The sequence below is a fragment of the Zootoca vivipara genome, chromosome 6, assembly GCF_965207765.1.
Source record: "Zootoca vivipara chromosome 6, rZooViv2.hap1.1, whole genome shotgun sequence".
Lineage (NCBI taxonomy): Eukaryota > Metazoa > Chordata > Lepidosauria > Squamata > Lacertidae > Zootoca > Zootoca vivipara.
In genome coordinates, this window is record NC_142589.1 from 40597157 (window position 1) to 41168344 (window position 571188).

General features: G+C 43.6%; 24 protein-coding genes across 65 annotated transcripts; 18 read left to right on the plus strand and 6 right to left on the minus strand.

The window, feature by feature from the left end:
* Positions 1–4097: 4097 nt before the first annotated feature.
* RANBP10 (RAN binding protein 10) lies at positions 4098–54639 on the minus strand. Of its 3 annotated transcripts, none has more exons than XM_035120169.3 (14): positions 54275–54639; positions 53296–53407; positions 43448–43500; positions 35536–35703; positions 27208–27230; positions 21825–22009; positions 20176–20288; positions 16441–16549; positions 14522–14670; positions 12760–12955; positions 12279–12403; positions 11357–11502; positions 10075–10186; positions 4098–9181 (listed from the first exon to the last, which is right to left on the minus strand). In XM_035120169.3, exons 1-14 carry the CDS (start codon positions 54495–54497, stop codon positions 9051–9053), a joined length of 1845 nt encoding a protein of 614 aa, XP_034976060.2. In that variant the 5' UTR covers positions 54498–54639; the 3' UTR covers positions 4098–9050. The 3 variants fall into 3 exon arrangements, with proteins under 3 accessions (XP_034976060.2, XP_034976061.2, XP_034976062.1); XM_035120170.3 differs by having other exon boundaries at positions 11357–11499; positions 54275–54571; XM_035120171.3 differs by lacking the exons at positions 43448–43500; positions 53296–53407; positions 54275–54639 and adding an exon at positions 38840–38910.
* Positions 54640–54715: 76 nt separating this feature from the next.
* On the plus strand, positions 54716–78756 carry TSNAXIP1 (translin associated factor X interacting protein 1). 4 transcript variants are annotated; one of them, XM_035119185.3, is made up of 18 exons: positions 54716–54873; positions 55757–56041; positions 57461–57487; positions 59066–59156; positions 59933–60030; positions 64051–64180; positions 64565–64658; positions 64949–65145; positions 65881–66016; positions 66870–67039; positions 68266–68425; positions 69029–69159; positions 71098–71226; positions 72458–72619; positions 73013–73122; positions 73481–73604; positions 76438–76544; positions 78104–78756. In XM_035119185.3, exons 2-18 carry the CDS (start codon positions 56013–56015, stop codon positions 78363–78365), a joined length of 2157 nt encoding a protein of 718 aa, XP_034975076.2. In that variant the 5' UTR covers positions 54716–54873; positions 55757–56012; the 3' UTR covers positions 78366–78756. The 4 variants fall into 4 exon arrangements, with proteins under 4 accessions (XP_034975076.2, XP_060131960.1, XP_088527150.1 ...); XM_088671024.1 differs by lacking the exon at positions 54716–54873 and adding an exon at positions 63832–63907 and having other exon boundaries at positions 55938–56041; XM_060275977.2 differs by lacking the exons at positions 54716–54873; positions 59066–59156 and adding an exon at positions 63832–63907 and having other exon boundaries at positions 55929–56041.
* A 189-nt stretch (positions 78757–78945) lies between these two features.
* On the minus strand, positions 78946–110335 carry CENPT (centromere protein T). Of its 4 annotated transcripts, XM_088671022.1 has the most exons (16): positions 104046–104259; positions 103651–103718; positions 102576–102675; positions 101802–101892; positions 100006–100133; positions 97359–97392; positions 92681–92823; positions 92240–92491; positions 91373–91406; positions 87648–87790; positions 86938–87471; positions 83602–83826; positions 82959–83055; positions 80580–80744; positions 80225–80329; positions 78946–79316 (listed from the first exon to the last, which is right to left on the minus strand). In XM_088671022.1, exons 3-16 carry the CDS (start codon positions 102655–102657, stop codon positions 79190–79192), a joined length of 2160 nt encoding a protein of 719 aa, XP_088527148.1. In that variant the 5' UTR covers positions 102658–102675; positions 103651–103718; positions 104046–104259; the 3' UTR covers positions 78946–79189. The 4 variants fall into 4 exon arrangements, with proteins under 4 accessions (XP_088527148.1, XP_088527147.1, XP_034977037.2 ...); XM_088671021.1 differs by lacking the exons at positions 103651–103718; positions 104046–104259 and adding an exon at positions 110213–110335; XM_035121146.3 differs by lacking the exon at positions 103651–103718 and having other exon boundaries at positions 104046–104428.
* Positions 109239–113096, plus strand: THAP11 (THAP domain containing 11). Its single transcript, XM_035121013.3, has one exon. It carries the CDS (start codon positions 109609–109611, stop codon positions 110425–110427), a length of 819 nt encoding a protein of 272 aa, XP_034976904.1. The 5' UTR covers positions 109239–109608; the 3' UTR covers positions 110428–113096.
* An 11245-nt stretch (positions 113097–124341) lies between these two features.
* NUTF2 (nuclear transport factor 2) lies at positions 124342–147760 on the plus strand. 3 transcript variants are annotated; one of them, XM_035119631.3, is made up of 7 exons: positions 124342–124458; positions 129494–129611; positions 131710–131866; positions 136080–136204; positions 139800–139871; positions 141518–141616; positions 147213–147760. In XM_035119631.3, the coding sequence occupies exons 4-7, from the start codon at positions 136106–136108 to the stop codon at positions 147324–147326; spliced, it is 384 nt and encodes a 127-aa protein (XP_034975522.1). In that variant the 5' UTR covers positions 124342–124458; positions 129494–129611; positions 131710–131866; positions 136080–136105; the 3' UTR covers positions 147327–147760. The 3 variants fall into 3 exon arrangements, with proteins under 3 accessions (XP_034975522.1, XP_034975523.1, XP_034975524.1); XM_035119632.3 differs by lacking the exon at positions 131710–131866; XM_035119633.3 differs by lacking the exons at positions 129494–129611; positions 131710–131866.
* A 5225-nt stretch (positions 147761–152985) lies between these two features.
* Positions 152986–191533, plus strand: EDC4 (enhancer of mRNA decapping 4). 2 transcript variants are annotated; one of them, XM_035118964.3, is made up of 29 exons: positions 152986–153139; positions 158361–158517; positions 159022–159133; positions 160135–160234; positions 160633–160822; positions 168921–169068; positions 169467–169571; positions 170976–171085; positions 171471–171554; positions 172897–172992; positions 173379–173481; positions 173864–174044; positions 174852–174924; positions 175536–175627; positions 176170–176366; positions 177043–177131; positions 177936–178089; positions 178925–179388; positions 180834–180932; positions 181151–181303; positions 182014–182056; positions 183457–183637; positions 183980–184135; positions 184673–184788; positions 185036–185201; positions 186667–186853; positions 187683–187902; positions 190062–190225; positions 190691–191533. In XM_035118964.3, the coding sequence occupies exons 1-29, from the start codon at positions 153064–153066 to the stop codon at positions 190881–190883; spliced, it is 4209 nt and encodes a 1402-aa protein (XP_034974855.2). In that variant the 5' UTR covers positions 152986–153063; the 3' UTR covers positions 190884–191533. The 2 variants fall into 2 exon arrangements, with proteins under 2 accessions (XP_034974855.2, XP_034974856.2); XM_035118965.3 differs by having other exon boundaries at positions 174855–174924.
* A 5362-nt stretch (positions 191534–196895) lies between these two features.
* On the plus strand, positions 196896–212363 carry NRN1L (neuritin 1 like). The gene is made up of 3 exons (XM_088671061.1): positions 196896–196996; positions 209258–209429; positions 210518–212363. Exons 1-3 carry the CDS (start codon positions 196942–196944, stop codon positions 210801–210803), a joined length of 513 nt encoding a protein of 170 aa, XP_088527187.1. The 5' UTR covers positions 196896–196941; the 3' UTR covers positions 210804–212363.
* A 13757-nt stretch (positions 212364–226120) lies between these two features.
* PSKH1 (protein serine kinase H1) lies at positions 226121–260951 on the plus strand. Of its 2 annotated transcripts, none has more exons than XM_035119429.3 (3): positions 226121–226247; positions 230898–231916; positions 253894–260951. In XM_035119429.3, exons 2-3 carry the CDS (start codon positions 230996–230998, stop codon positions 254209–254211), a joined length of 1239 nt encoding a protein of 412 aa, XP_034975320.1. In that variant the 5' UTR covers positions 226121–226247; positions 230898–230995; the 3' UTR covers positions 254212–260951. The 2 variants fall into 2 exon arrangements, with proteins under 2 accessions (XP_034975320.1, XP_060131958.1); XM_060275975.2 differs by lacking the exon at positions 226121–226247 and adding an exon at positions 226276–226681.
* LOC118088003 (leukotriene B4 receptor 1-like) lies at positions 255978–264119 on the plus strand. The gene is made up of 2 exons (XM_035121150.3): positions 255978–256129; positions 263153–264119. The coding sequence occupies exons 1-2, from the start codon at positions 255978–255980 to the stop codon at positions 264117–264119; spliced, it is 1119 nt and encodes a 372-aa protein (XP_034977041.3).
* LOC118088002 (leukotriene B4 receptor 1-like) lies at positions 263078–266717 on the plus strand. The gene has a single exon (XM_088671062.1). The coding sequence runs from the start codon at positions 264697–264699 to the stop codon at positions 265672–265674; it is 978 nt and encodes a 325-aa protein (XP_088527188.1). The 5' UTR covers positions 263078–264696; the 3' UTR covers positions 265675–266717.
* Positions 266718–270687: 3970 nt separating this feature from the next.
* Positions 270688–273875, plus strand: LOC148685315 (leukotriene B4 receptor 1-like). Its single transcript, XM_088671067.1, has 2 exons — positions 270688–271814; positions 273495–273875. The coding sequence occupies exons 1-2, from the start codon at positions 270817–270819 to the stop codon at positions 273559–273561; spliced, it is 1065 nt and encodes a 354-aa protein (XP_088527193.1). The 5' UTR covers positions 270688–270816; the 3' UTR covers positions 273562–273875.
* A 76-nt stretch (positions 273876–273951) lies between these two features.
* On the minus strand, positions 273952–291918 carry EXOC3L1 (exocyst complex component 3 like 1). 4 transcript variants are annotated; one of them, XM_088671063.1, is made up of 13 exons: positions 291742–291917; positions 288784–288944; positions 286885–287104; positions 285611–286289; positions 284961–285078; positions 283172–283297; positions 282933–283033; positions 281401–281511; positions 281143–281284; positions 279972–280097; positions 279238–279393; positions 278031–278155; positions 273952–277148 (listed from the first exon to the last, which is right to left on the minus strand). In XM_088671063.1, the coding sequence occupies exons 1-13, from the start codon at positions 291782–291784 to the stop codon at positions 277055–277057; spliced, it is 2202 nt and encodes a 733-aa protein (XP_088527189.1). In that variant the 5' UTR covers positions 291785–291917; the 3' UTR covers positions 273952–277054. The 4 variants fall into 4 exon arrangements, with proteins under 4 accessions (XP_088527189.1, XP_034975067.3, XP_088527191.1 ...); XM_035119176.3 differs by having other exon boundaries at positions 273952–277291; positions 291742–291915; XM_088671065.1 differs by lacking the exon at positions 279238–279393 and having other exon boundaries at positions 273952–277291.
* A 2471-nt stretch (positions 291919–294389) lies between these two features.
* E2F4 (E2F transcription factor 4) lies at positions 294390–312632 on the plus strand. Its single transcript, XM_035120048.3, has 10 exons — positions 294390–294628; positions 298796–298905; positions 299956–300117; positions 301347–301390; positions 302195–302256; positions 303180–303468; positions 306789–306980; positions 308172–308219; positions 309394–309438; positions 310384–312632. The coding sequence occupies exons 1-10, from the start codon at positions 294500–294502 to the stop codon at positions 310497–310499; spliced, it is 1197 nt and encodes a 398-aa protein (XP_034975939.1). The 5' UTR covers positions 294390–294499; the 3' UTR covers positions 310500–312632.
* Positions 312633–314752: 2120 nt separating this feature from the next.
* ELMO3 (engulfment and cell motility 3) lies at positions 314753–337110 on the plus strand. 5 transcript variants are annotated; one of them, XM_035119517.3, is made up of 21 exons: positions 314753–314977; positions 316965–317065; positions 317809–317849; positions 319404–319476; positions 319594–319644; positions 320701–320870; positions 322529–322628; positions 323510–323661; positions 324140–324218; positions 325212–325262; positions 325883–326005; positions 326647–326778; positions 327691–327795; positions 328038–328146; positions 329273–329409; positions 330696–330859; positions 331356–331468; positions 331672–331776; positions 333194–333276; positions 333874–333951; positions 334632–337110. In XM_035119517.3, the coding sequence occupies exons 2-21, from the start codon at positions 316988–316990 to the stop codon at positions 334842–334844; spliced, it is 2157 nt and encodes a 718-aa protein (XP_034975408.1). In that variant the 5' UTR covers positions 314753–314977; positions 316965–316987; the 3' UTR covers positions 334845–337110. The 5 variants fall into 5 exon arrangements, with proteins under 5 accessions (XP_034975408.1, XP_034975405.1, XP_088527194.1 ...); XM_035119514.3 differs by having other exon boundaries at positions 314806–315101; XM_088671068.1 differs by lacking the exon at positions 314753–314977 and adding an exon at positions 315499–315521.
* Positions 337111–337905: 795 nt separating this feature from the next.
* LOC118087757 (Leucine-rich repeat-containing protein 29) lies at positions 337906–350818 on the minus strand. The gene is made up of 7 exons (XM_035120712.3): positions 350697–350818; positions 346722–346823; positions 344730–345713; positions 344180–344392; positions 340973–341185; positions 339405–339622; positions 337906–339245 (listed from the first exon to the last, which is right to left on the minus strand). Exons 1-7 carry the CDS (start codon positions 350721–350723, stop codon positions 339071–339073), a joined length of 1932 nt encoding a protein of 643 aa, XP_034976603.3. The 5' UTR covers positions 350724–350818; the 3' UTR covers positions 337906–339070.
* Positions 350819–350953: 135 nt separating this feature from the next.
* On the plus strand, positions 350954–358773 carry TMEM208 (transmembrane protein 208). Its single transcript, XM_035118049.3, has 6 exons — positions 350954–351033; positions 351922–352017; positions 354815–354874; positions 356166–356302; positions 357306–357390; positions 358167–358773. The coding sequence occupies exons 1-6, from the start codon at positions 351028–351030 to the stop codon at positions 358302–358304; spliced, it is 522 nt and encodes a 173-aa protein (XP_034973940.1). The 5' UTR covers positions 350954–351027; the 3' UTR covers positions 358305–358773.
* A 1113-nt stretch (positions 358774–359886) lies between these two features.
* On the plus strand, positions 359887–378525 carry ZDHHC1 (zDHHC palmitoyltransferase 1). 4 transcript variants are annotated; one of them, XM_088672005.1, is made up of 12 exons: positions 359887–360591; positions 366879–366977; positions 368107–368325; positions 368789–368964; positions 369749–369850; positions 370790–370914; positions 371247–371405; positions 372211–372323; positions 373695–373780; positions 374292–374385; positions 375680–375791; positions 376920–378525. In XM_088672005.1, exons 3-12 carry the CDS (start codon positions 368107–368109, stop codon positions 377453–377455), a joined length of 1722 nt encoding a protein of 573 aa, XP_088528131.1. In that variant the 5' UTR covers positions 359887–360591; positions 366879–366977; the 3' UTR covers positions 377456–378525. The 4 variants fall into 4 exon arrangements, with proteins under 4 accessions (XP_088528131.1, XP_088528132.1, XP_034973936.3 ...); XM_088672006.1 differs by having other exon boundaries at positions 360321–360591; positions 374316–374385; XM_035118045.3 differs by lacking the exon at positions 359887–360591 and adding an exon at positions 362958–363164.
* An 11311-nt stretch (positions 378526–389836) lies between these two features.
* TPPP3 (tubulin polymerization promoting protein family member 3) lies at positions 389837–404324 on the plus strand. 3 transcript variants are annotated; one of them, XM_088672007.1, is made up of 6 exons: positions 389837–390012; positions 391046–391126; positions 392496–392576; positions 397964–398157; positions 401782–401935; positions 403550–404324. In XM_088672007.1, exons 4-6 carry the CDS (start codon positions 397970–397972, stop codon positions 403736–403738), a joined length of 531 nt encoding a protein of 176 aa, XP_088528133.1. In that variant the 5' UTR covers positions 389837–390012; positions 391046–391126; positions 392496–392576; positions 397964–397969; the 3' UTR covers positions 403739–404324. The 3 variants fall into 3 exon arrangements, with proteins under 3 accessions (XP_088528133.1, XP_088528134.1, XP_034973935.1); XM_088672008.1 differs by having other exon boundaries at positions 389837–389976; XM_035118044.3 differs by having other exon boundaries at positions 389837–389956.
* Positions 404325–421192: 16868 nt separating this feature from the next.
* Positions 421193–429214, plus strand: RRAD (RRAD, Ras related glycolysis inhibitor and calcium channel regulator). The gene is made up of 5 exons (XM_035120893.3): positions 421193–421699; positions 422635–423021; positions 425768–425841; positions 427071–427275; positions 428304–429214. The coding sequence occupies exons 2-5, from the start codon at positions 422643–422645 to the stop codon at positions 428579–428581; spliced, it is 936 nt and encodes a 311-aa protein (XP_034976784.3). The 5' UTR covers positions 421193–421699; positions 422635–422642; the 3' UTR covers positions 428582–429214.
* A 38165-nt stretch (positions 429215–467379) lies between these two features.
* Positions 467380–503196, plus strand: LOC148685316 (uncharacterized). Of its 10 annotated transcripts, XR_015950317.1 has the most exons (6): positions 467380–467664; positions 468081–468200; positions 479581–479802; positions 481910–481999; positions 497566–497655; positions 502767–503196. XR_015950317.1 is itself a non-coding variant. In XM_088671072.1 (5 exons), exons 1-4 carry the CDS (start codon positions 467628–467630, stop codon positions 481978–481980), a joined length of 450 nt encoding a protein of 149 aa, XP_088527198.1. In that variant the 5' UTR covers positions 467380–467627; the 3' UTR covers positions 481981–481999; positions 502767–503196. The 10 variants fall into 10 exon arrangements, 1 of the variants encoding a protein (XP_088527198.1); XR_015950320.1 differs by lacking the exon at positions 479581–479802; XM_088671072.1 differs by lacking the exon at positions 497566–497655.
* PDP2 (pyruvate dehydrogenase phosphatase catalytic subunit 2) lies at positions 485076–500921 on the minus strand. 8 transcript variants are annotated; one of them, XM_088671071.1, is made up of 5 exons: positions 499367–500042; positions 498583–498706; positions 497409–497469; positions 496822–496887; positions 485076–492829 (listed from the first exon to the last, which is right to left on the minus strand). In XM_088671071.1, the coding sequence occupies exon 5, from the start codon at positions 492784–492786 to the stop codon at positions 491179–491181; it is 1608 nt and encodes a 535-aa protein (XP_088527197.1). In that variant the 5' UTR covers positions 492787–492829; positions 496822–496887; positions 497409–497469; positions 498583–498706; positions 499367–500042; the 3' UTR covers positions 485076–491178. The 8 variants fall into 8 exon arrangements, with proteins under 8 accessions (XP_088527197.1, XP_060131953.2, XP_034976262.3 ...); XM_060275970.2 differs by lacking the exons at positions 498583–498706; positions 499367–500042 and adding an exon at positions 500524–500921 and having other exon boundaries at positions 497409–497472; XM_035120371.3 differs by lacking the exons at positions 498583–498706; positions 499367–500042 and adding an exon at positions 500524–500700.
* Positions 503197–515969: 12773 nt separating the features above from the next.
* On the minus strand, positions 515970–524998 carry CA7 (carbonic anhydrase 7). The gene is made up of 7 exons (XM_035119127.3): positions 524935–524998; positions 522525–522722; positions 519523–519641; positions 519036–519131; positions 518012–518074; positions 516907–517062; positions 515970–516465 (listed from the first exon to the last, which is right to left on the minus strand). The coding sequence occupies exons 1-7, from the start codon at positions 524972–524974 to the stop codon at positions 516343–516345; spliced, it is 795 nt and encodes a 264-aa protein (XP_034975018.2). The 5' UTR covers positions 524975–524998; the 3' UTR covers positions 515970–516342.
* A 4161-nt stretch (positions 524999–529159) lies between these two features.
* NAE1 (NEDD8 activating enzyme E1 subunit 1) lies at positions 529160–548401 on the plus strand. Its single transcript, XM_035120317.3, has 20 exons — positions 529160–529309; positions 530678–530781; positions 530867–530927; positions 531491–531521; positions 533133–533204; positions 533907–533986; positions 534838–534947; positions 535854–535963; positions 536677–536739; positions 537138–537201; positions 538045–538136; positions 538455–538514; positions 538597–538730; positions 539599–539674; positions 543569–543608; positions 544183–544269; positions 546383–546475; positions 546899–547013; positions 547105–547154; positions 547938–548401. Exons 1-20 carry the CDS (start codon positions 529218–529220, stop codon positions 548045–548047), a joined length of 1644 nt encoding a protein of 547 aa, XP_034976208.3. The 5' UTR covers positions 529160–529217; the 3' UTR covers positions 548048–548401.
* A 4225-nt stretch (positions 548402–552626) lies between these two features.
* On the plus strand, positions 552627–569688 carry TERB1 (telomere repeat binding bouquet formation protein 1). Of its 2 annotated transcripts, none has more exons than XM_088671075.1 (17): positions 552627–552694; positions 553146–553256; positions 553376–553504; positions 554978–555109; positions 556072–556132; positions 556222–556334; positions 556442–556564; positions 557667–557810; positions 558109–558240; positions 558958–559083; positions 559750–559913; positions 561027–561394; positions 561860–561924; positions 564365–564445; positions 564908–565078; positions 566060–566172; positions 569338–569688. In XM_088671075.1, the coding sequence occupies exons 1-17, from the start codon at positions 552661–552663 to the stop codon at positions 569362–569364; spliced, it is 2094 nt and encodes a 697-aa protein (XP_088527201.1). In that variant the 5' UTR covers positions 552627–552660; the 3' UTR covers positions 569365–569688. The 2 variants fall into 2 exon arrangements, with proteins under 2 accessions (XP_088527201.1, XP_088527200.1); XM_088671074.1 differs by lacking the exon at positions 569338–569688 and adding an exon at positions 566536–566799 and having other exon boundaries at positions 566063–566172.
* The last annotated feature ends 1500 nt before the right edge of the window (positions 569689–571188 follow it).

The following is a 571188-nucleotide window of genomic DNA, read 5'->3' on the forward strand; positions in this document are numbered from 1 at the left end:
GAAAGCACAATAAATTTGCAGTAATATCTGCAACCTGTGGTTCATTATTAGTGGTCAACTTGTAAGTTCATGGTTTGTGAGTTGGTGTAAATCAGGGGTAGGCAACCTAAGGCCCGTGGGCCGGATGCGGCCCAATCACCTTCTCAAACCTGCCTGCAGACGGTTCAAGAATCAGCATGTTTTTACATGAGTAGAATGTGTCATTTTATTTAAAATGCATCTCTGGGTTATTTGTGGGGCATAGGAATTCGTTCATATTTCCCCCCAAAATATAGTCCGGCCCACCACAAGGTCTGATGTACAGTGGACCAGCCCCCTGCTGAAAAAGTTTGCTGACCCCTGGTCTGTGGGATGGTGGACCGGCCCACGGCTGAAAAAGGTTGCTGACCCCTGGTGTAAATGAAAACAAAGGGGAAAACAGGATAGAGCAGAATTAACAGATAACATTGCATAGCTAGATACCTAATCAGGAGCCCTTGTGGTTGTGCTTAGATTAAGTTTGAGTAATAAGTCATTTTACCTCTTATGCTACCAATGGAACAAAAAAAGTGTTTGCATATTGATGAACGTGGGTGGAGGGTCAAAATGAATATAATAATTTATGTTTAAATTTAAATGTAAATCAACCAGATTGAGCCAAATGCTGTTGGAGGGGTTGTTCATTTTCTGCAGTACTGGCATATGCTATGAAATTTAACTGCATCAGGGTAATAATAATAATATTATAATAATTTATTATTTATACCCCACCCATCTGGCTGGGTTTCCCCAGCCACTCTGGGAAAACTTCAACAGAAAAATAGAATAAAATAATCTATTAAACATTAAAAGCCTCCCTAAACAGGGCTGCCTTCAGATGTCTTCTAAAAATCTGGTAGCTGTTTTTCTCTTTAACATCTGATGGGAGGGCGTTCCACAGGGCGGGCGCAACTACCGAAAAGGCCCTCTGCCTGGTTCCCTGCAACTTGGCTTCTCGCAACGAGGGAACCGCCAGAAGGCTCTCGGCGCTGGACCTCAGTGTCCAGGCAGAACGATGGGGGTGGAGACGCTCCTTCAGGTATACTGGACTGAGGCCATCTAGGGCTGTAAAGGTCAGCACCAACACTTTGAACTGTGCTCGGAAACGTACTGGGAGCCAATGTACCAGTAGATCTTTCAAGACCGGTGTTATGTGGTCTCGGCGGCCGCTCCCAGTCACCAGTCTAGCTGCCACATTCTGGATTAGTTGTAGTTTCCGGGTCACCTTCAAAGGTAGCCCCACGTAGAGCGCATTGCAGTAGTCCAAGCGGGAGATAACTAGAGCATGCCATATTACTTGATTTACTGGTGTAATGCACCCAATTTGAATTGAAAGGATGTATATACTTACCACAGCAGAAGGCTGCACCTGTAAGGCAGTGTTATATACGGTAGCTGATATATTTTACATGAAATGACTAGAACTGAGAGATGCAGCCTGGGGGGGGGGGGTTTGCTCAGGTTGTTACCTATTACCTTGCAGGATTTGGTTTTTCTTATATATTTATACACCGTGCTTTTTTTCTTTAAAAAAAAAGTTTAGGGGTACTCTCATTTTCCTACTCGCATTGAAATACTGCCCTTCAATGAAACCAAACTTAGATTCACAAAATGTTTAGGGGTATGGGTACCTCTGCATCGCCCCAGAAAAAAAGCATTGTTTATACCTAAAGCAAGCATTTCAAGTCCCTCATGTGTTCTCATCTACAGGAAACAGTTCGGCTCTGTTGCCTCTGGAACTTCACATTAAGATGTTATTATTCTATACAGTGGTGCCTCGCTTAACAAACGCCCCGTAAGACAAAATTTTCGCTTAAAGAAATGATTTTTCTAGCAGAGGTTGACTCGCTAGACAAATTCGTTTTACGAAAAATTCGTCTAGCGAATCGCGGTTTCCCATAGGAATGCATTGAAATTCAATTAATGCGTTCCTATGGGCAATTTTTTTTAAAAAAAATTTCAATGCATTCCTATGGGATTCGCTAGACAAATTTTTCGTTATAAGAATAGACCCGTGGAACGAATTAAATTCGTCTAGTGAGGCACCACTGTAGTTATATTCTACCCTCATGCTTTTCAAGTTTATGTCTCTCCCCCGCCCTTCACTGTGACCTTAGAGGAATGAAGGCTATACTGTACAGTGGTACCTCAGTTTATGAACACAATTGGTTCCGGAAGTCTGTTCATAAACTGAAGCGTTCATAAACTGAAGCGAACTTTCCCATTGAAAGTAATGGAAAGTGGATTAATCCGTTCCAGACGGTCCGCGGAGTAACCGTTCATAAACTGAAGCGAACTTTCCCATTGAAAGTAATGGAAAGTGGATTAATCCGTTCCAGACGGGTACTTAAACTGAAGCGTTCATAAACTGAAACATGGGTGTAATTGGTTCCGGAAGTCTGTTCATAAACTGAAGCGTTCATAAACTGAAGCGAACTTTCCCATTAAAAGTAATGGAAAGTGAATTAATCCGTTCCAGATGGGTTCGCGGCGTTCATAAACCGAAAATTCATAAACCGAGGTGTTCATAAACCGAGGTTCCACTGTATAGACAAAGAGTATAAATAAATGTGCCTCTCATCACACTGTAATTTGGAGCACTGTCGGCAGCCAGGCAAACAGCAGTGTGATAATCTCTTACATTTTAATTATATAGTAAGAAGATATGGACCCTAATTCTTACACAGCACATTTGCCATCCTTTGCCGAACTAACAACCTGCTTATTAAAAGGGGTGGGACTTCTTAATTCCAGCAAATTCTAGTGAAAACTCAAGACAGCATGGAACAAATTCTTTGCTGCTTGTTCTCAGACATTTGAGAGCAATGGGAGTTTTGTGTGACATAGTCAAATATGCCAGAGTGTTCTTCAACAGTAAATGAAAATAGGACATACAGTGGTGCCTCGCTTAACGAATGCCCTGCTTAACGAAATTTCCGCTTAACAAAAGGATTTTTCGAGCGGAGCTTGCCTCGCTAGACGAATTCGTTTTACGAAAAATTCGTCTAGCGAATCGCGGTTTCCCATAGGAATGCATTGAAATTCAATTAATGCGTTCCTATGGCCAAAAAAAAAATCCAAAAAACCCCCAATGCATTCCTATGGGATTCGCTAGACAAATTTTTCGCTATAAGAAAAGACCCGTGGAATGAATTAATTTCGTCTAGCGAGGCACCACTGTATAGATATTTATTGAAGGTACGGAGAAGGCTTTGAGATTTATCAGTGAATGTCAACTTCACTCTTGGCATTAAAAATTATGGTAGACATTTAACATTCACCTGATTTGGCAATAGACATCACCCAAAGACTTAAGACCCTTGATAGTCAATGTATGCAAGTTATAATCTTCCTTTGTCTAACGGGAATCCTTCATGGCATGAGCTTATCTGGATAAAGCCTACATTTCCAATCCAACCTTTTTGGGGTCTGTGGACACATTTGAAAATAGAGTTGTGTATTGGGCACCACACACACACTGCAAACAAGCACTTACCACAACCCAATGCTTCTTTCAAGCCTAATTTCAGCAGGGAAAGCCTCTGTGGATGAACATGCACTTGTGAGCAACCACTGCTCTAACCTATGAAATGTTATTCATTCTTGTAGGTACTGCCTACCTAAAGCTTGTCATCGCCCAATTTCATAATGATGTAATAGCTGGATAAATACAAGATCACAGTGGCCTATTGTAAATATTTAAGGTGTGGGGAAGCACACAATGAAATGTGCTTTTTAATATTTACAATCCTGCACAATGTACAAACTAATGTTGTGGCGCACGGAGTATGGACACAAATGTAAATGTGTGCACATGCGCAAACACACATAGAGGAAGCTGTATTGTATCATGTCAGACAACTGATTCACCATCTAGATCAGTATTGTCTATGCTGACCAGCTGTGAGTCTCCAGAATTTCCAATAGGAGTGCTTTGCAATGATACCTGTAGCCTGCATCTAGGACCTTCTACATAGAAAGCATGTGCCCTTTCACTGAGCTGTGGCCCTTCCCCAAGCAGACAACATACACAAACAGTACCAGAATGAAGCACAGGAGTGACACAGGACACCGGCAGGTGCACATGGATGTATATTTTAATAAAAATAATTCTGTCAAAATACAACAGAATGTGGGTTTTTTAAAACCATATTTCCAGTAAAACCCCCCCCCCCAAATATTATTTTTATTCAGTTAAAATTTCCTTCCCTTGGAAGGTTTCATGCTAGCGTTGGATAACTGAACTCACAAATACTAAGCAGAGACTGAACCAATGTGCACAGCTTGGTAGGATGTCCACTGAGTCAATGTCCTCAATGAAGAGAAAGAACTCCAAGTGATGATGGGAGCCTGATGGAGCTGAGGTTCAGCTCAGCCTGTTTTATTTGGTGATTGGGATTTTTGTTGTTGTTGTACAGTCGATGATGCTATAAAAAAGTTAACAAAAAAAGTGTCCTGACATTCCATGCTAGAGCTGGTACCTGAGTTTTGAACAACTGGAAAAGGTAGGGGTAGGGTGGGAGATCATTGAATTAAAATAAGCACTTCACTGGGTAGGGTTTTGTTTTGTTTTTGTCCTAGCTTGACATCCAAGTTGCAATCCAGTCACACTCTGCCACCCACTTCACGTTGCCGTCAGCAGATTCAAGATGAGCACACAGACACCCCAAAATTAAAAATGCAAAAAACAACCCATAGTTTTAAACCTTAATGTTTCCTTGTAGTAAATGCCAACCTTTTCTTTTCAATATGCTTCAGAGTACTTCCCCAAGCAGTGTGGCCCCACCATACAAAAGCTACTTAGTTGTATGAGAGTCCTACTCAGCAACTAATTTTGCCTGAAGGTTGAGACGGGAAGTGTGGTGCACATGCCTCTATTGCCATGTCAACAACAATTTCCACACCACCCTTTTTGCTCCATTTCCTCCCTTATTTAAAAAACAGGTTTGGCAACTAGCATCCAGGCGACCAGTTTTGGCCAACAGATCACCAACTGGTAGGCCCGGCGCTTGAAACCTGCCACTAATTTAGAACAAAGAATTTCTCGAGTAAGTTACGAAGTATATATGGAAGATGAATAAGAGCAGCATGGGCCTGATGAAGGGATGGGTGTTTGGGTGCTGTTGGGAGGCATGCTACCCCACCTGTGGTTAAAATGATTGATCTAGGGAAGCATCAGAAACATGTACCTTACTGAATCTCTAGTGCCACCTGCCGTGTTACAAAAGGCCTACAGAACCAAAGCTCAATGGTCTGGTAATCTCATCCTGCAAGACAGATAGCTTGTCCAAAAGATAGATGTTAATCTAAAAGCAAAATCACTCTTTTTTTTGCACAAAAGGAACTGTTTGGGGTCAGAGTGAATTAGTAGAGAGTGTACCACATCTACATTCTTGGACTGGGGTGGCTAATCTGTGGCCCTCTTTTTTATAGAACCATATCCCCACTTGTCTTATATCTCCTGCTCCTAATAGGAGATCAGATATAACACTCCTTATATGTGGAAATTCTCATGTGTACAGTGTTAAGAGCTTCTATAGTATGGGGATCGGCATTCTTCAGCATAGTATTTCAAAGAATGGTTTGAAACAGCTGTAGACTAGAGAGACTACCGTATTTTACTGCCAGATTGAAGAGCAATCAGCAGTGACACTGTTGGATTCTAGACACAACTTAAGAGACTTGCAATCTCTATCCCATCTATATGGCAAATGCCCTGGAAGGGGAGACTGTTGTAAATTCTGCAATTTCAACCCAAAGCCTAGACAGATATCACCTATGCATGCTATTTCTTGTTGCTCTTGATCATAATGGCTCTGATGACCACCTACTAAAAAAATGAAGATTCTGTATCCAAAGTGGAGTATTCATAGTTAGCTGCTCTGAAAAGAGAATACTATTTCATCAATATGAATATGAACACATCTGGGAAGGTTTTGTTTCACAAATTCCATAGTGTTTTTGATTGAATTAATTTTATAACCTCTAAAGTACATTTATACTGTCTGTTAATTTAAGAACAATTGTTATAGGCTTTGATACCAACAGCCACATTTTGCCTACACACTCCAGGAGTTTCTGGGTCTAAACAGCAGTTGTACCACAAGGAAACTCTTGAGCTGAGTTGGCTGGTACTGAAAGTCTTCCTCAAGTGCGACATAGAGTACCTCCAATGTCTACAGGATTTCAAGCTTTCATGCATTATCAAAGCAGATTGCTTTAGATCAAAAGCATGTTACCCACCATAAATGTGGGTAACTTGTTTCTGAGAAAATATTCAAAGCAACTCTGTAAAAAGGAATGTTATGGAGGCAGGGGATCACTGGTTAAAGACTCATCCAAAATAGGTAAAATTTAAAAATTAAATGTTAAGAGCTACATACAGCAATAGCAGCCGGTTGATAGGTTGCTGGTGCAGAAAATGAGATTGGAGATATGAAGATGTCAGTTTTCACACCAAGACACAATTAGGGATGGATTTTAAAATCCGTGTTTTAAACAGGATTTGCTTATTGATGTGTAAGCTAGCACTGAGCACTCTTTAAAAAAAGATCTAAGACAGGATAGAATTGTTAAAACAACACTACACATTTGAGTATCGTGTTGACCAGTTATTGATGGCAGCTGGCAAAAAAGGATAATGCTTTCCTTTATTCAATGCAGCCAAGATGATATTTTGCTTTGATCTAACCTGTGCAAGAGAGCAATCATAGCCAGTTATGTAACACTATCAGTCCAGGGGCAGGGGGGATTGAATTTGAAACTGTGTCTTCCACAGGCATCTCTTTAATTTTAAAGTGTTTCTGTATTCTCTCAGTAATAGTCAGCCCAGCAGAACAAGGGATAAAAACAGTGTGTTTACTTCCACCACCACTACTTTACACACAAACACATGAAAATAGAGGTGGTCTACAACTGATGAGCACTGTGTAGGATCATTCCCATTACAGGTACAGGTCACATTCTTGAATGTGATGCTTATTCTGTATGCTCCAAGTCTACTGCACATATGTGTGTTATTCACCATGATACCTGCAAGCCCCAAACTAAACTGCCAGCTTCTTTTTAATGTAGGCATAGATAAACTCCAGCCCTCCAGATGTTTGGGACTACAATTCCCATCATCCCTGATCACTCGTCCTGTTAGCTAGGGATGGTGGGAATTGTAGTCCAAAACATCTGGAGGGCCAGTTTGCCTATGCCTGTTCTAATGTGACCATTGTTCTTCACCTCAAGGGGCACACTTCTTATTTAGCACATTCCCCGTAAGCTTCTGCAATACTGAAAAACCACTTGAGCTAAATGTCTTGCTTGTTGATTTTATAGGAGTCACTTTTCCCATCAGAAATGTATATTAAAAGCTAGACAAGATGTTGAAATATGCCAGCAAGCAAACAATTCTGAAGTTGCATAATCCATACTATAATCTGGCAAAATTGCTTTTTGTAGTGCGCCTCTCTTGATATACTGTACATATATACACCCTCATATAAATTAGGCTGGCACCTGAGTTTTTCACCCATTATGCCTAGCAACATTTTGCAAGGATTTCTGCAATACTCTGGTTTAGAAGTGTCTGTCCTTTTTTTTTAATGGCTACCCCTTGGAGTAAAAACTGTACACCTTTTTTAAAAGGAAAAACTAAATATTGGCTTCTATCCTCAATTTCACATTTTCGTTTGTGGCTGATCAGTTGTCATTCAAGCATCTGACGGAATTCAAGTTCAGTGTGGAGCAAAGAGCCACAGGTAAAGAGGGAGGTGTGATCTGATCTACCTGAGCCCCAAACCTGGACTGGGAGCTTGTCAACTATGAATGACCCCCAAACACAGGGGGGGGGGCGTGCAACTGTATAAAAAAGCAGACAGCAGTCCAAGTGAAAACTCCTAGGAGAGTCTCCAGCTCAAATAGAAAAGGCTGGAGTGACACACATTTCCCAGTTTCCACATCATGTGACAGTATTCCATTTAAAAGACAGGTAAAGTCATTCTGCCTTCAACATCTCTATGGGACAAGTCCCATTTGTTAGATGCTAGCTGCCACCTAAATGCCCATATTGGATTAAATGTGCTAATCAAACGGCATTGGGCCTAGGATCCCTTCCTCTAATGCATGGGTAGTTAAGATGATGCTTTCCAGATGTTGTTAAGACTACAGATCCCACAATCCCTGACCACTGATCATGTTAGCTGGGGCTGATGGGAACTGGAGTCCAACATCTGGAGGTCATCATCTTAGCTGCCTGTGTTATAATGTTGGATGTGTTTAGTCAAGACATTGTTCCTGCTCTCAACCATGTTTAAGGGGATGGGTATGCTCGGTTAAGACCATCACCATCTGTCTCAGAGTATCAGGCCATTTTACTAGAAGATGAGACCAAGATACTGCACACCTTTCATTCTCATTCTCAGCTTTTCTCCATAGAAATTCCAATGGCCACCTATCAGTTCTTGAACTTGAATATCACATGGCAAAAGAGAGACAAACGAGCCTTTCTGCTCAGGCAGTAGAGATGTGGTGGCACAGGTTGGTCTCCGGTCAAAACACGAAGCCTCTTGCCTTTAAGGGGACTAGCACTAGAGAACAACACTGCCCTGGTGACATGCGTGCCGGCAGTTTCCCCTCGTGAAAATAAAAGCAGGCCATCACCAACAGATACACTTTTATCTCTAAATTAGTAGAAACCAGCTCAGCACAAACTCTCCAGATATAAATACTGGTGGCTCAGTCAGAAAATAAAATAAAATAAAATCCTAAAGTAGGAAAGGCGCTACATCAGAATGACCAGTGAAAATACTGAGTGCTGCAATGGCTGCAGGGCAGAGCAGGCTGTGGTGGTGATGACGACAGGGGGGGGGGAAGGCCCTGCCAGCAGTTTCCAAGGTGAAAAATGAAGGCATCACAAGGATTCCCCCTCAGTCAGCAATGTGTCCTTCTGCTGGGCAGCTTGCCCTTGGGGGCAGTGGGGAAATGCGAGGCAGGGGGAAGTGATGGTGGCAGCACTGGAGGGGTCACTCTGTCTCACTCAGTGGCTAGTGCAAATAGTCATCCACTCTGGCGAAAGAGCAGGAGCCCAAGCCCACGCGGGCCATGAGCCGCAAGCACTCCGAGGCCTGGCCCAGGGCAAGCAGCAGTGGGGGCTGCTTTGGCAGGTTCTGAGACTCTGCAGAAAGAGAAAGAGGGCATTGTGACAATGAGGCGATGCACAAAGAGCATGTCATTGATAAAAGCTACTTTACTCCAAACCCCCCACCCCACCCCAAAGCTGCAAGAAGGCTCTTCCCCGTAGAGGACTGAAAAGCACAGAAGAGGAGTGGGGGTCCCTCTAGTTGTCAATGGGCTCCAAACCCCCACCAGCCCCAACCAGCACGGCCAGTGGTCAGAAGTGATGGGAGCTGTAGTCCAGCAACATCTGGAGGGACATAGGCTCTGGAATGCATGAAGGGAAAGATCCATGAATCTGGCCCAAGTTCAGCAATGTTGCAGCCCACTGGTTTCAATATGAAAATTATACACAGGCATAGCTTTATTTCATGGTAAGCAGTGAGACCGACGAAAGCTCAGCATCTGTTGGACCAGGCCTTCAAGTTTTATCGAGGTTTCCCAAATTCATTACATATGTTACCACATTACTCTATATGATAACCCTGTAAGGCAGATTAGTGGCATTGTGCCCTCTTTACAGAAAGGGTGGCTAAAGCTCAAGCTACCTACTGAATTCATGGGTGAGGTGAGATTTTGCAAGTCTGCTCCCCACTCCAGCTTTCACCTCTGTGATGATAAATATGTGTGCAGCAAAAGCACACACGGTGGCTATGGATTCGCTCAGCAGTCCTTAAAACTATGGCAGCGGCTTAACACTATATATTTCAGGAGGTCTTCATGGAACATTGGGAAATCTAAGTGAAATGTTGGGGGAAATTAAAGAACACTGCAGTGATTTTGCAAGGTAAGCAATAATTCTGCCAGCTTCCCTCCAGCATCAGTAGCCTCACTGCAGAAACAGGTGCATGCAGAAGAGAAAGGTCTGAGCTACCTCACCGTTCGTCACCTTACCCAATATAGCGCTATTGAGTGCAGCACACACGGGTTCCCGCTGGATTGGATCTAGCTGCTGGCCAACGGGACAGTTCCATGGATCAGAGTAGGCCAGCAAGCTGAACGCATCCTGAGTGAAAGAAGAGAGGCTTGAACAACACATACAACACATACACAAAACACCAGGATTCTCTAAGTATTGGAATGGGCCACCAGAAATTACTGAGTCTCTTCAAATTGAGACTAGAGAACACATACTCAGTATGTCACATGAACTCATTGCTCTGCTTGGGAGAAAGTGGATCTAAAGAAATTGCAGGGAAATGATTATATGGATTCCCAACATGTTTTAAAATACTGAACTAAATAGTTTTTAACCCAAAGAGGACAAAGAACAGTTTGTCCTGTTGCTATTTAGCTACTATTCTTGGTCCAATCAAGATATGCAATGGCTCAGTTCAGGCAGTATGAAAAACCAAGCTTAAGGAATCCCATCTCATGTGACAAACTGCAGTTATGGCTACTGCACCATGGATGCAGGCGCAAAGATAAAGCTAAGTGATGAGTATACAGAAATGAAAGCAGGCAAGTGACGCTAATCTATGTCTTTGCCTGTTCTATCTCTGAAAGCCTGAATGATGGTTTGGGTTATGAACTATGATAAGTGCAAACCAAGGTGACTTTTCTGAAAAACGGGAGGGCAAAGAATGTCCTTCTTGTGCAACCCTTTCACCTGACGTGAAACAGAGGGCTCCAGGGATTCCTTGGCAGTGGTATCTCATCTGTGGAACTCTTTTACTAGCTATTTCTTGGTAGCAAATCTAGAACCCTTAGGTGTCAGGGTCAACACAGTACTATTTTCCTTGGGTTTTAAAACAGTTTTAAGTGACCAATTGGGTGTTGATGGTTTTATTAGTTGTTTAAACTCCTCCTGCGACACTGCTCTATTGCCTTTTATTTTTACTTTTTATTTCGGGGCCATAGCAAGAGTGGTAGAACACCTGTTTTGCATGCAGAAAGTCCCAAATTCAACCCCTGGAATCTCCCAGTAGGGCTGGGAATGTCCTCTGCCTGAAAACCTGGAGAGCTGGTGCCAGTCAGTATAGACTGAGCTGAATGGAGTAAAGGTCTGACTCACTATAAGGCAGCTTCCTATTATACTGCTTTTATTTTTTATTGCAAGCAACCACCATGGCAATTTTATATTGAAAGGTGAAATGGGGATATTTTGAATGAATGAATGAATGGTTTCAAGTTCTGGGTCATGAATGTGAATGGGGTTCTCAGCCCCATGGCACACCTGCAACATTTTTTTATGTGTCGTATTCTTCCCATGCTCTCTGCACAGCTGCTCGCTCAGGCTCTGCAGCTCCCGCCCAAACTGGATCATCCGCTCGGTGGCGGCGTGGTTCCCTCCACAGAGCTGCCTCTGAGGACAGCCATCTTCTAGAGCAAAGGAAAGAAGAAGGGAAGGGAAAGTGAAAATAAGGGAAGGGCTGGAGCACCAAAGCAATCACCTTCCTCCATCTCTGCCTCCCAAAAAGCCAATTAGTTCAATTCCAATGAGGTCAATAGCAGAAGGGTCAGGGGAGTCCCACCACTAGAAGCGTGGGCAAAAGTCTTTTGGGGCTGCCAAGTTTCCAGCATTAGCTACCTCCAAAAACATGAAGCGTAAAATGGTTAAGACTGGACCAAAATCCAAAAGCACATGTGAAGTGCAGCTCTAAGTGTAAGATAAACAAAAGAAAGAAATGTTTGCTTGGATTTACACGCCTGGCTACTGGTTTAAAAACAGAAATTACAGTATAGCTTTTAAGTGACATATAACAGGACAATGAAATGTTGAGGTTAATATTCAGGTACTAATAAAAATGCAGACATTTTAAACAGTTGCATTGTTCTAGTTTTGCAGCAGGCAGTTGGTAAATCTCTGGCATTTAGTTTTAAAATGCTATCCATTGGCAGCTATAAATTATATTGGCACTTCAGTCTTGGTGCAAGAAAATTACCTCATCATTTTCAAAATTTTACTGTTTGATATTCTAATGATCTAACTCATTTTAGAAACTTTTTTTTTTTTGCATCCCATGCCCTGTCTGGGGGTTTCTGGACTGGAAGAGGCACCCCAAGTAGCAGTTTCTTTAGGGAACATCACCCACTCTTGCTAAGCTGAGTGTTCCCTGGAAAAGAGATGAGAAGATGCTTTCCACACTGAACCCTACCCATGCTGGAATCATCTGTCTGCAGAATCTCTTCATGTTTGTAAGTGCCATTCATTATCCTTGTAGCAGAATTCTCCAAGACTCCATTGGGGTAGTGCTCTGCCTCCATCTCCATCTCACTGTCACTGTGCAAAAAAAGGAGGATCTTAGAAAGCAAAGGAGTCTTCCTGGGGGGAATGAGAGGAATAGCTAACAGGAAAGACAGCACCAGTGAGGATCAAAGCACACTGCAGATCAACAGAAGTTCTTGGTGAATTTTCAGACTGAAATCATAAAATTTATATACTTGCTGCGATTAACACGTGTCAAATTATATTGAAAGGGAATTCAACTGGGTCTGAAAAATGGATTTGTGTGTGTGTGTCTGCTGCTTGTGCATTTGCAAATGCCTGGGCGTAAGAAGCAGGACGCTATATCAGTTTCCACTCTGTTACAGCTGCCTGCTACACACTTCTCACTAGAAAGAGCGTTTCCGTGCTACCTGGTCTCTTGGTTGCTGGTGCTGCTATGCTGCTGGGACTTGGTGGAATCTGTGGAGTTAGACTCTGAGTAGTTCACCGATGAAGGGGATGACGAGGAAGAGGATGATGACGACGAGCTCAGTGCTGGATATTTACAGTGGCTCTGTTTGTTTTTTATGGAAGTTACTCCATTGCTACAGCTTGGGCTGTCCGCTCCTGAAACAGAAGGAAAAGAATGAGGACTGGTACCCCTGCTATGTTTTAATGTTGCGAGGGGATCTGGATAAACCCACTTTAATGTCCACCTTAGACTACTTAATCCCTATTTCTGATGCAGCTAACCACAAGCAGCAAGACCTTGGTCTGATCTAATGCTTACTCAAAGCTGAAAACCACACACTACAATACATCTTATTGAAATGTGCACAGAACACACATATCCAGGCAAAGGCAAGTGGCCAAGTACTTGCTATCAGTAGACAGGCACTGGCAAGATAAAACAGTATGAGGAATGTGCCTAAGCAAGATGGATATTAATTAATGCAATGGTTATGTGACAAGGACATCCCTATCGGACAAAACCTCTAAAGACAAGCACCTTAAGGAGCAATTCTGTGGTCCTTGAGACAGCATTGCAAGGCCAGAGGATTTACACCTCTCTCTCACCCCACCCATGGATCTGCCATTTACTTACATTTCTGTGTGTGGGTTCTGATCAAGACTGTGGTGCTGGGAGGAGATTACACTACCCTCTCTCTTCCTGCTATCTTCCTTATTAGGAAAACACTTAAGAGACAATTATTCTTGGAAGTGGAAGGAGTTTTAAAATGGGCAAATGGCACAAGAGGAAAAGGTTGGCCCCAGCCCCCGTCCTATAGTGTTGTGGCCCTGATCTAACTGAATGCCTGTTTCCCCTGGTGACTTTTGTTAAGTTTTAAATTAGACAGGATATCCAGTTACAAGTCAAGGTCTTTTCTAGCTTGGCCTTCCATGTAGGCTTACAGAACCTACAGTGGGGAAGGGCCATAGCTCTGCATGCAGAAGATCCCAGATTTCATCCTTGGTCTCTCCAGGTAGGGTTTGAGAGAATCCCTGCCTGAGCCCCTGTAGAGCCACAGCCTGTCAACATGGACAGTACTGAGCTACGTAGATGGACCAGTGGTCTGACTTGGTATAAGGCAGCTCCCTATGTTCTTATGTACAGACAGGGCACTGAATGAACACAGTGGTAAGGCCTATAGGACAGTACTGTACTTCTCCACACCCTCCTGAGTTTTGGCTCTTCTCTCACACTACAGGAAGAGAATTCCGAACAAGTGAGGTGAGGTGTGAACACACCAATAATTCTCCCCAAACATCTGAAGTGCTTCATTATGGGTGCACACTGTGTAATAAGTACCCTTGGGCAGGGAGATGGAAAAGTACTAAAAGGGTTAGTTAGGGTTCGTTTGCAAAATGCCTGAATGCGGCTAGAGTGCTCTGTAGAAGAAAGCCAAGTACAGTGGAACCTCTACTTACCGCCATAATCCGTTCCAGCGGCCCGTCCTTTAGGTGAAACGGGTTGCTGGTAGAAGCGCCGTTGTGCGCATGTGCAGACAGCGGCACCCACTTCTGCGTGTGCACAAATGGCAGAAGCCGCTTCTGCACATGCACAAATTGCAGCAAACCCGGTATTTACTTCCGGGTCTGCCGCGGTCACGACTTGGATCGGGCCCAAGTAGAGGCAGTCATAAGTAGAGGTTCTACTATAACTGATTACCCAGCAGAGAAATCAATACTTACCAGTGCTGTGAATGTGCAAATTGTTAGAGCCGTGCCTTGGACTTAGGTTGGGGGAATCAGGGTAGCTGTCCTGGGATTTGGGGCTGCGGGCACTGAAACAACGTACTTCACTGTCTGTTCCATTCACCATCTCCACAAACTGCCGGCACCTGTGTACAAGGAGAGGGGAAGAGAAAGAATTGAAACACAAAATGCCAGAGCAATGGATACTGTGCAATGGTTCATGAGAAGCATACAAGCATTTTCGCACACTTTAGTAGCTGCAGCCTAGAACAAACAAGGATCCTTAGAAACACCCAAAACAGAAAATCAGCATTCTAGTGTCAAAAGCAAATTTTTCTGCTAGAGATGTCACCCACAAGATGATGCATGAATTTAATGTTCCATTCAAAAGCCCAGTAGAATCATAGAGTTGGAAGAGACCACGAGGGCCATCCAGTCCAACCCCCTGCCAAGCAGGAAACACCATCAAAGCATTCTTGACATATGCCTGTCAAGCCTCTGCTTAAAGACCTCCAAAGAAGGAGACTCCACCACACTCCTTGGTAGCAAATTCCACTGCCGAACAGCTCTTACTGTCAGGAAGTTCTTCCTAATGTTTAGGTGGAATCTTCTTTCTTGTAGTTTGAATCCATTGCTCCGTGTCCAGTTCTCTGGAGCAGCAGAAATCAACCTTTCTCCCTCCTCTATATGACATCCTATTTGAACATGGCTATCATATCACCCCTTAACCTTCTCTTCTCCAGGCTAAACATACCCAGCTCCCTAAGCCGTTCCTCATAAGGCATCATTTCCAGGCCTTTGACCATTTTGGTTGCCCTCTTCTGGACTCGTTCCAGCTTGTCAGTATCCTTCTTGAACTGTGGTGCCCAGAACTGGACACAGTACTCCAGGTGAGGTCTGACCAGAGCAGAATACAGTGGTACTATTTCTTCCCTTGATCTAGATGCTATACTCCTATTGATGCAGCCCAGAATTGCATTGGCTTTTTTAGCTGCTGCATCACACCGTTGACTCATGTCAAGTTTGTGGTCTACCAAGACTCCTAGATCCTTTTCACATGTACTGCTCTCAAGCCAGGTGTCTCCCATCCTGTATTTGTGCCTTTCAATTTTTTTTGCCCAAGCGTAGTACTTTACATTTCTCCTTGTTAAAATTCATCTTGTTTGCTCTGGCCCAGTTGTCTAATCTGTTGTCATTTTGAAGTGTGTTAAGAGTAAAAAAAGCTGAGCCTCTGTGAAAGTGTTACAGGTTCAGACCACTACTTAGTATGACCAACTAGATCCAGTGTGGGGAACCTTTGGCTCTCCAGATGTTGATGAACTACAACATCAACATGATCTACCTGTACTAAATTATTAGAACAAGGGTGGTCTTAAATTGCCATTGTACAGCAATTTAAAATGTTAGGTGCTTTATGAGTGCTAATAACGAAAGCAAGCAATTCAGGTCTGCATGCCGGTTTTGAAGTACAGAGAAGGACAAGGAACAATACCATGGAGGAAAATGGTGCCATTACAAATAATGTCAACAGAGAGAGATGTTTAAAGCATCATTCTATAGGTAAAGCAACCTTTCGCTGGATGATTTACCACCCCCAGCTCTTCTGGCATAAGTTGGAATGTGGCTCAAGCCTGCTACCCTAACCAATGGGGTCACCTTTTCAGCACTACACATCACTTATTTTTCCTTCATTTAATAAATTTATTAAGCACCATTCAAAGTGCAATGATCTTCTCCTGACAGCTTCTAATTGTAATAGCCAAAGTAAAAACCTGGAATGTTTGTATCATTGTAACATTAGACTCATTTTGATAGATCACAGTCAGTAGTTCCAGTATAAACCTCTGTCTTCTTATGTTCTTATGTTCATCACATTGCAGGTCTTACCATACTTGAAAGGATTTGGATGTACTCACTTTAACATAAAAAGGAGATTAGGATTGTGCTCTAGGAGTCCTGGGTATAGCTGTTGTGTGGCTTCAATGGCTTCCCCCACTCTTCCTGCCAAGACCAGCTTCTGTATTCCTGTAGATGAAAGCAGAATCACTGGGATGGAACAATAAGATTGCCTATAATGATAGGCGGCATATAATCCCATAAACAGACAGGCAATAAAAACTTTATCTGCTAGATGTCTTACCTAGGTGGATATTTCTCCCAGTTGTGAGCACATCAGGAAAGAGTGTGCATGGAATACACAGAAGAGCAGCAAGACAGGCAACACTAACTGTTTTAGACCTAGTGGCTGTACTGGAATTGCTATCACTCATTTGAGCCCCTGCCCCCAAAGAGGAAGTTTATGACTGACCTATAAAGCAATCATTAGGTTAAAAGGAGGTCTCTTTAGTAAAGGAGATGGGACTATACTCTTATAAAGAGGCCCTATTTCCTGGAATCAATCAGCTTCCACTTCCAAGAAGTTATACGCCAAGGTGGAAAAGGGCAGGCAAACAGGGCAAGACCTCTTCAAGCACCTTGTCCTCATCCTCAAGCTGCAACAAGTGAAATTGATCTAAACACTGACTAGACAGAAGCCTAGATGCATGCTGAGTCAGGATTACACTCAGTGGCGTCTAAACATGCACATTATTGTACCCTTGAAGTGCTTAACAAACAACTCACAATGGACCACTAAGGGTGTCCATACGAGAATCCTGGGAACCAAGTCAAAGAAGGTGCTGTGCAACTTGGAATAGCTTCTAAGTGCAACTTCACAATGTTGGTAAAAATGTAGTGCTTCATGGCGGTGACTGTCATGAACTAGGCTCTATGACAAGTTACAGGCAGACTTGGTTTGAGATTTCCTTTTCTGTTCTAGCTTCATCCCACTGTTTCTTTGCCCCAACTCCTGGAATAGCAAGGAGCAGACTGGGATCTGTTCAGCTGGAGAATATGCTTAGCAGCCATTATGTCCATGCCCTGGCACATCTCCATGATTCACTAAGTTATCAAGGTGTTGCCTGGAGTGCCAGCTATGCTGACCAAAACTTCCTGAGGACTCCTTAGAATCATCAGTCTCCAGGAATGGTTCATCACAATTGGCTCTCCTGACCTGTACAAGGATAGCACTAGATTCAGGTAGGTAGCTGTGTTGGTCTGATGCAGTCAAAATAAATAAAAAATTGTCCAGTAGCACCTTAGAGACCAATTAAGTTTGTTCTGGGTATAAGCTTTCATGTGCATGCACACTTCTTCAGGTACACTGTTGGTTTTTCAGCGTATTTGAAGAAGTCTGCATGCACACGAAAGTTTATACGCAGGACAAACTTAGTTGGTCTCTAAGGTGCTACTGGACAATTTTTTAAGGATAGCACTGTCTCAGTCTAAACCGCATCACTGTAGAAACAGAATTAGTAAAGTCCCATTGCAAAAATCAGATTTAGAGCATGAACCACTACATAAAGGTCTGGGTCCATTGAGAATCTGGGCCTGCTTCAGGGTGGTCATGGTAGTCATGAAGTCCAGAACCATTTTCAACATGGTAGCATGGCGTGAATTAGCAACCTGTGTGTCCTAAACACCAGATCTGACACCACTTCCATCAGCTAAGGCAGGAGCTTGTTAGTACACAGACCCCTAAGCATCCCTAACTGGTTGCAAGCAGCTAACACCAGATACAAAATTCAGCACTGATTGAACTAGCTGCATGCAACACTTCACCCATGTTGAAACATTTCAACTGGCTTCAACATTTCAACTGGCTTCTGGTGAGCTTCCGGCAAAATGTTGGACTTTATCTGAATACCTGAAGAACATGAACCTATTTACAGTGGTACCTCGGGTTACGAACACGATCCGTTCCGCGTCGCAGTTCGTAACCCGAAAAGGTTGTAAACCGAAGCGCCATTTTGCGCATGCGCAGAGCGTGATTTTCGCGCTTTGCGCAAAGCACACACGCCGCATCTGCGCATGCGCGGAACGTACGTGCAACGAAAAATACTTCCGGGTTTGCGGAGTTCGTAACCCAAATTGTTCGCAACCCAAGGTGGTTGTAACCCAAGGTACGACTGTAATTGTAGATGATGTTCAAAGGCCTTTTTCTAGATATTCCTAACTTCAGAGGATAGATAAACGTGACCAGAAATAGGGACTTCAGTGTGATGGCACCCCAGTGGTGATATTTCTTCCCCAGAAGGTACACCTGGTGCCAATCGCAGACTATTATGTTTCAGATAAAAAGTGTTATTCTTGTCTTAAGTTTTTAACTGAACAGTAATACTGATTTATCTGCTGGTGTTACAATACGGTGGTACCTCGCAAGACGAATGCCTCTTCCAATGAAAAACTCGCAAGACGAAAGCGTCTTGTAATTTTTGGGGAGACTCGCAAGACGAATTGTTCTATGGCCGTGCTTCGCAAGATGAAGTAGCCTTGCCACCCTGTGCTCCAGAGGCTGCACGTGAACGGGAGAGTGAGCGCATAGATGGCAGGCAGGCAGGCTGTCTGTCTGTCTGGTTGGGCGCGAGGGTCCGGCTGCTGGGGAAGGAGGGAGGGAGCCTCTCCCTGGCCCTCCTCCTACTTCCCCCTCCCCGCCCGCACAGCTGCCTGGGCCTGGGCCGGGCTTAGGCAGAGAGGCAGAGGCGCTCAGCAGAGTCTTAAAACTTTCTGGAGTGGCCATGTGGCTGCTGTGGCTGCTCCTGGGCTCGGCGGGTGAGTCGGCGCCGGACGCGAGGCTGGAGGGCGAGCTGGGGGAAGGGGAAGCGAGCGCGCCGGACGCGAGGCTGGAGGGCGAGCTGGGGGAAGGGGAAGCGAGCGTGCCGGACGCGAGGCTGGAGGGCGAGCTGGGGGAAGGGGAAGCGAGGGACGGACCCTTTTTTTGCCCATAGGAACGCATTAATTAAATTTCAATGCATTCCTATGGGAAACCGCGCTTCGCAAGACAAAATTATCACAACAATATTAATTTCGTCTTGCGAGGTATCACTGTATCTTTATGCTGCTTCCTGTTGGTTTATTGATTTTATTAATTTTATTGATGTGTGAACTTTGTACCTGATAGTTGTTTACTGATGCTTTACATTACTTTATATGAAAGCTACTCTGAGAACTTGTTAAGAGGCAAAAGGAAAAAAAACCACATAGAATGATTTTATTTTTATTGTGAACCACCATGGGAGTTCTTATGGCAGAAAGATTATAGATAAATATTGCAAATAAATATTAGTAATTCAGCCACTTAGAGAAGATTGAGAGAAGAGTCTTTCATGTGTCATAAATCCTGCATGGAGTTAGAGGTGTAACTCTGCACCCAAAGCAGTGAGTTCTTTGCAAAGGACAGCCAAACCAACCTGCAAGGTTTTTTTATGTATGCATTTTTAAAAAGGAGAAATAAATAATATAGGTTTGGCAGATTAAATAAAAGAGTACCTATTTTCCTTGAGTAGGCTATCCTACTTCTAAAGCTCTCAAACCAAACTTTTGGTTTGGGAGTGGCAGGATGGGGTGAAGGGAAATGATGAGACATTGGAACACTGGCAGCCACAGAAGAGGACCCAAGGGAAGTGGTGCAGGATATTGAGGTTCTACCTAGTGACCACTTCCATTTGGCGTCTGAATATGTGGACATTGGACTGAAGTCATGCTGCAGGCAGGAAGGGCTGTCTCTCAAGTCTTCAGGGAAAGTTGTGAGGAAGTTGTAAGAATAAACTTACTTTGTCTGTTCTTTATAGAGATCTGTTCTTCCTGGATTGTACTTTCCGTCACCCTGGCAAAGGCAGTTGCTGTAGCACAGTACCCGTGATGGACCAGATAGGAAGAGACCATACTGGGGGGGAGAATACAGAAAGCAAATTGTAGAATGGGCATCTCTGTTAGCACAGAGCCATGGCAAAGCTGTAAAACAGGGGTGTCCAACAGGCCGATCATGATCTACTGGTCGATCCCCAGGAGGTTTTTGTAGACTGTGGTCGATCGCTGGCTCCTCCATCCGGCCTCGCCCCCTAGATTGCTATACCAGAAGATGGAGCTCTTGCTGCGATATTGACTGTATCATTAGTGATCTCATGTTGAGCGACTTATTATTTATTCCCCTGCCCTGATCCTTCCCCCCACCAAAATGGGATTTGCCTCCCTAAAAAAAGCTCAACACTGGTAGATCACTGCCAGTTTTTAATTGTGTTTAATTGTTGCAGTCTCTTGGAACTTGGCCATCCCTGCTGTAAAATATAACTGGGAGGATCACATTAATTTGAAGTCAGACGGTGTATCCCAGAGTTGTCCTTGGCCCTGCTTCCTACAACGAAAATGTCACACTCTTATATGTTGAAGTAAAGCATTTTGGGAAGGGAACAGAAGACACTACTCCTGTTACATTCACACACGCAGCACAGGAGTTAGGCTAGCCAAAGGGAAGAGATCAACTCCTGCTTGGGTATGAACAGTCAAACTGTTATTAAAGAGCACCCAGGAAATGCATGCATTATGGTGAAGGAAACCTACATTAATGTTGCAAACATATTTTTTTTTAGTATCACTGCATAAGATGTTCAAAATGATACTGTATTAATATAAGTGAACAGCAAGTGACCATGGACCAATTTACTGGAAATCCTATAATGAACCATTAAATACACTGCCTGTCTTACTGAGGTCTGTAGCAGTCCTTTAAGCCTATCTAATCCTTTTTGAAAGTCATTTTTATAGAACACTAATCACTGTGCTGTAAATCACTCTACAAAAATAATCAAAGGGCATTATAAAAATATGTTAAAATATATATTTATATATATTCTGGAATGTAACATGCTTCCCTCCAGGTGTTGTGGTCTCCAATTCACAACCAGTGGTCAACTGCCTGTTGATTTTGCAAAGCTTCATCCAAAAAAAAAAAAATCTGGGAAAAGGGGACACCAGATTCTCAGTCACTTCAAATTCTGTGCTCTGGAGCTCTGTGCTTCATTTCCCCTTTTCTGTCTGGGACACAAATATATAGAAGCCGTTATGCTTCTCCAAACCATCACCTTTCCCTCTTCATCTGGTTTAGTGATATGCCAGTGACTTGTCCTCAGACAGGTTAAAAAGCAACCAAGTCAGACAGTTCCTGAAAGCAGCCCTCCACTCTTGAGATTGCTACTGAAAAAGAGGTTTGTACATGTTTGTTTTTGTTTTTTAAAGATGAAACACATGTGCTGAGCAAAAAGTAAGCTCTTTGTTCCTCATTAGTATTAAGAAACAACACACAAAAATTTTCCAAAATAAAGGAAGAGGGTTGCAGGATGTACTTTATAAGCACACCACTCTATAGCAATGGATGGTCTTTAATGAAGCTTCTAAGTAAAAAGAAATTAATGCTCTCACTCACTTCTGTAGCATGGCTTGCCATTCACCTAGCCGGTCACCTATGGGAAACCGCTTAATGGTGCCCTGAATCTTTGCTCGCCACTCCCTCATGTAATCTTCGATGTCAAACACAAACGGCTGCTGCCCAAAGTTGGCATCCACTATCTCTCCGGGTGTCTGGAGCCCCACAGTGGGATATAAATTGGCCTGCCAAAAGAAGAAACCCCAGTTAAAAAATAGGGCCCTTTTCGGGAAGAAAGCTAACATACATTTTTCTTTGGGCCTCCAAGGATCAGCTGAAAACAAGCAAGGGTGCTAATCTTAGAGGAAGCTCAAATGAAGCCTCCAGATTTGGCAGATGTGACAAGCACTATTCCGAGCAATTTATAAGAAACCAAACACAATATATGAGGAACCAACTAGCAAAAACCCCCAAACCTTTATGACATAGCTATAAGGTTTTACTGAATCTTTGTGACTTCCAAGAGCAGTTTGGGAAGTGAGAGAGCAAAATTAAACACACATGGCTCCATTTCAATCCTTGCATGAGTTTGCAGATTGTAAGTTTCCCCAGGGACTTCAGTCTTCCTAAAACAGACTGTGGGAATGAAGGAAGGATCATTTGCCTTAATGACAGTCACAGAATATGTACTCATAATCTTCCAAGACTAGAATGAAAGCTACTCCAAAACCTCCATAACATTTTACCTTTGTGCTTGTAGTTACCTATGGCAAATATACTTTGTAAACATATCCTCTAAGTGCCTCTGAGAAAGGTACAAGCAATGTGTGCTGGAAGAGCTTTAACAGCACCAACAGTTTTGAGAAAGAAAGAAAAAGACAGCTTAGACAAAGCAAAGCTACTATAGAGAACTGGAAGAGAGCTTCTAGCATCTGGAGGCAAGCAATATTTCCCAGTCCAATCAAAATAGAAATCAACAATCACAGGTGAGCTTTAAATAACATAGAGGGATCAAATGGCCTTCTACCAGCAGAGGAAAAACATACCAGCAACTAAGAGAAAGCAACGTTGATTACTGTCACAAGGCCTATATACCAGATAACTACAAAACAAGGCTCTAAGAGGCTCTTAAGTAAGATACTTAACCCATACAGTGGTACCTCGGTTTTCGAACGCCATAAACCCGGAAGTAAATGCTTTGGTTTTTGAATACGCCTCAGAAGTCGAACATGCCATGTGGCTTCTGCTGAGTGCAAGATCCTGAGGCCTAGCTGTCGGCTATTGTTTGGTTTTCAAACATTTCAGAACTTGAACGGATTTCCAGAATGGATTACATTTGAAAACCGAGGTACCACTGTATCTACATTTCCTTTCCAACAAGTCATGCCAGCCAATAAATGGTGCTTTTCTAATCTATCCTGTACATTCATTCCAAATTACTCGTTTGACCTCCGTAATAACTTACACTTCACCTTCTAGTGAGCTTGTCCACATTTTTGTGGAAAGGGACATAGGAAGCCACCTTGTATACCAAGTCAGACCATTCCCCCATCTAGCTCAGTACTATCTACACTCAGTACTGAGTATCTCAGTAGCAGATCTCCAATAAGTCTTTTCCTATTTGCATGCAAACATGTGCTCTACTGCTGAGCTACGACTCTTCCCCAATATTCCCTTCTATTCCTTATCTTCATTCAGGTAACCTTGCTGTGCTGCTTTCTTTTTGCTAGCTAGAAGATCCATTTCTTGCATTCCCTTCCAGGTGCTAGTGTGGTTTAATGGTTTGAGTGTTGGACTAGGACCTGGGAGACCAGGGTTTCAATTCCCACTCAGCCATGAAGATCACTGTGTGACCTTGGGCCAGCCACGGTCTCTAGGCCTAAGCTGCCTCACAGAGTTGTTGTGAGGACAAAATGGGAAGGGAGAACCATGTACACAACCTTGAGATCCTTTGAGGAAAAGGTGATTTATAAATGTAATTTTAAAAATAAATAAATCTGAAACCCAGTACTCTTAGTGAGAAGCAATGGTCAAGTGTGCTCTGGAAATCTAGGTACTTTATTGGGAATATTATGAAGTCCTGACATATGCTGCTCACTTTTTCTCAGCAAGAAACATTCTTACTCTTCACACCAGGAGGGTAAGAATGGGCAAGTTTGGTTGACTAGATGCAGCCTCAGTCTGTGTAGAGGGTGACAGTAAAGAAGAGAGGTGGGTTGGAAGAGTACCCTATCCTGTAGGTTGTAATTTCAAAGCAGAAAGAAGTCTAAAATCACATCTGATTGGATCAGTCTACCACTGACTCGCACTATTTTTAAAATCCAAAATCTTTCCTGATACCAGTCAAGATTGTATATAGTTGTTCTCCTTTACAGCTGATTTTGAATTCAAGTGATGTTACAGCAAGAGCCCTCACAGAAAATAAATTCATTGCCATGCAGCTAAGAACTGAATATCCAAAGGTTCAGAATTACAGTAATTGGAGAGGTAGAGAAGAGTTCAGTGCCTAGGCATAAAAGAAGCTGAAGAGCTAAAATTCAGAGCAAGACTCATGCAGCACTCTTCCAGGCAACAGAATAACTGCAGTAAGAAAACCAGTGTATTGGGAAGGACTAGATAAAAGGCAGCTTAAGCTTCAAGGACTGTTACTAACTGGAAAAAGAAGACAACTTCAGAAGTAGTAGACTGTAGACAAAAGGGCAAAGAAAGTTTATCGTGGGTAAGTATTTGCAAGGAGTTGCAGACTGATTGCGTAAGAACTTTTCAGCACAGGAGAAGCAGATGATCTCTGAAAAGAGCATCATCATTCACAGATATGAACCAACTTAATTTCATTTCTAACAGTGTGTGCTAGAAATCATATGATTTTGGTGTTTTCATTTCTTTTTATTGATTCTGGAACTATATTGAATTTGCATTGTACAGTATTGTAATTCACACTCTACTAGTGAAGTCAATACCCTCCTGTTCTAGATCACAGGGAAGTCCCTATGTGCTAACCAAATCCATAACCTAGAACAGATTTCCAAGCATGGCTCCCCAGATATTGTTGGATTACAATTTTTATAGTCCCTGTTCATTAGGCATGCTGGCTATGACTGATGCAGATTGTGGTCCAATAAAATCTGGGGAGCCAAGGTTGACTATAAAATGTAGCATTCTATCTTTCATTAGGAATTCTGGTAGAGAAGGGACTGGCCCATAACACAGCATGTAGGCAGAATCTTGGATGTGCTGCAGGACATGGAAACAAATTGGGGAGGGAACTAGCCATTGCAAAGAAGTACCTCTTAAATTGTTTGCAGCTACCCAACTAAGGGTGAACTCTGAAATTACGGTATATAAACAAACATTTAAACAAACAGGCGCCCTGCTCCTTGACTGGATCTTTAACTGATCATGAACACTTTCTGAAATGAACTAATGCTACCTACAAATCATCTGAACAAATGACGTGTCTGATTGCAGCAACAGATAACAGCAAAACAACCAGACTGATATGAAGGAAACCTTGGACTGCAATTCAGCTGCACTTAAAGCAGGCTTCCTCAATCTCAGCCCTCCAGATGTTTTGAGACTAGACCACTGGTCCTGCTAGCTATGGATCATGGGAGTTGTAGGCCAAAAACATCTGGAGGGCCGAGGTTGAGGAAGCCTGACTTAAAGGTTTCAAGCAAAGCTCTCCCTCCCCCCCCAAAAGTTTGTTCCTTGGTTGTTAAATACTTTGAAAGCTTTCAAAGCTAAGCAACCATGGGACATGTAAGATCTGCATACATTTTGGTTTTGATTCTCAATAAGTTTTAAAGTATTAAGCTGGTCTATTATACTATGTACCCACAAAATGCAAACTTCCATTTGGCATTGCAATATTATCCAGCCTTGTAAACCAGTTCCCCAAAGTTACTAATCTGGGAGTATGGATGCTAACCTGCTTAGGGGTTAGTACCCTGTGTGTTCCATGTTGGCTGTGGAAGAGAGGGCAGCATGTATATGCAAGCGACTGGCCTGTTAACGGGTGGTTGTTTTTTTTTAATGCCTTCCATCAAGTAGGCTGACAGAAAAGATAAAAAGCAATCCATCCCTATATTAATTTGCTGCATTTCCTTGATGGTTATGGAAGAAAATGACTTTGTCTTCCACAGCTAGCACAGATATCAAGTGGGCTAATGGAAAAGTGATGGAGTGAATGCTCCTCTTCTGCCAGCTTGCTCACTTGCCTGCATGAAATTCTTGGTTGCCTATGGCAACCGAGCGAGTTGTTAAATACAAGGCTGGTATATTTGCTGTAGCTTTCAAAGTGCAAATTCTAGCACTTGCATATACTCAAGTTAAGTCTATTGCCCTTTAGATGCTGTTGCACTACAAATCCAATCACCCCTGACCATTAGATCTGCTGGTCAGGACAATTGAGAGTTGCAACCAGCAACATCTGGAGGGCCACAGGTTCCCACTCCTAACCTAACTCATGAATGGTCTATCTGTTTTCCCTACTGCTTTTGCAAAATTTTCTTTTAGTAAGCCTGTTTGTCTTGCATGTTTTGGAAGTGCAACTGCTTACATGTTTTGTACTCTGGTGCTGATTCCTGCGTACAAAAGGCATAATCTCATACTTTAAAAGTACATTCCTACTTTTCCTTTGCCGCATGCTCCAGTGGTAAGCAAGAACAGCCCACATGCTGATGCACATTTCTAAAGAGGGGAAACAATTACACATACATGCACTGTTTCTAATGGAACCAATGTGTGTGCATTTTGTTATTGCCTCTGGCACTCATGTACAAAGTTCCATAGAACAAAGCAACCCTCAGACTACCATTTCTATCCAAGAGCCCTTGAACTTTGCTCATGCTAAAAAGAAATTTCTTACTTGATTTGCCATCGTGACTAAGATCAGTTGTTAGATTTGGACTCCAACTAGCAAGTCCAAGCGGCAACAAAATGTTTGGATTGTTGTGGGTGTAGTTTGTATAGCAAAAACAAAATGGAACATTTCAGAAACTGGGAATTCTCTTTGTTTGCTTGGTTAACTTGCATTGCTGAACAATTCACTAACTCATGTTATTTTTAGCTTGGCTGAGGCAGCCAAGGCAATGTAGAGGTCCTGCTTTATTCTAGACAGACGTATTGCATTGTTTATTTTAAAGCAGGCAAACCATATCCCTGAAAAGTATTGAATTCCAAACAACCTTGCAATAATTTGAGTTTTCCCTACACTTCCATTATGTTCCAAGAAGAGCCTGATAATAACATGCACCCTTTCTGCAGCTAGTTTTGCTAAAAGAAACTTGCCAACCTGATTCATTGCAAACACATCAAGCAAGCAGCCTCATACTAACCACTTCCAGATGGCATGGCAAAGAGAAGACATCAAAACACCCTAGTCAATTTCCCCCTCCCTTCAATTTGAATCTTTTGTTAAAATACTGAAAATAGTTGTACTTACAGGGAGGTCTGTAAAGGCTATACCTGTGGGGGCAAAAATATTAGAATTAAGACAAAGGATTTCTTCCAATTTGCCTACAACTTTAATGTATTACACATACTACAGCATAATAAATTCTATGTTGGGCCTCAACAGAAGCAATTTGTGGTTTGTGAAGCAGGATCTTCCATGTATTGCCATCTTCGGTGACATTAGGAAGACTTGCAATGTCTATTTGTGCTTTCTCAGGAGCAATTCCCACTGTGTTTGGTGGTTCTTACTTCCATGTAATTATATTTAGGACTGTAGCATTAGTTCCTCAACCTAACCTTCAACTTAAGGCTGAACTAAAGGTTTCATAAATAACAACAACAACAACAACAACAACAACAACAACAACAACAACAACAAAACCGTTTATTGTGAGGACCATGCCTGTACACAAATATCAACACAATAATTAAAAACAATAATTAAAAATGTTAAAATTCATTACATACAATCCCAACAAAACCTTCATCCCACAAAACAGAAAGAGAAGGAAAACAAGCAACGAGTTAAACAGACGATGAAGGGGTCTTTGCTTTATCATCCATAAATCTTTCCCTGGCTTTAATGGCCTTCATCATAAAGACCGCTACCACATGGATAATTCGTGGGTTAGCATCAACTAACAAAAATTTTACTCTATCTTCAGGATTGATTATAGAGTTGGGTATAGTTTGCAGCATCGCGTCTCTAAACCCCGAGTAAATGGGGCAATGGAGGAGGTAATGTATAAGATCCTCTTTAATTTTCATGGAGCAAGGGCATAAACGGTGTTCTGGGATTTTTGTAAATCTACCGGTCAGGTATGCAGTTGGCAATGTTTGAAACCGGGCCATGGTGAAAGCTCTCCGAAGGGTGGGATCAGTGATATCCACCAGGCAGTTGGCACAGATTTTGACTGCCTTTACTCGGGGGAAGGCTTTATAAATAGTGAATTAACTCACATTGTGAATTAGAACCTTTTCAGGGAGGTTAAAGCTGTCAATAAATTTTCAGACAAAGACCAACACTAAAATTTCATTGCCCTCTATTGCCATCCAGGAAGGCTGCAACAGAGTGAATGTGTCCGTAGTACCAATGGAATTCATAGGATCCGAGCTAGTAGTTCAGAGTTTGCCTGCACAAGGAATCAAATTAAACTAAGGGGGGTGTTAATTTAATGCAGATCTTTAATGCAGAATTTATTTCAGACAGACAAAAGCAGCCAAGGATTCAGATGAAGTAAGAGAGGAATATGGCCTGGGGAGAGGTGTGGCCAAGCAAGAGTCCCAAGGGTCCCAGACAGAAAGGTTTGGAAGGTCTGAGCTGCATCTGAGCTTCCTCTTCTCTTTGCTTTCGGCTGCAGGAAAGCCTAATTACCTGCAACTACATCTGTGCACATTCATTCTCTTATTTCTGACTTTCCCTTTCCACTCTCTGTCAGGTTGAATGCCCCGTAGAGCAGAAACCAGGCCTTTTGGGCGGTCACGTTATTCTATAAAATTTGAGGAACATGGGTGATACCTTAGAAAAACACAACTGCCACACTCAAATGATTTGATACCATTCCTTAAAATGAGAACTACAGGGTAACTTCACACAGTACTGGAGAGAACCATTGTTTCAGGAGACATGTGTCACTTTGAAATCATAGAATCATAGAGTTGGAAGAGACCACAAGGGCCATCCAGTCCAACCCCCTGCCAAGCAGGAAACACCATCAAAGCATTCTTGACATATGCCTGTCAAGCCTCTGCTTAAAGACCTCCATTGTTATATGCATGTATGTTTCATGTCACTTTCACTCTTTACAGCAGGGGTGGACAACCTGTGGCCCTCCAGATGTTGTTGGAATACAACTTCCATCATCCCTAGGGTTGATGGAAACTAGATTCCAACAACATCTGGAATGCCACAGGTTGCCCACCCTAACTTAGAAAAAGATGGAAACCAGCTGACTGCATCCACAATGAAACTACTATCTTAATCATTCAAGTGACACCAAAGTCATTGTAATATGGGTGCCCTGCAGTAATGTCTGAAACAGGTCTAAGAGCAACAGTTTTCACGTTACTTGTTACAGAAGAATTTGCATGCATATGCACACACACAGAACCCTACATTTTACCCCTCTAGCTTTCCCTGCTTGAAGAAAAACCACAGATACTTTGTACATTACACTTTGCATACTTCAAAATGGCTTCCAGGCACATCTAATCAAAGGTTTTGGTGTTTATATTAAAGCAACACCCAAGAAGTAATTCTGTCCCAGAGAAAATAATCCTCTGACAGTGCACTGAAGATCTGAATGAAAGTTTTAACACAGGATATATAAGGGATAGAGACTTTGTATTTGGGGGAGGTAAGGGAAGTTTCTGGCATTAACAGAGGGTATCCTACTTACAGCCATTTTACTCCACCCATGTGAGATAAGATAAGACACTGAGGGTTACAGAACTCAAAGTAAAGGGTTTGGTACATTTCTAGCAGGATTAAGGTCAATTACACTGCCGGCTCTAATTCCCAATAAACTAGATGTTCCACCATCACCACCTTTTCCTTTCAAGAAAGCAATGCACTACTGGACTCTCAAGGATAAGTTGCAAAGAAGGTTGTAGGGCTCTCAAGAAGGCTGTCAACTTAGCTGGCAGAATCAGGGAGCCTGCAACTGCTCCCCTCTGTCACATCTGATACAATTAGGCTCCTCCAAACCAGGTTGAAGGTTTGAGAGAGATGCTCAGTACCAACTTAAATAAATCAAGATCTCACAAGTATAATGTTGAACCCTAGAATATAAGATTATATATAAACGAGAGAGAGAGAGAGAGAGAGAGAGAGAGAGAGAGAGAGAGAGAGAGAGATTGCGGAACTTAATATCACTGGTTTGTTATTCTACCCAGACTTCACTCGTGCTTTCTTGTTTGAAAATTTGAAATTATGGTTCCTGGCTATTCAGCAAATATCTATTTCCTCCCCTCAAACAACTGTGTTGTTTCAACTGTGATGTTTCATTTGGAATCTGAACCAAAAACACCCTAGCCCTTTTTACAGATTAAGCTATTGGGGAGGGGGCAGATTTCTTTCACAGCAGGGTGGAAAATGTCAGGCAGACTCATTCTACAGAATTGAACACTAGGAGCTTGGATTGTGAAATTTGCAAGCACTCCCTGCCATCCTCAAAATGGATTGATTTCTTACTTTGTCAAATTCTATCAGGATTCTTTTTTTATAACAAGGATCTAGTATTAGATTGAAATAACCGGCCCTGCAAAACACACCTTATTTTCAGAAGCCCTAAAATATCATCTCCACATCTTAAGCAACCAAACAACAGCATAGGCCCTCACTACATCTGAGACCTATTTTTTTCATATCCTTACCATGGAGGGGAATTTGCATTAAGATACCACTTGTTTTTTTAGGGATCTCACTACTGCACCTCAGGCTTGAAGGTGGCAGTTCCTCCATGCAGAAATAATTCCCTGTAGACCTCTGTCTTTGTCCTATGTTTCTTGACTGTAAACACCTAAAGATTTTTCTGTTGTCCAACTGATTTTAGAGAATTTGCTCTTTTTTCACTTTTGGATAGAATATATCCCTCTTACGAACACACTGGGAAATGCAACTATTTCTATCCAATAGTGTGAAAGAGCTCCCAGAATACAAAACTACTCATCTGACCTGTTGGTCAGACAATATCCTCAGACAATATCAGTTTTCAAACATGTCTGTTTAGATCCAGTGTGATGTGCAGATCCAGAAACAAGCCTTAATAGAAATGGTAATTTGCATAAACTATAGTGCAATATCCTATCAGTGAAATTTACACTGACTGACCAACCAACCAACCTTTATGCTTCAGTCTGGGCCCACCTGAACTAAGCCAATAATATACTACGGATATATACCAGGAAGATAGCTCATCCAATTTCTCCCTCTTGCCAGAACACCTCTCTCCGTGCACTTAACCCTAATTGGGGTTTGCACGAGAGGCCGCCTGTCTCTGGTGACACAGTTGTTCTACAGGCATTTAGAAAGCTGTCACTAAAATAGGAGCATCTCAGGACAGATTGCTTCCAGTTTTAGCCAAGCACAGCAGCTTTAACACGTACAGACCAGCAATGCTGGAGGCTGGAAAGGACGACAAGCACTATATAGGGAAGAGTAGGGCATGAAACACATTAGTGCTAATGTAATTGCAACATAGCAACTGATTGTTAAAATAAATAATTTGAATGCTCTGAAAGCAGGTTATTATTCCCATCAACAACAAGAAGTTCTTTTAGGAATAGGTTTGGTCTCTCATCTTTGCCCTCCACAGTAGGAAAAATTCTCCCCTCAATGAAGCAATCCAGAAGAACAAAGCTTGCAGGTCTGGTAGCAGGCATCCGAACATCTGTTGGGACCAAATGACTCTCCAATCCAGCAAAGCTTCACAAATGGACAGCCAGATGCTTCTGGTAAGTCCACCAACAGGGGATGGAGGCAAGAGCCATCTCCCGCTTTTGTCCCTCAGCAATGGATGTCAATGGCATGTTGCCTCCATACCAACAGGGGATGGAGGCAAGAGCCATCTCCCGCTTTTGTCCCTCAGCAATGGATGTCAATGGCATGTTGCCTCTGAATCAGGATGTTTCCATTCAGCTATTACACCCAGAAGCCACTAAGTGGAAAGCCACCACTAATTTGTACCCCTTTAAAGCTATCTAAGCCAACAGCCTTCACTGCACTGAGGCAATCATATAGGCTAATTAGGTGCTGTGTGAAGAAGTACTTTCTCTGGCCAGTCCTGGAATGACAGTAAGTCCGCAACTTACATGCATTTAACTTGTGTATGTTCAGCTTTAGGCGCCTGGCAAATATTAAAAAAAGAAAAGGAAGGGGGCAGTCTAGGAAAAAAGACATAATTTTGGCCTTGGGTGTGATCCTCGGAATATAACCCCTGTGTTAGTTAGTTGCGGGCTTGCTGTACTCTTAATCCATTTATTTGGGTACCACAAATTCTAGAATTGAGAGATAGAGAGAAAAAAACCCTACTTCCATCACACCATAGATCATTATATAAAACCTCAGCTGTCTCTCAAAGACAATTAAAGGAGACCAGAGCTTGGCAAGCGGGACACGGGTGGTGCTGTGGGTTAAACCACAGAGCCTAGGGCTTGCTGATCAGAAGGTCGGTGGTTCGAATCTCTGCGACGGGGGTGAGCTCCCATTGTTTGGTCCCAGCTCCTGCCAACCTAGCAGTTTGAAAGCACCTCAAAGTGCAAGTAGATAAATAGGTGGGAAGGTAAACGGCGTCTCCGTGTGCTGCTCTGGTTCGCCAGAAGCGGCTTTGTCATGTTGGCCACATGACCTGGAAGCTGTATGCTGGCTCCCTCAGCCAATAACACGAGATGAGCGCCGCAACCCCAGAGTCGGTCACGACTGGTCAGAGGTCCCTTTACCTTTACCTAGAGCTTGGCAAACTTCTCTAGCAACTAAACATTCCCCAGTGTGTTAGCTTTCTCTCTGACTGCACCCAGAATTAACAACTAAAGCACAAAATGCAGTTGAATTCTATAGACAACATCGATCCATGCAAGCAAACAACCAATGGGAATGCAGGAAAGTCTGTCTAAAATCTGCTGATGTTCTAGAAAGAGAACAGGCCCCTATAGTGCCTTCACTAGAGGACCTCACTGATAATTCTTCAGTGGAAGCTGTATTTGATGCTGAACTTGTTCTTTGTGTAGATTGGAGCAGGCAACCTGTGGACCTTCACATTTTGCTGGATTACAGCTCCCATCAGCTCCAGCCAGCATGGAGAATGGTCAGGGATTAAAGGAGCTGAAGCCCAACATGGACTGGAGGGCCACAGGTGCTCATTCCTGATCTAGACTGATGGATTACAAGAAAGAAACCTGAATACATTCTTGCCATGATACTGAAGGCTCAGAAAGAAAAGGAAAATAAGCCATAGGAGGTTTTTTTTTGGGGGGGGGCTTTAGGAAATTGACTACCATGCTCTGCATAGCTCTCTAGTCTCTGGCCAGTACCTCCACAGCTTAGCCTCAAATCAAAATGCAGATGTGATTATATAATGTCATCTGCATACTTTCTCTTGGTATGGAGGCTGATCTTGGGGACAAATTACCGTACACATTTTTCTTAAAGATCAGCAACTTCACATTTAAAAACTCTTTGGTGAGTGCCAACTGGGCCTTTTCATATCTGGTTCCTTGGACCTGGTTCTTGTCACCTCAGTTCCTCAAGACTCACTTCCTGAGAAAGTTCAGGCACATGAATTTTCCCTGTATCTTTCACAGTGAAGATGCAAAGAATTCACTCAGCTTCAGTGCTGTCTCCTTTAGCATACCTGTCATCCAAATGTCCAACTGCCTCTCTCTCTGCTTGCTTCTAATGCATTTGAAGAACTTTTTAGTTGTTGGTCTTTATGTTTTCAGGCAGCAATGTGCTCCTCACTTTTTTCATATCCCTTACTGTCTGCTTGCCCTTTATTTGCCGAAGTTTATGTTCCTTTTGGTTTATGTTTCTTTTGGTTCTCATCATTTGGATAAGACTTCTGTTTTTTAGATGAAAGCCTTCTTGTCTTTAATAGCTTCCTTGTCTCTACTACCATATTTTTGGCCCTGGTGGTACCTTTCCTGCCCTGCAGTATATTTCTAGCTGAGCTTCTATTTTTGCAAGATTTGAATAACCGCTAAGCATTTAAGAGAACATTGACTTTGCATTTCAACTTCCTTTTTACCAATCCCCTCATTTTTGGGAACTTTCCCCTTTTGAAGTCGAATGTGACTGTGTTGGACTTTTTTCGTAATTGTCTACAAATGGCTAAATTTGATAGCACCGTAGTTTCTGTTCTCAATTGGTTCTCACATCTCATTGGGCACTACTTAAGATTAAGTCCAGGGTTACCTCCCCTCTGGTCAGCTCCATGGCCAACTCTTCTAGGGCCCAGTCATTCAGGATACAGTGGTACCTCTTGTTGCGAACGGGATCCAGTCCAGAGGCCCGTTCGCAACATGAAAAGGCTGCATCCTGAAGCGCCGCATCTGCGCATGCACGTGACGCGATGCGGTGCTTCTGTACATAGGTTACGGACGTGCCGAACCCGCAAGTAACCCGTTCCGGGACTTCTGGGTTCAGCGCGTCTGTAACCTGAAAAGACGCAACCCACAGTGGACATAACATGAGGTATTACTGTATCTATAAATGTTGCCTCTTTGTCATGACTAAAATGTGCATGTATCCATGTGGGAATAATTGAAGTAACTTCCTCCTCGGGATACCTCTTTGATATCATTCTCCATCTCAAGATAAATTTGAACATTTTAGAAGATCCCTAGCAATAAATTATTTTGGCGGCTTGGTATTGCCACCCACAGCAGTTCTGTTGAGATGGATGTCGCTTTTGAGATTTCTAGTTTGTGGGATTCTACAACCTCTTTGACTTACACAGCAACAACTCATCCAGTATGCCCTTCTGAATGAGTTTATATCCAGAGATAACTTTGTTTCACTGGTTCTCTCTGTTCTTCTAGGATTCCAAGATGCCCACTGTACCTTTGCTCTCATTTAAAACCAGGCACTCCAACTCATGTATCTTGACTCTGAGGCTTCTAGCATCAGCATATAAACACTTATACAGGGTCTTCTCCAAAGGTCTTTTGCATGTGAGTTTTATCCTATGGCATTTTGGCCTCTTTGAACTGCTGTCATATACCCATGCATTTTCAATGTCTAGTTCTACCCTCCCTATCTAGACAATTAAAACATTTTCATTAGAATTCCTTAGACATCATTTATCCTGAATCAAATGTTCCTCAGCTGCTGCTTGCTTTTCTCTAGCAATCAGTTTAATCATTAAGGCACTTCAGGGTGAGCTCAAGAATCCCTAAAATGAATATTAACTGAGATTCTCCCCCTCCCCACTCAATCTTGTATATCCTACATAGCAATATATTCACCTGCTTAGAGAACTACAGTGGGGCTGACAGTCTGCTTTAGTGTATACAGAGCAATAACCTTGAACTCTTGCTCCCAATCTGAACCATGAGAAATGGGAGTAAGTTTTTATCAGTCCTTCCTTTCCAGCTTGGACAAAGAGATAGCAGTAAAGGAAAAAAACTGGATGCATAGATACATGAATTATTCACAGCACTAGTTGTAATCTACAAGTACTGACACAAATAAATGAGATCATGTTGGTTTTGTTTTACCCAAGAAATCATGCTTCTGATTGCACATTAAAGAAGAGCAGACAGTGGCTCAGTTTGTAACCCCAAAACAAAATAAAGCTGGTCCAGAAGTTTGTTTGCCTACCTAAACTGTGCCCATTCTTTGTATAGAAGCAGGTATTGTTGATGAGGTTTACACAGCAGCCAATCACATCTCCAGTAGTGAATGTGGGGCCATAAGGCTGTCCTGTCCCTGAAGAGCAGAAGGAGTGTCCATCATCACCATGGTAGCCATAGGAATGTTTATCCCAACCTAGAGAAGACAACATCAGACAGCAAGTTTAAACGATGGCTGAGCCTGACAATAGGAACAAAAAGTACCATATTATAGGATACATAAACAGGGAAGAGACAGAGATATATCCTCATACAAAGCAAGAGTAAAGAGACATGTAGTTAACATTTGAGAGCATTAATGAAAAGAAGAGTTGCTAAAATACAAGGTGGTAACTTCTGAGCTCTCATATATCAGACACAAATAAGCTCTGGAGGAGAGGTCAGAAAAAGAAGTGACTGGTAACCCTTACACCATCAAGCTATTCAGCACTCTGTAGCAGAAATCCAATTCTGATGAGCAGACTGATTTGAGTGTCTCAGTTCTGATGGATGTAACCAGGGTTTGAAATTACGTGCTGTATTGCACACAGAGCTGACTCAGTGCTGATACAACTAGACTATCAGGTTTTTATTTTCAACATTAATGTACTAATAACAATCAAAATTCATTCCTTCTTGTTCAGTTTGTATCTCTGCATAGTTTGGATAACACACACACACACACACACACACACACACGTATGTGCATGTGCCTGGTTTGTGTGTTTATACATACACCCTCACCCACTCCTCCATTCATTCTTAAGAGCCAATTACTATTAATTTTGTTTTGCTACACAAGTGATTATTGTGACTCTTTGTGGGACTGCTAACTTGTTCCCATGTACATTTCCAAGTGGTCTTCCTTTTCCTCTTAACCCATAGACTTGTTGGTAGCACACACTTTCTGCTATATCTTGAGTGCATTTTCTTCCCTTTAGCAAAGGATGCTGTAACAGTGGAGGACAGCAGACTAGGCACATATGCTGTGCCTGAGAGATAAGAGCACCCAGGCAGCACCAAATGTCCTCAAATGACCCTGTCTTAGGTAAGTATGCCCAACTGTTGGCAGAAAGAACAGACAGGAGCTCATCTACAAGCCTCTTCTGCTGAATTACAGGGGTTCTAAATTATTCATTCAAGCTGTCTCCCCTCCACCCCCAGCTATTCTCCATAGTTGTAATTCATGGCTGAACAGATTCTTCTGATTTTGATCCGGAGCCCATAAGAAATTAGACATGTAGTACACTCCTGAAAGTCAATAAGGTGGCTGGATTTCCAGGGATAAGGTGGGAAATGGCTGTACAATTCACTGTGCTACATTCTGTGACAAACCTGAAGGTGACGTGGAAGCAGCAGCTACTGCAGAATGTGTGGCTAGCCTCTTAAGTGGAAGCATAGAGGGCCCATATAATTCCAGTTCTAAAAGAACTGTGCTGGTTGCCAACATGCTTTGCAGTCTGATTTTAAGGTGTCAGTAATGATCAACATGATCAACAGTGTTCAGCACAAAGGAGGAAGATGTCTAAGGGTGGTGTTCACACATCGCCCTCTCTCCTCTCAATCTCTTAACTATGGCCATGATATTGGGAGCATGCTATGGAATGCACACTTCCTCCCCTGGCCCTCTTTTGCTTAAATTTCTTAATTACTTCACAACCTTAATGTCTTAATTTCTAGCAGGCTTAATTATTAGATCCCATTTTACCCAAAGTTGGTGAATAAGCTCCAAGTCTTGACTTCAAATTTTAATTAAAAAGGAAAGTGGGGTGATCCCATGGCCCCGTTCTAATCTCTTAATCACAGTTGAGATATTGAGAAATTATGTTTGTATTGGGCTGTAGAAAAGGTAACTATCAGCCTTTATCCAGAGCTGAGAACTGCATATATGCAGAGCTAGCATCTCTGTATAGGAACAGCACTAACATTGCAAGGTTGTTGTTTTTTGTTCTCTTGACACATGTGTGTGGAAAATGAAGTTCTGATTGAGATGAAGGGCTGACTGTAAGCCACCTTTGGTGCCTTCAGCACTATTAGATTCCAGCTGCCTGCCAAGAGCCAGGAATAAGCACCTGCATCTTGCTGGAAAGCTGAAGAATCCTCCTTGAAAGCCCATCTTTCAGCAGCTGCGGAGAAGGCCTCTTTGTTTTAATAGAAAGGCCTTGTAGTCGACAAAACTAGCTCTTGTATAGCTTCCAGCAGATTTATGTTCAGCCACATGCTGCAGACACATTTCTCTTTCTTTTAACATAAACCACAGAGATTCCAGTCAAGTAGGCATTGAAGCATCATGTTACACAAACCACAGTCCAGTCATCATGGACTAAATATACTTTGCTACTCCACAAGCACTCATGGGCTGGCAGAGGAGCAGGATCCCACTCCCGAGAGGAAAGCTACCAAAATAACCCACTGCATGTTCAGGACAAAGAGTCCTGGCAACTTAGAGCCAAAAAAGGACGAGGATATTGCCCTATGCTCCCAGGGCAACAGATTGCCAGTGTGGTGCCCTCCAGATGTTAAACGCCAACTTAGATCAGCCCCAGCCAAAATGGCCAATTGTCAGGAATAAAGGGGCTGGGAGCCTAACAACATCTGGGTGGCATTGTGTTGGTCGCCCTGATGTAAGGAATATTGTGGAATTTCACACACAATACGGTGTCTCAATGCTTCCATTTCAAAAGCAGCAGGTTCTGGAGTAGTACTATACTCCATGTCACATTGGAGCTGCTGACTAAAGATACATGAAGTTTACAAAAGGAACTGTAAACACCACTTTGCAATCTCATGGCCAGCACCACCAGGCGCTTGGGCACATGGCATGTAGAGCTTCCTTTTCTAAGTACTTTTTAATTAACTGCCAGACTATCCCAAACGCTGTCAACACCTTTATCTAAAATGACTCAAGAGTATATACCAAACTCCTCCACCTGAAAACAACTTCTTCCTTATTAAAAGGAACAAAGTGACCTACTTCATTCTTAGAGCCACAAACTTGTAATCATCTAATTTAAGAATGATGAACAACAATCTGATGTTTGCAATAATAGTTTCTGGAGTGAACACCCATATGACAAATGAGGAGTGGAATCACCAGTATTTTCCAGGACTTCTTAGTCATCACGCCCTTCTGAAAGTGCACTTGAATTACCCAGCCACTAGGGCACTCTGGATCCTGAGTTGCTTCCATTTGCATGATAAGCACCAGGAAAGTAGACAACAGGAAACAGGATTGGATGAATGAAACTGCAGTAAAAGCTTTAGAGACAAACCAAAGAGTCAGACATGCACACCTGCAAAGCCTCCCTCACAATGGGTAGAGCTGCTGCTTTACGTCAGTAACAAATGAGGTTAAGAGAGGAATGTCCTTCAATCAGGTAGTTTCTATTCTGGAAAGAAAAGAAGTGGAAGTACAAAAATAGTATAACAAAGGGTTTGAAATTGCCAACCACAGTTACCTAAAATCGTTATATACTTCTGTAAATTCCATCGCTTCTGTAGGTAAAAAAGCAAGCAAGAGGAAGAAAGTATCACCAGGTTTGGGGGAACCCGCAGATTTGTATAAGCACAAAAAAAGTGCCAAATAGGGGGGGGGGCAAAGATCCCAGTGCGTGCTCAGTAACCACAGAATGCTGACTATCTGTTGGAGGGAAAGAAAAGGCATTGCTGAACAGGAGCTCTCTGCACTGCAAGATTCTGTTATATAATAAGTGGCACAAATGGATTCTGTGACAAAATTCAGAAACCAACAGACACCTTATTCTGACATACCATACTTTAGAATAAGGTTTTGCATTACATAAAGTTCATTAAAAAATGAATACAGAATAAGACTTTTGCCACCCCACTAGATTCTCAATAGCTGAAATCTGCAGTTGTTGAAGTATGTTTCTGAATGAGACCTTGGAAATGTCTAGAACAAAGCATCTCAACAGAGCGGCACAAAAGCGCACACTACCAATTGCCCTGTTTTTACATTAAAAGTAATTATGAACATGCTGACTATGAAGTCCCATTAATAGAGTTCCATAAATACAGTCATGTCTTCCTGGCAACTATCTGCCCAATCCCTGAGTGATGTGATACATCCCTCCCTCCCTCCCTTCCCCTCAAGGTTCTCTCTGCATGACAGCAAGGGAGGCAGACTTATCTTACTTGCTGCAAAGAGGGAGAGAAAACCCACTCTTGCCTAACTCCTTTGATATGCATTGGGGGAGGGGAGGTCAGCCTCTCACTTTTGCACAGGACCTTGCAGATCCCTGGATCTAGGAAGAATCCTTCCAACTACTTCTGAGTGCCTTCAAAGCACTATAGCAAAGGCTAACTTACCAGTCTATCCCAAGCCCTTTGTGTGTTCCAGAGAACTGATAAGAGTGGAGGAAGATTTGGGGAAATCATAAATAACAGCTTGCTACCAAGGTTAGCTAAAATTTGTGGCACCCGACTATTAATACCGTAGGACTTTCCTCTCAGTAAAATTTTGAATAGAGATCTAAAATCCCTAAATTCCTTTGTCTCCAGAAAATCTTGGTGTCAAAAGGGTCCTCCCAGTTATGTCTACACCCATCTGAAGAAGATTAAGTGTTTGGAATTAGAAGTAGAAATAATACAAACGTCACAAAACAGAAAAAGAAAACCCAAACCCACTCCACCTTTAGGCAAGGATTATCTTTTAAATACACACCTACAGAAGTTGGCAAGACTTATCTAAAGTAACACTTTGTGGAGTTTTCAGTGAATGTTAAAGTTTACAGAGTGTTTTCTTCCACAGTAGCCTTTCCCAACTTGGTGCCTTTCATATATGTTTTGGACAGCCATGCTGGTAGGGGCTGATGGGTAATCTAGTCCAGAACATCTGGAAGCTGCCAGATTGGGGAAGGCTGGCCTGCCCACAGTTAAAAGCACAACACAGTAACAACCTATTTTCACCCTTCCTGGTAATGAACTATGGAAAACTGAGGGAATATCAAATCACTAACAAGGAAAGTGGTATACATTACTAGCCTCGCCTGGATGTAAGTCTCATACAAGTAAGCCCCACTGAGTTAAAATGAAGACCCAAATTCAAACTGCAGCTCAGCCATGAATCTCACTGAGTGACCTCATAGTGTATATTGGAAGGATAAAATGGGAATAAATTGTCCACTTGCCAACTCTGCTTGAAGTACACTGGGGCAATATTACTACCTCCTTTTGCATGACAGTCCACCAGGATTCAAACCTGCTTTTGTTGTCTGTTTGGGACTGCAGATGGGCAGCTCAAGTACTCAGCTGATCACAACATACAACTGGTAGGTTGTGTTCAACTTGACAGGCTACAAATTGCCACAAGCCATTTTAGATTAACGACAGTGATATTTTCAAATACATTGTCTTGTGGCCAATTCCAGCTCCAAGTAATTATACAAGTCCAGAGTGGCATGTGGAACAACTGTTCTCCCTTCTGAATTGTTCCTTCTGCTCTAATATAAAAAACCAGCCTAAGCATGTTCAGGATAGAGTCATCATCTCTCACAAATTTTGCAAATTAACATTCAACACCTGCTGTTTCTAGCAACCCACTGTCAAAATGTTTTTACTAGAAAAGCCTGGCCACAGGCCAGCCCTTTGGCCATATGAATGGACTCTCTATAGGAAGCTGCAGCCCAGTGCATTTCTAGTAGCCAGTGACAAAGGTGTTAAACGGCAAACACAGCCCCAAAGATCTGCATTTAGAACAAATCACATGAGCACTCTCTAATAATGTTTGCAGATCTCGCCTGACACTGTCATTTCCATGTGACCTTGCAATCAAGTTTAAATACTAAAGCATGTGCAATTCCAGGCCAAGTAAGAAGCTGTTATTAAAGACCAATCATTAATTAGTACCACTGCAGGGTGTTGTTTTTAAAAGATGAACCATCTATCTGAAGAACAGATTCCAAAATAAACTCAAACACATGGAGATAAAAAGATGAGCTTTGAATAAATGGCAGTCAGGAGATACCAGACAGCAAACAAAACTGCTGTCTGGGGATAGGCATCTGGCCATTTCAGGGCTTAATCCAGCTCCTAGTTTAACTCCTGAGCCCAAGGATCCTACATCCCAATCCATTACCCACTTCTGACAAGCCAAGGGCTCTCTTGAGGGAAAAGCAACAGCGGGTTTTGGCAGAGCCTTGCCTGATTATGCATCTCAGCCTAGAGCCAAGCAGAAAGCAGGAGGGAGTGGCACACATTTTCAACCTGTAAAGGAAGCTCCACTTTGCAGCAGTTACCTACCACTTTGCAAAAGGATGCAGAACTGTCTGCAAGCAGGAGCATGAGGGGCCCAAAGTAAAGTTAGTCCCACTGCCCAAACTCTAGCACTCCCTCATGTGCGGACATGCATCTCCATCTGTGGAATTTGAAATGGGCTCTTCATTTCACTGAGAGGGAGTGTTGGCCTGTTTGCTTCAAGTTCAAGTTTGCTTCAAGTTCAAGAACACTTGCAAAAGATGCCCCTGAAGAACTTGGTGGCGGCACTACCTTGGCTACTCAGATCAAGACAAAGAAACATTATGAGTTTCAGTGGGATGACCATGTTAGTCTGTCACAGCAAACACAGCAAAGTGTCTCATATCATTTTAAAAACTAACATGTTTATTAGGACATAACCATTTGTGGAACAGAGTCCACTTCATCAGAAGCACGAAGTGTTATCCTGCGTTATAGGTATAAATGCATATGGTTGGAATAGATCTGAAATACAGTACCAGCTGAGCTACAATGCATACAAAGAGGAAAGCTGTAGTAAACCCTATGTTGCTGTTCATAGTGAACAATGGAGGTTAAAAAGCTTACCTGAGGGTGTTGAGTCAATACACAGAGCCAGTGGCTCTTCCAACCTTGATCAATACCTTTGTTATAAAATGACTGCAAACCAGGGCTGTACTCTCATCATCATCACAAGATTATCTGATGTTACTGAGTAACTCATGCGCTATGCAAGTCCTTCTGTGCTAAATGATATAGGAATTGAGGACTTAATATACTAAGACTTTATTCAAACTTGTTAATGATTGCTAAGATCACATGAGTGAGCGATCCTTACAATGCCAAGGATAAACCAAGTCCATTATAGTTAGTGTCTGCACCGGAACTATGCCACTAAATTACCACCATCTGGGGTCAAATAATATCACCAGGACTGGGAGGAACCCAGGCAGCATCTAGCCAGCTTAGCACAACAAGGGAGGCACTTCCAGAACACACACGTCAATTCCTAGACTGACCCACAACACCCTAACTGGTGCCTGTCAACAAGCATGCATTAGGCATACCAAACCTAAGTGAGGGATTGGGAAATGTGGGTGAAGGTGGTGGGTGGCAGAAGCAGCATTTCTCAAAGGGCTGAATTCTGTTTGGAAACAATGACTTAGTGACTCCTATTCTTAACAAAAAAAAGTAGCCATGTGGACAGAATAAAATATTAAGTGATTTAAAATATGTTCAGAAGCACAGAAGAAATATATTGTGCACGATGCAAGAGAGAGCAGAAAGCTACAATGCTTTTCTCCTATGTGCCATGCCCGTCTGACAGATCAAGTGACATTCTGTGGCACAAAGGAACTATGCTGCAATCAAACATGTACTGCAACTCAAGAGTCCTATTATAGAAATAGAAAGACTGATGGACAGGTAAAGGTTTGTGGAAATAAAAGCAAGGAAGTGTAAGATTCAAGAGTGTTGGAAGATGTTTCATAGGCTGTATGTGTTTAACAAATTTTAAGTAGTAAATTTGTAGCAAAGTTCTCTCCAAACAATGTTCTGCCTCTGGACTCCACAAGTAGTGGACAATCTCCCTCTTAGAATTGTACAATTCCAGTGTAGTGGTTATTGGCACACAGGACAAGTACAAACAATTATTAACAGTGACTCACCAGGAAGTCTGTTCATGTTGACACCTTGGGCTGAAAGTCCTATCCCCATGTACCTTCAAGCAAACAAAAGTGTGTTAATACAGCAAACAGAGAATGGCCAAGGAAAATCACACTATGCTGCTTTTCCTAACTGAAAGCACAGTTTAAAAGTTATCATTCAACAGAGGCTGTGATCAGATTCCTTCTGAAATCCTGCACAAAATGGCACAGCTGGCCAGGGAAATAGCTTCCTTATTAAACCTTCTTGGTGTGCTCAGCAAACCACCTCTCTTTGTTGGAATTTACCAGCTCTCCAATATCAAAAAGTATATGCTTTTAAAATATAGTCATTGGTAACACATGTAAATTTATTTTGCTAGGAGGCCTATCCCAAAGGTAAGAATTGTGCACAGAGATGCCTCTTAAACGGGGCTGCATCCCGCCCCCCCCCCCCCACTCAGAATCAGCATGCAGCAATCTGGGAACAGCAGCTTTGTAGAAGCACTGCATGCATGCCTCATCTCCAGCTGCACACAAGCTGTTTCCTTCTCCAGTGACTAAGCAGGGTGCATTGTCGACCACAGATAGGATGGTTGAATTATCTACTGCTGGCAGGAGTTCTTCCCCACCTTGGCCTCCCACAGTTCATGCAGCTTCTGATCTTTTTACATTGTAATCCTTGGCCTTACAGTTTCACATAAAAGGAAACCTAATTGGTTAGAACAAGTAAAAAGCGGTTTACACATTCAAAGAACCTGCAGTATTTAACTGCCATTGCAAAGACAGGAGAAGTTAAGGTCTTTACTCCAAAACAGACAACAGAATTATGGAAGAGGGTCCATGTTCAAAATTCTAGGCCTAGATTTAGTTACAGTACCTGATATGCACAGACCAACTACCCATAGTGGATGGAGTGGTGGGGCTGCACTGCTCACCTGACCTCCCTACGTCTGATTCACTGCTGCATACCTGAAGGTGACAGAACCAAGGAGAGCTTGCTATGAATTGTTTGCAAAGCATTATGAGGACAAAATTGCTTGCATCCACCAGGAGCTTGACTCCAGTGTTACAGCAGATGACTCCTGAGAGGTGTCCAGAGCACTGTCTAGTCTAGCTCTAATTAAAGATAAGTCCATCAGTTATTTTTTTATTCATTTATTAAATTTTATTTTTCCTCACAAAGGAGCCCTGGGCAGTAATATTATTCATAGGATTTTGAAGCTGGAAGGAATTGATCACGTGCCCCCATACCTCAGACTCTAGTCCACTTTTTATCCAAAATCCTTTAAAATTTATTCTTTTTATTTTTATTTAGAAGTATTGTAAGCTGGCTCTTGACCCCAAAGCAATCCACAACACGGTACAATAAAAATATAAAGCCACAGTATCAACTGTAATGCCATAAAACAAGGGCAGAGAGAACCTCAGCAAGGACACACACAGAACAAAACCAATACAACCATCTCAGCACCTGGCCCAAGCATTAATAACCTGTAACTAATAGCCCATAAAGGCCCATGTCAGGAGACAACTCGTCTCCTCTGAACAAAATCTAATAAGATTCAACACCAGCTTTATCTCAGCAGGGAAGACATTACACAGACGGGACACCACCACAGAGAAGGTTCTTTCCCAAGCTGCCACATAGCTGATAACAACTGGAGGAAATCCAACCAATGATCTTAGCATGGAGAGTGGAGAATGGCTGCTGCAGAAAGAGATGCTTCTTCAAGCATTTTGGTCCCATTTTGTATAAGGTTTTATGAGTCATTGCTAGCAGCGCATTAAATTTGGGTTATCAGCATACTGGCAGCCAGTGCAGCTCTTTCAAGGCCACAGCTACATGATCTCAGTTGGCTGAACCACTCAGCAGTCTACCTACTTTTAGTTACCATATTTCAGTACTTCTAACTACATACTCTTAAAGTTGTGAACTTTTTTCTCATGTTTTCTCCTTCTTGCTATTGTGGTCCTGCCAAAAAACCCTAGCCTCCATTCTACAGCTCTTCAGATCTTGGAGGGGTTGTTCTTCCTGCCTTGCATTAATGTGAAGAACTGCTCCTTGCCACCAGAGCTGATTACAGTGGACCCTCCAGATAAGAACTTAATTCATTCTGGGGGTCTGTACGTACCCCAAAAAGCACGCATCTAGAGGCTGTGCATGCACGCAGCGCAATAGAGCGCTTCTGCGCATGCACACACGGCGAAACCGGACAGAAAGACTTCCGGGTTTGCCGCATTTGCAACCTGAAAGTTATGTTACCCGAACAAAGGTAACGTAACCAGATGGTCCACTGTATTAATACCACTAAATCCATTGCAAAGATTCCTACTTTTATACAGCAGAACATCTTTAGTAGCTCTTATTCTTGTCAATATAGAGAGAAACTCCACCCCCCCCAATTATTTCACTATTAATCAGTTTTCAAACAATATGATATTTTCAGGAAGAAGGGGGTTCTATTGAACTTCATCAGTAACTGTTTTTCCTGTTGTTTTTAATTTCAGGGAGCTGAGTAGTTGTACAGAAAAAGAAATAAAAATCCTCTGAAATGTTTCTCTGTTATCTGTTTTCTTCCTGTGGCATTTACATATGCTTTTAAATTGCATTTATGCTTTAAGTTTGTATGTTTTGTGATTAACTGCTCTGCAGGCACACAGAGGAAAAGCAAGTACCCCATTTAAAATTATACCAATCCTTGGTGATCTGGTTCTCAGTCTCAAATTCTTAAACATAGAAAAACTGTTATTAAGCACCAGAAGTTATGACTTTCACAAAGTCTATGTGGAAGGCAAAGCAAAATGGCTTCCATAAGAAGATTCAGGCAACTCTACAAGTAGAAGTACTTTTTCATATCAGTCCAGATTACTGGTAGATTGCTAAAGGTTTGGGTGCCAAAGCAGAAAAACTGTTGCTCTCAAAAATTAAAATGCCCTCCAGTGGGCAGCTGGCAGTGACCTCTGTTTGCTTCAGGGAGACTGGACACATTCCAATCCCATTATGAACAATAGCTAGAGCATAGGGTTTTTTTTTTAAGTGTATGTAACTCATATGAAAGAATCCATGTACTTTATAAACATTGCATGCCAGGGATGAAATACTAGTTGTGACAGTCACACAGTTCATGCTGTTTATTGTATTAATAGCTCATCCCCATTCTAAAGAAAAGCCACTCTCACAGCCAGGCATAAACACCCGATTTAGCAGAAAACTACGGTATTTATGGGTACAACCAGGCTACAGAATTCCAAACCAATCAAACAATCCAACAATACCATCATGCCACGCCATATCACTACAGCTATATATGCACATGCAGGTATGTATTATCAGGACTCCACACTTGCAAGAATACTATGAGCTAGGATAACTATTATCCATTTTGCAGATGGAATGAGGCAGAAATACTGATATGCTCCATTGAGATGTCATGATTGAACATATATAGATTTCCATGTCCAAACACACTACCCTATTGCAATGTCAGTGCTGCCAAATTGCAGTACTCCAGGGAAAATACAGCAATAACAACTTTATTATTTATATGTCGCCCATCCAACTGGGCTGTTACAGGCACTCTGGGAAACTCCCAACAAAATATTAAAAACATGAGGTTGCTGGTCTTTGTATGACTGTACAATAATTATACAAACCTACTTACAGTACAAAACAATTGTACAGCGCTCTTTGCATCACCATTATTTCAAACACAAAACTTCACCCAACCCAGCATCACCAGCTGAGTAGCATAAGCATCAATGCCACCGTTAACAGCACAACAAGCACTGTGCCATACAGTTACTATGAAATCCACGGTGTTCTGTCATCAAAGCTGACACATTCACCACCAGCACAGTATAAACTGGCTGGTATTAGCATGGTCAAATGGAAAAGTGCAAATACTTAAAATGGCTTGCCTACAGCTACAGATCCTGGATAAATTCAGCCTTTTGGAAGCCTACAGGAACAAGTTGCAGACAGTCTAATCCCTTCATTGAGAGCTCTTACTGTACTGAGCTGCCTCTGCTCCTGCGCCCCCCCCCTTTATTATCTCTTCCTTACAATTCCTTTCAGCTACTGTTTGATGTCAATGTCCACTGGCTTTCCCTTGTCATTACAGCTAGCTTGGCACTTGTACTGGCATGAACCCACTGATCTGCAAGGAACGATCTAGGCATAATTATCCACCATCTTAAAATTGAGAAAACAGTTTTTCAGCTATAAGAAGGCTAAGATCAGGGGTCAGCAAACTTTTTCAGCAGGGTCCACTGTCCCTCAGACCTTGTGGGGGGCCGGACTATATATTTTTTAAAAAAATATGAACGAATTCCTATGCCCCACAAATAACCCAGAGGTGCATTTTAAATAAAAGGACACAATCTACTCATGTAAAAACATGCTGTCTGCGGGCCAGATTTAGAAGGTGTTTGGGGACCCCTGGCTAAGATCCTTAGTGGCTCTGGTTGTTACTGAAAGAGTGCCCCAAACCCTGGTACAGGAACTCCTTGTCTAAGTTAGCCCTTGGCACTATGCATTAAATCCTAATGCAAGGGCATTTCATATCATTAGGCCACCCTGGGAATGCTTATAGTAGCTTATAGCTACTACAGTGGAACCTCGGTTTACGAATTTTCGGTTTGCGAACGCCGCGGACCCATCTGGAACGGATTAATTCACTTTCCATTACTTTCAATGGGAAAGTTCGCTTCAGTTTATGAATGCTTCAGTTTATGACCTCTTTCCATAATGTCACTATCACTTTATATGCATAAAGCATATAGTATAGGTCAGGGACATCCAACTCCCAAGAGATTGTTACTTACAGAATGAAAAACTGGCAGTGATCTACCTATTTTTTGAGAGGGAGGGAGGTCGAAATTGTTGACCTTTTGGGGGGGAGGAGAGCGACAAAAATAGATAAACAGTAAGTCATCCCACCAGCAGAAACTCCATCTTACACTCTTGAAATTGCGTGTGGATAAAGGAAAGGGGGAGGGGCCAAATGCTCCTTTTCACCCGCAGACGAAAATGAGCCTGTGATCGACCGCAATCAACTTCTAACAACTGGGGGTCGACCTGTTGGACATCCCTGGTATAGGTCCATTCCCACAACACAACATGTCCAACAATTGTCTGAAGAGACAAGCCTAGGGTACCAAAGTGAGCCACCATTGAATGCACTCTAAATAGAATTTTTTGCTGGATTCACCTGAGCCTAAGATCCAAGAAGGAAGTCTTTGCTGCTGACAACACAGCCTGCAATTGCACTGGTTATATGGGAGAAGGGTTCATTCATTCCATTAATGGAATGGGCTTCATGCAGTCCCTAACAAATGCATAGAGAATGTGTGAGCTTTTCTACAGATCTCAATAGTTCTTTTTGGGGGGTGGGGTGGGGTGGGGAGACTGCTGGGTTAGATGTAGCCACAATGCTATGGCACCACTATATGTATTACCACACTGTACTAAGCAACTGTTTACCAACCCAGTTCTTCAAGTGAACCATTTTACCTTCAATTTTTATATACATGCTCTCCTCCCATTAGAATGAATCAGCATGAACCAGTATCATTTTGGAAGCTAGCAGCTAGAGTGACTAGAACAAACTTTGGTACAGTTTTTAAGATACACTCTAAGATTCCAGCAGCTTCAGGGTTGACAATTCCCACCGGATCCACAATAGGCCACATTCAGGGAACGACTGTTTCCACCACCAGGCTCAGCCTCTCTCTGACTTGACAATGCAATCAATGTTTCTGTATTGCCAAGACCAACTGGTTACAGCTGGGAAAGTGCAGAAATATCACATACCTGATATTTACTCAAGTTATCCTCAGAATATGATTCTAGTCTGCATGGATCTGATCACTTTGAGTCAGTTGTTGTGTACAGAATACTTCCTGATAACACCACTGATAGCAAACTATTCAATTCTCACCTGCCGTACCAACAGCATAGTAGCCCCTTTTTCTGAGCTCTAGTTAAAATAATCAACATCCAGTAACTGGATTTATGCTCAAGGTTTCAATTTAAAATTACTTTACAGGGTAATCCTCACATCAGCATAGGCCACAGACCACTTCTGTGGCAATCATGATCACTCTGGAGATTGTCTTTACCTACCAGTTAATAGACTACTTTTTAACCCAGGAAAATCTTCTCAAAAGTCGGGGATCGTCTTATACACCGGGTCGTATTTCTTATACGGCAAGTATATCCCAAACTCTATATTTTAACTGGAAAAGTTGGGGGTCGTCTTATACGCCGGAATATACGGTATTTACAATAATTCTGGGAACTGCATAACAAATTAAATTTGTTCCAACCAGAAGCGTTTACTATTTAAAAGCAATACTGTAAATAAAATCTGATCCAGATCCACTCACCAAATTGTGTAAGCCAATAGGCTGTATCCAGTTAAGTAACACTAAGAGTAGAGCCATTGAAATAAGTGGATTTTAGTCATGATGAACTTAAATCCACTAATTTCCATGGATCTCCTCTGACTTAGCCAGAAACAACTCCATGTCTTTATACATATCTATCTACATAGACCTAGAGCTGCATCCACTGCTGGATAACATCTTCTGGAAACAGAATGTTGAAATAGATCCTCCAATTCAACCTCTGTTAATAGCAATTCACTCTTTAAAAAAATAGCAATTCACTCTACATTCTTTGGACCGCTGTCTCCAATTTTATGCAACGTAAAATCTTACTATCAGTACACTTGATGCCAGATAGATTATTTAATTAGGAAACTCCACAAGGAGCTGGGGGACAAAATATATGGGGCAGGCTGTACAAAACTTATGAGATTTTGTCCAGCTCTTATCTACCCCACCATTCTCCTCCATGCATTAGGGAAGGATGTACAGTAATAATATTCAGAGTAAATGTGGTACTGAAAGCATTTTATGCTGCAGACATTAGTAAACTTTGCTCCTTGGCACAGGTAGTGTTTTCTGGTTAACTGAACAGGACATAGCAGGCAGTAGAACCTCCAAAAAAAGTGCTTCAGAAGAACATTAAATGCCTTAGGCATTTCTCAGACAACACCAGGCTGCTATCATTTCTAGAACCTTGTAGAAATTTTTATTTGGACTTCAACGCATCAAATTCCTCCCAACTTTAAAAAGTGTTCAGCCACTCTGTTCAGCCAATATTTCTTCCTCAGTTTCTTTTGAAGGTAAATGACATAGCTGCTTGGTAATGCTGCTTCAGTCTTCATGAAGTAGGCAAGATGCATCCTGAACTTAAAAATAGAAATGGCGTCTCCACATGCAGACCCACACAAAATATAGCCAAAATTAATGCCTGGTAATTGCATTTTCCGCAGGCCTGGAACCATAGCTGCCAAGTTTTCCCTTTTCTCACGAGGAAGCCTATTCAGCATAAGGGAATTTCCCTTAAAAAAGGGATAACTTGGCAGCTATGCCTGGAACCCCAAAGTACAAATGGTTTTTATTTTAGTTCTCCAGTTTGAAGGATAAATAAGCATGACTAGGTGGTAACAAAAGAGTATCTTCTGAACAAAAACAGACCATATATACCACAGGAGTTGTTTTACTGGATGTTTTTGAAGCTCTTGTGGAATGATGGGATCAAAAAAGCCACCAATGAAATTGTGTCCTGGGACACATTGCTTCACGCTCCTTATTTGGTTAGCCAAGTGAAAATTTATTAATACACCCAGTTTGAACCCCAAAGAGCCTGGAATTAGTTGCAGGTGAAATACTTCTCTGAGGCCTAGAAAACACACTTGGTGGTCAAGGATGAGGATATCTGCATAACTGTTAGTTTCCAATGTTTTTGGAAAGCAGAGCTCTGCTTTCCCAAGTTCATCACCAGGCCTCCCACCCTTAGCTCCGTTGGAATCCCCAACTGTGCCTTTTCAACAGGACTAACAAACAAATCATCATCCCATATCCACCACTCTTTGGACAAAGACAGTCTCAAGGAAGCAATGAGAGTCCCATTCTTAAACAAAAAGTTTTATGTCAGATTGCACCTTAATACTTTGATTATAAATTTTGTATGATATAAGAGGATGGCTTGGCTAAATACCATACCAATACCTCCACTAGCAGCTTCTTCTGGGCATAGGCAATAAAGTATAAATCACTGCTCCCCAAAGGATATTTGGTTACTAATCTAAACATTATCTACCTCCAATGGTCATCAATTGTCTATATGGAACCCTAAAAATGGAGCCTCTGGTACAACTTATTTATTTATTTATTTATTTATTTATTTATTTATATGGCACCTTTATCTTCCAAGGAGCTCAATATGGTATACATGTTTCTCCTCTTCCCCATTCCATCCTCACAACAATCCTGTGAGGTAGGTTAGGCTAAGAGATGGTGACTGGTCCAAGGAGACCAGTGAGCTCCATGACTGAGTAGAGATTTGAATCCTGGTCTTAGCAATGCCCAGAGTAAACAGATATTTCAAGAGCAGCTGGTATCTGATTTCTCACTTCAGCAACTGAAACAATGACACACAAAAATCTACTATAATACTAGAGGGAGGAAACAGTATTTAGAAGAGGCTTTTTTTAGTCTCCACACCCATGTTGTGACACTGGATTTATAAAGATGTGGTGCCCACAGATATATCACCACACCCAACAAACAGTTGTAACTATTTGTCAAATGTAAGTCACCAAAGCCCACCTCCCATTGCTAAGCTCTTATTTCCTTTCTCTCCAAGTTATCAACTGTTCAATGTATAAACACAATTTCTGGCAAAGCAAATGAAGAAATCTCTTCTAAGAAGAGTTCTACATTTGGCCTTGGCCTCTTATTCTCAGCACCTTCATCTTTGAAAAAACCCTTTTTGTTCATTATCAAAAGTTCATTACCTCAAAGCTACTTGTTGTAAAGTATGCTTTGGGTTGCAAGTTGCTTTGGGTTGCCCTCAGCAAGATATAGTGACTAATAAATTTAAGTAATAATAACATGCAAGAAAGAAGACAATAAGACTCTCCCAGCATAATGTATTCAAGTCTATGGCCTATGTGGTATCACATGGAAAAAGATTTTATGATGCTGCTTTAACAGATGAAAGCCGCCATTTCCCTATTGATCCGAAATTACTGAACTGCAATTCCAACTATCCTGTAAATTTAATGGACCACCTAGGCTCTTATTTTCCTCATGCCCATAAAACTGCCTAGCATAAGTCACCCATATATTTTGTCTTGGGCAAATACAAAAAGAGAATTCTTATACACATTTTTAATACTACAAACAGAATAGCACTTTCTTCCACTCCACTCAGCTATGTGGATTCTTCTCCTCCACATCCATTACAGTCACTGCCTATTGGATTTCAGTCCCAACACACTAACAAGCCACACTGGAATTTTAAGACGTCTGCTTGGTATAATTATCCATAACAGCCAGCAAAGGGAGCAGCATAATAAGCATGCCTCATCTCAGTCTATATTACTGGCTTGGCATTTGATGGCAGGAAGTCAAACCGGGTTTTTTTCTTGAACTGGAGTTGAACCTGAATCACAGCTGTATCCTCCCAACTGAACCTGAATCCAAACTAAAGACCTGGCTCAGTTCCCTATTTTAAAATTAAAACTAGTGCAACATCCTACATGTCAGGCTGCATGGACACATTAGGTTTTACCTACCTGAATCACGCACAGAGTAAACCCACTAAAAGTAATGGACCTAAATTAGTCATGTCCATTAATTTCAGTGGATCTAAGTATTAGTTTGACATAATCCATATGGCTCCCCCCACCATACAAAGCATCCCTATCTAGTTGAAGTGTATGCAGTGAGATTCGTTCCAAACCCTCTAAAAAGAAAGACAAACTGTCCAAGAGACATTAGAAGAACACACTTACCCATCTCTACCTTTACTGACTATCTTCACTTCAAAGTAATAAATACCACAGGCTGCAGGGATAGGATGGGTAGCCCTGACTGAAGCAGCATCCTTGTGATTTTTTCCATGTCCTGCAAAAAAACCCAACAACATATATAGGAGAAGGGGAAAGGGGTGAGTGAGCTTCTGGGCCCTTTTACTTGTCAGTTGACAGCTGTCAAACTAGAACACAGACTTTAAAAGAGCCAGAATCATTCTGCACAGAAACCCTTAAGATGATGCTTGGTTGACAAAGCAGTGGGCCCCTGCACTGCACCACGGGGGAAAGGACGAGGAAACAGCATGCATGGTTCTGTCTCTTCCTTTGTCAGTTCTCATGAAAAGACAACAAGAAATACAGGCACTAGGGCCCTATTTGAGAGCAAACAGATCAACACTCCAAATTCCAGGGAAGGCACAAAGGAATGATTTGCTGCCATGATCATGTAAACAATAATCTGGCTGTCTGTTGTTGGGAAAGGCTCGTGCCAACCCCACACAGCTATCAGGACAGGGGGGGGGAATCCCCTTCTGCCTGCTTCACAGGAACTGGGCTGGCCCCTGGAGAGATCCCATCGCTGGCAGCGCAACAGGCAAGTTAAATTAAGTCAGATCGAACCAAGCCCCAAACCCACCCGCGCTCCGGATCCTCAAAATAGCGCCCCAGGAGAACTGCCCTTTGGCAGGGTCTTCCATGGATCAGTTCCCCCCGATACTCCTCAGATACAAGGGCCCGTTGCCACCTTACTCCCCTCCTCAAACCCTCCTGCCGATCCTCAACGCCTTCTCTCCGAAGCGTTTTTTCACCCAGTCACCATTTTCGCCTCTCTCTCCTTCACACCTCATCACCTTCAGAGGGTGACCCCCCCAACAGCCCCAGGCCTTCGCCCCAATCGTCCCCGCCCGGAATCTTCTCTCCACTCAGCGCGTCTCCCCCCGCCGCCTTCCCCACCCCCTACCTTTGTAGTGGACGCGCAGGTTGCCCTGGGAGAGGCCGATGTAGTTGTACTTGTCCTTGGGGCTCCAGGCGCGCGGCAGCGGCGTCTCGGCCTGGTTTACAGCCGGGTAGAGACGTCGGAGCCGCTGGCTCAGCTCCTGCTCCTCCGGGGGAGGCGGTGGCGGCGGCGGCGGCAGCAGCACCGAGTCTCCCCCAGGTGAGCTCGCTGCACCCGCGTCCGCCATCTTGGATACACTATTGTGTCAGAAGGAGGGGAGCGGGACCTGTTTCCCTGGCTGTCCAATGGGACGCGGGCTCGGCCACAATGGAGCCGAAGGGCGCGATGGGAAAACGAGTCCGAGCGCCCCCTCTGGACCGGGTCAAACCAGGTGGTAAGTAACTACAAGTTCCGAGGAACACTGCACAGGAGGGCCCGCCCACTCCTGGCACCGCAGAGCCCGCCGGGATAATGAGTATAGTAAGGACTCCGCGGGACAGTCCAGAAGATTTCTCACCTTTCAGAACTATTAAGCCGGGCGGGGCGGGGGAGCCCCATACAGTAAACATGCCCGGAGTTGGACAACACGGCTGCAGTCCTGTGCATGCTTAACGTAAGCGCCAGTGAGTAAAGCGAGATTCACTTCTGAATAAAAATGCATAGGATACATCACCAGTAGTGATGTATGGAAGTGAGAGCTGGACCATAAAGAAGGCTGATCGCCGAAGAATTGATGCTTTTGAATTATGGTGCTGGAGGAGACTCTTGAGAGTCCCATGGACTGCAAGAAGATCAAACCTATCCATTCTTAAGGAAATCAGCCCTGAGTGCTCCCTGGAAGGACAGATCGTGAAGCTGAGGCTCCAATACTTTGGCCACCTCATGAGAAGAGAAGAATCCTTGGAAAAGACCCTGATGTTGGGAAAGATTGAGGGCACTAGGAGAAGGGGACGACAGAGGACAAGATGGTTGGACAGTGTTCTCGAAGCTACGAACATGAGTTTGACCAAATTGCGGGAGGCAGTGCAAGACAGGAGTGCCTGGCGTGCTATGGTCCATGGGGTCACGAAGAGTCGGACACGACTAAACGACTAAACAACAACAACAACAGGATCATACAGGCCAGCTATAAACGAGTGGTAAAAAAGGGAGATGGACGGACAAATATATTGGTACTTCTACCCGGTGACGGCAACTACACAAATACGCAACGTACACCTTGTCACGCATGCATCTCGTTGAGAAAAATGACACCAGCCTCACCACTGTCCCAAAGCACAGCTCGCTTTTTATATAAGGGACTACTGTAGTTTTAGACACATAGGACCGAGCCCTTCACGCGCTGGAAAGCGGCGTTTAGAGAAGCGAAAATAAAATAAACGGGGGGGGGGGCGAACTAAATAGGACGCGTCACGACTGGCTCTTTCATTTTTAACCTGTAGCATCTCCTGAACGGCTCACGAGTCACGGCACAGCTAGCAAACTTTCCCTTATGCCTTCCCCCAGGACAAGTGCTTTATATCAGCATCCTGGAGCCCAACGTCACTACCACCACCCGTCGGTCGGACTAAGCCAGCTACCCGCGTTATATAGCCGGGCACAGGCTTGAAATCTCTGGGCACCTTTCGTTTCGTGCGTTATCCTCTCAAGCGCCTCTGGAGGTCGCTGCGACCTCAGTCTAGACAGCAGGTGGCGGTGGTTGCCATGGCGACCGAGTGTAAACATCCTCTGCAGACGCCGTTCCTCTACCCTCCTCGCAGCCATGAAGAGTAGCCCCTCGACCTTTTGGCGGTAAGTCCATCAGAAAGGAGACGGGTTGGGGGTGGGGGGAGGCCGGGAAAGGCCATTCTGGAAATATATCCTTAATCCCAGAGAGGTGGGGGTCACCTGCGCTTGCTCCAATAAAAGACGAGGCATGTTCTTTTTGACGGTTTCTTTGGCGAGCTTAGCAACATACTGTACTGTACTGTACTTGGAAACTGATTTTGACCAGGTCAGCCTGTTCGCCTACCAAACCAGCCTTCCCCAACCTGGTGCTCTCCGGATGGTTTGGGCTACAGAGTGTGCTGGCAGGGGCTGCTGGGAGTTGTAGTCTAAAACATATGGAGGACACTAGTAAAGTCATACCTCGGTTTAAGTACGCCTCGGTTTGAGTACTTTCAGTTTAAGTACTCCACGGACCTGTCTGGAACAGATTAATCCACTTTCCATTACTTTCAATGGGAAGGTTCGCTTCAGGTTAAGTACGCTTCATGTTAAGTACAGACTTCCAGAACCAATTACACTCATATGTCGGGTTAAGTACGCTTCAGGTTGAGTACTCTGCGGACCCGTCTGGAACGGATTAATCCACTTTCCATTACTTTCAATGGGAAAGTTCGCTTCAGGTTAAGTACGCTTCATGTTAAGTACAGACTTCCGGAACCAATTGTGTACTTAAACCGAGGTACCACTGTATGTTGAAGGCTGTGTACTGGCCAAGTGCTTTCTGCTCTCACTGGCACTGGCTCTCCAGGGTCTAAAAGACAAAGTTCTCCCTGGTGAGGATGAGGGAGAAATATGATTCAGTTTGCATTTAAAGGCAAAGCTACCTAATCCACACTTTCCAAAGCAATATGCCAACCAGCATCCCATAGGGTAAATGCAGAGCCTTTTCACCAGGTACAGTTCAGCCCTGATCATTTTAAGCAATATTAGATGTAAATGATATTACTCATATGCTGTACAGTATGGAGATTATTATATGTTTTTTGGTATGGAGGCAAACCTTCTAGTTTACAATACACTTCCCAAGACATTTGGCAAAGGATGAGATTGTGCCCCTCCATTTGAAGTCAGGTGGACTGATAGTTGTGTATTACTTCAACACTAGTGATAGGACAACATCCTCCATCACACATGAGTGTAGGAGACTAACTTAGCTCAGCACTCTCAGACCTTACCACCATACCCTGCTCCCCAATATTTGCTGCGTGAGTCAAGTACCTCAATCTAATTAATGGTAGGACTAGCTCTGGAGACCTTTAGCGTCTTGAGTGTTTTAGGCAGTTGGGCAAATCTATACATATGGGCAAAGTTTCCTGCTTTTGACTGTTGTCATTCTTGGAATACGGTGGCAAAGACACTTTTGCTGATTAAATAACTAGACTTTGGTAGGATTCAGCAGCATCTTGTAGTCATACAATAATGTTTTTTCTCTTTTTATTTCAGAGTCAGTAGTCAGGACGCTGATAAAAGGTATTGCAATAAAATAGAAGAGTTAATTACGTAAATTAGCTTTCTGGTTGCAGTAAGAACTGTGGCTTTGACAGTTATTACTACGGGTTTGCCACCTTTTTGGTCTTGAGGACTTCATTCACTGGCAGCTGGTGGGCTGCATGCACATGTACCATCTCCATTCTCTCATGCACACTGACACAGGCAGGCAGGCAGGCGGGCTTGGAGTAGGTTGGAGGCACCCCATAACTCCTCACTACACAGTTACTTCCTCCATAGTTCCCAGCACCAGCTGAGCAGCAGGAAAGGAGTCACACACTGGACAGAGATATCTGCCCATCACCTCATAACTTTTCATTGCCCAGCAGACGTGCTGGCAAATGTGCTCTCTTCAGCCTGCCAAGCAACTGTTTCAGGGAGCTGTGGAAGACATGCATGCAAATGCTTCAAATGTAGGGTAGGTGGGTTGGATGAAATGGCCTTGTGGGCCAAATGAGGAGGCTTGGCGGGCCTGATTATATGGTTTAAATACCAGTATGTGCTGTGTACACAGCCTTATGGAGCAATCCTATATTTGAGCTACGCTGGCTGGGGGAACCATAGGATTTGGTGAAAACCCAGCTACATTGGTGGATTCAAGATATTGTATGTCTCTGGCATGAAAAAAATACACCATGGGAACATTCCAGATACATCAGTGGAACACTATCTCTCTTTGCTGGTAGAATGGCTCTGTCATAGAGTATATTACTGGTACAGTATATCTGTTCCACTAGCATATCTGCATTGGAGTCACTGAATCTGATGTTCCACCTGCAAAGCAGGGCTTCTGCCACATCCTATATAGACCCTCAAGTAGCATGCCCTTAATATCCTGGTTAGTAAACTAACTGACATGAAATCCAAATTCCCAGTTTTGGATACAACAGGGAACTATGCTTTAAACATACCAGGATCTGTCTGCCATAGCTTTTGTGAAATAGGAGGAAGAGCCCAGTGCCTGCTTGTGGCTTCATTAAAAAAAATAAGTGATGTTATATCTGAGCCTCGGGATGCAGGAATTTGACACTGAAAGATACAAGACATAGCAACTGAGGAGTTTGTTCCTAATAGCTGGTTGATTTTTGTTAACAGCCTTTCCTTTGAAATGCAGTAAGGGACGAGGGTTAAACCACAGAGCCTAGGGTGGCAGTTTGAATCCCCTCAATGGGGTGGTTCGAATCTCCGCGACAGGGTGAGCTCCCATTGCTTTGTCCCTGCTCCTGCCAACCTAGCAGTTTGAAAGCATCTCAAAGTGCAAGTAGATAAATAGGTACCACTACAGTAGGAAGGTAAACGGTGTTTCCGTGTGCTGCTCTCGTTCACCAGAAGCGGCTTTGTCATGCTAGCCACATGACCTGGAAGTTGTATGCCAGCTCCCTCGGCCAATAATGCAAGATGAGCGCCGCAACCCCAGAGTCGGTCACGACTGGACCTAATGGTCAGGGGTCCCTTTACCTTTATGGAGGCACTGGATTGAGAGAAATGGCATTGCTCATTCTCATTTTGACGTGGGTTCCTCCATAGAACTGCAATTTCCCCTTCTTGCCAATTATCCAGGGTCTCATTCCTGGAATCCGCTCAGAATCTAAATTGTCAAGAAAAATTACCTGATCTGAAGGAATCATTTATGAAGAAAAGAAAACCTATGGTGAGTTTGAGCAGATCAGGCATGACAATGCTCACCCCTTGCTAGTTTGTAAGTTGCTTTGGGTTACTTTTATATGGAAAAGTGACAATTAAATACAACAACAACAGGGGCAGTGCAAGGCCCTCTGATCTTAACAGCCAGCTAACTACTTTAGCTATCCTAGGGCTGCCACATGGCTACAGGTCTAGGCAAGAAGGATGCTCTGATGCCCTCCCTTTGTAAAGTAAGAAAAGCAAGAGTTTGTTTCACCCTGAGCAAGAGGGGCCCGAAAGCTAAGGAAAGGACTAACAGTAGTAACAGTACTATTCTGATAAGGCTTATTCCTAGGCAGTGCTTTTTTTCTGGGGTATGCAGGGGTACGCATAACCCTAAACATTTTTTGAATCTAAGTTTGGCCTCATTGAGGGGCAGTATTTCAATATGATTAGGAAAATGAGAGTACCCCTACACAATTTTTTAAAGAAAAAAAAGCACTGTTCCTAGGTAAGTGGAGTAAGGAGTAAGGATTACATCCTAAGTCTTGGATTCTCTTCCCTTGTTGGGTGACTGGTTGTTGTTAAAGGAGCTGAACCATTCCTATGCTGAATGCCTGAAGTACAGGTGTGATCATGTTTACAATAAAGGTCATACGTTTCAATTCATATTAGCTGATGTCACTGGTTGGTGGCTGAAACCACTATTATGTTGGGAGGTCTGAAACGCACACCCATGGGTAGGATCCTGCTTGAAGGTCTGATTTGCCACTGCCCATTAAAAAATAATCTATCACTTTTCAGAGCCACTCTAGCAGTCAGTTGTCTTCATGGCCTGCATACGCACCAGGACACATTATCTTGCAGAATCGAAAACCCTGTACTACCTCTGAATGGCAACGGTATGTAGGATAAATGTACATTAAATGTGAAGTTTTCTGGGCTTCTCTGCATTGTAAACTGATATTGTATTTTTTGCCAACTGTCATGGTTTCCTGCATAGAATCTAGGAACTGTGGGTAGGGTTGCCATATGTCCAGGAAATCCCAGACATGTCCTCTTTGGGGGGGGGGACCAACATGCCCATCTGGGGGGATTTTTACATTTCAAAGGAGATATTTGGGTTTTGTTTTGTTTTGGATGTGGGCAGTGTGTGCTTGGGCTCATGCATGGGTGGCACAGGCGCAGGCTGCTCTGCATGCTGCAGCCACTTGCAACCTAAGCCAGGGAAAGAGGTGTGTGGACATGGCAGTGGCCCTGCGCACCTGTGCCTGTGCCTGCACACCTCTTTCCCCAGCTCAGGCTGGCAGTGGCTCAGGCGGTCCTCTTTTTTGCTCTTCAAGATATGGCAACCCTACCCTTGGGACTTTCCCCAGACACACTGCCACCTCAGCCATGCCCCTTACAGGACCTGTTTCACATAGTCCTTGAATGTTTTTGCCTGGTTGGAATGCATCCTTGAACTCTGATATTGTTTCTTGGGGGATAGAGGTGAGTGTAGGAGTGAGTTTATTTAGAAACTAGCCTACTGCACACAGGTAAAATTGGCATTCGTTGCTCTGCCCACTGTTACCATTCCCACTGCCCTACACTGGCACATGCTGTCTGGAAGGTTGCTCAGAAGAGAATGTGGCCTTTAAACTGTACTTCTTCTCTAGAGGTAGGGATTAAATATGCAAATTAAGTCAGCTTGGCCACTTTTGTGCCATGGGGCCTGAGGCATAGCTGCCAAGTTTTCCCTTTTCTCGCGAGGAAGCCTATTCAGCATAATGGAAAATCCCTTTAAAAAAGGGATAACTTGGCAGCTATGGCCTGAGGAGACATTGCTGGGGGGTTGGCTGTATGAAGATGTCATCTGGAGCTCATATAACATGGGTAGGCAAACTAAGGCCCAGGGGCCAGATCCGGCCCAATCACCTTCTAAATCCGGCCCATGGACAGTCCGGGAATCAGCGTGTTTTTACATGAGTAGACTGCGTCCTTTTATTTAAAATGCATCTCTGTGTTATTTGTGGGGCATAGGAATTCGTTCATTTTTGTTTCCAAAATATAGTCCCTCCCCAAGGTATGAGGGACAGTGAACCAGCCCCCTGCTGAAAAAGTTTGCTGACCCCTACTGTATAGAATCCTTAAGTGGGTTCCCTATCAATAGGAGAAAACAGAGGCCAGCCCAGAGTATATTGAGAAGCAAAGCGGCTAATAAGCCTGATTTTTATTAAAGGAACTATCATAGCTGCCAAGTTTTCCCTTTTCTCGCGAGGAAGCCTATTCAGCATAAGGGAATTTCCCCTAAAAAAAGGGAGAACTTGGCAGCTATGGGAACTATTGCAACAGGGTCCCCACTCACCACACACAGGAGAGAGGAGAACCCTAAACAATGGTGCACAAGCACTTATATAGACTTGAATTTGCCTACCCTCTACCCCAAGACCACTCCCAAAAACATCATACATACATCACAGAAGGAGGTGCTCTACAGCAGAAATCTTGCCTGCCAGGATATGTGATATGGTCACTGATTGCATTAACTGGGCAGTCTGGCAATTCTTTTGTGATGGTTAATACTTTAGTTCCTGAATCCAGGTCACAGGCTCACCCTATTCATACACAAATACACCCTTAAGACAGGTTTTGCAAGCAAAAAGACAATGAAAAGGCTTTCCCCATTTGCCTCCCTTACTACAGAGGAGTAAAAAAATTCCTTCCAGCAGCACCTTAAAGACCAACTAAGTTTTTATTTTGGCATGAGCTTTCGTGTGCATGCACACTTCTTCAGATACACTGAAGCAGAAGTCCCCAGGCGCTTATGTAGGGAAAGGGTGGGGGTGGGGTATTACTCAGGAGGGTGGTGGAAATGGGTGATTGACTGACTGATACCAGTAGCTGTTGATGACTGTGAACGACTGCAAATGGTCTTGCATGAAAAAGCAAGGGTTGGGATGGCTGAAGATCGCTTTATCATGTATAATGAGATAAGAATCCTATGTCTCTGTTCAAACCAGGTCCCTCCATGGTTTTGAGCTTGGTGATACCGTAAGTTGCAATTCAGCAACTTATCTGAACCTGACCTGGTTTGAACAGAGATATAGGATTCTTATCTCATTATACATGATAAAGCGATCTTCAGCCATCCCAACCCTTGCTTTTTCATGCAAGACCATTTGCAGTTGTTCACAGTCGTCAACAGCTATCAGTCAGTCAATCACCCATTTCCACCACCCTTCTGAGTGATACCCCCCCCTTTCCCTACATAAGCGCCTGGGGACTTCTGCTTCAGTGTATCTGAAGAAGTGTGCATGCACATGAAAGCTCATACCAAAATAAAAACTTAGTTGGTCTTTAAGGTGCTGCTGGAAGGAATTTTTTTTATTTTGTTTTGACTACGTCAGACCAACACGGCTACCTACCTGTATACAGAGGAATAGTTGAGGTCATTGGGAGAGTCAAAACGGCTTCAGGATTGCTCTCCCATACTATTTCAGACACATGGCTCATATATTTAGATATGTGTGCATTCATTAGTATTTATTCTATATGTGAGACCTTAAAATTCTTATAACACTGGTTACACATTCTATGGCCTTTCGAATGCATTTGTGGGAGGGGGGGGGCTACTAGTCTGTTTTTGTCTTTTATGTATTTTGTGTTCTCATTTTGTATTTTTATGTTGTGAACCACCCTGTGATCTTTGGATGAAGGACGGCATACAAATTTAATAAATAAATAATAATAATAATAATAATAATAAGGCAGGAGATGAGTTTTCTGCAGACAATCATGGGGATGGACTCAGTTGTCTAGTATAGACCCTGCCAGGGTCTGGGGAGACTGAGGAACTGCTTGGGGAAGAGGATCCCGGCTTCTGATCACCCCATCCCATCTCCCCACCAGTCTTCCCAGCACATAGCATCTGCACAACTTCCTGCCTGTTGCACCAACACTGGCTCCAGAGTTCTCAAGAGGACACTGCTGCTCTGTCTGTTCTAGGGATGTTGGCACCAGCTCCTTCATTGCCTAGGTTATGGAGATGTCCAGGGGTGCCAAATTTGAATAAAATATTGGGTTCCCCCCCCCACAGGTAAGCCCTGTCCCGCATAATCAATCACATGATGGGGTGCACACACCATTTGAATGGCAATGCCTATCAACTGGGGGGGGGCAGCCCCCTCAAATATTTTATGGGGAGGGCAAAGCTCCTTCGGTCCCCTAGGAGTTGGCTTCTATGGAGATGCCAATGCAGGCATGACAGACAGTTCAGGCCCAGCCTTCCCGGAAGAGTTCCCAATTGCTTGCCCAGTCGAAGGGACAGACCCCTTTGCTGTGCTAGGTTGTGCCTGCCCCATTCCTACGTAACAGGATTGTAGGGGTTTGTGTGTGTATCATTTGTTGGATCAGCATCTTAACTTGCCTAGCCTTGCCTGTACCTCTTGCGCCTATCTACCCTTACCAACATTTTACCCTGTAGCAATTTGAGCGCTAAAGTTTCCTATGTTGTTAAAATCAGAGTCCAAGTTCTTTATGTGGTGAGAGCCAGGACATTTTTTGTAGAGGAGGCCACTCCGAGTTCCATTCCTGCTCTTCCTCAACTTTCCATGAGTGTTTCTGACAGGAGTTCCATATATGAATTGTCATGAGGAAATTTTGGGAACCATAGTTTAATTAAATGTTGAGACTTGTGTTAAATATTCCCAACACCTTCTCAGAACTCCCAAGGCTCTCTGAGAAGAAGGAACAGCTGTCTGTTGACATGTGACCACCGAGAGCCGTTTTTACATCTCTGTGAGTAGTGTTTGCGACTTTGTATTGAATTTCCATTCTGAAATGCTGATATTTTGGATCATATTACGGTTACGACAATGCACAAAAATGTAAGGTATATAAAAATGTGAACGTGTATAAAGTTTAATTTTCTTGTCTTTCAGCATCAACAAAGAGCAGCTTCCTCTTTCCATACCAAAACCACGCTACCTCGAAGATCTGGAATCCCATTTGAGGAGAGAGCTGCAAGCACTTGACCTTACTAAAGGGAAAGTTCAGGAACTTAAACTCCAGGTCTGAGTAATAAACTCTGCTCTAATTTTACAATCTTGAGTGTGAACACATTTATTTAGCCCACCAAGATTTTTCTCAAAGGAAAAGTGTGTATAGAAGCCTCATATAACCAGTGCTGACTTGGGGATGGGTTTTAATGAGTAGGAGAGGATATATTAATTGCAATTTATCCAACAGCCACCCAGAACACAGAAATGGTGTCAGTGCCCCTGACTGAGCATCTCCTTAAAATACCGTGCAAGCAATCTAATAGCAGTCAAATTAAGATACACATCCTTGTTTAATAAAGGATTATATCTCACTGCTGGTTATCAGGTCTAGATATCGAATATTAACAGGATTTATAGTAGTACTGTTGTCCCCCCCCCCCTTCTCTCTCATTAGCCCTATAGAGAAGTATTTGAGTTCTTCATGGAAGAATTCAGAACCTACAAGCCTTTGTTGGCTTCTATCAAGAGAGAGTATGAACTGACTATAGGTAAGAGAGCATCAATTATTTCATACCAGATGTAATTCTGAACAAGCAAATTTGCTTAGCTATAGAGGATCAGAGGCCATACAGTAGGTAAACAGTAGACTTCACCACTACCTTAAAAATGAATAAACGAACTGTTCATTAACTCCCTTCTAATGAGGATAAGACATTGAAAACAGACAAAAGGTTTACGACAAAACCCACACATTTTACCTTTTTTAATTTTAAAAAGGAACCTTCACGGGTCCTGGAAATTTTAAGTAACTTTGGAACCTGTCTTTTATGACATTTAGCATATCTGAAAGAGAAGATCTACTCCCTGGAGTCAGTGAATGCTGTTCTGGTCACAGCCTCTGATCAATGTACTCGGCAAATCCTGGCCTTTCAGGAGCAAGAGAAAATACAAATTGCAAAGCTGAAGGATGAGAGGATCCACTTACTGAAGCTTATTGACAAAATGAAGGAGGAGAAATATTCTTTAGAAACCCAGGTGAGACAGAGGCCTCTGCACCCACACTTTAATCAACTATGACTCAAGCATCTGATCTTGCATCCTGTTTATTAAAATAGAAAACACAAGTCAATTTAGGAGTTTTTGCAAAAACTACCCTCATGCTTTAAGGTGTATCAATTGAGGTTGTCTCACATCAGGAGATAACAATAGCAAGTTCGGTGCTTTGGCTGACGAAGTCATTGTTCTGGTTAAAAAAATGAAACAGTAGCACTCTGGTCCATTTCTGCTGCACCACACCCCCTGGGTTCCAGGTACGTAGCTTTGACTAGGCCTGTTCTGTCACTGTTCATAGAATAGTTTTGTAGGAGCCTTTTCATAGGATAGTTTGAGGGCAAGATTCCTACAGAGTCATTAGGTGGTAGAAGTTCTAGAATCCTCTGGACAGCTAAATTTGGTACCACTACCACCCTCCCCAAAGTAGATAAAATTTGCAGGTAGCTGCATTGTTCTAATGGACCAACACAGCTAACACAGCTGCCTGCAATTTTAGAAATACAGTTTGTTAGCTTCCTTCCACGATGCACACATTTGACATCACTGCATCATACAGTGTCACTTCAGAAGTTATCACCTCTTTGGCCCATCAAGGGTACTTGCTGGTTGGCTATAGAGAGATCACAGTACTTGCTTCCACTGCTGAGGCAGCAGCCACTGACAAAGTGAGCTTGTCACACCAGTGATTAGTGTTCTCCTCTGCCTTACATCACATAGGTGGCTAAGATGCGGAAGGCAGTGGCAGAGGAATACCTCCGTTACCTGAATGAGTCTGATGCCCGCAAGCTGCTACTTATAGATCTCAATGAAATGTACCGTCTGAAGGAAGAAATGAAGTTTGCCCAAGTCCAAGGTAGAAGATGTAGTTTTCCCAGTTATGGGTAGCCTCTACATAAGGTGGGCTAAATATTCTTCATCAGCTGGGAAACTGGAATGGAATGTAGGGGTGGGTAATATATGTCCCAAATATGTCCTCCCTGCTTGCTATCAGAAGATGGAGCCATTTCCTGTCTCAGATCAACCTGCTTCACAGGATTGTTGCGATGGATGGCGTCCTGAGTTCCTTGGAGGAAGTGCTGGATAAAAATGTCAATTAACACATACATTTAGCAATTATAAATGGCTGCTGCAGGAGAGAGGAGCAGGATTGGGCCTCCAGGAGGGTATATCAGGATCCATGGCATGCAGGATGGGGGGGACCTCCCTCCCTGCTGCAGTGTCAACAAAAAATGTCCCACCAAGACTGCTATCAGGAAATGGAAGAACTCAGCCACTGAGACCATAGCAGGGGGTGGGACAGGCAGGGTGGAAATGGGCCAGGGACTGATGGCTAACCTTTCTCCATAGTACTGATTTTGCAAATGGCTCCTACAATAGTTTTTTTTACATTTTAAAAAATATGCAGTTGCTTTCATGTAGCATTGCTTTGCCCCCTAGTTCAACCTAGACTAGCCTGACTTAAAATTTCTCCCTCTTTCCTTGACTTTTTCAGCCCATTATGTAGTCAGTGGAATTTTTCTGCTTAGCATTATGAATAAATGTCAAGTCAGTTGGTCTGTGTTATCTTATTTACCTGAGGCAGCCTTTGCAGGAGCAATCAAGAGATACTGCCATACTGGGGGGAATCTCGCCCTACTGGAGAAGAGTAACCTAAGCATAATTTCCAATGGCAACTTTGGGCCTGCCTGAACCATTTTCTCTTAAAGATGAAAAGGGGGAAGATTCAGTGAAGCTGGCGCTCGCTTTAAAGGTAGCACGACATGACCTCACCAAAGCCCAAGTGGAGCTGAACACCATGAAAGCAAACTATGGAGATGTGGTGCCCAGAAGAGAGTTTGAGTTGCAGGAAAAAATTTGTAATGAATTGACTGAAAAGGTAACCAAAGGCTATGCTGAGCCCTACTGACGCTCCAAGGTTGGCTGGTTCTCCATTATTTGAGGAGGGTTTTCAGAGTGGGATCACCTCCCATTTGCTCTAGAGTAGTATTGGAGAACCTCTCACTCATCAGCCTGATTAGACCATTGGGCTTGCCCTGTTTGGCCTGCAAAACAGTTTTGGACAGCCACATCCGCCTGTCAGTTTCGTCTGATGTCATATCACGTCAGGTGAATCTGTGGTGCCAAATTAAAAATGAAGAAATGGGAGCTCACGCTGAAGTGCATTCCCAGTTCTTTCTTTTTGCTGCTTGAGTTTGGCACTTTTAAAATTTGACACCTTTTCTGTTTCCCTGAATTGAATCTTTGCAGCCCCCATTTGAATTATTTTTGAGTTCAGGCTGGGGCTTCAAAAGTAGAAAAGAAGAATTCATAGCACAGTATGTCCACTCCCCAATTCTCCCACTGCAGTCACAGCTTGCAGTTTGGATCACCTGACATAATATGTTCGACAGGTGAGTGGCTGTCATGAAGGGCTGGCTCACTTCTGAATCGGGGCCTCAGAATCGGGGCCATTTCCCCACCCTTACTAGAAGCAGGGTTTAATTATTCAAAGCAAAACTCCTTTATGTGTGGAAGAGGTTTCTCCTAATCTCACTCCTGTTTTCTCAGGGATACGGTGCTTTTCTCTGGAATGTCTCTTAATTCCCAATTTAGCATTTCTGACAGGGATTTTTATGTTCTGACAGGAATTCCTTGACAAGCACTTAAAGCAACCCACACACCTGTAGGCTGTCTCTCTAGCCACTATTTTAACATCTTATTTATATACCACTTAATCATCCAGAAAATGTAAGAAGTCTACATAGAATATTCATTTAAAAACATTAATAAAATTTAACATCAATAACAAATACATATATGTGTATCTGAAGAAGTGTGCATGCACACCAAAGCTCATACCAAAATAAAAACTTAGTTGGTCTCTAAGGTGCTACTGGAAGGGATTTTTTTATTTTGTTTCAAATACGTGTGTGTGTGTGTGTAAAATCAGAAGTTGTTAAAAATGTATATAATCAAATTGTACAAGTAGGATTGCCTAAACAAACAAACAAACAAAATCAGTACAGGAAAGGTGCCTGCCTAATATCAATGGGCAGGGAGTTCCAGAGAATAGGTGCATGCATTGCCACATATTTACTCATGTCCTTTGGCCTTGCCTTTCAGATGACAACTCTTCAAAAAGACTTTGATGATCTCCAAGAAGAATATGACACAATGCTGGACATACACAAGCAAGTTTCTGAGGAACGGGACAAGTTCTATAATGACCTTATCAATGTCCAGCGGTCCTCCACACCGCGGCCTAACTGGGAAAAATGTGCAGGTACTTTTTGTTGCTGCTGCTGTTGTGGTTGTTGTTGATGATGTCTTTATATGCCTAGGACAAGTACACAGCAATATTACACTATGAACAACAGAAAACATCAAAAGGTCTAAAAATTATAAATCCAATGGAGTAACCTAATTAATCACAGCCAGCTCACCGTGCCAACTGCTGGATCCCAGATTTATTTATGCCTTAGGAAGCAGAGGTGTTGCTAGTTACTTAAAGGACTTGGGGCATAGGCCCATGAGATAAAAGTACATAAAATCTGCATATGCTAATGTATATTTATCAGAGGTGCCAGGTTGCCTTCAAGATTGAGCACAGCACAGCGCACATGTGTGACTGGCTCTCTCTGCTGTTTCTTTTGATTAGCAAGTAGAATGTTTGCAGAGTTTATGAGCAACATATTTTTCTGACTATAAGCCACTTTCAACAGGGATTTCTTTGTCTTTTATATAGCTCCTGGAATAATTTTACATGCTACATATATACTCGTTACAACAACTCTGATAACTAATTAAATTCTTATATAAAGTTCTCTTTCCAGCTGCGTGGATTGCTTGGCCCTATCCGATGCCTCACATCTTCCTGTTGTTGCAGATGTGATTGCTGACGGGGCTGAGCGCTGGAGTGCTTTGTCAGAGGGCAAAACTAGTGACCAGTTGGTAGACGTGCTTTTGGAAGAAGTTGGTGCGGGACTTCTAAGAGAGAGGGACACCTTCGTGGCGCTGGTATGGCTGTGCTGGTTATTGCATCCATTGGGACTTTCACCTGATTGGTTCCTCATTTTGCAGAGAAGGTCAGGAGGCGTCTTGGTCTCCACCTCTCCAAGGGGCCTGGCCTCATTCCCTCTCTTGTGGTGAAGTGTGACAAGGGAAGAGAACCAGTTCCTGCCTAAGAGATGAGCAGTTTTCAAAATGTCACATACTGAATCAGACAATCGGTTCCTCTAGCTCTGCATTCTCTACACTGCTGCTTTCCTGGGTTTCAGACAGGAATATTTCCTAGCCCTACCCAGAGATGCTGGGGATTGAAGCAGGAACTTTCCCCGTGCAGAGCAGGTGTTCTACCATTGAATCACAACCTTCTCCCAAATGCAAGTGCTACTTTCTACACCGACCCATTTCCTTAAAAACACCTGCACATTGCAGAAGATTATTGGGCCATCTCCTTTTCTGTTTGTATTCCTTTCTTGCCTGAAAAATAGTAAGTGAAAGCAAAATGGAACTGGAGGTGCCTTTCTCAAAATTTGCTATCTTTTATTTGCAAAAGGTTTATAAAGTGAGACGCTAACCATCTCTTGAGAGCAGGAATGGGGGTTTAATTTTATTAAGTTTGCCTGTAAAGGAGAGCCTTTCCAGAACAGTACATTTTCTGAAAAACAACCATCTCATCCTTTGAAATGCACAGTGCTCCAGATTTTTCAGTATCATTCTCCAGCCAAGTAAAGTGTACAAAAATGCACACTAGGGTAAAGTGTGTATTAAAAGGTGTATATCTGTGAAAATAACACAAAAAATAATTATATTACGGGCCATTGCTTTGCAAAAATGTACCTATTGGGCAAAATTGCATATAAATATGTGCTTAGTAGGATAAATTAAAAAATTAATCAGTTTTCATGACTTTAAAATATTGCATTCCAATGAAAATGTGAATTGTTAAGACTGGAAAGAATTGGAAATAGAGAGAACCAAATTGACAGATTTTTCCATCCCTCTTGAGGAATCAAATCATGTCAGGGCTAGCTTGCTAGATTTCATCCCCATGCCATAGCTGCCAAGTTTTCCCTTTTCTCATGAGGAAGCCTATTCAGCATAAGGGAATTTCCCTTAAAAAAAGGGAGAACTTGGCAGCTATGTCCCATGCAGCCACAAAGCAAATGTTGGGCAAACCTCTATCTCTCAGCCTAACCTCTCTCACAGGGCTTTTGTGAGGATAAATGTAAACCACTTTGAGATTTTTGTTTAGAATCAAGCAATGTATAAATTTTATGAAATAAAAACAATGAATGGGAGCAGGGGAGATACACAGTATGTATAAAACCCTCATCTGAGGAAAGTGGGATATGATGTAACAAATAAATCAATCTTTCTGGGTAGAACCAAACTAATTATAATTGAAATCAACACAGTCCTGTCTTACTAAATTCTGTTTAGCCAAAATGTTGTGTTCTGCTACTTTTCCACAACTGTTCAGAAGCTGTTTTGAAATAACTGCATCTGGCCAGTCTACCTTCCCCCCACAAACAGCCAAGTTTGACAGGTGGGTGTGGTTGCCTGTCCATCATCTGGAATCTCAGTGACATCAGGTCCACAGAGTTTTAAATTAAGCTATGCAGACAAAGGCACAGGAGTTTGCAGGTGCCAACAATCAGAGCTGTCCTCTCAACTGCATCTTTACCAGCCATCTGGTGGTGAGTGGGCGGATGCAGCTTGGCCAAAATGGCCTTGTGGGTCATATATGGAGACCTGCTAGGCCTGCAGGCTGGCATTTCCCTTCTTCTCACTTGCATTGAAAGTGCAGTGGGTGTGCCAGTTTTGTGTCTTTGCACAGCACTCCAGGCACTTTATAAAGACTTAAGTAATAGCAGCAGTAGGGACTCTGGAATGTGTATTGATTTAAGTGTTTGGCTTTGTACAGGACTTAATACTGTTCCTCTCACTTAGGGGAGAAGCGAGAAGGTCCCTGTGTACCTGAGGTGTGATGGTGTGGTTAAGAATAAGAAGCTGACCAAAAAGGAGATTGTGGCCATTCTGAAGGAAATATGGAAAGAGAAAATTGCATCAGATCAACAGGTATCTTTGGTTCTATTTCCTTATGAATGTGCTTGAGGCAACTGGAAACATAGGAAGCTGTCATATCATGTCAGACCACTTGCTACTGAGCTCAGTACTACCTACACCAGGGGTAGGTAACCTAAGGCGCGTGGACCGGATGCTGCCCAATCGCCTTCTCAATCCGGCCCACGGACGGTCTGGGAATCAGTGTGTTTTTACATGAGTAGAATGTTTCCTTTTATTTAAAATGCATCTCTGGGTTATTTGTGGGGCATGGGAATTCATTCCCCACCCCCCCAAAAAAATAGTCTGGCCCACCACATGGTCTGAGGGATGGTGGACCAGCCCACGGCTGAAAAAGGTTGCTGACCCCTGACCTACACTGACCAGCAGCAGCTGTCCATGGCTTCAGGCAGGGTGTCTTTCTTAACCCTTCCTGAATATGCTGGGGATTGATTATGGGATCTTGTGCTTGCATATTATTATTATTATTAGTAGTGGTAGTAGTAGTACAGTGGAACCTTGGTTCTCGAACGGCGTAGTTGACGAACAAATCGGCTCCCGAACGCTGAAAACCTGGAAGTGTTCCAGTTTTTGAACGTTTTTTGGAAGCCGAATGTCTGATGCGGCTGTTGGCTATTGTCGAACAGACTTCCGGAACGAATTAAGTTTGAGAACCAAGGTACCACTGTAAAAGTATGAACATTGGCCCAGTAGCAAATTGGCAACCAAGTGTCTGAGCAAGTCTCTGAGCAAAGATGTTACATGTTGACAGGATCTCACGCCTGTCAGCAATTGTGCTGCAGCATCTGGCTAGAGCGCAGTGCAGTAATCCAATCTTGAAGTAATCAGTGCATGCCATGAACTACTATGGCCAAGCTTTCCTATTCCAGGAACAGATGTAGCTGTTGTAGCAGTTGCAGCTGGGAAAAAGCGCCTCTAGCTACTGGGGCTGCCAGGACCTCGTGTGACAAAACTGGATCCAGAAGCATCCAGAAGTATAGTTACCAGCACTGTGATTAGTCATGGGCGGCTGGTTGATTAACTTTGAAAAAAGAAGACCCAAACCTATCTGAGCAGATGTTACTACAAGTGATTCCAAGTCTATCTTCTTGATGAGGAATATTTTTTACTATGCAATTTAAAATTATTGGGAGGGAAGCCTTTTGTGATTCAAGTAGAAGCTGTAAAGAATCGCTCTCAACAGTTGAGTACTCTGTTCCAGAAACTGCAACTGTCTCTCTTGCAGAAAGGAAAACAATCCAGCCTTCCAGAGTTCTTCCTGTACTTCTTCCAGAAAAAGTATGGTGACGCTCCTGCTTTTGACTGGACTTACAGCGTCTATGAAAACATCAAGGTCTATAAATCGAATGAAGCCATGTCGTTCTTTCATCAAATCCTGACTGGAGAGGTGAGCAGTCCCTCATCTCACTTAAAGTGGATTTTGCTTCCGTAGATCTACATAACCACACACAAACACACCCCCGACAGCAAATTCCTATCTACTTTTTTTTCTAACCTGATATAAGAAATTGTGTATTTCCCTTTCTTGCTCACAGTGGGTTTTTTAGATCAAATGTTCTTCACTTTGTCTGAGCAAGTTTCCCTGGTGCATGTGTTTTTCTTCTGAAAAATTCACCTGCAATTGGAGTAAATTCAGCACTGAAGAATCCTCTTAATAATTTCAGCTGATTTAGATGTCCATTTGTGCTGATGGCCCATGCTACTGTTCTCCTTTCCTATTGCAGAATGAGTTAATGTTGGGCGGTGCTGTAGCCTAACTCTTCTATCTTCATTTCCCCAGCTGGATGAATCTGTATACCACAGCCACCTCCAGGATCTTGCCAACCTCGCAAGGGAGGTGATGGCTGCTGATACCGCAAATACTGGCCAGCTGACATGCGACGAGTTCACGTAAGAGTTTGGAGCAGGAAGGTGTCATTTGTAGCCAGGTGCAAAGGAGTTGAGCAGAAATGTATATTTAATTTTAGCAAATCTTAAGCATAATTGCTTTTCTCTGCATGGACAGCCTTGGGGTTTTATAGTATTCAGAATATATTTGAAAAGCAAGGAGTGAAGAATATATTTGAAAAGCAAGAAGTGAAGATGGGGCCCCTTCCTTTGGTACATTATGGCATGGGGAAATTTATAAAGTCACCTCCTCCTTCTCCTGAAACATTAGTATTTTTTTAAAAAAAACAGCACACATACATAGTACATGTACGTATGAGACCAATACATAAGCTGAAGGGTTTTCTCTCTCCTCCTGTAGCCTTGCCCTGAGGACAGCTTTTCCACTAAAGAACAATGAATCGGTCCAGGAGTTAATTACAACTGCAGGCTACAAACCGGAGTATCCTGAAACCTCTCTTTCGTACAAGCTCTTATTCATAGAGGTAGGTTTCTCTGCTCACGGCATAGAACCAGAAGCAATTAATTAGTTTTAGAAAAAAGGATGGCTGGGGGAACATGATTACTGTAGGCTTTTAAAAGTATACATAGTAAAAATAGCATAAACAGAAGAGCTAATGAACTGACCAAACTTATTTGGGGATAATATTTTTCTCTTTCTTTCCGCAAGGCCAGCAAAATTTTGTTTGGAGATTGTGCACTGCTTTGTGGAGAAAGTTCAGTATACTTTTTAAAAGATGGGCAATAAATTAAGTAAATTCATTTTTAAAAAAAGCTCTTTACACACCACCTCATTACCTTATGGAGTTGACCGTTATAATCCACAATGGAAAATAATCACTAAACTTTAAAATTCTAGAAGAGGAAGAACCAGAGGGGATAAGAAGTAGCAATCCCAATACAGTATTTTATTCAGAATTAAAGGGGAATGTTTTTCTGCCCTGGGGGAAGATTCTGCACGTTGGTTGGAAGAAAATTAATACAGTGGAGCCTCGGTTTACGAACACCTCAGTTTATGAATTTTCGGTTTACGAACGCCGCGGACCCATCTGGAATGGATTAATTCACTTTCCATTACTTTCAATGGGAAAGTTCGCTTCAGTTTATGAACAGACTTCCGGAACCAATTACACCCATGCTTCGGGTTAAGTACGCTTCAGGTTGAGTACTCCGCAGACCCATCTGGAACAGATTAATCCACTTTCCATTACTTTCAATGGGAAAGTTCGCTTCAGTTTATGAACGCTTCAGTTTAAGTACTCCGCGGACCGTCTGGAACAGATTAATCCACTTTCCATTACTTTCAATGGGAAAGTTCGCTTCAGTTTATGAATGCTTCAGTTTATGAACAGACTTCCGGAACCAATTGTGTTCATAAACCGAGGTACCACTGTAAAGGTTGCCACAAAGTTAATTTTACCTCAGGACTTTAAGCAAAGTAACTGAGGATTTTTTGTTCAACACTCACTCTGCAGGGTTGTTTTCTTCTGCTTTCATTCCTGCAACATTGTTTCATGTACTTGTTACAGGTAGGTAGCCTTGTTAGTCTGACATAGTCGAAACAAAAAATAAATAAAAAATTCCTTCCAGTAGCACCTTAGAGACCAACTAAGTTTGTCATAGGTATGAGCTTTCATGTGCATGCACACTTCTTCAGATACACTGAAACAGAAGTCACCAGACCCTTATGTGCCGTATAGTCAGAGGGTGGGGAGGGTTATTACTCAGAAGGGTGGTGGGAATGGGTGATTGGCTGATAGGAGTGGTAAACCTGTTGATGACTGTTAAAGACTGCAATTGGTCTTGCAGGAAAAAGCAAGGGGTGAGATGGCTAAAGAAAGCTTTATCATGTATAATGAGATAAGAATCCAAACCCTACACCAAAAGATAAATGGACATAAATCTGACATCAGGAATCACAAGACAGAGAACCCAGTAGGAGAACACTTCAATCTCCCAGGACATTGTATACAAGCTCTCAAAGTAGCTGTCTTATTACAGAAAATTTTCAGAAACAGACTGGAAAGAGAAGTTACTGAATTGCAGCTCATTACCAAGCTTAAAACCATGGAGAGACCTGGTCTGAATAAGGACATTGGATTCTTATCTCATAAGGGTCTGGTGACTTCTGTTTCAGTGTACAGTATCTGAAGAATTGTGCATGCACACGAAAGCTCATACCTATGATAAACTTAGTCTCTAAGGTGCTACTGGAAGGAATTTTTTTAATTTATTGTTTCATGTGTCATCTTTCCTCACCACTGCCAGGATGGACTCCCTTTTTTCGCCCTTCAGCTGTCCGAATCTTTTAATCTTGCCAATATTCAATATTCCATGGATATACCCAATTATAATTCCAGATTCGCTTCTTAATCTTGGAAGCTTGCCGCTTTCATCAGAAGCCAGAGACTGCACAATGCGGGGTTAGTGGTGCTTTCCTCTTTGCGCCTGCAGCTCAGTCCCGTCATTGGATCTATTAATCAAACCGGAGGGGCAGGAGAGCACGCAAGAGCGCCGCCAGGTGCCACGTCCCTCAAGGTAGTCCCCTTGAGGTTCCGAGGTCCGCAGAGCCTTTGCAGAACCTCTAAAAAAAAACCACGCCGCTCGTGATTCTTGCGCTTGTTTCCGATGGCTGCGGCTCGCCAGAAGTCAGCTCTTCCTTTGTTTTATCTGACACCAAGCTAAAAAAGACTAGCTATCCATGGAAGCAACTCCCCTGCCAATAGAATAGGTAACTAAAGCTATACAGTGGTACCTCGACTTACGAACGACTCGACAACCGAAGTTTTCGACTTACGAGTGGGGCAAATGGCCGCACGCTTACGAATTTCTCGAAATTTGAATGGAAACCGCGGCGGTTTTAGATAGGGTTTTTTCGACTTACGAATTTTTAGATGGGGTTGCTTCGACTTACGAATTTTTTTACTTATGAAGGTGCCTTCGGAACGGATTAAATTCGTAAGTCGAGGCACCACTGTACGTATTGACAAACCCTAGGGGCAATGTAGCTTCTCCATACTAGTAGTTAAGAGCTTATCATGTTCCAGAAACGTGCAAATCAAAGCCTACAACTGAGTCTAAGTGCTGTTTCAAAGCTGAATGGCTGGACATGTTTGCTTCAAAAACAGCAAGTCAGCATCCTGATTAGATGTCCAGAGAACACTGGACAGTGGAAACTAGAGCTGTTTCCAGTTAATTTTATGATGTTTGACAACTGCCTCCCACTGACAGAAGGAAGATTATAGGCTACCTCTCCCAACTCAGGGTGTTAATTGCATCAAACAAAGCCAGCCCTAAAATGATTGTTTACTCTTGCAGGATGAGGAAGGGAAAACAGAACCTTTCGTTAAGAAACTCAAGAAGCAATATGTGAATGAAAAAACAGAATATATCCGTGAGATACAGGCTCAATTAGGAACCTTGATGTGAGTATCAGCCTGAAAATAATTGGATAGAATTGGATCCTATTCTATCTTAATTGGAAATTAGCTCCTATTGATTTCAATATAAGCTATGAGTACCGTAAATTAATCTCTCTTCCTCTTTTGCCCCCTCACACAAACGTGTGTGTATGTTAGAGAGAGATGTGTGATGCATCTCATGTATTCCTTGCTACTTTAAAAAAATAGAAGGAAAAAGGTGTTAGCCAGGGTAGCAAGAGATCTCCTTAGAGGAAGGATTATACATGTGATAAATGCACATTTTTCATGGGTATCAGGCCATCAGATGAGTCCTTGGCACCTCCTAGTGTCCAAAAGCAGGAAATGCCCAAGTGTAAAGGAATTTACTGATACTTTCTGTCACCACTCAGTCTGTTTCCTACATTCCTAAGGCAGACCTCTCTGCTTCAATGATTTCCAGTAGCTTTGTTCCTATTTTTCTTCCTGATTCTGTTTTCAACTTTTTTAAAAATTAAAAATTGGCCCTTTTACCTTCCCAGACCGCCATAGCACACCAATGGTTGCCTCCCTTGGTTCCCACCCAATTTTCCCTGCCTGCCATTTGTTCCTGCCTTCGCTCACCTCCACCCACACCCCAGGCTGTTTTTCTGCCATCCTAAGCCTGTCAGTCTTTTCTTCATGGAGATGAATTTTTCGCCACCTATCATTTATTTCCAGGCCTGTTCCTTGTTGGCTGTGGTTCCAGCTGGGTGCTCTGTCCCTTAGGCAGCTGTGGTCCAGCCGTCTTCATTTTGCCTTCCTTTTGTTCTTTGGAAGAAGTCTAACCAAATACTTCCCCTTGACAAACGCCTAGTTTTGTTTCATCCTAAGACATTGGGGAGGAAGGCTTCACCTGCTACTTTGGCTTGCTACCTGCAGGTCTCTATTTAACTTGCCTATGAATGTCTCGATCTTCCTGTCCCACAAAGCACATCATGGCTCATTTGCCACTAACACCTTGGGCTTTTGACATTTGCAGTGCTATAACCTTTGTTAAGCATTATAATTGGCAAGCTTATTTCAAGAGGAAAGTGTCACAAGTGGTTTTGCACACCTAGGCAGACCATTGGTCTCATCTGCAAGATGGTGTTAGAACCACTCTCTGCACGAGGGGACTACTAGTCTTCAATGTTTTGGTTTTTTTTTGCTTGTTTGTAGCCATTACTTGTTATATGCCTCCTGTGTTTTACATCTTTCTGGTTTACTGATCATGTCTGCTACTGAGGTCGTGTGTTAGTCTGAGTGAGGATGGAAAGTGGTCATATATTCCTTGACTTGTGCATTTCCTGCTTTTTGATACTAAGTGGCACTGATGACCCACCTGAGCCTGGCACCCTTGAAAACCACCCTTCAAGTGAGACTAATGACCTGTTTTCTTAACTTCAAACTATGTACCGGTAGTGTGCAGGTCAGGATACAGTAAACCTGGATAGGTGATCAGCAGTAAACTTGAATACCAGTTTTTTAAGGTATCTAAGGCCTAATGTAGGCCATACTTACACATCAATGACTCTCATTGACTTCTTTACCCTTTTTACATACAGGGAAGTGAGGCCAGATGACTTGCGAGCAGCTTTCTGCATACTCGACCATGGTTTGTCAGAGCGAACCCTGGAGTCTTACATCTGTTATGCATTCCAAGTTTCCAAAGAACAATTGGACCCTGCGGTGTCCATTCCAATACAAGTACTGATGAAAAGGCTTAAGGCTGGAGATATCAGACGACAAGGAACTGTTGTAGGAGATGCAAAGTATCAGCTCCAATCCCACGCTTTAGAAGAAACAGAAGCTCTTGCCAATATTTAAATTGGCCACACCCTATTCCCACCCCTTCCAAGGGTAACTAGAGTAATAAATTTTACAGAATAGTAATGTAGAACAAAACTGTACTCAAAGAGCTCTGGTGAGAGTCCTGCTGGAGTATTAGCCTTAGTAATAGAGGGTCTGACTTCTTAGAGGCCGTGACCAAAGGGCTAAAAGTTGTTTACAACTGGTAGCATGTCTTTCTCCTCACAACTATGTACTTTAGTATTTACTAAGGCTCCTCCATTAAGTCAAAGTGGCAGTTAACCCAACTACACATTGAACGCTTAGGGATAAATGTTTTCAGAAGATTCTTTACATCTACTTCCCTTTCTAGAATTTCTGTGAGATGAAAATAAAATGGTTCAGTTTCTTTCTGGCATTTAAACCAGTATTTCCACTAAGTCTAGATCTGGTTTGTTATTGCAAAGGCAGTTCATCAGGTGTTTGGGCAGCTTTTCAATGGAGCAAAATTTTATGCTATGAAGTTTAAGATGACACACTTGAGCCTCTGTGACTCTTCTATCCTCCAGCACATTGTGTAATACTATCAGTTCTTCAAAGTAAAACACAGAACTTGTGCTCTGCAAAACATTGCTTTATTTAACAACCACTGAACAGGAATATGAAGAAAGCTTCTGTACCACAGGAAAACAAAGGTAAAAAGAGTAAATACTTATTTTATTCAGAATTGAGATTTTTCCCTAGTCTTTTCAGTAGAGTACTGAGAACTTGCTGGGTGTACTGTAAATGTTCTAGCCTCCCAGGGTGTTTCTGGAACTGCATTCCTTTCCCCATATTGAGAACAGATTGCCACCAGCATCTCATCATCGCTTGGGAGGGAACACTTTATTTCCACTAGTGGCAACAGGAATTAGCAGCTGTCTGTACTCCAGAGGCATGTGACGCTCTATCAGCACATTTAAAGGAATTTTGTCAGTTATCAGTCCTTGCCTGGATTAAAAGAGGGGAGAATGGGGGAAGAAAATAATACGTGAGTTAGGAAATAAAGTTTGTTTACAACTAATGGTCATTATGGCTATAACTCAAATAACTACCAGGCTGCCATTTGCTATTAGGCAGAAAATGAGTTCTCAGCTAAATTTGTTCATTCTGATCATTGCCCTTATGAACTGTGACTGTAGTTTCAGATAATCGAGAGGCCAGACAGATATTTTAAATCAAGGCAGGGTATACAGAAATCGCTTACCAACTCAATCTAAAAGCATTGGGGACATGATGTGGGACAGCACAAACCTATGTTTGATAGAGACCGCACATCTTCAGGAGCAGGCACAAATAGCAGCTCTGAATTTAACACATTCACCAGACATTTGTCCAAAGCTGGACATTGGCAATGTGTGTAAATGTAAGATGGGACTGCCATCTTAGCATTCACCAGCCCCTCTTCATCACATTCCTCTCTGCTGAAATGTCCATTTCAGTTCCCCTTTCTACTGCATATCCCATGATACACACACCTGCCTGTTTTTTTATGTCAGGTATTGGAAAGAGGTTATTGTAATACAATGACCTCAAAACTTTCTTTGGCAGAACAGATTTCACTCAAAGACACCAACGAAGTAGTCGACTACTTCTACACCCAATGTCTACTTGAAGGAAAACAAAGGGCCAGGTTAGAGACTACTTGCTTTGCAATAAAGCTGCCTGGAAATTGACTAGCAGAAGGCCCCAGGACTCTATAAAAAGTGTTAGTCTTCAAGTATGCATGCCCTTCTGTTAGTCAATTACTGTTTGAGAGATCTGTTTTCAGAAACATACACAACTTCAGTAACACTGGACTGGAACATCCCTTCAATTTGATGAAGAGCCCTTGAAACAACAAACTAAACATCATTTACCGCCTCATGAGAAGCTCCAGATCAGCTGGCTCTATAGTCTTTCTTCTGGCATGATTTGCATAGGCTTCCAAGTTGTCACTCAGTTGTTTAAAGTACAAGTTCACACTAAAAGGATATGAAAAGCAAGTTAAGCAAGCTGCAGCCTTCCCACATTCCAAGGGATGGCTGTGCTGCAAGGCCACAAGAAAAACAAGAGGACTCAGTCCTCAAAACGTGTGGCAATGATAGAAACTGACAGCACAACATCCTTCATGCCATATAGCCACACTTTGGTTTTCTTGGTCCAACAGTGTTCAGATGGCAACCACTTCTTCCACATCATTAATTGGTATGAAAGGTGTTCACTATTACTCACCAATTCTTCACAGTCTTGAAAGCATCCCTGGCCACTGGCATCTTCACATAGCAGGCAAATACATTTTTTACAAACTTGCTGGGGAGAGCCGGCTCACTTTTTCCTCTGCATGCCCTCTTAGCTGGCTTTTTACCCTGCTTAACTGAAAGCTGTTTTGAAAGAGACCTCCAAGGGAAAGAAGTGTTAAATGTATGCAGCAAGCTCTACAGGAACAGATGCAACACACAACATATAATCACCCTGATTTACTTCCTCAGGGAAGTTTCACCTTAGTTTAATGTTGAAAAGAGTGAGTACTTCATGTACATTAGTAACAATGTGACTGGCCTACCAACAGAGGTACACAGAAAGGGAAGAGATAATGTATATAATAGCCAGAAATGGCAAAGTAGTATGAAAATTCAGAATTCCTATGTATTATTATTTATTGAATTTATATACCACCCTATACCCAGAGGACTCAGGGTGGATCACATAAAAGATCAACATAAAAAGCACCATATAATCAAAATTAAAACAACCCAATAACAACCCAATAACATAAAGAGAGGACCCAAACAATTACTGCCCAGTCAGCCTGCTATCAATACCAGGAAAGATTCTAGAGCAGATCATTAAGCAAACGGTCTGTGAGCACCTAGAAAGGAACGCTGTGATCACTAAAAGTCAGCATGGGTTTCTGAAAAATAAGTCGTGTCACACTAATCTGATCTCATTTTTTGACAGAATTACAAGCCTGGTAGACGAAGGGAACGCTGTGGATGTAGCCTATCTTGATTTCAGCTAGGCCTTTGACAAGGTGCCCCATGATATTCTTGTAAAGAAGCTGGTAAAATGTGGGCTAGACAATGGTACCATTCAGTGGATTTGTAACTGGCTGACTGACCGAACCCAAAAGGCTCCTCTTCATCCTGGAGAGAAGTGACTAGTGGGGTGCCATAGGGTTCTGTCTTGGGCCCAGTCTTATTCAACATCTTTATCAATGACTTGGATGATGGGATTGAGGGCATCCTGATCAAGTTTGCAAATGACACCAAATTAGGAGGGGTGGCTAATACCCCAGAGGACAGGATCACACTTCAAAATGACCTTAACAGATTAGACAACTGGGCCAAAGCAAACAAGATGAATTTTAACAGGGAGAAATGTAAAGTACTACACTTGGGCAAAAAAAAATGAAAGGCACAAGTACAGGATGGGTGACACCTGGCTTGAGAGCAGTACATGTGAAAAGGATCTATGAGTCTTGGTAGACCACAAACTTGACATGAGTCAACGGTGTGATGCAGCAGCTAAAAAAAGCTAATGCAATTCTGGGCTGCATCAATAGGAGTATAGCATCTAGAACAAGGGAAGTAATAGTACCACTGTATCCTGCACTGGTCAGACCGCACCTGGAGTACTGTGTCTAGTTCTGGGCACCACAGTTCAAGAAGGATACTGACAAGCTGGAACGTGTCCAGAGGAGGGCAACCAAAATGGTCAAAGGCCTGGAAACGATGCCTTTTGAGGAACGGCTTAGGGAGCTGGGTATGTTAAGCCTAGAGAAGAGAAGGTTAAGGGATGATATGATAGCCATGTTCAAAAATATAAAAGGATGTCATACAGAGGAGGGAGAAAGGTTGTTTTCTGCTGCTCCAGAGAAGCGGACACGGAGCAATGGATTCAAACTACAAGAAAGAAGATTCCACCTAAACATTAGGAAGAACTTCCTGACAGTAAGAGCTGTTCGGCAGTGGAATTTGCTGCCAAAGAGTGTGGTGGAGTCTCCTTCTTTGGAGGTCTTTAAGCAGAGGCTTGACAGGCATATGTCAAAAATACATTGATGGTGTTTCCTGCTTGGCAGGGGGTTGGACTGGTTGGCCCTTGTGGTCTCTTCCAACTCTATGATTCTATGACATCGCCTCCATAAAAAAAAGTAGTCCTGTGTTTCCACTAGAAAGATTTGACAGATACTTGGCAGATCTGCATTCCCACACCTTTTTAAGCATCAGCAGCTACAATCTCGGGCACTGTTGTGACAAGGATACTAAATCAGAACAGCTAAAGAATAGTTTGAGGTCAAATTAAGCATGTGCAAAATGCTTATCCATCACTGAGTAACAGCAACCAGCCATTAAAAATAGAGAGTTGGAGCAGGACTTCCAGGTCAGAGGAAATGACTTCTAGGCAACACATTGTACCTCTTGCATTGAGAAACTGAGCATTGCAAAGAAGCCCGATAAGCTACAATTTTTGTGCAGGCCAGACACCCAAATGTATAGTCATTTTTATGCTGTAGACAGCATAAGGCAAAACAGCTATTTCAGATAATAAAAGTCAGTTGCCATAGTCAGTTGCTGAGGCTGAAGTTCTATCCCATTGCAATTATATAGTTACCTGGAGGCAGCCACTTTTGGAGCATGTAGGTCAGACAGCAATGGTGTACACTGGACAACTCTAGTACGTACAAATGCCGGTGTCTTTTCAGTTAAGTCTGATGGGAGAGAAAAAAGATAAGCCCTGTGCATGCCATCTCCATGAAGCATTCAGAGTAGGTTGAAAGGCAGTAGGTGAGTCACAGATAGGGTTGCTTCAGGCATCTTGGGACTTCCTCCCTTTTCACCACTGACCTAATACTCCACAGCAAGGGCTTGAGTGATTCACCAGCAACTGATTTCTTAGCACTGGGTAGAAGCATAGCTGCCAAGTTTTCCCTTTTCTCGCGAGGAAGCCTATTCAGCATAAGGGAAAATCCCTTTAAAAAATGGATAACTTGGCAGCTATAGGTAGAAGTCTAGCTGTGAATCCTTGCTGAGAGTTTGAAATGAGATTATGAAATAATTCAAGAACAAGTAATGCTCTGGAATAGGGCTGTACATTGATAAGTCTCACCGTGACAGTCCCCAAAGAGCTAAAATACTCTGTTTTGTTCTGAAAATCTGGAGGAATGAGCTCACCAACAGGTAGCTTCAAAATCCATTTGTCTACACTTCCATGAGTAACCACGATTCCATTCCCCTTCCCAAACAAATCTCCTCACCAACATTCTCAGAATCCATTTCAGCCTCTGACACCTCCTCAGTTTCAGAATCCATTTCAGCTTCTGAAACCATGTCATCCATAGTTTCTGGGTCCAACTTTTTTTTTTCTTGAGATGTTCCATCTTCCATTTCTTTTGTTGGTAGCCTCTCAAACGGCTCAGATCTCTTTCTACTTACACGTCTGCTTGGAGTTCCAGCTTTAGTACTTTGGGGGTTCTGAATATCTACAAGTCAGAGGCAAATAAGGTATTCATTCAGTGACGAATAAAATCTTAGATAACATTTAGAAACACAGTCACACACAGTACACTGTGTCTGCTACTACCCATTCACATATTGCCATATAGTTTTTAGCTTTGACAGTATAGCTGGAGTTCGGCAGAGAAGGCACATGAAAAAATTCCCTCTGAAGTCTCATCTCCACAAGTAAAAAGGAGTCATGTTCTGGGTACTGGCATTACTCAATCCCATTTTAGCTCCTGAGATCACACCTGAAACATAAATTCTCTGCAATGTTATGATCCACAAACTTTTCAGACTGATGAGATCCATAGGATGTTCATTTTATTTAAAAGAATTTATAAAATCACTTAAAAAAATCTGTAACTGGTGCATTTAGGGCAATTCAATCAACATACAAATAAAAACCAGCAAAATTCATAATTTGTTTACATGTCTGTATAGGTTTGCCAAAACAAAAAGTAGTACTATACATGGCCTGGATTACTATGCTGATCTTTTTGGAGAACAGACAGGGCAATTATTCGATGCCAAGGTGACCATCGATCAGTCAAATCTTCCAGAATGGCAAGTGGTGACTCCCACAGAGATAAAATCTCTGATAGAGAGTTTAAAACCAAATAAAGCGCCAGGCGAGGACATGATGCCGCCAGAGCTATTTAAGACTAAGACACATATGGAATGGTGGCAACCCATCCTGGACAAGCTCTACACCCAAATAAATAATACAGCTCAAGGACTTCTGGTTGATTGCGTGGCCATCACATTCATCACCCTGAATGTGGAGAGATGCCAATGAATAACATAACATCTGACTTTTATGAGACAGCTATCAATCTGATGCTTGAAATTAGAAGGGAGATGAAAATATGCAGAGATGAAAATTTAAAGTTTAAAGAATGCCTGGAGGACTTTCAAAAAAGAGCACAAATCGGGGAAAGAAAAGAGGAGATGAAAATGGAGGATTCAAGTGTTGCTGAGAATGAAGGAGGAGGACAACAAGAGGAGGAAAAAATCTACCAAAAAGTGCCAAAGGATTCTGTTTTCACTCAGAAGAGACAGAAAGAAGCAGAATTGAGATGGAGATTTGATTTTGAAATTGTGGTTTTTCTTTAAGTGATGAACTGGGACTGAAAACGGATTGGATGGCTAAACAAATATTGTTTAAATATGATAGTATGGAATGAGCCGAATTGAATGGGAAATGCAAAAAAAAAATTGGAGTAATTAAATGTTAATTGAAAAATATTGCTATATTTGAATTATGGATATCGATGGAGGTAAATATAGGCTGTAGGGTTAGAAATATATGATAGTATTGAATAAATTAGATAATGGTTAAGGTTATGATGTGAGGAATTTATAGTTAAAGACTTTTAAAATATACTTTAAGCTATGACTGATGAAAACTGCTAAAGAGGATCTAAAATGAAAATCAGAAGGGGGTATTGAGGGAGTCCATATAAAAATGTTTAGGAAAAAATATGATTCATTTCTTTTAGATGTCTTTTGTGTTGTTGTTTTATATGTAGTTAGTTGCATTGTGTTTTGTTTTTCTTTCTGTTTTATTGTGCATTTTTATTATAAAATGAATAAAAAATTTTGGAAAAAAACCAGCTCAAATGCCAGCTGGCTGGAAATTGATTATCATCATGCCAATTTATAAGAAAGGGGATAAAACCCTCTCTCAAAATTACCGCCCCATTGGCCTGCTGGACATCCCCTCCAAACTCTATGCCCGTCATCTGCTTACCAAATTAACAGACTGGCTAAATGAAAATAACACCTTATATGAGGAGCAAGCAGGGTTCAGAGCTGGATATAGTACTATTGACCAGTGCTTTACACTGTCTCATACCATCAACAAATATACTCATCAGAACAAATGTAACCTGTTTGCTGCCTTTATTGACCTATCTGCTGCTTTTGACTCAATCAACCGTAATAGACTGTGGAAGAAACTCTCAAATGCTAATATAGACCTAAGACTCCTATTATTAATTCATGAATTGTATCGTGACACCGAAACACGAGTTAGAGTGGGCTTAAGGAGAAGTCTGTCGGAATCATTTAAGACATCAAAAGGCGTGAAACAAGGCTGCATATTGGCTCCCACACTTTTTAACTTTTATATAAACGATATGGTGCCACCATGTGGCGAATTTGAAACTGTTATGTTATGTTTTGCAACCGACCTATCGAAGGTTTAATATCCATCTATAAAGTGTCATACTAGTAATCGTCTATTTCAATTTCCAGCTAAGGTATCCAGGAACCCAGTTGGTGGGGAGCTCTTTTAAACTGTCAAAACTGCCTTTTAGAGGAGAAAGGTTAGTTTGTGGCTGAGAGTGCACCAAGAAAAGGGGGGGGGCTAAAGGAGGAGACAGGTTCTGGATGGTAATAAAGTTACCTCAGGAAGGAGGCTAGCTTGACAGTAAGGGAGTTTCTAGTAAAGTGAAACCCTTATCTGAGTACACATAGGAACAGTCTGACTTATAGCCCAGAGTCTATATAGGTACCTGGCCACGTTTAGGCTGGAAGAGGACTCTCTTTTATTTTTGAAAACCCACGAGTGCTAGAGGGTTTAAAGAAAGGCTAGAGGGATAAGTGGGAGGTTTGATTTACCTCAGAAATCCCTGTTAGTGCTTTTAATAATTGAGAAGTCAAAGTTGTAAGACCTGTTTGCTGCCTTTATTGACCTATTTGCTGCTTTTGACTCAATCAACCGTAATAGACTGTGGAAGAAACTCTCAAATGCTAATATAGACCTAAGACTCCTATTATTAACTCATGAATTGTATCGTGACACCGAAACACGAGTTAGAGTGGGCTTAAGGAGAAGTCTGTCGGAATCATTTAAGACATCAAAAGGCGTGAAACAAGGCTGCATATTGGCTCCCACACTTTGTAACTTTTATATAAACGATATGGTGCCACCATATCCCCCACTCCATCAATTTGTAACAGGAAGATATCCTGTCTGCTGTATGCCAATGATGTGGTGCTTCTATCACTCTCCCGATTAGGTCTTAATAATCTGCTCACAGCTTTCAGCTTGTCTTCAACTTTCCTCACTTCCACTGCAGATTACTTACTGGTGGGCAGATGATTTCCAGGACTTAAGAAGTGTTCCATATCACTGTTCCCATGCAGGCTCTCTTGCTGCCCTCTTTCAGGAGTAACAGTCCTTTCCTGGAACACAACTTTCAACCCATTTGCATGTTCAGCGCTCTGCCTTAGCATATTTTTTTGATGATGAGGTGTTAATCCTTCCTCAGTATCCTGCAGGCTCTGCTGATGCGCTTCCATTGGATTAGCAGCATTTTCCTCAAGTACAGCTTCAATCTCATCAACAGAGTCAGTGTATTGTGTGACTATCTCTTTTTGTTCATTCTGTGTCACTCCTTCAACAGCCATATCAGTCTCTGCACCCTGCCAGGGTGTCTGAATAGAAGATGGCAAGCTCTCTCTGGCTAAAGACTGCCTTGTCGAGTGAAGTTGAGATTGAACAGCAGAAAGCCCTGCTCCACTCTGCCTGCTGAGCTCAGGTTGGGCAAACAACTCTGTATCAGCAAATTGTGCTGAGGAATCATCTGATAACGTACTTGGAGCCACAAGGTAGCTCTGTGCTGTTGAAAAAAAATTCAAAAACGGATTAGCCTTTTAAATGATCATTCCATGCTCCACCATTACAACTTTCAGACACTTCCTTCTGCACTGGAATAATAATCTCCCCTCTACTCACACGTTGCTACTCAAATAGACACAGGCAACCCGGTCCAAATGAGAACAAAAGGAAACTCACAGCCTTTTGTTTGCAGCAAGTTTTGTTCAATGCCGTCTTCAAAAGCTTTCACAGTAACACCTCTGTAATTCTTTGGCCTACGGACTAAGCCTTTCTTCCCAGCAGAGCGCAATGGTGGTGGGGTACTAAAAGAGACCTGAGACCTGAGAACATAAGAACAAAACTCATGAAACATTACTTGTTTATCTAGCACTGCTTTCCCTCTCTAATAATGGTCATTGTTGCATGCTAGTATAATGAATACACGGAATCACCAGCTGGCTCTTGTATTCATCTTCCTAATGGACCTTGAGCTTTCTTACTGAATCCCAATGGAGCCGACAGTTCCCATATCACTGAACCCATGGAGCTCAACTGTCACAGCCATAGCCATACTCAAACCAAGCTCAGAGAACACAATGCTGGGCAGACAAATGTGGCATTGGACCTATCGTAAAGTTTCATTTTATGTAGGGAATAGAGGTGATCCTTGGATGGGTTGTCCTTCCCACTCACTCCACTAGGCAGGAATATGCAAATTAGAGCTGTTCTTACATTGTAGTGGGAGGGCGAGTGAGCGGACAAGCTCCCCTGTTGAAGGTATCGAAGCTCAAGTAAAAAAGCTACCTAAAGCCCCTTAAAAAGGTGTCATGAAACCTGAAAGAAGACAAACCCATCTTTCAGTTTCATCCACCAAGCTAACTCAAACACATCACCTAGACCAGGGGCTCCCAACTGTGGTCCTCATGAGCTTCATTTAGGTATGGGTGTGAGGAACATCCATCACTTTAAATATCCATACTGATTTTTAATTGTATCTCCTGTAACTATATTCCTATTGATGTTCCTATAATCCCTGCAAATAAATAAAAATGAAACAACAGAAGAGTAAGTACCCTGTGAGGAAATGGATCATTGCTGTCTTTACTGACAGTTGTATTATATGTTATAAATAACATATCCACAAATACGTTATTTAGCACTGTGGGAATAAGGGAAACTTGGTAATTCAGCCATTAATTTACCACAAGGAAACTCTACTTGTAGACTCATTTAAAAGCCAAAATAACTTCTGGATGTTTATGGCTCTGAAACAGATAACCTAAGGAAATTGGCAGTATATATCAGGGGTAGTCGACTTTTTTATACCTACCGCCCACTAATGCATCTTCCTTGATGGTAAAATTTCCTTACCGCCCACCAGTGCTCGATGGAAGGAGGATTCAGCTTGTGCCATAGAACCCCCTACCGCCATAGCTGCCAAGTTTTCCCTTTTCTCGCGAGGAAGCCTATTCAGCATAAGGGAAAATCCCTTTAAAAAAAGGGATAACTTGGCAGCTATGCCCTACCGCCCACCTAGAATCCTGAAACACCCACTAGTGGGCGGTAGGAACCAGGTTCACAACCCCTGGTATATATCATGTGTCAAATGCTGATGAAACAGAAGTCCCTAACTATGGGGAAGCAAAGCAATAATAGAAAGTTGATAACTTACGGACACACAGTGTGTGTGATACCAGAGATGGATTTAGGGGAGCGCAACCAGTTCAGTCACACTGGCAATGGAGCCATGGGGGCAGCACAATTATGAAGTAAAATGGAAAGTGAGAGGCAGAGGCAGAGGAGAGGGGCTGAATTTTAGTGTCACACGTGGCGCCACTGAAATTTGAGATCCCAAGGTCCACCACTGATAATACTAGCAGTGCAAAAACAGTCTAAATATTCACACATAGGTTAAAATCAGACAATTCTCCAAACCAGGGAATAGCTATCCTTTTTTCAGACAGAGGACCACAGTGGTCCATGGCCAACCCACTGGGAGCCACACATCAAAGCAGCCATGGCCTTTTCTCACCCTTGCTTATTAATTTCACTTTCCTCAATAAGTACTACCCAACATCTCTGATGCTTTTGAATTATGGTGCTGGAGGAGACTCTTGAGAGTCCCATGGACTGCAAGAAGATCAAACCTATCCATTCTTAAGGAAATCAGCCCTGAGTGCTCCCTGGAAGGACAGATCGTGAAGCTGAGGCTCCAATACTTTGGCCACCTCATGAGAAGAGAAGAATCCTTGGAAAAGACCCTGATGTTGGGAAAGATTGAGGGCACTAGGAGAAGGGGACGACAGAGGACAAGACGGTTGGACAGTGTTCTCAAAGCTACGAACATGAGTTTGACCAAACTGACCAAACTGCGGAAGTTTGACCAAACTGCGGGAGGCAGTGGAAGACAGGAGTGCCTGGCGTGCTATGGTCCATGGGGTCACGAAGAGTCGGACACGACTAAACGACAACAACAACATCTCTGCACTTCTACTTGCCTTATTCCTTGGATGTACATTCAAGTTGGAAATTTCATTCACAGCTGTTTCCAGAAACAAGGAAAATAGCTTGGAAAGGCTTTTGCACTGGTTTCAGCTTCCCAGGGGCATAGTGTAGCGGGGGGAGGGAGGCTGCCAGGGCAATCACCCTGGGCACTTTTTTCTGAGGGGCGTCCTGCTTACAACGCCTTTCCCAAGCCAGGCCTGTGCTGCTTTGCAAGGCTAGGATCTGATCAGATCCCAGCCTTGCAAAGCGGGACTGGCTCAGGGAGGGTGGTGTGAGAAGGAAGCCATGTGCCCATTGATCTCAGCCTTGCCCTTGAGGGGCTGGGATCAAAGGGTGCATGGCTGTTGTGTCCTACTCATGCAGTCCTCCCTGAGCCACTTTGCGAGGCTGGGATCATTCCAGCCTTGCCAAGTGACTTGGGGCTGGTGTCACTCTGGCAGCAAGGGCTGGTGCATGGCGGGCTCCATTCACCCCGGCGTACATGCACACCCTAGACACCATGAAACCGCACCCTGCTGCTGCAAGCTTCCTCTCCTTGTTGCTAATCCATAAAGGAAAAATTGGGACCTTCTCTCCTCTTATTTCCCGTGCAGCTACTTTTGGTGAAAGAATAACAATGGGTTGTTAGTTCTAAGGCAGCGTTACAACTGTGGAAGGGCAGCATGGCCATGCTCCATCACTCCTCCTGCTTCCACCCCATCCAAATCAGGCTCCCCAGCTACTTACTTGTAGTTCTTATTTGCTCTCCCTTACTGGCTTCAGTGTCTGCCATTGTTCATGAAAATGCCTGACAATGAGGTGAATCTAACTAAGGTCCTAGAGGGCTCAACAGCACCACATTACAACCCCTCCCCCCAAAATATCCCATACAGCAGCCAAATTGCTTGGGGGACATAGGCATTCTTGAGGGTGGTATATACAGGCCACAGCTTAGCCATCCCTGCTCCAAACCATGGTATGAAGGATCAGGAACAAGCAGTGGAAGCCTTAGGCTTATGCACTCATTTCTCCTCTCTCCATCTAGCCTGATAAACAAGAGATTTAGAAACTCCTAATCTTCTCCCTTTTCCTGCAGGTGGGCAGCAGGGAGAAAACAGGCTCAACAGCTTAAGACTTTCTGGTGCTCACTCCTGCTGCTCCAAATCACTGTTTGGAGGATCATCTGAATGCAGCCATACTGAATGTAGTGGCATATAGAGCAACCAAGTAGCTCCAGCACCTCTGACATCACTGCTGTAGCCCTCACTACCGTAGGTACATGTCGTGAAAAGTGGGTAAGAAATCAAATAAATAATAAAAATAATAGTTTGCAATTCCTCTTTCATCAGTGTTGACAATGTACTGGATGCTGACATTATGTTGTTCAGTAGAGGAAGAATCAGTTGTTACAGCATAGTCACAGAGCAAATATAACTTACTTTGTCTGAGATGTGTCGTCCAAAAATGAATGAGCTAGAAAAGAGATCAAGGCATATACTGAATGGCCATGGTAGTGAAGTGTGCAAATTCTACATCTTACAAATATATTATTTAATGAATCAACTATGCTTTATGATTAATATAGTGGTACCTCGGTTTATGAATTTAATCCATTCCAGAAGTCCGTTCTTAAACTGAAACCGAGGCACGCTTTCCCAAATGAGGCCTCCTGCTGCCGGTGCCCTTCCACCATTCGGATTCCGTTCTTAGACCGAGGTAAAGTTTGCAAACCAGGACACTATTTTCAGCTTTGCGGAGTTCGTAAACAGAATCGTACTTAAACAGGACTGTTCTGAAACCGAGGTACCACTGTACTGTGTAAATATTTATTTATTTCACTTATACTTTTCCTCTTCAGAGCTCAGAGTGGCTTATAATATTTCCCAGGGCCAGACCTGCTTTAGTTTCAGCAGCAAAACTGTATCATATGCCTTCTGACTATTCTCTACGGAATTCAGAAATATTAATATGGAAATTAACTGCAGTGTTAATTTGAGCCATATTCATGGTTGAGTTCAGAAGGACACAGCAATTATTCTCACTAACATATTCCAAAGCCTACACATGGCCTGTTCATTGCAAGACATATTTGGCTAAGGCACCAGAATACCATTAACATTAGCTCTGATTGTTTCCAAAAATTCTCCACAAAGGGGAGTGCTCATTGTTCAGTGCCCTGGTGCTCCTTGCAAAATACCTCTTTGGTTCTTTCTGCTGCTGCTCCCATTTGTGCACATTACTAGGCAAAAGACAATCATGAGCTGATTTTTGTTAAATAGACAGATGGGGGAAAGTAGACTACTCACTTTTATTTCCTTTGTTCTGTGTCACAACTTCAACAGCCATATCAGTCTCTGCACCCTGCCAGGGTGTCTGAATAGAAGATGGCAAGCTCTCTCTGGCTAAAGACTGCCTTGTCGGGTGAAGTTGAGATTGAACAGCAGAAAGCCCTGCTTCACTCTGCCTGCTGAGCTCAGGTTGGGCAAACAACTCTGTATCAGCAAATTGTGCTGAGGGATCATTTGATAACGTACTTGGAGCCACAAGGTAGCTCTGTGCTGTTGAAAAAAATTCAAAAACGGATTAGCCTTTTAAATGGAGATAACAGTATGATCATTCCATGCTCCACCATTACAACTTTCAGACACTTCCTTCTGCACTGGAATATTAATCTCCCCTCTACTCACAGGTTGCTACTCAAATAGACACAGGCAACCCAGTCCAAATGAGAACAAAAGGGAACTCACAGCCTTTTGTTTGCAGCAAGTTTTGTTCAATGCCGTCTTCAAAAGCTTTCACAGTAACACCTCTGTAATTCTTTGGCCTACGGACTAAGCCTTTCTTCCCAGCAGAGCGCAATGGTGGTGGGGTACTAAAAGAGACCTGCGACCTGAGAACATAAGAACAAAGCTCATGAAACATTACTTGTTTATCTAGCACTGCTTTCCCTCTCTAATAATGGTCATTGTTGCATGCTAGTATAATGAACAGGGAGCCCTATACACGGAATCACCAGCTGGCTCTTGTATTCATCTTCCTTTTAAAAAAAATTCATTTTCCAATAAAGCATACAATTAACTCACAAACACACACTAAATAAACAATTAAAAAAGAAAAGAAAAAGAAGAACAGCAACAATACATATATCTCCTCTTATCTACCTTCCTTAACATTGTTATATGGACTTCCTTGATTCCCCTCTCACTGGTTCCATTTTTAGTTCATCTTTAGCAATTTTCATATTACAGTATGTACCTCGGTTTACAACCACAATTGGTTCTGGAAGTCTGTACTTAACCTGAAGTGTACTTAACCTGAAGCGAACTTTCCCATTGAAAGTAAAGGAAAGTGGATTAATCCGTTCCATACGATGAAAAACACCCCCTAAAACAGCAATTTAACACGAATTTTACTGTCTAATGAGGCCATTGATCCATAAAATGAAGGCAATAATCAATGTACTGTACTATAAAATAAATCAGGCAGTATTTTAGGTGAAAAAAATTTTTTAGGTGAAAAAAAATTTTTTAGGTGAAAAAAATTAACATTTATTTCTTACCTGGGCTGATGATAGTCATTGTTTGGATGGGGGCTCCACAATCACAATGCCTTCGCTGAGGCTGGGCCTCCGCTCCAATACTGCATCGGGGCGAAGGCCCGGCCTCCGCGAAGGCACCAGAGCATCCGATGGCTTCACGGAGGCCGGGCCTTCGCTCTGGTGCCTTCGCGGAGGCCGGGCCTTCGCTCCGGTGCCTCCCGGAGGCTGGGCCTTCGCTCCGGTGCCTTTGCAGAGGCGTGCCTTCGCTCCGGGCCTCCGCAAAGGCACCGGAGTGCCCGATGCCTTCGCGGAGGCCGGGCCTTCGCTCCGGGCCTTCACAGAGCCATGGGAGCGCCTCCGCAGCTGTGGCCCAGTCTTCAGGCTTTCGCGGAGGCCTCTGTAGGCCTCGGAAACCTCGGTTTACTTACTTCCAGGTTACAATCGTTCGTAAACTGAAAATTCGTAAACCGAGGTGTTCGTAAACCGAGGTTCCACTGTATATCTTAAATCGTTTTCAACAACTTATAAATTTTCATCTTTCTCTATTTCATTAATACTTTCCTCTTCATTATCCACATTTTTTATTATCAACATTTCATCATTATCCTTATCGACATTTCATCAATTATTTCTATCCTATAATTAATTTCAAACCCATTTATCTTCTATTTCAGCCCCTAGCCTAAAACTACTTCCCAGAAATATCCATAAATTTAAACATTACTTCTTTCTTCCTAATAACATTTACATCTAGTTCTACCCCCTTCCCCTGGACTCTGAGTCTCCCAGACGATTCAGCAAGTTCCATAAAGCAATCCAGTTTCAGTCCATCTTTACCAATCAGAACATAATACCCGTTTTTCCTTCTCACCCCACTCCCACTCTAACACAACTTATCATCCACACTTCCTTCTTTCCCCCCTGCTGCCCCCCTAATTCTCTGTATTCTACAAAATGCCAACCACTAGAATTACCATTTTTCAATCCTTTGTCAATTTTTATTCCCCTTAAATTCTGACCCAAGTATGGATCCTGTTCTCCCACTCACTGGGAGAACAATGTTCCATACTGGGTTTTGGTGCTTTTTTACATCAACTTGACAGTTTCCCATTTCTTCTTTAAGATCCTTTTGACCTAAGCATGGGTCTTGTGTCCCCCCCCCACTGAGAGAACAATTTTCCATGCTGAATCTCAGTGATTTTTTACAACTTGATCTTTCCCTTCCATTTCTTCTTTAAGATCATTTGTATTGTCCAACACAGCTAAATGTTCAACTTTCTTTATACTCTCTGGTATGCCTTTTCTTTTATCCATTTCCACACACTGCTGGTTCATCCTTTCAATCTGTAATGTATTCTGTTGCACCTCGCTTCTGATTTCCCATAACAATTTTAAGAGTTCCTCTTGAAAGTCAGGAGTTGTTTTGTCTGCTGGCATCTTACACGTTTTAAATTTCACGGGCACAGCCAAGGTTGGAAAACAGGAAATGGCGCAAACTTCACATACAAAAGTTATATCCAAACTGGTTGCAAAATAGAATTATAAGTTCTTCTTCATACTTTAATACTCTTATAGCCGTTTATGGAAAGAGCATTTTTTTTTTTTAATGGAAAGAGCATTTAGGAATCTTATTGCTCACTGTCATACAATTTGTGTTCTCTTCACTGCTGACAGTTCACAACCTCAAAGAGGTAAACAAATTCCTTTCTTTTGTGACATCATAATGGTGGCTCGCTGATCCCTCCGGGGTGCCAACTCCAGCGTACAAGGGGGCTTTCCCCAAACCAAACCTTTACAGGGATTTTAAATAAATTCAACCCTTCTCCCCTTTACCCTGCCTCAAGGGAATAATTTAAGTCCAATCTTTGGGAATTTAAAGCTTTCTAAATATCTTTCTGGCTTCAAGAAAGGTAACTGCTTTTCAATTCTCTCAATGGGGGAGATCGACTTCCGTATTTAAATCTCCTCCCGTGGCCAATTCCTTCAATTTTTTAACACAATATTTTAATTACTCACGGTGCAGTCCTTAAATTTAAAAGTTGCTTTGGAAGAATTGACCGCTGATACCGCTCAGTCTTGCAGCTCCATGCTGTCAGAGGGAGCATCTTTATCCGATGCGCTGGGGCTCAGACTCCCTCGCACTCGGGGGCTCAAAACAGAACCTTACCGGGGAGAGAGGAGCCCACTTTTTGCACCTGCCGGACAACCATGCCCCCAGTTGATTTGGGGTTCTTTAGGGACTCTGCTGCGCTGGAGCGGTTTCCCCCGTCCCTGACACGCCAAGATCTGCTCCGCGAAACAGACCTTCAACTGATGGCGGCTCCACGATCAACCAGAAGTCTCTCTTGTATTCATCTTCCTAATGGACTCTAATCTTTCTCACTGAATTCCAATGGAGCCGACAGTTACCATATCACTGGACCCATGGAGCTCAACTGTCATAGCCATACTCAAACCAAGCTCAAAGAATACAATCTAGGGTAGACAGATAAACCCCACAAAGTAGCTGGTGAAAGTCCCCTCACAGCCATAGAATTCATTCAGCTAAACAAACAGCTGTGAATTCCTTTAGGAATTCTGCACATAGGTTAACAACAACACCACCCCAGTGCAAATAAATAAAAACAAGGACCCTGTGAGAAAATGGGTCATTGCAGTCTTTAGTGACAGCTGTGTTACCCTTTTCCACGAATACGTTATTTAGGAGTCTGGGAATCAGGGAAAATTCATTACTGAATTGCCACAAGGAAAATCTAGTAAACTCAGGGAACAATATCTTTTTAAAAGACAAAAAAATGACATCTAGATATTTGTGGTTCTGAAGCAGGAAACAAGAAATTGACATTATGTGTGAAAGGCTGATGTAGCATAGGCAGATTTCCCCCATCCTGTCCATGTTACAGACCAAGCTGAAATCTCTAACACTGGGCAGGAGAGTAAAAAAAAAGGGAAAGCTGATAAACATGACTACTTCCCACATGTATTCCATTTTAATTTCTTTTTAATTAATACCTACCGGTAATGAATTTCAGTTACCTCAGCAAATGCACCCCACTCCCACATATATCATTTAAATTTCAGCAGTGTTCAAAAACAGGGCGTTTTAAGCTGCCTAGATATTCACAAATAGACAACATAATCCTCCAAACCAAGCATTAACCACCCCTGTGCCAAATAATGATTTGAAGGATCAGAAACAAGCAGTTCAGCCCTTGGGCTTATGTACCCCCCTTCTCTGCCACATAGGCAAGAGGAGATTAGAAACTTCTGCTTCTAGTCTCCTCTCTTTATCTGAATTGGAGGAGGAAGCTCATCATCTTGAAGTTTTATGGTGCTCACTCCCAGCCCTTCAAACCATGAGTTGAAGGTTAATCAGAATGCAGCCATACTGGGAGTGCCTGATCACCTCATCTGTCTCCTGAGAAATCTCTATGTGGGACAAGAAGCTACAGTTAGAACTGGATATGGAACAACTGATTGGTTCAAAATTGGGAAAGGAGTACGACAAGGCTGTATATTGTCTTCCTGCTTATTTAACTTATATGCAGAATTCATCATGTGAAAGGCTGGACTAGATGAATCGCAAGCCGGAATTAAGATTGCTAGAAGAAATATCAACAACCTCAGATATGCAGATGACACAACCTTGATGGCAGAAAGTGACTTATAGTTCAACCAAATAATTCCAACACTTCTGTCATCATTCCTGTAACCTGCTTTGGGACGTAATGGTGAAGGGCAGATAAGAGATTTAATAAATACAGTAATACAATATTTTGTAATTGTTCTTTCATCCCTTTCCACAATATACTAGATGCTGACTTTATGTTGCTCAGCAGGGGAAGAATCGGTTGTTTAACCATAGTCACAGAGCAAAAATAACTTACTTTGACTGAGATGTGATGTCCAACAATGAATGAGCTGAAAAGGAAGTCAAGACATGTTTTAGATGGCTATGCTAATGAAGTGTGCAAATTTTTCAGAAATATTATTTAACGAATAAACTATGCTTTACTACTGGAAAAAAGTTCAATTATATCACATTCTCAGACTAGAGATTTTTTTAAAAAAATATGACCATGCATCAAAGGATTATTTAATTATGTCATTTATACTGCTCCTCTTCACAGCTCAGATTGAGTTATGTATAGTTTGGATTGTTACCTTGAACGTACTTTTCTCTGGAGAGGTGAAGAAGTCATCCATCCACTATAGTGGTACCTCGAAAGTTGAATGAAATCTGTTCCAGAAGTCCGTTCGAATTCCAAAATGTCCGGAAACCAAAGTATGGCGTCTGATTGGCTGCAGGAAGCCCCTGCAGCCAATCGGAAGCTGTGCAAGCCCTGTCAGATGTTTGGGTTCCAATGAAAATTCACAAACCGGAACACTCACTTTTGGGTTTGCGGTGCGCGAGTCAAAACATCCGAGTACCAAGGTGTTCAATAACCAAGGTACAGTATGACTGTAATTGAATAAGCCCTCATTTTGCCCTTGAGAGGCAAGGAACCACATAACCACCTTTTTAAATATTTCCCTTATCCTCCTAGTGCTTCCTCAGTTTCCGTTTATGGCCAAGCAAATATACAGCAATTCAATAGGTCTTTTTGTGGAAGGAAAATAACCCATGCCTTACAGACTAGCAAAAATCAAAGGCTCCCCCCCCCCAAATAAACTGCTCCTTCAGAAAGCTGGGGGAAAGGCATTTGGTGCCTAGGTTGGTTCTGGGAAATGACTGAAGAAAATGAGAGGGAAATGCCACATTCTGGCAGGATTCTTCATGCAACCATTTTTTAGGATTAAAAAATGGCACTGGAAAATCTGTGGAAGACAGCCACTTGCCCAGAATTAGGGATGCAAATGACAATTTTTCTATGCTAACAAATGAAGGGGATGAAGTCCTGACTGGAATTGAAGCAATCTCACCCATGTCATCAAGAAGCTGAATACCAACAAGCTCTAGCTGGGTAGGACTGTTGAGGAGCTTCATGCTAGGAGCATGGGTGTAAAATCCTTTAAGCCAGGCACAGCAGAGAGTTGTGTCAAGGACCTGTAAAAGCAGCTAGCATTAGCTGGGTCATGGACATGCTGGAGTTGCTGAAGCACTCAGTCTCATTGTAAATAAGTGCATGGTGGAGGAGGCTACATGCAACAGAGGTTATTCTCATTAGTGCGCTCAGAGCTTTAACAACTCTAATGCATTCTTTGTTTGTCACATAGGTGGCTGTGACTTTTCCATGTCACTGGGAAGAGCGATGGGTTATGTCAGAAAGCAGAAGTTTTCGCTTTGACAACAGATTGGAACATTACCGAGATTAGTATGGCTCCTGAACAAGAATGACATGCACATTTTTAAGCCAAAAAACAGAGAACCAGCAGGGGACAAAGAGCAATTTCAGAAAACTAGAAAGGAGAAAACAGATATTCCCCCCACCCTTCAGACAGAGAAAAAGAGAATATGATAAAACAAGTAATCCAAAAAGGAGAAAATGCAGTAGAGCAGGGGTAGGGAACCTAAGGCCCATGGGCCACAAGCAGCCCACAGGGGTCGTTTAACCGGCCCCTGAGGCGCCCCGCCCGCTTGGCGAGTCCCCGCGCGCTGTGCTAAATGGGCGCAGCGTGGCGTGGGGACTTGCTTCCACGGCACCAGAAATCGTGTCTGCGCAGACGCCTGAAATCGTGGGCGCACACGCAATCCAACCCACAATCCATCTCAGTGGATGGATGCATTCTTCACCCCATTATCTGTAACGTTGATCTGAGCAATATCCCAAAAGTGGTATCAGAATAGCATAGCAACTGTTTCTACAGTGGCATATTTCAGAGACTATGCATTGTCTGTTTCTCTGCATGAAATATCAGACTAAGGCACCAGCAAACCATTAACATTTATTCTATTGTTTCCAGCTACAGAAAAAATGCTTGTTGTTTAAGGAACTGGGGTTCCTTCCTCTGCAACACATATAGTAGCTAATTATCCTCTTTAGCCATCGCTGCTGCTGCTCCCCCCCCCATAAAATTGGGGCACATGACTAGTCAAAGGAAGAGCATGTGCTGACTTTTTTTATGTAGAGAGGCAGTGTCACTTCTGCCTTTCCCTTTTAGTACCCCCACCCTGGTGGTGCATTGCTGTTTATTTCAGTTGGCAACCACGGTTAAGGTGGATTGTTCCAGGATATTCTCAGAACAAAAATAATGTAACGAACCTTTTGGAACTGCTTTTTCCTTTATAGTTACTACTTAAATGTAACATATTTTCACAAATGTATACCAGGTAGTTCTATTCCCCATTTCAAATTAGGGTTGGATTGATATAACCCTACTTTTATTGGTGTCTAAATTACTGAGCTTGGTCAGTGAACTGCAGCCCAAGGGTGACATTCTCCTATTTGGTTTTCTTAAAGTTATAACCTCCCCAAAGCAATGGAGAAGCAGACAACTCATTTAACAGTTTACTTTACTCTGATCTTCAAATAATAAGATTAATAAAATCCTCAGTTTTTCTAGTGCACCGTAACCTTCAACGCTCTCACTCACTTGAGGCAAGTTGCTCATCCAGAGCTCTCTCAAACACAGAAAGACGGACCTTCTTTTTTGACCTGGTGTTGAGCAGTATCCGAGATGTAGCCTTGGGAGCAGAGTCAGACAAATGGATTTCTAGGTTGCTGAAAGATGACAAAGCCAGTCTTCAGTCAGGAAAACAGTTTAATGTCAACTTCCAGGAAATATGCCAACATTTCCCTAGCCTTGCTGAAGAAAGAATTTGGCTTCATAGTTAAGGAACAAATGAGGGCCTAAAGTTTAGTGTCACTATAACTGGGTGACCTGAGCAGAGCTTGCACAATACCAACATACAGCTGCTCAATCTTACTATCAGTGACATAGTGGGACCATAACTACAGGAATACTGCCTGCTCAAATTGGAAAGTCTAAGAAGGGAAAAAAAGACATTTTACAGTGCAATCCTTTATAAGCCTACATGGAGGTGAGTCCCACTGAGTTCACTTAGGCTTATTTCCAGAAAGGTGTTGATAGGACTGTAGCCATAATCTGGTAGAACTGTATACTCAGAACGAGTAAGACATTTGTCAGCAAGTATACAAACATGCTTCATGCACAGAACATCAGTGAGAAATCACACTCTTATGAAATGTCAGGATACTACAGTAGCTATATTAGCAGCATACTGAGATGCTCTTAGTCATTATCCATGTGTCTAATTACACTTGTGCTCTGTATGGTGCGCAGACGGTCTGGGACTCAGCGTGGTTTTACATGAGTAGAATGTGCCCTTTTATTTAAAATGCACCTCTGGTTTATTTGTGGGGGCCTGCCTGGTGTTTTTACATGAGTAGAATGTGTGCTTTTATTTCAAATGCATCTCTGGGTTATTTGTGGGGCTAGGAATGCGTTCATTTTTTTCTTCAGAATATACTCCGGCTCCGGTCTGAGGGACGGTGAACTGGTCCACGGCTGAAAAAGGTTGCTGACCCCTGATCTACTATTTATAAGAACATACAAAACTGCAGAGAGAATCTGTTTGCTTTTAGCTATAATTAAAATTATTTATGTAGCACCATCAGTGTTCATAGCACATTATAAAGGAATGTGAGCCCACACAAATAAAATTAGCAAGTATTTTGTTATTAAGCTGTTCTCCTTTTCCCCCAGCCAAGCGCAGAAAGTTCAGTCTCAGAACCACCTGTCTTATGCCATGTCATCACTATTGCCCACATCATCTTCCAACCACTCAGCACTTTTGCTGCCCTATTTCTGTGAAAGTGTCTCAAAATAGAAGAGTTGCCTCATAAGCAGCAGGATTGTTATTAAGCTTCTGAAAAGATTCCCCCCATTACCTCTTTAAGTAGAGTTTGTCAGGCTGTGTCCCTCCAGATGTTGTTAGACAACAACTCTTGAAATACAACTGCCATCATTCCTAACCACACTGGTGGGGGCTGGTGGGAACTTAAGTCCAACACAACTTCTGAAGGGTCACAGGCTCCTCCTCCTTAAAACTTCTGTTATTATAAATGGCTGGTTGATTCAATTTGGTCCTCTTGCAGTAGCAAAGCAGGTAAACTTCCAGCCCCCACTTGCCTAAAGCAACCATTCAACAGCTAGTCAGCTTTTTCAGCATCCATCACATCATCCCTTACAAACTGAATAGTCATTCCTCAAACTTCTACATTTTGGTTCCATTACATAATGTCAGTGAGCACAATACAACGTATTGCAAAAACACAAGAAAACAGTCTGGCCAAAATTTCCAGGTTTTCAAAAGAATTTTACAAAGAAATATGCTTAGGATTGCAGCCTTAATCATGTTTAGTTACCTGCAGGGTACACTCTCCAAAGGAGCTTGGACGGTCTCCACTGGTTTGGGGAAATCAGGTTTTTTAGGAACAAGAGGGGAGATTATTGGCTCTGTTAAAAGAATACATGGACAAATTGTATTTCTAATGGATCTCCAAGCAAATTAAAATTGTAGCAAGAAGATGAACAGGAAAAATATGTCTAACTGCACTTTTAAAGCAGAGAATTATGACTGTAATACTGCCATAGACAAGAGAGATTTGAACTGTGACCATAAAAAGACTTTGTCCTTTACACCACGCTCAAAGTAGCATTGTGCAAAGCAAACTTTTTAAATGAATATTTAAAGTGGCAGACAGATATGTTCAATTTATTAGACTTCTATTAGTTTCAGAAATGCATCAGGAGACTGAACTTAATGTGAAGATTTGTTCTTGGGGGATGAAGTGGGTTACACCTCACTTGCTTTGACACTTATATAAATTACACTTTGTCCCTGTTGTTTGGAGGAGTAACAATCCTCTTCTAGTTTTGGGACATACTGTAGCACTTTACCAAAAAACCATACTGCCAAAATCAGTGGTAGAAGGTTTTATGCAGGTCCTAGGTTCAATCCCCAACATTTCCAGGAAGGACCAGAAATGTTCTTCATCTGAAACCCTGAGGAGCTGTTGCCAATCAGTAATTGTATTGAACTAATAGGACCAATTGTCTATTGGTATAATGGTGTTACCTATGACTGCCCCTTCCCTCTACTCAACAGCACCAGAAACATTCTTCTATCCCCTACTTACGGGTCTCCAGAACCTTCCTGAATAGAGTTCGAGGTGTTACTAAATCCGTATAAATAGAGGCACCAGGTCTTTGATAGGCCATGGATCTGAAGGGTCTCTCCTGGGGAGATAAAAAGTCACTCCTGAAGCCAAGAAGCACATTCCTATGTTACAACAGAATTCTAAGGGCGTGTCTTAGATTGAATGGATTTAAATTGAAGTGCTTTAAACCAGCAAGAAAAAGGCCAATATAAGCCATTGATCTAAATAAAGTTTTCCATTGATTACTTCTTCAGATATTTCCTAAACAAAAGTACAAACATGAACATTAAATCTGTTAATTTATAACAGAGTATTATTGTTTTTTCACTTTTAGAAACCAGATCCTCCATGTCAGTGCATATGTTTTTGGAAACTGTTTCACCTCCTGAGGGAATGTCTTTAATGATTCCCATATATGATCTTTCTTTCGAACAGCAGCATAGCTGTCAAGTTTTCCCTTTTCTCACAAGGAAGCCTATTCAGCACAAGGTAATTTCCCTTTAAAAAAGGGAGAACTTGACAGCTATGAACAGCAGCCATAACAATGAGGTTAAGTATGGGAATACAAGAACCTGAGCACTAGACAATTCTGTCTTCTGCTCTTTTCAGTGTTGCTCATTTCTGGTTTTCTCTGCTTTGGGTCCAACCCAAGTCCCACAGAAAGAAAGTAACAAACAAACAAACAAACATGAAATGTCCATGACGGATAGGTTCAAATAAGGTCTGACAGTTACCGTGCACACTGACTAGAGGTTATTTTTATGAAGCAAAATACTCATATTACAAAAAACCCAAACATTTTATTCATTTACATATAAGACCCTGATGTAAGGCCAATGAAGGTAGTGCAGTGGCGGGTGGGTGTGTTCTTCTCCACCCTGTGTCCTCTGGCTTGTGGTTTATATATACAGTTATGAACATTTAATTTTTATATATGACCTCAAAATTCTTACAACAGTGCGAATACAGCCCAAGAGGAGGCGCAGATCCCCTATCAGCCATGAAGCTTACTGGAGTGATTACGGACAAAATGCTGTATCTCATCCTAACATACCTCACAGGGCTGTTATGAGGATAAAACGGTAATGCCGTAGATAGAACCATCTTTGTAGCCTTGAGTTCCTGGGGGGGGATATAATATAATAATAGTAGAATATACACCTAAGAAGTAAAAATAAAACAAAATCCAGCTCGTTTGTAAAGGAGATGAAGAAGGGCAAGAAGAAATCACCAGAGTCTGCTCTTGTTAGACCTCAGGGCCAACTCTTTCCCACCTTGTGGGAAAGATCCCTATGACTTACTAAATGTTAATTGTTTCACATGCGTGCATTTTAAAAAGTGCATAGATGCTGCTCGGAAAGATACGTATCCTGAAAAGGCGAGATTAAAAAAAATTGTTATAACTGATAATTCGGGTCCGGGCTGCCCCGCCCGGTACCTTCATCTTACCTTCATTTCCAACCGCTGAGACCGCCTCAGGCCCCGTGGGGTCTCCAGCTTCTCCTCGCGCGAGCTCCTCCGAGTAGCCATGGCTGCCTCTTTTTGCGTTTTAGTTGTTGACAGGCGGCCGCTGGGGCGACTTTTTCGCATAGTGCAAACGGCCGTTGGCCGGCAGTCGCGAGACTCAAACGGCTGCTGAAGCCAACTTCTTTCTCTCCCGCTCAGGCATTCAAGCGGCATCAGCTGAGAGAGTGTCGCGATATTTTCTCGCTTCGGCCCACGACCGGGTCGTCACCTCTCGCGTTGGTTGCTGGGAGATGTAGTTCTGCCGTTGGAAGTAGCTGCAGCGGAGGCTCCTTTGTCTATAACTGTTGCATGCGCCCTCCCTGATCCTATTCAGAGCGAATAAAGCCCGATACGTGGATGCACCTGTAGAGCTCAAAGTTCACATGGACGCATTCTATTCCAACACATACTTGCGCTCACCCCGTTTCCCTAATCAGATTGTTTAAGACTGAGAAATAGGAGGATGTCTAGATTTACAGCATTCCTCGAACTACTGAATAAACTAAGGATGCAGAACGCGCGGCTCTGCAGATGTTGTTGGACTATGACTCCAGTTAGCCCTGATCGTTGGTCGGCAATATCTGAAGGCTCCCCCATCCCAGGATCAAACACTCAGACAATATAGTAGGCTAGCCCTTGGCTGTGCCCTAATAATAAATATTCATATTGCTGTAACTTAAGAGTGGTGCAGTGAAAGTTCTTGCATATATGAAGTTCAGCTCGGGATATTTTAGAATAGTATAAATCCAGAATCACAGTACTGTACTAGCTACAGTGCGTCTCAATATATGAAAACATGTCTGTAAAAGGGTTAACCCATAGAAAATGAACTGAAAGGGCAGTTCTTCTTTTGCAGCCATGTTGATTTTTGCTGCATACACACAATACTGTACATTCAAAGCACACTATTCTCCCCCAAGAAGTTCTGTGAACAGTTGTTTGCTAAGGGTGCTGTGAATTGTAGCTTTGTGAGGGGTAAACTATAGTTCCCATGATTCTTTTGGGGAAAGAAATATGGTTTAAATGTATGATGTACAGCCTGGTGCTTTTAGAATTTCATTGTTATTTAACTCTAACTTTTACATTTCCCTCACACACCTTTGTGGTGTATGCATGCATGCCAGTTGAGGATTACTGAATTTGATGAAGTGGATTTCAGTGCACAAAAGCTTATGCTGTAGTAAATGTATTAAGTTTTTGCTGTTTATGTTGGAAATTGTGTCCCTAGATATACCTTTAAAGCACATTCGAAACACATTATTTCCTACAAAGAATTCTGAGCACTGCAATTTAGTCCTCACTGCACTAATTCTCAGCAACCTTCAACAAACTACAAGTGCCCAGAATCATTTGACATAAATAATGTTCTTCAAATATGCTTTAAAGGTACAGTCAGTGTATACACAGCTAATTAATTAAAAGTGCTAAAGGCACAAAAAGTGCGGTCAGTTAGTAAGATACTTGCATATATGTAATTTCACTTCTGGTACTTCTTTTTTGGCCTGTTGTATCTGCATTATAGTCTGTTACATTGTGCTTTTAATTTTTAATATGTAAGTTTTTATTTTTTATATTATTGTGCCTTTTAATATTGTTACAAAAGCCTGGTGCCTGCCCCTCTCTCTGCCAAGCGATGGCAATAGCCCATGAGTTCTCAGGCACACACACAGGGTCTGTGTTCCTTTTGAGAATAGAAGACACAGAATAGAAGTCGTGCTTTAAGAAATATGGTTTATTCACCTATTTACACCTTCAGTCTGCATGGAGGGAATCAAGATTTTACAGCATGGCCTAAGCCATTACAAGCAACTCTTCCTCTGCCTGGCCAAGATGGATCTCAGCCCTTCCTCCTTCTTCTTCCCAGGAATCCCTGCTTCAAAACTCTTTCCCTATCTACTCAAACACAGAGTTATCCCAGCAACCTTTATGACATCTGACTCCCCAGGGCAAAGGATCCTTCTCTGATGTCTTGTTGTTGTCAGGGAATATTTCCTAAATGTTGATGGGTGAAGGATTGGTTTTCTGTGGACTATGTGTCTGCTATGTGTGTGCCCCTTCATGGATCACTGCCTTGTCATGGCGAAGGGGCTTAAATAACTTAGAGAAGTTATGTTTTGACCAAATGTGATCCACCTGGAGAAGGAACCGGCAAGCCACTCCAGTATCCCTGCCAAGAAAACTCCATGGACAACAGGCATATAAAAGTTATGATGCTGGAAGATGAGCCCCTCAGGTCGGAAGGTGTCCAACATGCTACTGAGGAAGAGTGGAGGACAAGTACAAGTAGATTCAGAGCTGATGAAGTGGCTGGGCCAAAGCCGAAAGGTCGCTCAGTTGTGGATATGCCTGGAAGTGAAAGGAAAGTCCAATGCTGTAAAGAAAAATATTGCATAGGAATCTGGAATGTAAGAACCATGAAGGAAGGTAAGCTGGATGTGGTCAAAAATGAGATGACAAGAATAAATATTGACATCCTGGGCATCAGTGAACTAAAATGGAAGGGAATGGGCGAATTCAGTTCGGATGACTATCATATCTACTACTGTGGGCAAGAATCCTGTAGAAGAAATGGAGTGGCCCTCACAGTCAACAAAAGAGTGGCAAAAGCTGTACTAGGATGCAATCTCAAAAATTATAGAATGATCTCGATACGAATCCAAGGCAGACCTTTTAACATCACAGTAATCCAAGTTTATGCACCAACTACCAATGCTGAAGAAACTGAAATTGACCGATTCTATGAAGACTTACAACACCTTCTAGAAATGACACCAAAGTAGGATGTTCTTCTCATTATAGGGGATTGGAATGCTAAAGTAGGGAATCAAGAGATAAAAGGAACAACTGGCAAGTTTGGCCTTGGAGTTCAAAATGAAGCAGAGCAAAGGCTAATAGAGTTCTGTCAAGAGAACAAGCTGGTCATCACAAACACTCTTTTCCGACAACACAAGAGATGACTCTACACATGGATATCACCAGATGGGCAGCATAGAAATCAGACTGATTATATTTTCTGCAGCCAAAGATGGAGAAGCTCTATACAGTCAGCAAAAACAAGACCTGGAGCTGACTGTGACTCAGATCATCAGCTTCTTATAGCAAAATTCCAGCTTAAACTGAAGAAAGTAGGAAAAACCACTGGGCCAGTAAGATACAATCTAAATCAAATCCCTTATGAATACACAGTGGAAGTGAGAAACAGGTTTAAGGATTAAGATTTGGTGGACAGAGTGCCTGAAGAACTATGGATGGAGGCTCGTAACATTATACAGGAGGCAGCAACGAAAACCATCCCAAGGAAAAGGAAATGCAAGAAAGCAAAATGGCTGGCCAACGAGGCCTTACAAATAGCGGGGGAGAGGAGGCAAGCAAAATGCGAGGGAGAAAGTGAAAGATACAGGAAACTGAATGCAGATTTTCAAAAAATAGCAAGGAGAGACAAGAGGGCCTTCTTAAACGAGCAATACAAAGAAATAGAGGAAAACAATAGAATGGGGAAAACCAGATATCTGTTCAAGAAAATTGGAGATATGAAAGGAACATTTCGTACAAAGATTACCATAATAAAGGACAAAAGTGGTAAGGACCTAACAGAAGCAGATGACATCAAGAAGAGGTGGCAAGAATACACAGAGGAATTATACCAGAAATATATGGAGGTCTTGTACACCCCAGGTAGTGTGGTTGATGACCTTGAGCCAGACATCTTGGAGAGTGAAGTCAAATGGGCGTTAGAAAGCACTGCTAATAACAAGGCCAGTGGAAGTGATGATATTCCAGCTGAACTATTTAAAATTTTAAAAGATGATGCTGTTAAGGTGCTACACTCAATATGCCAGCAAGTTTGGAAAACTCACCAATGGCCAAAGGATTGGAGAAGATCAGTCTACATCCCAAGCCCAAAGAAGGGCAGCGCCAAAGAATGCTCCGACTACCGCACAATTGCACTCATTTCACACGCTGGCAAGGTTATGCTCAAAATTCTACAAGGCAGGCTTCAGCAGTATGTGGACCAAGAACTCCCAGAAGTGCAAGCTGGATTTCGAAGGGGCAGAGGAACCAGAGACCAAATAGCAAACATGCGCTGGATTATGGAGAAAGCTAGAGAGTTCCAGAAAGACATATACTTCTGCTTCATCGACTATGCAAAAGCCTTTGACTGTGTCGACCACAGCAAACTATGGCAATTTCTTAAAGAAATGGGAGTGCCTGATCACCTCATCTGTCTCCTGATAAATCTCTATGTGGGACAAGAAGCTACAGTTAGAACTGGATATGGAACAACTGATTGGTTCAAAATTGGGAAAGGAGTACGACAAGGTTGTATATTGTCTCCCTGCTTATTTAACTTATATGCAGAATTCATCATGCAAAAGGCTTGACTAGATGAATCCCAAGCCGGAATTAAGATTGCCGGAAGAAATATCAATAACCTCAGATATGCAGATGACACAACCTTGATGGCAGAAAGTGAGGAGGAATTAAAGAACCTTTTAATGAGGGTGAAAGAGGAGAGCGCAAAATATGGTATGAAGCTCAACATCAAAAAAACTAAGATCATGGCCACTGGTCCCATCACCTCCTGGCAAATAGAAGGGGAAGAAATGGAGGCAGTGAGAGATTTTACTTTCCTGGGCTCCTTGATCACTGCAGATGATGACAGCAGTCACGAAATTAAAAGATGCCTGCTTCTTGGGAGAAAAGCAATGACAAACCTAGACAGCATCTTAAAAAGCAGAGACATCGCCTTGCCAACAAAGGTCCGTATAGTTAAAGCTATGGTTTTCCCAGTAGTGATGTATGGAAGTGAGAGCTGGACCATAAAGAAGGCTGATCACCAAAGAATTGATGCTTTTGAATTTTGGTGCTGGAGGAGACTCTTGAAAGTCCCATGGACTGCAAGAAGATCAAACCTATCCATTCTGAAGGAAATCAGCCCTGATTGATTTGGCTTCAATTGTATTTACTTCCAGGTAAGCATGCACAGGAGGAGTCGAAATAAATTCCAGCGAGGAGCCTTGTTAGTCTGCTGCAGCAAACAAATAAGAAGTTCTGAGGCACCTTAAAGACTAACAAATATTATTATGGCACAAGCCAAAACAAAGGCCAACTATTTATATTTATTTATTGCCTCATAAAGTCTCCAGCCACCTTCCAAAAAAGTTATGGGGCTCGCGGAGGATTGTGGGAAGCTGGAGAGCGCGCGTGGAATACCCAGCCCGATTTCTCTCCCGCTCTTCTGTGGCAAACTTAAACACTCCCGTTGCTGCCCCGCCCAGTGGTGCCTTGTGGGAAACGTAGTTCCGGCGGCGGCGCGGTGCTTTGTGGGGCGGGTAGTTCCGTTTCCTGTGGCGCTGTTGCGGAGAGCGGTCTACTGTGGCGGTGGCGGAGGAGGCTCGCCTTGTCGTTGGGACTCGGCATCGGGAGGCCTTGTGGGATCTGTAGTCCCGGCTGCCTCGGCCCGCCGAGGGAAAGGAGGAGGGCGCAGCGAAACACCACACAGACCATGCCCGGGTTCACGTGCTGCGTGCCAGGCTGCTACAACAACTCGCACCGAGACAAGGCGCTTCACTTCTACACCTTCCCGAAGGACGCGGAGCTGCGCCGCCTTTGGCTGAAGAATGTGTCGCGGGCCGGAGTGAGCGGATGCTTCAGCACTTTCCAGCCCACTACGGGCCACCGCGTCTGCTCCGAGCACTTCCCCGGCGGGCGCAAGTCCTACCTGGTGCGGGTGCCCACCATCTTCCCCTTGCGGGGCGTCAACGAGCGCAAGGGCGCCCGTGGGAACAGGCGCGCACGCCACGCCCCCGCGCCTCCCCAGGCGCCCGCGGTCGCCGCCGCGCAAGCCGCGGTCTTGCTCGCTTTGCAGGAGGGAGCTGCTGCCGCCGCCGCGGCTGGACAAGGTGTGCCCCGGGGAGGAGGTGCAGGAGATGATGTGAAGCCTATGGACCTGACCGTGCAGGTGGAGCTGGGAGGCCCTGGGGCGATGCTCGGGGCCCCAGGGGCGATGTTGGGAGGCCCTGGGGCGATGCTCGGGGGCCCTGTTAGCCTGGCGTTCCTTACAGATAATGGGCCCCTGGTAGATAGCCCGCCAGACCACTCATACTCACTGTCATCGGGTACCACGTCGGAGGAGTTGCTGCGCAAACTGAACGAGCAGCGGGACATCATTGCTCTGCTGGAGGTGAAGATGAAGGAGATGAAGGGCAGCATCCGCCGCCTGCGCCTGGCCGAAGCCCAACTCCGTGAGGAGATCCGGGAGAAGGACCGCCTGCTGCATGCTGCCAGTATGGGAGGGGTGGCTCGCAAGCGCCATGGTCTCTGAGACATACGTGTCCTCCTTAGGATTGGGGTCCTGCTCTTCAAGTTGCTTGTTTCGTGTAGGGCAGGGGACCGAACACAAATTGACCTGTGTGGTATTGTTTGCAAACAGAAGTGGCAAGAAATGCCCAGACAGGACGACGGGGGTGGGTGGGTGCAGACAGGCAGCCAGTTGTAGCAAGGACAAATGGTGCTCCACAGCTTGGTGTGGTGTTGCTGCCCAAGATACATTTTTGGTCCCTTTCAGTCAGGTCTACACTGTGTCAGGCAAATCACCAGTTCTTGACTATGTACTGACAACATTTCCTTCTCCTGTCAGGAAGCCCAGGGTGGTGTGTGAGCAGGCCCACACTTAACTGGACCCACACACTCACTTTTTACATGTTTTTTTCTGTGAGAAGTACGCACCAGGAGTTGGCTACAACCATATTTTTATGTACATAAAAAAGATGGGTACAGTCTGGATTATTGGTTATCAGCTGATGCTCTACTCATATTATGCACTGTTCAAAGCACAGTAGCAGACACCAGCTGCTTTGGTACTCTCAGTAATGTTGATTCTGTGAGAGTTGGTCCATTTTTAGCATTGCTGGGAAAATGTCTCTAATAAAGCTGGATGTTTCCATTAAGTGGGCGGGTGTAGGGCTATGAGCTTCTGTCACCAGTGGGATTAAATTTAGTGCAAAGCTAATTTTGAGGAACAATAACAGTTACTTTCTAGACAAGCACACTCGGGTTGTAAACCATTTACTCTGGAATAGTCTAGTGAAAGTCATGGCACTTTCCTATGATTATTCTGCAGTAAATGTCTTGGTGATCAACGCCTTAGAAACCATGGCCACCGGTGGATTTTGTTTGTTTCTCTTTATGGAAAGAGAGAGAAAATGTGGGTTGTCATCCACCCACCCACAAACTACTGATATGCCATTTTTGATGCCAAGTTCATTCTTAATCATTAAAGAGGGCAACTGGAGTCTGTATTCCTAGGATGCAGTTATATTTGCTGTTTTGCCCTTTTTCTGTTTCTAGTTTCAAGGGATTATTGTAGCCATGCCATAGTTGGATGACTCCCTGCCCGTCATGGCATACAACAACTGCTTCTTTTATTTCAGCAATGATTCAATATTCTCTGGTGTAAACCAGTATTATGTGGTATATTTCCTTTTCACATATAATATACTGGGATGCAATCTGGCTAGCATAAGAAGAATGAGGTTATGTTACAGTGGCTCTACCAACCTTTCATACTTCTAAACAAATTTGCATTCTAACACTCTCTGTTAAGAACCTGGAAGATGTTAATGTCACAACCATGGACTGATAAATTTGTGAGATACACTTGTACTTTTCAGATATTCATGAGCCAGTTTGCATCTCCATGGATATGAACATTATCCCTCTTTAAAGATGGATAGAGATGAGAGAGCAGCCTGCCATATAGCCTGATTGACTTTTGTCAGAAATAGATGAACCCCCTCCCCAACAATATTTGTATGTCTGTGTAGCACCAAATAGATGCTTCTGATTATTGTATTCAGTGTGGTTGATGATATACTTCAAATAAGAGTCCACAATGGTGTGTGTACTCTGCATGGCTATGCAGAGAATGCCATAACATCTCATTTCACAAAGCAAGAAAAACACAATGCAATAGCTAGAGTTTTTGAGTTTATCAAGCCCATAACTAAAAATCAAAACTGTAGGCATGTAGATTGGCTTGCATTTCCAAGTGTAAAAATACCTTTGGTTGAAACTATTGTGACTGGCAGGGATTGGCTAGTGTCAGGATGGCCATCTACCCTGGTTTTTTTCTCTTTCTTTTTTGTTACAGTATTTTTTATATTTTATATAACAAATCTCAAATAGAAACCACAAGCTTGTATTGCTTATATACATTGTATATACCAATAACAGTAAAAGCAATGAAGAAAATATTTTTTTAAAATGGAGAGGGGGAGATTCCCTCAAACAACTAAAAAGCTTGAAAAAAATACCATAAAGAAAACCTATTTCTTACATGTCCCTTGTTCGTCTGACTATATATACTGTAGGTCGTAAGACATGTTCAATTATTGGTGTAATTGACTCCACAGTTTATTGCAGGAGGCAGCAGCACACCATAAACTCTAACCTCATTGGATTTCATGGATGTTCTGCTGTAGTCATTGGGTAATTGGTCTGTTGTTTGAACAAGATAGTAGACTGTATCAAATTATTTGACTAGAAGTTGCTAGAATATGATCCAGCTTGTAACTAGTATTTTTTATTTAATTACTATCTTCTTTTCCCAATCTTAACAGATTTCTGTACTGCCCCCCCCAATACTTCTGAAGTAGGGAAGAAAACTACAGACACATTTACTGCCGTATGTTGTGCTTAGGTCAAGTTTGGTCACACAGCTTGCATTTTGCTCTGTATGCATCTGTTGAGACCTTAAGCAGCACACTAGTTTTCTTTCTTTGTAAATAGACGGTGCATTCTAGCTGGCTGAGAGTGTTTCGAAAGTGTGTTGTGACAAGTTGTGGTACTTTTCTACTATTCATTATGCACTAAAATACTTTCAGTTGCTTGGATTACTGGACTGGTTATCTATTGGACTGTTCTAGTTTACTGGTTATCCTGAGGTGCTAGCAAATATACTTAATTTGAATAAAATATATTTTGTTTTTGTTATACTGCCGTCTGTAATTTGTCTGTAACATCTAATACTTCTTTCTTCCTCCACCTACTCCATGGCATTTGCCTGTTTCTGCTTTGATTAAACACATTTCAGTGTTTTGTTTTCTATCTCATTTGGTTAAGAGACTTTTATTTGCAAGGTCTTCTTCTTTGGCGATCACTTGTAGCCAAGTAAGATTGTCTTCCATGAACACGGTCTTAACAGTGAGTCCGTTCTGGATCCACACGTCCTTCCACAGTGGGGACATACCGGTAGGTTTCCAGATGGGAGTTGATCATGGTCAGGCTTTGCCAAACATGCCTTCCTCTGAGCACGTTTCTCCCTTTCGTCCTGAGTTCGAGCATCTTCAAAGTACATGACGCCTTTGGTAAAGGCTGTTCTCCAGTTGGAGTGCTCACAGGCCAGTTTCCTAATTGTTGGTGTTTAAACTACATTTTTTTAGATTTACCTTGAGAGAGTCTTTAAAACTCTTTTGTTGACCATCAGCATTAAGCTTTGGAATAGAGTAGTTGCTTTGGAAGATAATAATCAGGCATCCAAACAACACTTTCCAACGTTACACCAATGAGTTTGATTTGTGGCGCTGCAGAGGGGTTGTTTTGTGCTTGTTGGTGCAGCACTTTGGTTTTGTGGATGTTGAGTGATAGGCCAAGCTTTTCGTAAGCTTCTATGAAGATATTTAGGATGGTTTGGAGGTCATCTTCTGAGTGTGCACATGCTACATTGTCATCAGCATACTGAAGCTCTATGACAGAAGTTTTGGTCTTTACTTACTCTTTGCTTTCAGCCTACTCAGATTAAAGAGCTTTCCATCTGTTCGATATATGATTTTTACTCCAGTGAGGAGTTTCCCTTCAACAAAGTGTAGGATCATGGCGATGAAAATAATAAGTAGAGTTGGGATGATAACATAACCCTGTTTAACACCTGATCCCACTCTGAATGGTTCACTTTGAGAGCCATTGTTATCTGGGATGGATTTTCGGAGGATGCCTGTGCGTGAATTTGCTTTATGTGTGTAGATCAGTGCACGCTGACCAACACACAATCTTCGCAGTAAAGCTCTATTCCGATGGCATGAGTATCACAATGACTGGTAGATTCTTATCTGCTGCAGCCTTCATCCGCCTTCACAACCCTTGTAACATACCGCTTGTTATCTTCTGCCTGTTCTGCCATTGAGGACTTCTTGGCTCATTCTTTGTCTAGCTCCTTCCCTTTGACTTTACCGCCTTTTTTTTTTTAAATGTTTTTTATTTATTTCAATCATTAAAAAACATACATATATTTACATACAAATTAAGACAAAAAGAAACACCAAATATACAATATATCATTTGATTTACATTTTAGCAATCAAAAAAAAAAAAATAGAAAGACACGGAAAAAGAAAAAGGAAAGATGAAAAAAAGGGAAGAAGAAGAAAAAGAAAAAAGAAAAAGAAACAGAAAAGGCGAGAAAAAAAAATACAAAAATTACAAACAATACGTAAAATACCAACAACTTCCAGTCATCTCTCTGTAGCTAGTACTATTCGTTTTCATCATCCGCAAAATAAATTCCTTATTATCTATCTCTTTACCCTTCACCTTGGTTCGGTTTTGTCTGCTTGGGGTGTTATTTACTTAATTGTTTTTATATACTCATCAAAAATCCTCCATTCCTTTTTTATTCTTTGTCTTGTTTGCCCTCTAATTCTCCCAGTGGTTCTGGCTAGCTGTGAGTATTCTTTCATTAGTATTTGCCAATCTGTTATACTAGGGGTGTTTCTACTTTTCCAGTTCCTAGCGATCAGCACCCTCGCGGCTACAATACCATACATTAATAATTTTCTATTTACATCTCCTATATCCTCCGGTATTATATTTAATAGGAACATTTCTGGTTTTTTCGTAATTTTACATTTTAACATTCTCTTTAACTCTTCATAAATCTTCTCCCAGTATGTCCTTATCTCTGCACATTTCCACCACATGTGCATTTGAGTTCCTATTTCTTTCTCACATCTCCAGCATATAGGTGATTTATTTTTATACATTTTTGCTAATTTTTCAGGTGTCTGATACCACCTATATATCATTTTGAAAATATTTTCTCGCAAATTGTAGCACGCGGTAAATTTTATATCTTTTTTCCATAGCCTTTCCCACTGGTCTACAAATATATTGTGGCCCAGATCTTGTGCCCATTTTATCATGGATGGCTTAGTTTGTTCTTCCTTTAACTCCCATTCCAGCAATAAATCGTAAGTACGTGAAATCAGTTTTTTATCATTTTCTATCAGTTCTTTTTCAAATTTAGACTTCTCTTTTGCAATTCCCAATTTTTTGTCTTCTATGAATTTCTGATTAACTTGAAAATATTGCAGCCAACTCGTAAAGTATTTTTTGGTCTCCTCGTAGCTTTTTAATCTAAATCCATTTTGTATAACCTCCAATAAGTCATGGTAGGTGGCAATCTTTTCTTCCATATTTAATTTTTTAACCGTAATCACATTTATTAAGGATGTCCACAAGGGTATCTTAGGTTCTAATATACTTTTATATTTTGCCCAAATTAAATACAATGATTTCCTAATTAAATGATTTAAAAAGCCCCTGTGCGCTTTAACTTTCCCATAAATCAAATATGAGTGCCAGCCGAATCTATTTTCTACTCCCTCAAGGTCTAGAATCTCTGGTTTTTCTAAAGTTATCCATTCTTTCAGCCAGACGAGTCCAGCTGCTGCATGGTATAGTTCCAAATTGGGGAGTGAAAATCCCCCCCTCTCTTTTTTATCTGTTAGCAGCTGGTATTTAATTCTTGGCTTTTTGTTATTCCATACAAATTTCGTTAAGTCTCTCCTCCACTCGTCAAAGCATTTTATTCCTCCCAAAATTGGTATTGTTTGGAACAAATACATCAATTTCGGGAGTATATTCATTTTCACTACAGATATTCTGCCCCAGAGGGAGAGTTTCAATTTACTCCATTGTTCCATCCCTTTTTTAATTTCACTCCATGTTTTTTTATAATTGTTTTCATATAAATTTAGACTTTTTGCCGTCATCCAAATACCTAAGTACTTGACTTTCTTTTTAAGTTCTAATCCTGTTATCTGTTTCAACTCTTCTCTTTCTTTTTTGTCCATATTTTTAGTTAATAATGTTGTTTTTTTATAATTTATTTTAAGTCCTGCCACCTTCCCATATTCCTTTATGATTTCTATTACTTTTGGGATGCTTTCTTTTGGATCTTGAGTTGTCACCACTATATCGTCCGCGAAGGCACGAACTTTATATTCTCTTTTCCCTATCTTTATTCCTTTTATTCCATTTTCACTTCTAATTTTATTCAGCAACACCTCCAATACCAGAATGTACAACAATGGGGAGAGTGGACAGCCTTGCCTTGTACCTTTCTCTATCCCAAAATTATCTGTAACACCTCCATTTATTATTAATCTTGCCCTCTGTTGTTGATAAACTGCTCCTATGGCCTTCTGCATTTTCTCTTGTATCCCAATTTGACTTATTTGCTTTTTAAGGAATTCCCAGGAGACATTATCAAATGCCTTTTCGGCATCAAGCATTAGTAATGCTGCTTTTTTATCGATCTTAAATTCCAAATATTCTAATATGTCTATTATATTTCTAGTATTATTAAATATCTGCCTCCCTGGCAGAAATCCTGTTTGGTCGGGGTGTATTATTTCTTTAAGTATATGTTTTAATCTCTGAGCTATTACCCCCGCAAATAACTTATAGTCACTGTTCAAAAGGGATATGGGTCTATAATTTGCCATTAGTTCTTGATCCTCCTCTCCTTTTGGGAGCAGTGTAATATAGGCCTCCTTCCATGTTTCTGGTATTGCGCCTTTTTCTAAGGCTTGATTCATTATTTCTTTTAGGGGATTCAGGAGTATGTTTTCCATTTTTTTATAATATTCCATGGGGAGTCCGTCCGTCCCTGGCGATTTCCCTGTTTTGCTTTTTCTCATTACTTCTTTTATCTCTTCTATTGTGATTGGTTTCTCTATTTCCTTAGCTTTTTCCTTAATATTAATATTCAAATGATGTTTCTCTAAGTATCTATTTATATCCTCTCCATTATCTTCATTTTTCTTATATAATTTTTCATAATATTTCACAAATTTTTTCATTATTGTCTGAGGATTATCTATTATTTTCTCCCCTTCTCTTATTCTATTTATGGTTTTTTTACTTTCCTTCTTCTTTAATTGCCAGGCTAGATATTTACTTGGTTTGTTTGCGAACTCAAAGTTGTTTTGTTTCCACATTTTATATTTCCAATCAATCTCTTGTTCTATTTTATTTTTATATTCTGCTTTCAATAGTCCAATTTCCCTTTTTAATTTCCCACTTTTAGGGTTTTTATTCAGGTTTTTCTCTTTTTTCTCTAGCTCTTCTAATATTTTCTTTTTCTCTTTCTCCCTTTTATTTTTCAACATGGCGTTCTGCTTAATAAAATAACCTCTAATTACCGCTTTGCTGGTGTCCCATATAACTTTCGTATCGACATTCCCATCATTGTTTAATTTAAAAAATTCTCTTAATGTTTCTTTAGCTCCTTCTATTATCTGCTCATCGAAAAGTAGTGAGTCGTTTAGTTTCCATCTTTTCATACCTGTTTTCCACTCAGTTCCCAGACATAAAAATATTGAGTTATGGTCAGATAAAGTTCTAGTTTGTATTTTAATTTCTTGTACTCTTCTCATCATTTCTGCCGATACCCATATAGCATCAATCCTACTTGCCATATTTTTCGAGTTAGAGAAATACGTATAATCTTCTTCCATTTCATTTTTAAATCTCCAAGCGTCTATCATATCCATATTTTTTACCAAATTGAAAAATGTTTGTGGTAGTCTCCCCTTTTTACTTTCTCTCCCTTTTCCTGTTTTATCTTTTTTTGGATCACACACTCCGTTTAGGTCCCCCATAAGAATCATTTTCCCTTCAACATATTCCATCATTTTAGCCTCAACTCTCCTAAAAAATTCTGTTTTCTTATCATTTGGCGCATATATCCCCATTATATGTATTATTTCCCCTAAATGCTTTATTTTTATCATTACCATTCTGCCTTCTCGGTCTGCATATAGTAGTTCCGGCTCCAGTTCTTCTCTTGCATAAATTACTACACCCCTCTTTTTTTCCCATCGGCTGCTATAAATTCCTTTCCTAATTTGGGGTCTATTAATAGTCTTTCATGTTCTTTCTTAATATGGGTTTCTTGCAAACAGATGATGTCTAATTTTTGTTTAATCAATACATGTCTAATTTTATTCCTTTTCTTTTTTCCATTTAAACCATTCACATTCCACGTGATTAATTTAAGATTCATTTTATTTATTTCAATACACGATACCTTTGACAAAAAGAAACGAAAAAAAAAAAACTAGAAAAAGGGAAAAATTTGAATATTATAAAAAATAGCTTTCTCTTATGTTTATTTATCTTCCCATTTTATTCAAAGGGTCTTCAGCTGTCCTAATCACTATCTGAATCTATATTCTCCTCTATCTCATTTTGGGCTTCTTTCTCTACTTGATCTTTATCTCCTCCTAACTGCGATTTATATCTTCGGTAAAAAATATCTGCGTCTTCAGGTGTCCCAAACCTTCTTTTCCTCCCCTTATAGGTGAAGGTAAGCCCTTCAGGATATTCCCATTTAAAATGTATAGATTTAGCTTTTAACGCCTTTGTCAAGAAATGGTATTTATCCCTTTTTTTAAAAATGCGTGGTGGTATCTCTTTCAACACAAATACACTTTCTCCATCAATTTTTAGGTTATCTCCCCTTCCCTTTCTCAACATTTTACTTTTTAATTTGGTTGTATGGAGTGTTATTATACAATCCCCTGGCCAATTATTTTCTTTGGCCTTCTTTGAGTTTACTCTGAACAATGTCTCTATCTCTTCCATCACTTCCTCTTCTCCCATTTGTAACCACTCCGCTATTCCTTTAACTATTTTCGACTGTAAATTCTCTTCTGACGATTCTGGGACCCCCCTCAACCTGAGAGTACGTTCCTTAGCCTGCATTTGTAGCAGAGCCATCGCATCCCAAGTGGCTTCTTGTTTAATTTTAAATTCATCTCTTTCTTTTTTGGCTTGTTCACACTCTTTTTTACATTCTTTAATTTCTTTATAGGCCTTTTTGAGCAATTCCTCCATCTGTATTAATTTTTCCTTGTTTTCCTGTGCTGCCTTACTCACTTCTTTACTCTCTTCATCTATCTCCTTAACCTGTTCCTTTAATTCTTTTATTGATTTTATGTTTTCCTCTACTTTACCGTTCATTTTATCCAATTTTTCATCTAATCCTTTCATTTTGTCGTTCACCTCCATTTTCATTGCTCCAAAGTCTTTTCTCATTTCCAAAATATCCCCCTTCAAGCTCAGGATCAGTTCTCTCATGTCCATCTCTATATCGGCTCCTTAACCCCTTCTTGGTTGTTGGTTCAATAAGATGTTTGAATTGGCTTTTTTCCCTGCCATCCTCCCAGAAAAAAAAAGAGAGTTCTTTTTCCAATCCTCAATTTGGCCACCGGGAGCGATTCTCTCTCAGGTCAAATAGTCCTATTGTTAAACTATTACCGCTGGTTCAGAGTTCTCTTCAGTTCTTTATTTTTTCTTTGCTGTTCTGCTGTTGTCCTCTGGTGTCGCTGTTTCCTCTCCCTTTGTTCCTTTTCCTCCACTTATTCCTTCTTTAGCGATGTCTTTCTTAATTAGTGTTTCCTCTAATTTAGCAGTCACCACCCCTTTCGGTCCCACGCTACTCCATCTTTGTCTCAGGTATCGCTTTTTATTTTAAGTCATTGAATTTAAAATCTCATTTTTGCAAGTCTCAAGATATTGTCCTGGAATGGGTAAGTCTTTTTTTTCTCTCCACCCTTTCCGCGTTCTCTTTACTGGGTTATTTTCACGGGGTTTTTCGCACTCCAGCTGCTGTTTCCTCTCCTTTCCTTCCCCCTTTCCCCTCCTTTTTCAAACAAAGGCAACAACAAAGTCCTTTTTCAACTCTCCCTTTGCAGGTTTTTTCCTAATATAGCTCTTCTTCATGTAACCGAAACCTTTCACTTTTTGCGGTTACTTTTCGCTACAAAGTATATGACTCTCTGCTCGTTCTTTCTCTTTCCCCCATTTGATTTCGCTGTTTTTGGCTTTGCCGCGGCACTGCGTTTATCTTCTAACTCCTCTTATTTCTCTCCTTTTAATTCTATATCGGTTGCCAAATATCCTGCTTACTTAACAGTGCCGGGTTGTAGTTGGGTTGATAGAAGTTCTGAAAGTTTTACCGCACACACGCCGATCCGGGCTTCGGGGCTTCTTGTTGGGAAGCGCTCGATCCGAGTGCGTCTAGGACCCTCCGCTCTCCCGCCTTCAGCTGGGGAATACCGATGGTCCTGTCCAACGCCGCCGGATTTCTTCAGCCAAGGGTCACCCCCTTGACTTTTCTTGGGGTTGCGCAGCCCTCGCTACCCCCAATAGCCTCTCCAACAACGCTCTCAACGCGGAGCTCGCGCGGAGCGCAGCCGTTTCGGTCGCGGCAAAAACCGGAAGTCCCGACTTTACCGCCTTTAGGTGACCCTGCTGGGAGTACGAGACTCCCGATGGCTTCGCTCACAAGGGTCATAGGAATGTGCAAGCCCACTCACCACGACAAAGTGATGAAGAGTACGTATGGTTGCAACTGACACATGTATTTTATCTTTCTGCTAATCAGAACAGGTTGATATACAAGTCTCTTTTTCCAGGCTCCACATAATTCTTAATATGATTTCATCATTTTTCTTTCTCAAATGTGAACTGACACCTAGTGATGTGTCATATTTTTGTGTGTACAGTGGAATAATGGATCTTCTTGCCTGACTTGGTGTTTCTAATTGACTTGCAACTATACAGTATTTTCCTTTTTCTGACTACATTTATGCTGGACATTCAGACATACATTTTTGTGAATGGTGTTTCTGTACTTTTACATGCATAGTATCTAGGGTTTCCACCCTCCTATAACATGTGATTGGCCTCTGCTTGGACTACATGGGTAGCCTCAGAGTCCTGTATTGCCTTGGATTAGGATCCCAATCATTGACTGAAACCACAAGGGGCAGCCACCTTGCTAAAGTGAAGGAGTTCTGGGTCTGGTCAGCTGGTGCCCAAGTCCACATTAGAGTCCTTAGGGTTCTATAATGGAGGACAGATGGGAAATAGCAATGTAATAAAATGAACCGCTAACCTCTGTTCTTTCAGAAGAAAAATTCAAAAGAATCTGATATAGCCATAACAAAGCCTACAGCCCTATGTAAACATTCTTGGCTGGAAGCCCCATTAAATTCAGGGAGGCTTCTAAGTAAGGGAGGAGGGGCTGGCACATGGCACAGTCGCCAAGTGCCTGTGCTTTGTGCCCCTTACCCAGCCTGCTCCACCTCCCACACCATGCATTTTCGCTTTTTTGTCCTTCTTGTCTCCCCTTCACAGAGTGGCAGGGCTTAACTACCAGTACATAGGAGGAACAGGGAGATAAGGAAGACATCACCTGTTAGCCTCAGCATCTTTGCTGTTGCTTTTGTAGCAGCAAAGCTGCTAGGCATGCCAAGATCATAGAATCTTAGAGCTGGAAGAGACCCAAGGGTCATCTAGTCCAACTCGCCGCAATGCAGGAATCTCAGCTAACGCATCCATATAGAATAATAGAATCTTAGAGCTGGTTAGAGATGGTTATGCAGCACTCAGGTCAGGAGCTAACATTTTTGCCCTTCTCTCCCCTTCGCAGGGAGGTGGCAGGGTTCGGCCTTTCGCTCTCTCTTTTCTGTTCACTTCCCTGTCACAAACAGTAGCCTCTTGGTTCCTGGACCCATCTCTGCTTTATACACCTATGAGATGTAGGCTGAGTGCAGGTGCAAGATCACAACACTACTGCTGCTCTCTGCTGATGGTGAGAGGGCTCAGAAGGCACAAGGATAAAATGCACACATAATTCTGTTTTCACAGTCCAAATCATGGTCATGGTGGCATACAACATGAAAAATATACATACCGGTAGCTACAACATAAGAAATGTAGTCATAAATAATAAATTAAGCATTTTAAAATACAAAACCAAACAGAATAATTTCCTAACAGATCACAACAAAATCAAAAATAAAAATACAACAACAACACAACAACAACAACAACACAATACCCCAGCCCGAGAGTCTGTTTAACAGCCTCAGCTTTTGTAGCTGGAGTCAAGTCAGGGTCTCACTCTCCCAGGCCAGGTGGAGCAGGTCTTTCAGAACTCCCAGCCAATGTGATCTCTGACCTCTTCAGCAGCCTCAGCCTTTGCAGCTATACAAATTTCATATCTGGCAGCCAATGTGCCTGTTTGGATTCAGTAGTACATGGGTAGACAAAAAAACCCGGGACACAAATTTTTACACCCCTCTATCAGCTTGCTGATCAGAAGGTCGGCGGTTCGAATCCCTGCAATGGAGTGAGCTCCCGTTGCTCGGTCCCAGCTCCTGCCCACCTAGCAGTTCGAAAGCATCAAAGTGCAAGTAGATAAATAGGGACCGCTCCGGTGGGAAGGTAAACGGCGTTTCCGTGCGCTGCTCTGGTTCGCCAGAAGCAGCTTTGTCATGCTGGCCACATGACCCGGAAGCTGTCTGCGGACAAACGCTGGCTCCCTTGGCCTATAGAGCGAGATGAGCACCACAACCCCAGAGTCGGACACGACTGGACCTGATGGTCAGGGGCCCCTTTACCTTTACCTAGCAGCTATAATGGCTCATTTACCAGAAGTAATGTATTTAGCATTAAAACTGGAAGTTTATACTCAATTCTGACCAAACAAAGCCTCCTGATGTATTTTGCTCTAGGAGGCTTATTATTTGTGGACTGTTGCCAGCTATGTCTGCTACCCCCTGCAACAAAGTCAGACACCTTTTTCTAAGGCCAGCGCTACCTTTGGTTTAATGGGACGTGGGTGGCACTGTGGGTTAAACCACTGAGCCTAGGGCTTGCTGATCAGAAGGTCGGCGGTTCGAATCCCTGTGATGGGGTGAGCTCCTGTTGCTTGGTCCCAGCTCCTGCCAACCTAGCAGTTCGAAAGCACGTCAAAATGCAAGTAGATAAATAGGTACCGCTACAGCAGGAAGGTAAACGGCGTTTCCGTGTGCTGCTCTGGTTTGCCAGAAGTGGCTTTGTCATGCTGGCCACATGACCTGGAAGCTGTACGCCGGCTCCCTCGGCCAATAATGCGAGATGAGCGCCGCAACCCCAGAGTCGGTCATGACTGGACCAAATGGTCAGGGGTCCCTTTACCTTTACCTTTGGTTTAATTAAAGTTGTGATGTTATTAAACATTTTCTTATGTGGTGGATCCCACCACAGATAAACATTGTCTGTACAGCATGGTGCCCCCTAGATGTTTCTGGACTGTATCTCCCATCAGTCTTAGTCAGCATACTAGTTAGGACTGATGGGAACTGCAGTCCAATAACTGGAGGGCACCAAGTTAACAAAGGTTGTGTTGTTACTTCAAGTGGTTCACTTCCATAATTCTAACAATATACTTGTAAATGTGTTGGGAAGATAAATTTTGACAAATGCCTTTACTCCATTTTACACAAGCAAAGTTTTAAATTATTATACTATTATTCTAGTTCTCCAGATGACAGTTGAAATACAGGTATCGTTTGTGGAGCAAATAAAGCACTGTTCACCTTGTCTGAACATATCAAGCTGCCATTGCTGAACTACTATGACATAGTGTGCGTCTGCTCTGGCTGACAGCTGCTGTCCAGTATGTTCGGCGGAGATGTTCCCATCCCTGATCCTATGTAACGGGAGATTGCCAGAGACGGCATCTGCCATTAACCCCATGCTGCATATGGCAGAATGTTTGCTACAGAAGGTATTTGCTCTCCGCAAAGCTATCCTGCCTGCATCCCGCAGGTTTATCGTGTGAACCGCCCTGAGATCTTACGATGAAGGGCGGCATATAAGTCAAACAAGCAAATAAGTAAATTTGGCGCTTCAGAAGGGCGTCGCCCTCCGTTTTGCGAGCGCAAAGCGTTTTAAAACAAAACAAACCCGGAGAGCCTGCCGCGCGTTGTATGCTGGGAGTTGTAGTGCTGCCCCTTTTTCAGAGGCGTCCCGGAGTCGAAGGGTTGCGGGTGGAACTCTTTTTCCCAGCATGGCTGGCGCGCGCGCGCTAGAGGGCGTGGCCGGAAGAGGCGGGGAGGGCGGGCGAAGCGCGGAGAGAGGGAGCGCTGAGTGGGTTCGGGCCGCACTCGGGGCCGCCGCCTCTGCTGCCGCCGCCGCCGCCGCCGCCGCCGCCATTAGCCGAGGGGGAGCTTGCGAGGTGAGTACTGCGAGGCGCCTGAGGTGGAAACCTGAAGTGAAAGACACAGAAGCAGCGGGGCTTCTTTCCCGCCTCTCAAACTCCCGTGCTGGGCCTGGGCGCTGTCTTGTCTGTTTGAGGGCCCGCCCGCCCGCCTCTCTCTTCGGCTGCTTCGAGGCCTTATGAGTTGGGGAAGGGCGAGGATAAGGGTGTGTTCCTGAGTTACGACTCAATTCTGTTGCTTCTCCTTCCCCTCCCTATTTGTTAGTGATTAACAGCATGGGACCGTGTAAGACTCTCCACGCATTTTTTTGGGGGGGGGGAGGTGATAAACCCATGTGGGTGTGCATGTGAATGTCTCCGCCCTTTCCCACGTGTGCGCTTTCTCCGTTACGTGCTTCTTAATTCTTATTTGGATACACCAGGAGCGCACTGATTGAAAGTTTGGGACCTTGGGCAAAGAACTCCGCCTCCCCAAATTTATATTTGTTAATTGCTATTTGTAACTCGGACAGGGTTTGCTCCAAATTTTACAATCGGCCAATGCCTGATATTCAAGAAATTTGTTTGAAAGGAAGTGGTTCATTAAAACTTAGGCTGCAGCCCTAGTTCCGCCTGCCTGAGTGAAAGTTTCTTCTCAGTAAATGTACTAAAGGCGTTCACTGACCGTCTCTGAGGTCTACCTCAAGTTGCCTGTGACAAAGCATACGATATATCGAAAACTACAGGTAAATAACAAAGTGTAGTCATTTGTTTTTGAACTCCCAAGAGAGTGTGAATCCAGCATGCTAGTAAAACTGATCCATTCATTGGACAGACCTGATGAAATCATTGAAGGTTTGTTTTTTTTAAAAAAAAATCTCATGATCAAATTTAAATTTGAGAACTGATAGGTTTGAATAATTTTCTGAACAATAAAAGAACATTATTTTGACCTGGGTATTTATATCAGGAATTTTTCTGTTTCAAATTAATTATTAATTAATTGTAAAAGAATAACTTAAGGTGACAAAAACTATGTACGATACAAAAGTATCCAAGTTAATGAAATCCAAGGTGGATTGACATTAATTATTATCTGCTGGAAAATTAGAAAAGTTAAGTGATTTGAAGAGTGTTGTCCCAAGGCATGGCCTTGAGAGCTGATGAGATAACAGTCTTGTCTAGTAAGACCCTTGATAAGAGACCACCATGTATGTTGCCTTCCATGATGAAATAAAGCTGGGATATAAATATCAAATACCCCCCAAAAATTGAGTGCCTAGAAATTGCCACCAGATTTCTAGGATGCAAGATATTGAGATGTTGGATTTTTTTTATTAAATGGGGATAGGAAGCAAGCAGATATGTGAGAATTCTTAAAAGTATGGAAGATATATGAGATATTTTAGGTCAGCATTCCCCAGCCTAGTGCCCTGCATATTGGACTCCCAGCTTGCATGTGTCACAGCAAGCATGCCTAGTAGTTAGGAAAGATAGGAACTGCTTCTGAAGGGCGTCACATTGGTGTTTAACAGTCTTTGAACAGCATCATGTTGGGGAAGGCTTTTCTAGTCTATTGAGATATATACCACTTAACTGCAGCAGTCAGCTGATCATCAGTGTTAGAATGACAAGTAAAGCATTGAAATAAAATTTATTCCTGTAAATCAGGGATGGAGAACTTGCAGTCAATGTGCCAAATTTGCTCTGCAATACTGTTTTCTCCCAACTGTGTTCACTTGCCCCACATCTATCATATGTGACATCAAGGGTGGGACAGGTAGAGATGTGCTTGGATTGACTGTGTGACCAAGTTCACCATGTTATGCCCACTTTAGGCTCAGGTCCCGTCTATCACCAGCATGTATCATATTACACCATTGAAATGCAACCCTCAACAGGAAAAAATATTCCTAATCCTTGATACAGTTGTAATATGCTGCTCAATTTTATGAGGCAACTGGCATTATTGGAAAAGGTGCCTTAAAGGGTGACTAGGGAATGAATGGTAATTGTCCAAGAAGATAATAGTCACTGTTCATTTCATGAGGTAGTATGCTAGGCATAGGCATGTATTTTTGAGGGCCAGAGTGACCTAGAATGCCAGCATCTCTCTGAATCTGCTTCCCCATTACAATTTCCAGGAACTCCTCCATATTCCATTTATCCAAGAATAGATACAGGGAAATGGCCTTCTTGGTCATGGCCCCTACATTCTGGAACTGCCTTCCAGAGGGGTTCATATTAGCCTACCTCTTCAGAGTTCAGAAAGGAGGGTGGATTTCCCACAAGATAAGTTTTAATTTATAGGAATTTTATTTAGTACAGTAGTTATAATCTTGGAGAGAGAGAAATCACAAACACGTTTTAAAAAAGAAATAAAATCTATGAACTGCACATAGCTGGCTGATCCATAATACCGTGTTTCCCCCTTTTTAATACGTAGTCAAAAAGTAAGCCATGGCAGGGTTTTTAATCATTTGAGAAATGTAAGACATACCCCGAAAATAAGCCATACTTCCGCGATGTGCGGAGCAAGACCACTGAGCGCCCCAACCAGCTAGCGGGACCCAGCATGCTGGCTGCAACAGGAGGAGGAAGCCTGCTGGGTCGGGTCGGTGCCCGGAAGCGGTGGCTGCTGCTGCAGCGCCGATAAAGCGTGCAGCAGTGCCGCACGGAGCACCGAGGGCACAAGCCAGCAGGACCCAGCTCCTGCAATGCCGGCCATGGCAGGAGGAGGAAGCCTGCCAGGTCGGGTTGGCGCTCGGAAGTGGCGGCGGCTGCAGCGCTGACAAAGTGCGAAGCAGCGCTGCACACTCTGTGTGTGTGTGTGTGTGTGTGCGTCCGTCTCTTTCTCTGTGTGTGCGTGCGCGTCTCTCTCTCTCCCTGTGTGTCTTTCTCTCTCTCTCCCCCTGTGTGCGCGTCTGTCTCTCTCTGTATGTTTGTGATCGCGTCTCTCCCCCCCCTCCCCGACAGAGAAAAGGTGCCGTGCAGGTTCCTCTTTGGCTCATCATTCAGCTGCCCTGGCCTCCTTGCCGAGAGCTGACGCCGCTCCTCTCCCCCTCCTTCCCGCACGGAGCACCAAGGGCACGAGCGTCAGGAGGAAAGAGAGAGGGGCTCGTTGCTTGCGGAGGGAAAAGCGTGGGCTCGTTGCAGGTTTACCTCACAGCTGAGGGGGCAGCAGGGGCCAAGCACCTTCCCACCCCTCCCCAGAGCCCAGCCCGCAGGCTGTTCCCCTCAGGAAATGCGGCTCTTCCCGTCCCCGAGGAGAGCCGCCAGCCCTGGAGCGCCTCTCTGCCGCCCGAGGCTCTCGAAAGGCCGCCTCAGAAGCAGGCAGCTCCCTTACGCCATCTCCGTATCCCGCCGGCGGGGTTACTCAACCCGTTCGGCAGGACTGCCCCCGCCCCCGCCTCTTTGCAGAGTTTGTGCAGCTTGTGCGGCTCTGCCTAACTTCTTGCGCGGCAGGCAGGCGGGCGTCCTCCCATCGGCGCGGCGAGCTTTGCAGAATCGGGTGCTGCAACTCGGAAGCCGGCCAGGCGAAGCTTAGCTGCCAATCAAAAGGACAGGGGTGTACGCAAGACGTTCTCCTTAGTTGCTTGGACCAGTTTGGTGATGGTGATAATGATGCCCTTTGTTGAATCGGTAGAATTGTAGAGTTAGAAGGGACCCTCGGGGGTCATCTAGTCCAACCCCCTACAATGCAAAAATCTCAGCTAGGTCATACATGGCAGGTGGCCATCCAGCCTCTGCTTAAAAGCCTCCAAGGAAGGAGAGCCCTTGACTCAGGATGGGTAGGAGGGGAAAGGGAGAGAATAGAAGAGGCAGAAAACGGAAAGGACCATAACAAAGTGGCAGAGCACCCTGTGCTCTGTATGCATAAGGATCCCAGGTTTAACCCCCAGGTACCCCCAAGTTTGAAATCCTGGAGAGCTGCTGCCAGCCTGGTTGACAGCAATAATGGTAGAGGACACACGTAGCATTAAAAAATCCCAGTTTCAATTGCTGCAATTGCTTGCTATGTATTATGTATTGTATTTAAATAATCTCCTTATTTTCTTGTTTCATTTAATGGATGTTATGTACATCATGTTGTGCATTATGTTACAGTATTATGTTGTAAAACCTGGATAGCTCAGTTGGCTAGAGTGTGGTGCTGATAATGCGCGTGGAAGAGAGCGCTGAGCATCCTGAGCCAGTGGGACCCAGTTGTACCGGCACTTTAAAAAAAAGAAAGAAAAAAAGACACCCCCTGAAAATAAGCCACCGTGTGTTTTTTTGAGGGAAAAAAGTTATAAGACGGTGTCTTAAAAAAGGGGAAACACGGTAGATTAATGCTTTGTCAGCGGTGCTTTTCATTGTTGTACTATTGAAGGGCAGGATTGCACATCAAGGTGTTTAATCAAAATAAAAGATTTTTGATATGAAGAAACTTATTACCTCCAACCCATATTGGTGCCTCTGTCATTTCATTGACCTTGCAGGATTCTTAAATATAAAATAATAGCTATGAATGCTGCAGTGTTCCTCCTTCAGTGTTGCAATGTACTGCTCTCCTAAAATTGAAAAATAAACTTACAAATTTTACTTCATGATTTCTGTTAGTACAAATGAAACCAAGAAACTGATAAAACTCCACAGTGAGTGAGGCATTCCTTCTTAATCTTGTGCAGTGTGGAACTGGGTATATAGCATTGTGAGTAATTGGTAGAGGAGAGTGTATAGGAACAATGCAGTTATCTGTAGATAGGACTGTGATGAATACAGATTTGAATGTAAGCATTTGTAGATTCTATAGGATGTCACAATGATGAATCCAGGTGCTTAAGATGATGCTTATGTCATGTACTATTGGTAGGAAAGTGAACAATAGATTTTTTTTCCTTGAACATACGCTGCAGTCAACAACATGTCAGCAGAACAGCTTCAAGTCAGTAATGGATACATCTACAAAACTGAATTTCTCCCTAGCCTGCGCTTATCCTTGAAAGTTATATTCTTGTTATCGTATCAACAATACAGTATTAACTCAATTTAATACAGTATTAAAACAGTGGTTCTTTTTGCCTGCCATTAGGAATGAAAGAGATTGAGGTTTTCTACTGGGTGGACTATTGCTCTTTAGAAAGAACAGCCACTCGCCTGTGGCGAATATGAATCTCCTCCAGGCAACCAGGCACAGAAGCATTATAAAGGTTGATTCTTTTTCCTTTTATTTCTTTATTTCTTTCAGTGTAAATCCCGCCTTTCAACATGTAGCATTCAAGGCGGCTTATAATAATAATAATAATAATAATAATAATAATAATAATAATAATAATAATACAGGAGTTTGGGGGGAAACCACAACCTAACAATAAAATAAAAATAAGACCAGATAAAATTAGTCAGTAATAAAACAAACAAACAAATACAGCAAACAGTAATTATATTTGAACATGTTAAGGTAAAAAATTAAAAATATAGCTAATTCAAAAGCTAAATGCCTGTTTTAGCTATATATATATTTACCTGACAGCGGAAGGATGTTATAGAGAGGGTCTAGGTGGGTCTCTGTGGGAAGAGAATGAGAAAGCTTAGGTATAGCCACTGAGAAGGGTGTCTTTGGAAGATCTCAAGATTCATGTCAGCTCGTTCTGGAGATAGCAGTCCTTCAAATAATATTGCCCCAAGCTTTTTGCATTGTTCCTGTAAATGAATCGGTAGTGAGTGAAGGTATTGTAATTGTGGTATTGCATGTTCCCTATAAGAGGCCCTGCTTGAGTCCAGATACAGCATTCTGAACCAGCTGAGGTTTTGAAAAGCTCTTCAAAGGCAGCCTCATATATAGCACATTACTGTGATCCAAACAATATGTAGTCAATGCACGTGCTACCATGCTCAGAAATAACAAACTCAGAAGAGTTAGTAAAACATGTTGTGAGCTAATGTTTGTGGACTTATTTGCAAGGTTGAAAAGGGTATTAGTGTCAAACATGTTACTGCTTATTTTATTTATTATTACATTTGCATCCCCCCTTTTCTCCAAAAGCATATATAGTAGTTTCAAAAGCAGTTTAGAACCTACTGGTGCTGTAAAGAAAGGGTAGGAAACCTCAGGCCCACAGGCCAACCTTGACTCACCAGGAGATTCAAGTTGGCCGATGAGACCATTTCCCCCAAACCACAGACCCCTCACCAGCTGATATCACTTGTAACATCTTTTGTTGGGTGGGGTTAAATCCTGCATTGGTTGTGCATACCTGTTCTTCAACTGCTGAACTTAGGTTAAATCCTGCTTGCTTCAGCAGGATTCCATTCAAACTGCTGAACACCCTATTTTAGCAGCACTTCGCACCTGATATCATTGTGATGTCAGGTGATTGACAGGTTGGCAGCCCCCCCCATCAACATTGATAAAGGTCTGGCCTATGAAGCAACAATATTCCCCACCCTGGGTGTGCATGCTTCTCAGAGTGGCATTTTCATTTAATCCTGAAATGTATTTTAACCACATTGTGAAGTGATTTGATGATGAGGAAAGGTGTCATGCGGTGTATTCTCTAGAAGTTTTCTGCCAGTGTTTTTGTGCAAGGCAATATTAACCTTAAATGCTAATTAACACATAGAAGGGAATGAGAATCATACTGTAAGAATCATACTGTTTCCCCTATTTTAAGACGTAGCCATAAAATAAGCCATAGCAGGTATCTGGTCCATAAAGGCATAGAGAGCTAAAGATATCTCTATGCAGCTTAGGGCAGGGATGGGGGAAACCCCTGGCCCTCCATATGTTGTTGTATTCCCAATTCTCAACACACCCTGGCAGCATACCCATTAGTCATGAATGATGGGATTTGTAATCCAGCAACATTTGAAGGGCTACAGTACCCCATTGCTGGCCTAGGGCGTTTGCATAATAAGAAATAGCACCAACATTTCATTATCATGCAAGTGACCAATGCGATTTTGTATGTTGTGTTTGTGTAAAAAGAAAAAGAAAAAGAACAAACATTTTTTTAATATTTAGATATAAATTAAAAACTTAAAATTCTGTTATGTTTGAGATCTGAGCATCAGACTTCACTATGTTTTCAGTGCCTGACATGTTGGGTCCACCTCCTGGTAAGGATCAAGGAGTTATTGTAGTAATAACAATCTGCATTGCTCCTAGGGAAAAGTGTTAAAGTTGTTGGCCTACTCTGCAAACTGACCTTTAACTGCTATTTAAGAATCAAAATTAAAAAGAGAAGTAATAGTAGATTTATACCATTAAGGTTTCTTCTTTTCTTGTTTTTGTTTTTCTATCCAAAGGGCTTTGGGCAAGCCACATTAAGTTAGTAACAAAGTACGTCAATAATCTAAACCAGAAACGTAATACACCATCCAGTAACAGGCTACCAGAAATCAGCTAAAACATCTTAGAACTATCTGGCAACTGTGCAGAGGACAAGAGAGACTGCTGACAGAGGTGAGGCAGTTGAGGACACTTGGATATTGTGTTTGGTACATGGATTAATCAAAATAAATTAGGAGAGCTCTTCATTCAAGAAGGGAGCACAATCACTTTGCAAGAGACGAGCAAACTGCTTCTATTATGGGCTGCAGCTTGTCAAAGCATTGTCTAGAGCAGGGTTGGGAAGCCTGTGGTTTTCCATATGTTACTGGCCAACATGGGCAATGGTAAAGGATGATGGGAATTGCAGTCCAACAACATCTGAAGTACCACAGATTCACCATCCCTGACCTAGTGGAATTATTTTTTTAGTTACAAGTTAGGATACTAGTTTCAGTCTGCTCAGATACTTTTGTGGTTCCAGTGGGTTCCCCCCTCCCACCCCTTGTGGTAGCTTTACCGATGGGTCTTGGTTTCCCTTCACTGCTGAATTTTTAGATGATGTTGATATTTATCTATGCCAGGGTGGGAGAAAGCTTGGTTAATTGGTTGCCCAAATGCCTACAAATCTCATACTGGCTCTCAATTTGGATCTATGTAGGATTTTAAAGAATAGATGTCTATACAGAAACTCCAAACACCTTCTCAGAACTGACTGACCATGTTTCCATGGTCACATTAATCCCAGATTAAAATGAATGTGCAAGTCAAGCTGTGTGTACTTGCTCCCAGAAAACATTGGACAGATTAGCTGTTTGCCCTGAGCTTTCTCTCATCAGTCTCTCTAGCTTTCTACTTTGTTCCTTTTATGCTTCAAACATTTATCAACATTAGACCTATCTAAATGTTATGTGCATGTCCTCCTAGAATAATTGGTCCTTTCTCTTACCAAGCACTGTAAAATGACTGTGGTGGTCTTGTAGGAAATGCTTGAGGCTACCCATGCTAATCAGCCAAACCATAATATCCTCTTTGGAGAGTTATCTACCTTGATCTTCTGTTCATCTACCTTGATCTTCCGTTCATCTACCTTGCAACTTTAGTGATCTGCTTACGATAAATAGGTGTGTTTCTGTTTGCTGCCATTCAGAAGAATGTATAGTTCTCCCTCACTCTTAAAGTTTTGCCTAGAATACAGGTAGGAAGCCGTGTTGGTCTGCCTTAGTCGAAACAAAAATTTAAAATTCCTTCCAGTAGCACTTTAGAGATCACCTTCAGATACCTATCTGAAGAAGTGTGCATGCACACGAAAGCTCATACCAATGACAAACTTAGTTGGTCTTTAAGGTGCTACTGGAAGGATTTTTTTTTTTGCCTAGAAGTTTTCATTGTAGGAAGATGTTGATCTAAGTCAACAGAAGGAAAGTGATGCCCAAACTGGTGATACAGAATTGTAGAGTTGGAACAGTCTTGCAAATAGATAGTGAGTGGACTCCTTTGATCCTCTGTGTTTTGGCTCTACTTTATCATAGAAAATTAGGACATACAAGTTTACTGTCACCTTTTGTTCTTGCTATTAGGCTGAGCAGATTTCCAGAGCACTGTACTATATTTCAGTAATGCAGCTGTTATTGGGTTTCCTTCCTTTATAATATCTAGCGTTAAATAAAAGACAGGGGGAACTGTGATAGGCAGGGAAAATATAACAAGTATCTATGGCAGCTGAGTGTGCACATAAATGCTCTCTTTTTCTTCTCTGCCTTCAATAGCTGTAGCCTCTACCCCCAATATACTTTCCAGCTTGCTTTTGGTATGAGCACAGCACCAGGAAGACTTCCTTCCCTTCTGAACATTAGAGTTCAGGGGAAATCCAAGAAGACAATTTTGGGCTAGATAATTTGACCTGGTGGAAGGAAGCTTTGGATGTTCCCAAATAAGTTCTGTTGCTTTTTGAATGTGCCTGAATTCAGTGCAGCATGAGGGAGAGGTTTCTTACTTCTCCAGGTACTCAGAAAGCAGCGAGACATATTACTGCTGTTTGTGTACCGTGTTTCTCATATTTTAAGTCATCCCTACAAAATAAGCCATGGCAGGATTTTCCTGAGTTGAAGAAATATAAGACATACCCCAAAAATAAGCCATACCCATGAGCTGCGCGGAGCAAGACCGCCAAGCGCCCCAGCCAGCCAGCGGGACCAAGCACGACGGCCGCGGCAGGAGGAGGCGGCGGCCTGCCGGGTCGGTGCTCAGCAGCGCTGCGCGGAGCGCCCCAAGCCTCCTGCCCTGTTGCTGCTGCTGGCTCCAGGAGGCTTGGGGAGCTCTGCGTGGCGTTGCTGGGCGCCGACCCAGCAGGGTGCCTCCAGGAGCCAGCAGCAGCGAGTCTGAGGATCTCGCTGGCTTCCTCCGTCCCCTTGATTTCTGGGTTGAAGAGTTGGTTTGGAGAGGCGGACGGCAGAAAGAGTGAGTGAGTGTGTGTGTGTGTGTGTGTGTGTGTGTGAGAGAGAGAGAGAGAGAGAGAGAGAGAGAGAGAGAGAGAGAGAGAGAGAGAGAGAGAGAAAACAAGCCTTCCCTTGCTGGTCAGGGGGTGGGAGAAAGGTCCCAGATTCTCAAGGTTCCCCCTCCTCCCTCTCCGATTTTAATGGGTGTTTGGCTGCGGCGGCGGCGGCATCCCCAGTCTGCCTATGTGAACAAGAGGGGAAGAGCGAGAGCTGTGGAATGCCATCCTGCAATGCTGAAAGTTTTAAAGTCATTGTGTGCAAGGCAGTCCTATACATCCACTACTCCAAAGTAAGCACCACTGAGTTCAATGGAACTTACTCCCAGGAAAGAGGAGTTAAGTTGTGATTTCCGCTCCCTGCTCTGTTGCCTCGCTCGCTTTCTCACCTCCGCGAACCTCCCCCGCCCCGTCCTTCTTTCTTCCTCCCCCTCCCCTTTTCAGCGATCCTCTTTTCCTCCCTGCCCCCCCCACCTGCACTCCGATGTCTGATTAAACGAGAAGGAAGTTTGGAAGTGAAGGCTGCGAAGCTCTCCCTTTAAGAGGCAGCCTGCAATGCCGAATTGTTGAAATTGCCTTTGCAGGCTGCCTCTTAAAGGGAGAGCTTCACTCCCACACTTCCTTCTCATTTAATCAGACACCGGAGCCCGGGTAAGCGAGGCAACGGAGCAGGGAGGCAACGGAGCAGGGAGGAGACGTTTGTTCAAGCAGGGCGGGGAGGAAACCCACCCGATCACTTCTTGGAGTGGTTTAAAGCCACAGCGTCCCCTGGTAAAAGGCTGAGATTTCTTCACCAGCCCTGTTTACCTGCTACAGCCTTTCACCTTCTTCCCCCAGTCTTCCCCCAGTGTATTTTAAGACATCCCTTGAAAATAAGCCATATGCTTATTTTTCTTGAGTAAAATAAATATAAGACGTGTCTTAAAATAGGAGAAACACGGTATATATATGACTCAGTGCAGCAGGGATGAACCCCAGCTGATTGCTGAAGTGGAGAAGGGCAGAGGCTCTACCCCCGTAGTTTCATCTGACCCTGAGCTCAACATGATGTCAGAGAGGCCCTGTCCTCTTCCTTGGAGGCCAGGGTTGTGGCACAAATTGATTTTGCTTGGCTGTCAAGCAAATTTTGGCAGCCTCCCCCAGCTTCAAATTAGCCAGGATGAGTACTTGAAGGTGCTTCAGTGACATATGTGAGCATGAAGGCCACCAATGGGTTGAACTTGGTCATAGAATCATGGAACTGTATAATTGTAGAGTTGGAAGGAACCACAGGAGTCATTTAGTCCAGCTCCCTGCAGTGCACAAATCCTTTTGCCAAGTGTGGCTCAAACCCATGATACTGAGCTCAAACCCATGATACTGAGATTTAGAGCCTCATGCTCTACCAATTGAGCTGAGAATGTTTGCTGCTTGTTTCAAACGCGTGGAGAATTGCACATCGGTATTAATACAACTAAACAATTGGATGTCACTAGTTTGTATGATACATTTCTGGATTCTGAGTTCTAATTTTGGTTGTTGTATGTTGGCCAAAAATGCTCAAAGGAGGAGGGTACTGCTACAGAGCAGACATTTCATGCTTTTAGGGGCCATAGTTTTCTTTTCCTCTGTGTCATGGTATGAACCAAGGAGTGCCTTGATGCTGGTGCCTAAATATGCTGCAGTCAGGCTGCTGTACTACAGCAATGTAAACTAGAGAAAGTTCTCTGTAGTGTGATGCTCAAATCCTCGAGGAAAATCATGGTTAAGTGAAAAATTTGGACGATTCTGGTAAAAGATCAGCCTATTGTACTTATATTGTTACAGTCTTACATTGCCCTGGGCTGTCAGTTTTCACTGCTTTTTCTTTTTCAGTTGCTGGCTCCAACTGAGGATTCAGAATGGGAGACAAGCCTATTTGGGAGCAGATTGGTTCCAGCTTTGTACAGCATTACTACCAGTTATTTGATACAGACAGGACTCAGTTAGGAGCAATATACGTAAGTAGCTATTGGAACAGATTTTTCTTGATTATTTTAAACTATTGCTCAGTTATTCCAACACACTCCCCATTTATGTGCTTGTCCATTACAAACGCTTGCACAGAGATACCCGGCAGTTAATCTGAACTCGGGAAATGAGGTTGTAATTATTGCTATATCATTTGTACGAATTTTTAAAAAACAATTTATAGTGCACTTGCAGTATGCAGACTGCTTTACATTTTGGCTTCCAAACAGCCCTGTGAAGCAGGTTGCAATCCTTTGTTATCAAGGAGAGAATTAAGGCAAGGGTATGTTCACTTGCCAAATGATACACATCAGGTGTGGGAAACCTTTGGCTCTCCAGATGTGCCTAAACTACAACTCCCACTATTCCTGGCCATTGGCCATGCTTGCTGGAGCTGATGGACACTGTAGTTCAGCAACATCTGGTGAGCCAAAGGTTTCCCACTTCTGACATACACAGTTATAAATAGGCAGCCTTATCCCGTCAATTACTTACTTATATATTCTAGTCAGTTGAAAAGTACCCACCCCATCAATTGGTCAACATGTTCTATGACTTTGATTTGATGCACCACTCGGCATTCTAGTGGCCTCATTTTACAGTAGCTACAGTAAAGCAAGTTATAGTAGTCAAGAATGTGAGGTTACCAAAGCATGAGTCACTGTGGCAAGTTATCCTAGCCCAGGAATGGTTGTAGCTGGTGAATCAGCCAGAGCTAGGAATAGGCAACAACGGCACTACAGCATCCTGAGAAAACACTGGATCTTGGAATAGCCCAAGCTTCAAGCTTGCTTCTTCAGGGAGAATGTAATTCCATCTAGAGCACATTGTCTTCATCGTCCAGGACTGGTTTGAAGGCAGAGCACAATGGCACCTTCACCTGGTGGTATATCACAGGTGAAACTCCCACTGCTCCCGCAGTATGCATCATGCTCTGGCCCTCAAACCGAGGGAGGAACAGACCGATGGAGCTTGTTTTTCCCTCCGTTGCCTAGCATTTAGTGCATGAAGTGCAGGGATCAAGAGCAGATTTGGTTGGCTGGATAGCTTCAGGTATCGTGTTCAAATTCTTAGCATGCAGCAACTGAAATAAATGCCCCACAATTTGACAAAATGGTGCTCCAGGCATTCCCTCGGATACTGTATAAACATTATTGTTTAATTCAGAACGAATGTGAGTGACTTTACCTTAAAAGTGCTCTAAAAATGTGTCACAGCAGGCCTCAGAAGGTTCATATATTTCCAACGGGTAGATTTTGCCAACCCATTCGCCACCCTGAGAAGCTCTGCTGGATGTCTACTAGAGGATGCAATTGTGGCAGTGAAGTAAACATTCTTCATTGCCATGTGGTAGACACTCACCAGCACAAAGTCACGCTTGCTAGGAGACTTAAACCATTTGTGTTCTGTCTGTTTGCACTACCTCCTGCTTCACCCACAACTCCCCAGAAAACCAGGGTCTAACCATGCTCTGCAGTGCTGGGAAGGCCCTTGGGAGTGACTGTGTCAACCACTCCTTCCATATCACTGTTCCAAAGAGAAACCAGAGTTCTAATAAATGGTGACATTTCCACTCTAGATGTTCAATTGCCTTTCTAAATAAACTAGGATCTCCTAGGCAGATCAGTAATGCAGGATGAATTGTTAATATGAAACAAAGAAATGAAGCCTTAGTAATGCTTAGACTAAAGTGATCAGCAGCACAGTGCTGATTTAACTTTTACACATGCAGTTTTTGTCTTTTCTCTGAGTTCCTGTCAGCAAACTTGGGGAGGGTTCAAAATACACTTCAATACATTGTATATAGCTTAGAGGCTGCACCTGACCTTTAGGTTGGCATTGCCTGAGTGTTTCAAGAGAACTAAGTGCATTTAGGGACTGCCTGAGTGCATCAGAATGCAAAAGTGATGCGCATGCACATAGGACTCTAAACTTTGTTGGCAGGAAAGCATGCCTTTTACCTCAAGCATTCATACTTTGCTATTACTAGATGCCATCCATATTCTAGCACTATTCATGGAATAAATTGAAATGGATTTTCAGAATTCTTAAGTACCTAATTCTTTGAGTACCTAAAAGCAAAGAAAGAGAACAAAGTGGGAAATTCTTCCTTTGTCTGACAATTATTTTTCTGGAGGGAATTAAAAATGGTGTTTTTACTAGAATTTGACTTCTAACCATATTGAAACATGGATGATTGCTAAGCATATTGGACTACTTATGTGAGAATAAAATGCTACTTATAACTTCTGTGCCCAGGCCACATCACATCTACTCATAGCAGGTGATCTGGTTTTATATTGGCGGGTCAGTTTTCACTTCCAAAGGTTCTGGTGAAAAATGGCAGGTGGTAGAGATTGCAGATCGGGTTGGAAAATGCTCCTGGATGAAATAGTGAATTGCAGCTGCTCTGAACAATTGGCATTTCTTTTTTATGTGGGTGTTGAATGACAGTTTGCATCATTCTGTATTGTTAAAACTTTATGGGAATGAAGGGCCTCAACAACTGCCTTTTTTGTTTGTTTTTTGTTCTTAATGGTGTATGCTTCACAAGGGAAAGCCATGAAAGCTATTGGAATGACAATTTTAAAAATGGTGGTTGACTGACTTTGGTCATTCCTAGTTCCATATAGTGTATAAGTTACCAAAGAGTGTTAGATTTATAAGGTTTGCTGTACAAACTGAAGTAGATGGGAGCTAGAAAGCTGAGGATCCAAGAACAGGGAGAGGTTAGATTATAGATCTTTGACCAAGAGATAGTTGGCTGGAAGAGTGGAGCAAAGATGGGAGACCACAGCCTTCCTCCACCCCACCCATTGGCTTCCTAGCAAAATAGCAAAAGCCCATTTTCTAAATGGCAAGCTTTAAGTGTGGCACTGTCCAGTGGTAAGCATGATGAGCAACCAAGCTTCCTCCCAACTTAGAAGCTGGAGATGTGGGTGAAGATTCTTCAGCACAAATGCATACCCTGCCAGTTTTTCCTGTTCCAAGCCGAGACAGAGAGCATTGGATCAAGCAGTTTGAAGGCATTGAGGCAGTAGAGTCCAATGGTCTGCACCCCCCCCCAAAATGGCCTTCCTCAAATTAAATACCCTGGCGGTAAGGTCTTGACAGGTGGGGAGGCCTGGCAATTGCACTTTTTGGCATGTTCAGCAAGGCCAAATTGTAGACCTCCTATCCTAGATGGACAGCTCTCAAGCAATAAGTAGCTTCTAGAAGGCAAAATGTGACCCGCGGGTCTATAGTTGCTGCGTAGAACAAATACATACCCTCTATACTTACGAAATATAACCTTAGTGTATGGGCCAAAAGTAAGGAGTCTGATTGGGGTGGAGGGTGTTGCCTTCTGTGGTGCACTACTAGGACTCAAAATTTGCTGGATGTCTTTGGCATGGAGCCAACCTCTGATTCAGCTGAGCCTGTGCTTAGCCCTTCTGAAAAAGGTGCAAACTTACTCCTCTCCATTTCTGTGTGTAGCTTAGAAGAGTTTAATGACTATTGCTGTTTTCTTTATGCAAAATGAAATCTTACTTTTCCAAGCAGATTTTTACCGTCTCCCTCTCCCTCCTCTTTTAATAATTTCAGATAGATGCCTCATGCCTTACATGGGAAGGACAACAATTTCAGGGCAAAGCAGCTATTGTTGAAAAACTCTCAGTAAGTTCCTGTGCTCTTCATTGCCGGACATTTTTGTTCAGCTCAGAATTCTTTTTGAAAGATTTGCGTTTTGGTGCAGGCCACTTTCTGTTGTTACTTCTGTTGTATTATTTATAGGAAGCAGGTTCAGGCAGCACCCTTTTGCTTTTCTAATCTGCCTGTCTGAAATTGTACTGATTTCAGTTCCAGAAACAGTTAACTTAGGAAGTAAGTCCCATTGGACTCAGTGATAGTGAGGATGAAAAAAACACCCTTAGATTTATATAGTGTACTTGAATGTTCAAAGTGCTTCACATGCATTATTTTGTTCTAGTGCTAACACAGTAAAGTGGTTCAGTTTTATTATCTCCAGACTGCAGATGAAGTCTGAGGCGTGTCCAGCCTAAGGCTATCTCTTGAGCTCCAAGCAGATGAAGGCCCAGGATATCCTGATTGGTGGCTCAGCCACCCAGCTATACAAACCAATGTGTTCCAGACAGCACAGTTACATCCTCTTTCATGGTGGCTGCAGTCTATATAGCAGGGATGGTGAACCTGTAGCCCTCCAGATGTTTGTAAAGATGGTTTTAAGTTTTTAAGTATACAACAGCAACAACAACAAGTGATTATACAGTGTCTTTTATTTTGCATACATGTCTTTATTGTATACTGAGAGCAGATACAGCCTTGCAACAGTTTCTGGGATTATAACATACATCCACTGCTAATTGTCTCAGGATAAAGCTTCTCCTAAGTGAGAGGCAATGGTGGTCTCTGGCAACCATCTACATGTTGCTGAACACCTGTTGGCCTCAGCAAGCATGATAATGAACAACCAGACTTATAGTCTATAATTCTATAACATCTGGAGGCTACAGGTTCTCTTTCCTTGTTTTGTGTGTACTCTGTCCAGAATGAGAACAACAGTGGAGCTGAAAAGAAACCCCCTTTGGAGTACACACACACAAAAAATTCTCTTCCAAGGAAGCATATTTAGGGTTGGGTTTTATGTAGTAAATGTGACGCTGAAGCAGTGTTCATAGAAGTACATGGTGAGTTCTTCCTTACCAGGGCTGGATTCAGAGGTCCACAATTTTTGCCTAACCTTGATAAACCAAAAAATATGACTCCACTTTCCTATGTTGTTAATTTCACACGACACTCTATACAGCGTCTGAAATCATTCCTTGCTCCCCTCCCCAGCTCCAAGTTTAGAGCTGGAAATAAAGTGGGAAGGTGGCTTGTTGGCTGTGGAGCCTAGGTGCAGCAGCAGCAGCAGCAGCAGCAGCAGCAGCAGCAGCAGCAGCAGCAGCTTAAACACACATCAGCTTCCCTTGGAGCAGGGGAGGGAGGAGGTGGGGATCACCATGAAACTGCTAGTACAATTACTGCCTCGCAGCTCCAAGGTTGGGAGGAATCGCTTACAAGAAAGCAGCAACATGCTTACCATGATGACCAAAAATGTGGGAGCCTGGCTTGACCTTTCACATGCTGTTTTAAACAAAAAACTAGTCAGCGATTGAATGAATACATGTCAGGGTGCTTGCATTTTCAGAATTAATTCAACACCTAAGAACCTGGCTTGGTGCCACAGATTGCTTCACAGATGAGCTTAACCATAAAAAATTTTAAGCAAAACTTTACATTTTTTCTCTTTCTGTTTGCAGAGCCTTCCCTTTCAGAAAATACAGCACAGTATCACAGCGCAAGACCATCAGCCCACGCCTGACAGCTGTATACTCAGTATGGTAGTTGGGCAGCTTAAGGTAAATGCTTTTTTTCAACTTTTGGTCCTGTGAAAGGAATAGTTGGAGTCCAATTTCAGAACCGGTTCAGGGTTTACCCACTGGGAGTGAGTTTTGGGCTCACATGTTCTCTGCCTCCCTCACCCCCACTCTATGGTTTGATCAAATCAAGGAGGGAATTAGAGCACAAAGAGGAGAGAGGGAATAGGTGTGTTTGCGCCCAAAGCCTGTTCATGACTGCCAAACCACAGTTTGACAATTACATCTGAAACAGGTCTAATCCATTAGGTCAGGTTGTTCTAGCACTGCAAGTGAGCAGACCTACTTTTGCTTGGGTCATGGAAGCTGAATGACCAGGGCTCTTTCTCAGAGGGGTCCTCATCCCTCCCTTCTAATACAGTGGTATCTTGGTTCTCAAACTTAATCCATTCCAGGAGTCCGTTCGACTCCCGAAACCGTTCGAAAACCAAGGCGCGGCTTCTGATTGGCTGCAGAAGCTTCCCACACTCAAGTGGAAGCCTCGTCGGACATTCAGCTTCCGAAAAACGTTCATAAACCGGAACACTTACTTCTGGGTTTGTGGCATTTGGGAGCCGATTTGTTCGGTAACTAAGCTGTTCGAGAACCAAGGTACCACTGTATGTTGCATTGTCTTTGAAATTGTTAAAATACTTCTATGTCTTGTTTTGACTGATGTGGGTGTAAAGGCCTTCATGCTTCCAGTTGGAGGGGGGGGGAACCAAATGAGTCACCAAGTTTGTTACAACTGATGGAAAGAAGAGCCGGGGCCTGAACCAACACACAGCATTGTTCCCTCTCTGACAGAGAAGCTTAAACAAAAATCTCTAGGTGGAGCTGTGGTTAAAGAAGCTTGTTATCTTGTGCTGTCTTGGAAACTGAAATACACCTGTAAGCAGGCAGGGTTGTTCTCTGAAAACTTAGACTTTCAGTTGGACAACTTTAAAGAAAACTGTCTGGCTACACTGAACTTGGAATGTTGGTCACAAGGACTTTGGTAAGCACTGCGTCACACAGCAAAGGTGTTGACCCTTGACACAGCCCATGGGGAAGGAGGCACAAAGAACTTTTCCATCTCTGGGCCTGTGTTAGGTACATATGGACACACTTTGCTCCACATGTAACCCAGCTTCAAAATACTTTTACTTCATAATACCTGCTAGGAATGTAAAAACAACAAAAGAATCTTGTAGCAGCTCAAAGGCAAATATATTGTGGCATAAGCTTTCATGGGCTGTAGCTCAGCTCACACCACTATTCCTCAGCTGGTGGGTCAGGACCCACTACTGGATAACAGCCAAGATGGGTTGCAACAGCAGCACTACCGCATGCAGTTATACGGTAAAATATTAAGAAATGGGTCCCCAAATACATGCTTGGAGTTAAAGGTGGGTCCTGAGTCCCGAAAGGTTGAAGACTACTGTCTTATGCCATAATAAATTAGTTTGTCTCTTTAAGATGCTGCTACAAGACATTGCTGCAACAGCGCTTTGGAACTACCCCTTTGGAAATTGCTACGAGTTTAACTTTACCGCAAGAGTTGAAGAGAAGCCTTCAAAAGTGGCATGAAAAAACAAGGGGGTGCATATTACTCTCCATGTGCCCCTCACTACTGGTAGTACCTTTAGCAGCTTCATGCTTGGAGGGAAGTTCTCTTTGTGCCTTCAAGTATAAACACAAAGAGGTTTACATGGAGAAACAATCTAGCCCCACCTCCTAGATCAGGCATGTCCGAAGTCCATTTCAGGGCCTTAACCCAGCCTGTTGGTCGGTTTAATTCGGCCCCTGTGGCAGTTTATTTCCTGGGGTGAAATCCTGAAAAACCTCAACAACTTCAATCCTAATAAAAGCTCAACAACTTTGGTCGGCCCTCATGGCCCTTTGCTTCATCAAATCTGGCCCTCTTTGAAAAAAGTTTGGACACCACTGTCCTAGATGTTGATACACAGTCAGCATCACAGCATCAGTCTGAAACAAGTTCAACACATGTAGAGTTTGTGTCCTTGTGGAGAGAGTCCTATGCAGAAAGGATCCACTTCAAACTGATGTTTGTGTGATGACTGAGAAGTATGGCTGACATGAGTGTCAGCATCTAGAGTAGCCCATCCAAGAACAAGAGCCCATTTACAGGTTTCCAAGCCAACGTGTGAAGCAGTAATCTAAAAATGCACATCTTGTTATATGCAGAGGCTATGTAGAAGGATTAATATACAGACGGGGTGATTTTTTATCAATAGAAGATAAAGCCTGTATACTTTTTTCTGAATGCTGTTTCAGAAGCGATGCAAGGGGAAAAGGCTTCACTTCTATATCTTGCCAGAAATGAATCATGTGCATCTTCACAGGCACTTTTAGGCAAAATGGGAAAGTGCAGATCAGTGTCGCGCTTCCTATATCTTCTGAATGTTGCCCTGTCCAAAAGAGTAGTCCGTGTGATATCACTAGTATTCATTAGCAGTGCATACTTGTTGCATCACTTGGCAGATGAAGGCATTTAGGAAGATTGATTTTGGAAAGGAGAAAGTGAATTTCTATCTAAACAAAGATTACTTAGTGTAGCTTTATAGACAAACAACTGTTTTCTAGTAAGTTTTATGCTAACCTTTCAGAGTTTACTTGGCATCTTCATGCTAGTAATAAAATTGAAAGGGCCCAAACTCCATGGTAAAGCAAGTATTTCGTATGCAGAAGGTTCTAGGTTCAGCCGAAGACACCTGCTATTCAAACGATTGCATGTAGAAGGGATGGGAAAGACCTCAGAGCTGCTGCAAATTGGAATTGACAGTGCAAGGCTGGGTGGAAAAATAGTTTGACTGTATAAGACAGCTTCATATGTTCAAAGCTTCACAGATAAGCAACTTTAGTTCGCAGGCTTTTAGTTAATGGTTTGCATGTGGCTTATTGTAAGCTATTGAAAGATTTATTGTTGCGAATGAAATTATATGAACCACCCATTACAAAAACCTCCAGGAAAAAAGTTAATGTAGTCCCTTTAATGTGGACTGAAATTATCTTACTAATTTTTACGCTTTTTCTTGTCCTTATTGTACTGCTCCTGAGTAATTGGCAGCAGTAGAGGTACCTGTTGCATGCCTGGAACATTCTTTCTAAGTGCAGTAAATACACTCATAATGGAATCCTGCAAGGAGACTGGCATTCTGTATCTACAGAGCCTGTCTCTTTAGTAATGGTTTCTCTCCTGTTCTGCTCAGGCAGATGATGACCAAATTCTAGGTTTCCATCAGACCTTTTTGTTGAAAAGCTTACAAGGTGTGTGGGTGTGCACCAATGAAGTCTTCAGGCTAGCACTCCACAATGTTTAGCCTCTGGCCGCCTTCTACCTCTGATCTTCACAGTCCTCACTGAGTAAGAAGCACACTGCTTGCTCCTGTATCCTAGTTGAACTTGCAGTCTGAACAGCATGGACATTGCTTGTGTGTTCTTAAAGCGGGGTTGAAGAATGAGAATCCTGCTCATCTCAGGGTTGTGGCTTTTGAAATGAGCAAATGGAGTTTTCCACTTGGAACCAGCTGCTGCGGAATTAATTTAGCATAATTTTTATGCCAGTCAGTTGCTTGCCTAACATCCTAGATCTAGCATCGCTTAGAAATCTAGGACATCTGTGTGGCACACAATGAACACTCACCTTGTTGTGTTTGAAGCTGTCTGAGCTAGAGCCTGTAGGTATATCTGTGCAAGATTCCTCTTAGATCAGGAAAATGCCCCTAAGCCAAGGTCATGTTACACTTTAAAGCACCACAAATGTGCAGCTCATAAACAGTTGGGTCTGGGCTTCAGGACATTTACTGTTTAAATAACAACAGTATTGGAGGAGATGGGAAAGGGAAATGGCAAATAATTGGTGAGCAAATGTATTTATTTTAGGTTTTGTTTCAGTTAGGGATGAGGATTAAGACAAAGGCTTCACAGAAAAAGTGGGGTTTTAAGAAGGATTTGGCAGGTGTTTTTAAATAGCAGTAAAAATGGCTCTTGGTATGTACAGCACGGGTCTGTGGGGCCTCTACATTTACCTGATTTAGTTGCTAATAAGCAGAGGGAGAAACAAATGTCGGGGATATGCAAAATTACTTTCTTTTTAGGAAGCATTTATATATGTCTCTTCTGTGGCACTCTGAAGCCACTTTTGCCCACTTGTTTCAGCTTCAGTGGAGATTGTGTGTGTGAATGGCATGGACAGGTATGCATTAAAGTTCATTTTAGAATCTAGATCTGGTTATATTTCTTTCTGAGTGCAGAGTGCATTTTTAGATTCGGAGCCAATCGGCTGAGTGCAATCATCTTTTGGCTAAGGTGACAGTCAAAGCACAGGTCATAGTTCTCTCCTATTTATTCAAAATATTTGACATGTAGGCCTGAGTCACAGAGGGTGTTAAGCTATAGTTTAAGAACTACTATGGGTTAGCAAAAATGGTGCACACTTCTCTAAAATCCCAGCTTTGTTCCTCTCCTGCTGTTGCCGCACCAGCAGGAAATAAACCAGAGGTTGGCTTATCACTATGTGCAAACCATAACTCATGGTTTGTTTGAAGAGAATCAAACCATTAATACTGGTTCACATGTAAAGATAAGTTAGACTCTGGTTTGTTTCATCCCTGGCAACAGCAGGAACAGGGAAGAAGCAGAGTAGACACTTAAGAGCAGTGTGCTGGTGCACACAGGTAGTTTGCATTAAACCATGGGCATAGCCAGGGGGAGCAGGAGCACAAGTAAATAAATGAAAAATACCTAACTGCCCAATTGCAACACAGATAGCTCAGTTCTGCACCCCCCCCCCCAATAATGCCTGTCTCCCCTTAAAATGAATCCTGGCTATGCCCCTGCATTAAACCATAGTTTATTTTAAACTTTATGAGCAAACTAGCTCACAGTTAACTGCTCCTTGGAATTCTGCAGAAAAATTATATGGAGCTGAAAGGCAACATTATATGTACTTGTACAGTATATATTCTAGAAGATGTGAACAAGTCAATAATTACCAGCATTTCCGCACTGAATGTCACTGTAATGGTTCTATTCCTCCTATTTGAAGGGAATCATTCTTATGCCAAATATATTAGTGATTGTTATAAGGACATGACATTTTTCAAATTTTTGACCACCACTCACCATCCCATTTTCTTGCCCTTTTTGTGTACATTCTAAACCTTATGCCTATTTTGTTGGCCTTACCAGGACTTTAACCTTGAACTCTTATACATACTACTACCGTACTTCCTCAAATTGTTGTTAAGGGGCTGTATTGATTCTCAAGAAGCTTATAATTCTTCCATAAGCAGAAACATTATCTGTAGACAGTAATTGCTACAATGGTAATGGATCATCTCCATGTTTCTACTACTCTTTGAGTATTGTCCATGCCATTGTAATTTTGCATCATTAAGACTCAAAAATGCATGTCAGAATCTTGCCTACCTTAATTCATTAGCACAGGGATGACATATGAATCTGAAGGCAGAATGTTGGTGCAGAAAGGTGAAGTATGCATGACAGCATTTGGCAGCAGCTGCAGAAATTTGCCTTGTTAGACATTTGCTATAGTAGAGAATTTCTAAAATTCATTTTTATTTTGTTTTCACAGGCCGATGAAGATCCTATTATGGGATTCCACCAGATATTTCTATTAAAGAACATCAATGATGCTTGGGTTTGCACCAATGACATGTTCAGGCTAGCATTGCACAACTTTGGTTGAGACAGCATCCCCGAGGCACCTGTACTTTTCTTTTCTCCTCTCCTCCTTACAGATATTAATCACATTCATGGAACATTCCAAATATCATACACAAACCTACAACACACCACGGCAAGCAAGCAAGACCTGCGACATGCCCTTCTGAAGAGTTTATGTTGTGTCACTAGAAGAGTTCCTTGTGCATGATGTTTGGAAGTTAGACTTAGCTGCATTTGACAAGGGAAATGTGTGTGTTTACCAGCATGCCTCGGGAAGCATCCATAATGCAAAAGGTTGTGTTTCTGTACTGACAAGTTTCTCTAATAGCCCAAAGAAGCAAACGGAAAGAAAAGAACGGCAGCCTGAATCCAGCTGAGATACTGATTTTTTTTTTGTTCAGATGTTTCAGTGCTACATTATACAATAAAACCATGAAATTTTCTTAACAGTTTAAATTGTTGGATGTTCACTATGTAACTACATTCTTGCATCTTCAGCTATACATCTAAATACCTAGCCTGGAAACACACGGCTTGGCAGAACTTTGAAGTTCTTAACATCTCCATAGCTCTTTTGTAGTACATTTTTGCCATTGTTTAAGGCTTAACAGTTGCTCCAAATACCTGAAAGTTACCTTCCCCTGAAAGTCATTGTATGGATTTATATTAATTTCTTACGTGCAAAGCAGATCATTACACTGAGCATCAATCATTTTTTTCAGTCCTCCTTACAGAAAATAGATGGAGGATCATGCATAAAAACAGCAATGTAGAATGTACTTTTTCCAGGCTTCCAATCTTTCTCTACACTAAGTTCTCAGGATTTAGCATATTCATACCGTTTGCTTTTCCTCTGGTGTTCAAGAGATGGGTCCATATATCACCACGAATTGTTTAGAGTTTTGCTCTTCCAGGACAGCCATTTTATAGTGAGCTGTAACTTTAGCCTAGTTACAATCACACTACTTTTTACGTTTGCCTCTGGCTTGCTTAAGAAAATTCCAAATACCTTTTCTCTGCTGATTTGCTGCAACAACATAGCGGTGGAGAAAACACATATTTTCAAAATGGCCAAGTCCTTATAGGATTTTTATTAATGAGCTTAGTATGAGGTGAGCAGACTTGCATCCATGGGCCTTTCCTAAAGTTAAACTGAGCTATTTGCAAACTGTGTTGGGCACTTGACCTGATACTTGTTTAGTTTCATATGCCAGTGAGTAAGAGGAACAGTAAGTGTGTTTTTCTCAACTATGGAAAAAGATCTCTTGAAGAGATGGATTTGCTATCACATCTACTGAGAGGTGGCTGGAGTCAGCACCAAATCAACATAAGCATATCCTGAAATAAAGGTACATTTCTAATCCCCCCTGGATGGTTTACAAAAGTCCCTTTCAGCTTTGCTCTGGACAGTTGGGTTTGGATTCCTTGCTCTGATCGTTCTACTTCACCCACTCTTTTTGTGCTGTCATTTTCCTACACAGAAGTGATCTAAAGGACTGTCCCTGTCCCTGGCAATCCAACGCTTTTGGGGCGACTACAGCTGCTGCTTACGGTCCTTGAAGTGTAGTTCCATTGACATTCCTTCATTGCAAGGATTTTGGTTAACAGTAGCCAGTTATATGAATTTAAAATGTGCTTGTGGAAGAGGGCTTAGGCTGGCATCCATGCCTTAATGCATGTGTACAGGTTTAGTTTGCAGAAGTCCCAATGATGTGTAGAACTTAATGCCAAGTTTGCTTAGAACTTCACCCTTCAAATCAGGTGATCCAGCAACTATTACTTCCACTTTGAGCAAGTTGGTAGTGGAAAACGGCTGTCTCTGCATCTAAATAAGATGAGGGAATTCCAGATAGCCTCATTTTAAATTTAGCACACCAGATGAAAATCTTTGGGTGAGGTCATCATAGGGTACCATGTTTTGAGTTGGATGTTGTATAAGTCTTGGTGAGAGCTTTGCTTAATAGCCATATGAAAACAAAATGCCTTATAAAACTCAATGAGAGTGTCTTGCAGGCAAAACATTTTGTAAGAAGGGGAGCATTACTCTTTTGCCAAGCTGATGAGGAATGTTTATTATCCATAAGAGAAGAGTGACTGTTTCCCAATATCTTGTGTCACCTTCACAACATTAGCTTATGGCATTTTATTAAACATTGGCTTGCCCTTTGAGAAAATGTTAATAGAGGCTGTTCAGAAGGGCAATAAAAAGTTGTGTTCTCCAACCCAATTTGAAGGAGAAATCCGTCCTTCCTATCATCCCTTAATGGAAACTGCCTTGTAATCATTTGTTTTCAGGGCAGAAAACATCCTTAGGATATTATAAACTGCTATGAGAAGGTATATGATAAAAAGCCTGATCTAGGATTCTAGATTGTGTGTAGGGAGATGAAAGCTGTTAAACTGCTCATTCTGAAAATAGTGTTCCTTCATAAAACTGCTAAATGCTACTTTGCTTTGGGGCAATACGTAAAGCAGACCTGTGCAACTACCAAAGCACAGCCCATCAGCCACATGCCATGGCTTGCCACATGCTCCATAAGCGTACTTTTGCAGTTCTAGGCCAGCATCCAAAATAGCAGGGTTTGGATCCAGTCAATATTGCGTCGGGCAAGGTGGGGTTCTCCTTTTTGTGAGGGGTATACAAAAGGCACTGAGAATTCGCCTAGTCATCAGTTGACAGAAACATGTTCCAAAAACTGAAGCAGCTTACATACTGCTTTATAGCAGATGCTTGATGTACATGGAGAGAAAAACACTATTTGTAGAAATGCAGAACTTCCATTGCAGAACAGCACTGGCTTTGCCAATAAATAAGTTGTACTTAATTACGTGATGTAAGACTACCTACCTATACCATATCTACTGTATAATCTTGATTTATTAAGATTGTACCGGCAGCAAACGTTTAAATAAAGGCTCTTTAACAAATACTGTTGCTTTAAGGTTAAGACTGGAAACCAGAAAAAGAGTGAGGTAGTGTTGTGTGCTGTCTTGCTTCATGAGGCAGCATAAGAATAGAGGGCCAGCATAACTCATCTGTGTTTAGATTATTGTGAGGACACCTCTCATCTCTGAAATAATCTTGTGGCCAATTTATCTGTTGTCTAGTGATAAAAGGGAAGGGGCAGCACTTTATGTGAACAAGCCTAGTATTGTCACCATTTGTTTAATAGTGGCACCCCCTCTTCCTTCCAATGTAATTTCCCACCCTGGAGAGGACTTGATGCTCAGCCCCAAGGAGAATAGTTATCCTGACCACTTAGTGAATTCTGAAAGAACAAAATGTGTGATAACATGCCAACTTGTAGAATAGCTTTTCCCAACATAGTGCCCTTCATTTCCCTGGATTGCAACTCCCATCATCGGTGATGCTGGCTGGGGCTGATAAGAGGGAAATAAGCTGGGGAAGGGTAAATTTTCTGTTTTGTTATTGACATGCAGTCTACAGATTAACAGGGAGAATACATGAAATGTGAGGCAAGCATACTTGCCTTTATAGGTTATTAAGGCAAATTTTCATGTTACATACACTGCAGTGCACAATATGGGGATAACTACATCATCCTATGCAATCCTTTGCGGTCCATGTACAGTATGTGTTATAACATCATGTGTTATAAGATTTATTTAAAATATATATCTCTTCAGCCAAAAAGGGTTGCCAAAGTGCCTTACGAATGTAAATCATAAGACAGTCCTTCCCTTCAGGCTTACAATCTAAAATGCATGACATTAAAGGGAAAGGGACTGAGGAGGAAAGAAAAGAACTCTGGCATTATTTCTGGTTGCGAATTGTCTGTTGCGATGATGTTGCAAAGGTTTTGAACCAGAACAAGCCAAAGGTTAGTGGAGGCACAGCCTGAAAGGTATTACCACCTTAGATGTTTGTGGATTTGGGGAACAACAGCAACACTAGTGCATTTCTAGGCTTGGTATCCCAGGAAAGTTTTTCCATTTAGAAATCTAGTGTAATTTTCCTTGTAGAGGAACAAATGAAAGTTGCTCTTCTTGACAGAATAATTTAGTACGTAGATAAGAAGCTTCTAGCATTAACTCTATTCTGATTGGCAGCAATTCTTCCAGGCTGGGATAGAGATAGAGGATTTTCCAGGTTTCACTACCCAAGAGCCTTTTACCTAAGTACGCAAAGGAAAACCCTAAGGCCTAATGCATGCAAAGCAGATGTTCTAGGTCAAACAAGCCTAATATGGAACTTTAAAAAAACAATGTTGGAAAATGTAAGAGAGATGATTTTCAGTGCTTCGTGCAGAACTTGCCTTAATATGTTGGGGGGGGGGGAGTTTAACAGGCTATTGTACATGTTCATGCAAAGCAATAAGGAAATGAGAGGGATGGTGAAACTACAGTACTTCTAATTCCATAAAGTTAAAAATTTTCAAGTAATTTATCAAGAACAGTGGACAAGTAGCTGCTGACAGTATTTCAGTTTCTGTATGCTACAGGCTTTTCTCTATATTAATAGGGTTGGTGTATTTTTAAATTGACAGAGGCTCTGTGTAACAGGCCAAAGTCAACAGACAAAGGCAGTGCTGAAAATGATGATACAGAAGCTATCCCTACAGCTTTGTCTGCTTGACATGCAGGGTGTTTTTTAAGGAACAGAGTGCAGCCTAATATACTTGAAATGACTGAAAATGCCTGCATTTGTATGCAAATAATCTCCCCATCTCAGTATTTTCAACATGCTTCTTTCTCTGATAAGGATTTCGCATAACTGGAAAACTTTTGAATGGCCAAATTATTCTAGACTGGCATGTCTTTTTGTGTGTACGCACGTGCATGCCCCCTACATAAACGGATATGTGTGTGTTTGAGAGGAAGAGAGAGAAAACTAATCAGTGGGGACTAAAAAACCATGAATCGTAAGAAGCGCATCCTACGATATTGCAATGCAATATCCTTTCGTATCTTAGGTGACGCTGCCTCCCAACTTGCTTCCATATGTGGTGTCGTCCATCTTTATTTCATATGGTTCAGGGTTTTTGGAGTCAGCACAACATCAGGTCTACTCCACTCAAATATTAGGCCTACATTTGTTGGGACTTTGTGACCCAAACATAACGACGCCCATTGGGGCGATCCTACATACATACATACATACATACATACATACATACATACACCGCTCTGTGGTTTTTAAGGTTAAGCAGTGTATGCCGGTAAATTCTGCTAAAAAATAATTTGGCAGCACCACCTACCGTACTACTTGGAAGTGATGCTGTGTGTTCATTTGGGGCTTAACGTCCAGGATTTGTATGTCTGCAGCTCAAGCTGTAGCCTCTCCTGCAGAGAACTGTCCCGCCTTTCTGTATCTTTATTTTTTAGGGCCCAAAATGAACCCCAGACTAATTTTAATTATTATGTTTATTAAAATTCTATACTGCCCTTCATCCGAGGATCACAGGGCTGTTTACAATATAAAAATACAAACATACATAATAAATGAACATATACAAACAATACCCCCCACCTACCCACAGTTTAAAAGGCCACAGGTTGTACGTGCGAGGGGGAGCCCTCTTCCTAGCCCTCGTTCTCCTTTCTGCTTCCTTCGTACAGTATCTGTATTCTCTGCTGAGAGAGGCGGAACCCGGACGTCTGGATACCATTTGCCTGGGGGGAAGGAAAGCAATGAACGGACCGGAAGCGGAAGTGGGGGCGGAGAAGCGGGGTTTGGCCTGCCCGGGCGGTGGAAGCCGCGTTAGCTGTGGTACTGCTGGCGGACTTGGCGGGGCCCAATGGCCTCCGCTAGCATCGATATCGAGGACGCGACTCAGCATCTCCGAGACATCCTCAAGCTGGATCGGCCGAGCGGTGAGGCTCTCGGGCTGGGACCCTAAAAAGAAGGCGGGGTTTTTTCCTTGGAAGCAGCTCCTTTGGGGAGTGAGTGGCCGAAATGAGGCTCGTGGTCTCGGGCGGCGGTGCTCCCCTTTTCTCAGCCCATCCCGTGTGAGCGGGAAGGCGCCAACGGCGCTGGCAGGAGAGTGGGAGGCGACGGGCGGGAGAAGAGCCCAGGGGGTCGCGATCCTAGACACGCTTATTTGGGAGTAAACCCAATGGAGCATGATGGGATTTGTTGTCTGGTTGTGCCGGGTTACGGTATAGGGTTGCAATCCTGCGTCTACTTGTTTGGAAGTGAGCCTCCGTGAGCACAGTGGAGACCTACTTCTGAGTAACTAGAAGGCAAGGATGGGGCTTCCCGTTTGGGGCCAAAAAGTCCCATCTGACTAAAAAGGTCCTCTACAACTGTGGCTCCTGCATCAGTACTTTCTGCTCTTTTTGGTGGAGTGTGATGCTCAGCTTTCTTTCAAACGTGGCTGCCTCTTTCTACCCCACCCCCTTCATGTTCTGCTTCTGCCCCGCCCCCTTCTTTAATGTAGCAGGCCTTTGGTTTGACTTTGACTACTTGTTTTTTAAAAGGCCATTTTCCCCTGCAGCTTTTTAAGCCTGCAGCCCAGAGTTTGGTGTCATATATCTGCAGATGCTTGTGAAGGCACTCTAGGCAAGGTGTGGTTGGCCAGGCTGCTCAAGCTGGCACTGAGAATGAACAACTCGTGATTCAGTACTGTTATTCTATGGTTCTTTTAACAAGTACTGGATGACTTGACCTTTCCTTAATGTACGTTCTTTGGTTTCTTTGTTTTTGTAGTCATATTCCAGTTGTAATTATCTGTATTAGTAGCTGCTTTTGTTGCATTTCTCAAGCTGGAAGGAGGACTGAGCAATAGTGTTGTCAGATCTAAACCCTATTTTACGACTTGGTAGGGTCTTGTAGGACCAGAAAAAATGATGGCCTTATATGACTTACCAAATCAGGAGTTAGCGACTCCTGCTGTAGATCATAACATTTTTGTATACAGAACATATATCTGGTGTGCCTGGTCTCCCACTCCTATGTCTTATTTTTTTTTCTACCCAGCCGCATTCAGAATTTTTTTGGAGGGGGCACAGTTAGTTGTGGTACTCCACAAGTTGTGGTACTCAACAACTACATGAAGGTGCTGGGAAATATTATCAGAGCTTTGGAGTTGGATATCATTAACAGGAAGGTGACACCCAGGTTTCTAGTTCATTACATAAGTGTCCAGCAATGGCTGCCTCAGATCTGAACAGTGTGAGGAAGCCACAGGCCTCACATGATATAAACAAAACACTTGAGATTGAATCCAGACAAGACAAAGATGAAGGTAGGGGTAAGACTGTGGCTCATGCAAGAGTCATGCCTGAGCAGGTTCCTTACCTATCCAGAGGGAGGTCTGGGCAGTGCTCCAGGATTTATCCAGCGCTGGACATGACAAGGCAGCCAAATCAAATAGTGCCCTTGCTGAGACACTATCTCCCCACCAATAAGTGGTCTTCCTGGTTAGTATTGTGGTAAGAATGATGTGGGGATGGAGTGATGGACAAAGTTGAGTGAGTAGCTTTCTAGTTTTGGAATCTTCATAAATTTGGAAATATCTGCAGTGCAGAGTATGGGAGAGGTTTGTCTTTAAAGGGATAGTTTGGAATGCACCTGTTGCTTTAGTAAACTGTGTCTAATTAGTATGCTGTGCTGTACTTTATTTGAGGAGGAAATCACAACATTTCTGCTTTGGAAACTGTTAGCCTCATAAGTCATGAACAAGAACATTGGTATATGGGGCCAATGTTGTCTTTCTCCATTGGTGTAAAAACAGCTGAATGGCTAGTATGAATATGATATACCTCTCTGCACATATTATAATACTAATACAGTATATGTAGGTGCAGGATGCATCCTAGATTTTTATCTGAACTTCTGATGTGCCAGCCAGATCCCTCCCTTTTTGTCCTTCATGAGATACGGTTTCCATGGTGCTTGCAGCAGTAACCATTCCATGTGAGCAGCGTACTGTGCATGTTGACATTTCCTGCCATAACCTCACCCAGCTCTGTTAGGCTAGAATGGTGGTGTTTAGTTCCTACTGTGCTGCATGTATATCCAGCTTTTAAGCAAAGGCTCTGGTGAATACTTTTTACAGCAATCGTTTAATTATTTGTAGGAAGGACTTACTATATTCAGATCACTGACATATCCCAGGGCAGAGTGTGGATTGATTGCAGAAGGACTTGGGGTGGAGGGCAATGATATGGATATTAATTAACTCAATTTGCGGTGGGCAATTTCTTTATTCTAGTGGAAAATAGGAAATGCCTTTGCTACTATTACTTTCCTTTCCTTGAACTTGCTCTGGATTTTGATTCCTCCAGTAGGCGTTATCTTTGTTATTCAGCTGTCCCTGTAACCACAAGAAACCATGTGAAACTAAGGGAAATGAAAGTAAAAGTTGATTCTTAGTATTCTGTGTGATTCACTGATCAGCATAGGAATATATAGACATCGTTAACTGCTTTATACCAAGCCAGAGCATTGATGCATCTCACTCAGTTTTGAGTCTACCCAAATTGGCAACTGCTTTCCAGTCAGACTTCAGGCAGGATCCTCAATTGAGAATCTTTCCCAGCCCTACCTGAAGATGCAGGGAATTGAACCTGGGACCATTTGCATGCGAAGCATGTGCTCTGCCCCTGAGCTTATGACCATAGGCACGTACATTTTCATACAAGGCTGGGTCCCCATTTTCATGGAGGGTCCTGTGTTCTGGTTGGGTGGAACTTACATCGTATGTGAGGCAGGGAGCTGACAATGGCCAGCTCTGCCTTTCCTCAACATGCCTTCTGTGTCTCCTCAGGCAATCAGATTATGGCTTGGCAAGGGGGGGGGCTTAGTCTGAGGGGGGCAGAGAGGGAACTTTCCCCCTGTGGTCCATTCACTGTCTGTACAGACAGATTGGGTGTTCTGCCTACATGCCACCTACCCACCTTTACTCTTCTCACGGTGTTACTTCATGGCATTGAGCCATGCTGCACTCCAATATGAAACTAGCATTAGCCATCAGTTAACAGGACTGGGTAGGAATTTTACCCAGGATTGTCAGCTGACTTCTCTGGCCCTGGGTTTTTGGATTCTCTGCAACAATCCCCTGGCTCAAGATGGCTGAAGCTATTGGTTTTGACCTTCTAACATCTACCCAGCAGGATTGCTGAGCCCCAAACCTCTGACAGCACATGAAACAGTAGAAATAGGTCCTGTGCCCATATGTCCTGTCTTGCTACTGGTAAACCTGCCTAGAAAAGTTGTTCTTTGTTTTTTCTCTAATTCCAGGGCCTGTTTGTTTCTAACTCCCTGCCCAGGTCTATTCTAGCCTCCAGGAACAAACAGAAGTCAACATCTGGAATGGCAGTTATCCAGAGATTTTTAAGTGTCCTAGCAAAATCATATAGCCCAATCAAAAGTTTGGGGACAACCTTTCCCCACATAATCCTCCCCAGTTGAAGCCTAGTCATCAAGTGGTGTTGCTGGCTCCATGCTTACGGCTCATTAGGATAGGCACAGCTAGAAGGAGAGCCTTCTCAGTTATGACTTCCAAACTTGGAAACCAAAAAGGGAAGCAGGCCACATTTTTCATTTTCCCTACCCACCCTTCCATTCTGCTCTATTCTCATAGTATGGAGGCTTCTCACTGAACTGAAGTGGTTAGGAACTACCTCTCCATTGAGCTTTCATAGTGATTCTAAAACTTTTTTAATCCAGCCTTTGGCTGATTTGTGTGTAGTTGTGTCATCATCCATCATACTTTTATTGATTAATAATAATAATAATAATAATAATAATAATAATTCTATACTACCCTTCATCCAAGGATCACAGCGTGATTTACAATATAAAATTACAAAAATACGTAGTATACTAACAATACCAAAAACAAACAAACCCCAACACACAGTTTAAAAGGCAATAGTTTGTTTAATTAGCCAAAGGCATGGGAGAAGAGGGATATATTTTTGCCTGGTGCCTAAGATATATAACACAGGCTCTAGGCAAGTCTTCTTGGAGAGAGCATTCCACCAACAGGGAGCCACTGCAGAAAAATCCCATTCCTGTGTTGCCACACTCTGGACCATGGGTAGGCAAACTAAGATCCGGGGGCTGGATTCGGCTCAGTCGCCTTCTAAATCTGGCCAGCGGATAGTCAGGGAATCAGCGTGTTTTTATATGAGTAGAATGTGTCCTTTTATTTAAAATGCATCTCTGGGTTATTTGTGGGGCCTGCCTGATGTTTTTACATGAGTAGAATGTGTGCTTTTATTTAAAATGCATTTCTGGGTTATTTGTGGGGCATAGGAATTAGTTCATTTTTTAAAAAAATATACAGTGGTACCTCTACTTACGAATAACTCTACTAATGAATGTTTCTACTTACGAACAGAGCTCCAAATTTTTAGATAGGGTTGCTTCGACTTACGAAGTTTTTTCTCCCAATGCATTCCTATGGGATTCGACTTACAATTTTTTTCGACTTACGAATGTGCGTTCGGAACGCATTAAATTTGTAAGTAGAGGTACCACTGTATAGTCCGGCCCCCTACAAGGTCTGAGGGATAGTGGACTGCCCCCCTGCTGAAAAATTTGCCGACCCCTGCTCTGGACCTTTCACGAAGGAGACACACAAAGAAAGGCCTCAGATGATGATTGCAGATGATGATTGTCAGCTGATATGGGGAGAGGCAGTCCTTTAGGTATTGCATCCTAAGCTGTTTAAAGCTTTATAGGTCAAAACCAGCACTTTAATTGGGCCCAGAAACTAATCAGCAGCCAGTGCAGTCAGGCCAGGATTGGCGTTATATGCTCAAGCCATCTTTCCTTGAGCAAAACACTTACCCTTTTATCGTAGAGGAGAACCACCGATTCAGGTTTTCTGTCCTTGGACAGAATGTTTTTCATATCTTCTCTAGAACATTACTATCTTGATGGGTTCCTTGTTTCCTGTTTCAGTAGAAAGAGAGAGAGAGTTTGGCATTTCTTTTGAATGAAACAACTCTCCCATGTTACGTTCTTTTCATCTGGGACAGGGGACCATCAAAGGGGGACTGTATGGTTCAGAAACTTTCATGACCCTTTAAATGGCTGCGTAAATGTGAACATTCGCTCTGTTCCCCCCTCCCCCCCATTTAGGTTCAGTCAACGAAAACCAGAGATCATCCACTTCATACAATGGAGACCTGAATGGTTTGCTGGTGCCAGATCCCATAGCATCTGGAGATGGCGCTTCCTTGACGAAGCCAGTAGCCCAAGCAGTTCCTCTGGGAGCACTTCAGGAGAAGCAAGTCATGTAGGTATCTTGGTGAGAGAAAGTGGAGAGTTTGTCATGGGTCTGCTGAAAAATCTCAGCTCGGTAATTGTTCCTACAAAGACTGGGCTTCCAGCTTTCTTGATTACTGTTTTAAAGTTGTGTATCATTGTTTGTAGCTTCTGTTCCAGAGAGTCTTAAATTTAAGATAGTGTGTTGTCTCCACAGTTGAGGGACTACATTCATACACAGCTTAATGGGATACATTTTGTACAGTAATGGAGGCTTCATTGACAGTGACTGGGATTGAGGCTTGCAACTTGTGGTTTGCATTGTTTGCTGTCTTGTGTTGCTTCATTTGCCCATGAAAGACCATTTGTAGCAGGAAAGACAAGTGGTAAAATTGCTGCTTCATTGTAACAGGCATGTTTGTTTAATTGGGGGCCTTCAGTAGGCATATCCCTAGCTTTTTCCCAGCTCTCCATAACAAAAGCTGTTTGTCCTTAAGGTTTGTTGTTTTGACTTCTTCTTCTCCTTTTCTTTTAGCTGCCTCTCTGGAGATGATAGCTCTACCTGTATGGTGATAACTGCTAAAGATGTTGAGATAGTAGCCAGCAGTGACTCTAGCATCACCAGTAAAGCTAGAGGGAGCAACAAGGTAAAGGGGGAAAGATTCACCTGGACAATGTACAAAACCAGTTGGGACCCACTTGCCATCTGTTCAAGTGTGTAAAGCAGGGATGGGGAACCTGAGATCTTCCAGATGTCATGGGACTACAACTCTCACCATCTCTTACCATTGGCCACGCTGAATGGGGCTGATGGGAGATGGAGTCCAATATCTGGAGATCTCTGGTTCCTCATCCCTGATTTAAGGAGTCAGTGCCTGGATTGCTGGTAAATGAGGCTGAAGAGGGTAATAAATTGGAGGGGTGGATTGAGTATTGTGGTACTTCTCTTAGACTTTTTTTTTAAAGCAGGCATTCATGCCTCAGCCTTGGAATAGCCTGTTTTCTGTGCATATTAGCACCCCTCTAATGTTCACTGGTGATAGGCCTGGGGAAACCTAAGTGCCATGGGGAGCCTTTGTTCACAAGAAAATGGTTGTGTGTGGTTGGAGATTGAGGCACTAGCTTCAAACTTCTGTCTTGGGCTGGTTCAGATGTAGCCTTTAACCACTTGATGATATATGAAAAAGTCCTTAAGAATTCCCACATCCCTGAGTTGCTTTCCTATCACCTTCCTTTCATATGCCATGATTCCCTCCCTGCCTTCTCCTGGTTTATGACAAACTGTAGCTTGCAATTTCATCCGAAACTGTTTCTACAAACCAGAGAGGGCAGTGGGAATTGTGGTACCTGGGAAGAAGTATTGCAGTGTAAGAGCCCAAAGGTCCCTAAAGACTCATTCACATAGTGCCACAGTGGTAAAGCACATACCTTCCACACAGTAGGTCTCCAGTTCAGTCCCCAGCATCTCCTGAAGAAGGAAACAGGATTGGTGACTCCTGAACTAGGTGTTGGCTGTTTCCTCTCTCCTCAGCATATATAGATGATATTATAGTTTTATGTTCAGCAGTGGATGCTTGTCCCTATTTTGGCAAATGTTGACTTTAATTCCACACTTCAGCTGCTCTTTGTTTTCCTTTTTGTCATCCAGGTAAAAATCCAGCCAGTGGCCAGGTATGACTGGGAGCAGAAATATTACTATGGTAACCTGATTGCTGTGTCAAATGCCTACCTGGCATATGCCATTAGAGGTGAGGCATCTCTCCATCAACTTGGTTCTTTTGGCTAGGCTATTTTTGCATTTAGGTTTCTTGTACAGTCATACCTCTGGTTACGATTTCTGCGGGTTGCATATTTTCAGCTTAAGAACGCGGCGGACCCAGACGTGTTTACTTCTGGGTGCTGCCACGCACACATGCACAGAGGCGCTCTATCGGCGCTTCACGCATGTGCAGAAGCGCCGCTCCGGATACGTACTTTTCAGGGTGAGAACGGCACCCCAGAACAGATCAAGTACGTATCTAGAGGTACCACTGTAGTGGCCTTGTGTTGGGCTGAGGTCCCCTTGCTTTCCCCCCAGCTGTAGAGAGTGCACTGGCATTGCCTCAGCCACCTTAACTGTCATTTTCTTGTTGCTGTTCTTTGACAGGTGCCAGCAATGGCTCTGCAATGGTTCGGGTCCTGAGCGTTAGCACGGCGGAGCGAACCCTGCTGAAGGGCTTCACAGGTGGAGTAGCAGACCTGGCTTTTGCTCACCTCAACTCCAACCAGCTCGCTTGCCTGGATGAAGTTGGCAACCTCTTTGTCTGGCGCCTGGCCATGGAGAATGGAAAAATCCAGTATCTTATCTCTCAGTACTGTTCTTTGTAGGAGATAGCTGCAGTGTTGTTAGATACAGCGGCAACTTTGTAACTACAAGAAGAACCACAAGATAGGAAGCGGGCACTGTTTATTTCTATACCTTAGGCCAGGAACCTGTGACCTTCCCATATATTGTCATTCTTAGGCACTGACCTGGGGCTGATGGGTGTTGGTGACTGAGAAAATCTGGAAGGCCAAAGTTTCCCCATCCCTGCCTTAAAGAGATCTACTAGTATTTATGTACTAGTATTTATTTCTGCCAGCCAGCATCCAAGCATTATACATATTTTCTTCTTGCAAGTTATCCACTCAGGAAACAAGACTCTGAATCCTTGTATTGTGACTCAAAGGTCTCCTTCAGCCATAACAATTGTGGCTTAATAAACTATGGCTCATTAAGATGAGAACAGGCATCAAGCTCTCACACGTGTATCTCACATGTGTTTATTGTATTTTTAACATTTTGTTGGAAGCTGTCCAGAGTCGCTGGGGAAACCCAGCCAGATGGGCGGGGTATAAATAATAAATTATTATTGTTGTTGTTGTGCTTAAACCACAGTTACCTGTTACATCCAAACCGGGAAGCTGTGGTTTAATCCTAGTTTACTACCTAGCACAGGGTGACCCAACTTTTCATACCAAGTGGGCCGCAAAGTACTTCAAAATGGATCCTGCGGGCCACACACTGCACTGTTGCATAGTGGGTGGAGTGAGACCAAAATCTGACACACCCGCCCCCCACTCAGCCCTCACACACCTTCCCAAAGCCAAGGCTCTGGCTGGGTCCTAGAACCCCCCCACCTCCTTCCCAAAGTTGGGAAAGCACTAACTAAGCTTTGAGAACGAGACTGGGGCAGTCTAGGACCCTTTCGGAGCCCTCACACCTCCTTCCCAAAGCCCAGAGCCTTGCTTAACTGGCTTTGGGAAGGCAGCTGGGGGCGGGGGAGTCAAATGGTGGCATAAAAGGCCTGGGGGCCACGCCTTAGACCACCCCGAACCAGCAAATAGTTTTGTGTGGTGTTTAATAAGCCATGATTAAAACTCAGTTTCATAGTTTGTATATAGGGGGAAATAATGTACCCTTGTTAACAAGATACAGCTTGTATCCCTGCAATCTGGGTTTTGCCAACATGCTAAAAGTGTCGATACCCAGGGTCTGTCTGTCAGCATTACACTATTGGTAACCTGGGAGAGAAGTATATGCAACAGAAGGAAGTTACCAGATGTTTCCTAAACTGTGGTTGCCATTTTTAGATCTAGATAGATTGATAGCTGGACAGGCAGGCAGATGGACAGGCCGGCCGGCTGATGGGTGCTCTCTTCTTTTTGCCGACATCCAGGCTAGGATGTGGAGGTAAAAGTTTTGATGCATCATTTAATGTTCATGGGACTTGTTGAAAGTTGGACAATAGTGATGAGCACAGACTGGGCTATTTTTTCATTTATGTTGAAAATCAAATTCTTGTGAAATGGAAAGTTCTTTTAGGGCAGCTGAAGCTTACAGGGTGAATTGCAGGGTTACCGTGCCTACTTCTGTAAACCTTCTTGGAGAACTTGGTCCAACTTGCTCTTTGCTGCAGGCAAGTGACAGCAAGTTCTTTGCGTTTGTTTCTACTGCATCTGGGATAAATCACAAAGCAGTTGATACTACAAAGGAAAGTGACTTCCGGTTCACCGCGGACACTCGTTGGAAGCGCGGGATAGCCTCTCGGGGAATCCCGAGCTTTTTGGGGCGCACGGAGGTCCTGCAAAGGCTCTGCGGACCTCCAAAACCTCAGGGGGGGTTACCCTGAGGGTCGTGGCACCCAGCGGCGCCCAGCGTGCTCTCCTGCACCCCAAAATTTCGACGCTATTAGCGTGGGAACTGGGGAAGGGATCGAGCTGCGGGCGCGAAGGGGAGAAGACCACTAGCCTCATCAAGCGCAGTCTCTGGCTTCCAGTGCAAAGCGGTGAGCTTCCAAAAATAAATAATTCGTGGATTATAAAAGAGAATGAAGATTGAGATGCAATTTGGCGAATTTGGATGGCTGAGGGCGTAAACAGGGAGTCCGTCCCAGCAGCGGTGTGGATAATGGCGCAGTAGCGAATCGCAGGAATGGAGTCGGAAACTGAAACTATCTGCTGAGTAAGGTATGCTGAAGACCTCTGCTATGTTAGCGAGGCAACAGACTGTCTTTGTTTAGAGTTACTTTGAAGCCTGCATAAAGGCACTTTGTTACCCTGCTGGGGGAACGGACCTGCTGTGATTCTGAAACTGTTTTAGTTTGATCTGCCCGATATTAGCCCATAAGAGTGAACTGCCTGTGACGCAGCTCTTATTTATTCTGGACAACGTGAATTTGGGGGAAAAAAAAGGACAATAGTTTTAACTTTTATTATTGCTGGATCTCCGTATGCTTAGGATTTTAAAACAGCGGATCTCTCCCCTCTGATGCCTTGAGATCGGGAAGGGGGGCCAATGGGATTAAGCCAGTAGCGGCTGAAGAGGAACTCCTCTTTGGATGCTTTATTTTACCGTTTGACTTGGTCTCCTGATCTTCCCAGCAGGATCCAGGCTCTATCTGCATTGAGCTTTTTATATGGAAATTAGCATTACCCCTAAAAATTCTTGGATTAGGCCCTAGAAGAGGCTGAAGAGTCGCGGGACTTGGCTTTCTTTTTGTTGTTATTATTTTTAGGTACCGTGGTGGATTAAGCCAGCAAGTGGCAGAAGAGGAATCGAAACTAACTTTAGAACAATAGACTAAACTGCTATCATTGACTGACTAAACAGTGGAAAAGTACTGAGAAAAGGGAGGGGGAGCAGAAATTGGTGCCATCTGGTGGGGGAAATATAATATTGCATGTTGTTTTGAATTTGAGAGTTAAAACCCTAGAGCTCCGCCTAGAGGTCACTTGGGTATTGCAATTAAAATTTTTATTTTGAATTGAGAGCGCCCCCTAGAGGGTAAGATTAAAATTACAGGTATAAATTAAAGTTAAAGATGGCAGGAAAGGATGTAAAAGATGGGAAAAAAGGAACGGCTACACCGTCTGATAGGAGAGGTTCAAAACAGGAAGAAGTCAAAGACCTTGACGTTTTATGGCATAAAATCAAAGAAGAATTAAGACAAAATGAACAACGTATGGAGAAAAAATTAGGGGAAATGCAAGAAACATTAGATAAAAAATTTGAAAAAGTAGAAGGAGCAGTGGGGGAACTCACAACAAAAATAAAAGATTTATCGGTGAGATCTAAAGTAACAGAAGAAGCGGTGAAGAAAAATCAGAAAGAAATAAAGGAAGTAAAGAAAGATTCAGATAAGGTTAAAGAAAAAATGGATAAATTAGATGTGGCACATGAACAAATGTTGGATAATCTTGCGATGATGGAGATGAAGCAAAAACAATTGAATCTGAAATTTAGGGGGATTCCAGAAGAACAAGGGGAAGATATAAAGGCCAAAATCACCGCAGAATTGGCGAAATGGATGGAAAAGACGGATGAGGAAGTGAGTAGCTCCATTGTTACTGCATTTAGAATAAGAGTCAAATCAGCAAAAGCCAAGGCAAGGAGAGCCCCAGGAGACTGTCTGGTTATTTTCAACTCCATGGATTTGAAAAATGAAATATTGAGATTGAGTTTCACAAATAAATTGATTATAGGAGGAAGACCTATAATCATTTTTAAAGAGGTCCCAGGAAGGTTCTTACGCAAGAGGGATGCTTATAAATCGATGGTGTCATTGCTGAAGAAAAATGGGGTACAGCACAAATGGGAATATCCAGAAGGAATCATGTTTTATTACAAGGATAAAAAACACATCTTGACAAGTATGCCCGACATCGGGAAATTTCTGAGGAAGTACCAGAAGTTCCTTGGAACGTTGGAACCTAGCCTGGCATACTTAGCAGAAACAGCGGAAGATGAAGAGGAAGAACCTAAGCCGAGAAGAAAAAAGAAAAAGAAGGATGAAGAAGAGGAAGAAAAAGAAAAAGAAGAAGAAGAATCAGGAGACGACAGAAAATCGGAGGAGGAGGAAGAAGAGGAAGATAAAAATAGTAGTATAACTCCCATCCAAGACTAAAACAAAATTTGAAGAGATTTAAAGATGGCATTGAAGGTGCTATCATGGAATGTGAATGGATTGAATGATAAAAAGAAAAGAAATAAAATTGAATATGTTTTGAGGAAGAAAAAATTAGATGTAATTTGTTTGCAAGAAACACATGTAGCAAAGAAACATAGACATATTTTGATCAACAAAGGATTGGGAAAAGAATTTATCAATTCGGTGGTTAATAAAAAAAGAGGAGTAGTCTTGTATATAAAGGAGAAATTGGACCCGAAACTGATCTCGAGAGACGAAGAGGGAAGAGTAATCGTTGTACAGATAACACTTCAAGGAGAAAAAATGATTTTAGCTGGAATCTATGCACCAAATGAAAATAAGGCAGAATTTTTTAAGACGTTAGAGGAAAGACTGATAGGACACATGGACCAAAAGATCATCTTGATGGGAGATTTCAACGGAGTGGCGGTTCCGGATTTGGATAGAACAAGAAAGAGAAAACATGATGGAAAATTACCAAAATCCTTCTTTAATTTAGTGGAAAACCTGGGACTTGTGGATATCTGGAGAGCAAAACACCCGACGGTGAAACAATTCACATTCTTCTCTGAACCAAATCAAAGTTCAGGAAGAATTGATCATATGTGGATATCCAAAGAACTAGTACCCAGGACAATACGTACAGAAATTACGCCACGAACGTTGTCAGATCACAATTCAATATTTATGGAGATGAAAGGAAGAGACCAAAATTCTTTCAGATGGAGAATGAATGAAGAACTGCTGGAAAATAAGGAAATAGCCGAAAAGGCCAAAGAAATTTTGAGGGACTATTTCCATTGGAATTTATATAAAGAAACAGGACTTGACACTGTATGGGATGCAAGCAAAGCGGTAATGAGAGGCTTTCTAATACAGAAAAATAGCTTTTTGAAGAAAAAACAGGAAAAGAAAAAGGAAGAAATCCTGAAATACCTCATGGAAAATGAGAAGAAGTTGATCGACAAACCAGACGATCATCAAATTAAGAATAATATTAAGATGCTACAGACGCAATTTTCCATGTTGGTAAATCAGGAGATAGAATGGAAGATAAAACAGATGAGACAAAAAAATTTTGAATCAGCAAATAAAACGGGGAAGTTATTGGCTTGGCAACTGAGGAAAAGACAAAACCAAAATACAATAAATAAAATTAAAATTCAAGATGATTTGATGGAAGAACCAAAGGAAATTAGAAAAGCTTTCCAAAAATATTATAAAAATTTGTACAGCAAAGAGAAAGAAGATGTTATAAAAATAAAAGAGTATTTGGAAAAATATAAATTAAAGCAGATTTCAGAGAGTGAAAAAAATAAATTAAATGCCTCCATCTCCGCCCAAGAAATTCAAAATGCAATAAAGAAGATGAAGATGGGGAAGTCACCAGGACCAGATGGACTTTCAGCGAAATATTATAAAGCATTGAATGAACAACTGGCACCTGTCTTGGGGGAATTAATGAATAGCATACTTAAAGGAGGGAAGATCCCAGATACTTGGAAAGAAGCGTACATAACATTGATACCGAAGCCAGGTTCAGATGGTATGGAAGTAAGGAATTATAGACCAATTTCGTTATTGAATAACGACTACAAGCTCTTTGCAGATATAATGGCTACAAGATTGAAAGAGATATTGAAAAGTTGGATTCATAAAGATCAAGCAGGCTTTCTACCTGGTCGGCAATTAAAGGATAATGTAAGACACATTATAGATGTGATAGAATATTTAGAAACCAGAATAGATAAACCTGCGGCGTTAATGTTTATTGATGCAGAGAAAGCTTTTGATAATATATCTTGGCAGTTTATGAAGATGAACCTGGAGCAGATGAAAATAGAGGGATCTTTCCTGAAAGGAATAGAAGCGATATACTCGGAACAAAGAGCTAAGTTGATAATAAACAATGTTTTAACAGACTACTTTGAGATTACGAAAGGGACAAGACAAGGATGCCCGTTATCACCGTTATTGTTCATTATGGTCTTGGAAGTGTTATTAAATAGAATTAGAGAATCTGAAAAAATAAAAGGAATAAAAATAGGTGCAAGAGAATTCAAGCTAAAAGCATTTGCGGATGATTTGGTATTGACCTTAGAAAATCCCAAAGAAAGCGTTGCAGAAGTATTAGAAGTAATAGAGGAATTTGGACGCTTGGCTGGTTTTAAATTAAATAAACAAAAAACGAAGATGATAATAAAAAATTTAGAGAAAGAGGAAAAAGAAGATTTGCAACAAAGATACGGTATTGCAATTGCAAAAAAAGTAAAATATTTAGGAATATGGATGACAGCAAAGAATATAAATTTATATAATGATAATTATGAACCAACGTGGAAAGAAATAAAGAAAGATTTAGAAACATGGAACAGGCTGAAGTTGTCGTTCCTAGGCAGAATTGCGGCAATAAAGATGAATGTGCTTCCCAAAATGTTATTCTTATTTCAAACGATACCTATTATAAAGGGGACAGGGCAATTCAAAGAGTGGCAAAAAGAACTGCAAAGATTTGTCTGGCAGGGGAAAAAACCAAGAATAAAATATAAAATTTTGATCGACAAGAAAGAAAGAGGTGGATTTTCCTTGCCGGACTTGAAAATGTATTTTGAAGCGTCCTGTCTATGCTGGATAAAAGATTGGATAACATTGGAAAACACAGACTTGTTAGATTTAGAAGGATTCAACAACAGAGCCGGTTGGCATGCATATTTGTGGTACGACAAGAAAAAAGCGCATAAAGGATTTACGAACCACGTGATAAGAAGATCATTATTTGAAGTCTGGGAAAGAAATAAAATGCTGTTAGAAACCAAGACCCCATGGTGGATTTCACCAATGGATGTATTTATTGTGAAAAAGGTGAACATGGAAGGAGAGAGGTTAACATATGAAAAAATTCTAAGAAAAGCAGAACAAGGATGGAAATTGAAAACATATGAAGAAATCAAAGATTCATTAACCAGTTGGCTGCAATACCATCAAATAAATGATATATTTGTTAAAGATAAAAAGATTGGCTTTGAGGACAAGAAGTCCAAATTTCATATAGAATTGCTAGAAGGCAAAACAAAATTATTGTCTAGAATGTATGATTTGTTGTTAGATTGGGATACAAAAGATGAATTGACAAAAGAGGCCATGATTAAATGGGCAAAAGATTTTGGGCACAACATAGACTATGATTGTTGGTTGAAGCTGTGGAATCAATCGATGAAATTCACTGCATGTACCGCACTGAAAGAGAATATGTGGAAAATGATATATAGATGGTATTTAACTCCAGTAAAATTATCTAAAATGTATAGAATGAATGACAGATTGTGCTGGAAATGTAAGGAGAGGGATGGAGACTTTTATCATATGTGGTGGAAGTGCGATAAAGTTAAAGAATTTTGGGATATGATATATAATGAACTGAAGAAAATCTTTAAATATACTTTTCCAAAAAAACCCGAATTATTTCTGTTAGGAATTATAGGTCAAGAAATCAAAAGAGAGGACAATGTATTATTTTTATATGCAACAACAGCGGCCAGGACTTTACTAGCCCAAAAATGGAAGACACAGGACCTACCGACGATCGGAGAGTGGCAGACAAAAATGATGGACTATGCAGAATTAGCGAGACTCACTAGCGGGATCCGGAACCAGGGGGAAGCAAGGTTCCTAAAAGACTGGAGTAAATATGTGGATTATATGGAAAAAAACTGTAGAAGTTTAAAAACTCTTGCAGGGTTGAAGTAAATCCTGTGAATTGAATGTGAAGGGAAAAATCTAAGAAACTGCGAGACAAGCTTTGATTAGAAAACCTTATGAGGGGAGGGAGGGAAGTCATAGTAAAAGGTATGTAGAGGTGTTATGTTATAATTTGAATGTTTAAAAATGTAATAATTGGAAAATCTAATAAAATGTTATGAAAAAAAAAAAAAAAAGATACTACAAAGGAAAGTGATTTGTAGCTGTTCCTTAACTTGGTGATCAGAGAGGAGATCCTGGTAAACATCAAGCGACCTGATGGGACTCCTCTGAACAGCTCCCGGAGGATCATATGGTGTCCCTTCATCCCAGATGAGAACGAGGAGAGCTGTGAGGAAGGCAGTCAGACCCTGGCACTCCTACACGAGGATAGGGTAAGCAGCTTTGATGTTTTTTCTTTCGTAATGTGGTTGTTCGTATTGAGATACTAATAAGTTGTAGATAAGGAATTAGACAGATGTGCCCCATGGTTAGGTCAATTTTCCAGGTTCTTGTACATCCATGCACAAAGCACCTCACAGCATGTAAACTGATATAAGTTTATCAAGTCAGCCTCTGCTTTTATTTAAGTAAGTCTGGCAAGTGTGGTTGTGTTCTGCTATTTCTGGGAGTGGTACTTGTGAGGAATAAGCACAGGAGATGGTGCAGAGTTCATGGGAGGATGGTGAATGCAGAGCGAGGTGGTAACTGGAATGGCAGGTGACTTTATGTTCACTCCTGGCAGAGCTTCAGTATGCAGTTTGTGTGCTTCCTTCTTCTCTTCGTTTTGCAGGCAGAGGTTTGGGACCTTGATATAATCCGAGCCAATCATAATTCATGGCCAGTGGAAGTGACCAGCATCAAAGAGGGCTTTATTGTGGTAAAAGGTCACAGCACGGTAAGAGTTCTGCTGCTGTCATTGGTGTCTGTCTCCCGTTACAGAGCTGAGCCATCTGTTACATATGTTTAATTCCTTAATCCAACAGTTTTCAGTATTCTGAAGAGGCCTGTAGCTTCATCCACTTGGTTTATGGGATCAATGGCAAAAGGGTCTGAGTGTGTGAGCTATTAGACCAGAAGTAGAGAACCTTTGGCTCTGCAGATTTTGCTGAACTACTACTCCTATCATCCTTGATCATAGGCATGTTTGCTAGGGCTCATGGGAGTTGTAGTTCAGAAATGTCTGGAGGACCAAAAGTTCCCCACACTTTTATTAGACTGTTGCTGAGTTCCTGCTTTTCCCATATGGCAAAGAACAGGCCTTTATGACTGGACAAGTAAAAAATGGCATCTTCACCTTCCCATTGTGTGGTTTTGTGACAGTATTTCCCTCCCCCTCGAAGCACTCCTGTTAAGGTTCGGGGGGACTGGACTTCCAGCCTCTGCTTTGTATGGCACAGCTTTATGTCTTGGTTTAACAGCACTGGGGACAAAAGAAGCCTCTTTAAAATGGGAAGTGAGGTGAGAGGGCACAACGTGATGTTTGAGAGCATGACTGGGTAAGAGTCCTGCTGTGGGTGGAAAGGTGCTTGACACTTCACTGATCCAAAGATGCATGAGGTAGTGGGAGAAGTTAAAATGACCAGAGTCAGAGGGAGGCAGTGCATTGATGGCAGCTGAGCACAAGGTGGTGATGGAGGATGCCACCTGGAGAATACAGAATGAAAAAGTACTGTGACATATATTCCGCCCCCCCCAAATGTCTTATTTTTTTATCAGTTTAACATACTGAACACCTGGGAAACCGAATGTACTTTGGCTCAAATTGGCAATATGTGCTGCAGCTGATATAAAAGTTGATAGGCATTCACTGTATAAAAAGAAAGGTTATTAATATGATTCACATGTATATCACAACCATGTTGGTTTTTTTCACATGTAACACTAACTCGTAACTTATTTTAACCTTTTGTTGAACAAACCAGGATGACAGATGAGCAAAGTGACCACAGCTTATTTCATCTTACATTGGTTGCATTTTCTAAACACTTGTGCATCTGTAGCTGGGTCATGGTCTGGGGTGGGGTACCAAAACAAACCAGGATTAAGTTCAGATGTAATAAGAAGCCATGGTTATTGCAAGCTACGATTCATATGCCAGTTTTAAACCATGATTACATATTCTGGTTTCTTGGCCACAAACAAACCACAGCTGACAAGGTTGGGGTCGGGCATACAAGTAAGCACATTTAAGCTAAATAAACCACAGTTTAGCATTGGGTGCAAACCAGGTCGTTGCTTTGTATTTCATTGAAGTTGTATTGCTGAGTGAAAACTGATTTTTTCCCCTGTCCCTATCTAGCGTCTGAGTGAGGGAGCCCTTTCCCCAGATGGAACTGTCTTGGCCACCGCAAGCCATGATGGCTTTGTCAAATTCTGGCAGATTTACATAGAAGGGCAGGATGAACCAAGGTAACTTCAGAAGCTCAGCGAGCACGGGGTGTCTCTTGATTTGGTGTGCCTCAAGCCTACTTACATGCCCAGTCCCTTGCTCCAAACATACTCTCAATTTGGCATGACTTTGTTGATCTACAACAATATTCCTGGTGCTCTCCAGATATTTTGGGTTACAACTTACACCATCCTCTCTCCCATGCTGATCGGGGCTGATGAAATTGTAGTCCAAAGCATCTGACCTCCAAGCTTTATTAAAGTTACTGCGCTCTATTGTCTGACTTTCCACTTGTAAATAATGTTTGGTTTCTTGAGAGCAAGTTGCTGACTAAAGGAGCCATTTCACACCTGCAGTTATGAAGGAGCGGGTTCTCAGTCATTATTTCTTTGATTTCCTACCTAGGTGCCTGCATGAATGGAAGCCTCATGATGGTAGACCTCTCTCCTGCTTGCTGTTCTGTGACAACCATAAAAAACAAGATCCAGAGTAAGACACAATTCTGTTTTTGTTTTTTGTTTTGCTAAGGATGTCCCATTTCCGGTGGGAAGCAGGATTGTATGGAAAAATAAATACATTTCCTCTGTATTTACAACTTTCTAGTATAGTTCCTCTATTCCTCCAGGTGTAAGTGCTGGCAAGGAGGAGCCTTTATGTCTGTAATTTTAACTTAAAGATTATTTCTGAAGCATTGTGGGATGCAACATAGGCATGCCTTGTGGTGTTCCCCTCATTACTTGAATACTTGTGGCTGGAGTGTCTATGAGCCTGACGTGAACTGCGCACCTAGTTTCTGGCTTCAAATTTGGCGTCAGTTCTGGCTGCCTGTTGATCCATAAGCTATATTAAGGTTCCTGAGTTCTGTACCTTTTTAAGATTGTGTAAATTATTGGGAACAAGTTACTGGAAAATGAACTTCCCTGTGTTTGCAATAAGAGTATAGTGGCATAATATGACGGTGTGACCTAGCACTGCTGGTGCGCCAGAAAATGTTGATATACATACCCACCTGCCCCTCATTCCCAAGTACAGCATGGAATGAGGGGCAGATGCTGAGTGCCAGTTCTACCCATGTGCCCAGCAGAAAGAACAACCCCTCTTTCCTCTTCCTTCCCCCTCCTTGCAATAAGTTAAAAGATGGGAGCAGACCCACAGGAGAATGGGTGAAGGCTCCCAGCAGCTGATGGTATGCTTCTGGATTCCCTATGCACACATGAGTACAATTCACATGTCCTGTAGGTCCAGTCTCTGTACCACAATCTTGTAATGCTTTGGTTTGAACAAAGAGAACCAGCCAGTTAAGAGAACCTGGTATCTAGTTGTTTTTGAGGAGAGGCATCAACTTGTATGAGAGAAAATCTGCCACTTAAGAATTTTCAGAGGCTTGCTGTTCAGACTTTCACCCCTCTACACAATTGGAGAAGGAAAGTAGGGGTGGGCTCATTGGCCCCACCACCTCCATTATGTTCCATTATATCTTGACTTCTATGGGTTTTGGCTGAGGTCTTGCAGTGGGGAGCCTTTTCTACTTCTATAGGCGCCCCACATGATTTAGGTGCCTGTGTGTTGAGAGCTCTGTATGGCGCAGGAAGCCTACACAGATAGAGGAGGCGTCCCATGGCAAAAGTTGAGCCTGAATGTGTGGAGGACTTGGAGAGATAGCCTGTTGGGAACGTGCAGAGCATAGCCAACATCTCCCCACATCCCGACTCCCCACTCACGTGGCTGGAATAGTGTGAAGGCAAACAAATTAATAAAGCTATGGAGTAAGCAAAATGGCCTTTTTCTAGTCATCACTCGTTCCTTCTCATCCATCCTTTCATTTCTGCAGAGTTCCCTTCTGGAGGTTTCTCATCACAGGAGCAGAACAGAATCGAGAGCTGAAGATGTGGTGCACTGTATCATGGACCTGCCTGCAGACTGTCCGGTAAGTATTGCTCTAGTCATCAGCTGTGCATGGTAGGAGCCCATAATGAATGTTTGTGTGTGGAAGGATAACAGAGAAGGGCAACTAACAGTCTTTGTCCCCCTGCCAATGATTTAGCTCTGTGTTAGGGCATTTGTCTTGCATGCAGAAGTTCCCAGATTCACTCCCTGGTGTTTCTAGGTAGGATTGGGGAATGCTTCTTGTTGAAATTCTGGAGAATCGGAGTAGACCATGCTAAACTAGATGGACCAATGGTTTGATTCTGTATAAGGTGGCTCTCTATGTACCTTAAAAGGCTGGTTTCAGCAATGCACACAACATGTCACTAAAGAGAAAGATTATTAGTAGACATCTGAGTGAAACTGATTTCACTGTGTCATTTTCAGATTTTCTCCGGATATATTCAGCTCCATGAGTGTCCTTCCTAGTTTGAAGGCCTGCCTGGATCTCTCAGCTGAATACCTGATTTTGAGTGATGTGCAGAGAAAGGTAGGCAAGTTCTGTTGAGAGGTTGGGTGCAAGAGGAAAAGGCACCTGCAATACTGCTAGGCTAGGGAGTGTGGGGCCTGTTGTAAACATATAAAAGAGATGGTTGGGGCTGGCAGCAGCTGTTTGATTAAGCAAAGCATTCGGTTCCTTTTCCTGGGGGCAAACTTTTAAAAGTTCTCATTTTCAGAAAAGATCTGTGAATCCAGAATTAGTTCAGTACTGCTGACCAACTTTCATGCTGGGTTTGGGGAGAGGCTGTGTGTTTTCTTCTCCCATTGTGCCTAGCCTGTTCCTTGGCCCAAGGTGCAGGTGCGCACGTGTCCTTCCTGGTACAAGAGCTTCTTATTGCTTACAGGGTATCTACCTGGTGCTTTCCTCTTAGGTCTTGTATGTGATGGAACTTGTGCAAAACCAGGAGGGGGGCAAGGCTTATTTCAGCTCCATCTCAGAGTTTCTGCTGACCCATCCAGTCCTGAGTTTTGGCATCCAGGTGGTCAGCCGCTGCCGGCTGAGACACACAGAGGTCCTGCCAGCGGAAGAGGAGACTGATGGCCTTAGTGCAGGTGAGTGATAAAAGATGTGTCTCTTCAAAAGTAAGGAAGAGAAAGATGACTGTCTCTCTGGTGCTAGCTTGATTCCCTAAATGCTGTGCAAGCTTTGCCTCTCTAGTTACACAAAACCATGGTTTACAAAGTTTAACTGGTTTGTCATGGTGTCCAAACCTGTAAACCATGATTGGTCATTGGCCCACAAACTATATTGCCAATATATCAACAGTATAAGACAAAGATGTCAAAACAGAAGCAAACAACAGATGATGTTGTAATGCCCTGGGTGATCAGCACAGGACCAGCCAAAAGGTTTCTGAGCAGATGATGCCTCAGTTTAACTACCCAGTAGTAACAAGCCAGCACATGTGCTGTCAGTTTTTTGCAATAGGCCAAAGCTGAGCATTTAGGGACAGTATCCCAGGGATTCCACAGGAAGTAGGCAAGAAAACACAACAGTATAAATGATGGTTTCATTGTATCTTTGGAGCACACCATGGTTTGTTTTTAAACTGTTGTTAGCACAAACCATGGTTTGGTGGGATACTGGAATTCTGTCATAGTCTTCCTTCTCAAGTGTTGAGTGTAAGAATGGTACATACCCCCTTGGCTCTTTCTGCTTGAGAGGGGAGCAAGGAGGCTTTACCTGCTAAATATGGAAGGAAACATGTTTTTTTAAAAAAATATTTTTAAATGTTTCTGTTTTTACTGATTATTTTAATATTTCTTGTAAACCACTTAGAAGTTTTATTACAACCAAGCATTATATATATTTCGTTATAAAGAAAAATAAAATTTCATCCATTTTCTTCTTCTTCTTAGAAGGTACTCAAGGTACTGGAGCAGTAGAATCAGCAGCAGGGGTGCTGATCAAACTCTTTTGTGTCCACACCAAGTGAGTATTTTGCAGGACAGCTGTTCTCCAGGCTTGCCCTTTAATTTTGTCACAAGACTACTGACTTAATACAGGCTCAGTTTTTGCCAGCCCACAAGATGGGATGGTACCATAGGTAACTAATTGCCTCTCAGCTGCCCTGAAGTGACCTTTCATGCTTGCTGCTCCCAAAGCAGCAGTCCTACGCTTTGTGACCAAAGGGTTAAGTCATAATGCAAGTGGTTCACACACCAAAATAATTCCAGTTATGTACCAAATAAACCCTCATTCTGCACTTGGAATGCAATGCAAATATTAGGTGCAGATAATGCAAACATTTTGTTGTTGGAACAATTGGGATTATGAACATCTCTTTAATGGGGGATGTTGTGGATTGCAGGATCACAAGGCATGCATGTGCAGGGGAGCAGTGGGGACCCAATTGCACCTGTGCATGAAGCTTTAGCAAACAAGCTACAAGTGTCAGATGCAAATGAGAAGTGGCAGTGGAGTGCCCTGCTTTAATGAGATCTCTGTCTGCTACTGGTCTTTTGCACAAAGCAGCGTTGCTTGTTTAGCATGCCTGTCGAGGCCAAGTTTGTAAACCAAAACAATCTATCTGGATGTTGCAGGGCCCTTCAGGATGTGCAGATCAGATTCCAACCTCTCCATAGTCCAGACACAGCTGCTCCAATTCCTCCCCATGGCTCCCATGAAGATTTTGGTGAGTCCTCTGTTCTAAAATATATTTGTGTTTCCTTGTTAATTTGACTATCCCATCTGATACCAAGGTACCCTAATTTGAAAGTTTGCTATCTCTCAAAGCTGACAGTGGAAATTGTGGGACTTCATTTCAGGAAAGGGACCTTAACTCAGTGGTAGAGTACATCAGAAGATGTATTGGCTTGTTTATTACATTTATTTATATATAGGTTTAGTCCCTGGCATTTCCAGTTGCTGCCAGGCAGAGTAGACCATGCTGGGCTATATGAACAAAGAGTCTGATCTGATATAAGGCACCTTTGTCTAGCCTAGGTTTCTCTGCCTGTGGACAAAATGTTGCCTGACCCTGACTTTTGCTGCCAAGTCTCTGGGAATAGCCAGGGACTTTGGTTTGTCTTGCAATCTGTACCCCCACCCCTCCCCAACCTGTGTGTGTTAATATTAATTTAACTGAGTGGCTGGTGGAAGGAGCCTGTGTGGTTTTAAATGTCTGTTTTCCCTCTCTGTACAAGTTGCTTTTAAACTGTCTGGTATGTTTTGAAGCATTCCCAGATCATCTTGCTGACCTGGGCACAGAAGGGCTTGGATCAGAGAAGGGATCCGTGCATGGCTCACAGCCTGACTTGCGCCGCATTTCAGAGCTATCTGTTCCCGTGGATTTCCTCTCCACTTCCAATGACACAAAACCCAAACTCATGACTCCAGATGCATTCATGACTCCCAGTACATCTCTGCAGCAGGTAACCTCCTTAGAGTGTGTTTTAGATGGGAGCAAATTCCTTTGCTGCCTTCAGTTTGGACATTATGACATAAAATACTTGGGATTGCTTATAGCAGGAGTGGAGAACCTGTGGCCCTCCAGATGTTACTTGGAATGATGGGACTTCTAGACTACTGGCTCTGCTGGCCGCGGCTGATGAGAGTTGCCATCCAAAATATCTAGGGAGCATCATGTTGGGGGAAGCTGGATTAGATGGTTCTCAGGACAACAAAGAACAGAGAAGCAATTTCCACTGTTCCTTGTATATATTTTTAAGCCAGCAGTTACTCAAATCTGTTCTACCGTAAGCACTAATTGGAACTATTTGACCCAATTTATATACCACTTTGTATGCCACTTAATTGTAAGTAAAACCTCTGAGCTGTTTACAAAGAATATAAAATATACATTAAAAATGTCAGTAAAAGTCAAAGTTAAAAACAAGCTTTAAAAAAGTCAGAATTGTAAGCAGAAGTAAGGGGAAGTATGGTGCTTCTTATAATGGCAAAATAGTTTTCGGGTGGTGCAGAGTTAATTTACTCCATATAGTAGTAGTAGTACAAGAGGAGTGTTTACCAGCAGGCAATACTGTGTATGTATTCAATTAAAATGCTTGCTGGCAGAGTTTTCTAACACCATTGAGTTTTCTGTGCCAGGTCACGGTGTCACCTGGAAGCAGCATTAGTTCCCTCACAGCTGTCACAACCATGAGCACTTCTTCCGTCAGTGACCCCTCCATTCCCAGGTAAGCCCTAGGCAAGGACTCCTTCCCAGTGCTACCCACTGAGTGCTTTCAAGGGTGAGTAGACTCCCTTCAGAATCAGGCATGAAAATGAAATGGCTCACAGGGATATCTCAGGGAGCTTTTTTAAAGGTGGAGCTTCTGGCATCTTCAGAGTTGAAGCTGTCAAATGCGCTATCCCTATTCCCAAGGAGAGGCATCCCCTTTGTTCTTCAGCTCAATTCCCCAGAAAATTTCCTGAGATTTGTAGGTTTTGCTTCATATAATTGGAACAAATAGCAGAGGCTGGTAATGAAGTGACCTTGTAGGCAGATAGTGGAGGATCCTAGACTTGCAGGACAGGGGATGAACCCCTGTTCCTTGGAATGTAGCTGTAGGATTTAGAGGAGCCCAGAGGCCAGTTCAGCATTGTTTACCAGGCAAGAACCACGAGGGGCCATTAGGCTTCAGATTTCTCATGTACTAACAGATAATGAGACAAGTTAAGACTGCAGTCACTGCTCTCCCACTAGCTTCTCACCACAGCTCTGAATTACTTGAGGGAATGGATGACCACCCCTTGTAGGTCCCCTTCTAGCTTTTCAGCATTCATTGTCTCATCTTCTCCCATACAGTGTCCCCCAAGGAAGTCTTCTTTCTGAGAGTGTTGCTTGGGTGACAGTCCCATAGGACAGTAAAGTCAATGACACAGTTCCTTAAGCATGCTGTGGTCAGAACCCTTCTCCCTGGGCTGATTTTTAATTGGGGTTGGCAAGACCACACTCTTTTGTAACCTCTATGGACAAATTTGCCTTTTGCCCGCTGCAGGCCGGCTGAAGAAGTGTCTCTGAGCCCAAAGATGCAGCTGGATAGTAGCCTTACCCTAAGCGGCAGCAGTGGAAGTCTGCAGACAAGCCCTCGGAGTCATTCAGTCCTCCTCCCTGGCCTTCCTGACAAACTGACCCCAAAGGCTCCCATCCCGGTAAGGTGGATTCTCTATGAGCATGCAAGGATCTATCTTTCTCCCTGACTGTGTCATCTTCCACATGGTGTGCATGTGGTATGGGTGCCCAAAGCCACTGGAGCAGGGGGTGGGGAACCAGTCCCCCTCCCCAGATGATACTGGTTACAACTCCCATCAACCATGCTGGCTAGGGCTGATGGGAGTTGGAGTCCAGCCAACATATGGAGGCCCAAAGGTTCCCCATGCCTGCACTAGAGTGCACTGGTCTCGGGTATATTGTCTGATTTCTGCCATACTGAGTTCAACATGTGTTCTTCCCCATAAATAGGAAGAGGGGGTGCCCCAACGTGGTCATTGCATGTAGAAAAATATCTTCGCTTATGTAAGCTGCCCCAAGACATATAGTTGTATCAAGCTGTGTGTTAAAGATATACAGGTATTCCCCATGACCTCTTTTCAGTCCTGAGTTTCCTGTGCCACCTAGAATCATAGAATTGAGGCTTATCTCATGTTTTGAGGATAAAACTGGGGTAATCATATATGCTGCCCTAAGCTTTATAAGGGAAAGGCCTAATAAAAACAGAGTAATAAAATGATCAGTAAATATTGCAAAACTTTTAATCTGTTTCCTCACTATGTACAAATCATCATCATGTTTTTGATTTGCTGTGTTAATTGTACACTGCTCTGGGGGCATCTTCCAAAAAGCAGCCTATATATACCTAAAAATGTAAGAAAGAAAAAATGGGATTAGGAAGGAAGGTTGTCAAGACAATTGGGCATCTAAGTAAATTTCCTAGGTAGTGTGGAGAATGGAAGGGAAAAGGTTAACTTTCTCCCCTCTCTGGTCAAGGTTTCCCCAGGGAATGCCCCTCTTGTGCTAGAGCGGCAGGAAGTGGAGCCTCTGGTGGTGCCCCAGTCTTCGCCTACTCGTGAGCGCTCCCCAGACGTCATTTCCTCTGCCTCTACCGCCATGTCTCAGGACATCCCAGAGATTGCCTCTGAGACTCTGCAGCGCAGCTTTGGAGGGGGCCCCCCTGGGCTCCCTGCAGAGATCCTGGATTCCAACCACCACGCGGACAGTATGGCTTCCGCAGCATCAGCCTTGCACTTGCTCTCCCCGCGGAATCGTCACAGCTCGGAGCACAGCCATCACTCTTTGGACATGGCCCCCAATGAAGTGGACATGCTGACTGCGCCTTCGCTGCTGGAGGCGGCCTTACCTCAGGAAAATGTGGCTTCTGACGCTGGCGTGAGCCAACCGTGGCCAGCTGCCCCTGACATCACCAGGGAGACCAGGAACAGCATGGCAGACAGGTACCTGCTATCTCCTTCTTTTCTTTTGGGGAAGCGCCAATCTTGGCCCTCCAGATGTTTTTGGAGTCCTCTTTCCATCAGCCACAGCCAGCAAAGCCAATGGCTTTGGATGTTGGGAGTTGTAGTCCAGCAAGATAATGTCCAGGATCACAAGTTCTCTACTGCTGATATGGGCCATCACATGTTGTCTTGAACTCCCATCTCCTTTCTACACAGGAAATCAGCAGCTGCCTTATCCCAGGTCAGCCTATTTGTCCATCTGGCCCATTGAGTAGGTAGTGGTGACAGTGGCTCCCCAGGAATGGCAGAGATAGAGAGGCCTATGCCAGCCCTGTCACGTCACGTGATTCTTTTAAAATGGAGATGCCAGGAATTGAACCTGGGGATTTCTGCATGCAAAGCCTGCTCTGCCACTTCCCCTCCACCTATTGCAGTCATGTCTAGTGTTGCATAGTGTTTATTAGATTGTTGAGCTAAGGCTGTAGAGACCCAGGTTCAAATCCCTTCTTGGCCACGAGGCTCACTGGGTGGGCTTGTTATCTTTCTGCTTAACCTAATTCAGAAAGTTGTTGTAGGGCTAAAATGGAGGAGGAGAGTGATGTGCCTTGCCTTGGAGACTATAAATAAAATAAGAGATAATAAGTCTCCATTGACTCAATTGCTGCCTAACCCCAGCTCTACTGTTTGACCCTTTCTTTTAATAGCTATGTTTGGTTTGAGCCCACAGACCAGCCTGAAAGAAAATCATACAGTATTTGCTCTGGGTGTTTCACACAGAAATGAAAGCTTCAGCACTTACTTTGTACCTGAGTGCTCAGCTCCCATCCTTTGCATGGATGAGATCTGAGACTTCAGTACTTGCCAGAGTACCCCACTATACCAACTGTCTCAAGCCCTGAAGCCAGCAGTAGGGGTGCTACTAGTGGTCCTGTCTGTGAGTGCTGCTCATTCTGCAGGGGCCTGGAAGAGGGCCTTATCTGTGGTGGCACCCCAGTTATGGAACTTCCTCCACTCATAAGCCTGGATTGCCACAACGTTAATGGGTTTTGCCAGACCCATTTGCTTATAAGAGCCTTTGGAGCCGACTCTGTTTTCTCCAATTCGGCCCTCTTTCTTGTTCTGTTGTTGAGTGGCATGAGAACTGCTAAGAATTGTTTTGTATACTTTGAATGGTATGATACTTTGTTTGTTTTGAGTTCTAGCCAATCTTAGTTCTGCACAGAGTAGATGGACACCACTAACATAGGCCCATGAATTTCAGTGGGTCTCCTCTGAGTACTTATACAACCCTTTCTTACTATAGCTGTATATTTCTATGGAAGCTCACTTTGAAGTCTGTGTAACATAAAGGGGCATATAAGAACGTTAGATAAATAAAAGGAGGCAGAATAACTTCAGTGTGATGGAATTGTTTCCTCCTCTTCCCCGGTCTCCTCTGCCCTTAGCCCCAGGAATGAAGTGGAAGAGAAACACAAGAGCTCCTACCACAGGCACAGCTACCACCTCCTGCAGCATGACAGCCAGGATGCCAGTGCTGAACAAAGGTATTGGCAGGTGCCAATCCCCCTCTCTTTTCCCCTTGGCAGTTTTAATTTTGAAACTAGAGACTGCTTTCTTGTAGAAGATTGTGGCAGTGTCCATTGGCACATTACCCCAGTTCCACTTAAGTGGCTTCTGCCCCTTTCCTGTTGCTGACCACAGGGTCTGCCTTAAGACTGCTGTGTTGGGGCAAGGACTCATCAGGACTGGCTTCTCTCTGCAGTGACCATGATGATGAAGTTGCAAGCTTGGCTTCTACGTCTGGTGGATTTAGTGCCAAAGCAGCTGCACAGCGGCTGCCTGTGAAGGACTGGAAAGCCAAAGTGTCGCCTCGAGCCTCCCCAAAGCTAAAGAGGAAGGGGAAGAAAGATGATGGGTGAGCAAATGCTGCTTGGAAGGTTGGGAATGATGGCAAAGTGGAGGCAAAGGTTGGAAGCGGTGGTAGGGTTTGTATTAAGTGGCCAAGCCTCTGCGAGCCTGTGAAGCCTTAGGCTCTAGCTTTCCCCTCTTCTGCTCCTCCTCAGCCAGGAGGAGGAATAAATCAGGGTTCTGTGCTTCTTTCCTGATTCCTGGCTTGTCATTACATACAAACCAGGAATCAGGGTTTAAAATAAAACCTAGTTCGCAAAACAAGCCAGATTCATAACCCATGGATGGCTTGAAGGTAACTTGTTTTGAAGCTGATGGGAATTGATTTTAAACCATGATCACTGTTTTGCACGTATCAACGAGCACGGAACTGGTGAAATTAATAACAAATCCTGTGTTTGTTCCTCCTCTTGGTCATTAGGGAGGAAGAGATGAGCAGAAGTGTAGAAATTTTGTTCTTAAGTCTTCATTCAGCTCTCTGTACTTTTCAATTGGTGTGTGTGTGTGTGTGTGTGTGTGTGTGTGTGTGTGTGTGTGTGTAGAGGTAACCACCCTGTAGCAGAGCCATTTCCAAGTCAGAAAAGACATGCTTTATTTTTTTTGAAGCAGTCAGGACATTTGTAGCAGGCCACATTTCTGGTATAATCCCCCTGGTTATGCATTCAGTGCTTGTGATGAGCAATTCACGCAGTCGTCGCATTAACATCTTCCCTTCAGTTCCAGGGATGTTCAACAGTCCCCAAGATCCTTTGATCAGCAGGTGAGTATTTTTCTTTTAGAAATTCCATATACAGCAAAGCTTTCAGTTCTTCCTTCCCTAAAGGTGGGGTGGGGAACTTTTTCTTGTGTCAGGGATCATAAATAGGACTTCTCTCTCGTCCTCCTCAACCCTCTTCCTCCTAGTCTGGCAGGCTGCAGAGAGAGGGAAAAGTCACTTTTGCCAGAGATTCCAACTCACTGCTTGCACTGAGCTTCCCTTCCTTCTATAGCTCTGTTCATTTCGTCTGTCTGTCTGTCTGTCTGTCTCTCTCTCTCCCTCCCTCCCTCCCTCCCTCCCTCCCTCCCTCCCTCCCTCCCTCCCTCCCTCCCTCCCTCCCTCCCTCTCTCTCTCTCCATGCTCCCCTCACTCCCCACATGAAATCAGGAAAAGGTGTACAGGTGCCACATTCATGCCATGGGGGATGCCTTACATCTCTTCCTCCTATGGAATTGTACAGACTTATGGTTCAAAGACTCAATTTTTAAAAGGTGGAGAAGTGGGTAAATGGACACCCCCATGTCTTAGGCCCTTTTTTAACATTATTATGTTCTGGTCTGACACCTTTTGCTAAGACTCTGGCCACTGCTTTTTAATATATAGTTCACCCACCGCCAACCTGTTGCCGTCCAGATGTTTAGGGGTACATCAAGTCAATTACAGATATTATAGATTGCCCTCATCCATCGTCTAAATTTGTTTTGGGAATCCAAAAATGAAGGATTATGTTGAGATCTGTTCATGGCAATCAGAAGCTTTGTCTGCCTCAAGAGAAATATTGACTCAGAACTCAATTGCTCTTCTGTGATTGCATTGATGTCTGGCAGAGACAGAATATGATTTTCTTCTTGATTCTGCCTCACACACTCCACCTGGTCTGTGTTGCAGATGTCAAGAGTTTTGAAACCAGCCAGATGGGTGTGGTATAAATAATAAAATTATTATTATCATTATTATTATGAAATCCGTACCAAAACAAGAAATCTTTTTGGAGCTTGATTATTTCATGCTATTCTTTAAAACGACCCAGTATTGAGGCAACACTCAATAATTTCGGTAGTTGATCTTCCTCATATTACTACTACTACTACTACACCACCCTTCGTCAAAAGATCTCATGGCAGTTCAGAAGCTAGAGACACAAGATAAAAGCACAAATAAATTGTTAAAAAAATTCTTCATATTTTTATTTGCCTGTGGTTTATCTACCATGTTCCTCCACTAGGATACTCATCTGAGCCTGGGACTTTCTGCACCTTGAGATTTGCTTTGTTTGCCCTTCTCTAAAGTGGCTCCCTATCAGTGGGTTGAACTCTTTATGTTGCTGCCTCCCATGTAACACAGAGAGGATCCACTGAGAGTGCTTGGCGTGCTTACATTTCCCCTGCCTCTTCTTCCAATAGGTCGCTCCTGAGTACCAGGATGAGCTGTTGTCTCTTCTGAGGACCCAGCAGAGGGAGATTGTTGAACTGAGACAGAACCAGATGGAACTCATGCAGAGGCTCACCGACCACCTGGATGCTGTACAGAGCTCCCTCATGGGCCACATTGAGCGAGTGGTGGATTCCCAGCAAGAGCAGGAGCGTATCCTTCCCAGAAAAGTGCCTTCTGGGCCCCTCTCAGTCATGGGTTTGTCCCATTCAAAGCTGAGCGCTTATGAGGACTGTGGCCAGTTTCTATTGGAATCCCTGATCCTTTTTTAAAACCACATGTTTAAATATAGCTGACTGCCCCATGCTAGGTCAGGCTGTTGATCATCTAGCTCAGCAGCGGCTGTCCACAGAGTTTAGGGCCGAGGCCTCTCCAAGCACCTGCTGCATCTTCCTTTGTAGCCGGAGGTGGCAGAGACCATTTGTATGCCATGCATGTCCCCTACCACAGAGCCATGGTCTCTCCCTTTGCTTTCCTTAACTCCTGTGGTTTCAGAGCGGAGGCTGGACCAGGCCTTAGCTGAGGGACAGCAGCGCAGTGGGCAACTGCAGGAGCACCTGTCCCAGCAGCTTTCCCAGTCCCTCTCCACGGTTGCCTGCAACCGGCTGGAAAGGACCATCCGCGAGGAGATGAAAAAGACGGTGCCCCCGTGTAAGTCCCGCATCTTGGATTCTGATCAGTTTGCAAAACAACAAAGGAGGTGCTTCTTTGGAAGTAGAGCAGCCTTCTCCATCCTGCACACCCTCCCCCCCCCCATGCTTTAGACTACAACTCCCATTGGTGCTGGCTGGGACTGATGGGAGAGTGTTGGTCCATCTGTAGGGCACCAAGTTCATAAAAGCGGGAGTTCATAAAAGCGGTTATCCTGTGGTGCCCAGAAAGCTTTCTGGCATGGGGTTTGGATTTTGAAGAGAAAAACAGGAAAGGCAATGCAGCCAGCCCAGGGAAGATCTGGGTTCCCAGGATTTGCTGAGAGCAGAGCCCAAGAGTTTTCTCTGCTACAGATAAGTGACCCGTTCCAGGTTCTTTCTCCCTGGAGAGTTAACAAAGCAGGAAGGGTTGATGCCATTGTTTCAAGGGATGGTCCATGCTTGGACCTCTTCCCAAGATCCTCACATATTTCTTCATTTATTTAAGAGGGATAAAATGGGGGCATGACTTTTGTTTTGCTGTCTCTCTGCTAACAAGGCGTTTCCAAGACTTTGGATCCCATCACTGGGCAGCTGAATAACACCATTGCCACCAAACTTACAGCCATTGAGGGGATGCTGAAGGAGAACGTCACCAAACTGGTGAAATCAAAGGTAATGGGGTGGGGTTGGCTGCTGGGAGCAGATTCCTGCCAGTTTGACAGGGAGGGAAGCTGGTTTGTGGTGCTGGGGTACGAGTGCTTGTCAGGCTGCCCATTCAGCTGCAACACTGCTGCCTCCTAGCGCCTTTTCAAGGTGTGGATGTGCTAGGCCAGACATCGCCTCATATTTTTGACGGCTGTGACACCTTTTTAGACCAGAAACCTCAGTGAATGGAGCTGTGATTGTGTTTTAATTGCAGAACCTTACAGATGCCATTGCCCGGGCGGCTGCTGATGCCTTGCAAGGCCCCATGCAGTCGGCATACAGGGAGGCGTTCCAGAGTGTGGTGCTTCCTGCTTTTGAGAAGAGCTGTCAATCAATGTTCCAGCAGATCAATGACACCTTCAAGCAAGGCACACAAGAATGTATGCCCCACTCTCTGCTTCTCTCATTTTCAGCTTTGTATACTGTCAGCCATGGGAAACACTAGTTTACAGAACTGTGGGGCAAAGAAGAGCCTCCATAAAGCAGGAATGCCCTTTTGAAAAGCCATCATCATATCCACTAGCCTTGATAGGCTTCTCTTTCATGAATCTGGAGGGGAGGGTTTCTTAAGGCTACCAGCCACTATGGTTAAATGGAACATCCCGTGCTTGGAGGCTACCAGAAAGCTATGTAGAAAGACTCATACCTTTTTCTCCAGCATGTCGGCTTCCTGGAAGCAGCTAAGTAGTGTGGGAACAGGATTCTGGGCTATGTAGACTTATGGTCCAGTGGTGGCTGCTAGCTGGGACTGCTCTTAAGGTGATAAAGCTGCAACACCTTTTGTCAAGCTCAGGCCTAAGTAGCTGGTGCAGAACACAGGAGCGGCACATTGCTCCAGTCCTACAGACTTACTTTTCTGTTGATTTTAGGGCACAATTCATGGTTCAGATTTTGACCGATGAAGCACTTCCTTGACTTGAACAGCAGTATATTTTGGAGCCTGCTTGCTCCACAAGATCCCTTCTCGTTCTCCTAAACTACAAGTACCTTCTTAGCAGTACCTTTTATGACAAAAAGGGTGAACCAGGAGGCTTTCTAGGTGGTTGCTTCAAGACACTAGTGCCCTCTCCATTTGAAAAAAATGCCTGAGCATCCCTTGAGAAGGTCTTCCTCTTCAGGTCAGCTTTTAGGAGTCAGGGTTCAGCTGGTAGGTCAGGATACCTAATACTTGTTAAATCTTTAAGGTTCTTGAATGGAGTTGAAATGAAATTGTTAGTGAGATGCTTTCTCCTTTCTTACTGCCCAGAACCTTTGAGAATGGGGCAATGCTCCTGGTGAAGAGTCTTGTGGTTGCCATTGGAGAAACACAATGTGAGCGTACCAGACCAGCAGTTTAGGCAATCGCCCAAATCTCTCTCGAACATTTTCACATTGTGCATTCAGAAAACCCCTGTTCCTCAGCAGAAATAAAAAAGGTTCCTTAGATCAGGGGTGGGAACCTGCATCCCTTCAGATGTTATTGGACTATAACTCCCATCATTTCCTGCCTGCATGGCCCAATGCCAGGGATGATGATGATGATGTTGATGATTTTATTATTTATACCCTACCCATTCAGCTGGGTTTCTGCAGCCACTCTGGGCAGCTTCCAGCACATATAAAAACATAATGATGGGGGTTTGTGGTCCAGCAACACCCAGAGGGCCACAAGTGAGGCCCACCCCTGCATTAGACAAAACTCCTGTGTGTTTTTTCGTGTCTTGCTGCAGAATTTAAAATATGAAGGCTTCGGGAACATGAAGGGGAGTTGGATTTGAGGGTGATGTGGTAGAGAGGCCAGAGGCCGTGGGAATGGACTCCAATGGTACCCAGCTGGCTTTTGAGTAATTGAATCTTCTCTTGTAGATATTCAGCAGCTGGAGACCCACATGAAGAGTAAGAAAGCGCGAGAGCAGGATGCCCGGGACTCTGTGGTGAGCCAGCTCCGGCAGCTGGTCAACAACTTCCAGAGCACAACTGATCAGCTGGCAGCCACCATTACGGCCAGCATGCACTCCGAGGTGCAGCATCAGCTTCACGTCATCGTGGGCAAGTGAGTGGCAGAGCAGATGGGGGCATCTCCCATAGAAAGAATGGCAAAACAGAGAGTCTTGTTCCAGATTGATAGCAGTGGGTCCTGAGATCTGACTCATCTGATCCTTCACATATAAGATGAGAAAACAGGGCGCACACACCCTTTGAAATTCCCCTGCCCTGCCACACTGGTCATAAGCAGTGCAGTTTTCTGTTCATACCAGCTGGGCAATATCAGTTTTGGAAGCTTCCCTACGTCCAGGGTCTTCTCTGCTCTGTCTTGGAAATGGGCACAATGTTCAGAGAACGAAATAGGAACGTTATCTGGAATTATGTACAGTGGAACCTCGGTTTATGAACACCTCGGTTTATGAATTTTCGGTTTACGAACGTTGCGGACCCATCTGGAACGGATTAATTCACTTTCCATTACTTTTAATGGGAAAGTTCGCTTCAGTTTATGAACGCTTCAGTTTATGAACAGACTTCCGGAACCAATTACACCCATGTTTCAGTTTATGAACGCTTCAGTTTAAGTACTCCGCGTACCCGTCTGGAACGGATTAATCCACTTTCCATTACTTTCAATGGGAAAGTTCGCTTCAGTTTATGAACGGTTACTCCGCGGACCGTCTGGAATGGATTAATCCACTTTCAATTACTTTCAATGGGAAAGTTCGCTTCAGTTTATGAACGCTTCAGTTTATGAACAGACTTCCGGAACCAATTGTGTTCATAAACCGAGGTACCACTGTACAAGCAGTCTCTTGCTCCTGCAGACTTCCCACTTCTGCCCCCCCCCCCGATCTACACAGCCCCTCCAAGTTCCTTTTTTCCCTTCTCTCCAGCATGCAGGAGTCCATCCTGGCCCAGGTCCAGCGGGTGATCAAAGGGGAGGTGAGCATGGCCATGAAGGAGCAGCAGGCTGCCGTCACCTCCAGCATCATGCAGGCCATGCGCTCTGCTGCAGGCACTCCGATCCCTGCCACTCACCTTGACTTCCAGTCCCAGCAGGCTCACGTGTTACAGCTGTTGCAGCAGGGGCACCTGAATCAAGCCTTCCAGCAGGTACGCATCTCTCCACCCATAGAGGCAACACACTGGCTATGCAACTGCTCTCTGAAGGACCCAGATGGCCACATCCTCAAGGAAGCATTCACAAAGCTCAGCAGAGAGAACAGTGAGGTTTTTAAAGAGAAGAAACCCGTGGCTCTCCAGGTGTTGTTAGACTCCAACTCCCATCAGCCCCGACCAGATAGCTAATAGGCTGGGATGCTGGGAGTTGTAGTCCCAACAGCGTCTGATGGGTCACAGGTTCCCAATCCTTTCTGGAGGCATCTTTCTGGGAGTCACAAAGGGGCAGCTGGTGGTCTGCCTTAGAACCAGCAGGGGGCGCCCAGAGCAGCTGTCTTATAGTTCAAAGTGTATCATTTAATCATGACTACTTAGCCCTCCTGGTGCATATATAACCAATCTATATGTTGTGCGTTCAAGGCAGTTTAGCATGGATTAATTACTCCTTGGCATACTTTTGCTGTCTCTTTCATACTTCCACTCAAGTTTGAGGAAAGGGTTGTTTTCCATCAATGTTTTTAAGTCTGAGGTTTATAAGATAGGGTATGGTGTGGAGAAAATGGATAGAGATATTTTTATTCTTCTCTCATTATAGTAGAACTTGGGATCTCCCAGTGAAACTGACTGGCAGTATTCAGAGGGATTGCTGTGTTAATCCGTCGCAGCAAATACAGCAGAGGCTTGTGGCACCTTTTTAGAGACCTAACACATTCATGACACCATATGTTTTAGTGGACCAGACTCCACTTCATCAGTTGCACAAAGTGTAATCCTAAATTGGCCGCTATATATACACGCACACAGTTGGATGGTGGTATGTGTGCCAACAGCAATAGCAGGCTGTTTAACATCAGTCACTCATTTGTTTGTGTCCTGCTTTCCCACAAGATGGTGTCCAAAGCGGCTTTCAGCAATGTATGAGGAACATTAAAACAAAAATCATAGTTGCAAATAATGGCAGTGTCAGTGTCTAAATACATAATGGGGAAAAAACAGTCAATTCATAACAGCTTACTGTAAAGCAGTGCAAATAAATTTACCTAACATAGCTACTTTACACTAAACATGAGAAAAAATGAACCTGGACCAAGAAATAAAAATACACTATGTATAAAAATACACTATGTATAAGGCCAAATAGATATCTGTTCTCCATTCTACACACACAAGTTGGCAGCCACACCCTTCACTTAAAGGAAGCCTTTCTTCCAGCTTTCGCCTGGGTCTATCTCTGTCTTTCCCCCAGCCCTCATCTGGGGAGGTTAATACTGCTGCTCCTCTTTCAGGCCTCACATATGCTCACAGTTTTTATGTTAGTTGCTTTTTCTCTACCAAACACCCCTTCCAGCACTGTCTGCAAGGCGGCAGACTTTAGCAGGCTCCATGCTGAAAGGTGTGGGGCAAGGCAAGTGGAAAAGCCGAGCCTGTTGATGTTACTCCCACTACCAAGGGATGGGAAACTAGATCCGGTTGGTAAATCAGATCCTTATCTCCCCTGACCCAAGTTTGACAGGTAGGTGGAGTTGCCCACCTGCCACAATGACACTGTGTGATGACCTGCTATCCCTAGTTCGGTGGAGGGAAGCCCCAACGGCAGCAGCTGATTGTCAGCGCTTGCCAAGTGCTTCACACAAAGCTTTGCAGGTGCCACTGACTGGCACTACCTACAATTGCACTTTGGCTCAGCTGCATCTTTACCTGCCCTACACCTGACATCATATGGCCAAGTGGGAAGGCGTGGTGCGCCTAATTGTACCTGGGGGCAAAAAGCCAGGTATTGCCTTCACACCTTGGCTTTGTAGGCTACCTGGAAGTACCTGGCTGTCTCTTACTTTCTTACAAGATGTGAGTTCAGGTCTGTGCTGGTGGACTGTGTGCACCTTTTGTTATGCTTTGGTCCTAAAATCCTTCCAGTGCTCCAGTTCTGCTCTAATCCTTGGGTGTCCTCACAAGACCTTGGGCCATGGGTATGGGATGGTCACATGCACCTAGAAACGGAGGTTCTCTTCTCCCAGTGTCCTAGCAAAGTGGAGAGAGACAGGTGGAGAGAATGGCCAAGAGTGCTGCATTATTGTGGTCAAAGCCTTATTCAGCCATATTGAGCTTCTCTAGAAATGTAGATTTCTAACCAGGACACTCTCTTCTCTCTACAGGCTCTCACTGCAGCCGATTTGAACCTAGTCCTCTACGTCTGTGAGACAGTTGACCCTCAGCAAGTGTTTGGGCAGCACCCCTGCCCACTGTCCCAGCCTGTCCTCTTGTCTCTCATTCAGCAGCTCTCCTCAGATTTGGGAGCTCGGACAGAACTGAAACTGAAGTGAGTATTGCCCAGTGGTGCCCAACAGTAGATGCACCCTTTCCTTCCACAGGGAAGTGGCAAGTGCTTCCCACACCAGGGCCCTGTATGTCCCGCCCTATAAAATGCAGACAAAATTCCTGCATCTGGGAAAAACTTTCATTATTTATCTTACTTTGTACAAGTCTGTTTTTGCTGGCAGTGGAAGGATGCTGTGCGGGACACTAAAGGCCCAGCTGCACCTGCTAGACATCTTATTCAGCTATCTCTATTATTTCTGAGTTTAACAGATGTTGTAGACATACCTTCAAGTGCATCTTTGCGTCCATAAGGTCTGGAAACTTGCTTTCTCCACACATAAAACTGAGAAAATTGGGGAGCTCAATTCTGCCCATTCCCTACACATTCATGGAATGTCATTGTATACACATGCCTGCAGTTTTGCAGCCAGGATCACAACCGTGCTGTGCTCTCTCTCCTCTGCAGTTACCTGGAGGAGGCAGTGATGCATCTAGACCACAGCGACCCCATCACCCGCGACCACATGGGCTCTGTGATGAACCAAGTGCGGCAGAAGCTCTTCCAGTTCCTGCAGACAGAACCTCAGAACAGCCTGAGCAAGCCAGCCCGCCGACTCATGATCATGCTTCAAGGCCTGGCCACACCCAGCATGTCCTAACAAGGCTCGAGCAGCCTCTCCACAAGGGCGCCCATCATTGCTAACCAAATGTGGCTTTTTCTTTTCTTTTTCTAATGCTCTTGCTGGGAAAATACGTCCGCACTACAGATGTGTGGGGTGGATAGAAGGGTCTGAGCCCCAGCTGTGTTAGCCCCGTATAATCCAGTTCTTTTCTGTGTGAGCAGACCATGGCCCTACCCAACACCTGCCTCTCTTTGTACTGTACAAGTTAGATGCGCAGACACTAATCCCATCTTCCTCCTATTTTCTAGCTTGGAGCCCCTCCGCAAGAATATGAGGGGTTTGGCAGAGCTTGGCAAGCCCTGCCCTTTTGTTTCTGGATTACCCTGCCAAGATAGTTGGAGGTCAAAGGTGCCAGTGGGTTGTGAGTCACAGCAGCCATAGTGAAGTATTGCCTCCACCTGCGCTGCTTGTGGGCGAGGGATGAAAAGTTCGTGAAGCCCGTCCGTCCTGGGAAGCAGCGTTGGTTCTTTGTGTGGTGGAGCATGTTCATGAGTTAGACAACTCCTTTCATCATTATTATTATTTTGCTTTTACACCACTTTTTTCCTTTTTATCTAGACTCTTAATCTTTCATTTTTGAATAATGTTTAACAAGTTCAATAAATGACTTTTTTGGAGGAAAAAAATTGCTTCTGTTTCATGATGGGCCTGGTGGGGGAGCTCACTCTCTTAGTCATTGCTGGTCACAGTGCAATTGATGGATAGGAAACTTTGAGGCCACTGACCCGATATGGCCTGCAGCGCTCCTCCTCACCCTCACCCCTGCATGCTGGATTAGGCCTGAAAGCAGCCTTTGAGCCAATAGGAAGCTGTTTTCAAGCCTAATTGCTTTGGGAAGGACCCTTGCGGGGTTGCCTTTAGGTAGGTAAGGGTTAACCCTCTCTGTGTGCTGTGCCTCTGCCAAAATCCTCCCCAAGTAGTCTTGGAAAAGAAGTTTCATTGTCCGAGAGGCTGTTCTCAAATGTATAGATATCCAGGGTGGGGACGTGAAGCCTAATTGCCTCTCCTTAGGGGATAGTCTCCAAGCTGGATCTTTGCTGCTGGGGGGGTGGGGTGCATGCATGTGTAAAAGAGAATTAGTGGGGCATTGATATGTATGAACAAATGTACTTATTGGCAAGCAGCCCCTGGAAGGTTAGGTATGAAGAAATGTGACCCTTTGGCTGAGAGATTTATCCCCACCATCACCCATCCTCGGGGAGGATTCTGACTCCCTTTTTATGCCTGAAGCTGCCAAACCAGAGTGATAACAGGTAAATTGGAAAGGCTTTTTTTTTTTAGCAATACTGCTTTTTGAAGTGGCATTTCCTCCCCCTCTCCCAGTTATCACAGCCAGAGGGCCCCTCTCCATGAACCCTGTTGAATGTACAAGTCATTCATTCAAAGAAAAGCTTCATCATGCCATGTTTATTTAGTCACAGCCTTAGCTATTCCTGATGCCTCTTCCTCATAGCATCCCTCATTACATTGCTACCAATCCCACGGTGGGGTGCCTCAGTGACATCTGACATGCATTTTCCTGGAGTAAACCTTCAGCAGTCTTCTTGCTCCATCCCTCCTCTTAAATCTGTCTCTATCCCTGTCGGTGTTGTTCTTTACGGACACAAACCCGATGCACAAAATCACAGCTAGAATGTAATGTACACTTTTGCTGATACTGGAACATCAAGCAGGATACAGATGGCCCAGACTGAGAGGGGATGCACAGTGTCAATAGGTGAAATTTAATTAATTCAACTGCATCCCCAAAATTAAAGTAAACTACTGCAGGTCACCGGCTGTTGGCTCCTTCATTGCCTTCATTAGTTGAATGCATCTCCCCTTTTTGTGACACACTAGAGCCCCCAGTTGCTCCCAACCCAAGAATCAAGAAAGCCATTTAACAGGCTTTAGAGCTGTGACAAACCAATGAGATTATTCCTGTTGCCAGGGCATCAAGCTTTTTGCGGGCTAAGGCAGATGTTGCAGCATCCAACATCCCTGGGATACATTTTTTTTTATCACAAGTAGAAAAAGAAAGCTGCTGTGGAGAGGGATTTTCTTTCACCATAACACATGGTGCAGTTTGAATGCTGGAGCATGTTTTTTTCTTGTTCTTCCTACCACTGTCTAAAATGTGCTTGGGACCACTTTGCAAGTCTGCTTTTCCACCTGCACACATGCAGTGTACTCTGAAGCAATACTTGCTATGAGTTTCTTATGGTTTCTTCTGCAACCTGGAAAACCTAACAAGTCATATAAACCCAATAGAGCAGTAATTCCAAAGAGCTGTTGAAGTAGATGATGCATGTTTACATACACAATAAAATTCCACTATACATCCTGAAGGTTAAGCCAATCCTTGTAAGGCCTTAAAATAGTATGTAATCTCATATACAGTATAGGATTATTTCATTTGTTTTCATACCAGAGCATCACATCTGACTCCTGTAACATTTTCCATTTTTGTACAATAGATAAATGCACAGCAACTAGTAAAATTTTACAAGTTATTTACATGCATGTGTATATGTGTGTAATTTATTAGATTTATATACTATATCTAGTAGATCACACAAGATAAAAGCACAAATAAATAGTTAAAACTGAAACAACAAAGCAATAACCGGCTCCCACGAACACATTTAAAGGCTGTAGAATACTAATCAGTCAGTCTAGAGCAGGCGTCCCCAAACTGCGGCCCTCCAGATGTTTTGGCCTACAACTCCCATGATCCCTAGCTAGCAGGACCAGTGGTCAAGGATGATGGGAATTGTAGTCCAAAACATCTGGAGGGCCGAAGTTTGGGGGTGTCTGGTCTAGAGCAAGATTTCTGAACTGGGGGTCCTATATCATCTATGTTAAATATTTAAGTTTTCCTAATATTTGCCAATATAGATATTACTGGCTTCTCCAACCTGATTTCCTCCCCTCTAATCTAGCTTTCAAATTTGTCTCCGAAATAGTTTCCAATCCTGTCATTGGGCCCAAAATAACATTAAATAATTCTGCATAAAGTTCAGCAACCAATCCTTTCCCAGAATAACCCCTATTCAATATAATACCCTCTGAACTTGTGTAAGAAGCCAGGGAGCCTGGCCACAGATCTGAGGGTCTGACAACAAATGAGTTGCTTGACGTAAATGCAACCCTCCCCTGCCCAAGTCTCCCGTCTTCACAAGTTGTTGTTCCTGAGTAACAGGATTGTTATGTTTTTAAATAAAAAATCCCTCATTGTAAAAGACCATTTAACATCCCATTTCAATACCACTTCCATTACATTTATGAATCATTCCTATAAAACATCTTGAAGTGATTTAACAATAAAAACAATTGTATGTGCGTGATTGTGTGTGTGAAGAGGCTGGAGCAGATAGCAGTTGGGAATGAGGGCTTTAGGGATTAAAGTGTATTCTGAAGGGAAATATCCCTTTCCCAGCTGGCTTCTGTGCCAGGGCTGGGGTGGGGGGTGGGGAAGGGCTGAGAGGCCTGCCTCTCAGAGGCTGGCCGGCTTGCTCAGATCTGGTAGCAAGTGGGGTGTGGGCCAGCAAAGAAGGGCAATTCTCTCATGCATCCATCTTGATGCAAGCCCCATCAATCGCAAGCTGCCCTCTTCCAGCCCACGCCTGCTTGCCTGCTCACTTGCATCCTCCGGTCCATGGAGTGTCACTCACTGTCAGTTTCCTCTCCCTCAATCTCAGTGTTGCCATTGGAAACAGGTGTAGACAAAACTAGGATGAGTTGGCTCTGCCTAAGAACAAGGAAGAGTCTGCTGGATCCAGCATCCTGTTCACACAGTGGTTGAATAGCTGCCTCTGGGAACCAAACAAGTAGGATTTGAACCCAAGAGCACTCTCCCAGAAGCATTGCTACAGCTGGAGCTGGTAGCCATGGATAGCTCTCTCCTCTGTTAATTTCTTTTAAAGCCGTTCACATTGGTGGCCATCACTGCCTCCTGTAGAAACCAGTTCCATAAGTGCTGCCTGAGGAAGTGCTTTCTTTTATCTACCCAGAATCTTCCAACATTCAGCTTCCCTGCATGTCTACGAGTTCTAATTTTGTGAGAGAGGGAGAAAAGCTTTTGTCTATCCACTTTCTCCATGCCAGGCATCATTTTATCCATTTCTATCATCTCACCTCTTACTCACCTTTTCTCCAAACCAAACATGGCAACCTTTCTTCACAGGAGAGTCACTCCAAGCCCTTGATCATTTTGGTTGCCCTGTTCGGAAACTTTTCCAACCCTTTTGAGGTGAGGTGACCAGCACTGTATACTGTAATCCAAATGTTATTGCACCATAGATTCGTATAATGGCATCGGTTTTATTTTCAGTTCCTTTCCGAAGGATGCCTAGCATGGAATTTGCATTTTTCATGGCTGCCAAAAGCTGGGGCGACATCTTCATTGAGCTATTTACATAGATCTCAAGGTCTCACTTGTGGTCTATGGACTAGGAGTGGACACTTGGGCACACTTTTGCCCAGATCATGTGGCTCTGGTTGTCATTGACTCTGGTTTCACATAATGTTTAGGCCAAGTTCAAGTAACTTACTGCACTAGCGGGAGCCAGCACAATGATTTCTGCTAGAGCAATGGGAATTCCCTCTCTCCTCCCCCACGTTCTCTCCTGACCATACCCTGCTCTGGAGGGTTGGGAGGATACCATACCAAAAAATAGATTTGGGGGCACACTGGGGTGGGGGTGGGGAAAGAGGTTCCAATCTGCAAGAAAAATCCTTGTGTTGATGGAACTCCATGGCCTTAGCGCTACATTGAAGGCAACCTATTGTCTCCCTGCCTTCCTCTGCACTGGTCAGTCCCCCTGCCTAAATCCATTTAGGTTCAAAATCACCCTACTGTGTAGGGTGGCTGCCTAGGCAACTAATTATTAGCTATTTTATTTGTTATTAATGGTTGTAACCAGCTAAGTTCTACTCACTCAGAGGAACACATTGAAGTTAATAGACACGACTAATTCAGACCCATTAATTTCAACAGGTCTACTCAGAGTATGGGACACGGGTGGCTCTGTGGGTTAAACCACAGAGCCTAGGGCTTGCCGATCAGAAGGTCGGTGGTTTGAATGGGGTGAGCTCCCGTTGCTCTGTCCCAGCTCCTGCCAACCTAGCAGTTTGAAAGCACGTCAAAGTGCAAGTAGATAAATAGGTACCACTACAGCGGGAAGGTAAACGGTGTTTCCCTGTGCTGCTCTGGTTTGCCAGAAGCGGCTTTGTCATGCTGGCCACATGACCTGGAAGCTGTATGCTGGCTACGCTACCTCGGCCAATAACGCGAGATGAGTGCCGCAACCCCAGAGTCTGTCACGACTGGACCTAATGGTCAGGGGTCCCTTTACCTTTACCTTACTCGGAGTACAACCTAAAACCGGTTTTTACGGCTAGGAAGAGGAGAGGTGCTTGCAGGGTTTTCTGCTCCAAATGTTAAAATAGGTTGCCTGAACTTGGCCGTTATTTTGGTGGTGCTAGGTCGTCGGGCTATTTGCTGCTCCCTGATCTAAGCAATGCCAGCGCCCTAGTTGTTGTTGCTGCCGCCGCCGCCGCCTCTTTCTCTCCTCCATCTGCGTCCAGCCGCTTCGAGGGTTGAGGGAAGAGCGACTTTTTACCAGCTTTCCGACCGGGCAGCCACCGCACTGCGGATCCGGCGGGGCTAGAGACGATAAGGTGAGGCAAGAGAGAGAGAAAAATTCAGTTCCTTACGAGCTGCAGTGCAGGACGACACCAGGAACTTGCACGGATCCCTACCTTTTGAGAAGAGTTTGCTCCAGGTCTCCGCGCGCGCGCGCGCTCGGAGTGGACGTGGGGCAGACCAACAAGGCGCTCAGCAAAGGGCGGGTGCGCGGAGCAGTTCCACGCCGGCCCGCTCCTAGAGGCCGCGAGGCGAAGCTCCGCGGGCCGGATCCGAGGGGCGGGGCGCGGGCCGAGAGGGGAGGCGCCTGGCGCCGCTCGGCTTCTTGCAGGGAGCCAACCCTCTTGCTCTCCCGCCTGGCTCAGCACTGAGCAACTGCTGCCGCTGGGGTTGGGTGCCGGCACCACCATGGGCTGCGGGGCGCTGCTAGGGTCCTTGGCGCTGTTGCTCCCGCTGCACTTGGGTGAGTATCCGAGACTCGGGGTGTGCGGGGTGTGTGCTCGTGTCTAAGCAGGGCGGCGAGTGTGCAACGGGAGTGCAAGAGGCAAACGAGGGAGTTGAGTGTGCAAGCTGCCATGAGTGTAAGGGGTAGGGGGAGAGGGCAGCCCGGCGCGTGGAGGAGCGTGCCAAGGGGACAGGAAAGAGGCGTGCAAAGTGTTTCGAGCAAAGGAAGACCGCGAGCCTCGCTGCGCCTGCTTGATAGTTCGGGAGCGGGGCTTGTGTCCCAGTGGGCGCGTATCTGCTTGGGCTGCACGTGTGTGTGATGCTCGCGATGAAAGAACGAGGCCAAAACGAACAAAATTATTTTCCATAGGGACAAATGTCAGGTTCTACACTTAGGCAGGAAGAACAATTTGCACAGTTATAAGGCGGGGGACACCTGGATTGCCAGCAGGACATTCGGAAAGAAACTAGGGGTTTTAGTAGACCACAATCTGGTCTGCATCCCCAGTGTGATGCAGCAGCAAAAAAGGCTAATGCTATTCTAGGCTGTATCAACAGAAGTATAGTGTCTCGAACAAGAGAAGTCATAGGACCGCTCTATTCTGCCTTGGTGAGTCCACACCTGGAATACTGTGTTCAGTTCTGGGCACCACAATTTAAGAAGGATATTGACAAGCTGGAACATGTGCAAGGGAGGGTGACCAAGATGATAATGGGTCTAGAAACCAAGACTTATGAGGAACGTTTGAGGGAGTTGGGTATGTTTAGCCTGGAGAAAAGGAGACAGAGGAAATATTATAGCTATTTTCAAATATCTAAAGGGCTGCCACAGGAAGGATGGAACAAGCTTGTTTTCTGTTGCTCCGGAGGCTAGGACCCAAACAAATGGATTCAAGTTACAAGAAAGGGAATTCCGACTAAACATCAGGAAGAACTTACTGACACAGTATGAGCTGTTTGACAGTGGAGCAGACTCCCATGAGAGGCGGCAGACTCTCCTTCCTCGGGGGTTTCTAAGCAGAGATTGGATGGCCATCTGTCTTGTATGGTTTTGTTGAGATTCCTGCATTGCAGGGGGTTTGACTAGATGACCCTTGGAGTCCCTGCGAACTCTACAATTCTGTGACAAGTGTTCGTGAAGATGCCGCTGCTTGGCTCTGCAGCCAAACTGGGCTTGGCGATCTTGTGGTTGCAGCCTGTGCAAACAGCGGTGCATCTATTTTGCGATTTAATGGCAAAAGTGCATTACTTAAGGATGTAAGCCCCGCTGCGTTTGCGGGACCCTCAGCTCATCCTGCTAAATAGGACCAAGAACATTGGCCTCCCAAGTCCTGCCCTGCAAAGCTCGGAGCGCTTTAGACTGCCTCTCTCCCTCCCCCAGCCCAGGGCTCCGCGCCAGGAGGATCTCCCTGCTTCCTGTCTGCGGTCTGCTCTGCATGCTATGAATGGAGGCGCCGTGCGCGCCTTCTCCTAAGTGTGTGAACACCGGAGACCAGCGTTCCGATCCTCCGCTCAAACCCCGGGTGCGTTGCCAGGCCAGTCGGGAGAGACCTCTGGCTCGCCAGTTTATTCTCCTGCTCCTTAGAAACCCTGCACGCTCCTATGGAAGGAAGCCCTCTCCCGGGGTGCCTTTTCTTCAGCACCACGATCTCCAGCAACCGGTCGGTTTTCTGGTGGTATGGACCAGCCTTCTCCAACCTAGTGCCTTTCAGATGTTGTTGGACTACAACTCCCATCATCTCTGACCATGCGGGGCAGGTGGGAGTTGGAATCCAATGAACATCTGGGGGAGCACCAGGTTGGAGAAGTTTGGCACAGCTGCATCCTCTGTCACGTTGGCAAACAAAGGATGTGGAATCCTACATTGTGGGTTGTATCCAGTGTTACCCCTACGCAGAGTAGACTTACTGGAATTAACTGACATGACTTAGGTCCATCAATCTCAATGTGTCTACTAGGAGTATAACTTGCTTGGGTACAATCCAATATTTCTAATACAGATTGCTTCACATATTGAAAGCACTCCCCCCCCCCTTTTTGGCATGATCAAGGTGGAGAAAAGGGGGTTGAATTTATTTCCTTTTTCCTTCCCCCCTTTTTCAAATGCCTTCCTATGGGTGGACTGGTATTTTGAATTTGTTCTGGGGGGTGGGGGTGGTAGCTGTGCCAGTCTGCTACAGCAAGCATAAAAGAAAGTCTAATGGCCCCTTAAAAGACTAACAGGTTTGTTGTGGCAGCACTTTTAATGAGTGTGTGTGAGAGAGAGAAGCAGCCAGGGTGTCCTTGTTAATCTGGAATCTGGAGCAAGAGGGGACCACATTGCCATGCAGTTTCCCAGAATGGATCCCCTGGGGGTTTACTGGTGGAGTTGGAGCTGTCTTTAGCTCAGCTTGGCAACGTCTTTTCAGATGGATGGAGTTTTCATTGTGGCTTGAATCGTGGTGTTTCAGTTGAGTTTGGCATAACTGGCATAGAGTTATTTCCTGACGTTGAAAAGACAGTGAGTGACCCCAATGTGCCCTCAGTTGAGGTGATGTATCTGTGGATGGGGGGGGGGGGAGGCAACAATTCCAGCAAGAGACAAAAGTCTGATTCTGACTGTATTGCAAAGTACGTTGCCTTCCACACGTCTAGACCTGTTAAAATTAATGAACATTACTGATGTTAGGGCTGTTTGTTTCAGTGCATCTACCCTGAGTAAAAGTAAGTTAATTACAATCCTTTGTTTGTTCCTCTAGCCTAGCATTATCATTAGGGGAAAGGCTGTAGCTCAGTGATTAGAGCATCTGCTTTGCATCCAGAAGGTCTCAGGCTGACTCCTTGGCATCCCCAGGTGGGGCTGAAAGAGACCTCAGAGTGTAACCCCGAGTGTAGTCCAGGGGTTCCCAAGCTGGTCCATGTATTCAAACTTCATTCAGGTAGTCTGCAGCATTATCTTTAATCATGTTTTATTGATTCTTTGTTTCTTATATTGTATTACCATCTGAATTCCATGGAATGCAAATTGTAATGCAATAAAATGCAATATAAGAAAGAAGCGATAAAAATACAATAAAAGATCACAAAGCACCTAGCACAGCACATTATAGTTGCTACAATTGTCAGAAAAAAACCCTTAAGTGGTCTGCCAAGGTCCTCAGCAATTTTCAGGTAGTCCATGTGGGGAATAGATTGGGAATCCCTGGTGCACAAAATTCTGAGTTAGATGGACTGATGGTCTTACTTGGAATACATGAAGCTGCCATATTATGATGTGCTATTTTTGTTCCATCCTTTCTTCCCATTTCATCAGCATCACCCAGGAGACCTCATGGACTGAGCAAGGGTTTGAACCCTGATCTCCTGGCTTCCAGTCTGTTAATTTAGCTGCTTTGTTGTGTATTCTGGTAGCTGATCTTCAGGATCCCAGGCTGGTTGTCTGTTCTACCTGACCCTTTTAGCTGGAGATCTGCTAAGGGACTGAACACCAGGCCTTCAGCATGCAAAGCTGAACATCTGTTGTACTGTAGTTGATTATTTGAAATAATCAGAAATAGTTAGCAAAAGCTGGCATAACCATTCATGGAATATTTCACACCTTGTTTTGGTTATGCTCTTAGGCTGTGATCCTATAGACATTTACCTGAGTTCAACAGTACTTACTTCTGAGTATATATGCCTAGTTGTGTGCTGTCAATCTGTCTTCTGGCCCTGCCATAGTGGCACTCTGGTTTTTGCCCAGCCTGGCGTGTGGCAGTATCAGTTTGGAAAGGACAAGAATGAATGAGGATTTGCAGTGCAGCTGACATTTGAGACTGAGTACGCTCTTGTTCTGCCCCCTCCCCAACGTCAGGGCAATGTTCCCAGTGACCAACTGGCAGTGAGGCAATTAGGAAGCTTTACAAATCTGTGATTTGTTGACTCACCTTGTTCCAGTTGGTTAATATGTGGGCATATAACACATAACACCTGTCCTGAAAGACCTACATTGGCTCCCAGTATGTTTCTGAGCACAATTCAAAGTGTTGGTGGTGCTGATCTCTAAAGCCCTAAACAGCCTTGGCCCAGTATATCTGAAGGAGTGTCTCCACCCCCATCATCCAGCCCGGACATTGAGATCCAGCACCGAGGGCCTTCTGGCAGTTCCCACACTGTGAGAAGTGAGGTTACAGGGAACCAGGCCTTATTGGTAGTGGCGCCCACTCTGTGGAACGCCCTCCCATCAGATGTTAAGGAGATGTGTAATTATATAACATTTAGGAAACATCTGAAGGCAGCCCTGTATAGGGAAGCTTTTTAAGGTTTAATGTTTTCCTATGTGTAAGCCGCCCAGAGTGGCTGGGGCAACCCAGTCAGATGGGCAGGTTACAAATAATAAATTAGTAGTAGTAGTAGTACACAGTGGAAGGGCGAGAAATTTGCTTGGCATTTTCACGTGAATCTACTTAATTCACACTTTCTGAAATAATACTCAAACTGCAGCGTAGCCATCCTTCTAAAATTGCACTTCTCCAAATTTTGTGATGCAGCCCTCCAGCCAAGTAGTGTCCACAGAAATCTATATTCTAGAGTAAAATGTGCATAAAATCTATAACCGAGTGAAAAACAAATACAAATGGGATAATTGCTTGCAAAAACATGTTTCTAGGGGAAATTGTATATACACAAATCAGGATAATGTGCACTAAAACACTGGTGACTTTTCATGAGGGCTTAAACAAAATTCACAAACTGATGTCGAAGTACGGGGAGTTGAATTTAAGATTAGGAAAAAAGGGAGAAAATAAGAGAAACAATAGATCTGTCCACCTCTATCTACACCTCAAATATCTTTCTCTCTGTAAGAGAGAGTGAGAGAGAGAGAGAGAGAGAGAGAGTGAGAGAGAGTATACACACCAGATTTAAATGTCATGGTTCCCTCTGAAGAATCCTGGGAACTGTAGTTTTGGTGAGAGCACAGAAAATTCCAAGGTTGAGATACCTAGCCTCTCTCCTCCCAGAAGTTAAAAATTCAGTGCTCTCTCAGGAGAGGAGATGACAATTAAATCAGTGTTAAGTCTGTGGTGTAGCTATGCCATAAGTGTGTGTGTGTTAGAGAAGGAGTATTCTGTAGTTCCATCCTCCCTTTTTAAAAAAGACGTTTTAATATTACGCTCATGAGCATCGAGTATGTATCTATTCTATTATGGGGCCACTGGGTCATCTTTTCTTTCATTATTCCTCCTAATAAGATCTGGACAAGCCGTGAAGGAGCTCTCTCAGCCCTTTATAGAGTCAGCAGCCTCTGAGATATCTAAAAAGGGATTTTTCTTCCAAGTGTTGCTCAGGAACTGGTATGAATAAATAGGTGGCAACAAAGAAAGAAGCAGACATGAATGCAATCTCAGCAACAATTGCCTTCTTCCACCTTTGGCTACTTTCATTTTTTCTGCCCCCCTTTCTATGCCTGTCTCTTGATTGGAAAGGGACCTATATTTTAAGGGGGGGTGGAATTTGTACAGCTTTCTCCTTTTTCCTGTTGCCCACAGAGGGGTCCCATCTCTTTCTCTGCTATCCGTACGCTTCAGACCACAAAGGTAACACACACTTCAAGCTCATCCTCCCTTTCCATATACAATTAATGTGGTACAATGTTAAGGAACCATCATCTTTGGGATTTGCTGTGCAGACAGACACCCTAGAAGTCAGTGCATGGTCCATAGAAGGTAAGCCCATATAGAAGAAGATGCTCATGCACTGCACTATACCAACAAGTTTTAAAACAGGGGATGGGGAGCCTGTGGCTCTCCAGATGTTGTTGGACTCTAGTAGCTCCCATCATCCCATTACCATTCCATTACCCACTGGGGTTAATGGCAAGTGGAATCCAACAGCGCCTGGAGGGCCACAGGCTCCCCATTCTACAAGCTGACATTGTTTGTGGTGTGTGTGTGTGTGTGTGTGTGTGAGTGAGTGAGAGAGAGAGAGAGAGAGAGAGAGAGAGAGAGAGATGGAATATTTATTCAGCAGTGTTGACTGTAGGGGCCTTCTGACCCTGTGATTATGGGACAGGGGTGGGCAACCTGTGGCCCTCTATATATTGCACCACTACCATCATCCCTGACCAGAGGTCATGCTAGCTCGCTGGGTCTTGCAGGAGGTGGAGTCTCAATAATCTCTGGAAGGCCATGGATTTCCCATCCCTGGTGTCAGTTGAGAAGAGCCAGGTCCTCTCTAGAAGAATTCAGGGCATTTATTATGGATGGATGATTGCTCAAGCAGAAGTTCTCATTGCTGTGAAGCATATGAAAGACGCAATTTGTTTAAAAAAGATTTCTTCAGAAAGTTGCAACGAACAGCAATTCCTGGTGGATTGAAGTGTTTGGTAGACATTTTTGTGGCTTCAGGAAGCTGCAGCTGCTCATCCTGATTGAAATACACATTTGGGGAAATTATTGGATAAAACACAATGTTTGGGGAAGTTAAATGGCAGAATTCAGCCATTAAGTACCAGAACATTTGGGTATGGAAACATGGAGTATTCCTTCATGTAAAGTGCTTTCTTTGGCTGGATTTGGTATAGTTCTAAATTCCTGTTGTGTATTTGTATACCCACAGAATGTTCTACGGATGGCATCTCCCGCCCTCCATAGCCCACAGCAAACTTTTCTTTGGATGCTAATGGTAGGGAAGGAGTTCGTTTTCTTTAAACCCCCCCCCCCCCACTAGGGGTTGGAGCAGTATGTTTACATTTGCAACCTATACTTGTAGCACCAAGTTCAGATCCTTACATATTATTTCTCATATTGAACCTCTTCCTGATTTAGAGTGAGAAGCATGAATTAGCTGGTTTTATTACTGAATTTCAGTCACTGAAATTTGGCTTCCAGACTTGGTGCAAAAGGCTTAAATTGTGTCAAATGAGTCTCCTTTCCACCACCAGATACTTGCAGGACCAAGCATAATAATCCTTTACTAAATTTCAACCAGAATCCCAAGTTCTGTAACTGGAAATCCATTATGCATTTATGCCCATCTGTGTTATGTCTTTAAATATGCTCCTGTTGCTTTTTATTTTTATGCTTTATCCTGTTTACCATCCTTTTGGTTGATTCTAGACTTTGCTTGAAATTTTCCGGTACAGAATCCTGGTGCTAGAAATAGGTTTCAACAATAGACTGTTAATTAAAGCTAATGGATACAGCCTACCTTCATTCATTTCAATGAGATATTGACAGTAGATTGCTAAGTAAATAACAGTGCAGGCCTATACTCAAAAGTTAATCCTATGGGGCTTTTACCCAAGTATGTGGATATAGGATTTCAGCCTAAGTCCCAAAGTCAGTTGTCCTTTTCGTTGCTTGGAAAGCAGGAAACTTAGTCCACATAGTTTCAGTAGCAACTTGATACATATATGTGTTGGCATGTTACTTGAGTTTCAAAAGAGCCACCATCAGATGTTTTGATACCTAACATGAATAATCCTATGACAAGCCCCACTCTCTTTCTTTAATTAACATGGGCCACAACCTGCTTAGATGTTCCTCTGCACAACCATCATTGGTTTAAGTGGGACCTGTGTCCTTACTCAGCTCCTGTTTGTCTATATGTGGCTCAATTGAGAGAATGTCACAGCAGACTCTGCTACAAATCAGATTTCTCTCCCCCCACCCCCAAGTGGCACCCAAAATCTGCCGCCTAAACCAGCAGCTTCAGCTTGCTTCAGGGCACTGCCCATCTGTGGGTTCAAAATAATTATTTTATTGCTTTGAATCGTATGGGCACTGGAATATTTAGGCTTTCAGTTCTTCACCGAGAAGAACAGTAGAAGTAGCTTATGGCACTGCGTTCTACCGTGAGGCCATTGAGCCTTCCAGCCAATGAGTCATAACCCAGTGGCAAACCACATGCTTTACAAGCAGAAGGTAGTTCTGTTACCTGAAAGGCTTTGAACTAAAGATGCTTAGATTGAACTTGAGTCCTTCTGCATTCACAGTACGTACAACATATGCTCTAAACTCCCTCTCCCCACACACATTTTTTAAGTTACAAGCTTCATGCAAAGGTTGGGGGGTGGAGGGGGAGAGAAAGCAGGATTAGAATTTAGATCTCTGCACTTCCTATCAACACAGCCACAAAAGAGGCTAAAACTAGCTGTTACCATTTATCATCATCATCATCATCATCATCATCATCATCTGCTGTATTATGAAGGCTCAAGGGGTGGTATAAAGAAGAATTCCTGGATGCCAAGATCCAAGTTGGGGGGCGAGTACTTTTTGATGAGAGAACCCCAGCAGAGATTTAAAATAACAAAAAATGCAGCAAAGTAAAGCATGGAAGTATAGGTTGTTAGACCTTTAAAACATGCCTTTCTGAGTTCCAAAATTTCCGTCTTCCCCCAGCATAGGAAAAGACCACACATTTGGTAAGTTTAAAATTGGTTTACTTACAGACTCTTCAAAGGTCGTGTTCATGTGCTTTTCCCATAAATCAGTCAGAAAAGTTGCACAGGCAGTAAGACTTACTGGTAGTTTAGTTCCAAGATGGTGGAAGTTAATAAATTATTGGTATAGGAACCCAAGAATGGCTTTTGAGAGCCATGCAGCTAATCTGGAACAACTATCTTGGCCTCTTCACATGCTGAGTTCATCCTGTAGACTGAAGAGGAACAAAGTATTGATTATCTAGTCCCTCCCAAGATGAGATAAGCCTGGCAGGACAGCTTACTCTGTGGTCTTAACCCCTTCATGCATTAATTAGACTTAAAAATGTTAGTTATATGAGGCTGCTTATCCCACATTTGACTAATCCCTAGAGTAGGGATGGGGAGAGGTATACCTAGGCTCCCTTGCGCCCTTGGAAGGGAGCTATATCAGTGCACATGCACCTGGTCCCTTGCACAATTGGCAAGGAGATGAATCAGTGCCTCTGAATCTGGGTCATAGCTGCCAAGTTATCCCTTTTTTTAAGGGATTTTCCCTCATGCTGAATAGGCTTCCTCGCGAGAAAAGGGAAAACTTGGCAGCTATGATCTGGGTGAGACCATGGAACAGAAACTTTAAAAGTTTGCTATTCGTCATCTTTCACGCTCCACCAGTGTCTTCCTCTGCAAACATTGGGGTTCGGACTGTTCTGTTCCACCTCCCCTCCTCCTCCTTGCTTTGCCCTCTCATTCTGGGCAAGGGTATGGATAGGGCCCAGTGGCAGGCAAATGACAATTGACAGCAGCAAAGTGATGGGCTCACAGAGAGCATCTTGCCCAAGATCCCTAAAAATCTGGAGTGACACTGGTAGCTCTGTGCCAACCTCATGGATGTAGAGGTTAAAATGTCTTTAAATAAATAATTAGAGTCCTTGAGTTGCAATGTGACTTTCATTTGATTAATGCTAATCTCATGGTGGGACTATGGGCTCAAACTGACATATGGCTTGCCACCTGCGGGTGCTACAGACTTCCCATCCTGAATTGGCGGGTTGCCCTGGGTGACCAGCAAAGGTTGTTGCACAGCCTCTTGCAAGGTTACTCTACAGTAAACGTGCATGGCAAATGCCCTATCATCTGCATGCAGCCATAGCCACGGTGCCAATGTTCTCCTTAGTGGGGAGAGCACTATTGCACTCAGGTTCTGCTTTTGGGTTTCTCATAGGCATCTGGTTGGGCACTGGGAGATGAGCTGTTGGCCTGATCCAGCAGGCTCTTTTTATGTTTTAATGTGCAATCTGGGGAAGTTTGGATTCTTACAGCAGCTTCTTTTAAGAATCATGAGCATCTTGCATTTAAAACGATGGCACGGGTTACTAGCCCTTGAGGTTTCTATCATTCTGTACAAGTGATATAACATAGCATGTGAATTGCTTTTTGTCTGAAATTTGCTCTTCATCTACATCCCTGTGCTTGGTCCCGTCTTCTTGGGCAGCATGAGAAGATGTCTGGCTGCTGTTTGGCTAAGATGTGCCTGTAGTTGTTGCACTACTAGTGACATAGTGGTAATGGCAGGAGGGCAAGAATGTATGCAGGGCACTAGATCCCTGTTCTTTGATTATTGCAAATACAGCTTGGCTAGCTTCTTTTTCTGGCTTTTCAGGCTTCATGAGGCATGGCCCCCACACTCCTGAGCATAACTCAACATCTTAAGGACTAGAAACTTCTTTTGTTGTTGTTAAACTGAAAGTGGAGATCCTTGGGGTGCTGAACCTTCTACTGATTTTCTGCACTTTGCCCAAAACAACTGTTCCCTGTCCTTTAACCTACTGCCCTTCTATAGGCAGATAGCACACTCCTAGTACTTGCACACAAACAAAAAGATAAAGTTCTGAATAATTATCAGGGTGGTTTAACAATCGCCTCCTCTTCCCAAGGAAGTCTGGAAATTATAGCTCTGTGAGGGGAATATATGTCTCCTAACCACTCTCAGCACCCTTAACAAACTACAGTTCCCAGGATTCCTTTGGGGAAGCCACAACTGTTCAAAGTGGTATTATACTACTTAAAAATGTATAGTGCAGATGGGGACTGGAGGCCTTTGTCATTCTGGGCCTGATGCAGCCTGTTCCCATTATGTCTGCCTAGACCAGAGGTCATCTGAGTTGAGAGCAGTTTCAGAGATTGCTAATCAGCTTCTTGGGGGCACCTGTGCCGGTTCCGAGGGGAATCCCATCATCCTCAGCTTCATTGTTCAGATCTTCTGGCTGCTCCTTTTCCTGCTGGTGTGTTCAGAGGAGTGAGGCAGCCTACGGGTGTGTTTTCATCAGACTGAACTAGGCCAGCTCACTTAAAATATTAATCATTTTTCTACTTTGCGGACACCTAAACACCTTACTGTGTTTTCTCTGTCAGCCTTGAGAAGGTAAGTGTCTCCCAGCCAAGATTGGTCCAAGTCATTTGCCATGAAAATGGCAAATGAAAATGCTGGATTATATGGAATTGGCAGAACTGACAGGAAGACTCCGGGACCAAACAAGTGACAGAGTGGAAAAAGAATGGAGGAGGTTTAAAATATATATAGGGAAAGTATTTGATAATTAGGATTCTGAACATCTAGGGAAATAAAGAAGTTAAGGCAATAGGGAGAAAATATGAGGCTAAAAGAAGTAAAATTGGTAGATGTTACAAAGTTGAAAATAAGAAGAGTTAAAGAGATTATACGATGGGTAAGAAAGATGAAATAGAAACTGCTACAGATGTATGTAAAAAAGGAAAATCAGTTAATGGGGAATTGGGGAAGCCAAAAGACAATGAATATAAAAATGGATTGAAGATGATATGTTTTTGTTTTGTTTGGTTAGATGTATTTAGGTATGTTTGTATTTTTGTATTTTTATGTTTTTGTATTGCTATGTTTTTGCAAGTTTGTGTTTTATAAAACAATTAATATAAAATATGTTTTAAAAAAAAAGATTGGTCCAAGTCAGCTTTAATGGAGGGTGTCTGTGTGAGTGCAGTCAGACTAGCACCTTAACAAGAGGTCCCAACGGCAGCAATGTCAGAATTACTGTGACTGCTGGTACTGGCACCTATATATATTTTAAACCAGTATGGGTGCACTATGAGGGCTGCCTAGTGATTTAAAGAGGGTTTTTTAAAGCTGATTTGTCATCTGGCTTTGAATCAATTTGACCAGTCTAAAATTTAATTAGATTTGCCTGTTTTTCAGACTTTCCATATTTAGGAGGTTTTCTAAGATGAGCATTTGCTGACTATATTGTAAAGTTAACCAATCCTTGATATTAGAGGTAGTCATTAGCATTTTCTTATTCTTATTACAAGAACTCCTCTCTGACTTTAGTGTTATATGTAAAGTCCACAGGTGTGCACACCTAACATGACTAAAGTCTGCAAATTTGTTTTCTCACAGCAGGGGGGAAACCAATGAAACTGAGGGGCAGAATCCAAAAGAAAATGTCTAATTATTTTGCACTAAGGAACATGCCACCCTTTCCACTTGTTCCAAAAGTACATAGAAATATCGGGAAATGTTTTTAAAAGCCAGACAAAAATAAGGAGGAAATGCGTCGCAAGGGAGGGAGAAAGCCTGATGAGATGGAACAAGGTGGCTTCAGGGCAGGCATCCCCAAACTGCGGCCCTCCAGATGTTTTGGCCTACAACTCCCATGATCCCTAGCTAACAGGACCAGTGGTCGGGGAAGATGGGAATTGTAGTCCAAAACATCTGGAGGGCCGAAGTTTGGGGAGGCCTGCTTCAGGGTATGCTGAAGGCCACATGAACCGAAGTACGAGCCGTATGTGACCCTAGGGACACAGGTTGCTCATCTGTGTTGGGGATGATACAAGCTGAGTGTTGCTTGTTTCCCTCTGCAGTTCTGTCTGAGGAGCCGGTGAGTGTGGCCGGCAGTAAGTGCAACACCATCTACAAAGGTTTTGCTGAGTGCCTCATCAGCCTCGGGGACAGCATGGCTCAAAGTGCACAGCAGGAGCAGCAGCCGGATGACGATAGCATCCAGGAGCAGCAGGAGCTGGACGTCATCTGCAAGTGAGTACAGGGTCCTTCTCCCAAGTACCTGCAGATAGGAATGCCCATAGTGGGTCACAGCAGGAAGCTCCCTTATAGAACATAATACTATGGCCACATACCGCCTTTAAGAGTCATGGTGTTCCCCCCACAAAGAATCCTGGGAATGGTAGTTTGCTAAGGGTGCTGAGAGCTGATAGGAGACCCCTCTCAGAGCTACAATTCCCAGAGTTCCCTGGGAAGAGGGATGGATTGCTAAGCCACTCTGGGAATTGTAGCTCTCTGAGGCTGGATGCCACACTGCAGCCACTTGATATCACAGCTAAGCTACGGCAGTGGGTATATAGAACCTCAGGGGAAGAGCACCAGTTATTGGGAAACAACAGCAGGAGACAACTGTTGCCCTCTTGTCCTGCTTGTGGGTTTCCCATAGGTTGCCTGCTGGACCAGGTAGGCCTTTGCTGTGACCCATGATGGCTTTTCTTATGTTCTTACATCTTTGCCTTGCTCTTTCTCCAAAGAGTTCATAGCACTGGACAAAGTCCCCTTCCCTTCCCTTCCCTGGCCACCCCCATTTTATTCTCAGAACATCCCTCTGAGCTACATTGGGCTAAGAGAATGGGACTGATTTAGGATAAGAACATAAGAAGACCCCTGCTGGATCAGACCAAAGACCCATCTAGTTCAGCCAGCTAGATGCCCATTGGAAATATGCAACCCAATCAACATCATGGCTCAGTGGGGTTTGAATCTGGCTCCTCTCAGTCTTAGCCTGGCAGTCTAATCACTACCCCACACAGACTCTCAGTGGTTCTTAAAGATTGCTGCAGAGCGACCATAGTCATAGGGGCAGGTCTGTAGCCATCAGCTATGTGGTTAAGCCAACCAGGTGCCCAACAGCCAGGCTGGTCTGATGAGAGTTGTCATCTAGAACACTTGGAGTCCACCAGGTTGGCAAAGGCTGCCATTCACCATTCTGGCATGGGGATGATTTGGGTTGGAGGCCCACCGCTTCCCCACCCCAGGCCTAGCTGAAGCTTCCCTGCTGCTTCTGCTTCTGCTTTTGTGGGTGCCTTGCTTGCTCCTCATGTGGATTCCTCTTCTTGCAGGTCCTGGGACGACTTCCACACCTGTGCCACCCAGGTTCTGTCCAGGTGCCCCGAGGAGGCAGCGAAAATCTGGGAGTCGCTTCGGCAGGAGTCCCGGAAGATCCAGTTCCAAGGCAACCTTCACGACCTCTGCAGCTCACGGGCCCAGCTGGCCGGCAGTGGCAGGGCTTCAGATATGGATGAGACCAACAAGGAGACCTTGCGAGGGGAAGCCTGGCACCCTCGGCCCAGCTTTGTGGGCAGCCTGACTCTTGTGGCTCTCTTGGCTTTGGTGCCCTTTGCCTAGCCAGGGAGCAGTGGGAGGCCTCCCTCCCTCCTGTCCACCACAGTGCAGACCAGTGGCCCAGCACCGCTGCCTACCAGGGAAATTGGGATCAGGCCTGGCAGTCGGCAGCGGTGCTCAGCGTGTCCTGATGACGGGGGCACAAGGCCCTCTGGGTGGAAGAGGCAGGATGCCATGGCCTTGCCTGCCTTGTGTCTTGCCCTGCTCAAAGAGGCTGGGTTGGGCTAATGGTGCTCTTCCTGTCCCCGTGTGCCCTACTTTTACCAGCCGGCACTTTGCAGTAGCTCTGGTGCCCTGTCCTCCTGCCTATACTGCCCCTTGTGTCCGTCTCCATTGCTCCCCAGCCCTTCATGCTAGGAACATAGGAAGCTGCCTTGTACTATTGCCCACACTGACTGGCAGCAGCTCTCCGGGGTTTCAGCTAGGGAGTCTCCCTCAGCCCTCACTGGAGATGATCAGGATGGGACCTTGGACCTTCTGCATGCAAAGCAGATGCTCGCCCACTGAGCCATGGTCCTTCCCCATCCTGTACCACCCAAGAAACTTTCCCTAGGGGTAATATCTCAAAGCCGCCCCCTCCCTGCTTCCTTATTCCAGTAAGAAAGGCACCAGTACACCCAGCTGCTTACAGCATCCTTGCCGAGTGACTAGTGTCCCAGAGAGTGCCAAAGGTAGTGCGTGTGGATGTGAAATGACATCAGCACTCTTGTCCTAGCCTTCCCCCATCCTGCAGCACTCTATGTACCTGATCGAGTGGGAGCACAGCTGTCGCCGGTGAGCTTGGACACCTTAGGGATCTATACTGGCTGCAGGTGGGTGCTACAGTATATTTATTTGGCAATTATATAATTCTCTGCCCTAGAAGTTCAAGTCCTCCAGGTTACCCTTTGCATGGATAACAGCAGTCACTTAAGTTCCGTCTGCTGTCCACTTCTCTGCAGGGTTTTTGACATCTTATGCCTCCAACGTACAGCATTTCCCCATGGGTAGGTCATTTCCCAGTCAAATGCCCTTCCAGACATGCTTTCCACCCACCAGGATCAGCTGGCAGGGGAGCTGGTTTGGACCTGATGATAAATGGAGCACCCTCCATCCACTCTTTTGCCAGTGAGAGGGGGTCTGTGGCAGCCTTCCTCAACCTGGTGCTCTCCAGATGTTTAGGGGTAACGATGCCATCAGCCCTGATGGGAGTTGTGGTCCAAAACAGCCGGAGGTCACCAGGTTGGGGAAGGGGTGGTATATGCTCTTGCCATTCACAAGGTCATATCCTGAATATACTTCTGCACTATTCTTTTCCTTGTGGAGATGGGCTTTTTGGAGGTAGGCGTGTTTTGTCCCATTTGGCTGGAGAGCACTTTCCTAAAGGGGGTGTCCAGGGCTGCCTTGCCTGTGCAGCCCAGTCTCAGTTCAGAGGTCCCCTCTGTTCCCAGCAGACAGGTATCTGTTGGCCAAGACGTGGAACAACAAACGTGTAAGCAGTGGAAGTCCTGGGCCTCCCTTTTTGCTGGTGTCAGCTGTTCAAATGTATCTATATATTTATATTAAAAGTCACTTTTACATTTCTCTTGCCTTGTCCTGTGTGGTGGCTTTTGCTGTTCCTGCAGGGTGTTGCTGCCGGGAGCATTTCTGCCTGTCATGTCTTGTGATCAAGATCGCACTTAACTTGGAAGAAGTCAGCGTTTTGGGGTAAATGAGCTCAGAGAACTGCAACATAAGGGGATCCCACGCCTCCTGGAGTGAGAGCTGTCTTCCTTGGCCTTTTTTTTAATATATATACATTTTTGTTACAAGGATATCAAACCTCCAAAAGTTTTTATTGTTCAGGCACACCATCCTCTTTATATATGCTAATAGCAATCTTGCTTCTGAGTGCCAGTCCTTTATAAAGTACACGGCTTCTTCCCAAGAATCCTGGGAACCATGGTGTACCCCTCACAGTTTACCTACAATTCCCAGAGCCCTTTAACAAACTCCAGTGCCCAGGGTTGTTGGAGCCAGGTCTGTGCTTTAACTCTGTGGTGTGTCTGCAGCTATAGGACACTGGATATATACATTCTGGTGTTGGATGTGGGGAGTGGGAGGGGAGGAGAGAGGGTGTGCTAACTGGCACATGTTTCCCCCCATTAAGGGTATTAACAGCTTTGCTTGGATTTCAGCTCTGTGTTCCCAGCGCTGCTTGCCCATAATGTAATTAATCTGCCTTTTTGCTTAAAGCCTCTCCTGAGCCCTCGACACCCACCTCTGTTTCCAGCCCAATTAAGCCCTTCCATAGCGTGGCTGCAGTTCTCATACATATCCTGGCACCCTCTACACATTTGCCACGTGCCCAGGCCATACAGGTACAATGGCTGCTTCCAAACTTGGGGCAAACATCCGCCACTATGGCACAGATCTTGCTCGTTATTCAGTTTTCAAATGTCTCTTTCTTTCATTATTTTTCTTGAATGGGCCAAATCCTATCTGGATTGGACAGTCAGCTTCTGCTCAGGCCAGATCCTCTAAACTACTTTAATCACTTGAGGCACAGATTCTGTACGGGAAGTTGTTGCTGTTTTACTCCCCTGGGAACTTTCTCCTGCGATGATACCGAAAGATGGTTGGGCTATGTTGAGGAGGTGGGAAACAGAAGTTAAACGTTATGGTTAGAATGATGGAGGAAACTTCAGTCCACGTAAGACACTTCCACTACTTGGTTCCTGCATTTCAGGTTTCGAGCAAAGATACGGGACTGTGCACTGAAATAAAGTCCAGAAGCCCATGACAGAAGAGGAGAAAGGTATGCATGGCAGTGAATAGAGGAAAGTTTTTCTCCCTCTCCCATAATGCTAGAACTTATGGACATCAAATGAAGCTGAAGATTAAGGCAGACAAAAGACAGGAGCAGCACATAGTTAAACTGGAAATGGCTCCTATACAGGAAGCAACGTTGGCCACCAATGTAATTGGTGTGGGTGACTTTAAAAAAAGATTAGGCATATTAATGTCAATGGCTATCGGCTACTAGCCTTGATGATTATGTTTTACCACCACTGTCGGAGGCAAGGTGCCTGTGATTGTCAGTGGCTGGACAATCACAAGTGAGGAAAGTGCTGTTGCATTTTGTCCTGCTTTCGGCTTTCCCAGAGGCATCAGATTGGTCAGGGCAAGAACAGGATGCAGGACTAGATGGGCCTTTGGCCTGATCCAGCAGGGCTCTTATATTCTGCTAGATAAATGGGTTGCATAACGTCAAGGCTCCAAAGCTTCATCCCTGTGCTTTCCACAATGCTGGTTGAAGGTTTTTAAGAGCTGCAGTGGTTGCTGAGTTGTAGCAGGAGTGTGCCAATGCAGTGCTGTGCTCTGACACTTGTCAAGGTGTTCTGTGTGCCAGAAGCGGTTTAGTCATGCTGGCTACATGACCCGGAAATGCTGCAGACAAATGCCGGCTCCTTCAGCCTGAAAGCGGGGATGAGCACCGTTCCCCATAGTCTAATTCAACTGGACTTAACTGTCCAGGGGTCCTTTACCTTTCCCTGGTACTCAGGGATAGGTGGGGAGTGACCTGGGGGGTGGTTGTTGGCCTGTACAAAGCAGCCCTAAATCTTTGCTTTCATTAGCCTGTGCTTCTTGTACCTGAACATGACAGAAATCTGGGCTTGCGAGCTGCTGTCTCTGGGGCAATGAGCTCAGCATTTTCTGAAAGGCACAAACAAGAGTCTGGTGCCTCCAGAGAGCCTCTGCCCCCCAAGGCCCCCTGCTTATTTCCATTCCACGCTCTGTGCTGGCACGCTTCAGGGAGAAATGGTCTCTTCCCTGTTAAGGCCTAATATAGCAGCAGGTGTGCACTGGGACAAGCAGGGGAGGAAAGATGCTCTGTTCACCCATTGAATGGAAAAATGGGCTAAGGCAGGTAAAGTGTCTTCTTCTAATCTCCTATGCACCTTCACCAGGTACACCACTTGAAATTCCACACTCTACAGTACTTAAATCCTGCAGCAATTTCTCCAGGTCCTTTGATGCAAACTAGATGCTGGAAGCTGCTTTATACCTGAGCAGACTATTCATCCATCTAGCCCTGTATTGTTTAGTCTGACTGACAGTAGCTGTCCAGGATCTCAGATAGCAGCTCTCCTCATTTCCTGCTAGGGATGTTTGAGTATTCCAATGGAAATGGGAAGGCAAATTGCCAGTTCCCCTTACCCCAAATTCCCCTTATCTGTTCCATGTCCAGAACAGGACTCCGGCGAATGGGAATCTAGAAGCATAAAACACACCCTGGTTCAGTGCAGCAATCTAGGTAAAAAATTATCAAACAAAACCAGCAACAATTAAAAACCCAACACAACATCTTTAAGCGGATCTAGATATCAGGTCTAACTTATTTAACAGTAAATAAAAATTAAGGCTCATGGGCAGCTGGTTGGCCACTGCGAGAACAGAGTGCTGAACTAGATGGGCCTGAGCCTGATACAGCAGCGCTCTCTTAAAATCAGAGAGAAAGAGGAGCCAAACTGGATGAAGTACCACAAATGTGGGGCTACCACTGAAAATACCTTATCACTTGTGCATCATCTGACTTTGATTGTACAAGCAAGACCTCTGCAACCGTCCTTAAGGCCCAGGCATAGGTTGCTATATGCCCAGACAAACAGGGACATTGTCTTGGTATCACAATCATGCTAGACCAAATTAGAGGGGGAAAGCAACTTTTGATTGAGGTGCTTGATTCTTTTTCTTCCACATTCCACTGTCTTGCACCCACCTTTCCCCCAAGCTGCATACAAGGCACTGAGATGTAAAGAAACCAAGTGCAGAGACCAGGAGATACATAGCAATAACAAGATGATCTGGTTATTTTAAGGGTCCTCCCTTTGCAGCCAGGATCAAATGTACATCGTAAGCTTTTACGTTTACTTTTAAACTGCCTTTTCGGTCAGGGGAGGGAGCACACAAAGTCGTACTGATCCAAAATCCACAATTGATGTGATGAAATCTGTTGAGAAGGGGGAAAGGCCAAAATCAAGCAATTTGACCAACAAATTTTTAAACTGCCCTGTGTGTAGCAAGGGAGGTGGGACAAGAAGAGGGCTGCCCTTTGTAAATGTGCACATTCAGCAGTTCTCTGCAAGGTCCCTCAGCATTTAAAAGCAGCCAGCAGGGCAGATAATCTGCCTGGTCTTCATTTAAAATTTCGACAAGCCTGTGTTTAAGGGTGAATTAGTGCTGGATATCTGCAGGATTCAGCTAAGAGGATAAGCCAGGCTGATAGTATGTGTGAACAACAGAGGATACCCAGCTCAGCCTGAGTAGTTACCGTACTAGATGAATCACTTATCCAGGGCACACTCTAGATCACTTAACATGAATTAACCACCAGTTTATGCATAGTCAAACATTTATGTGGTTTTGCTGGATTTTTTTTAAAAAATATTTCTATATGCCAGAGCCAGCCCTTACACTAGGCAGAATGGAATGACTCCTTCAGGTTGCAGATGCTGGGGAGACAGCAGTAGCATCCCTCTGAGCCTCCCAGCCATTACCCTCTGACGGAGGACAGAGCTGTGTATGCCATACAGTCTGTCCTGGCCCTCCTAAATTAGCCTCCTGCCCTCAGGTGCAATGGGAGATATTACCCTGTCCTCAGTATTGAAGAAAGTTTCAGCTTATGCCTTAATAAATGTGTTAGGTACTTTTTGATGCAACAGCCTAACGTGTCTCTGGAAGTTACAACTGTATACTGCTGCATTACAAAGCTGGCAGATATGTTTATGATGCTGGGTGGAACTAAAGACTTGGTTATCAGAAAATTATACCTGTATCCAAAACTGACAGGTATGCATTTTGTGTCAAAAACCTTTTTCCTCTGATTGGAAAACAGAAAATATTATCTATCTTGACATAGCAGGTGGAGGTTTCTAATGCTACACAGGCCCTAGGAAACACTGGTGACTTCTCAGGTGCCTGAATTTTGTTCTGATAAATTTCTGGACTATATTGGTAATGCTTTGAGTGTGTAAACAGAAAAGTGTTTTACATTTATTATTGTTGTTGTTATTTTTAGACTGGGATCCAAAATCCCAGGAGTTGAACTACTGCTAGAGACCAATTAGCTGACCCTGTTTTCACCTATAATAGACAAACCAAATTTTCTTTTGGAGCTGTGACAACCTACACAAACTGTACTCTCTGCCAGGGCAGTCTCGAGCAGGTCGCGCGCCCTGGTGCTGAGGGGCAGAGATCGCTCCGGCGCCCCCGCCCTCGCAGGGCGCAGCATGGTTTCCACGCGGCTTTGCTGCGCGGCGCCCTGCCTACTGGCGCAGCGCCCTGACGCACCACGCCACTGGGGGTCTACCTAGAGCCGGCCCTGCTCTCTGCTGCTTGTTCATCGACCTGTTTGGCTGCACTCTCTGCATCCCCATCAGTCACTATTCATAGGTGAACTAAGAGCCCTCTCACATTAGCTGTTCTTGTTTTATTTCATTTGGGTTTGATTTTATATTGACATAGTGAGAATGCACTGCGTAGGAGGTAAGAGGGACTGTGCTGGGAAGAGGCTGCGGCTGGGTGTGGACAATGCATCCTGCCCCTAGATGGTGCTTGATTGAACAATACAAAGAAATATGTACCTAGTGCACTGAATACCAACTACACTTTGGAAGGAAGAAGTTGGGAATCCATAAAGGCAGCAAGATGGAACAAATACAAGGTTTTCTCCAACATTCAGATAGCAAGCAAGCAAGCAAGCAGCTAACCAAACTATCATTGTTAGAAACTTGCTAACAAGGGCTAAGAAAGGGCAGCTCAGGCACATGGAAGCACGACTCCTCTGATAACAGTCCAGCCCTATGTGTATACGAATATTCTAAATTACATACTTCTGTGCTCAGTGGGGCTTGCTCCCAGCTAAGTTGCATAGGATTACAGTCCTAATTGTAGATTTGGGAAGCACCTCAACTGTCATTGAGTCAGTGGTGACTGGTGCCCATTGAGACTGGAGAGGCAGAAGGCACCAGATACAGTGACAGACAGAGCCAAGTACTTCCACCATCCTCTTCTCTGCTGAGGAATCTGACATCCAGTGTCATCCCTAGACAATATGTAACTAAGAAAACAGGCAAGTGGGAGCAAACTGGGGTTAGTGGGGCAATGCCCCATTTATCCTAGTGGACCACCCATCACTGCATCTAGTCCAATTTGTTGCTGGTGTAGGAGAGCCACTACCAGGGATAGAGAAGGAGAGCCACTACTGGGGATAGAGGAGAGCCACTACTGGGGATAGAGTAGGAGAGCCACTACCGGGGAGAGGTCCTGTGATATGAGCCCTACCTGTTCCTGGACTGACTATTCCAGAGGTGGGCAGAAGGTACATCAGGTTTTGCTTGTAGATCTCTGGGTGATTTGCAACAGACTACTATAGCAAGGGTTTCTGAGTCTCAGTTGCTGCTAACAAAATTGTTCTCAACAAAATGACTTTCCCCACTTAAATTAGGTGGTTGAAATTAAAAGGTGTGTGAGTAACCAGGAATAGACTGCTGTGTAAATTGACCGTGGTTTGTAGCCAACTTTTAGTTAGAGTAGACACATTAACATTAATAAATGTAAGTTAGCGGGCACAATGACTACAATCTTGTGAGCTCAATTCAGTTTCGATACTGGGGAAAAACTTCTAGGCTCAGACACAGAGATACTCCTGTTCTTTAATTTGATTGTGTGTGCACGCATGCATGCATGACTCTGGCTGACAGACCTCTGGTCTTCTCTCATGGAAGCATGTGCTCTTCCACTGAGCTTTGGCCTTTCTGCTATCAGACACAAATTCAAGCTGCAAGTTCTCCATCCTTAACTAAAAGCATGAAAGCCATCCATTTGCCCTTGATCTTAAATTAGATCTGCCAAATCTGAAGTCTGCCCATCTCTGGACTATTGCCAGTCTTAGCCACTTCTCATGCCCTGTCCACCTGTGGCCAGGACAGAATAGTTCACACTGACTAGCAGAATTAGCACAGGAGGAAACTTCAGGGCAAGGCTGTTGTGGTGCTCAAGCAGGATTTTGTGTTCAAGCCTGTTTGCTTTGGCCTGTGCCACTCAGAGTAATCCCCATATTGCCCAGTCAACTATGTGGACTAGCACAGGTTTGAACAGCCCCCTTGCGGCTTGTGGGAAATACTATTCTCCACTCTCTCATTTTCTGCTGACACTTAGACTGTGTGCATAGTGTATTTTTAAAGCACACTTTGAACACATTCTTTACCTCAAATAATTCTGGGCACTGTGGTGTGTTGAGGATTGCTGGGAACTGTAATTCTGTGAGGGGTAAGCTTCAGCACCCATAATTCTTTGAGGGAAAGAATGCATTTCAAATGTGCTTTAAAGGTATAGTGAGGACATCCTCCATCTGAAATTACCCTTCTAGAGAGACCACCAGGGGGTGGAAGAGAGTGTGGATGAGGCAACAGGGCTAAGAGGGCAGAAAAAGCAATACAGTATAGACAAAGAGTCTCAAGCTTAGGAAACTCCCAGCCTGGATTTAGCTTCCATTCTCAGCCATCATTTGTTACCTGTGTGCGCACACACAAATGAATCCACCCAATAGAGACTCTTGAATGCATTCTCTTGTCTCCCAGTTGCAGGTGAGACTCAGGCTGCAATTTGTACAGCTATTTGAAAGCTAGTTTGAATGGAAAAAAGATGTTTAAATATACCTTTCCCAAAAAACCAGAAGTATTTTTTGCTAGGATTGATGGGAGAGGAAATTGCAAAGGGAGATCAGACTATTTATGTATGCAATGGGGACTTTATTAGCCCCAAAGTGGAAATTACAGGAGATACCCATGATTGAGGAGTGGCAAATGAAGATGATGGACTATGTTATGCTGAACTGGCAAAGCTGACCTATGGGATCCGAAAGCAGGGCGAGACAAAGTTCCAGAGAGAGTGGAGTAAATTTATTGACTATATTAAGATGAACTGTATAAGTTTGAAGACACTTGCGGGACTGAAATAAATCCTACGAAGTGAATTTGATTTAAAAGAGGAAACTGTGAGATTCAGATTGAGAGACAAATCCGAATGACGGGAGGGAGGGAAGTCACAAGCTCAGCAGAGTGAATGGTACTGATAAGGGAGAATATATGTTGGAATGTAATTTGTTTTGTTTATTGGAAAATTTAATAAAAATTATTTTTAAAAAAATGAATTGGTGGGTGATTGATTCCTCCATCACAAAAAATGGGCACAGCACATCCTGTGGATAGCAAACACCCCTCTTGTCCATTACAAAACTCTCCAGCGACCTACTTTACCCTCCCTGCCTTTGTTCTTAATTCCTAGAAATGGCTGCTCTCCAGATTTTGCCCATCAAGGCAAATTAATTGGAGTCAATCCTAATTTGCTCTCTGCTGTTCTTTGGCCAGAAGATTAAATGCTTTGCAGACATTATCCTCCTCCTCCTCCTCTCTCTTTGCTAAGGGACAAACCTCCCTGAATTGGGAGGGACAGGCGGGTGGGGGGAAAGGATAAGAGAAGGGAGAGTTAAAAGGAGATGATGTTTAAATTCACTCTTTGTAATTGTGAAGCGGGGGTGGGGAGAAGATGCTGCGCTGCAGCCATTGTTGAGAAGCCGGGCACCAGATGGTGAGACTATTCTGGGCAGCTGTGTGACAGTAGCAGGCACACGTAGAGTAGAGCTGTGGGGGCCAAGACCATTCCTATGACAGTGCCCTCTTAAGATCATGCTGGAATATTGTTGATCCCTACAGGGCCTGCATTGAGAGGATATAGTTGAGAGTGGTATGGTTCTCTGTGTGAAAAATTACATCCTCTCTCACTTTAGCATACTGGGGCCACATCCATACCATACATTTAAAGCACTATTAAGGTAAAAGGTAAAGGGACCCCTGACCATTAGGTCCAGTCGTGACCGACTCTGGGGTTGCGCGCTCATCTCGCATTATTGGCCGAGGGAGCCGGCGTATAGCTTCCAGGTCATGTGGCCAGCATGACAAAGCCGCTTCTGGCAAACCAGAGCAACACATGGAAACGCCATTTACCTTCCCACTATAGCAGTTCCTATTTATCTACTTGCATTTTGATGTGCTTTCGAACTGCTAGGTTGGCAGGAGCTGGGACTGAGCAACGGGAGCTCACCCTGTCACAGGGATTCGAACCGCCGACCTTCTGATCGGCAAGCCCTAGGCTCAGTGGTTTAGCCCACAGCGCCACCTGGGTCCCACAAAGCACTATTATACCACTTTAAACAGTCATGACTTTCCCCAAAGAATCATGGGAACTGTAGTTTGTTAAGGGTGCTGAGAGCTGTTAGGAGACTCCCATTCTCACAGGGCTACATACAATTCCTAGTGTGGTTTAACAACCAACTCAAGGAACTCTGTGAAACTGCAGTACATCACACATTTTTTTTTGTTCAACAACAACAACAATAACAACACAGAGGTCTTGTACAAAGAGTCCAAGATCAGAGCAGGTGTTGTTACAAGGTGGAATCACTGCTTGGCCAACACCATCTTAGGCAATATTTGAATCTTTATGAATCCCTTGAGCCAACCAAGGAGAGGCCTACTCTGTTTTGTCCTGTAATGGTTACCAGGTAATTCATTCTCAAAGGGCTAGGACTTCCTGCAATTAGTTTCCTGCAATGTCCCTGGATGTGTTACCTCAAAGCGAAAAAAGAACCTTCTTTCTCAGGACACTGGGGAGAAAAAGGAATGGGATGTTATGGTTACACCGCCATAGGTCCTATCATCAGCATAGTTTCTGGCATTTCAGTTTGGTAAATAACAAGCTTTTTTTCAAAACCAGATGTACTTCCCTCCATCATGTCATATGATTTTAGCAAGTCGTAATCCAGGAAAACCTCCAAGAAGCGGTAGTTTCTCATATGATTCATATATCTCTTTATAGTAGGGGTAGTTCCTACTTTTGAATACCAGTCCCTGGTAAAATAGGATTCCTATTTTGTTTTTAGGAGAGAAACTGTGTGAATGTACATTTGTGTACGTGTATGTGCATATGAATTCTAGGAACTATAGTTTGTTAAGGCTGCTGGCAATAGTTCTATGAGGGGCAAACTGCAGTTCCCAGTATTCTGGGGGCTTTAAATGTATCGTGTGCATGGAGGTTTTATATAAAACATACCAGCAAGCAGTAGGTTGCAGATTGGTGAGGGGCCGCAGCTGATCTAGAGTCATCTTTCCTCACAAGCACAGACATTCTGGTTGCAGGTCTGATCCTAACTCAATGTAAGCACACCACTCAAGCTTTTGATTTCAACGTGCTTTGGTGCACCTAACTCTGTAGGGGATCAAGCTGCTATTTCCTCAAGCTGTTACCAAAATAAGCTCAGTTCTAGAAGACCCCTACCCCCATTCAGTGTGAAGCTGGATTTAAATAGAATTAACTGAACATGAATCCATTCCTTTTGGCCTTCATCCAGATTTGAAGATACTGATAGTGGCCTTTTTTGCACTCTGAGAAGGGCACCTTCTTTGCTGCATGTTCTCCTTGCCCCAGGCATCTGGCAAAATCAGGTGCCTCATGTAGCTTGTCTTTGTTACTGGCAGAGAACTAAGTTTTGGTGAGGGACAGCAGCTCCACTTGTATTATGTCAGTAATTAAAATACAGAATACTAGCAGCTTCATATGTGGTGTTACTCTGGAATTCTAAAACACATGCTCACTGGACAACAGTCATTCATTCCCCTTACCTTGGGATTCCCTGGAATAATAGTTTGTGACTAAGTGTTTGGGCACTTCCAGAGTTTTGCTATTTCGGGGTGGGATTCATTCACATATTGGTAAATTCAGGTCACATAATTAAAACTGATTTGTAGCTCTTGCATAATGTATTCACTCCCCTAATTTGATTTTTTTGTGACAAGGAAAGTGATGGGGAAATGCCCTGGGAAATTTGGGGTAACGTTTGCTTGACACAGTATCGTCTAACCTCCCTGCAAACTTTGTGCGAATAAAGGGGGGGGGAACTGATTTTCCAAATGAGTTTTCAAAAACTGAAAAATACCCACACACTATTTGTTTGACATAAGTTTTTAAAACTAGCCATTTTATAAATGCAGACAACAAAATATCTCTGCAGCACACAGAAACATTGTCACACGATATTTAGGTGACCTAGTATCAATGAGATAATGAACTGGACTGTATTTGTTTTCAAAAGAATGGTGTTTGCAGATAGCATTACTTTTCTACTGATGTCACACAATAGATGATTTTTTCCACAAGAAAACAAGTGGTTTTGTTAAGAGAAGTATCCAAAGAATTGGGGAGTACAGATGAGAGAAGCTTGCTTTTGAGTCAAGTAGAGGCTTAATCCAGGAGTGGGGCCAACTCTTGCCTCCACATCACACATGATGTCAGTGTCTGTTTACAATTTCCAAAGGACAAACAGGATGGTATTTCTGCAAAAGAATTAATGAATACTAATTGGGTCTTAGAAATGACAATTCATAGAAACCAGAGTGAACATTCCTCTCTGAGGTGGTCTTTTTCTGAATTTAAATACTTTAACACACACACACCCTGAATGTTTTCAAGGCTAGTAGAGCTGCTGACCTGGAGTTTGTTGATTGATTTGACACAATTTCTTTTAACCTGTATTGTGATTTTTAGGTTGGTTCAGTTGGCACAAACAGTGAGTATCTCTCACATATGACAACAGACAAATTGAGCACAAGCTTTCTAGGTAGTCTGGACCCATCTCCATCTTTGGGCTTATTGAATGCATGTGACTCGTCTAATTTACTGCAATTAATTTGATAAATGTATGATTTGTCTTCACTGTCCACAGTGCAGCTGGCTCCAGTTTTGGGGGTCAGTCAGGAGCTCTCAGCAGGCCTCAACCGTAGCACTCTTGTTCTGCAACGCACATCTGCAAACTTGTTTGCTTTTCTCTTCTGGGCCCAATCCATGCAACCATTCAGATAAAGCGAGAGGGAGAGAGAATAAAGCAGGCAGAGGATGCTGCTGTATCACCTCACTCCTCTGATTGTTTGCATGCTAGAAATGACAAGTGAACACAGACATTGACAGCGATGAGGAGCAAGACCAGCCATCTCCAGGGAATGGCAGTGGCCACTTTGCATAGGTATTGGCTGCAAGAGGTGCTCAACAATTTTTGTAAATAGCCCTGTGATCTTCAGCTGAAGGACAGTATAGAAATTTAATTAATAAAATAATACGTAAATAATACTGCTGCCGCCAGCCCTGACTGGCACTTTCAAGCATCTGTTGAAGTAGGCACTTGCTTCCAAGGCCCAGCTGCTGCACATGGTTTCTCTCTCTTTGCCTTTGAACAATGAAGAGTCCTGCAATCCTTGAAAGGAGAGAGGACATGCTACCCTTGTAGGATAACATGTGTCAGAAGGGAAATAAACAGATATTGCTATTGCAAAAGGTAAATGCAGTTGGAGCGAACTTTATTGCTTGTGCATCAAAGCTTTCAGTTAACCTCATCTCTGATTTAAATATTGTCCTATACTGTTCCACTTTCAGCTTTGTTAAATTGGAAGAGAATGTGTTAATCCAGACATAAAGTCGCAATCCTCTTATACTAAAGTAGCCCCATTAAAATAAACTGTACCAATTTTGAGCAATAAGAAAGCAACTCTGGGAACAAACTTCAGCGAGTTAATAGTCCTAGAACTGGCCACTCAGGAAGCAGTCTAGTGTGTTTCTTTCTTATCCAATCTCATGTATTTATTAGTTTTCACAGAAGTCTTCATGGTGAACCCTGACTTCTTTGCCATGCTAGGATCTGGATTACGGTGATGGCTTCTATTTATTATTTATGGTTCTCTCTAATAGCAAACTCAGGTGGTAAGCGCCGACAGAGATCGAGCTAAAACAAGGGCATTAGAAAATAAGATGGAGTGGTATGAGCATCCTCAGGGGAATCCAAAGTACAAAACATTAAAGGGGAACCCACAAAAACCAGCTCAGTGAGGATTGTACCAAAGAATGTTGAGTGTTTATGGAAGGAGGAAACCAGAAAATTGGGGGTCATGGGAAATTGATTACCCTGCTTGAACTCTTTATGCTCTCATACAAGAGGACATAGCTTGCTGACAGAAACTCTAGAAAAGAAGAGCAATACTGCCTAAAGGTGAGATTACACTGTAACACCAAAATCCATATTAGGGAAATAATTTTATCATCAAATAGAATCATAGAATTGTAGTGTTGGGTCATCTAGTACAACTGGCTGTTCTCAACTCTTTGTCAGGCTAGATGGTAAATAAGAAATTTAGATGCCTGTGCAACTAAATTTACAAGCTAAAGCAAAAATGCAGCAGTAGGCAACACATGAAAAAAATCCTTAAAGTGCCCACTTAAATAAAACCAACTGCTGCATCCCATGTTGTCAGGGAGCTTTGTCATTTTTTCTGCACAATCCTATATACATCTATATCTATGCAGATATACAGCTTCATTCAATAGGATCTACACTCGGGTAAACCTGTATAGGATTGCAGCCTTTAAAGCTGTACTTACTGTATTTTGATGAGTGTGGATATGCTTTATTTAGTGTTTTTTTAGGCAGAGGCGGTTAGTTTTGGGTGGCATGGAAGGGCAGCAAATAGTTATTGGATTTATTATTAATGTACTGTATTTTTAGTGCCAGGACACTAAAGGGCAGAAGAAGCGCTTAGAATTTCTGCTATAGGTGCCTTGGCTTGGCAAGCAAATTGTCTCGACTCGATTCGGCTGTGTTTTTGTTCTCTTACCGCTATTCATTATTCCTTATTGCTCGGACCTCCAAATGTGGCAAGGGACGTCTCAGCTGCTGGTCTTTTTTGCTGGTTGGTAATTCTATCACACCCAGCTCAGAAAAATGCAAGTATTTCCAAAAGGTCACGGAATAGGTCCTATGGAGGGGTTTTGCGTCGTTCTTATAATTTGCTGTAAGCCTCGCATATAAATCTCAAAGAACTTAAACGGTGCTGGTTTTTTTGTTTTTTTTAACTGCCACGGTTTGGTGAGACGAGATTTTAAAAACGGATTAAGCAAACAAACGCATATTAAAAGAAGCGCATGTGTACAGTGTATTGTATTCGTACGAAGGCAAGCAAAAACAGAGAAGAAAACAACCGTGAAAACAACCGACCAAGGGGCGCGCCAGTCGCCGCCTCCTCTTCTCAACGGCAGCCCGCACGGGCCTGGCTCCAGCTCCGCTCTTGGCACCCGCTTCCTTCCTTCCTGGCCTCGCCTCGGTTTCTATGACAACCACGGCCACCTCTTTCCCCCCGCTCCCGCCTCTCTGCGTTAAGCGCCGCCCACGATTCGCCTCCACCAATCACAGCCGGGGAAAGCGGCCGCGCGCCATGTGTGTTGTTATCCCGAGCGCGCACTGATGACGCAATGAGGCGAGCGCCAGGCCATAACCCCCCATTTGGGCTTGGGCTGGACCCGGCGCCCACCCCGCCGCGGGCTGAGGTGAGTCAGTGTGGGGCGACTTGGCCCCAGAAGGCACTGAGCTCGACATGGTCTTCTTGCTACCCGGCATGGTCTTCGCGGGGCCTTGACTCAGGGGGAGGGGTGTCTTGGGCGCACCAGACCATAGAGGGGCCTGCACTTTTCTCTTACTCGTGCTGTATCCGAGGCCTGCTTTGCAGGTCCTCCCCCCCCCCCCGGGCCTGGCGGGGAGCTTGAGGGCTTTCGCAGTGAGCCTCTGTAGTCCTTCCGTCCGCCCAAAGTAGCACCTCGGGCTGCCCCTCTTTGGCATTCGTAGCTCTTCCACCCCGTAAGCCTCAAAGCCCTAGTAGGGCAGCGCCTTGTCCTTAGAATTCGAGTAAGCAAAAAAGGAAGATGCTTTGGTGCTGACGGCACTTAGTCCGGTTAAGTTGGTGTCACCATCAGGTCAAGGAAAGGTAATTGTTCATCTCTTAAATACAGGAAGCTTGCCAGGTAACACCATTTATCCGTTTAGTCCAGCACTGGCTACTTCAGCATTTCCCAACCTAGTGTCCTCTAACTGTTTTGAGCTCCCAGTTCATCACCCACAACCAGCTTAGCCAATGGTCAGGGATGATGGAGGCATCCATCATCCATCCTACAGCATGTGTAGGCATACATGTTCTCCATCGCTTGTAGCAGTTGTTCTTCAGGATGTGAGGCCATAGGTCTTTCAAATCACCTGCTCCCTGATTCTTTTACCTGAAGATTTCAAGTACTCACTCTTGGATCACCTTCCTGCAAAGCATGTGTGGAGTTTTGGTTCCTCTCCGATTGGTCTGCCATTAAAGAATTTGGGAGTATTATTCAGTTCTATAGCTTGATGCTGGTAGAATTTAGCTCTGGTTGTCTGTTACCTGAAAACTCTTGAGTGCAGTGAGAGAGAATGAATGGGAGTAAATATGGCTTGTTACTGTTTCTTAACATATCTGGCCCCCACAGGAAACCAAGTGAGCTTCCATACATGCATCATATATTGCTGCCCTGTTCATGCCTGTAGAAAAAAAGGTGGAGGAGGATTAAGTATTGTGTGGGTGCACATCGGTTTTCTTCAACATGCAAGAGGAAGAATAGGTTGTCGTATAAAATAGAAAAACAAGGGTGAAAAACAGCTTGTTACTTGTGACTGAAGTTTTCTTCCTACATGATCACTTCTTGTCTAATCTTGTCTTGAAGGAAAACTTTAAAAATATGTGCCTTGGAATAAAACTTGTTACGAATGTTTACAAAGAACAAGGATTTTAATGGGCACTTCACAATAGCTTTAAGCTGGGCTTTCAGCATGGATGTTCTGTGGAACAGCATTTCTGTTGAGATATGAAAAGTGCCTATTTCATTTTTTCGTGATTGTCTACAGACCATTTTGTGTAGTATTGCTAGTTCCTCCCGTCCCAAGATGGTGACTGCCCCTTTAAAAGCTCTGATTTACTAAGAGGATGCAGTTGTTACTCTACCAGTCTGTTATCTACCTTCATTCCTGCCTGCAGTAGCAAGGTTGACTTTAGATATGAGAGATGGTGGCTAATGGTGCAGCTACTGCAATATCTCTCAATGCCTTAATGGTTTTAATAGGAGAGTCATCAACTCCAGATGAAGACCAGACTATTCTGTTTGCATTCCAATCACTTGCTTATAACGGCCTTCCAGGCGAATATTGAAAAATATTTTACTTCCTTGGCAGGTTCTGGGACAATATCTGATTGCATTGATGAGCATTGTTTCCCCCCCTTCCACCTCTGAGATTTGTGTAGGATTGGAAGGAAGTACATCTGAACTCTTCTGAAAGTACAGTTCTCAAAACACTTTCCTGTTGAAATTCTGTGAAGGGTTTGTGCAATAAATATTTTTATATAAGACTGTGGATTTTTTAAAAGGACATTTGAAGGAGGAATAAAAATTAAATATGATGACAGGTACCTTTATGATGAAAACAGGAAAACTTGAGGTGCGAGCTTTTCTCATAGTACTCATAAGGAAGAAAAGTGTATGTGTGTTCATATGTGTACGTACACCAGCCTTTCCCAAGCTGGTGGCCACCTGATAATTTGGATTGCAACTCCTGTCCTCCCGGACCATTGTCCACATTGACAGGAGCTTGTTGGAGTTGGAGTCCGAAATGTTTGGAGGGCATTAAATTTGCAGTGTGAAGAAAATGTGCTCATCATTTTTAAAAAATCATTTTGAAAGGCATGCTTCTAACACACTGAGTAATGCCACACTTCAGATAATTTTCCTGATACTTTTGAATGCCAATAGTGCATGATTGATGTTTGTTACAGGTGCTTTAAATTGTCAAAGACATGTGGTAAGCCATCAGCAGAGGGTGGAATGAGACAGTCCTCTACTCTGCAGTTGGCTTCCCCTTCTACTTCTTGAACCTTAAGATCATTCCCGTCCTGTGAATGGAGGTTTAGCTTTAAAGAGATTTTTAGGATTAAATGATAACCTTTGAACACTGACTTCCTTAAGCTTTTTGTTTGTTTCAAAAGTGGAATGTTGCATTTCTTTCTATGGTGTGTTGGGATATGGGAGTGCTTTTCTCTTTCAATAAAGTGAATGGAAGGTCCTTATTTTCCAAAAAGCGAGCCAATTCAAAGATCTGTCTGAGAAAATGATTAGAATTGTAAAATGTAATTCTGGCACCTAAATTTTCTTTTTCTATTTGAAATATCTGATGCTTAATTTCTAGGAATCTGAAATATTTAAAAACCCTGATAAAAAGGTAAAGGTAAAGGACCCCTGACAGTTAAGTCCAGTTGCAAACAAGTCTGGGGTTGTAGCGCTCATCTTGCTTTATTGGCCGAGGGAGCTGACGTTTGTCCACAGACAGTTTTTCCGGGTCATGTGGCCAGCATGACTAAGCCACTTCTGGCGAAACCAGAGCAGCACACGGAAACGCCATTTACCTTCCCACCGGAGCAGTACCTATTTATCTACTTGCACTTTGATGTGCTTTTGAACTGCTAGGTTGGCAGGAGCTGGGACCGAGCAACAGGAGCTCACCCCATCACGGGGATTTGAACCACTGACCTTCTGATCGGCAAGCCCAAGAGGCTCAGTGGTTGAGACAACAGCGCCACCTGTGTCCCGCAAAACCCTGATAAGGAGGGTTATTTGGCAATTTAATATTAGCCCAGCAGCAGAAACGCTAAAGCTTGTAATGGAATTTTGTACCTGTGTACAAAAGGGACTGTTGCTCAGTCCCTGCTCCTGCCAACCTAGCAGTTCGAAAGCATGTCATAGTGCAAGCAGATAAATAGATCCTGCTCCAGCAGGAAGGTAAACAGCGTTTCCGTGCGCTGCTCTGGCTCGCCAGAGGTGGCTTAGTCATGTTGGCCACATGACCCGGAAGCTGTATGCCGGCTCCCTCGGCCAGTAAAGCGAGATGAATGCTGCAACCCCAGAGTCGTTCACGACTGAACCTAATGGTCAGGGGTCCATTTACCTTTTTAATCTGTATGACAATGTTGATAGTATTGTTTGAGATTCAACAGTTTCAGCATCTGGCTTTCCAGTGCAGCTCTAGCTCCAGCTGCTAGAAGAAACAATAGAGAAAAGAAAATGCCAAACCAAACTGTAGGTCAAATATGCTGACCAGGCAAACAAATAGACAAATATTGAGTTCACTTGGAAATCCCTTGACTTCTGTGGAATTTACTTTTAGTAACTATGCTACGCTAGAAGCCTTAATGCCTTCTAGTTATACAATTGCTAGACCCCTTTGCCTTCCCATACCCTTTTTGCAGAAAACATTCACTGTTTCAACATCAATTTCCTGTCTTCAGCTGCATGGGTTACCTATATATAATTTGTGTGTAGATGCTCATGAAATGTGAACGCTTCATACCTGTGAAGTGATTCTGCTGACTTTCTTCCTTTCTCACAATATCTATACATTTTTGGATGCAATTAATCAACTTACAGGTTTTCCTTTACTGTAGATTGTAGTAAGGAAGCTCTAGCCAACTGGTTTTGGGAGGACTTAGGTTGATATACTGAAATAGTTTGCACTGTATATTTACTAAAAGTTATCTCGAGATGCTCAGAATTGTTGGATCATTTCATTTTTAACTTGATGGAGTTAGCACAGAACAAGAATGTGCGAGTCTTGGCTTATCAGTGGAAGTACTGATGTTGTGGCATTTCTTCCTTTGGTTTCATGACAGAGCTGTGGTTTAAAGCACACTTACACTCCCCCTTCCTAATTATATTTGCTGGGAAGCCAAGTCTCCTGAGTCATAGTAGAGATAATTTCCAAGTGATTGAATAAGCAGGAGAAAGAATGGAGAGTAGTAATATGGTTCAACTCAGATATCACACAGAGGTATGGTTTCTGTCAGTCTTCCTCCAAGCTGGTGTCTTCCAGATGTTTTGGACTACAATTCTCATCAGCTCCAGGGATGGTGGAAGTTGTATTCTTAATGGGTGCCAGGCTGTGCTAAACCATGGTTTGCAAATCTACTTCAAACTGTAGTTATTGATTCTGATTTGTTGGTGATCACAAACTGTGGTTTAAAAATTCAAATATTGCACTAAAACCTGAATTAAGCTTATGTGCAGAAAGGAAGGGGGCATTTATTGAATATAGTATGCTCAAGTCTCTCTCTCTTTCTCTCTCTCTTTCCGCTCCAGCTTCCTGGGATGTCGAGGAGATTGGAATTGTTCCAGACATGGTTGCTGTGGTGTTGCTCTGGGAAAACACCTTGATGGATGATTAGTACCATTCAGTGATGGGCTGTGGGACTAGCAAAGTACTTCCTGAGCCTCCCAAGGATGTTCATTTGGATCTCGTTAAAAAGGTTGAGCCATATACTGGTTATAAAACTGACATATATAAGCACTTCATCAAGGGTGATGGAGATGCCATCAAATCTGCTATCCCTTCTCCTCCTCATCACACTAACCCACATGTGGAACAGGCAGAGCCTCGCAAGAACAGAGTGGCAAAGTACCGTGCAAAATTTGATCCCAGAGTGACAGCCAAGTATGATATCAAAGCCCTGATTGGCCGAGGCAGCTTTAGTCGTGTAGTACGGGTGGAGCACAAGGCTACCAAGCAGCCGTACGCAATCAAGTTGATAGAGACCAAGTACCGTGAAGGAAGGGAAGTGTGCGAGTCAGAGCTGTGTGTGTTGCGTCGTGTTCGGCACACCAATATAATCCAGCTCATTGAAGTGTTTGAGACTCAGGAGCGTGTCTACATGGTGATGGAATTGGCCACTGGAGGGGAGTTGTTTGACCGAATCATTGCCAAAGGTTCCTTCACGGAAAGGGATGCTACCCGAGTGCTGCAAATGGTGTTGGATGGAGTTAAATACTTACATACATTGGGCATAACTCACAGGGACTTAAAGCCAGAGAACTTGCTCTATTACCACCCAGGCATGGATTCTAAAATAATGATCACAGACTTTGGGCTAGCGAGTGCTCGAAAGAAGGGAGACGACTGCTTAATGAAGACTACCTGTGGGACACCAGAGTATATTGCCCCAGAGATCTTGGTCAGAAAGCCCTACACAAACTCTGTAGACATGTGGGCACTGGGTGTGATCTCATACATCCTACTAAGTGGGACAATGCCTTTTGAAGATGACAACCGCACCCGCTTGTATCGGCAAATTCTGAAAGGAAAGTACAGTTACTCAGGGGAGGTGAGTGTGTCAAGGTTCCAGTAAGGGAGTGCGTGTTGTGCCGTGGTATTCTGTGATGGTCTGAAATCTCTGGTCTCTACAGGAAATACTCTTGTCCTTAAATCTTGAAGCCTACTGCAACCCTGATTCTTTAAAAGCTACTGCTTTCAGAATATATATTGTATATTTTTTTATTTCAGAAATTAGGTCCCCTTTTTGCACAAAATATCTTACAAGAAACAACAACAATGCCGTAGTCTGGGTGAAAGCAAATGTAACAAGTGATTTCAATCAGTGGGAATCTCTGCCCCTTCTAATGGGAGGTGGTAAGGCCAGGCTTTTTCAGAAATGGAATTGAGAGTCCTTTAACCATTCTTTGGAGATGTATTGCTTTTCATCTACAGAAAAAAATACCCCTCTCAAAATGGTTTGCAAAGAAGAAAAATGTAAAAGAAGTATTAAACTAATACAAAAATTCTTATTTTTCTTACATAAATTAACATTATTTAACATTTTAGCATTGAAATGGTTGGTTTTTAAGCAGTTTGGGAGGCCTCACTCCTCTGGAAGATAGAAGAATGCATGGGAGCTCTGCCAAGTCTTTACAACAGCTTCAGATGGGATGAGTTGAAAAGCCATTCCCCTCTAGGAGTCTGCCTGTCCTCAGGAAAGATGTAGCTAAGTCTAACTTCTGAGTCTTGTCTGGCGCTGTTCAAAAGACCTGTGGACCCTCCAGAAGTTGTTGGACACCAGCTTCCGTCAGCTCTGGGTAGCATGGCCAATGCTCAGGGCTAATGAAAGCTGTTGTTTAGTAATATTAGAGGCACACGTTCTCTGGAGAGGCATTGCTTTAGAGGCTATTTCTAGGGGATGTTGGCATGTATCAATTCAGTCTGTCATTTTACTGCTTTGGTCTGCTTCATTGTGTGTCTTATGGTTATAGAAAGAAGAATATATGAATGTGGAGATAAGTTCTATACTACCTTCAATAAGTTACACTCAGAAATAGAAATAATTCAACTGTTGCCCCTAGTGGCATCCTAGCAGGAACTGAGCCAAATGTTTTATATGTGGAAGAGAACAATTTTTCAGTCGGGGGTTGTGAAGTGACAGTAAAATAACTGACTGAAAAACAAATGAGGTACTTGCTAGTTCTCAGGCTGTGATGACATTTCAGTAATGGATGAAGAGTCCTTTTTATATTATTTGGGGTGTAATGTTCTAGATGCTAAATCAGGATATAAGTTGCTTTTGAAAACATTGAGTCAATTTTCATGGCTGTTCAGGTTTTGATAAGTCTTCCAAATAATGTGCAATTGGTCACTTTTTGATTTCACTTGTAGCTGCTGTATGTTTGTGGCTGGGTTGTGTCAGGCAGTCAGATTTCACAAGCAAGTAGGTAACCTACAGTAAGTAGGCACCCCAGTTTATATTCTGTAGAGTTCTTGTTGGTTATTTTGCCATGCCTGTTTTGCTTCCTGTAGACTACACCCAGTGAATCCAGACGATCCAACTAGTTTCCCTATTTGTGAATTGTGAATGAATCTGACAGCTGCTATGTCCTGGCACTGATTTAAGGAACATGTTGCACAGTGTTTAAGAATGAGTGATAATCAATGGAGAAGTAGGTCAAAGAGCTGATAGTGGGTGGTAGGCTCCCAAGCTCCCACAGCGCAGCAACCCCCCCCCCCAAAAAATAATGGGTGTCTTGAAGAAATCATGCTTCGGCTAACCTGATAAATCTTGGAGAATCAGTTTTCTTCTTCTGATCTTTTCTGGTGTAATGGGAAGAAATCAGCCATAAGCTCGTTTTATCACTGGCCTTCCAAAAACAAATGAAGAGAACTTTTATTAAACAGAAATCCTTTAAAACTGCACTGGGTGCAGCTGTGGCAAACTGAGTGTAAAATTGAGAATGCAGGAGAAAAAGGCTGCTACAGAAACCCTTTAGCTTTAACTCTGTGAAATGAACACACTTTTATCTGACAGTGGCACTCCCAAGAGGCATGTCTGTGGAGATCCGATCATAGAGTTATAGATTCGCCTGCAGTGACCCTCTGGGCTAAAGCATAATAAATGTGCTTTTGAACCAGGGAGGAGTGTCTTCTAACATAGGCTCTCATAGAATTTCACAGGCAGAGAACTTGCATCATAGAAGAGTCCAGAAAAGGTTATGTTTTTCCTTCCCTTCCTATCCCCAAAAGAAAAGGTGTACTTTCCAAGACAAGGCTTGCCTCAAATGCTGAACTGAGATTGTGGAGTCCTATTGAGAGAGAGATGTGAAAGCTGATATTCAGACTGACTTGTGAATTATTTCCATTTTCTTGATGAGAAATGAAGAGAGCTTACAATTTGGGTTCTTTTCCTGGAGCAGAGAGTCTGTTTTCAAGAGGCTAGTAGGCAATTGATGGGAAAGCTGTAATAGCTCATTTAGGTCCTGCTGACCTCAACTACTCTAATTATCATTCTCTGGCTCCTGGTGGTATAGAGTTGATGGCAAAGGCTGTGATGTTTAAGGCAGTCTGGGGATAAGTGACTTGGCAAGCCCTTTTGATGATGTTAGCTCCCTGGGTAAGGGTTACAATGCTTATCGAAGCTGGATCAGTACAGCCTATCCATCAGGAACTAATTGTGTTCTCCCCTGCCACCCTGCTCCCTGCTGCTCTTTGCTTTATCAGGGATTTGCTAAATAAGCTGAAGGGGCTAGTTTTACTGTCAAAAATCCTACAGGTAACATAGCAGAAAACTGCTTCTACTGTTCTAGTGTTTCCATTAGAGAGGAGAGTTCACATGCTTTTCATAAATGTATCCTGTCACTCTTTTGCGTTTCTGATTTGATGCTAACAAACTAGAAGGCTTCCAACTACTTAAAAGTTGGAATTTAAGGGAGAAGTAGCTATTTGCAACTTGGCATAATATATGGAGTACAGGTACTGGAGGCTGTTGGCCTGTGGGGAAACTTAGTACTTGGGAACTGATGTAGTTTAGAGGCTGGTGTCACCTCTACCTTGATCTCATTAAGCTGCTTTAGGCAAGTTACTTTCTCATGACCTCAGTTCTCCCATCTGCAGTATGGGGGATAAAAATGCAGACGTAGGATTGTTGTAAAAATCAGTGGAAAATATACGTGGAACCAAGGAAGGTACCTTATACCAAGTCAGGTGGGTGTTTTGCTCAGTATTGCTCACAGTGACTGGCAGGCAGTCTCACGCAGGAGTTGGTCCCAGCTCGACCTGGACCCCTCCTCCTGGCTCGCTGTAAAGCAAGCGGAGCGAGAGCCGGGAGCCATGGGGCAGAGGCATCCCTCTGCTTGTGACTGCAGCGGCAGCGTCCAGCGCCTTCGCTCCATAAGATGCACAGACATTTGCCATTGCTTTTTAGGAAGGAAAAAGTGAGTCTTATGGAGCGAAAATATGGTATTTCTCTTGAACCTAGCTGACATCTGAAGAGTGTTACGAAGATTATTATTAAATTTCTATACTGCCCTTCATCTGAATATCTCAGGGCAGTTTACATTATAAAAACACAAAAATACATACCATAAAAAGACAATAAAACAATGCCTGCCATTGACAGTTTAAACGACCCTAGATTGTTTAACTAGCCAGAGGCCTAGGAGAAGAGGGATGTTTTTTCCTGACACCTAAAGATACATAACAAAGGTGCCAGGCAAGGCTCCCTGGAGAGAGCATTCCATAAGAGGAGAGATAAAAGGTTGGGGAGAAAACCAGGGTGGTGGAGTAATTATAAATATTGGACTGTGACCATGAAGTTCACTGAGTAAACATGGGCCAGTCAGTCTCTCAGCCTAACCTACCTCACAGGGGAAGGGGAGCAACATGCTGAGCAACATGGAGGAAGGCAGGATAAAAATTTAACAAATCCACTTTGCCTTGGCTTTTACTTCAAGATCTGCTTTTACTTACTAAAGAAGCCCAGTGGAATCTGCGAGGAATGTTTTAGAGGACATGTCTAGAGTTACTTGAAGCAAAGTAAGAATCCTGTAAACTTTCCTGATCATAATTTTAAAAGTGTAGGCTGCATCATCTGTCTTGAAAGAGTGGCTGAAATACATTGTCATGGATATTTGTTGACTAGCTTGAGTAAATGGCCCACCAACGTCACCTTCCCCCTTCCTTTTGCTTTGTGACTCACACCAGCTTTTATTCTCTGATGAATACCACCTTCAGATGGGATGAGGCTTAAACACCTTGACGCACAATGCACTTTGAAGGGTCTTGTTGCATATTTAGCCTGGAACATGATGTGGTGCGTAACAGTTTGCTGGTTGACATTAGCTTGGGTTAGTGTGAAATGGAGGCATACAAAATTATAAAAGGCAGGGGGAAAGGAACATAATATAAATATTCAAAGGCTGTCTTTATATTTAAGCTCCTCCTAACACCATAGCAGTGGGACCCAGGTGGCGCTGTGGGTTAAACCACTGAGCCTAGGGCTTGCTGATCAGAAGGTCAGCGGTTTCGAATCCCTGTGACGGGGTGAGCTCCCGTTGCTCAGTCCCAGCTCCTGCCAACCTAGCAGTTCGAAAGCACGTCAAAATGCAAGTAGATAAATAGGAACCGCTACAGCGGGAAGGTAAACGGCGTTTCCGTGTGCTGCTTTGGTTCGCCAGAAGTGGCTTTGTCATGCTGGCCACATGACCTGGAAGCTATACGCCGGCTCCCTCGGCCAATAATGTGAGATGAGTGCGCAACCCCACAGTCGGTCACGACTGGACCTAATGGTCAGGGGTCCCTTTACCTTTACCTTAACACCATAGCATCTGCATTCTTCCCATTTGACACTCACGCTTAGCTTTTTGCTATGACTCCACCAAATCACTCCAAATATTATGACTCCAAATAAAATTGGGATATTGTAAATATGTGTGATTTTTTCCCCCTCCACTCCTTAATTCAAAAACTTATGTTTACTCTTGGGAATTGGTATCCCAAACATGTAAGGGCTGTGTGCCATGTGGGGGTGCAGGAGGAACAGTGCAAATAAAGGGACAGTTTTTGCTGATGCCAGTGGGAGAGCATCTGCTTTGCATGCAGAAGGCCCCAGGTTCAGTTCCCAGTATCTCCATGTAGGACTGGGGAGAAACCCCTTTTTGAAGCCCTGGAGATCTGGTGAAAGTCCACACATGCAATATTGAGCTGTATGGACCAATGGTATATCAGTGTAAGGCAGCTTCCTGTGTTCCTGTGCACAGCCCTAAAAGAAAACTGAACATTCCCAAGCCTCATCTAAAACCAAGTAGTAATTCAGTGCTTAAGTGCATTGATCTCAATGGAAATTAGGCATGCCTTTTGCTGGGCTGCCTTTACTAGCAGGGATGTGTGTTTATGATGTTATGGTATTATTATTACCATTATTATATATTTATTTATGCCCTATTTTTTCCTCTGACAGGGATTCAAGGCAGCTTACAGATAAAGTATTGTGTGGTCAGATATTTTGGTGCTAAAAATATTTATACTTTAAACATCAACTTTATGCAGGCAGTTTGTCACTTTAACGTTTGTGCCCACTTGTCAACCCATAAATCCCTGGATGGCTTACTACAACATATTCATAGCATATAACAAGAAAATATAGCCATAATAATAAAGTGCTGCAATCCTGTATTGACTTACCTGGCAATAAGCTCCACTGAACTCTGCTGGGTTTTCTTTTCAGTAGGATTGAACTATCAATGTCAGTAAGAGCCCAGAAAATTGAAAGTGATTTTTCTTTGACCCCTCCATCACATTTGGCACTGTTACAAATATGGTCCTGACTTTGGTAGACTTCCACTATACTTTGATAGTAGGGGCATTCAAGAGGTGGTTGATTGTAACAGCAAAGGAGCAGGAGGTCTTTTGGTTAATGCTTTTTCTCCATACGTCCCTATAAATGACTGCACAGTTCTGAGGCTTTTGAGGATTTGACTTTCCCGCAATAGTTACAAAAGAATGTTCCCAGCAGGAAACTAACCCAACTGAGACTGTAAGGCTGTTTCCTTCTTTCCATTGACTGATATATTTGATTTTCTTTTTGAAATTTGAAAGGTCTGGGTGCCTATTTCAAAGGATTATTCATTCCAGCTCCCTCCTTACCTGTAGAAAGGATGCTTGGAAGGTAGAATTCAATCTAATGTTTTACATGCTTGGCCACACTGGCTGCTTCAAACATAACATGATGAATGAAATACATTCAAAGACAGCACAAATTAGAGGGCCCTTTGAAAGAGGTGTTTCACTTTTCTTGGCCCACTTGTGTATTTTGTGCTTTTTTGGCTGGATATGAAGATTTGGCTGTCTCCTTGGATGGTGCTTTGGAAGCAACTTTTGGATTTTTAAGATTGTCTTCCTACTGGTCTTATTAGAACCACCCCCACCCCTACCATGTGTGAGATGCATTAAATGTTGCACGTATTTCCCACAGAGGCTTAAAATTGTGAGTATGTGCAAGAATGAACAAACAAATCAATGAAAATCCTGACTGGAATAAATAGAGGCTAGAAAATTCAGCTTTTACTGAGAAGAAGAACTGTTTTTAAGTGCACCTGAGAGTTCTGTCTCCTGGAAGAGAAGAGAAGAGAAATCCATTTACAGAGGAATGTGCTCTTGCGTCCCAGATGAAAAGAGCATTGAGTGAGTGTGGGTGAAGGCTGCATGTGACCTGAGGGGCCTCTATTGAAGAGACAGAGTGTTCTGGTCTCTCTCTCTCCCCCCCCCTTCTCTCTTTCTTTCTTTCATTTTTCTTTCTTTTAAGATGGAGGAACATTGAAAAGAGCCTGAAATAGGCTGTCTCCATGCCTGAGGTGGAACGTTGAGGTCAGCCTGACAAATGCACACTCCATGGTGAGGCTCAGAAGCCTTTCTTGCTCTGCCTCTTTTTCTTATCTCCTACACCTGACCTTAATGCAGCTGTTCATCTCAAGCAGGGGTAGCCAACGTGGTGCCCTTCAGTTGCTGTTGGGTTACAACTGCCGTTATCCCTGACCTTTGGCCATGCTGGCTGGGGCTGATGGGAGTTGGGGGTCCAGCAACATCCGAAGGGCATCATATTGTCTACCTGCAGTGCTGATGTAGTTGACTTGGTTTTGTGCTGAGCTGTGTGGCTAACCAACTAGAACAGTGGTAGAAACCTTTGCAGAATTAGGAACCCATGTAGCAAAGCCAACATCCTGCTTGGTTACCTAGGGTGAGTGCAGATCTGCTCTTAGTAACCAGATATCCTGTAGTAAAGATGTTTCTTTGGGGAAGGGGAGAATGGACCTATATTTGGACCTCTATTGCAAGCTGAATTTAACAATGTTCTCATTGTCAGTTTCTATTAATTACTAAGCATCTGTATTGTTTTCTGTAAAATGTCCACTTTCCATTATGGTGCATTAATTATAAACTCCTTTGAATCTCCAGGAGAGTATTTTTTTAAATAGTTTGAAAATCACACATCAAACAGTTGTTTGAGATTGAGGTGAGTTCCTTGAATAATACTGGGACAAAACTAGTATTTGTTAAAATAAATGTGTTTATTTAGAGAAAGTAGAGAATATCAGATCAAGCATACAAATGCACACTCACAAAGCTTCTAGCTCTGATTTAAATGTGACAGAATGCACAGTACACATTGTAGTTTATTTGCCTTCTGAAGGTGCTCAATCCATTTAATAAAATGAGAGGGATAGTCTCCCATCAGAACAGTGTGAAGACTTCTTCTGCAGCATGAATTCCCTGAAGAGTAAAGAGTTGTTGCATCACTTTTAGACTTATTTGTTCACCGTCTTGACAACATAAATACATGGGGTTTCCACAGACAGTGGCTTGGATCCCTTTTGACCCAAGCATGATTTGCCATGCTTAAAGAGAAAGCAAAATATGTTGGCCTTACATCACAACTGACTGGCAAGTTGTTTAAGTAGAGGACAGCAAAGTTGGGCTATAAATGCAAAGAATTCTATTTTCTCTTCCTCCTCACAGGGCATTGTGAATAACCCAAGTAAACATTCCTGGAAAACTAGAAAAAGAAAGAAACCAAACTAGTTTAACTAATATAATAATGCATGTTCCTTTTGGTCACAACAGTAACCTGCTGAACCCACCAGGCAATATGGTGAATCTATTCAGTTGCATATGGAGCCAGCAGAAGAGCCTGTTCTTTCTGCCATACGTCTATGGTGACAAAGGCTTTTTCTTGACATTTACAACTGAAGGAAAATTTATTCCTTTTCTAATACAATATTTTTATCTCATAAAATACACAAAATATTATCATAAATAAATAAATATACAATAGATTATTTTGATACATTTGTCATGAATATAAACTGATGAAAGTATCCAAAAGACTTAACCTAACATCTGTAAATTATTACAAATATTCTGCTCCTCAGAAAATCCTGTATAAAAGTGTTGTTACATTAATATTAAAATGTCCAATGTTTATACATATTCTCAGAAAAATGTTGCAACTATGCCTTCTTCAAGTAAAAAAAAGGGGGAGGGAGTGAATATAAAACAAATGAACTCCATTTTTCAATAAGCTTATTGTCTCTCCTCCCTGCCTCTCAGAAGGTTAGTTAGTTTCACCATGTTAGTTAATTTCCCAAACTTTAGCTAGTCATGAATCAAAAGGTGGTGTGGGGTTTTTCCACTTCTGACAAACCAACATTTAGCCTCAGATTATAGATGGACTGTCATTTCTAGATCCTCCTCTGGTATAATACTATTAAGATAGCCAAACAATAAATAATAGCATTATTTCTAGGAAGGCCATGGCCCAAAATACTAGTTATTTTTCTGTCATCACAGATTTCCCATAAAATCCAGATCACTGGACCTGCCCATATAACATAAAATATATTTGCATTAGAAGTTCCACCTCTCCAACATTGGACACTGATTCTTGGATATGTTTTGAGAGGAGGCAAATGCCATCTAATGCCTACAATTGGTTTCAGTATTTACACATGATTTTTAAGATAGCATTCCACTTTGTGAATACACATGGAATGAATGGGGAGGCGGTGTGTTTACCACTGGAAATGCATAAATAAGGACTGTAAAAATACATAAGGTAAGCCAGGTAATATTTTTCAAAATCCAGAACCATTTATTTATGAGTATTTGGATGGATATCCCTAATTTTCATATTATCAAAAGCAAGGTACTAGAAAGGGTCATAATGACACAGTAACAGACATTCCTGGAGGAAACAGATTATCTAGACCTATTTCAGTCTGGGTTCAGCTTCAGAGCCAGGTTTGGGATTGAATTTGCTTGGGTCACTCTGATGGATGACCTTTCTCTCATCAGCTTTTGATATCATCAATCATGACATCCACCTGGGAGATGGGCATCAGGTGCACTGCTCTGCCATGGTTTTAATCTTATCTCCACAGCTGGCTCCAGAAGGTAGCATTGGATGAGTGCTCCTTGGCCCCTTGGATTTTGAGCTATAGGGTGCCACAGGGCATAATAATGTATCCGGTGCTATTTAACATCTCCATTAAGCCATTGGGAGTATTCATTAGGAGTTTTAGAGCAAGGTGCCATTGGTACTGATGATACCCAACTCTATTTCTCTGTAACTTCTGAATTGAGAATGGCTGAGATGCAGTGGTGGGCTAGATGAAGGCTGCTCCTTTTCTGTGGAATAGCATTCCTTGTCAAGATATGACAGGTGCCCATTAGCTGCCCTTCCCAGAAACAACTGAAGACTTTTTTTGTTCTGACAAGCTTTCCCAGCTGGAGAAATCTGACTGTTCTGAAAGCTAATAAAAGCAAAGCCATTTTCAAGAAATCTATTAGTTTTTTAGATATAGACATAACAAACTCAATCAGTTTATTTTCCAACTCTTTTATTGTTGAAACCTTATTTAATCTCCAGTATTAATCATAACTTATCATAGCTGCCATAACTATATGCACTGTAAGTTGAGAACCTACAGTTTACTACATTTAACACAAACTAACTATGAGCAACTCTTCTTGTAAAGACAAGAAGGTTTGTTGAACTCTTACAAAAACCGAGCAGACCTTCTCACCCTGCTTGCTCAAACATGTCTTTTATCATTCTGTCCAGGCTTTGGTTTATGTTTTGTTTATTCCCACCACCCCTTGTGTGGTCCAGACTTTCCAAGAATTGGTAGCTTTGTCTGTCCCTCTCCTCCTTTCCCTCCTGCAGTTCTGGGAGAGTGCCAGCCTGGAGTTCCCAAACATGCTTCCCAATTAGTTACTTGTTTGGACTTAAATTCTTTTCTGGAAGAATTGTGTGGTTCTGCTAAAACCTGAGAATCAGCTCAAGCAACGAATCAAGCATTGATTGGTTAAATGGTAAGCTGTGCAGACAGTTGGTTATGGGGAGGAAGCTTCCTGCTGTCAGCTGTTTGTAGCACCTGCTGATATTGGATTTGCTGTCCCAGCTATATGGATTCATGCTCAGTGGCTTGTAGCTTGTTCCCATACTGTGGCATGCTGTACATGAGGAACGTCTCCTGGGGGAGCCATTATTTTGAGATATTTCAGGAGATTGATTTCCAGAGTGATTTGGAAGCTAACTTATAGCTGTGTTATCCTAGACCAAAGGGGGTTCCAATCTTGTGCAGTTTGCATGACGAGTACAATTCAAAAGATTTGTCTAGTTACGTGTCTGTTGTCTTGAACTTTCTGAGATATATGGAGTGACATTCCTGGTCATTCCAGATCTGATAATGGCTTGACTGCATGCCAGTACCCACTTAAAAAAGGCAGCACAAAATTTCCTTTGTATTGTTCATTTATCAAGGAACATCCGCAGATGCATCTGGAGTCCTTCATGGTCTATTTTTGCATGATGTGTCAAGTCACCAGACTCTTCCTGTAGACCTGGATTTGTCAACCTTTTTGAGCCTGTGAGCACATTAGCAAACCAGAAAAAAATGGTTGAGGGCACCACACATGCCACAACTCTTCCTCCCCAACTGTAGGGCCTCTAAAATTGCCCAAGTGTCACCAATTACCCGTATATTCCAGTGTATAAGACTGGGCGTATAAGACGACCCCCAACTTTTCCAATTAAAATATAGAGTTTGGGATATACTCGCCGTGTAATAAATACGACCCGGCGTATAAGACGACCCCCAACTTTTGAGAAGATTTTCCTGGTTTAAAAAGTAATCTTATACGCAGGAACATACAGTAGGTTTCAAAAAAAATGAGTCTTATTAGCCAGAGGTAATTTTAGTGGGAGGATGGGACCTTACCATGTGCCAGGGAAACCCTCTGTGCCATTGAGCAGTAGTTGTTAGCAGTGATATGTTGCTCTCCTGGCTTCCCAACACTGCATGTCACTGGCAGTTACTGAGAGGGAGAGGGGCAAGGCATTGGGAGCTTTGATGCAGTGCAGGCACAGCGGTAGAACCAACCTGATGCTACTCCTGCACTATGCTGAGCTTACTGCTGCCCTGCCCCTCCCTCTTAGGAACCAGTAGTGGAGCACAGTTTTGGGAAGCCAGGGGAGCAATACTATTATTAGCAGAGCCAGTGACTGTGTAGGCAATCAACTGAATAAACTCATTAGGGCTAGGGCCAACCTAGCCAAGGCCAGTGTTTCTTTTCCCCTTCTTCCCTTGTGGTTCTGTACTCCCCATCCCATTCCTTGCTGTATTGCTGTTTTCACTATTTATGATATTGGCATTGCTGAATAACCATTTCAGAACCAAACATTTAGTTTGACTGAGCCAGTCCAGTCTCTGGCAAATTTATATCTAGTTATCCTTGCCCTGATCTAAGCAGTGGGCCACTCTAGTACTCTTGCATCAGAGAGTCTACGGTATTATAGCATTTTAGGCTGGGATGTGTATGTTTGTGTCTCCACAAATTTTGATTCCATGACTTAGAATCCTGAGACTCTTCTCCCACTTTTTCTTTAAATACCTGTTTCCAGCCCTCAAGGCAGCAAAGAGAGACTTGAAAGTGTGTGAGCAATGCCTGTATACTATCAAAAGAAATTGTGGGGAGCAAATGGAAGAGGATTTGCTGTCAGCAGGCTTTCTGTGGCCTATATAACTTCTTGCCTTTCCCCATGACTAGCTGAATAACTTATATAAATCTTCTAAATTTGCATAGCATATGCATATTGCAGTATCCAGTATTTCTTGGTGTTGAATTTGATCTACATACCTTAGATCTACCCGCTTTTGGGTTGGTATAACCATGGGTCCTTCTAGCTCAGTGTTGTCAGTGCTAGCTGGCAGAGGCTCTCCAGGGTTTCACAGTTTCCCAGCCTTATCTGGACACATTGGGTATTGAATCCCATGGCACTCAAAACCGGTGCTCTGCCACTGATCTACAGCCCTTCAAGAGTACAGGGCTGCCATCTGTTTCTGGACTCCTGTGTTAAGAAATGCAAGTAACCCAGGCAGTACAAAATAAGTGTGGTGCCTGTTGAGGATAGTACCCACTGAAGATGCAGCAATTATTTACAATGGCTTTACTTTTTCATTGGAGCAGTGTTTTACAGGGTTTCTGGCTGCTTGGCTTGCTCTGGCTTTTGCTGACTACCACCAACTGCCTGGCAATCTGTTCTCAGGATTCATTAACTTCTTTTCTCTGGTGTGTAGGAAAAAAAGTATTTCTTGCTTGAGTGGGGTTAATGCATTTAATCTTGCCTAGTGCTTGGTCTTAAATGTGGATGCCTTTAGTTGTGCATAGTGTATGATCCCACACATTGAAGAAGTTATGGCTGTGCCTTAAGACTCCATTTCTTAGGATGATGTGTGTCTGTTGCATGTTATCCAATGACCTCTTTTTAACAAGGTGCTTGTGCAAGGGAGACCACGTTGGCTATTTTCATTTGAGAAAACTAGGTTATAGGAGATGATGGCACCAGATGGCCGCATATCCTTAGAGTGCTGTGGATTATTAAAGGGTTTGTCATGCTCTTATCCTTTTTTCCTCCCTCCCGATACTGTCAAGTGCCCATTGCTTAAGATCTGTCATGAGTTGTGTCATCTAAGAGCAGGGGTGGGCCTAATTTCAAAAGCTCTCTGGAAGTGATTAGATCTCTGGCAAGAGTGATCCTACAGAAGAGAAGAAGAAGGGGTGGCAGAAGTTTAAAAGCCCAACTCTAGCATGTGTGCCTGGACAGATTCTCCCCAAGCAAATGCAACTTTCAACAGAAAACAGGTTCCCCATTCCTGCTTTAGAGGCTGTACAGTTCAGGGCCTCAAGACACACCCTGGTCTGACTTAAGAATTCCTAGGTACCCATACTTTCCAGTTAGATGTTGGTAGGCCCCTCATCAATGGCACAAGAATCTATTGGAAGGAGTACTGGCAATTCTTCTCAATGTCTTACTTATCTTGCTATGTATACAGCTGATCCCACAGTTTTGGTGAGGAAGGCCTCCTATAATTGTGGAAGGGAAAAAACCTCTACATTGCTTGACCCTGTTGAAAGCCTGGAGCACACATCATCATAAGATGGTAGAGTTGTGCTTCTTCTAGGCTGGGAGATGCTTGTTGTTGCACAGGCAGTCCTGATTCAACTAGCCGATCAGCTCCTGATCCCAGTTTTATCCTTCTTGTTCAGGAATTAGAAGCATGTCCTTGGAAGCCTGCCCTAAGGTCACTGTTGTTGGGGGCTGACACTGTGAGGCCAAAAGTACTGTGATATAATTCTTTCCAGCCCAGATTACATCTGAAAGAATGTTTAAGCTGAACATTAAAACAAGTAATACTTCTGAGTATGGGAATGGGTCAGAGAGGGGCAGTGGTAGTTTCTACTTTTTTCTCTTAAGAGGACCAGATAAAGGATAATGTATTCAAGCTTCTCCTGCTATTAGTGCTGGCTACTGGGAAAATATTGTCCTAGTTCACACAGGAGCCTGTAAATAAGGCTCTGGGTGACTGTAGCAGCAACTAAGGATTCCAACAGGTACTACAGCCAATTGCAGAGAGCCCCCCTCAGCCCTCTCTCATTGTGGCTGCTCACCCTTCCTATGGCAGTAATACTTGCTTGCTTCTGCTGGTCCAAGAGGGTGAAGGAAGTAATTGCTTGCTGCAATTTATTGGGAATCCAGTACTGTAGCTCTATTTTTTATTTTTGCTTCTTTGAATTCTTTGCTTGCAACCTTTAAGGTGCATCACAGACAGAAGTCACCTGGATCACCAACACTTTAATGGATCTCCTCATCTCAGATCACAATAAACATACCCACTCGAGATGTCTGCCCTTGCCATGAGAAAAGTTTATGAGGAATTGTGGGCCATTTCTTTTGATTTGGGGTTTTGGACTAACACCTCTAAACTGCACTAAAATGCAAATATCAGCACAGTTTGCAGTGCCCATTTTGTCACCTACAGTACACTGGTACCTCTACTTAAGAATTTAATGCGTTCCGAATGCACATTTGTAAGTCGAAAAAAATTGTAAGTCGAAGCCCATAGGAATGCATTGGGAGAAAAAAATTGTAAGTCGAAGCAACCCTATCTAAAAATTTGTAAGTAGAAAAAATCCTATCTAAACAGCATCCAAGATGGCCGGCGGAGCTCCATTCGTAAGTAGAAACATTCGTAAGTAGAGTTATTCGTAAGTAGAGTTACCACTGTACTTTGAAAAGGCTGACAGCAGTATGCCTAGCTCTGATTTGTGATTGAGATGAACAGTCTAGATAATTTTATTTTTGTGAGTAAAGTTCAGATTTTAATTTATCTTATTTTAAGTTGCTGGTGAGCCTATCACATGCACAGTAGCTATGTATTGAAATGGCCCCTATGATTTATTTATTTTTAAGCATGGAGAATAACTGCTTGCTTGGCGCTAAAAGCTTCTTATGGACCAAGAACCTTTGGTCATGTTTTTAAGCTAGATGAGTGGTTCAGATTTTATTTAATCTTTCGTAATGTAAGATTAAAAACAAGATTAGAAAGTTCTGGTGGCAAGACCAGCTCCTTGGAAGCTTATTGCAGGATTAGAAGTGTATTTCTTCTTGCTATCCAGAAAGCTCCCTTGGGCTACAACAGACATTAACTCATTTGTCTCACTGTGGAAGATTATAATCCACTTTCCAGTAAAGCAACCCTAGCATTTAGTTCACAGCAGGGCTTAGTGACAAATCGAACTGCCTCAAGAAATCCGAGAGAGTGTGGTGTTACAGAAGTTTCCTTCCTCACAAAGCTTTCACTCTATACTAGGCTGTAGTTCTGTCTGCACTACAGACTTGGTGTTGCACAATAAAGCCTTTAATACTGAGCTAAAGGAAACAGACATGCTTCACATCAGCATACAATTAAGCTATGGCATTCACTCCCAAAGAAGGCAGTGATGGCCAACTTGCATGGCTTTAAAAGAGGATTAGACAAATACACAGAGGATAAGGCCATCAATGGCTACTAACCACAATGGCTTTGTTGGGGGGACGACGACGACAGTATGCTTCTGAATTCCAGTTGCTGGAAACTGCAGGAGGGGAGAATGCTCTTGTGCTGAGGGCATTTGTGCAGGCTTCCCATTGGCATCTGATTGGCCACTGTAACAGAGGCAGTTTTAGGGTAATGAGACTGGTGCGGCCAGACTGGGTACCATGCTGCAGGGGGCACCACAACAGTGCTGTAGAGCAGAGCATGAGAGGCAGGATGCCACTGAAATTGGAGAGCCCGAAGTTCACCACTGACCGTAAGAACAGAGTGCAACATTAGATGGCCTGTTGGTCTGATCCAGCAGGCTCTTCTTATGTTCTTACTTTGATAGTTACCCTGTTTTCCTGAAAATAAGACATACCCATAAAATAAGCTGTAGCAGGATTTCTAAGCATTTGCGCAATATAAGCCATACCCCGAAAATAAGACATAGTGATAGGCGCAGTTCTGAAGGGCGCCAAGGAGGGGCTGGACGCGTAATAAAAACAAGCCATCCCCTGAAAATAAGCCATAGTGTGCCTTCTTGAGGAAAAATAAATATAAGACAGTGTCTTATTTTCGGGAAAACACGGTATCAGCAACTAGAGGACTTGTAGTTCAGTCTAGCTCAGGGGAGCTTGCTGTTGGACTTATAAAGAGTATGGCCCCAAATAAAAATGTGTTATTATAGGAGAAAGGAAATACAGAAGGAAGACACAGACTGGCTTCGTTCAATGAAATGCAGATACGCAGAATCCATGTGCTCATCTAAACATGTACTTGAGGGCAGCTTTGAGCTGTCATAGGAACATAGGAACATTTTACTTTCTTGGGCTCCTTGATCACTGCAGATGGTGACAGCAGTCACGAAATTAAAAGACGCCTGCTTCTTGGGAGAAAAGCAATGACAAACCTAGACAGCATCTTAAAAAGCAGAGACATCACCTTGCCTACAAAGGTCCGTATAGTTAAAGCTATGGTTTTCCCAGTAGTGATGTATGGAAGTGAGAGCTGGACCATAAAGAAGGCTGATCGCCAAAGAATTGAATTATGGTGCTGCAGGAGACTCTTGAGAGTCCCATGGACTGCAAGACGATCAAACCTATCCATTCTTAAGGAAATCAGCCCTGAGTGCTCACTGGAAGGACAGATTGTGAAGCTGAGGCTCCAATACTTTGGCCACCTCATGAGAAGAGAAGAATCCTTGGAAAAGACCCTGATGTTGGGAAAGATTGAGGGCACTAGGAGAAGGGGAAGACAGAGGACGAGATGGTTGGACAGGGTTCTCGAAGCTACGAACATGAGTTTGACCAAACTGCGGGAGGCAGTGCAAGACAGGAGTGCCTGGCGTGCTATGGTCCATGGGGTCACGAAGAGTCGGACACGACTAAACGACTAAACAACAACAACAGGAACATAGGATACATCTAGCTCAGTATCAGCTAGACCAGGGGTTGTCAACCTGGATTCTAGGTGGGCGGTAGGGGGTTCTACGGCACAAGCTGAATCCTCCTTCCATCGAGCACTGGTGGACAGTAAGGAAATTTTACCATCAAGAAAGATTCATTAGTGGGCGGTAGGTATAAAAAGGTTGACTACCCCTTAGCTAGACTGACTAGTAGCAAGTAGCGCTTTGTAGTTTCAGGCAAGAGAGTGTTCCCAGCCCTTCCTGGAGATGTTAGGGGATTAATTTCAGAATTTCTGCATGCCAAGCTTATGCTTTCCATTTGAGCTATACCGGTAGTCCACTCCTTCCCTTAATACTTGTTTACCTATAAGAAGGACTCACATGCTTAGCTCTTAAGGTGAGCATAAGAAAGCATGTCATACAGCCTTGTTACTTAACTCCCAGAATTATATTAAGTTGCACAAAATAAATAAATACCAAGTGGCTAGTAAAATTTGCAGACTGGAAGTATTTCCCCACCACCCTCCAGCAGCATAGAAAAGTGGTCCTTCCCTTATGTTAATATTTACTGAAATACTGTGCTGCATGGAAATACCTCCTCCAATTTATTAATATTCTGCTTTTCCAAATAGTGCTCAAAGCTTCTCACAAGAACAAGAACAGTAAACAAATCTCTCTCTCGATATATATATATGGTATATATATATATATATATATATATATATATATATATATATATATATATACACACACACACACACACACACAACAAAAAGTCATAAATAAACACATTACATAAATAGAGTATTTTATTTTTATATTAACCAACCAACAGATGCATCAATGTTGACATTCCCTAAACCAGTGGTTCCCAACAGGTGGTCCGGGGACCCCCAGGGGTCTGCGAGCTATGCCAGAGGGGTCCGCAAGATGCTATTAGAATAAAAAATATATTAAATATATTTCGTATGATAACAGATTTTTTGTTTTGGCCGCTTCCTGCATGAGCAGAGTCTAGCGCAAAACTAGAATTAGATAGAGGCAGTAGTTCTGCTGTATGCCGTTAGGTGGCGCTTTACAAACACTACTGTTTTGCAAAGAGGCAGCGTGCGAATTCTACTAACGCTCACCTCCCCAAGATGCTTTGCGCGCGTCGGCTTCATTTGTGCGATACTGTGCAGGTACCCTGTCTTCTCCATTCCCCTCCCTCCTCCCTGGCGTGCGCTGCCTCTTTGCAAAACAGTAGTGTTTGTAAACAAAGCGTTGTTTTTCGCGGAAGCTACAGTTCGCGTAGTTAAAAAAGGACCGTTGGTTAAAAAGTGGTTCATCTCATTAAGAACTGAAAATTAAAACTAACTGTATACTGATGGAGTACTCTGTTGTAACTGTAAAAAACGTATAAATATAAAAAATTAAAAATAAAAAGACTCTTAATTTGGCTCTCACTTTTTAATTTTAGGATTAGGAATTAATGGGGGTCCTTGTCACAATAGCGGCTCGATGAGGGGTCCTCGAGAAAATTTTGTTGGGAACCCCTGCCCTAAACAATGCAGTTATTTGCTTTGTGGGGCTGCTAGGCTGGCCAGTATCATGCACATGTGTGTGAGGTAATGCAAGGATGTTATTTGCATAACTATCTGGTTTTGCCACTCTAAATGACCATCACCAGAATTGGAGCCTGAGACTTGGGAAGACTACTCCCTGTCAGAGAGTACCAGTAGGTAATATTGGGTAAGATGGATCAATAAGGCACCTATATGTGTACATGGGAGTCAGAAACTCTGCCTAGGATCTTGAATGGCCACTGTCTGTCCCCCGCCATGTATTCCCCAATTCTCCAACATTTTCCAACAGGAAACAGAAATTAGATGGCCCAGTAGTCTGAATCAGTGTAAGATGTAAGGTTGCTTCATATGTTCATATGAGGTTTCTGCTGTTCCTCCATCAGAAATTTCAGTGGAAGTTCATGCTGGGAAAGTAACCACTGACCCTGTCTGAGAATGGTTTGTAATTTTACCAAACCGTTCTCTTCTAGCACTCTTTGTGTCTTATCATACACATATATAGTAAAGAGTGATGTCAGTTGACTCACATAAGCTGCCCAAACACAGTAATGGGCACCTTGATCAGCTTAACCCTTTTCATGCTGTAGTGTTTTCCAGGCTGATGGAGGAAGACACTTAATGTTCAGAAGCTCCTGATATACATTATTGCATTCTCTCTGCATCAACAAGCGGCCCCTACTTGCTGCCTGATAAAACTGTGGATGAAACAAACAGTAGCCCTGCATTGTTTGCTATGTTATTGCTGTATCATCATTCCTTCTTTGTTTCTGGAATATATGGTATTGAAATATGACTTTCTTCTATAAGCATAACATGTCTAATTGATCATTTGAAAGGAAAAAAATGTTATTTGAATTCTCTGCTTGGGATTTTCCTTTCATATACTATAATTACAGAATTGGAGGGGTTTCCGAGGGTAGTCTAGTCCAACCCTCTGCAAAGTGGCCAACCAACCTCTGCTTAAAAACCTCCAATGAAAGGAAGTCTACCACATTCTGAGCTAGTGTACCTCTCTGTCAAACAGCTTTTACCATCAGAAAGTTGTTCCTAATGTTTGGTTGGAATCTCCTTGCTTGTAATTTGAATCCTTTGTAGCAATAGAAAACAAGCTTGCACTATCTTCTTTGTGGCAGCTCTTAAGGTATCTTATCTCCTCTCAGTCTCCTCTACTCCAGACTAAACATACCCAACAACTACCTCAATCATTCCTCATAAGGTTTGCAGAACTGCAAGAGTCTTGATCCAGGTTGGGACTTCGGTTGGGGGAGGATTACCTTAACATTTTCTCCATCACTGTTTCATGTTGAAAATCCCTCACACACCCCTCAGAATCTTTTTTTTTACTGTTTTGATTTATTTATTTATTGTTTTTTAAGTGGCAGAGAATCCCAATCATAGGGCTTCAAAGATGTGGTGAATATCATGTATTCTTTGACCCTCTTTGGGCAAGTTACTTTAAGGCTCAGTTTCTCTGTTAATCTGAAAGGGAGAAGTGAAAGATTATACTGTAAAAATGATTTCTCCCCTACCCCCCACTTCCATTGATGTCGTTCTTCCATCAAAGTTCAATCCTGGTGGATACTGTGAAATGGATCAACTTTGTCAGGAACTTGACAAAGAAACTGGTAAACTCATATTGGCTATAACCTCAGCAGGATATACTCTTTTTTTCCTTTTTTCTTCAGGAGGGTAGCTTAATTAAATCAAGCCAAAGATACATACAGTACAGCAGGTGAAACCTGCAGCAGCATAAACAGATCAATAAACCGATTTGTGTTTGCTGACCAGAAGAGATTTCTAATTACTAGTGCTCTGTACTCCTCATTTCTGATGGCGTGGGAGTAATTGAAAGCATAAGAAATCCAATTCCCCCTTGTTTGGGAGTTTGTTTCTGTTTAGCTCCACTTAACAGGACTGGTAATGCTGACTCGTCTGTCGAGACTGAAGGTGGTAATTTATTTCCAGTTGTCTACTTGGGATCCTACCGGTAGTTCCTTATTCAAGAGTTGCTTAAAATTTTTAGTAGGAGTTTATTTTTAGAGGTTTCAATACTCTGTGCACGAGCACATTAACGTATATGTGTGTGTGTGTGTATTTATATCTGCCTAAAAGCACACATGTGCCCCAGACTTCCTGCTTCCATTCTGTCTGAATTCTGTATCAAAAAGAAAACTGATATAGGCAAAAATCTGCCCTTATTCCCTTATTGGGTTCTCCATCGGTTGGAGAATATAACAGAGGCCAACCAGAGAAGTTTGAGAAGCAAAGCCTTTATTTTCGCTGTTGCAACAGGGTCCTTCCTCTCACACAGGAGAACAAGGAAGGAACCCCAAACAAAGGTGTCCTGCCCTTAAAAAGAAATTTGAAATTGGTTTCAGCCCACCCCCCAGAAGCATCATCCATATGTCACAGAAGGGGTGTAGCCCAAGACCCCCCTCCCTAGATTCATCATAGGTACATCATGAAAGGGGAGGTCTGGTGGCAGTAATCTGAGCATTCTGGACCCTGCCCCCTGCCCCCAAAACCTAATCAACAAAAGAGAGAGAGATTTACATTTCCCTGTTTCCCAGCCAAGTTAATCACACCCTTTTGTCTGGCACCCAGGTATCAGGAGGCCAGGGATTATCACTTTAATTCCTGAGACAATGAGAAGGTTCCCCCCACCCCCCTTCTTCCTTGCAGAGGAACACCTGGTCAGAGAGAGAGAGTCAAAATGGTGTCAGTCAGGCCTGTCTTCCTGTGCTGCTTCAGACATGTTTCTGTACATTCATGTACATGTTTTATGAACAATTATTATATATATATATATATATATATATATATATATATATATATATGACCTTAAAATTCTTATAACAAAACAAAAGCTTTGCTGATATACAACTGTAAGCAGCACTGAAGGGGAAATTATGCTCCAGTTTGTGAACCTATGGAAAGACTGTATATTCTGTATTATTGTATAATATCTAGGATTTATTGCATGGAGAATCAAATAATATTATTATTACTGTTGTTGTTGTTGTTGTTATTTAATCTATATGCTGCTTACATGCCAAAATGGCTTCTAAGTGGTTTGCAACTATAAAATCAGAATCAAAATACACAATAGAGAAGATCCATAATTAAAATATACAATAAAACGAACAATTAAAAAAGCATAATGAAAACAGTAAAAACCCATTTGAGGAGATATGGGTGACAATCCAGCAGGATTCTTAATACATGTGAAGATTCTTAATACTTTCTGAAGTTCTGTCATTGTGCAAATACTGAATACCCAGGTATTAGTAAAGTATTTGACTTTTCACACAAAACTTAATTAAGAGATGTAGCAGTATGGTTGCTCATTAATCATACGTTTGCTGCCCCTGTAGTTCTGCTTCCCTGAAATCCATTAGTCTCCAGCCATGTACCTGCCAATGTATATCAGTATCTATGACTTCTTACACTGCTCTGGGTGAAGGAATAACAAGGGCAAGGCAAGTGATGTGGTTCCTTCCACTTGCCAGAGCAAGTGTGGTAGGAATGCACACTTATTTAAAACAAGACTGCTTGCACATTGTCACTCTTACTCCAATGAGGGATGGTCTGTTTGTTACCAACATTAGAATTAATGCTCTCTTCTCTCCCTACCCCGTTTCTTTATAATTTCCAGCCATGGCCCAGCGTGTCCAATCTTGCTAAGGATTTCATTGACCGTCTGCTCACAGTGGATCCTAGTGACCGGATGACAGCTCTTCAAGCCTTAAAGCACCCCTGGGTGGTCAGCATGGCTGCCTCTTCTTCCATGAAGAACCTGCACCGCTCCATATCTCAGAACCTCCTCAAGAGGGCATCATCTCGTTGCCAAAGCACCAAGTCAGCCCAGTCCACTCGCTCCAGCCGCTCCACTAAATCCAATAAGTCCCGGCGGGTACGGGAGCGGGAACTGCGAGAGCTGAACTTGCGCTACCAGCAGCAGTACAATGGCTGACAACTCAGCAGGAGTCTGCCTGTCTTGTTCTTTCTTTGTCATTGGGACATGTTCTGCACTGTGTTCACTAAGTGAGGGGGCCTCAAGCTCCAGCCCTCTTATCTCAAAGCCCAACTTCCTATGTCCATCTTCCTGCCTTGGGAGATGGAGTTTTAGGGATGCTGCTGCCCCTGGGAGCACATCTCACCTGTGTAGGGTCAGGGGATAAGAAAATTCTGCTTCTTGGCCCAGCCCTGGAAAAAAGTCTAGAGTTATTTGCCTGAAATACTGGAGCCGCGCAGAAGAGTCCTTCCCTAGCCATGAATCTTTGCTACTCCTATTTATTGACTCCCAAGTTTTATCTAGCCAGCCTCTGTTGCTACAGGGTCTGGGAGGGGATGATTTAGGCCAGGGTAGCTAACATGGTACCACCCAAACATTGTTGTACCGCAGCTCACCATCCCTGTTGACTGGCCATGCTGACTGGGGCTTATGGGAGTTGGAGTCCAGCAATAACTGAAAGGCACCACATTGACTATTGCTGACTTAAGGCTGTTGGTTAAAATCAGGATCATGGAACCCCATGGGTCCACAGGTGCAGAAGGAGATTACTGAGTTCCTCTTCTAGCTGCAGCCTTTTGCACTGCATCAGACATCACCCCAGAAGGTTTTGTGACATCAGTTGGGGGTTTTCTGCACCCAAGAGAGAGGGTAGGGGAGCCTATAAGTCCCAGTGCATGTGTGGAACACAGCTCTCTGAATCTTGGGCTATGCACTTTCACAGTTTCAGTTTTCATTTGGTTTTGCACTTAAATGGCTGCTTTCCATCCATATAGCTGTGAAATGGGGACCAAATTCTCCTTTGATACTTGTTGGAGGAAATCAGAATTAGTGCTACTCCTCTCACTGTCCTATGTGTTGAAGGCCGGAGAAATGGTTGTGCCTTAACTACACTAATTTTGTTGGCTGGGAATGGTTTGGGTCAGGCTCTTTTCCTCCCACTATTTTGGAGCCTTATCTTGCTCTCTGTTGTATCTTTCCACTTAACGCTGGAATGAATTATAGGAAACAGTCATCATTCTGAATCAGTGCTCAGATGTGTGACTCAGTACTGCAACATTGCAAGTGACTGAGGAGATATCAGACAGCTTTCTTCCCTCTTCTGACCTCCTGTACACACTCCAGGGGGGTCTCTCATCACAGGGGTGACATCAAAAGTCTGTGTCTCTCATTGAAGGCTTGAGTGGGTTCAAACAACTGCTGTGCTTGCCTCTACAGCTGGCACACTGGGGTGCAAGCAGTGCAGCTTAGAATCATAAAATCACATAGCTTAAAGGGACCCAAAGATAATCTACACTGCGTGCCCCCCCATGGATTAACCCACTTTCCCTTGGTTTTAGTGTGCTGCAAATAAAGAGCCAGAGAACAAATCAGGTGCTCACACCAGAGCTGCCTCTTGAATCAAGTAATATGAAAAAAAAGCTAGACAGCAAGCTTGCTGCTTATTACAGCAGCAAATTGCCAGAGTCACTAGCCAGTCTGAACAGAGAGACAACATGTTTCTGTAGGGATTTTCTGTCTCCAGTTAGACTTTATCTAAAAGTGCAGCAAAATGATGTAATGGAGTCTTGAAATGATAGGATGGACCGGGGGTGGGATAAATTTATTTGGGATATAGGAGCAAGTCTTGGTGTTCTGGCCTTTCATTCACCCCTGTAGATGGGGTCAATAAAAAAGGGCAGCAATTGGAGTTTCCAACCTTAAATCAATATTTCTCTGTCCTATTCATGATTGGCATTGTGCCCTCACATCAACTGCTCTGTTTCACAGAAACCAGCTACGTCCAGCCTCTGGTGGCACAGCCTGTTTCCGAGAGCAACTCTCTTGTGCTGGTTAATGTGTCAGGATACGTTGTCAGACATCAGCTTAAGGACATTGCGTCAGTCATGGAAGGCAGGTGGCCATATCATTTTGGTCAGTTAACTTTTATTGACGTCTAAAAAGGCACTTCCTGTCCCAATGAACAGTGACTCAGTGTAGGTGTCAAGAGTAGAAATGTACGAAGTGTCTGGGAGTGATACCATTGCAGTGGGGTAGCCCTAGGGTGCTCCCAAGTGTGCATTTCCACATGACACAGGGAGGGAGTGATGGTGCAGCAGTAGCTGTGATGTTGAATTGCTCATTAGTAAGGATGTGAGTCTGCCTTGTCCTCACCTTGTTGAGACATCAGCATTACACAGGAAAAGTAATGTAACACACAGCTTGTGTGCTTAAGAAGCTTTAATCCACTACAGTGGGATTGATTCATCTCCATGTGTTCCTGCAGTAGTTCTGGAGGTACATTGTGCAGAACCAGTTTCTCAGCCCAGGGTGACATCTAGTGGTCCAACATACTCTCTCTGTCAGTAACCAGGCTCCTATTGATGCTTGACTTTATCTCATACAGTGGTTTCACTTAGGTTACTTTGCAGTTAGAGATGCACCTGCTATTTATGTGTCACCAATGAGTATTGCCCACTACTGGTGACACACTGGTCTTTCCATTGACCTTTGTGGTGTGTATGCGACTGCTTCAGGAGACACCCCAGCATGGGCGGTGGTGGTAAAGGTCTCTGCCTTGTCTCTCTATTTCCAGTTGCCTATTCTAGATAGGGCACCAATTTTATAGAGGGTTATTCCTTTAGACTCACTCACATTTTTCCCTGCAGCAATTTCTGTTACACGGTGGGGAAATTGTCAAATGTGAGGCGCCTATGTTCAACAGCCCTGGTGGTGAGAAATCTCTGTGTTAAGGAATTAAGTTTGTAGGCCAAAGGAAAGTGACCACATGATCTCTCACTTGTGTTCAGTCCTGGATTGCAGAACTCTTAGTCCATGCTTTTGCTTCTCCTGCTCTGAGTTCATGCCAATGAACCAGATTCATTGTGTGCATTTGCTTAAAAACAGAAAGCAACAAGATGGCAACACTTGGGTACTGAATTGTCTCTACATGTTGAAGTTGGTCTCTATCTTATACCACCCCTTCCCTCCCTGTTGGAGCAGTAAATATTGTAAATATATTGGAACTTAGCAATACTGTGTAAAAAACAAACAAACAAACCCAAACAGCATCTCAGATCTAGTGGTGCAAAATCTACCTATCCACTGCGGAATGGGATACAGTCAATGATTGCCACTTCAGAGAATGCCAGCTTCAGATTATGTGACATTTTTGTTACTAAGAGAGGACTCACCCCAGAGACATAACTGGGAATCATGGGGTATCATGGACAAGAGGCAGCTTCTAACTGGGTTGTGTCATTTAAAGTGTCTCTCATGTTTTAGGGCTTGGAGATTCTTCATGATGACTTCCTCCTACTGGTTTCCAAAGTACTCCTTGTACAGGAGTTCCCCTTCTGTATCAGCAGATTCTTCATGATGACTTCCTCCTGCTGGTTTCCAAAGTTCCCCTTGCCCCTTTGGATAGTACCTTGAAGTGTCATTGTGCCTTAACACCAGCCAGCAGGGATAAGGAAGTGTATTCTGCTGGGACAAAGGGCCTTGGGGTAGTTTGATCAGAAAGGGGACAGGCTAGCATCTGCTATGTCTCTTATCTTCTCTTAGTGTTGGGGAAGTTAGTTTCTGTTGCTACGGTATAAAGGCAGTGCCCCAATCATTAATGCCTAGTGCTTTGAAGTCCCCCACTCCATATGGGACCAAGCCCACACTCACAGTGGATAGAGGCTTCCTTGCCTACATAGCCCTACTGAGCAAACCCTGATAGCCAGCTGTAACAATCTGGAAGAGCTGGGTCTTCCAAGGGAACCATTTGGCTTGGTCCTTCTAAGCTACGGTGCTTCTGTTTTGAGGTGCATTGGGATGCTTCCAAATGGAGTTTTTCCCTGTTCTTTTTCTGGACTCAAGAGGTCCTTAGGCTTACAAAACCATTTCCACATGTATGTCAGATGATGTTCCCTCCCTCTTCAACTTTTCCTATGTCCTCCACTCCTTGCACAGCATTGAAGACTATCCCCAAGAATTTTGGGGAGTAGCTTGTTGAGCCAGCACAGAGGTCTGCAGTCATAAAGGAGAGCCTCCCAAAGTTCGCACAATAATTCATTGCATGGTCTTTTTGGGTCCTAGCCAGTGCTTTTTTTTCTTAAAAAATTGTTTGGGGGTACTCTCATTCTGTCTGAGATTCAGGAAACACCATGACAGGAAATGAGGCTGCCATTGGGGGTAGCAGTGGAACTGATGATTCACCATGCTAGAGAAGAAACTATTTTTTTAAAAAAAATTAGTTTCTTCTCCCGTTAAATTCACAAAATGTTTAGGAGTATGCATATCCCTGCATCCCCCCCAGAAAAAAAAACACTGGTCCTGGCTATGGAGCATGGCTGAAACTGTTAAGCCAGATGGAAGATATGCCAACCCTGTGCTGATACCAGGTTGGGGAGACAGCAATGTGTAATGCAGCCATTTTGAGGTTTTTTTTCTACAATTGAGTGATATATAAATTTTATGAAATAAATAATGGACTTGCTACAGATAGCACAATCTGCAGGAAGAATGTCTCCCCCTCCCAACCAATTCCACATCCTCCTTTCTTCCTTCTCTTTGATGCTGTGGAGCAGTTTTAAACCCCCACCTGGAAGCTCCCTTGGTCTTTATTTCTGATGTGCTGATTACTTTATTCATCTGTTGAAGAGTTATATGGTCCCTTTCTTAGAGTGCAGATGCCACTGCTACTGAAATATACTGTGACTGAAGCACAGACTTCTGCATGAGCTGTTCTTTGTCCTCATCTTTATAAGGAAAGAAGTCTGGCGGGGAAGTGCTTGATGTGATGGCATGTTAGGGAGATAGTGGAGGCAATATGGCACTTTTTAGCTGCCATAATGTGTATTTTGGCCCTCGGCTAACCAGACAGACAGCTGAACCTGCCATTACACGAGTCTCTGGTTTGGTGGCCAAGCAGTGGCCTGGGATGCCCTGGCTGAGACTGCATTCTTCTCTGACACACACTAACACCAAAAGTATGGGAATTGTCTTCATTGCAGTTGAGTGAAACGTGTTTGTCAACCATGTTGTTTAATCCAAATATGAATGAGACAGCTGAGATGGTCCCCTGAAAATCTGTTGGTAGCAAATACCCCGGGGGGAGCACTAGAAAAAGGCGTGTGTGGAGAGAGGAAGGAAGGAAGAAAGAAAGGAGGGGGGGCTCAGTTTCATCATTCTGCCTATGCAGCTTTTCCATACCTTTTGAAAAATTGCCTGTTCTGCATGCTTTATACAGTTTTCATGCTGCATTTGCCAACCAGTGCCTTATCTAAAGCAATCAGTCTCTGCCCTCAGAAATCCAGGGTCACAAGATCCAAAGAACTGCACAATTAGTAATACACATCAACTAGTCTTCATGTTTGTGTGTGTTGTACTCTTGTTTCCCCCATGCTCTGCTACAGACAGTTTTTGAACTTGGGAGTCTGCTGTGACACAAGGGAGGAGCAATAAAATAAAATAAATCTCCCACTGGGCACTTTCAAGCCTGGCACTGTTCTGTGGATTTCAGCTCTAGCATTCCCCCCCCCCCCAGCAGAGACATAGCAAAGAATATGAAGTGCATTAATTGACTGAGGGTGGCTATCTGAAACAACCAGGGTGCCCTGCTTTATGCTTGGGTAGCCCCTGTGTTGAAAAATCCATCGTTTGTCTCTGCTTTTCCGTCACTCTGTCTTCTCTTCTGCTTCATCTTTACTCGTCTGCCTCTGTGCCATGTAATGAAAGGTTGTTTATAAAGTTGTGGATTTCAAGCTTTTCCACTTTCAGTGTACCTTTCTAGCCCAACTCGTCTGCAGAGGAACCCTTCCCTGCTTGCCCATCAGAGAACCCCAGCACACTGCAGAGGATTCTGGGGCTTGTAGGGCATGCCCTGAGCAATGGCTGCTGGTTAGGCCTTGTTGGGTGTTGCCATTTAACCTGTACTAAAGTAGAAGAATGCCTTAGAACACAACACACCTACTACTGGCTATGTATTGCTGGGGAAGATTGGTAGTGATGGGCAAGCTGCCTATTGAGAAAGCTCGTTTGCCGCTACTGATTTTTCTCACTAATAAGTATTCAAAGAACCTCTGGGTTCTTGGAATACACTTTGAAAACCACTGTTTTAAATAAACAAGGCTGCAGTTCTATAGCCATTTACCTGGGAGTCAGCACCATTGAACTCAATGGGACTTATTTCTGAGTAGATATGCACAGGACTGCACTGTGTAAGACACACTGTCTCTGGCTAGTAGCAGGCTACTTTCCAAGCCTTCTGCACTCTGGTGGCCTTTGGACTGGGGGGCGCCACCTCTTGGCCTCCACCTGCCCATATCTTCTTCCATGTCCTGTGAATGGTTCACTCTTGACCCTGCAGTGCTTCTTGGAAATCCTCCACTGCAGGTCTTAAGGAACTTGCTTTGACTTTTCAGACGTTCTCCCCCACCCCCTGCTCATCACACTCAAGTCGCCAAAAAAGATTGTTCCTAATCTCTCTCTCCCTGTTCTCAATGGGACAGTGAGATTTTACTTTTTGTCTCAAGTATTCATGTCTGTGATTTTTGCCTTAGGTGCCTCTTCTATTTTTTACACTATGGAATCTCAACTTTTTAAGAGTGTGATTTGATACATGGCAATTAACCTGTAATGTTGAAATTAGTGTATAGAATTATTTATTTTGTGTATTCAGTCTGTTTTCAAATTTGTAAAAGTATTCTGTTTATTCAGTAAAGTGTTGATCCTCACTTAGTGGTCAGTGTATTTCATTTGGGTGTGTGTGTGTGGTGACTGCTTTATTGAATACATTGGCAATGTCTTCATATTGGTTCCTTTATGTGCATTTTAGTGGACGCTCAGGCATGCTTTATGAAGGGAGCCCTCTCAGGATAGCAAACATTCCTAATCTTTCCTCCAGTTTTCTTCCACCTGCATCTGTTTGATATTTCTATATCTTGCTCTTGGGAGATCAATTACTTGCTGAGCACAGGATAGAGTACTGTACATGTTTCCCCACAGAATGGAGACTGGAGCAAAGTGGTTTGTATGATGCGTATTTCAAATGCATTTTTACTGACAATGAAAGACTGGAGAGTTATTATTATTACTATTATTATTTATAAATTTTGTCAGCTTCCCAGCAGCATCCACCTACTCATTGTTGAAAATGGAACTGTGGTGCAATCCAGCAGAAAACACATGAGCTTACCACTCCCCAGTAGAGTTCCAATACATAGCCACAAACTGAAAGTGTAAGAAGTTATGCCTGAGAAAATAGATGTTGTAATCCAAGATTTCTTGTGTCCTCATCACATTTTCATGTGAATCTATGCCACCAGAGTTCAGACTGTTGTATTCCGTATCTGCTTTATTGAATACATGGAGGCAATTGGGATCTTCGTAGGTGCTGTGTAGCGTGAGAAGCTAAGCCACATGGATGGGTGCTTCATCTGGGAAGAAAAAAAGCTTAACACATGCTTTTGGAGAAAGACTCTTTCAGCATAGTGCCTCCCCAGTATTGAGTTAGCACTCTTACCTGGCAGGAGGAGGCGCCAGTCCCCGCAGCATATAGATCATAGATGTGGTGATACGGTTGCCTCAGTATTGCTGGCACTAGCTTACTGTAGCCAGGGGTAGATCCACCTGCTGTAGCTTGGCAGCTGAGCCACTTGCTACTGAAACAAGTCAACCTCAGGTGGGGAAAGGTTAGGCAAAGTGGTGCCTGGTGCCCATTCAGACTGATAGGGTGGAGGGCAGGAAGACTCAACCGTGGGTGGAGCCAGAGCTAATGGCAAGCAGAGGCAACTAACTTTGGCTTTGTCCATATTCTCCTGTCTGCTGAATTCTTCAAGAATGACACAAAAAGTGTGATCCACTCTTATGCAGGACGGTGCTCACCTGCCCTCCCCCCATTTTATTCATGTTGGCACCCCTGGAAGCAGGGCCATTCCACTGGCTCTGCTGCAATACAAGCTCCCTCAGGCACCTTCCTCTCTCAACTATGACCTGACTGCAGCTGCTTATCTTGTCTCTTATTTTATATGGGCTCCTCATCTGCACTAAGCAACTTATTGGCAGCTGCACCTCTCTGTGTGTCCTTGAGCTGTTAATAGCAGAATGCCCAATTTAGCCTTGTGTTAAGTGCAGGTGCTGGACCAAAACACTTCCTCACCAGGACCCACAAAGCCTCAGACAGTATCTGTTCCCCTTAACTGTCTCTTTGTGAATGGGAAACAACATTCAGAATTAGGTGTGTGGTTTATAATTCCCGTGCTTATTGGCTCAGCTATAGAACTATCTGAAGAAAAGTGGTGTTCCATGCTCCGCACGTGTCCCAAGTGGTGAGAGTTTGCCAGCACTGGGAAGAGAGATTATTAAAACACCTTTAAGACTGCAGTTATGTGAAAAGAAAGGGTTCTTATAACAAGTCAGTACCCGTAACAAATGACAGTTCCCAGGAGTTTTTTGCTGAGAGCCATGGCTGTTAAAGTGATATATCACTGCTTTAAATTTAAGGTGAAGGTGTGGTCTAAGGTGTCACTCCAAAGCAGCTCTTTTCACCCTAAAAAGCCATTGCATGGAATAGTGCAGTGCGACCATGACCAGGACATCAAAGCATAGTTCCTTCTCAACACTCTAGCAATTGAGTAATAGGCATGCACCCTCTGTTGGCATGTGACTTGGAATAACAAGAGTTTTTCGATTTAGCATATTTGTCTATTGCAAAACAGTTGGGAAGTCCTAGTTTGAGCAAAAGAGAGAGAAAAGAGGAAGCCACCTCAAAAGGAATGTTGGGTTCTTACCATTTCTAGAAAATGTGGTAATTTATGTACAAACTCTGCATCACTTTCAGTCATTTCCCTTTTGCACTAGAGCTCTACTTGCACTCACCTATTTGCAAAGGCTGAGCTCTGCAGGAGGCACAGGATGGCTCTTCTCAACATCACAGACACAACACAGTGACAGAGGTGTCATGGGTGAAGGCCAGCTTGCTTTCAAGCCTCTTCCTTGGGGCTTGCTTCCTGGTTGGCATGCCTGGGAATGGTCTTGTGGTCTGGACGGTTCTTACCAAGTTCCCCCAGCGCTCGTTCACCATTAATGTCATCTTGAACTTGGCCTTGGCTGACTTAATGGTCATGTTGACAGCGCCATTCTGGATCTACTATTTTCTCAACAGCTGGGTCTTTGGAAATGTCATGTGCAGACTTCTCCTCTACCTCGTCTACTTAACTGTGTATGCCAGCATCTTCTTCATCACCCTGATGAGCCTGAACCGCTTTGCTGTTGTGGTCTTTCCGTTCGCCTCCCAAATGTGGCGGAGGCCACGTGTGGTGTGCAGGATGTTGCTGGCAGTTTGGTTGCTGGCAGGTGTCTTTGCATGCCCAACTCTGGTATCTGCATCAAGCCCAAACAAGGCTGGAGAGTGTACAGATGAAATATATTTCTCAGATGAGCATCGCCTTGTGGTCTACATTCTGGAGACCTTGTTTGCCTTTGTGATCCCATTTTCTCTTCTCTTCATCTGCTACTCCTGCATGATGAGAAGGATTCGGACACTGAGACGCCGCAAGGAAATGAAAACTGGGAAGCTGGTTGCAGCTGTGGTGGGGGCCTTCTTTGTGTGCTGGCTGCCTTACCACATCTTAAATCTCATCATAATCTCTGCATTGTTGCTGAAATATGCTCAACCGGAGAAGGCAAAGGCCTTGCTAGAGACAGCTGAAGCTCTAACAAACCTTCATGGGTCTGTAGCCTTGTTAAGCAGCTGCCTGAACCCCATCCTCTATGCTTTTGCTGCCCGGAGCTTCCGTGGGGGACTACGAGAGACGAATTTTGCCAAGTTATTTGCCAAAATGCATGAAGACACTGAGGAGAGATCTATTAAAGACATTACTGTTTCAATACAGGTTCTGTAACTCCAGGAGAGTAAGGGAGTAACTTTAGAATAAAATATTCATATCGTATTCTGATATGAGCAGTTTCTGTATATATTAATAAAGGAAGAACCTCAGAGGTTGCTGGGGTAAAATAATGGAGGAGAGACCAAAATAATGTTATTGCAGCATCTGGAAATCTGAGGGAGACCCAGTGGCCTATTTTGGGATGGCAACAACCTTATCTGTGATTCATTAACTACTTTCCAATGTGGACAACTCTTTATGTCTATCCTAGCCAAGCACCTTTCCTCCCTGTACCCAGGTAAACATATTCCGGAGGCATGTAGGTTGCAATGACAGAGCTTCCCTATTTAGCATAAATATATGTTGCAAACCAGTTGAGTAGTCCTAGCTTGAGTACAGGAGCAGAAAGGGGAAGCCCCCCCTTCAAAAGCAATGTCTGGCTTTTACCAACATTTTGAGAAAATGTGGTAATGTACCTACAACTTTGCATCAGCCCCAGTCATTTCCTTTTTGCACTGGTGTTAAGTTACACTCATTTTCTGACACCTATTTGCAAAGGCTGAGCTCTGCATTGGCTCACCCCAATATCACAATGATGTATGGGAACAACACGGTGACAGAGGTGTCATGGATGAAGGCCAGCTTGCTTCCAAGCCTCTTCCTTGGGGCTTGCTTCCTGGTTGGCATACCTGGGAATGGTCTTGTGGTCTGGACGGTTCTTACCAAGTTCCCCCAGCGCTCGTTCACCATTAATGTCATCTTGAACTTGGCCTTGGCTGACTTAATGGTCATGTTGACAGCGCCATTCTGGATCTACTATTTTCTCAACAGCTGGGTCTTTGGAAATGTCATGTGCAGACTTCTCATCTACCTTGTCTACTTAACTGTGTATGCCAGCATCTTCTTCATCACCCTGATGAGCCTGCACCGCTTTGCTGTTGTGGTCTTTCCGTTCGCCTCCCAAATGTGGCGGAGGCCACGTGTGGTGTGCAGGATGTTGCTGGCAGTTTGGTTGCTGGCAGGTGTCTTTGCATGCCCAACTCTGGTATCTGCATCGACCAAGAACAAGGTTGGAGAGTGTACGGATGACATGTATTTCTCGGATGAGCACCGCCTTGCAGTCAATGTTCTGGAGACCTTGTTTGCCTTTGTGATCCCATTTTCTATTCTCTCCATCTGCTACTCCTGCATGATGAGAAGGATTCGGACACTGAGACGCCACAAGGAAATGAAAACTGGGAAGCTGGTTGCAGCTGTGGTGGGGGCCTTCTTTGTGTGCTGGCTGCCTTACCACATCTTAAATCTCATCATAATCTCTGCATTGTTGCTGAAATATGCTCAACCGGAGAAGGCAAAGGCCTTGCTAGAGACAACGGAAGCGCTAACACACCTTCAGGGGTCCGCATGCTTTTTAAGCAGCTGCCTGAACCCCATCCTCTATGCTTTTGCTGCCCGGAGCTTCCGTGGGGGACTACGAGAGACGAATTTTGCCAAGTTATTTGCCAAAATGCAGGAAGACACTGAGGAGAAACTTTCTAGAGAAGGTACTGCTTCAGTGCAGGCTTTGTGACTCCAGGGGAGTAAGGGGGTAACTTTAGAATAAAATATTCCTCCTCTGATATGAGCATTTTCTGTATATATTAATAAACAAAGGAAGAACCTCAGAGGTTGCTGGGGTAAAATAATGGATGTGAGACAAAGGCAATTCTGTTGTGGCACCTGGCGATCTGAGGGAGACCCAGAGAGTTTTTGTGTGCAGCAACAACCTTATCTGTGGTTCATTAGCAACTTTCCAATGTGGAGAACTCTTGACATCTATTCTATCCAAGCAACTTTCCTACCTGTATCTAGGCTATTACCTGTTTATATATTTTTTCCTGCCCAGGACACCTTACAATATCTCCATGAAAGAACCATGAGCCCTGGCTGCATTGGGATGTGCTACCTCTACTCAGTCCTGCCAAGGGATGCACAAATCTATCAATTTTGGTTTCTCCCACTTTCCCATTTTCTCAAACCTTAAGTTCAGTTCTCCACACTTCCACATCAGTTAGTGTAGTGAATTTTTTTTTTAAAGTCCTCATGAATATTCATCAGCATGGATTTCTCTTAGTAACTACATTTTTGTATGCATTTTTACCTAATATACACATTTTTACAAAGCTATGGGAACTAATGCACGATAAAGTTATTTATCGTCACATAGATACACAAATACATGGTACAGGGAGGGCAGCATGAGACAACCTAGTTATAACTAACTAATTATGCGACCCTCTGATCATCAAAGGCTTCTGCTGCTGCCAAAAGTGGCTGGAGACCCTCAAGATGGGGTGTTATTGCTTGGGGATTGTTGCTAGGGTCAATATTTAATTTTGAAGATGTATTATTTTGGGTGTTATTAGTCCTCATTAAAAATTATCAGTGGATTGTTTCATCTTATTGTATATTTATTAATAGGAGATGTTTTCATTAGCCTATTGTTTATGTAACGATTTACATGTTGTTCTGTATCGTAAATGCTCGTGAATTATGTAAACTTTTTGATGTTGTGTGCTGCTTTGAGCATGAGCTTTGATGAAAAACAGCATACAAATAAACAACAATGACACATGAGAATGGCTGACAACTTACTTTCTCATCTTGGGTAGACCTCCGGGTATAAGGCGGTGTAATAATAATAATAATAATAATAATAATAATAATAATAATAATAATAATATGAGCAGGTGAGATGATATGATGCCATATTCAGGTAAGTTCCATTTTGTTTTGCACTAGCTGGGCCCTACCTGGAATACTATGTCTAGTTTTGGATGCTTTAAGAAGTATTTGTTTAAAAAACAGAATAGGTTTAGAGCAGGGCAGGGCAGATTATCCATGAGATGGGAAACAAGTTGTTTGAGTAAAAGTTGAAGGAACTTTGCAAGTTTAGCAAGGAAAAGACCTACCAGCAGTGCTTTCCCCCCCTGAGGATTCTCAAGGGTACGCAGTATTGGCACTTTTTTTTCCTAGAAGAAAAGCACTGCCTACCAGGGACATGTTAGACGTCTTAAAATACCTGAAGAACTGACATTTCTTTGCTACCCCAGATTAGGGCTATATACACATTAGTGGCTTAAAGTACAGCAAGGGCATTTCCTCCCCCCCCCCCCCCCGGCTGTGTTTCAAGTTGCATTTGTACTTGCTGTACCCACCAGAAAGTAAGTGGGATGCCTTCACCCAATGCGCTTTACTTGCTTTGTTTCCCCATCCCTGAAACCCCCACAACTCCTATTCAAGGAAGCTGTTATCTGTGCATGCTGCACTTGGGGGGCACTTTTCCTTATCGTTTTTGATGAGGCTGGTAGTGCTAAATCCCTGAAGAGAAGGGACCACATGGAGATAATTAAGGGAACACTTTGACCGAAAAATGCACTGCGAGAAAGTGTGGTTTGTGTGGCAATTTTTGGAAATGCAAGTTCCTGTTTTTGTTGAAGCTGGCGAAAGAGCATAATTTCCTGTTACATTTTCAGACATGGAATCAGGGTGGTTGCCTTGTGTGTGTTTGTGTGTGTGTGTGAATGAATGAATGAGGGAAGACTTGCAGTTGTGTATGATATTTGTAGTTACCCCGTATAAGACGACTGGGCATATAAGATGACCCCCAACTATTCCAGTTAAAATACAGAGTTTGGTATAAGAAATATGACCCGGCGTATAAGACAACCCCCGACTTTTGAGAAGATTTTCCTGGGTTAAAAAGTAGTCTTATACGTAGGAATCATAGCTGCCAAGTACCCCGTTTTCCCCGGGAAACCCCCCCTTTTACTTACCTTTTCCCGGTGGTCCCCCATATCACTTCGTCTCCTGTTTTTCTCCGTTATTTTCTCCTGTCGGCGGCCATTTTTTTCTTTCTGATTTGCCCTTCTATGGGCACCAAAAATGGCCGCCGCCAGCTTCAAAAGTCGCATCTACGCATGTCCGGAAGTGCATAGACGCTACTTCCGGTGTCGACAGCGGCCATTTTTGGTGCCCATAGAAGGGCAAAGTGACACCGGAAGTTACGTCGACGCAACTTCCAGTGTCACACGGCTGCCGGTCCTGGATTCTGCAGTCCGGGACTTGGAAGGTAAGGTAGGAATATACAGTAACAATTTGGAATGAGTTGTTTTGTTTCCTATCCCTCCTTCTGAAAATAAAACAAAACAAGGTTTAGATGACACAACCTTGATGACAGAAAGTGAGGAGGAATTAAAGAACCTTTTAATGAGGATGAAAGAGGAGAGCTCAAAATATGATCTGAAGCTCAACATCAAAAAAACCAAGATCATAGCCACTGGTCCCGTCACCTCCTGGCAAGTAGAAGGGGAAGAAATGGAGGCAGTGAGAGATTTTACTTTCTTGGGTTCCATGATCACTGCAGATGGTGACAGCAGTCACGAAATTAAAAGACGCCTGCTTCTTGGGAGAAAAGCAACGACAAACCTAGACAGCATCTTAAAAAGCAGAGACATCACCTTGCCGACAAAGGTCTATATAGTTAAAGCTATGGTCTTCCCAGTAGTGATGTATGGAAGTGAGATCTGGACCATAAAGAAGGCTGATCGCCAAAGAATTGATGCTTTTGAATTATGGTGCTGGAGGAGACTCTTGAGAGTCCCATGGACTGCAAGAAGATCAAACCTATCCATTCTGAAGGAAATCAGCCCTGAGTGCTCACGGAAGGACAGATCCTGAAGCTGAGGCTCCAATACTTTGGCCACCTCATGAGAAGAGAAGACTCCCTAGAAAAGACCCCGATGTTGGGAAAGATGGAGGGCACAAGGAGAAGGGGACGGCAGAGGACGAGATGGTTGGACAGTGTTCTTGAAGCTACGAACATGAGTTTGACCAAACTGCGGGAGGCAGTAGAAGACAGGAGTGCCTGGTGTGCTCTGGTCCATGGGGTCACGAAGAGTCGAACACGATTAAACGACTAAACAACAACAAGGTTTAGGATTTGCACAGCAAAGCCTGAACCAAGGAGCTGAGGAATTTCCAGTGTCACCAAAGTGTTTACACTTTTGACATTTCCTCACCTCAGGATCAGCAAGGGAAGAAATTTATTCAATTCATAATTCAAACCTACAAAATGTGCACTTCTCAAACCTATACAAACTAAAACAGATCTCCTTCAAATGTCACACGTCTCCATATTTTGCAATGCAATTTTGCAACCCCAGAATGCATACAAAAATGTGTATATTGGTCAAAGCAACATTCAAAAATGTCTTCTATTAGGACAAAATAACTTGCAAAAATGCATATACTTGGCACAACTGTATATAAGTTTGTTCATTGGGAGAAATGCACATGAAAATACCTAATAAATTTCCTGCAGACTTGCTTTTTAAAAACATTATAGACATATCAGGAAATGAAGCAAATAGCCTCAAGTTCAGAGACTGGAAACAAACTTCATGTGATGCGATTGGCTGCTGCAGCCTTCCCACAATGAGGAGAGCATGACTCTAAGGCTCTCCCTGGGTAAAATTAGGTTGCTTTGGTTCCTGAGCACATGTTTGCTTAAATAGGGTCCTCTCACTTCATCTGTGTTAGGTAAGGAGAGAGTGGCCTCAGCCAAACAGAACCTTCAACTGTGGTTTAATGTTATAGGAACAAAGTAGTGAGGTTATGTGGTTTCTTTCCCCCTTCCCTCCTCCATTGCTTCTGCTCTTGACTTGTCATTCCATCTGAACATGACAAACTGGTCAGTGTTAACTATGGGTAAGTGAATGTTATAACACCATCATGACTTCGAACCATTGTTTGTTACATGCAAGTTCCTGCCTATTTATCATTTTGTTTACTCTGACGAGTTTGAAGTTGAAGGGACATAGCCCTGTTAGAAACGACTGACTGGCTTTCTGTATGTTTCTGAATAATGAGTTTACTCCTAGAATAAGATTTTATTGTATATAGTCTGAATCTTTCTTACGGGACTTGATAATTGAACTTTGCTGGTAACACATGATTAGTATGCTGATCTTTGCATGAAGTAATAGGAAGTCAGGATATTTACTCATCCCTTCCAGGACCAGTTTGTCAATAAGAACTGGAAGAGTTAGCCTTTGGGAGTGGAGTCTATGGGGTGCAAGCCTGGGTAGTGTGTATTGAGGTCCTGGGCTGCCCAGACCACAAGAACCACCCCCCACTGATGTGGTCTAGAGGAGAGGAAAGCAAGACAAGACGCTTGGCAGCAGGAGTTGCAAGAAGGAGGCATACAAGATGCCATCCACCCTACTTAGGAACTCCACTCTGGATTTGTGTAGGAAGAGTTTAATTATATGATGTGTGGAAGAAGTACTTCCTTTTGTCCAAATTCATTACCACGAATGTGGTGATGGCCATTACAGTAGCTTGGAAGACTTTAAAAGGAGATTTGCAGAGGATAAAGCTATCAAAGGCAGCAACTAATCATTATTTAAATAACTAGGTTAATAGGCATGGGGATTTGTGTATGAAAGTGAAGTTCAACATCATAAGAATTCAGGATTTGTGGTGATTGTCTTTGCATTCCAACTCTGATATTCACATAGAGCCAGAAGGTGAAAGCTGAAGTATATGATGGATTGCATTAATTTCTTGAGAAGCTGTGTCACTGCATCATCCCATGCCATTTCCTCTGTATTTGCCATGAACCTCTATATAAGACTGTGCTCACTCACTCTTTGCAACTGCTAATCCCCGAATGAGATCCACAATGGCTCTCAATAGTTCTACAGAGACTGGATTGAACAGCAAAGGGATGGATACTTTGTGGGTGCAGCACACTTTGCTTCCAAACCTGATTCTTAGCGTTTGCTTCCTGACTGGCATACCTGGGAATAGCTTTGTGCTCTGGATCATCCTAACCAAGTTTCCCCGGAGATCATTCCTCATTGCACTCATCCTGAACTTAGCCACGGCTGACTTAATGGCATTGCTCACAGTGCCATTTTGGATTTATAACTTTGCGACCAGCTGGAACTTGGGAGAGGCTTTTTGCAAGCTCCTTGTGTACTTTAACTATTTAACTATGTACGCCAGTATCTTTTTAATCACCTTGATGAGCCTGCATCGCTTTGTTGTGGTGGTTCTCCCAGTTGCTTCCAAAAGGTGGCAGAGACCACATGTGGTATATATGACATTAGTGGCAGTTTGGTTGTTAGCAGTTGCCTTTGCATCTCCAACTCTGATATTCACATCGAGCCAGAATGTGGAAGGCGATTGCTCAGATGACGTGTATGGCGCCCAATGGCAGCAGATTGTGGATAATGTGGTGGAGACTTTGTTCAGCTTTGTGATCCCCTTTGCTGTGATCTCCATCTGCTATTCCTGCGTGGCAAGGAAGGTTCGGACTCTGAAATTCCATCGGAAGATGAAGACCAAGAAGCTGATTATTGCTGTGGTTGGGGGCTTCTTTGTGTGCTGGCTCCCTTACCACATCTTCAGCCTCCTCACAGTCTGTGCACTGTTGCTGCAAAGCACCTTCCCGGGTGTGGCAAAAACTTTGGCTCATGCTGACAAGGTTGTCTCAAACATTCACTGGGCTGTAGCCTTTTTAAGCACCACGGTCAACCCCATCCTGTATGCCTTTGCTGCACGAAGTTTCCGTGGGGAGCTACGGGGCACCAGTTTTGCCAAGTTATTTTTCAAGCTGCATGAAGACACTGATGAAACATCTGCTAACACTACAACCACCAAGAGGTAGGGCAGATTCATAACAAAAACTTCTTGGTTTGAACTGAGTTTCATTCATGTAAGCACATGATCATGGATTTCAACAGTTCTGGGGGTAATAGGAGTGGCAGCAGGGAAAGATTCCCTTGGGGTCTTCTCTTGGACCTGACAAGTGTCTATGTGCATAGCAACCATATTTCTGGTTTGCTCACAACTATCCAGTGGGGAAAACTTCATCTGTCTACTGCAGCCCATAAACTCCCCTGCCTGCCCCCAGTCTGTTACCTAGCTCTGATCAAAGTCTGTAAAATATTCATTTTGTCCCTGTCCCTTCCATGCCTTCTCAGAACATGCATCTGTAAAGAGCAATGTGCCTTGGTAGGCCTGAGATGTCTCTTCTTTACTCCATCTTTCTAGTTTCCAACTGTTGTGATATTCATTGGTGGTGCTTGTGGAATAGCAGTAACACCTTACATTTCAAGTGACAATGGTATATCTGAAGCTAAACTATCTTGGCCCAATATACTTGAAGGAGAGTCTCCACCCCCATCGTTTAGCCCAGACACTGAGGGCTGAGCTCTGAGGGCCTTCTGGTGATTCCCTCCCTGCAAGAAATGAGGTTACTGGGAACCAGGCAGAGGGCCTTCTTGGTAGTGGCACCCACCCTGTGAAACACCCTCCCATCAGATGTCAAGGAAATAAACAATTATCTGACATTTAGAAGACATCTGAAGGCAGCCCTGTTTAGGGAAGTTTTTAGTGTTTGATGTTTTATTGTATTTTTAATCTGTTGGGAGCTGCCCAGAGTGGCTGGGGAAACCCAGTCAAATGGGTGGGGTATAAATAATAATAATAATGTTATTATCAGTGCTTCTTTTCTAGGGGACAAGGACACAGGTGTATGCATACCCCCTAAACATTTTGTGAATCTAAGTTTGGCCTCATTGAAGGGCAGTATTTCAATATGAGTAGGAAAATGAGAGTACCCCTAAACATTTTTTAAAAAAATAAAAGCACCGATTATTATTACTACTACTAAAAGAGCAGGTGGGTGGGGATGGAACCTGGTATAATATAATACTGTATTTTATAAGATATCTAAGATGATACAAATATAAGATATTAAAAGCCCTTGTTTTGATCATAGCTGTCTAGTTTTCCCTTTTCTCGTGAGGAAGCCTATTCAGCATGAGGGAATTTCCCTTAAAAAAAGGTAGAACTTGACAGCTATGGTTTTGATATTAGCCTTACAAGTATAATGTTGGTTTCGTCTATTATTGTCGAGATCATCACTTATTAAACTATCTGATGTAGTCATCCAGCAATTCCTACCCACCCAATGTGCCAGGCATCAGTACATTTGATCTCTGAAGTGTCCCACCCACCCTGGGCTGTGGTTGAGTTCACCGTGCTCTAGCAATGGTTTATGGACGGCACCCATCTGTGGACCACCACTTTGAGATAGCACTGGTCTAAAATGTTGTTGTTGTTACCGTAATACCCCGCCCCTCTGCCTGGGTTGCCACCAGTCACTCTGGGTGGCTTCTTGCAGGCTTGCTTATAAATAGTTTATTTATTGTTCACTCATTGTGACGCTTTTAAATGTTATAAACCGCTTTCAATAGGCTTCTCCAGAAAAGTGCCTTTAAAATATCGTGAAATAAAATAAATGGACCCATTCTCTGTTGTGTGGCATTATTTTTGCAGGTGGAACATCCCAGCTGGGGAAACTCCTGTTGAATGTAGGCATGAAGTCACCCAAGATGAAATGTGAAACAGCATTGCCTTGTGCATGAACTCTCATCGTTTACATACGGCATATAAAATGAAGGTGGGAATAACTAGTGCTTGTGGTTGCTTGGTATTCAATGAAGTATACTCTGTGCATGTTCAGAGGCAAACATTTCTTTCTTATAACTTATAACTTATTATAACTTCTCTTAAGCCTGGCAGTGCTACATTCCTGGAAGAAGAAAACAGTAGATGTCATGAGGGGGCAACTGCCACCAAGACCCTGTTTGGGGGAATAACTTTTTGGCAGGATTGTTTCTGAAGTTCCAGGCCAGAGTTTGATATTTATTCTGCTGCCAGGTACCGGTATGTTCCAGAGGACAGGTGCTCTCAAAAGCAGGCTTTGTCAGCCAGAGACAACCAGAAACTGAGCTTTAAATCAATTTTTTTTGTTAGCTACCTTGCAATAATATAATCCACTCAGAACTTTTAATTGAACAACATCATACTTGTTAACTCACTTTAAGGGAACATGGGAGATTAAAGTCAGCAGTAAACTTATTGAAAGCTGGACATATTTTTCAATATATTGAAAAAGAATTAAAACATAAGAAGATGATCCTCGCTGGATATGAAGAAATAACATCATTTGAATCACATTTCTTGAGACAGTTATACCATTTCTTTTTTCTCTTTTGGGGCTTGGGTTTGTTCCTTTTGCATCCGTCCAGTGTAAATAAAACTATGTATTGTGTATGATCAAAAAAATCTTATTAAATATACAACATGTTATTAAATGACATAACATAAGAAACATGTTTGGTTGAAAAAGGCCCCAATATGAATATGCGATGTTCTCTAGAAAGAGAATTCAAAGGCTTTATTAGAAATCAGTGTGCTTATAACGGACATTCAAGGGACCGTAGCCTTTTTAAGCTGCTCTCTGAAGTGCTATATGGCACTTCTGTGGGGGACTACAAAAGCCGAGTTATTTGTGGACGATAAATCTAAGGATACTACTGGTGCAATGTAGCATTTGTAATTCTAGATTTAGGCACCATATTTGCAATACATTTGAAGCAGCATTATGCCACTTTTTAACAGTCACGTCATCTCCCAAAGAATCCTGGGAACCGTGATTTGTTAAAGCTGCTGAAAGTTGTTAGGAGAGCCCTATTCTCCTCACAGAGCTACTGTTTCCAGAGTGGTTGAGCAATCAATACTTTTTCTTAGGGGACTCTGAGAATCGTAGCTTTGTGACAGGAATAGTGGGCCTCTTAACAATCCTTAGCACCCAAAGAGTCATGGGAACTATTTAAGGGCGCTGGGAGTTGTGAGAAGACTCTTAACAAACTACAGGCCCCCAAATTATTTGGGAGGAGTCATGAGTGTATATGGGAGCTTTAAATGGATGGTGTGACTATGACTTGAAGCAACACATCAGCTCCATTTTCTTCTTGACAGTCCTTCAGGAATTTGAAGACAACTATCATGTCACCCTGTCATCTTTTATTCTCCAATCTAAACACTTATCTCCTTCAAACATTTCTTACTGGATTTGGTTTCCAGATCCCTCACAATACTGGTCATGTACGAGTGGTGAAAGGAGAAAGGGACCGAACAAGGATGAGGCTTTCATTTTGCTGCATTCTATTGTTTTTGGAGTGGCGTTGTTCTGTGAAGTTCACATGGTCCACATGGAACATGGCAGGCAATGGTGGTTAGCTGGGGTTAAGGGAAATGCACTCTGTAGATGCTCAGAGGCAAACCTTTCTTATTATTTCTCATGAATCTGGTAGTGGTAAATCCCTGAAGAGCAGGTGTTGTGAGGAGGTAACTGATAAAGCCCATTGCTTGAAAAAGGCCCCATGAGAAAGTGTGTTTTTGAGAAAAGAAATGCAAGTTTATGTTTTATACCTGTTAAAGGAGGGGAAAGAGCATCACTTCCTGTTGTAGCTTTCAAAATGTGTGGCTTGTGATAGGGGAAAGAACTTCTGTTTTTCCTGCAGAGACAGCAGAAATGATTTCTAGATGTGTACTCAACAGATTTTGAAATGAATTGTTTCACATCCACACTTACTCCACCATGCAACCAGCCCAGGGTTGGGTAGGGTAACCATGTGCACTACCTTACAGAGGACAGGCCTCTATCACTATCCTTGCAGGGGACTAGAGATGGGTGAATCTGTTAATTTTGGTTTCCCTCAGTTTTGCATTCCAATCTTACGTTCAGTTGTCCACATTTCCACATCAGTTTTGCAATTTAAAAAGATAAAGGTTCTCATGAAAATTCATCAGCATTTTAGTGTGAATTTCTCTTGCATGAAGTTTTGCCAAATGCACAAATTGCCAAATTCTGCTAATATGTTGCATTTTGGTATGTTATTTTTCACACACACTTTACCTCAGTATATGCATTTTTGTTACATTGCTTGGCTGGAGAAATGCAGTGCAAAATTCAGGAAAGTGCTAATTTTGATGAATGGTTGTGTTTTGGTTCCCATATTGATAACGAAGGGGCAAATTAGGTAGATTCACCTTTAAATGTGAACTGATTCAAATCCCCCCCCCCAATCCCCACAGCGAACCTAGCATGCAAAGAGATGGCGGATTATCTCTTCCCTTCCTAACATGATTGGCCAGGCATTTAGGGCCCAAGATATGCTGGAGTGGTTGATTTCCATTGCACTGGGAAGAAAAAAAGATATAATAAGCTGGTCCTCCCTAAGTGCCATGTTCCCCGTAAGGGCTACATGCCTTTAATTTAGAAAAGAAAAACAAGCTATATAACTGAATGCTATTTATCTAGAAAACATTATCTAGCAAACATATTCAGTTCTTAAGCATTAATCAGTAAATATGTTGCTCTTGTGCTCCATGATTTGCATAGTTCTAGGATAATAGCACATTACCCTGTCTGCATAATTTGTAATGACAATGCAATAAGCAGTGCTCTTTTGGGAGTAGAGGCCGGAACTGGCTTTGGTGCCATTTGCCAATCATATTCCTCTTTTCTAAATGCTACAAGATACGGGCTTCAGTGTACTAGTTGGTCTGCACAAGTGTTACACTCATATACTGTGTAGCATTCATAAGTGGGTTTGGGTGTGGATGTGATCTGAGCATATATTAATACTCCAAACCACACAACCCACAGAAACTAGTGCAACTGGTGCGTAATAGACAACCATTCCTGTGTATAATCTTGCATAGAATATAGAGCAGGTGTGGAGAGCCTTTGGCCCTGCAGATGCTGCTAAACTCCCATCAGTCATAGCAAACATGACCAATGGCTAGGGATGATGGAAATTGTAGTTCAGCAACATCTGGAGGCCTCACACATGATAAGGAGACTGCATGTGGCTGTGCATGGCTGTGAATATGGGAGACAGCACACAAAACTGACGAAATTTAGCCCTGCCCCCCCTCCACAAAATGGCACCATGTGTTTTGGATCACTGGGATGTAAAAAAAACAACAACAACCAACAGGCACAATCCCCACTCAGGTTCCATCTTGCTACCATCCTGGCAAAGTTAGCAGTGCAGCTGTGGAGATGAGCAGCCTGGCAGCATCTGTGGACGTATCAGGCACATTTGGACTTCCCAAGGCAGAAGGGTGGCTCTGGAGCTGGAACAAAAATGTTGCTAAAAACTGGGTGATAGTTCTCAGGCAGTACTTGAGGATTCTGCACCATGATCTCCAGCACGTTGTTGTGGATTTCTTTAGAGATGTCGCCACGCAAGTGGAGGAGCATGGAAACGTGGTCTTCGCTGGTGAAACAACAGGCACAAAATGTGTTACCTCTCCCTTGTCCTCCTGCTGCCAACCAGGACTGGCCCTACCATTAGAAAGAGCGAGGCAGCCACTCCACAAGCAGATGCTAGTGGGTGGAGAGTTGGAGAAGAGAGCTGTATGTTCTCCAATGTGGCCTACCCTCCAATCCCTTAGCTAGGCTGTTGTCCTCAGGTACACTGGAGGAAAGGTACCTGATGCCAGAGCTGAAGGAAGATTGCTTTGGTGGAATGGCCTTGTGGGCCAATGTGGACCCCCTGGCAGGCCAAGATTTGCCTGCAGGTTGAAGCTTTATTAGCCTTGCATTATTGCTGGGGCGACTGCCAGAAAATGTTTTCGGCCTTGAATTTTGAGAATGGAAGGGAAGCCTCAGATCCAAGACCTGGCATCTCCAAGCCAAAGAATTTCAGTTCTCACAGTGCTGGAAAAGAACCATGATTCTCTTGTACTTCCTGTTTAGGGGCAAAATGCAAATCCAGTGCTGGGGGAAGCAGTGGTGGAAGATGGGAAAGTGTACAGTCATACCTCGGTTTAAGTATGCTTCGGTTTGAGTACTTTCAGTTTAAGTAATCTGTCTGGAACGGATTAATCCACTTTCCATTACTTTCAATGGGAAAGTTCGCTTCAGGTTAAGTACGCTTCAGGTTAAGTACAGACTTCCGGAACCAATTGTGTACTTAAACCGAGGTACCACTGTACTTGCTTTGAGTGCCCTACCTGATATCAGGATATTTTGTCACAAATCCCAGTACTTCCAGGCTCAGCATGGAGGGGTCCTTGAGACTGATGAGCTCCTGCAAGTCAGCAATCACTCTGAGAGTCTGTTCATTCTCCTCCAGGCCCTGGGAAAGGAAGCAGGAGACAAACTATACCATACCATGAGGACAGAGCGGATGGCGCGATGTGGAGGCTGCAAGATGAGTTATGATTGTCGAGTGACTATTACTACTGTTAGCAGTTGCAGTTATACTGCATGTAGGTTTTGCGTTTTTATACATTGATTTTTGTTGAGATAGGTAAACCTCTCAGAGATTTTTTTTAATATAAATATAACATGGTATACAAGTTCAACATTAGACATTAAAGCATAGAGCAGCCCAGTCATTGCTAGATTACCTTCCACAGCTTCCTTGAACAAAGTTCAACTAAGGAACAACTAGCAGCTGTTGGCAGAGCCGGCCTCATGGCCAGGTGTTTATTCCCCAACCCCAACCCACCTTCCTGCACCAAACTGGCTTGGGTTGCCGCCACCTGACCAAAAGGGCACTTGCCTGACGTGACTTTTTCATGCAGGTACTGAAATGCAAAGACACCTCAGGAGTAAACAGCAACTCTAGCTGGTATTATCGGCCAGACTTGCTAGCCAACCATGTTGATCTCCCCATAGTTCGGCCCTAGGAGAAACCTGCACAGGTTTCTTTGGAAGCTGGAAGTCGTGCAACTAGATGCTAGGGATGTTTGAAAATTTTGCTCAGTTCACATTTTAAGTGAATTTATTCCATTCTTATGTCCCAGACTAATACAGGAACTGGAATGCAGTTATTCTTCAGTTGTTGAATATCTTAAAATTTTGCAATATAGTTAATGGCTCAAAAATATACCAAAATATGTACTTCGGGTTAAACTGCATATAAAAAATGTGAATTTCCCCCCAATTTAAAACTAAACAAGTAGCTGATTGTTGCGGAAACTGGAAATAACTAACTTATGAATGAACACATGCAGAACTGACATGATCTGGAAATAGACTGATCTGTTCATCCCAATTTGATCTTTGCTGGCCACGCACACAACTTTGTACCGCTGTTCGGCTTGGTGAGCAAAGTTAATCTCCCTTTCCTCTGTGATCACCAGCAGCTGCCAACCCCATCCTTGGAATGTGTCTGGCAAAACATGTTAGCTGTTAGCTGTTCCTTTCTCTCACCAGGCTGCAGAAGAGCCCCTTCAGCTGAGAGGCGTCTTGCATCATCTGCCTGGCCATCCGGTTTCTCTCCTCAGCATTCCGGCAGACTAGCCTTTTCTGCAAGAGAGCCCTCACGTACTGGCTCATGACCAAGCGCTCAGTCTCTGACAGGAGGTGCTGGACATCAAGGGGGGAAAATTGCCTTGGTCATTCTAGTTAATGGGAGCTGCACTGAGACAAAAGGCAGAAATGCAGTGTGTGTGTGTTTCCTGCAGTGGCGGCTGGTGCCCACTGGGTCTGGTAGGGCAGGAGGCAGGGAGGCCAACAGTAGGGGGAGCCAGAGCCAATGGCAGGCAGAGATAACTAATTCTAGTATTGTCCCCATCTTGCTGGTGATGGGTGGCGCTGAAGCTGGCAAGGGCAGGGCGAGAGCAAAAAGTGGGAAGGACCCCTCCCTCCCTCCGTCTCTTTCTTCCACCCCATTTTCTTTCTCTTTCTGATAAGTTTGCAGAGAGCTTACCCTCACTTTCTGTCATTCCAGCAGTCTTGGCTCCCTGCCCCTTTCTCGCCAGGCCCCCCTCACCCACTTGAAATCCAAAGCCCAAAGGCCACAGGTAAACCTCAGGGTGCAGATCCCCCACTTCTAGAACCTAGAGACAATACTCAAATGGTAGACCACCCTCCCTGAAGCTTGCCAACCAGCAGTGCACAGATCTTCCCACTGCTGTCAGCCCCCAGCTATGGAGGGATCTTACCATGCTGATTGGTTTATGAGTTCTGCAGAAGAATTTCATGTGCATCTCTACCACCTCGCATATGCTGCTTAGCACCTGAGATTCACCAGACAGCCATTGACGGGAGGGCATCTGAGCAAACGGAGGCTGCGACAGAACAAGGGACGTACCAAGTTGTTTTAAATCTCTCTCTCTCTCTCTCTCTCTCTCTCTCTCTCTCTCTCTCTCTCTCACACACACACACACACACACACACACACACACACACACACACCACCTTCCAGAAGGAAGTCCAGAGTGGCTTACAGCAACAATAAATACAGGCAAACCTACAAAATGGCATAGAACTCCTCTGCAAATACTACGTGTTACGTTGCCTTTAAAAGACCCGCTCAATGAAGTATGTTTTGGTTTGCCTCTTGCAGGGTCAAGCTCTGGTGTATCTCCTTTGAGCAGAAGATCTATAGCTGTGAAGGCAGAGCAGATAGTTAGCCTGGCTTCCACCAATTTGCCCTCACCAGGAGCTTGGCTGCTGCAAACTAGGGCTCCACAAGCCTCTTTGTGCTTGCTTGCAAGTACAGGCACTCAGAACCCCTCCAGAGATCTTTTTCAAAAACTGCATTCATTATTATTTGTGCTCATGGTGGTATTAGGGCAGTTGTAAATGGGAATCTCTAACTCACTTACTATGCACCAGAGGCGGGGAACCTTTTTCAGTCTGAGGACCACATTCCCTTCTGGGCAAGCTTCTGAGGGTCGCATGCCACTCACCCCCACCCACCCTCTGAATATACATAAGGGTCTGGTTACTTCTGTTTCAGTGTATCTGAAGAAGTGTGCATGCACACGAAAGCTCATACCAAAATAAAAACTTAGTTGGTCTTTAAGGTGCTACTGAAGGAATTCTTTAATTTTGTTTCGACTCAGACCAACACGGCTACCTACCAGTAGGTTAGTTTGGACAATCTCACACAGCGCTCTCTTATTTTCCATCCAGGCAAGCAGGAAGCATTGTTCAGGGTATATTCTAGCCTGGGAAAAACTCGTGTGTGGATGTGAAACAGGGTCAGTAAGGGACATGGCCTTGGGAGAGTTCCAAGGGCCAGACAGAGAGGCCCGCAGGGCTACATTTGGCCCCCTAGGGCTGCGGGTCCCCACCTCAACCATAGGCTTTCCTAACAACAATGGATACCTGCAGATCTGCCAGAATCTCCTCCAGCAGCAGCTGGCATGCCTTCTTTTGTGCTTTCTCCAGGGCAACATGAAGGGTTGATGACATCTTGCTGGCCTCTGAGGATGTTGATCTGCCTTCACACAGGGCTGCAATGGAGGTGCTGCCAGTGGAGGGAAGAGGAATAGCTGGAAAGCGGGCTTGCATGCAGCCTGCTAGCAAGAAAAGCCCAGATACAGAAGGCATATGGGAGGAATCAATCACAGGAGTTGGGAATACCTGAGAACCTGGCAGTTGTTGAGGGTTGATAGCAAGTAAGGCACATAGCACTTGGAGGTTGCAGGCTCTCGTTGATGCTCCTTGCCAAATCCCACCAGGTCTTCATACAGGCTGCAGAGAGCACAGCAGTTGTCATGGCATCTTGCACACCAGTAGCCAAACCCACCCACCCCATCCCATGTGTCTTGAGAGCGAAACAGTGCAGAGTTCCGCATATGATGAAGAATAAGCAGACCTATGCCTCATCTTCAGTATACATTTAAAGCACTTTTGCCACTTTAACAATTCTGGTTACTCCCAAAGAATCCTGAGAATTGTAGTTTGTTAAGGGTGTGCTGAGAGTTGGTAGGAAACTGTTACTCCCCTCACAGAGCTACAATTCTCAGCATGGCTTAGCAGTCAGTGCTTCACAGGAACCATAGATCTGTAAGGAAAATGTGTCTTTAACAAACTACAGTTTGGGATGAATGAATGTGTAATCCTGAAGCGCCCTCTGATGGCTTTAGAAGAATTAGACAAATTCATGAAGGGACAATGGCTACTAACCACTATTGTTAAATACTGCCTCCAAGATTGGAGGCGGACAACTTGTTTACTGAGCTTATGAGGCGGTTAGACTACATCTGGTCTTTACTGAGCTTTTTTCTGATTTGTTTGTGGGGTGATTATACAACAATGAGAATTCATCCTGATTTGCTTGCGAGTTGATTTTACCTCTTTCTATTAGTCATTTGTCCACCCTACACTTTTTAGTGCATTTATCACTTTCCTAACTGCAAAAAGCCAGGATTTTGTTTTAAACTGGATTTGTTGTGCTAGGTCAACAGAGAGCTTTAATCCGCCTTCATTTCTGGTATGAGCTTAAATTCCTCCTGCATAATACTGACAAGATCTGGAAATGATGCCTCTTCTGGGGAAGAGTAGAGGGAGAGAGGGAGAACTGTTGCATTCATGTCCTGTTTGCAGGATCCCCACAGAGCTATGTATGGGAAGCAAGGTGCTGGACAAGACAGGCCTTTGGTCTGATCCCTCAGGGGTGTTCTTATGGCGCAGAAATAACATACCTCATTTCAAACCCACCAAAGGTTTTCTGTGAGGAAAATGGAGCCTCAGTTGGAGCAGGATTAGGGAAATGAGCCTCCACAGCCTCCAATGAAAGAAAGGGGAAAGGAGCAGGGATCCTTAGCAGGAATGATAACCAAATTCAAGTAAGAACCCAAGATGTCTCATTGGGCTAGGCCTGAAGGTCCTATTGCTGGTGAATTAATGTTAGGGACTTGGGAAGCTACTGAGTCAGATCATTGCTCCATCAATGTATTGTCATCACTGATGGGCAGCAATTCTCAAGGGTTTAAGACAGCATTCTCTCCCAGTCCTACCTGTAGATGCCCTACTTGGGACCTTTGGCATACAAAGCAGGTAGATTTACTGCCGAGTTATGATACTTTTCCCTCTGTGCTGTGCTGTGATGAGCTTCCTTTTCTTGCCTCTCAGTCCCTACTCTGCGTCAGCAGCATGGAGAGAGAACTGACCTGCCCAGGAAGACCTCAAGCTCCTCCAGGGCCATGCTGCACAACTTCTGCCGCAGAGTATCTGAGATGAGGGATGCCACTCGGATATTTTCATCCAGCATCTGGGGCAGGCAAAGAAAGAGAGGAAGGCGATTGGATGAGTGGGGATCAAACACATGGCTTTGGTTCTGCAGCCAATAGGACTCGCTGTATAGGAATCAGGTAGGCTTCCCCGCAGTGCATTGTCTTTCTTCTCTGACCTTCATGACAATCATGGGAAGGCTGGTCTGGAAGCAGCCTTGATAGTCTGATTCAGGCTCCTCTTCACTGAACCACTCTTTAAACTCCATCTCCAGCGTCTTCTGCATCCACTGAGCAAAGCTGGCCTAGAAGAACAAACGGAGATGAATTATGGCAGCAGAAGTTGGGGAACCTTATTCACCCCGAGGGCTGCATTTCTGTCTGGACAACCTTCTGAGGGTCATGTGCCTATTGTGGGTGTGGCTAGAGACAAAAGCAGGCGGAGCAACAAATGTGAACGTCATTTTTGCATGTGGGCTAATTTCTCCACATGCAGCTCTCTATCTTCCATCCAGACAAACAAACAAACAAACACAAAGCATGTTCTGAATTCAATGACACATTCCAGCCAAGAAAAAGCACTCATGGGTGAGACCTGGTGAAAGTTCCCAGGGCCAGATAGAGAGGCCTGGCTGGGGTGGGTGGACAAATTTGGCTCTCAGACCTAAGTATTCTCTTTTTAAGTGAAGACTGGGGACCCTCCACTGCACACAAGCCACTCACAACCCTTGCAGTGTTCATATTCATTTGCCTAGCTCCTTTCTCCTGCGGATGAGAAACAGGTTTGTTGTGCAAGACCTCCTAATCATCTTGAGCAAACCTGAATCTGCTGGCCTGTGACTGAATTCCACCTGAAAATAGTGACAGTCTGGAAGCGTCCATTGTTTCACAGCAGTGGAGAGAAATAGGGAGAGAAATAGGAGGTAGCAGGTTTTCAGGAAGACCAAAGGTGAATGTAGAACACCCTTAACAGACTGTAGCTCTCTGAATTCTTCAGGGGAAGCAATGTGCATTAAATGTACTGTGAATGTGTGGTGTGGATCTGAGCTGTATGTACTGTATGTCAGCTGCCCCACTGAAAAGATGTTTCCCTGAAAGGTAGCACTTTCTGTGCTATTTTAGGGTGGGATTCGATCTCTTGCAGCAAACCTGTCTCCCAAATCAGGATGAATGCTCGTTAAATAGCCAACACATTCTAACCTCCCCAGCAAATAAATCAGGATGAATGCTCAATAAGCAGGTGATCTGGAAGTGCCTGATGAAAACTCCAGAGACTAGAAGGGCTTAAGAGGCAAACTGCACAGAAGTAACACGTTTTGGCTGAAGGCTGCTTATTCTGAATAAAAGCAGCTTGGGGTAGAGACCTATTTTGAACAGAGAAGTAGCAGACGGAGGAGGAATGCTTAGCCCTTTCTTCACCAGCCATTTCCCCATCTGCTCCAAATTGACCCACAGAGTCCCAAGTGTGTGGTTGCCTGAGTTTGGAACCCTGGGCAGGGCCAAATCAGCTGGGGAGACAATCTGGACCAGGAAAATGGGTGGTGGGAAAAGGGTGAAGTACCACTGCCTCATCTACCCCCTATCTGTTCAAAATGGGCATCTCCGGAAGGTGCTTTTCTTCATAAAGAGGAGACGACAAGGACTCTTTACACAACTTTGTGTATAGCATAACACGGCATCAAGTAATATGCCATTTGTCCCTTATTCACAAGAATATGCTGGATACTGAGTTAGACAACTGGTTCCTCTAGCTCAGTACTGGTCCATCTGGCCCACAGCAGCTCTCTAGAGTTTCAGAAAGGGAATAGTTCCACATTCACTGGTAAGAAAAGATCTCCACCTGAATATTTGGAGAACTTCATATTAACACTCTCCAGCACTCAGGTTTCTAGGCCAACCAGCAAATCTAAATATATGAGTGCTTCAGTATCCCCAGTCATTTTGTTTCCCACGGTCTTCACGACTCACCTGCACTTTCCCCACATAGGTTTGCTCCAAATAGTCTACTGTATCCACAGGAAGCAGAGGACCCAAGACTGTGATGTCCACTTCAGGTAGAAGGCTTGGGTGGGTCATCATTTCTGAGCTGTGGAATAACAAGAAGGGTCAGGAGCAAAAGGTACCTAAGTTCAACTGTCCCCTGCCAGGCTGTTCAGTACACCTAAAGTAGGATTATATGTGAATATTTCTAGTATTCTTGTACTTGAGAGTATGGGGAAATGCAGTCCATTGCCAAATCTGCTTCTTTGCAAATTCCACCCTGCCTGCTGGATAAACATCCAAACATGATTGGATAAACATCCACCTGTTTAAAGCATTATCCTACCACTTTAACAGTCACGGCTTTCCCCAAAGCATCCTGGGAACTCTACTTCATCAAGGGTGATGAGAGTTCTCAGTAGACCTTTCACAAACGACAGTTCCCATAATTCTTTGGGGGAGCCATGACTGTTAAAGTGGCCTACAAGTGCTTCAAATGGATGGTGTTGTTTGGGGTTCCAAGTCAGAGTTATGGGCGGTAGGCAAATGTAAACCCCCAGCACTTCTTTTTCTAAAAAAAAATTAATGACCCCTCACTTCCCCTATGAACCCCAACACCTGCCATCAGGAGCACTGACCTTGGGTAGACATGGAGTGCCCACTGGAGAAGAGTAAAGACCTCCTGCTTCTCCAGCTCCCGAGTGAGGACGTGATGCAGGTGTTTGGCAAGGCCTTGATGATACATGGCAGCAAAGGTTGCGACAATATTGTACTGAGGAGGGCAGCACTGGGCCATCAGGTCTTTCACAACACACAGTTCGGCCAGGATGCTGCTCTGCAAGGACTCCAAATGTTGAGTGAGGTGCTGGCCTTGGGCACTGCTTGGCATGGCCTGGAAGTGGGAAGCGACTATGGTGTCTTGTATAACCTGGAAGAACTTCTGCCTCCAGCACTTGGGGCGCCCTGGCGGGAGGAAGCCAGAAGGAAGCTGAGATCTCAGTAGCAGAGCAGCGTCAATGCTCTCCTCACGCTCAATAATGCGTAGCGTGGAGACAAAGAGGGAGGGGTCCTCAGACACCAGTCTTGTGCTGTGGGCCACAACATGCCATAGGTGCTGGGCAAGGGCATCATTTAGTTCCAGGAGGCCCCTGAAGTAGGACTCTACACTGGCCAGGTGCGAGGGGCTGAGTAGGTTGTGGTGATGCAACTGGAACAGGATGCTGTCCCGTAAACTCTCTAGGTCCATGAATCCTGTGTGGGCTTCCAGCAGGTGGTGATTCTGCAGGAGGTCAAAGGTCTCGGAAAGGAGTTCGTGTACTGTGTGGGAAAGAAGAAAGGGAGAAGAAATGCAGGGCTTCAAAAGCATAACCTAGGGAAGGAAAAGGATTGATATCCAGTGTGGTTAGAGCAGTGGTTAGAGCAGGAGGGGGAAACCCTCAGTCCAAAGGCACTCAGCTGGCTGGGCAGATGAGGGGGAAAGGGGTGCTGTACAAAGTATGCAGCTCCTCTACAAGATTATCTGCTGCAAGACGATCAAGCCAGAGAGGGAAATGTCTCAGCTGAAAGGTAGGTGCGTTGCTTGCAGATATATAGAAGGTCGTCTCATGTGTTTTGGAATTGCATGCATGCAGTTTTCAGGATGCAATGGCATTTTGATATTTGAGGTTTTGAATAGCTGCAAGGCAGGTCAAGACCCGCCTCTTTACCCAAGCCCTTGGCTGAGTGCTCTGTGCTGGTGTTTTGTTATGCTGATATGATTGTTTTGCAGTTTAATTTCATAATTTTAGTTGTTCATTGCACTCATTCTAATTGTGTGGTTTTTGTAACCCACTCTGGGACCATTTGGTGAAGAGGCACAGATGTAACAAGTGGATATAATAATAAACAACACGTATTGCAAACTGAGGCTCACCTGAGAAAAGTTGGGGCAATGTCTGGGCAACTGAACCCAGCTGGGCATGTTCCACTGCCACCTCTTGTAGTCGCTGCAGGCTCTGAAAAGAGTTGGTGCTGGATGCCAAGGACTGGTGTATGTTTCTCAATGCTTGCCGCACATGTCGAACATCTGCAGTGGCTGAGTGCAACTGCTCCAGGCCTGTGCTCACACCCTCCAGGTAGGACTGCACAGTTGACTAGGGACAGAGAGAATCAAGTGGCAAAGAGGACACAGAGACTTCACAGGCAGGACAAAGGGCCGTGGCTCAGTGATATAAAACATCTGCTTTCCATGCAGAAAGTCCTAAATTCAATCCCCAGCATCTCCAACTAAGGCTGGGATGGAGCCCTACTTGAAACCTGGAGAGCTGCTGCCAGTAAGTGTAGACAATACTGTGCTAGCTAGCTCTGACTCAGTATAACGCAGCTTCCTGTGTGAAAAGCTCATATCTGGATCTCCAAGCCCTTGTTCTATTAAATTCGTAATCAAGGCTGCTTAAACCAGTAAGATTTCAGGATCAAGCTGCATTAATACTTGAAAGAGTGGCTCTCCTTGTATTTGCCAACCTGACAACTGAGGTTTTGGGCAATGGCCAACAGACAGTGAACCAGGATAGGGCCTTTTCTGTTGTGGTGTCCTGGATGTGGCATCACCTGCCTCTGTAGGTGTGCCAGGCATCACCAGGATATCAGTTTTGTCATAAAGACACACCTCTCCACCTGGGCCTTTGGAACCCCACTGGCATTGGTGTTGGGTGATTTTGGATTTAAATCCTTTTTGCTAAGCTTATTCAAGGCTGTTATTGTTAGGCTAGTCTTATCCTGTTGCTGGTTTTATTTTGTTATGCTTGCATACCCCTGTGGGTTTTCTTTCTTTCTTTTTGGTGTTGCTTTTTTACTGTAAGCCACTCAGAGAACCTTTGTTAGGTAAAGGTAAAGGACCCCTGGACGGTTAAGTCCGGTCAAAGGCGACTATGGGGTTTGGCGCTCATCTCGAGGGAGCTGGCGCTTGTCCACAGACAGCTTTCCAGGTCACGTGGCCAGCATGACTAAACTGCTACTGGCACAACGGAACACTGTGCCGAAAGCCAGAGAGCATGGGAATGCTGTTTACCTTCCCGCCGCAGCGGTACCTATTTATTTACTTGCACTGGCGTGCTTTCAAACTGCTAGGTTGGCAGGAGCTGGGACAGAGCAACGGGATCTCACCCTGTTGTGGGGATTCGAACCGCCAACCTTCCAATCAGCAAGCCAAAGAGGCTTAGTTGTTTAAACCACAGTGCCACCTTTGTCCCTAGAAACTTTGTTATTGGGTGGTGTATAAATAAAGCTAGGCATAGCCAAGGCCTGGCACCTGGGATTGGTACTGATGGGCACTTGCCAAGGCCCATAACCCAGCGTCAAGCCTTGAAACTCCCTGATCCTGCTGGTTCTCTTTTTTACAGACAACAACAGCCCTTGCCCACTTTGAGCAAGCTGCCAGTGATAGGGGTAGGGAGAAGACGCAACTGCCTTTGGTCACATGACCCTTCTGGCGAACCCATCCAATGGCCACCCAAAACCTGGAAGAGCTAACCCAGGTGTTCAGGGAACAGTCCGTGGAGGGCGAGTGGGGCACTGTCACCCAGCCCCCAACTGCCTCCCTCCATACTTACATCGGGTTCAGGAGGTAGCATTGCCTGTCCCCTTCCTCTTCCTTACTGAGTGTGGCCACTGCAGAACTCAGCAGGGAGGAGGATGGAGACAAAGCTAGAATCCGTTGCGTCTGCTTGTCATTGGCATTTGCCTCCACTGCATGTTGGGTCCCCTGATTTCCTCCCTCCCAATCCCAATGGCACCGGCCAGCACTGGTTTCAGCACTGCTGCAACCACCAACCTTTATGCGGGATTGGATGGAACTGTTGCGTTGTATCTCTCGGATCTGATACTCCCCAAGGCCCTCCAATTTGTCAGGTCGGTAGAAGACCCCAGATGCCCATTTTAAGGCAGCTCCTCTTGCTAATTTTTCAGCCTTTTCCACTTCTGGCCATTCCTGGTCTAAAACAGAGAAGGAAGAGGGAGAAGAAGAAAAACCACACATACAGCTGCGAGTCTTTGCAAGACAGGAATTGCTCTTCCATCCCCAGCTGCTTCCCTGGAATGCAGGAAGGAAACAGGATGTGACCGCCTACCCACGGTCTGGATAGCCTAGGGGGAGAGGTGGAATATCGGTGGAGGGGAAGCTTCTGGAGCTTGGAGACACAATGACCTGGGATGGGAAAGGAGGCACACTTGTATTGTCAGACGTCTGGCTTCAGAGACAAGAGACAAGGCGGGAAAGGGGGCGTTAGAAGGGCGTCTGGAGTCTGATAACTAATTCCCTCTACTAAAGAATAGCTGTTCTATTTATAATAGGCAAAAGGGCAATTATGAGGCTGTTAACATGCTACCAGAGTTAGTTCAAGCTTTTGCTTTTAGCATTCAAAGCCCTGTAGAACTTGGGGTCAGGTTACCTGAGGGATCGTCCAGCAACTTTGCAGTGGAGGCTGGAAGATAGGAAATTTTGCAAAGCTAAATGGATTATTCCACTATAAACAGCCACAACTTCCCCCAAAGAATTCTGGGAACTGCAGTTTGCTAAGGGTGCTGAGAGTTGTCAGGAACGCTCTATTACCCTCACAGTCCTGTAATTACCAGAGTTCCAATAGCCAGGGCCACCCCTTGAACTGGTTATTAGTAAGGAGTTGGCAGGTGGCTGCAGGGAGATTTAACTTGGTGGGGCAGTGCCCTATTTGCCCTAATGGACCAGCCTCCACTGCAATTGTGTTCCTCTGGTGGGGGCATTGTTAAGAGTTCTGCATGTTCCAGATGTATTCATGAGGTCAACTAAAACCCAAGACTTAAGTGTTGTTGTGGCTTCAGCTCTCTGGAATCGGCTCCCTGGTGAAATTAGACAAGCACTTGGCCTTTTAGGCAGATATTGAAAGCTTTTAAAGAAGAGTTACCCTGAGGAGTGACTCAGCCGTTTTACACTCAGGAGTGACTCAGCCATTTTTTAATGGCATCTTGTAATTTATGACTTTTAAGATTTGCTTTTTTAAATGTTACATACAGTGGTACCTCGGTTTATGAACTTAATCCATTCCGGAAGTCCGTTCTTACACCAAAACTGTTCTTAAACTGAGGCACGCTTTCCCTAATGAGGCCTCCCGCCGCCGGTGCCCTTCCACCATTTGGCTTCCGTTCTTAGACCGAGGTAAAGTTAGCAAACCAGGACACTACTTCCGGTTTTGCGGAGTTTGTAAACCAAATAGTTCGTAAACAGGGCTGTCCTTAAACCAAGGTACCACTGTATATCTAATATTTTTGTTGTACACTACTTTGGAAACTTTAGTTTGGAAGTGGTTTGAAGCACATTAAAGACATAAAGGGTGAATTCAAATGACTGGGCAAATCTGTAACATGTAAGATCAACCTTCTCCAATATGATGCCCTCCAGATGTTCTGAAATACACTGCCCATTAGTTGTGCTGAGTGAGTCTGCTGGGAGTTGCAATCCAAAACATCTGGAAGGCTGATGTAAAGAAATCCAACATTGCCACTCCTCTGCATCCAAAGCATGAAGGTGTTGTAACACCAGGCTTCACCTTGTGATAAGAGGCTTACAGACCAGAAGTAGCCCACTGTGTCCCCTCCAGATATTGTTGGACTATAACTCCTATTATCCTTGACTATTGTACATGCTGGCTTGTGGCTTATGGGAGTTGGAGTCCAACAACTCTCATCACTCCTAGCGGCACCGTGTTGTCTAATCCTGCACTACTTTATTTAGTTCATTTATATCCCACCGTTTTTTCCAAGGAGCTCAAGCTGACATACATGGTTTTTTCACACCCCACATGTATTGCCAACAATAACCCTGTGAGGTAGATTAGGCTGAGAGCCAGTGATTGGCCCAAGGTTACCCAGTAAACATCATGGCTGAGTGGGATTTGAACCCTGCCCCCCCAGAGCCTACTCTCACACTCTAACCCAGGCACCTCCAAACTTTGGCCCTCCAGATGTTTTGGACTACAATCCCCATCATCCCTGACCATTGGTCCTGTTAGCTAGGGATCATGGGAGTTGTAGGCCAAAACATCTGGAGGGCTGCAGTTTGGGGATGCCTGCTCTAACCACTGCTCCACATTGACTCTAGTCTAGACATACAGTACCCAACATAGCGGCATACACTAGAGCGGCTGTGTGTCCTGCTTTCAGAGGACACTTCTCTACTTGAAGGGCTGCCAGGGGCCAGTCCTTTATTTAAAAGTGTCCTCTATCAGAGCACCACACAGTAAAGTTTTAAAGCACCTATGGTGTTGCTCCCAGTAATGACAGACAGAAGACAAACAAACCAATATCTGGCTCTGATTTTTCTAGAGCCCATTTCTTTCTAAAAAGGACAGTTACTATGACATGTAAGTCTCTCTTTGAGACCTCTCCCTTCCTGCATGACCCCAAGAATGCAATATTATCTACGTCTCACAGCCAAGGTGGATAAAGTTCAAGCGCTTTTCTTAAAGTGGAAGGTGCCTGGCACCCATATACTGATGGTTAGGCTAAAATTGCCTGGTACCTTCCTCCTTAAGGAAAGCACTTTAAAATCATAATCTCATTCATTGTATGTGTGCCGAGATGTCAGGCATTTTTTGCCATCAATTGCCAGAACAGGCAGTTCTTTCTCAAGTAGGGAGAGGGAAAGAAATCAACACAGCTAGGGGACTTGCTGTACCCAAAGCCCATCTAGGAAGGGCCCCATATGCCCCACCCCACTGAATGGTACGGTCATAGGGGTCCTGTAATTTCCCATTACCTTTGGATCTGGTGGAATCGTCCTCCTCTGCAGACATGCCCATAGATTCAGCTGCAGTGCACAGGTCCAGAGCTTAGGGCTGGGCTGAGCAGAGGAAGCAGAGCCAGCAATAGCAGTTTCCGTCAGTGATACTACTTCCAGCTCCTCAGGGGCTTGTTCTGTAACACTGCAGATACACTCAGGATGTAGGAACAGGAGGGCGGAGGAAACAGAAAATGCACTTGAAAGTTTAATTCTTAGGGAATGCAGATTAAGCAGCACAGAGCAACTCTGGTATATATGGATGCCTGGGTTGTGGCCACCAGGATTCCTGCGCGTCCCTCTGCCTTCAGCGGTAGCTACTGCTCTTTGGGACTAGTAAGGCAGAAGGCAGGGAGACCAGCAATAGGCAGAATGACAAGCAGAATCAACCCCTAACTTGTTGTAAGTAAGGAGGAAGGCAGGTCCACAAGGGCCATCTAGTCCAACCCCCGCAATGCAGGAATCTTTTGCCCAATGTGGGACTCGAACCCACAACCCTAAGATTAAGCCTCTCATGTTCTACCAACTGAGGACATGCTCTTTCAGATATTTGGGGCCCAAGTCATTTAGGGGTTTAAACACTAATGCACCTTGAATTGCGGCCATAACTGAACTGACAACCAATATACTGAGCTCCTTTTTTGGAGACCTAACACAGCATGTTAAAATACACACATATTATGTGGCTGAATAGATAAATAATATGACGTGCTTCTTTTCTCAATGAAAGGATTATCTAATCAATTGCTCGATTTAGCCAGTGTGCCCCACCCTGGATAGTTATTGCTTATTTGTTTATTTTATATTATCTCCTTTCCTCTGAAAGGGCTCGAGGTGGCTTACAGGTAAAACAAGAACCACTAGAAACATAGAAAAAAAACAATCATTAAAATACAATGAAACATTGATAGAATTAAAAATATATAATATATAGCATACTTATTATTACAATAAAAACAGCACAGCACCAGGTCACATGACTGAAATGAATGGAGATAGGATTCAGCTTAAGTCCTGCCCTGCAGCCCCAGCAAGCTTTGGCTCATCCAACTGAGCCCTGGGTGAGCTGGGGTGAGCCAATTATGCCGGTGTACTGTACTCCTAGCTGAACTTGCATTCGGACTTACACTGGTGTAGCTGAGCTCAGTTAGAGTTAAATAACATTGAGGAAAACTTAAACCTGACAGCTATTAGTATGGTTTTCACTGGATGTGCATTAATGTGCTGGCAAGGTTATAGGGCAGGGGTCAGCAACCTTTTTCAGCAGAGGGCCAGTCCACTGTCCCTCAGACCATGTGGGGGGCCAGACTATATTTTGGCGGGGGAAAACGAACAAATTCCTATGCCTCACAAATAACCCAGAGATGCATTTCCAATAAAAGCACACATTCTACTTATTTAAAAACACCAGGCAGACCCCACTAATAACCCAGAGATGCATTTTAAATAAAAGGGCACATTCTACTCATGTAAAAACACACTGATTCCTGCGGGCCAGATTGAGAAGTTGATTGGGCCACAGCCGGCCCACGGGCCTTAGGTTGCCTACCCGTTATAGGGGAATATCAGGGCTGTAAGAAAGCCACTTCCCACCGCTGCACTGCAAGCCCAGATATTTCTAAAGAGGGTTGCCACACCCACCATTCAGCTGTGAAGTATTTCAAGGTAAGATAACCCATTCATCCAACCAGTTGCAACCATAGATTATCAAATCAGCAGGAAACAGTTTGTGTCTGAGGACAGTGATAACTGGGACACACAACAAGGGCTAAGAGAGACGGGAATGACATATATACAGATGTTGAAATAGGTGAAAAGCAAGAGACTTTGGAATGTGTGTGTGTGTGTGTCATAAGTGCATTTTGTCAGTAAGGTCCTAGATTTGTAAGTTATTGCTGTACTTTATAAATAAACTTGTGGAATAACGCTTTGAGCATAATTCTTATTTCGTTTGTTCTCACAACTGCCCTGAGACAGATCATCACCGTTTACACTTTGCAAATGGGAAAGGAGTGACTTGTTTCAAGCTTAGGCCATCAGGAAACAAAAACCAGAAGCTGAAGATCAGTATGGGGTGTTGTATGAATTTGGCTCCTGAAAATTAAGGATTAAATCGCTAAACACAAGTCCCTAATTGGATGTTTCTAGTCATGTGATTTCTTTCAGTTCTGCAAAAGATTTGATTTAAATTAAAAAAAAGTTTCTGCCCTGTAGCTGTAGTTTGCTATTTACATCTTGGCAGCCTACAAGTGGAACCCGCAACAAAATGTTGCATTATTGAGTGTGCACTGATTTAACCATTTGGCAACAGAAGTCCACCACTCATAAAGAGGAGATCATAACAAGCCCACCCGACAGGGTTATATTCTGCTCTTATGAACAAGAAGACAACTGGGGGGAGGGGGACGTTCATTTTCCGGACACCCCAGAGGCGCGACCCTTTGGAATCCTCAAGGCGCCACCAGTGTTTACACGCCACTGGCCAGCAGGGGTCGCTACAACGGCACGAGAGCGGAAACCGGTGGTAGTCGTGGTGGGCGGAGCCGAGCAGAAGGAGACGGGAGGGAGCGTGGCGGCGCTCCGCCCTCTCTCCCAAGATGGAGCTTTCCCTCCGCCTCCCTCCTCCCGTCATGCCCTGCGGCGGCCGGAAGCGGCAGAGGGGTCAGCGCGCGGGGGCCGTACCGGAGACCCGGGATCTGCACCGGCCTCGGCGGCGGAGGGCCTGAGGCGGACGTGGATGGCGGAGTCCGCGGCGCAGCCACCGGGGGGCCCCCCGAGCCGGCACGAGAAGAGCCTGGGGCTGCTCACGACCAAGTTCGTGTCTTTGCTGCAGGAGGCCAAGGACGGCGTGCTCGACCTCAAGCTGGTGAGGAGGAGGGGGAGCGGGGGAAACCGGGGTGGCCGGGTGTGGGTACTGCTTCCTCAACGTGGCTAGGGGTGGGCTATGGCTGGCCCCCACCAGGGCAAGGAGCGCTCCGGCCCCAGCAGAGCAAGGCTGGGAAGACTTAGGGCTTCTTGGATCTACAGTACTTTGTCCCCCCTCCCCCCTCCCCCCAAAAGCCCCCCCAAATTCACCAGGCAAAGCCAGCTGCAAACACACACACACACACAAACACACACATACACACACGAACGTGTCACTCAACTAGTAAGAACAAGGTGCCAGGATCTCGGATCTGTATTGAGTATTGAGATCACGGTATTGAGATCACAGCCCTTTCACGCTAAGGTTAGCTTTCTTCACTTCAACAACAGCCCAATTAGAGTGTTTTTTGTGTGTGTTGTGTTGCTGCCGTAAAAACAGTTCAGAAACCCTTACCGGTAGATCCCAATTGCTTTCTGCCCACCCGATGGTATAGACAAGGGAAAGGAGGCAGCGTGGAGTGGCGGTTGCAGGATTTGCCTCTTGGGGCCGGATCGGGCTCACGGAACGTAAGGATCGGGCCCTATTAGGTATCTGTTCCGACCAACTCCTTTTGTCTGGTGCTTTTTGTCTGTTGCTGTGTGTCCACATTTGGGGTATCTTGACTCCTTTCCATCTTCCCATGCTGGGTTGGGTGTGTGTGTGTGTTAGGAAAAACCCCAGTTAATAAATTCTGCATTGAATCAGGCTTTTCTCTCTCTTTCTGTCCTCAGACCAAATGAGCAAACTCTGGGGGCAAACTGCTTCCCCACCTGTTTGCTAGATCTTCCTCTGACCTCCCTCGGCTCATATCAAGGAAGCATGGCTGTTAAGGTGCAGCATCTGCCAAATGGGGAGATAATGCTGAGTGCATGAAGGGTGGGGGTGTTACACTGAGCTGGTTGCATATGTATAACTTAGTCACAGGTGTGACCAGTTTGTTGCCAGTGCAGAACTCCGGCAGTTGCAGGAGCTTCTGCTTTACAGCAACAGTAACTTCTGTGTGAAAGGGACTGCAGGTGTTCGCAATTTTCCCTGAAGTGCTTAACCTTAACTGAAATCTGCTTTTGGTTCCACTGCAATGCAGGCGGATGGGGAAACAGGCAGATGCCTCTGCAGTTCAAAACGGTTTAGGACCAAACATGGGAAATCTAGAGTAGAAAAAGTGGGCAGGAAGAAGCTTTTAATGCTATGAACCACAAACTTTTAAAAAACAAAAAAAGCATTAGTATAGTGTTACTGAATCCAGATGTGGCTTCTTGTGTGAACTAGGCCAGTCAGCTGCATGGCCATCTAAGGGCCTTTGGTTTAGAAGGGAACAGCAGTGGGAAGGAGCCCTGCTGGAGCCCTGTCTAAGGTGATTGATGATGGCTTTGACAGCATAGGTCTGTGTATCTTTGCACCAAAGCAAACCCCCCCTCTGTTCAGGTGGTGCTTACTCCTACGGAAGTGCAAGGAGGGTTGCAGCTTGAGACTTTTCATCAAGGCAGCTCTTGTATTTTGCTACCGTAACTCCAGAGGAGCAGACATAAGAAGCTGCCTTGTTCCCCCTAGCTCAATATTCTCTGAACTTTAAATTACTGGCAAAAGCTTGCCAGGGTTTAAGATCAGAGGGTTGTTTACAGTTTAGCTCCACTCAGAGTAGATCCATTGAAATTAATGGGCATTATTAATATAGGCCCATTAATTTCAGTGGGTCTACTCTGAGTAGAACTTGTGTACAATCCAGGGTCTTTCCTATCCGTACTTGGAGATGCTAAGGATTGAACCTGACTTCTTTTTCATGCAGAGTATGTTAGCAGCAGCATATGTCCATAGAGTCACTTTAAAGGCTTATTTACTGTGTTAGAAGCTTTTCTGGGTCGGAGTCTATTAGAAGTATGAAATAAGTAAATGGGTGGATATGCATACCCTGAATAAGGTGAAAACAATGTTTCTATGAAGTTGAGAAATGGAAGAGGTTGTGGTGTCATAATATGCATAACACAAGTGAAAACAGGCTCTGATCAACAAAGATCAGGTTCAAGAAGCATTCTTGTGACCCACTCTTAGCTAGAAGTTACTTGTGATGAATAGGCATAGCTAAATCGACAGTCTCAGTAAACACTGAAAGGGACAGTCACTTTTCCCAGGTGGTTTATTGAGGCCAAGTTCCCTAGTGTCAAGTATGGCAGTAAAATCTAATTTGGCAACTTCATGCCAGAGTCATCCTTTCCGACTTCTTGAAGTACAGCGGCTTTAAGGTCTGCTGCAGAATGTATGGGAAGATTTAGCTGGACCTGTAATCCAGATGGTTAAGCAAGATGGATACCCTGGGGAAGTTCACAAGGAAGGTGTAATTATATCTGCCTCTGGCTTATTACTGGCATGTACCAATCAATGGCTATTAGTCATGATGGATGTGTACTACCTCCATTATTGAAGAATTGTATCACTGAATACCAGTTGGTGGGGAACAGAGCGTTGCTGCACTCATGGCCTCCTTGCAGGCTTCCCATGACCATCTGGCTGGCTGCTGTGAGAACAGGGTGCTGGGCTAGGTGGGCTTTTGGTCTTGCCCACCGGGGTTGTTCTCATGTAGTAGTCATACTGTTCTTGTGAATGACAAAGTTGCCCTTACATTATATATCTAACAAACATGAACTGTGCTGCATGTTGCTGACCATAGCTCAGTGGTAGAGCACATGTTTTGTGTGCAGAAGGTTCAGAGTTCAATCGCTGGCATTTGAAGATTAAAATAAAATCTAACAGGCAGGTAATGTGAGCTGCTGCCAATGAGAGCAGACAATACCAGGTTACAATACACATAGCTTAAGCTGCTCTTACACAACTCACTTTGATCCATTTGTGGTCCCAGCATCGTGTGACTGAAAGACATCTGAATATTTTTATATCTGGGTGAAGTTATGAGTCCTCTTAATTTCTCTAGAACCTGCTTTCTAATAGTAAGCTCTCTAATCTACCTACCTTTTCACCTTTACCTTGAGAAAAGGGCTTCTTGGTATCTACAAAATCCTTGTAAACACACCAGGGAGAGGTTAAAGGTAGCTGTAGAGCAGGCATCCCTAAACTTTGGCCCTCCAGATGTTTTGGCCTACAACTCCCATGATCCCTAGCTAACAGGACCAGTGGTCGGGGAAGATGGGAATTGTAGTCCAAAACATCTGGAGGGCCAAAGTTTGGGGATGCCTGCTGTAGAGTGTTATGGCTCGAGAACAATATGACCATTGTTGCATTTTATGCAACAATGATATGGGGGATTTTTTATTCCCACCCCCTCTCTGTTGTATCTTACTGCTGGATATGCTTCCAGGCATCACCTGTTTATGCATGCTATACATTTGGGGAATCTGAGGATCCAGAAAAGACACAGAATACAGTCCAGCTGCCCTGCAGCGATACTGCCTAAACAGGATATAGAGAGAGTTTGGTTCTTTCACTTGGTACTGATAATCCACATCACTGTTCATGGATGTTCTGAACAATGGATATATAGACCCTTTAATGTAATAAATAGGAAATCATATTTTATATGTTACAGATTTTGGGTTTGCAATATTATTATCATGATGATGATATCCTGTTCTTCCTGCAAGACAATTTACATGTTTCCCTCTCCAGTCTCCCATTCACAATAACTTGGCTAGATAGGATTAGGCTGAGAGTCCAAGCAAGGCTTTATGGCTGAGTGCAGATTTGAGTTCCTCACCCAGTTCTCTAGCCACTACACCATGTTGTCTCTGTGTGTGGCAGAGAAAGCAATGCCGCACGCTTACGCTTTTCTGCCATAAAAAGTGGGATTTGTGCCCTCATCTGCCATGACATCAGGCAGTCTTTGGGGCCACATGGAAGAACTCCAGGATGGCAGATGGATTGCAACTTCTCATGCTGAACTTCTGTTTTGTTTATAAACTAACCCCCTGAAATGGAACATGTGGGAGGCAAAGAGATTTAATTGATGGTTCCTCTCCCAAACCCAAGACAGAAAAAACCTGAGTCCAGGCATGCTCCTATGTATAACTGGCAAAGTGGCTGGAGGTGGTTTTTTTGTTTTGACAGCTTCCTGCTATTCTCTGAGTGGCTTAGGCCTTCATGAACAGGGCATGATAATGTTTTGGGTTTCCTACACAGGCAGCAGATACCTTGGCAGTGCGGCAGAAGAGGCGCATTTATGACATCACAAATGTCCTTGAGGGCATAGGGCTGATTGAGAAGAAGTCCAAGAACAGCATACAGTGGAAGTAAGTGCCCGTTAATTGGGGCAAGGATTGGTGATCCTGAAACTAGGCTCTGTTATCAGTGATGCATGGGGGGCAGTTGCATTTGAGGAGTGTGGCACAGTCACAGCTTGCATTTGAGTGGTTGACTGTTCCCTGAGTGCAGCATTTAAGGCAGTTTTGAATAAGCTTCACCAATGGTCATGCTGTACTGTAGTTTGCTGAGTGGTCACAAATACTAGGGAAATAGCATTATGAAATTGAGTTGTAAGGGGAGTTGCAGGCACCCACAGCATTGGGATTTAGGTGCCTGCTTAAACTCATCTTTGCATTCGCTTTTCCTGAGCAGTGATCCAGTTATGTTTGATGTATTAAGCAGAAATACTAATTTGGGGTGTGTTTTATAATTGTCTTATGAATATAAATTTATGTTGTTTGCTGCCATGATATTTTCCCCCTTGATGTTGGCAGTATAGCATTTATAAGTTTAAACTTATAAAAAAATGTACCTTACCTAAAACCTAATGACATGATATACTTTTGGGGAGTAAAAACATGGCTGAAGTTTGGAGGAACTCTCTTCCAAGGGAACTGTGTTGGTGGGAGGAGATCTTTGAATATTTTATTTTTATTATTTATTGCATTTATAGCCTGCCTTTTTCTCCAAGGAGCTCAAGATGGTGCACAAGGTTTCTCTCCATTCTTCATTTAATCCCCACAACAACCTGTGAGATAGATTGGGCTGAGAGGGAGAGTGACTGGCCCCAGGTCATCCAGTGCTAGCTCCATGTCTGAGTGGAGATTTGAACTCTGGTCTCCCAGGTCCTAGTCCAACACACTAACCACTGCAGCATACTGGATAGAGACATAATACCTAAAGGGCTGTCAATTCCTCTCTGGAAGGTATGGGCTTGGAAACAATAGTTTGTGTTCAGCATGACTGAACAGTGCTGTGGGTTTGGGGAGGGATTTTGCGGTTGCGATGGCAGTGTCTCTGATAGCTCATGCCCTCTTGGGAAGCTCTGCAAGGTTGCCTCTCTCATTTTTCTTGCTTCCAATTCTCCTTCCCTCCAGAGGAGTAGGTCCTGGCTGCAACACCCGTGAAATTGCCCACAAGCTGATAGAGCTGAAGGCAGAGATTGAGGACCTGGAGCAGCGGGAACGGGAGCTGGAGCAGCAGAAGATGTGGGTGCAGCAAAGCATCAAAAATGTGACGGACGATGTACAAAACAGCCGATATCCTTTTGAGTGCACCATAGTCCTTTTTCCTCCTTCCCCTTCCCCCTTTCCCTTTGAGTTTCCAATGCTCATTCCAAGATGATCCTTCTAGGATGGCGGAAGGAAAACATTACTTTCCAGGGCTTGAAGCCACTGACACCAATCCTCTTTAATTTCAAATCACTTTAATTTCAAATCACTTGCCACTCTGTCCAGGATACAGAAATTTCAGTCTTCTTGCTGGGTCAGGTCCACAGCATTGGCCAATGAGACATCTATGGTGTGAGTGTGTGTGTGCATCTATCTGTCCCTGGATGAAATGCTAAGAATACCAAAACAGCACAAACAACTCAACTGCCTTATCCCAGATCTCTTTTTGAGAAAATGGAAAGAATTTCTCTCTCCACATCATTCATCCCTACTCCCCTGCCATCATTGTGTTGATGTCACTTTTCTTTCGTCTATCATATCCCTTTCTTGGGAGTGGTTTTTTTTGTTCTTTTTGCAGAAATACAGCTGCAAAAGCAACAGAATCTTTTTGGCTCCTTGAAACTTATTGTGTCATAAGCTTTCATGAAGTCCATTTCATGAAGTAGACTGTGGTCCTTAAATGCCCATGTGCCACAGTTCATTTGTTAAGTCTTTACTGTTAAGACTCTGCTAAGGCTCCACCTGCACTACACATTTAAAGTAGTTTCATACCCCTTCTAACAGTCATGGGGTTTCCAAAAGAATCTTGGAAGTGTATTTTGTAAAGGGTGCTGAGAATTATTAAGAGACCCCCCTTTGCCCCTACAGAGCTATAATTTCCAGAGTGGTTTAGCAGTCAGTCTCTTCCCCAGGACCTCTGAGAACTGTAGCTGTGTGAGGGGAATAGGGGTTTCCTTGCAGTTCTAAGCACCCTTAACAAACTACAGTTCCCAGGATCCTTTGGGGGAAAGCCATAACTATTCATTGTTGTATGAAACTGTTTTATAGTACAGGTGGGTGGGTGGAGCTTAAAAAGTGTTAACTTCTTAAGAAAATGTGTCAGATCTAAAATGTCCTCTGCTGCTGCTTTTGTAGAGATGCACCCAGTAGGTGGAGCACGTAGGACACATTCTGACCAGCGTGTTCTGCAGCACCGACTGATAACTACATCTATTGTTCACTTGTTTCTTGCAATTCCCCTAAACTTCTTAAAGTGTTCCTTTGTCCAATGATCTCGTTGTTTCTGGCAGCTGTTGTTCCCCCTTAACTTCAGGAACGTTAGCCTATGTGACTGACGAGGACCTCTGCAAATGCTTTCCAGGTGAGGATGTGGTGGTGTATCCTAGCTAGGTTCCCCTCCTTTTCCATGGCATGGTCCTCTCCAGTGTTATTAGGCTACAACTCTGATCATCTCTAATCATTGTCTATGCTGGTGGGTGGGGGAGCTCAGCAACATTGAGGACCCCCCTCCTTGCTCTAGGAACAAATGAACTGAGCTGGACAAGAGTTCCAGAGTTTAGATCCTGTTTTTCTTAAGAATCAGGCAAACCTTCCAATTCTTCACAGCTCTCACAAAGTGCAGTAGCCCTTGTCTGACTACCCAGGCTGGATTCCCTTCAAGTATACTCTGTTTTGCCATCTCCTTGCTTTAGTCACTTAGGTCTACTAGCATTAGCCAGATAAATATTGTGAATGAAATGGCCTTTTGCTCTGAAAAAATGCAAGCAGCCTTTAAAACGCACGCACGCACGCACACACAATATTTGCACTGCTCCTCTGTATCAAAGAACTGTACGCAAGTCTGGGAGATGTCCTTTTTTCCTGCCAATGTTACTGGCTGCGTTAAAGGTTTGCAGATCAGGTAAAGCATGGATGGGGAAGTGTTGTCCCTGCAGATGTGGCTGAACTATGACTCCCATCATCCCTGACCATTAGCCAACCTTGTGAGGCTGATGGGAGTTGGTCATCTAGCAACATCTGGAGAGCCACAGGTCTCCCATCTCTTGAGGGAAGAGGTGAAAAGGGGAGAAAGAGAAAGAGAGTGCACCTTGGCTTGCAACGGCCCGCTGCTCCATTCTGCACCTAGATCAGATTAGTAAATGCTGTGTTTGCTCTCTTGTTCCAGGTGACACACTGCTAGCCATCCGAGCCCCATCGGGTACTCAGTTAGAGGTTCCTGTCCCTGAGGTAGGTGGCACGTGGGCAACAAAGGAATGGTCCCTGGTTGCAAAGAGGCAATGGTGGAAGCCTTATATGAAGGATCGCTAGCCTTTGGCCCTCCTGGTGTTGTTGGGCTCTGTTGGTGCCACCACAGCTCATGTTTTGCCTGCAGGAGGTCCCTGGTTTAATCCTGAGCACTTCCAGTTAAAATGTGGTCAGTCAGGGAAAAACCTGTGGCTGAAACCTCAAGGAGCTGGTAGCCCTTGGAATAGTCAGCAGCATCTTGCATTGCAGGTTGATGCTGGCTGCAAGTTGTGAAGGAGCTTGCATTTCGCATTTTCCTGCGCAACAACATTCATCTGGCACAAAACATTTTGCCAGTGGAACAAGTATCCTGCTAATAATGTTGAGATTCTTGCGTTGCAGGGGTTTGAACTAGATTCCCCCTGGAATTCCTTCCACCTACAGTTCTATGATTCTAAGTAACTAACTTAACACTTCATTGGATACAGTCCTTTACACACATAGATGCATCACTGTACTGGCTTGGGTGCTTTAAAGGTAAAGGGAGCCCTGACCGTTAGGTCCAGTTGCGGGCGACTCTGGGGTTGCGGCGCTCATCTCGCTTTACTGGTCAAGGGAGCAAGCGTACAGCTTCCGGGTAATGTGGCCAGCATGACTAAGCCACTTCTGGCGAACCAGAGTGGCGCACAGAAACGCTGTGCTGGAGCGGTACCTATTATCTACTTGCACTTCGTGCTTTCGAACTGCTAGGTTGGCAGGAGCTGGGACCGAGCAACGGGAACTCACCCCGTCGTGGGGATTCGAACCGCCAACCTTCTGATCGGAAGCCCTAACACTACATCAGATACAGTCCTTTATACACATAGATGCATCACTGCACTGGCTTGGTTGCCTTACCTTGCAGTAATCTCTCTCCCTTTCTTTAGGGCTTGAATGGTCAGAAGAAATACCAGATCCACCTGAAAAGTACAAGCGGTCCAATTGATGTCCTACTTGTAAATAAAGACGCCTGGAGCTCTCCTCCAGTGGTACTACCTGTCCCTCCCCCGGAAGACCTCATTCAGTGTCAGCCGGTCACACTCCCTAAGGCACAGAGACCACCTGTTGCCCACTTCCAAGAAGCATCTCTTCCCAGTGGTACCCACCCTTCTGCACCTGTTCCCAACAGCACACAGGACCAGGTCTCTGCTGTGCAGAAAGCAGCCAGCGCCACAGGTGAGTTGCAGAGGAGCTTTCCCTTCTTGGTAACCTCTCTCGAATATGACACTGAAGTCGAGTCACTTGGCCTTGCTGTCTGGCTCTTCCAGATGAAACTTTGGAACCTGGCCTAGGCAAGATTAGGAAGCCTCCAATGTCACTGTCCCTTTTCAAACTGGACTGGGGAACCTGTAGCCCTCCAGATATTGGCAGGCTGCAACTCTCACCTTCCCTAACCATGGGCCACACTGGTTGGGGCTGATGGGAGCTGGAGTTCAGCAACATTTGGAGGGCCACAGGTTTCTCACACATGCTGTTAAACCTTCCTATTTCATTAAATCTTAAGGGAGAATTTAAATTTCCCAAGTCTTTTCCATTGTATGTGTAGCCTCCTTGTGATTTTATAATTGTTTGGCTTTTTGTTTATTTGCAAAGTACTTGGGTCTCAATCTGGAATAATATATTTACAGTGGACTGTACCACCTTTTCCTATCATGTTTAAAAATTATAGTTGTATATAAATTATCTTACATAATTTTCAGTACATACAATTATTGTAAGCCCATAACACATACGTTCTTTTTTTTAGTTCTGAAACAGCACATTCTTTCAGATATGTAGTTATTATATTTCTTATCCCAAATTTAGATGTGGAAAACAAATAACATCCATTCATTGTAATCATCACTCGCCTTAATGTATTTATTTCATTAAACACATTATTAAATAGGCCGGCATCAAAGTGGTATACACTGAGAATGAAACACAAGCTCAAAGAACAGTAAAATCAATTCAGCAAACTCAAACAATAAAACTATCCTAAAGGTAAAGCTACCCCTGACCGTTAGGTCCAGACGTGGACGACTGGGGTTGCGGCGCTCATCTTGCTCTATAGGCCGAGGGAGCCGGCGTTTGTCCGCAGACAGCTTCCGGGTCATGTGGCCAGCATGACTAAACCGCTTCTGGCGAACCAGAGCACCGCACAGAAACATCGTTTACCTTACTGCCAGAGCGGTACCTATTTATCTATTGCACTTTGATGTGCTTTCGAACTGCTAGGTGGGCAGGAGCAGGGACCGAGCAATGGGAGCTCATGCCGTCGTGGGCATTTGAACCGCTGACTTTCTGATCGGAAGCCCTAGACTCAGTGGTTTAGACCACAGCGCCACCCGCGTCCCAAAAACTATCCATACAGACTCTTAAAAACAACAGGACTATTTTATCAAATATATAATTGATCTTCCATAAACGACTGGCTTACACCTTGGGATAAGATTTACTTTTTAAAAAGCCCATATTCAGTAGGCGACTAAACATCCTCATGTTAGGTGCCTGGCTTGTAATTGATTCTGGAGAACTGGAGCTACAACACTTCTTAAATATTCGGAAACCCAATCAAGTATTGACAGCTGTTTTCTCTACTATTCCATTGTTGGGAGAGAGAAAACATCAGTCCTTCCCTCCACCACACTCCCAAGTTTCCCTTCTACACATCCTTCCTTCCTTAAATTTGATATTGTGTGTGTACTAACATACTCCCTGTATAAGGGATGGGGAATCTGTGGCCCTCCAAAAGAGAAGTTGTTGGACTCGGCCACAGCCAGCATGCCCGATAGTACTACAAAAACATCTGAAAGGCCACAGGTTCCCCGTATATGGCTTACATACCAGTTTAACAATCTGCCTGCTGCAAGTGCATCAGAAAAGGGCAGGCTTTTTCTCTGGCAGGTCTGCCTGAGACAAATATTTGCTTTGCCTTCTTTGTGTGTATGTGTGTGCTCTTTCTCTCTCTCTCGGATTAAAGTGCGGTCTACCACTCCTCACTCCTGGAATGCGTGTCAAATTGTTAAGGCAGTGGCTTGGTTTTTTTGTCTAAAATTCTAACCTCACACCTACCATTGATAACTGGTTGACTCTTTGGGAAAGCTGTATCTTCCCAGTTGTTAGGTTTTAATAAAAAGTATAGCTGTTTGTTTTTTAAAAGTTGCGTAATAGGTTGTTGTGGTAAGAGTTTACTTCTAAATAAAACATGGAACCAAGGAAATAATTCAAGTCCAGTGCCCCGTTAGGAACCCAGCATTTATTGTAGCAATAAGACAGAGCTCAACTTAAGTGGTTGTTCTATCTAGCTGAACCACCAGTTAAGAAGTCATCTGCCACGAAGAGAATTTTGTTGTTGTTGTTGTCGTTTAGTCGTGTCCAACTCTTCGTGACCCCATGCACCAGAGCACGCCAGGCACTCTTGTCCTCCACTGCCTCCCGCAGTTTGGTCAAACTCATGTTCGTAGCTTCGAGAACACTGTCCAACCATCTCATCCTCTGTCGTCCCCTTCTCCTAGTGCCCTCAGTCTTTCCCAGCATCAGGGTCTTTTCCAGGGAGTCTTCTCTTCTCATGAGGTGGCCAAAGTATTGGAGCCTCAGCGTCATGATCTGTCCTTCCAGTGAGCACTCAGGGCTGATTTCCTTCAGAATGGATAGGTTTGAGCAAGGGTTTTATACACACAGGACACAAATTAGTCATAAAACATCTAAATGTTCTTAAAACATAAACATCCTTCTACATACATCAGGAAAAGTTATAGGTCATGAGAAGCAAAACACACATGGCTCCACAATCAGCTTGTGGTGCCCCAAGAGTGCTCAGGCCATACGGTCTCAAATGTGGCATTTCTGTCACCGTTCCCCTGGCAAGCAGCCCTTCATCAGGTTGTTGACATTCCTTCCTTTATCTCACTTTCCTTGCTTCTCCTATCTCCCAGGAAGCTTCAAGGATTGCTGATTTTACACTCTGGTCCTAACTCATGATAGATTTAGAATAACATCCTGGAGAGCCATTTGTGCCACTTTCAGGGTCAGATAGAAAAGGAATGCCGCATGGGAGTCATAAAATGCAAGCACAAAGAATCATGTCTAATACATGCTAGCCAAAGGTTCGATACCATTAATATTGGAACATTTTTTAAATCTACACCCTGGGTCTCTAATTCTTACATCATTATGATACTGTTCATGTTGGCTAAGTTGCATCTGGCCTGTGGTGCATCTGTCTGGAGAACGGCGGATGGCATAACGGAAAGCTTTGGGATATATGAAAATTCATCCCCTTCATTTGGGAAGAGGCATGTTGGGGAGAAAAGTTCTAGTCTATGACCTATGAAGGCTAGTAACTTTTCTGTGACGTATTTATAAGGCTTGGGGGTGCAACACTGCACTGCTGTGAACATTGCAGTGTTGCTGCAATGCAACACTGTACTGCCCTGGAGTTTGCTGGATGAGTGTCATGTCCTATTCAGTGTGCAATCCATGAAATGTTGCAAAATTGTCTTACACCTTTGCAGATAGTGGCGTCTCAACGGCAGAATCGAGAAGCAGCGGGGAGCTGGACCAACTTGACCCCTCGACAGCTCCAGCCAGCCCACCTGCCGGGCTGGACACGCAGCCCCTCCAATCCTCAGCCTTGCTGGACAGCAGCTCCATCCTGCCCAGTCCTTCCACCTCCTTTGAGCCAATCAAGCCAGACCCCACAGAAAGTGAGAGTTCTTTGCTTGCTGCCTTTTGGGTTAGGGGTTCCTGTGTTCCCAAATAGGCATCACGCTGAGTCCCTCTTTTTCCAGCAATTGGAGCAGCTTTGTAATGGTTGCTAGGCCATACTATGGTTAAAAGTCTGTCGTGGAACAATGTTTGTGTGCCTGTTTTTTTAAAATTGAATAGCAAAGCATCTGCTTTGCCATGTGCAACAAGGGTGGAGAACTGGATGTGGCCAGCAGGCCAGATTGGCCTCACCACCTGTCACAGGCCACTTTTGCAAGGTGGGTGGAGCTCCTCACCTTTCAATCACCTGATGCCACAAGTCTCTATTTGGGGGCATGAAGTGCATATTAAAGAAAACCCCAACGTAATGCTATAGTGGAGAGGGCAATGAAATGGGAATTCTAGAATACCAGTAGGCAGGGTTGTGGATGGGGTATTTATGTCGTTTTTTGTACTCTTTTCATGTTCATGGCTTCCTACAAGGAATCCTAGGATCTTTAGTTGTGTGGGAATGAGTGTCCCCAGACGTTACTGGCTACTCTCAGAACTACAGTTCCCATGATTCTTTGAGGCCTGGTTCACAGACAAGGCTCAACTGTAGCTTTTTGGAGTGGTTACGAAGGGCAAATGGGAAGCATCAGCTTTCCGACTGAAGCAAACTTGCAGTTGCTGCAGCCAGCAAGGACAAACTGTGGCTGGTTTAAAATATTGTTTATTTAAACGAGCAAAGCTAAAGCCCAGCTTCTGATACTGGCTTGTACAAATAAAACCATAGCTTAAATTAACCATTGTTCCTGGGTTGGAAGTAACAATATACTCTGGATAGGTAAGATCTGGTGCATCTGACCCCCTCATTGTGGTATGTGTTGCAGGAGATCATGAGCCTGAGGCTTGAGCAGATGGATTGTGGCTTGAGCTAAAGGGAGCCCTTTAGCATTGCTTCCAAACTGAGTCCTCCTTAAGCCCACAGTGTAGATATGTCATCAAGTTTCACAACCATCTATAGCAGAACTGTCTAGCAACAGTGGGCTTCCGCCAAATATTATGGCAGCTGTCAGTGGTGGTGGTGGTGGTGGGGCTCTGATTGTGAACAGAGGCTACCAAATGGGGAGAGCACCCTGTATAGGTTACCACACTTTGGACGTTATTAGAGCAGCATGGAAACCAGAACCGTCTCTTCTGTTTTTCAGTACCGGAACTTCCCAAGGAGCTTTCGGAGATGTTTGATCCAACAAGAGGTGCGTTGCTTCAGCAGAACCATATCTGTTTCACTTTTCTGGGGCAACGTGAGGGAACCTGCTTGATCTCTCATTTTCTCCCATGTTTTCTGAGGCCCTTACCAAACAGTCATACCTCAGGTTACAGACGCTTCAGCTGCGTCTTTTGAGGTTGTGTCCCGCGCTGAACCCGGAAGTACCCGAATGGGTTACTTCTGGGTTTCGGTGCTTGTGCATGCGCAGAAGTGCTAAATCTCACTATGCGCAGAAGCGCCGAATTGCAACCCGCGCAGACGCGGCGCTGCGGGTTGTGAACGTGTCTCCCGAACGGATCACGTTCGCAACCAAAACGTCCACTGTACTCAGGTTAGGAGAAAGCAGATACAGTGGTACCTCGCTAGACGAATGCCTCACAAGACGAATTTTTCACAAGACGAATGCGTTTTGCGATTTCAATGGAGACTCGCAAGACAAAGTTTCCTATGGCGCGCTTCGCAAGATGAATTATTTTCGTCCCATAGGGTGCCTCGCAAGATGAATTTTTTAAAATTCGTCTTGCAAGGCACCCTATGGGAAACCGCACTTCAATGCGTTCCTATGGGAGCCGCTTCGCAAAACGAATTTTTCACTATACGAAGCGACTCACAGGACGAATTAAATTCATCTTGCGAGGCACCACTGTACCATGGCAGAGTGGCCCTCTACTGGATACATGTGAAATAACAGATAGCTCAGGGATATTCATGCTGTGGTGGTGACACTGCCCTTGCTGTGAAACTAGGGTGCCTGTGGCTATCGCTTTATCTTGTACTGTATTACTTGCTGCATTGCAAGCTGGCATCTGTTAATAAACAGTTCCTTTAGGCCTCATTGATCTGTTTGGGTCATCTGGAATGTAACACTTCTTTCTGGGTGTGCCAGCACTTACCCCAAGAATAATGGGGTATTCTTTGGGGGAAAGTCATGTGTTGACTGTATCATAAATACACAGTTGGGGGGGGGTGCAACTGACTGCTTCTGTTTACAGTTAACATCCAGGTAGTTAACATCCATCAAAGCCACAGCTGGCTTCTTTATCATGGGAGTGTATTCTAAACTGACATACCTGAGCCTTTGTTTGAAATGATACAGAATATTCTACTGTAGAATCCCAAAGCAGAAAATGTGGTTGTAATGCAACTTTTTTTCCACACAGAATGCATGAATTCTGAGCTGCTCGAAGAACTAATGTCATCTGATGGTAAGGATTAAGCCTTTTGCTATTTCCTAGTTTTGAGGTGTAGATGGGTTTGTATAAGGCTAGAAAGTGAGGGTATAGGAAACTGAGTTGGTCCAGTTGAACTGTAAGCAAATAGTAAAGCTCAGTTGAACTGTAGCCAGCTGAGTAGGCTAATACACACTGGTCTTGAACTAACAGGTGTGGGTCTTTATTTACAAGCAGGACATCAATTGATTACAACTCCCATCATCACTGGCCATCAGCCTTGCTTACTGGGGCTGATGGGAGTTGTAGCACAACAACATCTAGAAGGCCAAAGATTCTCCATATCTGGACTAACTGGTTAGGATCCACAAGCTAAGTGGTTAGGATCCACAAGAAGAGACCTAAAGTTGCACTTCTTATTTTTGTTTTAACTGTCCCCTCCACCCACTACAAAACATAAAGCATATGTTTATCTTTACTGCCCCCCCCAACATGTTGGTTCTGTAGCAGTTTAATCGCCATGGTTGTTCCTCCATCCCCCAAAATCTGGGGATTTGTAGATGGGTGAAGATACTAAGCACTTCCTGTTGTGGGTCCTTAATCCCACCCGTTGCTCTTCTTTCCCCACCCTGCAGCTACACTTCCTCAGAGAGAAGGAGTAAATGTGGCATTAGTATATCTGCAGTTTATTTGTGTGCCCTAAAAGAGGCACAGAAGAGCAAAGGAGCTTAGAGGTTCTAAAGTTAAAGCAGGGTCCCATGTTTCAAGGTTGGGTTTAATAGTGAGTCCTGAGGGTCAAGCTATAAGTTGACATGGGCAATCTCTTCCTTGGGTCTCCTAAGGTATTCTACTTTTGGTAAAGCATGCAGGGCGGGGAGGCATTTGGGTCGGGTGTTGCAGCATGTGGAAGGGGCCTTACCCTGATTTTCATTGCAAAAGGGCCAGGGACACAGCCTGACTGTACTCCTTTCCCTTCAACAGTATTTGCTCCTTTGCTCCGTCTCTCCCCGCCTCCTGGTGACCACGACTACATCTACAACCTGGATGAGAGCGAAGGGGTGTGCGACCTTTTCGATGTGCCTATCCTCAACCTCTGACTCCTGGCATATTGGATGGACTTTAGGATACGTGTTTTTTTAAAAAACAAACAAACCAGTCTTTGGAAAAACCTGGTGGTTTATTGGATTCCTTTTCTGCTATAGTGCTTGAGTGACACACTTGGCTGCTCTGGTCTTGACTGAAGATCAACAGGGATGGACTTGCGGACCAAGCAGCAGTAGCAAGAGCAGCAGCTCCCTTTCCTGGCTTCTTTTCTTCCTTTCCTGTGTTGCACAAGGCAGTCCCCTGGTTTCCCTCTTGCTCCATTTTTGGCTGTCCTTTCACTAGATTTGAGGCCTCCTTCCCAGCGGCCTGCGGTCAATTCTTCCTGAACAGCAGAAGAGCTTCCTTGGGTCTGCAAGCGTGGCTTGGCTTCCCTACACTCCTGGTGGCACTTTCTGGAAAGAGTAGGAGGGCTGAACAACAGGGGCAGGGAAGGTTCATGCCATCTTGTCTTTATAGCTTGTCTCTATGTATTCAGAGATGCTCATTTCCTTTTCTCTCTCTGGCAACTACACACTTTGACACAAGGAATGAGAGAGGGGGAAGGGACGCTTCGTCAACCCTGCCTTGGATTCATTTTATGTATGGAAGGTGCTCAGAAGCTTCTCCCCAGGTTTCAGCCGCTTCTGTTTCACTTTGAGAGAGCGACGATCACCCAGGTGTCTTGCAAGCCGAAACATGTCCAGTTCTCCTCCTTTAGCCGTGTAGAGGTGCCAGTTTTGCACAGTCACTTTTCCTCCAAAGAGTCAGAATGGAGAAACAAATTGCCCCCTCACCAACAGCCGAGTTGTTTAGGGATGGGGAAGCTTGGCTGGGATTGCCTGCAATGCAAGGCGCTGAGCTCGATAGTGAGAGCCCAAGAAGGAGGGGCTTGGATTGAGTGAAGGGGCCAAGTCTGGGTGATTTATTTCAATATCCTCAGTCAATGCTGAAGGTGGGTTTATTTTGAGTGCATCCGAACTACTCCACCATTCCCTTTCCAAATTGCTGGCTTCATTTGGATGCCAGTCCATGCAGCTTACCTTCTCTCCTGGAGTCTGTATGTGACACATCTTCTCTACCTTCCAACACTGAGTATTGCTCACCTCCCCCCCCCCCCCCGTGAGGATCTGGGTTGGTGAACCTCCTCCTATGACTCCTTTGCACTTCTCGATCTCTTTCCTGTAACTGCAGTGTTGCTCTCCAGTCTGCAGTTGTGCTTTTACCAGATGCCAGCCCCTAACTCGCGCTCCCTGGCCCCTAACCTTTGCACAGTTCTTGGCCGCAGGCACTGAATATGAAGGTGGTGCTGCCTTGCACCCTAACCTTAAAAACTGCTGCTTGGGTGAAGAGTTTGATTTCAGTGGGATTTAGACTTGCAGCCCTAAGCACACTCACCACTATGCCACCCATATTAAATCAGGGAATGTTTGTGTTGTCATGTGGTAGCTTTTGGCCAGTAAGAGCTAGTTTAAGCTGGCTGCCCTGTCCTTCCTAAGAGTGGCCACAAGGGTCTAAGTGGTGCAGCCAATAGTTCCCTCTGTATGGAATATACAGTCCTACAATTCCTTGGCACCCTTTCCAGAGTGGGAACTTGTTAATACGCTGCTTCCAGATGCTTAGTGTTTAGAGAAGCCTCTGGTGTCCTATTTAGCAGGGATGGGCAATGTGGTGTCCTCCAGATGTTGTACTCCAACTCCCATCAGGTCAGTGGTCAGGGAGCTTTGGGAGCTGTAGTCTAGCCACATCTGGAGGGCTACCCATGTGCTTAGGCACCTGTGAGGACACCTTCCTGGCCTGCATGTCTCTGTTTCCAGAGCGGTTCCTGCATTGCACAGATGCTCTAGGAAGCCCAGAGGGATGTCACATTTCTTCCTCCCCAATAGGCTGACGGGCTTCTCAGTGTCTTTGGGAGGGATCTGTTTAGCAGCTGAACCGTCACTTCCCTTTGCTACGAATTTCTTGCCTTCTCTTTAGATGACGTCCTGGAAAAGATACCTAAATGAAATATACAACGGGAAGGGGGGTGGAAATGAACTTTGATTCATATATAAAGATTATTTTTATACTTTTTGCAGCAAGAGACTTGCCTGTAATATTTGTACAGTTTTTGTTTTGTTTTTCGAGTGAATAAACAAAACCTTTCCAAAGCTGTCTCCTGTCAGCATGTTGGAACAAGCAATTTCATGTCCTCTGCAGCCTGGCTGATGCTGTGAGGCAATCATATTGCAAAGCAGAGTTTAAAGAGAGTCTAGTGCTCACTGGAAGGACAGATCGTGAAGATGAGTGAGGCTCCAATACTTTGGCCACCTCATGAGAAGAGAAGAATCCTTGGAAAAGACCTTGATGTTGGGAAAGATGGAGGGCACTAGGAGAAGGGGACGACAGAGGACGAGATGGTTGGACAGTGTTCTCGAAGCTACGAATATAAGTTTGACCAAACTGCGGGAGGCAGTGCAAGACAGGAGTGCCTGGCGTGCTCTGGTCCATGGGGTCACGAAGAGTCGGACACGACTAAACAACAATGCTAATAAAGGATTTCCATTGCAGGGAGTGTTCGGAAAAGAAGCAACAATGGCCTCTTTTGGTTTCTTTTTCAGATAGCCTCCTCCAGTCTCAAATTACGGTAGGCTGTAAATCAGGTATGGCTAATATTTGCCCCTCCAGATGTTGGTTTACACCTCCCATCAACCCTGGTCATCAGCCATGCTCTCTGGAGCTCATGAGAGGTGAAGCCCATTAGCATCTGAGGGCACCATGCTGGCCCTGGCTGCATCTGTCAGTCTCGGGAGTCAAACTGCTGGAAGGTCGCAGTGCCTTCTGTGGCTGTAGAGACTGATACAGGAGAGATGTTTGGTTGCAGCTGGGGCAGATGAAAGCGTCTGGTTGTGCTGCTGCAGCAGATGCACTATGGCAGGAGTCAGCAACCTTTTTCAGCCGTGGGCCGGTCCACCGTCCCTCAGACCATGCGGTGGGCCAGACTATATTTTGAAGGGGAAAAATGAACGAATTCCTATGCCCCACAAATAACCCAGAGATGCATTTTAAATAAAAGGACACATTCTACTCATGTAAAAACACGCTGATTCCCGGACTGTCCACGGGCCGGATTGAGAAGGCGATTGGGCCGCATCTGGCCTGAGGTTTTGGGACCCCTGCACTATGGCGTTTCTTCTCTCTGCTCTCCTCCCAGCAGCCATTCTTCCTCTGGTCACTGCTATGAATGCACAACCTAACTGATGGTCTCCAGGTGCTGCGGTTGCCTGCAGCCTGGGCCTGGTACTGTATCGGGAGCCAGCTCCCCTAGACCACATCCTTGAGCATTCTGCTATCTTCCATTCTGTGGACGTGACCAAGTCAGTGCAGATGTTGCTGAGTGAACATGCTGGCTACCCAGTGGTGGAACTTATCTAAATAGCACCCAGGTCAGCCATGTGGGGTGTGCCCCCGAAGATGGCATGGCATAGAGGGAGCCCGCTGCGGCAGGGGCACACTCATGCGCTCCAGTCCAGAAGAGTGGATGGCAGCATTGCTGCCTACTCTCCCCTCTCTGCCAGAGCTGCTGGCCAACTGCCCCCTCCGGCAGGGCTTGAGAGGGGTCTCTCTGGGTGTGTGTGTGCGTGCGTGCGCGCACCTGGTTCATGCCCCTCTGATCGGTGCACCCAGGGCCACCCCCCCCCCGCTACGCCACTGCGACTACCCCAAAGGTAATGTGCATTGCCTTGCACATTTGGGGACATTTGGGGTTTGGGGACTCTTGCCCAGAGGCTTCTGCCGCCCGCAGAGCCTTATCCTGATGGCAGATTGCTGCTCAGAGCTAGAGACCAAACGGTTATGGAGCATCTTGCTCTGGGTACCGTCCATCCGAAACCATGCTGACTTTTAGAAATCCCGGACCACCAAGCCCGGAAGGAGAGGAATCATTGCCACTTAACCACTGATGGAGGCTGGGATCATGGCCACCACCTTTTTGATTTTGCCAAGCCCCGCTCCCCTTTCGACGGCAACCTCTTTTCGACGGCAACCTCTTCACGCCCGCACCCCCGACGTGCAGAAATGCGGCACCCTGGAACCTTTTTGCTGGAAACTGGGAGAAGCTTTCCCACTTTTACACGAAGCCGGTGCCGCGACGGCATTTGCAGGAGAGGGGCCGGGAAGCGAGGCGTCTGGGGACATGAGAATCCGGTGATGGGCTGCGCGCCGCCGGCCGGGGGCGCCCCGGCGTGTTGGACGGCACTGGAGGGTTCCGGACTTCCTAGCCCTCCCCAGGGGCGGGGACGCTCGCCTTCCTCCTCCGCACCCGTGGTTGGGGGGGGGGGCAGCCACCGCCCCGGAACTACCGAGAGTTGAGCAGGAGGAGGCCGGGCCAGCGCGTTCTGGCGGCGAAGATCGGAAGACGAGACGGGAGGAGGAGGCGAAGGAGACGGCAAGCGCCCGGACGAGCCTTCCTTGGCTTGTCCTCCGGGGACCCCATCAAGGGCACCTGCTTGCGGAGGTGCGCGCCGGTCCCTTGCAGGAGCCAGGCTGGGGCTGATCTCTGCAGGGCGCCTTCTTTTCCCGGAGGGGGCGGGCGGCGTGGTTCATCCGGGCCGCCGTCCCTTTCCTCTCTCCCGCGGCGGGTATGTCTCCACCCCTCGTTTGGGGACGAAGGGAGGCAGCCACAGTTTGGAGGGCAGAGGATGAAAGCGAAGCAGGGGGGAGGGTCCATCCGATCGTACCCCCGTAGGGATCGACGGACGGGGGGGGGGAAGTGGGGGATCTGCAGGCGGCGAGACGGTGCGGGGGAAGCTTTGCAAAATCCTGCCAGATCCGAGTAGCTGCATGTTGTGCTCAAAGTTCCAGAGAGAGGAATTTTGACTTTGGGACAAAAGGGTTAAGAGGCTAATTACTGGTTTCCGGAGTATTGGAGTCAGGGGTGATTTGGTTCCATTTCGAAATTTATTTCTCCTTATGATATCAGCTCCAAAAAAGTTATATGTTCTATATATTTTTGTCCACCATCCTTCAAGGAATATTTTCTCTCTTCCACTTCTCCTGAGGTAAAGATCTCTAAGGACTTAGATTAAGCTGTAGAGGTTTTAATGCTATCTGGTAAGTGTTGCAGATATGTCTACAAAATGACTGTTGAAATGCAAAATCCTGATGGATCCAATTGTGGTTTATTTCTTATTAATTTATATGCCGCTTATATGCAACAATGGCCTCCGAGTGGTTTACACGTACAGTGTAAGATCAATACATGATTAAAACGCACAAGGACAAATGTGTTGTGGCATTAAAATATCCATAATTAAGATGCACAATTATAATTTTTAAAGTATTTCAGTTAAAACACTTAAATCACAAGTTCAGTTCAGGGGAATGCTTGTTGAAGCAGGCATGTCTTCAGGATCCAGTGGAATGCCAACACCGATTGGGCCTCTCAAATTTCAGCAAGAAGGGCATTCAACAACACTGGTGGTCCAGGGAAAAACCTCGTCTTCGCATTGTCATAGGCTGATAGCCATTAGACTAACTGGATTCCATTAGCTGATTATAGTGCTGTTGATATGTAGCCAGTGAATGGTACTTATATCAGGACTGGTGCAGAGTCAAAATACTGGGAGAATCAAGGGATAGCCTGAGAGTTGGGGTATTTTTTGGAGCCTGAGCAAGTGCAAAGTGCCTTGTGCTTTTACTTCACCAGCTTTAAAATGTGGGAAGACAACCTTGCTGTGTTTGGAGGTTCTCTTGTTCATTCTCATAGCTCAATGGTAGAGCACCTGGTTTGCGTGCAGAAGGTTCTAAGCTCCATCCTTGGCATCTCAGGTAGGGCTGGGAGAGACTCCCTGCCTGAAACCCTGGAGAGCTGCTACCAATCAGTGTAGACAATACTAAGCTGGATGGACCAATAGTCCGACTCATTTTAAGGCAGCTTCATGTTCCTGTTCTGCTCAGTGAATCCCTGAACATCTGCCTCGAAAGTTCTGCCCTGGGTGTTATAAACCAGGGGTTGGAAACTTCAGTCCAAGGGATGCATTTCCTTCCAAGCCACCTTTGGTAGGTGGAGCCACAGGCAAAAGTGGTTGGAGCAATTGATATGAATTTTTGCCTTTGTGAAGTAGGCTAGGATCTACACCTGTTAACCCACCCGTCTCTATCCTCCATCCAGGCAAGCAAGAGCCATTATCAGAGTTCAAGGACGCATTTCAGCCAGGCGCTGGATCGCACACTCAAGGAGGGTGTGAACAAAACCGATGAGTGTTTGTGGCCTGGGGAGAGTCTCATGGGCCAGACTGAAAGGTGTGGAGGGCCACGTTTGGGATCTGGCCCTGCAATTCCCCATCCCTGTTACAAAGCTTTGAGAACCCAGCAGCAAATATGCAAAATGAGCTTCTGGTTCCTAAATAGGCTTCCTCGCTGTCAGTGGCAGGGGATTCCGGAGGATTCTTCTTGTGGCTACTTCTCTGTTGGCCTTCTTAACTCCTGTGTTCCTCTCTCAGGTGGGAGCAGGTGAGGCAGCACCATGCCGCCCTCCAAAGATGTCGTGAAAATTGCTGTCCAGATGATGGGCGCCATCCCCCAGCTCATTGAGCTTAATCAGGTGAATACCTTGCTGCCTTACCAATCTGTGTTTTGTCCTAGGAAGGGGTTCCTGGCTTAACTGTTACCCTAAGTGCTCTACAAAGCAGGGCCATGTCCAGGTTGGGATCCTTCTGGGCATATTTTATCTAGAACTAGCTGGCCCTGCCATGCGTTGCTGTGGTTCATCCCTGTGATCCCCTCCTCTGTCCTGACCCACGACGTATCATGCCCCCTTCTCCCCCCACCCCGGCTCATCCCTGTGACTGGTCCCACCGTGTCCTGACCTATCCTGTCCCCTACTCCACCAACCCCCCAACCCTCACCCAGGCGAGTCAGTACCTCCATTCGACCTAGTTTGTAAAGGCTTCGGCTTAGTATGTAAACGGGAGCTGAGGTGCTGTTGAGAGAGAAGGTTTTATAGGTGCAGTACCAGTGTAGCCACCACTAGAGGGTGCTGGTTTATAACCTGGTTCTTTTCCCAGCATGCACTTTTGGCTTAGTGGTGTGTTTTGGAACAGGGTTTGGTGTTTTTTTTTACCTGGCGGAGGTGTGACATCTGTATTAGCAAACTTTCCTATATCCTTCGGACATTCGCATGTGATGTTGTGTCAAAATTTCACCTCAATCGGTCAAGCGGTTTTGTTGAACATTGGAGACGAAGGAAAATACCCAGTTTACATTTATAGATAGATAGATGGTAATGGTTTTGTTTCCCCTGTGTACGGAATCTGGTCTCCATGTGCCGTGTGCTTTTAATTGCAGGCCAAACCACTGTCGGCAGTTGTGAAAGAGGTCTGCGACGCGTGAGTAGCCTCTGCTTTCCACCTTCACCTTGAATTAGAGCAGTTTAGAGGGCAAGGAGTGAACTGCCGACTTCTTCCGCAGACCTTTTCCAGCTAGAAAGCCACACTCCATAAATGTCTGCAAAAATCTGCCATAGTTTTCTATGAACATGTTGAGCTTTAACTTTGTTAACTCTTTCCAGCTTTATGCATGAGTAATATCTTCAACTCTGTTGAGATACGCTCAAGATTGCATGTGTGCACATGCACCACAATTCTGTCTAAGCCCAAAATGGGACATTGGCTGCAGGATTCGGCTTCCTCAATCTCTGGCTGCAGGCATTCCCTTTTACTTTTAAATAACTTAATGTGCTAGAGATGGTTGCAAAGATATGCTTGAAAGTGTGTTTGTGAACAAAGCCTGGTTAGATGTCTGTTGCTGGAGTGGTAACTGAATAAGATTTCCAGAGTCCAATGATGGAGCTTCTGTGTCCTATGTAAGCAAAGTAGAATCTTGTTGCTCCTTAAAGGCTGCCAAACTTATGATAGGATAACTTTTCAGTTTGGACTCTGGTCTGCAAAATGTAGGCCATAATAAATCTGCTAAGGCGCCACAAGACGGATGATTTTTGCTACCACACAGTGAGTAGTGCTTTACAAAGCTCTTTGGCTTTGTTCATGATTAGCAAAACCAGAATATATGTATAAACACTGCAGAATAAATGGAGCAAAACATATGTTTTACAAAATTGCACAATGAGTTTCAATATTCGTGATTTATGGAAGCTTCAGAATTCAACTGATTTTGGCATAGAATTGAATTCAATTTAGGGCAGTTCACACGCAGCCCTAAACACTTCTTAAAAGTGTGAATAAATAGAGGGTAGCTTTCTTTTTCTTTTAAAGGGCTTTTCTCTGTTTAAAGAAAGCTGAAATCATTTGAGTATTAGTCTATCAATCTACCTTTTCATCAATTTGCATATAGGTAAAAACAGTACTACCTTTGTTGTTAGGGACAGTATGCCTCTGGATGTTAGTGGCTTGGGAATCGTGTGTGAGGAGAGCAGAGGGGCACTCAGCTCCCTTCTTTGGGGCTTCCCATAGGCACCAGGTTGGTCATCGTGAGAACAGGATGCTGGACCTGATGGGCCCTTGGCAGGTCTGAAGCAAGGTGCTTACCTTCTTAGGTTATTGGTGATGCCTGCATTTGTCCTAGGTGGCATCCACTTGGAAGAGTCGTTCCCTCTTCTTTGTGGTGGCTCCTGAAATGATGATTGGTAACTGCAGTTTAAATTAAAAAGAATCTGCTGCCCAGTTAATCAGGCACCATTTTTATTGACATTCAAAAAAGCAAACAGTGTTGCTGCTCTTAAAAAAAACACACAAGCTTAGGTTACCACCCCCCCCCCAATGTTGAACTGAATACTGTAGAAATTGATCTGTCCATCACAAGCATTTTGCCTCCTTGTGGGATGGGAATATGTCATTTAGAGTTGGTCACATTTGCCTGGGGAGATGCAGGTGCTTCTGTGATCCTTGCCGTGGCAGAACTCTGACGGGTGGTCTCTAATACAGGTGGAACTTGAATAATTCGGAGCGTTACGCTCTGCAGTATGTGGACGGGCAGCAAGCATACATCACAGAATCGGTGAGTACATTTGACTTATATCATTGGTCTTCTTTCCTAGTGGTTGCCCCCAGCTTGATTCTGTATTCTGTGCCAAATTTTGATTGTGCAACCATTTACTTTTCTTGTTTTTGCCAGAATCGCGGGGAGATTAAGAACGGGAGCATCCTGCAACTGACCACTGCTCCGGTAGGCTCAGTTATGCAATTGTTAAGATGAAAAATGCACAATGAGATAACTGTGGTCCCTAGATAACTGTGCCATGCCCACTTTGATGGGCAGCTCTCAGAGGGTTGACCGTGCATCCATGCTGCCCTTGGCCTGAAAAAGGTTAACTGCTCCTTTACACCAACTCTGGTATAAAGAAGGAAGTGCAATACTTCCATCTGTTTCTGATGTTCAGATTGTGTTTGATGTTGCTTACACAATAACCAAGTGACACCACCCAGCCACCCACACCCAAGGGAGGTGTCATTTAGATTTGCAGAAGGACCAAAGGTCTGTAGGAGGAATAGCTCCAAGCAAGTGGTGAGGGTGGGGGCACAGGAAACAGTCTAGTCAGGATCAAGCCCTAGAATGCTGATGGACTGAATTGCTGGTTGGTGTAGTGTGAGAATGGGAGAGCAAGTGGAAAGGGAAATATAATGGCATACTCTAGAGGAGGGCATGGAGGTCTGGCCGGCACACTCAACAGGAGTGTTCCATGCTTTAACATTTTGTTGCAGTTCTCACTTGTTCTGCATATCTACTTTTATCTTGCATGATTTTTAAAAGCATGTTTCAGATGTCTCCTCCTCACCTGAGTTGTGTTTTTCACCTTTTCCTAAATCTGTTCTGTTGATTTGCTCTGTTTAAAAACATTTTTATACTGCCATTATAGCAGAAGAAAACTCCTCCCGATGAGATTTAGAATTAAAATATGATCAGAATGCAATAAAACATTTAAAGGTCAGCAGAAAAGCCCCACAAACATCCAGCCCTAGAAATACCAAAATATAGTATGTAACTGCGACAAAAACCAGCAGAAGAACATAAGTCAATAAAAACAAGGCAAAATCAAGGGCCACAAATATTTTTGCCTTTTCTGTAAGGAAAGCCCTTTAACAGTTTGCTGTCTCAGTTTTTCTTTCTTTCTTCTTCTTTTTTCACACTGAGATGAGGAACCTGGAATGGTGCATGGTATTCCAAATGTGTCTGCTGTTTGGATTTGTCTAAAATTAAAAAGCCAAAAATTCTGCTTGGCAGGACCAAGAGGCAGCAAAGCTACATGGTGGGATTCAAAGTAACAACGTGGACGTGAAGTCTGAGTCTTTGAAGAAGCTGGCAGGCCTCTCCCGAGACGTCGCCTTTGCCCAGGAGTTCATTAGCAGAAACGGCCTCAACCAGCTCTTCCTCATTGTGGAAGAAGATAACAAGTGAGTCTCCGAGGGGGGGGGGAAGGAAGCTTCAGAGACCCCAAAACTTCAGAGGGGAACATACAGGTGAAACTCAGAAAATTAGAATATCGTCGAAAAGTGCATTTATTTCAGTAATGCAACTTATTATTTTTTATTTTTCTTTTAATTTTTTACAAATGCTTTCTTTTGGAAATTCCACAGTAATAAAACAAATAGTTACACTAATACAAAAATAAACAAAAATAAGCATCGCTTGACATTTCATTAATTACATTCCATTTTTAATTGACCCACCTAATGATAAATTATTACAATTACAACAAATAAAGGCTTGACATATCTTGCTTTGCATGCCATGCATCTATCTCATATATTGCTTTCCCCTTTTAAATTGTGTTACTGAAATAAATGCACTTTTCAACAATATTCTAATTTTCCGAGTTTCACCTGTAGGAAGCTGCCTTGTACCAAGTCAGGCCGTTGGTCCAACTAACTCAGTACTGTCTTCACTGACCGGCAGTGGCTCTCCCTGGGACCTCCTGGGACCATCCTGCAGATGCTGTCATGGAGACAGGGCTTTCCCCGTGAAAACACAAAGTGTTGCACTTTGGCTGCAGCTGATGCTTCTTTCTGGCCAACTCTGAGGCTCTCTTATGCGGAATGCCTTCATAAAGGATTTGCCAGTGTATAACACACGGATGAGGAACCTGTGGTCTTCCAGATGTGGTAGGACTCCAGCCCCCACCCATCCCTGAACTTTGGCCATGCTGGCTGGGGCTGATAGGAGATGGAATCATAGGGCATATGGAGGGCCTCATATTCCTCCATGCCTGTCATATCACCATTTCTATAGCTAGGCCGAGGGGAATCCTTCTCAGCAGTCAGTGGTTTGGTTTGCAGCTAGCAGGTCTCATGCATTGAGAAGGACTATATCTTGTAACCCAGAAACCTGTAGATGATTTAACAGCATCCAACTGTGCTTTCAGACTTCTGGAATCCAAGTTGCATTTTATAGTCAACTGGGAAGTCCTTTTTTCCAGCCCCAAATGTAGCTAGCTTGGTGGAGGAGGTGGGGTGGATTTTCATTGGGATCATTGTGTTCGGGGAAGGGTTAAAGTAGCACTCCTTCAACTGCACTCGCAATCAGGATTCCCCAACTACCCACCCAGCTGCAGTTTGGGGTGCTGGAGGAATAAAAGAACAGACTTAGGGAGACGATGAAGTTTGGAAACAGGAAAGATTAAAGCCGTAGAGTTGGCTAGAGAACTCTGTACAGGCTGCAGCTAGTCAAGATGGCTGTGTGATAGACCATCTACACCTGGAGAAGTTATGTTAAAAACAAAAAAAGGAAGCCTGCCAAATTTGGGGTTTCTGGGGGCAGAGGTTGAGGTTTTCTGAGCCTTTCACCACCTGCTTGTGGTTTCTGAAGTTCTCCCTTGGCCTTTTCTAGGAATTTGAGCTTATACAGAACTTCTTTCTCGTCACCTCTTGCTCTCCTTCTCTCTCCTTTTCTCTTTTGTCTTCCTTTCTCTTTCTCTCTGCCCCCCTCTTCCTTTCTAGGTGTCTCTAATGCATCCTTCCTGTCGTTTCTGGGGGTCTCTGTTCCAGCTACGCTTTGGCCCTCCTGGGTGGCCTCTCTGGGGCTCTCTTACCCTGTTTGCTGTCTGTTGCTCCAGTATAGGGGAGATTCTAGCCTATGCTCTGAAGGCCTTCGTGGAGCTGATGGAGCACGATTTCGTTTCCTGGGAGACTCTCAGTCCGGCATTCATCAAAAAGGCAAGGTTACCTATCTGACAGCTCATCTTGTTTTTGCAACCCATTGGAAACAAGCTCAAGGGCTTTGGGCATATCCACACCATACTTTTGAAGCACACCCAACACACATTTAAAGCACATGACTTCTGCCAAAGAATCCTGAGACTGTAGTTCCCCACTCACAGAGCTATAACTCACAGTATCCTTAACTGTAGCTGAGGTGGCATGCCAAGGATCTGTGCACATCTGGAGCTGGCTCTGATGTTAAGGACTGAACCTAGGGTGCTCTGCTATATAGCATTTCTATGCAAGTCCCCACACAGGGTATGTTTCCTTTTTAAAGAAAAGAGTGCCTTCAATGCAGGGGTGGCGCTTCCCCTTTTTCCACTCGAGACGAAATGGGAAGTGCTGCCTTGCCCTGCCGCTGCACCACTCACACCAAAGCATCCCTTACCTAGGTTGCATGGCGTAAAGTGGTGGTGATGATGATGATGGTGGCAGGTTCTGGCGAGATCTCATGAGATTTCGTCGAGATCTTGTGAGATCTCACAAGAAGTCAGCGCTGATGCTGCCATTGTTTCTGCACTGTCAGTGGAGGTGGTGGGCGGGGTGCTACCTTGGGGAGTGGGTTGGCCCTGCTCCAATACATCCTAGGAATTGTGGATCTTCCTGGGATATTCTACAATACAATTTGTGTTAATTTTAAATTTTGTCAGCTGTCTTGAGTCCTGGTTCTGGAAATAATTGGGATCTAGATAAGTAAATAAAATCAATTATCTGCACCCTTGCAAAACTACAGTTTCCAGTATTCAATGGGAGATGCCAGGAAAAACGTAGGTGAGGCTGGGGCTTTGGCCCCTCCCAGACTTATGATTCTGTCCAATCCTGTTCCCTGGCTGCAGATCGTGAGCTATGTCAACATAGTCCCGATGGATGCCTCAATCCAGCAGATTTCATTGGCCATCTTGGAGAACATGGTGCCAACCAGCCATTCTCTCTTTGAGCTGGTCAAGCAACAAGTGACTCTGGATCGTCTCATTGGCCTTTTGCAAGTGTAAGCCCAGAACAAACCACCACCAATTTAGTTTTCCTCCGTACAGGTGCCATTTTTTTCCTTCTATTTCTACTCTTCTCCATTTTATTGCTCAGATGTCGGTATAAAAGCAATCTTCCCATCAAGGCCTCCAGTGTCTCTTTAAGCACAGCCATCCACCACCTGGTTATCCTCCAGATGTTTGGGACTCCCATACAAGCTGTGCTGGCTGAAGCTGATGGGAGTTGGGAGTCCAGAACACCTGGAAGGTGCCAGGTTGCCAGAGGCAGCTTTAGGAAGTCTGTCCTTGTGTGCCTAGTTAACAGTATGACAAGCACTTGTCTGTAGGTTTCAGCACCTGTGTCTTGCAAATAACTAAACTTTTCATGCCTTCAGCATGAATATACATGAGGGACCTTTGGTGCAGCACACAGGGGGTGCGGCTGAGATCCAGTCTCCTCCAGCATTTGAACAATGCTATTTTTTCCTTTTCCTCTAGAACGAACCAGCAGCTGCAGCTGAAAGCCATGGCTCTTCTTATTGCTCTGCTCCTCAATGCCAAAGAGCCCGACAGGAGGGTAAGGGAGATCTGTTGGCCCCAGAAGGGCAAGAGGAGGAGCAGGTAGTCCTTAGCCAGTGGTGTTGGTGTAGGAGATTCCCTTCCTGTAGGAGATGGTAGAGCCCCCTCTAGCTGTGACAACAAATATTGGGGGTGGTGGAAAGGTAACACCCTCATTCCCAGGGTCTCCTAGTCTCTCCCAAGCAGACCTTTAGCCAGTGCATGTGTGCTTTCTCCTAGGTGTACAGTTATTGTGGATGTGCTAAATTCTGGACCATTAGTGGGGAGGGAGGGAGGGCGGTTAGAGCAGGTGTGACTAACCTTTTGAAACCCAAGGGCCTCATTGAAGATTGTCCATCCCCCCCGGGGGGTGGGTTTGCATGCCCGTGGTGGGCTTGGCCAAGGTGACCGATGCTCGCTCACTTATTTGCATACACACAACAAACATGCTACTTTCCATACATACAGTAGATGCACACAGACATTCAGACAGCCCGTTGTTCTTTTGCTGATCAGCAGAGAGTGGGGGGCGGTGTTACCTTCCACATCATTTTACTTCCCTGTGGCATCACTGCTCTTGGAGGAAAGGAGCCTCTCTTCTTAGCCCAGCACGGCTGTTAGATGGGAAAGGGCCTCTTCTCCCTTTGGTGCAGCACTATTGCAAGATGGTCTCCAAGGTTCAGGAAAGAGAGCTCCTCCTTTCCTGAGCCTCTTAGAACATCTTTGCATTGGTGTCAGGCTGGAGAGCAAAGAGGTGCGTGATCTTGGCAGAGGGCTAGCAGGCCATGAATTACCACCATTGTCCTGCAGCCTGCTTAGGGAATGCACGGGGAGCTTCTGAATTGACACAGGTGCCAAGTAGTCTGTGGGTGGGGAATTTTGCTACCTGGTGCAAGAAACTGGAACTTGGATGCTTGCCCAGATGTGCTGGGGACCTGTGCACATAGCTGAAAGAAAGGTGGGGTGGGAAGTTTGTTTTGGGCCTGACCCCCTGACTCCTTTCTCTTTCCAGGGCATGCTGGAGTATCTGGGGAGGAAGAACCTCCGGCAATTTATCCACAAGGTGAAAGCATGCAAGTGGCTGGCGGTGGGGTGTGTGCATTGATTTCCTCGTCATAAGCGTTGCGCTTTCTCACCTGTGTGCCAACTTCTCAGGCACGGGGATGGAGAAGCTTTTTCAGCCAGAGGGCTGCAACCTCCCAGGGGCCGCGTGCCAGTGGCCGGCAGGGCCAGAGGCAAAAGTGGGTGGGGCAACAAACGGGAATTGTTGCCTTTGCGCAACAGGCTGCTTTCTATGCACACCCCTCTCTAGCCCCCACCCTAGGCAAGCAAGAGCTTGAAGACATAGTTCAGGCAGATAAGGAGGGTTAGGAGCTGGGCCTGTGATGGTGCAGCTGGGGAAGCCCGGGGGAGTCCTAAGGACCGGATAGAGAGGCGCCCAGGCCTGGGGCTTCCCATCCCTGCTCTTACATTTTGACTGACTGGCCTGATTTCTCTGGGTCCTCACTCTAGCTTTCTCCCCTTCTTCTGTGGCTTCTCTTCTGCCCGTTTTGCCTTGGTGGATGGCACCCCTTGTCCCCACTGAGCTCTGCTGTGAGAAGTTGGAATATTGCATCAGGGGATAAGGGGTGGGAGGGAGGGAGGGAGGACAGTGCAGGTAACTCTGCTGTGCTCTGTCCTTAGAACATCATCCATGCCTCTGAGCCCATTGGGGATGAGATGGCTCACTACCTCTATGTGCTGCAGTCTCTCACGCTGAACCTCCTGGAGCAGAAGATGAGGACCCCTATGGACCCCTATTTACAGGTCTGCTCCCTTTTCCTCACTTTCGTGGCTTGCCTCTCAACTTCATTGTATTGCCCCAAAGTTTGATGGCCTAGGGTCGTTGGTCCCAGATTGCTGCGATCATCTGGAGAAGCCCTCCTGACTGGTCCCACAGTTACCTTGTATTTAGTTTAGTTTCCGATGCTCGCTATGTCTTTTAGCTTAGCAACCCCAGAACTTTGGAACACTCTTCCTCTTGAAATCTGTCAGTTCTGATATTTTGTTGCCTGCTGAAAACACACTTGTTGTGCAAACCCCGATCAGCACTTCAGTACATTCCCACTAGCCAAACACCCCCCCCCCCCGCCACGCTCACCCCAGATTGGAAATTTGTGGGAGGGAAAAACTCTTCCACAGCAGAACTACACCTTCATTGTCACACAAGCAGTTCAACTCTCAGTGGAGTGGAGTTTTAGCACCTTTTATTAAGCCCCACAGAAATTGTAACCCTTTTGGGGGCTGGCTGAGAAGGGGTGGAGAGCTCCATTCTCCTGTATGCCTATGTCACCTTGTCACCCATGCCTGCCAGGCCGGTGCTTAAATGCAAGCTTGCAAAAGGTGCCAGGCTCATTCCCCAGCCTCTCCAGCTAATAAGGCAAACCCTGCTGATATTCTCTGTGCAGGATCAGAGGGAGCTCCTGCAGTCCCTGCGCCATGCAGCCTTTGTCTCCGAGAACGAATCCTATGCCAGCAGCTCCAACACTGAGCGCCGGCACTCCCTTTGTGCCAAGGAGTTCCGCAAGCTGGGCTTTGTGGTAAGTTCTTCAGAGGGTGGAGGACCCTTTTCAGCTCAAGGGTCGCATTCCCTTGTGGGGAACCTTTTGGGGGCCATGTGCCAGGGGCTGACGGGGCCAGAGGCAAATGTGTACGGGGGCCAGTAGCTGTGGCTCTTACTTCAGGACAGCTGACTACTCGCCAGCTTTGCAGAAATCAGAGGTTTCTAGACACTCCTTTGAGGCAAGCAGGAGCCATTGTCACACTGTTCAGAAACACATTTCAGCTTGGCAAAAGGGCTCAAGGAGGGCCAGGGAAGGGCTGTGGCCTGGGTGACAGTTCAGATGTCCTGACAGAGGGGCCTAGAGGGTCATTTTGGGCCTCCATGCCCAGTGTAGATTATATGGCACAAGAAGAGAGAGAGCACAGCAAGTATTCAAAGTACCACAGGGCAAGTTTTGTTGAGAGGGTGGCATCGCCTGTGTCGGCACCTCACATCCTTGGGCAGCTGCCAGGGCTCCAGAACCAAAGCAGGGCCCACCACTGACCCAGCAAGCCAGTCAAAGAGACTAAATTTCATGTCTTCGTCACTCTTCAGACACCTCCTTAGCTTGGCTTCCACCTTGGCTGGGATTGCTGGCAACTGCAATGCCCTCCACGGCCCCCGCTTTTATAAGTTTTTGGCCCAGCTCTTCAGACAACCCTAGGCAGCTGGGTCATGCCAGCATTTTATTTTCTGCCATGGTGCCTAGGCCCAGCCAGACTTGTAGTACTGCTACTCATCTCTAAGTCAGCTTGTCAGGGCCTGGCAGTGAAGGAGAGCCCTCCGCCCCTCAGCATTTTGAGACACTGCCTCTTTATTGTGTCTTCTGGGTTGTTTTTTTGTGTGTGTCTCCTCCCCTCCCTCACCAATCTAAGCAGCCCTAATATTGCGTTATGTCTTTCTTTTTCAGAACAACACTAACCCTGCCCTGGATTTGCAGCGCAGCCCACCAGGGCTCCTTGCTCTAGACAGCATGGTCTATTTCTCCAGACACTTCCCAAGTGCCTACAGCAGGGTAATGGAAGAGCTTGTATGCTTTGTGACATTGGTCCTCCCCCCCCCCCTCACCCCTTAACTTATAGCAGAATTTCAGGAATCAGTAGCAGCCATGTGCTTGGGATGGGGCTGGCTCCAGGTTTGAGATGCGCCTAATATAATATAATATAATATAATATAATATAATATTGCCTCCCTGAGCTTGCTTTTGAGACTCTTGCAGGCCTGAGGAGATTGTGACATTCTCCCTTTTCCTCTCAGTTCATTCTTGAGAACAGCAGCCGAGAAGATAAGCACGAGTGCCCATTTGCCCGGAGTAGCATCCAGCTCTGCTTCATGCTCTGTGAGATCCTTCATGTGGGGGAGCCTTGTGAGTATTAGTACTTCCCTTCTCTATTTCTGAACCCAGGGTGCCTTGCGACTCTGGTCCCTCTGCCGGCATTCACACACTGCCATTGAGCTGGTAGTAAGGTTTCTTTCTCCCAGTTCCAGTGCATTCACAGCTTTTCATAGGAAAATGTTTCTCCTCTGCTGTAGGGCTGGTACTATAGACAGGAGGTGGATTGGCGTCTACGTGTAGTATTTGGAGCATTTTGTGGCAAATTGGCAAGGCTTTCTGATTTGCAGTTGTTTAACAGCCTTTTATAAAGTGCTTTCTCTTCCTAAACTAGATTGCTGAAAAAGAATATGGTGTGGGCAAAAAGGAGTGGATTTGTGTGGAAGGATGTGTGAGCGTGGTTCTGGTTCTGATCACATATTCCTGGGCTTGGAGATGTGTCCTGTTCCTTAGGCCTAAAAAATGGGGGGGACGGGGGACGAACAACCAAGTTGCATAGCTGTAACTAACAAGCCCCCCTGGATGGAAAAGGGATTTATAGTGGTGTCTAGCTGTAGAGAATGAACGTAGGCATTTAAAAATATGGTGCTCTGGGAAGACAGAGGGAGCTCTCCTCCCCTAACCCCCCCCCCCACAGCCCTTAGGGAAGCAGTGAGGAACTTCTGGCCTTTCATATGTTGTCAGGCTCCAGCTCCTATCATCCCTGACCATTGGGCTACGCTGGCAAGGGCTGATGGGAGTTGGAGTTCAGCAGAACCTGGAGAGCATGCTTTAGGACAGAGCTTTCCAACCTGTGTGTCATGACATGTTAGTGTGCCAGCTGCAGTGTGTGTGTCATGCAAATGCTCCCCACACTCGTTCCAGGGCTGGAAAGGGGTTAGTTCAATCTCTGGTTTGCTAGTAAAACTGAATCACTTCGTCACGAAATGATGCTTGGTCAAAAAAGTGTGTCACCAACATGAAAAGTTTGGAAAGCTCTGCTTTAGGACACTCGCATCTTGTTCTGCGAGACCTCTGAGAGAAATGGGAAGATGCTATTATGGGGAGAGAAGCTCTCCATGGAAGTTCTTGGATGGTTATCGAATTTGGAGGAGTAGAAAGGAGAGAGGAGGAGATTTTTAAAAACAGACCCAGGGATTGTGTTTCTCTTTTATGACAGGCTCTGAGACAGCCCAGGCCTTCTACCCCATGTTTTTTGGCCAAGAAAGCTTGTTCGAGGAACTCTTCTGCATCTGCATCCAGTTGTTGAACAAGACCTGGAAGGAGATGCGTGCGACACAGGAAGACTTTGACAAGGTGAGGCCTAGCAGCAGGGACTTTGGGGCACAGGCTCAGGATGCAAATGTGCATGTGCTAATTTATATGTATAGGTGAATACCATTTTATTCTCCTGTGTACCCATTTTATCTTCCTCACAACAACTCTATGAGGCAAGTTAGGTTGATAGAGAGCGTCTGGCTTGCTGTCACCCAATAAGCTTCACCGTCAGTTCCACACATACCCAATGATATCGTAGGATAAATAAGATGAAAACCAAAGCTAATTGAACTAGAATACCATTTTTCAAATCTTACATAAAATCCAGTAGCTGACCCAACAACAAAAATGAATTACTATATCCTGCTCTACCAGATACATATTTTAAATTTTAAAATCCCATTAAACAAATTTAAAGTGTTAGTTTTCGTAGGTGACTGTTAACCAAGACAAAATATTGGTCTTAAACCATTGGACACTGAATTGAAATACAGTGGTACCTCGGTTTATGAACACAATTGGTTCCGGAAGTCTGTTCATAAACTGAAGCGTTCATAAACTGAAGCGAACTTTCCCATTGAAAGTAATGGAAAGTGGATTAATCCGTTCCAGACGGGTCTGTGGAGTACTCAACCTGAAGCGTACTTAACCCGAAGCATGGGTGTAATTGGTTCCGGAAGTCTGTTCATAAACTGAAGCGAACTTTCCCATTGAAAGTAATGGAAAGTGGATTAATCCGTTCCAGACGGGTCTGCGAAGTACTCAACCTGAAGCGTACTTAACCCGAAGCATGGGTGTAATTGGTTCCGGAAGTCTGTTCATGAAGCGAACTTTCCCATTGAAAGTAATGGAAAGTGAATTAATCTGTTCCAGATGGGTCTGCGGCATTCGTAAACAGAAAATTCGTAAACTGAGGTGTTCATAAACCGAGGTTCCACTGTACTCCATGCTGTGCTGTGCTTACATAGAGCCCAGAGAGGGGCTGGCTTCCTTATCTATAGTTTTTAGATGGCTACTATTCATTTATTTCAATTTCTATGCTGCTTTTCCACATAAATGTGCCGAAAGCTACTCACAATGCCACAGCAGTCGTGCACATCGATACATTTGGCATGATTTCCCCCCGCAAACTAGATGAGAGTCAGGGAATGAGAGTGTGTCTTGATTCTGTTTACTGTTTACAAAAAGCCTTTCTTTTGTAATTTGGGCACTTGCTGTATGAACATGCTTCAAGAGTTTAGGAGAGAGAGAGGAATTTGGTGGCGGTGGGGATAGGGCACTATATCCATTTGCTCATCCATTGCACGAATCCCTGGCCCCTGCAGGTGATGCAGGTGGTTCGGGAGCAGATCACCCGAATCCTCACCCTAAGACCCACTTCGCTGGAGCTCTTCAAGAGTCGAGTGAATAGCCTAAACTACAGCGAGATCCTGCGTCTTCGGCAGACGGAGCGGATGCACCAGGAGGAGATCCTAGCTGCGCCCGTCCTGTGAGTAAGGTGGCCTTGCTATATGTTTGTGCCATGTATCAATACTTTTAGTATATCTGGTGCCTGAAGAGATACTTCAAGGTATCAATCCCTGCTCTAGCTTTGGATTTCCTGCTCAAGAGGGATGTTGGACTATGTGGCTTACAGGCTTTGCGATTCTAATTCTTACAGCCTTAAATCAAAGGGTGGAGAAACTGTGACTCTCCAGATGTTGTGGACCACAATTCCCACCATCCTTAAACCATTGGCTGTGCTAGTAGGGGCTGATGGGAGTTGTAGTCCAACAACTCCCAGCAGCCTCTAGGGGAGAGTATTGCTTTGCCTGCAGTTCAGTGCTGGAACAGAATGGGAGGATGTTCTGCTCTCTGGGAATGCCAGAACAGAGAGAATGTTCTCGTTCCAGTAGTAGGGATGAGGCTGGAGGACTGTTGAAAGGTCATGGGGCCTTGTGATATTAGGCAGTGTTACTCTTCCTCCCATTGTGCTTTTGCCCCAGGGAATTGAGAGAGCGCCTGAAACCTGAGCTTCTCAAGCTGATCCAACAGCAGAGACTCCTCCACCTCTGTGAAGGGACGCTCTTCCGCAAAATTAGCAGCCGGCGGAGACAGGGTAAGTGGCTGGAGGCCATGTTCTCCACTGAGGGATTGCAAGGGCAGCTGGAGCTTGTGTGTCTTGGGCTTCTGATGGGAGAGGAGACTACTAGGAAACAGGTGAGTCAGGTAGTTGGAAGGCAAGGAGCTCATACTGGATCTACTGCAGGAAGGGCTCTTGTAGCCATAATCTCCATGCTTTGACTTGTTTTCTCTTGCTAGATAAGCTCTGGTTCTGCCGCCTTTCTCCCAACCACAAATTTCTGCACTATGGAGATGTTGAAGAGGGCATAGAAAGTCTGCCAATTGAGAGCCTGCCGGAGAAAGGTACGCAGACCTGTCCCGTGTGTCACATCTGACCTTCAATATTCCTGCTCCCATGATGGCTTCTGAGGCTGCTTTGCTTCCTCTGTTGTGCCACTCACAAGAGCAAAGGTGGGAAGCCACTGAAGCAAGAATGAGAACCAAGAATCCCTAAAGTGGGTATCTCAGAAATATGGGGCCACCACTGAAAAGACCCTATCTCTATCTATCTATCTATCTATCTATCTATCTATCTATCTATCTACATTCATTCATTCATTCATTCATTCATTCAATTTATATCCTGCCCATGCTACCAAAGGGCAGCAAACACGAAGAGATAAAAACATCATTAAAACAATTCCAATACGGATGCAGACTAGGAAACATCTCAACTTAAAAGCCTTGTTGAGTGAGGTCTTTAGCAGATTCCTGTCTAATATTCAAAGGCAGGAGGGATTCCAAAGGGGAGGTGACACAACACCTAAGGCCCGATTCCTATATTGTGTGGAATGGACTCCCTGATCAGATGACATCTGCAGGAGGACCTCACCTGCGGAACAGAGTGCTCAGTTGAGTATATAAGAGCTGAGATGATAGTTCATTTATCTGAAAGTGCGCATCAACCTAATACATCTTGATGGTGGGCCCATAGGCAGGGTCTCATCGAGGTTGATCTTAAAGGAGTATATAAAAGCAGCCCTCCTGGAGGTGGAAGGAGAAGCTGCCACCCTCACAGAGGAAGAACAAGTCTTCCCTTGGGGCATCTGGTCAAGGACATCCTGCCAAGGTCCATCTAGTCAAGCATCCTCCCCAAACGCTCATCCAGGTGCCTGCAAACCAGGGGTGGGGGACCTGTGGCTCTCCAAATGTTGCTGGACTCCAGTTTCTATCATTCATGACCACTGGCCATGCTGGCTGGAGCTGATAAGAATTGGAGTCCAACAACGACTGGAGCACCACCACTACTGCACCCTTGGCTTAAAGAAACTCATGTGGGAGGTTACAGGTAGGTAGCCATGTTGGTCTAACGTAGTCGAAACAAAATTAAAAAAATCCTTCCAGCAGCACCTTAGAGACCAACTAAGTTTGTCATAGGTATTAGCTTTCGTGTGCATGCACACTTCTTCAGATACACTGAAACAGAAGTCACCAGGGTGGGGAGGGGTATTACTCAGAAGGGTGGCGGGGATGGGTGATTGGCTGATAGGAGTGGTAAACCTGTTGATGACTGTTAATGACTGCAATTGGTCGCAGGAAAAGTGTGCATGCACCCGAAAGCTCATACCAATGACAAACTTAGTTGGTCATGTGGGAGGGTTTGGATTGAGCACATTCTTATCCCTGCTCCTGAATTCTGTGGTTCTCCTGGTTTGAGCTCTGCACATCTGTCCTCGTTGCCTGGTGGTGTATTAATCTGTTTGTGCTTCTTTGCCCAAAGTTCCTGTGGCAGATATGAAAGCATTGCTTACTGGCCGGGAATGCCCACAAACCAAGGAGAAGAGCTCTGGCAAACAGAACAAGGTCAGTCTCTTCTCACATATATAAATAGGGGAATTGTGCACATGTATGCAAGCTACCTTCTCCCCCCCCCCTACTGTTACTTAAGAGTCCTGCTGGATCAGGCCAGTGGCCCATCAAGTCCAGCATCCTGTTCTCACAGTGGCCAGCCTGATGCTTGCATGTTAGCATTAAATACTCATATTGATTTCTTAATGGAGTTCAAATGGTAATATATTAAAATACAATAAAATATAATAAAATAAAAAAGCAGTAACAATACATTGAAAAAGCATACAGCATCTAGCACAGTGCTTTATAGTTGCTACAATAGGCAGAAAAATGGTCCAAGACCCTCAGAAATTTTCAAGTGACCTATGGGTTTCTGATGGTTTTCCAATTGTTTTGGAATGTTTTAAAGTTGTTTTTATTTTAACTTTTAAAACTGCATTGTGTTAACTTTTTGAAGTCTGATGTCTGTCTTGTTGTCTGGTTGGAAGGCCAGAATAGAAATTTAGTAAGTAATTCTGCTGAGTGGGGACCCGGACTTCTGCCCTAAGGTTTGATGGAACTGCATCACTGAAAATGCCTGGCATCTCTTCCCACCTTTCCTCCCTGCAGGATCTCCTAGACCTTGCCTTTTCCATCAGCTATGATGTTGGGGAACATTTGAATTTCATTGCTCCTACGCGCTATGAGGTGAGTAGCTGCATCCTGCAGAGGATCTCCTGTATCTTAACAGAATGGGGTATTTGTCTCTCTCTACAATAGAGCAGGGATCAAGTGGAACCTGCAAGAAAATGCTGATGCATGAAGTGCTCTTGTTCACAGTTCCCCTCAGCTGTGCTCTATGCAATATCCCTTTATACTTCCCCTCCCATCTACCCAGCTCCTCTCCATGCCAGCCAGAGAGCATTTTGTAGCTGCGTAGCATCCCCAAACTGCGGCCCTCCAGATGTTTTGACCTACAACTCCCATGATCCCTAGCTAACAGGACCAGTGGTCAGGGATGATGGGAATTGTAGTCCAAAACATCTGGCGGGCTGAAGTTTGGGGATGCCTGTGTTAAACATATCCGTGACTCAGTGGCTTTACTAAGCTTTACTCAGAGTATATGCTCATTGAAGTGAATGAACCTAAGGCAGTCATACCCATGGGTCTACTCTGAGAAGGGCTAGCATTGGCTACAACCCTCTGATCCTTGCTTTGCCCTTTTGCAGCAACGTGAAAATAGCACAGTGAGAATATTAGTGCTCTGCTGGATCACACCAGCTTCCTGCCAGAAACTGCTTGTGAGAACCCCTCCTTCAGTGCACAGGCTGGAGCTTAGGAGTTAATGGATGATGCGACGAGCAAACCCCCTTTTCCTTGTTCTTCAGTTCTGCTTATGGACCGATGGGTTGAACGTGCTCCTGGGCCGAGAGATGGCGAGCGAATGGACGCAGAGCGACCTGGACATCTTGCTGTCTATGGAGCTCAAACTGCGGTTGCTGGATCTGGAGAACATCCCCATCCCAGATGCTCCACCAGCCATCCCAAAGCCCCCCAGCAACTTAAACTTCTGCTATGATTTCACCCATATAGAACAGTAAAGGCCACCTCTTTCTAGCATGCTCTGCCTTTAGTCAGGATCTGTTCAGGGTGTATACACTGCTTCTCACAGCCGCTGCCTCCTTTTGGATGATCCTCCAAACCAGATCAGCAACACGCTGCAGACTTTCCCTCCTCCCCACCCTGCTTAGGTACCAGTTCACTTCCCCATGTCACGTTTGCTGTAACCATTGTTTCCCATGATGCTGAAACTGGGGGGGGGGGGAACCTATGCTTAGTGGTAGCTGCAAGTCACGTTTGAGTGAGCGACAGTTTCAAAGAATTTTGTTTGGAGAGTAGTGCTGGTCCACAGATTGCCTTATTCAGTTATCATAGCAAACCAAATGGCAATGAATCAACATTATCACAAGCAAGGGAGAAAGAATGTGCCAGCCTGGGGCATGTTCTCAATCCTCCAAACTAAGCCCATGTATCTAGAATCTAAATTCTGAGTTAAAAAAAACCCAGTAGACACATTTGCAGATATATGTGTACGTATATAAACCTGACCTAACTTGCTTTCTTCCAGCTACAGCATTTGAGACCTCTCAGAATTTTGAATAATTTCCTCCAGGTTTTTTTGCCAGGGACTTGGGAATGTATTGGAGGACGAAACAGGCCTTAAGGATCGAAAACTGAACACTATGAAAGGGAAACAGAGCCGAACCACTGATTCCCACCCATGGGGCTCTCTTGTATTTATAGCCAACACCTCCAACAATGAGTGCTAGAAAGTTGCTTTAAAAGAAAGAAGAGAAAGGCTTGCCTTCTGTGGAGCCTGGGTTGTATTTTAGAGACCCTGTTTTAGACTTTCCCGTGTGATGAATCCACCACAGAGACCTTGATCCTATCAGCCAAACTGCTGCTTTACCAATGGATTGTATTTCACATTTGGCCTTGCTAATTCTGCGGTGAGGTTGCCTCAATTATGCAGGTGACCTATATTATGCAAAATTAAAGGAGTTGGGGAAACATGGTCCGGGGGGGGGGGGGAGCAGAGTCCTCCCCTCCCTTGCTTTTCCGAGGAATACATAAATGGACCTCCCACCTTAGAAACTTTGACTCCTTCCACAGAGAGAGTCGCAATGTCACCTCTTTCCTAGTTCCGTTTAGACTGCATACTGCCTACGGGATCTTTCTTTGCCACGTTTTGAAAGGCAGATACAAGCACTTTACAAAACTGGCTCCCTTGCTCTATGAGAACAGCATCAGGTATGTTTTGTCACCTGCCTGAGCAACAGGAGAGAGCTGTGACAGGGTGAGGCACTCTGCCTAAAACTGTAGCATAACTATCTTTTCAGGGACCTTTTTCCATAGGCAAGGGAGGAACGTATGGAGAGAGGTGTTTCTTCTTTCTTTATCCCCTTTCCAGAATGCTTTCTTTCTTCATAGGCTCCTGAATCAGTGCCTACTTCAGAGAAAAGCTCTTAAGATGCACCCAAAGTTTTCTTGAAAATATTTTCAGGATGTGACATGGTACTTGTTAAGCCAGGGGTGGGTGTGTATCTGTTGATTTTGAACTATCTCCATCAATTATGCACTGACAAAAGATGGATTTGATGGCCAATGTCAATCATGCAAATTAAGCAGCTTTAAGTAACTTCTTATTTTGCGCTTCTTACCATTCCACATACTTTTCTTTTTCATTTGCTAGTCTCCCAGCAGCGGTAGGGTAAAGGGAGATACCTATGCAGACACTAAAGTCCCATGCTGGGGTGGGGAAATTTTGGCTCTCCAGATGTTACTGACCTACATCTCCCATGAGCCCCAGCGTTCATCGCCAATGGCAGGGATGATGGGAGTTGTAGTTCAGCAACATGTGGAGAGGCAGTTTCCCCACAGGTGGGCTAAGGCCAGGAAGCTGACACTCAGGCAGTGTTCCCATGGGCAGCCGATTCCTTTGTTCTTCTGTTAAGTCATTTTGTAAGTAAATGTGATTTTGTGAAGTTTTCTAGAGGTATCACACATATTATATATATTCACAGCACTATGCCTCTTTAGAAACACTGAGTCCAATTGCACTGGAGTGGATATTTCCTAGCCTCCTACCCCCTTGCCTGCCTGTGTTATTCATCAATCTTGCAGCACTGTAGCTGCCCACTATCATAGGAAACATTTCCACCTTCAGTATCTCCTGTAAAGGACTTCCCAGACTCCTTGAATTCCTTCCTGCTCAGGTGCTTCTACTGTAACATGTTCACTGTGGTACTGCCTCTGGCCCAGAGGCCTTAATATTATTATTAATAATAATAAAGGGAATTATCTTTATGGAGTTTCTTTGGTAACTGCTGTGAGTGGTTGAAGCTTTGGGATGACTGTCCACAAACCAGAGGAATCGGTTTCTCTGCTTGCTTTGGAGGTCGTGACTGGGATTTAAAAAATGCCCAGTGAACGGATGGCCCAACCTGTGGCCCTTTTGTTGTTGTTGGACTCCAGCTCCCATCAGCCCCAGCTATTATGGCCCATGGTCAGGGATTATGAGACCTGTAGTCCAGCAACCTCTAGAGCAGTTTTTTCCCAACCTTGTGCCTCCAGCTGTTTTCGGACTACAATTCCCATCATTCCTGACTACTGGTCTTGCTAGCTAGGGATGATGGGAGTTGTAGTCCCAAAACATCTGGAGGCACAAGGTTGGGAAACACTGCTCTAGAGGACCATAAATTCCCTTTCTCCCTTTTTAAAACAAGAGAGCTGCACTCTTCAGGCCACACCAGCAGCTGCTTTTAGAAGTACTCTGCAGAGGAGCCCCTGCATGAGAAGCCCGATGGCGTACGTGGAAGTAAGTGAACATTATGCAGCTGCCTTATGGTGCCTGGTTGTGGGTTCTCTTCAGGCCTGGTATCAGTATGGTGGCATCCCTGGGTAGCAGCCAGAGCCCAGTAGGGCTCTAACTGGGATGAGCCATGAGCGTGACTTGTAGCTTTCTCTGGTTTGGGGCTCACAGTCTCTGAAACTAAAAACGGGAGGGCTCGGCCCTGAAAGTAAACTGAAGTGGTTTTCAAGAGGTCAGATGGCCTAGATTTAAATCTTTCAAAAATACGTTATTCAACACTTGCACATGTGTAGAACAGAGAATAGCTTTAATCGCTGTGGAGGTGTAGGAAATGCCTTGAGGGCGAGGTGTGGGCGAGACTGTATCAAAGAACATTGTCACACAACGCTTAGGTGGAGGGGCAGCCTATTAAAAGAAGCACCCAATAGGTTTTAGAGTCCTGATTGGAACCCAGATCCTAAACTGTGTGCTGGCAGTGGAGAGTGAGCCATCAGAGCAAATGACCCACCAAACTCAGTTTGATCTCTGTGAGCCCCTGCTTGCTTGCCTGCCTTCCTACTTGCAATCAGTCCAGGGGGTGGCACTATCTTGGCAGCTTCTTCCTTCTCCGTTTCAGTCAAGGAGGGCAAGTCAAAGTTTTACAAGCTGCTGTCTCCATTTAAAATCCAAAGTGTGTCAAACACATACTAAAGTCCTTTCTTAGTGCAGTGGCTTTGGTGATGTTTATGGAAAAATCCTGGTGCATAAGCATAGTGCAGTTTTCAAAAAGTTGAGTGGAAGGCTGGCTGGGCACTGGCTTTTTCACCTTTATATTGTTTGCAGGAATGCGCTAGAGCAAAGGTTTTGGTTACAGACTCATCTCTTCATTGCTGCCTGAATATGCCATGGACTGCTTTCATGTGAGTGACCTCCCACTGTCTCTAAAACTAGCAGCTGTGCACCAGGGGGACCTGGAAAGAAGAAGCCTCCCTAGGTGCAGTTTTCCAGCTGATTATTTTTTAAATCCCTTTCACTGACAGGGATATTGCAGCTGCTGAAAGCAGGGTGAAAAGTAAGTGCTTGGCACTGGCTGTGCCAAAGATTACATCAACAGCCATTACCGTCTTGCCTTATGCCTTCTGGTTACTGTTCCAGCTAGCATGGGATCTGCCATGCTCCAGGCAATCCCAAGGTGTACTTCCCCATTCTGCTTGCGGGATGGGGGTGATGGGAGGCTTGCACAACAGCCAGTTCCTCCATTGAGGCAGGCTTGGGTGAGCCTGCACCCTCTATAGGAAGAATCGGTCCATTTTATGGACACTCAGTGGTTGTGGCGCAGCTGCATTGGGGCAGTGGGACTACCAAGACAGGAGCTGTTTCCCAAGACAAGTCCCCTATTGCCATTGAGGCAGCGTGGGGAGGGAGAGACAGCTTGACCACCATTCATCTCTGGAAACTCAACCTACAAAGCTTGCATCAAAGAGTGATGGAAAGGTCTGCTCCACCCACAAACCGTGACTGGATGCTAGTCTGACTCTGCAGCGGGAGTTGCGACTGGAAATGCTCAACGTCCGTCATGCTGATCTTGCTGCACATGGAGACGTCCAAGCTCTTCAGTTGCTGGCACTCCTGCCCAATGGCCTTCAACGTCCTGCAAGGAAGAGTTCACCAGCTGTTGATGGTCTCTGCCTCTCTTTCAGTCCCTCCCAGTCAGCCAGCCAAGCCTCGAAGCAGCTTTCAAAGGCCTGCCCCTGGCTTGCACCTTTCTCCCCACCTGCCAGTGATCTTTGCACTCTGCAGCACTACTCACCGGGGAGTCAGCTGGTTGCAACCAGAAAGGATGAGATGCTGAAGTCGGTGCAGGGAGCCAGCGGCTTCCATGAAACCTTTGTCGGTAAGGTTTGTGCAGTGACTTAGCGTAAGGTGCTCCAAGCTCCGGCAGTTTTGAGCAATGGCTGTGAGGCTGGTGTCTGTGATGTTGGTCACAAGGTTGAGGGACAGGCGCTGCAGCTCGGGAAAGCTGATGACCTGAGGAGGGGAATAACGGAACAAGGACAGGAAGTTGGGTGGCCCTGCCTGGGCACTGTGATGAAGGGTGCCCAAAAGAGCACCCTTGCCAATGGCTGTAAAAGCTTTTGCTCTGCCATTGGCCAGGCCCAAAACCATTCAGGGTGGAGCTCCTCACCAAGAAAGTGAACATGGGGACTGCAATGTGTAGCAACTGAGGAAGAGAACTTCTTTCAGAGCCATTGTGGGGGGCTGAACAAGATGCTCAGAAAGATAGCAAGTTGCAGGCTTCTTGGAGTGTACTCCTTCCAAGTGCAGTTGCGGATGGGACCACATGTGTACAAATGCTCCCCCAGGTCAAAGCCTCTCCATGTGTAGAAAACAACCACATCAGAAAGATGACGACTGCTTGGAACCGTTCTCCCTGACACACTAGCTTTTAATGGGCAGGGAGTTTGGGGTAGCTTGGTCTAGCTTGGTCAGGTCTCATATAAGAGAAGGAAGTAGGAGCTTGAACTTTAAAGCTCTCCCTCCAACCAAACTGATTACATATCCTGTGACGTTCCTTGCATTCCTTTTTGGGTTTTCTGCAGAATGTGACCTGTTACCAAGCCGTTTAATCCTCCCACTTTTTTATGCCTTGACAAGTTTCTCTCCATCTGTGCATCAAACCACTTCCTCTTCCTCAGTGACCCACTTTTCTAAACCCTCTTCTCTAAAGCCTCTCATTCTCTCCATGGTTGTGTGGCCGGTCCCTCTACTCACTGACGTCTCACTACCCACACATTCTGCTCTTGCTTGTCTAACGTCAGTCTACCTGGAAGCATTATATCCCTCCATGGCCTGTACTGTTGGTGCTCCATAGATGTTTAATTTGAGCAGGTGCCACTGAAAGGGCAGGGCACACGGCTCAGTAGTACTAGGGCAGCTGCTTTGCATTCCAAAGGTCCCAGATGCAATCATTGACTATCTTATGTAAGATAAGAAAGACTCTCGAGATGGGAAAGACTCATGCCTGAAATGTGCTCCGGCCAGTCAGTGTGGAACAGGGATGGGAACCTGTGGCCCTCCAAATGGTGTGCTGGCTGGAGCTGATGGAAGTTTGTAGCCCAAGAACATCGGAATGCCCACAAGTTCCCCACACCACACTGATCGAGAGGGGCAAATGGTCTGACTCTAAGGCAGCTTTTGACGTTCTTATGGTGGTACTCCTGCTACCCTGAAGCCAATGGTTTCTTTTGGAAGAACACTCTGGTTCATAGGAATTTGTCTATGGCCAGATCATGTATCCCATCCAGCAAAGCACCTACTCTGCCACTAAGCGATGGTCTCCCCATAGCTGATTGTATTTGCAAGCTGCAGGGTCCAAACCTTAGCTATGCTTGCATCTGTGAGTTTCGTGCAGGCCGTCAGGTCAAGTTCCTGAAGACGAGTCAGGGCATTCAAGGAGGCTTTGTGCTTCTGCTGAGCATCCTGCTTGCTGAGGTCAATAAGAATCTGGGTGTCCTGCTCCAAATCCTGTGGAGGTGGTTGGAAAAATCCCATGTTGCCAAAGTTCCTGCTGAACTTTGGGCCAGCATCCTTCTGTCAAGGCAACAGAATGAGGGATTAAAAGGAAGCTGGGACCATCCTGAGACCCTCTGTTTCCTATCTGGGTGACACAGGTGAGGACCAATGCTGTGGATTTGAGTAAACTAAGATGGAACAGATGCTACACATCAAAGACTAAGGCTGTGGTGTGGAAAGTAGCTCCTGACCCCTCTGTTTAAACAGCCTCCCAAGGCTTATGTAGCCTATAGTTTCTTGTGTGCTGTACTTCACAATAAGCAGCAGGGGGCCACAAGACAACAAGAACCAAAGAGCCAACTAATCCCAGTGTTCTGCTTACAATAATTCACAAACGAGGCTCACAAGCTTGGTATGAATGTGAAGGTCATTTCCTGTTTGACTAAGAATCAAAGGCAAATTACTTTCAAACCTGGGGGATCCATTTCTACTGTCCTAGATAATAGCCCTTGTAGTGTGGCTGGTTGGGAGGAAGGCAGAAAGGCCAACACCACTTAGAAATGCTAATGAATAATAAGTGGCATATAAATGCCTTAAATAAAAATAAACAGACTATAGGTGGAGGCAGAGCCTTTCACCCTCTTCATATAGAAGAGGGTGAAAGGTTGTTTTCTGCTGCTCCAGAGAAGCAGACACGGAGCAATGGATTCAAGCTACAAGAAAGAAGATTCCACCTAAACATTAGGAAGAACTTCCTGACAGTAAGAGCTGTTCGAAAGTGGAATTTGCTGCCAAGGAGTGTGGTGGAGTCTCCTTCTTTGGAGGTCTTTAAGCGGAGGCTTGACGGCCATATGTCAGGAATGCTTTGATGGTGTTTCCTGCTTGGCAGGGGGTTAGACTGGATGGCCCTTGTGGTCTCTTCCAACTCTATGATGCTAAGTAATTCTAGTTTTGCCTGCAGAGTTCTACAACGGCAACAATGAGACTAAGGAAAAGGAGGCTGACAAACCAGAACTGAAGGCGGAGAGCAGATTGAGTTTGGGTGGGGGCAGTGCCCCATTTGCCCTGATGAACCAGCCTCCACTGAATCCTTGACAGATAAACTCACCCCAATGCCAATCTATCATTGTGGGCATCATTGTAAATAGCTCCACTGAACACTGTGTATTTTGCATTCTGTGAAATGCTTCCTTCTCTTTGCCTTGAATTGCCCCGATACAGCAAAACACAAGGGAAGAACTACCTGGCCACTGGGAGGTTATATCCCCTGTGTGACGGATTGGCCTGGTGGGCAAAAGAACTCCAGGGTGCAGAGAGTTAAACCCCAACCTCCTGGATAAATGACGCATTCCATTCCTGAGGGGCGGGACTGCCAGCAGTTTAAAAGGAATGGGAGGCAGTTAATTCGGTGGAGAGGGTTGTGGGAGCGAGAGAGAGTGTGGGTAGGCGTAGGAGATCTTAAAGTGTTCTGAGGAGTTTAATTAAGTTATATTATCTAGCCATTGTTAATTGAAACTAAGAATATGATCTAAGAGCCTGTACACATGAAACCATTATGCATTTAAAAGTCATCTAGTAATAAAGCTTTCTTAAATGTTAGTGGATGTGCTTAGTTATTTCCAGCTGGGGATCTAAACTCACAGAAGTGGTGGCTCAGTAGAGGACAAAACTTACCTCGGGAATAAAGGCGACAGTTTGTGTCCTAGAGTTACACTGAGGAGGCTTAGGAGGGTAACCTGGGGTGCCACAAAGTTGCCAGAGTGGAAAGGGCAAACTTTTGCAGTGGGGAATCAAACTGAGTGAGACCCTTTACTGTAGGCAGGAGGTTATTCCGTCAAACAGCCTAGAGTTTATCAAGATACCAGGCCACGTAAGCTGGAAGACTCTCTTTACTAAGGAACCCAAGTAACAGGGGTTTATTTTAAGGCGGCAGGAGAAGTGGGGGGTGGTGGTTTCACCCCTGGATTCCTGTGTCACATTTTTAGTAATAGAGAGGGAGGACATTTCGTTACATATTAAGAAAGATCCCCGAAAGTTTAGTGACAACGCCGGGACTGGGTTTGTCGCATATTAATTGGTGGCAAAGTCCTTGGGTACGTCGCACCCTGCTCCTCAGAAACAGGATCCTGGCCATCTGGAAGATCAGTCTGGCCCCACCCATTGGCCAGAGAAGTGGCGGCAGCAGGAATCTCTATTTACCCTCCCTGCCAGAAAGAACACTCTGCTTCAGTTGCCTTGGGACCATAAAAAAAAATTCAAAATGAATAATAGATCACAGACTTTTGATTAATCTTGGGTGAGTGAGTGTCACTTGTCACCTCTGCAAAACCAGACACTGAGTACCCAGTGGCTGCATAACTAGCCAGCATGCCAGAATCGATGCTCTTGGGATTAAACCAAAATAGTGCCAATACCTGAGTACTCAACTTGGAAAACTGATAAACAGCCACCAGTACTTTCCACATCTGAACTGGGCAAAGTTTTCCACACTGGTTCTGAGAAAGCAGCTACCTTTTCCTTTGGACGGGAAGATAAAACTGAAGGGTCACTTCTAGTTGCTGAAAGCTGTGCAGCTCAGCACGGGCAGGGTATGTAGACTGCAGCATCTGTACTGTGGCAAAGGATGCACCTTGGAAAGCAGCAACTTCTGGACAAGCTACCAGTCACTTCTCTGAAGCTCTGTTCACCACAGACAATGTGCTCCCCTATTCCAGGACAGAAGGTTGCCCCTGCCAGTTTGTCCAACCTCAACTATCTCTTTATTAGTCCAGCGAAGACAAAAGAGTTACAAGTTGGGCCCCTGGCCTCCAGAGAGGCAACAGGAAGCAGATCTGACCACTTTCCCTGTCCTTCTCCCAGCTAAAAGAACAAATTAAGCACTGGATTAAGAGGAAACAGCTTCTTATTATGGGCCTCTTTGGGGAAAAGGGGGAGGGAAATAACATCAACAATAATAATAATAATAATTGGAGCATCACAGATACTGTCATTGCACAATATTTTTTTTTCTCTCTCTCTCTCCCCCCCCCCCCCACTCCCAGGTCACCTAACCAGAAAAATGTCTGCTCAAACCTCTCTGGCATGTTCACGCTCCTCTCTGGGCTCCTCAACCCCCAGCAGGCCCCAATCCGTCAGCTCCTTGCACCAAGCCAAACGCAGGACTCTCAAGTGCAAGAGGTGTGAAGCGATTGCTTGGATGCTTCTGTCAGTGATGGACACGCAGGAAGAGAGATCCAAAACCTGAAGGCTCTTTAGGCTTTCAGCCAGTGAAAGAACCAAGTTGTCCTGAGGAAGGGGGAAAAAATATTTAGTGGAAGGCTGCATGCACACCACACGTTTAAAGCACATCCCCACTTACAGCCAGGAATTCTGGGAACTAGTTTACCCCTCACAGAGGCTCCACCTGCCCTATACTTTTAAAGCTGTATCATACCACTTTAAACAGTCATGGCTTCCCCCAAAGAATCCTGGGAACTGTAGTTTGTTAAAGGTACTGGGAGTTGTTAGGAGACCCCTCGTTCCCCGGAAGAGGAATTGATTGTGAAACCACCGAGAATCGTAGAGAATTGAGCAACGTCTGATAAAAGGCTGCTAAATAACAAACAAACGCCTTAGAACTTACTCGTAGCAAAGAGCAGAAGGCAACGTTCAGCGAGACCAGTCTGGGCTGTCCCTTCATAGTCCCAAATGCTCTCACCAGCTCACTGCACTTCATGAGGCTGCATTCAGAAACATCCAGGCTTTGGAGCTGCTTCAGGTGTGAAATTCCCTGGAAGCCGGCATCAGTGACACGCGGCAGCTTTCCCAGACACAGGTGCTGAAGGGATAGGAGCCGGGAGGTGACGACAAGGACAGCCCGGTCAGACAGCTCAGAGCAGCCGCTCAGGTCCAGCATGGTCAGGTGGGGCTGGTGCTGACACAGGATGCTCACAGCCTCATTGGTTAGATCCCGGCAGGCCTGCAGCACCATCTCCTGCAGGCAAAGGTTCTCTACCTGCACCAGGGACTTCATAGCCTGGCTCGAGATACTGGTGCCACTCAAGTTCAAGGCCTTCATGGTGCTGGCTCGCTCCCGGACAAAGTGCAGGAGGTTGCGGAAAGACAGCAAAGCCGAGGAGTTGTAGTTAGTAGAGCCGTAGTAAGTGTCCACCTCGAAGGTAATGTGGCAGCGGGCGAGGGAGAGCTTGGTCAGGGATGGACAGCAGCCGGTCAAGCGGTTGAAGGTGAGGTCAGACAAGTATCGCACACCGGAGAGGTTCAGCTCCTGCAAGTTGATCAATGTTTCTCGGGCTTGCAGGAAGGTCTCCTCTTTGGAAAGCAGCGTCCCGGACATGAAAAGGCTGTTGCAGCCGCTCAGATCCAAGGCTGTGAGGCGGGGGCAAGCAAGGAGGAGCTCACTGAAGTTGGCCTCTGTAAGGCTGCTCCCGTGCAGGCACAAGCTGCGCAGGTGAGGCCCCAGGAAGCTGGCAACGGACTTGATGATGTCGCGTGAAGTGGTGGAGCCATCCAAGTTGGTCATCTTGACGTTGCACACATGCCTTTGGGACAGATTCTGGATTGTCCGGAGCGAGGCAGAGGTAGCCGGGATGTTATAAAATATGCTTTCCTGGAATTTGAGAGGGACTACATGGTGAGGAGTTTTTAGATATGGACCAAGAGACATGGCTTCAAAAAAAAAAATTCAGTTAGCAAAAGAAGTACCCTGGGATGGCCAGGGCGCAAGACACACCTGCTCTTTCTTGGCCTAACCTACTTCACAGGACTATTGTGAGGTTAAAAAAACAACATTCACTGCCCTGAGCTCCTTAGAGTAAGGGTCAGAGGAAAGAAAGCATGACAAATCTCTCTCTCAATCTGTATTGGTTAGTGTTCTTTTCTTGTAGCAGCTCCAGTGTAGCCTGTGTTGTGTATATTGCTCTTGAGGGGACTTGTGGATGGATGAGCCTGCCTTTGAGGAAGGACCACGGCTTAGTGGCAGAGAACCTGCTTTGCATGTAGAAGGTCCCAATGCAGGCACCCCCAAACTTTGGCCCTCCAGATGTTTTGGACTACAATTCCCATCTTCCCCGACCACTGGTCTTGTTAGCTAGGGATCATGGGAGTTGTAGGCCAACATATCTGGAGGGCCACAGTTTGGGGATGCCTGTCCCAATGTCCTAAGAACATAAGAAGAGCCCTGCTGGATTAGGCCTGCGGTCCAGCTAGTCCAGCGTCTTGTTCTCACAGAGGCCAACCAGATGCCTCTGGGATGTCTGAAAGCAGGACCTGAGCACAACAGCAGCACACACACACACACCCGGCGTGTATCATTCGTTTACCCCACACTTTTCCGTCCAATTCTCCATCACTTCCTAACTACAAAAGTCTGCTGCCATTGTTTTTTTTTAAAAAAAGTAGATTAGTTACAGTACAGTGACAGAATGCTTGAATCCACTTTAATGACGCAAACCTAAATCTCTGGTATTGCGCTTGAATCCCTCCCGCAAAATACCGACAGTCTGGAGGTGACCTGTGGCTTAGCATTATGTCTGAAATAGGACGATGACTCTCCTGCAGGGCAGCCCTGTAAGAACAGAGGAAGTATGAGTAAGACACCAAAGCAAGAAGCTGTTACCTGGCGTAAGGTGTCCTGGGCTGCGAAATACCATGTTTGATTCACTAGAGAAGCTTCTTTCCGATCTGCGATGGGCAGGAAGCTCAGGATATAAGTGATAATCTGCAAGGAAGAAAGGGGAAAGCCTTGACAAATGAGTGCAAGCTTGTTTTTCAGCAGAAGGGCACACCAATTTTAGAAAAGCAATTTAAATTGCAAGGAATAAGAAAAGCCAATTTTAATCAAGATTCCCATGTGTTTATGTGGAAAAGAGAGGCTACTAATTCAGCTACTGAAACAGTTAAGATGGGTTTGCAGCCTTTGGCCTCCCCAGTACCTGTACCTTAATCAAAAATATCTGGCCATCCAGCCCATATCCTTTCTGTGCAACATAATTATATCTGATTAGAGAGAGGAAGTTGGGGGGTGTAATTGTGAAATTAATGGAGCAAGATCTGGCAAATTACTGGGCAGAACAAAACCATTTCTACAATATGTGGAAAGAAAATATCTGTGCTATTTGGCTGATAGAAGAATAGAATCATAGAATTGTAGAGTTGGAAGGGACCCCAAGGGTCATCTAGTCCAACCCTCTGCAGTGTAGGAATCTCAGCTAAAACATCCAAGGAAGGAGAGTCCACAACCTCCTGGGGGAGGCTGTTCCATTGTCAAACAGCTCATACTGTCAGAAAGTTCTTCCTGATGTTTAGTCAGAATCTCCTTTCTTGTACAGTAACTTCAGTTTGAGTCCTACCCTCCAGACTAGGAGAAAACAAGCTTGCTCCTTCTTCCAATATGCGAGATAAATGAGCAGTGTTTTTACCACAGAAGAGGAAGCATTACATCATTTCATTGGCTTAAGGAATATGGGAAGTCTGAGGTAAACCAAGTTGAAGAAGAGGTTGGAAGGGAGGTAAAGTTAGTAGGTAAAGTAATTTTTTTATGTATCACTTGGGAAGATGGGTGAACTAATGTCAGTGGAAGAAGCAAAGATCACCAGTGTCAAAGCAATGATTCTTCAACATCAACTTTGTTGGATTGGTCATGTTGTTCGGATGCCTGATTATCGTCTTCCAAAGCAACTACTCTATTCCCAACTTAAGAATGGAAAGTGGAATGCTGGTGGACAACAAAAGAGGTTTAAAGACACTCTCAAGGTAAACCTTTAAAAACGCAGTATAAGCACTGATAATTGGGAAACACTGGTCTGAAAGTGCTCCAATTCGAGAATAGCCTTTAACCAAGCCGACATGGACTTTGAAGATGCAAAAGGGAGAAACGAGCTAAGAGAAAGGCACGTTTGGCAAATCCTCGCCGTGATCAACTCCTGACCGTAAACCTATTTCCCCACTGTGGAAGGACATGGATCCAGAATTGGCCTCCACAGTCACTTACGGACACACCGTTAAGGGCTACAAGTGATTGCCAATGAAGAAGGAGGGAGGGAGGGCAGGTATTCATCATGAAAGAGCAGACTCTTTTGCCTGCTTGGGTGAAGGAAGTACCGTATTCTGCAAGTGGCAATGTCTGTTTTTTCAGTTCAACTTGTCTATAAAAACCCAGGCATTAATGACCCTTGTCAAAGGTCGCATATTATGAGACTATTAAAGCAGTCAATGATTGACTTGGGAGTTGACTGTACAAAATTGAAACAGGAGAAGAAGGCATTTTGACTGACAATGAAGAAGGCATTTTGACTGGATGCATTGGGCTTTTTGAGTCTATAAATTCTCTTTTATGTACCAGTGAGAAGCCAACATATATTTTGCCCTTCTCTGGATGTTGCTGGGGTTGCCTTCTTCTTCTTCTTTTTTTAAAAGAAAAGAGTAATAATTTTCAGACCAGGGAGTAAAATCTCTTTAATGAGGTGGAAATTGAAAAATCAATTTCTGAGACATGGTGGTTTCTCTGATGAACAGAGATGTTAAGGCACCCAAACTATTCTGTGTTTTTATCAGTCTGTCTTTTTGTCTCTCGTTCATGCCCCTCTTCTCCCTCCAACCACAAGATTTGCTTAAACAAAGCTTGTTTGGACCCAAAAGGATTCCTAGGTGGAAACAACAACAAACTGAAAAACCACCCAAGCTATAATCTGTGTCTGAGAAACCTGTTTCACCTTGAAACTGTGTTGTTGGTATGCTTTTGTCTACAAAGACTATGTTTTTTAAACAATTGTAATTGCCCTCTAGACAGCATTTTTTAAAAATAAAAACAAAAACTTTATTATGAAGTTACAATAATAGTCCAGTAAAAAATGTAAAATAAAGTAAAATAAAATGACAAAAAGAGTAAAAAGAAAAACTGTACTAAAGAACCCCTAGGTTCATAGCCATAACAACATAAAATAATGTACATTCTCAAGAGACTACACAATATATTAGATGTTAAAACAAAAACTGGCCTGATGCAAAGATAATACAAAATGAAAGTTATGGATACCAAATAAAACCATATTTCATCTAGACTTGCTTTCCCCTAATTGACTTGTCAGTTACACAAAATGTAGGTGAAATCAATAGGTTTAGTTGCATCCTGAAATACCCTTAATTTCTGAGGGACGGTGGACCGGCCCACGGCTGAAAAAGGTTGCTGACCCCTGCCTTAAAACCAAGGTTCCCTACAAAACTGACTCTGGCCTCCCCTTTCCAACCACACTGATTTAATAGGCATTTAATAACTTTAGGTATAGTACTAGTTTTTCACTGTGAATACCAATTGCTGGAGCACGTCTAATTTGCATAGGTGATAAGGGCTTCTGCTTTTTACTATCGGTGGCAACCCAGTCTACCAAAAGTACCGTACATTGAATTTGAGAAGGTGTGTTTGTTAAAACAGTCAGTCTTTCTTGCAGCCACACCTATGAAGAAAGGACTGGGGAGTGGGGTGTATTCCCTATCATACACTTCCACAACCATAATCTATTTGTAGGAAATACTGGCGCATCAAACTCAGTCCAAAGCTTTGCTTGCACACATTGTGTTATTAATATATGATGTCTCCATGCCAAGTAAATTATTTTCTTGCCACTACAAAGGAAGTGGGATTTGCACCCCAAAATAACCTTAGGGCAACACACTAGGCCATAGATCTCCTGTGTGGGGTGGAACTATTCATGCTGTCGTAGTTCAGCCCAAAGCACTGTTTCCACACAACTCCCCAGTATTCTTGAGAATTTTTAATAGACATGAAAGGGAGCTTCATAGTTGAGAGTACAGTACTGCAATTTGTGACCCAGGCACAATACTAGAGTATCCCAGAGGGAACAGTCTCCAAGTGGCATTGATGTATGACTCAGGATGGTTCAAATCTTACATTGGGGAAATTTTGTTTCCTAATTCAGGCTGCTTTTCACGCACACAGAACCACATTGTTTGAATACTGTTCAAGTGGAAAATTCAGGGGGGAAACAAATTCTTTTGTTTTGCAGCACCCTGCACACCACTGAGTGGCTGGTACTTGTGACCATCCTGAAACCACTTCCCTGGAGCAGCTTTTCTACGTTAATTAAAAATCAATCAATCATGTGGTATCTTTTAAAGTTTTTGAACAACAGATAAGCTGAGGGCTAGGTACCTGAAGAGCAACAAGAACAACATGCAGCAGAAGATGCTGGACTCAAGTCCAGGCATCATCAGAGAGGGCTGGGAAAGATCCGCCTCTGCTCTTAGGGAACTACTGCCACTCTGACAATACTGAGCTACATGGAGAGCAGTGCTCTGACTCGGTGTAAGGCAACATCCTAGATTAATAATAAATAAACCCGCAGGGCAAAGAGGAAACTATTAATTCAGAGGCAAGTATTCCATATGACGAATGAGAGGGCGTGTGTGAAGCCGAGTACCAGGCAGAAGCAAAACAATTACGCGCCGACACGTGTTTGTAGACATGTATGCGCGCACCAACGCGTGTTGAGTTAGGACCTGCGCCCCCCTCCAAGCCCCTTGCAAAGCTGGGGCGATCGTTAGTAGCAGCCTCTTTTCTTCCCCTGCTCCTTACCTCCACAGGCAGCTCGCACGCCTCCATTGCTCCCGGGAGCCCGACCTTGCGGGAGAAGCAGAAAACAAAAGTACTTTAAAGCCGGCAGGTCAACGGCCAGGCCACGCCCCCATTCCTTCTCCCAGCCCCGCCCCTTTCCCCCTCTCAGCTTCCCCGTCTCTCCATGACGACGGCGCGATGCTTTTCGGGAGTTGTAGTCCTCCAAGGACTGACGTTTGTTGTCCGCGTCTGGCCCGAGCGATGACGTAGTGATCGCTGTGCCGGAAGTCTTGCTGTGCTGACTTGGTGGGTTTTCTGCCTTCCTGGCGTTGGGACTCGCCGTAGAGCCACCATGGCGGTGAGTGAAGGGGCCCGAGCTTTCGAGCGTGTGGGGTGGGGATTATTGTGTGCGGGTGGCCAAGCCTGGCACGGATCGGGGTCGGAAGAAGGTTGTGGGTTCTCTCTGGCTAAATCATACTTAGAGGAGACCCGTTGGAATCAATGGAGTTGACTCCATTTCTGTCAGCTGGTGTATATAATGTGCGACGTATTCGGATGCAGCCCTCGATATTTTTACACCCCCGTTTCAGGATCAGCTTTCATCTCTGCACATTCCCCCTTTCCTTCCTGTGCAATTTTATTTTATTATTATTTTTTAACGTAGTGCCATCTATGTGGCACTTTACAAAGAACTGGCTTTGTATGCAATTTTAAAAGACACATAGAAACAAGCGAAGACTGGGGAGGGGGAAGGGGGAATAGAGGCATAAGTAGAAAGAGGACTTAAGGTTGGGCTTAAGGTTGTAACCGGGCAGCAAGGTATAGCTGCTGAGGAACTGTTTGGAATTGTTGGAACCTAGACTACTTAAGGTTAATACTCTCTCCCACTTTAATATTACAGTTCTGGAATTCTAATAATTGCATATTCTTCGTATGTTTGCCCTGTGTCCATTTCGGAAAACTGCCACTTCAGTTTTCGCTTTTGTGCTGATTCTACTCTGCTCTGCGATTCAGAAGTCCAGAGTGTTGGGTTAGGGTAGGAGTCACCTGGATTAAAATCTCAGAAGAATTGGACAGATTGAACTATTTCACAACCTTGCTGTGCAAGAGAGAAAATAACTCACCCAGGCCCTTTTGAAAGATCAGAAAATAAGTAATTCTTCTTCTTTTTAAAATGAACTTCCTTGATATTGGCTTATTCAGCACATATATCATTTGACTCAATCCCTATTTTTCTATTTTTCAGCCAAAAGGAAAGGTGGGAACAAAAGGTAAAAAGCAGATATTTGAAGAAAACAAGGATACCCTCAAGTTCTATCTGCGGATCATTTTGGGAGCTAATGTAAGTGTGTGATGCTCTGTGTGTATAGATTCTATACAGTGGATATTTTGGGCAGAAAGTATTTGCAGTTCTAAAAAGACTCATTTAGTTCTGAATACCTTACCTGCTATTCTGGGCGTCTTTCGCTCCCTTTTTACTTTGTGCAAGGCCCAAAGGAGTAAGAATTGCTTCCTCACATGCTGCAAGCTGTGAGATACCACCTCTAAGTCTAAAATGTCAGGGTGGGAGAAATAGGGGAATAGAAATTATATGGGTGAGCACTGGATTTGGACTATTGCCTATCCCTGCCCTACGTAACATGGAATTCAAGGGCCTGCATAGCTGCTGGAAAAGCCAGTCTCCTTTTCTTTTGATTGGCAGCTCAGTTTCTTCATGGAAAGGATTGGCAGCCTGCCCCCCCCCCAACCCCCTTCTGCTTTGAGTGTGAGCCATTCGTTAGTGAAGCTTGCATGTGCAGATCCTGCCAGCCTGGGGTGCTTGAGACTAGGTGATAGTTGGAGGCAATGTGATTTAGTGATAATCAGGGCCAGAACCTAGGAAATTTAGAATTCAAATCCCTGCACTGAGCCAAGCAACATGTTCAGCATGCACCTTTTTATTACTGCAAAAGCAGTCAGAGGGCAGGGGATGTGCATGATCAGAACTGTGGGGCAATGGGGTTTAACTATTCTGTCTTGGGCTCCAGTCCAAACAAACCAGCCTCCTGTCGCTGCCTCTCTGCCCCCCACCTTACCCTGTGCCCTGAAGCTGCTGTTTGCTATGGGAGGGAAGCTGTTGATGATTTGATTTGTTGCATTTCTATGCTGTTTTTCATTCAAATGAATCTCAAAGCACCTTACAAACAATAAATAACAATATTTGACTATCAAAGCTTTATTAGGCATTTTACAAACAGAACCGCAAGAAAAAGAGTCACATACAAAAGTATTTAAAATGCATACAAAGAGGCAACAGCAAACTGCATACACTAATTGTATGTGTAATCTGAGATTTCTTCCTATTAAACTACTCCTTGAGACACTGCTGCCAAGAACTCAGCTACTCCCGCAGTCACCTTATGGTCAATGTCAGACAGGCAGAATCCAACATTTCCACCATGCTGCGGTGTCAGAGCACCCAGAAGGGGGGACAACACACGTTCACGCAGCATGCTGTGGAGTGGACAATGAAAGAGAATATGCTCTACAGTATCCGGGACATTCAGAGAACACCTACAGTATCTCTTGTCTCTGGGAGTGTTCTGATATCTACCCCTGACAAATGCCGAGGGAAATAACAATAACATAATAGAACATGGGTAGGCAAACTAAGGCCCGGGGGCTGGATCTAGCCCAATCACCTTCTAAATCCGGCCCATGGACGGTCTGGGAATCAGCGTGTTTTTACATGAGTAGAATGTGTGCTTTTCTTTAAAATGTATTTCTGGGTTATTTGTGGGGCATAGGAATTGGTTCTATTTCCCCCCAAAAATATAGTCCGGCCCCCCACAAAGTCTGAGGGACAGTGGTCCAGCCCCCTGCTGAAAATGTTTGCTGACCCCTGTAATAGAACATCACAAATACAGCATAAATCGTATTAATAAATAAATCATCAATAAAATAATTAGCACCTGTAAAACACTATTAACCAAACAGAACTAAAAAGTAAGATAAACATCATGATTGCAGCAAAAGTCATATTATATGATTAACAAATCAATATGGTATTTAGAATCTATAAAACAATATTAACAACATTAACAAAATAGCAACTAAAAAAATAATAAGCTAGGCACTGTTAACTTCATATACACATACTGCATACCCCATGTCTCATAATCTTTCACTCTATTCAGTTCAGGAAAATACACATGTTGTTTGTGTCAATAGGAGATCTTCTGCCAGGGCATTGGAAGGGTGGCTTGTGGTGGGACTATGGCACAAGGGTAAATAATAATAGCAAACCAGAAACCAAAAGCTTTTTTATGCCACAGTCCGAATCCTGCAGCTGCTGTTTACATTATTATTGTTAGAATGCACAGTATGTCCAAACCATTTGTTTTTAACACACAGTCAATCACTGGGCTGATCAGAGTGGAGGTTGCCCACCCCCCCCCTTTTTTATTTTTAATTGGAATAACCAGGGAGAGGAAGGTGGAATGGATATACACTGTCCTGAGCCCTTTCAGATCCTATCTTAACTATTCTGTTCTAAAGTAGCTACTCCATAGGCCGTTGCTCGTCATTCTTTCTGGAAAAAAAAACACCCTTAGCTATCAATAGCTACAAGACAGCCTGTGTCCATATCTGTCTGGGAGGGAAGGAACTTAGTATGAAGTTGTCACTTCATAAACTGCTGTGCCTGAAGATGGAACGGTGGGTTTGGGTTTCACCAGTGTGGCTTCATTCAGATTTAGATCAGACTAGTGGAACCTGCAATAAAACGTTGTAATGTGGAGTGTTCCCAGTTCAAGAATCACCCTGTGCCATTCCCCCTCCTTTCCCAGTCCCCCACCCCAGTTTTCCCCTCCTTGTCCCAAACAGTCAGAAAGTATTCCCTAGCTCACACAGCACTCATTGGGCCGTTTTGTGGGTTACCCTTCCACCCCAGCTTTTTTTCTAATTTTTTTTGTCTGCTTCTGAAAAAAGTCTGCTGCCTCCTCCCTCTTGTGTGTCCACAGTGTTGTTTGGGCTGCAATGGCACTCACCTCCAGAACTTATTTATACTACATTCATGTTTTTGATGCAAGAAGATTCAAAACTATTCTTCGTGTCTTCCCTTTTATGTGATTTCTGACTTTTGCTTCCCTTAATTTCAGGCCATTTATGGAATTATTAACTTTGTGGTCTTCTATGCAACAGCCACTGCGTGGAGTTGGGTGAGTCCAAAATGTCTGGAGGGAACTGTGTTGGGGAAGGTGGTATACTCTGATGGTATAAATTGTCATCTACTGAGGGAAGTGCAATCCAAAACTATGTTGTCTCCCAGCCCCTTCATTTATCCCTGAAAATAATGGAATTTATACCAACTTAGTAAAAATACTGCATTGTTACAATATAAAGCCATATACTGAGTTAGAATATTGAGCCCATCTAGCTCAGTACAGTGGTACCTCGACTTACGAATTTAATCCGTTCCGAACGGACCTTCGTAAGTCGAAAAATTCGTAAGTCGAAGCCAATGGGGACAAAATTTTTAAAAATTCGTAAGTTGAAAAAATCCTATCTAAACCGCATCCAAAATGGCGTTCGGAACGCTGTTTGTAACTCGAAACATTCGTAAGTCGAGTCATTCGTAAGTCGAGGTACCACTGTATTGTGTTAGCAGCACCTATGTGACCTCTCTGAGGTACAAGCCTCGTCACTGTGTATTGAGGTCTTGGGTTGCCCAGATGACAAGACCCTCCCTCTCAGCCTTGCTGATGTGGTCCAAAGGAAAGCAGAGCAATGCATTTGGTGCCCGCTTGGCTGCAAGAGTTGCCAGGAGGAGGCATACAAGGCACCATCCAACCACCTTAGGGACTTCATTCTGGATTTGTGTAGTGTTTACTCCTTAGCCTTTTCTTCTCCCAAAGATACCCCACAAGGCAGCAGAAGTTTAGGATCAGTTTTCCTTCACTTAGATGGACTACCTTCCCAGGGTGATGAGCCCCATCTGCCCCTCACTTCCCCCTACAGCATGTGCACAAACCACCTTCTTGACTGTAAAAAGCCACTTAAGCCAGTGGCAATCACCACATCTTCTGACACTGATGCAAGTTGAAGTGTGCAGTGTGTGAGGAGGCAGCTTGTCCAGAATCTTCTGCCATTCAGTTTTTTTTCAATTTCTCTATGCTGTGTATAATTTTATAAAGCTTTTATCATGTCCTCCTCTTCTCCTCACCCCACCATGTCCTTCATTCCTAAGTTGAGCCAAAGCTGGACAGATGCTGTAGTTGAAAGAGTGCTACAATGTCCATTTTTGTCTCTACAATTCTGTGGTTCTATGACTTAAAAGGCTCCAAATGCTTTAGTCCAGGAATGACTAACCTGTCACACTACAGATGCTTTTGGACTCCCAGTTCCCAGCGGTCACACCAAGCATAGCCAGCAGTGTCAGGGGTGATGAGAGTTGGAACCCAATACCATCTGGGTGACTTTACCTTGCTGATTTTTGTCTTCTCCTTGTAGATTGCATTTGTGTTCAGTTTGATGATCTACGGGGCCAGTTACCGCTCAATGAGCTCCATGGCAAAGCCTTCTTTTGCGGATGACGGCAGCCTTGCAGATGGTGGAATTGACCTGAATATGGAGCAGGGGATGGCAGAGTGAGTGTCTACACTACACAAGTCCAGGTGAGCAGGATCTGCTGCCTGAGTGCATACACAGATCTCCTTCACCCCTGAGCAGGAATCATATAAAGGTACTGGTGTCTTTGGGGAGCCATTGGCTGCTTCTCAGAGCTTTGTTCTCCAGCTCCTTCACTGAGAAACTGCGGGGGGACGGGACCCTTCCTACTTGTGTACACCCAGTGGTTAAGAAGAATGAAGTTCCTAAGTCCTTCCTTCCCACTGCCCCCTAAAATACTTTGCCATTCTCACTCCTTGTCCTTTCTGCCGTTTGTCATCCCAGTTGGTGCAAACAAATTACAAATAACTTTAGAAATCTGAATGGACTAGATGATGCTTAATATAGATTTAAAAAGTATATGATGGTCATTGATTGTAACAATGAAGATTTGGATTTCCTCCAAGGAGCTCAGTTAAGAGTTTAGGAACTGGGGTTTATGAGCTGTGGGATAATAGATTTATTCAGATTCAAAGTTCACATTTTGCTTGGCTGTTCTCAGAAAATATTATACCAGTTGCCTTTGTTGCCTCGGTACTTCCAGCATCAGTGGCATCGCTAGAGGTGACTAAGAAGGACAGCAAAGCAGAGTGGCCGCTTAAGGGATCTTGCTGTGTTTAGGGAGGTGAAGCCAACAGGAGAAGCATTTTGCTCCCTAGTGAGCAATAAGATTGTTGAATTGTTATCCCTATAGATTAGGCGAGTGAACCTTATGTGCCAGCATCAACTAGGAGTCATATTTCTTGTTGTTTTTAACTAGGCTACTTCTGGAACACACACACACACACACACACAGAGAGAGAGAGAGACCGCCACCACTCCCATGCCATGCCTGCCTGCAGCCCTTCTCCAGTCTCCAGACTCTAGGACAGAGATGGTTTTCTGTAGCTCTTCCTGCTAGTGAAAGGTTTTGGGACCACAGGGCTAGGCAAGGCTTTTATGCTCTGATCCAGTAAACACCAGCTTCTTCTTGTTTATCCTCAGGCATCTGAAGGATGTGATCTTGCTTACAGCCATAATCCAAGTCCTCAGCTGTTTTTCCCTCTATGTGTGGTACTTCTGGCTCTTGGTGAGTCTTTCTAACGCCATTGTTTGGTACATAATGAACCTCTAACTTTCCCACTGTGTCTGAAGTTCCCAGACGCTACCTGCCTGGAGGAGAATTCATACAACCTTATACTCTTATCTGTGTTCAAAACAAGATTTTATTCTTCTTCTTCTTTTTGGAGATGAATAATTGGGAGAGGACTGTAAAATATCATTTCTGCAAAGAGGTAGTCTGTAAATACCATGTCTGCTGTTGGAGGCAATAAAGCTCAGAATACCAGTTTGCTGGGAATTTTTGGTACAGGTGTCTGGTTGACCTGTGAGAGCAGCATGCTAGACTAGATGGGCCTTTGGCCTGATCCAACATCTTATGATGTTTGAATAAAAATCATAGTTTTTCTCCAGATTCCAGGCGCAAGGAGAAATGTTCAATCAACTGCCCTAATGCTGTCCTATAGAGATTAAGGGGTACCTTTGAGAAATGAGAATTAATGTCAGGCTTCTCAATCTTGTTAAAGAAGTTCAGGCCTGGAAGTTCACGCTTATGGAAAAATTGGGTTATGAAATAAGAGTGAGAAGAAAAAACACGATAAATAACATTTACTTTGTTTGGTCAGACTTCATTTTGCGTGCAATGACAAAGGAACATGGCTTCAGACCACCTATTATTTATAGCAGCTTATGGAATACCACATTGGTATGAAAATAGTTATAGGTATATATATTTTTGTAACTTGGGTTGCTCCATACCTGAAGGATCTTTAAGAAAAGATCTTTGCCTTTCTCTTTTTTTTGCAGGCTCCGGGTCGAGCACTCTATCTCCTCTGGGTTAACATCCTAGGGCCTTGGCTCACTGCAGATTCTTCAGCTGCCAACCAGGAGCCCAACGAAAAGAAGCAGCGCCGTCAGGAACGCCGCCAGATGAAGCGCTTTTAACTGTGCTCATGGAAATAGATATCATGCCACCTGTTGTCTCCATGTGGCTGCTTATCAGGGATGTGATTTCTTTTTAACCAATCAGAAACGTCAGGGGTTTCTTCTCTCTGCTGACCCTCCCCTTCTGTGACAGCAGTTCACTATAAGGCAGGGCTGTGGAATCAGTGCCCCCCCCCAGTTGCTGCCAAAAGCCATCTTCCCATATTCCTGACCATCGGCCATGCTGCCTGGGGTTGATGGGATTTGGAGTCTCACAGGTTTTTCACCTGCGCTATGAGGCTCAATTGTTTCAGGGGAAGTGTTGCCAGGCAGATACTTGGCCTTCATCTGCTTTGTGGCAAGTGGGGAGGGGACCTCTTGGATGTTGGAGGTGTGTAAATATCTTTATAAGTGATGCTGTAATATGAATCGAAGGGTGGAGGCACTGCAGGGTTTTAAGAAATGGTTCATTAAAAAAACAAACACAAAAGGCTGTAAGAGTCTGTATGAGAGTGCTTGTGGCTGAAGTTGATTTTATATCATCACAACTTGTACCTTTCACATTTGTTGACCCACTTCTAAGCGGGCACAGTAAATAAAACCAAAATACAAAACAAGCAATAAACTTCAACAGTCAAAACAATAATTAAAGCCAGAGTTCACAAAAGATCGCATCCCATTTAAGGCAAAGGGAATAATAGGATATTTGAGGTGTTCAAAAGAAGTTCTCATTTAAATCCTAGGGTATTTATTTTTAAACTAGCTGGTAGGGAATTTTGGCTGAAAGGTGGTGTGTAAGTATTTCATACACCATTGTACACCTCCCTGTCCTCGATAACAACAAAGCTGAATTGATGAGGTTAGATGGGCATCTAGCCCCCAATTCAGGGCAGAGTGGTGAGGGGAGCTGTTTTGCAAGAGGACGTGGGCAGGATGCGTGAAAGCCTCACAGAAGTAGCACCCCACCTCCCTACAGCAGAAATATTAGCACATAGCCCTGCATCTGGAAGACAACAACTGGAAGTGACCATGTTAGGGCATGTTGACCCACTACCCCCAGCTCGCAACTCCAGCCACAGCTGACTGGAGTGTGAGGCCAAGTTGCTTGAGGGCATTGGAGACATCAGACGCTTCCTGCCTGCGCTCAGCCAAGGTGATCTACCATCAGCTGTCCTGCAGGAAAGATTTCAGGAGAGGCAGGCAAAGACCACCTCATGGCCTGGTCTTACTGAACTTTTTCCATCCTCGCCCAGATAAGATCTATGATCAACTGCCCTGTGAGAAATATCCTGGTGACTTTTTAATATTCCTTGTAAGCTGCCATGGACAGATTTGTATCACGAAGGATAGTTAGTTAGTTAGTTAAATAAATAAGATGCTGAGAACGGGAGGGATAATAGCATTGAGGTGCTCCATTACCCTGAAAATAAGATCAGAAGGAACAGGAAGTAGAGATTTGGGGAGGGTGCACTCTCACATGGGGGTCTGCAGGACTTTTCCTGGGATTGTGGTGGAGCAGAAGTAAAATAATGAAAAGGGGAGAGTGGGCCGATTTCTCACAAAACATGCGAAGAATACTGCCTGAACATCTTGTCTCATATTTTACATATGCTAGAAACACTCTTTAAAAAAGAAGCTAGGAATTGGGGGTAGGGGTGTCATCCATCCCATGTCCCAAATTGGAAGTACCGGTAGCATCTGGTTAGAGAAGGAATGGGGAACATTGAAGAGAAAGAAGGAAGGAAGGATGACGTCTGTTCCTTAAAATACAACTTCCCTTGTCTGTCGTAAAGCCTGCTAACCCCGTTCAGTGTCTTCCCTTCAGTACCCTCCCCTTCTTCAAGGAGAAAATACTCCATATTTCTCTGTGTGGATTTCAACTTCTAAATGGGTTTTTTATTTTGAAGGCTGGATAGGGTGTGGCCTTGCACAGCTTCCACATCGTCATAGGCCAGAAAGGGAGTGGCAACCCACTTGTTTTTAAATATTTTACACATTAGGTTTCTTCTAGTGTTTTGGATTTAGTCCAGTAGCTCTATTTAGAGATTTCTTCATGTTTCCCAGCCAGTCAGTTTCCATCAGTGCTGCTGCCTCAAGAGAGAGAATGAAGTCCAGTACGGCCTAAGTGAAAGAAATGCAGTAATCCAAGAGGGAAGTTGTTGGTTTTTTTTTCTTAATTTGGGGCCTTTGCTGGTGAAGGTATGCAAGCTTTTGCATTTGACAGAGTGTCCTGGTTTTCAGGCAAAAACGAGGCGTCTGTGTATATAACCTTACTGGAGCCACAATGGAAGCCTTTTAGTCATTTAATGTAAGTACAACCTTCAGAATAAATTGTTGAAATAATATGGAACTTTAAAAGCCACTTTTATTGCCTAGGGAAATTGCTCTTTAAAAAAGAAGTTTAAATTCAACATGTTTGTACTCATTTTCTGATTTTGTACAAAAGGAACAGAAACGAGTATTTTAAGACAAGAGAATGTTGTGTACATGTGGATAACATTCAGATATCTACTCTTACCAAATAAGTATTCAGTTTGTAAGAAAAGAAGTGCTAGAGCACAGGTCAGCAACTCGCATTCCAAGGGGCTAGAAGCGCCCCCCCAATCTCATTTTATGCAGCGTCCATCACCTGAAACTACCCTATTCTGCTTCATCACAGTTCCTTCCTGTTCTGTTCCTCATTTTTCTTAAGCGAGTTCCCTCTCCATTTTTTCTATATAGTTTGAGAACAATTGCATCATTATTTTATCTGATAAACATAAATTGATTTTTAAAAAACTTTCCCCCTACTTGTAGGGGAAGGATGATTTTCCTTAGCTATCTGAAAACAAACTGGTATGCTTCTACCATACTTGTTTGTATAGCACACTAAAGTAAAAAAAAAAAATCACTTTCTTTCCAGAACAATAGCTGCAATAGATAGATAGATGATAGATAGATAGATAGATAGATAGATAGATGATAGATAGATAGACAGATTCTGTACTGTATATCTATTTGAGAGTAATATCATCAAACCCAGTGTGTCTTACATCTGAATAGATTACCAAAGGACTGGGACTTTAATATGGTGAAAACTGAATCAGGAGAGTCTCTATTCCAGATTACTTAATTCATATCACTCTTTGTCTCTGGCTTTGGCCACTGCAACCCCCTTAGGGAGTTACTCTAAAGTTGGCCACCCCTGTGCTAGACCACAAAAGTCCTGTCATTTAATTTTAGGTGGGTGGGTGGTTGTAGGGGGTGCAAGACTTTCTGCATAAGTTCAGAGGCAGCTGTGTTTTTGATATTCTGAGATACACAAGTGACATGGAAGAAAAAGTGTCACTTTAAGAACATAAAAAGAGTCCTGCCGGATCAGGCCAATGGGCCCTCTACTCCAGCATCTTGTTCTCACAGTAGCTAACTAGTTCCCTATGGGAAGCCATAAACAGGACATAAGCAAGTCTGTTTGTGATTCCCAGCAACTGATATCTCCAACAAAATGCTGCCTCCAATATTGTGGAGGTAGACCACAACCATTGTGTGGCTAGTATCAATTTTAGCCTTATTCTCTATAAATTTGACTTATCTCTATCAATTTTTAGCCTTATTCTCTATAAATTTGACTTATCTTCTAAAGCCAACCAAGTTGGTGACCATCACTACAACTTGTGCTAGTGAATTCCATAGTTCAACTTTTTCTTTATTTTATCAATTTCTATACCATCTAAACAAATTAAACGGTTTTCAGCATGGGTTAAAACATCATTAATAAACAGCAAATACAAAAAATAAAATAAAAAATGAGACCATTTCCTGTAACACACCATTAACTGAATAGTGTATCCTTTTTAGTATCAAAATAAACATTATGCATTATGCATTAAAAAATGCAAGGAGAATTCGCAGCCAACACAGAAAGCAAGTATACAAAGTATTCTTAAAAGAAGAGGAAATGATTTTTTTTTACAAATGGAAGCTCACTTGTAGACAGTCAGTGCAGTAAGAATGTCAGAGTTCAAATCTGCCCTCGACCATGAAGCTCACCTTGGGCCAGTCACTCACTCTCATCCTAACCTACCCTACAGGGTGGTTGTGGGAATTGGAGGAGGAAAACTCTGTATTCCACCTTGAGCTCCTTGAAGGAAGAAGTGGGATAAAAATGCAATAAATAATAACACAAGATATAAACGAATAACTAAAAAATATATATTCCAACTTTTAAAAAAAACCCCACAGCCATATGACTGACAACTACGTGCTGTGTGAGGAAGCATTTTCTTTTGGTTCTCCTGAATCTTCAGACACTCGGCTTCATTGCATGTCTAGGAGTTCTAGTACAGTACTGTATTATGAGCAGGAGAATAATATTTTCTCTTTTGGCACTTCGGTCCGGAGTTCGTGTGCCTTTTGTTTCAAACAATCTGGAGGCGTTGCTCCACTCTGTATTTGAAACGAGGTTTGAGTGGGGCTGTGAGGAACGAACGAGTCTTCTTTCGAAGCGAGCAGCGTGATAAGAAGTCCGTTGTCCTTCGAGGAGCATTAGGACTTTCGGGTGCCCAAAAAAAGAAGCCGCCGGATACGCCCGTGTTTTCACGGCGAGAGCTGCAGTACCCTGTGCCTGCCAGGAGGGGGCGGGCTACCCTGGGGATCGCTGGGGAAACTGAGAGCGGCAGGGAGAGAGAGAGAGGCGGGGCGGGGCTTGGAAGGATGGGGGAGGAGTCGGGCCGCTGCCCTTGCGGTCGCCATGGAGACGGGCCCCGCGGCCTGACCCGCGCCGAGGAGCCTTTGGTCCAGCAGGGCCCGCCCTGAGGAAGGGGGCCCCTCAGCGCCCTCCCGATCCCGGGCATGAGGCGGGTGCGTGGCCGCCCGGAACCGCCACTGAGCTGGAGGGGGAAGGTGAGGAGGACGGACTCGGGCCCCCCTTCCCCCTGTGGGTGGGGGTTGGATTTATTCAGCCGTCGGAGTGAGGCCTTTACCGGCGGGGGGAGGGGGGACCGTGGACTTATGGGGTGCTCGTGGTTTTCCACGAACCTCTATGAAGTATTTTTTGGGATGGAGGAAGGGACTCTCTGCCATCACCGGCGTCTTGGCTGAGAAGAGCTGGTCTGTCTCTCTCTGGCTGTCGAGTTTAAATCTATTTTAATATTTTAATATTTTTTAAAAAATCTACCTCTGTTTAATTAGTGCTGGAATGATAATAAACTTTCTCCCGAAGTGAATAGCAAGCACGATCTTGTACACGTTTACTCGGAAGTTATGCAGGCAGTTATCTGTGCACACTTTTCTAGGAGTGAGCCCCTTTGATTGGGACACACAGTAGTACAGTATAAGAATTTTTAATTTTTTAAAATGCTTGTGGGACTTTGAAGCCTTAACAGATTTATTATGGCCATAAGCCTTCCTGGACTACAGTCCACTTCATCAGATGCATGAAGTCTTAGCCCGTGTTACAGGTATAGTTAAACACTGGGTGCTTCCAAATAACCTGTTTGTTATTCAGAGTTCAGACATCCAGATTTGTTTTCAGGGAGGCTAGACACTTTCGGCCAGAGGTTTTCAACCTTTTTGAGTCCACGGCTCTCTTGATGTTTAACTGAGCTTCTTGGGCATGGCTGGACCGCATAGCATGTTGAGAACTGAAAATGCAAGTTTTCCATTATTTGTTCTTTCCTTCCACTGGCTGGCTTTTCCTAAATACTATTTGAGGCATTTGGACAGTTGTGATTTACAGTATGAACTGACATTTTAATTTCTCCATACTAGTAGTCTCTGAACATCTCTAGATATACTACACCTAATTTTCTAAGGCATGGGCCGCTGTTTCTCTGAAAGGTATCTCAGTTTTCACTTTTCAGAACTCTGAAAGGCATGTGGAAGAATAACTCCCCTTCTTCCCAGCTTGGAGACAATATGTTTGCTTCCAGTTCCAACCAACCAGATCACTATATTTCCTTCCTCAATTAGCCTTTGATAATTCCGATAACTTTTAAACACCCACTTACCAGCTAGTTCTTACTAAGGTGGTAGACAGTGTTCGAAACTCTCATTGTTTTAGGCGCATTTTGCGACAGGGGATTTCATTAGCATGAGCAGTTTTTCAGCCCTAGGCGCAGTACTGCGCCTAAAATTTCAGATAATAATAATAATAATAATAATAATAATAATAATAATATATTATTTATACCATGCCCATCTGGCTGAGTCTCCCCAGCCACTCCGGGGGGCGGGGGGCGGGCTCCAAATCGAATATTAAAACAATAAAGCATTAAATATTAAAAGCTTCCCTAAGCAGGGCTGCCTTCAGATGTCTTTTAAAATTAAGATAGCTGCTTATTTCCTTGACATCTGATGGAAGGGCATTCCACAGGGTGGGTGCTGCTACCGAGAAGGCCCTCTGTCTGGTTCCCTGCAGTGTGGAAGCAAAGGAGGACCTTTTTCTGCCTCCCCGCTTCCAGCTACTCTGAAGACTGGAGAAGAGACCCTCTTAAGAATATTAGGGGGGTGGACAGGGGAAGGACTAGACCATGTGAAAAAATGGAACATAATATTTTAGCTGTAGCACATTCATTTTCAGCAGTGTATTCTTGTTATTAAAAAAGTGCACCTAGACATTCTGTTGTTGTGCCCATAACCTAGGTTTAAGGTGCCATTTAGCTCCTAGCTTTCATATCTCAGTTTCTAACACTAGTGGTAGACCTGTGTCAGGGCTGTACCACTTCAGACTGTGAGGATGCTCACATAACTGAATGGTCTTTTGTACAAAAAGTGTTCTCTATGTGGAAACTAGCTTGTCTAGGAGAAGGTTAGGCAAGAATCATTTTGCTTGACATAAAGGGTAATAGTGATAGTTGGAGTAGACCCATTGAAATTAATGGTTTTCTTCTGATTTAGCTGGACTGGGGGACATACCATTATATGAGTGCCCCCCTAGTTGGACAGACTGAAGTCGTGCAGCCTAGACAAAGGTTTACCATTTCAGTGAGAACTAGATTGTAGTATTGTTGGCACGCCACCCCAATTTTTGAGCAGAATGAGATTCCAGAGGTTCCAGGCACTTACTCAGTGGAAGAAGGTTCGGCAGAGACTGTGGTGTCTTTATGATATATGGTTTGGTTGACATCCATCTGTCTCGGGAGACAATGGAAGAGTACACTTTCGGGGGTGAAGTCAAACTGTTGGAGAGTTACAGTGCTTGCTGTGGCTGTAGAGACCAAAAGGGGAGAGACATGTTTTGTTGCAGCTGGGTCAGATGAAGGCGTCTGGTTGTGCTGATGCAAGTGTACCAAGGCGTTTCTTCTTTCTGCGCTCCTCCCAGTGGTCATTTGTCCTCGGGTCACTGCTGTGCATATACAACCTGACTGACTGATATATGGTTTATTTTCACATATATACAACCTGACTGTATGATGAGGGTGTTCACAGCATTAACGATCCAATTTGGTCTTGCTTCTCCTATAGCATTGGATTCAAATGAAAATCAGGCACCCTCCACCTCTCTCTGACTTAACAGCCTGCTGCTTTTACACATCTAGCTCACATCACTCAACTACCAACTCTGGTGTTTGTCTTTCTAACTACCAGCAAGTTGAGGGAAATCATAGTGTGATTGATGCTATGTAAATTCCTGAACCCTCAGGTACAATGTAGGACTTGTCTAGGTACGGGAGCTTCTGTTAAGTGCTGTCTAGCAGAGCTATCAATTTATATATTTTTGTCTCCTTAATCATCTGCTGTGATTCGTAATAATATGAATGTTTACAACACTTTCTTTTAATCCTCACAACAATCCTGTAAAACAGTCTAATATTACTATCCCTGTTTTCCAAATGAAGAAGTCTGGATCAGAAAAAATAGTGGCTTCCCTAAACCCATCTAGTGCGTACGTGATTGAGATCAGATTTTAACTAGAGACATCCAGACAATACTACATACTACACAAGCTTTCTGTGGTTGCCACTTGAGACTGTTTCTCTTTCAATTTTATTTTATTTTGCAATCCTTGACTACGAAAATTTGGGTGTTTTGTATTTGAGTTTTGTGAGCACACGTGTATAGTCCTTGTGTTGTAGTGTGTATTTATAATAAAAGTGCCTAGGAGACCTGGCAATACACTAGTGTTGTGTTCCCTAGGGAGTGGCATCAAAAGTCACTCCTCTGCCAATGCATGAAATCATTTGCTTTAGCCTCTGCTTAAAAAACAAAACAAAAAACCTCTGTTAAAGGAGAATCATGAATTTTCATCTCTTGTAGAAGTGTCTGTTGTGTTCCAATTTCACCAGCCAAAGCAGACAGTGGATAGCTTGCCTCTTTTAGCTTTTGTAGTTCAGCTAGTTTCATATATTAGAGAATGAAGTGGGCTTTGCATTGCAATAAAGGATAGCCTATTTGGTGGGTTTTTCCATCACACCTGTCTTCACTGGATTAAGATGAAATGGGTCAAAAAGTACCCAGCAAAAGATACAAAATTGTTTTTAAAAACAGTGTTACTTAAAATGTAAAATATCATTTTTGTATTGAAGACTTTGGCACAGAAGCCTTTCTCTATGTATTTTTTCAAAATATTGTTTTTGATATGATTTAATCCTTCTAATTTACTCTGACTATCTACAGAGAAAAGGACTGTGGGCCTTATGAGAACATTTTAAGAGCTACATGATCAGATTAAGGGAGCCTGCACTGAGAAACTGAGGCCACCATCTTGCGGCTGGGGTAAGGGAAGCTTCCATGACTTCTGCAACTTTTATAGTCTTCCGTGGCCTTGGGTTACTCCAGGTTACACACACCTTGTGAAGCTTAGAGTTTTTATGTGACGTCTTTGCTTGTTTGTAATAAATAGCAAGTAAGGGTGACTAATGGAATCCCCTGCTTTGCATCTCAGGAAGATAAGACTTAACATAAGTCTCCTCTTCCCTATGTTTGCTTGTCAAAGTACTTGGCATAAATGCAGAAAGTCATTAGACATGCTGGTTAAAGGCAGAGATATGGATAGGGGAGGGAAAACTTTGCTTTAGAACTACTTACGTTTGGTGAGATATGTTTCCACAGTGCACTAGAACACACATACTCATTCAGCTACAGGAGTTGGGATGCAAAGCATTACACAGTTCTCACCTAGAGCAACTGTGTAACGCTTGGCAGCATTGCACCTATCTCAACGCCTAACAGTATAACAGATGTAACGTTTAGACCTGGCCTAAGCAAACCTCCAAAGAGACAAGGCAAGCTGCAGTATTGTCTTATGGGGTGGTCTTTTTATTATTTATTTATTTCATAATTTTTATACACTGCCTGCTTTTTAAAAACCTCCAAGTGGTTTACAGAACAATAACATTATCAATAGAAACAGTTAAAAGCAACTATTTGAAACTTTTTATAAAAAAATCAGCAATAAACTGTAAACAGATTAAAACACACATGAACTTTCTACAAATCAGGGTGGGCTTGTCTGAAGAAAACTGTGTTTAGCAGGCACTGAAAAGAGGACAGTGAAGGTGTCTGCCTGATGTCAATAGGCAGGAGGTTCCAAAGTGTGGGTGCTGCCATACTTAAAGATCCATTTCCTACAAATGTAGAACAAATTATATTATGTGGCACCTGTAACAGTGCCAGTTCCGCAGATCAAAGTAGTCAAGTGGGTATATTTGGGCAATGCAATTGATCTTTCAGATAAATAAAGCTACACAAGCTGTGGCACATTATGTTGCCACCTCTCTGGTGTTTAGACAGGCCTTTTCTGCACAGAAAGCTTTGACTGAGAGAGGTTTTATCCCTGTAACATTTGTCTTCTGGGGCTCTTTCAAGAAAGCATTTCCTCATTTTTCTTTTCTGCTTCTGGTAGATGAACATCTGCAATAAACCACCTAATAAGACAGCACCAGAGAAGAGTGATGAAGCAGCTCATGAGGTCCAGTCCCAGCATGCCCGGAAAAATGGCTGGAGCTGGCCTCCACATCCATTCCAGTTTGTTGCTTGGCTGCTCTACCTCTTCTTTGCAGTGGTTGGCTTTGGTGTCCTTGTGCCACTCCTGCCTGCGCACTGGGTTCCTGCTGGGTATATTGTATCCTTACATGTTGATGTTTCAGCATAGTATTGCAAAAACAGCTGTCACAATTACTGGTGAGGTTATTTAGGAATGGTAGAAAACCTTTAGTGAGCAAAATCACTTGAGTGTTCCTGTCATTCAAACTATACCCTTACTTTACTGCAATTTTTAGGATTGTTGCATTTGAGTAATATCTTACACTTTCTGAAAGAATAAGTGCAACTTTCTGTACACTAATGGCTCGTGCCCTTTTGCTGTGTCCTTTTGCTCTCAACGCTGCCCACATCCCTTGTTAATTTTACTTTTCCTGTGCCTTAGTGAATGAATGATAATTTGAATCCTTTGACCCACTTGGTGACAAAAGAGACCTTTTTCTTAACTGAAAAGATTAAAGACTGATATTTTGCCCGCTTAAATGGGACCCTGAAAAGGAGAACTCAGTATATTTGTAGAGACAACCCTTAACTGTCCACTTCAGTGTCCCGGAGTGTTTTTTCTCTGCCATCTAGTTGTTCATCTTACAGCAGTTTCTATTGACCCAGCTGATGACGGTGTGCGAGAGAAGAATTACCAGGGGCCACTCATTACTTTCAATCGAAACCAGCATGCTCACGTCATTGAAAACCGCCACTGTCACATCTGTGATGTCAATGTGTAAGTAATAGTCTTGCTCTTCCTTGTGTTTTCTGTAAGTTTATTGCATTGATTCCTCTCACAGACAGCAGTCAAGTATTGGAAATATCAGATGAAGCATGCGTGTAATAGTTGTGGAGTTATATTCTACCGTCATTGGAGAACTGGAGATTTATTGTGCACAAGGCTGTCAACTAAATACAGTACCCATTTGTGGTTCCTGAAGCAGTCCAGTTATTAATTTTTCCTCAGTTCAAGTTATGGAAGCAAATATTGCCAGGGCAATGATTTTTCCTGTTGGTAGGGTTCTGTGTTTTTGTTGTTGCTTCATTTCAATGGAAGCCAGTGGCTCTGCTACATTGGTGGCAGGAAGTCATGGACAGCACAATAACCACCAGCCCCATTGTGTAGGAATTTCAGCTCGCCCAACATACTCGTCTTTCAGTATTTTTATTGTAGCATTAAGAGAGGGGCCAGAATGCTGGCAGGAAGCATAAAAGTCAGAAGCAATTAAGAAAAGAGCAATGGTCTTGTGCTGCTTCATTGCATTTAAGTGGGAGTTGCATTGTTGCAAAAATATATAAGTAGGCTCAATTGGGTTTGTAGCCTGAGAACAGGAGGAGAAAGAGAGTATGTAATGTTGGTCTTTAGTGAAGTTAGGTGTGCTATTCTTCCCCTTTTCTTTGTGTTTTAGGCATCTAACGTAGCATCTCAGACTGTGACAGGCATGAGCAGCAAACTGTAATTAGTTCCGTTTTTCAGGTTTTTTTTCCATCTAACATGAACATTCCTTTCTTGTTGTTAGGAGCTCCAGATCAAAGCATTGTGGGACCTGCAACAAGTGTGTGTGTGGATTTGATCATCACTGCATGTGGCTCAACAACTGTGTGGGAGAGAGGAACTATTGGTATGGTCATGTCTTTCACAGCATTAATCCACACAAGCAAAGCTACTGTGCAAGACTGTTGAATCACCCCTGTGCCTTGTGTTTCAGCCATTATTGTCCAAATACCTAGTTTCTCTCCTTTTCAAAATTACAGCATACTCCATACAAATCAGAGAGCACCCTTAAGTTTATAGCCAGAATTGTATGCCTACTTCTTCAGCAGCTTTTAAAAGGGAGCACAGATGAGAACTTATTTAGCAAACAGCTGGTCATAGAGCTCACTTTCTTGCTCTGTTGCTTCTGGCTACTGAAGGTTAAGCTTTGTCCTCTTTTAGTAGCTCTGAAGTAGGTGATGCCAACCTTTTTTGGCATGTGTGTCACAAGTCAAACTTAAATTGTGATAGAGTTCTGTAGTGTGTGCCACAGTACATGCACATCCCTCTGGCCTTTGGGGCAAAAAACAAAATCCCAACTTCACTTATACACTGATGTGGTCTGAGCAGACAACAATTGACCAGGAAAGGGATCTAAGGGGTCATGGTGGATAGTTCAATAAAAACACAAACCCAGTGTGCATTAGCTATAAAAATATGAATCCATGTTTGGGGTCATTAGGAATAGAATTGAAAACAAAACTGCCAATATCATAATGCTGTTATACAAATCTATGGTGTGACCTCTCAGAATACCATGTTCTGGGAGTAGACTTTCAAAAAGGATGTTGTAGAGCATGAAAAAGTTGCAGAAAAATGATTAAGGGGCATGAGCCCCTTCTGAGGCTCTTATGAGGAAATACTATAACGTTGGGGGCTTTTTGGTTTAGAAAGAAAAGCAAGCTGTATAAAATTATGAATGGTATGGAGAAAGTGGATGGGAAGAACCTTCTTCCTCTCATAATGCTAGAACTGGGATCTTTCAACAGACAGAGTAGTGCTAAGTGACCTTCTATTTCTTTGGCAGGCTTTTTCTGAACAGCGTGATATCTGCCATCCTAGGCCTTCTCCTAATCCTACTCATTGCTTGCTACGTTTTTGTGGAGTTCTTCCTTAACCCCATGAGGCTGCGCACAGACCAGCACTTTGAAGGTATCAACCCACACTCTGCAGGAGGAACTGTCTCAATGTGAACAGGATTTCACTTTTGTTCAACTAGGTTCCCTCACACAGCACCTCTAGTGATAAGTATCGCAATTATCATACACTATTACAGCATTCTATGATCAAGAGCGGCATGATGCAATTTCTTAAATAGTTACCGGTAACATCTAAAAAGAGAAGTTCAAGCTCAAAGCTTCTTAGAAATTGTTCCCTTTGAGCAGCAAAGGTATTTTGCACCTTCTCAGTATCACTCCCCTTCAGATGTTCCATGGTTCCAGACTTGGCTTCAGTTTCCTTATTTGTATAATTCTGTTTTCTAGGCCTGAAGAACCAGACAGATGTGTGGTTTGTGTTCCTTCCTGCTGCTCCCATTGAGACACAAGGACCTGCCATTTTGGGTTTGACTGGGGTTCTGATTCTCCTGGGGCTGCTGACTCTATTCCTGTTGGGTCACCTGCTGATCTTCCACATTTACCTCAGTAGGTATCACTTTTTATCCTGCAGTTCATGTTAATTGGGGACCCCCGCTGTGCACATGCTGTGTAAGGAGCAACTGGGATATGTTTTCTATTGTCTATTTAAATACTTTGCAGAGACTATAAAAAGAAGTAAGTATTTGCACACAGGCTTCCAATCTAAGGCACAATACAACAGAAAAAGGAAATGAGAGAAGAGAAAAGACAAGCAAATTCAGATACTAAGTCTTAAAGTTACATAATTCCCCTTATAAGTAACCAGCTGAACTGGCCACTGAGGAGGCAGTTTTGGGAGAAGAGAAGCCAAATAGCAGTTGGTCTCTCTTCTCTCTGCTCAGATTAATCTTAACTTTTCTTAGCATTTTTATTCCAACAGTTGTCTACTTCCATTCCCCAGTGGTTGAGTGTGTGTCTATCTATCCCGACTTTCAAATGGTGGGGTAGTAATAAGCAGAATGGCAATTGTAACTTCCCATTCATTCGAAAGTTTGAATGCAGCTGAAGGTGGCAGGGGCATACATTCACTTATGGTCTCGATAAGTCTGGATAGACAATGGAATTCATAGTACTCTTCCATCACAGTTCTCCAAGGACCACCCATGACTGTTTTGTTTGGATTGGAGTGTTTTGCATGCAGTGTTTACTTAACACTTCTGCCCTTTGATTTAACAATGAAAAATGTATTATTTATTGAGAACCCATAAGGAGGATGTTAGTTAATAATTTTGAGCTTTTCCACCTTTATTCATGCAGTGTATGAGCTGGCAGATTTTCTATCATTTAATTCTTCTCTTTTCCGTTTCATTAGTGTGGCATCGATTGACCACCTACGAATACATTGTGCAGCAACGCCCCCCACAGGAGATGAAGGATCCTGCCAAGCAGCTAGAATCCTGCCCTCCTCAAGTGAGGCCTATTCAGGTATTGCAGGGGTGGCTAACCTGTGACCTATGGGCTGGATCTGACCTGACGAGGCACACAGAGTAGTTTGCTGGCTCCTGCAGCTTATCTTCCAGTCTCAGCATGGTGGCACCCACTACTGACTACTGATAGTCAAAGTGCTCTGTCTGCTCTTTGGAGATGAAGTGTAAAAGGCAGCACTATGGTGGTGGTGTTTTAAAACCTACATTGGGAATGTATTTAAAATCTTACCATAAAAGGTCTTTCTCTCGAGAGCTGGCAAAGCTGCTTTCTGCAGGGATTGGGGAACTCAGTTGTGCAGCTGATCCAATTGTGCCTCTCCCTGCCCCACACCTGGCATCAGGTTTGGATGAAATGAACTTGTGGGCCTAATTGGGACCCATGCCAAGCCAAGTTGCATCCACAGTCCTGGGATTTAACAACCCTGATATAGATAGAAAAATCTCCTTTAACTCAATGTTTCTAGCAGAGGGCACTGATTTGGTTTAGTGATCAACTCAAGGATTACCAACCTTATATTTGGATCATTTAATATTGACCAAATTATTTTTAAAGAGAAAAACATCATTTACAACTTTTTTAAAAAGAATAATTTTAAAAATAATTAAAAAATAATTGATGCAGCATATGCCTGATCAATCCTCTCTTGGAATGTATAGACAGTATTCATATTGACAATAAATTCAGTTGTATGATTTAAAGAAACCATCCATTCCAAGTGAATTTTGTACACTTTGGGTACAAAGTGATCATCCATAGACAGTTTAGGTTGCATACTTGAATCTAGATTTGAGTTGAATTTCAAATATGTAAGAAACATGCAGAAAATTGTGCAGACTAAAACCAAGCTGTCAAAGGGAGGTGCAAGCCATGACTTGAACATGGCATTAATTGAGAGCAAGTGACTTTTTAATGAAGTGATTGATAGTGTTGGTGCTCAACTAAACACAGCATAATTTTATATAGTTCATAAACTATTGCCCAAGCCTTTCATCTTTTTATCATCTAGAATACAGCTAGAAAAAGTGAACTATATGCAAGTGGCTCTGTTTTTATTTTGGCTGAGATTTTTTAAGAAGTTGCAATCTGTTCATGTTTACTTGGGAGCAAACTCCATGGAATATACTGGGACCTCCTTCTGGGAAAATATATTATAGGACCAGGCCTTTAAAAAGTAACGATGATGTTGAAATCTACAGGCACCTGAGCTAAATAACCAAATGTTCCTTCCTTGCCCCACGATATGGAGGCATTTGTAGAAACAGGGTTTTACAGTAATTCTGACTTACAATAAAGAGAGGGAAACTAACTTGCCAGGATGCCTGGGTTGTTCACATGCCTCTGTTTTAAAATAACTCTTGCATATTTCAGGAAATGCAGTTTTATGTAGGAAGCCTTGGATATACCAATCCTGAGATCCCGGTGGAAGACTCTACAGGATTAGCATCTGGGAAAGAGTGAGTAAAGCTGATGCCAAGTTTCTTTTCATATAACTGAGCTTACCTAGAATCTGTTCTAGAGTCACAGCAAGTATGGTAGAGAGGTTAGCTGTTTCTGTGAATGGGCTATAAGAGAAGCGTCCCTGTGTATAAATGTTACTAAAGGGACACATGGAACAACTTTTATCAAAGCATTTCCTCAAATTATGGAAAAGAGATTAAATACAAATTATTAAAATGAAATATACAGAAATTCTCCACATTGCAAATGGATTTCACATGAAGAGGAAAATATGTTAATCTTTTATAATTTACATGGTGTAACATTTTTATTTTGTTACTTCTTGTTTTTGTATTTTAAAAAAACCAAAACTGAAGGCATTCCTTCTTTCTGAAGAAATTCTGGGAGTTCAGACTAGAACTCCAGTAGCAAAGGCTTGATGGGCTGACAAAGGAGGTGAAGCTTTTATCTATTGCAATGTCGATGGATTGGTATGTAAGAAATCAGCACTGCCTGTTCTGTTTTCAGCCTAACCAAGTTCTGCATTCGCAGCGATGGCTCAGACACCAAGCTCATCCTTACTCCTGAGCAATCAGAGGTGCAAGATGGAGACCAGCCACAGGTGAGAACTAGAGCTGTGAGTTCTAGTCTTTTATGCTGGGGCTGTGCTGCTGCGCCTGATCTTGGGGCATAAGTCATCATGCCACACTTCCTCTTTCATCTACAGCTGTTATCCTTCACAGCTGAACTTGTATCCTTGACATCTTCCCTTCTGTAGTTAGTGGCCCTTCATCTGCTTGTATCCTTCCACTGAAGCAAAATTACAAAGTTCATACTTTGATGGCAGTATGAGGAATGGGGTTCTGAATGCTCTTAAACTGAAAGCAGTGTTGTACTGAGGCTAAATATGAAAAGGGTCAGATGTGCACTTTCTCCTTCTTTTTCATGTTTTCATGGAAAATCATATCTCTCATTCTGAGGGTATTTATTATTTTATTTTTTTAAATTGTATACCACTTAACTGTAAAAAACCCTCCTCTAGGCGGTTCTCTCTCTCTCTCACACACACACAGAGAGAGAGAGAGAGAAAGAGAGAGAGAGAGAGAGAGAGAGAGAGAGAGGTTAGGCTGAAAAATAGTGACTGTCCCAAGATTACCAAGTGAGCTTCATGGCTGAGAAGAGATTTGAACCTGAATCTCCCAAGCCCCAGATCAACATTCACACTGACTGTCAATCATCAGTTATAAAACCATTTTAAAATGGAAGGAAGTGGTACTAGTTTGATACCTACCATCTTGCTTGTTTTACTTTTTGTCTCTCCTCCCTCCTTCCTTAAAGGGGCTCAGTGGGACCACATTGTTCTTTGCCCTTACTCACCCCCCCCCATGTTATCCCCAGAGGTTTTTAGACTAAGAAAGAGTGACTGCACTGCTCCTAGGTCACCCCGCAAGCTTCAAGGCTCAGTGGGAATTTTAACTCTGGTCATCCAGGTCCTTCCTTGTTACCCTAATCCGGGATTGGCTAACCACCCAAAGCATTTTCCCCTGCCTCCATGTCCCCATCTGTTGTGGCAGTTGCAAAACCATTGTTGTTTTTTGTTTCTCTCTGCTCAGCCCACTCCCTGTTGAAACACAACTTACTTCCTCCCTGGTCATCAGAATGATCATTTTATGAGCAGGAAGGGAGTGGTAACATTCCCTCTTCAGTTGATCGGCACAGATCAGCTGAAGCAGAAGGCTGTGTGGTTATTCCTTGAGTGTAGCATGAGAGTGTATTTTGGCCACACCACTGGTATTCAACCCCAGTAGGCTGGCCAAGGGTGAATCTGGGCCATGGGCCAATAAAAAGTTAGCCACTCCTCCTCTAACCATTAAAATTGCAATGATTTTAAGCAGTTTTGTCTTGTGTAATTTCAGAAAAAGAAGAAGAAAAGGAGAAAGAAGTTGCATAAGGTCCCCTCTTCTGTGTCAGAAGAAAGATCCAAGGTGGCTGATAGCCCATGGTCCTCTCTTCCAGCTTTACAACCAGGTAAAAGGAAAAGGTGGAGAGAGTCAGAAGTAGAAAGTATTAGAATAGAGTTTATGGGGTCATGAATGGTGTATGAAGGCAGGCATTTTCTTAGTTTAATAAATAACCTTTCGGTGAATAGAAATTTTGGGCATGGCATTATATAGGATGTTATAGACATGTTTTGTACTATTGTTTTAAACAGCACAGTTCTTTTTCTTTTTTATAATTATGCCCCCCCCCAATAAAATAGGGAAAGTAAGATAATGCCATAGAGATCCATAACCACAGCTGTCTTAGGTTGATCGGAGTTCTGTGGAAAACTCTTTTCCAGGCCAAACAGCCTTTAGGGAGGCACCTCATTTTCTCTTCCTGCAGCATTGCACAGCCTCTAAACAGTGGAGCATTTCTTCTCAGCAGCAGAAACCATATAACTCTTATTATCACATGTGACCACTAGCTGACCAATCAGTAGATTCCAGATTTAACTGCAGAGCTGCCACCTCTCCTTTCTCTAGCTCACTTCTTTCTACATGCCAAAGAGTAGATTCATACTCCAAAGCTATGGAGACTGGAGCACTGTTCTGTTTGCCTCTTGGCCTTTCTTGTAGAACAGGGGTGGGGGATAGGATCTAGCTGCTGGGCCTGATCCTGAGTTCCCCTGAGTATGGTAGGTGGGCAAGGTGGCCTACCTGTCAGTTCCTGTCAGTCATCAGGTGATGCAACAGAACTTACTAGTGTAAATGCTGGTCAGTACTTAAAGCAAACCCCTCTGTGTGGGGATTGGCTGCACTGTAGAGTTCCTAATTGAAACATGCCAGTTGGGAATTCAGAAGCACAGCCAATCCCTGCAAGGCTTGTTGTCACCACCAATCAGGTGATTGATGCTGATGGCAAGCCTCACTTGCCAAGGAACAATCGGGGGCACACTTTAAGGTTTCCAATTACTGATTTGCAGCCACATCTCTACCTGCCCACATCTGATACCACATATAAGATCATGTGTGGTTTGTGGAAGATGTCCTTACAGGGCATATTACGAGCCCTTCCAGACTTAATTTGGTCTGTGGTCTAGAGGTTCCCCTCCGTTGCTGCTGAAGGAGGGAAATATCATTTCCTAACACCCTCTTCCTCCTCTTATGTTTGCAGAACTTTCCATCACAGGTGCCACCTCCTCAACATCCTCGTCCTCCAGCCTTCGCCTTCCCATGCCGGCTGCCACTCCCAAAATAGTCACACCCACAGGCAGCATTGGTCCTGTCCAGGCTGCAGGTCCTCCAGCTGACTACCATTCCGAGTCAGCAGAGTCCATGGATGAGATCCCCGTGGCTCAGACGCGTCTGGGGAGCAGTGCCCCAAATGCAGCTTCCCAGAGCAACGCTCGGCATCTCCCCTTCCCCACCGTCCACTCCAGAGGGGGAGGAGAGAAGCACCAGAACACCACGCACAACCCAAAAGACAAGAACTGTCAGCCACCTGCAGGGCAGCGGGTGGAAGAGCTGGAACTGTCTCCTAAGATCCCAACCATCTTTGTGAGCAAAAGCAGTGGGGAGCCACCTGTCCCCAAACCCTGGTCCAGTGAAACATCATTTGAACCCCCCCACAGAAAATGCTCCAGTAAACGGCACGTGGATGATCAGGACTGCCACGTATGGGACTCAACCACCAGTTCAACTGCAGCCTAAGAGCCAAGGCAGAAGAAGGGATATGTGGGCTGCTCACTCTCCAAATATATTCATGTTCAAGGATTTAATCTTGAGTCATCTGTCTTGCTCTCTGGAGCTGGCTGGTCATGGCTCCTTGTTAACCTGCCTTTTGTGGATGGGGGAGAGGGCTTATTCCATCATCTTTGTAGCTTTTGCAGGGAAGTCATTTTGTCTTTGAAGGCAAATGGAATTGTAGAAATCAGCTCCTGGGCAACAATCTTTCCCCACTGATGGGTACCAGGAGGTCTAAAAGTTTAAGGCTAAGCCTTATAGGTGGTTGGATTCGTATTTCAAGCTCTCTTACAGATCCCACAGAAGCAAGCCTGTGCCCTTTGCTTAACGCAGCGTATTCCTTTGGGGTGCCAAAAGCAGCTACCACAACAGTGCAAGGAGTATGGTGGGAAAGTCACTCGTCCTACAGTAGCAGTGTATAGTAGTTTCCTCTGGAAACTGCTCCCTGTTTTTCTGTCTCTGTCTGAAAGGGTTTTCTCTTTTCTATGATGACTTATTCTTGCCTTGTAATGCAGATTCACTGGCCTCACCGTGGAGGACTTGCCTCGATGCCCAAGGGCCAGAACCAGGGACTTTGAGTGGGTGGCTTCCCTTGAAAATGCTGTCTGGGGAAAATAAAGCCCTTTGCGAGGTGTGCAAGGAGATCAGGTCCTAGGATGAGGCTCCTGGGTGCTTGTGAACCTCCTGAGTGTTTCACTGCTTGCTATGGAGAGGGACCATGTGATGGAGCACATGCTCTGCAGCTCGAGCAGGGCGGGGAACCTGTCATCCCCTCCAGGTGGCGGGCTGCAGTTTCCCCATTTCTGCCCTAGAAGTCTCAGGTTCCATCCCTGGCATCTTTAGTTTATAAAGGCACAGGTAACAGTACGTGAGACTGTGCCTGCGACTCTGGAGAACCACTGCCAGTCAGGGAAGACAACACTGGTCTAGACTGACAGATAGGTTGGCCTCTTGCAAAGCAGCTTCTGATGTTCACGCAGCAATATTCTCGGGCTCCTTGAACAGCTCTGTTTACAATAAAAAACATTTCTATGCTCTTTGCTAAATATTTTTCTCCTCCACCACCCTGCCTTTTGTGCCTTTGGTGAGGATGAGCAGCAGTTTTACCTCTTTAGAGGCCCAAAATGTCTCAGTGCAGATTCGGTTGGATCCTGAATGCAGCACCCCTCTGCTCTGAGCATGTTGTAACCTTTTTTTGGGTGGGGGGTGCAATCAGCCTTTCAGTACCTCTTCAAATAACTGCACTTTTCAACTGGTTAAATACTCTGAGGACAAATATGATTTTATCTCTACTGAGAACATTTGGGAATCATCAAAGGACAGCCACAGCTCAAATAGGAGAGCACATTTGTTTCAATTCACAAGCTCTTGGGGGTCAATTCCTGGCATCTTGAATAAAAGGATATCAATGTCAGGAATGGGAGTGATTCTGCTTTGCCTGAGTTTCTGGAGACCTGCCAGTCAGAGTTAGTGCTGAGCTAGATGGATTAATGGTCTCTGTTGGTATAAGGCATCTTTATATGTTCAACATATTAGAAATGACTCATAATACAACATCCAACTTAAGTCCTGGTTCTAGATGTGTTGAAGAATAACCAGTCTTCAAAATCTGCAAATTAAAGTATCGTACAGAGTAGACTTGTAAGTCCTACAGCAGCCAATACATGCAGCGGTCAAAACTGAGGGATTGCGAATCTAGAGTAATCTTTACCAATCCTACATGCTCTCTAATCTAAGGACCAAATAGCAGCTTTAAAGTGATTTGGGTGATGATTTTCAAATGGAAAATGGAAGGGAAGGGAACTTTTAACCTCCTCCCACAATGCCTTAGTCCCAGCCAGATTCCCTTTCCCTCACAATCCCAGATCTCCCACTGTCAGATCTGGTGGTGCATTGTTGGCTCTTAAACGAAACCTCCAATGGCCTCTAGAGGGCAGACTCTGAATAGAAGTGCACCAGAGTCCTGAACTCTGCTTGCATCTGCTGCTGCTGTGCACTGGGTTGCTTGATGTATTAAACCTGACAGCCACAGCACTCTTTCCTTTCTCTAATCGCCTAAGAGGCATCTGGAAGACATTTAAGACAAAAGCAAGTGGTCCTTTCTGGGTTTGGAATGAAAAACCATGCATGTTGCTGTAGGGTGTGGATCGCTTGGCCAATCTCTCCCTGAGATGTGCTGTGTGCAGGTGGCTTCATAGGAACATCTACAGCCAAGACCAGAGCAGAGATGGTTTCCCATCCACCTTTCAGTGTGTTACGACTTCTTGTTCTCCAAATTCCTCCTTTCCCCTCCCTTTGGAGAAATCCGTTTGAGGCTGTGCCCTTCCTCTTGTTCTTCTGATGCTGGAGTTGGTGGCGGCACCTATATTTCTGCCAACATCGCTACAGGGCACCCTTTGCGAAGCTGGTGCCTCCAGATGTTTTGGACTGCACAGCCACTGTAGTTGTAGTTCAAAACATATGGAGGACACCAGCTTCACAAAGGCTGCACACTGCAGCAGGCTTAGCCCTGCTGAGCAAAGCAGATGAGTGCAATGGGAGTGAGGGGTCCTATCCCTTATCAAGGGGAAAGAGCTTGTTTGAAGCCTGTAAAATGTGCTGTGTGGATGAAACAGCAGGGCAAGTGCCCACTGAAAGCCAGGAGCCTAGCTAAAGTTTGCTGGTTGCCCTCCTGCTGTGTGCCCTTGGCTTGCCCCTGGAGAGCAGTTGCTCTCAGCCAGCCAGCTCAGTGTCTCATTTCCTTCCCCCTGCTGTGCTCAGCTGCCAAGAGGAATCCAGCAGCTGCCCCACAAGGTTGCAGGATGCCTGCCGTCTAGCTTGTTTCGGCTCATTTCCTTTCAGATCTCCCTAGGGTGCCCCCCCCCACCGTGGCTCCAGTGACTCTCTTCCGTGACACTTAACTGGGGCTTATGCTCCCTCTTTGGCTGTTGTGGGTGCTAGCAGAAACTACCTGCTGGCCTCCTGCCTTCCTTAGGAAGATATTGGCAGTTACTTGCTCCTGTGGCCTTTCAAGACCATCCACCCCGCTACACAGGCACAATTGTAAATCTCTACGGGGCAACAGCTTAATGGAAACTGCAGCAAGTTGTTGAGTAATGAACATATAAATGTGGAACAGCCTTGGGAACTCCATGGCCATTTTTTTTAAGGCTGAAAAGGAAGTAGAAGTCTTTTTATTCTGCCCTTAATTCCCATGGAACAATAAGAATATTTAGTCATTAATGGGGTTGCTTTGTGTTCCACTTGACACTCCTCTGTCGAAGGGCTGCTGTTTAGTTTAAAGATGAATCCTAAGAAGGGAGATCAGGGGCCTTGAATTTGCCCATCCATTATTTAGTGTCTGGACAGCACACTGAGCATGCATGATAGGTCGCCTAGTCACAACCTCTATGGTGGTGAGAGGTACAGTATTAAAATATACTATTTTTCAATTTACATCTATATGTCTAAAATAGCACATGCAATTCTGTTTCCCCTTTCATCCTCTTTTTGTGTGTTTGATGCATTTCCTCTTTCTTTGTGATATTTAAGTTTGCCACCCTAATCAGTGCATCCCTGTCCTTCTTTTCCCACTGGGGAGTTCAAGGCAACCATCATGGCTCCCTCCCACTTTCATTTTTATCCTCAGAATAACCCTTTGAGGTCAAATAGACTGAGAGATGGTGACTGCTCCAAAGTCACTCGGTGAGCTACTACTCCTGGGTTGAAATTAACCACTGTACTGTACTGATTCTCTTCTGAGCTGGGATAGAACAGAATTCGCAAGTGGGATTGCCAAGAAATTCTTGTAGGACAGAGTGTTTCCCGTTCAGAATTCCAACCATAACCACCACCACTTCCTCCCCATTTCCTCCCCATCAGCCAGCCATCATTTTGTTTTCTGGGTTTTTCACCAGCTTATTTGTGCAAATCTTGGGATTCTCTCCCAAGTCTGCTACCAGCTCTCTCTGTTTTGGCAATTTAAGCAACAGCACTCGTAGCCTGAACATTGGAAATAAAAGGAATGATACCACTGTGTGTTGAAGGAAACTGCATGCTCAGCTATGGTTGCAGGGAGATGCTGCTTCTGTACCACTCCCTTTTCACCATTCCATCATGATGTTGAACCCGGCTTCAGGTAATGACTAGGTTTAGCCAAGCAATGTTATGTAGCCTCCTGGTGGTGGGGTGCAGCTCTTCCCCCATATATGTTGCAATGTTACATGTGGAGTTGCTGTGGATACCAGGTACATATATTGCATAAGAGCCCAGTAGACAGTGCTAGTGTTTTGTAGCAACTGGTGTGATAGAAGGTGTGCTGTGTAAGAATCACCTCCCTCTGGGCGTCCTGTGCAAATTCATGTCTTTCCTCCCCTGCAAAATAAGGTTCCCTACTGGCACTACAAGTAGAACTTACTTGGATGCCAGAGAAAGCATCTGAGCATGTGCAGAATGCCCTTTACCATTGAATAATTTCAACCAGTTCTAGAACCAGCTGCCCTGTCAGCTAGAGAGGAACAGGGAGCCAGCTGTCACAGAGTGTCTCTAAATGGCCTGTTTTACTAATTTAATTATACATTATTCATAATACTATTCATTTTTCATATATCTTATGCAACTTGCTCTGGGAGATAGTTGTTTCAAGAAGGCTAAAAACGCTATGGAGAAATGCATACCTATATTAAAAAGTAGGAAATGCTTCCAGAAAAAGAGATTAAATGTTGTATACACGCTTGTAAATTCCAAAGGTCCCTATTTACTCAGGTAAAAGTCCTTGTTTTCTGGCCCCTGTCCTTATTTTTGTTTCCTTGGTGGTTCCTTGTTCCTATTTTCTCAATGTGAATTGCTAAATTTGCCATTATTTAAGTTGCAGGCTCTCCCACAGGGCTATAGATGTTAAGGCTGCAATCCTACAAAACACGGTAGATTCTGAATCATTGAGTGAGAATACAACTTCAGTGTCATTTAATCTAACACCTGCTCAATCCAGGATCTGCAATGCAAGATACGTACAACTTCACCACCGAAGATGAGATAGCATCCTCCACTGTGGCAGCAGGCTAGTTTCAGAGTGGGGGGCTGGGGGTAGGACAGGCCATGTAACACACAGCTTAGGAGGAACACCAAAGGGTCTGCTGGCCATTGGCACACATTGCCTAATGATAGAGCTGGCCCTGCTTGCCATTTTATGCCGTTGTGCATGCATGCAAACAGGATGCATTTCAGCTGCTCTGATAGCATTTTGTACCTTTGAGAACCTATGCACAGAAAAATCTCCCCTCTTTTAAATCTGTGCAGGAGGGACCACCGCAAAGACCAAGGACATACAGCGAGGAGTCCTTTGACAAGGTGTAACAGCAGAGTGGGTGGGGTGAGCCTGCAAAGTGATCCTCGGCATGAGAAGCAGGGTGTTTACAAGCATGGCCCTATTTCCATCCCACAAATGTTGCAGGGCATGCTCTCCAGATGGCTTCTGGCATTAGCCTCCCTTTGCCACTGCTGAAACAAAAGTCGTGGTGTTCCAGTGTGATAAATAGGATCAGAGTTGCATAATAATAGAATCTCCATTAGCCCAGATATAACATGATGCTAGCTGACAGACCACACCCAGGGACTGCAGACCTCTCTTAGATTTTGTGCTCAGCAAGCCAGGAGGAAGGGAGTGACTTGGCCACACTACGCCAAGCACCAGAGAACAGGGTGTGGAAGGACAGATGTGCACCCCATGGACCAGCCTTTGTCAACCAGGTGCTCTCCAGATGTCTGGGCTACAGCTCCCATCAGCCCCAGCCAGCTATGCTGCCATGGTTGCTGATTTGATCACCAGTATGTTTTACCTTTTTGAGTGCAGCTCCTAAGACCTGGCTGTTTCCGGCCTCCCCTGCCAACAGATCGATCGACGCAGGCTGGCTCAAAGCCCAAGGCATTGCTGGGAAATCTAATTAAGGCAATTGGTTTGTAGGGCGGTGTAAACCAGCAAGCTGCTTTAGAGTGCTATACTGTCAGCCAAGGACAGGCATGGAAGATCTGCCCAGCTCCCTGAAAGTGGGCTTGGCTTAGCTACCCGCCAGTTTGGGAGGAGGCAAGCTTGAGGGATATGGGGGCTGCCTCTGATGATATGTGGGTGTGCAGCTAGGGTAGAGGTGCAGTTAGTTAAATTCAGGTTTAAGATTCAATGATCTTACAAGGGGGCTCTGTAATGTGTATTACTGTATTCCGAAATGTGGTGTGCAAGCCTTACTGTGTCTGCCCAACCCTCTTGCTCCTTCTGATGTGGAGTGGGACTCTGGACTTCTGCTTGAAAGTGTGAACTTGATGGCACTGCTGAGTTAGGGTACAGAATCTGTCCTGGGTGGGTGGTTTGCATAAGGCTCCATTTACTAAGGTCTCTGGGCAGCTAGCAATTCTTCCCTAGACTTGCACAACCAGTTCTTTTCAGGCAGGAGAGGTGTGGGAGGTTCATTCTGGTAGATGCAGCAAGGAAGGTGGACACTTATGCACTGCCAAAAAAAAAGAGGGAATATAGTGTCACAAAAGGGAGCATGGATTTGCATAAAATGTGCACATGCTAATTTATATGTATAGATGCATTTTTTTTTAATGGTCACCATTTTAAAGACAAATGCAACACATCTCACCACAGTGGGAGAAGACTGTTACAAGGTGACCTATGTGGCAGCACAGATAGCTGTCTAGGTGCTAACTTTTGATGGGCACCTTCAAGGACCCCTGGTCTCCCTTCATAGGGTTGAAACAAAATAAAAAAAATCCTTCAGTAGCACCTTAAAGACCAACTAAGTTTTTATTTTGATATGAGCTTTCGTGTGCACGCACACTTCTTCATACCATAGGGTTGTTCTTCTTTAAACTGGAGTTGGGCTGGACAGCCCTTCAAATAGAACAGGGGACATGGTGCACTCCCAGTATTGTTGGACTACAGCTCCCATCATCCCTGATAATTTTCCTGGCTGCCTGAGGCTGATGGGACATGGAATCTGACAATATCTGGAGGGCCACAGGTCCCCCACTCCTGAAACAGAGCCCTCTTTCAAAGAGGATGCTGCCAACTTACAGACCTTTCAATGGCCCTCTGTAAAACAAGAACCAAAGGTCTTGCTGATTTGAGAATCTCAACATCCTTGATTTACCTGCCACTCCTTCCACGTTTGAAAAATCAGGGTCTGAGAGGGGTGAACAGTGACTTGAACCTCAAAAATGTTTAAACAAAGTTGCTGCTGTCTGCCAATCACATGGCAAATGCCTTGGAGAGTCTGCGTCTTTGTGGATTTCTAGTGCTAAAGTTGGCAACCTGTTCCTCTCAACTTTTCTTTATTCAAAAGCAAATGACTAGTCTGCATCTTTAGACATATTTTTGGCAGCAACTATTGAGAAGCTCAGAAAGCTAGTTGATGTGGGCAGTCCAAATGAAAGGGGCATTAGCGCAGCTCCCCTTTGCCTCACTTGGTGAAAACTTCCTCTCTGACTCTATCAGCTACCTGACTTCAATCTTTAGGAAAACTCTTCATCTTTTCTAAATGGATGACATAACTGGTATAAATGACGTGAAGCTAAACACGCAACATGGAGTTTGTTGCATCACTTCTTAATCTGATGGTGGGTGTTCACAGGAGACCCTACAACCCCGCTCAGAACTAGGCAATTAGAAAACCTTCAGTCCTGCAGAGATGGATCTGCCTTAGGGAGTTCACCTAAGGGTCAGAGCCAACCCTTTTCTAAGCTGGGAATGAGCTTGGAGAGTCATTTCCCAAGAGAGCCCTTTTACATGGGGAATGCCTGCTTTCCCTTCCTGCTGAGAGTCATAGGTGACACCTCTGGGACCCTGGGATGCAGCTGATGGGCTGGGGCGGGTTGGCTCAGCCCTGCCCCGGTTGCTAGCTGCACAGGGCCTGCTGCCGTGGAGACGCCTTTGCTTTCACTACAGCCGAAAACATTTCTCCTCTCCTCTGTTGTGCAGCCTGTTTGTTCTGTTCTTGGCATCCTCTCCATTCAGAGGGAAACAATACTGCATGTGAAAGGCAGTGACGGCTTGTACCGTCCATTGACCTCTCCCACCCCATCCCCAGCTTACTGCCTGCTTCCCTCCCCCACAGTCCAAGAGGCGAGGCCATGGTGGAAGCAGCAGCAGCAGCAGCAGCAATGCTTTGATCTAGATGTTCCCTGACACCATGGAGATCCCTTCTATGGGGGCCAAACAGATATCCCCGGTCACTGCAGGAGCCTCTGGATTCCTGATGGTGTGTGTCACACAAACGACCTGCCCTGCTCCCACAACTGCTTGGAGGCCTGGCTGGGAGGGCGGGAAGCTTCTTCCCTTGCATGGCTGAATAAGCAATGGAGAGAAGGCAAGGAGAAAGAAGAAGTTGTGTTGTAAGTCCAAGAGAAGTAGAGAGCCACAGTTGGGAACTGTTCAGCTGCCTTCATGCGACACCATCAGACTTGAAGCTTGAGCTGAATCCCATTAGCTGGAATTGAGGTGGTCACAGAACTGGGACTTCCGGCCCCACGGCTCAGCCTCTGCCTGACTGTGGGAACAGAAGAATGAGCCAATGTGCATTTTGTTCCTTGCTGACATCAGCCACAATCACAAAGACTCCCAACGCCTCTGGTCAATGTTCCAGTCCTCTGGTTCTTGGGTGCTCATTTAGAAGGGAACAGGGCTGTAAAACGTGCTGCACTCCTTTATTAGGTTGTTTGTGGAGGAGAAACATGAAGGCTTGCCAGGCGCTATCATTTTTTCCAGGCAGAAAGAGCAAAAGGTGACACATGCCCTGCCCTCAGGTTCACAACAGCAAAAGAGCGAAAGAGGGTGAGGAGGGAAGAGGAAAACCAGAACATCCAGGTACCCAAAAATGTTCTGCTTGCAGAATGACTTGGTCAAACGGCCCTGGAGGAGACAGTTCTAAACGAGCAGCCAAATGGCAAGAAGTCCTATCAATTGGTGGCTGGTCGTCATTTGGACTAGTGGGTCAGGAGACAGCCTAACAGCAGGTGAAGTCAGAGCCAAGGTTAGGCAGAACCAGCTCTTTCTAGTTTTGTCCCCATCCACCTCCCTGCTGAGTTCTCAAGGGGCAACACTGAGGAAGAGGAAGTTGGTAGGCTGGGCCACCCTCTGGATGGCCCAGCCTACCATGCAAGTGTAAAGGCAGGCAGGCAGGCAGGCAGAGGCAGACTGAGGGCAGAGCCCCATTTGACCAAATGGAACAGCCTCCATTGGTCCTAGCTGACTTGATGGAGAGGTCTGTGTCCTCCTCTCCCTCTGCCTCAGTTGCTGATTGTCCTGCAGGTTTTGCCTAACAACGGTGCCCTGCCCCTAAACAAAACAGTTACACAATGGGTAGCCAGAGACATAACACCTAAGCACAGCCCCTTGCGAACTTAGCCGCAGCTTTGACTTCAATTAGGGCAGGCATCCCCAAACTGTGGCCCTCCAGAAGTTTTGGCCTACAACTCCCATGATCCCTAGCTAAGAGGATTTACCTGGTCAGGGATTATGGGAATTGTAGTCCAAAAGATCTGGAGGCCCGCAGTTTGGGGATGCCTGAGTTAGGGTGTTTCTCTAGATGGGATAAGAAGCTGTTAAAACTCTCACATGGTTTTGGAAACCAAGCCAGGCCACCACTCCCAGTGGTCAACCAGCCATGACAATGGCGGTGTGCAGCCCTTGACTTCTGTTCGCTTTCTCAGCTCCTCTGAGCTTTGCAGTGTGAGAATTGTCTGTGCTATTTTCAACCAGGCCCCTCCCTTAGTTTTCAAACTGCATCTCAAAAGAGCCCAGCTGGATCAGACCAAAGGCCTATCAGGTCAGCATCCTGCTCCCACACTGGTCAACCAGATCTCTCTCATAATACTAGAACTCAAGGTCTTTCCAATGTTGGAAGATTCAGGAAAGACAAAAAGAAAGCACATCTTCACATTTAAAACTATGGAACTTGCTCCCATAACAGGCAGTGATGGCCAACAAATTTATGGCTTTAAAAGAGCAACAGCCACCTCTTGAGAACCTTGTGATTACCATGGGAATTCAGCTTTGTCCTGCTGGTTCTGATTATGAAGACCACACACGCACACACACACACACACACACACACACACACACACACACACACTTCATGGGTGAAAACTACGTACAATGGTAATCGGCTCTGGGGAAAATTCCAGTCCTGAGGACCCAATCTCCGAATATGAGCGCTCGCGTCAACAATTAAAACCCCATCTTTTTAATACCACAGAGAAAAGGCCAATTAAACCAATAACAACAAATAAACCCTGGTTTGATCATACCTGTTTTGAGGCCAAGAAAGCCTTGCAAAATGTCTGTAAAGCCGCTCTGACATCCCAAAATTCTGTCAGGCAGCAAGCCTGCCTTGCCGTACGTGCCCTTAAAAAAAGATAGTATAAAGACCTAATAACCCACCAAAAGCTCACCTATAACAGAAAATGTTGGCTGGAATTAATTAGTGCGGCAAAAGTAAAAAAAAAACCAAACACTTTTCTGGAAATTGGTAACAGGGCAATTGTCCTGAAGGAGCGTCTCCACCCCCATCGTTCAGCCCGGACACTGAGGTCCAGTGCCAAGGGCCTTCTGGTGGTTCCCTCAGTGCAAGAAATGAGGTTACAGAGAACCAGGCAGAGGGCCTTCTCAGTAGTGGTGCCCACCCTGTGGAACGCCCTCCCATCAGATGTCAAGGAATATAAACAACTATCTGACTTTTAGAAGACATCTGAAGGCAGCCCTGTTTAGGGAAGTTTTCAATGTTTGATGCTTTATCCTGTTTTTAGTATTTTGTTGGGAGCCACCCAGAGTGGCTGGGGAGGCCTGGCCAGATGGGCAGGGTATAAGTAATAAATTATTATTATAATTTATAATGTGACCTGTTGAACAAAGAAGCCACACCTGTTGCTCTACCTGGCCCCACCCACCCACCACTGGTATATGGCCCCTAGGAGGTTGCTTACTGGGGAATGTGGCCCTTGTGTTGAAAAAGGTCTCCTGCCTACAATGGCAGATGAATCGAAGTCTCATTGAAGTCGAATGCAGGCTGACCCACTACCAGGGCAAACGTGGCATATTGCCTGTCTTCAGCCTGCCCCCACTTGCCTGCCCCCTTACAACTAGTCAGTGGGGGGGGGGCTCTGTCACTGGAAGCCATGGGCTTTAATTGTATGTCATAGAAAGCTGTCCTCGACCTCTACTCAGCCAGACCTTTGGTCTATCAAGCTCAGTATTGTCCACTTGGACTGGTAGTGGCTCTTCATGATTTCAAGCAGGGATCTCTCCCAGCCTTACCTGGGATGAAACCTCGGACCTTCTGCCTGCAAAGTAGATGCTCTACCACTGCATTATAAACCTTGCCATGGCTGGGGCGGGGGGCAAGATATGCATGCAATCACTTGCTTTCCTTAGAGGAGCTTAGAGCTCCTTAGAGCTCAGTGGCAGAGCATGTAGATGGCTCCAGGTTCAAACCCAGGCATCGCTAGGTAGGCCTGAGAATGTCTCTCCCACCTGAAACCCTGGAGGGCCACTGACAGTCACAGAGTTAGATGACCAAGAATCTGGAAGCCAAGCCATATTCGGCATGGTTGGGTATGTTTCACTTGTTAAAGAGGAGACTGAGCGGAGATAGGATAGCCATCTTCAAATATCTTAAAGGGCTGTCACATGGAAGATGGAGCAAACCTGATTTCTCCTGCTCTGGAATCTAAGGCCCAAACCAATGGATTCAAGTTACAAGAAAGGAGGAAGAAGTTTCTGGCAGTAAGAGCTGTTTGACAGTGGAACAAACACAAGAAGTGTTCACAAGTAGTGAACTCTCCTTCCTTGGAGGATTTCAAGCAGAGGTTTGGTGGCTGTCTGTCCTGGCTGCTTTAGTTAAGATTCTTGCATTTCAGGGGGTTAGACTAGATGACCCTTGGGGTCCCTTCCAACTCTACAATTCAAGGGCTCAGGGTCTATTGGCACAGGCGGAGGCGTAGGTCTTAGACTTTGGGCTAAGCCTCTCGCTTTGGGAAAAGAAGGGCGCGCAGAAAAAGGTTGCTGAGAACTTCAGGATGACACAAGCATCTCTCTCTCCTGCTGCGTCGCTCCCCCCCCCCCCCATGCCATCCATTTATTCCCCGCTAATGTTCCGGAGGCAGCAGCAGCAGCAATCCCAAGCTCTCAGCATCATCCACCGTCGCACTAATGGCCCATTTGGCGCCAGGCCCACGTTGGGGCGGGCGGAGGGGCTGCCCAGCGCGCCTGCGCCTCCCTCTTCCCCGGAGGGAGGTGTCTTGGCTCTTCCTCACTTTTGCACGCCCCCCCCGCCGCCGCTTCCTATTCCCTCCCCGCGCTGTGTCACTGGGGTCTCTATGGAGACGGGAATCAACAGCCGAGCCTCGCCCGGACGGCAGCGGCGCGTCTCCCAGAGCCAGAGGGGTGGTTTTCTCCCCCTTTTTTTGCAAGGCGCAGCGTAGTGGAAGGCAAGCAGGGTAAGGAGCGCGCGCGGGGGGTAAGGCGTAGCCAGGCGAGGGGGATCCGGAGTGGGGTAAGGAGGAACCGGGGTATCCTTACCCCCGTGGACAATGCAAGCTTCTTGCAGCCGAAGGCTTGGGGAACCCCCGTCTCTCCATTCCTCCTGCAGCCACCCACTAGGCATGCTGACCAAGCCTTTGCATTCCGCTCCTTCCCTTCCTCTCAGTCAATGTACCTCCGACGATCCCTTCGTTTATTCCCATCACTATGCTAAGGTTGCAATCCCGATTCTCTACATGCATACTCGGGAGGGTGTCCCAGTGACTTCAATGGGATTTATTTACTTCCACGTAAACAACAGCCGCGAGGCTGTTGCTTGATGTTTACGGTCGCAGGGTCTTCAAGGGGTGCCGCTTCCAGGCGGGTGTTTGTGGAGGGGTCTCCCTGTGTTTTTCAGCATTGCACCCAAGGCGATGACGTCACTTGGCTCCAGACTAACAAATTCGGAATAATGCATGTATAATATAAATATTTTACTGGGTACACCCTCCTTCCCCTGCTTGTTTAACTAACCAGATTGTGAGAATGGGCAGCTTGTCAAAGGGAGCAATCCCTGTTAGGAATCCCTGTGTTGTGTCTGCAAACCTGGAAATGGAGGAATTCGCTTGGCATCAGCTGTGTTTTGATGAATATTTGACTCACTAGATCTGCACCACATACCTTGAGTCGGCAGATCCACCCATGACTCTCTATAAAGCTTCTTTTAGGTGCTCCTTAGTTGTTCCAGGGTATGCATGTTGTTAATAGCATTGTAGAATAGAAAGCAGAAGATAGCGCTCTCTGTTTATTTCCCCCCAGTGGAATTCATTTTTTTTTTTGCATAACAAATAATTTTGCATGTCAGAAATAAGCTGCACTGAGTTCAGTGGGACTTATTCCCGGAAAAGTGTGTTTGAACTGCAGCCTTTTTTCCTTTGTGGTTGTTCCTTTTTTGGGGGGGGGGACCTGATGCCTTAAATTGATTCCCCCCCATCTCTTTTTGCATAGAACATGGGTGAGTTGACATTGGTCGTGCTTTGTCTACCTTCTGCTCTGTTCTTTTCTAGAATCTCCGCCCATCATCTGCTGATGTATTTTAAAATTTGCAACCCAGGACCTCTTAACTGTTGAAACCTAACTAACCTGAGGTAAGGAATCTTGTGTGTGCATTCTTGCTTAGAAATGCAGGGTTGAATCCAGACTTGCTTGTGCTTAGAGCAGACACACCGAAATCAATGGGTCTCCTTTAAGCATGATTAAAACTGGATCCTCATCTAGTTCAGTAACCTCCAGGAGAATCCCAGCACAGACCAATAGGCACAAAATGGCAAGTTAGGGATTTCCTCTTGTCCATCTTGGACTGTAACGTCTGCTCAGTTTAAACGTTAGTGACAATCACAAATGGATGCATGCAGCAGTTTCCCAGGATCAATCCCCGGCATCTCCAATTAAAGGTTCAGGTTGCATGGATTTTTTTTATTTATTTAAAAACATTTCTATAATGCTTGATTGTACAAAAACCTCTAAGTGGTTTACCAAAAATATCTATTTAAAACATTCAAATTATGAATTAAACATACTTAAAAACATACTTTTGAGACCCTGCAGATCCACTGCCAGTCAAAGTAGTAAACAATAGTGGGTGGGATGGACAAATTGTTTGACTTGGTATACAGCTTCTAAAAGTGACTCTTCTGATTTTTGTTTTGGATGTTGAGAATCACATATGCACACAAAAAGCCCGAGAGATGTTTTACAGAGGTGCTTTTGGCATCATGCACAACTGTGTCTTTAGCCCTCTGGTCTTGCGTATGTCTGAATTTACGTGCTTGCAGAAAAGCGGCCAGTGAGATGCTCTCCTTTGAGTGCCGCTGGCATTGTTCTGACTTAGTGATATCATTTCTCAGGCTTCTGCGTATAGCAGTTCAGCTGAACTGGCAGAATAGAAAACTGCATCAGACAAGCTGGCTGTAGTTCAGTGATAGAACCTTGCACGCAGAAGGTCTTTGGGTCACTCCCTGGTATCTCCAGGTAGGACTGGGAGTGACTCTGGTCTGAAGCCAAAAAGAGCCACTGCCAGTCAGTGGAGACAGCACTAAGATGGATGGATCCCAGCAAAGGAGAGCCTACCACCTCCCAAGGCAGCCTGTCCCATTGCTGGACAGCTCTTTCTCAGAGGTTTATCTGGAATATGTTTTCCTGCAATTTCCACCCATTAGTTTGTGCTCTGCACTCTGAAGCAACAGTGCACAAGACTGCTCCATCTTCTGTGCGAAAGCCCTTTGGGAAGACCCAAAGGGTGAATTTGTCAATTTCTGTTTTTCTTGGTTTCTCATTTTTCCAGTCAAGTTTTCCACATTTCCACAACAGCTTATCAGCGTTTTAGTGCAAATTTATTCTAATATGCTCATTTTTCGTAATTTTGCCTAACATGCCTTTATGATTGGTATTTTCACTGATCTTTGCATTTATATGCACGCTTACTACAGTATACACATTTTTGTACACATTACATAGGTGGAGAATTGCTTTGCGAAATTCATAGAAGTGTGAATTTTGAAGGATAGCTGTGTTCACGTACTGCTTTGAAGTGATTTGGTAAGTATGCTTTAAATACAGTCTAAATCAAATTCCCCCCCCCCATGTTTGGATGTAGTCCAAAACATCTGAAGAGCACCAGGTTGGGGATAGCTGCTTTACACTAAGTAGCCAGTGTGGGGTCGGAGCAGGGGGAGCCAAATCAGAACCACGGTGTGGAGGGAAGCGAGTTTTAACCCTCTGTCTGCATCCCCTGTTGTTTGGAATGAGAGGAAAACTCCTATTTGAGTCAGTGGGAGCTTTCTTCCTATTGCAAATAGCAGTTGCTGGGGGTCTGATTCCAGCTGGGACCACAGCAGGGGTTAAAGGGTGCATGGGTAATCTTTTTCAGACCAAGGACCACATGTTCACCTGGGCAACCTTCTGAAGGTTCCATTCCAGTGGTGGGAGGCGCCAGAAGCAAATGTGGGTGGAGCAATGAATGTGCATTTTACCTTTGTACATTCGGCTAATTTTTGCACATACTGTACTTATTCAGCCACCTCTAACTTCCATCCAGGCATGCAAGAGGCAGTCAAGTACACATTCCAGGCAGGCAGAAACTTAAGGAGGGTGTGAAGTAGGGCTAGTGAGGAGTGTGGCCTGGAAACAGGGGTGTGGTTGAGGAGGGGGTGTGCCTGGCAAGAGTTCCAAGGGCCCAACAGAGAGGGCCTTCAATACACTAATGATGTGGTAACATTGGGGAATATTCACAGAGCAACTAAAAAAGAGGAACGATGTTTGGATATTCCAGTATAAAGCCAGCACTATTTCTGCATCAATGACATGTTGCAAATACACTCTGGAAAAAACACCAGCTTGGAAGAACCCTCTGTCTAAGAAGTGCAGGCCAGGCCAAGTTCCTTAAAAATGCAGAATGGATAAAATTCTTGAGCATCCCAACTGAGGAGTTAGATGTTCACTGGTTGAGCTCTGATATACCTTTGACTTTTGCAGCTCCTGTGGGGTCCTTTCTTTAACTTGAACTGACCCTATCATGCCGACTGTTGATGCTACTTAAGTTTGCAGCCATGCAGAAGAAGAATCAGTGGTGGGCTTTGCTATGACAGATATTTCCTTTTCCTCAAAGCTTGCAATTTCTTTAGGGTTTCACTTCTAGTAGTACCAGGTACAGAAGCAGAGTGTGCCCGGAACTGTATAGCAGGGATGGGGAACCTCTTGCTTTCCAGATATTATTGGACACCAACTCCCATCATCCCTGATCCTTTGCCATGCCTTGAGAGTGTGCTGGACCTTCTGGGTAGGACTGAATGCATGAAATGAAAGCAGACGAGTTTAATTGTTGTAGCTTTGGAAGTAGAAACGGTGGTTTAGGTTCTAAACTACAGTCAGCACAAACTATGGATGTGATATCTTGTCTGAATTGAACCAGATGGTTGTTTAGATAGGTTCTGTGTTGCCCACGTTAGTTTTGTTTGTGTGTATTTGTGTAGCTAAGATCTCTGAAGAGGACGCAACTAGCAAGCCAAGCATAATGACTTAGTTAGGCGTTGGCCAAATGGTGAAAGAATCCATACATACCTTGAGCAACTGTGGAAAGGCAGGGTTGGTTTTTAAATAAATACATTAAATAAATACAGGGATTAAGAGCTGCTGCCCTCTACCTGGGCGCTTCACGATTTACGTGTCAATCATGTTTGCTGTGGCTACAACTGACATTGCCCACAGTAAACATGTAAAGTGTGAAGGGCAAGAGGGTGTCCTTAAAGTGCAGCTCTTTGTGTGCTTTGTCTCTTGATTGTGGGGGCAGACAGATGCCCTCTGAGAGCAAACTGCAGATAGAGCATTTATCCGTAAACACACAGGGACGTGTACCAGGGAGTTCTGATAGGCTGTGAGTCCCTGTCTAGCAGAAGATCCCTGATTGGCTGCGACTGTGACTCACAACCAATCAGGGCTCCTATGTGAGTCAGGGAGTCGCAGCCAATCTTAGGTGCATGCGGCTCAATTTTTGTGTGAAAAGTGAGAAAATGCACCGTTTGCTTTGCTCACCTGTGCAAACATCTCTACTTCTGCATGCCAGGGAGACAAATTGTGGGGCCCACAGGTTGCTGTCAACCTAAATCTCAGTCAAAGGGGCATTTATTATAGAACATGTCTGTCAGTCAGTTTTATTGCGTATAGCCAAAGGCCTTTACAAAGGACGATAGAGAATAAAAGGGAAACTTTCATTCATACAATGTAGCGGTTTAAAACATAAAATAAATTTATAACATTAAAATGTAAGACATGCACAAAGCTCCTGCTGGAGAGGGAGCCTTCAAACTAGCCTTTTTGGGAGTGTAAGGTTCAATGTAAGTAAAGTATGAAATGATGCACATTTGGGGAAAACACATACAGGTTTGAGCTTCAAGCTTCTTGGATGCGGGTTGCGTCAAATAATTTTAAAAAAGTTAAATTATGAGTGGCTATTCACATGGGTTACCACGCGTGTGCCTCAGGGGAAAAGCACAGTGACCAAGGTACACTGACTGAGTTTAGTTCTCCACATTTGCAAAATCAAGGTTTCTGCAATTGGATAGGTACACAGCTGTACATTATTATCATCCTTTAATTTATTATTATTTATTAAATTTCTATACCACCCTTCATCCGAGGATCACAGGGCAGCTTGCAATATAAAAACACAAAATACACAACATAGTTATAAACAAACAGAAATAACCCCCCTCCCACAGTTTAAAAAGCCATAGTTTAATATGCCCGCATGTTATTGCAGTTTTCCAAATGGCCAAACCTGCATAATTTGTGCCCCCCTTTTGCAGTTGTGCACCCATAACACCTGCTGCTGTGTATTTCTGTGCATGCAGATTCAGGTCCATCCAAGTGTGGCTGTGATTTCTGTTGGCTAGGGCCTGCAGCTCCACTGCTCCTTTCCAGGAGATACTGTACCTTCATCCAGCAGAGGAGAAATTTTAAGGAGAGAGAGAAAGGGGAAAAAGTTCACACGCATGTCTATGTCCGTTAGTGTGGAGTTAAGTACATTTGCTAATCCACACTATCCTCCCCAGAGCAACCACGTCCAAGTAGCACAACCCGCCCTTAGCAACCGTCGCCAGGCAACACAAACTGTGGCCGCCCCAGCAGCCAAGCCCACATGCCTGTTTTTGTTTAATGTCAGGCCGTAACTAAGATCCTGGACCTGGCAGGCCCCCCAGGCTGGCTAGTGCCCTAATAGCCTGCCCCGGGCATGGGTGGATCTTGGCAGAGAGCCTGAGCAAGGGGGTAGCTAAGGGTAAATGTCCGTGAGAAATGGACAGCGTTCCCCCAAAGTAGCAGTGGATTGAGTTAATAATTGTGCGGGGAAATTCCAGTTAGCGCTGGCATTGACACAGGGCAAGCCAGGGCGTTTGCTGAGAAAATAGGTCTGCTCTTGCTAGGCATGGGCAAAACTGTCCATTTTGGTTCCCCTTGTTTCCTCATTTTTCTAATCTTAAGTTTAGTTCTCCACATTTGCATAGAATGATAATTGCAAAACTTAATTGAAAAACTTGGGAAGAAATCTCATGAGAATTCATCATGTGAAGACATCTCCTAAAAGACACTTTTTTGCCTATAACACACATTTTTTGCAAAGCAATTTTCCTTAACATACTGCACTTTCCTCTTGTCCATGTGCTGGGTTTTTTTGGTTATGACAACAATGGTGCTCACATACTGAACTTCAGAAGTAGGCGGAAAGTTTATGATAAATCTGAAAAAGCCAGTAGCTTCTACAGAAGGTTTGAGAAGGTGATGCCCTGATATCTATGATGCCCTGATTTATCTCAGGGACCAAGAAATCTGTTCAGACAGTGCACTAAGACCAACAATGGAGCTCAGGGAGAAACCCAATTTACTTTGCATTTAAATGTGGATTTTTCTAATTCACACTTTCTAAAACAATTTGTGAACTGAAACGCAGCCAATCCTTTGGAAATGTGCAGTTCTCCAGATTTTGCAATGCAGTTCTCTAGGCCAAGTGGTTGGCATCTGTCTGTCTTGAGAGACAATGGATCCTGCCTCCAGGGATGGAGTCAAACCGATGAGTTAGCAGCACTGAAATGACCTCCTTGGGACACAAGGCTGAGCAGTGTGTATGGAGATGTTGGGCTGCCCAGATGACAAGACCCCCCCCCCACACTCTCAGCCTCACGAATGTGGTCCAAAGGAAAGCAGAGCAATATGTTTGGCACCAGCTTGGCTGCAGCAGTTTCCAGAAGGAGGCGTATGAGATGCCATCCAACCATCTTAGTGACTCCACTCTGGATTGTGTAGGGTTTAGTCCATAGCCTTCACTTCTCCTGAAGATATCCCACAAGGAAGCAGAGGTTTAGGACCAGGATTTTCCTTCTCCTAGAAAGGTTATCTTCCTAGGTTGACAAGCCCCATCTGCCCCTCTCTTCCTTCTACAGCCTGTGCAGAAACTGGCTTCTTAACTGTTTGACCCAGTACAGTGGGACCTCGACTTACGAATTTAATCCGTTCCGAATGCACACTCGTAGGTCGAAAACTTCATAAGTCGAGTTTCCCATAGGAAAAGCGGTTTCCCATAGGAATGCATTGGAAACGGAAAAATTCGTAAGTCGAGGAAACCGCATCTAAAAATTCGTAAGTCAAGGAAACCGTATCTAGCCGCGAACGGGTTTTCCGTTCGGATGTCGAAAAAATCGTAATCACGCGGGAACTTTTTCCGCTCGTAAGTCAAAAACGTCGGATGTCGAGTACAGAGGTCCCACTGTATTGGTTTCGTCCCCTCAATCTACCAGAGTCTGTCTTCATGTGCAGGGAAAGTCCCTAACTCACCAAGGGATTGAGATACATTGGCTACCCTCACTTAGTTTAGCCAGCCAGTCAAAGTCGTTTCCTGGGGTGTGGCCGCTGTTGCATGCTGACAGTTTTTAGGAGCCACAGGTTAGAGCTGAGTGCAGATGGGACCAGAAGTGGACAAACTACTTCAAAAGGAGTGCAATATATCCCCCACCAGAGGCACTGCCCCACCCCTAGCACGCCATACACCTCTCTAGTCAAGTAGTGTGTACTATAATGCATATACTAAAGTGTTCATATAAATACATACATTACTGAAAGCAAGATATAAAAATGCATTATATATGGGGAATTTACTTTGCAAAAATGTGTATAAGAAGAAAGTTGACCTAAGATGCTAGTGAATTTTCCTAAGGACTCTCCCACCCACCCCACCCCCTTTAAATAAAAATTGCAAACTGTTGCTGTCAAAATGTGGAGAGTTTGGAAAAAACGATAAATGAGGAAAAAATGAAACTGACAGATTCCACCATCCCTAGGTAGGGGGAAATGTCTAGCGGAGCTTTAGGAACTGTGTACATGATGGCACATGCCATGCCTGTTGCTTGGATCTGAGCAGCCGCCTGTGTGTTTTACAGAACATCATGGCTGAGAGCACAGACATGGCTTCATTGGAGGAGAGCTTCCGGAAGTTTGCCATCTACGGCGACACCAAAGCTACAGGGCAAGAAATGAATGGCAAGAACTGGGCCAAACTCTGTAAGGATTGCAAAGTAACCGATGGAAAAGGGGTCACCAGCACAGATGTGGACATTGTCTTCAGCAAGGTGAAGTAAGTGCCTGCTTCCATCTCACTTCCTTCTGGTTCTGCTTCGTGTTGGTTCTTAATTTATAAAAACGAGGAGACTCGGGTGGGACTCAAACCCGTGGGCAAGTCTTTGCCATAGCGCTGAAGCCCTGACCCTGGAAGCAAGAGCCCAGTTAACTAATTCATAGGAACATTATATTAAATCAGATCCTTGGTACCCTAACAGGCAGCTTTCCCTCCCATACCTGCCTCAGATGTTGGGGATTGAACCTGCGACCTTCTGCATGCAAAGCAGATGCTCTTCCACGGAGCTACAGCCCTTTCCCAGACTTCCATTCATATTTTCTGTTTTAATATAGGTCACAAAAAATGCCTACCAAGCAAGGCCTCATTAAGACATGCTGAGGCCCTAAGCTATGTCAATTTCAATTTTATTTGCTGTTACAACCATTGTGGTCATTTCAACCACCTCCAGAAAGAAATATACATCCTATGTATGCTATACAGAATGTGCATAGATGTGTGTGTGTGTCATAGCTGCCAAGTTTTCCCTTTTCTCGCGAGGAAGCCTATATAAGCTTTGCCAAGTTGAAGAGGTCCCATAGCATTACTACCCACCACCTCGCAAAATTCATAAACAACACTGAGCTACGTGTACTCAATAGTCTAACTTGATATAAGGCAACTTCTTATGCCCTGTTGAACCCCGCTCCCCTCAAGTCAAATACTTACAGCACAATTTTATGCATGTTGACTAGGAAGGAAATCCCATTGTGCTCAATGGTGCTTATCCCCTAGGGGTAACATGCTTAGGTTTACAACTTTAATCAAATACTTTCCTAATCTATTTTTTGACTTCTGGAAAAAATGTTTGAGGTATTTTTATAACATGCTTGTAAAAATAACACAGCACATGTTTATCTGTTTACTAAATATAAGTAAAATAGATAAACCAGATCTCAATTGATTAAGGGCAGTGAATTTTTCTTCTTTACTCCAATACATAATTTTCCAGACGACTTGCATTACTGGCGACAAGGGGCAGAAACTCTGCACATGTTCAAAAACTATGTCTGTAGCCAGACTTCAAACCTAGCAGAAAACAGTCCACCCGACAAAAAAGAGGCTTAGCTTTCTGTGTCAATGCCAAGCACCAGCTTAAAAAGACACACACACACACACACACAGCTTCTTTGGCTCAATGCCAGCTTTAGTTTGGCATTGTTGTGTTTCACATCTGTGCTTCTGGGGAGACTGAGCATGCATTGCTCAATGGTGCCGTCCCGGTTTGATTCAGCAATATTGGCAGGAACACTTTTGTTTGTACTGTTGAACTGCTCCATGTCAGCTGCTGTTTGAGAAATTAAGCCTTTGGTCCTGGCAAAACAAAAAAACAAAAAAACAAAAAACAGCTATTGACTGCTGCTAGTGTAACTCTCTTGTAATGGAAAGCACTTTGGCTGCAGCAGCAACAGCTACAGTTTAATTTGGGGGGGGGGGAGAGAGAAAGAGAGAGATGAGCTGGGCCAGCCCACCAGGTATATCCTTTCCCTCTTCAGCTGTGATTCCTCCCACCTTCCCAATATCCCTCCTTTAGTAAGACATATGGCTTACTAAAAAGTTTCCATTGCCACCAATTGGACTTTTTTTTATTTAAGCTTTGTAGCAATGCTGGGAAGGGTATTTTTTAAAAAAAAAAATTGGTGGGATCACAGTTGGGGAGAGAAGTGATAGACCTAACCTCTGGGCTTGCAGTGATCCCAACAGCAAGTAAGGCCCCTCTGCAGCTATACATTAATTTAACAAAAAAAAACAGTCATAGCGGCACACCACAAGTGTAATATGTAGTTTGATCCTAGGTTGGAGACTTGTGACCTCAGGGCAAGCCCAGCTTCTGAAGGAAAATGAGATATAGATACACCAGAAGCCCCATATCTCAGAGGTGTGTGGACTGGGTGCAGTTAGTGGTTTGGGGAAAGCTGTTGGCATGCGTGTCACCTGTTCTCAGCTCGAGTCTGGTCAAAACTCAAGGACAGCTTATACCAGGGATGGGGAAGCTGAATGTGGCCTCCAAGTCTCTCTGGCTCACAAGACTCTCCTCAGGCCACACCCCTCTCCAGCCTTGCTTTGCGCCCTCTTGGACTGCTTTTGCTTGGCTAGAATGTGTCCTGCAACTCAGATGACTACTTGTGCTTGTCTGGATGGGGGGTGGAGGCAGGGAACTGTGTGTGTGTGTCTGTGTAGAAACAAGCCTGCCGTACAAAAAGTTAAAATCAATGTCCATTGCTCCACCCACTTTTGCTTCTGGCTCTGCCCACCACTGGCATGTGGGCCCCAAAAGGTTGCCTTGGAGGGAATGTACTGTAGACTTCCAGCTTGGAAAAGCTCCCCTGCCTCTGGTTTATGCAGGCAACAGAATCAAGCAGTAAAGCTATTTTCTGGGTGGTGTCACTTAAAGCCACAAATGAAGAATTGCATATCTGAGTGCTCTCTCACACACACCCAATATTTCCCTGCATGTAGAAAATCAGGGTGAAGACAGGTACTTGTAGGATAGTGGGCCTGGTTTGGAAGCACCTTTGTTGTAGTCATTCCAAACATACCTTTTCTCTCTGGGGGTTGAGGCCTCAAAAAGACAATTTCTGCCAGTTTCCTGCAGAAGCTGCCAGTGTTCAGCACCGATAGGTGTTGCCACCAACTACCCAGTCTCTAGAACTTTTAAACAAATGTTTCAGTTAATCTAGCTAGTTAGCTGGTATATATCAAGATTTTCAGAGATGTAGACCAATGTTAAGTTGCGTACACACTCCAAACCAACTTCAGTCTGAATTGAGAACGACCTATCTGTGTTTTAAGCTGGCAATGTGTACACAATCTTAGTCTCTTTCTTCAAAAGCAGCAAAGATTTTTGTGGCACCTTAAAGACTAACAGTTTCATTATGGCATAAGCTTTTGTGGACTATAGTCTGGCCTGGCCTGACTACATCGGATGAAGTGGACTCTAGTCTGCAATGGTCACAGCACATCTGGAGTACCATGTCCACTTCTGTATGACACAACTTAAAGAAGGACGTTGACAAGCTAGAGCTTGTCCAGAAGTTGACACCCAGGATAGAGCTGGGTATGTTTAGCCCAGATAAGAGGAGATTAAGAGGAGACATGATAGCAGTCTTCAAATATCTGAAGGGAGGTCATGTAAAAGATGAAGCGGACTTGTGCAGGAGAGCAGGAATAGATTGAGTGGTAGAAATTGCCCGGAACCAAATCCCAGCTAAACAATGGAAGAAACTTGCAAGTTCTTGTCCTTCTACAACTGGGAGCCAGGCCACCCTCCTTGCATGCTTTTGCTTGGCAGGAATGTGTTCTTGAACTCTGATAATGCTTCGGGGGTTGCCTGGAAGGAGGTGGTTAAGAGGTGTGAATGTGTACTGAAACAAGCCTACCTTACGAAGGTAGAATTTGTATTCATTCCCCTGCCCTCTTTTGCGTCTGGCCCCACTTATCACTGACCTATTGTCCCTTAGAAGTTGCCTAGAAGGAAATGTGGCCCTCAGACTGAAGAAGGTTCCCCACCCCCAGTGTATGTGTCAGAGGGGCAAAGGTGGTTGCGATTTGGCTCCTGAGTCCATTGTGCCTATTCTGTTCCAGAGGGAAGACGGCCAGAGTCATAAACTATGAGGAGTTCAAGAAGGCCTTGGAGGAGCTGGCCCCAAAGAGGTTTAAGGACAAAGGCAAAGAGGAAGCGTATGAATCCATCTGCCAGCTGGTGGCAGGCAAAGAACCGACCAACGTGGGCGTCACTGTGAGTAACTGCTACCAGTGCTGGAGAAAGAGGCAGAACAGACTCCTGGTGGGAATCCAAGGCTCCAGAAGCAGGCCAGGTTGGGTCTAGGACAGGGATGGGGAGCCGGTGGCCTTCCAGGTGTTCCTGAACTCCAATTCCCATCAGCGCCAGCCAGCATGGCCTGGGATGATGTGTGTTGTAAACCAGCGACAACTGGAGACCGCAGGTTCCCCACCTGAACTCCACTGCCTAGGAGAAGGTCTCCAGAGTTTCTGACCGAGGAGTTTCCCAGCCTTACCTGGAGATTCTGTGAATTGGACCAGGAAATGTCTGTAGGCAAAGTGTGCAATCTGGTAGTGAATTGCAGCTTTCTTGTATGGTAGGGCTTAACTCACTCTCAGTACTTCTGGACGGATCAGTCCTTTTCCAATTCCACAAGTAATTGTTTATGAACCTCTTCTATCCCATTAACCAGCAACAAAGAAAGCAGAATGGAATTTTGTGTTTAATATTTCAATGCACAATTTATCATAAAATGTACATTTATATACATCTTTTATCTCATTGTATGTATTTGTGTACAGCCCAGGGCTTTTTTTCTGGGGGGTACTCAAGGGAATGAAGTACCAGCACCATTTTCCTAGAAGAAAAGTACTGTACACATTTTAATATGCATTTTAATGCATTTTGTTTCGTTTTCTGAGCCGGGAACTTTATCACAAAATTCAAAGAAGTGTAAAATAGGGTGGATAACTATGTTCCAGTCTTTACGATAGTACAGCAGGTATGGATCAGGTCAGTCTGCTTTGGAACTCATGGAAATTGAATTCCTTAAGCACCCCCAACCAATACAGCTCCTGCTTTTTTCCTATGGGAGGCCCCAGGTTTAATACCTGCAGCCCTCATGGAGGATTGACAAAATCATTGAGAATAAGACTTACCGATCATGATTGCTATGTTCCCTCAGGTGTCAGAGCCAGTGTGCCTCTGAAGGCCAGTCTCCGGCAGAGCACTATTGGGCTCATGTCCTGCTTGTGGGCTTCCTACAAAAATAACATTGACCATTGTGAGTAGAGGGCGCGGAGCTGGATAGGCCTTTGGTCTGATCCAGGAGGGCTCTTAGGTGCCAGTTGAAGAAGCCTCCAAATTGCAAGACTGGGGAAGACCGCTGCCTACAATGCTGGAGTAAAGCCAGTGGTACTCTATGTGCCAGTGGTTGGACTTGGTACAAAGCAGCTCCTCCTCCTATTATTGCATAGTAGATAGTAAAGGACATACCTGCCAAGTTGCTGTCAGAAAAATAAGGGACCGAGCCGGAAATAGCAGACCGGAAGTAGCGCTGCCGCCATTTTGGAACTGGGCGGAGCATGCTCAGAAGTGACTTTTGATGCTGCTTTGCCCAGTTCCAAAATGGCCACCGCGCCAGAATAAACCGGGGAAAAACAAAAAAATTGTTTTTTCAGCTAGGAACAGCTGGAAAAACGGAGATTTCCCAGGGGAAACGGGAGACTTGGCAGCTATGGTAAAGGAGGTGGAGGTGATGTGGAGGCCATGTTCCAAAGTAGGGGTGGTGGTAGTCATTGCTGAACAAAGAATGGTTCTGACCCCCTCCCTTGTTTTTGTGATTGGCAGAAAGCCAAGGCTGTGGGCGCAGTGGAGAGGCTCACCGACACGTCCAAGTACACAGGCTCCCACAAGGAACGTTTCGACGAGAGCGGGAAGGGGAAAGGCAAGAGCGGACGGGAGAACATTGTGGACAACAGTGGCTACGTGTCGGCCTACAAGCACGCCGGCACTTACGATGCCAAAGTGAAGAAATAGGAGCGGCTGCCGCACCCGTTTGAAGGAAGGGCCACCCTAATGACACGCCCCCTTGCCCTCGTGGGGGTTCGGCTCTGCTCGGCCTCACTCCAGCCCCAGAGCAATAGCTGGAAGGGGTGCCTGCCCTCGAATGGTTTACGCAGCTGCAGTGTGACCCAGCCACGCACCTCGCTTCCCAATGTTACACAAACTCAGACTTTTATCTGTGGCACCCGCCTGCGCAGCCTACCAAAGGCCTCTACAGCTCAAATGTCTCTCTTACCTCACTCTAACCAGCCCCCTTCCCACTGCTTTCCTCACTAGTGCTAATAATGGGAGTCTTCTGCACCTTAGAGGAAATAAAAGGAAAGCTTCATTTGTCGTGCAGCTTCTAGGGCCACAAAGCTTCTGTCAGGGCAACAAGATGGCAATCCCTGCCACACAGTTCCCAGGCTTCTAACAGCGTTTCCTCATAGCCCTTGCTCCTCCAACTCATGATGGTGTCTACTTCCTGTTTGCAGGGGATCCCAGTGCTTCCCATGGCATCATTTCACAGCTTTTGATTGTATCAGAAAAGCAGTATATAAAATAAAAGTACTACTCAGAATATCTTGCTCCTCAACTGACAAGGCAACTTATCCCTTTTAAACACTGCGCATTTAATGCAGGTGTGGGGAAACTCCTCGTCCTGTGGAAAACCACATTCCTTCAGGGGGATATCTGCTGGGGGCACCATGCCATTGGTGGGCACAGCTAAACCCAGGGGGAAAGGGCAGGAAGGGCAGGGAAGAAATTTGATTCATTTCATATGTAAAGGCAAATCTGTTTAATACCACACTGAATAGTGACCGTCCTTCAAACGTCACACCTGTCTGAATTTTGGAGTTTTCCAGCCAAGAAATGCATACATGTCTATAAATGCATATATTCATGAAAATGCTGTTAAAAACGCATTGTATTAGAGGAAACTGCCCAGCAGAAATTTGCATGTTAGGATAAATGGCATACAAACATGCATTTATAATAGGAGAAATTTGCACTAATGGGAAAATGCATGTATTTGCCTCCAACGAAGTTAATGGTTATTAATTTCAATGGGTCTACTCTGAGTAGAATTAACATTGGCTACAAGCTTTCGTAAGTGCTTGCAAACATGTATCGGGAGAAATTCCACAAAAATGTTAATGCATTTTCATGTGGACTTAAAAAAAATATCACAAACTGATATCTGAGATCTTCTTGTTCTGGGTAAAGAGACTACTGAGTCAGAGCATCTCAACATAAAATAATGCCCTTGGGATCCCAAGTGTGTTGGAATTCCGCTGCATGTGGAACATTACAATGTGATCCAGACCTCAATAGAACGATTTTTGTTGTCTTCTCCTGCAGTTGAAGCATGCCCGACTCTCGATTAGGGATGGGCGAATCTGTCAATTCTGATCTCTCCTATTTTCTCCTTTTTCCAAGTTTTGCACATTCCTGCATCCCTTTGTGATTTTTTAAAAAAAGCCATTTTAATAATTCTTAAGCATTTTAGTGCACATTTTTCTTAATTTGTACACAATTCAGCCTAATATACATGCTGAATTGCAAGCAATTTTTTCTTTAGAGAATGCATTTTTGCAAGTTCGCTCATACAGTACATGCATTTTTGTGCATAAATTCCTCAAATATATGAATTTTCCTTCGTGTTCTATGGTTAGAGACCTGGAAATGTCACAGGAGAGCTGTATTTCGGTTTGTGCTTCACTTTAGGATGTGTGAATTAGGTCGGTGCACATTACCTAAAAAAACAACAACCTGCAGCATCTCAAGAGAGGCCTGTGAATGTCCCTTGGTCTGAAATCCTGGAGAATTTCTGCCAACCACTATAGACAATACGGAGCCTGATGGACCAGTGGTCCCAGTGCTCTCACCTTGAGGTGGGGGAGAAAGCAAACAGCCCCCTAAGTCTGTTTAAGTGTATCTGAAGAAGTGTGCATGCACACGGAAGCTCATACCAATGACAAACTTAGTTGGTCTCTAAGGTGCTACTGGAAGGAATTTTTTTATTTTGTTTCGACTACACCAGACCAACACGGCTACCTACCTATAACTAGCCCCCTAAGTGTTCTGTCTCTTCAGGAAGAGTGTTGCAGGCACCCACTCTCCCAGAGTCCAGAGATTTCTGTGGGCTGGGAGAGTCGCACCAGCTGAGGAGCGATGTTGTTTTACAGCCAGCATGGAATTCTCTGCCTGCAACGGAAATGGCTTCCTGCCAGGCCTCTTGGAGCCTGTGTGGGCCAACATCTCAGCCACTGATTTTTATGGCCTTGCTGCTATTTTCTCCCTCACATTTGTCTCTCTTTATCAGTTTTCCCAGCGCAGGCTCCTGGGAGGAATGTCAGGCGATGGTTAACCCATCATCCCTGCTCAGTTCAACATGAAATAAGAAGCTGTCTCATACTGAGTCAGACCATTCATGGTACATTGAGCTCGGTGTTGTCTGCACAGGCGGCAGCAGCAGCTCTCTAGGGTTTCCAGGAAGGGAATCTTTCCAAGACATACCTGGGGGTGATGGGGATTGAACGCGGGAGCTTTCGTGTGCCAAGCTGGTCCTCTACCCCAGAGCTATGGCCCCACCTCAAGCAGCCCAGACCCCCCCCCCTTTCCAGAGGGAATTAATTTGTTTTCTAGCTGGTGCCTCCCCTCCAGAAACAAATTTGGACACAGAATTTGAATAAGAGTTTATTGCAAACTTGGGAACTACCAGCTGAATGTAGACCTCCTGGCTTCCTATGGCTGCCCACCAGGGAATACATAGGCTGCCTGCCTGGGATTGCAGAAACAAAACAGGTGAGTTTGTTTCAGGCACTCAGTAGTACACAATTCAGGACAGGCTCAAGACACATGACTGCCTGGGGTGGCCTAGATGGCATTCTGCCATTCCATGTACAGAACTAATCAGATTTGAATCCTACTCTTGGTAACAGAGTAGTGTTTACCAACACATGCAAGGGAAGGGACACATGGCTATCCTACACACACACACCTCCATCATCCAACATCTGCCTCCATTCCCGTCTTCGCCTGATGTCTCAGCTGCACTCTACCCCTAACAGTAGGGCTGGTCCTGCCACCATTCATGGCTGGTTGGGAGCGATGCCCTTTGGTCAGGAAGCGCTTGCCTACAAGGAGCAAAAGGAGGCCTGCCCTGCATTTCTAAGGGTCCTGTGAGAAAAGGATCATTGATTGAGGATGGCAGGTTTGGGACAGTGTATCAAAGAAGACTGGATGCTGCCAAAGACAATTCTGTGTTTTCATGTCCTGTGTCTTCCTGGCTGATGGGGGCCCTGAGGATATTAAGGATACTACATCAGAGCCCCCCTTCTTCAATATCCTGCAGCTGGCATTATATGGGAGAGGCAGCTATTGGCAGTTCCAATTCTGTGGGAGCAATCCTGCCTCTTTTATATAAGCAGCCTGGGAAACATGTTTTTTAAATTGCATAAGCAGAGTGGCTGAAAGAGTGAGAATATCACTTTTATCTGTTAGTGAAAAAGAGTGATGCAGATTGAGGATACAGCCAAAGGAGCAGAACAGACAACAGCACCATCTGCTGGGTTAAAGGTTTAATGCCCCATGAACGTTGGGACAAACTACTCCAGAAAGAGCATGATGTGTTCCTCACCAGGCGGACTACTCCTCTCCTAACACCCCATATACTCATCAGAAAACAAGAGAAATAGATTCATCCACTGTTATCCCTGTAATACTTGTATGGTGCAAATAACATCTGAAGAAGTGTGCGTGCATACAAAAGCTCATACCAATGACAAACTCAGTTGGTCTCTAAGGTGCTACTGGAAGGAATTTTTTTTATTTTGTTTCGACTACAGCAGACCAACACGGCTACCTACCTGTAACTAGAGCTTTGGAAAGGCGATCTCTGCCCTTGCTCTGGTCTAGAATAGCTCCCTCTCCTGTAATTGCTGTTTCAGTGAACCATGAGATCCTGGCATCTCATGCAGTTTGGCACAAGAGGGGCCAGCTCCTTGTTCATAGGAAGCAAAACCAGTCTGAGCCTTTCCAAGTTTATTCAAGAGAAAGGCAAACTACCTGACCAAGGTGAGTAGCCTTCACACTGATCAGCAGGACCCAGCGGGATGCAGGACAGTGGGGAAAAGAGGCTGGTGGTCAAACTCTAAATGAAGGGAAGCCTGGTGGTGGAATCTTAGGCATTCGGCTGATCTGGAGCTCTTTCACAAGAGGTCCACCAAATGTGACTTCTTTTGTGATCAGAAAAGTGATGGAGAAATGCACTGGAAGGTGTGGGTTACCATTGGCTTGATGAAACAGCATCTGACCTCCCTCTAAACAAACCAGAATGAATGCTCAGTAAATAGTTGATGCTGTCTGTCCTCCCTGCAGACTTTGTGCAGGGATAAGCTGGTCATGTAGAACGAAACCCACCATTCCTATCAGATTCTCCCACCAGCAGATGGCGCTGGAGGTTTATATGAATCAGAATTAATGTTCATTTCTGTCATTATGCACAACAGAGAGACTGTGAAAGAATCTAAAGGGACCAGGGGGGGAATAAGCCTTTCTGCTTATAGAGGGAGAAAAACAGAACAATGCAAGTCCAGATTTGTGACTGGAGATAGACAAAGCCATCAGTTGTGTTCCTCTCAGTTTCTCGTTTTTCCAATCTTCAGTTCTGCACATATTCACACCAGCTTGTGATTTATTTATTTTTTTTAAAAAGAAGACGTGAAAATTCACTAGCTTTTAAATACAAATTTCCCCAGACATATACATTTTTGTGTGCATTTTTGCCTAATTCACACATTTTTGAAAAGCAATTTACCCTAATATAATGTGTGTGTGTTTGCTTATATATAAAATATGTATATGCATGTCTATGAACACTTTACACCAGTATATACATTTTTGTACATATTACTTGGCTAGAGAACTGCACTGCAAAATTTGGAGAAATTTGAATTTTGAAGGACTGTCTTCCATTTGTGTATTGTTTGGAAAGTATGAATTAGGTAGATCACTCCCAAGTGCTATGGAGGCTGCATGCTATTTGGCACTCTTAAAAAGAACTCTAAAAGCTCAGTCAGGCACCTTCAGCCTGAAATGGTATGGTCCAGAACTCAACCATTAAAATGAACCATCTCTTCCAAAGGCAATGTGAAGACAAATGTTGTCATTCTGATATCTTCGTTTTTCCGTGAGCATGCTCTTATATGGGCAAAGGCATGTCCTCTGTGTCTGAGCATGATCAATTCAAACAGCCTTGCCTGGCAAAAGCTGCCATTATTTGCTGTTGCCTAGATACTGACATCCATCACCCTTGGAAGGCTAGAAAATCAGGTGACATGTTGCTTAGCTGTTAATTGTCTTGAACACAAGGGGGGGGGGAGGCATAGAATTCAATAGCCACTCTTGCCTCTGAATAACTTTTACTCATAAATTTCACAGCAGGAGCAAAGTGAGCAGTCACATTAATATATATATTTTTTAAAAAATATGTGCTTATTTTGTATGCAATTATTTAGACATTGATGACTAAAGTAGCTGCTGCACCATCCCTGCACATAGATCCTAAAACTGCAAACTAGAGCATTGCTTTATGACAGTAGCTGGGAACATGCTCCAGCCCAAGGGCCACATTGCCTTCTGGGCAACCTCCCGGGGTCCACGTGACAGCTGTCGGTGGAGCTAGAGGCTAGAGGCAAAAGTACGCGAAACAATACATGTGAATTTAAACTTGGTACAGTCGGCTAGTTTCTACATGTGCTCTATTCTCCATCCAGTTAAGCGAGACGCAGGATCAGGGTTCTCCAGCTAGGAGAAAGCTGGGCCAAGAAGGGCTACGACCTGGGGAGACTTCAAAGTCCAGAGAGAGAGAGAGGCCCAAAGGGCCACAGTTTGCCTCTGGGCCTGACGTTCTCATCCCTGCTTGATGATATTCAGTCCAAACCACACCCACTGGAACACCTCTGAAGGCACTGTTGCCCCATTTGGTGGATTTTTGCCAAATCTGGCATGATGGTTCCAACCTGCGCCAATTTGGATGCTTCTGGAGATATCGCTGCCAAACTCCGCACAAGGTTCCCCACTGTGGAGAAGGCGGTCTTCATCTATGTTTGCATGTTGGGTGCCATTTTTAATCGAGATGGTGGACCCCCACAAATTGTTCCCCAGGTCAGGTCAGAGCCCTGAGTTGGTGTTTGTGCATGTGTACATATGCGCACAGAGCCCTAAAACCCGCAGATTACAATATCCATTTTAAGATCACAATATTTTGAGCGTTCGTTCGTTTTATGTTTTAAATTCCTGGGCAGTGCCAGGCACTCCCTGCTAATATAAATATAAACATTAATATAGGCAGTCCAGATGTCCAGATAGATATCTAAGCTTGATTGACAATAATATGATATACATTAAAATTGCATGATGGATGGTGGCTGCTTATCCTTCCAATCTTGAAGTGTAATTCTTTTTGCAACCACTTGCAGCCTCCTCATTTCCCCCCTAAAACTCTGTATAAATATCTAGGCGCTTACATGTTGCTGTATTTTTAAAAATGCGGGCAGCAACTGGAAAGCCCCTCTCATCAAGCTAGACGACAAATGGAGGCAGCGCATGAGAATGCTGAACAAGAATTTCCTGGAGCACCCACCTGACCAAGGATAATAAAAACCTCCACGGGAAAGATTCCATTGGATCATAATGGCATATGCCTCTGGAATCTGGGAAGCATTTTTGATTGACAGCACAGAAGGCTGATTGGAAAAAGAATATCAGTCCCCCTGGGCTGACTCACGACGATGACTTGTTTCTGGAAGCTGAAATAAGCTGCGACACCCCAAACTTAACATTTTGTTAAAAGCCTGAGAACTCAAGTTTTTATTCCGCATTGACCATGAACTTTGCTGAATGGGATTTGAGATCCTTGCTGGGATTTGTGGGGGACCACAGCTGAGTGGTAGGAGCACCTTCCTTGTATACAGAAGCTCCAAGATTCAGTCCCTGGTATCTCCAGGTAGGGCTAGGAATAGCTCCTACTTGAAACTCTGGAGAGCTACTGCCAGTCAGTGCAGATAGTACTGAGCTACATCAGCAACTGGTCTGACTTTGTCTAAGGCAGCTTCCTCATTATGAGGTCTGTCTAGAAATTGTTTAGCTGGGCAGATGCGCAAATAAATAAACATATTTGTTACAAATCTGTATCTGGAGCCTCTCTAGCTGGAATTGTTTTAAGTTGATTTTATTGTTGATGCTTTTATAGTGAAAAGCTTTGAGACATTTTACGGGAAGCCATAAATGGAATCACACACACACACACACACACACACACACACACACAGAGTAGGATTTGATATTTTAAATTTGGATTTTTATTTTTTTTAAGAAACCAATTCTGTATGTTTTAAAACTTGACTTGTAAATCACCTAGAAGCTGCCCTGAGTTAAGCAACTAATAAAACAATAAATAAATCATTGTGGCTGTAGCTTCTTCCCCAATTTATGTGTTCACAGAACATGTCTACTGAGAGTTTCATTTTAAACCACTGGACAATCTGAAAAAGAACTGTTGTTAAGAGCCCTCCCGGGATTAGCTTGTTGAAAAGGTCAGAGAGGATAATTATTCCAATAAATATAATAAAATAATGGTTGGGACCCAAAGGACTCCAAGAGGCAGAACTAAAGATTTGGGCTTGCTCATTGGCAATCCTGCCTTTTTCTTTATTTGAACAGCAGACACCACCAAACTACTGTCACAGGTCCCTTCCTTTTCAGAAAGCGGAGCAGGAGCAGCTACAGTTTGAGAAAACAGAGGCCAAGGCTCCCTTGACAGCACAAAACCAATTATGTGAGTTTAAGCTAAGAGAAATAAGGTCCAGGAGTGCTAGTTTGGCCCCGCAACCATGGGTGCCTGAGGCTATGGGTGCCATGCAGTGTGCATGTCCCTGGTGCCAAAATTTGTGGGTGCCTGGTCCCCTCACAGGGGATTTTGTGGGTGCTCGGAAACCCAGGGCCCAGAGAGTTGGCACCTATGATAAGGTCCCAGGTCCCATCACCTGCATTTCTATCTAGGTCTGAGTAAAACCCCTCTCTGAGACCATGAAGAGCTGCTTCCTGGTCATGTAGTAGACCATCAGTGGGGAGCCTCACGCCCGGAGGCCAAATGTTGCCCTTCAGGCATTTCTTTTTGGCCCTGAAGATCCTCTGCAGACCACATGGCTCCCTAGCCCTGCTCCACACCCTCCTGGAGTGCTTTTGCATGGCTGCAAAGTGCCCTTGAACTGTGATGCCACCTCCTCCTTGCCTGGATGGACAGATGTGTGCATGTGGTGGATGTAAGTGTGTAGAAAGCTCTACCTTTGTACAGCTGAAATGTATCCGACTGTACAAAGTTAAGAGTCGCATCCATTGCTCTGTCCACCTTTATTACCGGCCCCTGACACAATCCCTCTAAGGTTGTGCACAAGGGTGTGTGCAATGGGGCTCCCCGTGGACTGGAAATGCTGAGCTAGATGGCCAAAAGGGTCTGACTCGGTATGAGGCAGACTCCCATGATTTTCTCAAGCAGGTCTCGAAGATACAATTCCAATGCACATCCCCTAACACAGTCTTCACACCTAGTCCACGTAATCCAGGATGCGACACTTGCGTAACTGCAACAATATTCTTAGCATGCCACCCATACGTAAAGTACTGATGATGAATGCTGCACTCTTTGCCCTGACCCTGAAATGGTATGGGAGAAAGTAATGAAGGAGGGGGGGGGCGGGGAGAAAAAACACCCCAACCCTGAGCTCATGCTCTGAATTTATTCCCAACGTGAAATCCAATAGGAGCAGATGGGTGACCACATCCAGTACTGCTCATGAATCAGCTGCTCAAATTCCACGGCACCAAGAGGCTTCCCAAATTCTTACACCATGGCATCTCATCAGCATCAATGTGCCAGAATAAACAAATAGAAATAAATCAGACTAAAGGCTAATAAAGGCTAAAAATAACAGAGACCTGAAATTAGACTATGACACACTCGCCTCTTAAAACACTTTGGCAGCCAAGCAATTTGCCAATTGCTTGCATCCAGCTCCCACCACCATTGCCCCCCCCCCAAGGCAAGTGTTTGAGTAGTATATAGATAGAAGGAGAAGGAGCAGCAACAAAATGTTGGAAAATCATCACCTCCTAATAAGAGAGTTCCTGTTTAAAGTTCCAGTCTGCCATTATTATTATTATTATTATTATTATTATTATTATTATTATTATTATTATTATTATTATATTACCTTCCAGGATACTACGTTCTCTCTCCAACCTATCCTAATTTTTTCTTTTCCAACAGACATTCAGCATTCCATGGCTACAAGGCATACAAAGTTCTGTGAATTATAGTTCTCTTGGTTTCTAATTTTTCCAATCTTAAATTCAATTCTCCAATTTCTGCAGCAATTTCTGTTTTTTTAAAAATAAAATCCTCCTGAAAATTCATCAGCCTTTTAGTATGAAAGTCTCTTAATAAACACATTTTTGTGTCGATTTTTGAGTACTGTACATATTTTTGCAAGCAGTTTCCTCTAGTTTAATGCACGCTTGTAAGTTATTTTTTTTTACTAAAGTATGTATTTTTATGCACACTTTATTATGGTTGGGGAACCGAATTGCAAAATTCAAATAAGTGAAAATTTCAAAGGCTGGCTGTTTTTTCAGTTTTCATATCATTCCGTGAAATGTAAAGATGATGGATTTGCTTTTAAATGTGAACTGAATAGAATTTCTTCCACATCCCTAATAGGTCCTGAGTATGCTCAATCCTCATTTGGGAGTGGGGAGGCAGCTTCTGCAAGTTTATTTTTTGAATGATTTTTGTAATGTTATTTTCTGCTAGGAAATGGAATATTAAAAAACTGGTGTCTTGTCAAAACACAGTCAGCCTAGCCTGCCTCACAGGATTGAGTTTAGTTAGATGATAAGCAGTTGCACTATGGCAGTGCCCATGGTACCTAAGAATAGCTTATTGGATCAAACCAATGGGCCCATTCAATCCAGCATCCTGTTCTCACAGTGGCCAACTAGATACCCCAATGAAAACCCCTCAAGCTGGAAACAAGCATTAGAGCAATTCTGTGATTTCTAGTCACTGGTATTCAGAAGCATTACTGCCTCCATAGGCAGAACATAGCCACCAGTACCTACGCAAGGGAAGAGGATGGGGATAAAACCAGAACAAGCTGGCCTCACCTCTGGTGGCCCCTATGGTCCTGCCTCCAGTGACCCCTCTTGGCTGTCCCACCAGAGGCGGTTACCAGCCACCACTGCTTGTAGTGCAAGTCCAACTGCACTGAAAATGATGGGGTGCTACATCAGAGTGGTTCAAGAGGCAGGATCCATCTATAGAAATGAACAGTTATATAACTCTTGGTTTCCAAGGAAATGTGTAACCAATAGCTTATGTTAAATCTCACAATGGGGCCGATGCACAAACAAGCAATTAATAAAGAAAATACAGGCACATCCAACGGGTAGATTGTGATCTATCAGTAGATCACCGGACGTCTGTGGTAGATCACTGGTAGATCACTGGCTCCCCCCAAAGAAGCTCAACAACTTTGGCTTCCCTAAAAAACCTCAACATTTTAGCCCCGCACCTCCAAAAAGTGGGGCTTCCCTCCTTCCTAAAAGAAACCCTCAACAACCTTGACCTGAACCCCCCAAAAGGGGCTAGATCACTGGCAGTTTTTAACTCTGTGAGTAGATTGCAGTGTCTTGGGATTTGGCCACCCCTGTGCTAGAGAAACAGAAATGGTAAATAAGTGCCTTTGGGGGAGCATAATAACAAATGCATAATTGCCACTCTTAAGGCAGAAGGCCCATGCAGATGTATTCTAGGTGGTGTGTCTGTTGCAAGGCATAGCATGTTCTGAGTACACAATATAGAGGGTGGCCACTGATATATCACAGTGAAGAGCTGCTGGGATTGCTTGTTAAGTATAAGTGATTTAATTGACACTGAAGTGGGAATGGCTAAAAGTGTGTTGGTAGAAAGTTTTAACTCAGGGAGATTCCATTGAAGCGAAAGAACAGCAAGAAGAGCTCTCTCTGAGCTTTAACTAGGTGATAATTAACTGGTTATTGTTCTCTAGCAGCTAGATAAGGTGACAAAGGTATTTGGTCGCAAATCTCCCTTTTGAAGGGAGTTGTCTATGTTCTCTTGCTTTCAAGAGAAGCTGCATGGCCTTAGGCAGGCTAAGGAAGGTTTGAATGGGGGAGACACTGCTTTGATTTTGTGCATGCACGCAAAAGCTCATACCAATGACAAACTTAGTTGGTCTCTAAGGTGCTACTGGAAGGATTTTGTTTGTTTGTTTCGACTACAGCAGACCAACATGGCTAGCTACCTGTAACTTGATTTTGGGACTTATCTTTTATTTCTAAGATGTTAAGCCTGTGCTGGACAGCACAAGACATTGTCTGGATGTTTGTATGTATCATTTGATGTACTTTGTTATGTTATTGAAGAAAGTTCTGCATTTAACTTTGAGTAATATTTTTATGGGTCTGGACAATGATTTCTTCCAAAAGGACTCAGTTCTTATGCTTCCAGTCACTCCAAACCGTGCAATATTAATATTTGCAATATCACTTTGGGCAGGACAGTTTTTGCTGTGACTTTCCTTATAAGGCAGCCCCAATCCCCCTTTGCAGGAGCCATGACTGCTGCTACTCAACCAGGACAGGCAGCAGCAAGGTGACGCAGGTAGCAGCTGCTACCACCAGAGCTCTGGAGTCTAGACTCTGCCTCCATGGTCAGAGGCTTCTGAATACTAATTGCAGGAGGAGAGAGTGCCGCTGTGCTCCTTGTTGTGGGCGTCTCTTGGGCATCTGGTTGGCTAACGATAAAAGAGGACATGCCTGTGCATATGCTCATTTCTATATATAGATGCAGGCTTAGACATTATTAGTGTGATTTAAATGAAAATATAATAAGACTCAGTATGGTAGAGAAGATTGTGACCAGGCGATGAGTGTGCCCGCTCAATTTTCTGTCTGGATGCTAACTGCAGATGGGCAACTGCAAAATCTCTGCTCTTCCTTCTTATGGTCCTTTATCTGTAAAACCAGACTTGGAGAGAACAGCTGTTCAAACCATAGACTCCTTCAAATTTTAGTTTCTCCCACTCCTTATTAGTGCATCCATTGTTAAAGCAGAGCACCCTGACTGCAGTCTTTAGCACATTGACTTGGGACAGAGGCCATAACATGCAGGCTATGTACAGATACAGAAGTGGAAGTGCACTCCCCATCTTAAGTTTAGATATACAGTTTCTCCGCTGCCTAAAATGGCATATTTATAGCAGATGATGGTTGTGCACATCACTGATTTGCTTGAAGTGATGCTGCCACTAACCTGCACCCCACTTCTTCTCCAAAGCAGCAATTCAACATCTTTTAAGATGGGATGTTAAGTTGCACATTTAGTTGAAGAAACATACATGAATCATTTTTTTAAAAAAACAACAACACTGAATAACCTGCATGCTTCATGTGCAATGAGCAACATAGACTACTGAATGAATCTTTGATTCACTGGTAAGCAAATCGGTTTGATTCACTTATTAGTCTGCTAAATGTATTGCAAATGCAGGGAGAAGCTAATTTTAATTCATGGGAGAAAGTTCTTCAGCAAATCCTGATTTGTTTGAATGTATATTTTTATGCAACCTGAATGTGATTTACTTCTGAATAAAGATCCATGTGATTGAACTTCATGCGTCTTTTTTTTTTAATGTAGAACATTAGGAATTTGAAAAACTAGGAACCAATTATTGGTTGACTCATTCACTTCTTTTTAACTGAAGGTATAAGTCATTGACTAAATGTAATAAATTTGCACATTTGTAAAAATGTAACAAATGTGCCTTTTAGGAGACATTCAAAAAATACAATTTAATAACCAAAAGCAGTAATTGCTAAAAAGAAAGGCCAATTTATGCTTTTCTGTTTTCATGTTCCCCATTTTACCAATAATTCCAGCCTTTATTATCTCAGCTCTTGCCTTGGTACAGTTCCCCCTCCCCCACAAATGGCAACCTCCTAATTTAATGCCATTTTAAAAATTACTTTTTATAAAAAAAACATCCACCTACAAGCTGTAGCTGCTTAATCAACTGCGGCGGGAGGGGGGATTTGAACCCTCAGTGCTGCATGTTATGATAGATTCCTGGTGCTGACTCATAAGTTCTGATGTTTATATAGACAAACTGCATGCCTGCAGGTAAGAATCAGATAGGCCTGAAGTTTTCAGAAGTACCTCCCAAAAAAGAGTGGGGATAAATGACCCTAATGGAGTGGGAGGAGAACATCTGCAAGGCAGTCCAATTCAGAAGGAGCATGCTCAGTGGGCCCAGAATGCTAATTGTTAAGAGTAAAAACAGAAAAACAGGAAGGTGGAAGAATGTAACAGGGTAGCTTAATGGAGGGCATGACAGGGTGCCTGGCACCGTAAACAAGAAACAAGAAACGTTGCCCTATTTTCTTGCAAGTCCCACTTCTTCCATACATTTGCTATCCTGAACTTCCTGCCCATGAAGCTATATTTGAATTTGTAACTGGTGATCTCATGAGGCAGGGCGGTTCTTTGGTAACTGGCATTGCCTAAGAAACCTAAGCCCCACCCCCTCCACCAATCCAGCACCTTGAATCGTGCTCGGCAGCCAACTGGGAATCCTGGGTATGTTTAGAAGCACATGGGGAGGTATGCTGGTTCATGCGAAATTCACCCTGCCCGTTAAAAGTGAACAGCTTGGCAGGGTGACATCCCTGGTTGATTCAGTGGAGCGAATGCCGTCTTCACCTACTTTACCAGTGGCTCCGACTAATTCTAACTGACAAGACCATCTCTTTGTTGAGAGATAGGCCATGGGGCTCTTGCTGAGAGCAGCCTGTGACCGTTCCTTGTCACATTAACACTCCTCGCCATAATCAGTCAGGCGAACGGGACTGAAATGATCCCACCGTGGCACGCTGGGCCAATTTATAATCTCCTCATAGGAGTGTTTGTGATAAGGCAGCTAAGGAGCAAAGCAATAAATACTAGTAAATAGCAACATGCCCACCAAATGGCGAAAAGGTAGCCTAGAGGTGGGTGAGTCCTTGAAAAACGAGAAGCGTTCGTCTGCCCCAGGCCTAGCAGAGTGTGTCCTTGCCCTCGTAGTCCAGCGCTCAGCTGTTTCCCCAGACAGTAGCTGTGGCAAGTTGGCTACTTGAGCACTGCCAAACAAGAGGAAATGCATTGCCAGCAAGGAGAATAAACATTTGCATATGTTAATATATATGCAGCGTTCAGACCGTCTCTCCCTTCCATGCCAGTAAAAGACACTGGGCAATCAGACAGTCTCTCAAGCAGCTGGGATCTTATTATAGATCTGTGGTGAGGAACCTCTGGCCCACAGGCTTAGTTAGGCCTCCTAGGCCTAGAAGGCTGGCCCACCAGGCTATTTTTGTGAGCCATGCCCACCTTTCCCATGCCTGTTTCAGCTGCAGCTGCTGTGAAGAAAGAATCAGGCAGGGTCGGCGCATGACATTTCCCTGCTTGAGGCGGAACAAAGAGCCATCCCACTACACCATCTCTGCCACCAGCAGAGGCATCAGAGGTGGGCATGAAGCTGCTTCAGGACTTCCGCTGACCAAGGCGGCAGCTCCACCCTGCTTCACAGGTGGGCTGGGCCAGGAATTGAGAGTGCATTTGCAGCCAGGGTCCGGGACTGAAGTTACGTTCACCTGGTGTCACATGTCTGCCCACCTGTCAAAGGGGCTTGTAGAAGGTTACCAAGGTCTAGTCCTCCACTCCAGCTATAGCTAGAAGATACCATACTGGAAATATGTGAGCATATAGGTTTGGATCCAGATCTAGTCATACTTTTAAGGCTGTGGAAACTAGAGGTGCCATCAAGGCCCCCAAACATAGCAGGGCTGTGCAATGAAGTGTATGAAGGAAGGGCATGAAAGAGTCCCTATCTCCCCATGAAACATTGAGTCCAGAGACTAAAATCACCCACCTGTCCCATTGCTACTATCCTAGTTCCACTCTGTGTCAAAGAGCAGTGGAGTGCCAGCATTTGGACTGGCACAGGGCTGCAGGGGTCGGGAACCTTTGGCTCGCAGGCCTCCCTATTTGGCCCACAAGGCCATTTTGGCCAAGCCGCACCCACCTGTCCTACACCTGACATCAGGGTCAGGTTCGGATGCAGTCGGGCCAAAGGGGGTGGTGCTATGCAAGCACTGTTGATCAGCTGACGGGTGGCACCTACAAGTGCCAACAACCAGCTGGTTGCAAAGCCCTGACATAGGGACATAGGAAGCTGCCTTATATGGAGTCAAGCCTATTGGCCCATCTTCCTCAGTACTGTCCATGGCGGCTGGCAATGGCTTTCCAGGGTTTCAGACAGGATTGAACCTGGTTCCTTCTGCAAGCCAAGCAGATACTGTGCCCCTGAGCAAGGTCCCCGACAACAGCTCCAGCCTGATGCATTTTGGAATCAACAGCACCAGGGATGAGTCAATGACTTCAGCAACAGCAGCTAGCTGTCAAGTTGTAAAAAGATGGTGATGTTGCAAGCTAGCTGTCAAGGAAAACGGAACGCTTTTTCCTAGAGTTTCTTTAAAGGTAAACTGCTCCATCAGATTCTTTCTATGTTCCTGACCAAGTCTCTAGCTCTTACCCTGCCATTGAGTAAGACTGACTCTCCTAATCAGTTCAAAAGTACCCTATGATGATTAAAAGATAAATGTGAAGCTCAAGCCATGCCCCGTATGTGAAGAGCTGTGCTGGGTCAAGGCCAAAGCCCCGTCCAGTCCAGCGTCCTGCTCTCACACTGGGAAACCAGATGCAATTGGGAAGGCCACAACCAGGACTTGTGTACAATGGCACTTTCATGATTCCCAGCAAATGATATTCAGAAGCCCTTCAACACTGCCTTCCACAGCTGAGGGAGAACATCACCATCACGACTAGCAGCCACTGATAGCCTTAATCTCAATGAATGTGTATCGTCCCAACTGGGAAGGGCCATTGCTCAGTGGCAGAGCATGCAGGACCCAGGCCCAATCCTCAACTTTTTTGGTGGGGTGGGGCAGCTAGGAGTGAATCCTGCCTGAAATCCTGGAGAGCCACTGCTGACAGGGTAGACAATATTGAGATAGATGGACCAATGGTCTGGCTCAGTATAAAATAGCATCCTTTGCTCCTCTGTTCCTCTATTAAAGTCATCCAAGTTGGTTTCCGTCACTACATCTTGTCGCAGGGGTCAGCAAACTTTTTCAGCAGGGGGCTGGTCCACTGTCCCTCAGACCTTGGGGGACGGACGGACTATATTTTGAAAAAAAATATGAATGAATTCCTATGCCCCACAAATAACTGAGATGCATTTTAAATAAAAGGAGACATTCTACTCATGTAAAAACACCAGGCAGGCCCCACAAATAACCCAGAGATGCATTTTAAATAAAAGAGCACATTCTACTCATGTAAAAACATGCTGATTCCCGGACCGTCCGCGGGCTGGATTTAGAAGGCGATTGGGCCACATCCAGCCCCCGGGCCTTAGTTTGGGGACCCTGATCTTGTGGGAGCAAATTCCATAGTTTAACTATGCACTGTATGTGGAGAAGTACTTTATTGTCTGTCCTGAATCTTCCAAAATTCAGCTGAGTTTGAGTATTATGAGTGGGGGAGAAAAATTGAGCTGTAAAGGCTCAGACTCCCCTTGCTTGGATACAGTGGGACTTACTTCTGAGTAAACATGCAGGGGATTGCACTGGCAGCTGAGAAACATGACTGGGTGTGTGCAAGGCAACTTGTATTCTCTCATTCTGGGGTCAATCTGCAGCAGCAGGACAGGTACAAATCAAGGGCCAGGCTTCCTTCCTTTCTTGCAGCCTCCCCTAAATTGAGTGCCCTCCAGCTGTTTTGGACTACAACTACCATCAACCCCAATGCTTGCTATGACTGATGGGAGTTAGCGTCCTAAACAGTTGCTGGGCACCAGGGTGAAGCAGTCTCCTCTACTGGCTGATGAGTTATATATTCTTAACCTGGTTTGCATCTTGTGATCTATCTATGCTGACTAAAGACTTCTAGTCACCCAATAAATATGAAATGGTGATTAAGACTTATGATTTCATCAGCCTTTTAAAGCTACCTCATTCTCAGTTATAGCAATTATAATGAATTTAAGGGAATATCGGAAATATTATCTGGTATGAATGGTTAAGTGGTAGAATTCCTATCATGTTGTTGTTAAGAAGCTGTTTGTCATGGAATTCGACACACTTTGTTGCATCCTTAGATTTTATACTTGTTTTCCAATGTTAAAAAACTAAAAAAACCAGTGTCATTTATATATGCTTGCCAATGGGCTCTGTGCAGTTAAATATAGCAACAAAGAATTACAGAGTTGCAAGGGACCTCATAGGTACCTTCTCTGTCTGCCAAGAAACCTGTGTAACTCAGAAAGCGTGTATATTCAATAAATAATAATAATAATACGTTGCTGCCTGCTACCAGCTTATGGTTGGGCACATGCTTCTTTCGATCCGTTGTGTTTTTTTTAAATAGCAGGGAAGATCCCCCAATTCCGCTGGGGGTAGAAACGGCGGTGACTCACCCAGCTCCCGTCTGGCACCTCTGCGCGCCCCCTCCGGGCCTTGGGGGGCGGGGGGCGGGAAGGAGACGCCGCGCTGGAATTCTAATTCAGAACGTGGTTGGGTTCTAGCTCGTGGCGACGTCACCAGGCGGGGCGGGGCTGAGCTCTCGGGAGCTGCATAAATGGGCGCCAAGAAGCGAAAGGGAACAGAAGCGGAGCATCGCTCAGTGCTAGAAAGGACTGAGGGGACGCAGAGGCAAGTGGGGACAGGGAGCACAACAGAAAGGCACTTTTTCCGGACCTTAGGTACATCACTTCCAAGGTAAGTCGACTGCCTTTGATGTGTGGCTGTTAAGGCGGGGTAGCTTTTGGCGTTGGGGGTGGGGGAATCGGGGGGCAGTTGTTCGACGGCAGAGTCCCGCTGCAGTTGGGCAGAGGATCGGGGTGGGGGGCATCCCGCGATCAGGCTCACCAGGATCTTTCGGAAGGGGTCGAGCGAAGACTTGGTGGGGGCGGAATCCGCTTTGCTGCCTCTGTCCCAAGCTGGACATGGCAGACACCCACCCAGTTGTGCGTTCGAGAGACGAGCACACCAGTTGCGAGAGTCGTGGAAGAGCTTATTTCTCCTCGTTTCTTTGCTCTGCATCTTTGCCATGCACGGATCGGTAACTCTGCTCCGGATTAGGGATGGAACCTCGCGAGGAATTGCTTGATCAGGAGCAGGAAGGGGCATTCGTTCTTCTGTGGATAAGGGGCGCTTGCTGGATCAGGCTAACATGGCCCGTCTAGTCCAGTATCCTGATCTCAAAGTGCCCAGACAGATTCCTCTGGCAAGCCCGCAAGGAGGGCAGGAGCGCAGCCGTCCTCTCGCCCCTTTCCAGCTTTCAGAGGCATAGTCTCGGGCCACCGACGGGGAGGCGGAACATTGCCGTCGTGACTAGTAGCCGTTGATATCCTTTGGGAGAGTGAGAGAGAAGTCGCTTCTTCCACTCTCTCTCAACGCATTGTTAGCGACTGTGAGTGTGTGGATTTGGAGTGTCTCGCTTACTCCGGATTGAGTTCGGAGCTACAGTAGAGAAAGTGTTGCTGTGATGTCCGCCCCTGCCTCTTTCCTGTTAAAAGCGTGTCTCTCACCCTATGTGGAAGGGAGGCGCACCGTAGCCGAGAAGGGGTGTGGGCGTGCGCGCGCGCTTATTCCGGATTAGTGAAAGTGCCGTGTAAACGCCCTGAAACGTCTTTCCCCCGCCCTCTCCCTAGGCGCCCCCATGACCCTGAACCGCGGCGACAAGCTGAGGTACCTGGACAAGCGCCGGGGCAGCACGCCCTTCGCGGCGCAGCACCTGCAGCAGCACCTTCACCGGCGCAGCATGCCCGTGGACGAGCGGGAGCTGCAGGCGTCGCTGCCGCCGTCCCCTCGAGGCGAGCTGTCGCAGCTGATGCGCTGCACCTCCTACAGCCCCGCCGACGACGAGGCGCACCGCCAGGGCTGGGCGTCCGACTCGTCCGACTCCGTCATCTCCTCCGGCAGCGACTCGGACAGCAACCTCTACAAAGTCATCCTGCTGGGCGAGCACGGCGTGGGCAAGACCAGTCTGGCCAGGATCTTCGGAGGGGTGGAGGACTGCCCGGATGTCGAGGAGGCTGGTGAGTGAGGCGGAAAGGGGCAGGCTCCGGGGGTGGGGCGCAGACGGGGGACAGCATGGTGCAATGGTTAGAGTGTTGGACTAGGACCCAGGTCCAGGAGAGCAGGGTTCAAATCCCCACTCAGCCATGGAGCTCCCCCCCCCCCGTCACCTTGGGCCAGCCTCACCTACCTCACAGGGTTGTTGTGAGGACAAAATCAAAAGTCGGTGGAGAACCCTGGTGCCACCTCCAGCTCCTTGGGGGAAAGGCAGGATAGAAATAATAAATTCAAAAGGTAGCAGGTCATGCCCTTGGATGGGGAAATGGATCTGCAGAGGGCTGTATGCCTGAGCAATGTAGGGCTGGCTGGATCAGTCCACCACCGCCTGTCCACTAATCAAAGAACACAGGAAGCTGCTATATACTGAGCCTGACCATAGGTCCACCTACTGGCTTGTTATTGTCCACACTGACAGCAGCTCTCCAGGGTTTTCATGCAAGCAGTCTTCCTCAGCCCTCCCAGGAGATGCTGGGATAGAACTTCCTCAAAGAATTAGGAGCATGTGGAATGGCAGCATACAGATTCATCAGAGCCATAGGTCCATTTAGCTCAGTATTGTCTGCACTGAATGGCAGTGCTTCCCGAGAGTTTCAGATAGGGAGTCTCTCCCAGCCATACCAGGAGATGCCAGAGACTGAACCTGGGACCTTCTGCATGCAGAGCCCTCCTGGATCAGTCCAGTAGTCCACAGAGCTCAGCATCCTTTTCCCCACAGTGGCTAACCAGATTATGCCTCTGGAAAGCCCACAAGCTGATAGGCTTTCTTCATTCATCATGATTTTTTTATTGCCTCTCTTTAAAGCCATCTCTGCTGGTGGCCACTGCCCCTTTTGTAGTAGAAAATTCCTCATGGTAATCCTGCACTATGTGCAGGGTTGGATTAAGACCTTTAGAGACCCAAAGCACTGCAAAGATTATGGTTCCCCCATATGTAATTCAAAATAAGCTTTGAAATATTTTTCTTCTTCAAAATGACACAAAGCTTACATATATGCTGAAATGTTCATACATGTGTGTCATGTGCAACACCTGATCTTATTCCTTTGCTTTATTTTGATATGCATCAGTGGGGTTTCTTCCTGGTTTAGTTGGGGAGAAGTAATAAAAAGAGAACAGAAAAATGAGGGAAGAATGTGTAGTGTAAGGAAGTCAAACCAAATTTTGATCTTTCCCATGATCAAGACTTTGATGCTTTTTTTGAAATATCAAATGTCAAATTCCTGCCCCCACCCCATTCTCTTTGTGTGTAAAACAGAGTTGTGTTCAGGCCAACTCTGTTTCATTTGATAACCCAGAACTCTAGCATTGACAAAATCAGGCATCCATACAATACTTGTGGGCTTCCCTTGCAATGGTGCTGATGACACTGAAGGGGCACAGCTTCTAGGAAGTGTTGGACCCCTAAGATTTTATGATATTTCAGTTCCCATCAATCCTGACTGTTGGCCATGCTGGCTGTGGCTGATGGCAATTGAAGGCCAGCAACTTTTGGAGGGTCACTGATCCCCTACACCTGCTATAGAATAAGTTTAAATGATTCTTTGGTGGGGTGGGGGAACTTGTTGGAGAATATCCAGGGGTTTGGATTAATGTATAATTACTTGGAAAGTAACTTGGAATTACTTAGAAAGTTTTGTATTAAAATTGTTGCCTTTTAGAAATTTATTTTTATTAGTTTTCAAATTATTATGGAACCACAGAGATAAGTAACCAAACAAATAAAAATACTCTATCCAACTAAAGACAAAACATGCAAAGCCTAAGCATATTAACTAACAACATCCAGTCTAAAATAATGACTACCATATTTCTCTGAGTGGCATGGGCAGAAATAAAAGCCCACTATACTGAAGAGAAATTATCTAGATCTTCCTGTCCCTTGAGTGTTATTTTTATTCTGCATTGACTAAATTCTAGAGGTTTTTAAAAAATTAATAACATAAGGATATAGTCAGATTTAAATAAATAAATAATCACACCTGTGGGTATGGCAAGATATGGATTGAAGGAAGCTCAAATTCTGCCTGCTGCATTTTGCTATTTGAAAAATATGCATTGTGTGTGTTTTATCTTCCATACTTTTGTTGTTGTTGCTTGAATAGTTGAACCTCCACCACTTCTTCCCATTCAAACCTGAATAAAGCAAAATAAATGTTAAAGCATGGCTTGCATTGCATTCACTCCATGTCCTTTTCCTATCAAGTGCTGTGCTGGAACTGTTTGTACAACAATAAATTTAGAAGGGATAATAATTGGAAGCAGTACAAGGATGGCAGAGGCTGCTTTGTTTATGCACCAGATAAGGAGTTGTATCGCCATCTAGTTTGTTCAGGTGCTTAAGCTTAACTGCACAGTTAAGCTGCTGTTTTATATTTCAACTGATTTGGCACCTCAGTCTTAAAACACATCTGCTTTGACTAGAGTCCCAGGATTTTCAAATGGATCTAGGTTCCCAAATCCTACCATCCTATATGGCCACTCTCCTGGTAGTCTTACACTAGATGTAATATTAAGCATGTTTGCTGAAAAGCATGCTAAAAGTTACAGTCCCGTGAAGTTGTCTTAACTGGATTTTGGATCTGACTCTGATGCTTTTAATGCAACAAACATCTTACAATAAACATTTTGTGGTCCCCTCCAACTCTACAATTCTATGAATCTTGAGGGGGGATTGTTATCCTAATGTCTTTTAAATTTCCTTTATAGGCAACACATATGACAGATCTATCATAGTTGATGGTGAGGAAGCTTCTCTGGTGGTGTTCGACATTTGGGAGCAGGTAAGGTATTATTTACTTTAAATGTTACATAGATTCAGTGCTTTTTTCCGGGGGGGGGGGGACAGACGCAGGGGAATGCATACCCCTAAACATTTTGTGAATCTAAGTTTGGCCTCATTGGGGGCAGTATTTCAATATGAGTAGGAAAATGAGAGTACCCCTAAACATTTTTTTAAGGAAAAAAAGCATTGCATGGATTTGTATCCTATTTTGTGGCCCAAATTATTTTCGTGTGTTCTAGTGCTTGCTTGCAACAAGTTTAAGCAGCATTCTGTGTAAATTAGTAATATCCTTAGTAATATCTTCCATAAAGCAGTAAAGCTATATCTTTAAAGTCCATTCAAAACACGCTTTCTCTCAACAAATTAAGGTCACAGAGTTACAATTCCCAGCAAGTCAAAGCAAACTAGAGTGCCCAGAATTATTTTGGGGAGGGAATATGTTTTGAATGTACTTTAAAGGCACAGTGTGTACCCAGCCATACTTAATACTATAAATGCTTGCATTGCTGTGCCTTTTTACCCCTTCCTGGTCCCTTCCATATCTTGCCTCCAGTGCAGGTCTGGGGAATCTTTGAGCTGCTGCATATTGCTGAACTACAACACCATCACCATTGGCTATGCTTACTGAGGCTGATGGGAGTTGTAGTTCAGCAACATATGGAGGGCCAAAAACTCCACCCATATTCTGCTGGCTTGTTCTTTAAATCCAAGTAACCATTCTTACTTAGAGCTTTAACATGATACCATATGCAGGGGTCAGCAACCTTTTTCAGCCAGGGGCCGGTCCACCATTCCTCAGACCATGTGGGGGGCCAGACTATATTTTGAAGGGGAAAAAGAACAAATTCCTATGCCCCACAAATAACCCAGAGATGCATTTTAAATAAAAGGACACATTCTACTCATGTAAAAACACGCTGATTCCTGGACCGTCTGCGGGTCGCAGGTTGCATATAGCCACCTTGGTTTGGCCTAGGCTCATATATACCAGGCAGGTATAGGAGTGCCCTTTTGTGGGGATTTGCTGGAAGAAGTTTAAATTTTTTAAAGTGTTTTGATTGTACAACATCCATTACCCTGGTCATGAGGTCTAGTGGCTTACTTTAAAAATTCGATCCACAGTGGGATGATTTCCCCCCCCCCAACTCAAGTTCCTAAAATAGTTACCAAGTAAAAAATGTCTAACCTAATGTTTACTTTGTTCTCTATTGCTATTTTTAACTGCAGGATGATAGTCAATGGCTCCAGAACCACTGTATGAAAATGGGGGATGCTTACATTATCGTCTACTCAGTGACGGACAAAGTTAGCTTTGAGAAGGCCTCTGAGCTGAGAATTCAGCTACGAAGAGCGAGACAAACGGAGGACATTCCGATAATTCTCGTAGGAAACAAAAGTGACCTGGTCCGATCACGGGAAGTTTCCGTAGATGGTAAGTTACCTTCTCCTAATATAAACTCAAGTGTTGGGCACTTTGCTGTTGGTGTTGGTGGGGTTCTAACAGTGATTCTTGGGAAGAGTTTCCTAAATCAATAAGCTCACCAAGAATTCAACCTGCACTGCTGCAGAAACATGGGGGTGGGGTGCAGAATGCAGGAGATGTTAAAGCCCCAACACTGCATTTGTGGGGGCTGGTTTCACATATGCATGTTTAGTTTGATTGCAAGATACAAATGATGACTTCCATGTGCCAATTAACCACTTTAGATCTAATCCCAAGCATGGAGCTGGTTCACATACTCTGGTGCCAATCCAGTGTAAATAAGTCAAATGATGCTTGTGTTTGTGTGTGAGCCAGCCATTTGTCACTGAAATAAGTTGTCTAAACCTAGGCACTGTAATCCTGGCAGCCTGACCCTATAGAGGTTGGCTGCAAGTTTGAACATAGGAAAATGCCTTATACTGACTCAGTCCATTGGTCCATCTAGCTCAGTACAATCTACACTGAGTGGCAGAGGCTCTCAAGAATTCAGATGGGGGACATCCCCAGCCCTATATGGAGCTGCTAAGGGCTGAACCTTCTGGGACCTTCTGCATGCAAAGCAAATGCTCTATCACTTAGCTATATACCATACCCATGTATCTAACCAAGCGGATTCCTGAAACACTGCAAGACATGCTTACCAATATTGAGCTAGATGGCTAAATTGTCTGATTCAGTATAAAGGCAGTTTCGTATGTATGTATGCTCCCACACTTGCACCAACATTTGACACCTCAGATAAGTGTTTCTAGTATCTTATTCCTGTGAGTGACTGTAATTTGTTTTAACTGTTTTTAATATTGAATTTTAATTTGCCATAACCTGCTACTGGTGGGTAATAAATTGAATAACGATAATCTCCCACCCTATGATTTTCAACCCTTGTATAATCTCTTTCCACCAATATTTGGGAAGAGTGCATGTGCTTTGCTGGCAGGTCATAGTTTTAAATAATTTTGTGTCCTTCTGCCCTCCAGAGGGACGTGCCTGTGCTGTTGTGTTTGACTGCAAATTCATCGAGACTTCAGCTGCTTTGCATCACAACGTCAAGGACCTGTTTGAGGGGATCATCCGGCAAATCCGGCTACGCAAAGACAGCAAAGAAGACAATGCCAGGCGGATGGCTAACACCAAAAGGCGGGAGAGCATCAGCAAGAAGGCCAAGCGATTCCTTGGGAGAATTGTAGCCAAGAATAACAAGAAGATGGCATTCAAGGCCAAATCCAAATCCTGCCACGACTTGTCAGTCCTTTAAAAAATGGCTTTCAGCAGGACCAGATGCTGTGTGTGTTTAGCGTGGGTTGTGAACATGCCTTTGACTGTTGAAAGTGTGTGTGGGGGAAAGGACTTTGAAAACACAAAGCTGCACAGTTGGGAGGAAAAATATGCTCTTTGATGCCTTACAGTTCCGAAGCAAGACTTGGAAGTAAGATTACTGTGTCTTCATGGGTAAAATGGTTTATAAGCTTCAGTGTGTGCAAGCCACTGAACTAATTTTCATTCAGCGGCTTTGTATGCCTGCATTCTCACTGTGTATATTTGCCAGCTGTCCTGTGGACACCAGGGATGCAAAGATAAGAATGGACAATGGTACACACACACACAAAATGCAAAATGTATCACTTGTCTCCTTTGCAGAGCAAAACTTGAATACATGTACGCAGGCTCGTACACTCTTCTCTTTGGTAAACATATTAAAAAGCCATGATCTTTTAAAAACTAAATGTGGGCTGGTATGAGGCCATTCAAAGCCCATTTGGATGAGTGAAAGGAAAAAAAATGCAGAATAAACATAGTTTTTTGAAGTTTTAATTTGCACTTTCATTAACTGTTTAATTTGTTAAATTGTTTACATGCAGATTTTATAATAAAGTATTTCTGGTTATAATCTGTTATCACATTTCTTTTTTCTTATAGTAAAGGCATTGGGAGAGCTAGTGGTATTTTAAAAGTGTCCAAAAAGCATATCATAGTGTTCGAAGTTTGCAGATTTTTATTTTTTATTAATAACCAGAGAACGGCAGACCAAGCGAGTCTAAATATTTATGCAGTAGCTTGCCCCCTAAATTAGGGGAGCTCTAGCAGTTGTATACATGTAAGCCTCAGAGGAATTATGGTTGATGTTAAATGAAGCACACCTTGATAAGTTGCAATTTTGAACAGAGGATCTTTCTTTCTTTCTTTCTTTCTTTCTTTCTTTCTTTCTTTCTTTCTTTCTTTCTTTCTCTCTCTCTCTCTCTCTCTCTCTCTGTGTGTGTGTGTGTGTGTGTCATTGCACACTTTCCCTGCTGATTGTCTTCATACTCCATTGATTTCCCAAGCTGCCTTCCTCCCATAATAAGGCTATGGATATATGTCTATTTGCAAACGGACCCACGTGATCCTGGTGATGTAGGGGGCATCCAGGATCACAACCACCACTTCCTTCTTCATTCACCTGGGGCATGTACAGGGTGGGAAAAGCGTGGATTAGATATCAACATCAGATTCTGCTGGATCAGACCAATGGTCCATCTAGTCCAGCATCCGGTCAACAGAGGCCAACCAGATGCATGTGGGAAAGCTGTAAGCAGGATTCAAGCTGAAGAGCACACTCTCCTGTGGTTACCAGCATGGTATTCAGAAGCCTCTGACTGGAGGCTGACATCATGGCCAGTAGCCAGTCAATAGCCCTCTCCTCCATGAACCTGTCTAATCCTCCAGTGGGAACGAGTTCCATATTTTCACTATGTGCTGCATAAAGAAGTCCTTTCTTTCCCCTGCCCTGAATCTTCCAACACTTGGCTTCAATGGGTGCCCGTGAGCTCTAGTATTATGAGAGAAGGAGAAATGGTTTTCTCTATCCATTTTTTCCATATCATGCAGAATTTTTTTTTTACTTGCCTTTTCCCTAACCTAACCTAAGTGAGGGTTTCTAAATGTTTTCCAAGTAACTAAATGATTCCACACCCAGAATCAACCAACTAGAATAAAACTAGATTGAATCCAGCATGTTGAGGGTGAACACGAATAATTTCAGGTGGAGAAAAACTACAATTTTGTTACCCAAACAGGTTAGTGTGTATGCAGCCTCCATTTACAATTCTAGTCCAGTTATGGGGCTTACATCTGACTTGGTATGTATAGAACGGCTCTGTAAAATACCGTACAACAATGGCAGAGAGGCCTTCTGAATTTAGCCCTACACAGATAGCCTAATGGCATTGTTGAGGTTCAAATGAATTCAGGCAAAAGGAACAAGAGACTCTCAATGGATTGTACAGAAATGATACTCCTGACATTTTTTGGACAGCTCCGTGGTTTTCCCCGGAGCTGAGGGTGATGAAACAATCGCTGAGACGGCTAGAGCGCCGGTGGCGGAAAACTCATTCTGAATCAGACCTGACACAGGTTAGAGCTCAACATCGAGCCTACCAAGTGGCAATGGCGACGGCGGAGAGGACCTTCTTCACCGTTTCTATTGCATCTGCAGAAAACAGCAGCAGGAGACTTTTTCAGGTGGTTCGCAATCTATCGGAACCACCTCCATCATCGGGGCCTGGTAGGGACCCCAAGATCTCCTGCAATGCTTTTGCAAAGTTTTTTGCAGATAAAGTCGCTCAGATTTGGAAGGAGGTAGACTCCACCGTGGGAGCGGGGCCAGGGCAGGAGAGTGCTAGAGCCCTGTCTAGTCTTGTTGTATGGGATCAATTCCAATCTGTTACCTCCGAGGATGTGGACAGGCTGCTTGGACGAGTGAAACCGACCACCTGTCTCCTTGATCCTTGCCCATCCTGGCTAATAAAAGCGAGCCGGGAAGGGCTGGACGATGGGCTCCGCAGGGTGGTGAATGCTTCCCTCTACGAGGGAGCCTTCCCAGACCCACTGAAAGAGGCGGTCATTAAACCGCTTCTTAAAAAAACATCTTGAGACCCGGCCAATATGGCCAACTACCGCCCAGTCTCAAATCTACCGTTCTTGGGCAAGGTGATTGAGTGGGTGGTTGCTGAACAACTCCAAGCACGCCTGGAAGAAGCGGACCATTTGGATCCCTTCCAATCGGGATTCAGGCCTCACCATGGGACTGAAACTGCCTTGGTCGCGCTGGTCGATGATCTCCGGTGAGCTAGGGACAAAGGTGAGAGCTGTTTCCTAGTTCTGCTGGATCTCTCAGCAGCCTTTGACACCATCGACCATAACATCCTTCTGGACCGTCTAAAGGGGCTGGGAGCTGGGGGCACTGTTATACAGTGGTTCCGCTCCTTCCTCCTGGGCCGTGTTCAGAAAGTGGTGGTGGGGGATGAGTGTTCAGACCTCTGGGCACTCACTTGTGGGGTGCCTCAGGGTTCCGTTCTCTCCCCCATGCTTTTTAATATCTATATGAAGCCGCTGGAAGAGATCATCAGGGGGTTTGGGCTGGGTGTTCATCAATATGCAGATGACACCCAGCTCTACCTCTCTTTCAAATCAGAACCAGTGAAGGCGGTGGAGGTCCTGTGTGAGTGCCTGGAGGCAGTTGGAGGATGGATGGTGGCTAACGGATTGAGGTTGAATCCTGACAAGACAGAAGTACTGTTCGTGGGGGACAGGAGGCGGGCAGGTGTGGAGGATTCCCTGGTTCTGAATGGGGTAACTTTGCCCCTGAAGGACCAGGTGCGCAGCCTGGGAGTCATTTTGGACTCACAGCTGTCCATGGAGGCACAGGTTAATTCTGTGTCCAGGGCAGCTGTCTACCAGCTCCATCTGGTATGCAAGCTGTGACCCTACCTGCCCGCGGACTGTCTCGCCAGAGTGGTGCATGCTCTGGTTATCTCCCGCTTGGACTACTGCAATGCGCTCTATGTGGGGCTACCTTTGAAGGTGACCCGGAAACTGCAATTAATCCAGAATGCGGCAGCTAGACTAGTGACTGGGAGTGGCCGCCAGGACCATATAACACTGGTCCTGAGAGATCTACACTGGCTCCCAGTACGTTTCCGAGCACAATTCAAAGTGTTGGTACTGACCTTTAAAGCCCTAAACGGCCTCGGTCCTGTATACCTGAAGGAGCGTCTCCACCCCCCACCATTCAGCCCGGACACTGAGATCCAGCACCGAGGGCCTTCTGGCGGTTCCCTCATTGCAAGAAGTGAGGTTACAGGGAACCAGACAGAGGGCCTTCTCGGTAGTGGCACCCGTCCTGTGGAACGCCCTCCCAGTAGATGTCAAGGCAATAAGTAACTATTTTACTTTTAGAAGACAACTGAAGGCGGCCCTGTTTAGGGAAGTTTTTAATGTTTAATGCTGTACTGTTTTAATATTCGGTTGGAAGCCGCCCAGAGTGGCTGGGGAAACCCAGCCAGATGGGCGGGGTATAAATAATAAATTATTATTATTATTATTATTATTATTATTATTATTATTATTATTATTATTTTCACTCTTATTTGTTGCACACAATTTTAACCTGTTCTTTCATTTCAACTATTGGTAGGATTAGAAAATAAAGTTTCAGCTGCTATAACCCTCTCTCATTTACATTCCCATTAAGCTTTTGGGAGCAATATGGGGAGGCCATGATTATGTTCTTCTTGGAGACACAGCCAGCTCCAGCTGCTCCCACCGCCTCCAAAGCGATAAGTTGAAAATGCTTTTTAAAAATAAGTATAAGGCAGCATATGCTGCAAAGCCACTATTTAAAGCTCAGCTGTTCTCATGGTGCAATATATTACGATGCGTCAGTTGCAATAACGCAGCAGGGCAAGTGTGACCACAGGACCTCCTCAAGGACACAGTTAATGGCTGCACTCATGAATACATCTCATTGTAAATCACACTCAGCTTTTATGGATAGGCCTCTTAAAAAACTCTCTTGAGCTGAAAATATTTGTCAGGAACAGAGGCTGTCATCAGCTAAATATTCCTATGGAAATCAAACAGTAAAAGTGTTTATATTGCACCTTTCAGGTGGTCAAAGAACTTTACCACTGATTATAGAATCATAGGATTGGAAGGAACCCCAAAAGCCATCTAGTCTAATCCTCTGCCAGTGCAGGAGACCTGCTGCCACACCGGCCCTGATAGGTGGCCATGCTCCCTCCGCTTAGAAATCTCCAATGAAGGAGGACTCACCACTTTCCAAGACAATCTGTTTGACCCTCAAAGCAGGAAGTTCTTCCTAAATCAAAAGGGGTGGTTGAAATCCCCTTTCTTCAGCTCCTACCTTCTGGAGTGGCAGAAAACTAATTTGTTTCATCATTTACAAGATAGCCCTTCAAACACTGGAAGATTGCTACCATGTCATCTCTTCATCATCTCCTCTCCAGGCAAAGTAATCTGTCAAACTTCAACATTTCCTGTTGGGACCATCTGCAGGCTCCTCACCATTTTTGTTGCCCTGCTCTGGGTAGTATTTCTTAGAGTAGACTCATTGAAATTAATGAACATGACTAAGTTACGGTATGTCAATTAATTTCTACTTATCTGAATGCCACCCGTTGTTGTTGTTGTTGTTGTTGTTGTTTATATACGGCTATCACTGTACATAGCACTTTATAGCATGTCAGATTCAGGAAAGCTTATTTATATCTACTCAGTTTGTCATAGTAAGTGGCTGCTGCCCGAACTGGGTTTTTTTTGTTTGTTGTTGCAAGAAAGTAGACACTGTCTACAATACCATCTATTCAAGAAAGGGCTGACAAATTATGGAAATTTGTCATAATGACTCAGCTAAGACAGTTTCTCAAATTCAGGGAGCAAAACAAAGACATTACCAATATATATGACAGGGTGGATTAATGTTACTGAATATAATATAGCAAAAAAGGGGGGGGCTAGTGTCAAAGGCAAGCTATAGCTTTACAACACTTTAGTAATAATTAAGTAAAATATTTTAAAAAACAGGCTGATTACACACAGTATTGTACAGTGCTTGGCATTACACATATAATTAAAAATAAGATTTCAGGGTAATTTATGTAGGAAATTCTCATTTGTGAAAGACAACCAAGTTTCTTCCTCCTCCATTGTTTTCTTTTTCTTTTTCTGGGGCAGAAAATTGAAGACCTCTTCTTGTATGCAGATTCATAATCTCCTTCATGGCAAAAAAAAGTTACAGAAGTGGGGTGCAATAAGGTAAGATAAAACTGAAAGGAGTACATACACAGTGAATTAAAGAAAGGAAAACCAGTTCTATAGTTATGCCAGGGGTGCCCTCTTATCCTCAGGATTGTGGGTGCCTGCCGCCGCAAAACAGACATGCAACATCACATGCACACAGCTGTATGTAGTGCGTGGAACGTCACACACACCACATGCAGGTGTACACGTGTGACGTCGCATGTCCGTGTTACAACGGTCGGTAATGGCTCCTCTCTTCCTCCTTTCTGCAGCCAGTGAGGCACCCTTTTCTGTGGGAGGGGCTTGGACTTTGAGGCAGAGAGACTATCCCTCCACATCCACACACACACACACCCCGCCAGGGTGCCTCCCTTGCTGGTTGCGGAGGGTGGAGCTGAACTGCTTCTCCTTGGAGGCAGCGCTGCTGCCACCTGTTGCCTTTTTCATGAGCTTTGTGGGTCCCCAGTCCCCACAATTATATTATTGTGGGTGCCCAAACACACACGGCTCCCTGGAGTTGGCTTCTGCAATTATTATACTGTCAGTGTCGTCGTCATTTATTCAGGGAAAGCCTTCTTCAACAAAAATGTCTTCAAAGGCATGTTCAAAGCACGTTTCCAGGCTCCGTGTGCTGCTCTGTCCAGCCAGTCCGCAACAATGAGGCCAGAGCACTCTCCTGTTCCCAAGCACAGCTTATTTATATCACTCTTGGTGCTGCACGTGCAAGTTCCATGTGTGATAGGTAGGCATGTGACACTGCTGGTCTAGCACATCTGTGCCCTTGGGGGAAGCCAATATGACGTCTCCTGGGGCCCCTGAAAATGACCCCAAAGCCTCAGGGCCAAAACCATAGCCCTGGCAGATAGAAATACAACAATATATTGACAACAGACTGCATAAAATCCCTTTCCAAGTAAAAGTGAAAAAGCAAGCAGGTAACTCAGCAGGAAGTTATTGATTACAAGCTTATGACGTGTATATTGCGGGGTGTGAGGATCTTTCTCCCACATACACCCACCCAGGAACACTAGAACACTCTTACAAAACACCAGCCTACATGCATTGACACATGCAGGGCTCTCCATTGATAGCACAGGCACACCTTCTCACTCCTTCCTCCCCAGGGAAAGAACAGTCTTTAAATCACTGTTGTATTCCAGTGACCCACTTAGAGTATGTGAAGTGTTTGCTCACAGGTTATGAAGCTTTGTTTCAACAACAAACATTGCAACTACTTATATCACTTCTTCTTTGCCTCTCTTTAGTTAAAAACCTAAATGAGTGGCTTTTGTTGTGTGTACGACTGATGCTGTTCTGTGAATCACCTTCAGTGTTTCTTGTGGTTCTGATTCATGTTTCAACGAGATGCTGCTCATTAAAAAAGAACTTTACTTAATCTTGGGGAAGTGAAATATACTCAGAGTCCTGTAGTGATTTCATGCTCTTTATTGCAGCTTGTAAAACAGTGAATGAAACTTTCCCCAAAACGTCTGCTATATATACATTATTTACACAATGGGTCCCGCGTGATTGGCTAATACCGGACTGCTCTTGTAGGCCAATCAGGTTGCGGATTCACTTTCTCCAGAAGCCTGATTGGCTGCTCCTGCAGGCAAATGAGGTTGCTGATTCACTTCATCCAGGAGCCTGATTGGCTGCTCCTGCAGGCCAATCAGGTCGCTGGATCCTATTGTTCTAGGATTCAGCTCAGTACATAACAGGAAGGGTCATAGCTCAGTAGTGGAGCATCTGCTTTGCATGCAGTCCATGACATCTCTAGGTAGGGCTTGAGATAGACCTCAGCTTGAAACCCTAGTGAGCTGCAACCACTCAGTGCTGCCACTCAGTGTGGACAATACTGAGCTAGCCTGACCATTGGTCTGATTTGGTATAAGGTAGCTTCATATATGCCACTGCATGGAGGAGCTTTATACTCACCTTGTGGCAGATCACCATGGGGACTTGGGCTGGTGGTGGCTGCAGCTCATGTGTCGAGCATGTGCTCTCCATGCAAAAGGTCTCAGATTCTGCCAGCTCTGTCATCCAGAGGGTACAGGCTCAGGAGGAATAACTGAGGGCAGGGAGAAGCTATCACCCCGTTTCTACAGAATCTGCCGCCTGAGGCAGTTGCCTCACTTTGCCTAATGGTAGGGCAGGTCCTGTGATTGCATTCTGAATAGCTACAGACAAATCTTGCTGGTATGCAGCACTTAGAAGAAATAATAAATAAATAAATGTTTAAAATATTCTGTTCCCGCCTGAACAGCCAAGACAGTATATTGCATAAGGCTCACTCCTGGTAATTTTTTTTAAAAATGAATTTAGTCCCTAATAACCACATAGACTTCATTGTTTTCCATTAAAAAGACAAATATTTTCCCCTGTTGGCAGTTGCAGTTGCCATCTGTTACTTAATAAGTATTTTCTGTGACTCATGAGTCAATTTCCAACATGGGCTTAGAACATTGCCATTATATGGCTTCCATTCTCTCTCTGGCACCCCCACCCCAGTAACTAACTAGGCTTTTATAACCTCAACACAGACAGCTGTAAAGATAAAAGAAGACTGATAGTGAAGTATTGGCTGTTTCCAGTGCTGGTATACTGGTGCTTTAATTAACTGCTGCATGTAGCTGTTCTCTTCAAGAAATAAAACATTAACATGATTGACTAATAAAAGAGGTGAAAAGTGGTATTAAATATATATATATATCAAAAGATGCTTAAAATCAACACCAGGTAAAAAGAAATAAGACACACCCAATTTCTGCACGTCTGGATGGGCTTGCCTAAATTAAAACGTTTTTAGCAAGAGCGGAAGAGAGGACAGTGAAGGGGTCTGCCTGATGTCGATAGGCAGGGTGTTCCATAGGTGCTTTCACCCTAAAATATTATTATGTGGCACCTATAACAGTGGGGTAATACAACCCCACACATTAGCTGGTCTCGAGATGCTAATGGGGTCCCAGTGCAGATCTCTGAGCTATTATTAACCATTAACATTGGCATATGGTGGCATGTGAATGAAGGACAAGCAATGGCAGGTGGCATATCTCCAGGGTTTCTGGCAGGAGTCTTTTCCCATCACATCCTGGAAAAGCCAGGAAAGGAATCTGGAGCCTTCTGCATCTAATCAGGTACTCTACCACTAGGGATGGGGAATTTTTTGGCTTTGTTAGAATTTTAATAGAAACCTACCTAATTTGAGTGACACGGGTGGTGCTGTGGGTTAAACCACAGAGCCTAGGGCTTGCCGATCAGAAGGTTCGAATCCCTGTGATGGGGTGAGCTCCCGTTGCTTGGTCCCAGCTCCTGCCAACCTAGCAGTTCGAAAGCACCTCAAAGTGCAAGTAGATAAATAGGTACTGCTCCAGCGGGAAGGTAAACGGCGTTTCCATGTGCTGCTCTGGTTCGCTTTGTCATGCTGGCCACATGACCTGGAAGCTGTATGCTGGCTCCCTCAGCCAATAGAGCGATATGAGCGCCGCAACCCCAGAGTCGGTCACGACTGAACCTAATGGTCAGGGGTCCCTTTACCTTTACTTTACCTAATTTGAACTTTCTCAAACTATCCGAACTGAAACACAGCCATGTATCAGAATTTTCCAGATTTTGTGATGTAGTTCTCCAGACAAATAATATGTATACAAATGCATATGTTAGAGGAAATTAGTGCAAATAGCATACCATGCAAATATCAGGCAAAATTGTATGTAAGCATGTGTATATTGGGACAAAGGTGCACTAAAATGTTGATGAATTTTGATTGGGACTTTAATAATAATAATGATAATAATAAATCAACACAGAAATGTGAGAACTGAACTTAAGAGTAGGAAAATGAGAAACTGAGAAAAACTCACAACCAAAACAGATTTGTCTATTCCTATCTGTCACTGAGCTGTGGCCATAGAGGCAATGAAATCATATATTTATTTGTTTATTGCAATTTATATTCTATATTCCTTTATTAAAACTAACCCAAGGCAGTTCACAATCAAATACAACCAACCAAAAATGACAAGGTCATGAGCTCCTTCCAAGCATCTGGAAGTTCCCAAGGCAGCAGGGTTCTGTCAACCTGGAGCCCACAGGTATCAGTGCACCCACCAGTGCCTCCAGTGGGGCCCACAAAAAGCCTCAGTAATTGTCCCCTCAAAAATAAACTGTACATGGACACCCACCATCCCTTCGGTTCAGACCAAAGATGTACGGAGAGCTTTTCTTTGTGAGTGTGGCGGTGGCTCATGTAGGGGCCTTTTCGCCTTGGGGACAGGCAAAGACACGCCATTTTGTTTCCCTTGTATCTTTGTCTGCTCTGTTTGAAGATGTGGAGCCATTTTGTGTTATGCCATGTGCTATAGCATGCATTTTTAGTTGTGCCGCGTACTCCACGGCAGCCATTTTGTGACTGGCGCCCTTCCAGAAAACTCCATATGTGTCCACTGGTCCAAGAAGGTTGGCATAGCTGTCAAGTTTTCCCTTTTCTCGTGAGAAATCCTATTTGGCATGAGGGAATTTCCCTTAAAAAAAGGGAGAACTTGACAGCTATGAAAGTTGGTGACCTCTGTTTTTATTTACAAAGAAAGCAGTAGTAGAACATAAGCAGAGGCAAGCAGTGTATGCATTCCTACCAGGCGGTGGATCAGCCATCTGATATCAGATCACCAGAGAGAGGAACTCCATGCCCTACCAAGGCTGGTTGCCGCCAACCTTTACCATGAGCCTGAGATAATGAGCCACTGGTGATCCTTTGAATCCCCAAGAGTGGGGTGCTGTTGCGCTGGCAATCCCAGCCATCCAGCTGCACTGTCCAAGAGCTTTTAAAAGAGCTTGAAAGGCATGCACTTTTTATGCAACACTTTCTCTCCTCTTCCCAGCTTGAATACAAATGATACCGTGTTTGCATAAGAAGCAGAAATTTAAGAGATTATCTTTGGCCTGGGTGGAATGGGGGATGGGCAGGGGAAGAATCAACAGCAGACAGAAAGGAATTGGAACCCTACCAGCAAATACATCGTACACAATGGCGCTCCCTGAGCGTGGCTTCACCTCTTCCCTTCCCTTCCCTTCCCATGCAGAACAGTATGCGTGGATGTGAGAAGCTGAGTGCCTTGTTCTCTGGGATTAGCACCTTGCTTTTTAACTGGCTGTTAGATGAGATCTGGGCAGTAAACAAGAGAGGAAAATATAGAAACCATGTGACAGATTGTTCCATTGCTGTAGATGGCGGTTCGGTCGGTTCTGGCTTACTGATGTTTGGTGGCGAAATGTCAGGCAGAAGATAAGCAGGCTAAAAGAAGGTTTCTCTCTCTCTCTCTCAAGATGCTCTGTTCTATCATTAGTTTGACAGATAAACTTCACAGTATATTTTTAAACATCAAAAGTTTTTAGCTTTTTATAACAAACTGGGGCTAGAGTAGTTTCAGGGCATTTGTTTAACTGGCACCGTGAGCTGATTTGTAAATCTGAACCATGGTAGTGAATTACAATATGTTTGCTGAGGGTGCTTGCTTTAGGAAGTGTCCCTCTTCCACCACCACCTCACCCTGAAAATTAGAGAGTGGGACTTTGCAATCTGCATAGTTGCCTATGTCTAATTCACATTTCAAATGGTATGTTAGTTAGCCAGGGTTTTGCTTGATGTAAGAAAAAAAGAAGGAAAGAAGTGTATGTCAGCCACACACCAGAGAGCCTATCAGAGAACCCACTTGAATTCAGTGTTACTCCAGTAGATTTCAGGCAGTTCTGTATTTCTGGCATTCAGTTATGTCTATAAAAGTATCAGGAGACAACTTAAACGGACAATGCCAGGGGTATGCTTTCTAGTTATTAGGCAGTTAATTTTGGAAATGAGGGCTACTTTCAGAAAAATAATGTGGTACAGCCCTTGCCGGGCAGTAGCATTTTAGAATGCATATGAGACTCTAGATCAAATAAATACATTTATATTATCCATCAATAAAACAGTTTGACTGAGGGGAATAATACCATGGAAATTAAAAAGAGTATTGTTTGACTTGAAATTTCCAAGTGACTCAATGCTTAATAACTTAATTAAGTTATTGTTGCATAATTTCTGGAGGGAAAATGTGCCTGGCAAACTCAATGGGAGAGACAACCACTTAAGAAAGGGGATTGTGAGCTTACACCTCCTTCTTATGAAAGGATTATTGTTGTGGTCAGAATATTGGAAAAAGTACTCTGAAAAATTCCACCGCCGTCATCCAGCTTTCATTAAAGGGGTGCTGAAAAGGACATTTGTCACATATGAGCTCAAAGCAAAGAACAAGAAAGCTGGACTGCAAGCAATGGAGTGGCCTTAATCGTAAGAAGAGCAAAGCTGGAGCACACCAAACAGCCATCCTGTAGGCCAGCATCCTGACCTTCACAGGTGTCTCCAGGAAGGCCACAAGCAGGGCTCTGACAGCAACTGCTGCTCCCAGTTTGTCTCACTCCTCCAGCATCTGGTATTCAGGGGATACTGCTTCTTAATATGAAGGTCCCACTTAATATTCATGAACAAACGGGACCAGCAATGAACTGTTCAGGTTTTCCATGCCTCTGCTGACCTCTCCCACCAGTTAGTCAGCATTCCACAGCCACTAAGAATGCTAGCTTCATTAGCGATGGAGGAGAAATTCAATTTAGTTCACATTTAATGGTGAATCTATTCAATTCACATTTTCTGAAACAGCACAAGAACCATAGCACAGCCATGCTTCAAAATTTGCACCTATCTGAATCTTGCAATGCAGTTCTCCAGCCAATGTTGGCAAAAAAAGGCATCTATCAGGGGGAAGTGTGCATAAAAATAATGTACAAATGTATTATGGGAAATGTGCACATTAGTCAAAACTGTATACAGAAATGTGTTTACTAAGAGAAATGTGTACTAAAATGCTGGTGAATTGTGCAAAATGTTGCAGAAATCTGGAGAACTGCATTTATTATTAGAAAAATGAGAAACCGAGAGAACAGAAATTTACAGGTGCTTCCACCTGTGTTCTTCAATGATCTAGGGGTGGGGCATGGTGGTGTCTCCTTATCTCTGTTGTCATTTTGGTGCCTACCAAAAGCCTTCCTCTTTCCATAAGCCCTTTAAGTGGAGGTCTTACGTTTTTATTATTTTATCTATCATTGTCTGCTGCCCAGGACTCCTTTGGGAAGAAGAGGGGGGTAGAAATTTAATAATAAAGAAAAAAATACGAACAAACATTTTACAAATGTTTTTAAGCAAACATTTTTTAAACCATCGTAGTCTGCCTCTATGCTTCTGCCCCATGCTCTTGATGCACATTTGTCGACCTGCAGAAGTTGAAAAACGCTACAGATTTCTGGTGTTCTCTCTCTCATCCCATGGAAAGTGACCCTATAAAAAAACTTTCCTGGAATTTCCTACCACTTAAGTGGGAAGCACCAGGGCTGGCGTCTGCAGCCAGCATTCTTGGGCAGCTGCCAGGGCCGCAGCACACTGGCATGACCCACTGCTTTTGTTGCCTGCCTTGAAGCCCCTTCCCGGATCTCTGAGCAACACTAGGCTGGTGGAACTAGGCACCATTTTAATTTGTCACTTCTCCATAAGGCTAGTCTGGGGCATTGTGGAAAATTAGAATGGAAGCAGCCCAGCACTGTTTGTAGCACTGCTGCCTGTTACATCCCGTAGGACCCACCAATGGGTGAAGGGCGCCAGAGGGCATTTTACCCAGGAGGGCCTGAGCCATAATGTGGTTGGGTGGCATATCAGTTCATTAAGCCACTGGCTGCAAGCTCTGGTAGGCTGGAAATCAGGATTTACCAAGACCCCCCACAGGCCAGGAACTGGCCCCTGGAAGCACACAAACATTGCAGAGCACATTGCAGACGATCCGTCGATTGGGAAGAGTTCAGATTGTATGCTCAATATCTTTACTCTAGGAAGGCAGTTCTCAGTGCCACACGGCTGTTCTATGCAAATCCCACCACTGCTGTTTTTAGAGTGTGATGGGCTTTGTGTCTGTAAAGGCGCTTCAGCACAGGAATCTCTCGACTGCCATTGCTTCAACATTCCTGTCGTTTTAGCAAATGCTGCCTGTAAAGCTCTCCAGTTTCCATCCATCACAGGACAGTTTACACAGGCAGCGTCTGAAGGTTGTTTCTGTTTACTAGAACTCCGAAGGGATTCCCTTAGGAATGAGAATACTTAGGAACGAGAATGGGGGAGGTAATGGGTGACTACTCAAAATAAATTTCTTATTTTAAACATCTCTTTGAGATTGCGTTCTCTGCTCGTTCCACGGACAGAAGAAAGGCACCATCCCAAGAAGGGAACACCAGCACATCGACATAGTTTGGGAATATAGTCATGCAGTAAAAGGCACGCCATTTAAACAAAGGCACCCAAGACATACATTAGTGGTCATAAAAGATATGCATCAATGTTTAAATTAGGCCCCATCAGCACTATACATTCAAAGTGCTATGTCTGATACCACTTTAAACAGCTATGGCTTCCCCCAAAGGAACATGGGAACTGTGGTTTGTTAAGGGTGGCGAGAGTTGTTGGCAGATGCCTCTTCCCCTCACAGAACTACAAATCCCAGAGTGACTGTTAAAGTTGTATGATAGCTTTCTATATGTATGGTGCAGAGGGAGCCTCAGAATGAGGCAAGGTTTCTGTCATTCTGAATGTGTATCAATGAGGTGTTGTTAGGGACAGCTGGCTCCCAACTTTCTCCCAGGGTTGGCCCACAGCATTTTGCTGCCTGAGGTGAAGGATAAGATGGTGGTCCCTCATTTGAAGTCAAATGCTGGCAAACAGACATTCAATCTTACTTCGACGCTAGTGATTGGGCAGGGTCTGTCTTCACAGTTGTGGCAGCGGACTAGCTAAATTTTTACTTTCCAAAACAATGCATGAATTAAAATGCAGCCATTCTTTGAAATTTGCACTTCTTTGGATTTTGCAGTAAGGTTATCCAGTCAGGTAATGTGTACACAAATGCATGTACTAGGTTAAAGTGTGCCTACAAATGCATATATTAGTGAAAATAGCATACATAGTGCATATTTGGGGAAATTGCTTTTCAAAAATGTGTACGGTTTGCAAAAAGGTAAAGGGACCCCTGACTGTTAGGTCCAGTTGTGACCAACTCTGGGGTTGCGGCGCTCATCTCGCTTTACTGGCCGAGGGAGCCGGCATACAGCTTCCAGGTCATGTGGCCAGCATGACAAAGCCACTTCTGGCGAACCAGAGCAGCGCACGGAAACACCGTTTACTTTCCCGCTGTAGCGGTACCTATTTATCTACTTGCACTTTGACGTGCTTTCGAACTGCTAGGTTGGCAGGAGCAGGGACTGAGCAAAGGGAGCTCACCCCGTCGTGGGGATTCGAACCGCCAACCTTCTGATTGGCAAGCCCTAGGCCACAGCGGCTCACAAACCTGCATACAAAAATGAATATAGGAAGAGAAATGTGCACAAAAATCCTGATGAATTTTCGCAATGACTTAAAAACAAAACCTGCAATCTATCATGGAAATGTGTAACACTGAACTTAAGGTTGAAAAAAAGAGAGAAACTGAAATGGATTTGCCCATTCCTACTGTTTACTCCCCAGGATCTGTCACCTGAGCTGATTGCTTCACGGTGCCCAATGGAAGGGCTAGCCTTGTTATGCACTCCTTTGGAAACCCAGAGATGAAATGGCTTATTTCTGCCTAGTCAAGTGTCAGGGTGTATTTCACCAAGGTTTCAGCTGAAAAAACAAGAGCTCTTTGTAGCTTGCTTTGTCATTAAGTAAATAAATAAATAATAAATAAAGCAGTTTATTCTTGGCCTATTCATCATCTCTCATGCTATCTCATTGCTTGTGGTCTCTCCTTTTTCACGCTGCTGGTATATTTAGCTTGCTGTTATTCCATTTGGGATTTAAATCAATCTGCAAAAACGATTTGGCTTTTCACCTGCTAAATGGATGCCAGGCAAAATGCTGCTCCTGATTTGATATTTTTTTTCTTTGCCTGTGTGGGCATCAAGAATATTCCAGCCCCCGAAAAGGAAACCAGCCTTGGCATTTGGGATTAATTCTAATTATTCTTAGCAATGGAGCAAAACAATTGCTGGATATGGACCTGTCAATGGTAAGCATACTGTATTTAGGTCCTGTTATTTTCAAAGGACACTTCCACACAGCAGCTTATTGTGGCCCTAGTGCTACTCATAAGTAAAGGTAAAGGGACCCCTGACCATTAGGTCCAGTCGTGACCGACTCTGGGGTTGCGCGCTCATCTCGCATTATTGGCCAAGGGAGCCGGCGTACAGCTTCCAGGTCATGTGGCCAGCATGACAAAGCCGCTTCTGGCAAATCAGAGCAGCACACGGAAACGCCGTTTACCTTCCCGCTGTAGCGGTTCCTATTTATCTACTTGCATTTTGACGTGCTTTCGAACTGCTAGGTTGGCAGGAGCTGGGACCAAGCAACAGGAGCTCACCCCGTCGCAGGGATTCGAACCGCCGACCTTCTGATCAGCAAGCCCTAGGCTCAGTGGTTTAACCACAGCACCACCTGGGTCCCCTAGTGCTACTCATATATGTACATTATTATTTTTTTGCAGTGTCCACACAAATTTGACTCTAATTTGAAATGTCCTGTACACCCCTTGCAAGCGAAGGAGTTGTAAAGTGTACTTAATAGCGTAAGCAAAGGCTACCGGGTATCACTTCCACATACAACACAGGCACCACCAAAGAGGTAAAGATGGTGCTGATGCTGTCTTCCACACAAATTTCAAGGTGATATACAACAAAACAGCTTAAAAACAGAGAAAAGCAACACAGAAAATAAGAGCAGATAAATTTTAAAACAATACAAAAAAGACCACACACAGCTCCACACCATATATTTATGCAAATTCCATGCACATTTAAAGCCCATAGCTTTCCCCAAAGCATCCTAGGAATGGTAGTTTGTCAAGGGTGCTGGAAAGTGTAGCACTGTGAGGGGGAAACTAAAATTCCCAGGATTCTTCAGGAGAAGTCATGCACTTTAAATGTGCATTGAATGTGCTTTAAATGTATGTTGCGGATTTGTCCAAGGTACAAAGTTGGCAGGTAGGAATTATAAAGTACCATGCAATTCAATAAGCACCCACAGTTTTAAAAGGCAGCGATAAAACAGGGTGCTAGAGGTCACCTGCATGAAAAGGGGTGTGTGTGTAAGCAACACCCTTCGTTTAAAACAGAGCTTTCCAAACTGTGTCACGATATGTTAGTGTACTAGCTGAAGTGTAGGTGCAAATTCTCCCCGCACTCCTCCTGGGGCTGGAAAGAGGTTAACCGTTAGGTTAACCTCCAGCTTGCTAGTAAAACTGAATTACTGTGCTGCGAAATGATGCACATCTAAAAAGTGTGTAACCAATATGAAATTTTTGGAACGCTCTGGTTTAAAAGAATGGAAAGTCTCCCTTGCAGAATCTTTGCATGTGTCTCACATTACATCACACATTAGCTCTGCTCTGGGAGCTATTTGGTTTTTTCTTTTTCTTTTCTTTTATTAAAGATTTTCTTGATTTGAAGAAATATATGCAATGTCTCTCTTAACATTTTTACAAATCGGTTTCATTTGCTGAGACATTGGGAAGAAAGAGGGGGATAGACGTAGATGGGGGGTGTCAGGTGACGATGTTTCTATTTTACTTAATATGGGGGGGTGTTTGTCAGCATCGCTTGTGCAGGTTCTCTGTTGTTCCCTTGTGTTCCTTTAGTGGTGAGAGAGGTTGGGGTTGGCCTAGGGTATGGTTGTTCATTTGTGGTTGGCTGTAGTGGTTTTCGTTTCGTGTGTGAGTGGGGTGGGTGGGTGTTTTGGATCAGGTTAGCCATATTGATTTGTATGCTGTTGGTGGATTTTTGTCATTATCTTGTTGGGCTGTGTATGTGATAAAGGGGAGCCATACCGTGGTGAAGTTGTCTTCTTCTATTTGTCCCCGTGTCAGTTTCAGCTTATTGGTTAATTTTTCTAGTAGGGCTGTTTCCCATACTATTTGGTACCATTGGTCTGTGCTTACTACAGGTCTTTCCAGTACCTGGTTATGGTGCTTCTGGTTGCGGAGAATAAGTGGGTTATGAATTCTTTATAGTGTACTTGGGCATTATTGCCTTGGAAAATGTTTAGTAAGGCCAAATCTGGGGTAATTTCTAATGTTTGCTTGGTTATTTTACTTATTTCCTGTATGGTTGTTGTCCAGAACAGTTGGATTTTGGGGCACTCCCACCACATGTGGAAATATGTGCCTGTTAAGGTGCACCCTCTCCAGCACTTTGGTGAGGTTCCTGGGCGTATTAGCGCTAGTTTTCTTGGTGTTAGGTACCACCTGTAGGTGAGTTTCAGAGTAAGTTATTTCCTTTTTGTTGATATGGATTTAAAGGGGGGGTTTAGACCACATTCTGGTCCATTGAGTGGGATTAATCTCGTAGCCTATGTCGTCTTCCCATTGTCTTTTGATTGTGTCTAGGCGACTCGTGGGTCTGGGAGCTATTTGTGTAAGATTCTTCCTTACCTCATCTACACACTATACCATTATTCGCCAGTGCATCTCCATTAAAAGGATTTCAGCTTGCAAAGCTGAGAGCAATTGTGAGACCTTTAAGAGATGATTCTAATCGGAAGAGAGAAAACTAGAGGGGATGGAAAAGAGGTCTGTGTAAGTATAGCTATGACTTCATCCGCACTACACATTTAAAGTGGTATCAAATCTGGCTCCCCCCCCCGCCCCACAAAGAATCCAAGGAGCTGTCATTTGTTGAGGTTGCTGAGAGTTGTTAGGACACCCCTAGTCCCTATCACGGAGCTACAATTCTCAGAGTTTCCAGGAAAGAGGGATTGATTGTTAAGCCACTCTGGGAACTGCAGTCCTGTGATGGGAATGGGGTGATTCTCTTAGCGCCCTTAATAAATTACAGTTCCCAGGATTCTTTGGGGGAAGCCATGACTGTTTAAAGTGGTGTGATCCTGCTTAAAATGTACTCTTATGTCTAAAGGACATAAGAGCAGCCCTGCTGGATAGGGTCAATGGTCCAGCTAATCTAGCATTTTTATTCCTAGTCAAGAGCAGCCCACAAAATGTCCCCCACCCGTTCCCCTCCAGGGAAGAAGGGGGTGGGTCAAGATCTACACATCAGGAGCAAGAGGGGAATAAAGACCTCTTTCTGGATTTGCTGCCCCTGTGGATCCTGCCACCTGAGGCATTTGCTCAGCTTGCCTCATGGGTGAGGTGGCCCTGTTCTCAGCAGTATCCAGGCATGTGTGTTTGACTGGGCTGGCATCCAGACTCAGCATGGCTGGGCATCTGCCGAGGGCCACCAAACCAGCAAAGCTAATTGACAAGAGTCTCCCTGGACTTGCTCCTCTTCTTCACCACTGCAACTTGCCTGTTCACATGCCTCTGGCTCAGCCCACAGTGGTGGTGAGAAGGAGAAGTGACTGTGCCGCTGCCTGCTTGCTCAATGGTTCTTTGCCAGGCAATCAAGGAGTAATAGCAACGAGAAAGAGGAGGTGGTGATAATGGCAGCAGAAGTGGCTCCCCAGATGGGGCAGAGCTAGCTACCCAACAGGTGGGTCACTGTTGCTTAATGGGAGGAAGAGGGGCAAGGCAGCAGAAGAGGCTGGTGCAGTGCAAACACTGCTAGTGCAGTACAGGAGCACTGGACTGGCCCCACTGGTGTGTTTGCACCACACCAAACTTCCTGCCGCCTCTCCCCTTCCAACTTTAAGGTGCTGGTTTTGACCTTTAAAAACTAGGACCCTTGTACCTACAGGACCGCCTCTCCTGGTATGCCCCATGGAGGACCTTAAGGTCCATAAATAACAACACTTTGGAAGTCCCGAGCCCCAAGGAGGTTAGACTGGCCTCAACCAGGGCCAGGGCCTTTTCAGCTCTGGCCCCGGCCTGGTGGAATGCCCTACCGCAGGAGATCAGGGCCCTGCAGGATTTGACATCTTTCTGCAGGGCCTGCAAGACGGAGCTGTTCTGCCTGGCCTTTGGGCTGGACTCAGTCTAACCCCCCCCCCTCTCATTTTTTTTTCCAAATGGAACACATTATATGGGATTTGTATATAAATTTTCCCTCGGCTCTTTTTGCTGGTCCATGTAGGACCAGCATGGATAGTTGGCCCCCTTTATGGCTTTGGCTACCACTAAAATGGATTTTAAGCTGCATTTTAAACTATATTCTAACTTATATTTTAATCAATTGTTTTTGTTTTTTGTTTTGTTTTAATGTTTTTACTATATTTATATTCAGTGTTAGCTGCCCTGAGCCCAGTCTTGGCCGGGGAGGGCGGGGTATAACTAAAAATTTATTATTATTATTATTATTATTATTATTATTATTATTATTATTATTAACTCTCCCAGCAGAAATGACCCACTTGCTAGGAAACTAGTGTAGCAGATCTGCCTCACCCAGTGTGCCCCTTCTGAATGGCAGCAAGGAAGATTGGCCCATGGAGATCTTGCCCAAGGACCTGCATCAAGCACCATCTCCTGAAAAGTTTGCAAGGGGCCCTCAACCTCATTCTGGAACAGCATTTAAGCTTCCTGAATAATTCCATATATACATGACCGTGATTCCCCACAACCCGCTGTGCATTGTCATCTCTGGACTCACACACACTGTGGTCCCTCTTAGTACAGAAGGTGCAGTGCTTGTGGACAGAATGTGAAGATTATCAAGCAGGCCAAGAATCTCTGCTTTCACGGGGAGCTCTGCTACAAGGGTGGTGACATCTCGCAGTTTTGCACTTGGCAAGCTGCCAGTACATTGCAAAAGGTATCCTGGAGTTCAATTGCTCTCATATGCAGACAAATATAATCAGGATCAAGGGTGGATTTCCCCCAAGCTCTCATTATTGGCCTCTGAGCTCCAAGTAAGTCAGTGAGGAACCGGCTAATCATTTCAATTAGGGCATAAAAACCACACCATTTCCCATGTTCAGTTCCTGGCATCTCCAGTCAGCTCCTCTCTCTGACACCTGGAGAGCCACTGCCAATCAGTGTAGACAACGCTGAGCTTGATGGGCCAGTGGCTTGAATCAGTATAAAGCAGCATCCTCCCCATGAGAGAAGCCAACAAGACTATATCATTCTAATGAGTTGCTGAAGGAATGGGCATTAAGTAATGACTACTGATTCGATGCTGGACAGCATCGAAATCAGATTGATTATATTCTCTGCAGCCAAAGATGGAGAAGCTCTATACAGTCAGCAAAAACAAGACCTGGAGCTGACTGTAACTCAGATCATCAGCTTCTTATAGCAAAATTCCAGCTTAAACTGAAGAAAGTAGGAAAAACCACTGGGCCAGTAAGATACAATCTGAATCAAATCCCTTATGAATACACAGTGGAAGTGAGGAACAGGTTTAAGGATTTAGATTTGGTGGACAGAGTGCCTGAAGAACTATGGATGGAGGCTCGTAACATTATACAGGAGGCAGCAATGAAAACCATCCCAAGGAAAAGGAAATGCAAGAAAGCAAAATGGCTGTCCAACGAGGCCTTACAAATAGCGGAGGAGAGGAGGCAAGCAAAATGCAAGGGAGATAGGGAAAGATACAGGAAACTGAATGCAGATTTCCAAAAAACAGCAAGGAGAGACAAGAGGGTCTTCTTAAATGAGCAATGCAAAGAAATAGAGGAAAACAATAGAATGGGGAAAACCAGAGATCTGTTCAAGAAAATTGGAGATATGAAAGGAACATTTCGTACAAAGATTACCATAATCAAGGACAAAAGTGGTAAGGACCTAACAGAAGCAGAAGACATCAAGAAGAGGTGGCAAGAATACACAGAGGAATTATACCAGAAAGATATGGAGGTCTCGTACACCTCAGGTAGTGTGGTTGCTGACCTTGAGCCAGACATCTTGGAGAGTGAAGTCAAATGGGCCTTAGAAAGCATTGCTAATAACAAGGCCAGTGGAAGTGATGATATTCCAGCTGAACTGTTTAAAATTTTAAAAGATGATGCTGTTAAGGTGCTACACCCAATATGCCAGCAAGTTTGGAAAACTCAGCAATGGCCAGAGGATTGGAGAAGATCAGTCTACATCCCAATTCCAAAGAAGGGCAGTGCCAAAGAATGCTGCAACTACCGCACAATTGCGCTCATTTCACACGCTAGCAAGGTTATGCTTAAAATTCTACAAGGCAGGCTTAGGCAGTATGTGGACCGAGAACTCCCAGAAGTGCAAGCTGGATTTCGAAAGGGCAGAGGAACCAGAGACCAAATAGCAAACATGCGCTGGATTATAGAGAAAGCTAGAGAGTTCCAGAAAAACGTCTACTTCTGCTTCATTGACTATGCAAAAGCCTTTGACTGTGTCGACCACAGCAAACTATGGCAAGTTCTTAAAGAAATGGGAGTGCCTGATCACCTCATCTGTCTCCTGAGAAATCTCTATGTGGGACAAGAAGCTACAGTTAGAACTGGATATGGAACAACTGATTGGTTCAAAATTGGGAAAGGAGTACGACAAGGTTGTATATTGTCTCCCTGCTTATTTAACTTATATGCAGAATTCATCATGCGAAAGGCTGGACTAGATGAATCCCAAGCCGGAATTAAGATTGCTGGAAGAAATATCAACAACCTCAGATATGCAGATGACACAACCTTGATGGCAGAAAGCGAGGAGGAATTAAAGAACCTTTTAATGAGGGTGAAAGAGGAGAGCGCAAAATATGGTCTGAAGCTCAACATCAAAAAAACCAAGATCATGGCCACTGGTCCCATCACCTCCTGGCAAATAGAAGGGGAAGAAATGGAGGCAGTGAGAGATTTTACTTTCTTGGGTTCCTTGATCACTGCAGATGGTGACAGCAGTCACGAAATTAAAAGACGCCTGCTTCTTGGGAGAAAAGCAATGACAAACCTAGACAGCATCTTAAAAAGCAGAGACATCACCTTGCCGACAAAGGTCCGTATAGTTAAAGCTATGGTTTTCCCAGTAGTGATGTATGGAAGTGAGAGTTGGACCATAAAGAAGGCTGATCGCCGAAGAATTGATGCTTTTGAATTATGGTGCTGGAGGAGACTCTTGAGAGTCCCATGGACTGCAAGAAGATCAAACCTATCCATTCTTAAGGAAATCAGCCCTGAGTGCTCCCTGGAAGGACAGATCGTGAAGCTGAGGCTCCAATACTTTGGCCACCTCATGAGAAGAGAAGAATCCTTGGAAAAGACCCTGATGTTGGGAAAGATTGAGGGCACTAGGAGAAGGGGACGACAGAGGACAAGATGGTTGGACAGTGTTCTCGAAGCTACGAACATGAGTTTGACCAAACTGCGGGAGGCAGTGCAAGACAGGAGTGCCTGGCGTGCTCTGGTCCATGGGGTCACGAAGAGTCGGACACGACTAAACGACTAAACAACAACAACTGATTCAGCCTAAGACCCTGAAGTTACTCAACATTTCAAACTGCAAATACTGTAACATTCCTAGGCTTCCATCCCTCATGAGGCACTAATCATGGCAGCTAAACGTTAGCACTTGGGGCTGTGAATCATCACCCACTTTCCATTTTATTCTCTCTCTGCGAATAGCAAATAAACTACTTCGGTAAGAACTCTTCTTGTTTATCTGTTTCCTGGCTGCCACCATGGGAGGGATAGGATTCCCTGAAGCCTGACAGTTATTTATGGAAATAATCCTCTCCTGTTTTACAGAGATGGGAACAATTATCCTAAGGATCCATCCAGCAATAAATGGTCTACTTGGCATGCCAGTAGAAGTAATTTTAGTGTTCTTGATTATGATGGTGCACACACAGGTATGAGAGCCAATGGGAAGGCATTAGTTAGTTAATGGGAGCAGATCCAAGTCGTGAAAGGCTCACTGTAGGACAAAGTCCAAGGTCCATGTGTTCCTTTATAAAGCCCTGAGATGCTGACACAAAACCCCACACATACACTAAGTATATATGAATAGAAGCTTTGCCACACCGATCCACCCCCTTTCCCCCTCTTTTCTTCCCAACCTTATACTGCAGGCAACACAAATGTCTCACAACAAATGAAACTGATCTGTAGAAAACAGAAGCTGAAAAAAGAGACAATGCATGTACTTTTGTAAACTAAGAAATCTTTAATAAAATTATTTTAAAATAAACAAACAAGCATATAAAGCCCTGAGCAACTTAAGTCCAGGGTACAATTCTTAGAGAGGTTGAAGAATCAGTCCGACTTCCTGAGGAACTCAGGGAACTGTGAGGGGAATTGGGGGGGGGGTCTTCAACAAACCCCTGGCGCCCTTAACAAACGAGTTCCCATGATTCTTTGTTTAATGATGTATCGTGCACGCTTTACATTTATAGTGCAGAGGGAGCTAAGCCTCTCCTACGCTACATTCACCCCCTTAAACATGCCCACGTTTCACTGGGTGAAACTAGATAAAAATACAGTTAAATAAAGAAAGAAGAAGGTGAAATAAATTGAAAAGGAAGACTGTGAACTGCGTTACAGTTCTGCTGCTTAAAAAAATAGAAGAGTGTGTTGTGTTGTGTTGTGTTGTGTTGTGTTTTGTTTTGTTTTGGTTCCTGGCACAAGGCTGGTAGCTGCAGCCAAATACACAGAGCAGTCCTTCCTTGAAAATATATTGGCACATACAGCAATGTGAATCAAAGCAGCAAAAATAGCCACTTGTCCTGGGAATGCACTGAAGAGGCTCAGCTCTATGCCATCAAGGACCTGGTGCTAATGTAAGGCTTACCTTACTGGATCAGATTGGTTCTGTTGCCAACTAGATTCCCCTAAGAAGCTCATGAGCCATCCTCTGCTCTGTCATCTGCCACAAGGACCTGGTGACTGGAGATATGCAGCTTCTGGTCATGAATGTTCCCTTCAGCCCTCCCTGGCTGGTAGCCTTGGGTAGATCTATTTTCCAGGAATTTGATGGTTTTTTTCTGTAAAGCCATTGAGGTCAGCACTCACTGATACATCTTATGCCAATGCATGCCATAATATAATGGCACATTGCTTTGCAAAGAACTGCTTATGCTTGTTGTGGGCCTACTGTGTTAAGCAATGTTATTGATAGACCTTGAGTTTTTGACTTGGCTGTCACTAAAGTGACAGTCACTAAAGTGAAAAGCCAGCCTTCTCCAACCTGGTACCCTCCAGATTTTGCTGGGCTACTTCAACCCTGATCGTTGGACATGCTTATTGGGATTGATGGGAGCTGTACTCCAATGACATCCAGAGGGCACCAGGTTGGGGAAGGCTATGGTAGGCCCTGCTTATTGTTGGTTCTGGCTCCACCTACTCTTGGCTGCTTTCCCTTCTGCCCTACCAGTTCCAGTAGGCACCAGCCACCACTGAGTGAGGGACTTTGTCAAAAGCATTTTGAAAGATCAAGTACACATACTGACATTCTCCACAAACTCTAAAAAGCTAGAGAGATAGGAGACTTTGGAGAACTAACAGGCAAAAAGCAGGGATGGGTGAAATGATCAATTCCTGTTTCAGTTTCTCAGTCTGAAGTACACATTTCTGGTTCAGTTTGCAATTATTATTTTTTTAAGTCATTGTGAAAATTTGTTAGCAGTTTTGTATACTAATATATACTTACCGTACCTGAATGCAATTTTGCCCAACACCTATTTTTGCAAGTAATTGTCATTAATATAATGCACCTTTGCATGTTGTTTTCATTAATATACTGTATGCCTTTTTGTACACATTATTTGGTTGGAGAACCACATCACAAAATTCAGAGAAGTGAGAATTTAAAAGGATAACTGTACTTTAGTTCATCTTTGTTTCAGAAAGTGTGAATTAGGTAGGTTGTCATCAAAGTTAGAACTGAACCAAATTTCTTTGCTGTCCTTTGTTACAAGTTGGGGAGGCCTACTCAATCATCTTCCTCCTTTTGTCCTCTTTTTCCTACCCAGGGTAATGTTGCACAGTCCAGGACTAACCAATTTCTGCTGAACACTAATGTACCATCAAACACATTCCTTCTCTTACATCCTTGATACGATGAATGCTTTTATAGGAAGTGAGGGATGAGGAGAGTAAGATGAGTAAGTGTTCATTCCATAATGGGATCAAACCAAGCATGAAGTGGGCAATCCACAGTTGGGTCTCCTGATTCCTCCTCCTGCCCTTAAAACTGTGTGTGTGTGTGTGTGTGTGTGTGTGTGTGTGTGTGTGTGTGTGTTGTGGGGGGTGGGAATCAGAAGCAGCAGTGGTCCTGCATTTTATTCCTAATAAATACTGTAGCTTGGGACGGAGGCAATTTGGATCAGGAAATGTAGAGGGAAAGCATTCAACAACTCCTCCACCAACGCCTCTGCTCTAACAGCACACCTGCAACTGTTTTAACAAACAAATTCTCATGAAATCACAGCTCTTCTATGTCCTGTGAAGTTTGGCCCCAGATCTCTGAGTTAGATTACAGCACATCGAGGATGGAGAATTTACAGCATACCTGTATACCTGAAGGAGCGTCTCCACCTCCATCGTTCTGCCTGGACACTGAGATCCAGCACTGAGAACCTTCTGCCCCTTCCCTCGCTGTGAGAAGCCAAGTTACAGGGAACCAGGCAGAGGGCCTTTTTGGTAGTGGTAGTGGTAGTGGCAAAACAACTACCAGACTTTTAGAGGACATCTGAAGGCAGCCCTGTTTAGGGAAGCTTTTAATGTTTAATAAATTATTGTATTTTAATACTTCTGTTGGAAGCCGAGCAGAGTGGCTGGGGAAACCCAGCCAGATGGGCGTGGAATAAATAAATAAATAAATTATTATTATTATTATTATTATTATTATTATTATTATTATTATTATTATTACAGCAGGCCTCCAGGCTTGGGCTTGGCGATACCTGGTTTTCAACATTGTGAAAATCAACAGCTAAACATCACAATATACTGATATATACAGTGGAACCTCGGTTTATGAACACCTCGGTTTATGAATTTTCGGTTTATGAACGCTGCGGACCCATCTGGAACGGATTAATTCATTTTCCATTACTTTCAATGGGAAAGTTTGCTTCAGTTTATGAACGCTTCAGTTTATGAACAGACTTCCGGAACCAATTACACCCATGCTTCAGTTTATGAACGCTTCAGTTTAAGTACTCCGCGGACCCGTCTGGAACGGATTAATCCACTTTCCATTACTTTCAATGGGAAAGTTTGCTTCAGTTTATGAACGCTTACTCTGCGGACCGTCTGGAACGGATTAATTCACTTTCCATTACTTTCAATGGGAAAGTTCGCTTCAGTTTATGAACGCTTCAGTTTATGAACAGACTTCCGGAACCAATTGTGTTCATAAACCGAGGTACCACTGTATAACAATGTCTGAAATAAGCATGGAGCTATGTAGGGGCATTGGCTGGCTTCACGGTTTCCCCCACATTGTGATTTTTTTTACTTAGCGCACACACATATATCATGATTCGCGATATATTGCTAGGTCAAAAACTATGAAACCAATAGTACGATTTGGACTTCAAGCCGGTTTGGGGTGATATATCGATACATCACCCAGCCCTACTCCAGGTCTCTCTGGCTGGCCCTGGTGACTCTCCTGAGTTCATACCTTCTCCACAGCCACATCTCTCCTCCTTAGGCTACACCCATCACTGGCCTTCCTTCACACCCTTCTCTGGCGTTCTTGCCTTACTAAAATGTGTCCTTGACTCTAATTATGCACCTTGCTTGCCTGGATGGACGAGAGAGAGAGAGGGGTGTGTGTGTGTGTGAACACATGTGGAAACTAGGCTATTATACAAAGTTTACATGAGTTGCTCTGCCCACTTTTGCCTCTGGCCCTGCCCACCACTGTCATGTGGCCCCCAGAAGGTTGTCCAGAAGGGGATGTGGCTCTTGGGATAAAGAAGGTTCCTCGCCTTTGTAGTGCACCATTTCTGCTGCGAGGCATCGGTTCCCTCCTTCCTCCTTGTTCCAATCAACCCAGCACTGGGTACATACTAACCTTTTTGATTAAATCACAGAATGACTCATTATATCGCCCAGTCAAGCTGCTACCCACCTGCGGCCAAGACAATCTGCACTCAAGGTGTGTCATCACCATCGTCTTTAGCCCCTTCGAGATTGCCCATTCATAGGAAGCAACGCCAGCTTCAGAAAATGCAAAAGCCAAGTGTTCCATCCAGGCACGCGCTGCCAGCCGAATGACTGAGGCTTGATATGATACAAGCAATTTATTGCAAATTGCCCACATCCCCCCCCCCCCGCTGCACTTCTCTTGACAGCGACAATAGTAAACCTTGTGTCAGACACAGGTGTGAATCAGACCTGTCTGATTCTCCTGAAAAGGGAGAATGTTCTAGTCTGAATTAGCTGGAGCTCGATGACGTCACGGGAGGATGAATCACTGGAGCGTTTATGGGAATAAATTGTTGTGATCTAACCTGCTAATGTGCCTGGTGCTGCGCTGCTCTGTTCCTTGGAAATAGCTGATCTATTGCAGATGACGTCATTTCCCACCCATATAACAAAGGTTTAAGCCAGGACAAGGGTCTCTGATTTTAAGAATTTGCAAAACAGAATTTGCAAAACAAATGTATAGAGATATAAGAACATATGAGGGAGGGTTTTTTTTATTAGGTTGTTTTTCGTTTTATTATGTGTTCAGTGTTTTTATATTGTGATTTTATGTTATAACTGCAGGTATAGGGCAGTATACAAATATAGTTGACAACAACCACAGAAGAGATTTGCTGGAGGTGACAGGTGTCCATGTAACCCAATATCCTGCTTCCAACCTGCTCTGCATAAATAAAATACATCGCCTTCATATAACATCAAACTTTATTTTGACTTCTAAATCAATCCTTTCCAGTACCTCTGTCAAGTCTTGAAGAAATCTAAATATCTCTGATTTGTGGAAAAGAGGGACTGGAAAGCAATATAATACCATACTAAGGAAACAGCGGCTCTGAGCATATACAAAGCACTGTTCCCTTAATACATATAGTAACTTCAATGGGGCCCTCTCGCTTGCAGTTTTAGGAAATACTTTAATCTCAAAGGCATCATTTCAGGGTAGACTCAGGCTAGTATGGCATGGCTCAGAAAAACAGAACTAAATGGTTACTATTATGGGCAGGGGGCAATAGGAGCAGTCCGCCCCGGGTGCCACTGCCACCCGGGGGGGGTGACACTCGGTGCGTCCCTCCCTGGCCCGCCTCTCGCCTCCGCCCGCGCGTGCCGAGTAGGTGAGCAAGCAAGCTGTGGAGCAAGAATTTTTACTGGGCGGCAGGGCAATGGTGCCTCCCAAGCTGCCCAGTAAAAAAACCTCGCTCTGTGGCTTGCTGGCGCCACTGCTCCAGTGCCTTACGGACAGTGCCGGGATCAGTGCTGGAGCGCCGCCACCGGCAACCTGCGACGCAGCGCGCATACGTAGCGGCGCCGTGCATGCGCGCAGCGTCATGGGTTGCCGCTCCGGGTGCCGGAGCGCCCTCTTCTGCCGCTGATTATGGGGAAGAGGTCTATTTCTGCCAATCACTTGTGGATGGCCAAAACCCTGCAGTGAAAATGTTTGCTTGCCGAAATAGTTATTGTGATTATTATTAACTAGCATTAGAAACATAATGGGCATTTGTTTTCTGCTTTCTTTCCAACATCACTTATAAAAAGTACAGCATATAAAATACTGAGATGGGATTGGCATTGTTGGATTATGCACTGGTATCTGTTTACCTGTAAGCACACACCTTTAATATCTCCCCCCATACAAGTTTCTCAATCTACCAGATTTGCACAAAACAGCAGTCGTGTGTGTGTGTTGCTCCAAGCCAAGAAACCTGATATCCATGAGTATTTGTTTACATGTGCACCTACACCTTTCATGATCTAGCATGCTTGCACAAAAGAGCAGTCCAAAACTAAAAATAAGTGATGCCTCACTCCAAACTAGGGCCAGAACGCTGGCCTGACCCGGACGCAGGTTTAGCAAAAACTGCTTACATCTGATTAGGAGCAAAACTGTCCTTTTACAGCCCAATTGCAGTCCCATTTAATAGTGACAGGCTGCACTTAAGAGTCACATTCAAACCCATTTTCAACTGTTGTGCTTTCATACCAGCCTTCCCCCCCTTAGAAGTCAAGAAAGGCCACCGAGTCACAGCTTTGGGCTGCAGCCAATCCAACTAAGGAAATTAAAGGCTTGGGTGTTGTTTTCCAGCAAAATTCCATAGTAACGAAAAGGTAGAAGGCAAATACAGTTGAATGGAAGCTGATTTCAAAATTTCAGCACCTGCCTCCCGACAGATTATTCAGCTGGCCATCTTGATGTTGATTGTCCTTACATTTAGCAGTTTCTTGTTTAATGAAACAAGAATGGGCAACTCTCACTCCCCACAAAAAAAACTGCTGCAGGGGAATCTTACATGGATTGGGAGTGTCATTAATGTGGTGATTGTTAACCCTTTACCCCCAAGTGTGGGGAGGAGGTGATTTTTGGCGGGGACATGGTACTGGAGGTTGTTATCGTTTGTTTATTTTAATTGTTTAAAATATGCTTTCTGGGACCCAGCCCTCTCAAGGTGGCTTATAATAAAAAGAAAAGCATAATTCCAATAATATAAAGGTAAAGGGTAAAGGTAAAGGGGCCCCTGACCATCAGGTCTAGTCGTGTCCTACTCTGGGGTTGCGGCGCTCATCTCGCTCTATAGGCCGAGGGAGCCAGCGTTTGTCCGCAGACAGCTTCCGGGTCATGTGGCCAGCATGACAAAGCTGCTTCTGGCGAACCAGAGCAGCGCACGGAAACGCTGTTTACCTTCCCGCCGGAGCGGTCCCTATTTATTTACTTGCACTTTGATGTGCTTTCAAACTGCTAGGTGGGCAGGAGCTGGTACCGAGCAACGGGAGCTCACCCCGTTGCAGGGATTCGAACCGCCAACCTTCTGATCAGCAAGCCCTAGACTCTGTGGTTTAACCCACAGCGCCACCCTGGGTCCTATAGGTAAAGGTAAAGGGACCCCTGGCCATTAGGTCCAGTCGTGACCAACTCTGGAGTTGCAGCGCTCATCTCGCTCTATTGGCCGAGGGAGCCGGTGTACAGCTTCCAGGTCATGTGGCCAGCATGACAAAGCTGCTTCTGGTGAACCAGAGCAGTGCACGGAAATGCTGTTTACCTTCCCGCTGTAGTGGTACCTATTTATATACTAGCACTTTGAGGTGCTTTCAAACTGCTAGGTTGGCAGGAGCAGGGACCAAACAACAGGAGCTCACCCCGTCACGGGGATTCGAACATAGCTGCCAAGTTTTCCCTTTTCTCGCGAGGAAGCCTATTCAGCATAAGGGAAAATCCCTTTAAAAAAGGGATAACTTGGCAACTATGGATTCGAACCGCCGACCTTCTGATCGGCAAGCCCTAGGCTCTATACAATGGTATTAAAAAAACATTGGGAGTTCAGTACCACATTTGTATAATGTTACTTTAAGCAACTAAAAGGAGCGATAGAAAATTGCTAATTTAAAAACCGCAGTAATAAAGAAATAGAGTTGACCTATCCTTTCCCACAACACAGTTCCAATTTGCCTCAGTGACAAAAATACCAGCTGTTTTTCCTGCCTACTGTGAACTGTCCATATGGCTGCCTAGATTGAACACACTGCACAATTCTCTCCATTTTGCAGTGGCTCCTTGGCAAGCAAATCAGTATGGAAAGAATTCCCTGAAGGTAGGAGCTAAGTAAGGAAATGCACCTTCCCTTATAGTCACTTTCTGTGTACAGGTACCAAAAGATCCTGTTTACATTACCACCCACTGGAGTTGTTGCTCAGGGCAACTTCCAAACAAAGGAGCTTCTCATGCAATCAAGTGTTTTGTGGCATCTACACAACATTGTCACAAAAATGCTAACCACGGTTCCCCTAATAACAATTTACCCTTTCTTGGGGGGGGTCCAATAAGCTTTTAAAAAACAAACAAAAACCTGCTCCCGGTGACGCATTTGGGATACCTCACTGACATATTTACAATATTAAGTCCCCGTTTGGAAGTCCCCCCCCCCCCCCAGTTATTCAGAGAGGAAGAACTAGTTGTATTGTAATCTGCCCTGTGGTGAAGAGTGGTATAGAAATGTAATATATGTAAATAAATGGCTTAATTTAGTTTTAAATCTTGTCATTCTGAGTGAGTATAGAATTGGCACCTTTAATATTCTGATTTGGCTCTTGTGCAGGAGATTGTGGAAATTATTTAGTGAAGCTTTATATAGCATGAAAATAAAGGAATGGTGCGGCTGACAGAGCAGATGGACATCCTTTGTGTGTTCAGTCTGCTGCTGTTAAACACATGAGAGTAAACCCAAGAAGAGGTGGCAACTCTAAGCACCCACTTTTAAGTCCTACTTGTAGCACAGAACTCACTTTTTAAAAAAACCATATAGCAGGGATGAGGAACCTGTGGCCTCCAGATGTTGTGGGACTTCAGTTCCCACACACCCCTGACCATTGGCCATGCTAGCTGGTGCTGGTGGGAGTTGGAGTCCAACAACATCTGGAGGGCTGCAGGTTCCCTTACCCCTACTGTAGAGATTAGGGCCTGAATGAGAAATGTTTTCCATCTATTTTGCTAAAATAGCAATTAGCAGTTAAACAAATGAACCTAACCGAGAGGTAAAAAGAACAAGCATTAATGGAGAAGATATATAAGCACAGTGTGTATTTTTAAACTTTTTCCATCCTCAGATTTATTGTAACGCCTTAAATAAGGCAAATTTTTTTTTTCTGGACTCCCCTCTCAACATGTAAAAGTTTACAAGTTTTAGCAAGATCCTTCAGATTTATGAACAAAGTTTCGTCTCTGCCTTGGCCCACACAAGAAGACTTCTTATTTGTCTGTTCCCAGACTTGATAGGTACCTATATGTTTTAGGAAGGAATTCAGCAAGCTTTTGGGCAAGTTTGGAGTTTCCATATTACCTAAATAAACATGCTTAAGGCTGTGTATTAACAAATATACATTACATTTCAGGGGTTGGGAGCCTGTGTTCATCCAGATGTGCTAAACTACTGGCTTTAGGCCATCTTGCTGGGGCTGATGAAAGTTGTAGTTCAGCACAGCTGGAAGAACACAGGTTCCCAACCCCTGAAATTTTGTCCAGTAGGATACCTGGCCACTCAAAGCCGCTTCTGCCATTGGCTTTGACCAGCGAAGGATGTGTGACAGGTCCCAAGGCTTTCAAAGTCGACTGGAAGTGAGCCATTGACCCCAAGGCCTCATGAGGTTGTGCACTACCACCCCTGCCAAAGCATGATCCTTGCTTAATTCACCACAGTGCTGAGCAAGCTAGCTGTGAGTGAGGCAATGGCACAAGAGTATGAAAGCAGAAAAGGGTTTTCTGTTATGAGGAAGGCATTTCTGAAACACTGGAGGGCATGTTATGTCATAACATGCCTACTAAGCATCCTCTCCTGAACTGTTTTGGCTTATCTAGTTGACACCTCCACCTCTCTTATTATCAGTGGGAGATCTTTAAATGAGCAGCTCAGAGCAGGTTGGCTGGCACACTGTTGTGCTGCCTGAATTTCTCCTACCTGCAGTCCTTGTCAAAATGAGCAATCCCTGCTCAGTTCTGCTATGCAAAGTCTGAAGGTGCTTACTCAACAAACTCAACATCCCTTTCTGGAGCATCAGTCAAAGTGCATTGTAAGGATGATCCTCAATACAGGTAAATATACTTAGGTCTTTTGCATAATTGCTAGATACCACTATGAAATTGCACTATATAAATGGGGATGGTGATGTGTGTATTATAACAGGGATATAATGAACAGCTCCCACGGCCAAAGGGACAAACCATTTTATAACTGGTCAGTGGCTTGTCTCTTTGGCAGTGAGAACTACCATAACAAAAAGACATGCAAAGTTTCAGCTATGTGCATGTAAGCCGGCGTCTATATTGTGGTGGTGGTGGGGGGGGGAGGTTGGTTAGGCTGTATGCCTGAGTCCCTTCTAATTCCTGGATCCAGCAAAGGTTCAATTGCCAGAATAACCTGACCAGTTTCTTGATAATAGCCCTAATAATGGGTTGTTAAGGTAAGACCCAGGTGGCGCTGTGGTTAAACCACTGAGCCTAGGGCTTGCTGATCAGAAGGTCGGCGGTTCGAATCCCTGTGACGGGGTGAGCTCCCGTTGCTCGGTCCCAGCTCCTGCCAACCTAGCAGTTCGAAAGCATGTCAAAAATGCAAGTAGATAAATAGGAACCGCTACAGCGGGAAGGTAAACGGCATTTCCGTGTGCTGCTCTGGTTTGCCAGAAGTGGCTTTGTCATGCTGGCCACATGACCTGGAAGCTATACGCCGGCTCCCTCGGCCAATAATGCGAGATGAGCGCGCAACCCCAGAGTCGGTCACGACTGGACCTAATGGTCAGGGGTCCCTTTACCTTTAAGGTAAGAAAGGAAGTGGCTCTGTGCTAGAGGGCAAATAGGTGGGTCCCCTTCTTTACCTGGCTGTTCATGAGAAGAACAAAGCCCAGAGTTGCATGTGTAAGCAGGCTGCAGGCCACATGCCAGCCAAAGTTAAAAGTGGACGGGGATGTCAGGGGGTTTCTTTACAGAGAGCCCGCACCCATCATTTTCACCAGCTCATCACCCAGCATCAGCGAGTCAGAGGAGAGCCTTGAGGCAGTGAGCAGAGTGGAGAGAGGGCTGTCATATGCTACAGAGCCCTTGCACCACTCTGAGGGAGAGCTAGGGGAGGAGTAGCTGAGACAGCCATCGGACACAGGGCAGCCGTTTCCCCCCGACGCCTGAATTGAGGCATGCTACCACCCGTAGGGTAAGGGAGGGGCGTTTTGGAGTCCCCAGGCTCTTATGCTGGGTGAAGACCAGGAAGAAGCCATTGCGAGGTTCTGATACGGATTGAGCAGTCATGTTTCCCGATACTCTTGCACTGTAAACAGCATGCACAATAAAACTCTGAAAGAAAAGACGGAGTGGAGCATCGTTACTCATGAGTAGCCGCAACCTTCTTTGACAGGAGCAATAAATGTTCATTTCACCTTGTAGAATAGTTAACTTAATACATAACACCCATTGTGGACCTGAGTGAGAACTGCAGCCACAGTGGGCAGGGTAAGAACTGCAGCCACGGTGGCCAGAAGGAGTACTGCAGTTAACTTAATACATAACACACCTTAATACAGGAAGCTTGTTTCTACACCCACTCACCTCCACTTCCATATTCTCCATCCAGGCAAGCAAGAAGCATGGACAGAGTTCAAGGGCGTATTCCAGCTAGGCAAAAATGAACGCGAAGTAGGGCTGGGAAGGAGTGTGGTCTGAGGTGAGTCCCGAGGACTGGAGAGAGATGTTCGGAGCCCGAGGCTCCCAGTGCACGCTCTGCCCTGGTCCATGTAGGTGACCTTTACTTTATGCATAGCTGTTATCTAATCTCATCAAATTGGCTTCTTCTCTGTACTTGCGTTATCAATCCATTTGTCTCTGACAGCTATAGCATGCAATTAGTGCGCACTTTCAGTATGCACTTCTATTTAATAGGTATCTAAAGTACAAGTGGATTTTTAAAAAATTCAGATCAATTACATGCAGCGACTTATTTTCGCTTCTGGGTTATTTAAATTGCCTTGATTTAAATCCATCCATCCCGACACAAAGGACTGCAGTGAGATCAAAGCTTTTGTCCACGAGTTTAATTTTTGCCATCACTGAATGCAGTGGGCCAGGCTTAGGGTGGATTTACCTCACTGTGTCCCATTGAGAGAATCTGAGCTGTTGGAAAGCCATTCAAAGGCTTCCGTCAGTGTTCGCAGCTGGTAATATGGAAGCACAATGCAATTAATGAGGAGTTCAGTCATGGGCACTTGGCAAATGAGTGCGAATGGAAGTGGAGGGGAGTGAGAAAAGCAAATGTTTTGGCACAGCACTTGCTAAGCATCTTTCAGACGATGACTCAAAGCATGTGAAACACTGTGGCCCAGTTGTAAATAAAAGCCCCGTTGCCATGCAGCCAGGTGTCTTATTGAATCAGTGAAACCAGGAAAGTAACCCGTGGGGATCCAGAACAGCAAATAGGCTTCACAGTTTGCCTGGTTTGGCAACAAAAGTAACCGTTGTGGTACATTCCAGAAGGGACAAAACTGAACAAACCAGTGTACAACTTAAGCATAAAGGGATTTTGCCTTCAGATCAGGGTTAGACTCAACTAAACATGCCAAATATAGTAAAACAGACAATAGCAATTAAACTCAGCTTTCACAATAAGCCAGGTTTGCTGGCTTATCTTGGTTTATTAGAATGCTGCACCTGATTCAGTCTCGCCTGCCGCCCCACTATTTTCCTGCTTCCACCACTGCTTGCTACATTGTCCCCTTTGTGGTGGCAGCAGTGGCATCTTCTGCTTTGCCCCTGATGCCTCCCCCCATTCTTTTTCCTCACTTATAAATGAATGAATAAATATAAATAAATAAATAAATAAATAAATAAATAAATAAAGCTGTTGATTTAGTGTGGGTTGATGTTGACTGCTGCACTAGCTGCAAAAGTTTCGCAGACTTAGTTTTTTATTTTTTAAAGTTACTTGCAACTTTACTTCTAATTCTAAGTTTAAGCATCCTTTCTGGCCACTGCAGCCAACCATAGCAGAGGCACAGGCACCCTCCAGGCCAACTCACCCAGAATGCCTCACTCTGAGAAAGGAGACCCGTGGCATTTTCCCAGAGCAAGGATTAGGCAGGCAAAAAGTTGAGCCCTGGCCTCACTGGCTGGGTGGGGAGATGATTGGTTGGCTAGCCCACCCAGGAAGGAGGTGAGCAGGATGCCAGAGGGTGCCATTTGCCGCTCCCCAAGAAACAATTGCCTCATTTCATCTCAGCGTTGGGCTGGCTAGCCTTGCTTCTATGATCCTCTATTTATAGGATTGAAAATGAAGCGGGGGTGGGGGGGTGTATCTGAATTATGACAGCAATAAATGCATAGTCCAAGCCTGGGGAAAAAAGTCATTGGAAATCTCTGCTTGGAAGGAAAAAGGAAATGGAAAAAACCCCACGCATAGTACACCAACATCCATACAAATTAGATAAGGAAATGCTCATTCTTAATAGAAGCCTAGCAGCAGTGGCAATGTTCTAGGACTTTAATGAATGACACATTCCCCCAACTGGTGAAACTTTGGGCTAAACGTTGAGAGGAGGAAGAGAGTCGTGACTGGCCCTCTTCATCATGTCTTCTGAAGAGGCAGGCGCCGCGGCCACCCCCTGTAGCAAAAGGAAGGAGCCTCACTATAGAGGTCGCCCCCTCCAACCCAGTAAGCTCCAAAGTTATTTGATTTCCAAATGCAAATTTATTGCTCACTGACACATCAGACCAGATACATGCACACAATAAAATAAAAAAACAAGATAACACCAAAATAAGTCCAAAATAAGAAAGGAGGCATGTTTTGCTGTTGCAAATGGAACAGTTTTAACTGGTGGAACACATGAGGGCTGCCGCTCTCCCGCACCGTCCATATGGGCGTCCATATGGGCATCTCGCATAGCGACTGTACGGGCTGCTGTACGGATGCCGTGCGCAAGCGGCAGCCCATGCAGACTGCGCCTGTGCGGCAGCCTGTATAATCATCGTGCATGCACACTCCGTATGGGATGCCGCACATGTGCAGTGTGTCACCAGGCGTTTCGCCCTTCCCCTCAGCATCCCACCCTGGGTGCCAGAGAGGGTTCCTCCGCTACTGGGTGTGGGGAAGTGTTTGAATCAGGACCATGACTCTAGAGACCAGGAAGAGGGAGTTAATCCTTCTCCTCTGCCCCCCAATATATTCCTGATTTGATATCACCTCACCAATGCTTCTCTTTCGCCAGCTAGGGGAAATTGGCACCCATATATTATATTGATCCACACATCCCATGCCCCCTGATTTCAGCATTGGGTTTTAATAAGGAAAATGGTATGTTTGGAGGGGGAGTGTTAAGCCCCCCCTCAGTGCTTTACTGTGAAGCTCTCTGATTGGCTGTGGAGTAAATCACTTTATAGCAGGCACGTCCAACAGGTAGATTGTGATCTACCAGTAGATCACTGGATGTCTGTGGTAGATCACTGCTAGATCACTGGCACCCCTAAAAAAAGCTCACCCCAAATTTTCCTCCTCCCTAAAAAAAGCTGAACTATGACCTGAAGCCCTAAACAAAAATGGGCCTCCCTCCCTCCTAAAAGAAGCTCAACAAGTTTGACCTAAACCCCCCAAAACAGGGCTTCCCTTCCTTAAAAAAAACTCAACAGCTTTGACCTGAACCCCCCAAAAGGGGGTAGATCACTCCCAGTTTTTAACTGTGAGTAGATCAGAGTCTCTTGGGAGGTGGCCACCCCTGCTTTATAGCAAGTGTGGAGAACCTTTGGCCCTCCAGATGTTACTGACTTACAACTCATGTCATCCCTGTCCATTGGCCATCCTTGCTGGGGCTGATGGGAGTTGTAATTCAGCAACATCTAGACAGGGCAAAGGGTTTTCCCACGCCTGCTTTACAAGATTGTTGGGTGAGAATTAAAACGGCTAAGGTTGCATTCTTAACTCCGCTTCCCTGAGAGTAAGTGGCACTGAATTCAAAAGAGGGTACTTCAAAATAAGCATGATTAGGATTGCACCATGATTCTGCATGTGTTGCCCTGAGCCATTTGTAGAGAAGAGCAGGATGCAAATTTGATGAATAATTAATGGAACTTTTAATTGTAAAATAACACTTGGTTATCTTTACATGTGTGTGTGCCCCCCCCCGAATCATCAGTGTTGTTTTTGTGGAGGGGTGTAAAACTGAATGGGGAATGAAGGATTATTTCAGTACAAACGGATGCTGTTTGCAATCATGTATGAATAATGCTGTAAATGTTTAGATTCATCTGATGATAAAAGGTGGGGCTGTTGAGAAGATGAATCTGAATATGCAGCCCTTGCCATTTGACCAGCCATTATATAACCACTAGAACAGATTGTACTTCTGTAGTATTACGTCGCAGTTCACTCACAATGGTTAACTCCTGTTGCCAAGAGAACCAGGCAGGGAGAGAATCAAACAGATTTGCAGGGCGAGCCCAGAAATGGATAATCAATGAAGGATTGAGTTTATCATCACAGCTTCAGCTCACTGGAAACTTTGCCAGGAATCCCTTAAACCAGTGGAAGCCCCTTCATGTGGGACACAGATTCTGATAGTGGAGAATGCAACATTCCAGGGAGGGCCAGGATCCATGGGGGGCTTTTTTCCTGTCACCAGCCAAGAAATAGGTGAGTTGAACGCCCCCTTACTCAAGATGCATAAGCCTTCCAAAGAGCATAGCTGCCAAGTTATCCCTTTTTAAAGGGATTTTCCCTTATGCTGAATAGGCTTCCTCGCGAGAAAAGGGAAAACTTGGCAGCTATGCCAAAGAGCTTTCTAGACTTGAGGTGGGTGAATACAGCTGTCAATGTTGGCTTTTCTCATTTTTCATTTTCCCAATCTTAAGATTCGTTCTCCAGTTTTCAGTTTGCAATTGTTTAAGGCCTTTTGAACATTTATCAACAATTTTGTGCACATTTCTCCTAACAGATACATTTTAAACACAATTTTGCCTAATACACACATTTTTGCAAAGCGATTTCCCCTCATGTGATGCATTTCTGTATGTTATCTTCAGTAACATGTGCAATTTATTTTATCCTAGCAATTGCAGCTAAGTTCACGTTGCTTGGCTGGAGAGCTGCACTGCAAAATTCACAGAGGTGCAAATTTCAAAGGATAGCTGTGTTTCAGTTCATTTATTGTTTCAGAAAGTGCAAATCAGGTAGGTTCACCTTTAAATCAAATTTCTATTCCATCCCTACTGCCTACGGCCTTGAGTTCTGTGATGGGATTTCTATGATGACAGATACATGTAAATTAATACATATCTGAGTTCATTTTGTTTTATTGATGTAGTTATCAATAGAACGATTTATGCGTATCAAACAGAAATACCAATAAACAAATACAAAACCAGGCCTGCCAACTGTGACGGCATGACAGCTGAGCTAACATAGCATTTTATTTTGTATTATGGGAAGAAGACGACAAACAATGTTCTTATATTAATCAGTCAGAGGGACTTCAGGCATCATAAACAACATTGATCAAAAAATTCTCACTTAAATAATTAGGTCCCCCCCCCCAAAAAAGCTGTTGCATATTGAGCTGGTATTGTCAGTATTATTGGGATGAAAAATAAAATTAATCCATGTTGCAAAAAAAGAAAGAAAAGCATTTGTTGGTTTTTTTGCCCAGTTTTGGTGTTTGGTTCACTACATGTAGGTGCTCCCACCACAGAGGGAAATAAATGTCTTGTTTTGTTAAATCCCCTCCACAACAGTTTGATGCACATTCTGGGTACAATGTTCCCAATCTCAGTGGGGTATAATACCCTCTATGGATTGTCTGGAATTTGAATTTTCGGAGGCAGCTATTTCCCAAATTGCCTGATCAGTCTGGTATGTTTTGGAAGAGCTGTGGAGAACTAGTGAATAGGTTTAGACCTACTTTGTGGAAGAGGTTTAGACCAGATGGTCCAATGAATCTCATTTTAGACTCAGCAAAAAAAAAAAAAATCACCTTATTTTTGAATCCTGTTTCGTGGTTCACAGATTCATTTTTTCAGCATGCATTGGCCTAATTACCCAAGGCGCGAAGCAAGCCCATTTTTAGCTATCTACTGTAAAGTAAGCATTGTTACTATTCTTACTCAGAATCAGCACCATGTGTCATCTATTCCCACACTAGGCTAATATTTAGTAAGGTCACAGGGTTGGCTAGCCCTTATCAAACACATTCCCTGGAAACTTGGCTGGAGCTCCACTTTGAAAAGACCTCTGCAGTGTAGTGTTGGTTACCGTTGTTAGGCTTTCTTTGCTTTATTATGCGTGTCCCTCCCCCTCCACCGCCGCTTCTACTCTGTGAGTTATCATAAATGCAGTTTTTAAAAGAGTGGATTAATGAAAGGTTGGTCAAGAACTATATGTTAACCTGTAGATTTGCCACCTTTTAAATGAGTTCTGCTCTTGTGCCTTCAACAGCAGCCTGATATGTGGATAATTTAGCAGGGAAAGCTTTCCCCATTACTTTTCTCTGTTCCAGGAAAGACTTCACCTACTTATTTCATGCATATCAACCTGCCTTTTAAAGCCAGCAAAAGAAAAAAGGGGGGGAGTAGCATCCCAAATAAATGTCCACAGGTGAATAAAGTGTATGGTGTAGTCCAGGCATGTCCAAGAGGTAGATCGTGATCTACTGGTAGATCACTGGGCGTCTGCGGTAGATCACTGGTAGATCATTGGCTCTGATCAAAGAAGCTGAACAACTGTGACTCCCCTAAAAAAAGCTCAACATTTTACCTTCTCCCTGAAAAAAACTCAACAACTTTGACCCGAACCCCCAAAAAACGGGCCTGCCTCCTTCCTAAAAAAAAAAGCTCAACAACTAACTTTGACCTGAACCTAGATCACTGCCAGTTTTTTTTATTCTGTGAGTAGATCGCAGTCTCTTGGGTGTTGGCCACCCCTGGTGTAGTCAAACTTCTTTTGCATGTGTACAACATAATCAACATCAGTAGAGTTATTTTAGTATCACAAATTTTGAAGGAGGAAAAGGAGTGGAGAAAGAGAGAGTGTGTTGAGGGCAAAAGCAACAGAGGCTGAGAACTTGGGTAACCTGCAGGGGCAAAACAGATCCAATCAGGCAGCCATGCTTCTTTTTCATGTATCTGCCTTGTTCGAATATAAAGATGGGGTTGAATGCCTGATTTTCTACATCAAGGGGAGAGCAGATGAGGGGAGCTGAACCTTCCATGCCTTACCTCACTTCAGACCAGGAATGACTCCGAGGGATACCGAGGAGAAAAGCAGGAGCAGAGCCACTACTGGTATATGAGCTAACCACTAGGTGGGATGCTGTTGCTTAATTGGTGGGGTGAGATGCTGGGAAGGTTGACACAGTTCATTTGCACCAACAAAGCCAGTTCAGCACTCCTGCTGGAGTGTTTGCACTGCACCACACCAACCCACCCTGCCTTGCCTTGCCTCTCCCTGCCTCTGCCTCCTTGTAAGCAACAGTAGCCAGGAAGCTAGTGTGAGCTAGCTCATCCAAAAATAGTTCCCTCCAGCCCATTAAGTCCTTCAGCTTTTAGTCCTATATAAAGGTAAAGGGACACCTGACTGTTAGGAGCAGTCGCAGACGATTCTAGGGTTGTGGCACTCATCTCGCTTTACTGGCTGAGGGAGCCGGCATACAGCTTCTGGGTCATGTGGCCAGCATGACCAAGCCACCGCTTCTGGCCTGAAGCAATGGGGCATGGGGAAACTCGGTGAGGAGGGTTTAGTCTCTCTCTCACCCATATGTCCCTTCTGATCTAGCCTAGGAATAGGGAACCTATGGCTATGATGCTCCAGATCATCCCATAGGCCATTGGCCATGCTTTCTGGGAACTTATAGGAGGCTGAGACATACACATCAAGAAACAAGCAGGATTGCCCCCCCCAATGGATGTATAGATTTGCTCAAAGCACTTAGTGGTTGCCTGGAAAGTGCAGCCAGGCAGCCATCTTGCCATTCCCACAGGAAATTAAGCAGGAGACTCTTACTGATTGGCTAACAGATGCTAGGCTGCTTCCAAGCCATTTTTTGCACATCTCTCCTCTCCCCTCTCATCCAGGTACTAAACAAACTGGCACTGAAGTGTGCAAAGTAAGAGGGATGAATGTTGTGTCATTTGAAAGACTATGAAGAATACTATGAAGAATCAGGACAGCTTCAGGGACTCACGTGGAAGTCACTGTGTCCTTTGTACTGTTTATCTTTGGTGTTTGCAGGCTGCTGATTGCCTTTCTATCTGCCTCCCTGCGAAGTGGTGGTGTCAACACTCCCAACCAAAATAAACTGTCCTGACTAACAGAATGGGATAGAGACTCTTCTGGCTCAGTGGGGAAGGCTTTTAATAGCAACCCTTTGATTTCAGATATAAAAACAGTGAGCTATTTTTGGTGCAAAGAGCCCAGGAGACTTTCGTGATCGTTGGCCTGTGACCACTTTCACACATATCGCTCGGGACTGTCTGTCACAGTTAACTGTGGTCAAGAATGCATTTACTCCAGCCCGGCACCTTACAACCTTCCCAGGCACACAGGGCACCCTCTCAGTAGGAATGGCAAGGTCCAAAGGCCCCACTCTTGGGAGCAGTCAATGTGAAAATAAAACACCACAACGTTTGTTATGGTTGTTTCTTTTTACTCTCACAACAGTAACGTGAAGACAAATCCATCACTGCCAGCAGTTTTCATTAGGGTACGGACTAGGAGCTCAAAGTATGCAAGATAATCCTCCTGAGCCTTCTAGTTGCTGGAAACACCAAGATCTCTGGCTCCTTGTTCTCTGAAATTGACAGATTCACCCACCCCTAATTCAAACTGTTCTTGAAGCTACGAACATGAGTCTGACCAAACTGCGGGAGGCAGTGGAAGACAGAAGTGCCTGGCGTGCTCTGGTCCATGGGGTCACGAAGAGTCGGACACGACTAAATGACTAAACAACAACAACAACAACAATTCAAACGGATGAGTTTTAGTCATAGGTATAATATGGACACCGGTCAGCTGTTGCAGAGTTTTCTGGAAAATCTCTAGCAAGCAAAAGCACATGGCTTTCCCCTTACTTATTGCACGAAGGGGAATCCCCAGTTCTCTTTCCAATTAACAGCATAAATATATCTCTTAGCAGAGCTATTATGTATCAGATTACCAGGACATTCCACTTACAACATGCTCCTTTTGCTCACTACATTTAACAGACACCAAGTCATTCTTGGTTTGTCTATAATATTCTTAATACTTTCTGAATAACCTGAATTTCAAAAGTATGGCCCAAAGCAAAAATTTGTTTGAAGATATCTTTGAAGTCAAAAGTTCTCTGTTCCCATCTTCACAGAACAATACTGCTAATGCCAGCACTGTGTCAAACATACCAGGTCATCCTGTGAGCAAGAACGGCTGGCTTCGTGTCATAGTGTTACTGTTAACAATTTTGCAATGCTTTCCTATTTTCCAAGTACTTTTACAATAAACTCACTTTATATCTTCTTCAGGCAGGGGAGTGCATTGGCACATAGGGAACTGGGAAACAGATCAGGGCGACACCTCTGCTGCCAGAAAGAAAGACAGAAAAAGAAACAGTGTCCCCTGCGCTATAAAGATTATAGGAATGTGCCCTCTGCCTGGAAGTCCCGACTTCATGTTTCTTTCTGAAATGAGCAGCCAGAAGGAAGCTCTAAGGGAGGGGTGGGGGATCTGTAGCCCTCCAGATGTTTCTGAACTTCGGTTCCCATCAACCTGTACCACTCACCATGTTTACTGAGGCTGATGGGAGTTGCAGTTCAGCAACATATGGAGGGCCAGAGGTTCCCCACCCCTGCTGTAAGGCCAGATAAAGAGTGTTCTAGGGTTATACAGTATACGTTGTTCCACTGCTGAGCCTATTGTGGAAGCCACCCTCTCCCCCAAACCAAGTTTAAGAGAAGCCTGCTCTTGGGTTTTGTAGCAGAAGAGAGCTTTGCACAGAGCAGAGACCCTGTGTCCAACCCAAAACTGCATTCTCTCCTCAAGTGAGATTGTGCACCGCACTAATTGGTGGGTCTTCACGTCCATCTTGAAGACACAACCTCCCTCTTTTCTTGCAGCTGGTTTCAAAGTGTTAAAAAGAAAAGTTTGATGAGATAAACATTAAAAGTGCTTAAATCAAGTATGGGACAGCGTAAGATCGGGAAGCTGTATACTGTATGTGCCATGACAGAAGTGAAGACAAGGGAGCAGAGTTTGAACTGGAACCTGACAGCCGCTCCTGTCTACAAGTACTGTACATCTGTAGGCAGCTCAAGGCAATAATGTTGCTGTCATTTGAAGCCTCTCTTTAGAACTGGCATCACTTGGCCTGGAACAGTGGATCATAATTCTCTGGAGCAAATCACTTTGGCTTACCTGGTAGTTGGCTTAGGGTGGGAAGCGAAGCAGTGGCTGTGACACTGACTTCTGCAACTTGAAATGTGAGCTAAAACAAAAGTCTCGGAAAGAAAACAATTTTAATCCGGCCACACTTTCAGAATGTTGTCACAGAAAACCATGGCAAGGCTGCTGTCCTAAGCTTGTTGAAGTCTCGTCAAGTTCAATGGGGCTTACCTCTGAGTTAACACGCATTGGTTCACTTCATGCATTCTGATCAGTTTTGCGATCTGCCAAAGGTTCCTTCACTCAAGATGAACTCCTAAACTGAAGCCCCTTAAAAACTAGTGTTGCAATGGAATTTGTGAATGACAAGCTTTTGCAAATGAAACGACAATATTCTTCTATCATGAACTGGAATTTCTTTTTGGTTCTATCTACAGAAAAACACACAGCCAGCAACTACTCACTGCAGAATGCAGAAAACGAGATCTTTTGTGCACCAAAATAAATTATGGCGTTACGTCATGAAATATGAGATGACAGTAGTGCTGAAAGAGTGAGATGAATATTTCTGGCTCATTTATGATTTATGACCAAATTGTTAAAATGGAAATAGCAGCTAGCAAAGGCTGATAGAAATAACTATTCCTTTGAGCTCATAGCCAAGCAGAAATGTAAGCTTTGCTTCCATCCATAATTTACCCAATTACTCTTTAAATGGGAAGCCTGGAAATAGGCCTGCTTAGCCACAAACTTGTAAATAGGAGAAGGAATAATGAAGTCTAGAAATTATGCTGGTGTAATGCAAATTGGCACATGCCAGTTTAGGGACATTGTTCCATTTGCTTGATGACTTGATTACTGTAATATAGTGGGAGATAGCAGCAGACTTCCCATCCCAGTTTCAACGGTGTCTCCCATACAATCTAATGGAGTGGTGAAATTGATTAGACCATATTGCATGCAGCTTCTGGTCTAGTTAATTTCATTCCTAAGGGAAACTAAGGAAAGAATGTTTAATGACAGTGCTTTGCATTACTTGTGTGGCTTTTTTCCTCCCTTTTTAGAGAATTACATAGGTGAATATGTAAATGAGCATAATCTTTCACAAGAAAGTGTTTCGGGAACAATTCAGACAAATTTTAAAATGTCATTCATTCCCAGGGAGAAGATACCAGTACATAACTGTGGCTGAATCATGCTCCAGGCAGCGGGTGATTGACTATGGTGGAACAATAGGCATTGTTTGTATTCATTTATTTATTACAAGACATATTTCCCACGGATGAAGAGTTCTGGAGAACTTAACAACATGTCACATTTTTGTGACATTTTGGTTGGTTCTATTCCATGGAAACAAAAAGAGTAGCTTTACTTCTCCAGATTGCACTTCTCCAATATGTGTCCAATCATTTCTCCATCAAATAATTTGTGCAGAAATGGCACTGTGGGTTAAACCACTGTTATAGGAACCGCTGCAGCGGGAAGGTAAACAGCGTTTCCATGTGCTCCTCTGGTTCACCAGAAGTGGCTTTGTCATGCTGGCCACATGACCTGGAAGCTATACGCCGGCTCCCTTGGCCAATAATGCGAGATGAGCGCGCAACCCCAGAGTCGGTCATGACTGGACCTAATGGTCAGGGGTCCCTTTACCCTTTACCTTTTTTATGCAAAAAGATTTAAATATTGGTGAAGTGACATATAAAATGCATTATAAGGGGAAATTATTGCAAAAATGTGCATTTTAGGTGAGATTTGCACTAAAAGGCTGGTGTATTTTTATGAGAACTAAAAAAAACTGATACAAAATGTAGAGAACTGGATTTAAGACTGGAAAAAAATGAGAAACTGAGAGAGAATTCAAACTCAACAGATTGGTCTATCCCTTGCCGTAATACAAATTCATCACCAAAGTTCTGAGCTTAAACGCTACAGCCAGTTCCTTGGCATTTCCAACCATATCTGGAATTCTCTTTACATGAAATATAAATAAACTTTTTGATGTGACATTTCAGCACCTTAGAAACCCCTGCCCCAAATTTAAATAGCAGGAAATTGTTAAACAGGGTGCAAACTAAAGTTGTTAATCTTGAAATGATACATTATTTTTTTACCTCTTTCTCTGAAACATTATTTTTCTTCTGCTTCTCTTTGTGAGCAGGATGAATAAAAGATGAATTGACAAGTCGAGCCCTCTTAAGTATTTATTACTAGCAGGCAATGAAAATGACAGGAGAATGTTTCTAAAAGCCTGTGCAGAGAAACGTCTTAAAAATTTATCATACTGTATTAACCATCCCGTCTAAAAAAGGAAATGAAAGTAACTAGAAGGATTCCTTCCAGCTCAATATTAAGGCTATTACAAGTGGCACCTGCAACAAAGTTTTGCAGCATGGTGTGTGTGTTCACTCTTCAAGTCAGTCAGCCTGGCTGTCTTCCAGGATACAGTGGTGCCTTGGTACTCGAATGGCTTGGCTCCTGAACAAATCAACTCCCAAACGCCACAAACCCAGAAGTAAGTGTTCCGGTTTGCGAACATTTTTCTGAAGCCAAACATCCGGCGCAGCTTCCACTTGAGTCCAGGAAGCTCCTGCAGCCAATCGGAAGCCGCACCTTGGTTTTCGAACAATTTCGGGAGTCGAACGGACTCCTGGAATGGATTAAGTTCGAGAACCAAGGTACCACTGTACTCCATTCCATCCTCCTCCCCCTGCAATGTTCAGCAGAATTCTGCAGCTGCTGAGCCTGTTGTGTCTTCGGTGGCCTGTGTTTGGGGCCTACCTCCTTAGAGTTTTCTACATTAAAAAAAATATATTTCTGAAAATGCTGGGTTCCCCTGAGTCTGCTGATACTTCCCTTTTGTGTATGGGTGGCACTCTTTGGGCTGCATAAGAGATGGCCCAGATGGAATATTGAAAATGGAGCGAAAGGCAGAAGAGGTCCATCATCTGTTACATAAGGAACAAAAACACCACAAGTTTAGCCTGAAACCACACAGCCGCTGAGTGACTCATCAACACTTAACACTAACTTGCTATCAACTGTAGCCTGCTAGGTGCTGGATGGCAGTGCTTGCGATCCCAGGCAGGGAACATGAGCAGGACATTTAGTGCAGGATTTATAGAGCCAGAGGGAGCTTTTATTTGACAGGATTTATATACCACTTCATCATGAAACCTCTGACCCTTACTCACATGTAGATGCTTAGGCTTCCTCTTAGAATTTCTGCCTTGCCGCTGCCCAGCAACAGTTAACACCAGCATACCTTCCAGGCTCCCCATTTTCTGTGGGATGCTCATGGTTCTTTGAAGGCAACCCCAGGCTCTGTCTTTGTCCTGGGGTGCCCCGATTTCATGCAGCCTGCAGACAGGGGCTGCGGAAGCAGCTTATGCGGCAGCAGTGGGAAGGAGGCAGGGGAGCTTCTTCCCTTCCGCACCAACACGGCACCCTTCTTCTCTACAACACCCATCAGCCCCGGAGAAAGGGGGATGTTTCTTGCACTTGCACCCCCACCCAGGATGTCTTCCTGCGGATGCCACAGCGCATGCTTTCTAAGGATGCCTCAGGTTAGCGTGATACAAAGTGAGGCAGCAGTGGCAGAGGAGGCAACATGGTGTGGGGGTGGGGGTGTCCCAATTTGCCCTCCTGAGATGTTGTAGGATCTGCACCATGACAGCAGACTGAGCAGACACACAGGTCATCTTGTCATAGACCCCCAACTATGGAGAGATGTATCCATTTCTTTAAATTATAGCAATTACTTCTTAATGTGTATGTGTAAAGGTAAAGGTAAAAGTCCATTAGGTCCAGTTGCGGACGACTCTGAGGTTGTGGTGCTCATCTCGCTTTACTGGCCGAGGGAGCTGGCGTACGGCTTCTGAGTCATGTGGCCAGAATGACTAAGCTGCTTCTGGCGAAACCAGAGCAGCGCACGGAAACACTGTTTACCTTCCCGCTGTAGCGGTTCCTATTTATCTACTTGCACTTTGATGTGCTTTCGAACTGCTAGGTTGACAGGAGCTGGGAACGAGCAACAGGAGCTCGCCCCGTTGCGGGGATTCGAACCACTGACCTTCTGATCGGCAAGCCCTAGGCTCTGTGGCTTAACCCACAGCGCCACCCACGTACATGGTATATATATATATATATATATATATATATATATATATATATATATATGCAAATGTTGGTCTTTTTGGAAGTAGTGGGTCAAAAGATTTCCTCCTTTTGGGTGAAAGGTAAGTGGCCATCTGGACAGAGTTTGTTTGGTTCAGTCCCATTAGCTCTGGTGGGACTTAATTTGCACATGTTTCACCCATATTTAAAGCAAGTGTCATTCCCCAAAGAATCCGAGGAGCTATAGTTCACCCCTCGCAGAGCTGCAATTTGCAGCACCCACAACAAACTACAGTTCCCAGGATTCTTTGTGGGGTGTTGTGTGTTTTAAATGCATGGCGTGGGTGTGACCAATGTGTGCAGGATGTCTCGTTCCCAAGCTACAGACTCCAGACATCCAATGCTATATAGCAAGCAGCTTAAAAACTCCCCCTGTGTTTAAGAAAACATGTTAGGGTGTAGCACTGGGGAGCTGTGGTTCAGGAAGAACAGTAAAAAAGCTCCTTTCTGGGTGGGTTAAAATAAGCACACAAATAAAATGAAACAAAATCTGTAGCGAAGGCTGTGGACCAAAATAAAACAAAATATTTTAAACCTCTGCGTGCAGAGAACATTTTGCTTCTAAAGCTGGCCTTCTGTTGCCTACCCCCTGAGGAAGAATATTTAGCCTAACAGCTAATCCAGTCCCAGGAAAAGGACGGGAAACTGTCAGGGTGCCATAGGACTATCCCTAATGCTTGGTATTCTCGCAAGTCACTATCCTCCCCTTGCTGTCTACACATTTTCAAGCTTTCTTGCACAGCCAGGAGAATCCCACCCCCATTTTTAAAAGAGATATTCATTTTACAAGTTGTGAAATTACGCAGCAGATACCAGATTATGTCATTATATAGTGAACACACACCAGTAAACGTAAGCAGAGCCCTGTTGGATCAGACTAATAGTCTATCTAGGTAAAGGTAAAGGACCCCTGGACGGTTAAGTCCAGTCAAAGGCGATTAAGGGGTGTGGCACTCATCTCGCTTTCAGGCTGAGGGAGCCGGTGTTTGTCCACAGTCAACTTTCGGCGTCATGTGGCCAGCATGACTAAACCACTTCTGGTGCAACGAGACACTGTGACCGAAGCCAGAGCGCACAGAAATGCCATTTACCTTCCCACCGCAGTGGTGCCTATTTATCTACTTGCACTAGTGTGCTTTCAAACTGCTAGGTTGGCAGAAGCTGGGACAGAACTACAGGAGCTCACCCTGTCAGCAGATTCAAACTGGCAACCTTCCGATTGGCAAGCCGAAAAGGCTCAGTGGTTTAGACCACAGCGCCACCCACATCCTGCTGATGGTCCATCTAGACCATACTTGATTGCCAGACCCATCTTCTCCCACATCAATCTGCCCATGTGCAAAGGTCTAAAATGGAGACACTTATTTAAGTGATCCCACCCACTATCAAAAGTAAGACACATGGCAGTCAAATAGGGCGCCTGTCTGTGTCTGGTGATGGCAAAACAGGCACCAGCTGAATATGGAAAGAAGGAAAACCGGGTTCTCCGCCCCTGTTTATTGCAAGTCTACCTATTCACTGCAACACATGCATGCTTTTCTTTTTTTCCCCATTTTCCACTGCAGCTTGGGTGTTTTCCGGACATTTTGAAACAGGTACATTTTGTACCTGAATTGAAAGTGAAGTGTGAATTGGCCTCTAGCAGTGCCATATGAAAGGTTACTTTGCCCATTCTCTGTGAACCTCTCCCATGCCAAATTAAATGCTGACACCTTGTGGCTAGTCCTTGCTATGCAATCTTCAAGATCTTCCCAGAAGATACTAATGAGCAAGTGAACACCATAAAACATGCCAGAATCTGCAACTATAAGGCCCTGTTGAAATGGCCATGGGATACACAACATCTACATTTATGTGAGTTTATCCCACACCATTGCTATATCATCCAATTGCCATAGGGCTAGTGTAGGTTTTGCACATAGTAGTGGCTTGAAATGCAAGGAGGTCATTCCCCCCTGCTGCGTTTCAACTCACATTCTTAGGCAGGGATGTCTTCACCCAATGCCCATTACCCAATTTGTTTCTCTGCAGAGAACTCCAGTTCATTAACTCTGTCATCTGCGCATGTGCGATGGCTACCTGAAATGTACACAACTCAGCTTCACCATAACTTTCTATCTTCGAAAGCTGGTCTGAGGGAAAGCACATTCAACAGGCATAGTTCTCAAGGAGTTGGAGGATATCTATGGTTTATGGCTAACATCACGCATACTCAGCATCAAACGCCAAAGGTGGAAGTGCACTGGAGCTGCGGTAAGCAGTAATGTCACAGGAGAACACTCCCCCTAAATGACGCAGCAGCTCTGGGAGAGGCTCTCATGGAAAACTGGCTTGCAGGCTGTTGCTCTAACATGTAAAGAAGGGATGGGTAGCCTCATGGGTTTGCTTAGTGTGGTGCAGGTGGACACATGATTTGTGTGCATGATGCTAACAGTCATGTACCTGCCAGAGGTTTTTCTTGGGGGGGGGAGCACTGCTTCATTCCCAATTTCCTACTGAAATCCCATAGCTTTTCATACCACAAATATTTTGGGGAAGTTTTTTCCCCTGATTTTGTTGTTCTATACCCCCTTGAGACAGCAATACTGTAGTAGCACTGGGGAAGCATTGCAGAACAATTAATAAAGCAGAATAAATCCACCACTAATGCCCTACTATTGTGTCATGAACATGTTACGGAATACACCTGCAGTAAAGCACCCATCTGGAGGGACCCTACATCTGTATAAACTTCCCTTTCTTTAAAATTATAAATCAGGACATATATTTTTAATGCAACATACCAAACATCCTCTGCCTCTTCTCTGGACAACGAGTTAAACTATGTTGGACCTTTACTCAGCAGCATTAAATTAGCTCACTCACCACATAATGACAGTGAGAGCATTTATTTAATAACACCTCCATCCCTGAACAGCTCTATAAATTTGTCTCTTTGTGAATAGCATAAAGGACAATTGCCCACAAATCCACCTCCACCACTACAATTATCCTATTGTGAATGGCAAAGTATAAAGAAGCTAACACAGAAAGTACAAATGAGACCACATTCCTCTCATTTCTTTATTCCTTATTTCTCACTTTCACTAGCTTCCAGTTTGCATCCAGACCCTATTCAAATAGCTGGTTTCAACCTATAAAGCTTTACATGGCTTGGGCGTTGGAAGAGCAGCAGCAAGGATCATTCAGTTAGTAGGTGGTTGTTGCCTAGCAGCCAGAGTGGCATGATCCTTGCAAAGTGGTCTGATCTCCTAGATTGTTCTGAAGTCTCCCCCTGTGCCTGTTGTTGAATATCTCCCTGCTCTCAACTAAACCTATCAATAAGACAGAACCCCTATGTTTTTTGCTCCTCTTGTTATTTACCATTTTTGCTCAGTTCATCCAGAAAAGTATAGTTTCTTTTCTCTCTGGACTCCATGTCCATTCGTACCTCAGTGCATGAAGAAATGCCTCTATGTACCTATGAGCTACAAGGGTTCTTCTCCAAGTGCCCCCTCAACCTGAGGGTGGCTACAAAAGAGAAGGCCTTCTTTGTAGTTGTCCCATGCAGGTGGAATACTCTCCCTGGAGAGTCCTCTCCAGCTTATACAAGGCCAGAGAGGCCTTTCAACATTCCATTTTTACATTGTTTTTTTGAAGACTATTGAGGACACTTCCAGACTATCGCTATTTCTAGGTGGGATTCAGTCACATGCCGGCAGATTCAGGTTGTGCAATTGTCAGTTTGGAAGGTCATGCACAACAAACCAGCTTCCCCACAAAATCAGATAAAAAAAGTGATGGGGAAATGCACTGGGAAGTGTGGAATAATACTTGCTTTCTTGCAATGTCACCTAACCTCACTGCAAAATAAAAAATAAAAATCAGGAAAGAGGTTGTCTCAAAGCACCCTTAGTATCCTGTATTGCAGGGGGTTGGACTAGATGATCCTTGGGATCCCTTCCAACTCTACAATTCCGTAATTCTTTAAGATTGTTTACATTCTCCTGGCCTCTGTTTTAATGGCAGTTGATCAGTTTTTAGCCCCTTCTAGTTATTTTTATATGATTACGTTGTTTTAGTATGATATGCTATTTTATTCTCTGTTTGCTGTGGGACTTTTTAGACCAGGTTGTGTATATAAATCTACGTTATGGTGTGCTCCTTTTAGAAACTTAATGGTTGCATGTTACGTAGAGAATTTAGGTTATGAGGTGACTCACACATGCAAACAAAGAATCAAGCAATCTCTGGATGAAACAGATTGTTCATCTCAATTCCTATATAGAAAGAAAATTCCAGAGCGACTTTGGTTTCCATGGGAAGAGAGGGAAGCAGGGACTCATGATTTTAAAAATAATAATAATCTGCTTATATACAGAAATAGAAACAGCAGGCAAGAAACTAGCAAGCAGAGAGGACAGCCATAAAATGAGAATACTGCACCAGTGACCAAAAGCAGCAACATGGGGTAAGCCAAGTGACTGGAAATGAGAGTCATTGGATCAGCCAGAAGTCAGGACTGAAGTGTGTCAGTACTCAGGACCAAAGGGCAAACCAGGAGATGGGGTTGTGCAGCAAGCCAGAAGTCAGGTCTAAAGAATAACTAAGAATATAGAAGGTGCCAGAGCTCAGGCAGACCACCAAACAAGGTTCAACTGGAACGGGAAGCCCTTCTATAGTACTTCTTCCAATGGCCAGCCTGGGTGGGGGAGTCAGTCCAGGGCCTAAAGGCACTTAAGTGATAAGAAAGGATGGGGAAGAATTTTAATTCAGGTCACATTTAAAGATGAACCACCCTAATTCACTTTCTGAAATAATATGAGAACCAAAGCACAGCCATCCTTTGAAATTAGATTTTCTAAATGTTGATAATACAGTTCTCCAGCCAAGTAATGTGTACAAAATGGTATATACTTGGGTAAAGTGTCATGTATGAGTGAAAATAACATTTAAAAATGCATTATTTTAGGGGAAATTATACTGTACAAAAGCGTGTGTTCAACTTTTCCCCCAAAAAGCTCAACTTTCACTTTTTGAAATATGGCAACCCTAGTTAGACCAAATTGCATTCACATGTGTATTCCACACTCAAATACAAATGAATTTGCATATGGACTTTTTTTTATATATAAAAAATTGCAACCTGATGTGGAAATGTGGAGAACTGAAGACTGGAGGAAAAAGCGAATATGAAAATGACAGATTTTCCCAATACTACTAGGTTCCGGTTCCCGCCTGCAGGAATGGCGGACCTGTTTTCCATCCCTCTGACCTTCGTAAGGAATTTGGCGGTTGCTAGGGGAGTAAATGGCAACCCCCTACCCTCTCCGGGGGTTACGGAGAGGGGCCGCTGGCCCGCGATGCCCCCAGACCCACTCCGACTGTTTTTGGAGTGGGGGGAGCTTGGGCTGAAGCACTTACGAGGGCCGGGACTCCCGGACGCTAATCTGCATGGCGGGGATTTCCATGGTTAAAGAAGATAATTAGGCTTAAATCTATGGACATACTTCAGAAGGAGGGGAAGAAGCGCTGTTTACTGCTGAGAAATTTACGCTGCTGAGGGTGAGGAGTCAAAGGCTGTATTTCATCTGGAAGAAGGATTGATGGGGACGGAGCGATAAGGGAAGTGAGTTTTTTTTGTTTTTTTTCATATGCGTTACTTCGTACCTTCCCAGACGCGATGTCCTGGCTTGTTTGGAGTGAAAGAGAAGCAAAAGACTGTGTGAGTTGAACTTTATAAACTGTTGTTACTGAGCATATTTTTTAAAGATGAGGAGTTGCCGACGAGAAAAGCCCCCCTCTAGTTGGACGGGAGGAGTGCCTGGACGCGTTCGGAGGATTTATGAGCTGTGACGCACTTTGAATTGGAGCAGCGACCTGAAGCTAAGTTCAGCTATAGGGCAAGGAGATCCATTAATTTATCAAGAGTCTATGCATGGTGTGATGTCTGGATCTTCGGCCTGGAAAAGCTGTAAATTTTACAAAGATCGTTAATCTACATGGTAATGAGAGAAAACGAAAGTGATTTGAGTTTTTTAAGATGGCGCTGCTTCGTGTTGACGACGCAACAGGGAGCTCCAGACTAAGAAGATTTAGGGGGAGGCTGGACTGATTAACTCACACAGGAGAAAGAACATTTGTGAAACCTTGTTTGATATTATCTCAGCAGCTGGGAAACAATCGGTTGAAAGAGGAAAACATCTATGTGACTGTAAGGGAAAGATCTGGATTATTATGGACCCGGAGAGACGATTTGAATTTTAGAAAAAAGACGGCAGTGGACGGTTGCGAGGAATCGCCAATTTCTTGAAGCATGGGAACCCCCCAAAAAATTTTTTTAGATGGTTTGGTATAACATTCGGTTTGATTGATATATATGTGTATAATTTGAAATAATGAATGTGATATAATTGGTTTTAATTGGAAAATTGGTTTTAATTGGAAAAAAAGATTTTCCCAATACTACTGAGAAACTACATTTGGCAATTCAGTGATGCACCACATGGGGCAGCTGCACACAGATCCAGCTGCTCCTAACACCTTTCTCACCCTTTTCCTACTGCATTTCATTAACCAGCTCTGCCTTACCAAATTCAGACAGCACAAATGGCTTGTTTCTGCTCTCACCATGCAGGTTAAGCATGTAGGTTCAGCTCCACCATCAACTAGCAAGTTATGCAAACAACAACAAAATGGCCTCTCTTCCCTTAGCACAATAGGATGACATAGTGACATTGAGCAGCAGGGCTGCATTGAAATGCCCATGCATATGTGTACTGAAATGTGTTTATGGATGCAGGGCTTTCCTGCAGCAAACTCTCAGTTAGGGAGGTGTGAAAAGCTGGGGCCAAAGCAGCCTTATACCACGCAACAGCCCCAGAATCTCTTTTCAGTATCAGAGAACTGAATTCTGGAACATGTGAAGCAATGCTGAATAACTGCCAAGAAAGCACAGCCCGGGCTTGTACCGTTAGGATCAAGCACCGGGGTTTAAGATCCTGCAGTTCATTTGAGTTCACATCCTTAGTCATTGCATGATGAAAACTGATTTTACCTGTAGATAAAATTTTCAAGAGGCTAGTATAGTTGCCAGTACTTTTGCAATGACATTCAGACTTTGTTGTGCAAAGCAAGCATATAAACTGGGATCCCAAGAACAGAACGAGTTCCACTCTCCTTGACATTAGCTGTTCCTATTCTGAGTTGTAGCATAGTGTCAACTAGTTGTTCCCTTCTTTTGATTGCTTTTGTTTTTTTATTGTGGTTTTGAGTGTTTATCCTCTCTTGAGAATCTCTCTCTCTCTCTCTCTCTCTGGTAATCTAATTCAAGAAAGGCGAAAGATCTCATTCTCCACCTAATTTGGCTTTCAAGCTGTTACATTATTTTTTTTAAAAAAAAGTGGTTTGTAAATGAGGCAGGCTATGAAGATGATTCATATCTATTCAATTCAGAACCATTAATTAGAAAGTATATTACCTTGATTTTCATTTCAGAATAAGGCACAAAATACTGAACAAAGTAGTCAAATACATTTCTTAACACATTCTGTCCCAATTATATACCTTTATTCCCAAATGTACAATATTTACAATTTAGAAAAGTATGTATATTAAGTACAGTATACACATTTAATCATATTTTCTCTTCAGCTTTGCAAACCAGAGCACTAACATTTTAGCTTAACACTACCAGTATAATACCCAACACTTTTAAATAGAAATTTACATATATTTTCCCTTACAATAGGCACATTAGCAGTATTGCAATCAAATTGATAAATGTTGATTTCTGCACTTGAACTGTTGTTCTTTGCTACATAATGTTGTTGATAATATAACCTTTTCTCCTAGTTGATTTTAAGCAACAATGGATTCTGAGAGCAGAATATACTGGAAACATTTCTTGTGCGAATGCCACTTAATTGTGCAACTCCTGATCCCTGCAAAATTGGAGTTATGCATCTTAGTCACCATCTGAACCAGTTGTGACTAACAAGGAAAGCGACTGTAACATTTTAATGCATAGCTCAATAAATACATTTGAGCCAATATGCAGCAGGTGTTAAGAAAAGGTGAACTGAATTCTACACTAGGGATCATTAGGAAAGGAATTTAGTGGTGGACCTTGGGGTCACAAATTTCTACAGCACCCTGTGCAATGCCAAAATCTGTCCCCTGCCTCTCACACTCCATTCTAAATAATAGTTGTAGCGCCCTCTAGGCTCTGCACCCAGTGCGACTGAACCAGTTGCGCTCCTCTAAACCTGCCTCTGAGGGATTGAAAATAAAACTGCTGCTATCTCAATGCCTTTATAAAGATCTAGGGTTCAACTGCACTTAGGATTCAATGGACAGTTTTAGTTACTGCATCTCAAAAAAGATACTGTAGAATGGGAAAAGCATAAAGAAAGGGACAAACAAAATTATCAGCGGTCTGGAACTACTCCTTTATGAGGGTTGTGTACACACCATACATTTAAAGAACATATAAAGTGCATGGTTTCCCCCAAGGAATCCTGGAAACTGTTGTTTGTTAAGGGTGCTAGGAACTGAAGCTCTGTAAGGGGTAAAAACTTCAGTTCCCAGGGATCTTTGGGGCAAGTCTGGTGCTTTAAATGTACGATGTGCAGCTGAGGAAAGGTCACGGCATCTGGTGCTTTTAGTTTAGAAAAAAGGTGAATGAGGCCATGACAGAGGTGTGTTAAAAGTATGAACAGTATAAGGAAAATGGAGTTTTTCTCCTTCTCTCATAATGTTAGAACCTCGTGTCATCCAATGAAGCTGAATGTTGGAAAACTTGAGACCAACGAAAGAAAGTTCTCCTTCCCATAGCACATAGTTAAACTCTGGGATTCAATGCCGCAAGATGCTGCAATGAGCATCAACTTAAGGCAGCTTTTTAAATTAGACAGGTTCATGGATGACAAGGCTATCATGGTTACTGGTTATAATGGCTGTATATTATCTCCAATATCGGACATAGCATGACTCTGAATACCAGGCACAACACAAAGAGATGGCAATTGCACTCTTCTTGTTTGCAAACTTCCCAGAAGTACCTGGTTGGACCCTGTTTGTGCTAGATGGGCCTTTGGTTTGATGCAGCAGGGCTGTTCTTATTTTCTTATGCTATATCTCAGGCATCCCCAAACTTCGGCCCTCCAGATGTTTTGGACTACAATTCCCATCTTCCCCGCCACTGGTACTGTTAGCTAGGGATCATGGGAGTTGTAGGCCAAAACATCTGGAGGGCCGCCGTTTGGCGATGCCTGCTATATCTGCTTGCATTACTAAATATTAGGTGTATACAGCACAAAAATGACAGTCCTTGCATAGAATTATACTGTGCAACAGACACCACAGTATACAGAAATGGAGAAAAGATCACGAACAGACCAAGAAAAGCAGTAAATGAGTTGGGGAAGAGCAAGACAACAGAGGTGAAAAGTTCATAGCTCAGTGGTACAGTACATGCTTTGCATGTGTAAGGTTTTGGGTTCAATCCCCAGCATCTCTTCTGTTAAAAGTGCTCTCAAAAGAGGGCTGGGAAAAACCCAAGAAAACAATTGATGGAACAGACCACTGGGCTTATGGTTTTTTTAAAAATTGTTTGTTAAAACGAGTTTTGAAGAAGGTTTCAGGAGACAGGAAGTAGGCTTGTCAAACAAGGAGGTCATTGGCCTGGTTAACACATAACACTAAGCCATAATTAGTTTAAGCCATGGTTTGTTGCACAAACTGCAACTTTACAATGGTTTGTCCCACACATGATCAAAGAAACTGTGGTTTGTTTCTCCAGTGTTGCTCTTGCCTTGTGCCTTTGTAGTTTGACTAGCGTTTGGGGGTGTATGGTGGTCAAACAAACCCATAGTTAAGGCTGTTGTGGAATGGAAAGCCATAGTTAAAACAAAGCAAGGTTCATAAGCCAACAATAAAGCATGGTTTAAGATTGTAGTTTGTTGGTAGTAGAAACACCATAGTTAAGCTGCTGACCAGGCATCCCCAAACTTCGGCCCTCCAGATGTTTTGGACTACAATTCCCATCATCCCTGACCACTGGTCCTGTTAACTAGGGATCATGGGAGTTGTAGGACAAAACATCTGGAGGACCACAGTTTGGGGATGCCTGTGCTAAGCCATGTTTTAATGAACTCTAGCTTAATAAACCATGGTTTAGCATTAGGTGTGAATCAAGACATTGTTTTATACTGTTGAAGGTGATAGCATGACAGAAGTCACAGAAACAGGAGCGCAAGAAGGACAGGGGCTTGATCACAGAGGAGCTATTACAGAATAGATGGAGCAAGCAAGGAAATTTAATGGGTAGGATATTGTCATATTGTCAGTGACAGAGTTATGGGCAAGTGAAAAAGAAATAACAGGCAGAGAATCAAATAACAGGCAAAGGACTTCAGGTGGGACCAGACATGATCCAAACTGATTGAACAGAAACACACATTTATTTAGCAGAGGTGCTTTGAACTGATTCAGTGGGCCAGATATACCAGGAGGGTAAGCCAGCAAGGAGTTGTGCTTAGATCAGAAACAAAAGCTTGGAATGAAGTATCATATTGACACTTGGGAAAGCTGTAAGTCACATGCTCCTGAAAAGCAACAGCAGCCTGAGGAAATTCAGAAGTTGCCTCAGAAGCATAGTACCGGTAGTTAATGGCAAACAACTGTATTGCTGCAGCTACAGAAAGAGTAGAATGTACAGCCAACTGCATAATTTGCATATATGTTAAACACTTTCTAAATATTAATTTTCACACTCTGAATTAAAACACTCTAAATTAAATACATGCTAAGTCTGTTTTTACAGGGAAAAACCCACAAATGTAGTCTCTTAAACAGTAAACCCAGGTGGTGCTGTGGGTTAAGCCACAGAGTCTAGGGCTTGCTGATCAGAAGGTTGGCGGTTTGAATCCCTGCAACGGGGTGAGCTCCCGTTGCTCGGTCCCAGCTCCTGCCCACCAAGCAGTTCGAAAGCACATCAAAGTGCAAGTAGATAAATAGGGACCGCTCCGGTGGGAAGGTAAACGCCGTTTCCGTGTGCTGCTCTGGTTCGCCAGAAGCAGCTTTGTCATGCTGGCCACATGACCCGGAAGCTGTCTGCGGACAAACGCCGGCTCCCTCGGCCTATAGAGCGAGATGAGCGCCGCAACCCCAGAGTTGGACACAACTGGACCTGATGGTCAGGGGCCCCTTTACCTTTAAACAGTAATTGCCAGTTAACAAGTACAGTTCAACACAATCTTTCTTAACATTTTTTAAAAAAAGGTTAGTGTGTTTAAGTAACACACACCATTTCTTTTGAAGCGGACATGAAAAAGCCTCATTCGTAACTATTTTACTTATGCACAATTGACTAAAATGATAAGAAAACCCTTCTAATGAGGTATTAGAGATTGTACTTGAAGCTAGAATCTGCATCTACTTAAAGGATATCTCTCCTCACATTTGACGGAGATCTTACACAATTCTCAGGTCCATTGCTAAATAATGCCTAGACATGCATTCAGATCCAGCAATATTTTATGATTTAAGCCTTTCCTGTGTGCAAAACCAGGTACAGTAGTTTGGTTTTAAAGTGCAGGCAGAAAAAAAGCAAACTTTTGAATTATAATATACTTTTTAGAAATTGATTCCAAAATAAGAAGTGTTAAAATTCTACAGAAATGAATACATGTTGTGAATGACGCCCACTTCCTTCCTTCCTAGTTCTCTTCTTACTCACTTTCTTCTGCTTTCAGTTAAGGCATTCCTGCAAGTCTCAAGTTATATCACTTGGAAAGAGACAAAACTTATTTCTAATCCACATCAAAAACTAACTCATGAATTGTACCTCATGCCATTCCCCCAACCTGCCCACATTTCTTTGTAAAGAACATGACATTTAAGATTTTAATTCATTGGGCTTTACTCCTGAAATTTGTACTGTAGGATGTGGCCTCCAAACACCGTTAAGTCCCAATTTTGACTCAGAGAGTGGAAAATTCCACCTGTGTGATTCTTCATTGCCCAGTACAAAGGCATTGTATTCAAGTTTAAGTGATAGACTGAAGTGTATTAAATGTGGCTTTATCTGATGGTTTTGAAAGAAGGTTGCAACTGTTAACTATGAATTAGATTTCAAGTGAGCAGTTGGTTAGGTAAGGTCTAATCTGAAAGCAGGATTCAAACTATACAGAACACTAAATAAAGGCTCTTTAGGAAGCATTTTTCACGAAGATTCAATATGCATGAAACAACTAGCACTGTGTGCAGATTCAGGACAGCATTTCCATATAGCCTACAAACAAAACTTCAGCCATCTTTTCTTAAAACAAAAACAAAAAAGATCTTTTTAAGCTATTAAAAGAATACATTTCCCAACGAGCCAAAAATAGCTAGCTTCCACTGGCAATGATTTATTTCAAAAGACATGAGTTGCCCCGATAGCAGATCCAGATGCCCAGACATGTTAAAAGGTATTAGAAAGGATACTTTCTGAAAACTAGAAGTATTCGGCCATATGCTTTGCAAGGGTGCAACATAACTAAAAGTAGTAATTGCTTCTGAGGTATTTTTAAAAGGACAACATTTCTATAGGCTTGAGAAGCTCTGAGGCATAGATACAATTGGTACTATGGCAGCAGCAGTCAGCAAGATATCTGAATCCCTGTAGTGCAGTATAAATGTGTTCAAGCAGCAATTAGTCTAGTGCATAAACAATCTCACAGTCAGAACAAGAAGAAAGCTAGTTTTCAGATTTTAAATAGGGCACTGCAGGAAGCTGAGTAGGAGAGCCAGTCAAACTGACATTTAATTTTAAATGGCTGCACTGCTTTGTGAAACAAATATTCCCTGCAGGAATAAATGCAAAGAATTTATCATGCTAGTTTGGAAGTGAGTCTCAGTGAAATATTGTGCACAATTTCCCAAGACAGTTTTCTAATATGTGCCCCTTTTGTTCAGCTGCTATGCATTTCAACACATCTTGTACCAGAATAGTACCTAGCAGACTTTCCCGTGGAAACACTCAGTCCTGGGGGCACACCTATACCAAGCCCCTCCTCACCTGCCATACAGTATTTGCATTCATGGCTATCTTGCAACTTGGCCTTCAAAGGAAAAGTGCTGGCCACCATTCTAGCGTATTTTTCTAATATTGTTCAGCGCAAGTTCTCTCAATTCACAGAGAAATTTGCCATGAATTTCAATGGCAATGATATTCAGCCACTTGAGTTTATGGCTTTGATTAACAAGCAGCATTTTTCACTCTCATCCACCTTGGCACAAGGATGCCCCTTCCGCCCAGGATGTCTTACAATCTTTGTTCTACTAAATAAATAATTTTGCATTGCTTTAACCCACCTGTTCCCCCCACCTGGACTATAATTCAAATCAGCCCCATCCAGCAGGTCTTTGCCGGCTGAGGATGATGGAAGTTGGTAGTTCCAAAACGTCTAGATAGTTGGGGATAGCTGTTTTAATCAAAGCAGGCTATTAGAATTTTTACATGAATTCTTCATTAAAAGAGCCATTATAAGACTTCTGAAGACAAGATAGGGGGAGTTTCTGCACAATGGTATTGCTAGGGATTTAATTATTTTTTTTAATCCCTAGTGGTCCATAGAACATGTACGGCTCATAAAGACAAGTCCATTATTCGTTATCTCTGTAGTAACTTTCAATTATATCCGAATTAAAATATATCACAGTAACTGTGATGTCATCCCTGTACAGCCGTGCTACATCATCAGGAAGAGTCAGCATTGCCACAAGCCTCTCTGGATCAATCTCTCCATATTCATTATTGCCAATGGCATTTCGGATGAGGTGGGTAGCCACGTTATGGTCATAGGAGCGGATGTGCCCGCCCTTCCTCTGAAGAAGGAAGTTTTGCATGTAACCTAGGTTGGCTGGTTTCTTAAAAGCAAGTGGTGTTTTCTGGGCATTGTCCTCAAGCAGATGCGTGGCAACAAGCTTGACCACCTCTTCATTACTCAACATGTCCCACAGCCCATCTGAAGCAATCACTAAAAATTTATCCTGCTTTCTTATTTTGTGGTACGTGACTTCAGGTTCTGCAGTTAAATAAGGAGGTGTATGATAGTTTGGCGGTGCATACTCATAAATGTTCAAAGCCTCCGTGTTGCAACCATTTCCTAGCACACTCTGCTGAAGTTCCTGGCTCCACTTAAATCTGACATCTCCAAAAGCTCTGGAGGGCATAAGAACTCCCAGCAACCTGTTGTTCACAATGAGAGTGTCCTCTTCAGAGGCTGGGTGCTCACTTTTTAACCTTAAAGCTTCCAATTTGTTAAAGGCATTGTGGTCTTGAGTAAGAGGGAGGGCGGACCACATCCCATCTTTATTTTGAACCCCTAGAACTGCTCTACAGTCACCAGTATTTGCAACATGCAAATTAACACTGTCAATGTGAGCCACACATGCTGTTGCGCCCGAGAAAGCCACCTGAAGAGCTATGTTCCTTGCCAATTCATTTTCTGTGGGAGCCTGGACTTCCAAAGAGAAATCTGAATCCAGCCTTTTAAATGCATAGATCAACGCATCCTTCTTAGTAAGGCATGGCTCCATGTCCAGGTTCAGCAAGTCTTGCCAATAAACTCTGAGCTGCTCCAAATACATTGGGGCGACCTCATGAAAGAACCTGTCGTTGGGATGTTTGTGCCACTGCAGAATAGGCAGAACTGGTTTCATGGACTCCATGGCAGACTCGATTTCTTGCAGTGTTTGTTGAGACAGAAGAGAAACAGCAATGTAAAAAAACAGCCTCTCACTGACCGACTGTGCACAAGCATAGCCTGCATGGCCATCAAAAACTCCAAACATCATCCCTCTGGTCTGCAAACATGTAGCTGCACTTCTACGGTCTTCACTCGGGGCGTTGGCAGCCAAGTGGTTACTCTCAAATTTCAACACTGAACTCGGGTTTTTCCCATCAAATTCAGGTACTGTATAAGACAACTCATTAGCCCTTAAGATTTCATTTATCTGTGATGGTGTCAGGTGGAAGGAGAAGTCTTCTTCTTCTGTGGAGGTGTGCCTGAAAGCTTTTCTCACAGCGCTGTCCACGCCACAACTGCAACTTGACAGGAAAGAAGAAATGGAGTCTTTGGCAAGCAAACGCCTCCATGCTACTTTGTTCTGGCTTGAAAAGCACCTGGAATACAAACGTCTTTTTCCATGCAAAGTGGAGATAATGTTTCTTGCCGAGATTATACTCCAGGAGGTCATAGTGCTGGACATCTTAAGAACTGGTTCTGCTTTAAAGCAGGACAATTTGAAAAGCCTACAGGTAAAAATAAAGCTATTAATATTTTTTTTAAGGCAACAATGCTTCATGTTAACATCCATGCTGTGATTTATACCAAGAGTTTTGCTTTATAAATCTAGAATGCAGTTGTAGTTACATGTCTGGCTGTACTCAGAACAGAAGCGTCAGAAACTGGCTTGTTATTTCCCTCCCCTCTCTGCTCTCTCTTGACATGAAAAAATAATCAAATAAGGTTTTTATTGTCCTTCCAATCCTAAGAGTTTAAGCAAGCCTACATAGCTCATGACACTTTGTTATTATTAATAATTACCTGCCCTTCCCCCTTCATGGATCAATGCCTTGTCGTGGCGAAGGGGCTTGAATAACTCAGAGAAGCTATGAGCTATGCCATGCAGGGCCACCCAAGATGGACAGGTCATAGTGGAGAGTTTTGACTAAACGTGATCCACCTGGAGAAGGAACTGGCAAGCCACTCCAGTATCCCTGCCAAGAAAACTCCATGGACAAAGACAACAGGCATATAAAAGTTATGACGCTGGAAGATGAGCCCCTCAGGTCGGAAGGCGTCCAACATGCTACTGAGGAAGAGCGGAGGACAAGTACAAGTAGATTCAGAGCTGATGAAGCGGCTGGGCCAAAGCCGAAAGGACGCTCAGTTGCGGATATGCCTGGAAGCGAAAGGAAAGTCCGATGCTGTAAAGAAAAATATTGCATAGGAACCTGGAATGTAAGAACCATGAATAGAGGTAAGCTGGATGTGGTCAAAAATGAGATGACAAGAATAAATATCGACATCCTGGGCATCAGTGAACTAAAATGGAAGGGAATGGGTGAATTCAGTTCGGGTGACTATCATATCTACTACTGTGGGCAAGAATCCTGTAGAAGAAATGGAGTGGCCCTCATAGTCAACAAAAGAGTGGCAAAAGCTGTAATGGGATGCAATCTCAAAAATGACAGAATGATCTCGATACGAATCCAAGGCAGACCTTTTAACATCACAGTAATCCAAGTTTATGCACCAACTACCGGTGCTGAAGAAAGTGAAATTGACCAATTCTATGAAGACCTACAACACCTTCTAGAAATGACACCAAAGAAGGATGTTCTTCTCATTACAGGGGATTGGAATGCTAAAGTAGGGAATCAAGAGATAAAAGGAACAACTGGCAAGTTTGGCCTTGGAGTTCAAAATGAAGCAGGGCAAAGGCTAATAGAGTTCTGTCAAGAGAACAAGCTGGTCATCACAAACACTCTCTTCCAACAACACAAGAGACGACTCTACACATGGATATCACCAAATGGGCAGCATCGAAATCAGATTGATTATATTCTCTGCAGCCAAAGATGGAGAAGCTCTATACAGTCAGCAAAAACAAGACCTGGAGCTGACTGTAACTCAGATCATCAGCTTCTTATAGCAAAATTCCAGCTTAAACTGAAGAAAGTAGGAAAAACCACTGGGCCAGTAAGATACAATCTGAATCAAATCCCTTATGAATACACAGTGGAAGTGAGGAACAGGTTTAAGGATTTAGATCTGGTGGACAGAGTGCCTGAAGAACTATGGATGGAGGCTCGTAACATTATACAGGAGGCAGCAACGAAAACCATCCCAAGGAAAAGGAAATGCAAGAAAGCAAAATGGCTGTCCAACGAGGCCTTACAAATAGCGGAGGAGAGGAGGCAAGCAAAATGCAAGGGAGATAGGGAAAGATACAGGAAACTGAATGCAGATTTCCAAAAAGCAGCAAGGAGAGACAAGAGGGTCTTCTTAAATGAGCAATGCAAAGAAATAGAGGAAAACAATAGAATGGGGGAAACCAGAGATCTGTTCAAGAAAATTGGAGATATGAAAGGAACATTTCGTACAAAGATTACCATAATCAAGGACAAAAGTGGTAAGGACCTAACAGAAGCAGAAGACATCAAGAAGAGGTGGCAGGAATACACAGAGGAATTATACCAGAAAGATATGGAGGTCTCGTACACCCCAGGTAGTGTGGTTGCTGACCTTGAGCCAGACATCTTGCAGAGTGAAGTCAAATGGGCCTTAGAAAGCACTGCTAATAACAAGGCCAGTGGAAGTGATGATATTCCAGCTGAACTATTTAAAATTTTAAAAGATGATGCTGTTAAGGTGCTACACCCAATATGCCAGCAAGTTTGGAAAACTCAGCAATGGCCAGAGGAATGGAGAAGATCAGTCTACATCCCAATTCCAAAGAAGGGCAGTGCCAAAGAATGCTCCAACTACCGCACAATTGCGCTCATTTCACACGCTAGCAAGGTTATGCTTAAAATTCTACAAGGCAGGCTTAGACAGTATGTGGACCGAGAACTCCCAGAAGTGCAAGCTGGATTTCGAAAGGGCAGAGGAACCAGAGACCAAATAGCAAACATGCGCTGGATTATGGAGAAAGCTAGAGAGTTCCAGAAAAACGTCTACTTCTGCTTCATTGACTATGCAAAAGCCTTTGACTGTGTTGACCACAGCAAACTATGGCAAGTTCTTAAAGAAATGGGAGTGCCTGATCACCTCATCTGTCTCCTGAGAAATCTCTATGTGGGACAAGAAGCTACAGTTAGAACTGGATATGGAATAACTGATTGGTTCAAAATTGGGAAAGGAGTACGACAAGGTTGTGTATTGTCTCCCTGCTTATTTAACTTATATGCAGAATTCATCATGCGAAAGGCTGGACTAGATGAATCCCAAGCAGGAATTAAGATTGCCGGAAGAAATATCAATAACCTCAGATATGCAGATGACACAACCTTGATGGCAGAAAGTGAGGAGGAATTAAAGAACCTTTTAATGAGGGTGAAAGAGGAGAGCGCAAAATATGGTCTGAAGCTCAACATCAAAAAAACCAAGATCATGGCCACTGGTCCCATCACCTCCTGGCAAATAGAAGGGGAAGAAATGGAGGCAGTGAGAGATTTTACTTTCTTGGGCTCCTTGATCACTGCAGATGGTGACAGCAGTCACGAAATTAAAAGACGCCTGCTTCTTGGGAGAAAAGCAATGACAAACCTAGACAGCATCTTAAAAAGCAGAGACATCACCTTGCCGACAAAGGTCCGTATAGTTAAAGCTATGGTTTTCCCAGTAGTGATGTATGGAAGTGAGAGCTGGACCATAAAGAAGGCTGATCGCCGAAGAATTGATGCTTTTGAATTATGGTGCTGGAGGAGACTCTTGAGAGTCCCATGGACTGCAAGAAGATCAAACCTATCCATTCTTAAGGAAATCAGCCCTGAGTGCTCCCTGGAAGGACAGATCGTGAAGCTGAGGCTCCAATACTTTGGCCACCTCATGAGAAGAGAAGAATCATTGGAAAAGACCCTGATGTTGGGAAAGATTGAGGGCACTAGGAGAAGGGGACAACAGAGGACAAGATGGTTGGACAGTGTTCTCGAAGCTACGAACATGAGTTTGACCAAACTACGGGAGGCAGTGCAAGACAGGAGTGCCTGGCGTGCTATGGTCCATGGGGTCACGAAGAGTCGGACACGACTAAACAACAACAACCTGCCCTTCACTCTAAGGCCCCGGAACAGGTTACGACATTAAAACACAATATCAAAAATAGTTTAAAGCAACTTACAATCACCAAAATGAAGTGGTTCCTAAAAATATACACCTCAAGTGTCAAAAGTCAGGGTAAAGAGGTGTGTATTCAGCAGTCACTGGAAGTTGTACAGTTAAGGTGCCAGACACACCTGTGCCAAACACAGTCTACCAACTACGTATGAAGGACTACATAAGGTGCCCGGTGACTCCATGTCTATACTATCATGTATTCAGCAAAAAAGAAAAGAAAAAGAGTTTCATTAAACTTCTGGTGATCAGCATACACAGTTGTTGAAACGGAGTTTGGCTTTGCAGGCTACAAATGTAAAGCTAAAGACTTTGGGGTCCTATTGCTTGTAAAAGGGTAGTCTCAGGACAGAAAACTTCTACATGTATGATTTAATAAAATATTTAACAGATATGCACTTACAATGGAGAGACTGTCCTATCCTGGGTAACAGCTGGGCATTTCCCAAGAATGGTCTTTTTTAAAGAACTGTGAAATAAAGTAGATAGATAGATAGATAGATAGATAGATAGATAGATAGATAGATAGATATAACATAATCAGAATCGAAACATTAAATCCTGCACTCCCTTTACCAATCACATTTTTCTCTTTAATACGCCTTCAAAGTAATTTGTTAGCCAAGCACAGGAAGGTATGCAGCCCCTGAACTATTACATGTGTCAGATAAATGCCTCATCAACAGCTCATAATATATTACATTTGTGAATATATAACACAAGGTTCCTTTGACCGGGTTGGATGTAACATGAGACAATGATCATTCTGTAGGAAGTAGGATTTCCAGCTTGGACCTACAAACCATGTGTATTACTTTACTTTCCTGTGTATTTTCAAGATGTGTGGTTGTGGTTTGTTTTTTTTTACTATTTTCCCACTTCCTTATTCCTTCTGTCACTTTCCCTTTCTCCCACCTACAATCAATATGGATTCCTTCTGTTTATATAACCAAAGAGAATGGAGATACAAAACATCTGGCATTTATTTACCTTGTTAATAATACATGTCTCAGCTATATTTCTGAGCATAAGTAACGTCCTGCTTCTAAACCTGCTGAAAATAAAAATAAATAGGGGGATTAAGAAAGAAGGATGCAAAATAATTTATAACTGCTTTCAGAACAGAAGCTTTTATTCCCTCTAACAGCAAACTTGGTGGTCCCATGCCAATCAGTATATCAGTTAAACGAAGCTACCTGCAAGCTAAGGATTTCTGCATTGGCAGTCAACTCCCCAGGTATGCATAAAAATATTACTTTGTAACAAGGGGGAGGAGAGCGAGACAGGTTATTTTTACTTCACTTATGAGGCATCCCAAAGTGATACGCCTATATAAAACAGTTACATATATAAAAACAGTTTTAAACAATATAATAAATAAATAAATATAAAAACAACGTAAAGCAACAACAGCACATAAAGAAATTCAATTCAAATCAGAGACAGATACCATCTGGGATAAATATTTCTGAAAGCTTGCTGGGGGAAGAAGTTCAAACACTGAAAATATTTAAAAGCTTTCCTGTAAGAATGTTAGAAGATAAAAGTTTTGACAATGAAAATGTGAGAGGAGTAAACTACTAAACCCATGGAGAGACCAATTTTGTTTAATGAAGGCAATAGGGGTGGAAGCAGAAATTGGCCCTAGAGGAGAATTCTACCCCCTACCCAATCTTCAACAACAGAAAAGGAACCATCCAAAACAGCATGAAGAAAGAGATATAGTACTGTAGTCCCATTTCCCCTGCTGCACTGTTCAGAATGGGGCTTAATTACACAGTCACCTCTGAAACTTCACTCCTCTGTAGAGCTACAGTTTCAGAGCTCATGGTGCAGTGGGGGGGGGCAGTCTGACAACCACCTATGCTATGCTACCATCAACCTTCCCTGATCTGTGTCTCTCCACCCCTAACAAGGGGAGAAGGGAAGATTAGCACACTAAGTCCTCTTGGATTCCCAATAAATCAAATACCCTCAATGCTAATACTCCAAAAATGAACAGCATCTAAGATTTCAATCCTATCCACACTTACCATTGAATTTAATAGGGCTTACTTCTGCATAAACATTAATGGGATTATGCTGCAAATTTATTTAATATCAAGACCAGTTACAACAACATTGCACGTTGCCAAAATACTGCTGTTTTCACCATAAACTTCACCTTGTTTGCATAATAGATCAGCCAAAGTAAATATTACATTTGAACTTGATCAAAGTGGTTCTCTTCTTGGTTGTAGTTTAAGTGCAATGGCGTCTGTTTACTTTTTCCTCATGTTGCCAAAGAGCTATCAGCAAGTTCAAAAAGTAAAAAATAAAATAAAATCCAACCAAAGTTTTTTTAAAAAAAGAAAATGAAGGAGGAACAAATTAAGCAAGGACAGAGCAGCCATTCCCCCATGACAAGATTACACACTTGCAGCACAATCCTAATTGTGGCTACTCAAAATAAAGTCCTATTGAATCCAGTTGGGTTTTCTCCCAGGTTAGGATAGCAGCTTTATATATTCACCTTTATACTAGTCCAAACAAATAAAGCACACATTGTCCCTCCATTAAGATTAAAACCTGAAAACAGAATAAATGAACATTTCCTAAATCCACTGCTAAGCGGGCCGGAGCTGGGAGAAGTACAGCGACAGTATATAGAAGATCACCCCAAAACTTTGGCTCCTGAGAATTCCAGAATTTCTCTTTGCTTCTTTGCCGGAACTGTCTTTTTAGTCAAATTAAAACGGGGGAAATCAAATGTTAAGAGAGCTCCTAAGAATACGGCTTGACATTCTATAAAATTTTGGAAAGTTTTGGAATCGAGTTGCCAGCTTTCAAAACGGTTCCTTTTACAGTCGTTTGATCTACGGCAGTAATTAACAGGTGGCAAAGTTAGAAAATCAGATCCTGAAATGTATCACGGATAAGAATTGCAAATAAATAGCGTTTTGTTTTACCTGCTGACTTCTTACACATCAGTGAAACCTCTGACAGAGACAAGACCGAGCCGCGCCAATACCGTAGACTTCATTTTGCTTTGGAGTTTCCCCCCTCCGAGTCCTAGCCACTTGGCAGCTCTCCCCTTCCGTTACACGGAGAACAAGCAGGACAATTCAGCCCGTAACACACTAAAGCCAGGCTGACGACTTTAGGGAGGAACAGCTCGGCTCCTCCCCCAGGACGCTCAGCGATTGGCTGCAGAGAGGGGCGTGAGGAGACTATGGCGGAGCCAAGCGGCGCGTGTTCGGAGCGGACTGTCCCTGCCCAGCCATGCTGGTCTGCTGAAAAGCGGGGCGCGCGGGCGGAATAAGCGCACGGCGCGGGAACCTGCTCCCAGAATGCCTTTAGCAGGAGAACGCGTGAAGTTAAGGAACAGGTCCCATTCTTGGCTTAAGCGTCCACCGGATCGCAGCCTTTAAAACATGTGCAGTTTCCCCTTCCACGGCTGGGGCAAGGAGCATGGCTGTCAACTTTCGGATTTGAAAATAAAGGGATCAGCAGCAGCCTCACCTGTCCCGGGGACAGTCTACGGTATATCTAACAATCCAGGATAGCAGCGGGAAACGAAGCTGGAATAAGGGAATTTCCAGCAAAAAAAAAAGGGAAGGCTGACAGCTGCGGCTTGGAATAAGGAAGTTTCCCACAAAAAAGGGAGGGTTGACAGCTATGGCAGGGGGGGGCGAGTCTTAGGCACGCTTACTCGGGAGTAAACACAGCTGGCTTTTGGGAGGTTTGTGCGCAGTGGCACCGGTTGTAAGCCCATGCTTCAACGGGGCTTCCTTTGGAGTAGGACAAACCGCGTTGTTACCAGCCCTGCACAATCCTAGCCATTTCTACTTCTCCTCGGAAGGGAGCCCCCTTGAAGGGTGTGGCTGTGGCCGTGTGCTTATTATACCTAGGACTGCGGGCTTATCTCCTACCACCCGACGCCCGTGTGCTCCGAAGTAAGCCCCAGCGACTTTCCTCAACGGAGCCTCCTCGCAGCAGGAAAGCGTGTAGGTAAAGGCGACCGCTGCTTCCAACGCTGGAGGCTCGGCTCGGCCCCTCCTCCTCCCGCAGCCAAACCCCGCCCGTCTCCTTCCTCCGCTCCCACAGGACACCAAGCACCCCTTACCCGCTTGGCTTGGCAGAGGCAGGAATCGGGGCCGCCGCCGTTCACGCCAGTCGCCCCGTCAGTCCATGGTCGCCCCACGCCTTCCCCGCCCCCAGGCCGTCGCCGCGCCTTGTTCGCCTGGTTGCCGCTAGGTGATCCGCCGCCCGGCGTCTGCAGCGCGGCTAGGTCCTCCTCTCTGCCTTGACGTTGCTGCTGCCTCCGCCGTCCTCGCCTCACCTCGGCCTTGAGCGACTCTGCCCCAGGGGCTTGGCGTCCGCCCAGCTTCCCTCCCCCGGCTGTGAAGGATACGGGTCACAAGCGGCCTGTTGCATGCTTCTCGCCCGGCCTGTTTTAGCGGGTGTTCTGTTCCGGCTTGCCAAAGAACGGCCTGCTTTTCGCCCTTTAAGAGGCTTAATGATAACATTAGGACTCGGGACGGGAGCAAAGAGGAGGGCAAGGAAAGTTGTGCTTAGGACGGTGGCCGCCTTATCTCCCATTAGGGGGACCCTAATGATACTTTTTATTGACATGTCTGAGCTACCCTTCATCCAAACCAGACCCCATTAGGCTACTAAACCTCTGGTGGCTCTGATCTGCCCTCTCCTTGTCAGAGGTGCTGAAAAATGCCGTTGAGCCCAGGACCTACTTGCTAGTGGGCTTCCCAGGGAGGCATCTAGGTGGCCGTTTGCGATAACAGGATGCTGAACTACGGTAGATGTGTGACTTCTGTTGTGTGCAGTAATAAGAAAATGCAATAAAAGCAAAACACGAAATAGTTAAATAAAAACCCCAAAAGTCAGTGGCTAAAAACCAAACATCAAACAGAAGACAAATGCAACGCCATTAAAATGGCAGAGCACACAGGAAAGTCTTAACCTTAAATATTGCAGTGTCAAGGCCTCTTTCTGGCTGTTACCTCAAAGGTCACAACGGAGAGAGTAAACTTTCAAACTCACCAGAGCTTTTCTTCAGGCTGGATAAGCGATGAGTATTCTGTGGCAGCTTAAAAACTAACTAAGGCAACGTGATGTGGTTAGAGAAGATTGGGAGAGAGGGGTTCAAATCCCCCCCCAGCCATTGGAGACGTTTCTTTATCTTTGCTTCTGGCCTACTTCACAGGGTTGCTGTAAGGAGAAAATGAAGGGAAGAACCACTTATGGACCCCTGAGTTCCTTGAAGGAAGGGTGGGCTTTAAGTGTAATAAATACATAACAAATTTTGTATGGCATATATACTTTCTGACACATCATGAAGTATTATCCTCAGAAAGAATGGGTGCTGGTGGAGTAAATATAAACAGGTCAAATGGACATGAAATTCAAAAGTTCAGTAAAGGCAGGGAGGAAGAAGGGAGAGGAAAAGGATGTTGGTGGTTATGATGGAAAAACCCCAGCCTGAACTTTATTACAGACGGCAGTTGCAAATATTGCAAATTGCAACATGGTTTTTTCCCATGACATCCAACATTTATGCCTTTTTGCATAAAATGTAGCATAAAGAAAAAATTCGACCTCATGACTTTTTATCCTTTAAGTTAACTTAAAGATGTCACCAGTAAACAATATAAGGGTAAACCTTATATTGATAGTATAGTAATCTTTGGTTTACCCTTCTTGCTTATTTGTTTTTGTTTTAACTATAAGTGTTTGCATTTTAATTTTAGTTTTTTATAAAGAGATATCATTCCAGCATGAAGCTCCTACCCACATATTCTACATCCTCTGTGGGTGTATTCAGTGATGAGTGGTAGTCATACAGTAGCTGCTTAAAAGCTGACAATGTGGTGCAACCATGTGGAAAGGTGTTTTCACTCCTACCCCACACAACATGAGTTGCTAAACAATAATCAGGTTTAGATAGTAAAAGGGCTGGGGTTGCAAATGGTAGTTACTGCACGTAGCTGGGGCTGAAGTTCTTGTGATGAACTTACATCACAGTATTGGTAATCAGAAGCAAACATAAGATACTACAGAGTTAAACAGTAACTAACTGCCTACATATATAAAATGTTGGTGATGACAGTTACCAGTAAGTGTTCAGCTCATTCCTCAAGGACAGGAACACTTCCTGGCCAAGTCTATTTACTATCTGTAAAGATAACAGATAAAATATCTTATATTATCCATTTGAGAATAGTTTACTTTTTATAATAAAATTATAAAAGCATATAAATCCAACTAGTAGAACAGCATTGATCCTGTACTATAGTCCTGTTTGCTTCTGGCCTGTGCATTTTATATATTTCTTTAACCTTCTCTTTGCAGTGCAACACGGAACTGCATGGAAATTGAAATGGACACTCACGAGCCACATCAAAGCTAACTGGGGTCATTCCAACTAAGTTCTACTCAAAGTAGACCCAAAGAAATGAATTGACCTAAGTTAGTCATGTGTATTAATTTCAATGGGTCTACTCAGAGTTGCATACAACCAATAATGTATGAGCAACAGATCACCAGATAATAAAATACTGTTATTGTAATAGCTGCATGTTAGGATCACACAACTTATGAAGTAGACTCTCATCCACAAAAGCTTATGCCAAACATAACACTTTGTTGTTATTGCATATTAGAAGGTTTACTTAAGAGGACATTTTCAATGCACTCAGTTTTCTTCCATTTGTCATTTAACAAACCACTTTTGATGTAAGATACAATTACATTAAAAATTTAATCGGTCAAAAAGTACAAAGTAGTTTTTTCTTTCTTTTCTTGTGCAGAGAAATTCATTAGCGCTGACTGCAGTCCAGTTTGTGTTTATTTCCAGAAATACTGCTGTGCTGATCCAGCACGAGATCAAGACACACACAATTATAACACTTCCGATAACACAGCCTAATAACCTCAGTTTCCAAAAGTGATTCGCTCTGTGACAGGTTGAACAGACACCTGCCTGAAACCCTGGATTCCCACTGCTATTACTGAGCAAGATGGATCAAATGTTCCAATTGAGTATTATGCTGCTTCCTATATTCATTCCTTTAAGAAGTACAGCATGAGATTGTCACATAAAGCCACAGCACAGATAGGAACAACTACCTTAAACAACCTTCATTTCTTTTAAAGGTGCATAAGGCAGAAACATACCCAAATATCACTGTAAAATCTCCAGCTCCAATGAAAAGTTCTTCCACACAGTGCCTGCCCATTAACCTGTATCATTCCAATAACTGTTTGCCCCAAGCAGACAGACAATAGATATGAACAAAGTGTACTGTGTGAAAGTCACCTGGAGAACAGACCTACTGGAAGTCTTTTTTACCCACAGATTGATCTCAGATAATGCTGAATGTCTGGTGACGAGCATGAATATGTTGCCCTCTTATTGGCAAACACTTGGTGGTGGTGGTGGTGGTGGTGGTGTTTATATTTGTTAAAAACTTTTCTCACAAAAGTGACTCAAGGCAACTTACATTAAAAACCAACATAACTCATAAAGGGCTAAAAAACACATTTATACAGATAGATGACAGATCCCATCCCACTAAACCCTAAGGAATGAAAGCCTTGGCAAATAGAAAGGTCTTTTGTGCCTTTAACAAAAGATGGTGCCAGGTGTGTCTCCCTGGGGAGAGCATTCCACAAGTGAGGGACCACTGCTGAAAACTTTAAGTAACAACAGTTATGATCTCATGTAGTTACGGGTAGGTAACCGTGTTGGTCTGACGTAGTTGAAACAAAATAATAAAAAAATCTGCATCTGAAGAAGTGTGCATGCACACGAAAGCTCATGCCAATGACAAACTTAGTTGGTCTCTAAGGTGCTACGGGAAGGATTTTTTTAATTTTGTTTCGATCTCATGTAGATACAGCTAATCATAACCCAACTCATCCCTTTGAAGTTCTCATCCAGGCACTAAAGTGGCCAGCTGGTCTTTGTCTTCAAAGAAACTTGCCTGACCAGTTTTCTTCAACCTTCACCAAACTCCGAATAATACGTTGGGGGTGCAAAACAGAGAATGGGACGTATGTGGTGGCCATGTAGTTATGCAGAAAGATATTGGAAGGTGATTACTAGATTGATGACAAAAATATTGATATATGAAATACTCTTAGATCTTGTATTGATATTGCTGAACTTTATGTCATTTTTCTTTTTCTTTTCTTTTTTAAAAAAGGAAATTTCCCATTTATTAACAGCAAGGATGTTATTGGCACAAAACTGGAAAGTTACATTACTCCCTCACTGGGAAGAATGGCCTAACAATGTTTGGGATTTGGCTATAATGGCAAAAATAACATTGTTTCAGAGCAAAACTGGCAAGTGGATACAGAAACACATTCTAGGAAAACTGACTGGCTTTTATACAAGGAAGTATGTCCTGTAAAAGCAAATTCATGTAGGTTTTGAATTTTTTAGAATAAATATTTTAGTTTTATGTTAATTTACATTTATTTGCATAACATGATATGAGGTGATTTTTTAAATTTAGTTTTGTTGAGAACTGATAATTGCTAAAAGAATAAATTGTGACTAATGATGATGATGTACAAAGTCTCTGTCCAGCATCCTGTTCTAACAGTGACTGATCAGGTGCCTCTAGGAAGCACCATAAGCAGGGTGAGGAAGCCAAAGCTCTCCTACATCCTCGCCCTCCCCCAGTAACCTTTGCTACTTTGGGATATTTCCATTTAGCTATTGTGGAAAATAACCACTGATTGCTCTATCCTCCATGAATTTCTCTAAGCCTTCTAAGCCACTTGACCACATCCTGTGGCTGCAAATTCCCCAAGTTAATTAGGTGTTGTGTGAAGAAGTACTTTCTCTTGCCAATTTCTCTGTATGAACCCAGTCAGTCTTAAGAGGGGGGGGGGGGAGACACAGAAAATCCCTCAGTTCACTTTCTCCACTATCGTATATGTCACCTCCCTGCTTTCCATACTGAAATCATTTGTGCCTATGTACAACCAGATTTCTATCAGCATGAAGTGAGCAAAAGTTTACTGACCAATGAATTATCAACCAAGGCTGTAACCCGGAATATAGCTAACTTAATTAATAATGAAAACATCATCTGTAATACCTGATCATAATGTGAGTTTCACACTTTATGTGATTTTTATTGTATAGAATAGATATAGTGGTTGTAAATTACTTTGATATTTTTAAATGAAATTGCAGTACAATTAAAAATAAATAAATTAATTAGTTATGGGAGTTGTAGTTCAGCAACATCTGGAGAGCCACAGGTATTACTCCTGAATGCAATGCAAACACGTATTTAGTAACCCTTATTATAACACCCTTGCGGAGCAGGCCTTATTATCTCCATATTGAAGATAAGGGGTTGAACATGAGAAATAGTGACTTCGTTATATCTGCCTAGTAATTCATGACTAAAGCGAAATTTTGAAGCAAAAGCTTCCTGGCTCACAGCTCATACTCTTACCTGCCAGGCTATTACCTAACTGATTTCCACAAAAGTGTTCATTCATATTATGTTGTTAATCCAGATTACTCCCTTAAATAGTTTACTGGAAGTGAACTGTCTGAAAATAGGTAAGTCTCTGTGATTAACCTCAATTAATAGCAGGGCAATTCTATAAAAAGCACACATCATTCCAAAAAAGATTTGTAGGTAGGAACTGGAGGGGAAAGGTAGCTGGAGGAGAGATTTCAGGGCTGTCTGCGCACGGAGGTTAAAATGGAGCAATTACTCGCCACCCTGTCTCCATCAGCAGTGCGAGATTCCAAGGGTATCAGGCACGCTTGCCGGGGTCTGTGTTCCCTTTGGGGGCAATGAGGCAAAACAAAGACTGCAGTGTTTTTATGATATATGACCTGTTCACATATATACAACCTGCACCTAGATGGATTGCAGATTACAGTATTCACATCCTGAAGGACTTGTCCTTCCTAGCAGCTCAGCATTGGATTCAGAGCCATCCTAAGTGTCTCTCCGTAACAGCCTGCTCCAGCCAGCCAGCATGGCTGCTGCCCTTCAGTCCCCAAATGAAGTTCTTCTCTCCCTCCTTCCCAGGAGCACTTGCAGCAAACAACTCCTCCACTTCAGCTTCCAGTATCGTGCCCCTGCCCACCATCACCCTGGCAACCTCCGTTTCTCAAGCTCACTGCAAAAGGCACATTTCTCTATTGTTTACATCAGGCCAACAGTAATCCTGCCCCAAAAGCTACAGAGGCTGCACTGTCATGGCTTGCCATTATCAAACAAACCAGGCCATTATCGTCTTTTGTTTCTTCAACAACCTGCCCCAGCAAGCCTTGCCAGGTTGACCTCATGAGAAAGGTATTGGAACTGGAACAAATCCCTTTTTAAGACAAACTTTCCAAGCACAACTAGGGTTGCCGTTTTTCAAAAGGTAAAAACCTCGCCTAAGATCCAGGACAAAGCGCTGCCTTTCAGAAATTCCCCTCAGACATCAATTCCACCTTGGAAATCTTGGAAAATCTGGACTTATGGCAGCCCTAAACTGCACCAAACTGGCAATAGCACCTGCAGTCTTCTCCTGGTCCACCTTGAGTTACATAAAAATACCCATAATTGACACTGAAGATGAATTTTGTACTGACACGGTCCATAGTGCACAGAAATGCTAACATCTTCAGAGACCTGATGTTCATTCCACTGAAGTTGGGCACATAATGTTTTCCTGCGTAGTCACGATTTTTAGACACTCATATTTAAATAGGGAGCAGGGTGGTAAATTTGGTAAAGGCAATGATCTGACTTTAAACCAGGACCGTGAAGAGCAGGAGGCACGAGGCCGGGTATACTTCCCCCAGGCCTCGGAGGGCTAAGCTGCCAGGGGCCCCACCAAGGGGTATAACCTGATATAAAATAAACCCTTCAATGAACTATATTGACCCTGGTGCTGGTTGTTATCCTAGACATATCCTGAAAGAGATGAATAGATATTCTAATTTCTTAATATAAAGATCAGCACACTAATCCTGGGTTATGAGCAAAGTCTAATATCACCTGCAGGGGTTCTGGACAGACAATAAAATCTTCCTCTAAAAGTAAACTCAGCATTCAGGAAACACACAGATAACTTACTGATTTCTCATTAGGGCCATGTCTTTTCAACTACAAATTGAGCAAGGTAAACGAAACAGCAGACAGCCAGGAGCTTGTTGGAAATAAACAACTTACTCATCCAAAAAGGCCCCTTCCCGTTTCCATAAATATGTAATAAATCATATTTGGGAAAACACAAAAGGCAATTCAGGAGCTAATGGCAATACTGTAGTAAATAAACTTTTGTGGCAGGGGGTTTGTGTAGTTCATAAAAGAAGATCTCTACCAAGCCCAATGTAAAAAAGAAGCATTCTGCTAGATAAAAAAAATGGTTGATGTTTGTACTCAACCATCATTATTTCAAGGGACGTGGGTGGCACTGTGGTTTAAACCACTGAGCCTCTTGGGCTTACTGATCAGAAGGTCGTCAGTTTGAATCCCCACAATGGGGTGAGCTCCCGTTGCTCAGTCCCAGCTCCTGCCAACCTAGAAGTTTGAAAGCACTTCAAAGTGCATGTAGATAAATAGGCTACAGCAGGAAGGTAAACGGCATTTCCATGTGATGCTCTGGTTTTGGTGTTCCATTGCGCCAGAAGCGGTTTAGTCATGACACATGACACAGAAATACTGTGGACAAACGCCGGCTCCCTCAGCCTGTAAAGCGAAATGAGCGCTGCAATCCCAGAGTCGTCTGCGACTGGACTTAGCTGTCAGGGGTCCTTTACCTTTTATCATTATTTCATAAGGATCTGTTTGTACTTACCGTACCTTTTGCAAATAACTATATTCCCACATTACTCCTCAATAAAAATATAAACATGCCATCTGCATTATTTGTACAGTTGTTTTGAAAAATATCAAACTATGCATTAAAAAAAGAGGACAGGGAGTATGCTGCCATTGAAAGAACCGATCCATTAAAATATTTCTGCCCAGGACAAAACTAGTTACACTCTATTCCACCCTAAGCCACACACCCTAACTTTCTCGTTTAACAATTTCAAAGGCAGTGCCAGGGGTTGGGGGAGAGATGCAACTCTAAAAATGCAATCTTATACATGTCTTCTCATAAGTAAATCCCAGTGAGTTCAATGGAATTTACTTCTAACTAAATGTGTATAGGATTGCAGCCTCAATTACTGCTACTTTGGAGGCAAGCAGAAGCCACAGAGGACACAGAGCTCATGCACTTTTAACAGCTGTGGAGGAGGGGAAATTTCAATGGGTGCAGCTTACATGACAAGCTACACAGGCACAAATTTCTACACAGCTGCTGAAAGTGCAGGGGCCCTGCCCTCTTTGGCATCTGGCCAGCCAACAGCTATATTGACACATGCAGCCTCCAGCCTGTCAATATTTTGCAGAAAGGATTTATGCACACAGAGTAGATTTAGGTTTGCGCAATTAACAAACAAACAACAACAACAAAAACCAGATTATTTTTTTTGCGGTTATGTGAGTGATGTAGGAATGCACTGAAAAGTGTGGAAGGAAATAGTGAACTCAAACATGTATCTAAAAACTCTGAATGCAAATCAGGATTAAGAATGGGCAAATCTGTCCATTTTGGTTTATCTCCGCTTCTCATTTTTGCAATCTTCAGTTCAGTTCTCCTAATTTCCACATTTGCAATATTTTTTTAATGTCCCCATGAAAATTCATCAGACTTTCAGTGTGCATTTATCCCAATATACATATCTTTTGTGCAGTTTTTGCTAAAAGAATGCACTTTATTTTCACTGATATATGCAGTGCAGTCCATATTTATTTTACTTTAGTTTGTTGTTTTTACTTTATTTTATGTAATATTATATGATTTTAGCTTAACAGATATCTAAGCGGAATTAGAAGGTTAAATTAACATTTTTATGTTAAATTAATTTAAGAATATTTTCTTGTATGTATGTGTATGTGTGAAGTTAAATTTGTAATGACATTAATGAATTTCAATAAAGAATTTGTGTGTGTGTGTGTGTGTGAGTGCGCGCGTGCGCGCACTTTACTCTAACATTCACATTTTTGTATAAATATTTTGGTTGGAGAACTGCATTGTAAAACCCAAAGAAGTGCAAGATTTGAAGGATGGCTGTGTTTTTGTTTGTGTATTATTTCAGACAGTGCAAATTAGACAGGTTTGTATAACCTCCCCCAAACAAATAATCACAAATGTTCAATATAGCTTTGATGTAGTCTAACCTCTGCATAAGTTTTGTGCAAGTAAATCAGGATAAATGTTAAATTTAAATCTTAAATTTAATTTTAAACAGGAGGAACAGTTTCCAGTAGTCATTTATCGCCACATTTCTATACCCTACTGCAGGCAGTAAAGGTAAAGGTACTGTAAATGACTCCTGGGTGGTTAAGTCCAGTCATGGGTGGGTATGGGGTGCAGCGCTCATATCGCTTCAGACAGAGGGAGCCAGCGTTTGTCCACAGACAGCTTTCTGGGTCATGTGGCCAGCATGATCAAACCATGCACAACAGAACACCTTGAAGGAAGCCAGAGTGCATGGAAATGCCGTTTACCTTCCCACCACAGTGGTACCTATTTATCTACTTGCACTAGTGTGTTTTCAAACTGCTAGGTTGGCAGGAGCTGGGACAGAGCAACAGGAGCTCACCCCGTCAGCAGATTTGAAATGCTGACCTTCCGATCAGCAAGCCCAAGAGGCTCAGTGGTTTAGACCACAGCGCCTACTGCAGGCAGTGGACACATCCAGTACCACTTCTAGCTGTAAATCTGCAGTCACACCCAGTTACTGACAGATTAGTATTTTAATAAATGCACAACACCTATTTTTTCACAAATAGGAGAATGGGCAACCCAGACAGGCTGGCTCAACGTGCCAGCCATAGGTCACAGCAAAACATTCTCCACTTTTAATACAGCAGAATCTACCATTGAACCTTTAGAATAAAAAACAGAGAGCAAATCCTGTGGTCCCAGAATCGCAAACAAATTTCAAACAGAGTAAATACAGAAGGGGCAAGATATTGCTTATAAGTGCAAGTGGTCAAAAGACAACTTTATTTTCCTTCACTACTGAGTTGCCCTTTAATTTTAGTTTCAGTCCCGTAAATTTTATTCCCTGTCCTTCCATGCATATGCACCAGCTACCCTTCTGGAATTAACTTGTTTACCTTCCTTTGCTCATCAAAGTATTCACACTTCACATACAGCCTGACATAGTGGCAGCTATTCCCACAACCTTCTTTTTCTAGCTTGATACACAGTCCAGCCAAAACTGGCTCCATAACAGCATTATGATATCAGTACTTTTATTTTCAATTACTTTCCTAATGATGCCTAACATGGAACTCACCTTTTTAAGAGCTACTTGCACACTGATCTAACATATTCATTGAGCTATCCACACCAAACCCAATATCTCTTTCTGTCACTGCCGGTTCACAACTCATTATGTGACATAGCTGAGGGTCACCTCAACCCTGGTAATAATGAGGCAGTGCCCAGTTTCTGTTACTTCCACTTAAAAGTGTGGATGAGTGAAACAATCAGTCTTGCAATGATACATTTTTAAAATGTTAGGTTCAGTTCTCCACATTTCCACATCAGTTTGCAATTTATTTATTTTCAAAAAGTCTTCATGAAACCAGTGCTGATTTCTTCTCCTAATGCACAAGTTTTTGCATGTAATTCTACCTAAAAGACATATTTTTGCAAAGCAAATTTTCCTCATACAATGCAATATACAGTGTATATTATGTTCATTAACATAAGCATTTTAATGCACACTTTATCCTAGTACAGTATATGCATTTTCGAACACATTACTTTGCTGGACAACTGCACTGCAAAAATTGGGAAACCTTTTCGAATTTTCAAGGATGGCTGTGTTTTGGTTCACATTTTGCTTCAGAAAGTGTGAGTTAGGTACCGTAAGTTCACATTGAAATGTGAATTGAATTTCTACATCATCCCTACTGAAAGAGAACCCTCAAAGATTTCAACAGTCCTCATTTCCCAGCAAGTATATTGGGAAATTAAAAGTGCAAATGTGCACAGTATTTTTTTAATATTATCTGGAATGACCTGAAACACCTTCATAAATGAAGAAGGGTGTTGCTGAAAGCCTCTACAAGGAGCTATGTGATAAGAGACTTATCATATGGCCTTATCGTGCAGCCTCTGGATTGCTTTCATGTTGTATCTATCTCCTCAACCTTTGTGCAACTTTGAAACCCCACCGATGCAAGGCTGTACTTTGTCACTTGCACCCATTTCCTGATCAGTCACACCTGGAATGCACCCCACATGATCGCCTGCTGTGCCACAAAAGAGACGGCATGTCTAGCAACACCTCCTTGAACTCTCGGCACATGAAAGGATTCAAAAGCAACTTTCAATATTGTCTCAAGTGTTACAAGTGTACGGCTAGCTGAATTATCAGCTGTGAATTCTCAGGAACAAAGGAGGTTCTCAGACAACCCCAATTTGGATGGATCTCTATCCTCAAAAATCAGGGGTGGGGAACCCGTGGCCCCCTAGGGGTTGTTGGATTCCCAGCTCCCATCAGCCCCAACCAGCATGGTCAAAGGGCACTCTACAGTTCCCAGGATTCTTGGAGGGGAAGTCCATGATTGTTTAAAGTGGTATGATACTGTTTTAAATATATTGCCTACATGGGAACTTACTCTCAAATACAGTGATACCTCTGGTTACGAACGCTTCTGGTTACGAACGCTTCAAGTTACGAGCTCCGCTAACCTGGAAGTATCTGATCCTGGTTGTAAACTTTGCCCCATGATGAGAGTGGAAATCGCGCGCTGGCGGTGTGGCGGCAGCGGGAGGCCCCATTAGCGAAAGTGTGCCTCAGGATAAGAACAGTTTCAGCTTAAGAACAGACCTCCGGAATGAATTAAGTTCGTAACCAGAGGTACCATTGTAAGGGCATAATGTTGCTGCCTAGGTCAATCAAGGCCACTAGATGGCATTTGCAAACTAACTTTTTCATTATCCATTTCTATTAGTGAGTACTTGCTGTATACAGTACCTCCAGTATACAGAAGACACCTATATAGCAGAAACAGGGGCTGACCGTCTGGAGCCTAGGGAAACAAGGGTTAAAAGATCACGGTAGGAAAGGACATGGGTCAGTAGCACAGCATGTGCTTTACACCCAGAAGATCCCACCTTCAATCCCCAGCATTTCCAGGTAGAGTTGAGAAAGGTCCCTGTTTGACACTCAGAAGAGCCACTGCCAGTCAGCACGGACTCCAGCCTTTCTCAACTTTGGGTTCCCAGCAGTGGTTGGACTACAACTCCCATCATCCCTAGCTAGCAGGACCAGTGGTCAGAGATGATGGGAGTTGTAGGCCAGCAACATCTGTGAACACAAGGTTGAGAAAGGATGTGAGACAATGTTGAGCAAGATAGACCAATGGGGTGAATCAGTATAAGGCATCTTCTCATGTTCATAAAATGTAACAGCCATTGTGATGGGAGGTGGGGGAGGTCTGGCCTGTAAAACAGTTTGAGACAGAGTTGAGGTTTTCTAACTTGTTCTTCAGATCTTTAATTAAGAGGGTTCCTTATGAGATGAACATTATTGTCAGAAATGTAAACTACAGCTACCTACATATTTAAAGCATACACCCCTCCCAAAGAATACTAGGAAATATAGTTTATTGTGAGAACTACAAAATCCAGCACCCTTAACAAACTACAGTTCCCGGGATTCTTTGGCGGAATGTGTTTAATGTCTGGTGTGGCCACAGCCTGAAAGTCTGCCTGCAGTTTTGTGTCTCCCCATCTCCCTTGCAGAGGTCAGCAAACTTTTTCAGCAGGGGGCCGGTCCACTGTCCCTCAGACCTTGTAAGGGGCCGGACTATATTTTGGAGGGGGTGGGAGAATGAATTTCTATGCCCCACAAATAACCCAGAGATGCATTTTAAATAAAAGCACGCATTCTACTCATGTAGAAACACACTGATTCCCGCACCGTCTGCAGGCCGGATTTAGAAGGTGATTGGACCGGATATAGCCCCTGGCCTTAGTTTGCCTAACTATGCTTTAGGCGGGGAATGTTAAGCAGGTGCTATTGTGTTTCCTGTTTCCACAGCTTGTCAAGTAGACCCAGCAGGCCTATTTATTCTTCCTGATTTGCTTGCAGGTGTTTCTGCATCTTCTTGTTAGTTATTTGTTCATCCTACACCAGGCTTCCTCAACATCGGCCCTCCAGATGTTTTCAGACTACAATTCCCATCACCCCTGACCACTGGTCCTGCTAGCTAGGGATCATGGGATTTGTAGGCCAAAAACATCTGGAGGGCCGAGGTTGAGGAAGCCTGACATAGACCTTTCAATGCATTTTCTTGCATGTTTCCAAATGGCAAAAAGTCAGATTATTTTTTAAAGTGAATTTGTTGTGCTAGAGCAGCAGAACACTTTAATCTGCTTTAATTGCACAAACCTTAATTTATGGTATGTGCTTGAATCCCTCCCCCATTTCTCATTTATTTTGATGAAGAGATGCCAGCTTCGGAATTATATCACAGCGTCAACATTATAGATCAGCAGGAAAATGAGTGAGGGTAGATTACAATTAGGTTGAACCTTTTTTATTGTGCAAAGTCAGATTTATAATACATTAAGTACAACTTTGAAGAGGATCGATTGGAACAAAAATATATGTACCATGAAGGGCAATGGAGTTCAGTCAAGAGCAACAAAGCAACCCAAACTTTCAGTCAAGCAAAACTTCTTTTTGCTTTTTATAGGCCTCACTGCTATAAGAATACCTAAGAGCACAACTATTAAATGTCTATGATTATAAAAAAATATTGCCCCTGGTGTCCTGTTAATTCTAATCGGAAAAACTGCAAGACTTTTCATTGTAATTTCCCAAGTTTTCCTGCTACTTTATCTTTGGACTAAGACAGTCAGCTGATCAGGAGACATTAATCCTTTTGTCCTAGTGTGGCACAACTTTGTGCCAATGCAGTGTCTGCTTTGCCTGTTCAGTTGCTGATTGGCAAGTCCCTTCTTCCACATCTGAATCTGCCTGCATTCATCATTCCTTCTATTTCTGATGTTGAGGCTTTAAGGAGGGATGGAAGGATCTCAGCTTCTCATTTTTCCAATCTTAAATTCAGTTATTCACGTTTTGCAGTAATTTGCCATTTTAAAAAGAATCCTCATTAAAATTCATCATAGTGTGAATGTCTCCTAAAACACACACACTTTTATATGCAGTTTTGACCAGCATACACATTTTGTCAAGCAATTTCCCTAATATAATACATTTTTGTATGTTATTTTCACTGATACCACCCTATTCAGGTACACTTTCCTGCAATATATGCATTTTTATTGGTTGGAGAACTGCATTACAAAATCTGGAAAAGTGTGAATTTCAAAGGATAGCTGTGCTTCAATTTGTGTATTGTTTAAAAGGTAAAGGGACCCCTGACCATTAGGTGCAGTCGTGACCGACTCTGGTGTTGCGGCGCTCATCTTACGTTATTGGCCGAGGGAGCCAGCATACAGCTTCCAGGTCATGTGGCCAGCATGACAAAGCTGCTTCTGGCAAACCAGATCAGCGCACGGAAACGCCGTTTACCTATTTAACTACTTGCACTTTGACGTGCTTTCGAACTGCTAGGTTGGCAGGAGCTGGGACCGAGCAACGGAAGCTCACCCCGTCGCGGGGATTCGAATATTGTTTAGGAAAGTGCAAATTTTATAGATTCAGCTTTAAATGCACACTGAATTAAATTTCTCCTCCAACCCTAGCCGTAGGTGTTGCTGCTTGCTGAGTGGAGCAAAACACAAAGAAATCCCAATGAGGACTGAGCATGCTGAGTGGGCACAGAATGCTGACTTACTGTTGGAAGTGGAATGGACCAGAAAACTGGGTGTGAGGGGAAGTGGAATGGAGCGTTGTGGAGGAGGACACGGTTGGCTGGCTAGCTGGCTGCCTGACAGGTGCAATGAACAGGAGAGCTCTGCAATGCAACATTTTGTTCCAGCCAGGCTCTTTACTTATAATATGAATAAAACAAAATGTTCAGTAGAATTACAATGATCTGAAACACCTAGTCACCTAAATTCAGTGAGTAACTCATCTGTTGCCCCTTATCGGAACAGCCAGATTTATATGCTTTATCTGAACAGTTTCTTCCAGCTGCAATTCTTTGGCTTCTCCCAGAATCCAGAGTTTGCAAAAGTTTAAGTGGACTGTTCTAAGTAGCTTTATAGGGAGCAGAACGCTATGCTGTGACTGCCTTTTGCTTTCTGAGCCCTCAGCTGTGCCCTCAATACACTGTTTTCTGCTACCTTGAAGGCGAGAAACTTATTTTGTAGTTGTGTCCCTCAAACAGATGAAAATAGAGACACTCATAAAATCCTTAGATACAACTTTGATACAGTAAGACTATTCTTACAATAAGGACCACGCCCACCCCCTGTCCTCCAAAGCCTATTTATTAACTTAAGTGTTTATATCCCACCCTTTTTTTAAAAAAAAAAAGGTTCCCAGGACACCTTCGACAACATCCCCAGCATTTTTCTCATTGGAAGATAATGACAGATTGAGGAGTTTGCTCCAAGAGACCTAACTGCAAAAATAAGGACTGCCCCAGGTATTATTTTGAAAAATAATAACAGAAAGCAACTATCAGTACTTAGGAAGGGAGCCCAGATTAGCACAAGCACAGTACATTATATTTTCATTTAATCCATGCTCAGATCCAATACTTTGGATGTCCCAGAGTTCCACTGAGATGGTTTTCTAAGCTGCAGGTCTATTATCCATTTTCTTTTGTTTGCCGATATTGAAGCCCTTTGGATGTTTTGAAGTTCAGTTCCTATTTCTCCTACATGCCCACACACCTCCTTAAGCCTTGAATGAAGCACGAACCACTCTTCCCTTAAGAGGCTGAGCGGGACGAAAGTTATTCACCATCTGGATTCTTTCATCTTCTTCTGTGGTGAAGAGGAGGGTACGGAATTTCTCCATCTGTAAATTCAGGGGGCTTGATATTACTTGCTTAGGATCAGTCGTGCCAGAGAAAGGAAAACGCAAATGGATTTAGGATGGCAATTTACATGTTGCCCAAAAAGTGGACCAAAGAGGACACAGGTTTGCATGGTATTTGCATACCCTAATTGATAGCTGAAAATATAGAAATAAATTAATTAACAAAGAAATGCAATCCATCTCACTGTAGAGGGAGACTGTGACCAGGTGACATGACAGTCTGCTGTCCAGGTGCTAACGACTGATGGGAAACGTCAAGGCTGCTTCTCTCCCTTCTTGGGCTTTTTTGTATATGTTCCTAAATAAAATAGCATTTTTGTATGGGGGTGGGGGGGGTGTCCAGGATTTTAAGAGCAGGCAGCATGGGCACTTTTGTGCAAAAAAGGACAGCCCCCCCCCCGCCCGCCACCCAAGATTTACCTGTTTGTCAGATATTCTGATGGCCTCCTTTAGCACTATCCAGGTCACACTCTCATTAAGGGGAGGCGTTGTCAAGGATCCAGGATATGTCCAGTAATCTAAACAAGAGGGCAGGAGGCTGCTGGGGTCAAAAGACTTGAACTGGGCTTTGGTTCCCTGAGAAAAGCATGGGCATGGATTAGAAAATTAAAAATAGAAATTAAAGGTACAAAGTAAATTGTTTTTATAAAACCTTCTGGAAGCTGCAAAAGCAAAGCTGTTGTTCTTGTCCAATGGCTGATCAAATATTGGACTTAGCTAAAAAGGAGAAGGGAACTGGGGGGGGGGGGAATACATGACGTGTCATCATGGTGTAGTGGTTAACATGTTAGACTAGGACTTCACAAAATCCCAGGTGGGGGGGGATTTATGGGAAGCATTGTGTCTTATTAATTTCAGTGGTCATAAAATTACATCAGTGTTGATCAAGATTTATCTTTTGGGGAAGCAGATTTGTTGCACAAGCTGAATTTGTTGGTGTATAGTTGAATCCCACCCAAAAACAGTGACAGTCTGAAGTACCCTAAGCACAGAAATTAATTGGTTACCAATGCAATGGGTATGTGATAGGTGTAATGGGATGATAATAATGATATTTATTTATATCCTGCCTTTTCCACAGACTGGGACTCAAGGTGGCTTACACAAATTGTAACCGCATATATAAAATACAAAACGCTAAAAACAAAATATAATTGTCTAAAAGCAATTAAACAATGATAGAATTAAAACAATATAAAAACAAATATATTAAAATACAGATAGTAAAAGCCGCACAGCGCTATTAAAAGGACTTTTCTTAAGAAACAGTCAGTTCGCCAAAGCCTGCTAGAATGAAACAGACTTCACCTGCTGGCAGAAGGACGTGGAGGAGGGAGCTAATCTGGCCTCCTTAGGAAAGGAGTTCCAAAGTCTGGGAGCAGCCACCGAGAAGGCTCTCCCCTGCGTGCCCCACCAACCCACTCCCACTGGCATCCTGGCTGCCACATTCAATCTAGACCAATTGGAGTTTCTGGACAGTCTTCCATGACACAAAACAAACTTTGCATTTGTATTTTAAACTTACTTTAAATTTGACCATGTACAAGGCGTCTGTCAATCTGTTCATACTGGCATGTTCTTCTCCAATCTAAGAGTTTAAAATGAGAGAGATGCCTAAGAATGTGGATTTGGGGGGGGAAAGTAAGAGTTTCAACAAACCAGGAGCTGCCAATCTCTATCACCAATTTGTTTCCCAGCCCCCCAACCGGGGGTCTGGGTAATTTCCGGGTTATCCAGCATATGTGGGGGTTGGGCTAGCTCTGGAGAACATATGTTCAAGCAGATAGCCCGCCCCCCTTTTCACCGCCGCTGGAGAGGGAGGGCAATGACGGCCCCTGGGTGAATGGTCAATGCTTCCCCCCAGACCCCTTTAATGGGAACCCTGGTATCGCTGCCGCAATGGGGGCGGGGGGTCACCTCCCCCTCGCCCCCCCATTTTGGTAAATGTCTAAAGGATTCCGCCCAAGGCCTGCAACCGCCAAAGTTGTGATGAATTGCTACGGGAAAGGCAAAACCTGCCAATGCAGGGAAAGTCCTTTCCGGCCCTTCAACAGCGGCCTTGTCATAGCAGCGCCTGCGTGCGTGTTCGCCTGCGGAAGAAAAAGAGGTTAACCTGCAATGTAAGCATTAATTTTTGGGAGTGGAGGGTGGGAAAGCTCTGGAGCCATCGACTGCTTCCCAGGTATGTCTCACCTTCTGCTGTGGGCACTGGATGGTTACCTCCTCCTACCTGGCCAACCCCCCCCTGGCAACACGCCCCCCCTGGCTGGATTGGACGGCTGGCTGTGTGTGAGGGGACCACAGGTATCAAGCTTTGGAAGGTGGTGCCAGCCTCCGAACTGCTGGAGGCTGCCTGAGGCTCCCAGGGTGCTATGCGCGACCACGCAAAATGCACACCCCTTTTATATGGGGAACAGTCATTCCCCCTCAAACAGGGATTATTCAGCTGTGATTCCTGCCCTGCAGGTGGGTGAACATGATGATCCTTGCGGCCCTTTCCAACCCTACACTTCTATGTTTTTAAGTGCAACAACTTTTGTGGCTCTTACCTCTAAGAAAACACCAATCACTGCTAAGCCATCTGGAGCCGCCGCTGCCTCTTCAAAGGTCACATATTTCTTGGCATTCCAGTGAACTAAATGGAGCTGGGGAGACAAGGCAAACACCAGTATTCAGGGGCAGCACACCCCGTTCCGTCACTTGAGGCAAAGCAGAAAGTGCTGCCCTGCCCTGACATCACTCCTGCCGCCACCAGGGCCATCATACCTGCCACTGCTTCCTGCACCGCATGCTCTGCCAAATCAGTTGCTGCTGGTGAAGTGGCAGCTCCATCAGTGCTGATTTCAAGTGAAATTGTGCCAATTTTGGGAGAGATCTCACCCAAAATTGGCACTGATGCTGGCCCTGCTTCTCCATCGCTGGTGTGATTTCTGGAGACCACAGAAATCTGACATCCTATGATTTTCTCTGCAACCCCAGCACAAATTTATATATTAAAAAAGGGGGTTTAAAAGACACCCAAAATTAATGACTCGCCTCGCAAGGAAAAGGGTTGCCATCGATGGTATGCTCTGATCCGGAGTCTTGGCTTGCCCCCCAATGAAAATGGAATTGTTTCAGCCTGTAAGGATCTTCCAGTGGCCCTCCATTGACCGCTGCAACCAAGAAGACAGACAGAAAACTGGCAACTGGCTTCCATGAAGCTGACCCTATTATACATCCCTCCATCCACCTCAATAGCTCTAACAGGGAAAAGCCCCAGGTGCAACAAAACAAGGCTTGGTTTCCTTTCGATAAGTGATAAGACGTCTTTGCAATACTGTATCTGCTTTATTTACAGATAGTATTCACATTGCCAGAAGGGCTCCCGGAATTGCTTACAGATAAATAAGCACAGTCCCTGCTCCTCAGGCTTACAGTCTAAAAAGACCATAGCTGCCAAGTTTTCCCTTTTTTTAAGGGATTTTCCCTTATGCTCAATAGGCTTCCTCGTGAGAAAAGGGAAAACTTGGCAGCTATGAAAAAGACACAGCACGAAAAGGAAAAGGAAATGTACAGGGAGGGAGGAGGAAAACAAGCAAACCCAGGCTGCGTATTATTGACACTGCAAGGTTCTTATAAGTTGCTTACAAAAAAGAGAGAAGAGAAACAGTTTCTCTTCAACAAGAACAGAGCAGTAAAAGAAAATGCCAGACTCCATCCGGATATAACTAAGTACAGTGCCATCTACTGTTTGAACTAAATAATGAACTAAATACTGTACCGTAAATTCAGAATGAAATGCAACCCCAAAGGTTAGAGAGAGATCCCCAAATATCAACCTCTAGCTCAGGACTGTCTATACCAGGGGTGCCCAAACTTTTTTCAAAGAGGGCTAGATTTGATTAAGTAAACATGCATGAGGGCCGACCAAAATTGTTGACTTTTTTAGGGTTGAAGTTGTTGAGCTTTTTTTTTTGCGAAACAGACTTTGGACATGTCTGGTCTATACTCTCCTAGATTTCAGCAGACAGGAGTCTTTCCCAGTTAGGGATTGAATTTGGGACCCTTTGCATGTCAAGCCATAGCTGCCAAGTTTTCCCTTTTCTCACGAGGCAGCCTATTGAGCATAAGGGAAAATCCCTTAAAAAAAGGGAAAACTTGGCAGCTATGTGTCAAGCTTGTGCTCTACTACTGGGCTGCAGTGCTTCCTACAAGATGTTAGGGCAGAAGGCGCAATGCAGGCACTGTGGTAAGTGCCGCCCCCTGCAGTGTGGCACCCAGTACACACACACACACACCCCCGCTATGCCTCTGTGTTGCGGACACCCCCACCTTGCCAAGAGGGCACACCTGTAGCCAAGCCTGAGTGATGACAACCCAGTGCAAACGGAAAGTGTGCACTAGAAGAACTTGTGATATCGCAGACCAGACTTCCCCAACCTCAGGTCTTCAAGATGTTGTTGGACTACAACTTCCATCATCCCTGACCATGGGCGTAGTCGGGATTTTTGTTAGATGGCAGTCCTTTTGTTTGGGGGACAGAACTTCAGTTTGCTGTGTATTTTTATTGATTTAGGAGAAGCAGCTGCCCCCCCCCAGCTATGCCCATGTCCCTGACCACTGACCATGCTGGCTGGGGCCATATAATGCACAAGCATATACTGAACCAAGGATTTGACCTCATGCATTATTGCAGCACAGAAGCACCCTTCCTAAGCTTAAGTGAGAATGGATTCATTACAGCCCCAAGCATTGTCACTAAATACCACTGTAAATGAAGAATTCGCTGAACGACATCTACTACTATTCTTCACAAGTTAAGTCTTACGTATTCCAAAGGCTGCAACTTAATACTGTACTTCATAATTGGCACCATGGACGTTCTTCACCTGTCACTGGAGACTCAGCTGCTCTGTAACTATAGCTTTTAAGGCATCTTTCCTGGCTGGAAAAAAACCTGGAACAGCACCATACTAGTGTGTAGGCACAGACAAAAGAAGTGTGGGACACTTCTGCTCCCCACAGACACAAATTCAATGGGCCAGCAAAGTTTCCCTAGCAGTTCTCCTCTGTCCCACGTATCTGATTGATCTGGCTTTTTTCTTCTTCCCCTAATTCCAGTGTTGCCCCAAATATAGAGAGAGTTGCTTGTGGGTGTGATGGTGGAAGGGAAGGATTAACTCTTTCTCCTTGTGCTGTTTTCCCAAAGAAATTCACCAATCAAGAAAACCCTTTCAGGTGCAGCCTGCAGTAAAATGCTGCGGTGTGGGTATTCCGTTCCCTTCTCCATCCCACTTGGTTTTTCCATTTTGTTCTCTAATAGCCAGCCTGTGTTCTGCAGCCACTGAGCATGGGGTCACACCCACACCATACATGGCTTCCTCAAAGAATCTTGGGAAATGTCTGTAAAGGTTGTTGGGAATTGTAGCTCTGCGAGGGGCAAGCTACTGTTCCCAGGATTCTCTGGGGGAAGCAATAGGCTTTAAGTGTATGGTGTCCTCATTGGACTGTGTTTGCTCTTACCTTCCCATCCTGGCTTTCTAAATAATGTTTGGTACTTCTGCAAACTTTATAGTTCCTCCAAGCTCACTGATACCTCCCTCCTTTTGCATGGATGGTGCCATTTTCACCCCTGAATAATCCACACTCACCTCTGCACTTTGAAAATAGAGGGAATTGTTTGTTACATGTTAATATCATTTCTCTACCAAGGGGGCTTAGAGGAAAGTAAACCTTGTTCCTTCCTCTCTTTTTCATGCAAATCTCTCCTAAGAAGCACATTTTTGTGTACAGTTTTGACTACTGTACACATTTTTGCAATCCTAGCACAATGCATTTTTCGATGTTATTTTCACTAATTTATTCATTTTATGCACTTTTCCCCAAATACATGCATTTTCTGAATAAGTATGAACTTTGAACAATGGCTGTATTTCAGTTCTCATATTATTTTGGAAAGTGTCTATTTGACAGATAGATTCTGCTTTAAATGTGAACTTAGTTGACAACTCCCCCCCCGGCCCCCACACTCACTGAACATAACATGCACCACTCACCTGTTTTGTCATCAACATCCTTAAAGTCTACCATGACTGAATGCCCATTGTTGGAGATGTCGATAGATGAGCACGATTCATACGAAACGCTAAGGGGCTTCAGGCAAGGGTCATATATGGCTTGTGTGGGGATTATATCAATTGGAGACTGGTGATTTCCTTGGGCAATGGGGTAGGACTTGTACCACTCAGGAGGTCCTTTGAGAAGGGAAAAGGGAAAAAAGGAAAGACTGTTACATCATTCTTACCTTCAGACACTGTGAGGTGGCTTTTTATTTATTTATCCTCAGAAGGATTTTGGGTACTGCCTTCCGTCATTTACAGGGGGCAAACTAAAGCTTGTCTCAGTAAGACCTTATATGGAAAAACCCGAACTAATCAGACTAGTAGAACGTTATTTTACTGACTAGGTAACTTTAGTGAAATACAGCAGGCAAAAGGCATTAGAACCATTGGCACATCTTGTTCAGTGTTGCCTACACCAGGGTGGGGAACTGTAGCCCTCCAGGTATTGCTTCTGGAGCACAGCTCCAGAATGCAGCAACCAGGGACTTTTCTGAACACACCATTTCTAGTGGCATAGTTGCTGTGCATTTTTTCCAGATTTTTTTGCATGCTGCTGCATGACATCACCAATATTCAGCTAGTTTTCTGGAATAATGTAATAAAAAAAATTGTTCCTACCACAAAAAACCTGACTTTTGTGAAAGAACTGCAATGGAGCCCTCAATATTTTCATTTATGTGGCATGTGCACAAACACCATCCCAGTTTCTGTATAGCTGGTGGACATGGTTTGGGAGACACCTGTTCTGCACCCCTCCCCTTGGGCAACTGCCCACTGTCAGAATACAAGCTCCATTCAGGAGATGAGGTTGAGGATTCTGAGTGAGGTGGGGAATTTCATGCAGTCTCAGCAGCATTTCCATGGAAGACAAGCCAGTGGGGCCAGTGCTTCTACGACTTGAGGACATTACACTGACTCAGAGGACTCCATTGCAGAAGCTCCAGTAGAACCAGAATCTCTGCCTCTCTCTTGGAGCTGAGGCCCTTTAACTGAAAGCAGAGAACTCTTGCTCCTATATAGGGCTCAGACTCAGGCTAAGTGTTCCTCAAGTGATGCAGGAGGTCTGCTTTGCTTGCACAGTCAGCCTAAACCCTGCACACAAGGCAGATTAGCGTTGCCTACCCTGCTGCAGAGGCCAGTGCTTGCAGCAATTGTCTACATTGCCTGGCAAACAGAGGTCTTCCCTACCACCTGGTGCCCCAGAGATGCCAGGGACTGGATCTTGGAATCTTACATATGCAAAGTATTATGTGCTGGTCTGCCTTGGAGATATGGCTCCTTCCATGTGCAGCTGTCTTGCTTTTTCCTAGCATTATTCTCTATCACCCGCAGTTTTTCTGTGAACTGTTGTGTTTTTTTGAACAGTGAACACACATGAAGCTGTTTCACACTGAGGTATCTGGACCATTTAGTTCAGCACATATATGCTTTCTGGGAGAGGCTCTCCAATGCAAACAACTTTCCCAGGCCTGTTACTTGGAAACCTTTCACACGAGAAGCCAAGAATTCGTCCTGAGCATGCAAACCTCTAATGTGTTCCACCATTGGTCCATGAAAATGCCATTTTGAGCTACCTTCATTCACCCTCCTGATGACAATCTGATGACAGAAGTAGCCACGTAGCCCTTTTAAATAATGGTAAACACCAGAATTGCTATGCTCCCCCACCCACACTCAGTCATTTTGTGAGGACATATTTTCTATAGATTTACTTTAATGCTGTGCACTTTCCCCTGATCAATGCTAGAGCATGCATTTTCTCTCTAGTTTTGCTCCCACGAAAAGGCTACCCCATTTTCCATTTGCATGCCGACTAATGTTTGATTAGCATACAGGTACATATTGCTGACTAGCAGGTTATCTGGAAAGGCCCTTAAAGGGGGCACAGGTCATGAACAAATGTCAGTAGACCTGGTGTCTTTGCCCTTATCTAATGAAGAATAAACTTACAAGAAGATGCTGTAAAGGCAAGTCATGCTTTCGACCCAGCATGCAGAAAGGCAATGAATCTTGTGGCTCTTCCGAGCAATAATTGAACAGTTGCTTATTGTTACAGGTAGGTAGCTGTGTTGGTCTGAGTCGAAGCAAAATAAAAAAAAATTCCTTCAGTAGCACCTTAAAGACCAACTAAGTTTTTATTTTGGTATGAGCTCATACCAAAATAAAAACTTAGTTGCTTATTGGTTAACCACTTAAGCGCCTGTTGCACTTTGCCTATTTGCTAGGAAAGATGGCATGCAATTGGCATCTGCAAGGAGTACAGCAATAAGTGTAATAAGCAGAAGAGCGGAGAAAGGATGGGATGGATTCAAAGCAGAAGGGGAAGGGTCTGCATATAACCTACCATCTTTCTGCCCATATCCCCAGCAGTTATGACTGGTCATTATGTAGGCTGATTCCGTTCTGCTTTGCTGCAAGCTCTTTTAATCCGAGCTGCTGCAGCTTACCTGCCTTTATAATAGCTCACTTGTGGGACAGTGTCAGTCTCTTAAAGAGGCAGCAGTAGTTCCTGATCCTGAGTCCACTGTGTACAAGTAGGACTGTTTAAAACATGATCCCAGAAAATGAGATACCCAGTTAGGTGGGGGTTTGTGATGGGGGATTTGGAATTCTACGCATACCCTTTTGAATTCACTCATGGCAAATATTAGGCAGGTGCTCTCTCTATTGTCTTTTCAGCACCTACAGAAGATATTCCTGTCCCAATGAGCCTTTTAAGTAGAGACCTTCCTCTGCATCTGTATTGAAATTGTTTTTATATGTTTTAATTTGTTATCGTTTGTTTGTTTGCCACCCTGGGCTCCTTTGGGAGAAAGGACAGGATGTTGTTGTTGTTGATGATGATGATAATGATACATAATGCCACCCACACAGCTCCTTTAATTTTGCTGGTCTTCCATAAGGGCTATTGAAGCAACAACGATTGTGTGCAACATAGGTTGATTCAGTGCATCTTCTAGTCAGTGCCTCTTAAAAAGAGTTAAAACATATTACATTCACAGGAATAGGGTGGGCCTTGAAAACACACATCTCAGGTGTCAAAGGCCAGGGTAAAGAGATACATCATCAGTCACCGAAAGAGAATGCTTTCTCCCAGGACCCCTGGCTCTGCCCAAATTTGTAGGGAAATGGAACCACCTAGAGCCCCCCCTCCCGTTTATATTATTAATAATAATAATCATGAACTGACATGGAAAAATTAGAAACTGAAAGAAACCAAAATTGACAGTTTTGCCTGGACACATGTGAAGCATTTCCAGGCCCACCAGCATAGCTCCATCGTTCATTTGCATCCTGCAAGTAGAAGGCTGTAGTTCTATAGTCATTTACTTGGGAGTAAGGCCCACAGAACTCAATGGGGCTTACATGTACAATTGTGCAGTAAAAGGGGAGAACTTTGATTCATGTCCCCCACTTTGGGGCCTGTCCTTGGAGGGGCAATTTAACTTGGTAAAGAGACGTTAGTTCCTTCTATATTTGTTATCTCTTATGTGACATATGATAAAATAAGTCACTATAACTGAAAAAGTTAATGAGAAACAACATTCAGCCTGGAACCTCTGAAATATGTGAGGAAGCAGATATGAAGTGCATTACAGCAGGGAAGATTAAACCTACAGTATAATCATAACCACTAGCCATTGATAGCCTTGTTCCCCCATGGTTTTTGTCTAATATTTTAAAGCTGTCCAGGTTGGCAGCCATCACTACATCTAGTGAATTCCACAGATTATCATTAGGAAAGGAATCAGAAACAAAACTGAGGGTATCGTTATGCCTTTATACAAATATATGTTACAACCATACCTAGGCTGCATTCAGGCATTTTATTCCATCCTCTCTTTATCATTTAATTTTTGCATTTTATGTCATCTTTCACATGATGCAAAAGCTACTTATGGAAATCTAGAAGTGGATTCCAAAAGACGTTACGTGCTCATTTCTGTGTTTCCAGAAAAAAAATCAGTTCGCAATTCCATTAACTTTGCAAATTGCTGGAGTTTTACATGGTAATTTCCCCACGGTTTTCATGATTATATCATCACTGCTCACATGAACAAATCTGGGGTATATAGTTATCTTCTGCAGTAAAGCCACAGTTGCATCACACAACAGGTACTGCAGTGTAAAAGGAGCATTGGAAATAAGGGCAGAAGTGCTAGCATTATGCCCCATCAAACTAGCTCAATAAACCCCATATCTGAATACTGTGTACAATCCTGGCCACTGCATCTCAAAAAGGGCATTGTAGAGCTGGGAAAGTGCAGAAAATTGCTACTAAAATGACCAAGGGGCTAGAATAGCACACATTTCAATGTTGGTTGTGCAGAACAGCATCTCATTGGAATATGCTCCCTATTAATCTGTCAAATTGCTCCAGAACCGCTTTTAAAAGAAAATATTTTCACTTCCCAATAACTGTACAGTAGTCAACCTCCATTTGTTTTAGTGAGTCTTGAACAGAACACCCACTGGTTGTGCTAAATATTCTCTACTCAAGAATTCTCCCCACTCGCATTTCTGAAATAGTATCTTATCCTTGTACAGCGTATCTCCCCTTAGGTTACAATGGAATTACTGACATTCTCAAGAGCTACAAGGAGAACTGTAGCTGCAAGTATGAAGATAAATAGAACAGGACTGCAACTTTAAATGTATGTTGCAGAATGAGAATGCACTTTTTAAAAAAGGAAGGAATGCTGTAATTCTATGCCCATTTAACTGGGAGTAAACCCAATTGAATTTAGTGGGACTTACTGGTGAATAGACATATACAGGATTGCATTGTAATAAACAAAAAGCCATACAGAGTTGGGGGGGGCAGGAGGGGGAATACAAATGCATGTATGTGGAAAAGTGTGTGCTTGCGGAGAGATATTTGCAGCAGAAAATTCAGCTACTGCATTAAATGGGTTTATGTCCAATATTTTTACCTTTCTGTACCAGTGTTCTTTTGATATGAATTATGAAACAGTAATCCATTTCCAGACTATCTACAATAGGGTAGTCACAGAAGACAACAAATCTTAAAATGTTGCCATTTTATTTCAATAAGCAGAATGTCAAATATTTAACCGTTGCTACAATCCCAGAATGGGGAAGAATGTATTGACACAGCAAATACAAAGCCTGAGAAAAGCATAATGTGAGATAAGAAAGCTGGGAAACAGGAAACATTTTCTTGCAGTAAATCATCTCTCCATTATAACATTAAAGTTGCAGAGAGGAATCCCCATGGAGCTCACTACTTCTGAACAGGTTTACATAGGACTGCTCTGTAAGGGGAACATACCATCAGTGCCGGATTTATGTACAGTACAGTGGTACCTTGACTTACGAATGACTCGACGTACGAATGTTTTGAGTTACGAACGGAGCTCCGTCCACCATTTTGGATGCGGCGCAAATAGGAATTTTTCGACTTACGAATTTTTAATAGGGGGTTGCTTCAACTTACGATTTTTTTTAAAAAAATTCCCCCATAGGCTTCTACTTACGATTTTTTCGACTTATGAAGGTCTGTTCGGCACGATTAAATTCGTAAGTCGAGGTACCACTGTATAGGCTAAGAAGGCTGAAGCCTAGGGCCTCTAAATCTAGGGGGCATCGCCAGCCCTTCTGCTCCCCAGCGGGCAGTCTCCCCTCTCCCAAAATTGCAAACCCAAGACATCATACAAGGGCAGGGCAACTCAGGCCCAGCAACTATGAGACTCAGGGCTAGCCAGTGGGGCGCAACTTGAAGCAGTGGGGCACAACTTGAATTTTTTTATTTTGTAGGGCCCCAGTTCACAGCCAAAGTCTGCAAAATCTTATATCCTATATGGTAATTTATGGACCTAATAGGTATCTAAAGCCATTTCCACATGTTGCCATGCAACCAGTCCATGCAGAATGTAGGCACCCTATATATAGAAATGAGCAAATCAGTGATATTTTAGGGAGCAGGCTAGCAGGTGGGGCCCATGACTTACATCACAGGAGCCTACACAACACAAAACATTGTTGCTGTATGTAGGTTTTATTTTATTTGTTTTTTTTATCTTATATTTTGGAAATGTACATCCAGTATTTATTCCCCTTTGATTTTTTTTTTGGGGGGGGCAGGAGAGTGGGGCCCTAAGCTACAGCTTGTTTTGTTTAGCTTATAGGCCTACGTCAAGCCATCACTGGTCCAGCGATAGTCCGGAAGCGAAGCGTCCTGCATAAAAGCATTTGCCCATCCTCACCGCTTTCATTAACAGAAAGGGCGCTCCTAGGCTGCCGCTGTTCTCCAGTGGGATTCAATCGCATCTTACTGCCGCATTTATTTGGGAGGAGGATGGCTTTGGATGCCAAGCAAGGAAGGTGTGCGCGGGAACCTACGCGCATAAGCCACGCCGATCCCACAATAAACAGCGACGGCTGCTGATCGCCGCACCAGCGGCCAACTTCCAACCAGCAAAAGCGACGCACCGCGGTAGGAGGCGGGACGAGCGAGCCTGCCCGTCAAGCAAAAGCAGCGAATTGCCGGCGAAGCTTGCCGGCTGCGCAAGCGCATTCGCGGACGCTGGGAATTCTCGCGCCCCTTCAGGAAGGCTTGAGGAAGTGCGGCGAAGAGGTCCGTCCTCGGTTCGGCGAACGGGCGTCATGGCGGCGGCGGCGGCGGCGGCGGCGGCGGCGCCGGTGCAGCAGCAGGGCAGAGTTAGCTTGAAGGAGCAGCGCTACGACCGGCAGCTCAGGTCGGCCTGGAGGGCGAGGAGAACGAGGGCTGGTTGGGCGCAGCGCAGGGGGAACGGCCCGCCTCGCCTTGCTGCTTGTAGGGAGGCGGGTTGGGCAGGGGGCTTGGCGAGGCTCTGCCAGGGCAGAATCCTTCCTTGGCTGGTTCCTAGGGGCGGCCCGAGGATTGTCCAGCCGCCGCTCGGGGGACTTTCCTCGGCGGCACCGGGGCCAGGACGCCCTCCATCTCCTCCCGCCCAAGGCCTCTCTGTCGGCTAAGCCTAAAGCTTAAAAACAAAAGCGAAAAGCTCTCTTTAAGTCCAGGTATCTGAAGAAGTATGCATGCACACGAAAGCTCATACCAAAATAAAAACTTAGTTGGTCTTTAAGGTGCTGCTGGAAGGAATTTTTTTATTTTGTTTCTCTCTTAAACTGTTTTACAAAGGCAGTGTGGGTCTACTGGTTACAGCGGTTGTTCAGGACTGGGAAGACCCAGGTTCAAATCTCCCATTGGCCATGGAGCTCAGAGGGTGATCGAGGGCTTCTTACGCTGGACAGGTGCACCTCCAGCAGAGATCTATCTCCTTTGTATGCCGGATATACATCTCAGGGACTCGCTGTGTATGCAGGTTTAAAGCTCTCTGTGTACCCTACATTACAGTACAGTACTTCACTGGCTTATTATGATGATGGAAGGGGAAGACCTATGTTCACATCAGCCTGAGTTCCTTGGAGCTTTAAGCACTGTATAAATATTACAAATAATGCTTACAAACTTCCTTAAAGTGCTCAAAAACCATACAGATATTACAGATATTTTCTGAGTCTGTTAGAAATCAAGCTTTCTTCTTCTTTTAGCCAATTGTTCTATCATTCTGACAGATTTGTATTGTGCTCTTCAGGGCCGCATCATCATAGTACAGTAGTCTATTAGGTGGATAAGGCTGAGAGATGGTGAATAGTCCAAGACCACCTAGTAAGTTTTATGGGATTTTGAACCTGGATCTTTCTAGTCAAAGTCTTAACACCTGTAGTCCTCCATAATACATCCCATTATCCCTGATTATTGGCCATGCTGACTGGGGCTTCTGGGAATCGAGAATCCAACTATTTGTTGGATAACTACCGTATTTGTTCCCCAATCTTAGTCTAACATTATAATTACTATACGAAAGTTTCTGTCCTGTTCCATTTTCAAGACTAGCCACTTCTCACCTTTGTTTCATCTGTTAGTTTTTTTTTAAAGATACTCAGTTCCATGCTTATCTAAAGAAGCAACACTTAACAGTGATGTTCTGAACCATCCTTCAGCAATGCATCAATTCTTGAATGTATCCTCTCTCAAAATTTGAATTAGGAATGTTGACGATGCCTGTGTTTTTGTGTTGCAGATTATGGGGTGACCATGGACAAGAAGCTTTAGAATCTGCACACGTTTGTGTGATAAATGCAACGGCCACAGGAACTGAGATCCTCAAAAACTTAGTTCTGCCAGGTATAAATAAAAACAAATCTGCAACTTTCATTGAGTAGAAAAGTTGTAATTTGGTGTAAGCACCATGTTTATTTGTATCTTCAAGGTGTTGGATCATTTACAATTGTTGATGGGAATCAAGTCACCGGTGAAGATGTTGGAAATAGGTAATGTGTGCACCATAGTTCTGAAAATGAAGGAGTGTGTTTAGGTGTGGGAGGTGAGGTGCTTGCAAACCCATAGGGACACTGCTGATCTCTAAACTATATGATTGGAAGGTTGGGCAATGTTCTGTCTATACCAGGCCTATTTCAAAATTACCATTTAAAATATATGGGAAGAATTCAGTGGGGCTCTGAGGAGCACAGTGGTGTGTAGAGTGTGGGGCAAGTAAAGATGTGGCTATGCAGAAACAACTGGGAATGTGCTGAGACTTGTTATAAGCACTGATAAATTAATTGGTGCTTAGAGTAAGCCCTACTGGGACTGACTGGGTCCTGTTCCTGCATTCTTCCACTGTCTCAATGTTCTGTTGTTGATAGGGCCATAACCACTTGAATTACAAAAATCCAAAATATTAATTCCAAGAAGAACATTCCTATTGGAGAGAGGAAATGTGGTTGGGCTGTTTCCTTGGGGTACATTCCATAAAGTGATATATTTTATTACCAGAAATGTTCCATCAAGTTAAAACTCTAAAATGTGTGATTGCTTTTTCTGCTTTTTTTAGTTTTTTCCTGCAAAGAAGCAGCATTGGCCAGGTAAGAAAATATTAAATGTGCTGTATTAGGAAAGTGAATCTGTAGTATTTGAGAGACCACCTTATCTCTTACCTATGCAGTAGGTCACTGTAGTTTACAGGATAACGTCTCCTGAAGATCCAAAGATCTTGGAAGCCCACTCCACAGTAACTTGGAGCAGGGATTTCAGTATGGCAGGCCCTGTTCTATGGAACTAAGATATGACAATTGCCCACTATTTGCGCTTTCCGGAAACAGTTGAATACATTTTTGTTCTGACATGCTTTTCCAGGTGAATGAATGGGTCTCTGCCCACTTTGAATTGTTTTAAAATTTGTCTGTTGTTGTTTCCTGTGTTGCATTTATCTATTTCAGTGTTTTTCAACCACTGTTCCACGGCACACTAGTGTGCCGCGAGATGTTGCCTGGTGTGCCGTGGGAAAAATTGAAAAATCTACTTTATATATAGTCAATATAGGCACAGAGTTAAATTTTTAAACATTTTCTAATGGTGGTGTGGCTCGTGATTTTTTTCATGAAACAAGTGTGCCTTTGCCCAAAAAAGGTTGAAAAACACTGATCTATTTTAAGCTGTTTTTATTGTGTTTTGTACATTGCCTTGAAACATGTTCATGGAAAGTGATTAGCAATAACTAACTAACAGTACATTGGACCCACCTGGTGAAATACATTTTACTTTCTCTTTCATAATAAATAGATTAACAGTGCAATCTCATACATGTCTACTCAGAAGTAATTCCCAATGAGTTCAAAGGGATTTACTTCCAGGTAGGAGTGAACAGAACTGCAGCACATAAAGTAACTAAATAATATGACCAGAATACAGATAAGCAGATTGCAAATTATGTAAGAGCAAATCAAAACCCTTACAAATGCTTGGAAGGACTTGTTCTAATTAGTTCACTCAAAATTAAGACTAATTAGCCACCTGCTTGCATGCAAAGATCAGTATGTTCTACCCAAACAGAACTTTGGGCATTTCCCCTTCTAGCTATGCTAGTGCCTGTGAGGAAGTAGAGCTCGCATCAAATTCCATTGTCCTCTTTTCTCTGTGCCACTTTTCATCAGCAATGCATAACTTGACCACTGCAGTCCATGTGTTGGTAACCTTGAGATTGAGTTACTGTAGTGTGTTCTATGTGGGGCTGCCCTTGGATCTAGTTCTTTGTATGTTGATTTAAATGTAAATTTCACCATAATCAATATTAGTAGTAGTAGTATCAATACGCCACCTTTTTCCCCGACAGGGACTCAATGCAGCCCACAGATAAAAATAAGAACAGCTAAAAATATGGGGCAGGGAAACAGTCATTAAAAGCAATTAAATGTTGATAGAGGATCAAAACTATATATATACAAATAACTGCAATAAAAACAGCACAGCGTAGCCATTTCATTAAAAGCAGTCAGTTCCTTAAAACCTTTTGGAACAAGAAAGTCTTCACCTACTGGCAGAAGGACGACATGGAGAGAGCCAACAAGGAGAGGGAACATCCCTCTCTGCGTCCACACCAAACATGCTTGTGAGAATGGCTGGTGAGAGAAGTATGTAAGCATGCATAGGATTGTAGTCATAACAGTCTAATATTTCCAATTGTTATTTTTAAACAGAATCGAGCCCAGTGCGCCACAGAACTATTACAAGAATTGAATAATGATGTCTCAGGAAATTTCGTGGAAGAGGTTTGTAGCAAACATCCTTGTGTATACTGGAGTGTTGGCAATTGGAAATGTATAAAAGAGAAGGTTGGATGCGCATGCCACCCATAATTGTGGCATGCTACTAGAGAATTACAAGTGATGGGAAATGGTAGCCTTGCCAGCTGAGTTGGGTAGCGTCCTGCCTCCTCCACAGCACCCTTTGTCATCACCGCATCACACTGTGGAAAGGTCTGGTGTGAAAAGGCATCATCAGCCACACTTTAAATAGCAAATCCTGTTCATGTTGTGTGAATTGATACTATAGAAGAGCATAGATTTACTCCAAAAGTAGGGTGAACTTGGCAGTTGTTAATGCAGTTTTAAAGAGTGTGCATGTGACAGTGAATCTTGGCCAAATTGTGCCATACAGTCATCACTGTTCTGTGCAGGGTGAATGAGGTAACTGCTATGTTTATGTGGTTGATGCCTTGATTGATGCTTGAATGTGAGGAACAGATAATTCCAGGGGTTGATTATTTCATATCTATAGGATTTAGGAAAATCCTAAATTTAAGGGGGGTGGGTGTTTGGTTTAATTTAACCGTAGTCCTACATATATGTGCATATTAAAAGTAAGTTTGCAGTTCATGCACTTAGCCCAATAAGTGAAACTAATGTTTAATATTTCTATGTGTAATTGCTTTATGATCCTAATATGTATGTGTCTTAATGCATTTTCTTAAGAATCCAGATAAACTTCTGGACAATGATCCTTCATTTTTCTGCCGGTTTAATATAGTGATTGCAACACAACTCCCAGAGAGGTAAGCAAGGATCAAATTAACATTATCATGTAAAACGCAAATATTCTTCAGGCTTTTTCATTGAATATGTAAATTACGTGAGAAAGCTAGCGTGTCATCTTTGTTTTTAATGCTTACATCAAATTGATTTCCATTATGTTTGAGCACAATTCCATTTAGTTAAGTTGTGTTTTCCTCTAGTTATTGCCATTCCACTGAAACAAAAAAAATACACATTTGGCTGGGAAATTCACTAGATAAGGGCCAAACTGGATGTTCTAGAAACCTGAGTTCCCTAGGAATTGCAAAGGGGTAGGAGTGGAAATTGTGTCCTTGCAACCTTTCTCCCTAGATGTTTTGTCCATACCCGACCCAGAAAATGTGTGTCTGGGAATGAAGTGGGGGATTGCAAAGGGAAAGTGCATAAATTATTTCTGCCCTTTGCTTTGCAGCAGAGAAACAACAGTCTGATTTCCCAGTGCTGCATTTGTTTCTAAATGCTTTGATTGGCCCTAAGGTGATCTGCTGTGGTAATCAACTTGTTAACCTACCATTCCTTATAAAGGAATTCTCTACTTGATTTGTGGCCTGCATCTTGATAATGAAAGGAGTTCAGTCATCTCTACACTCTGATAAAGATTCAGAAAAGTTCCTACGTTGCTCGCTATTTTGTCATAATATGCTTAAAACAATAAATTTGAATTATTTAAGATACACTATATCTTGAGGTGCTGGTTAAAATAACTTTTGTGATTGCTTAACTTTATGTTCAACAGAAGTAATGCAAAAGATTTCTTTTTTTCAATAGAGCAATCTCTCTCTCTCTCTCTCTCTGTTCTCTTGATCTGACTCCATATCTTAATATTTTTCAGTACATTACTCAGGCTTGCCGAAGTCCTTTGGAATTATAACATTCCGCTATTAGTTTGTAGGACTTATGGATTAATAGGATATATGAGAATCATTATTAAAGAACACCCAGGTAAGAGATTAATAATTAAGAGCTTCTCCTATGTTGGTGTAGTCAACATGGTGCCTTACAATTATTGTTGGTTTCCAGCTTGTATTGGCCAAACCAGTGTGGGCAGTGGGTATGATGGGAGTTGTAGTCCAACAACATCAGAAAGATGCCATGTTGGCTACTTCTGCCTTATAGCTTATACATGCCCATCTTTTAAAATGTTATTATTATTATTGAATCATAACATGACAGATTTTTTGAGACACTTCAGTGTGTTTCATAGTGAGTGAACATACTAAAAAATAATCTAGAAATGGATTATGATCATGTAGTTCATCTTCTTGGTAGCAAAATTAGATGTAAAATCCAGTCCCAAGCTGTAGATCTGACTACTTCTACTTTTTATTGTACAGTGGTCCCTCGACTTACGAACTTAATCCGTTCCAAATGCACATTCGTAGGTCAAAAATTTCGTAAGTCAAAAAGCAGATTCCCATAGGGAAAAAATTTTTTGGAAAAATTCGTAAGTTGAGGAAACCGCATTAAAAAGCGACAGCGGTTTCCATTTGGATGTAGAAAAATTCGTAAGCACACGGCCATTTGTCCCGTTCGTAAGTCGAAAACATCGGATGTCGAGTAATTCGTAAGTCGAGGGACCACTATATGCCATTTCTAGTAGGTTTTTCCAGAGGGGAAGGGGCATTGCTCAATAGTAGCATCCACATTGTATGTAGAAGGTTCTAGGTTTAATCTCTGGCATTTCCAGGTAGGTCTGGAAGAAAACCTTGTCTGAAATCCTAGAAAATATTGCCTGTCAGTATAGATAACACTGAGCTAGATGGACCATGATGATAAACAGCATGTGAAGTTGTATATGTAATCATCAACTTTTCCTTCAAATCAAAATCTTCTTCAATATTTTGATAGTTGTGGAATCTCACCCAGACAATGCGTTGGAAGATTTGAGACTGGACAATCCTTTTCCAGAACTGAAGGAGCACATTCAGTCTTATGATTTGGACCATATGGAGAAAAAGGTTAGTACAAGCTCTGTGTTCCGTCTAGCAATATGGGTGCAGGCTTTAGAGACAATCCACACAATCATTTTAAGAGAAGTGGCTTACAGGCTGTAGCTAATGCCTACAAATGACTCTTTTTAAAAATAGTGCTTTGAGTTTGAAACTTTCAGTCAATTCACCTATTCTAGTTTCTGGTTTTATTTTGAAGAATTTAATGCTGCAGTAGAATTCCATGAGATAAGCAGTGTGAGGCCTGTTTGAAGAAAAAATGGCTAAGCATACTTTTTGAACCTGATCCTTCATTACAGGTTTGCTTCTCCATACACTTCCAACATAAGCTTGTTGTAAAACCACAGCAACTAGCCCAAGAAGCATTGAATAGCTAAAAAAAAAAACCCCTAAATTATTAGATCATTATTTAAACCTTTATGGCCACACCTGAATGCTGTGGGGATTTTAAACCAGAGGAAAATTCACTAATGGGCAACTTGCAAAGTCATAAAGCTGAGGAAGTTGTGCGGGGTCTTCAGATCTGCTGCACAAATTGGAAGAATTATGCTGCAAATATGTTAATGACACCTGTGTATTGAAAGCAGTTCAACTAATTTATCTGTTTTTGTTGAATTCTGAATTTTTTGTGGTGCATTGAACCTGTACTTAGTCCAACAGCTTCCATGCTTCAGGGTTGCTGTATTCATCTGTTTAAAACAAGTATAATTTTGCATTTGCAGGAACACAGCCACATTCCATGGATTGTGATCATATCCAAGTATCTAGAAAAATGGAATAATGAAGTATGTATACACCATGGTAATATTCTAACATATTGGTGCTTTGTTGTCAGCGCTCTGGAAATTAAGCTCCCCCAAAGAAGCTTAAGTGTATCAGGCACTTGATTTTTCATCTTTGCTTAAACATGAGATCCTGCTGCTGTTTTTGCTAAATATTGATGATTGCTTTTAATGCAAATGTTAAAACAAGTAAAGATTTCTCTTTATAGAAATTAAAAAGAGCATCGATGCCTGGATAGCTTACCTCTGGTCAGACATAGTTGGAAACATGGAAAATAGTGCCCCAAAGAACAATTTCAACTATTTGCTGGAAAACAGATGCATACTCAATACCAGTACTCCTTTGCTGGTTGGCCGCTCTATGTTTTTACATAGTTCACATATATAACTTTTCTATTTAGAACAGTGGACAGATGCCTAAGAACTACAAAGAAAAGGAAGCCTTCCGAGAGATGATTAGGCAAGGTAATGTCAAGCAGGAGCTTTTTAGCAATATACCAAAGGTGCAGGATTTTAAAATACATTTTTTATATATCAACATGGGCAGGGGGGTGGGGCTAACCTATGACCTCCAGATGTTCTTGAACTTCAAGTCTCATCAGCCCCAGGCAACATAGCCACTGGTCAGGAATCATGAAGATTGTAGCATCAAGAGAGTCAGGTGCTCCCGAGTTAACCCAGGGCTTAGCACTATATGAATGAGCCTTTACAAGTCTGAGTGAAGCATCAGGCTCTCACACTCTGTCCCCTTTCATCCTGCTGCTGAGTTTAGTTTCATTTTCAAAGAATCTCCGCTTAGCATTGCTTGCAAGCCAGGGGTCGTTATTTAAAGCTAGCAATGCTTAGTTTCTAAAGGAAACCAACTTCAAAATACAGGTTATAAAGCTATCTTGTTTAAATAACTATTTTTTTGTTTTAAATCAGGATCCGTAGATTGTACACAACACTACAAAACTAAGCAGAAATCTTCCTCCCAGCTATATGGTGTGTGTGTGTGAGCAGGGGCTTCACTTCGGAGTTTCATCTATGTAGAACTAAACCATGGTTTAGCATTGCAGTTTTATCTTGAGCTCTGTTGTGCTTTAAGAATACATGTAAAATATGCATAAATGGTATTACTATTTTTTATCATCACCATCATTAATGTATTAATCTTATAAGCCACTGTCGCAAGGCAATTTACATAAAAATGTCAGAAGTATCAACGTTTAAGAGAACCTGACAAATTCACTTGAATTTTAAGGAGCTAAAGAATAATGAAGATCATCTATGTTTAAAGTCCTGCTTTTTCTGTTCTTTATTTATTAGGCATCTTAAAAAATGAAAATGGAGGCCTAGAAGATGAAGAAAACTTTGAAGAAGCTATTAAAAACGTAAACACAGCTGTAGCTGTTACTAAGGTAAAATAAGATTCCTCCACATTACAGTCATACCTCTTCTTGCGAACGCTTCATGTTGCATTTTTGGGGGGTTAAGTCTGTGGCAAACTTGGAAGTGTTTACTTCTGGGTTTCGCCGTGCGTGCATGCGCAGAAGCGTTCTGCGTGGTTCGCGCATGCACAGAAGCACCGCTCTGGTTGTGGACTTTTCGGGGTGAGAACAGCACCCCGGAACGGATCGTGTCCGCAACCAGAGGTTCCACTGTATTCTAGCTGCATAATTACTGAATCCTTTTTTGGAAAATTTGCTTAATTTTTTTCTTCTCCCACCCTCCTTTAGATACCAGGTTGTATTGAAGACATTTTCAGTGATGAAAATTGTATCACTCTTTCAAAGCAGGTAATAAACACAAACAGCTTGCTCCTGTATTCTGCTTACCTAAATAGAAAAAGTTAGTGAGATATTTTTGTTTACCCTTAAGAGTCCACACTTTTGGATCTTGGTTCGAGCTGTAAAGGAATTTGTGGCAAAGGAGGGTCGAGGAAATTTACCTGTCCGGGGCACAATTCCAGATATGATAGCAGATTCTAGTAAATTTATCAAGCTGCAAAATATGTAAGTATTGTCTGTTTTTCACTTTATATTATATTAAATATTGAATAATCACACACACACACACACACACGAATCATAGAATTGTAGACATGGAAGGGATCCCAAGGGTCATCTAGTTCAACCCACTGCAATGAAGGAATATCAACTAAAGCATCCATGGTAGATGGCCATCCAACCTCTGCTTAAAAACCTCCAGGGAAGAAGAGTCCACCACCTTCTGAGGGACTGTGAACCAATTGGACTAGCAATATCAGCATGGGTGACACAACAGTGTAAGACAGGGTATAGCAGCTGTATAGAAGCACATGTAGATTTGAACGATTTTTGTTGTTGTTCCATGATTTCTAGCATTTCTTCCTTCAGAGCTCAATAAAAGGGAACCAAATGTGTATTTCCCCCCCCCCCCATAGTATTTTTTTCAGCCACAAACGAATTGCCAGTGCCCCATTACCTGCAGTTCACTTACAGGGCAGTTCTCAGAAGTAAGTTCCACTCTTCCATGGGACTACAATCTTTAGAATGCTTCTCATTCCACTAGCTACTTAGCCATAAAGGAATTTGTTCCCTTAACTATGTTCATGTTCCTGATAAGTGAATTCAAGCAGATGACAATATTGATAGTTTTCAGTGGCCGTTTCTCACATGCCTGTTTTGTACAGAGATTCCTGTTTCAGTACAAAAACATACAAAGTAATGACCTAAGTATCAATTTTGATACAAATAGATCTTAGGAAGCTGGTGCAGTCTCTGTCTTTTCATTTGTCTTTGACAATCTTTAACCTGAGAATGAATATTAATGTAGATGAAGCCTACTGATTTCTGGAATTGGTTTTACTGAAGCTTTATGTTTTTTCCCTTTATAAAAAAGATATCGTGACAAAGCTAAGAAAGACGCTGAAGCTGTGGCTAACTATGCTGCCAAGCTGCTCCAGTCATTAGGCAAGGTGAGCTAATGAAAGTTATGTTTTGCATCTTCTCTTTAATCTTCGTCCTCTATCTTAACATGGAAAGCGGCGAATAAAACAGGAAAACTGTTGGCTTGGCAGTTAAGGAAACGTCAAAATCAGAACATAATAACTAAGATTAAAACAGAGGGAGGAGTGACGGAAGATCCAAAGGAGATTAAGAAAACCTTTCAAAAATTCTATAAGGATTTGTATTGCAAAAAGAAAGAAGATGAGAAGAAGATCAGTGAGTATCTAGGAAAATATGGCTTGAAACCAATTCCAGAAGAAGAGAGGAAGAAGCTAAATAACAGGATAACGACACAAGAATTACAACAAGCAATAGGGAGAATGAAACAAGGTAAAGCTCCAGGACCAGATGGCTTAACGGCGAAATATTATAAAGTACTGAATGAACTGTTGGTTCCAGTTTTAGAGGAAATGATGAATGATATTCTGTTGGGGGGAAAGATCCCAAATACATGGAAAGAGGCATATATAACATTGATCCCAAAGCCGGATACGGATGGCTTAGAAGTCAAAAATTATAGACCAATCTCATTATTGAATAATGATTATAAACTTTTCGCAGATATAATGTCCAAGAGATTGAAAGAAGTTTTAAATCAAATAATACATAAGGATCAGGCTGGTTTTCTTCCTGGTAGACAGTTAAAGGATAATGTAAGACACATAATAGACGTAATAGAATATCTGGAGACCAAGATAGATAAACCAGCTGTTTTGATGTTTGTAGATGCTGAGAAAGCTTTCGATAATATATCTTGGCAATTTATGAAGAGGAATTTGGAATCAATGGTTGGGAAGAATACATTCGTGAATGGGATCGAGGCGATTTATTCAGAGCAAAAGGCAAGATTGATAATTAATAACACCCTAACAGAATATTTTGAAATCACAAAAGGAACTAGACAGGGCTGTCCTTTATCACCGTTATTGTTCATCATGGTCCTGGAAATATTATTGATCAGATTAAGAGACCTATCTACAATTAGAGGTATTAAGGTAGGTGCAAAGCAATTTAAAGTGAAAGCCTTCGCAGACGATTTAGTTTTAACATTGGAAAATCCAAAGGAAAGTGTTGCAGAAGCTATAGAAGTAATGGAGAAATTTGGCCAATTAGCAGGATTCAAATTAAATAGACAAAAAACCAAGGTTATGGCAATGAATATGACGAAAGAAGAAAAACAGGAATTACAGTTAAAACATGGACTCGACGTGGCTAAAAAGGTAAAATATCTGGGAATATGGATGACAGCAAAGAATATTAATCTTTATAGTGATAATTACGAACAAGTATGGAAGGAAATAAAGAAAGACCTGGAAAGATGGACTAATATGAAAATGTCATTCTTAGGAAGAATCGCAACAATAAAGATGAATGTATTACCTAAGATGTTATTCCTATTTCAAACTATACCTGTGGTTAAAGGTACGAGGCAATTCCAAGAGTGGCAAAAGATTTTATCAAGATTTGTCTGGCAGGGGAAAAAACCTAGAATAAAACATAAAATTTTGGTAGATAAGAAAGAAAGAGGTGGATTCGCCCTGCCAGACTTTATTATGAAGCGTCTTGTATCTGTTGGATAAAAGAATGGATAACTCTAGAGAATACGGACTTGTTAGATTTGGAAGGTTTTAACAATAGATTTGGATGGCATGCATATTTATGTTATGACAAAAAGAAATCACATACCGGGTTTACGAATCATGTGATAAGAAGATCTCTGTACGAGGTGTGGGAAAGAAATAAAAGGCTGTTAGAGACTAAAACACCCTGGTGGGTCTCACCAGCAGAGGTATTAACAGTTAAGAAAGTAAATATGGAGAAGAGGCGGGCCACGTATGAGGAAATCTTGATGAAAACTGAAAAAGGATGGAGTTTAAAACCTTTTGAGGACATTAAAGGAGTGTTAACAGGATGGATAGAATACCATCAAATAAATGATGTGCTTAAAGAAGATAGAAAAATAGGTTTTGAGGATAAAAGATCCAAATTTCAAATAGAAGTGCTAGAAGGCAAAACAAAGCTTTTGGCAAAGATGTATGATTTGTTGTTGGAGTGGTATACAAAAGATGAGTTGACAAAAGAAGTGATGATTAAATGGGCAAAAGATTTGGGGCATAATATTGAATATGATGCGTGGTTGAAATTATGGAATCAAACTTTAAGATTTACAGCATGTACTGCCTTGAAAGAAAATGTATATAAGATGATGTACAGATGGTATTTAACTCCAGTTAAATTAGCTAAAATGTATAGAATGAGTGATAAAAGTTGCTGGAAATGTAAAGAGAAAGATGGTGAATTTTATCATATGTGGTGGACATGCGAAAAAGTTAAAAGATTTTGGGAAAGTTTATATAACGAATTGAAAAAGATGTTTAGATATACTTTTCCAAAAAAACCAGAAGCATTTTTGTTAGGAATAATGGGAGGAGAGATTAGAAAAGAAGATCAAACACTGTTTATGTATGCAACAACCGCGGCTAGGACTTTGTTAGCCCAAAAATGGAAATTACAGGAATTACCTACAATTGTGGAGTGGCAGATAAAAATGATGGACCATGCTGAACTTGCTAGATTGACATGCAAGATTCGTGACCAGGGGGAGACAAGGTTTCAAAAGGACTGGAGTAAATATGTGGACTATATGGAGAAAAACTGTAGATCATTAAAAACTCTCGCAGGATTAAAATAAACCTTACGAATTGACCAATATGTCAAAAAAGGAACTGCAAAAAAGGGAATTAACAAGAAACCCGCATGAAGGGAGGGGGGGAAGTCATAGCTCGGCGGAGCAAGGTAAAAGATGTGAATATAAGATTTTGTATAAAAGATTGGTTTTGTTAATTTGTTGAATTTGGAAAACTGGAATAAAATGTATTTTTTTTTAAAAAAAAGGGAAAGCGGCTCCTATATAATGACCCAATTCAAAGAGCTCATGATCTGTACTCACAGATTTGTACTTGATGAACAGAACTGTTGATAATTGCAAGTAGATTTTTAAAAAATTGATAAATTAACATATTGTGTTGGGGTGGAGCCTTTAACTAAAAGACCCCACTGTTCATGTGACTTTCCTTGTTTCATTGTGACTGGGATGAATTACAGCTGTGAAAATTCATGGAAGATTCTAATTCCTAGGAATTGTGTGATGGAGGCATCTAGTAAAGTGTGGGCTAACATACACACTGTCCTAAGGCAGGGTCACAGGGTACCAAAGCATCAGCTAGTTCCTGAGTCTTTGCCTCCACTCCAGTTCCTTTCCTTCCTTCCCTTGGAACAGAATATGTTTAAACTGCTCCTCACTCCTTCAATTTTTTTTTATTCTTACCTTGCCAGTTCTTTGATTCTTCCTATTTTTTTCTGCCTATTTTTTTCTTTCCCCCTTCAAAGTTAAAAAATAAATAAACCCAAACTCACCCCCCCACCCTATGCTTTCCTGCCTTTTTTCTCTTGCTGGCATCCAGTGGGAAGGGGCACCAATGTCTTTCTTTCCCTATTACTTTTTTCTTTTGTGACGTTGGAGCAGTTCATCCAACAGCAGAAATTTCACCACTAGAAAATCATTGCCACATAATACCATTTTTTTAAAAGGTAATGCAACAAAGCAGTTTACACTAAAGCAGCAAATTTATATTGAGCATACACTTTCTTAAACACTATCAGTCTTACTGAATCAGGGCAATATTCCTCAATTTTCTTGTCTTATTTGCTACTTATTCTTATGACACTGCAGAATTAGGAGAAAGTGGCTGCTTAATAAGATTATTCTACTTAAATAAATGTGGCTTCAATCATCTAATGAGCGTTTTAAAAACAATTGTGTTAAGAGAATTGGCATGTTAACATGACAGTTTATTTCATAGGCACCAGAATCTATTTCTCAGAAAGAACTGAAACTACTTTGTAAGTATTTGTGGTTTTCTCTCAGCTTATACTGTATTACATTGTCTTTGTTACTGTGTATTTAGTTTTTCACACATGGCTTCTCCATTTAGGCTTTATTTTTGTTAAATAAATCATGACACATATGTCATATGTTGTTGTTCATCTGAGGTTGCATTTACCTAATTTTAAGATCTGCTAAGGAACAGATGATTGTTATTATGTCCTGATATGTAAAACATAATTCATAGAGGGTGTACTTTCTTTTTCACATGACTGTATATGCATAAAAACCTCTGTCTCTGCACTGCTGAGGACAGCTGTGAGCACTGATACAGAGTTTTTGGTGTCATTCTAGTGGCTGGAGAAAAATCTATCCTTGTTTGAAGCATCTCACATTAGTCTTTCTGTGGACCAGGAGGTTCTAATCCTTACAAAGCCACTAGAAAATAACTCAGTGAATTTTATTCAAATGCCAGGTTTATCCTTTTTTTTTAATGGTTGTTTCAAGGGCTAGTTGTTTTTGCTTTTTAAAAATGCTTTCCCTTCGTTACACATACTTTTCTCTCTTATCTTCCTTCCCAACTCTATTTAGGCACTAATTCAGCATTTCTTCAAGTAGTGCGGTGTAGATCTCTTTCTGAAGAGTATGGATTGAATACTTCAAACAAAGATGAGATCAGTAAGGACATGACTTTATTATCTACAGTCTTCTTTTATTGTGTTTTCATCTGCAGACAGTGATGTGGAAATAATGACCTGAAAGGGATTGTGTCATGCTGTTGTTTCCTTTGTTTCTGCTGTAACATGGGAAATGGCATTGGGATCTTAGTTATGGGAAAATGTGTGAGCCCCAAAGTAGCTTTGATCTTTGTACCTTATTATAGGTGGAATATGCTAATGGTTACAGCAGTGGTGAGGAGAGTGAAAGTGCAACTTGCTTTTGCTATTTCTTGGTGAATACAAATTTCAGAAATTATTTTGTTAGATTTGTAGACATACATGAACCATTCATGCTGACTTAGTAGGGAAAATTATCAGGGGAAAACCTCAAATGCTAGGCACATGATTAGTCCTTCTCTTTGTTTATTTTAAAACATTTTAACCCTGTTATCACAACGAGCTCAGGGTGAGATATAACACAACACAACAGAACTAAAATACAATGTAACACCAGCATAGTGATATAAATACATGCAGAGAATAAAACAAAACAGCCTATAATGAATTTTAAGAGGGAGAATATTCCACAATTGGGGCTCTACAGTGGAGGCTGTTAAACAGATATCATACCTAAGTGGAACCATTAACAAGGCTTCCCCTCCACAGATTTTCATTCACCAGCAGGAGAGAAGGTGCATATTTAGCTCTCAAATATGAGAGCCAGTGTGGTGTAGTGGTTAAGAGCGGTAGACTCGTAATCTGGGGAACCGGGTTTGTGTCTCTGCTCCTCCACATGCAGCTGCTGGGTGACGTTGGGCTAGTCACACTTCTTTGAAGTCTCTCAGCCCCACTCACCTCACAGAGCGTTTGTTGTGGGGGAGGAGGGGGAGGAGATTGTTAGCCACTTTGAGACTCCTTCGGGTAGTGATAAAGCAGGATATCAAATCCAAACTACTACTCCTCCTCCTCCTCCTCTTCTTCTTCTTCTTCTTCTTCTTCTTCTTCTTCTTCTTCTTCTTCTTCTTCTTCTTCTTCTTCTTCTTCTTCTTCTTGCTGTTTAGGGCTTTATAAATTAATACAAGCATCTTGTCTGGTAGCACATGGGTAGCCATTGTTGCTCCTTCAGGACCAGTGTTAACATCATCCTGGTATGCCAATCTACTCAGTAATAAGGTGGCTGCATTCTGCATAAGCTGCAGCTTCCAGACCAGCTCCAAGGGCAGCCCATGCAGAGCACATTACAGTCATTTATCTATCTGGTGCATGAGTCACTGTGGCATGACTATCCGTGTCCAGGAATGACTGTAGCTGACAAATCAGCCAAAGCTGTAACAGGCACTCCATCTTGTTGGAGTTCAGCCTCAGCTTACTGGGCCTTATTCAGCCCACCATTCTATCCAAGCCCAATCAATAACTTGCAGACTACACGTGAGTCAGATGTCAAGGAGAACAAAGCTGGGTGTCATCAGTGTATTGGTGGCACCCTGCCCTCAATCCCCTGATGGCCTCACCAGTTTCATACAGATGTTATTGGAGACATGACTATATGTTGGGAAATCTCACAGAGACCCAGCAGCTCTCCCTCAAAACTACCTGCCTGAAATCCACCCTGCAGGTTGGAGTGGAAACACTGTGTGTTTCCACTCCAACACCCAACCCACAGAGCTGTTCTAGTGAAATACCATGGTTAATTATATCAAAAACTGCTGAGTAATCCAAGGGATGTCACTGAGTTTCATTCCTCCTTTTCTCCTAACAGAGGTCATCCATCTAAGAGACCCAAGACCATTTTGGTTCTGAAACTGGGCTGGAACCCAAGAATGGGTCTAGATAATCTTCTTCATCCAAGAGCTGAAGTTTGGTGGCAACCACCCTCTTGAACACCTTTCCCAGAACATAGGCCTTAGCGACTAGGCAGTACCTATCACAGCATTTGGGTCCCCAAAGGCCCGTGTTGGTCAAACACAATTATGTCTGTTGACTGTAATTCACAAACCATGCAGAGATGTTTGTGTAACCAATTTATTGTAAAAATGAATTTCAGTTCAGATGATTTTAGGATTTTTATAAAAGCAATGCAACACTTTTCTTCAGCTTATTGGTACACAATTGACACTATTTTTCCCTTAAAGTTTCACATATGGATAACCCCGATAATGAGATGGTGCTGTACTTAATGTTACGAGCTGTGGATAGATTCTTTAAACACCATGGGAGATATCCAGGTAAATTTGATTTTAATACTGCCCAGTTCGCAACACTATTAGGAAAATATATGTTTAGTACAATGGATAAATTGAATAAATTGAAATTTTCCTCAAGTGACCCTTTAGTATAACCTTAATAATATTCTGTGTTCATAAATAACAACAACAACAACTATTATTATTATTATTATTATTATTTTGTTCCCCAGCCACTCTGGGCGGCTTCCAACAGAATATCAAAACAATATTAAATATTAATAGCTTCCCTAAACATATATATAGATTAATTGTATGGTCAAGGCATATACCATTATTATACTTCTGTATATTTTGCAAATTAAATTACGGTACAGAGATTTATTAAATCACTTGATTTTTTTTTAAAAAAATCTTCTCTTACAAAAATTATATCTATATATAATTTTAAAAAATCATTTCCAGGCGTTTATAATTATCAAGTGGAAGACGACATTGGAAAACTGAAATCTTGCCTCAATAGTTTTCTTCAGGAATATGGATTACCTGTAACAGTGAAGGATGATTATGTTCATGAATTGTAAGTACCTGTACTATATAAAATAAAATAAAAGTTTTCCTGGGTTTTGCTTTGGTATTACAAATTTTGCAATGTTGTTTTTCCTGTGTAGTTGTCGCTATGGAGCTGCTGAGCCACATATGATTGCAGCATTTTTGGGAGGTAAGAAATACTATAATTTTCACTAGTTCTTCTCAAGCTGTACACTTATTAGCACATGAAAAAAATATTACAGCTTTATAGTCTCTTTTTTAACACTAGTGGAAGTTTTTTCACTCGTCTTATTAATTAATTTATGACTCTCCTTTTACATCCATCTCAAGACAACTTACAAACATACCATAAAACAATAAAATAGTTTTAAAAACAATGCAAGAATAATAGTATCATAGATTTGTAGAGATGGAAGGTGCACAATGAAAGCTGTTCATTTTGAATTGTTTTTAAACCTAAGGCCAAAACCATTTTATCCAGCTAGAAAAGCTTGTCAAAATTAAAATGTCTCTGGAATATATAGTATTTGGGATACATGCTATGTAGAATTTGAGATACAGTATGAGATAGTAGTGTACAGTATTTGACTCAGCCATGATAAAAACAATCTCTATCATTTCTAAAACAAATATTTCCAATGTGTACACATTGTTCAAGGTAAGAAACGTGTTGTAGACTCTGGTTTAATGTGACTACAGATATTATTTAACAAGGTTCATGGGTTTTGCTGTATGCTGCTTTGAAGAGTCTATATATAAAAATGTTCTAAAAATATTAAGTTGTTTGCTCTCTATCACTGAGTGAAGGTGGTTATGGGAATTTTATGCTCTATTTTCAGTTCACTGGCATAAAGTGGCAGTTGAAGAAAAACCATTTTTTATTGCAAAGGAAATTGAGTTATGAAGTTCTAACGTTGTTCCTTCCTCTTCCAATTCCCTTACTGTTTTACAGGAGCTGCTGCTCAAGAGGCTGTGAAAATAATTACAAAACAATTTGTAATTTTTAATAACACCTACATTTACAATGGCATGTCACAGACATCTGCAACATTCAAGTTATAGGCTAAACACAGTACAGTACATTGTTTAAAACTGTGGTTGCATTTAATTTGCAGTTCTGTAAATGATTGCTGCTGTGTTTGCTGCCAAGTTCCCTTCTTTGTAATTTTTCCCGATTATTAAATGTTCTTCTGAATTGTAATAAATATTTTTATCTTGTATTTTGAATAAGAGGCACTGGAATAGGTTGACTGTCATCACTACCAACATCGTATTACTTTAGCTGTAAGCAGTTTTTTTCTTGTGTGCTATTGGGAGTGGGACCCAATTCAGACCATTGCTACTAGCCTGCTCATATCACTCCGAAAAGTGTTTCTTAACCTATGTGTTAAATAAATACCTCTTTGAAGCAAATAATATGGAGTTTTGTTTTCAATGTAAGCTGCTTTTGTGCAGAAAGAGGTTTTTTTTAAAAAAAAACCACACCAATGTATACACTTGCACACAATGCACCTTTGAATATTATTAATATATCAAACTATGAACAAGATTTAAAGCATTCTGGAAGAGAATGTGTAGTAATAGCAACTTTAGAAACTGTTGTTCTTGGTCTTCCCAATATATTTGTTTGACTACTTCTTCTCCTTTACTTATAGGTTAAGTTGTTAGTATCTGTAACGTTGCTGGGGAAAGGATTAAATATGTTTTCCTGGGATTAGTTGAAAGACTTGGACTTGATGGTTTGTACAAACATACGTGATCATGTTAGCATTAGTTCCAGTGAATTGGAGACTGCTCAAGAATTGGATTTATTGGCGGTGGGGAATCATACTTTGTAGGTATATTGGTGTTAATTTGTACAAAAGGAGGTGCCCTAGTTTAAGATTGTTCTAAACTGCCCTGAGGCTCCATAGGGTCAAAGGCAAGTTTAAAATAATTACAAATCAATTGACATGGATTTTAGTTGTAGTGCAGGCTTCCTCAACCTCGGCCTCCAGATGTTTTGAGACTACAATTCCCAGCGTCCCTGACCACTGGTCCTGCAAGCTAGGGATCATGGGAGTTGTAGGCCAAAAACACCTGGCGGGCCGAGGTTGAGGAAGCCTGATCCTAGTGTGATGGAAGAGTACATATTATTCACTACCCAAGTTACAGGCAGGCAAAAACAAGGAAGTAAATGATTTGGGATAACCCCTTCTATGGGTTTAATGTCAATTTTGAAACGGCATTCTAGGAAGGGGCTCATGCATGTAAGCCAAACAGTGGTTTGGTGCTGTGGCATGCTGGACATGTCAGCTATAGCTAATAGTGTGCTGTATTGGCTCTGTTAAAGCAAAAGGCATACTAAGTAGGTAAAATGAAATGTTTTATTTGGTGAGCAGGTTTTTATGAGATTTTAATATTTACTGTCTGCTTGCAGTTCCAGTGCTTTGTGTGAATTGAACTTATCACTGTTGCAGAGGTGGCTCCTTTGTGTTCACATACGGATTTTTATCACTTGATGTTTAAAATAAATGTGGGAAAACAACCCAGTAAAGATCAAAGCTCGTTGATTGCTTCACCCTGCTTTTCAGTAGAGGCATTTTCATGTGAATTAGGCACCTTTGTGCATGTGCATGCATTACTTGTACACCTTATTTTTCATGGACAAACTAATACGGCTGGATGCCACGTTAATTACTTCCTCACCAACTAGTAGACCTGGAAGTCTGATCTGAGGTGAAATAATTCCCATATCTAAAGCACACCTCTGAAGTGATCCCCTTCCTGAAAAAAAGTGTGTGGTTTTAAAATACTGGAAAGCAGGTGTTGATTTTGCTGGCTTAGACCCAGAGCTGTGTCTGCATTCTAAAACTGCACCACTCCATGTCTCTTGAAGCTCAATAGTAGGGCATGAAACTTATAGTAAATGTTACTGATGGTGAGGGAGCACAAACAATTTTTTTTAAAAAATAATGGCACAGGCTAGCAAGTAAAATGAACAATTTGCATTCTGACACCTTGATCCTAAACCTCAGCATTGAAAGTTAAACTTCAGGGGCACTTTCAGTGAGAGTGCAGAGGCAGGATGAGAACTACCCTGGGACTTTAGACATTAAATATGGAGTAAGACTGAGGTGTGGGGAGAGAAGGGAAACGAATACTTTTTGGACTAAATGTAGGATAAAAATTGAATCGAGCTAATTCTATGCTGGTCCTTCTGAAATGTGACCTACTTCAAGACAATGGTAGGGGTGTGGTTAGAGGTGTGGCAGGTTTACTAAGAAGAAAAACTAGCTCTGTCCTATGGGCTCAAGGAGGTTCTAACTTTTCACTTCTGACTTTTTTTTTGTGTCTCTTAGTGTGTGTACTACACATGATATTTTGCACAAACGTTATTCCAATCTCCCAATTTTTAAAAAAATTAATCTAGTTGAGAGTGCTGACTGCAGAAGAGTCTCTTGGAGAGTCTGACCCCTCAAGTCTCAAGAGATGAAGATGCCACCAGAAAAGTAATACTGAAGAAGGAATAGATATAAAGTGTATTTTGGGTTGGAGGGTGTTCCACACCTTTTAAGATTTCTGAAAGGAAAAACAGTAGTATATTTTATATGATAGGTCATTCCATCCTACACGCAAAGTACATTTGAAGCCTTAAGACCGTCATATATATAGGTTTGTACGGGGTTTTATTTTTCGTCCAATATTGCAGCCTCGGTTTAATATCCAGTTCATGATTTGGTTCTGACAAGTGTTTTATTTCCCTAATCGGAGGCGGCCCACCAGCTGGAGACGGTGAAGCCCGCTTGGCCCAGGTGGGAGCGCTCAGCTCCAAAGGAAGCAATGAAGACGAAGCTTGCCGCCGCAGCTGAGGCAAACCGGGAAGGGGGTAATAAATGAGGCGGCGCTCGCTCGGGCTGAGCGGCTCCTTCGCAAGAGGAGTTTCGTTTAGGCGGGAAAAACTCAGCCGGTGAGCTTTCAGGTTTAGCCGCTCGCGGGACCGGGGGGGGGGTGGTGGAGGGCAGCTGCAGGCCGCCGGCGTTTGCGAAGCTTTCCAGGTAGCGAGTATCTCCTCCCCCCCCCTCAACCTGGGGTGCCTTTTCAGCGTAACGGCAGGTTAATGGGCGTAGATTTAGGGGGACCCCTAAATCAAGTAAATGCATAGAAATACTTGGCAACTGACCAATTGCGTGGCAGATAACTCGGTTCTGCCCCCCCCCCCAATAAATCTTGGCTACGCCCATGTGCAGGTTCCTGTCAGAAAGGGAGAAAGTCGCTGGCATTTTCCTGTTCCTTCCTGCTAAGTATTCGTTTATTTATTTCCTCGCATTTAAAAGCACCACGAATAAATATAAAATATAGAATTACAATTCCACGTTATTCCATACAGCATTATTATGTGAATCATGATAAATCTGTTAGTCCTTAAACTGCCAGAAGACATGGCTGGTTTTGTTTGTTTGTTTGTTTGTTTGTTTGTTTGTTTTGCTGCAAATGACTTTTCATAGCTACCCTTCCAAACATGTTTTTATTATTTTTGTGTTTCAGAGAATTGTAGGATTGGAAGGGACCCCCAAGGGTCATCTAGTCCAACCCCCTGCAATGCAGGAATATTCACTTATTTGTCTTGTCCCCACCCACCACACACAAGGCAATGTGTATATGGGTTGCCTCACTTCAGAACAAGCCTCTGAAGTAGGTCAGGCTGAGATACGACAGGCTTTTCTCAGATACATGGGTGAAGAATTCCGTGGCCATTCAGTTAGTTATAGATCTTAAAGTCATTAAGTTCCGAACACAAGAGCTTAACTTGAGAACGTTCTCAAGATGGTGCATGAATCCAGCCAGACCAAATAGAGTAACAAAGAAGAGTCTGATTGTTTCTTTATTGTAAAAGTTGTTATTATTTAAACCTCAATAATATGGAAGTAGCCTCTGATCTACAAACACTTACCATAATAAAAACAGACCCTTTGCTGTTCTTTTTCTTGGTGACTGATGGACTCTCCCCCCTTGCAACAAAATGGTTACAGTCCCTGTAAAATATGTTGCAGACTTTATTTATATTGAATATTATTGAGGTAATACGCTATACAAATTCAGGAGATTAAAGTGTGTTTTTGCCAGCTCTTGTTCTTCATGGTCTTCGAAATAATTACAACTTTACTTGCAGTAGGTTGGGCAAAGAAACTAGTTCCAGAAGTTTTTAACAGAAACTTTTAGAAATTATTTGTTTCTCTCAAAACACTCACTAAAGATGCTAATAATCTCAAATTTGTCTCTAAATTAGCAGATTTTATGCCACTCTAGGCTCATATGGGCAGAAGGGTGGGATATAATTTTAATAAATAAAATTAAATCATTTATTTGCAGTATGTGCTAATTAATTTGCAGTACTTCCTCAGTTTGGTTCTAAACACTGATAAACTAGAACCGCCACACCATCCATGAAGGATTAATAAAAATTATTTACTTTGCATCTCTTTGTATATTATGCATGTATGTTAGGTGATCTTGAGTATGTTGTGCTCCTGTAGAAGTGGTAATCAACATTAATACAAATGTTAGATTTTATTAAGCTGAATTTACTTTCCTTCATTTTCTTTTTAAAAATCCAAAATCGTGCTTTAATAACAGAGACAACCCTCTCTCTCTTTGTTTTGCAGTTAAAGGCTAAGTAAAATAATACAGTCAAAATGGAAAATGGAAAAGATCAGAAAATGCCATGTGGTAAATTTGCCAAAATTATTTTATATCCATGTTACTTTTCATTATTTTAGCAGTCTGCCAGGCTAATCTTCAAATGGAAGTAGGTAAAAGACATAGCCTTTTGCAGAGATCCAAGCACCTGATCCACAATGTTGGAGATGTCCTTCTGCCTAGCACTGCCTGACTCCACTGACATATGTCACTGAGAAACCCCATCAATGAGGAGTGCCCAATGTGCTCACCCAACTGGTGGTAGTCAGTAGAAACTCCCAAAATGTGGTTTTGGGAGCTGCGAAAGTGGGCTGGTCTGGTCTGGGCTAGCACAGAATCTACTGGACTCTGAGCCAGCTCTGTTGGGATTGCCAAGATAATGGGATTCTGGCTGTAAATTAATCAGCCGTTTTAATTCTGTTTTAATTAAAATTAAATTTATGTAAAATAATTTGAAAAACTGTTTGCTTTATCCTTATAGAGATGAAAACTGATCTGAATTTACTACTTGAATGTCTAAAATATCAAATGGATCATCCTACTACTCAGAAAGAGGCATTGGTTACTATTTATTCAGCCTGTCAACAAAACAGTAAGTTGCATTGAGTAAGTTGAGTTCTAGTTGCATTGCTCCATGTCTTATTCCTTTGGATTATTAAAATATATTCCTTTGAAAGTTGACACTTTCCGCACTGTTTCTGTCTTTGCTAGGTGATGCAAGCGATTATTTTCGAGAAATAGGTGGTTTGATGTTTGTATATAACCTTGCAAAGTCAAGTGTGCACAGCATGGTAAAGGAAGCTGCCTTCTTCACATTAGGAGGTTTAGCCGAGAATAATGGTAATGCACAATTGTATTCTTTTCATATAATTATATTATCACATTTGAAGATATTAAGTTTTCGTGTTTTGTTTCATTTCTGCAAAAGACTAGTTTTCAAGTACATATATGAACAACAAAAGCTTAAATTTGACTCTGTAGCAAAATGACAGCCAGTGCAGCTTCTTCAATAGGTGCATTACATGCTCCCCTTTCAACCTACCCATGGCATTCTGAACTAGCCACAGCTTCTGAAGTAGTCTTAAGGGCAGCCCCACATAGAGTACATTGCAGTAATCCAATACTGAGGTTACGAATATATAGCTTACTGTGGTCAAGCTATGCTTATTCAGGAACAGGTGCACCAGCCGAAGCTGGTAAAAAACACTCTTAGGCTGTGTTCACATTGCCACCTTCAGTGAAGTTCTTCCCCATTTCCCATGCATTTCACAGCTCTTTCCCCACTAACTGTTCACATCAGTGCAGCTTCATTCATTTATGTGTTGATGGTGCAGGGATTCTTTACCTTAGTATGCTAAAGTGTTCATACCCTGGCTAGAGATGAATTAGGGACATCTTAAGGAGACTAAATCAGCAGGAAGTTTGTTTGAGAAACAAAACTTCAAACAGCAGACAAGGCTATGGCAATAATGCTTCTAAATGCCAGTTGTGGGAAACCCACAGGAAGGCAAAGTGCTCTTGTGCTTGGGTCTTGCTTGCTGGTTTTGCCTAGGCATCTGATTGGCCACTATGAAAACAAGATGCTGGACTAGGTGGGTCATTGGCCTGGCACAGCAGGCTCTGTTTATTTTCTTATGTTCATGAGTAGAAGTTTGGGATTGGTTCCGCCAGTGTGCGTGCATCATTTTGACCTCCCTGCCGCCTTGCCCCTTCCCCTCTTGGTAAGCACTGGCAGCACTCTTGGCAGGAAGCTAGCACTGAGGCTCTGCTCCAACAGGCAGGACACCTCTGTCCACAGAGTCTCCGTCTTATCAGGATTCAGTCTTCATTATCACACCACCACATCCAAACATCAGTTAAAGGCGTGTACATTCAGATAATATAGAGAAATTGAGATGGATGTCATCAGTGTACTACAAATAACCACTTCCTGTGGGTTCATTTAATTTTGAACACCACTGGGACAAGTTGTGTATAAATGTCTTGCCCCCAGTGTTATGTATGTTCCTTAAGTGTCCCCTTCTCAGAGCTTCACCCACCTTGTAGCCAAAAAATATTTTGGCGGCCAATAGAAATAAGTCGTGTCTATACAAAAAAATAAATGGACACAACTCTGACATTAAAATGGCAACATTGAGATTTTTTAATCTCCAAGGGCTACTATTATTTGAATCCCTCCCCCCCAACAGACTGATACAGATACCTACTATTATTGTAGAATTTATAAGAAAGTTTGATTCTGTTTGCTTTATTAAATTTAATGTATGTAATATAAGACACAAATTTCTCAGAGCAATATCTATTTTGTTTCAGTATTCTGCCAACAAGCATTATGTACTTCTGGATCATTTGAGGACCTTCACAGACACCTAACTAATAATGATTCCAGTGTGAATTTGAAAAGAATGTCTGTTTATTTCTTAATAGCACTGGTTTCAAATAACAGTAAGTCATTCCCCCCCACACATGTAAGGAAATTGCAGTTACACACACACAAACACATTTTAAATTATGATGAGTAGCCTCCAGATGAATATTAACTGCAATTAGTTCAATTAGACTTACATTCACAGATACATGCTTATAAATTTTATTGCTACTCACAGGTACTTAAGCAAGTTTAACTAATATATTTTCTAAGGATATGCTCAGCTTTAGCAGTGCATAAATCACTACTTAGGTTGCATAATGTCATGAAGACTGCAATCTCTGGGAGTTCTATAGATCGCATAAATCCTTGGGCAATTTAGCATAATTCAATTTGGGGAACAAAGTACTTTCTCAGTACATCCTGTTGGGGTTAAAATGCAGTACAAAAATTTCCACCAAATGTAGGAACTAAAACTGGAAACTGCAAAGGATGAAATGATTGACATTTAAATTCTAAAAATAAAATATCACTTCTTTAAGCTTTCTGTCACTAACTTTCTGAAGAATATGGTCTATATATTTCATATATTACATTTTAAGCTTAGCTGCTATTCCCTGCAGGGTGTATACTCAGGGCCCCTGCAGACATGGGATTGATTGTGGGTGTATTCAGCAACATATCCTTGACACAATAAAGTGCATTACTGGTTGATATATTCTGCTTTAGTTTTTTCTGAGATGCTTCCCCGATGCTACCATGCTGTGTACACGCAACCCCACAAAGAATTCTGGGTACTGTAGTTTACCCCTCACAAAGTAATAGCACTTATGACCACCCTGCTAGCATCTTGAGCACAAATTGTCATGAATGCACAATAAAAAGTGTCTAAAGAGGCCCTCAGTGACAAGCATGTTTCATACCACATAATGTGTGAAACAGTTCTAAGATTTCACTGAATTATTGATTGCTTGATATTTGAAATACTTCTTATATTTTATTTTAAATCTTTACATGCCAAAATGTGGTCATTTTATAGAGCGTGGGCAGATGTGTGCGAAAGAGTCTGGTTGCCTTAATGCTCTGCTTCAATTATTCAGGTAAGTAATAAAGCAAGATTGTTGTACTAAGCTGAAAATTCCTCCCCCAAATTGCTATTTGTTATGTTTTTGTTTTAATTTCCTAACAGAACAAGTCTTTCAGTATGTGATCTGAACCTTTTGGATCAAAAAATTAACGAATATCATCTGTGGTCTTCAACTTGCAGTGCTCTCTGTGCAAGTGTAAATAATCCCCAGAATGGTAGTATATTTTTGTTAAACATTTCCTTTCATTATTTGTCCGATGACAGTGAGGGGAAAGTATTTTTCAATGCATATCTAAGTGTGCCATTGTTTTGTCACCAACAGAGGAGAATCAGAAATTTTGCAGTTCGGTTTTTCCTCATGCAAAAGACTGGCTGCAAAGTAGCATAATGCCTGAGATAGTTCGCCCAGTATGTTCATTCATTGGGCTCACAGTTGCAAATAATTGTAAGTATCTAACCATTGTACCAGCACGTTATTTTTCAGTGAAAAGCCTGATGGGATTTCTTTTGCCATTTCTAGTGCTTAATTTCCTGCATCTTCTGCACAGAAATAGGGCAACTACTTTTGTGATATTATCTTCAAATTCTAGAACATACAGTGGAACCAGGTAAAGAGAGGAGGGGAGGGCTTTTCCATGGCACAGTGAGTTGACACACATCCCCTCTAGCTTGTTTTGCATTTTCTAGAAATCACTATATATTCATTTGTTAAAATATTAAATATATATATGTTGCCTTTCTACCAAAGCATTCAGGGCAGTTTACAGTTTAAAATGATGGCTTTCAGTCTTGATACAAAACAGAGAACTCAGAGGAAAATCAGTACATTCAGGTACCAGCTCTTTCATAGTGTTACATAATAATAGACCTTCCAAGTGTTCCTATTTTCCAGAGATAGTGCTGGATTTACAGAAGCTGACAGAATGTCCTGCTTTTCCTTAGGATGTCCTGCTTTTCCTTAGGATTTATCAGAGAAATGTTGGAGGGCATGGAATTATCCGATCCCTGAGCCATCTGAAGGCTACCCTGTATAGGGAAATTTAAAAATGTTTAATGTTTTATTATATTTTTTATATATGTTGGAAACCGCACAGTGTGGCTGGGGCAACCTAATCAGATGGGTGGGGTGTAAATAGTAAAATTATTATTATGGATTAGGATGTCCCTATTTTCATCTGAGAAATGCTGAGAAATTGAAGGGTTTATAATAACCAGATAGAATGGTTGCTGCAGTAAACAATTTGAGGAAGGGATGAATTGAGATCATGATAGAAATTTTTTTGTGAATAATTTCTCTCAAAATTAATTTACAAAAGTTTTATTACATCCAGTCAGAGCACTGATCTGTCTAGCTCAGTATCATCTACATTGCATTGGAGTGTCTCCAGGAATTCAGACAGGGGTCTTTCCCAGCCCTATCTGGAGATGCTTGGGATTGAACTTGACACCTTCTGCATTTGACAGAAAGCCTGGAAAACTTTAGCTTAAAGCAAACTATGAGAGAAGCATGGCTGGTAATTGTTATGGTTTGTTTTTGTTTCTTCAAGCAAGAATGCAGCAATTTTTTGTTTCTGTTGGTGGATTAGCTGTTTTGGATGAGCTTCTTGTGAAATTGAGACAGAATTCAGTTGCAAGCACAAAACTTGCCATAGTGGTGACAAAAACGATTGATGCCTGTATTGCCGATAACCGTGAGTGAACAGATTTAAATATCTTTTTATATAAATATCTTAACAGAAAGTGAAGCTTGTATTCTGTAAGGGTACATCCAGGTTCTAGTTAGGTCCATGCCTCCATATAGGATTAAGTACTCTCAGATAATTCATTACTTATATTACCAGGATCTGCCTTAGTTTCTGACTTTATTTATTAACATGACAAACATTAAATATAAGGATGGAATAGGCGCTCTATAAAAGTATGTCTCTTTACTGCATGTAGAGTTTAATGGGTGTTGTTTTCCCTTTTAAATTTATTTTGTACCAATAGTTGCAGTTGGAATTAACCTGCCAAGGTATAATATTGTGCCAAATCTCCTAACACTGCTTTCTTACAAACATCTGGATCCGGGAGAAAAAAATAGTATTATACTTACCCTTGGACACTGTACATATGGCTGCGGTAGGAAACTGGTTCTGTATTTTTTAAATTGAACATGTTAGATGCTGCATTCAAATGCAGTTTGCATTAAAACTCCAGTGCACAATTACTGTACTTAATAATGACCTATGAAGAAACCAAACCTGATGTTGCTAGAGTAATGCATGGTTAGTTTTAACAAGCTGCTTTATCCCTCATTTAAATAAAATAAAAATGATCACTTTGAAACTTACTACATTTAGGCTGCAATCCTATATCCACTTACCTGGGACTAAGCCCCATTGAACTCAGTGAAACTTACTTCTAAGTAAACATGGTTAGGATTGTACTATAAATAGGATTATGATTAGGCACCTTTTCCATTAGTGGTTATTTCTAGTGCAGGATATAGGAACTTCTACAAAATCCTGATAACTGTCAGAGCCAAGTTAAGAGTTATTAGTGGTAGCTAAGTATAAATTTCTGCTTTAACACTTAAGTCTTAAAAAGGCACTATGCAATATTTCCATTAAAACTAATAGGATAGATTCATGTAAATGAAGTCACACTACAATATGTTACTGAGCGTATGCAAATAAGCTAGATATGACTAATTGAAGTTGGGCTGAAAATTCAATATAACTGCATCCCATTGTAATTTTATTGCTTATTCTTCCAAATATGATAAAAGGTGCTGTTACAACTGTTTGGACAGTTTGGACAAATATGTTCCAAGAAACTAATGGTATTTTTTTTTAGAGGAAAATCAATTTGCTCTGGTCAAGAACAATGGCCTTCCACTTATGATTCAGGCACTAACTGAATCGCAGGATGAAGAACTAAATAAGGCTGTCACCTTTGTGCTGCAAAATTGCAAGCAGATCAGTAAGATTATCATTATTTTCATTACTATTTTTAAAAACTTATAGGGCAGATTTGAGAATATCTTCTTGCCCATTAGCCACTTACCCATTTGCTTTATCTGCAATTTTTCCTATTTCACGCAGGTTAGAGATTATCAACTTCTGTTCTATGCTTCCCTACCCACTTTCTTCTACTTGTTAATTTGATCTCTTCTTGCTTCCATCTTCCCTTGATGTAGCAGAAATATTAATGAAGGGAGCATGTCTAGGGCTGTATTTGTATAAGGTCCTTTAAATACCCTGTTTCTCATATTTTAAGACATACCCATAAAATAAGCCATAGCAGGATTTTTAAGCATTCAAGGAATATAAGCCATACCCCGAAAATAAGACATAGTGATAGGCGCAGCAGCAATGCCGACCGCAGCAGGAGGAGGAGGAAAAAAATAAGACATCCCTTGAAAATAAGCCATAGTGTGTTTTTTCGAGGAAAAAATAAATATAAGACATGTCTTATAATATGAGAAACACGGTACTGCAGAGAGATGTAAAAAGCAAAATAAAACACATCTTAAATAAGTCACTCTCATTGAGAGCCAACATTTTTAAGACTTTGGCATGTAGCATAAAATATAACTCTGTTTTTATAAAGCCAGCTTACCTTGCCTTATTCTAACTTTTTCTAAAGCTGAGAAGTTGTCACTGAAGTTAGGAAAACATTCATTAAAACTGGATGATGCAGAACAGTTGAAGGTTGATTGGCAGAACAAAGAGATGATCCTTGAAGACTACTGGGACAAAGCCAAAGAAATTTTATATAGAATCGAAGGACTTGAAAATGACCGACAACAGGTGGTTCTTCGTTGTTGTTGTTGTTTTTTTAAAAAAAATAAGAATAGATGCAGTATGTTAAAATCAGAGGATTTTTAAAAATCATAGATATTTTCTATGCAAGAAAATAGTGTCTGAATGAATTATAAAAAGGGAAGCATAAGCCTGATAAGCTGTTTTTTTAAAAAGTTTTTTTTCCTATTTTCCTGTGGTGGAAGGAGGATATCATCATCTGGGTTATTCCTCCCAGTCAGTCCAGAAGGTAGGGCCAGCGAAAACAGGTTTATGTTATGCCTTCTGTGGGGAATAGCACCTGTTTCAAGCTTCCATCCTGCCTTGGCGTCACTTTTTAGCTAAAGATGTTTGTTTCTATTCTAGTATTCCTAGCCTGTGTAAACATGACCATTCTTTGTTATGCAAACAAACATATTTCTGCTACCAATAGTACTTCAGATAAAATATCCTACCCACCTGTAAAATTATTGCTCCCCCATATTCAGCCACATAGTCATGGTGATTCAACATGAACTTCCCTCATGCTTTCCCTCAGTAATGTAATTATTAATTTTTAATTTGATCAGTGAAGGTTAGGATATCACAGGAAGAAACCTCTTCCTTATCTGTTTACACTTTCTGAAATGCTTTGGAACGCTAAGTCTTGTTTGTGTTGGATAATTTCTTAGGTTTCATTATTTTTATGCCCCAGTCTTGTTTTTAGTATTTTCAGCTGCTTATTTTGAAGGGAATTGAGCATGAAACAACAACAACAATTTGACCTGAATTTGACAAATACTTCTTCCTTCAAAGTAAATATGCAGTAATATTAAAATTGTGGAACCAAAATGCAATTGTCAAAACAAGTATTGAGTTCCAGCAAATTAAAACTGACTTCAACTTAAAGGAAAACAACAGTGGAAAAAGACATACCTGAAATATTAAATAAGATTATGAAAGAAGTAATAGGTGTGAATGATGTTTTCATTCTAATCCACAAAGTTTGGCTTTTACGAGTCAACTCCCTGAGTTGATCATCCCTGCCTTGAACCTTCAATATAAGTAGCCAAGGTTTTCCATCCTCCCCCCCACACTGGATGTATTTTGTATGACCTTCAATTGCTATTTTTTTAAACACAGAAAAAAGTGAGAAGACAAATATTAATTGATTATATTCCCAAAGAAGTGATCCTGCAGACTACCCCTATGCATCTTAAAGAAAATGCAAGCAAGCCAAATTCAAGTGACATAACATATACAGAAGTGAACCAACAATTACTAGATTCTATGTCTACTAAACTGATTGCTACTAAATTTGTAAAAGACTATTCAAAGAATGAATTACTAAAGCCTGCCAATAGGAATCCAATTGATGCTTCAGTGAGTCGAAATGAACTTAATCTTCATGCAGCTGATAAAATGAGGACACCCAACATAACCTATCAACATAAACATATTACAGATAAAAACACTGTCTGTGAATCTAGCAAGTCTGAAGTACAAGTAAGGTACTGTATCTATGATCCTACATACAATTTTAAATTGATACTTTTAAATCCTGATTGTGATTCAAATTAGCAAACTGCATTTAATATTATTAAAATTTGTCATGAACTCTAATGGACTGAAATTCCATCTGGAAGATATAAGGAGCTGTAGACCTCTTTCAAAATGAAACATTACTTTCAGCTTTTGAACTTCTTCATGGCTACTGAGTAGCCTCATGTGTGGAAGGTACCCTTAGAATTTTTATTTGAAGCGAAGTGTATGAAAAAGATTTATATCAAATAAATGCAGGTAATAAATAAAATTATCCCAAGCTTCAATGTGCATAGGAAACATGCCCCCCTTTCCCTGGTTAGCATTATTCACTGCAGTGCAATGTGGGAAATTGTGGGAGTCAATAAGCATGATACAACACAATTAAATATATATTAAGTCAAGTTTTAAGAATGTCTTTCTTATCCTTTTAGTGAATTATTGTGTAAACAGACAGATATTGCAGGTAAAAGAAGAACTCAACTGGTACAAAATGCAGGTAGGTACTGTTAATCAAAAGTGTTTAATTTCTGACATTTTACTAAGTTGATAGTTGTTAGAAATTAGTTTATTTTAAATTGGATGAAAAATAAGCACATATACCATACTTAGTGGTTGCATTTGCACATCATGCAATGCCTTGGGCTTGTGCACTTGGTCCCTTCTCTCCTCTCCTGCATAGCCAAAAGAAGCAGTCAAAACCTTTTGCTTTTTACATTTGGTTAAAAGTGGTTTGTTGGAGCAACACACTGTGGTTCATAGAACTATAGTGTCAGAAGGCATCCTGGGGTTCATCTAATTATCCACCCCCATCCATGCAATGCAGCAAGCTCAACTAAAGCATCCATGACAGATGGCCATCCAACCTTTGCTTAAAAACCTCCAAGGAAGGAGAGTTCACAACCTTCCAAGGGAGTCCATTCCACTGTTTAACAGCTCTTATGTCAGAAAGTTCTTCCTGATGTTGAGTCAGAATCTCATTTCTTCTAACTTGAAGGCATTGGTTCAGGGCTTCAAGCTTGCTCTGTCCTCTATGTGACAGCCCTTTAGATATTTGAAGATGGCTATCATATCTTCTCTTATGCAGACTAAACATATTCAATTCCTTCAACTGTTCCTCATAAGGCTTAGTTTCCAGACCCTTGATCATCTTGGTTTCCCTCCTGCACACATTCCAGTTCGTCAATATCCTTCTTAAATTGTGGTGCCCAGAACTGGACACAGTACTCCAGTTGTTGTCTGACCAAGGCAGAATAGAGAGGCACTATTTCTTCCCTTGATCTGGACACTGGCTTTCCCCCCCTGCTGCATCACACTGTGTTGATCATGCACCACACATGTTAATCATGTGGTCTATTAAGACCCTTAGATCCTTTTCACAGGTGTCCATCTTATATTTGTGCACCTGGTTCTTAGAACCTTACATTTGTCTCTCTTGAAATTCATGGCCCAGTTCTCCAATCTGTTACAGTCATCTTGAATTCCGATTCTGTCTTCTGCGGTGTGTCTGCAAATTTGATGAGCATCTCCTCAGCACCTTCATCCCAGTTATTTATAAAGATGTTGAACAACAACGGGCCTAGGACAGAACCCTGTGGCATCCCTCTTGTCACACTTAGTGAGCACTCTTTAGGTTTGCTCAATCAATCAGCTACAAAATCCACCTAACAGTAACTTCATCCAGGCTGCATTTTACAAGCTTCCCCCCAATAATATCATGAGGGGCTTTGTCAAAAGCCTTACAGAAATCAAGATACACTACAAACAAGCCAACTTCAGACCACAGGTTATGATGCTGACTTGTTGGAAACTAAGCACCATAGTTAGTGTTGACCACAATTCCAGGTATGGATGACATGGCAAACTGTGTTTAACTGAAAGCAGAAGCAAAAGCATACAAACTCATCCTTGGGTGCATGGGAAAATGAAGGAGGTGTGTGAGACCAAGGTATGCCATAGCTTATGCATATTGTACTAAAATGCATGTTGTGCTAAACTATGGTTTAGCATAACATCTAAACAAAGCCAATATGTTTTACGTATATTGTTCATTATATGTTGTCCAAGCATGCTACATATTTGCCCATGTGGAATAACAGTATTACTCCATCACATATTCAGTGATGAATTTGTCTTAAATTTCATAATCTAGTATGACTTTTTATTGTTAAAACTATTCATGATATAAATGTCTGTCACATTTAAAATATAAGCACAGTTGTATTCAATTACAGTGGTATCTTGGCTTAAGAACAGTCCAGTTTAAGAACAATTTGGTTTACAAACTCCACAAAACTGGAAATAGTGTCTTGGTTTGAGAACTTTACCTCGGTCTAAGAACGGAATCCGAACGGTGGAAGGGCACCAGCGGTGGGAGGCCTCATTTGGGAAAGTGCGCCTCGGTTTAAGGACCGTTTTGATTTAAGAACGGACTTCCGGAACAGATTAGGTTCGTAAACCGAGGTACCACTGTATTTTAAGACCAGAGTTAAGGCTGTCATAGTAATTCAAGCTCCATAAAGCTGGAAAATGGTTGCTAAGGCTGATGCTATAATGGACTTACCCTAACAGGTATCATTTTTATAAATAGAATTTTGAGACATAATGTTGGACTTTTTTGTTGGCTACCCACCTTAACTAAAGGGGTACTTGTGTGTCCCTCCAACACATTGTACGGTAATAAAATTACATAGTTCTGGAAACTATGTTAGACACTATGAACTTGGACACCATGCTCCTGTATCACAGTGTCAACTGAACAAATTAATGCCTTAGAAATTTCATCTGGTATGCTGGCTGAATAACTTAGTTTAGCAACTTCTTTTTTATCTTTATCTTAATTTTGTGTTATTACGGTCTATAACTACATAAAGTACATAACATACCTGAATTCTTAACCATATGTTTCATATTGATCCAAAAACATTTCTCTTTTATAGATCCATTATGTTCAAGAATAACAAGCAGGAGGATAAACTGTAATCTGGCTGCTTCTAAAATAGCAGAGTTGCAGTGCACAGGTGGTTTTTGTTGTTGTTGTTGTGTTTTGTAAGAAGCCTAAACTAGGTGATTTATCTACCGGTAGATACTAACAGATATTTCTTTTCTTTAAAATGCTAGATAATTTTTTTACATTTAAAGATGCAATCACTTTGTATTGTGTCTTAAAAATTAGTAATTTTGTTTTGGAAATCTAAGCAAAGAAGGATCCCCCTCCACAATTTTGAATATTTGAGCAATAACAAGGCCACTTCCAACTCTACAATTCTATGATTCTGTTTACTGGTTCAATATTAGGTTTACCAGTGAATTCCCCAAAAGTACTTGCTAGATTTACTGATGTTAAACCTGGAAAGACCAGACTATGTAAATCACAATTTACTAAAAGCAGATATGAAAAATTCAGCCTGAAATCCTTTTTAAAATGCCTTTTACAAAGTCACATGCTATTTTACTAATACTGTATTCTATATTTTTTTCAGGTTGTATAACAGTAGGCATTCCCTTAAACAGCCGAAATTGTAGCAAGATTTTGCAGTCTTGTAAATATCTATGTGAACAACACAAAGTTACTCTAGAAACTGAACTGAAATATAAAAGGAAGATAAAAAGATCTATTATCTCTAGCAGGAATACTTCTACAGAGTATAATGGTAATAGTAATCATTTTTCATAAAATTTCATGTGGAGCATGCTCTAGCCCAGTGGTTTCCAAGCTCCCCCCCCAACCACTTGAAAATTGCTGAGGGTCTTGGCCAGACACTCCCAGACTTTGGCCCTCCAGATATTTTGGACTACAATTCCCATCATCCCTGACCACTGGTCCTCTTAGCTAGGAATCATGGGAGTTGTAGGCCAAAACATCTGGAGGGCCGCAGTTTGGGGATGCCTGGTCTTGGCAGACCACTTAATGATTTTTCTGCCTGTTGCAGCAATTGTAATATGATGTGCAATACGCTGTATAATTTTTAATTATATTTTCATTGCCTTTTAATTTTTTATATACTGTATTTTATTATATTTCATATAATTTATATTATAATACAATAAAAGACAATAAGAGAAAATGTAAGAAATAAAAGAAGCAATTAGAATGCAAATATATGTCAATATTCAATTCAATTCAGTTCAGTTCAATGGATGTGTAATCTCCTGACTTCAACCATAGATCCCCCAAGTTAGCTGATTTTCCTCCTCCCAGAGCTCTCCCTGGTTCATTTTTCATTGCAATCAGGCTTCTACTAGTCATGAAACCTGGGGGGAGGGGCAGTAAAATAACATGTCCAGGTATACCTATGCAGGGAAGACTAAGCAGCTGGGGAAAGGGTTAAGCCTGCCCACGAAATCTCCCCTACAATGGCTGCCTATGCCAGCATTAGCATCATAAAAAAGCAGGTACGGTATGTGGAACCTTTGGCCCTCCAGATGTTGCTGAACTACAACTTCCATCAGCCCCCACAAGCACAGCCAGTGCCATAGATCAGCAACATATGGAAGGCCAAAAGTTCCCCATAGCTGTGATGGAAAACACAGGATTTGGGGAGCCCTGCATTTCTCTCATGAAATCTAGTTCTGTCCTTTGTTTTCCACAATTTACAGTAATTTTAAATAAGCAAATGTTTTGTTTCAAACAGCAGATCTTCAAACAAAACAGGATGCATATTCAAAGAAACAAATAATCCAACAGAAACACAGGCTTAAACACCAGGATCTGAATGAAGATCATGCTTTCTCATTTAAAGATGGGGTATGGACACCTAAATGGCAAATGTTCTGTATGTTAACATTTGTGTATATGTTCTAGTACATATGACAGTGTTATTTCTAATAAGTATTAATGCCTAAACTGAGACCCGGCCTCAGCACACTGATAAATATTATTCATAACTGATGAAAGGATATCCGTAAACCACAAGTTATTGTTAATAAACAAACAAAGAAATAGCCTAACCAAAGCTCTGGTACCCCCACTTTGGAGAAATGCATACCTGTACAATGCTTGTGTTGGGCTCGGGACTGGACATAGGACCTTCTTTATTTCCTTGTATGAATGTTACCATTGAGCTCTGGCACATCTGCCAAATGTGTACTGTTTTCATTAATGATGCAGAAAACTGATATTCATCTGCCAGATATACCTGCAGCAACTTTTGAAAACAGCAAACGGAGAACTAGGAAAAATTTTACATCAGAAGAAATAAGATTTCTTTTGGATGGTGTAAAGAAAATGGGCCATCATTGGAATTTAATTTTATGGACTTACCCATTTCAGAAGGGAAGGACAAATGTTGACCTTGCTAAGAAATACTACCACTTACAGGTAATATTTCAAATTAATTTTGTGCTAGTATTTTACACCTTTGGGATAGGATGAGAGGAAAGAACCATTGGGCTGGTTTTGGAAATAATAATAATAATAATAATAATAATTTTTTATTTGTACCCCGCCCATCTGGCTGAGTCTCCCCAGCCACTCTGGGCGGCTTCCAGTCGAATATCAAAACAATACAGCAATAGTACAATTACAAAAGTCACAAACAATACATAAACCACATCAAAAAATACACAACCTAATAGAAAACAATTTTGACATAAATCAAAATCTAAAACTAAGAATACATCCTTAATACAGTTTAAAATAACATAGGTAAAAAATAACAGGGATTTAAACAAAAAAAACAAAACAAAATGGAGCCCTCTCTGCCCAGCAGCATTGGCGGCAACAGTCCTTTATAAAGCCCATCAGGCCCCGCCCTGGGCCAGGTGGTGAGTGGCAGGACTGGGGCCTCCGGGCGCTGAGCAGGGGAGTCCTCCTGGCTGGTAGCAGCAGCAGTTCTTAAAGGCCTTGGCCCCGCCCAGGCGAGGTGGTGAGTGGCAGGACTGGGGCCTCCAGGCGCTGAGCAGGGGAGTCCTCCTGGCTGGTAGCAGCAGCAGTTCTTAAAGGCCTTGGCCCCGCCCAGGCCAGGTGGTGAGTGGCAGGACTGGGGCCTCCGGACGCTGAGCAGGGGAGTCTTCCTGGCTGGTAGCAGCAGCAGTTCTTAAAGGCCTTGGCCCCGCCCGGGCCAGGTGGTGAGTGGCAGGACTGGGGCCTCCAGGCGCTGAGCAGGGGAGTCCTCCTGGCTGGTAGCAGCAGCAGTTCTTAAAGGCCTTGGCCCCGCCCTGGGCCAGGTGGTGAGTGGCAGGACTGGGGCCTCCAGGCGCTGAGCAGGGGAGTCCTCCTGGCTGGTAGCAGCAGCAGTTCTTAAAGGCCTTGGCCCCGCCCTGGGCCAGGTGGTGAGTGGCAGGACTGGGGCCTCCGGGCGCTGAGCAGGGGAGTCCTCCTGGCTGGTAGCAGCAGCAGTTCTTAAAGGCCTTGGCCCCGCCCAGGCGAGGTGGTGAGTGGCAGGACTGGGGCCTCCAGGCGCTGAGCAGGGGAGTCCTCCTGGCTGGTAGCAGCAGCAGTTCTTAAAGGCCTTGGCCCCGCCCAGGCCAGGTGGTGAGTGGCAGGACTGGGGCCTCCAGGCGCTGAGCAGGGGAGTCCTCCTGGCTGGTAGCAGCAGCAGTTCTTAAAGGCCTTGGCCCCGCCCAGGCCAGGTGGTGAGTGGCAGGACTGGGGCCTCCAGGCGCTGAGCAGGGGAGTCCTCTGCTTTCTTCAGTGGATGGTGGTTATCCATTAGTGTTGGAGGTAAGGCTATGCAAATAATGACACTTGCCCCTTCAATGGGAGTGGCTTTCAGGATGTAATGACACTGAGTGAAAACCACAACTTGAATCCAAGTAGCCATTTACTTCTGGAAGTGTAAACTATGAAAGTAAGGTTATTTAAAACCCAAATATCATCCCTGGGACTCAATAGTATTTTGCAATATTATTAATTGATTGTACTTCAATCAATTTTATTGTATATAGCCAACGGCCATTAAAATAAAAGCATTTAGATAGTACATTTCATTTCAAGAAGAAATACCAAGGCCGTTCTCAAGCAAATAAATGTTTCATTTATTTGTCCTGGGGTCGGGTGTATTGGCTCCAAACCCAGCCCCCCTGGCTCGGCTGGATTGCCCAGGAATCAAATAGCCTATGGTGGGAAAGCCCACCAATCTCACAGTGGCTGGCCTGGGAATTCCCCCACAACCAGCTGCATAGCTCCAATGTTGCTCCCAAAGGGGAGGGGCCTGGTGCAACAGGCTGCAACAGCCACCCACCCTGTGACCGGGTAAGCAGCCATTCTCAAGCAAATAAAAGCCAACAACAAAATAAGAAGAATACTATAAAGCCACCTAAAATACAGCAACCTGTAATTAAAATAATTAGCACAACAACTACATTAAAACATACATAATTAAAATATATAGCTAAGCAAGCCCATTAGAAAAGCACGATAGCTAAAACAGTTAAAGCAGCAATCAAATCAGGGTAGCAGGGAAATGTTTGTCCAAACAGGTATGTCTTCAAGAGTTGCCACCTGACAAGTGGATGCTCCAAGCCTGGGATGCCTCCTTCCCAGAACTAGCCTAGGAGCTCTTCCCTGTCCTCTGCACCCAGCTTACATTTTCTTCTCCATACAAGAGAGTCTGCTGGGCTGTCAGTTGAAGATGTACGTTGCCAAAACTAGCTCTGCTTTTCAGTGCAACTGGTTCTGGCTTTCTCCTCAGTTGGTCATGCAGCTAACATATGGCAGAAACCGCCCTTATCAGGGTCACATAAATTGTCAGGTAAGCAAATGTTGACTGTGACTGCTAACTCAACATAAAGTACTGGCAGAGCTGGAGGAGCTCTAAAAAAGCCATATTCTTCTCTCACACACCTTCCTCTCACCTGATACGTCCAGCCTGTATAGCCATATGAATCACAACTGGATAACAAATATTTGTCTGTGCCAATGCTCTGACATTTGCCTTGTCTGGTTTCCTTTTTTTCTCTTCTCTCACAGAAAAATAAAAACAAGAAAAACGTATGACATCTTATAAGTTACGTGCATTCTGTCAAGGAAACAGGATCATCATACAAGTTGGCTCTTTTTTTTGTTTAAAATGTAATAATTATTTTTTATTAAGAGGGTACTCCATTTTGTACTTGATTATTTTGTGTGCTATATGTCCTTTTAATCAGTAAATTTATTTTGAATATAATTTATCAATATGTATAATCAAGAAAGTTGGTAACTATTCTATCTTACAGTATTTTTACTTGCTTTGGATATAAATGCTCTTTAAAAATAAATATGAAAATGCTACGCAAATGAAAAAAACAAGTTTATTGCTAAAGCTTTTCATTATACTTTAAATATGCATTTTGTGTTTATTAGGGCATTTCACCTTCTCAGTGGATAAAAGCATTTAGGTATAACTGATTTCCCCCTTTTTATCCTTCCCTGCCATTGCTACTATTAGGCAGCCCTGTTTGGGGAAGCTTTTAATGTTTAATAGATTATTTTATTTTAATATTCTGTTGTAAGCCGCCCAGAGTGGCTGGGGAAACCTAGCCAGATGGGCGGGGTATAAATAATTATTATTGTTATTATTTATTATTACCCTTTTCATCCTGCCATTTCATAGTGAAACCTGAGCCCCAACAGAATCACCATCTATCAACCAGAAAAGCCTCCAGAGCATTCAGGGATTCAGTCTTCATGTGTGGACCATTTGAATATCAGGGAAGGGTTCTTAACACCATCCCCAAATGCCCTGTCACAAAGACTAGACATAGAACATGTCCTGCCACTTACATTGGGACAATCCTGTGGTTGTGGCCATGAAGTCCCAAACAGCTCTACATAAGGTGGTCCCCATTTGAATGTTTAAATACCCCAAAACGACAGTGCTGGGGTTCTCCTGTACCACCCCAGAAACCAACTTTGCTAGCTTGGGCAGGGATAATTTTGGGCAGTGGGGTGCCATAGTATAACAGTAGCATCCCAGTTTTGTGTTTCTAATCCAATATCTTTAAATCTGTTCTCCAAACACATGGGCCCTCCTGGTGAAGGAGATGGGATCTGTGTGGTTCATGGCAACCCCCACCCTATGAGTCTATGCTGGTTCTGAACCAAATACTCAGGTGAATAGAACTGGGTAAGAGCAATCATATCCCCAACTTGTCCACCCAGGTTTCTGTAACACATACAGTACTAGGTCAGTTCCCTCACCCAAGATTAAATTGTGGGTGGTTGCAGACTTGATCAGGCTGAATAGTTTATTTATTTAAAAGCATTAATTTTACTGCTTGATATTTTAAAAATCTCTAAACAGATGGATGATGGAGCCACATAGATCCTATAGGTTGGGGGAAGAATCAGAAGATAGATCTGTCACCTATCTATCCCATCTTTTTCCTGTCCCCCTGAGACTATGCTACAGTATAACCATAGGCACACACCCCCCATTTCCTATCTCTCCTCTGATTTTACTCAAATATATATTCTACAACCAATATCTCCCCATTCCCTCAAATTCAACTCCGCACCCACTCTGAGAAATATTTTGCTATGGAATGAACAAGAAAAAGTGCAAGGCTGGAAGTAGACACATCAAAGAAGCGTTTCAGCTGCAAACTTTGTATGAGAAATCGGGTTACGGTTTTTTTCTTTGCCAATGTAGCTGAGTGCCCAGTCCAAGTTCAGGTGCAATTATAATAAAGTGTAGTAGTAATGCAAGATGATAATATCTAATAATATAAGAATTGCCACAATATTAGAACTTGGTCCCTTTCCCTGCTTCCTGCAGTAAATACACAGCACAACCTGTTTCTTGCACAGGGTTAGTAAGGCCAGTTTCATGTGGCATTT

Bases quoted from the DNA above. Each gene is read 5' to 3' on its own strand.
- THAP11 (XM_035121013.3), top strand. From the start codon at position 109,609: ATGCCCGGGTTCACGTGCTGCGTGCCAGGCTGCTACAACAACTCGCAC.
- TPPP3 (XM_088672007.1), top strand. From the start codon at position 397,970: ATGGCTGAGAGCACAGACATGGCTTCATTGGAGGAGAGCTTCCGGAAG. The intron at 398,158-401,781 runs GTAAGTGCCTGC...ATTCTGTTCCAG, and splicing joins ATTGTCTTCAGCAAGGTGAA to AGGGAAGACGGCCAGAGTCA. The intron at 401,936-403,549 runs GTGAGTAACTGC...TGTGATTGGCAG, and splicing joins CGACCAACGTGGGCGTCACT to AAAGCCAAGGCTGTGGGCGC.
- LOC148685316 (XM_088671072.1), top strand. From the start codon at position 467,628: ATGGGGGGCTTTTTTCCTGTCACCAGCCAAGAAATAG. The intron at 467,665-468,080 runs GTGAGTTGAACG...ATTTTATCCTAG, and splicing joins TGTCACCAGCCAAGAAATAG to CAATTGCAGCTAAGTTCACG. The intron at 479,803-481,909 runs GTAAGCAGTAAT...GCTTATATACAG, and splicing joins GGAAGTGCACTGGAGCTGCG to AAATAGAAACAGCAGGCAAG.
- ZDHHC1 (XM_088672005.1), top strand. From the start codon at position 368,107: ATGAACATCTGCAATAAACCACCTAATAAGACAGCACCAGAGAAGAGT. The intron at 370,915-371,246 runs GTATCAACCCAC...TCTGTTTTCTAG, and splicing joins CACAGACCAGCACTTTGAAG to GCCTGAAGAACCAGACAGAT. The intron at 373,781-374,291 runs GTGAGTAAAGCT...TTCTGTTTTCAG, and splicing joins GGATTAGCATCTGGGAAAGA to CCTAACCAAGTTCTGCATTC.
- TMEM208 (XM_035118049.3), top strand. The intron at 352,018-354,814 runs GTAAGTGTGTGA...CCTTAATTTCAG, and splicing joins GGATCATTTTGGGAGCTAAT to GCCATTTATGGAATTATTAA. The intron at 357,391-358,166 runs GTGAGTCTTTCT...TTTTTTTTGCAG, and splicing joins TGTGGTACTTCTGGCTCTTG to GCTCCGGGTCGAGCACTCTA.
- CA7 (XM_035119127.3), bottom strand. From the start codon at position 524,974: ATGACCAGTCATAACTGCTGGGGATATGGGCAGAAAGATG. The intron at 522,723-524,934 runs GTAGGTTATATG...CCCTTCTCAAAG, and splicing joins GGGATATGGGCAGAAAGATG to GACCTCCTGAGTGGTACAAG. The intron at 519,132-519,522 runs GCGAGTCATTAA...TTGTCTCCCCAG, and splicing joins GCAACCCTTTTCCTTGCGAG to CTCCATTTAGTTCACTGGAA.
- LOC118087757 (XM_035120712.3), bottom strand. From the start codon at position 350,723: ATGGAGGCGTGCGAGCTGCCTGTGGAG. The intron at 344,393-344,729 runs GTAAGTTCTAAG...CCCCTTCCTCAG, and splicing joins CCTTCTGCTCTTTGCTACGA to GACAACTTGGTTCTTTCACT. The intron at 339,246-339,404 runs GTGAGTAGTGCT...TCTTCCTTGCAG, and splicing joins TGCAACCAGCTGACTCCCCG to GACGTTGAAGGCCATTGGGC.
- NRN1L (XM_088671061.1), top strand. From the start codon at position 196,942: ATGGGCTGCGGGGCGCTGCTAGGGTCCTTGGCGCTGTTGCTCCCGCTG. The intron at 196,997-209,257 runs GTGAGTATCCGA...TTCCCTCTGCAG, and splicing joins GTTGCTCCCGCTGCACTTGG to TTCTGTCTGAGGAGCCGGTG. The intron at 209,430-210,517 runs GTGAGTACAGGG...CTCTTCTTGCAG, and splicing joins GAGCTGGACGTCATCTGCAA to GTCCTGGGACGACTTCCACA.
- ELMO3 (XM_035119517.3), top strand. From the start codon at position 316,988: ATGCCGCCCTCCAAAGATGTCGTGAAAATTGCTGTCCAGATGATGGGC. The intron at 317,850-319,403 runs GTGAGTAGCCTC...TCTCTAATACAG, and splicing joins GTGAAAGAGGTCTGCGACGC to GTGGAACTTGAATAATTCGG. The intron at 333,277-333,873 runs GTCAGTCTCTTC...TCCTCCCTGCAG, and splicing joins GCTCTGGCAAACAGAACAAG to GATCTCCTAGACCTTGCCTT.
- RANBP10 (XM_035120169.3), bottom strand. From the start codon at position 54,497: ATGGCGGACGCGGGTGCAGCGAGCTCACCTGGGGGAGACTCGGTGCTG. The intron at 20,289-21,824 runs GTGAGTGAGAGC...TCTCCCCCCCAG, and splicing joins TGGCAAGCCATGCTACAGAA to TATGGTCTCTTCCTATCTGG. The intron at 10,187-11,356 runs GTGTGCCATGGG...TCTTTCACTCAG, and splicing joins CACATAAAAAAATGTTGCAG to GATGCGTTCAGCTTGCTGGC.
- TSNAXIP1 (XM_035119185.3), top strand. From the start codon at position 56,013: ATGAAGAGTAGCCCCTCGACCTTTTGGCG. The intron at 56,042-57,460 runs GTAAGTCCATCA...TTTTTATTTCAG, and splicing joins AGCCCCTCGACCTTTTGGCG to AGTCAGTAGTCAGGACGCTG. The intron at 76,545-78,103 runs GTGAGTATCAGC...TTTTACATACAG, and splicing joins GCTCAATTAGGAACCTTGAT to GGAAGTGAGGCCAGATGACT.
- NUTF2 (XM_035119631.3), top strand. From the start codon at position 136,106: ATGGGAGACAAGCCTATTTGGGAGCAGATTGGTTCCAGCTTTGTACAG. The intron at 139,872-141,517 runs GTAAGTTCCTGT...TTCTGTTTGCAG, and splicing joins CTATTGTTGAAAAACTCTCA to AGCCTTCCCTTTCAGAAAAT. The intron at 141,617-147,212 runs GTAAATGCTTTT...TTGTTTTCACAG, and splicing joins TGGTAGTTGGGCAGCTTAAG to GCCGATGAAGATCCTATTAT.
- EXOC3L1 (XM_035119176.3), bottom strand. From the start codon at position 291,784: ATGGGCATGTCTGCAGAGGAGGACGATTCCACCAGATCCAAAG. The intron at 281,285-281,400 runs GTATTCCCAACT...CTCCACTGGCAG, and splicing joins AACAACTGCCAGGTTCTCAG to CACCTCCATTGCAGCCCTGT. The intron at 280,098-281,142 runs GTATCCATTGTT...GTTCTGTCGCAG, and splicing joins AGATTCTGGCAGATCTGCAG to CCTCCGTTTGCTCAGATGCC.
- LOC118088003 (XM_035121150.3), top strand. From the start codon at position 255,978: ATGATTGGCATTGTGCCCTCACATCAACTGCTCTGTTTCACAGAAACC. The intron at 256,130-263,152 runs GTCAGTCATGGA...TCAACATCACAG, and splicing joins CATCAGCTTAAGGACATTGC to ACACAACACAGTGACAGAGG.
- RRAD (XM_035120893.3), top strand. From the start codon at position 422,643: ATGACCCTGAACCGCGGCGACAAGCTGAGGTACCTGGACAAGCGCCGG. The intron at 423,022-425,767 runs GTGAGTGAGGCG...TTTCCTTTATAG, and splicing joins CCCGGATGTCGAGGAGGCTG to GCAACACATATGACAGATCT. The intron at 425,842-427,070 runs GTAAGGTATTAT...TTTTAACTGCAG, and splicing joins TGTTCGACATTTGGGAGCAG to GATGATAGTCAATGGCTCCA.
- E2F4 (XM_035120048.3), top strand. From the start codon at position 294,500: ATGGCGGAGTCCGCGGCGCAGCCACCGGGGGGCCCCCCGAGCCGGCAC. The intron at 298,906-299,955 runs GTAAGTGCCCGT...CCTTCCCTCCAG, and splicing joins AAGAACAGCATACAGTGGAA to AGGAGTAGGTCCTGGCTGCA. The intron at 300,118-301,346 runs ATATCCTTTTGA...AACTTCAGGAAC, and splicing joins GACGATGTACAAAACAGCCG to GTTAGCCTATGTGACTGACG.
- EDC4 (XM_035118964.3), top strand. From the start codon at position 153,064: ATGGCCTCCGCTAGCATCGATATCGAGGACGCGACTCAGCATCTCCGA. The intron at 153,140-158,360 runs GTGAGGCTCTCG...CCCCCCATTTAG, and splicing joins CAAGCTGGATCGGCCGAGCG to GTTCAGTCAACGAAAACCAG. The intron at 187,903-190,061 runs GTACGCATCTCT...TTCTCTCTACAG, and splicing joins TGAATCAAGCCTTCCAGCAG to GCTCTCACTGCAGCCGATTT.
- CENPT (XM_035121146.3), bottom strand. From the start codon at position 104,276: ATGCCGCTTGAATGCCTGAGCGGGAGAGAAAGAAGTTGGCTTCAGCAG. The intron at 92,824-97,358 runs GTAAGTTATTTT...TTATGTTCTCAG, and splicing joins GACATCACATCTCAGTCAAA to GTCGCAGGTCTCTTTTAGTA. The intron at 80,330-80,579 runs GTGAGTAATAGT...ATATCCTTTTAG, and splicing joins TTCAAGACTGTGAAGAATTG to TGTGAACTTGTACTTTAAAC.
- LOC118088002 (XM_088671062.1), top strand. From the start codon at position 264,697: ATGATGTATGGGAACAACACGGTGACAGAGGTGTCATGGATGAAGGCC.
- PSKH1 (XM_035119429.3), top strand. From the start codon at position 230,996: ATGGGCTGTGGGACTAGCAAAGTACTTCCTGAGCCTCCCAAGGATGTT. The intron at 231,917-253,893 runs GTGAGTGTGTCA...TATAATTTCCAG, and splicing joins AGTACAGTTACTCAGGGGAG to CCATGGCCCAGCGTGTCCAA.
- PDP2 (XM_088671070.1), bottom strand. From the start codon at position 492,894: ATGGATGTTAACATGAAGCATTGTTGCCTTAAAAAAAATATTAATAGC.
- LOC148685315 (XM_088671067.1), top strand. From the start codon at position 270,817: ATGAGATCCACAATGGCTCTCAATAGTTCTACAGAGACTGGATTGAAC. The intron at 271,815-273,494 runs GTAGGGCAGATT...TTATTTTTGCAG, and splicing joins AACACTACAACCACCAAGAG to GTGGAACATCCCAGCTGGGG.
- NAE1 (XM_035120317.3), top strand. From the start codon at position 529,218: ATGGCGGCGGCGGCGGCGGCGGCGGCGGCGGCGCCGGTGCAGCAGCAG. The intron at 530,782-530,866 runs GTATAAATAAAA...TGTATCTTCAAG, and splicing joins CAAAAACTTAGTTCTGCCAG to GTGTTGGATCATTTACAATT. The intron at 535,964-536,676 runs GTTAGTACAAGC...TTGCATTTGCAG, and splicing joins TGGACCATATGGAGAAAAAG to GAACACAGCCACATTCCATG.
- TERB1 (XM_088671074.1), top strand. From the start codon at position 552,661: ATGGAAAATGGAAAAGATCAGAAAATGCCATGTG. The intron at 556,133-556,221 runs GTAAGTAATAAA...ATTTCCTAACAG, and splicing joins GCTCTGCTTCAATTATTCAG to AACAAGTCTTTCAGTATGTG. The intron at 561,395-561,859 runs GTACTGTATCTA...TTATCCTTTTAG, and splicing joins AAGTCTGAAGTACAAGTAAG to TGAATTATTGTGTAAACAGA.